General features: G+C 37.1%; 3 protein-coding genes, 6 long non-coding RNA genes, 1 other non-coding gene and 2 pseudogenes across 31 annotated transcripts in view; 4 read left to right on the top strand and 8 right to left on the bottom strand.

The window, feature by feature from the left end:
• GEMIN2 (gem nuclear organelle associated protein 2) overlaps positions 1–13975 on the bottom strand; it is a 23627-nt gene extending 9652 nt beyond the window's left edge. For 3 of the 8 annotated variants that reach the window (XR_013386058.1, XM_077909111.1, XM_077909109.1), the window contains exons 1-7: positions 13786–13974; positions 13311–13395; positions 11661–11750; positions 10560–10619; positions 7418–7531; positions 5293–5337; positions 3884–3952 (exon numbers count right to left, since the gene is read on the bottom strand). Coding sequence is in view for 7 of the 8 variants with exons in the window: in XM_077909111.1 (XP_077765237.1) it covers positions 3884–3952; positions 5293–5337; positions 7418–7531; positions 10560–10619; positions 11661–11750; positions 13311–13395; positions 13786–13922 (600 nt within the window). In the remaining variant the exon portion in view is untranslated. Of the gene's footprint in view, positions 1–3883; positions 3953–5292; positions 5338–7417; positions 7532–10559; positions 10620–11660; positions 11751–13310; positions 13396–13785 lie in introns of all 8 variants that reach the window. The other 5 variants (XM_077909110.1, XM_077909112.1, XM_077909114.1 and 2 more) reach the window with 5 other exon arrangements.
• LOC144320494 (uncharacterized) lies at positions 13825–27472 on the top strand. The gene is made up of 3 exons (XR_013386070.1): positions 13825–14169; positions 14991–15106; positions 27215–27472. It is a non-coding gene; the product is annotated as an uncharacterized LOC144320494 (long non-coding RNA).
• On the bottom strand, positions 23612–28156 carry LOC144320493 (uncharacterized). 2 transcript variants are annotated; one of them, XR_013386069.1, is made up of 3 exons: positions 28076–28156; positions 26670–26720; positions 23612–23733 (listed from the first exon to the last, which is right to left on the bottom strand). It is a non-coding gene; the product is annotated as an uncharacterized LOC144320493 (long non-coding RNA). The 2 variants fall into 2 exon arrangements; XR_013386068.1 differs by lacking the exon at positions 28076–28156 and adding an exon at positions 27279–27447.
• On the top strand, positions 27657–113407 carry SEC23A (SEC23 homolog A, COPII component). 7 transcript variants are annotated; one of them, XR_013386055.1, is made up of 22 exons: positions 27657–27858; positions 34421–34662; positions 36616–36673; positions 36874–36960; positions 37873–38109; positions 41537–41616; positions 42542–42686; positions 44881–45039; positions 46335–46450; positions 50703–50826; positions 53042–53122; positions 54415–54504; positions 55667–55773; positions 56976–57129; positions 65673–65750; positions 67996–68157; positions 70080–70166; positions 72202–72326; positions 74230–74295; positions 105947–106053; positions 106092–106128; positions 112378–112456. XR_013386055.1 is itself a non-coding variant. In XM_077909106.1 (20 exons), the coding sequence occupies exons 2-20, from the start codon at positions 34442–34444 to the stop codon at positions 112436–112438; spliced, it is 2238 nt and encodes a 745-aa protein (XP_077765232.1). In that variant the 5' UTR covers positions 27658–27858; positions 34421–34441; the 3' UTR covers positions 112439–113407. The 7 variants fall into 7 exon arrangements, 6 of the variants coding, with proteins under 6 accessions (XP_077765232.1, XP_077765228.1, XP_077765233.1 ...); XM_077909106.1 differs by lacking the exons at positions 105947–106053; positions 106092–106128 and having other exon boundaries at positions 27658–27858; positions 112378–113407; XM_077909102.1 differs by lacking the exons at positions 105947–106053; positions 106092–106128 and having other exon boundaries at positions 27658–27858; positions 72202–72357; positions 112378–113407.
• Positions 113408–135699: 22292 nt separating this feature from the next.
• LOC144321467 (small nucleolar RNA SNORA5) lies at positions 135700–135834 on the bottom strand. Its single transcript, XR_013387123.1, has one exon. It is a non-coding gene; the product is annotated as a small nucleolar RNA SNORA5 (small nucleolar RNA).
• Positions 135835–147765: 11931 nt separating this feature from the next.
• On the bottom strand, positions 147766–147937 carry LOC144321356 (ATP synthase F(0) complex subunit k, mitochondrial pseudogene; annotated as a pseudogene).
• A 3846-nt stretch (positions 147938–151783) lies between these two features.
• Positions 151784–154229, bottom strand: LOC144320496 (uncharacterized). Its single transcript, XR_013386072.1, has 2 exons — positions 152995–154229; positions 151784–152528 (listed from the first exon to the last, which is right to left on the bottom strand). It is a non-coding gene; the product is annotated as an uncharacterized LOC144320496 (long non-coding RNA).
• Positions 154188–558792, top strand: LOC144320492 (uncharacterized). Of its 6 annotated transcripts, none has more exons than XR_013386067.1 (8): positions 154188–154348; positions 164366–164519; positions 205272–205312; positions 275061–275178; positions 367177–367318; positions 427636–427715; positions 510108–510270; positions 510637–510800. It is a non-coding gene; the product is annotated as an uncharacterized LOC144320492 (long non-coding RNA). The 6 variants fall into 6 exon arrangements; XR_013386065.1 differs by lacking the exon at positions 367177–367318 and adding an exon at positions 454878–454910 and having other exon boundaries at positions 154191–154348; XR_013386064.1 differs by lacking the exons at positions 367177–367318; positions 510637–510800 and adding an exon at positions 557735–558792 and having other exon boundaries at positions 154191–154348.
• Positions 426652–441518, bottom strand: LOC144320495 (uncharacterized). The gene is made up of 3 exons (XR_013386071.1): positions 441305–441518; positions 439641–439712; positions 426652–427684 (listed from the first exon to the last, which is right to left on the bottom strand). It is a non-coding gene; the product is annotated as an uncharacterized LOC144320495 (long non-coding RNA).
• On the bottom strand, positions 445047–476211 carry LOC144320491 (uncharacterized). 3 transcript variants are annotated; one of them, XR_013386061.1, is made up of 4 exons: positions 475801–476211; positions 461322–461400; positions 460270–460444; positions 445047–445337 (listed from the first exon to the last, which is right to left on the bottom strand). It is a non-coding gene; the product is annotated as an uncharacterized LOC144320491 (long non-coding RNA). The 3 variants fall into 3 exon arrangements; XR_013386060.1 differs by lacking the exon at positions 475801–476211 and adding an exon at positions 461900–462144; XR_013386059.1 differs by lacking the exon at positions 475801–476211 and adding an exon at positions 461908–462143.
• LOC144320490 (uncharacterized) lies at positions 469968–472057 on the top strand. The gene is made up of 3 exons (XM_077909119.1): positions 469968–470134; positions 470638–470850; positions 471222–472057. The coding sequence occupies exons 2-3, from the start codon at positions 470752–470754 to the stop codon at positions 471567–471569; spliced, it is 447 nt and encodes a 148-aa protein (XP_077765245.1). The 5' UTR covers positions 469968–470134; positions 470638–470751; the 3' UTR covers positions 471570–472057.
• Positions 501285–502104, bottom strand: LOC144321291 (small ribosomal subunit protein eS6 pseudogene; annotated as a pseudogene).
• Positions 558793–576716: the final 17924 nt, after the last annotated feature.

Below are 576716 nucleotides of genomic sequence, written 5' to 3'. Positions count from 1 at the left end.
TTATTTGCTATAAACAAATTCATGTAACATTAACTGTATTATGTTTGGATCATTTAGATAGCCAGCTGATGTGTTTTCTTTTTACTACAGACACAGATCATTGGACACTTCACAATACCTTTAGTCCCAAAGAGTTCATTTCAGAGATTCTTACCATAACTGAAGTCCTAACTCATAGGTAGAAAACTACATTAGGATGTGAATAAATCCTTACAAAAATTAAGATACATTTTTTCCTTTGTCCTTTAGGCAATACACAAGTAATTTTATAATGCTATACTTTGTCCCTGTGTTTATACAAAGGAACTATACTCTAGATGAAATAATGTTCTGAGGGGCACTTGGATGGCCCAGTCAGTGGAGCATGGGACTCTTGATCTCAGGGTTGCGAGTTCAAGCCCCATGCTGGGTGGAGAGATTACGTTAAAAAAAAATCTTTAAAAAATTATGAAAACATGTTTTGATACTTCTGTAAGTACCATGGCAAACTAAATCTATCCCTATCCTCTTTTTTTTTTTTTTTTTAAGTAGGCTCCATGCACAATGTGGAGCCCAATGCAGAGCTTGAACTCACGACCCTGTCACTGCTGGTTTATTCTTTCTTTCCTGAAACTCTGTGAGAGTATAATTATAGATATACCCCCAGGACCCAGTCTAGAGTTGGAACTCAATAGGAGCTTAATTAAAATATTTGTGGAATGAATGTTCCATTTTCGATGCACCATAATTTATTTAACCAATTTCCTATTGTTGAGCACTTATGTTTAATTTATTGCTGTTATATAAAAAGTAGTATGATAAATATCCTTGAATGTAAGTTTTAGAGCATCTCTGATTTCTTGGGCTAAATTCTTAGAAATAAAATGGTGGTATCAAAAGGTATGTATGTATATGCACACATAATATTTCTGAGATATAATCAGTAAATTGTACCCCAGAAAAGTTGTATCAAATTGTATTTCCACCAGCAGTGTAGAAGACTGAGTTTATTCTGAGCAACACATCACTTTGGAGAAACCTAAAGAATATTAAAACAATGTTTACATAGCAATTCACGCAACAAACTAAATTAGCTCCTCAAGCTACCTCAAATCAGTAAGACTTTTCCTTAAAAGATTCACATCTAGGTTTCTTTTATAAATAGTAAGTGGAATTCTCTTCTACATCAAAAAAGCTATTTTACATTTAAACTTGACTCAAATTTTTGAGGCTACATTTACTATATATAGCTGGCATATAGGTATTCAAATGGTGCTTAAACCTCTACTGACTAAGATGTATTTATACTGAGAGGCTCCTTTTCTCAAAGTCAGTGAGCACAATGAGGCAATACTAACATGTAAAAAAAACTCAAAATAGCTGAAGGTATTACTTAATACCTTCACATCTGGATGAAAAATATGCTTTTATTTCTCAAAAACAAAAATTGAGTAATCCCAAGTAAAGACATTTAAAAAAAGAGATCCATTTTCCTTTTGCCAGTTTATGACAGGCAAACTTTGTGATACAGGTTTTTACTTTATACACTGATATTCTCAATAGTAGAGTTCTGGTAGTATGGTTAATTGGATAGAGGAAATGAACACTGTTGATTCAATGTTAGACTCAAAAAATTAACTAGGTTAAAATTTAGTGAATCAGTTGTCATTGGTTCAGAAACACTTCAATGGTTCCTCTGGCAAATATAGACACTTTTTGGTAATAAACTCTCTCTAATTAACAGGAAAACCCAATCATCACCGTCTTCAATGGGTAATCCTCAGATGATTAAAAAAATAAATTCAAAAAAATCTTATAACACAAAGAGCTAAAAAGATAAAGATTAAAGGAAGAGAAGTAGAACAGGTTAGGTAATATTGCTAAAAGATCATTATCAGAGAGAAAGAACGAATATAGAATTTAAAGTTCAATATCCAGATGCCAATGAATAAGTAATATGAATATGAACAAAGTTATCTATTGGAGGTATCACGAATATACCAACAGTGGGAAAAATATTCAGTTTTACTGATATTCAAGGAAATACAAAGTACGTTTACTTTGGAGTACTACTATAAAATCACTAAATCTGAAAACAAACAGAAATTATAAATGTTAGATTGAACCATATGGAAGACTGATGATCAAATGTTTTTAACCTACAAAAATGGCAAATGCACATGGTTTAACTTAAAGTGGAGTTGCAGGGAAAAGTAAAAATCCTTTGCCAATGGCATTATTAACTGGTTCATTCCTTTTGGAAAGCAATCTAGCAGAATGTAATAAAAGCTTACAAAATCTTGATCCAGTAATTCTATTCTAATAATATCCTGAGAAAATAATTAAGTAAACTATGAGACATTAAGACAATGGGAATTATGTGAATTACATTATCATATAGAAATATATATATATATATATATATATGAAATGTGAGCTAAAAAAACCCAGAATGAGTTATACTATTTAAAGACATGTTTGATCAACTGAATCAGAAACACTGACTTTATCTACCTATTTATTTATTTTTATTTATTTACTTTTTAGGTAGGCTCCACGCCCAACTTGTGAATTTAAGCCATCATTCAGAGCTTGAACTTACAACCCTGAGATCAAGACCTGAGCTGAGCTCAAAGGCTGGATGCTTAACCATGGCTTTGAAATCCAATTCACAAAAGATTATCAAATACCAGTAATAGTAAGCACTGTGTGCCAGGCATTACTCTAAGGATTTTGTATATAGTAACTCTTTGAATCCTCCAATAACCTACGAGCTGTTATTTGCATTTTACAGATAAGGAAACTGGAGCACATAAAGATTCAGTACTTGCTGAAGGGGACACATAATCCTAACTGGTGGAACTGAGATTTTCACCCCAGCAATCCAGCTATACTGCCCCTTATAGTTTTATATTCACAGCTCATTTTTCTCCTTCAACAATGGGTCAGTTTGGTGGGCATTACATAAATGAATTATCTGCTTAGTCCCCTAGTAAGAAATTTTATTATTCTTTGAAGTTAGATTTAATTTTTAGAAACATGTATTTTTTACAGTTAAGGATATTTCCAAGAGTGTACCTGATTCTCCAAAGCTCCCTGTGAAAGCCTAAGATATAATCTTTGCCCTCCAGAAACTTAGAGTCTGCTGGGAAAAATAAATACACCAACACTGCAATATAATGCACAAGTTTTTAAGCCTGCCACTCAGCCAAGAGGCTTAGAAAAGTCTCTTCATAAGTATAATGTTCATATTATCACTAAATTTTCATTTCTTGGTTTTATATTTTATTCTTTTAAATCCCTACTATATAACATATATATTTAAGTGGAAAAAATGAATGTTTAAAATCACTGTTTCTGGGGCACCTGGGTGGCTCAGTAGGTTGAGCATACAACTCTTGATTTAGCTCAGGCCTTGACTGATCTCAGGGTCAGGAGTTCAAGCCACATGTTGGGCTCCATGCTGGGCATGGAGCCTACTTAAAAAACAAACAAACACAACACACACACACACACACACACACACACACACACAGAAAATGCATTTCAAATTTCTTTAAGCCAGTACTACTCAAAATGGGATCTCCAGACCAGATATCAGTTGGTGACCTATTTGTTAGTGGACTACAATGAGATAAGTTGCATCTCCCAGAATATAAATCTTTAGTTGACTTTTTTCCAAGGAAAATCTTTCTCAATGAAGGAAGTAGTAAGTTGATATGCATTCTACTGTCAATTCTTTATTTCACTGCAAACAAGCATAGTTTGCATTGTACACATAGTTATGCATACAGATATAACAGATATAATATACATATATAATTACCTTAGAGGTATACTTCATATATAAAATAAGTACATACAATTTTGTTTACATTATGAAAATAAAAAGATGCAATACTACCAATTCTGGAGTAAAGTCTCTTTCTCCAAACCAATTACTCAAATATTCCAAGACACTAGTTACTGTTGCCTAAAGAAAAAGGGGAAAGGGAGGTGGAAGAAATGTATTAATAATAAAACAAAGACAAGTTCAACATAGGTTTCATTGTTTAGTTAGAAAGCAACTCTAATATTTAAGATGGTCCCATTCTTTAGACTTCCAGAGAAAACTGTGACTGTATTTAGTAATTTGGTTAGGTGGCTCACTCAGTGAGAAAAGGCTTTTAGGACAAATATTTTTATGTACTTTCAAGTATCAATATATTGGTTTAAATCCAAGGATTTAGTCTGTACTACTAATTTAGTTTATAAATGCCTGAAAAATTCCACATGCTCTTAAAAATGTCTTTGCATAAATACCTTTAAATTATTTTCATTGAGTCAAGGTAAAAAATCTAAAAAGCAAGTTAGCTGGAGAAAGATCCGTTTTAAAACTATATAGATAGAATTTATTAAACTGTTAAAAATATTCTCTCACTTCTTCAAGTATAGTTGGACACTTAGAAAAATCACTCACTGAATTTAGTATGCCTACTATAGTATTTTTAATGCAAATAATCAAGTAAGTGAAACTATTAGCCAATATATGATTTACAACAGAGTATGACCCTTAAAAAATTTATCTTCCAAGAGCACCCAATGCTATGTGAAGGCAAAACAATCAAATTTTTCATTTGCTCTTTAAATGGGTAACAGAAGGGCAGCCCGGGTGGCTCAGCAGTTTAGTGCTACCTTCAGCCCAGGCGTGATCCTGGAGACCCGGGATCCAGTCCCACATCAGGCTCCCTGCAAGGAGCCTGGTTCTCCCTCTGCCTGTGTCTCTGCCTCTCTCCTCTCCGTGTTTCTCATGAATAAATAAATAAAATCTTAAAAAAATTATAATAAATGGATAACACAATTCTTCATCCTAAAGGAGTAAAGAAGCTTTTGATCCAAAAAATTGTATGTATCATTCTTAATGGGATGTATGGGACATCTGGCACTAGAAATAGCAATCTAACTTTAGTTTTACTTCAAACTCCAGAATGTAAGACTTAAAACTGAAATGTATACAACTGAATAGTTTAGCAACATAATTTAGTATGAGCTCTGGAATTACATCAAATTGGGATTAAATCCCAGTGTTGCTGTTAGAACTTGCTGAAAAACCACCTGTAAGTCACTTAACCTTCAATTTTGTTTCCCAATCTATAAAAATTGGATGTTAATAATAATTCTCCATATACGGTGGTACTGGGGATTAAATAATAACTGTTAAAGAGGTTAGGACAGGGTCTTACATACTGAAGTATTCAATAAATGTATTCATAAACTCTCATGCACATTGAAAACAAAAGTATACATAGACCCTTATTATTAGATGGATTTTACCTGATTCATTCTGCTAACGATACTAAGCAAGGGAGGAAAACCAATCTGAAAGAAAAATGAGACTGAAATTTACTAAATGGTATTATAAAGGGTGCTTCATTGTTTTCAAACCGGTGAATTTCTTAACACGCCGTTATTTAAAAACAAAAAATGAATAATAGGAAATTCCTTCATTACCCATTATAATAAAAACATTCCATCAACTATTATGTTGATTATTATATCAAAAATATGTTATATCAAAAAGTATTTTGCAATTTGAATATATAAATTTAAAAATAATGACGGGGGGTGCCTGGGTGACTCAGATGGTTAAGCGTCTGCCTTCGGCTCAAGTAATGATCCCAGGGTCCTGGGATACAGCTCCACGTTGGGCTCCCTGCTCTGCAAGGAGCCTGCTTCTCCCTTTCCCTCTGCCTGCTGCTCCCCCTGCTTGTGCTCTCTGTCAAATAAATAAATAAAATCTTTAAAAAAAAGACTTTAGTAATTAAAATGTTAAAGTATGAAATTTCTTAAACTGACACTATGATACCATTGATATTATGACATTAACATGTTGTATACACTTTTTCAAAATCTTCAGCTAAAGCTAGTATTTTCAGGAATTAAGGGTACTTAACAGTGATTTTTTTTTTTTCAAACTTAATCTGATTCAATTAAAAAAGTACTTTAAAGTTCAATGCTGGGAGCACTCATTATGAAAATAGCACTGACACAGAGAAAATTAAGAGGACATGCATTAACTCTGCCTCCTTAAATTGTTCTTCCACATGATGTATTTGACATCTATATATTTTGTAATAACAAGCTAAATAAGTTTTGATTCTTTGTCAAATTAAAACACATTTTGAAATGTAACATCCGGGATCCCTGGGTGGCGCAGCGGTTTGGCGCCTGCCTTTGGCCCAGGGCGCGATCCTGGAGACCCGGGATCGAATCCCACATCGGGCTTCCGGTGCATGGAGCCTGCTTCTCCCTCTGCCTATGTCTCTGCCTCTCTCTCTCTCTCTGTGACTATCATAAATAAAAAAAAAAAAAAAAAAAAAAAAAAGAAATGTAACATCCATTAAGGGTATTACCCAAAAAAACAACAGATTTTAAAAGAAATGGGGCCAAATTAGTTCACTTATAGATCTGAATCTATTTATACCACACCACCATGTGTAAGAGCGCCTATTTTCCCAGACCTTGTTAACAAAGTGTATCAAATCTCTTTTGCCAATGTTATCTGAAATGTAACAGCTCAATGGAGTTATGACTTAACTTGGGCATCTTCTGATATAACAAGAATTCATATTTTTCTTTCTGTGAGCTATTTACATTCTTTGCCTTTTCTGTTTTAATTAGGTTCTTGGTCTTTTAGTGACTTTTGGAATCATTTTTTGTTTTTTTAAGTAGGGTCCATGCCCAATGTGTGGCTTGAACTCATGACCCTGAGATCAAGACCTGAGCCAAAAACAAGAGCTGGATGTTCAACCTACTGAGCCACCTATGTGTCCTGATTTTTAGAGCTTTTACATTTTTTGGATGAATTACTTTTAAATGAGAAAAACACACATGGTGGGGATAAAAAGCCGCTGGCCACATAATTTATGATTAGAATAAAGCCATGGGAAATTTAAATATATATCTTCAACACTCCATCCCCAGAATACGAATTCTACTAAGCATTTTTAAGCATCTAATTGTCATGTTTTCCTGACTACTCAAAAGTCATAACCCATGCTTAATCATTAAAAAAAAAAAAAAAACACAAAACAAAACCCTGAATTCTATCTAACTCAAAAAATTATCACATAATTAAAATCTAAAAGATATGAAGCCCACCTAAGAAGTCACAGTACATTGTTTCAGAAACCAGGCTGCAAATTTTTAAGTTAAAGAGCCAATTAGCTAGGTCATAGGTTGGCAAACATTTTCTGTAAAGAACCAGACAGTATTTTTGGCTCTGCAGGCCATACATTGCCTTACTCACCTAGTATTGTTTTAAAAAACACTCTTAGCTCTATACAAAAATAGGCTGCAGTCTAGATTTGGCCTAGGCTGTAGTTTGCAGAATCTTTGTATTAAATCATACACTAAAAGTAGAACCCTTTTTGTTTTGTTTATCCATATTATCACATACCTGCACATAATCGATTCCAGGACCTTCACTTGTAGCTGGTCCAACAGCCCCTTCAGCGCATAACCTTTCACCCAAACAAAATTTTTTCCAGCCTTCTTCATCTTCGGATTTTGGCTAAAAGAAAAAAAAAAAAAAGAATTTACTTCTTTCTTTTTAAAATATTTTATTTATTTATTCATGAGAGACAGAGAGAGAGAGAGTTGGAGACACAGGCAGAGGGAGAAGCAGCCACACTGGGAGCCCAATGTGAGACTTGATCCAGGGACCCCAGGATCATGCCCTGGGCCAAAGGCAGGTGCCAAACTGCTGAGCCACCCGTGCGTGTCCTTTCTTTTTTTACACTTTATTGAATCATGAAAAAGAAGTAAAGTCCTCCATATTCCCACCACTTCAACAGAAATATAGTATCTGCTATGGGCTGAATTTTGTCCCCTCAAAACTCTTATGTTAAAGTCCTAACCTCCAGTATCTTAGAATGTGACTATATTTGAATAGGGCCTTTATAATGGATGTTAAAATCAGGCTTTTAGGGTGGGCTTTCTTCCAATCTGACCGATGTCATTATGAGAAAAGGAAACTTAGGGGCACCAGGAGGGTCAGTTAAACGTCTGACTCTTTGGTTTAGGCTCCGGTGGTGGTGACTTCAGGCCCCAAGTTGGGCCTCTGCCCCTCCCCGCCCCACCCCTTGGCATGGGCACACTGTCTCTCTCTAAAATAAATATTTCTTGTTTTTTAAAGAGGAAATTTAGATATAACAAGAGGCAGTAGAGATGCTTGTGCACATAGATGAAAGACCATGTGAGGACACAGCAAGAAGATGGCTACCTGCAAGTCAAAGAGGCCTCAAGAGGAACCAAACCTACAAACCAACTAATACCTTGATCTTAGACTCCTAGCCTATAGAACTGAGAGAAAATAAATTACTCTTTGCTAAAACACCCAGTCTGTTTTGTTCTGGCAGCCCTAGCAAACTGATACAGAGCTCAAGTGTTACACATTTTGTGACACGTGTTTAGTTTGGATCACCCTTTAATGGATACTGACAAACAAGGGTTTGTTCAAGAGGGTGATAAAGATGGAAACTGGTAGGGAAAAAAATGCACTAAAAATGCTTACAAAAATGAAGGATGTTTATACCAGGGAAGGAGATGGGATTACATCCTTCACATACTTGGAAAGGCAGTCCAGTCAAAGAAAGAAAAGATTTATTCTACACTTCTAAATTCAGGACCAGTGGGGAGAAGCATTAACAAAACAATTTTTATTTGTACACAACAAATACTCGCACATTACTTTGTATAGATGTAGTTTTTCCCTCTGAGGATAAATAGCTTTCATTAGATTCTCAGGACAAACATGAGACCTCTGAAAGTGTAAAACCTATGTACTAGAGCACTGTATATGCCCTTTTCCTTTACTCTATTAATTAGGTCAGAGACTATTTCTATTTTAGGTAACACTGAATACCCTGATTATTAAATATAGCAAGTGCTTAATGATTTATTCATAATAAATTGAATAAATAAGTGTTTATATTTACATGGTTGCTTTAAATAAAATGTCAGAGTACTTTGAAAATTTTTCATTTTAGGGATGCCTGGGTGGCTCAGTGGTTGAGCGTCTGCCTTTGGCTCAGGTCGTGATCCCAGGGTCTTGGGATTGAGTCCCTCATAGGGCTCCCCACAGGGAGCCTGCTTCTCTCTGCCTATGCCTCTCTCTCTCTGTGTGTCTCTCATGAATAAATAAAAATCTTTAAAAACATTTTTTTTTCATTTTATTATTTACATAATGTTAACTTTTGCCATGATGAACATGCTATTGCTTTTAATACTCCACTATTTTGATGGATCATAATTTATTCAATCATTAGGTCATTTACATTTTTGACAAAATTATATCGTTATGTTATTGATCCAGCTTCGTTTTGAATTAGTAAGCATTTCCCCAAAAGTCCTTATACTGAACAAGAAAAAAATGTATCTACTTACCTACCCTCCTTCCCTCTGCCCCCTTTTCCCAGGAGGCCTCACAGCACAATGAAAAGCTCTACAACCAAACTTTGGTTTGAATCTTAACTATACCTTATATGAGTTAAATGATCCTGGGCAAGTGATGTTAGTTCGTTTCACACTCTCCCTAGAGCAGAGTTTTCAAATGGTATGGAGAAGCAAGTAGAGTCCATATACTGAATCTCACAGCTTTCAACTTGTAGTCTAGGGCTATGCAAGCAGCCTCCTCCATTTATCCTAATGTGTCACCATGTAAAAGATATTAGGAAGCACTACCTAGAGGAAGCTTCTAAAATCTGAAATCTATGAACTACCTGAAAGTATGAACAAAACTGTGTGCCCTGTTCCACACAATTTTTTCCTTTGAAGATAAATAGCTTTTATCTGATTTTCAGGAAGATTATGAGACTCCCCAAAAAGTTAAAAGTATTGTTCTGGAACAATGTATACATCTCCTCTCCAACTCCCTTTTTTAATTCAGTAGTCCAGATATAACATATTTCCTTAAGTTGAAAATATATTTAAGCTGATAAAGCACAGAAAATACTACTTTTAAGTATGCATGACAAACTTTACTAGGATGTCATTGGTTTTGGCACCATTACCTCACGAGGAAAACCCAATAAGCCTTTATTTGAGCTTTTTGTAAGTACTGAAAATGCATTTATTTTATAAAAAAAGCAATGTCTAGAACCCTTAAAAGTTTATAGAGATGTAACAATTACCTATCCAAAGTCTCTCAAGATGCTATGAATTAAAACTGCCATAAAAATAACTTGCAGGGCAGCCCTGGTGGCTCAGCGGTTTAGCGCCGCCTTCAGTCCAGGGTGTGATCCTGGAGACCCAGGATTGAGTCCCACGTCAGGCTCCCTGCATGGAGCCTGCTTCTCTCTCTGCCTGTGTCTCTGCTTCTCTCTCTCTCATGAATAAATAAATAAAATCTTAAAAAAAAAAACTTGCATTATTGATTCTATACTTTAAAGGTTTATATGATGGAATTGTTTTTATTAATTTAGGTCAATGAAAAAGAACAAAAATAACATAGACTAAGTGAATCTTTAAAGACTGGTAGTAAATATGGACTATTTCAAATGGGTACACTCTGTACAACTTAAACAAAGAAACTTACATACCATGGTCACGTTACTGTCTAACTGTTGTGATTTCCAGTGACTTCTATGTCTGATCACACTCTAAAGGAAGAAAAGTTAGGCAAGTGATCTTCAGAGAATGGATAACTGAAAAGAAATAAATTGTGCAATATCCTAGTAATCTTGAAACTTGGGGGGGCAGCCCGGGTGGCTCAGCGTTTTAGCGCCGCCTTCCGCCCAGGGCCTGATCCTGGAGACCAGGGATCGAGTCTCATGTCAGGCTCCCTGCATGGAGCCTGCTTCTCCCTCTGCCTGTGTCTCTGCCTCTCTCTCTGTATCTTTCATGAATAAATAAATAAAATCTTAAAAAAAAAAAAAAAACAACCTTGGAAAACATGTTTCCAACTGTATTATGTCTCATGATTATAATTTGGTTAACTGATTCATAGATATTTTAACTTTATCCTTCAGAATAAGGAATCTTAGGGAGCCTAGGTGGCTCAGTTGGTTAAGCGACTGATTTTAGGTTTTGACTCAGGTCATGATCTCCTGGGTCATGGGATGCAGCCCTGAGTCCCAAGGCGGGGCTCCTCCAGACTGCAGCTCAGCACTCAGCAGGAAATCTGCCTAAGGATTCTCTCCCTCTGTACCTCCCCCCACTCATATGCCTGCCTGCTTGCATGCACTTTCACTCTCTCAAATAAATAAATCTAAAAAAAAGTATAATGAATCTTATTTTTCCAACTACAGTCTAAGAACAGAAATAATTCTTGAGGGAGAGAGGGGTTTAATTTTTATTTAAAATTCAATTAGTCAACATATATTACATCATTAGTTTCAGATGTAGAGTTCAGTAATTCATTAGCTGCATACAATACCCAGTGCTCATCACATCATAGGCCCTGTTTAAAGCCCACCACCCTATTACCTCATTCTCCCCCTCCCCTCCAGCAACCCTCAGTTTGTTTCCTATAGTTAAGAATCTCTCATGGCTTGTTTCCCTTTCTGATTACTTCCCAATCAGTTTTCCCTCCCTTCCCCTATGATCCTCTGCACTGTTTCTTATATTCCATATGAGTAAAATTAGAACTGTCTTTCTAATGGAAGGGGTTTAATTTGATAAAATGATTAAAGTACGCTCACCTGTCGAACAGATGAAAACTGTGCCACTTGTTGTTGTTGCCACTGAAGAGTGGGAGAATATCCTTCAGGAGCAGGTTGGCATCCTGAAAGCTAGAGATCAGTTCATAAATATTAGAATCGATGTTAGTGTTATAACTAGAACGTCATTCCTCTGCAAAGTAAAAGCACAACCAAGATGAAGAGTAATAAAGTAAATGATTAAGGCTATCTAAGAAAGATACTGTACTCTCTGCAGATGCCAAAAAGTAGGCCTTTCACTTTACTATTTATGTCCAAGTTTGAACATTAGGAAAAGATCCTTGTGGGGTCACTTCAATAAGAGCAATCTGGAATGGTTCATATTTGGAGTTTCTAAACTAAGAAATCTAAATTATATGAGCCCTGAAGACATAATTTAGTCCTACCTTTCTATAAGAAGACAATTATTTGAAATGAGGAGACATAACCCACATAAAGAATTTGGTATTGGCAGAATGTACTCAAATAATCTAAGACATTTGACTTTACAAAGGCTACTTCAGCTTCCTAAGACAGCACAATAGGTCAAAATACTGCCTTGAAATACATATTGCCTTGAAATAATAGTGTGTTTTTTAAAAGCTAGGTAGATAATATATTCTCATCCATCAACTAAAAATTTCTGAAAATATGTGAAACATTATAGCATCTGAATTAAAATTTCATAAGAGGAAAAGGACCTATCACAATTTAAAAACTGCTGCTCTCCTTTGACCCTAGGTTAAATAATATGTCCTTAGAGAGACTTTCTGTGACAATTTTAATTGTCAACAGTACAATTGTAAACAAGTAACCTTGTTACTTATTGGTCATATACAGGTTAATTTTCTTCATATCAAGTCAATATAGGTGTGCCTAGGTGGCTCAGTGGTTGAGTGTCTGCCTTTCATTCAGATCTTGATCCTGGGGTCCTGGGATCGAGTCCTACATCTGGCTCCCTGTAAGGAGCCAGCTTCTCCCTCTGCCTGTGTCTCTGCCTCTCTTCTCTGTGTCTCTCATGAATAAATGAATAAAATCTCAAAAAAAAAAAAGTCATAATATATAATTACTTTGTTTGCTTGTTTACTCTGTATTCCTCAGGAGAATGTAAACTCTGCCAGGGTAGGGATTTTTGTGCCTCATTTTCTATTGTAATCCCAGGGCCTGGCACAACCTAGTCACTTCACAAAAATATTCAAGGTGTGTGTGCAAGTAACTAGAAAAATGTAAGACACCTGAGTTTCTATTCTTAAAAAAACAAAGCCCAAATTCAGAACATGCAATATTGCACTAAATAGCATTAAACACCAATCCAAGAATAATTATGAACAAGACTGGAAAAAGGTTCCTTAAAAATAAAGAATAACGTAAGTAACCTATTTAGAGTCCTTTAGAATTGGATCACAGCCCTGAAGTATGAGGAGTCTCCACGAATGCCAGGGTTACTGGAAACCGCTCTGGGGGCAGTAAATGCCAACTGTCCTTTTGAGGGTTAAAAGTCCAAGCTAATGTTCAATGTCTCAGGAAGTAGTCCAATCTTACATAAATCATAAAGATACTACAGGATACCACAGGAAGGCCACTGAGCTTTCCATTTGGTCGAGGGGAGAGGGGGAGGAAGGGGAGAATCCCCTGCTGGGTAATAAAACTCACAGAAACATTCACACTTTGCTTCCTTTTCAACTTCTTTGGGTCAATCTGAGCTACCACAACATCTGGACATTGAGCTGCTTCGATCCTACAAATAAGTAATAAATGCAAGAAATGTGATTACGGCTGTGCTTTGTTCCTGTGCAGTAAAACGAGCGATCCATTCTACAGTTCTTCACGAAATCAGAAAAAAAAAAAAAAAAGGAAGCGCAATGCACGTACTACACAAGGTTATTTCCGAAACTAACTGGAAAGCAAGGAAATCCAAAAGCACACATCTTGACACAGGTAAACAGAATTACATTCATAAAAACTCGCCCAGGTAAAGATGTCATCAAGTGATCTTGATTCGACCCTACCTCGCGTGAAAGAGGGAACGGCCACTGAGGCGGGGCTTTATCACACGTAGGTAGGGGTCGAGCTGTGCCCGGGGGCAGAGCGGACGACCAGCCCACCCGCACGGGGCCAAATCACTCACTGGACCCGCCTCAGGTATTCCTGAGGCGTCCTCGGTGGGACGGAGGGATCAAAACTCTCTGTCAAGTCGCACGGTTCCACTGGCAACAGCCTGGGCATCAACTCTTCCACTGCGGATTCTGCTGGCATCCACGCCATGGTTTTTAATCCCGCCAGTCCCCCTTTGGCGCATGCGCCAAGTGCAGGTCACGGCGCAGGCGCAGACCTTAAGTGCCGAGTCTAAGGGGGCGGAGCTTAGGCAGTGTAATTGCGCTTGAGGAAGCCGGCCGGTTGTCCCAGACTTAAGGCTCGGGTGGTGTAAGGAGACGGTGAAGTTTAGTTCCTTGCAGAAGTGGTCCTGAAGTGTTTCTGCGTGTTTCCCTCTGTTCTCTCTCCTAAGGCCAGGGTAAACACTGAGGATTATTAAGCTTTATGCATCTGCAGTAGTAAGGGATCCTTGGATATCTTTTGAATTAATGAACAGTGTTATTGTAATTACCATTTATTGAGCTCTCTCTCTATATATTTTTAATTGTCTACAAGAAATCCACTTCATTTAGTTGAGCTCTTAAACCCCTGGTAGACATATCACGTATGTTTCCTCGTTTAGTTTTTACACCAACTCTTTGAAGTAAGTGGTATTATCCTGGTTCTGTAGGGGAGCAAATCGATATAAAGAAGGGTTAAGTACTACAACTGTGACTTTCACTCCCACAGTGAGACAGAGGGTAGAAGAGCCATTTCCAACCCAGATTTATCTGATGCCAAATGAATGAAAAATTAATTTTCCAGAGAAATTTCTTGCGCTTGGCTACTTGAAAGATCCCTTTGTATTTGCTGGAAATGAATATTAGTCGTTGAGTAGACATCGCTTTCTTCTTCTTCTTCTTCTTCTTCTTCTTCTTCTTCTTCTTCCTCTTCTTCCTCCTCCTCCTCCTTTTTCTTGAGAGATCTCTTTGTTTAAATGAGTAGTGAAAGGATAAAGCTAATGCCAATACCCAAAAGTTACCATGATTAATCTTAGGGCCAATCTTGTGAGGTAGGTACTATTATCTCCATTTTACAGGTGAGGAAACATGTCAGAAATGGATTAAGTAACTTGTGCTGGGCGACATTCCAAGGAACAATGAAGGTTATATCTGATTCTTTCTAAAGAAGCTCTGAGTAAATATAATTGACTTATTTCCTAAGATTATGTTTATTTTTAAAGCTTTTTTTTTTTTAAAGCACTGCCTTTAGCTTGCAAGTAATTGATTTCAAAACCAGAATGTAACTTTCTCATTTGAAGATAAAGTGAGGACAGTTCCTGGGTTAAGACCTAAAGGAATTTGTGCTTATGAACTGTAAGTAAACAATTGGGAGATTCAGAAACACACTACTTGACTGCAGTCAAACTAGAAGGTTATTTGGTTAAAAATGTTACTGATTTAGTAATAACTTTGTATGGTGACAGAGGTGGAAACTACACTTATGGAGGTGAGCATTAAAAGTTTGTGTGTATGTGTGTGTGTGTGTGTGTGTGTGTGTGTTTAACTGATTTTGGAAGAAACAAAGTTAAAGAGAAATATGGAAACTCTTGCCCCCAAACATTTTGGTAATAATAAAGAAAAGATTAGAAAACGTAAGTGATGACTTCATTTCTGGATTTTCTTACAATTTTTGTGGAGGAGGGGAAACTAATTTGTTAGCAATTTCCACCTATTTTTTGGATAAAAGACCTAGAAGACTACCTACCAAAGGAACAATGCTTAATACTGGATTTCGTGTATAAGTAGGTGGCAGAATTACACATAGATGAAGAAAAAAAAGGAGAAGAACAGTGGGATGGAACAAAGGTTGTCCTTGGAAATAATTATTTTCCAAAAGAAGAGGAGAGTAATAAAGTACATGAATGATTTGAAATGGTTCTAAAATTTTGAATACACAGGAACAAATTCATTCAGGAAAGAGGAAAGTAAGTTAAAAATTTGCAAGGGTTGGGGCACTTAGGTGGCTCAGTGGTTGAACATTTGCCTTTGGCTCATGTTGCGATCCTGGGGTCCTGGGATTAAGTCCCGCATCGGGCTCCCTGCATAGATCCTGCTTCTCCCTCTGCCTGTGTCTCTGCCTTTCTATTCTCTCATGAATAAATAAATAAAATCCTAAATTTTTTTTTTGTTAAGGGTTGCTTTCTGCTAGTGTAGTGGAGTAAGAAAGCTTTGTACTGGGAGACAAAAAGGGAAGGCTTCAGATATGCCCTATTTGGAGGCTGTGGCATGGGAAAGCTGTAGGTTAGATATTGTAGGAGAGGCATAATTTCTCCTCCACACTCTTAGGGTCTCTGGCTAGGCCTAATAATTAAACTGACATAAGACTCCTTAATAGGAGAAAAGCATGCAAATTTTCTTTAGTCTTTCTTTCTTTTTTAAAAAAGATTTTATTTTAGGTCATATATATATACATACATACACATACATATATATGACTATATATATATATGCCATATATATATGCCATTGTCCATTTGTATATTCAATCTCAGCAGGTAGAGGAAAGAGTTTGTTCAGGGAGTTATTACTAGAAGAAATAGGTCATGCTGGAAAAATTGGAAGGAGGTCAATATGGCTGATGCATAAAAAGTATAAGGAATGAATGGTGCTGGACAGGGTTGTGAGAAATGTAGCTGTATATAGTTATGTCTAGAGAACCTTCTTACTGTGTGCTGGGGGCTGTCAATGCCCTCCAACCAAAGACTACCAGAACACTCCTAGAGTCACATGATTATTGACACTAGGGTATGTCTCAGAAGAAGGATACTATAACTTATCATAGGATTTGGGCCTTGGTGATTTGCGGATGGTGGAGCTTTACTGTCAGGAATTGGGTATAATTCTGAGTCTGACTGCTGGTTAAAAACCTATGGGTGATTTTTCATGCTTGACCATAGCAGTTAAAAAGGCTTTCCCTGGGAAGGCTTCACAGGGGGAAACTGCCCTCCTCATACAGACTTGGTGCACACCCCGTGCATTGCAGTCTCTGAAGGGAGTTGCAATTAGATTCAGTCCCTCCTGGCTGGCCATGCTCTTATGCATAGTTGCATTCCTAGCCAGATGTCTTCATTTGGAGATCTCCTTATTGGGAAATTTACCCACTCTCCCAGTACCCAATACTTTACTACTATTACCACCCTTTCCTCCCAACCCATCACAACAGCCTTAGTTCCATAAATCTGCAGAAAACACTGGTTAGGGACTTCCTCAAAAGTGAGATGATCCCCAAGTTTGCACTGATCCACCTGACCCTCAAACAGTGGGAGTGATTAGAAGCTTCACTGTTAATTCTGTTTTGGCTCATTGTTGCTTTAATTGCCTACTTTGACATTTAGCTGCTCAATTATTTCTCTAGCTCATTTGAGCATACAAATTCTGTGATTATATATCTTAATACTTCTTATATAGGAGGTAAAAGGGAAACTAATGGTATAATTGGTAAAGAAGAAGCAGTACTCAAAATAGGTCAGGAAGATATTTGGTCATTTTGTGTCTTGGACAATTTTCTTGATTTGTCTGAGTTCAGACACTAATACAGAGTTGTCTTGTTTTCATCTTGATCCTTCAGGGACACTAAGTGGCCTTGTATGATGTTGGTGTGCTGTGAAATGGTTTATATTCAATAGGAGAATGGCGGGCCTTGCTGTAAATGCCAGCCATACAGCTCCTGACAACAGCTAGGCACAGTTGATAGAGTGAGGCCCATTTCAGGCTCTTAGAATCTGCTTTTCTTTCTCAGGGCTAAACATTTTATCTAGATTATTTCATTTAATCCTTACAATGTATTGTTACCCTAAGTGGTAGGCTTACAATATCTTCACTTTCAGATGACAAAACTGTGGCTCAGAAAATGTAACGGGACATGCCTAGCTCACACAACTAGGAAGTGGATGGAGTTGAGATTCTGTCCTGGGTGGTCAGACTTAATGAGCCATTGTTGTAAATCACTGTGTCACAAGGTACAGCTCAATAAAAATAAGTAGCTAAATAGAGCCTTTAAGACCTATTGGTCACAGGGTAGAGAGAGGCAATAAAAAGATAGATACAAGGAGAATGTAGTCTTTTTTTTTAAGATTTTATTTATTTATTTAAGAAAGAGAGCACATGGGGCAGAGAGTGGTAGAGGGAGAGGGAGAAGCAGACTCCCTCTGAGCAGGGAACCCTGTGCAGGGCTTAATCCCAGGATCCTAATATTATGACATGAGCTGAAGGCAGATGCTTAACTGACTGAGCCACCCAGGTGCCCAGAGATTCTAGTCTTAGTACACACCCTGTGGGCAGGAGCAGTCTCTTTAATCTCTGTGTCTCTATGTCTCCATCTCTTTATCTGAGACTGCTTTCCTCCAACTTTGGGGTCCAGATCCACAAAGAAGACTACAAAGCTGACTTGATACCAGTAAATCAAGATGAGGGCTAGTTTAATTATAGGACACGAAACAAAACTAAAACTTTATCCCTCTTTTAAAGCAAAAACACAAATCTAGTTCCTCCTTTTGATTACTTCTTTCTTTTTTTATTTTATTTTTATTTTTTATTTTTTAATGTTTTTATACTTCTTTCCTTTTTTAAGACTTCATTTATCTATTAATGAGAGGCAGAGAGACAGAGAGAGAGAGAGAGAGAGCAGGCGTAAGAGACAGGCAGAGGGAGAAGCAGGCTCCACACAGGGAGCCCGACGTGGGACTCAATCCCGATCCCGGGTCTCCAGGATCAGGCTCCAGGCTGAAGGCAGCGCTAAACCGCTGAGCCACCCTGCTGCCTAGTTCCTTCCTTTTAAGGTAGAAGTTCCCTTCTCTCCTACATGAGTTTTAATAATTCTTATGTTCTTTACAAATCAAATGAAATATTAATTAAAAAGAAGGGGCACCTCTCTGTTTCAGTTGATAGAGCATGTGACTCTTGATCTCAGGGTTGTGAGTTCGAACTCCATGTTGAGCATGGAACCTACTTAAAAAATAAAATAAAAACCCTGTGTGTATAAAAAGGAAAAAAATCTGTCGGTAGATAACTATGATTTGTTTCTTTGGGTCACTATAAATGGTTTAAGAGTAGATCAAAATATTTCATTTGTTTAGTTTGATTAAATAAACTCTTAGCAATCATTCTGGCATTAGGCAGAGTGGCAGGAGGAAGTGATGTTGGAGAATAATACTGATGGGGTGCTCTATGGAATAGAAATGCTTGCTGTTTGAACAAGAGTTAGAAAGTTTAAAGGCAAGTCTTCTCAGCATTTAAAGGGGAAAAGACAAGCATGAAATGGAAACTCAGTGTTGTAGGTTTTAAATGGGCATCAGCGCTTTGTCCTTGGATATACTATTTAACCTCTCTTATCTTTACATTCATTGTCATGTACAAGGATTAGACCAATTATCACTAAGGTCTGTTTAAATTTGGATTCTGTAACTCTCATGTGTAATTTATAAGTTAGTCTTATTTGTTATTACTCTGTCTAATGAGATTATAGTAATTGTGTGTGCAGACTACAGCATCTGACACATAATATCCTATATAAATGGACTTGACACACTACTGATGTTGAAAATTTAAAGTTAGAACAATCTGGATTATTGCTTTTTCTAGTGAGTACTACAAAGACAGGTGGTGACATACAATGTCACCATCTGAACAAATGAAAGAGAATCCATGTTAGAAAAAAACCTACAAGCACTTTATTTATACTAGAAAATAGGTTAAACCAAAAAGAAAAAGTACTGGGGAAAGCTCCATCTGGTGGTGGCTGTATAAAATTCCAAGAAATTTACATTACTATATTTTCCTTGACTATCTTCAAAGTTCTGGAATCTTCAGTTTAGAAACATTTGTGGGTTCAGAAGCAGGCAGGAAAATATTGGTTGTTACACATTAACTAGTATTTAAGGTAATTAATGACTGGAAACAAAGTCATAGGGTATTTAGAATACTTGATCCCAGATAATCCCCGGAAAAAAGTTCCAAGGTCAAATATCTTTGGGAAATGTATTTAAATCCTGCACTTAAAGATCCACAGTGAAGATTAGCACATTAAAACCTCTGACAAGTCAAGAGACCTATTTTATACAATTTAACTGGTATTTCCAGACTTTGATTATAGAACCTTTCCTTCTCTCTTGCTGTCTCTCTTTTTAAAGATTCATTTATTTATTTTGTGGGGGTAAGGAGAGACAATGAGAGAGGGAGAGAGAATCTCAAGCAGACTCCCCACTGATTGTGGAACCGAATGCAGGACTGGATCTTATGACCCTGAGGTCAAGACCTGAGCTAAAATCAAGAGTTGAATGCTTAACCAACTGTGCCATCCAGGCACCCCACCCCATTCCCCTCTTTTTTTTAAAAGGAGATAGAAGTTTATTTAATACACTGCAAGGAGCGGTGGGTAGGACAGCAGAGAAGAGGCTGTCTGCCTGTCTCTCTATTTAATATTCTCTGGCATTTTGAGAAATGCCAATTTGAGAAAGTAATGACCTTAGAGTATTGGCTTTTTAAAAAAGAATTTTGTTTATTATAGCATTATCTGCAATAGCCAAATTGTGAAAGAAGCCCAAGTGTCCATTGATAGATGAATGGGTAAAGAAGATGACATATGTGTGTGTGTGTGTGTGTGTGTATGTATATACAATGGAATATTACATGGCCATAAAAAGGAACAAAATCTTGCCATTTGAAACAAAATGGATGGATCTAGAGAGTATAATGTTAAGTGAAATAAGTCAGAGAAAAACAAATACCATACTATTTCACTCATTTTATTCATATTTCACTCATATGATTTTACTCATATTCATATGAAATCAAGAAACAAAACAAAGAAAAAAAGAGACAAACCAAAAACTAGACTCTTAACTAAAGAAAACAAACAGGGTTATCAGAAGGGTAGTAGTTGAGGGGATGGGTAAAATGGTAAAAGGTATTAAGAGTACACTTATTCTGATGAGCACCAAGTATCGTATGGAATTGTTGAATCACTAAATTGTACACCTGAAACTAATATGATCCTGTATGTTAACTATACTTGAATTAAAAAATTTTTAAATAATTAGAATTATAAAGAATTTTGGGGGGGAACTTATGTCAGATTTTATATTTTTATAGTTAATGTCAAAACAGAAAAATGATCAAATATTTATTTATTACTTATTTAAATCAATTAGCCAACATATAGATCATTAGTTTCAAATGTAGTGTTGAAGAATTTGTCAGTTGTGTATAATACCCAGTGTTCATCACATCACGTGCCCTCCTTAATGCCCATCACCCAGTTACCCCATCTTCCCACCCACCACCCCTTCAGCAACCCTCAGTTTGTTTCCTATAATTAAGAGTCTTTCATGGTTTTTCTCCCTCTCTGATGACTTCGCATTTAGTTTCCCTCCCTTCCTCTATAATCCTTCACATGGTTTCTTATATTCCAGGCAAATAAAACTATATGATAATTGTTTTTCTCTGATTGACTTATATTGCTCCGTGTAATACCATCTATCCTTGGCAATGTAAATGGTAAGTATTTATCCTTTCTGATGGCTGAAAAATATTCCATTGTATAAATTACCACATCATCTTTATCCATTCATCTGTCAATGGACATCTCGGCTCTTTCCACAGTTTGGCTATTGTGGACATTGCTGCTGTAAACATTGGGGTGCAGGTGTGCCTTTGGATCACTATATTTGTGTCTTTGGGGGTAAATTCCTAGTAGTATAGTTGCTGGGTCCTAGAAAGCTCTATTTTTAACTTCTTTAACTTGAGGAACTGTTAAAGAAAAAACTGTTTTCTAGAGTGGCTGCGCCAGCTTGCTTTCCCACCAGCAGTGTAAGAGGGTTCCTCTTTCTCCACATTCTCGCCAACATTTGTTGTTTCCTAACTTGTTAATTTTAACCATTCTGATTGATGTAAGGTGGTATCTCATTGTGGTTTTGATTTGTATTTTCCTGACGCCAAGTGATGTGGAGCATTTTTTCATGTGTCTGTCGGCCATTTGTATGTCTTCTTTGGTGATATGTTCATGACTTCTGTCCATTTCTTGACTGGATTGTTTGTTTTTTTGGTGTTGAGTTTGAGAAGTTCTTTATAGATCTTGAATACTAGCCGTTTATCTGATATGTCATTTGCAAATATCTTCTCCAGTTCGTAGGTTGCCTTTAAGTTGTATTGACTGCTCCCTTTGCTATGCAGAAGCTTTTTATCTTGATAAAGTCCCCAAAATTCCTTTTTGCTTGTTTCCCTTTCCTTTGGGAATGTGTCTAGCAAGAAGTTGCTGTGACCAAGGTCGAAGGTCGAAGAGGTAGCTGACCATGTTTTCCTCTAAGATTTCTATGGATTCCTGTCTCACATTTAGGTCTTTTCATCCATTTTGAGTTTATCTTTGTGTATGGTATAAGAAAATGGTTCAGTTTCATTCTACATGTCGCTGTCCGATTTTCCAGCACCATTTATTGAAGGCATTGTTCCTTTTCCATTGGATATTCTTTCCTGCTTTGTTGAAGATTAGTTGACCATACAGTTGACTGTATGAGAATCCATTTCTGAGTTCTCTATTTTGTTCCTTTGATTTATGTGTCTGTTTTGTGTGATAATACCATACTGTCTGGATGATTATAGCTTTGTAATATAGTTTAAGCCTGGCATTGTGATGCCACCAGCTTTGGTTTTCTTTTTCAACATTCCTCTGGCTGTATGGGGTAATGATAATAGTTTTTTAAAAAGATTTATTTGTTTATTTGAGAATCGTGGAAGGGGCAGAAGGAGAGGGAGGAAGAGTCTCAAGCAGACTCTGCTGCTGAGTGCATAGCCCAACAATAATGTGGGGCTTGATCTCACCATCCTGAGATCATAACCTGAGCTGAAATCAAGTCAGATGCTTAACCGACTGTGCCACCCAGGTGCTCCTAATAATAATAATGATAATAATAATAATAATAATAATAATAAATGATTGTTTAGGTTTTCATGCTCATTCAAGAACATTTAAGGAACAATTATTTTATGTCAGGATCTATTCAAGGTGGAGTAATTAAAGCAAACAATTATAATCAGTTGCATGTTGGTAAATGTTTAATAAATAGCCTTAAGATTCACATACTAATATCAAATGCCTTGGGCCAAGGATGTGTATAAATTAAGTTAGAAAGCCAGAGAAGTTTGCTTTAGGAGAATCTTCCCTTTCTCCAATTCCTAGTCAAACTCTCCTTTCCCAGGCATTCAAGATGTTTTCCATTCTGTCTCTTCTCTTCCTCAAATCAAAACCTCCTAATTTCCAGTATCCCAAGAAAAATAGTCTTCACCATTTATAATTTGAGTCCAATGGTCTCTTAAATTTTTATAACTTTATATAATTTCATGAGTGATTTATACAGATTAAAGGGATATTCAATAAAGCTGTTATGAAATGAGTAAAGACATAATGGAAAACAATTTTATTAGAAATTTAAATAAGTATCTAAATATATCAAATCCCAATTTTTATTCCACATTTCCTGGTTTTGAAGACATACCCAAAATGGGTGATGTCCTCTGAATGCAACTGTGATGCATGAGTCTGGAACATACCTATCTTACGAATAATGATTGCAGATTTCAAATACATCACTACTATATCCTAGCTAATTGTTATTTCTGGTTCTTCATGCATTTGTATCATCAAAACACAGAACTTGAAGAGTTTTTTGAGAACTTTAAAGGCTCATAATTTTGTTGAAGAGAGGATAACCATCTTCTTTGCTCCCTAAATGCATAACTTTTGTATTTTTAGTTTTATAAATAAGCAAGCAACCCAAAGAATTTAAAAAAAACATTTTAAGAAATATTTTATTTATTTATTTTAGAGAGAGGGAGAGAGCATGCAAAATGGGAGGGATAGAGGGAGCGAGAGAATCCTCATGTAGATGCCCCACTGAGTGCAGATCCTGACAGGGCTTGATCCCATGACCCTGCAGTCACAACCTGAGCTGAAATAAAAAGTCACATACTCAATCGACTGAGCCACCCAGGCACCCCAACCCAAAGAATTTTTAATTTCTAGGTTATCTATATTCTTCCTATCATCTTTGTATACATGACTGCCATTATTAGAATTTGTCCACATAGGTGTCATATCAATTTATCCATATAAACATCATAAAAGATAAAAGAATACTGTTATATGTGCTCATAAGAAAATGAGATTATCCAGATTATTTTTGCAAAATATTGTGTAATCAAGTTGTTCCTTTTGAATGAATAACTGGATGACAATAACATGTTTCTTTTGTGTCCTTAGAAATAATATTAGCTTTTAAAAAAAGGAGGGATACAAACCATAAGAGACTTTTGTTTTTAAGATTTTATTTTATTTGTTCATGACAGAGACAGAGAGAGAAAGAGGCAGAGACACAGGCAGAGGGAGAAGCAGGCCCCATGCAGGGAGCCCAATGTGGGACTTGATTCCAGGTCTCCAGGGATCACAGCCTGGGCTGAAGGCGGCGCTAAACCGCTGAGCCACCAGGGCTGCCCCCATAAGAGACTTTTAACAATACAGAACAGAATGTTGACAGAGGGAGGTGGGTGGGGGTGGGCTACATGGGTGATGGGTATTAAAGAGGGCACTGTGAAAAGCACTGGGTATTGTATATAAGTGATAAATCACTGAATTTTATTCATATTTTCACATAAAATCAGTGAATTTACTGCACTCTATGTTAATTAACTAAAATTTAAATAAAAAATCTAAAAAACTATCAAAAAAGAAATAATATTAACTCATTGATACTTGAGTTTGAGAAATTCTTCTAGGACATAGTAATCTAAAGATTCACAGTTTAAGATTTCACTATCATTATCAGGGTCTAGACTGCTGTTCTCTGTATCTCTGCATTCATCTTCCAAATTCTGAATTCTTACCTATATTTATTGAAAACTAAAAACATAGTACAGAGAACTTGAAAGATGCTGTAGTATTTTGGGCATTGCAAGAAGAAAATGCAATAGTAATGACCTATTTCACTATTGAGTCCTCTTTGATAATTCTATTGTTCTTCAATTTTCTTGTTATTTTAGTTTTTTTAAAGAAGAGCTTGAGTAATTTATGAGTAAAAAATTCCATGGATGAAGAATTAGCAGAATGTTTTTTTTAAGATTTTGTTTATTTATTCATGAGAGACAGAGAGAGAGAGAGAGAGAGAGAGAGAGGCAGAGACATAGGCAGAGGGAGAGGGAGAAGCAGGCCCCCCATAGGGAGCCCCATGTAGGATTTGATCCCCCAACTAGGATCACGCCCTGAGCCAAAGGCAGATGCTCAACCACTGAGCCACCCAGGTGTCCCAGAATGTTTCAAGATAGAGAAAAATAATATTACTAAGGTCCCATCATATATTCTAAAATTACAAGAGTCCAATGGACCCATAAGGCAATTGCAAAAAAAATAAGTTTCATTCTATTTTAAAAAATGATTTCTCTATTCTTTGGAAGAACTCTAAGAAAGAATAAAAGTCATGGTCATGAAATATGGATTCTTACATATAGAACTCCAAAAAGAGAAAACTCTAGAAAACTAAAGTTGGGTCCAATAGATCTTGATGCTATATCTGAGGGTTAATCTCAAACTCGTTCATCTTAAAGTTCATAGACAGACATAAATAAATATATTGCCCATCCTAACATCTATTTCATTGTTATAGGGAAGGAAGGCTTTCTTCAGTTAGGAACAAGGGATTTAGGACTTCTTAGGCTTCATTGAGCTGCAAGGCAAAGATGCATTTCTGGGGGGACCATAAAATGAATGCAATTATCAAAGGTGCTATACTTTGGTTTATTCTTTACTGAATTCCAGGTACCGTGTGGGTCCTCTCACCTATGTCTATTGACCCTACTCATTCTTGGATCTTGCTTCTTTTTGTGAATGTCCTTATTTTACCTTTTTACCATTGCCCACAGCTGTTTACTTGCTGCGCTTTCAGTCAAGAATCCTCATTAAGGTAGCATCCTGAACTCACTTTATTTGCAGGCCTACACTGAATTTTGATGTTTGATTCCCATTTCCTCTTCAGGATTGTATTCAAATTTGACAAGCAGAAAGCATCCTCTTCTACCTTACAAACAGCCTTAGCATACATATTATAGGTAGAGAATATATATTTTGTGCACATCTTATTTCTCAACTATAATGGAGAACAAGGATTTGATCTTTTTTCCTACTCCTTAAAATGCTTATAAAGCTAAACTTGACAAGAGTTTTGGTGTTGTCATATCTGGAGTTAATTCCATGAGCAACCCCTCACTTAAGGATGGGGTGCCTGAGACCGCCAAGCTCTAATGTCTTTCCAACCTGTTTCTATTTTTTTTTTCAAATTTTTAAAAATGTTTATTTCCAGATTCCCAAAGAAATCACCATCTCTAAGGTGTCGAGTCCTTCTGAATTTTGAAATTTAAATTGCCAAATTGCTCTACTAAACATTATACAGATTCACACTCCCACCTGTAGGGATATGTACTCTCTACTACACTGTAATTAGTGCTAGATGTTATATTTAAAAAAAAACAAAACTGTTTAATTATGTAGGATTTTTCTCTCATAATTACTTTATTTGGCAATTCTGATTATTAGGCTGGGCATTAATTTCATGTTTATTAATCATGTATTATTTTTTTAAATTTATTATTGGTGTTCAATTTACTAACATACAGAATAACCCCCAGTGCCCGTCACCCATTCACTCCCACCCCCCGCCCTCCTCCCCTTCTACCACCCCTAGTTCGTTTCCCAGAGTTAGCAGTCTTTACGTTCTGTCTCCCTTTCTGATATTTCCCACACATTTCTTCCCCCTTCCCTTATATTCCCTTTCACTATTATTTATATTCCCCAAATGAATGAGAACATATAATGTTTGTCCTTCTCCGACTGACTTACTTCACTCAGCTCCAACCTGTTTCTAGTTCTCCCAGTTTGCTCAGCTGTTTTCTTTGCAAGAGAAGCAGAAAAGGCGTTAAGATTAATCAGCGAGAGGGATCCCTGGGTGGCGCAGCGGTTTGGCGCCTGCCTTTGGCCCAGGGCGCGATCCCGGATACCCGGGATCGAATCCCATGTTGGGTTCCCGGTGCATGGAGCCTGCTTCTCCCTCTGCCTGTGTCTCTGCCTCCTTTCTCTCTGTGACTATCATAAATAAAAATTTGAAAACTAAAACTTGAACCCAAAATTAAAAAAAAAAAAGATTAATCAGCGAGAGATTGTAGTGGTGAGGAGGAGGGATGGCACATGCAGTGTAGGAGAAAAGAGGTGGACTGTCTAGGAATACAAAAATCCAACGTACAGGCCAGGGATTTTGGCCGGCTTTGCCTATGTCATATCACCAGCATTGCTACTGTACCTGGCACATGGGCGTGTTCTGTAAATAGTTGTTGTACTATGTGAAAAAACGAACTTTTAACTTTTTTTTTTTTTTTTTTTTTTTTTAGGGGAGATGTGATTTTGTGGTTCTAGGAGTCAATTGGGGCCCTACAGGAGAGAACGTCCTCTTACCCGACGCGCTTCTCTCTGAGAGTTGAGTCTGAAAGGGAACAGAAGTTCCCACCCTGGCCTGCAGCCCTTAGGGATTGGGATCCGACGTGGCTCCGGGGAACGGGTTAAGGCGCTCCAATTCCCCAGGGGTCCTTTTCCCTCCGAGCGGTCCCCACCTAGGTTAGCCCCGCCCCAGCTCTGTCCCCGCCCCTTCCCCGCCCCTCCCTCCTCCTCGTCCCCTCTCCCTCGGCTCCGCCCCGCTGCCCACCCTTCCCTTTAGTCCCCTCATCCGGTAGCCCCGCCCCCAGCCCTGTCCCCGCCCCCTCCCCGCCCTCCCTCGTCCCGGGGCCCTCTCCCGGCTCCGCCCCGGCGGGTCCCGCGGGCTCTCCTTCAGTTCCCTGGCGCGGTCGCCCCGCCCCCCTTCCCCTTGACGTGGCAGAGGCGGCCCCAGCCATGTTGGCCCAGCGGAGTTCTGCGCGGCGGTCGGGGGCGGGGCGGCGCCGGCCCTGATTGCAGTAACACGGTTGCTCCAGGTCGGCAGAAAGGACCGATTTTGCAAGGCGGTGGCCGCGGCTGGCGCGGGTCTCGTCGGGGGCAGTTGGTGAGGACTGACTTCGGGCTGCCTCCCCCCAGCTCCCTGGAGGGGCCGCGGGCCTTCAGCGGAAAGCGGGGGAGGGGAAGCTGTGCGGCCGCGGGCGGGCGGGGGTGGGCCGGGGGCCCTGGGGTCGTGCCCGCTCTGCCCCCTTGGTGCTCCGGAGCAGGCGGGCGCGCCGGCGGCAGCGACCTATGAATCCTGACCCCTTCCACCTCTTACTCACCTCCGTGCTTCGTTGTTTCGGGGCCTGGGGGCCTGGGGGCCCGGGAGCCCTCGAGCCCTCGAGCCCTCCCCACGCTACCCTGGATAAGGTAGGAAAGACAGGAGTCGAGTGGAAAACGGCAGTTCAGTATCCCGCCCAGCACCCACCCTCGCCTGCGGGGCGATCCGGCTTCCTCGCCCCAGCCTCACCGCTCCTGGACACTCGGGCTTCTTGGTTCTTACCTTGCCTGATCTGAAGTGCCCTAGACTTTGAACCCAGGTGACTTCGTCACCGGTAGTTCGGCCTTGGGAGTCAAAGGGGATAAGGAGAATTAAGTGCTAGGTAAAGCTAACGCCTTAGGCCTCGATTACTAGCAGGGTGCAGTTTTCAGATGGGACCAGTCTTTTCTGTTGAGCCGTTTTCCCGTTTTGGTGGGAAAGGAAAAGCATTAGTCGATCTACGTACGTGTCATCTTTAGTGTATGTTGAATTCACGTGAATTTCCTCAACCTCCACCCCGCAAAGCCGCGTATAACTAGCCAAATTAATTTGGTTTAAAAGGTTTTAGATTTAAATATGGATTTAAATACAAATGTTAAGTCTTCTCTCTCTTTTCCAGTAGTCTAATTAACATCGTTTCGGAAGTCTTTACAACTGAAAAGTAGAGAGGCACAGTTAATTGTTAAATACATCTGATTTGGAAGAAACTCAAATTCTACTTGTAATTTAGGATATTTTTCACTTAGGATCTATAAAAGTGCTAAAATTGAAATATGGAAAACTTACAATTATTATTGATTAGGAAAAGCTTTAAAAATACTGTGGGCATGTATTTGATATGCTAGGTTAAAGAGACATAATACTTTGCTTCTTTGCTTTTAGTTCTACCATGAGAAATTATTTAAAGTAAGTCTCACTGGTTATAAACTGTGGGGAAATAAGATTTCTTTAGTATAGTCTTTTGTGTTTTGTACCACTTAAAAAATATATTACAACTAGTATTTTAAGTCTCCATCCTATAGTGTCTGAATCATATTTATTCGGTTTTAACATAAGATTAGAGGACAGACTGCTGATCAAATAATGACATTTTATAAAAAGCTATTTGTAAAAGGAATTTATTTCAGATATACCATTATTGGATATGGGGCCCTACATGGAAAGTTTCATACTAGAATTAGTAATTTTGAAATTGAGCAATTCCTACCTTGGAGAGGTGGGGGAGGTATTGTGGATGGACGTGTAATTGGACTATTTAAAATTAAATAGGTGGGACTTTTTCAAAATACTCCTGGAAAGTGAGAATATGCAAAATAAAATAGATGTGATTTAGTGAACAAATACAATCTTAGAGCAGAGAGGTTGAAAAGAAAGTGGAAAAGGATGGTAATTGTGTTCAAAATACACAGGTTATATTTAATATGTCATGATATATTTTGTGTTTTGTACTATAAAAAGTAAGGATGTTACAACCCAGCCTTGTTACTTGTAGAAACTGAAACCTGGCTATTGTGTGTAGATGTCTTTATGCTTTGTCTCATAGAGCCTTTCTTTACTAGGCTTTCTGAATTAAGACCTACTGTTCTACGACCTTGGTTCTTAGAATCCTTTTAGACTCTTAAATATTATTGAGGATCCGCTCCAAACTCCCCCTCCTCCTCCCCAAATCCCATGCCTGCCTTAATAGAAGACCGGTGGATTTTCTTTTCTTTTCTTTCTTTTCTTTTCTTTTCTTTTCTTTTCTTTTCTTTTCTTTTCTTTTCTTTTCTTTTCTTCTTTTTTTCTTTTCTTTTCTTTCTTTTCCTTTCCTTTCCTTTCTTTTCTTTTCTTTTCTTTTCTTTTCTTTTCTTTTCTTTTCTTTTCTTTTCAATATCTTATTTATTCATAAGAGACACAGAGAGAGACAGAGACTTAGGTAGAAAGAGAAGCAGGCTCCCTATGGAGAGCCTGATGTGGGACTTGATCCTAGGACCCTGGGCCACGACCTGAGCCAAAGGCAGATGCTCAAAGGACAGATGGATTTTCATATTTACTTCTGCATTCAGTGTTTTGTGATACATTATTCTGCTTGAATTGTATGAAAGAAATCTGGCCTCATATAGATATGTAGTTGGAAAAAGGAGGAATATTCTAATCGCTTTTTCAGATAATTGTGCATATTCTTCTTTCATATTACATTACAACCTGTTAGTTGATTCAGAAGCCAAGGGTTAATAGCTATGTGAAATCTGAAATCTTAGGAATGAACTTTTTGTACTCTGTTGCATTAAAATTCCCATTTTTCTGTCTTGCACTGTGAGTGGATCTTTATCCATGCATGATTTGGTAACATCATGAATTGATCATTTGGGAAACTTTGCTTCTCTGAACAAAGTATATTTTCCAAATGTTGACATGTTTCATTATACAGTAGAAAACTCACATTAATATCACCACCGATCTTACCAGAAAAATCTTTAAATATTAGCAAGGTGTGAAGCTCATAGTCGTGGATACAGGTTTTCAAAAATTTTGATATTTTCTTGGAAGCTGGGATTTTATCTTTGTTGTTAACTACTGTCAGTTATTTTCCAGGTAACAGGTTCACTTCATTGATTACAGAGGAAATGTATGCCACATACTTAAGTACTAGTTATGTACCATTTTTGAAGAATTGAGAAAAGAGTCAAAACATTTTTTGTGTTTTTGTGGTTTAGATGAAAAACCTTGATTGGTCTAATATTTTAATGCTTTTTGGTGATGCATATTTTTTAAACTTTTAATTAAAAATTTTTTTGGGGGGGCACCTGGGTGGCTCAGTGGTTGAACATCTGCCTTTGGCTCGGTCGTGATCCTGGGGTCCTGGGATTGAGTCCCACATCGAGCTCGTCGCAGGCTCGTCGCGAGGAGCCTGCTTCTCCCTCTGCCTGTGTGTCTGCCTCTGTATGTCTCATGAATAAATAAATAAAATCTTTCAAAAAAGTTTTTTTTTTGGTGATGCATTTTAGGTTATATAGGTTAGATTATACATGCAAAAATGGGAAAACTTCATTTTTTAAAAAAGATTTTATTTATTCATGAAAGACGGAGAGAGAGAGAGAGAGGCAGAGATAGAGACACAGCAGAGGGAGAAGTAGGCTCCATGCAGGGAGCCTGACCTGGGACTGGATCCAGGGTCTCTAGGATCAGGCCCTGGGCTGAAGGTGGCGCTAAACCGCTGAGCCACCCGGGCTGCCCCTGTTTTTTTGTTCTGTAGAAATAATAGGAGGGATTGCATAGTCCTGGAGTTTGTATTCACATCTGTAGCATGGAAGCTGTTGGCTAAAAACTGGATTTTTCTCCCAGAAAGGTTGTTTCTCCTTTAAAACTGAGGTTGGCATCTAACTGCCCTCTGACTATTCCAGACCTTTGTTTTATCATTATGTTTCAGCACACACTTTTTTTTTGAAAACTCGTACTATCCTTTTCAAATCTGGCTTCTATAATTTGTCTTGAAGATCATCTGTTCTTTTTTTTTTTTAAAGATTTTATTTATTTATTCATGAGAGACAGAGAGAAAGAGGCAGAGACACAGACAGGGAGAAGCAGGCTCCTTGAGGGGAGCCTGATGGCGGGACTGGATCCTGGGACCAGGATCATGCCCTGAGCCGAAGGCAGACTCTCAACCACTGAGCCACCCAGGCATCCTGAAGATCATCTTTTCTAAACAAGTTTAGTTATCTTAGAGTTCCTCTTTTTTCTCTCATCAACCTTTGAAAAATATGTGTTCGCTTTTGATTAGCATACAATTCTCTTGTTGTCTCTGAGATTCTGATAGGAAATACAGTGTTTAATTTTTCTTTTATTATTTTTAACAGATATACTTAATTTTTCTTTCTCTTTTTCTTAAAGATTTTATTTATTTATTCACGAGAGACACAAAGAGGGAGGCAGAGACATAGGAAGAAGGAGAAGCAGGTTCACCATGGGGAGTCCAATGTGGGAACTCGATCCTAACACCCCGAGATCACACTTTGAGCCCCTTGAGCCGAAGGCAGCAGCTCAACTGCTGAGCCACCCAGGCGTCCCAACATTCTTACTTCTTTTAAAGAAAAGAAAATTCTTAGCTGCTAAAGAAGAGAAATACATAGATATGTTAAGCTTCGCTTTCTGTAATTTTTATTATCAAAGTCTATTTGAAAAAAAATTTTTTTTTTTATGATAGTCAAACAGAGAGAGAGAGAGAGAGAGAGGCAGAGACACAGGCAGAGGGAGAAGCAGGCTCCATGCACCGGGAGCCCGACGTGGGACTCGATCCTGGGTCTCCAGGATCGTGCCCTGGGCCAAAGGCAGGCACTAACCGCTGCGCCACCCAGGGATCCCTTGAAAATGTTTCTAAAATTAAAATGATTATATTCAAATGCTTTTTTTTTCAAATAATACCCTTTCTTCAGTTACTTTTTTTTTTTTAAAGATTTTATTTATTTATTCATGAGAGGCACAGAGAGAGAGAGAGAGAGAGATAGGGAGAGGCAGAGACACAGGCAGAGGGAGAAGCAGGCTCCACGCAGGGAGCCCGACATGGGACTCCATCCCAGGTCTCCAGGATCACGCCCTGGGCTGAAGGTGGTGCCAAACCACTGGGCCACCGGGGCTGGCCTCTTCAGTTACATTTTAGAATCAGTTCCTCATCCTATATTGTCATTCATTCTTTTTTTTTTTTTTTAAGATTTTATTTATTTGACAGAGAGAGAGTGTGCACACAAAAGGGGGAGTGGCAGCAGAGGAGAGGGAGAGACAGGCTCCCCACTGAGCAGAGAGCCTGTAGTGGGGCTTGATCACAGGACCCTGAGATCATGACCTGAGCTGAAGGCAGTTGCACTTAACCAACTGAGGGGGGGTGCCCCTCCCCCTCTTTTAAAAGATTTTATTTATTTAATCCTATTGTCATTCTTCGTTACTTCAGGGTCTATGTTGGCTCTTTTGGCACCCTACCTTCATAATTCTTCAGTTCTTTTTTTCTTTTTTTTTTTTTTTTTTTTTTTTTAAGATTTTTATTTATTCATGAGAGACATGGAGGGTGGGGGGACAAGGACACAGGCAGAAGGAGAAGCAGGCTCAATACAGGGAGCCTGACGCGGGACTCGATCCCAGGTCTCCAGGATCAGGCCCTGGGCTGAAGGTGGCGCTAAACTGCTGAGCCACCTGGGCTGCCCTGTAATTCTTTAGTTCTTGATATCTTTTATTTCTCCTACAAATCTTTTGGCCAGCCACAAAAGTACTTCAAATTCTATCCTCTCAAAACATTAAATTTTATTTGTTTATTTGTTTTTTTTTAATTTTTATTTATTTATGATAGTCAGAGAGAGAGAGAGAGGCAGAGACACAGGCAGAGGGAGAAGCAGGCCCCATGCACCGGGAGCCCGACGTGGGATTCGATCCCGGGTCTCCAGGATCGCGCCCTGGGCCAAAGGCAGGCACCAAACCACTGCGCCACCCAGGGATCCCCTCAAAACATTAAATTTTTCAATTTCTTTTCTTCACTAATCACTGTTGTAGTTTTAGTTTGAGAATGTTGGATAGAACTGTTGCCTAGGCAGGAGAGCTGGCATTCTAGAAAGGCAGTAGGAGAGAAACAAGATGGAGATGTCTGTTGATATTGGGCCCTAACCAGAGCTGCATCCTCCTCCCCCTAATAAATTTAAATGATTATATTGAAATCATATGTTTCAAATTAGAGTTTAAAATGCTCTCCTAAGTTGGAATGATAAAAATATTCTGAATTAAGTTTCTGCAAAAGTCAAATGGCATAGGGATTACCACTTGTCAGGCATTTTATTTATGGATGCCACAAATGGTCTTATATTTGCACAATAAAAAAATTACCTGTCTAAAATAGAAGTACCTGGTTTCAGAAAAATGTTTTTGTTATGCACTATTAAGTATTCTCTTCTAGCAAGGTTAGTGGAAATTTGTCATCTTCTGGATAGAAAACCAAATGAGCTTTAGAATTTGTTTTTGGTAATCTGTTTATTAGAATAATGTAATTTACAGGGCTGGTAGGGAAAACACAGGATCTAAATTTTCCCCCATCTTTGAGTTTCTTTCCTATGCACCCTTACATAAATAGGACACTTATTTTGCCTTTTTTTTTCCTGTAGTCTTTTTTTCAAGAGTTTTTAATAAAAAAAGGATAAAATACCTCTTATAAGGCATAATGAGCACTGGGTTCAGTAGAGTCATTATTTTGTTGTAAGTCAGGTTATTGTTGCTTGCTAATTTTTTTTCTGAGATAAATACTTTTTTTTGGTTATGATTTTTCATGGATTAATATTGCTGAAAGTGGGAAAAACATGCTTAGTTTAGTTTTCCTTAAGAGGATTTTTAAACATCTTTAATTTTGTTGCAGAAATAATCATCAGACTCTACAATGACGACCTATTTGGAATTCATTCAACAAAATGAAGAACGAGATGGAGTCCGATTTAGTTGGAATGTTTGGCCATCAAGTCGACTGGAAGCTACAAGAATGGTTGTTCCAGTAGCAGCCCTATTTACACCACTGAAGGAGAGACCTGATTTACCACCTATTCAATATGAACCTGTTCTGTGTAGTAGGACCACTTGCCGTGCAGTTTTGAATCCTTTATGGTAATTAAAATACATTTAAAAAGTAACGTGGCAATATGATTTAAAAATATAGTTTCTTATTTATATAAAAATTTCTTTGTTTTTGTTATAGTTATTTTTTCAAAGTAGGATATAGTCAAATCCAAAAAGCTGTAAAATTGAAGGATATTCTATTTGTAGTGAGTTGATAAGAGACCAAAGGTAAAGTTGTCACTTTATTAACTGTTAATCCTATCACTAATATCTCTAGATACTGGTGCTGGCTGTGTGTCATTAGACCCATGTTGTGTCCTTAGAAAAGTCATAATTGAGTGGTATGGTGTTTGAGAATGTTATGATTTCTTAATGCATAAACCAGAATTTCAAGAATCCTCTTTTATTCCTCTTTCTACACTTTCTCCCCAACCAATCCACTAACAACTCTGATTCTGCCTCTAGAATGTTACTGATTCTCTTATATTTAGTCTCTTCTCTACTAGTACACTCTACTTTAAGATATACCATATTTTTTTCTGGACAATTTAATTATCCTCTTATATGGTCACCCTGTTTCCATTCTTGTCTTTCAGCAGTTTATCCAGAAGCTAGAGTGTTACAAATGGATATCAGATTATTAAAACATTTCAACAGTGTTTTATTATACTTGGAATGAAAAATCCAAACTTCTTGTCAAGACTCCTAAACCATACATCATCTAGCCTTTGTAATGTTTCTTTTTTTTTTTAATTTATTTTTTATTGGTGTTCAATTTACTAACATACAGAATAACCCCCAGTGCCCATCACCCATTGACTCCCACCCCCCGCCCTCCTCCCCTTCTACCACCCTAGTTCGTTTCCCAGAGTTAGCAGTCTTTACGTTCTGTCTCCCTTTCTGATATTTCCCACACATTTCTTCTCCCTTCCCTTATATTCCCTTTCACTATTATTTATATTCCCCAAATGAATGAGAACATATAATGTTTGTCCTTCTCCGACTGACTTACTTCACTCAGCCTTTGTAATGTTTCTGCTTTCATCTTAAATTACCCATTTTCTTTATTGTTAATAACTACATTATATCTTACCCTCTTTCTGATCCTTGAACATACCAAATTTATTCCTACATTGAAACTTGTGCAATAGCTATATATTCTGCCTGGATTACTCTGCCTGGATTGACTAGTTCCTTTTAATTTAGATCACATTTCAGTTGTTTATTTAAGAAGGCTTTCTTTTAAAGTAGCCCTCCCAAACACATTCTCACACCCTGCTTTGTTATCTTTAATCTCTTAGTATCACTATCTGAAAGTATTTTCTGTGTTTGTGCATCTACTTTCGTATTGTATGTCTTTCTGTTCTATAATATAAACTTCATAGTAACAGGGATCTTTGATTTCTTGTTTATTGCTGTATCACCAGTACCTGGAATAATGGCTTGTACATACTAAGCATTCAGTAAATATGTTTTTTGAATTAAATGTTTTCTTTTTCTTAAACGTTTTATTTATTCATTCTTGACACACACACACACACACACACACACACACACACACAGAGGCAGAGACACAGGCAGAGGGAGAAGCAGGCTCCATGCAAGAGCCTGATGTGGGACTTGATCCCAGGACTCCAGGATCATGCCCTGGGCATGAAGGCAGGCGCTCAACCGCTGAGCCACCCAGGGATCTCCAGAATTAAATGTTTTCTAGATTTGAGTGTAGAATTACTAAATCATTTGAAGAAAAAAGTAAAAAAGTATTGTCTTAATTTTATTAGTATTTACTATATATTAGAAGTCGTGTTCATTTAAGTAACTTGTTATGTTAAAAGCATGAATTAGATGTTGACAACATCTAAAGGTAATGGCTTTTAAAGGTCACTTTAAGTATTAGTTTGAATGTGTTCATATTTCATAAAGAAATTAATTTTATTGAAATTAGGATCATTGTACACTTGAACTGAAACATGAGCTCTTTTGTATCTTTTCTTAAAACAGTCAGGTGGATTATCGAGCAAAACTCTGGGCTTGCAACTTTTGTTATCAAAGGAATCAGGTAAGAAAACCCCCAATGCATATGCTAATGCTTTGATACTAGTGTAAATATATAAAAAAATGCACATTAAAATAAAGGTGAAATAATTTTTCATACAATAAATACTTTTTAGTAACTAAATGATAAAATTATTTGCAGTTTAGAATTTCATTACTCTTTCTGGAAAATAATTTGTTAAAAATTTTTTTTTTTCTCCATAGTTTCCACCTACTTATGCTGGTATATCTGAACTGAATCAACCTGCTGAACTTTTACCTCAGTTTTCTAGCATTGAATATGTAGTTCTGGTAAGAACATAAGAGTAAATCCTGAAGAAAGTTTTAACTATCCAGTAATTTACTTTATACCAAAATAATTGTTAATTTGAGATAACTTAAAGAGCATCATTCTTGATTCTCGCATTGAATTGATGGAGCATTTAAGAGGTAAGAACTGTCCTGGTCAGTTTGAACAAGGTAATTTTTCTGTTGTAGTTATTTAATGAGTGGCCAGGATATTGGGTGGTGTCTTGATTTGCCATACTAAGTAGGTCAATGAGCAGTATAGTGTCAATATTGTTGTGTAGTTGGAAGGTCAGTTCAGAAATACTTAAATCAATATGATGCTAGAACCTGATGGTATATCCCCAAGTCTAATTAATAAAGTTACTCTTGCATTAGTCCTGTTAAGAAAGTAATTTTTCTTCCCTTTTTGAATGGCTTTACATAATTGTTTACATATTTAAGTGTTAAGGTAATAATATCCTTTATGAATGTTGTAAAGAAAGCAGAATATGGTTAACTTGAGCCAGTAAGTAATATGTCCAGCCTACCTAGTTTTTAGTTCTCTTGCAGTCTGATTCAGGTTTACATAATTATTTTATAAAAATGATCTTATTTTGTTTTAAAGCGTTACAGCTACTGTTTTCTTGTTTTAAGAGAAATAAATGCTTGTTACAGGAAATGAAGCCTTATGCAGCTAAACAAAATCAAAAGCTTTTGAAACTATAAATAATGGTTTTAAATTTAATTTTTATCTTAAAATGCCTTAGATATCTCTTTCTATGCATAATATGTTTAATATTATGAAATGATTTAAGATTTCATTGTATGAATGTACTATAAATTATTTAATTAGTTCTCTACTAATTATCCTTGTATTGTGCTGAGTGTTAATACATTAACATTTTCTTATTATTCCCTCATTTTTAATTTTAAAAGCGTGGTCCTCAGATGCCTTTGATATTCCTCTATGTGGTTGATACTTGCATGGAAGATGAAGATTTACAAGCCCTGAAAGAATCTATGCAGATGTCATTAAGTCTTTTACCACCGACAGCTTTGGTTGGACTTATTACTTTTGGGAGAATGGTACAGGTTCATGAACTTGGATGTGAGGGCATTTCAAAAAGCTACGTGTTCAGAGGAACAAAAGATCTGTCTGCTAAACAACTGCAGGTAACAACAAGAGTGGTGGTTTCAATTTTATCTGCGAGCATACTCCAAAATTTATCTATAAATGCATTCTGGATATAAGTTTATAGAAAATATTTTTATGATGAATGGCTAATTATAATAAAGGCTTTAAATTTAGGGTTGATACCAATTTTTTTCATTTGCCTTAAATTGTTATTATACAGATTGAAGACTTAAAAAAAATATTTTATTTATTTATTTATTAATGAGAGACACAGAGAGAGAGAGAGAGGCAGAGATACAGGCAGAGGGAGAAGCAGGCTCCACGCAGGGAGCCCAGTGCGGGACTCGATCCCGGGTCTCTAGGATCACACCCCGGGTCAAAGGCAGCGCTAAACTGCTGGGCCACCGGGGCTGCCCAAAACCTCTCACTTTAAAAAAAAAAAAAAAAATTTATTCATGAGAGAGAGACACAGAGAGAGGCAGAATACATAGGCAGAGGGAGAAGCAGGCTTCCCTGTGGGGAGCCTGATGTGGGACTCGATCCCAAGACCTCGGGATCATGACCTGAGTCAAAGGCAGATGCTCAACCACTGAGCCACCCAGACGTCCCAAAGACCCCTCACTTTGAATGGTAAAACTGAAGGTATTTTGCTAGAGATTTGAAGAGCTTATAGAAGTCATACTGAAGACTGAGGGAAAGCAACCACAGAATAGTAGCTCTTGTTTCTTGATACCTCATTTGGATTGAAACACTTTTATTATGTTTGGCAAGGGAGGTGTTTTAAGGCTTGAGAGTTATTAATGTATGAACCACGAGAATATATTTTTTCATACATCAGGACCAAATTTTTATTTTGGGGCAAAATTGAAGCTTTATCTTCCAAGACAGGGAGTTATTTGTGGCTTATTAGGTTCATCTGGGGATATTTTTTCAATATATATATATATATATATATTTTTTTTACTTAGCGATTTCGCTAGACCATGAGAGAGTGAGTGAACATGTGCTTGTATTGGAAGGTTGTTGAGAGGGTAAGATTGTTCATGTAAGAATTGTGAAAAACTTTGTGATCTGACACGACCCCGAGCTAAGAATAGTTACCCTAGAAGAGGATAGGTAAGCCTTGTTAAAGTAGACAGACATGAAGTCAGACTTTGGAGCATCCAGGTAGCCCAAAATGAAAAAGAAAAGATTTTGAGAATGGTTTTAAATGATTCTAATTTGAGGCTGGCAGACTGAGATAGTGGTGCTACAGTTAATTGAGACAGAAAATAGTGGAGGAGTTTGCAGATTTGGGTGGGGAGGATAATGAACAATGAATAAGATCATTAGATTTGAGGAAGTGAGGAAAATTAGAGTCAGCATTCTTACAAGAGGTTTGTTGAAGGTATGGAAGGCAATAGTGTGGGAATTTGAGAGAGAGAACTGAGTTAACAGGTTTACTTTAGGAAGGACACTTGAATGTGTTTATACACAGGAAAGAGAGAGAAACTAAAGAGGGTGAATGAAATCAGGAGTGAGGTGAGGTTTCAGAAGACATGATAGGGATTCTTTCAGGGGCACAGGAAGCCAGAGTGCCTTGGAGAAGAAGAGCATCTGTTTCTATGAGACAGGAGAGAAATTAGGCACATTTTAGTCTTTCTGTGCCTTAGTTTTTTTCATTTGTAGAAGAGAAGTAATAATAATATTTACCTTACAGTGTTGTCATGAACATTAAATGGATTGTGCCTGTTAAGTGTTTGCAGTTGTTATTTTTAAACTAAAAATTTGTTTAATGTTACCTCTGATGGTAGAATACATTTTATTTATATTATGTAATAGATATGTATCACATAAAATACTTTTTTTTTTTTTTGTAGCAGGCAATAAATGGCTATGGACTAAATTTTTTTCTCCATTAAAATGTTTTTACTTTCTGTCTCTGGTCAAAAAGAACTTGATATTTGCTCCTCAAATAGTCCTGAATTATTAATTCTTAAATTCTTCCAGTTGTGCCATCTTGGGTTGATCTCTTTGCTTGTTGTCTTAGCCTCCGTAGAAAGGGATATTACCTATTTTATAAGACTATTATTAGTACTGCCTGAAATAATGTGAGAATACTCTTGGGACAGTGGAATCTCTTACAAGGCTTTGTGGCAAAACCTGGGTTAATATCTTACTTTGCCACTTACTAGTTGTATAACCTTTGGCAAGTTAACGTAGACTTTCTGAGTGTCAGTTTTCATTTATAAAGCAGGGATTAAGAAATTTATTTCATTTTGTTTTGTGAAGAAATAGCATATATGGGCAGCCCCAGTGGCTCAGCGGTTTAGCGCCACCTTCAGTCCAGGGCGTGATCCTGGAGACCTGGGATTGAGTCCCGCGTCAGGCTCCCTGTATGGAGCCTGCTTCTCCCTCTGCCTGTGTCTCTGCCTTTCTCTCTCTCCTCTCTGTGTTTCTCATGAATAAATAAATAAAATCTTAAAAAAAAATAGTATATATAAAGAGTGTAGCACAGAATCTAACATATAGTAAGTCTTAGTAAAAACTTTCTTTTCCTGCTGGGAGTATAGAAAATACTATAGGATTAGCTCGGTATTTTTTTCTTTGCAAATTTTTAGATTTTCTGATTTTCTGTTATATACTTTTAGTTGATTACTACACGACTAAGTAGAATTTCTAAATTCAAGAAAACTTTAGTAAAATAATATTTAGTAAAATAATATTTACTAAAGTAAAACTTTAGTAAAAAATTTCTAAATTCAAGAAAACTTTAGTAAATATAATATTTAGTAAAACTATTTAGTAAAATAGTGATGTGTTTAGAGAGGAATTTTTTACACATTTAAAATTCAAAACAAAACTGGTGATTTGGTTAGGTAGTAACTAAAAAATTAAGAAGTATAGGCATAAAGGTGTGTGTACATTATAACTCTTATATGATTCCATGTACCTCTCCTTTATAACATTTATTACAATTGCAATTTTATACTTTTTTAGCTAACAATTTTATTAACTGCTATTTGTTTCATCAGATTTTAATTTCATAAGGTCAAGGACTATATATATATATATATATATATATATATATATATATATATATATATATATTTACCATTAGATGCCTGACACATAGCAGGTACTTCTCAAGTGAAGTTGCTCAAAGGGATGGATGAATATAATTTAAGAAATACATTCAAGTTATGTAGTAACTTGACTATTAATTAGAAATAAAGTATTTTTGAGCTAATATTCCTCTTTGCTTCTATAGTACCTTGTATTTTGCTCTCTCATGGTGATTATTTCATTGTCTTGTTACTATTTATCTGACTGTCTCCACAACTGAACTTTTTGCTTTCTGAGAAAAAGACTTTATGCTCTTTATTTTTGGGTTCCTAATACCTAGCACAGTATCTGGCACATGGTAAGTAGTTGATACATCTTTGGAGTAATTGAACGGATATCACAGAAAAAATCTCTTTACAGGAAATGCTGGGACTCTCTAAAGTACCTGTTACTCAAGCAACACGTGGTCCTCAGGTACAGCAGCCACCTCCTTCCAATAGGTAATAATGAAATATGGCAAAGATAATTTTTACAATTTGTGAAGCTCTTTTAAGCATCCTGTACCCTTAACTTGAACATAGACATTCAGTGATACTATGTTGTTAAATATTTTTAAGAATGTGAATATATTGCATTAGTATACCTTCTAAAGATTTGAGGCAGAATCATATCACCAAAATGGTTGGTTTCTCATCATTACAATGTTGAGTTACTTTAGTTTTGATATGTTCCTGATCTATTTTTAAGTTCATAAAAACTTTTGTGGTTGAAGGCAGCCAAACAAAACTAGGTTCTGCAAAAGCTTTTCATTTTGCCTTCTTAGCCTTACAGGTAGCTTTTTCCTCCTAAACTTACTAATTAGAGGTGGTATTACTAAAATTGAGTTGATGTATCTTCTCATAATTACTTCAGTAGCCTTAAAACTTACCAGGCCGGTAAATAAAAGGCGCAGTCCTGAAGTAATACTTGGTGTGAGTGTTTTACTTATAGTTGTTGTGCTAAGACTGGTTCTGGACCAGTAGATAACATCACCTGGGAACTTGTTTGAAATGCAGTTCTTGGGCCCTACCCCAGACCTACTGAAACGAAACTCTGCAATCAGCAATCTGTTAAAATAAGTTCTTCTACTAGTTCTGATGTACACAAAAGTTAGAGAGCCATTGGTCTGCCATGTATTGAAGTTACTTTTCTCTATTTTTAATTTTTTTTTTTTAGGATTTTATTTATTAGAGTGAGTGAGCACATGAGGGAGAGGGAGGCTCAATCCCAGGACCCTGGGATCATGATGAATTTAAGGGAGATGCTTAACCTACTGAGCCACCCAAGTGTCCCATACTTTTCTTTCTTTCTAAAAAAGTGAACAGTTTGTTTCTTGAACTCTTACAAACATTTATAAATGACTTTTTATTTAACTTTGCTTTGCAGATTCTTGCAGCCAGTACAGAAAATAGACATGAATCTCACAGATCTTCTGGGAGAACTGCAGCGAGACCCTTGGCCTGTACCACAGGGGAAGAGACCTTTGCGTTCCTCTGGAGTGGCACTTTCCATAGCTGTAGGACTACTTGAGGTAGTGACGATAGCTTTGTTTTGGAAATGTAAATGTGTATGTGTGTATCAATGATATGTACAAGGTAATGTTGTTGAGTGAGAAAACCAGGTCATTAAGACAAGTATCTAATTACATTTAAAGTTTGACTTATGGTATATCCTTTTGTGTATAGAGAGGCACCTGGAAGGGTGTTCGTCCAGCTGTTAGCAGTGGTAGGATAAGGGGAATTTTGCTTTTAAGTAGAGTTTGAAAATTTTACACTACACAGATCTTAAGCTTTATAATTAGAAAAGAGAGTTTAAAAAAAATGCTTTTTAAAAATGTGAGATGCTATCAAATTTACAGAGAAGTTGTAAAGAACTTTTTTCCCTTTGAACTATTTACATTGTTGACACCTTTCCAACCCCTTGAAAACTTGAGTTGTATTTCCTATAAATCAGGATATTTTCTATAAAACCACAATACAATTATTACAATCAGAGTATTAACACTGACATGTTACTACCACCTAATTTTCAGAACTCATTCAACTTTTGCTGGTTATTTCAATTTCTTTTACTAAAAAGATTTAATTCAGAGACATGTATTTAGCAGCATGTTTTTTTTAGTTTCCTGCAGTCAGGTACAGTTCCTCAACTTCTGCTTTCATGAACCTGATGCTTGGAAGATTCAGGCCAGTTATTTTATAGGCTCTCTCAAAGTAGGTTTGTTTTGATGTATCCACACAGTTAGATTCAGGTCTTACATCATTGGTAAGAATATTGTAGAAATAATTCTGTGTTCTCATTACACCCTATCACATGGCCTGTGATTTTCATTTGCCATTCAAGATGATACAGTCACCATGATCACTTCTTTTTTTTTTTTTTTTTTAAAGATTTTATTTATTTATTCATGAGAGACAGAGAGAGGCAGAGACACAGAGGGAGGGAGAGGCAGGCTCCTGCATGGAGCCTGATGTGGGACTCGATCCCAGAACCGGGATCATGCCCTGAGCCAAAGGAAGATGCTCAACTGCTGAGCCACCCAGGCATCCCACCGTGATCACTTCTTAAGATTGTATCTGTAGATTTCTCCACTGTAAACATACTTTTATTTTCCCTCCTTTTGTAATTGAAAAGCATTAGATGGTGAGGGTCTTTGAAATCATACAAATATCCCCTTCCTCATCAAAATTTAAATTTATTTATTAATATCATTATAGAGTTTACATCTTTTCTATGTGTATAGTTACTCTACTTTGTTCCATAATTAGAAACTTTTTTTTTTTTTTAAGATTTTATTTATTTATTCATGAGAGACACAGAAAGAGAGACAGACGTAGGCAGAGGGAGAAGCAGGCTCCCTCTAGGGAGCCCGATGTGGAACTCGATCCTGGGACTCCGGAATCACACCCTGAGCCGAAGGCAGACGCTCAACCACTGAGCCACCCAGGCATCCCCATAATTAGAAAAATTTATATAATCATATTAGAAATGCTTTTTGGGGGAGTCTGCTTCTCTCTCTGCCTATGCCTCTGTTTCTCTGTGTCTTTCATGAATAAATAAATAAAATCTTTAAAAAAAAAAAGAAGAAATGCTTTTATTTGCAATTTTCTTAGTTACTGGACAAAAAACATAGCACTTTTTTTGTGTTATGTTATAGCTTCAGAAAAGAATAGATGGTATAACTTTTGGAATCCAGTGTATTTGGATTCCTCAAAATTTCTGTTCTACTTATAGCACTCTTATTTTTTATTTATTTACTTATTTATTTTCAAAATAATACCATTTTTTCTCAAGTCACTGGTACCTTAGGAGGAAGGAGAGGTAGATTGGAGCACTCAGTCTATCATCTTGAATTTGAAATATAAGCTATGCTTGTTTTAAACATAAAAAACAAAAATAAAACAACAACAAAACAGAAGATGCACTCTTTTCACTCTTTCTTTACTCCTTCCAGTCTAGGATTAGTTAAGCAGGAGAAGCATCCTTGTTTATAGGAATCAAGTTTATAGAGTATTTTAAAGTTAGGAGGGCACTATTAATAGGATTTCAAAAGAAAGGTATTTAAACAAATACCTTGTCTTTAAATTCATTTTAAACATTTGATTATTTCTTGGGAAATGTATACTTTTGTGTTTTCTGGAAAATGTATATCAAAATTCACTTCTAGAAATGTATAACTTGTATTTTCCTTTAAACTCTTTTGACAAGTTACTTTTTTCTTATAGTGTACTTTTCCCAACACTGGTGCTCGTATCATGATGTTCATTGGCGGTCCAGCAACTCAGGGACCTGGAATGGTGGTTGGAGATGAACTGAAGACGCCTATAAGATCATGGCACGACATTGAAAAAGACAACGCTAAATATGTTAAAAAGGGAACTAAGGTAATTTTGGCTTTTAAGCCTTGTTGTTTTAGTAGAAAAATTCACTTGATGACAGAGGGAATACAAGTACTTTATGGTAAGAATCTGATGTTGTAACTGCTATTCAGAATTGGAGAAATAGTCTTTTTTTTCTTGATAATTTTTCTGGTTTTAAATATTTAAAAGTATAATAGCACTAATATGTATCTCTTTAAAAGAGAATTCCTGAGAGAAACTCCGTGTGGCTTTTTAGATAATCATTTTAAAGAATGTCTTTTTTTCGGGGCACATTGGTAGCTCAGTCTGGTTAAGCATCCGTCTTTGGCTCAGGTCATGATCTCAGGGTTCTGGGATTGAGCTTCACATCTGACTCCCTGCTCCATGGAGAGCCTACTTCTCCCTCTGCTCTTCCTCTGCCCATGCTTTCTTGTTTACTCTCAAATAAGTAAAAAAGAAAAAGTATCTTTCCTGCCTCAGGAGAAATTTCTTGCATTTTCTAATTTTTCATTTCCAAGAGGCTGCCTTTAGATAGGTATATTTTTCATAGTATGAATAGCCCATCATTTTCTGGTGAGTTGTTTTCTGTTCATGTAACTTCAATTTTATTTGGGTTTGTACCAGTACATTTTCACTTTTGACTATTGACTCCCTTGAGTTGGTTTTGCTGTTATTGTCTCTCTCTCTCTCTCTCTCTTTTTTAAATATATTCTCTGGAGTTCACAATTTTAGTTTAGTTGTGTTGTTGTATTAGCTCTATTTTTTTTTTTTTTGGTAGTCATTATTTATAGTATTTTTAAAAGTGTAATTAATAACAGTTTTTGTTACTATTACTGGATGCTTTTTTTCCTGCTACCTAATTTCCCTTTTGAGCTTGGAATTTTTCTAGTTAGAGCTTCAAAAAATATTTTTTGGTTTGTTAATAGAATAGCTTTTATTACTGTCTTTTTATATTTGATATTTTTGTTACTTGGATGTGGATTTAGCTAGGAAAAACAGTTCTGTCTTATTCCTCCACTATGTTCATGTATGAAGAGCAAAACGTATGATATGCCTTTCCTCCAAGCTAGCTTAATTTAGGAGTTAATTTAGAAAGAACATCTTAAATATGTGAAAGTGTCAGGCTTATAGAAGTTATTGTATCACCTTATGAGAAATTTTTTATTATAGAAAATTAAATTAGAACATATCGCATTTAAATTATTATGCATTATTCTTTTAGTATTTTTTAGGTTATTTTGATCTCTATGGGAAAAATGATTTATAGGATGGTTAAGTTTGTGCATTAGTTTGATTTGATTTTAAAAAATCTTTTGTAGCATTTTGAAGCATTGGCTAATCGAGCTGCTACGACTGGTCATGTTATTGATATCTATGCATGTGCATTAGATCAGACAGGTCTCTTGGAGATGAAGTGCTGTCCCAACCTTACTGGGTATGTATTTATAGTTTTTGCAATTATAGACTGATAATTACAGTTTATATAAACCAATAATAATAACTTAGGAAAAATGGTCATCATCTTATCATCCAGGACAACTGTTAACAGTTTTTGATACTCCTTTCAGTAAAGTTTACTTTAAGTTTTTTTCTAAAATTGAGTTACAAAGGCACAAGTTCTGTTTGAAAAGCCTGTCTTGATATTTTGCAGTTGTTGTTTTATTATTGTAGTAGCTTTTGATATATAATTCCCACCATAAAATTTCCCTTTTAAAGCTTACCACAATTAATGGTTTGTTTTTGGTATATTCACAGGTGGAGCAACCATCACCAAATTTAGTTTTAGAACATTTACATTACCCCAGAAAGCAGTCATTCCCCTTACCTGCTTCCTTCTTCTCCCTCTCCCGCTCTTTCAGTGTAGATCACTAATCTCCTTTCTGTCTATAGATTTGCCTGTTCTTGATCTTAGGGGGAAACCATTTCATCTTTCATCATTAAGTATGATGTTAGGTATGGGTTTTTGTAGATGCCTTTATCAGGTTGAAGAATTTTCTCTCCTTAGTGAAGATTTTTTCATTAAAGGGTATTGGATTTGGTCAAATGTATTTTTTACATCTACCGAGATGATCACATGATTTTTATTCATTATTAATGTGGTGTGTTATAGTGATTTTTGTGTATTAAACCACCCTTGCATTCCTGGGATGAATATCATTTGTGAATGATCCTTTTTAGATATTGCTGGATTTGATTTGTTAATATTTTGTTGAGAATTTTTGCATCCATCGTCATAAGGGACTTTGATCTGTAGTTTTTTTTTTTTTTCTCCTTGTGATATCTTTGGAATTGATATCAGGATAATACTGGACTCAGAATGAATTGCAAAGTGTTCCTCTTTCATTGGCAGTCTAATTATTTTGGGGATAATTTAATTAGGCTTTAATAAACTCAAGTAGGTCAACTCTTTTCTCAAGTTTATTTTATTTTATTCATCTAATGGCTATTAATGAGCACCTACTGTATATCAAACTGTTCAAGGTACTGGATATAAGGCAGTGAACCAAATATAAAAATCTGCCCTCATGGGGCTTCTTTTAGTGCAGGAATGTTCAGTGTAATTTTCTATTGAAAATGTTTGGTGTTGTCCCACTGAAATATGAGTGTGACTCACATTTAAAATTTAAAATTGTAATTTTAAATTGAGTTCCATTTAAATTTAAATAGCCACATGTTGGATGCACAGTTCTAGTGAGAGATGAGACAAGTAAAGTAAATAGCATGTCAGAAGATAGTAAATGTTAGGGAGAATAATTCAGGAAATGAGGACAGGGGTTTGCAGTACTAAATAGGGCAAGAAGGGAAAGCCTCATTGAAGATGAGGTTTAACAAAGACCTAAGAAAGAGAGGGAGTGAGACATCTATATATATGAAGGAAGAGTGTTTCAAGCAGAGAGAAAAGTGACTGGAAAGTTGAGAACATACCTGGGGTGTTTGAGAAGTTGCAACAAGGCCAAAGTAGCTGGAGTGGAGGTAAGTGAGAGGAACAGATTGTGAGAGTCTTTTGACTATAGTAAGGGTTTCAGATAAGTTTACTTTGAGTGAAATGGAAAGTCATTGGAGGAGAGTTTTCAGTAAAGGAGTGATATGACCTGTTGTAATGTTTTAAAGAGACCATCTGACTTTATTGTCTACAGTAGTCTATATAAGGATACAGGAATTCCAAGTGGTGGCTGAGAAATGTTTAGATTTGGGGTATATTTACAAGGTGGAAGATTTGCTGATAGTTTGGAACTGGGGTTTGGGAAAACGAAAGGGCATCTACTGGAAGCCTGCCCTTTATTGAAATGGGTAAGACTGTGGAAAGAAGAGTATTAGTGGAGAAATTGGGAGTTCAGTTCTGAACGTTTGGTTTAAGATGCCATTTGACATTCATGAGGAGGTTTGGAGTAGGCAGTTGGGTATTACAACATAGAGCAGAGATAGGTCCGGACTGGAGATAAAAATGTGGGAGCTGAAAAAAAAAATGTGGGAGCTGAAAGAACATTGACGTTTTTTTAAATAGCAATAAAAATGGATGAGATTGTAAGATTTTGCAGTTGAACACTGCCAGGACCTTCCTGAGAGCAGTGAAAGTTGACTTAGAGTGAACTAGAAGAAGAATAGGAAGAGGGGATTGGAAACAGCTGGTAAAGATTACAACTTTTCAAACTTTCCCATATGCAGATCAGCTGGGTATCTTGTTAAAGTACAGATTCTGGATTTACTGTGCATAGGATGGGACTTGGAATTCTGTTTTTCAAACAGGATCCTTGGTGTTGCTAATGTTGCTGGACCACTGAGTAGTAAGGGTATAGACAGCTCTTTCAAAGAGGTTTGCTGTAAAAAGGGAACAGGTAATTAGGGTGGTGTAAATTGTCTTGAAGTAGGATACATTGTCAGGTTTAGTGATGACAGATCATCATGTATGACATGTTTGTAAAAGTAGAAAGTCTGAAAGATTTTATATACTACTGTCGGAATTAGTATGTTAAGTTGTCAAGACTTCTAGATCAAGGTCAGCATACAAAATTCAACTGTATTTTTGTATACTGGTGACAAACATAGAGAAAACAAAATAAAAAGAATAATAACATCCAAGATAAACTCAGGAGTTTCACAATATCAAAAATAAAATTACCATTAATTAATTATGCCATATAAATTTTATTCTTTTGCCTATTTTAATTTTTTTTAAAAGATTTATTTATTATTCATGATAGAACACAGAGAGAGAGCGAGGCAGAGACACAGGAGGAGGGAGAAGCAGGCTCCATACCAGGAGCCCGACGTGGGACTCATCCCGGGACTCCAGGATCGCGCCCTGGGCCAAAGGCAGGCGCCAAACTGCTGAGCCACCCAGGGATCCCCCCTATTTTAATTTTTTATTGTATTTTATTGTTTAGAATCTACTAAAAGTATTTTAAAAATCTGAGCAAATATATGTAAATATTTGTATGCATGTGAGTATATGGGTTATGAGCAGCAGAAAATTATACATACCTTTCTCTACTTTGCATTTTCACTCATACCCTGGAAAGTGGTCTTTAGCAGTATATTACCTCATTTTGTGTATATACCATATTTTATTCAACTAGTCTCTAACAGATGATCATCTGGATTATTTCCATTCTTTTTTATTACTAGCAGTGGTGAATACCCCTGTGCATATATTCTGCTTTTTGTTTTTGTTTTCCAGAATATTTTTGGGACAGATTCCCAATAGTGGCTTGACTAGATTAAAGAGAAAACACATGGATAATTTTGATAGATATTGTCAAATTCCTGTGCATTCAGGTTGCATCATTTTGCATTCCCATCTGAGTTTCCACAGTCTCATCAACAGAATATGTTGTCAAATTGTGATTTTTGCTGATCTATTAGAGCAAAATGGTATCTCAGAATTGTTTTTATTTGATAGTTAATTTTTTTAAAACTTAAAAAAAAATTAAAATAGGTATATGCTTACTGGAAAAAATCAAGCAGTACATAAGTGCTTAAAATGAAAATGATTCCTCAGGCTCCTCTTATTTTCATTCACTGGTTTTGATCCTGTTAAGTTTGATATGATACATAGACAGTATATGCAAATATATACATACACAAGTATGTATTTGTTTTTAAGAATGATAACATGTGCTGTAATTGTCACACATCTTCACCAGGAGAACTGGGTGGCTGGGAAGGAAGAGGCATACTTGCTATTGTGTACCACTTTGTACCTTTTGAATTTTGTATTGTGTGGATGTATTATCTATCTGTAAAAGAACTACTGATGATAAATGAAAGTTTTAGGAGAACTCAGATACCCTCAGGATTGAGATTATTTGTGGAGTGTGGAATGAAGATATTTTCATATATTTGAGTTTTTAAAAATAATGGTAATCTAGCACATTTTGGAAAGTATCTCTAAAATCTGTTGGTAGTGGGATGCCTGGGTGGCTCAGTGGTTAAGCGTCTGCCTTCGGCTCAGTGTGTGATGCTGGAGTTCTGGGATTGAGTCCCATGTTGGGCTCCCTCCATGGAGCCTGCTTCTCTCTTTGCCTTTCTCTCTCTGTGTCTCTCATGAATGAATAGATAGAATCTTTAACAAAAAAATAATAAAATAAAATCTGTTCGTAGTATTGAGAAGTAAAATACTTTTCTGGTTTTAACACATGGACCCAATACTTGTGTCACATACATTATTTTTTGTTCTTTACATGCAGAGGATACATGGTAATGGGTGACTCTTTCAACACTTCCTTATTCAAGCAGACTTTTCAAAGAGTCTTTACCAAAGATATGCATGGACAGTTTAAAATGGGCTTTGGTGGCACATTAGAAATAAAGGTAAGAGCCAAAACTTGACATGTATGGTATGTTATCAAGAGAAGTTTGTAGGCTTCACCACAATTTTAAAATATCATTAATCAAATTCAATATGTGCTTTAAAAGTTGTGGTGGTTTTATATTGAAAACCAGAATTAGAGATTTTACCAGAAAATGTATTATTGTTAAATGTACCTGAAATGTTTACTTGAGCATTTCCAAGTGATTGTTAGAGAAGAAGATACTGGATAGGTAAAATTTCATTTAACTACTTTTTTCCCTTTATATAGGGTTAAACTTTTAAAGTGTGCTTTATCTTTTTAATTTGCTTACGTTAGTACTAGATTTTTTTTTAATTGTAGGAATTAGTATCTAATTTAAGAGAAACCCGTTCTATTCCATTTGGATAATTAGTAATTGTTTAATGGTTGGTAGGTTATTGATATTACTCACTTCTGTCATTCATTTCAAATTTGGATTTAGAAAATCCAAAGGCTTGGGGCACCTTGGTGGTGCAGTCAATTGGGCATCTGACGCTTGGTTTCAGCTTAGGTCGTGGGATTGAGCCCTGTGTTGGCCTCAGTACTCAGAGGGGAGTCTACTTGAGATTTTTCTCTCCCACTGTCCCTCCCCTCTCCACACTCTCTCTCTAAAATAGATAAATAGGGGCACATGGGTGGCTCAGTGGTTGAGCATCTACCTCTGGTTCAGGTTGTGATCCTGGGGTCCTAGGCTCGAGTCTTGCATCGGGCTCACCACAGGGAGCCTGCTTCTCCCTCTGCCTGTGTCTCTGCCTCTCTCTCTGGGTCTCTCATGAATATATAAGTAAAATCTTAAAAAAAAAAAAAAAATAAATGAATCTTTAAACAAAAAAGAAAACCCAAAGGATTAGTGTTAGCTACTAGTATATTATAAACACATTGATTTTGAATTTCCATTAAATAAAATCTTGTTAATCTTTTTATTTTATTGAATGCTTGCTCTATCTCCAGCATTAACCAAGGAAATTATAGAGATCTCAAGGGATATACAAGGCACAGATTGCCTTAAAAAGAAACTTGGGGCACCACGTTGACTCAGTAGAGTGTGTGACTCTTGATCTCAGGGTCATGAATTCAAGCCCCACCTTGGGCGTGAAGCCTACTTAAACAAAAACTACTGAGCCATCCTGGTGCCCTGAAACTTAGTTTTGATAGAAAGATAAGATTAACACTTGTGATAGAGTGAAATAACAGTAGATTATAGAAGTCATAGAAAGGTTTAGGGAAGAAACCTGAATGTTTGCAGGACACAATTTATTCTTGACAATAAATGGTTTTTTAGTGTCTTACAGTGGTTTTGAAAGAGGGACGAATTTAAATTGGTTGAGGACAACACATTTTAGTTAGGATCCCATATGAGGAGAGGTAAAAAAGTGAGAACCAGCATGATATATTTGGGGAAACTTCCCAGTGAGAGTGGATGGCTTTTATTGCAATGTAAGGGAAATAGTTTTAATTGTGTGGTTGGATGTAGTTTGGCGATGCATGTCCAGGCAGAAGAAGCCATTGTAAATTAATGAACAATGTTTCGGGTAAAATTCATCTGACAATGTTAATCACTTTGTCAGGAAAAAGAATATCAGGAAAAGTGAATTAGGCTTTTAAAATCTTTTGATAGAAACAATAGCTTAAATTTTGGTGTCAGTAGAGATTGGAAAGAAACCAGTCTTGGTGACACATTTTCTAAGGGAAGAAAAATAGGGATCCCTGGGTGGCGCAGCGGTTTGGCGCCTGCCTTTGGCCCAGGGCGCGATCCTGGAGACCCGGGATCGAATCCCACGTCGGGCTCCCGGTGCATGGAGCCTGCTTCTCGCTCTGCTTCTCTCTCTGTCTCTCTCTCTCTCTCTCTCTCTGTGACTATCATGAATAAATAAATGAAATATTAAAAAAAAAAAAGAAAAATAGAAGATAATGATTTTGGGATATGATATTATTTTGAATTCAGAGTGAGGTTTCAAAATGGAGATTTCTTATGAGCAGGTAGAAATAGAGTATTAAAGTTAGGTCAGGGCTAGATTTTATATTTGGGAGTTATCAATCTAGAAGTGCCCAATGATTCATTATTTCTAAATTAGTATGTTTTCATTGACTTGAGTTTTAAATATGGAAAAATGTCTTTATTTTTATATACTTGAGTATATGTTTGAGCTTATCTTTGGGTATACTGAAGTTTTCTCTGTATTCTTACATTGCAGACCTCAAGGGAAATAAAGATTTCAGGAGCTATTGGACCGTGTGTGTCTCTCAATTCTAAAGGACCTTGTGTATCTGAAAATGTAAGAGACCTTTAGTCTAAAAAGAAAATATAGTTAATTTAAAGGGCAGGCCAACAAGAGACTTGGAGTGGCAGCCTATAGCATTTCTTTCAAAATTGTTTGTGTGGGCTAAGTTTTCAGTAGAATGTGGTTCAGTTTTCACTGGTATAATCTATTTGTGGTTTCTTTTTTTTTGCATGTCCTTTTTACCATCTACCCGCAAATTTAAACCTTTGTATTGTTACCAGTCTTCTGTATTTTTTATGCCTAAGTTATTACTTGCCCCAGTATGCCTAAAAAACCCCAACAATTGTGATTTGGAAATTTGGAGACTTCTAAAAGTGAAATCTGAATTTTTTTGTTTGTTAGGATTTCCAACAAAGTAAGCAAATGAGCCAGATTTTCATTTTAATTCCTTTCTTTTTTTGTTATCCCATCTAGTGGTCAAATAATGTACTTTAAAGTGGTAGAATTGTGTAGCTATAGAGAGGGTGATGGTAATCATCTCTAAAATTACAGTGTTTAAAAATTAATTTTAAGCAGATTGCATGGTAAAAATTAATATCTAAGAATAGTGTTTTGGGGAATCAGACTGCTTAAATTATGGAATTCTGTTCTGAGAACCTTTATCATATGTGCCCATATTATGTGTTAAATCGGTACCTCTTTACACAGGTCAAATAGTTGGATAGAAAGATAGCGTTAATTGTAATTACTTCATTAAATGGTATATACTTTTAAAATCTTTAATATTGAAGAACTTGTATCAATATTTAGCAAGAATTTGGGGGTACCTGTGTGGCTCAGTGGTTGTGCATCTGCTTTCGGCTCAGATTGTGATCCCCGGGGTCCTGGGATTGAGTCATTGGGTTCTCTGTGGGGGGCCTGTTTCTCCCTCTGCCTCTGTCTCTGCCTCTCTCTCTATGTCTCTCATGAATAAATGAATAAAATCTTAAAAAAAATACTTAGCAAGAATTTGAATTATCTTATAATTTTATTTTGTAAGAATTGCTTAATATTATTTCATGACATATTTCTATGACTTAAAAATCTTAAGCTTTTAACAGTCATTAAATTAGTTAGAAATGTGAAGCAATTTTCTTATTGCAGTTTTTTCCTTCCCTTTTTACCTTAATATATATTATAGTAATAAATTGGGGGTGTCTAACTGGCTTAATTGGTGGAGCATGCGACTGTTGATCTTGGGGTTGTGAGTTTGAGCCCCACATTGGTTGTAGAGGTTACTGAAAGTAAAATCTTTAAAAAAAATTGTATTCTCTATTTTTCAAACATACTATATTTTATTTTTACAGGAGATAGGAACGGGTGGCACATGTCAATGGAAGATATGTGGGCTCAGCCCCACTACAACTTTAGCTATATATTTTGAGGTTGTCAATCAGGTATGACTTTTATATTTGAAATACTCAATTTAGGCCATAGATATTTCATATTTTTTTCCAATAGTAATTAGACCCGAAGCTTATTATGTTTGGAATTTTTGTTTGTCATATTCTTTTTCTCAAGCTAAACTACTTGGTGAGAGGATAAACTGTAACCGAAACAGATGTTAAGGAAACCTGCAAATGCACAATATTGGGCAACCCAACTTTTATTCTCAGTTTTCCTTTTTTTCTATTTTAATATAAAATTGAAGCATAAATAAAAATTCTGTTCTAGATATGCATTTTTGTAATTAGGCATCAGGCTCCTCCTAGTTGTCACAAGGTGTATTATAATGATATATGAAACTCCTACAAGAATGTTTAATATATCAAAATTCATAGAAAAAGATTGTAAGGTAAAGATTCCTATATTTGAAAAGTTTTTTTTCTGGTATAAGAGGAAGTTATATTAAAGACGATATAATGTATAACTTACTGACTTTCATACCAATAGTTATGAGGCATAAAATGAATCACAAAGTATTGATGATCAACCTTCATAAGATAGGTACAGGAATTTTTTTGTTTAACCATCCAAATTTGTGAAAAGTAGTAGCTTTTATTGACCAAAAAAATAAGTAAATCAAGAATGCTTCTTGTCAAAGATCATAAGGAAAGTTTCTCTTATTGACCACTTGCTATTTCTGAGGATCATTATTATATGTTACTATTGGGGTCTTCTCATTAATAGTTTTCTATTGGTCATCTGTTCATCATATGATTTATCTTCCTAAAAGTTCTGTTTTCATCTCGTATACTGAAAGGTGAAGGACTTGGTTCAATTTCTCTTTATCCAGCTACTATTTTGCAAAATTGCCTTACTTATGCATTTGTGTATCTGTTAATTTCTTTATACTTCTCCCTTTATTTCGTCCTTTCACATCCTTCTGAATTATCTATTACTTGAAATTGATATTCTAGCTGGACTCACTTCTCTTATGCTTCATCATTTTTCCCCTTTCCCAGATCCATTTCTCTTTTATGTGGCAAAACACAACTCTTTGGTCTGCACTGGAAACAATCATCCTTCTATTGATTTTAGAATGAATTTCATTAAATAGGGTAACTATAAAAACACTGTAATAGATTTTGCTTATTTTTTACTTTTATTTTTACATAGCATAATGCTCCAATTCCTCAAGGAGGGCGTGGTGCAATCCAGTTTGTGACTCAGTATCAGCATTCAAGTGGGCAGAGACGCATCCGAGTGACCACCATCGCTAGGAAGTAGGTTGTATTAATTAGAGATTAAATTATCATATCAAAACTATTCTGAGTCATGTTTCCAAACTGGGTTTCTGTTTTGAGAAACATCTGTAACTAGGAAATGAACATTTATAATAATAGTATTTTATTTATTTATTTATTTTTTAAGATTTATTTATTTATTCATGAGAGACACACAGAGAGAGGCAGAGACATAGGCAGAGGGAGGAGAAGTAGGCTCCATGCAGAGAGCCCGATGTGGGACTTGATCCCGGGATTCCAGGATCACGCCCTGAGCCAAAGGCAGACGCTCAACCACTGAGCCACCCAGGTGTTCTGCATTTTATTTCTTTTTAATCCAGCTTATTGGATGTTCATTGTTAGGAAATGTATAGCCATTTAAAAAATGACTCCTAAGACACATTCTTTGAAATATTCTTTTATTTACCATATTCTTCTGAGAGGAGGAGCAAAACTAATAAACATTATCCTTTCATAGGCATTAACAATATGTACATATATATACATACATCATAATGTAGCACAATAATTAATAGCATTACTTTTCAATGAAAAAGTTCTTAGTCCTAAAACAGACTCTTAACTAAAGAGTACAAACAGGGTTACTGGAAGAGAGGTGGATGGGTAATGGGCTAAAATTGGTGATGGGCATGGAGGGAAAAAGAATATATAGAAACTTTAATTATATCATTTTATCATTAATAATTGAATTAAAGACAAAATGAGAAAACATTTTTTGATAATTTTGTTCATTTTCCAGCTTAGTAAATGAGAATTATTTAGGCTGGAGGAAAACTCTTATTTTGTTGTATTTCCATGTTTCTGCCTTTAGAAAATTGGAGCAATAAGATTGAAAAGTCTGACATAGACTTGTGTATTTCTGTGCACATGTAAACCTATACATATATGTGTGCTCTTTTTATACTTGTAAAAATCTTAATGTCTTAAGGAATGTGTTTGGAGATCTATCTTTGCAATTACTTTAGAAGACTTTATTAGGTTTGGATATATTTTTCTGAAAAATAATGCTATACTGAAACTATTAGTGATTTTAAATAATGCTGACTTTTTAGATAATGTTGGAATTTTCAAATATGAAATAATTTTCTGCATCATTTTAATTTACGTCTGTGTAGTAGCCAACTGTGGTATTGTGACTTTAATAATTCAGCAGCATCTCTCTGCTTTCTTCTTGCCTTTAGCTGGGCAGATGCCCAAACTCAAATCCAAAACATTGCTGCGTCTTTTGACCAGGAAGCAGCTGCCATTCTTATGGCCCGGCTGGCAATCTATAGAGCAGAAACAGAGGAAGGACCAGATGTACTTAGATGGCTAGACAGACAGCTCATTCGACTGGTAAGAAGTAAACAATGTACTTTTCTCAATATATATACTTTCGTTTGTCATATTTGTTGCTTATGATTTCTTTCAACATACTTAGCAGTTTAACTGAAAGACTGTATGAGGAATTTTGATTCAAGTTGCTGAGAAAGGCATAGTAATGAATGGTACATTTCTCTCTTCCAGTAAACTAAAATACCTTTTTTCCTTAAAAGAGTGACACTTAAGTAACTTTTTTTCTTTCTTTCTTGTTTTGGGGCTGTTACCACATTAGTTTCAAATTTAATCCTAAATTATTGTAAATTTTTTTATTGCTTTTTTTTTTGCATATTTTTCTTCATTGCTATTGTTTTAGTTTTCTAATTTTATTGAGAAGTTAACTGTGATTTAAAAATTATGCACGTTAACATACAAAAATATAGGTGGGCCTTGATTATCTGGATCTCTATTAGCAAAATGTGTGTTAGTAAAATTATTGATAATGCTGATTTACTTGGGTTTTTAGTATGGCAGGAACCCACTACTTAACGTTTTAACCTAGAATGCTTAATTAAGTTCTATTCTTAATGTTCCATTTTTTACTCAGCAAACTCTTGCCTATTATTTCAGTCAAATAGGCTAAAGAGAACTGTTAAGAACTCTCTGCTAATCTATCAGATTTCTGTTTGTAGCAGGAAGATTTGCATTCTTTGTTTAGATTTTCATGTAGTTTTAAAAGTATTCTTCAATGAACTAATCTTTGTTTAATAAAATTACTCATTTTTGTAGCATCATCCAGGACTTTTTTCTTTTACTTTACTTTCATGGGTGTTTTTATACTAACACCTGTCTGTGGTGAAAGGAGTGTTTTAACATCAGCATGTCTTTTTACAAGAAGAGTCATAAAACTTCTCATCAAATCAACCACTGCTTGAACACCATAAGTACAAATGCCAACCCAGTTCTTCCAAGATGAACCATTGTTTCTAGATAGGAATATAAAGTATTAAATATATTTTGACTTTGCTAGTTTAGGACTGTGGAAATATATTCTTGAATTGCACTATCATTTAGCAGTTTGACATGACATTAGTGAAATCTGTTGGCTCGTCAACCTAAATAGAGAAGCTGTTATTTTTTAGCTGATTGCATAAACTTCTTCAGCATCATATGATATGTTATCAATGCATTCATTTATTGTATTACTTTAAAATGGAACATTTTCAGTTTATCAGACTGCATCTTTTTTTTTAAGTATTTATTTTATAGAGAGTATGCCAGTACATGAGTTGGGGGAGGGGCAGAGAGAGAGAATCTTAAGCAGACTCCCCACTAAGCGTGGAGCCTGACATGGAGCTCCATCTCACAAGCCATGAGATCATGACCTGAGCCAAAACCAAGAGTCAGAAGTTTAACCAACTGAGCCACCCAGACACCCCTCAGACTGCATCTTACCTTAGCATTTTACTTACTTTAATTTTACATGTGGTATTATTAGGTTCTATTATAGTTCTGTGACTTTTTCTCTTTTTTTTTTTAAGATTTTATTTATTTTGAGAGAGCGTGTGAACGAGTTGGGAGAAGGGCAGAGGCAGAGGGAGAGGAAGAAGCTGAGCAGGGAGTCCCACATGGGGCTCCATCCTAGGACCCCAGAATCATTACCTGAGCCAAAGTTGCTGAATGAACTGAGCCACTCAGGTGCCCTGACTTTTCCTTTCAGGGTAATAAGTTAGTAATCTGACATAGTTTGCTTCCTGAGCCTTTTCAATGGATGTGACTTTGTTTTACTAAATGCCTTGTTCTTTCGAGAAGAAAGTGTTTGAAGTGATCAGCACCTTTATTTGCCAAATGACTGTGATTTGTAGTAGAGTGCTTTTGCCATTTTGTGAGAACTACTACTACATTTGTAGGTTATCTCATGTGACACAAAACAAAGTACAACTTGGGTTATCAGCTCACATAAAAACCCACTGATGGGGATCCCTGGGTGGCTCAGTGGTTAAGCGCCTGACTTTGGCCCAGGGCGTGATTCTGGAGTCCCAGGACTGAGTCCCGCGTCAGGCTCCCTGCATGGAGCCTGCTTCTCCCTTTGTCTGTGTCTCTGCCTCTCTCTCTCTCTCTCTCTCTCTCTCTCTTTGTCTCTCATGAATAAATAAATAAAATCTTAAAAAAAAAACCCCACTGATTAGTAGCTTTCATTGTAAAGATTGATCTTTTCTGTGTCCCTTGTTGCTTAAATGTGGTGAAATGACTCAGAAGATTGTAATTCTTCAGAATTCTCTGTGGGGTAATGTCTAGAATATTCTGTCTCACACTTGAACTTCAAAATTTGCCATATTGTTTGACATGCTTGTAAAACACAAACACTATTAACGTATAAAACAGAATGGCCTTGTAAAGAACTAAATGAGTTACAAAAAGTACAAAATTACAAAAACATACACTATAATTCACTTCTACACATTCTGCAATTTTGTAGTATTAAACAGCAGTGCAAGGGTTTTGCGAATAGAGAATAGAAGAGTCATAGCACGATGAAAATTTTACTATTATTTTCTGCCACACCAATATAGTTTGTCTGTTCCTATAAGTCACTTGGCAAATGTGGGTAAGAGGAAGTTGGTGGAGGTAATTTGAGGGAGGGGCTGATATCGTCAGACTATTGTTCTGCTTTCTGTGCAAAATAGTTTACACCAGTTATTGGTGGCTTCCCTTGTCATATGTCAAAAACTGAGACTGGAGTTTTCCAAATGAGCATAGTACTACTGCATACTGCCACATGGGAATGAAAAATGGCCAAAAGAAATTGCTGGGGCACATGGGTGGCTTGGTGGTTGAGGATCTTTGATCCTGGAGTCCTGGGATCCGGTCCCACATTGGGCTCCCCATAGGGAGCCTACTTCTCCCTCTGCTATGTTTCTGCCTCTCTCTGTGTGTTTCTCATGAATAAAGAAATAAAATCTTTTAAAAAATTAAAAAATAAATAAAAATAAAAGAAATTGCTAACAGGTAACTTGGAAACCATCTATCACTGTGGCTGACATCATATGGTATGCAAAGTTCAAAAAACACATTTTTATAGATTTTAAAGAACTCCTAGTGACTAAGAAACCCTCATATATAGTAAAAGTGGTGAGAATGTAATCTTTACATTTTTCTAATTGATGGAATCACATTAACATACAGTTGAAGTGAAACTCTAGGTGATGACCAATGAACCTTAGTTATAAAAGCTGTTCTAAGACTCATTTTTTGTACTGATTGTGCACTGATAAAATTTCAGCTGTAACAGTGATAACACAAATAGAGAAGGGATTAATAGTACCTTGTAGGTACTATTTATAGTTTTTTCCCAATGGAAAAAAATCTATGAAATTATACTAACAAACTTCTTTCCTCAATTTGGTATAGTGAATGTAATTATTTTCTTTTTTCTTGATGACTCAGGCTTATTTTCATTAAAAATAAACCTCTTTTTGGGGCACCTGGGTGGTGCAGTCAGTTAAGTGTCTGACCATGGTTTCAGCTCAGATCATGATTTCAGAATCATGAAAGTCCCAACGATGTGGGACTCGTTTTTTTTTTTTAATATATATATATATATTTAATGTTTTTTTATTATCAGGAATAAAGCTTGCATACACAAAAGCTCAGTCACACTTGTAGGCTGTTTTTATATTCCCATTGCATCCTCCAGCCGAAACCTAACACGGTGTTGCATGGATCACAGATCCTCAGTACAGCACCTGTGGGTCGTTTTGTTTCCTCCTAAAGGACCTTTGGGTCACCAAATGAACCATTGTTTGATTCCAGTGATCAGCAAGCCCGCATTGTGACATGTTGTGCTCTTCTGAAGATAGGCAAATAAAGGCAATGAAATATGTCTACACAAGTAATATCAAGAGCTACACTTTATTTTTTTACTTTGCAGCCAGATATGGCATTAATGGTTTTGTAGGTGTGCCTGTCATTTAAAAGCTCTGTAAAGGAGATCTTACGCACCCCAACAGTCCAGAGGGAGACCAGGGCGTCTAGAGGTTAAAAGGTTCTGTCCAAGGTCATGGTGGTAAGAAGTGAGTAGAAATCACCCTCGGAGTCACCTGCATTGGCCTCTGTGCTCAGCGTGGAGTCTACTTGAGATTCTCTCTCCCTCTTCCTCTGCCCTTCCCATTCATGCTCTGTTTCTGTCTCTCTCTAAAATAATGACATCTTTTAAAAAAAATCCAAACATCTTTTTAAAAACTCTTTTGTAGGTAATGGGCAATGTACGGCCAGATTGGTGCTGTGCCACATTTGCTTCTGACACTTTTAATGTAAGCCCTCGCTCCCCTTGGTCATAATCATTTAAGCTATTGGTTTCAACATATGCTTTGTCCCCTCATCCAGAGTCTCTTGTTTGGGTCCATCTTGTGCCCACCTTCATCTTCATGGACCTATTCCTTACCTTTTTTCATTTTTGTTCTTTACTTTTTTGACTCTTGACTTTTTCTATTGAATGACACCTTTTTCACAACTTAAACTTGATATTGGATTTTGTTTTTTCATCTTTGACCTTTGGTTTACCCACTAACCACAAATTGTGTTTTCCTTTTAGCTGTACTGCTAGCTACAGTGGATAAACAGTTTATCTGGTCCAGGAAATCTCTTTTGTTTAAAACCTTTGGAACTTTCCAGCAAATCCTACCCCAGCTAGGTTTTTCCTTATTATACCAGTGAAACCAGGCACTTAAGTTGTGCTGTTTCTTGTTTTCTGTGTTTTCTTAGAGAAAGACAGAGAGAGCGTGGGAGTAGGGGAACAGAGAGAGAATCTTAAGCTGGCTCCATGCCTAGGACAGAGCCTGATGGGGGGGCTAGATCTTACAACCCTGAGATCCTGACTGAGCCAACCAGGCTCTCCTGTTGTACTGTTTATAACGATGATCATATTTGCCATTACCATTTTCTTATAGAGATTGTGCTTTGACCTTTAGGACTCATATATGTATCTGCCTTTATGTGTATATAGTTACTGAATTAAAGACAGGACTAGATTTTTTGTGTTGATATTTTCATCAAGAAAATTGTATTATTGTTGCTTTATCTGCCCAATCTTACTCCTTCTGAATAACTCCAACCATGGATCTTTGAGACACCTCCTTTATACTTCAGACTTTTTCTTCCCATCTGTATTAGTGTTTTGGTTAGATTGTAAATAAGGACTATTTCTCAAGATTCCAGTAATCAGTGCTAGGGCACTTGATAAGTGTTCAAAATTTTTAAGTAATTCAAAGATTAGAAATATATGTATGTACATATTATGCAAATTTTGTATTGTTAACTGTGGTAAAGTTTGGCTGTATTTTCAAAAAACAAGTTATACACATTTAACTTCTGGATATAAAAGAATGTTTTATTTTTTTAATTGATTATTATTATTTTTTAGGAGGGATGGTGGGAGGTGCAGAGGGAGAGAGAAAATCTTAAGCTCCACACCCCGTGTGGAGCCTGATACAGGGCTCGATCTCACAACCCTGAGATCATGACCTGAGCTGATGCCTAACTGACTGAGCCACCCAGGCACCCCTGGATACAGAAGGATTTTTAACACGAAATAAAAAGCAGGAGCCATTAAATAAAAATATTCAACGATTTTATTATGGGGGCAGCCAGGTGGCTCAGTTAGTTAAGCATCTGACTCTTGATTTTGGCTCAGGTTATGATCTCGGGGTTGTGAAATCTAGTCACATGTTGGGTTCTGCACTTGGTGGGGAGTCTGCTTCAGATTCTTTACTTTTCCCTCTACCTCTGCTCTCTCTCTCTCTTTCTGTCTCTAAAATAAATCTTTAAAAACTTAGAAAGATTTTATTACATTAAAATGAAAAAGATCTATTTGGCAAAAGTACCATTACAAAAATTTAATGTCAACTTGTATGTATGACTTATATATGTATATTTTTATACATATAATGGAATATGGAAATTTTTATATATATGTGCTTTCACAAATGAGTAAGATTTGGGGAAAAATGAGCAAATGTCTTGAACAAGGTATTAGCCAAAGAAGGAATCCAAGAAACCAGTAAACATATGAAAAAATTAACAATCTTATTTATAATCAAAGTTAGAAAATAGAGCAAGATAATTTTTATTTATCAAATGGGTAAGAATTAGAAAAACATAATAATGCTTAAGAGTTGGTTAGTATTCAGGGAAATGGACAGCTTCATAGCTTGAAGGTTTGGAGTATGAACTGTACAAGTTCTATAAACATCTATATTACCTTATATTGAGAAGGCAGTTGATGATATATATCAGAAGCTTAAAAACTGCCTTTTACCTAGAAATTCTCTCTCTAAGAATTTAATCTAAGGTTATAACAGGATAAATGCTAATAATGAGGGATTAGATAGTGATATGAAAATAAATGTTCATTATACAAGCAAAAGTTTTGGACATAAGTTTGAATACATCTCACTCTAAAAATTATTAGCCTTTTGGACATCCCTGGTTAGCCAAGCATAAAAGTGAACAATGTTTTCATTACCCTCATTAACCATAACGTAAGATTTTCCTAATGCTTTATTTTAACAGAATTCCAGGCACAATTTAAAATGTGTATATTTAATGTTATGTGATCAATAGTTCTGAATAATGTATGACTACTGGTTTTGCTCACAGAGTCTTTTCAGTGTATTTGACATTTTAGATTTCAGGTGTATTTGCTATTCAGATCAACAATTCAGGAGAATTTTCTGCAATGATGGAAATGTTGTATAATCTGCACTGTTATGGAAGTACTTACTACTCATATATAGCTGTTGAGCACTTGAAATACGGCTAGTGCAATTGAGGAACTGGATTTCTATTTAATTTCAATTTATTTAAATTGCCACATAAAGCTAGTGGTTATATTGTCCAATGAAGATTACTCTCTTATTTTTTTTTTAAAGATTTTATTTATTTACTCATGAGAGACAGAGGGGGAGAGAGAGAGGCAGAGACACAGGCGGAGGAAGAAGCAGGCTCCATGCAGGGAGCCGGATGTGGGACCTGATCCTGGGTCTCCGGGTCACTCCCTGGACTGAAGGCGGTGCTAAACCGCGGAGCCACCCAGGCTGCCCAAGATTACTCTCTTAATCAAAGTTCATCAGTGAAGTATTATTAGAGGGCATTAAGGACAACAATACTCTTATTTCCAAATACCAAGATCTGTTTTCTGAGGATTAGCTCTACAACAATAGCTTTGCTATTCTTTGCATGACAGTGGTTCTGATACGATTTTTCTTGGAAGCCAAAAACGTGATCAAGCCAATTATGCCTTTTTATGTGCTCTATACAGCACAGATAATTACATAAATCATATAGTTAAACATTTTAGGAAGCAAATGCAACTGCACTAAGTATAGCAGTGAATCCTTTGCTATTTTTAACTTGTTTTTTGTACCCTTGACCATATGTGAGTACTAAGCTGAACATTGCCAGGATATAGACCAATTGCATAAGTACTATAAAAATTTTTTCATATTCGAGACTCTGCTCAAGAACAAGGTGAGAAAGCTAATGTTTGTTGAATGCTTACTGTTAGTCATTGTGCTAAGCACTTTCTCCTAAGTTTTATCTCAGTTATTTAGTTGCATTTTGTCACATTATTGTGGAGGGCTTATTTCTCGTTCACCAGTGTATGTGCCTCCATTTACCTTAATATCCTTCTAATTTCTGCCGTGGTGTTTATTCTTTGTTTATCAGTTTACCTGTTGGTCTCATACTTTCTTTTCCTCAGCTTTTTTTTTTTTTTTTCTTTGCATTGTTTCTGTTGTAGAGTTTTATACCATCAGCTTGCTTTTGTAACCACTATGGTAGTTTGATAGTTGCATCTTCCAGTTAGTAGGCTGTTGTCCTTTTCAGGCAGAGTCTTAAAGGGCACATGTTGAACTCTCTGGCCATTATCTAAGAACTCTGTTTGCTATCAGAGACAGTTTTAAAAAATCCAAATATTTGAAAATGAGTTATTACTGCATTGGAGCCAATGTATTGTTTGTTTCTAAATTCAAGTGTATTTTGTTGGGTGTAATTCTTCTCGATAAGTATATAAATAAATTCCAGTTTTATCCCATATCAAGTATCTACTTTCTAAAGAGTAATAACTTTTTTAAAAAATATTTTTTATTTATTTGAGATGGGCAGCCCCAGTGGCCCAGCGGTTTAGTGCCGCCTTCAGCCAAGGGCATGATCCTGGAGACCCGGGACCGAGTCCCGCGTCAGGCTCCCTGCATGGAGCCTGCTTCTCTCTCTGAGTCTCTCTGTGTGTCTCTCATTAATAAATAAATAAAATCTTAAAAAATTTTTAAAAAATTTATTTGAGAGAGAGAGAGAGAGACAGAGAGGGAGCACATGTGCATGAGTGTGAAGGGGGCAGAGGGAGAGGGAGAATCCCAGGACTCTGGGATCATGAGCAGAGCTGAAGGCAGATGCTTTAACCATCTGAGCCACCCAGGCGCCCCAAGAATAATAACTTTTAAAAAATAGAATATGTATAGGTAGGAGGGTTAGTAGTATGCCAGGGAATATATTACTAACACATTTTATTTTATTTTATTTAGTGTCAGAAATTTGGAGAGTATCACAAAGATGATCCAAGTTCCTTCAGATTTTCAGAAACTTTCTCCCTTTATCCACAGGTGAGTAGGTAAAAGGTCCATGTTCTTTTCTTAGTGTTGACAATAGTATTGAGTCTCACTTTTCCTGTTGTATAAGAATATAGGACCTGTTATATTAGGTTATTTTTTTGGTAATGTTTTAAGTTTTGGGATAGCTAAGAAATTGATACTGTGCTTGAGTAGTCATTGAAAGGTGTATAGTATTTTTATGATTGCCTTCAAAAGAATCATTTATTTCTGGTGAAAGAAATTTACATTGGAACCCTACTCTGGGGTAGAAGTAGGTGTGAGGCCGATTAGCTTTCCATTTGATATAAGGAATCTAATTACAGTAGTACTGAAAGGAAGTAACTTGACCAACCAGCTATTTTTACAGCATGGTACCATTACCTGAGAACAATTTTATGGGGATATACCAAATAAATAGAAAAGAAGCTAATTTGATTTATCTTAGAGAACTTTTGCCTCTTGGGCAGTGGAATCTACCTGTCTTATTTTGGTTGATATTTTTAAAAGCTTAGGTTATTTATGTGATGACTAACAGAACATTTATTCAGCTGAGGTCTATATGCAGGGAACTTTAAGAGAATAAAGATGACTGGCACGGATCTCATTTTCAAGGAGCTTTCAGTCTGAAGGGTGAGAACTGAAATATACCTAACAGAACAGAAGGGGAGAAATGCTGTAAAATATACACAAAATTTAAGGGAAACTTACAGGAATCCTTCCAAGTAAGTGGTGTGATACATCTTTTTAGAAGAGGGCATTTTAGCTTAGTCTGGAAGGAGGATTATATTGAGACATGGAAATTCAAATTTTTGCCCGTGAACACTTTGCTTAAGGCTTTAACTCTCTTTTCAGGACTACTATTATTTTTTTTGAAAATCTTCAGTGATCTGTATTGTAGAAACTTCATGTTTATACAGGGAGATGTCCCTAAATCTCTGGTTACAATTTTGGAGAAGTAGGAAAGAGCAAAGTCTATTTGCCTTAAGTCAAGCAAAAACGTTTCTTAGGACTCATATTAGTAGCAGAAACTTAAAGGAAAGAGATTGAGGGCATTAGCCTTAGTATTTGACTGAATGCTGAACACTTTCCTTTCTTTCTTTTCTCTTCCAACTCTATGCCTTCTTTTTAGGCTTTTAATAGTTAATAGATCTCCCAAGAGATTGGGGCTTTTCATCTTTCCCCCTCTATTGGAAATAGCAGAGGACCCACAAAAATTTTTTTTCTTTGTGGTTTCTAAACACTCTTATAAAAGGTAACATAGACTAAATTTAAGGAAGGTTTTTATTTCTAAAATATTTACCCCCAAATTTACCAATTACATATTGCTGTGAATAAACAGGAATAGCTAAAGTGGTAAGGGATGAGACAGCCTCTCCATGAATTCTGATCACAGAAGAAAGAAAAGGAATGATAATGTCATTGAGTGACATGTGCTGGGAGAGACCTGTGGCTGAGTCTCAGACAGGAGCATCATGTAAGCACTTGAGCCCTGAGTGCTGAGGGAAGTGTAGAAAAGTAACTGAAAGACAAATGAGAGTTCTTTGGAAAGCTGATTCTATTGATTGTATCTGAGACCCTTTGATTGTATCAAAGCACAATGTAGCTGTCCTTTGTTTAGGCCAAACTCTTCCCCTTTTTGATCTCTTTCATATTGAGGAGTGGATAGAAGGAAATTGAAAAGAGAAAGAAGTAATGAAACAAAGTCTAAAGAATGTTTCTTAGGAATGAGAAAGAACTTAAATATTGAGAAACAAGTGAATGTATGTAGGTGCTTTTTTTTTTCTTTTTTTTAAATCAATGCAGACCCTTCCCCATGCATTTTTTGGGAACTCTCATAAAATAGAAAATCTATTAATCTATTTTTACGTTCTTTTAGACTCTTTTGATGGTGGTAAGGAATAGTAATAAAAAAGATTCAGAGATAGTGGCCAGAGAGATGAAGAATAAAAACAAAGAATGCTGATAATGTACCATGTAGCATCAGCATCTGAATAACTTAGTTCCAAGCAAGGAGTTTTTTGTTCCTAGTCTTGTTTTCCTTTTGAGTCATCTCTTTTACTTTCATTTTTGTAATTGTTGTTGAATTATATTTTTAAGTAACTGATAAAGACCATTAATGAGATTCTTAAGAATACAATTTAGAATGTCCTTATAACTTGTTTTTATTATCTTAATAGTTCTAATCAAATGCTTTTATAATAGTAAACTTTTTTTGCAATAAAATAAGTAAAAGCTATCTCACATTTTTTTCTTGTAGTTTATGTTTCATTTAAGAAGATCTCCTTTCTTACAAGTTTTTAACAATAGTCCCGATGAGAGTTCATATTATCGTCACCATTTTATGCGTCAAGATTTGACCCAGTCCTTAATCATGATTCAGCCCATTCTGTATGCATATTCTTTTAGTGGACCCCCAGAGGTAAGAGAGACAGAAGACAACAATTTGTTTTGTTGCTGTGATGTGTGTCATTAAAAAGTGAAAACAAATTTTTCTTGGAAGATGGTTACTAAATACAAGAATTTAGTTCAAGAAGTTGTTATATATTCACTTAAAAAATTTATGAGTGCTTACTATATGCCAGGTTGCACTAGAAAATCATTTAAAAAACATAAAAAGTGAGGTGGAAGAGACTTAAGAGACTTAAGATCAAATCATCTAGTTATTTGGTTGATCAAATCCTCTAGGGCTTGTAATTATTATGTCTTTAACAGGGTCCAGATGTAATGATGAATATTGTCTGATAATTAGGACATTCTGTCTAAACAAAGCTTCTTGCTTAAATATAATCTCATTCTCTTATAACCCTTTTGAACATAGGATACAGTTGATTATAAAGATGTATAGTTAGAAAGGTTAGAAATCTAATGTCATCCATTTAGATTTCTTAGCAAACTGTCCCACTTTAACCAGTTGTCAAACAGTTTTTCTATTTTGTGCTTCAAATTGTCTGTTTGGCCACTTAAAAGTATTAGTGACTATATTTGAAAATAATATTTAAGGATGGTCAGCATAAAGAGAATATAATATCTCTTGATGAATGATCTCTCATGATGCCTTTATTTATTGTTTTGTAAAAAATAGTGTATAAAACATTTTGTTACTATAATTGTTTTTAGTAGTTTGTCATAGTGTCTGCTTTTCTAGAAAATATATATTGTTAATGTGATGATCTAGCTATGTATTTTGGTCGTATAGTTTTGGTCTTTCTTTCTTTGAATCAGGAAAGAAAGTTTTAGAGATTTTTCTGATTTCAGAGTAATACATGTAAATTGTAGGTGTCTGGAAAATGTAGATTAGTGTTTAGAAGAAGTTTGGAATCCCACAATCCCTCCTGTCTGCCTCTTTTAAATTCCAGTCTTTCCATTTCATTCATGAATCCCATTAGCTTCATTTACTTAATTTGCTTTTGGAGTCCTCTTTCCTCAATCATGACTTATTCTTCTTCTGGATCATTTTCATTAACACAGAAACCTGAGTAATATTTACATTAAAAACCAACAGACAAAACCACCCTTGACTTCACATTTTCTCTAATTAGCACCCATTTCTCTGGTCTCAGTTGTAGCTAAACTCAGAAAGTTACTTGTCTGTATGATGATCTCACCTCACATTTTCTCCTCAACCAACATTATTCAGATTCTTGTCCTTGACATTACATTGAAACAACTCTTACCAGGCCACCAATGTCCTACATCTTGCCAGAACTCTCAGTAGCATTTACCTAATGAGGATTCTCCTTGAAAACCTTTTTTTTTTTTTTTTTAATTTCTCTTACACCCGCAGTACCTACTGGTTTTCCACCTAATCACCACTTGTTCCTTTTCAGTCTCCTTTTGCTGACTTCTCCCTTTCAGATCTCCTAAGTGTTGGCAGGTTCCAGGGCTCCATCTCTGGCTTTTGCTCTGTCCTCTCTCTCTGTAGTGTAGACATATACTGTGATGCATATACCATCTTAATGTGTGTGATACCCAAATTTATGTCATTAGCTCGGGCTTCATTATATTTCCTATTAATGTATATTAGCTCATTACATTTCCTATTCAGAACTATTCCGTCTCCAAATTTGCTCTTTCCCAAGCCTTTCCACTCTCACTAAATGGAGCCATCATCAGCCTTAGGAGTTAACACTGATTTCCTCTTGGCTCTACTTTTTCCATTGTTACCTCCATTTTTTGTGATTTCTCAGAAAAAATATACTGCAAGAATTCATGATAGCAAGATGTTTTTAAGTTATAAGATATAAACTTAAAATTTTTAAAATATTCTGGAAAGATCGATTTTGTAACTTTAAGTAATTTATTTTTCCATCTTCTTCTTCTCTCTCTGTTTTCTGCTGTTAGCCGGTTCTTCTTGATAGCAGCAGCATTCTTGCAGATCGCATTCTTCTCATGGACACGTTCTTCCAGATTTTGATCTATCATGGTGAGGTAAGATTCCATAGCATTTAAAGCTATGCATATATGTGTCATAAAGTTTTTATTCATGGAAGCTTTCCCCTCCTTACTATATAGCTAGTGCTTCCTTCAGGATAAACTTTTATTTCTATTTTTATAAAATAGGTATAAAATACAATTCTTTCTACCACAGGTTTTTAGATGGCACTTGGAGTTGATCTACCTGTGATTATTTTGTCCATTTGTCCACGTACTATTGGATAAATGCATTTTACATAAAGCATAGTGTTGTGAAAGTAAGAGCATTGATGTATACATAGGTGTACCATACTTTGGGGTTTTACCTGAGATATTGAGAAGGGAAAAGCCTTTGTTAGTAGGCAGGTTCTCTCATTGTTTCATGTTAGTCATTTAAAAAGTATTCCATTTAATGTATTTAAAGTATTTAAAAAAATATTCCACATGAGCTGAAAACTTATTTAAAGCATAAGTGAGTTAAAACTTATACCTTTATTTGATTGGAATGGTACATACTTGAAAAGAGCAGAATATTTGAGTAGCTATTAAGATTTATTTATTTATTTATTTATTTACTTACTTACTTAAAGATTTTTATTTATTCATGAGAAACACGGAGACAGTGGCAGAGATATAGGCAGAGGGAGAAGCAGGCTCCTTATGGGGATCCTGATATGGGATTCGATCCCCAAACTCTGGGATCATGACCTGAGCCAAAGGCAGACGCTCAACCACTGAGCCACCCAGGTGCCCCGCCATTAAGCTTTAATCCAGGTATTTAGCAGAACTTTCTCCATTCCTGCATTTATTCATTTAGCCAATAATTAAATGCTTCCTCTGTATAAGAAAGCATTATATTCTGGATGCCTTGAGAAATACTGAGTTTCTTTTTTCACAGACCCACACTCAAATTTATATTCTAGTTAGTCTAGTAACATGCAGATTTATTTTTCAAATTGTTTTAATTGTAAATGATTTTAGATTTGCACTATAAAAAAAAAAGATTTGCACTATAATAGTAGAGGTGTTACTCAAAATATCCTTTTAAGTAACATTATCTAGGCCTTTTAAAAGATATATTGATTATTATTTTTAATTGCTACCAATACTAATGTCCTTTAATTTTTAAGAATAATGTCTATTCTATCCTAATGACAGTAAGGTAGTTTGCTGCTTTTTTTTGTAATTAAAAAAAAATAGCTTGTTAATGTACTTAACAGAGAAATTGGAAATGCACATGACTGTTTCTCTGTTAAATACAGAATATAAAGCTATATAGAGTATATATTGACTGATGCAATTAAGTTAGAAACCAAGCCAAGTTTAAATTTTTGGATGATTTAATTACATGGCTTTTGGAGCCATTTCCTTTAATAAAAGAATTGATTCAGATGCTCTTCTACACATATATTATCTTTATAATGTTACTGCTATCATTACTCAAGTTTATATGTTTATATATCTTGCCAGAATGTTACTCCATTGATAAAGATTTTATATAGTAGGCAGTTAATTTTTAAGTCTCTGGGAAATCTTCTGTTGACAAAAATCCCCCTTGTTTATCATAAACTTAAGTAGATAGCTTTCAGCTAATAATATAAACATAGTGTTTAAAATTATTTCTGGTTTATTATTTCTTTTTACTTTTAAAGGAGAAGAAATATTCTACTTTTGCATCTATGTACACAAGAATACCAAAATCAATGTCTTGATTTATTTTTATTTTTTTTTAAAGATTTTATTTATTTATTCATGAGAGACACAGAGAGAGAGGCATAGACAGGAGAAACAGGTTCCATGCAAGGAGCCCAATGTGGGCCTCATCCTGGGACTCTGGGATCATGCCCTGAGCCAAAGGCAGATCCTCAACTGCTGAGCCACCCAGGCATCCCAAATGTCTTGATTTAAAAACTGATAAATGAAATAATAATTTATAATTTTCTTATTTTCTGAGGATCAATTCTTTTGAAAAAAAAAAAAAAAACCTCTTAAAGTTTTTGGAAAGGCAAGAAATTGAAAGTAATAATTCCTTTCATTGTTTTAAAATTAGACCATCGCACAGTGGCGCAAGTCAGGATACCAGGACATGCCAGAATATGAAAATTTCCGCCATCTTCTACAAGCCCCAGTGGATGATGCACAAGAGATTCTTCATTCCAGATTTCCAATGCCAAGGTACATTGACACTGAACATGGAGGTAGCCAGGTAAGTACAGTTAATTTGTTTGTTGTTAGTCTTGTAATGAGTTGTTCTCACTTGCTTCTGACTTTAATATGAAAAGACTACTTCATAAGGCAAGTAAAAGAGAAAGGAGATAGGTAGAAAGAAAGTTTACAAGGGAAAATATGCTTGTTTTTGCCTCAGCACTGAGAGCAAAGTAGTGATTATGGGCCAGTTGCCTAAAGCTAGCAGTTTCTCCCACCTTCTGCCACCAGCCCAGATTTAGTAACAGAGCCAGAATGATGTTATGGTGCTATGTCAGCTTTAGTTGAGCAAGAAGAACAATTTGGAAAATAATTTAGTGTACCTTTTTTGGCATAATTGTTTTAAATCTGCTTATTTAATGAAAAAGTCAATGAATATGAAGTTTGTGGTAACATAATTTTTTCTGTTTTCCTCATTCTGTCAGTTCAGTTTTTAGAAAATGTCATGTATTACAAAGCATTGTATTACAAAAGGCTTTGTGGTTTTTAGAATTACAAGGATTAACTACGTTACAAATATACATGGCTCTTCAGGACCTTTCAGAAAGCTTGGTTTAAGATCCCTTAACATATACTCTTAAAATACTTCTTACTTCTCCCTTGTAATTTTGTTAGAGTTATAATAAATTAACTATAGGTTATTACAAGTTTGTTTCACTTGCTAAAGGCAGGGACCTTGCTTCATTCATTATTATATCTCTAGTGCCTAGCACAGTGTTATAAATTATGTGATAAATATCAGCAACTGTTATTCAGAAATGATAGCGGTTATTTTTCGGGTTTTATTATATTTGTAATAAGAGCTACCATGTATGGAGAATTTGTAAAGCTGATAGTACTTTACACACCTTATCTCATTTGATCCTCAAAACAGTCATATTGTTATCTCCATTTTACAGATAATAAAAGTGAAACTTAGGTTATTGTGGCCAAGGAAACACAGTAGGGGAGAAACTGAGATTCAGATCTGGGTGTTCTGACTCTAGAGCCAGTGCTCTTGTATTAAAATGCTTACTCATAGAGTAGAAAAAGATTTTGTGTGGTACTAAATTTCAAAAGATTGACTGCCTATATGACATGATAATTTATGCCTAGTTTTCTCATTGATGTGTTGTCATGTGTAGTGCTATTTTCCTTTTATTCTGGTTTTTCTGTTGATTAGATTTAGTGGATAGATGGTTAAAGTGTTGAGTAAATTGTCTTATGGAAAAACCTACAGTTTAAGAAAGTTTGAGAGTCATCGTTTATTTTTTATTTATTTATTTATTTATTTTTGAGAGTCATTGTTTATTTTTATTTTATTTTTTTAAATTTTTATTTATTTATGATAGTCACAGAGAGAGAGAGAGAGAGAGGCAGAGACATAGGCAGAGGTAGAAGCAGGCTCCATGCACCGGGAGCCCCATGTGGGATTCGATCCCGGGTCTTCAGGATCGCGCCCTGGGCCAAAGGCAGGCGCCAAATCACTGCGCCACCCAGGGATCCCTGAGAGTCATTGTTTAAAGTAAAAGAATATATAGGTCACTTTTTGGTACTTCTAATCTCTGATGTTTCAGACCAAGTGTTTAGTAAATTTCACACAACTCTTATACTTGTTGCACACATAAATTTTATATGCTGAATTTTGGATTCAGCAGTTTATTATTTGTTATGAGTGTTTAGCTTGGAGAGAAGAGGGTACATTTATTTGTAACATGCTGTGGCCCACATATTTCCAAAATTAGTTTATTTTTTAAAAGTTGCTTTTTAATAAAATTAGTTTTATTAAAACATATTAAATAAAGTTGATTTTAAGTTACATACTGTGTTTGTTCAGCTCATATTGACTAAATCTGTTTTTAATGGATAATGTTATTTCTTCTCCCCTTGTAAGGCTCGTTTCCTGCTTTCAAAAGTCAACCCTTCCCAGACTCATAACAATATGTATGCCTGGGGACAGGTAAGTGTAAATAGTGGAACTTGGAATTATTTCTTTAGTGTATTTATAGTTTGTTATTTTAGTGAGAACTACATTTTTTCCTGTGTATTTGCTAGTGATTTCTGTTGTAAAATTAATGAAAAAATGAGTAGAAAATAGAATTCGCATTTGGTGGCACCATAGAAAATAAAAAGTGATCGTATCAAATAGGTAGAATTCCTTCATATTCCAAGGTTAATACTACACCCTTGAGACAAAAAAGCAATATAGTGTATAATATAAGATAGGAAGTGATGATTTAAGCTTAATGCTAGGACATGAACTACAAAAGGCCACACATAATAAGTTGAAAGAGATCAGGGATTGTAGTTGAACAAGATAGGCAGGAGCCTGGAAATCATTGTTAATATATTTTGATTTGTAAGAAGTCCTACCTATTGGTACAACATTTATCAAGTATCCAATGTATAGGACTTTGTATTGGCACTTTAGGATACATAGTGATCATCCTTGCTTTTTTTTTTTTAATGTTTCAAGTTTTTATTTAAATTCTAGTTTGTTAACATATAGTATAATATTTTCAGGAATAGGATTTAGTGATTCATCACTTTGATCGTCCCTGCTTTTAAAGAGCTTGTAATCTAGTACTGGAGATACAATACATATCTAATTAAAATATAAGTCAGTATGAGATATGTTCTTTTAGAAAAGTATAAAATATTATAGGGGTTAGAAGAGGAAGGGGGGAAACAGCACATGATAGCAGTAGGAGACTGTGTGAATAGAAAAGAGCTCACAAAAGGGAACATTTCCTTTTAGAATGGTCACAGTTTTTAAGAAGTAGAAATTGTATGCGGAAAGGACTTCCAAGTAGAGGACAGTATGGACTAAGTAAGGTACAGAGCACACATAGGATGAATAGAACAAAAAATTGGAAGTGTATTGTGTGACTAAATTGTGGAGGATCTTAAATGCCAGGTTGAGTTCTGAGGAGCTGAGTCTTTATTTAGTAAGTAATAAAATGTTACTGAAGGTTTTTGAACAGGGTAAATTTGGGTCTTAGAAAGTAAAGTTGAATCTTAAAATTGAGAACATTCTGCAGGTTGAAACTATGTTTTGAAGTAATCCAAGTGAGGGAGAATGAAGGCAAGATGGTGAAAAGGAATAGATTTTAGTGATATTTTAAAAGTGGAACCAATGAGATTTGATTAGATGTTCCAGAAAAGTAAAAGTTATTCTAGGGCAAGACAGCTAAATGCAAAATCTGAATTCTGATTGAACTCTGGATTTTACAGAGGAAAGAAGTATAAAGAACATAATTGGGATATTTGCGAAATTTGAATATGTACTATTTATCAGCTACTAGTATAATATTACTAAATTTCTTGATGGTGATACTACTGTTGTGGTTATATAGGATATTGTCCGTGACCCTGGGAGATACGTCCTAAAGCATTTGGGGGTAAAACATCATGATATCTTCAATTTACAGAAGTGATTCACAAAAGAAAGAAAAGGAAAAAAGGAAACATAAAGAAACATAAAGCAAATGTGGCAAAATGTTAATGAATTTACGTATAGAGTATGTGGGTGTTCATTGTACTTTTTTCTCAACTTTTCTATAGGTTTGAGTTTTTAAAAAATAAATAGCTGAGGGAAAACAAGGTAAGGAGGGTTTTCAGCTAGTATAACTAGGAGAACATGTACCAGCAAGTGGGAGGCAGAGAGAAAACGTTTGATTTTAGGCACACTGAATTTGAGATAACATCTAGATGGCCAGATAACATCTAGCAGGCTTTTAGAAATTTGGGTTGATGATCAGGGCAATGATGTGAAAGTTGATCATGGACAAGTGATATTTAAAGTCATCACAGTGGATACTTGTCCAAGGAGAGAGTAGAGAAGCAAAAGAAGGATGAGATAAACTCTTGAGGAAGTACAATTGGTAGGAGTAGTTTACAAATAGAGAGGTGAGAGGAAAATGAAAAGAATATTGTACCATGTTATAATAGGTGAAGGAGGGCTTTATAGAAAGAAGGAAGGGGGTTCTGAGCATCTCAAAATATGAGATGCTGTAGACATTTGAAGGGGGGTAAAGACTACAAAAAGGTGGAATTTGAAGACTAGGAGGTAGGTCATTTGTGGCCTTGGTAAGCAGTTTTAAATATTGATTGAATACAAGATAGATTGTAAGGAGTTAGTACTAGGGTGGTAAAGAAGTGGAGATTGTTAAGTGTAAATGGTTTTTCTGCAAATTTAATCTGATTTTGAATAGTAGGATAAAAGGATGATACTTATTAGGGTAAGGGCATAGAACTTATTTGTAGATCAACTGTAAGATGCTGAAAAAAGCTTACAGATGTTTAAGATCCTCAAAAGCAGAAAGTGTGATCACAAGCACGATATGCAGCTGATGCATTGCTAAGGAGGCAGGACATTTCCCTCTGCAAAAGCAAATTGGTAGGAAGGATAATGAGAGAGAAAGATGTTGAGGACAGAACGCTCATATTGGAACGCTCATTTTATTTACTAACAATTTCTAGAGCTTGCTTCCATTATGTTTTTTAACCATGCTTTGTAGTTCAGGCATTACATCAAAGATGACAGATTTTGGGGGTGATATTAGCACTGGAAATAAGAAAGATGGACACATTAAAAGGAGTACAGTAATTTCTATGTGAGGTCCAGGCTGGGTAGAAGAAGTAGTATTAGGATTAAAGCCTCTTCTCTTTAAATTTAGAGGTACCTCAAAATTTTTCCCTGATTTCCCGGCATACACTGTTTTTTTGCATACGGGTGATTGCATACACCCATAAGGCTTCAGCTTTCATCTGAGGCTAACTGGCAAATCTCTACCTTTAGTTTGACTTCACATTGAGCTGTAGACTGGAATTTCCATAACTGCCTGTTATATATACGTCACTGGAGGAGCTTCCTGTAGACATTGCATAAGCAACATGTCCCAACTTGAAATTACCTCTTTTTTACCATCTTGTTCTGTTTGACTCTCCTATTTTTACAGAGGACCCCACCATTTTCTCAGTTCCCAAGGCTTGGAACTTTAGTCATTTGCATTTTATTTTTCCATTCTGCCCCTAATTATTCATAAATGGTTTGATCACTTTCCCCTATCCATTCCCTCCTTTCCACGTCACTAACTGAGGTCAGGCCCTTGTTACTATTCATATAGAGTGTCAGTGCTTCAGACCTTTTTCTTCCATTTTGACAGTGGCCAGAGTGGTCTCCCTGAAGCAGTTTTAAGTTAAGAGCACTGCTAGAAATCTTTAATATTTGGGGTACCTGGGGGGCTCAGTCAGTTAAGGGACTCTTGGTTTCGGCTCAGGTCATGAGATTAAGCCCTGCATTGGGCTCTGTGCAAAGTCTGCTGGAGATTTGCTCTCTTCCTCTGTCCCTCCCCTAGCCCACATGCTCTCTCTCTCAAATAAATAAGTTTTTAAAAAAATCTTTAATAATGCCCTATAGAATTATAAATAAACTCTTTATATTGCTTTTGAGGGTCCTTTATTGCATAATCCAAAGTTTTCCCACTTTCAGCTACTGTTTTTTTAGCCAACTGGATTTCTTATTCTACTTTGACTACATTAAGCATGTTACCATCTTTGTAACTTGTCCCTATTACCACTTGTACACATGAAGCCATCCCTCAAGGCTGAGTTCGAAGTTTATGGACTCCATGAAAATTTTTCTATGATTGCATGACTTGTTTAATATGTTTTTCCCCCTTCATTCCTTTTTTTCATCCATTTCTGATGGCTCTTATCTCTCGTGTTAGGTTATAAATTACTTGAGAATAATAACTATGTTATTTTAATTTTTGACTGCCCACAGTACCTTAAACATAGCATGTATTGAGTATAATAGATTTGGGCAGAAGAACAGAGATTAGAGTATGAGAGCTTTGTGGAGGTATTTAAGAGTTAGAGACTTTATGATATAGATAAATAAATTGAATCCATGGTCTAAAAGTTCTGAAAGGTAAGATTTTTTAGAGCAAGGAAAGGAGCTTACTCTTGGAAAGTGTGGAAGGGGTATATAGCACATGAAAGAAAAAAATTTATGCCTGTATAATGCATATACATATGATTATCAATATCACCCTCACCATTTCACTTGCTGTGGAACAAAAAGCTAAGTATACTACTATGACGTGGAAGTTTGGAATACAGAATGTACCATAAATCAGCCTTTCCATTATGCTTGAGTCATCTGAGTATTGGATCTAGTCTGGATCTCACAACTTCAGAGAAACTTACTTAAGAAAATTGCAAGAGGATAAGAAAGTAGTACCAATTAATAAAGTTCATGGAAATGGTGATTACTCATGGAGAAGGAGAGGTTAATGGATACCTTAAAATAGTATTTGTCAGGGGTCCCCTAGCAAATGCCCTTAGGGGCAGGTAAGTAACAAATGAATGAAGCTCTTACGAGAAAATCTGATACTCTCTGAGTGAAGGGGCAATACCTGTGGGCAAGGGGCTCTGGTGAACTAGGGTTTGTGGGAAGAATACAGAAGTCCTTTTCTAAAGAGGGTAGCTGTTCTTCCCCTCTAGCTGATTGTTGCCATTTATATAATTTATTTAACAAAATGTTGTGAGCCTACATTAATGCAGACTAAATAAAATAAATCTTCGTGGCTGAATTTCCACATTAAAAAGTATGGTTGGGGGTCCCTGGGTGGCTCAGTGGTTTAGCCCCCTGCCTTCGGCCCTGGGCATGATCCTGGAGTCCCGGGATCGAGTCCCACATCAAGTTCCCTGCATGGAGCCTGCTTCTCCCTCTGCCTATGTCTCTGCTCGTGTTCACTCTCTCTCTCTCTCTCTCTCTCTGTGTCTCATGAATAAATAAAAAACCTTAAAAAAAAAAAAGTATGGTTTAGTTCATGGAAATAATAACTTGCTTCTTGCTTTTCTGGATTTAAATTACAATATGGGGGCACCTGGTTGGCTCAGTCAGTAGAGCATGAGACTCTTGATCTCAGGGTTGTGAATTCAAGCCCCACATTGTGCGTGAAATCTACTTAAAAAAAATAATAAGTTACAACATGGAGATGTAGTTGGTAGTAGGCTTATAAAGAACGTGTTGAGCTGTTAAGCATGGAAAGGCATCATTCTGGGCTGGTAGTTGAAAACTGTGTTACTTATCTTTGACTTTGTTAACAAAGTTTAAGAATATGTACTTGATATGCACAGTAAGACTCGGTAAATATTAGTTATTCTTCCTTGTTCTCAGTGGGGAAATAATAAGTCTCGTTAATGATTTATTTATTTATTTATAAAAGATTTTATTTATTTGAGAGAGAGTGTATAAGCTGGTAGAGGGGCAGGGGGGAGAAGGAGAAACAGACTCCTCACTGAGCAGGGTGCCCACTACAGTGCTTGATCTTACGACCCTGGGATGATGACCTGAGCTGAAGGCAAATGCTTAACTGGCTGAGCTACCCAGGTTCCCCTATTTTATTTTATTTTTAAAGATTTATTTATTTATTTGAGAGAGAGAGAGAAAGAGCATGCCTGTTCCTGAGCAGGGGGAGGGGTAGAAGGAAAATGAATCTCAAGCAGACTCCCCACTGAGTGTGGAGCCTGATACAGGGCTTGATTCCATGACCACTGAGGTCACAACCTGAGCTGAAATCAAAAGTCAGATGCCTAACTGACTGAGCCACCCACGTGCCCCAAAGATACTTTAAATAGGAAAGAAAATCTGTTTTAAACTTTGAAATTTAGGGATGCCTGGGTGGCTCAGTGGTTGAGCATCTGCTTTTGACTCAGGGTGTGATCCTGGGGTCCTGAGATCGAGTCCTGCATCAGGCTTCCCAGAGGAAGCCTGCTTTTCCCTCTGCCTATGTCTCTGTCTTTGTCTTTGTGTCTCTCATGAATAAATAGATAAAATCTTATAAATAAATAAACTTTGAAGTTTATTATGACCTGGAAGTAGAGGCATAAACGAGAGCCCTAAGGTCTTTCTTGACCTGTGCTTTTTTGTAAGAAAAATTGTTAATGTTTTTATAGATAATAATCATAATAATAACTAATAAGCTGAATCTATACTGTTTTAGTTCCTGTGCTAAGCTTCTTATGCACTAATACTTAATTATTAAAACATTCTTATGAGGTACTTACTATTAACTCTATTTTGCAGAAGAGGAAATTAGGCTTAAATAGCTTAAGTAACCTATCTAAGATCACATAGCTAACTTGTGTTAGGGTCTGGATTTGACCCTGTGCTACTCTGACTGGAGAATCCAAATGTTTAATCATTAAGCTAAATCCATGATTGCAGTTTAGAGAGTTAACTTGGTAGCCAAGTACTTTACTAAAAATTATACAATCTTACAATTTAGTTTTCTTTTTGTCAGAAATCAAGTACCAGTGATAAGTTTTATCCACAGATGGCCTGAAGAGGGCACCACTGCAACACTGCTTCCCCACTGCTGTAGTTTCATATACTAAGTAATAGCTTGGATCTTTCTGCCTAATCCTGGATATATTTTAAGGAGAAAACAGGCACAGTTGAAAAATTAAGGTCAATCAGCTGCAAATTTTTGATGTTTGCATTGAGCATTAGTATTTATAATTTCAAATAAAATCTTTACATATATAAATTAGAAAATTGATGTATATTTTTGTCTTGACCGGGTGAAATACATCTGGGATTGGGTGAATTGAAGTGGAAAATGTGTAAATCAGGAATATTCACAGAAAACAAAAAAAGCAAGAGCTACCAGATTATTATTAGTCTAAGTCATAGTTTTGAGACCTTTGCTTCTCTGTTAACTGAATGTACAATAAGGAAAAATATTTTTGGTGTTATAAGAGTAGATTTTTCAAAAGAGGTAATAATAGCTCAGACATGTTGTATTCCTGCTGTGTGTGTCAGGTATTGTTCTGTTTCTTTACACAGTTGAACTCATTTAATCATAACAACCATATGAAATAGGTCCTTTTGTTACCTTTATTTTACAGATGAGGAAACTAAGACACAGAGAGGTTAAGTAATTTCTCTTCCTCAAAGTCATGCAGGCAAGTGGCTGAGGAGGAATCGAGTCCATGCTGTCTGGCTCCAGACTCCAAACTCTTATTCTCAGTGCTATTGTCTCCATTATCAAGTTTTTATGATTAATGTATGAAAACACATAGTAAAATTGATTGTCCTTTATTGAGGAGAGGTCATGGCATGTCTGTGGCTATGCCAAACTGGAATTTGCAAGAGCTAAAAATGCCCATCTCCTATTTGTTATTCACTTGCTGATCTCTGAAAATTACTTGGTTTAGATTTTTTATATTTACTTATAAATGAGAACTTGAGTATCAGGTGAAAAATGTAAAAATCAAGATATAAAATCTTTCAGGAAACCTTTTTCTTGCTACAATAGAATTTCACTGTTAGTGGTTTGGATTACCAAAGTCATTCTGTCAACACAGTTTTTATTAAAATTGAAGTTAGGGATTTTCCTTAACTCTTGATAATTACTTAGGGCCCACAGAGATCAATTAAAATGACTTGAATGAAAATGATAAGCATGGTTTATTTTAAAAATATTGTAGGGACACCTGGGTGGCTCAGTGATTGAGTGTTTGCCTTTGGCTCAGGTTGTGAACCTGGGGTCCTTGCATCCAGTCCCATATCAGGCTCTCCGTGGGGAGCCTGCTTCTCCCTCTGCCTATGTCTCTGCCTCTCTCTCTATGTTTCTCATGAATAAATAAATAAATAAAATCTTTAAAAAAATTGTAAATATACCTCCTTCCAGCTGGCATGTCTGTTAAAATATGTACAATTTCTTTCATTCTTCCCCCCCACCCCCCAGATTTTATGTGTTTATTTGAGAGAGAGGAGAGCACGAGCAGTAGGAGGTGCATTGGGGGAGAGGGGGAGAAAGAATCTCTAAAGCAGATTTCTCACTGAACACGGACCCCAACATGGGGCTTAATGCCAGGACCCCAAGACCATGACCTGAGTAGAAACCAGGAGTCAAATGCTCAATCAACTAAGCCACCCAGGTGCCCCAAAATATGTGCAATTTCAATTTTATTTAGTAGACAGGCAGCAGTAATATTACCAAGGCAGATTTATTCCTGTTAACTGAATGTACAATAGATTCAGGGCTAGATTCTTAGCCCTCCTCCACATCTATCTCTACATCTATGTGGAGATACGGAGATAAATGTAACTTCTCTCTTCATAAGTTATATATGTCTATCCATAGAGGGAGATATGGATAGGTACATATAACTTCTCTATAAGGGCTAAACTGAGAACTAAAAATAATGAGAATTCAGTTGAATATGACTAATTATTAGCAGGGTATATTAATTAGTTCTCTTGATGCTTTACTGTGATCAGTACTCTTGATGCTATCACTGTGATTGGTAGTGATAAAGCACCAATACATAAAAGACAAATGAACACTTTACTACTGTAGAGATTAGGTTGGGTATGTAGTTGCCCGGATTCTGCAGTGCAAATCTGATGCCGACCACTTGGGGGCAGTGCAGACTCGGCAAGTTAAATGACGTAGTTCACAGCAGGCCTGCCCCCAACTTCAGGTGCCAGCTGCTAGTGGGATTCCTGTACTTCCAATCTGTAGGGGTGAGAGGGTGGGGGAGTTGGTGGTGGTGGTGCTTCCCCCTCTCAGTTTGATTACTCTAGAAGAACACACACAACTCAGAAAAGCACTATATTTATGATTACAGTTTTATTATAAAGAATACAAATAAGGACCAGCGAAGAGACCCCCTCAGAGTGAGGTTTGGGAGGGTTCCAGATACAGAGCTTCTGTGCTCTTTCCCCATAGAATCAGGATGTGTTACCTCCTAGCATATTGATAAATTTTTTAGACAGGAAGCTCCACTGAGCTTTGGTATCAAGATTTGTTTCTTTACTACCAGGCCTGATTTATTGAATCTCCAGCTCCCCTTTTTCCCTCCCTTTTCCTCACTTCCCTTCCCTAGAGGTCAGGTTGTCTGAAATATCCAGCCCTCTAATCACATGTTGATCTTTCTGATGACTGGCCCCCATCCTGAGTCATCTCATCTCAGTTGAGCTCATGAATTCAGTTGTAAGTTGAGGGGCTTATGAATAACAAAGACATTACTATTAGGAAATTTCAAGGGTATAGAGTCTCCCTCTGAGGAACCTGGGACAAGGGCCAGTCAGATTCTTTATTCTACAACAGGAATATCGGTGTTATTCTGCTTACAATGATTCCTTGTCTGTTTTAAACATTTGCTTATACATTTTAAGGTATTACTCTGTTTTAATCATAGCAAACATCTTTCTTCTAGGAGTCTGGAGCACCTATTCTCACAGATGATGTTAGTTTACAAGTGTTTATGGATCACTTGAAGAAACTTGCTGTGTCAAGTGCTGCTTGAAGAGCTAAACATATTAAGGACACTTAAGAGGAAATAATATTTCAATTTCATTTTTTTCATTTTATCTGTGGAAATCAACAGAAGTATCTCTCTAGGCTTTGTATTAGTATGGTTTGAGATAACATGTCGAAAAATGTTCACATTTGTAGATTAAGCTGGAATATGAGAGCAATAAGAACAAATTTATTTTGCTTCCCACAGTATTATGACTGGTTTTAGAAACCTGAGGCCTTTATAACTTTATGTTAAAGAGTAAAAAATAGAGTTGGCCTTGTACTACAGAGATATAACTCATTTGTATATTGTAGAAAAATCTAAAGTGGCACTGAATATGTCCTTGCTGACTTTTTGAAAACTTGATTTTAGCCAGAAAGTAAACAAAATCATCAACAGTAATGATAAATGTGAACATTTTTGCCTGTTCATTAAAATATATCTGTGATTTTCAAGCACTTATGCATATACTTTTTCTGTACTTATTCTGTTAAGGAAGATTTATTTTTATGATGATTTGTTTAGGAATTAGTTGGCTTTATATAAGGTAATTTTCACAAAGATAATGGTTTTGGTCATTTGGAAAAATAGTTTAGAGATGAAAAGTTTTTGGGGTAACAGTTCCACAACTGACAAAAAAATGTGAAATTCCCATAAAGTACCCAACTTACATGATTAAACAGGATAATTTTTTTTTTAAAAGAGTGATAGAAAATAAGCCATTTTGTTATAGTGCATTTTAGGAAGTCTGCAGTAAAGTAACTGTCATCACTACTAAACCAAAATTGTTTTTTACTGCATGGTTATGTTTTTTCCCCTTATTTTTCAGAAGTAAATTTTACTTTATGTCCTTCAGTATTTTAACACTATTTTGGGAGTTTACATATTGCTTTTTATTTTTGCTTCCATTTTATGAAATGTATTAAGTTCTTATTCAAACAGTATTATATAATATTTTGTTGAATGATATCATGTGGTGATGCTCAGTTTTATTTTGATTTATTCATTAGTATCATTCACCTTTTAAAGTTTACTTGTAGCAAATGTTTACATTGCTAAAGCCAGATGTTTGACAATGAAATTTATATCGAGTACTGCAAATAAAAAGGTGGTGCTATGATAAATGCTTAGAAGGACAGTTTGATGATTGTACTTGCATGAACACAATCATATGATAAAACAAACTTAAAAAAATTGTTTATATGTTATATTCAATTAAATAAATTGCTCTGTTCCATTTTATTTGAATTGAACTGTGCTAGGCCTAAATACCAATAAAATATACTTTTTCTGTGTTTTCCTGCTTGTTTCGAAGTCTGATAAAGCCTGAGAAGCCTCATATAAAATTTGAGCAATTATAAAATCTGCTATGAGTAGATTAAAAAAGTGTTCATTTTTTTAAATGGCAGCTTTATTGGATATAATTCACATACCACACAGTTCACCCATTTAAAGTGTACAGCTCAGTGGTTTTTAGAATATTCAGAGTTGTGTAATCATCACCACAATCAATTTTAGAGCACTTACATCCTCCCCAAAGTAGTCGTTTTTGCCATAAGGAAATTGAGTTTTGGATTAACGTATTTTGAATTGAGTTAAGCCCCTGTGATGATACATATTTAATTTGCATGGGCCCTTAACTTACACTCTTTAAGAGTGCATTGTTGTTCTTGAGTGGTAAGTCAGTACTTACCCCCAACTGTCCTTTACTTTTCTAAATCAATTACAGCTGAAGGTGCTAAAGTAAGGCATACGGAGGAACAAATATATCATCATACTTTTTTAACTTACCATTTGAAAGAAAGCACCTGGGATCTGTTTGTATCTAATTTAGCTGTTACTCAATTGCTAGATATTTAAATAGATTGTTGAAGAAAGAAATGTTTAACCCTTTTAATAAAATTCAGAGCAGATAGTGTATCTGCTAAATTGTTAGCAGCATTGAGAAGCTTTGATATGTCCAGAACTATTTGAAATTTACTGTAGAATCCACTACCCCTAATGCCTTTATCTCTAAAAACAGCTTTAGACCTCATTTCTGTGCATTTTTATTTTGTTGTAAGAAGATACATTTATTCTTTTATGGGCTGATTCGAAAAGTGAGCTGACATTTTCTCCATCCAGTTCCCCACTTGATAAACTTACCTCTATATTTCCTAGCCCGTGGCCTGCATGTGATGAATGTGCTTGTTGTCCAATCCAGGCCAGAAACCAGTGAAGCAGCATTTTTTGATTCTTACTCTCCACAACATCTTTAGTAACCATTTCTACCATTTCTGCCTTTCTAATATCTCCCTAGTCTCTTTACTGTTTTCCATTTTACTGTTGTTCTGCCTTCATCATGTCTCATGTGGTTGGTGCAGCAGCCTCCTAACCTGTCTGCTTTCCCCAGTCTCCTCCATTCTTCAATTCACTGAAATACAAATCTGATTATGTCATTCTCTTTGCCCTCATAATATAATCCAAACACTTTGACCTGGTAACATTGGATATTGCACAACAATCAGATCTTAGATCTCCTTTGAAAAATAGCACAAAGAACACAGTTGGAAAGGTGTACTATTGGAGAGAGGTCCCTAGTTCTACCTAAGCATCAGTCTTAGGTGTGCTATTTGGGACTTATATAGTGACAAAGCAGATGCATTCTTCACTGGCTGTTACAAAGTAAGTGGCTTACTGCATTTGGTTTTATTTCAAATGAAAATAATCAGTTATTTTCCAAACACTACCAACAAATTAGGATTATTTGCTTTCTAATGCCTATAATTTACATTTTTTTCATTTTCCATTTTTCCAATATCCATGCATGCATACTTTTTGTGCCTTTTTTTTTTTTTTTTTTTTATTTATGATAGTCACAGAGAGAGAGAGAAGCAGAGACACAGGCAGAGGGAGAAGCAGGCTCCATGCACCGGGAGCCTGACGTGGGATTCGATCCCGGGTCTCCAGGATCGCGCCCTGGGCCAAAGGCAGGCGCCAAACCGCTGCGCCACCCAGGGATCCCCTTTTTGTGCTTTTATGTGTTTGATTTATATTCATCTTGAGCATTTTGTCAAGTATCAGATGTTTCTCTTGTTTGCTTTTTATTTTTTTATTTTATTTTTTTTCTTTTTTAATTTTTATTTATTTATGATAGACACACAGAAAGAGAGAGAGCGAGAGGCAGACTCCATGCACTGGAAGCCCGACGTGGGATTCGATCCCGGGTCTCCAGGGTCGAGCCCTGGGCCAAAGGCAGGCGCTAAACCGCTGTGCCACCCAGGGATCCCCTCTTGTTTGCTTTTTAATAGTTTACCTTATGAAATTAAAACATTTTCCTTATGTTCATTCTTCCTTTCTTTAATAGAGAAACAGGTGCCTGGGTGGCTCAGTCGGTTAAGCATCTGCCCAGGGTTCTGGGATTGAGCCCAGTGTTGGGCTCCCTGCTCAGCTGGTAGTCTGCTCCTCCCCCTCCCCGTTTGGGTGCTTTCTCCCTCTCTCTCAAATAAATAAATAAAATCTTGAAAAAAAATAGAGAAATACTGGTCTAGGTTTAGTGTATTATTATCTGGTCAATGTAATAATAATAATCTAGTATTGTATGCAATACTAGATATGGAATAATGAAGTTGCATTACTAAATAAATTCAGATTTTTTTTTCTTCCCCATCTATGGATTGTACTGACATAAAGCCCAATTATTTGGGTTGAGGATGTGATAACTGGGAAATTGGGGATTTTTCCCCCTAAAGAAACATTTAAAAAAACCCAAAACAGTAAAATGTCTAAACATTTGGCAGATAGAAATGCTAATTTTAGGGTTTGTTAAATAAACATAGACTTCGCTATGTATTTTTAAAAGTTAAGGATAACAAAGTTCAAACCAGGATATAAAAATTTCAAACCAGAATATGTAACTTCCAAACCAGTGGAGGAAAAGAAGCAATAAAAGCAATCTGATGAAAGGGAAGGCAACAAAGATGAAAAAGGCAGCAAAGGGGGAAAGTATGGTAAATAAGAGACAAAAGAAAAAATAACGATCAGTACTTTTTCATGTATTTTATGAAAATTAAAAATACTTAATGGGCTTCTGTTGTAATGAACAAAATCATATGTAGTATTTTGAACCTTCTGTAAATTTGTCTTAAGACTTCATAAAAATCTTTTCATGTATCCATGCTTTACTGAGTATAGTCAGACTCATCAATCTTTTTCATAGTTGATTGTGAAGAGACATTAATTTCAAGTGTTTTTTTTATTTGAAGCAAAAGAGACACAAATAGGAAAACTCAAAGGTAAGTTTGATAGAGATTAATAAAAAAATCCATTTTACAAATTTCATAAATTCCTAAATTCTTAAAACTGTTTCTTCAGGATTGATGCTAACGACTTTCAAAAAGCTTCTTGGTATAAAGATTTCCACTGTAATACATAAACTAGAAAATTCAAGATAAATTCCTATTACATTTGATAAAACCCTCCAAAGTTCTTTTGCAAAAATGAGCACAAATGGCTGAATGATGGTGCACACTGACATTATTTGATCCATTGGTTTCAAACAAATGTCCAGTTACAGATCAAGGTGTTTGGATATTGGTGTTTTAATTTTTTCTGGCCATGTAAGTAGAACATCTGTTACATTATGGGTGTTCTTTGAAATTTGATTCTTCAGTGTAAATTCTATTTTCTTAGATTTTGTTATTGCATATTTAATTGCCTTCTCTGCAGTTTCTGTGTGCTGATCTAAAGCTTACTGTCTTAATAATGTACATTGTTCAAGCCTGATTTAGACTACAGCTACTTTGAGTTTTGATTAACCTCATCTAAAACTTTACACCAAAAAAAACCCCTGAAATTTTGCCACTGATGTAATGATTTATTTTCTTGGCGAGTCTTTTAGTTTTAAAACAAACAGCAGTTAAAGACAAATTTTATTCATAAAGATATTCAAATTCAGTGAAAGGTTCCATTTAGGCACTAAAATGTGCACTTGGGAAAATTACACTTAAAAGTTCACACTCTGTTTTGCTGTTTTAACATTATCCACCAACAAAAACTCCCAAGTTTAGATTGAGAGAATTGTTTCTTCATCTTTGTGATTACTAGCCTAGTGTGATTTACTTGAACCTACTGTTTAAAGAGCAGGATATTTAGTACCAGGGATATTGAAGAAACAAGCTCTCCCCACTCCACCAAGGGAGCTGAAATGATTCAAAATGTGTTACTAACTTACCCTCCAAATTGAAAGGTGTCTCTGTATGTTGGGACTGGACTCTAACTGGGAGTTCTCTGAATTAAGTTCTATACAGAATGGAATGTTTATTAAAGGATAAGTAATAAAAATGTACTAAACATATTAAAACTTAGTAGCCATAGCTATTGTATAGATTATTATTTTTTTTCTTTCATGTTTTTAGGGGTTAGACCAATGAAAGTCTTGTTTTTCAGTTTGAAGTTTTTTGTCACTGACATTATTTGTAATTGCTGGCATAGAGTGATAAAACTGCTCTTTGTTACACCATTGTTTGGAAACTAAACTGTAAGCTTTGATTTACTCATGAATTAAATAAATTTCAGTGAAGATTATAAAATATTTAGTACTGAACAGAAAAAGTGCTATGTATCAAAAGTTGTGGTATGGGAAAAAGGGTTACTAGAGGGATATGTGTTATTTTAAATGCAGCCGGAGAAAAAGGATTAGAAATAAACTTTGCATTCAAGTCAAGAAAAAAAAAATCTAAAGAAAGGAAATAATAATAAAATCAGATTTTTGAAAAAAGATTTTATTTATTCATGAGAGACACACAGAGAGAGGCAGAGACACAGGCAGAGGGAGAAGCAGGCTCCATGCAGGGAGCATGTTGTGAGACATGATCCTGGGACCCTGGGACATAATCCTGGGACCCTGGGATCATGCCCTGAGCCAAAGGCAGACGCCCAACCACTGACCCACGCAGGCATCCCTAAAATCAGATTTTTAATGAGAAAACAAAATAAGAATCAATGGAGATGTTCCATAAAACAAAAAAGAACTTGAAAGTCTTAAAGCCATTTTTAAAGCTAAGAAGGAAATTGAGTATCAGCTCATCTTCTGAATAGTAAAATGGTGTTTTTTCAAATGGAAGTCTTAAATGAGTAATTTAAAATTTTTGTTCAGGTCAATTAAGAAGCATAATTGTTTAATGATCAACCATCTAAAATTTTTCCTCCAATGAATTTCAGAGAAGATTAGATGTTATACATTTACCACTGAAGAGTGTAGAAGTAGTTTCAAACTTCAGAATTTGTGTAGTTTTGAAGTTCAAAGAGTCCATTGAGGTCAAGCCCTATCTGTCCAATTCAGGAATTCCTTGTCAGTATCTCAGATGTTGGTCATCTGACTTCTGTATACAGAGCACTTTCAGTGACAAGATAACTGTAAATTACTGAATGCGACAGATGACGACACTTCTAGAGAAAAGATAGTGAATTGGGAAGGAATTACAATGCCACATACCAAAATAAGTCTTGACCAGAATTTGATGGAGAAAATTTAAATCTGTTTTACACAACACTTTCTGAGGGACGATAATCATTGCCCTACAAAGCCATCTGGCACTCGGATATTGTCATTAAAAGAGAGCAGGGCAGCCCATAATGCAGGTGTTTGCCAATTTAGAAAAACGTTTCTAAGCAGGACATCATGCACCCACTTTTCTAACAGAGCACTGTGTATTTTCCAACTGCAATAACCAGAGTATTTATGTAGAGTAAAGTGCATCGCAGAGCCAAGTGGTGTGAATCTATTTCCTATGAGAAATGTGGCTTGCTCTGCTGGAGAAAATGCTGTTTTCTGATCTGTGTCAAGATCTTGCTCAGCTGCTCTAACAGGGTGAAGCAGCCACAGAATGATCTGTAGGTATGTGTTTAACCTGTTCTGGGGACTGCACTATTTGTTTTGGCAAAGTAGGGAGATCCATAAAATCAACAATTTTTGTAGGGGTTAGAGATTTCTCTAAGAGAAACAAATCTGGAGATTACTTTAGAGTTACAGTAAGGATATCATTTTGAAGTGATAAGTATACTGATTAAAGAGCCTCCAAAACTGAAGGATCACATCTCACTTTATCTAATGTGTTAGAGCAGATAGTTCCTGTCTTCAAGGCAATTTAAAAATAACTTAATCTGCGAAGGTTTAAAAATTAATCTTCATAAAATCCTTGTGAGATGCTGATAGGTCAAATATTTTGCATGTTTGAAAACACTGGTGAAGAAGTAAAATTCAACAGAGATGAATCATAGAGCAGTACTTCTCAAACTTGAACATGCATAGGAATCACCTACAGATAATCATTAAATGCAGATGTTGAAGTAGGTCTGAAACTGAGTCTGATATTTTGCATTTCTAACAAGTTCCCCAGGTGATACCAGTGCTGCTTTCTGGACCACAATTTTAATAGCAAATTCTGCTAAAAGCAACATTTTCACTATGTGTTGGGACTTCCACACAAAGAAGTCCAACAGCCAGTTGGAAATGTACAATCTGGAATCAGGAGTCTCAGGTTTGGGAACAATAAGCCTAGAATTGATAGCTAAATCTATGAGATTAGATGAAGTTGCTTTTATTAATTATTTACTAAGTGCTAACAAGACATGTAGGAAGCACAGACGGTCTTCCTCTGTTGAGCACAGATTAGGCCATCATGTATGGTTTCTTGTGTTTAATTCTAAACTTCTATTTTTAATGAGAACGTTAAGCCAACTGATTTATCAAATATATCTTTTTCAGCAAGGAAGTATTTCTATTAAAAAGGCTATCAAGTTATTGAAATATTAATAGTAGTACAATATCATGTGACAAAAGAGAATGTTTTCATTGAATCTTGGGTTTTCATAATACTCAGAATTAGGTTTTGTATTTTAATAGGGGTTTTAAAAAAATAAGATCCTAACTAATAAACTATGAAATGGCTTAATTAACAACTGCCTTTAATTATTTTAAGAAGACATGTCCCATTTTTTTAAGACCATGAAATATGTTTCCAAGGCATGTTTTTTTTTTTAAAGATTTTATTTATTTATTCATGAGAGGAGAGAGAGAGAGAGAAAGAGAGAGAGAGAGAGGAGGCAGAGACACAAGCAGAGGGAGAAGCAGGCTCCATGCAGGGAGCCTGATGTGGGACTTGATCCCTGGTCTCCAGGATCACACTCCGGGCTGAAGGTGGCATCAAACTGCTGGCCTATCGGGGCTGCCTGCCAAGGCATGTTGTTAAATGTTCTTAATTAGGTATGTTTATTAGCTGCTTAGGTAAGCATTATGGACTGGGGTAGACATGGATCTTCCTGGGGTTAGAAAAATAAATTTGACAGTCTGAGCAGACTTTAGACCAACAGACTTCTGATTTGTGTGTGTTGTGCCTTCTCATCTGCTCATATATTTACAGTGAAACTTTTCAATTGTTTACTTATTGAGTTTCATATACACTTTTGACATGGCATGTTATAAATGACTCTAATGATTACCTTCCATTTGGAGTCTAAAGTCCAGCATGGTTTCAGGGAACTAATGTTTTATTATTGCAGATTCTCTGGCAGGAACATTCATGGCGCCCACTGTGCTTACTCAGCCTATACCGGTGACAGCTACATCTGCTTCTCCATCTGCACCTTGCAGTTTGAAGTCGCTATCATTAGCTGTCTGTAAAACTGAAGAATCTGGCTGTATCTAAGGAAGGAGGACTAACTGGGTTGAAAAAAATCTCCACCTTTCTGCAGGACCTGCCACAAAATAATAGTTCTGTGGAATGATGTGGGGATTTCTTATGATTAAGTAGATTATGAAGCTATGATTTTCCAACAGATACATTTAAACATGCCCAAAGAATACTTTTATTACGGATATAATCACAAAATATGTTTAACAATGATGTAGCTGTGATATGTGTCATATAAGGCTCTGTTTTTGTCATAGGTAAAACTCATTTATAAATAAAACCTAACATTACCACTACAGAGGAAGAAAACCAAATTCTTACCGTAGTATATGAGACCTGTCAATCATTGCACCTGCTACATTCCTCCTGCTCGCCACCCTCTGCTGAGCTAAGCAGCCAGCCCAGTCTCTTTCCTAAGCAAAGAGATTGGGGTCACATTTTCTAAAGGCACCTAATCCACAGACTGGCTGGTGAGCTACAAAATAAGTTGGCATGAAAAACTTACCCTTGTAAGGATAATGGTAACTAACAAGACCAATTATCCTCTCGTCCTTTAAAAGTTGAATAGGATAATCCAGAGAGCAGCAGCCATTCTGTAAACAGTCGAAAAATGACAGAGAAGAAACAAGAAGTGGAAGAGGCCTATTGGTGGAACATTAGGGGGAAGATTCATGAACTCTGGCAGGGAAATGGTTCCCATATTGCCTTGAATTTTGTAAAACAGCTATTTCTGGAATCCTTTCACTCTGATTCCCAAATGTGCCCTTACAACACCTCTCAAGAAGAATTAAACTTATTGGTGAAACAAAGATCACAGTGACCATGATGATTTACCTTTTGACCTGATATTGCAAAGAGTAGGGATTCAGTACTCACAAAACTAATCAGATGAAGCAAAAGCATGGCACATTGGGACCTAGTCCCAGAAGATGCAGTATTTTATCTGTCCATCTGGTTTAGGTGTCTTTCTAACAGTATCCATCAGGATTACTAACTTACAGCTTTCTGAAGACAACAAAAGTCTTAATGGCAGTTACTTATGATTCACTCCACATCTTTGTAAATCGTATATTGAATGAGTAGGATTGTGAGCCATAATTATGAAAGCTATTGTATTTTGTCTCGTCCCTTGAAACTTGTTCCATGTGTGTACTTTCCCACCCCTCAGCCACTTGATGGAGACGGTAGCAGGCTGATCATTTTTGGGTGACTCTTAACCAAATCGATTTGAAGATCACTCCAAATCACGGACATAGCCCCACTGTGCTAGGTGGGAAATATGCACCACCTCATTTATATTTCTGCCTGATGGCCTAGCTTAGAGCTCACTTTGGAACCTGCTATCTATGTTATCTTGACATCTTAGTCCAAGCCACTTGTTGCACACTTATCCATAGGAAGAGTATGAATGGTATACACACAGACAATCCCATTGTTAGTCTCCAGTTCTCTCACAGATACTTCTTAATCAGCATATCTTGGGAAAAGTGCTGTTCTTTTTCTTTGCTCAGACTTTCTCTGGGGTCCCACCCACTCAAATCCTTCTCCACAGTCTGTTTGTGATGTATAGTTCATATTGTAGGACCTTTATTCCTTGTTTACAAGATTTGCTTGTAAACTGAAGTAAACCTTAAGAACTGAATCTTCATCAATCAGTTCTAATAAAAGGCTATGCTTGCCTCTAAAACACTGGACAAGGCCATTTGTCTGTTTTTCTTATTAATGAGAATGGTGGTGACACGATGCAGCAGCTTTCTGCAGAACGTTGTGTGGTTATGTTCTTCTCTGCTGCTGGGTCAGTTCTGCTCGGTGGGCATTCTCTGTGGGCTATAGGCATGGGAAGTGTGTTTGGTGATGAGAGACCTTTCCTGCCTGGAGTCAGGGCTAAACATGGACACTCCTTTTCACAACTCGATGACACCTTGTGTAGTACCAGTAAGTGTTTCTTTGTAGTTGTAGCTAAAAAAATAGCTCAGCGATATTACTATTCAATCACTTTTATGCAATAGTATGTAGGTTACCTAAGTGTTCAGAGACTAGAGATAAAAATGATTTATAGAGCAGTGCTTTGTGCTAAAAATATCGGTTGCTGATGATTCTAGAAAGTTAGAAATAGAACTCACCTACCAGTCACATATCTGCAGGGAAGGAGGCATATTTAATCATTTATCCTATCTGAAAGATTTGCTGTGTGTTAGATGACTCACACAACTGCGTGTATTTCTCATTATTTCTGAATCTTATGATTTCACAAAATTAATAAACTTCTATTTCTATCCAATTCTTTATTATTACATTTTAGAAGGATGTGAAACAAAACTTGTGACGAGATGGACCACCTGGGTGGCTCAGTTGGTTTAGTGTCCACCTCTTGGTTTTGGCTCAGGTCATGATCTTGGGGTTCTCAGATCGAGCCCTGTGTTGGGCTCTGCCCTCAGTGGGAAGTCTACTTGTGAGAGTCTCTCTCTCCCTCTGCTCCTCCCCCTGTTTGTACTGTCTCTTTCTCCATCTCTCTCTATAATAAATAAATAAATTCTTTAAAAAAACTTGTCAAGAGACAATTATCCTATAATCTTTTTTAAAGATTTTATTTGTTTATTCATGAGCGACAGAGAGAGGCAGAGACATAGGCAGAGGGATAAGCAGGTTCCCGGTCAGAGCCTGATGTGGGACTCGATCCCAGGACCCCCTGGGATCACAACCTGAGCTGAAGGCAGATGCTCAACCACTGAGCCACCCAGGTATCCCCTCTTTTTTTTTTCTGTTGAGGAATGTGTCGTTACATTTCACTATTATTTTCACTTTCTACTTATTTATGGAATTGCTGAACTAGCTCTTGAATTGAGTGAACATTTGAATTCACTCTGAGTTTTTATGCTAAGCCTTCAGTGAACGAAGGAGAGAATCACTAAAGGAAAAAATAAATAATATAATAAAAATTGCAAGGAGAGCATTTCAGAGAAACAGATTAGAAAATGTGTAGGATAAATTTCAATCCAGGGGACTACAGCCCGAAGACCCTAACACTTTTTCACCTCAGGGGGGCAGTAGCTACTACAAAACTGGAAACTCAAATGATGTTTTAAGATCTTTCTCCTCCAATTTAAATTCTGAACTTCTCTAATTTTTTATGTGATTTTTTTCTATCAAAACTCATATTTTACTGTTTGTTTTTTGAAAACTAATCCCTATACCTATCTGAAATAATTGGACCCCAAAAGTAAAAAGTAGTTGTTGAAAGGGTACAAAATTGGAGAGTATGAGTTTAGTTCCACATCATGCATGACAAGCTTTCAAAATCTGAATTCCCAGAAGAAAATTATAAATACATGAAAATTTTTATTTGTTCTGTAAATAAATTCTTCTAAAAGCAGCAATTGTGGCACAATAAGAGAGGTGGGTTGGGATTTTGAGGTCACATATCATCCTAGCATCTCCAGATGTGACCACGTTTTTTGGAAAAGATTTATTTTAGAGAGAGAAAGCACTCAGAGGGGAGCCTGGGGAGGGGCAGAGGGAGAGGAAGAGAGAGTCTTAAGAAGACTCCATACTGAGTGCAGAGCCCAGTGCAGGACTCAGTTTCACAATCCTAAGATCATGACCTAAGCTGAAACCAAGAGTTGGGCACTTAACCAACTATGCCACCCAGGTACTCCTAGATATGACCACATTTTTGATCTATAATTTCTTGTAGAATACTTAATATTTTGTCTGTATTTCCATCTTGGTCACAACCTGAATATAGATTTAAGTATGATGATACCTTTTCTTCAGCAAAAGCACAGCAACCATAATCAGGGGAATTGGTAACAGAAAGTTAAATTTAGTAGAAGATCCTAAAAAGTTAAGAACTCTCTCACTCTTGTTCATTTCTGCACTTGAGTGAGTTATGAATTACTCATCATGTGAGTGGTGATCATCTTTCATGAGGAGAAACAGCTTTGGTAAATGTTACAAATAGTGGGTGGTTCAGCTATTTTAAAGTATCTAGGTTTGAGTATTTGCTATTATATCCAGGTGGGGTAATCCCAGAGAATTTAGATTCAGAGATTTTTTTCTTGTATTATTTTTTAGAAATAGTAGTCAAATAGATTTTCATCTAGCAAGGAGAAGAAAACAGATGTAGTTCATATCTTTTAAGGAAAAAAATCCACTGATGACATTTTTTCCCCCACTGATGTTGACTTTAAGCACAAATGTAGACAGCAAGGGTGTCAGAGTAAGGTATTTAGGGGGCACGGACACTGCATGGGTTTAAGTCCCAGTTTCGTCATTCTCTAGCTGAAACACTTTGGGCACATTGTTCAACCTCTCTGGGCCTGCTTCCTCAATTGTAAGATGGAAACAATCATAATAACCACCTCTAGGGTTATATGGGTATGAAATGATTGAGTGCTTCTAATATGCAGGGTCAGGCCTTCCATGACAAGCATGACAGCCAACACTTGCAGGACATTTAATAAGTGCCAGGCATTTTTTTTAAAGATTTTATTTATTTATTTATTTATTTATTTATTTATTTATTTATGAGAGAGAGAGAGAGAGAAAGAGAGAGAAACTGCATGTGTGATAACATGAGCCTGGGGAGGGACAAAAGCAGAGGAAGAAACAGACTTCCCACTAAGCTCAGAGCTCTGTGGGTCTCCATCCCAGGACCCTGAGATCATGACCAGACCCAAAGGAAGTCCAGCACTTAACTGACTAAGCCCCCCAGGCAGCGCTCTAAGTGCTAAGAATAACCTCTAAGAGAGGCACTATTATCATTCCCAGTTTGCCAATGAGGAAACTAAGGCACAGGGTGGTTAAACAACCTACTCAAGATCACACAGCTACTTAGTGCTAGACAAGAGATGTTAAGTCCAGGTGGTTTGCTTCCAGAATCCCTGCTTTCTTTGTGCTCCTTTCCCTGAGGGTGATTAAAATTCCTGTGGAGCTTTTAGTGGTCCAGATCAGGGAAGTGAGCTGGTGGAGGTCACTGAGAGGACGTGACCTCCAGTTGACCGGTGAGAGGGCCCCAAGCAGTTGGAGGCTCCTCACCCCTCCTTGTCTTTCTATGTAGATTTCACCCATCATTTCCTCTTGAGGACCTGTTTCTGTAACACAGTGGCAGTAGGTGCTAACTGAACCCAGTTAAGGCCGTGCAGAAACTTTTATTTTTTACATTTGTCTTAAAGTTCAATTTGCTAGCATATAGTGTAACACCCAGTGCTCATCCCATCAAGTGCCCCCCTCAGTACCCATCACCCAGTCACCCCATCCCCCTGCCCACCTCCCCTTCCGCTACCCTTTGTTTGTTTCCCAGAGTTAGGAGTCTCTCATGGTTTATTTCCTTCCCTAATTTTTCCCACTCAGTTCCCCTCCTTTCCCTTGTAATTCCTCTCATTATTTCTTATACTCCCCATATGAGTGAAACCATATGATCCTTGTCCTTCTCCAATTGACTTACTTCACTCAGCATAATACCCTCTAGTTCCATCCACTTTGAAGCAAATGGTGGGTATTCATCCTTTCTGATGGCTGAGTAATATTCCATTGTATACATAGACCACATCTTTACCCATTCATCTGTCGAAGGACATCATGGTTCCTTCCACAGTTTGGCTATTGTGGACATTGCTGCTATGAACATGGGGGTGTAGGAGTCCCGGTGTTTCACTGCATCTGTGTCTTTGGGGTAAATCCCTAGCAGTGCAATTCCTGGGTCATCAGGTAGCTCAATTAACTTCTTGAGGAACCTCCACACTGTTTTCCAGGGTGGCTGTACCAGTTCGCATTCCCACCAACAGCTTGAGAGGGTTCCCCTTTCTCCACATTTGTTTCCTGCCTTGTTAATTTTCCCCATTCTCACTGGTGTGAGGTGGTATCTCTTTGTGGTTTTGATTTGTATTTCCCTGATGGCAAGTGATGCGGAGCTTTTTCTCATGTGCTTGTTGGCCATGTGTATGTCTTCTTTGGTGAGATTTCTGTTCATGTCTTCTGCCCATTTCATGATTGGATTTTTTGTTTCTTGGGTGTTGAGTTTGATACGTACTTTATAGATCTTGGACACTAGCCCTTTGTCTAATAGGTCATTTGCAAATATCTTCTCCCACTTTTAAGATTCTGGTGAGTGGGTGCAGAGCTCTCATCCACCTGTGGCCACCCAAGACAAGCTTTGTAAGTTCCCTTGCTTATTATAATGGCCACCTCCCAATCTGGAGTGGTCTGCCTCTTCAGTCTCTCCTCACCCTCTATGTATGGGAGCCAGCTTACAATGAGGTATCACCTTACACCAGTGAGAATGGGGAAAATTAACAAGACAGGAAACAACAAATGTGGAGAAAGGGGAACCCTCTTGCACTGTTGATGGGAATGTGAACTGGTGCAGCCACTCTGGAAAACTGTGTGGAGGTTCCTCAAAGAGTTAAAAATAGAGCTACCCTATGACCCAGGAATTGCACTGCTGGGATTTCTTTCAAAGCTACAGATGCAGTGAAATGCCGGGACACCTGCACCCCAATGTTTATAGCAGCAATGTCCACAATAGCCGAACTGTGGAGGGAGCCTTGGTGTCCATCGAAAGATGAATGGATAAAGAAGATGTGGTTTATGTATACAATGGAATATTACTCAGCCATTAGAAACAACAAATACCCACCATTTGCTTCAACGTGGATGGAACTGGAGGGTATTATGCTGAGTGAAGTAAGTCAATCGGAGAAGGACAAACATTATATGGTTTCATTCATTCGGGGAATGTAAAAAATAGTGAAAAGGATTAAAGGGGAAAGGAGGAAAATGAATGGGAAATATCAGTGAGGGAGACAGAACATGAGAGACTCCTAACTCTGGGAAACGAACAAGGGGTGGTGGAAAGGGAGGTGGGTGGGGGGTTGGGGTGACTGGGTGATGGGCACTGAGGGGGGCACTGGATGGGATGAGCACCGGGTGTTATGCTATATGTTGGCAAATTGAACTCCAATAAAAAAATATACAAAAAAAATCCGCAAAGGGTCATTTGGTCATCACTGACTTCTGGCTGGAAGGCAATCCCACTTGGTCTCTCCTCACTGTGCATCGCTTCTGTAACTTCTGGGCTGTTTCTCTTGGTGATGCTCCGGGAGAGCCCAGCTATGATCCCTTGCTGATCAGGCTCCCACATGTGCTCACCCTGGTCCTCCTGACCTTCCCAAAGTCAGCTTGTCCCCACTGACCACTGGCTTTGGGCCATGGCCTCTCTAAACTGAGATGACCTCTTGCTCAGTGTGCCAATTTTCAAGTACCTTCTGCACCTTTAAGGAGTTTGAAACCTCTTGTGACTCTTTCCAGCTCCCTCCCTGTATCCAGGTACACCTGAGCTGGGGTGAGGCTCTGTTCTCTCAGGCCTTCTCCACACCACTATCTACTTTACTGTAGTCATCTGTAGAACAGAACTCCAGGCAGGAACAAAGACTCCATCAAGCCTCTTTTGTTTTTTATTTATTTTATTTTTTTGAGGGTTTAAAAAAAGTTTTTATTTGAGAGAGAGAAAGAGAATGGGTGAGGGAGACAGAGGGAGAGAGATGAGTGGATTCCCTGCTGAGTACAGAGCCAGACATGGGGCTCAATCCCAGGACCCTGAGATCATGACCTGAGCTGAGTCAGATGCTTAACTGACTGAGCCACTCAGGCGCCCCCAAACAAGCCTCTTTTGGCTGGGCATTTACACTTACTTGGATCTCTATGACTTATCCCCTCACTAAGCACTTTGATGATGCTGGGTCGAGACACAAGGCCTCACACTCATGTCCTAAATCTCCCTCTTTTACTATTACCCATCCCCTACCTTCCTCTCTTCCCAGGCTCCTGATTTTCTTATTTTTTAATGGAGATATAGTCCATTTCCCCCACTATTGTTGCCATCAGCACTGTCATGACCAATGAGAGTGTACATCACATTCCCAGGCTCTGGTACTATGTCAGACATGTGTAGCAAAGAGAACATTGGGACCTGCAAGAAACTCTTATGAGAAATTCTCTGGCAAGAGTGTAGGGGGGGGGGTCATTTCAATTGGGTAATTTCTTCTTCCAATTAATACACTGGGAAAATACAGTAGATAAAGCTAGTAAGATGGATGGGAGTCAGATTTTGAAGGGCACGGTTTGATCTGAGCAGAAAAGTCTGAAGGGTGGTAAGGCTGGATGTAATCAATGGGGAAGGATAGATGGGAAGGACTTGTGCTCATTCAGGCAAGACGACTGATGCTTGGAGGAGGGTAGTGGAAGTAGTGGGACTACCCGGAGATTGCTTGTGGGAGGGACAGGAGACAAGTGGCCTGTGCTCAGAGGTATCTTACTGTAGCTAGGAAATTCGCATTCTTTATTTTTTAAGAACTTTATTGAGTGTGTTTGATATATAAAAATTGAATGTTTTTAAGGTGTGCAACATGATGTTTTGATATCTGTATACATTGCGAAAAGATCATCACCATCTAGCTAAGTAATTTATCCACTGTCTCTAGATAGTTACCATTTTGTATCTGCGTGTGTGGTAAAAGATTTATTTTTTTTTAAAGATTAATTTATTTATTTATGATAGAGAGAGAGAGAGAGAGAGGCAGAGACACAGGCAGAGGGAGAAGCAGGCTCCATGCAGGGAGCCCGATGCGGGACTCGATCCCGGGACTCCAGGATCGCGCCCTGGGCCAAAGGCAGGTGCCAAACCACTGAGCCACCCAGGGATCCCCGTGTGGTAAAAGATTTGAATTGACATCTATCATCTTGGTGAATTTCATGTATGCAATGCAGTATTGTTGCAATTTCCTTCTTTTTTAAGGATGAATAATAGTTCAATGTTATATATATTATATGCACACACACACACAAAATGAACTATTATTCAGCCTTAAAAAACAAGGAAATCCTGCCATTTTCAACAACATAGATGAACCTAGAAGATATTTCTTTAAGTGAAATAAGCTAGAGCCAGAAAGACAGATACTGCATACTTATTCTTTTTTTAAAAAATATTTTATTTATTCATGAGAGATACAGAGAGAGAGGCAGAGACATAAACAGAGGGAGAAGCAGGCTCCCTGTAGGGAGCCCAACTTGGGACTTGATCTCAGGACTCTGGAATCACACCCTGAGCCAAAGGCAGATGCTCAACCACTGAGCCACCCGGACGCTCCTGCATACTTATACTTAAAGATACTTTCCCAGTGAAGTCTTCCCTGACTTCCCATGGCTTGTACCAGTACACCGTTGATACTATACTTTTTTTTTTTTTTTTTTACTGTATCTGTCTTTCCCACTAGAACATACTGTCCCTATTGAAAGCAGTTATTTTTGCCCAGTTTCTGTATTCCCAGAGCTTATTAGATTGCTTGGCTCAAACATGGTTATCAAATATTTGTTGAATGAATGCATGAACAAATGAATAGATTTGTCAGGGTAGTAGGTATTACATTGTAAAAGACTATGGCCTACACTTGGCACACAAATTCCCCGAAACACATAAATGAAAAACCCCTGGATCCTGCAGTGCAGACAGGGTTTGCTCTAGAGCTGGCACAACAAGAATGCCAAGGAATGGAACCTAACCATTAGGGACAGGCAACTTGGCTTCCTGAGTAGCAAAAGCTGTTTCTGGATTTTAATGTATCTGGGATATTAACAAATCAGGGAGCCTTCCATTCTATGCTTCTCTGACCTGGTAGCTAAAATTCTAGTGTGCCACCATGAGAAGCAAGGGATGTAATGTGGAGCTGCATCTAGCCACCTGTATCTTAGATAGATACCCTGTATGCTTCTGCCCTGACAGGACTAGACCAAAAGAAAAGTAACTTAAACTACCTGAAGTCTTCAGTTTTGTTTAACCTCAAAATGAAAGCAGCTGTCAGTAGTCCAGCCTGGTGCATCCACCACACATCACATGAGCAGCATTGGCTATTAGACTTTTATTTATTTATTTTTTTTAAGATTTTATTTATCCATGAGAGACACAGAGACAAAGGCAGAGACATAGGCAGAGGGAGAAGCAGGCTCCCCGCTGAGCAGAGAGCCCCCTGTGGGGTTCCATCCCAGGACCCTGAGATCATTGAGCCCAAGGCAGATGCTTAACTGACTGAGCCACCCAGGCACCTTGATTTTTATGATTTTAGCCAAACTAACTAGTATGAAACTGTGTTTTATTGTTTGATTCAGATTTTCAAAACTTTTAACCTTGTATTTTAAAGACGTTCTCGTATCTCAATTCCTGATCCTTTGTAACTACTTTCTGTCTTTGCTTGCTGATTAGAGTCAACAGAATTTTGTCCATTTTATGGACATTTATTTTTTTCATTTTATGTCCATTTCTTTTTTTCAAAGAACTGTCTTTGGGGGATACCTGGGTGGCTCAGTAGGTTAAAGGTCTGACTCTTTGTTTTGGTTCAGGTCCTGATCTCAGGGGTGTGAGATCAAGCCCTGCATAGGACTCCTTGCTCAGTGGGGAGTCTGCTCAAGACTCTCTTCCTCTGCCCTTCTCCCACTCACACCCTTTCCGTCTCAAATAAGTAAATACATCTTAAAAAAAAAAAAAAAAGAACCATCTTTGGGGTTATTTATCAATTCCATTTTCTTATTCATTACTTTCTTCTATTAATTACTTCTTTGTGTTTATCCTTGACTTGCTTTATTGCTTTCTTATAAGTGTGCAGCTCATTTATTTTAATGCTTTCTTGCTTACTATTTATTTATTTATTTTTTTATTGCTTACTATTTAAAGTGTTTATTAATATTTTCATCTGAGTGTCTCATTGGTGATATCATATCCTTTTATATGTACTGTTCTCATTTTGGTTATCTAAAAGTTGATTCTAATTATACTGCCAATTTTTTTTCTGGATTTTTAGGAGGTGGTGTTTGGTTGGTGGGATATGTAATTTGATAGACGTATCCCTTCACTTGATCTAATTATGTATTTCATGAAATATCATCCTTGTTTATTTTTTACCTACTTGATTTGTCAAGCTGGAGATTGTATCAAAGTCTCCTGCTACTATTGAGTTGCTGAAAATGTCTTCTATTTCTGAACACATTTTCTGTATGTGTTTCAATACAATCCTAGGCAGCATATAAACATTTGACTGCTATGAGGGTACTAAGGACCATATCACTTATTGATACAAAATAATCCTATTAAACCCTATGTAAGGCTTTTGGTCTTAACTTCCTCTCTTAACTTGATATTAGTATTTTCATTGCTCCTTCTTTTATACTTGCCTTTGTCTTTCATACATTTTCCTTCCCTCTAACTTTTATCCCTTTATGTCACTTTATATTAGATGGGGCTCTTAAACACAATCTGCAACCCAATTGACTATAAGACATTTGGTTTTACTTTTCATCTTGTTTCGTGTTTTATTTTCCTTTTTCCCCCCTTTATTTTCATTGTTTTGAACCATGGATCTCATTTTCTTTACTTTTATCTTCCTTTGGAGACACACACATATTTAAATTCTGCTCGTGGTACTTAGTTTTCCAAGTCTTTCAAAAGCGTTCTTTAACTTACATTTCTCTACCATAAGAGAGTAAGACCACAGCTTTGATCATGGCAGGGCAGATTCACGTACTTTCCACCTTATCATTGCTTATTGTCCCTCACCCACACAGTCTTTGTTAATGGAATCTGGGTTTTTAAATATAAATTATTGTAAACATTTTAAAAATATGTTTTTTTTTTAAAAAAGATTTTATTTGTGTATTTGACAGGGAGAGATACTGAGTGCAAGAGCACATGCAAGAGGAGTAGCAGAAGGAGAGGGAGAAGCAGACTGCCTGCTGAGCAGGGAGTCCAAAACAGGGCTTGATCCCCTCTGCAAAGCTGAAGGCAGAGGCCGACTGAGCCACTCAGGTGCCCCCAAAATATGTGTGACATTAGTTTTTTTTTTTTTTAAATCTATTTCTGCGAAGCTTAAATTTGCTTGTTTCAGTTATTTTTAGATCTCTGGAAAAAGTCTTCTGTTTTATGATTCCCTCATTTTTACCTCCTTCTAGGCCTCTTCTCTTGTCAATTGAAATTTGTCTTCAAACATATATTTTTTAAAAAGAATTATATATGAATGGGAGTATTTTCTGAAATATCTAATTTTGTCTTATTACTTTCACAAGTGTGAGAGAACCTGGTTGCATATAAAATTCTTGAGCCACCTGGGTGGCTCAGTCTGTTAAGAATGTGACTCTTGATTTTGGCTCAAGTCATGATCTCCCATCCTCAGAGGAAGCCCCATGGGCTCTGTGCTCAGCAAAGAGTCTGTTTGAGATTCTCTTCCTCTGTCCCCCCATCCCTTCCCCTACTTGTGCAAACATGCACATGCTCTCTCTTTCTTAAAAAGTAAATAAAATTCTTGGATCAAGACAAGTTTCTCCTTAAATCTTTAGAAGATTTTCTCCACAGAACTTGGGCCTTGAATGTTACTGTACATTGTGTTTTAATCCAGAGCAGGGAAAAATAAGTGGTAGCATGGTGTAATGGTTCAGAAGACTGACTAGTACCTCACAGATGGGGATTCTAGGCTTCTACATACTACTTACCTTCCTATTGCCTAACAATCATAAAATTTTGGGTAATTTAGGTCTTGGTTTTCTCACCAGAGTAAAGAAGGAAACTGATGTTGATATTTTACCTGCTAGAATTATTAAAAGGATTCAGTGGGTTAACTCATAAAGTACTTGGCCTAGTACCTGTTGTGTTACTCAGTTATCATTTATTGGATTTCCCCTTCTGTTTTATTTTGGACTTTTTTCCCTAGGGATATCAGTTGTCTAAACTTCAACCTCCCCTTTCTTTTATCTCCATGGTCATCATCTCCCCTCTCATTGCCTTCATCTTTGGTCTCTACCTCTGTATTTTATAAGTATACAAGTGTGTCTTCATTTCTTTCTTTTATCAAGCCTACCTTTTTCCTCAACTAGATTTAACTCTGCTAATATGTTTCTAATACTTGTTAAAGTTGTGGAATATGAGGCACATACAGAAAAGTGTCTAGATTCTGAATGTACAGCTTGAGAAATTATAAAAGAAAACAAACTGTGTACCAGCTCAGGTACACTGCAGCATGCCAGGGGCTCCTCACATGCCTCATTCCAAGCATGAAAGCTGTGCTCCTCTCAGAGGTCATGCATTTCTGACTTTGATGGTAAACACTGCCTTACTTCTTCATTTTCTTTTATTTTCTTTTTTTTTCATTTTTTAAAAATAGTTTGACTACCTATGTATGCATTCCTAAATATTGTAGTTTAGCTTTTGAACTTTATATGAAATCAATCAATATGAATGTTTTGTCTGACTTCTTCCACAAGGCATGATATTTGTGACATACATGTATGTTGTGAATAATTTTAGGTTACTCATTTTTATTTCTGAAGAGTATTCTATTGTTTGTGAATACTACCATGTTATCCTATCTACAGTTGGACAGTTGGGTTGTCTGGTTTTGCTACTACAAGCAATGCTGCTATAAACATTCTTTGAAAGCTTTTTAAAAATAAAGCTGTATATATTTAAGTTGTACAACATGGTGATTGGCTATACATATACGTAGTGAAACGATTACTATAGTCAAGCTAATTAACATATCTTTTTTTAAAAAAGATTTATTTACTTATTTGAAGGAGAGAGAGAGAGAATGAGTGGGAAGAGGGACCAAGGGAGGAGAAAGCAGCAGACTCCCCGCTGAGCACAGAGCCCCCATGAGCTTGATCCATGACCCCACGATCCTTTTTTTTTTTTTTTTTTTTTTTTTGACCCCACGATCCTAATCTGAGTTGGATGCCCAACTGACTGAGCCACCCAGGTACCCATAATTAATATATCTTCTTCTCACAGACTTACCATTTTTTATATATGATTATAGCAGCTAAAATCTACTCTCTTAGCAATTGTCCAGTATTCAATACAGTACTATTAACTTGAAATGTGTATCCTGGAACCTCTGTGACATTTCCCTGGGTAAATATTATATCAGTGAGATGGTTTGTTGGGTAATAGGGCATGCATATAATCAGCCTAGTAGATATTATTAAACTGTTCACCAAAACACCTCTGTGTGCTAGAGTGCTTTCTTTCAATCACCTTGAAATCATTTCACCATTTGCCATCTCATTTCAACCTGCTCCTTCCTTGTCCCACTTTTCTTTGTTAAATCCTGTGTCTTTTTATATTGTCCTTAAAAGGCTAGAGTTTGGAAATTTTCTTCTGGAGTATAAAAATGTTTATTTTCAGAGGTTAGGTCTTTTGTTCCTGGTTTCTCCCAGACTGTTCTCTTCCTTATCCTACTTTCTTCCCATAGACTCATGTTGGTTTTCCTTCTTTTCCTTGAACAAGGGGAGATGAATCCAGACTATGTATTTGTCATGAGGAAAGGTGAGGAAGCCTTTTGTTATTTCTGTCTCATGCACATGTTCCACAAAAATGTACTGATGTATTGATATGGTCCAAAGGTGTTTTGATATGGTCTCTTTTCAGAGGCGATTAATGTTTTTTATGGTCTCTTTTCAGAGAAGGGTGGGTTAATGCACTGAGCCTTCAACCTAACTTCCCATTTCTAAGTAGGCTTTTGTTTAACTGACACGCCATCTATCTCTAATGCTTGATTCTGTGATGTATGAAGCATCATAATACAAAAAACTACAGTCCCCAGCAGTCAAGGTTCTACAGCAGAAGCCACCAGCTGTCACCAGTTCCTCACTGCATCTTCTTGCAGCTCTGTACACATACTTATCACCCACCTCTTTCGGGCATTTGTAGTCTCTGCCTGGGTACAGAGCTTTGGGGGACTGGAAGGGGAGTCTTGTGTGATAATGTGTTTGGCACATAGAGAAGTTCCCAAGGGAGCATAAAGGGCAGCTGCATTTTTCTCTGGTTGTTACATTTTTTAAAAAAAGAATTAAAAAATTTTTAATACAGTTCAAATTATTGTGCCAGGTTCATTTCAGCTCCTTCACTTGGGGACAAGGACTGTTTCAGTTTCTCTGCCTTCTCCTTGTATATGATGACTATGGTATAAAGGTATCTGCTGCATTGAACTTTAAACTTCACATTATCCCTATTTTTCTTGATCTTGATGTATTCGGCATCCTTTTGCCTGGCTGTGAGCAGAGAGTCCTTGATTTCTTCAATTTTGCAAGGCGTGGCTACAGGGGTGGGGGGAGGGGAGATGGGGGGGGAGTGGAAGGATGGTGGTGGGCATAGGGAAGGAAGCAGCCGGCATTTCCAGGGGAGACACTCACAGCAAGAGCAAGAAGGGAAGATGGGAAAGTGGTTATTACATTCTTGTGGACTCTGAGTCAGTGAACTGAAGGTGGTGGGAATAGAAATATCTTTTTTGATTTTTAGGTGAAGCTCAAATGCTGGTGTTGGGGGTTTGGGGTAGTAATGGGAAAGAGCCTGAGGGACCCTTTGGGCATCCAGTAATCTGTTGATCTGGCTGCTAGTTACACAGATGAGTTTAGTTTGTGAAAATCCGATGTATCACTTATGATACATGAGATTTTTTGTATTATATTATAAGTCAATAAAAAGTCTTGTTTGTTTCAGTAAAAAATCTGTATTGTTTTTCTCCTCAAGCAGCTTCTTTCTTATGATGCAAAGAGTATGTGGCGTGATGAACAACAAATAGATTTTTCTATTTGTGCATTTTCACATGCCTTGGGCTTTGTTTGATCCCACTAAGATCCAGCCATGAGGTTATTGATCACTAAGTTATATGTGTGGTAGGTTTTGTCTTATATTTTCATGGCTATTTCAGTGCAAACATAGGAGCAGCTTTATGGGAAAATGTTAACTAGATTCCACTTTGACCTGGAAGCCATAACATTACATTTAATTAGCAAACTAGAGAAATATGAGGGCAAGATGTAAATTCTTAAACCTACTTAACTGTATCAGCTGGAAACATAGTGAGGATGCAATAATACGTGTTCAAAGAATCAAATCTAAACCTACCTTGTCATTTTATGGGGTAACAGTACCATTTTTAGGATGACTACTGAGATTATTAAAACTCACCTTTTGGGATATTAAACTGGTTTTATGCCTCAACATTAAAGAAGATAGTTGATGACATCTAGTGAATTAAAGATGTCAAGATAGACAGTCCACATAATTAAAAATGTATCATTTATCACATACTATTATATGACATGTGTCTTGAAGAGTAAAAACTACCAGTTTTTCCTGAATTAGTTATATTTTTAAATGGATCAGGACAGTGATTTTCAAATATGATTGTGTACCAAAGTTATTTGGAGAGCTTGTAAAAAATGCATGCTTATTCACTGTCACACCCAGACTTAACCGAGCCTGTGTATCCATGGGTGTGCCAGGAAATGATATACATTTTAATGCATTGAACTGGGGCATATAGTTTCTCTTCTTGTTTTTCTAAGATTTGGAGATATTGTCCTTACAGCTACATCTGGCCCAGAGAGATCATTGGGTCTGGTCTCCTGGTCCCAAGTGTGATCCAGAGTATCCTGAAGGGAAATCAGCTGTCTTTTAAGGAGTTGTTGAAACTTTGTAACGATTCTGGGAGTTGGGATGGATTTTAGGAAAGAGGAGGCAGTGTCAGTTCAGGGTATCATGCATAGGGAGCTGAAATTTGAGTGTATGGGGTCATGAAAGCAGCTCAAGATGCCGTGGAAAACTGCTGTTGAAACTGGGGCTGATGATTACACCTCCCTGGCTACCAGTGTCTAAGAGGGCAGTATGATGGAGTGGGAACAACAAGGTCATTGTCAGCACAAAGTTTAGTATTTGAATCCAAGTTTTTACACTTTATAAGTGTTTGACCAAGTTGATCTACTTGTCAAAGCTTCAGTTTTCTCATCAGTAGAAAACACAGGAAAATAATATCTACTTCATTGGTTTGTTGTTGAGAAAATGACATGTGAATGTGAAAATGCCTTGGTACAGGGCCTGGGACATAGAATGTTCTTAAGAAATGTTGTTTTTTTCTCTTTCTCCATGCATTCTTCTTTTCAATCCACTCATTATTGTTTTTAAAACTTTTTTCAGATGGACTGAATAGTATTTAAAAAAATTTTTAATTGAGGTATAATTGACATATAACATTAGTTTCAAGTGCACAACATAATGACTCAGTATTTGTACATGCTGTGAAATGATCACCACAATAATTTGTTACCATCAGTCCCCGTAAAATTTATAAAATTTAAATTTAAATGTTTTTGTTGTGATGAGAATTTCTAAGATTTACTCTCTTGGCAACTTTCAAATATGAAATACAATATTGTTAACTATAGTCACAATGGTGTACATTACATCACTGTGACTTCTTTATTTTGTAACAAATGTATGTGCCTCTTGACCTTCTTCACCCATTTTACCCTTAACCCCCCCTCCTCTCTGGCAACCACCAATCTGTTCTCTGTATCCATGATTTTTTTTTTCATTTATTTTGTTTCTTTATGAGTTTTTAATGTCACATTTGTTGCTATGGCAGCTTTTTAGCAAAAGCAATAAAAAATAATGAGTTCAATTCATTCATTCAACAAATATTTTACAAATTCCTGTGTTAGTTATCCATTATAGCATAATAAATCCCAAAACATAGTGGCTTAAAAAAATCACCTTAATTTCCTTATAGTTCTGTGTTGTGGGCTCAGCTGTAAAGTTCTGTTGATTTTGCTGATAGTCACTCCTGTGGCTCATCAACCTTTGGAGCAGCTGGGGGCTGAACTAAATTGGGACACTGGAATGACAGGGCCTTCTTCCCTTCAGCAGAGCAGCCCAACTTCTTTTTTTTTTTTTAAAGATTTTATTTATTTATTCATGATAGTCACACAGAGAGAGAGACAGAGAGGCAGAGACACAGGCAGAGGGAGAAGCAGGCTCCATGCAGGGAGCCTGATGTGGGATTCGATCCTGGGTCTTCAGGATCGCGCCCCGGGCCAAAGGCAGGCGCCAAACCGCTGCGCCACCCAGGGACCCCCAACTTCTTATACAGTAACTTAGAACTCCCACAGGTTCAAAAGCAGAAGTTTCAGATCTTGTCAAGGCTTCGACTGTGGATTGACAGTCTTCTGATTCTATGATTAAAATCAGTCACATAGTATACCCTAAGTGGGGAGGGAAGCACACAAATGTCTGAATATTGGATGTTGTGGTTCACTGTAAACCACTGATGTAATAGACTGTCACTATGACTATTGCTGTGGTAGATATTGACAAAGGGGCCAGGTTTCAAGGAAGCAAAATGATGTCAAAATGTTACATTCTAGGACACCCAGGTGGCTCACTTGGTTAAGCATCTGACTGTTGGTTTCAGCTCAGGTCATGATCTCATGGGTCATGAAATGAAGCCTGGCATAGGAGTCTGCACTCAATGGGGAGTGAGCTTGAAGACTCTCTCCCTTTATCCCTCCTTGCCTCAATAATAAATCTTAAAAAAGGTGGTTACATTCTAGTTGGAGATAGGGTTAATATACAATTACTGATAAATAACACTGAATTACAGATATTAGGTCCTTATATAATTGTTAAATCTGTGCTAAGAGAATTCTATGTGGGGATAGAGTGCTGAGGCAAAGTTATGGATGCATGGTGAATGAGGTGGATTCTTGAGAGATGGGTAAAAGTTTCCCTAGAAGCAACATGGTGGGCTGTGTGTTTCAACAGTCATTAAACTCTGTGATGGCTCATACTCCACACCTAGGATATTTGATGTCCTTTCTGAATGAGTACTTCACTTTAGAATCTTTCTAGGATACCACCATTCCTCAGATACTTTATGGTTTGTTAGGCTCAGGAGGAAAAGAAACATGGACATGTACAGCAAGAGCAAAGAGGACAAAGCTAGGCAAACAGAGCAGAGATAAGACAATGTGTTACCTTAGGACTGGTCTGCCTTTAGGGTACATGCATTTGTATCTTCTGCAGGGCTGATGCCTGCATTTCTGTTATTGGTGTTTGCCAAAGGCATAGCAACTAAGGTCATCTTCTCTTCTTAAAATCCTCACCAGATAGGATTTTCAGGTTAAAATTCTGTTCTTGCCAAGCTATCGATAGTCTCACTATTCTATAATTGTCTTCGTGTGTGTTTAAAAATGTCAGGCATATCATTAGATATCTGGTACTCTGTCTTTGAGTAAGTGTCCTGGAAAGAAAACAAGCAATTAGAGCCAAAGGATTTAGATTTAAGTTCTGATTCTTCAAACCTCTCTGTTTCCTTGTAGTGAAGTTTCCACAATAATAAAAATTTTCCTAACTAACTCACCAAGTTGGGAGAATTAAATGACCTAATGACACAAAAATGACCATTCTTAAAACAAAATAAGCATTTTAGAATATCATATAATTTTTTTAAGCTACTTTAATTCCTTTGTGGAATAAGTAAAATATTCATTGTTATTGTTATCCAAAGTTGAACATAGTAAATACTCAAACGTTGACTGAATTAATACATGATTTAGAAAAGCCCCCCTGGGTTAACTGCATATTTATCAATTTGAGGCTGAATACATGGTAATGTGACTGTTAGCTAAATTAACCATATGTTCATTAGTAACTTGACAGTATGCTTAGAGACATGGCTTTTAAATCTGTAGAAGGTTGTTTGCTGGTATGGAGCCTCCATGGCTACAATTATAGAAAGCTCCAGTAAACATCGTTAAACGGTTTTTGTAAGCCCTCAAATTGAGAGAACAGATTTTTAAAAAAAGATTTTATTTATTTATAAATAAATAAAGAAAGGGAGGGAGACAAAGAGAATGAGTGGGACACAGAGGGAGAGAGAATCTGAAGCAGACTCTGCACTGAGTGCAGAGCCCAAGGTGGGGCTTGATCCCACAACCCTGAGATCATGACCTGAGCTGACACCAAGAGTCAGATGCTTAACCCAATGAGCCACCCAGGCACCCCAGAGAGAACAGATTTGAAAGACTTTAGTACACTCAAGTACCATAACATTGTAACCTCAACTGGTTATACCTCTTAAAAAGTCAATCTTCAAGTGAAAATGTTAAAATCGCCAAATTTCCTTTTTATCTTTAAACAATTTTTTTTTTTTTTTTTTTTTTGCCAGGGAAAGAAACTGCACAGAGGGACAGCAGAGCCCAAGAGATGGAGAGATGCAGAGATCCTGATGACACTGATGGAACCTCTGGACACAGCTGGCCCTCAATTCCTTCTTTTTCCTTTTACAGGAACCAGTGCTACCCACTTATTAGATTTCTTGCCAGTGAAAGACAAGCTGATGTAGGCCAGGGTGGTGGACAGACAGTAAGATGCAGGAAGTTGGAGAACAGCAAGATTAGAGATAGTTGATGCAACTGGAAGATGTGGATGTGATGGACCTACCTGGGCTTAGGAGGATGGAGGAGGAGAGGCCCTGGCGAAGGGAGAGAAAGAAGGGCCCAGGGAAAGAGTGAGAGAAGAAAAGTCTCTTCCATTTTTGAAATGCAAACAATCAGATGTGAGCAACGGAGGCATAGATTAAAGCAATTTCAAAGTCAAGTCAAGTCTTGCAAAAGTGGAAGTTAACTAGACTTCCTCTTATCCTAGATCTTCATGTCTTCAGTTCTTTTTCTTGGTAAAGGTAGGTTCGATTTCTCTTAGAATACTCTTTGGAGAGAAAAATGAAATGCAAAGGGAGAAAGACAGCAGTTACTAATTCTTCCAAAGAGTAGTTCAGACGATAGCAAAGAGAAAACAAAAGCACTTTGCCTCCATCTGGGTTAAACAGGGCACCTCTTGTGGCTTCAGTGCAGCCCGTCTCAGACACAATAATATCAGATCTGGCCCTGAGCATTTGAAAGGGGAATTTGACCTTTAAGTTTGAAAGGAAATGAGAAACAAAGGGATTACATAATTAAAAATCTGCTTCTGTCTCTTAAAAGCAATTCAATTTAGGTCAGGAGCCAACAGTCTTCCTTTCCCTCTAATTGTTTTACCTTGGCTCCAGCGTACTCTGTTCTTGTTGCTCCTGTGAATAGCTCATTAGTGTTGGGCAGATGTTCCCCTTGGGTGCACCGTGTTAATGGGGAAATAATGGAGGCAGCATTGTCATCCAAGAGAAGTTAATATTGAATCCAAAATAAAGCGATGAATGAGAACATGTGCCTCATACATGCCTGTTAGCTTCAAACTCTCAACTGTGGTTTATTTTCTATTTGACCTTGGTAAACCTATCATTAAGGAGGATGGGGTGAAAGTATGTGAAATATATGGCTGTCTCCTTCTACCCAGGTCATTTTCCTTTTCACATTTGAAAAGAGACCAAGTAGATATGGCAAAAAAAAAAAAAAAAAAATCATGCAGATGGAGGTTTGAATAGAATTGATATTAAATCAAGACTAAGCCCTCAAACAAATCACTTAGGTATAATTCTGAGAATACACTATGAAAAAGATAAGTCACCCAAAAAAAAAAAAAGAGAAAGAAAAAGAGAACTATAAAAGACTAAAAATTTCATTTTGGACTAGGGTAATCCACTCACAGGTTTCAAACAAAAAATATGAGGAGGTTTATCTCTGTGCTCCTTCAGCTCAGTTGGATTCTTCACAGGTGACACTGTCACAGCTCTCCTATTTACCCTTCAGATAACTTGAAGGCACACATGCGCTAATCAAATGTATCTTCTTTATTTGCTGTTCTTTTGTGAACAATTGGTTGCATACTCTACATCTTCTGCCTCTTGATTTTGCTTTTTCATTTAATACATGTTGGAGATGGAAAGACTGATGACTTTAAAAGAGCACTAGATGTGGACTCTGGAGAATTGTATCTAAATCTTATTACTGTGTTTATTTATAGCATAATATTATTGCCTGCTTATATTTTTTACCTATTTATTGTTTTAAAGATTTTTAAAAAAAATTATTTGAGGGAGACACAGAGAGAGAGAGAAATAAAGAGAAAGAGAGGGAGGATGGAGCAGGGAGCTTGACTTGGGCTGGGTCCCAAGCCCCTGGGATCATGACCTGAACAGAAGGCAGATTTTTGATTGAGCCACCAAAGTGCCCCTATCACCTGCTTTTAATAAGTGATGAAGTAAAAAAAAAAAAAAAAGGTAAATGCTGGGTCACTACTTAAATGATCTTCAGCCACAGCTATTCAGTTTTATTCTTGGCAGTTCTCTATACTTTTTATCCATGTAAGTCATAGTTCTTGTAGAAACATCAGAAAATAGAAATAAGCAAAAAGAAATAAATCATCCATAATTGTTATCTCTCAAAAATATCCATTTACATCTTGGTGTTTAATCAAATCTTTCCTTTCTCCTCTTTGTCTTTTTCTCTGTGTACACATACACACATATTCAAAGATACATGCAGATACAATATTTTAAAAATGAGATCACATTATACTTCTAGTTCTGTAACCTGCTTTTCTTCTTACCTAACAAGTTTCCATGTCAGTGAAAACAGGTCTATATACCATAGGTTTAAGTCACAGCAAACTATTTCATTGTGTGGATAGTCTATAAAATATTTAACCAATCCCCTGTGGTTGAACACTTCACCAACTTCAAGTATTTGCTATCGTAAATGACTCACACTCTGTAACATTTTTCCCTGCCTCATGCCTTATTGAGAGATTTTCAGATACTTTGCTGAAGACGTTTATCATTCTTAGATTTCTTTTCTTTCATTTTCTTCCCTCCCCCACTCTGTGTCTTTCTTTCTTTTTGATGGGGGTGGTGGGAGAGGGGAAAGTTTCCATCAGTGAGGTATTTAGTTCTGTCCTGGTAAGATAATGGGCTGAAATCAGAGTGGGCAGCTGGCAAAGAGTCTAAGAGAAAGCTTTAACAGCTGGTGGAAGAGAAGAGAGGTTTCTGCCTCTGTAAACTTTCCATGAGCAATAAGGCACCATTCAGCCCTGTCAGCACATGCCTTCCATATAGTATTTTGTTTTGCTTTGTTTTGTTTTTTGTTTTTAGATTTTATTTATTTATTCATGAGAGACACACAGAGAGAGGCAGAGATACAGGCAGAGGGAGAAACAGGCTCCCTGGGGAAGCCTGATGTGGGACTCAATCCCGGGACTCCAGGATCATGTGGCTCCACCACTGAACTACCTAGGCGTCTCTCCCATATAGTATTTTTGATACAGTGTTTGATATAGTGGTTTTTCTTATATAATATTTTAATGAGAGTTCACTGGTATCAAAATGCTGCTGTGTGGACTATTTAGCCTTCCAAGGTGCTTCTTTAGAAAGACAAGACTTTATTTGGATGCAGAAGTTCTGAATGTTTGTTTAAATCCAAATGCCTTCCTATCTTATGATGATGTTAGGCATTTCAACAGGGTAGAGTCCATGGGTGACAAAAGGTAGGAGATAGAGTAGGAGGCTGAAAGCTAAACAAAAAAAGTCACATACCTGAACCTGTTGGAGAAGAAGAATACATTTGAATAGGGTGAGAGCAGCCATAATTACATTATGTCTTAATTTGCATCTCATCTTCCAGGCAGGTCATGCAGGATAGCAAAAACAATTAGCATTTCATAATGTAGTAATCCTGTATTCTAGAAAAACAACCCATATGTGAAAACCAAATTAATTCACAGAATTAAGACGCTGAACTCACAGACATCATCTTTGGTTCAGCCTTTGCATGTTTTGTATGTTCTGAAGCAGGGGAAGCAGACAAGATTTTGGCGATAAGGGCTTCCTTACTTTGAGAAAGATAGGCATGCTGTTGTAGCTTTCCTTCTGCTCTTTCACGGTGGTGTTTTATACATGTGTGAGTTGCATCGAGGCTCCAGGCTTTCTCAATTAAGTCACAGTTTCCGTGAACACAAGATCACAGAGGAATGAGACTGTCACAGACAGTGAGGTGCCAGGGCAGGTTTGGTCCGATTGTGATAACTGACTTCTTCATCTCCCAAATCACCCAGGCTTAAGGTTCAAGAATTGGGATGTTATTTCCAAGCTGCAGGTTGTTAAAGTAAAAAAAAAAAAATCTATATCTATATCTATATATCTATATCTATCTATATATCTTTCTTACCTCAAATGCAATTAGTATATGTCTTTCTTATTAAGTAGTTCAAAGTTCTCCATAAAAAAAAATGAAAGAAGTCCTAGGTTATATATGTAAGAGTCATTGATATTCAAGATCTTGTCTTTCTAGCCATTTTATTTTATTTTACTTTGTTTTTTTATTTTTAAAGATTTCATTTATTTATTCATGAGAGACACACAGAGAGAGGCAGAGACATGGGCAGAGGGAGAAGCAAGCTCCCCTTGGGGAGCCCGATGCAGTACTTGATCTCAGGACCCTGGGATCATGACCTGAGCCAAAGGCAGACGCTCAACCACTGAACCACCCAGGGATCCCCTTTCTAGCCATTTTAATATGGCATCACATTTCCTAAACTACACTTGAGCCTAAGAATTTTCTGGAGTCTGATTTTAAAGGTTTTCAGGACATTCTGGCTAGATAGTTTGTGTTTGCCTCTCTGGACCACTTTCTTTGGCTCTTCTCCATTTAGCTCCACATCCCAGGAGGGTGTCCTCTATTAACATTTTACTGGGCCCCTCTCCCTTCTGGCTTCTGGTTGGGTTCAGTCAGTAAGAGATTGGAAGGAGGGAAGTTGGGGTACTTCCTTCCTACAGGCCTCAGTGAGGGCTGGTAGGTAATGGCTGAGGCTAGTCTGGGGTATGGCACTATCCGTTGTGCTTTCCCTGCCACATCTTTGTGGAAAAAAAGTTATGGGTTGATTTGTATCTCCTCAAAGTCATTAAAAGTCCTAACCCCATAACCTGTGAATGTGTGACTTTTGGAAATTTGGAAGGTCTTTGGAAACAGGGTCTTCACAGATGATCAAGTTAGCTGAGGTTGTTAAGGGTGGGCCTTACTCCAATGTGCCTGGTGTCTTTACAGCAAAGAAAAATTTGGACCCAGAGACATACATGCAGGGAGAATGTCATGTGAAGATGAAGTTAGAAATTCGAGTGATGCATCTATAAGCCAAGGAACATCAAAGATGGCCAGCAAGCCACGAGCGGCTGGACAGAGGCATGGAACAGATCCCACAGCTCAGAAGGAATTTCCCTTCCAGCCTCCAGAACGTGAGACAATACATTTCTGTTGGTTAAGCCACCTGGTTTGTGATACTTTGTTATGGCAGCCCCAGGCAACTCATACAGTTCCTTTATTAAATTCTCCTAAAATTAGCCAATTTGTATGTACAGTCTCTTTTATGGGGGGCTCCATCTGATCCTCCTCCTATAGGTTTCTGAAATTGGGAGGTAGTCCTAGGGATCTGTACATTAACAAGCAGTCAGGTGACTCTTCAGAGCAGGTTTGGGGAGCCTACTGGACTCATTAGGAATATAGGCTTTGAGTCAAACTGATGGGGCGGGGGTGGGGGGGAGGTCAGAAACTGACTCTTTCCAGCTGGGGAAGCTTGGGTATGTTACTTAACCACTCTGAGCTTCAATTTCTTCATCTATGAAATGTTTACTATTTCAATCTAATGTTGTGCCCTGTTCCTTTTGCTTGTTCTGACCTGATCACCTGGCCACTTATCCCTGGTCCTCAAAGGTGGCAAACACTTTCCTGGTTTAGGGTGTTTGCAGATGTCATCCTCCGTCTGCAAATCTCTCTCCCCTGGTTTCCTCCAACTCATGTACCAGGCTTTAGGTCAGATGTCACTCATTTAGAAGACCTTCTTTGATTTTTATAACAGAAATTACATCTTCCACCTCATCTGACTTACTTTCTTACATAATTTATTTTCCTTCATTGCCTTCTCTTTTCTCTTCTTTGAAAAAAAAAAATACATACATTATGTATACATAGGGTAGGGAAGGGCAGAGGGAAAGGGAAAGAATCTTAAGCAGGCTCCATGCCTATTTGGAGCCTGACGTGGACTCAATTTTGCCACCCTGAGATCATGACCTGAGCTGAAATCAAAAGTTGGATGCCTAACCAGCTGAGTCACCCACATACCCCAATTCAATCTTATTTAAAACACATGGCAGATTATTTGGCAGATCCAAATAAATAAATTTTTGATTGAATATTTTCATTCACATCTTTAATATGCCAAATATTAAACTCAGCATGCTTATAACCAAACTATTCAGTTTCTTTCCAAATTTAATCCCTGATTTCTTTGAGATTCCCTAGATACACCATTATTTTTTCAGCCAAATGAGTGAGAACCTTATAGTATTCTTTGGTTCCCTCTCTTTCCTCTTATTCCTTCCTACCATTAATTATTCTGATTCCATTACCATCATACTCTTGGCTCTTATTCCTTTCCTCTTTCTTTAATCACATTCTGATATATTCCCTAAATTCTGCCTCTCTTCCCTCCCAAGTGTCCTGTAGTTTCCTAGAAGAGAAATGTGTCTGGAATTCTCTTTAATGATTTTTCATTTCTTACAGAATTCCAGCTCTCTGACCTGATTTTCCAGCCTTCCTCAGGCTGCCCCCAACCCACAATTCCAATCTCATTTCTTCTGCTTTCTTACATGTGCGTCAGATTTACCTATTCACTGTTTCATGATGCTGTGCTTCCTTTCAGTAAAAGTGGCTCACTAAATTCCTTTAATATCTTCTCTCGCCTCAAGGGCACCTGGAAGTCTCCCTTTGTAGATGGCTCTGTCCTAGACCTAATGAAGATTTACAGAATGAGGTAGACATGTTCCTTGACCTTGAGAAGCTGTTGGGAAAATGAGGAGAAATGGATAGAGTTTATCTCTTTGCTTTAGCTGTCTTCATGATCAATATCTGTTTCTACTAAGTCAATTTTATGGAGCCTGGAACTGGTGGTTAAAGACCAGATTGAAAACTGCAACCAGATTATATATGTCCATTCATATTTTCCATGTTGGCTGGGCCAAGGGCCATGCATTCTGTGTGGTACCATCACTGAGTTAAACTTACATAAAAGTCATCCTTGAAATGGATTATTATTCTTCATAAACATTTTTCCATTATAAAGTAAACACTCTGGTTTCATTACAACAGAAGAAAAAGGAATCACAAACTTATGGTCCAAAGACAGTGATCATAAGACATAGGTAAAGTTTCACTAAAATTTTGATACTGTCATTTACTTATTTTTTCATCCACTATAGCAACTAATAAAAACATTAAAGCAACAACAACAACAACAAGTCTCTGTAGTTATCTTTGGGAAATGGTGGTGAGTTGGTACTGATGTTACTAAAGTAGAGCTTCTCATTTTTCTTTTTCATGTTACTTGATTGCTTCTTCACTATTTGTAATATTGTGTTTTCTCAATTCTCCTTTTTCTCTCTCATGTAAATTTCATAAGGGCAGTGGATATATTTGCTTTTTTCCTTGCTGAATCTCCAGAGCCCACCGAAATGCCTGGCTAGGGTGGGTCTCCTAGAAGTTTCCTACTTCCCTTCTTCTTTTCAGTTGTTTTTAGAAAAGTGTAGTAGGAAGAGCTAAACTCTGCACATATTTTTGTCTCTATCTGAAATAAGGTAACATTCTTTATTTTTTCACCAGGATGCTTGTAATCTTACTTGATATCATCTTCATTTGGTTATTATATTTTTCTTTTTAATTACTCTTAAGGGAATGTGTTTGAGATAGTCTTGCACTTAATTTTTATATTTCAGCTTTAATATTAAATATTGCACTCATAATACCTTTTGTAGAATAACATAAAGACTCATTTATAGAAAGGAATAAATTAATTTACTTTGTTTAAATCATACATTATGATTTTTGCATTAATCATACATTATGTATACATGTTTGAGATTGACTCACAGAAGATTATTTCTGAAGTAAAACCCTCAGGAACATACTGTATATTAAAAATATAATTATACTGCTAAACTACAAGCAAGTGTGTTCTCTTCCAATCTAACCATGTATGGCTCTCAGCTTTTATTTTTCATTTTGTTTCAAGATGTATTTGTTTAGTAAAGAACTCAAAGAATCATGATACATAAAAAAATGTATTTTTTGGGTACCTGGGTGGCTTATTGGTTAAGCTCTTACCTCTTGATTTTGACTCAGGTCATAAACTCAGGTTTGTAAGGTTGAGCCCTATAAGCAGCACTGAGCATGGAGCCTGCCTGAGGGTCTCTCTTGCCCTCTGCCCTCCAACTCTCTCTTTCTTTTATTATTTTTTAAAGATTTTATTTATTTATTCATGAGAGACAGAGAGAGAGAGAGAGAGAGGCAGAGACACAGGCAGAGACACAGGCAGAGGGAGAGGCAGGCTCCATGCAGGGAGCCCAACGTTGGACTCAATCCGGGTCTCCAGTATCACACCCACGGCCAAAGGCAGCACTAAACCGCTGAGCCACCCGGGCTGCCCAAATGTCTCTTTCTTATTAAAAAAAAAAAAAAAAAAAAAAAGGTTTTGGTTTTGTTGCTAAAGCACCATAAGGCCAAAAATTACTTGTATCTTAGTGGTGACAGTGTATCTATTCAGGCATTTTTAGAAGCAGGGGATATTAGAATTTCTAAAAAAAAAAAAAATCCTTGAAAATTATATGAAATATAATTCATCTTAAAAACTGTATTGATACCACTAATTTCACCTGTCATTTATACTATTAACTCCACTGAGGCATGTATGCAAAAAGGCATTTTCTTTTCCTTTTTTAGCCGAGGTATAATTGACTTATTATATTACAGAAATGCATTTTCCATATGAAAATCTTGTACTACCACACTGACAACCATAATGTGGTTTTCACATTTTTTTTTTCTTGAAGATTAGCTCGATGGGTTCATTTTTAATGATTAGCAATAACCTGGGCTGAATTACAAGCTCCCACTGAAATAAGTCCTTTTACACTGGAATCTATTTTTCTTGATACGGAGTCTCTCTCTAATGCATAAGGATTAACAGAGGTAAGACCACTCAAGGCCGGATGGATCAGTATTGCTGAATGGTTAGAGGCACCTAAACAGCCAAGGATGCTCTTGGTTGGCATGAGAAAAACTATGCACAAATCTTCCTCAGCCTGGAGTACTCATCCCTTCTTTGTCTAGTTTGATCCTGCTTTTCTATGCTGCTCGACACCTGCAGGCTCCCAAATATTTGCCTATAGAATGAGTACATTCAATGATTAGTGAGAGAGCAGGTTTCTGAGTTAGCCTTTAGATAATAATAAAAAAAATTGGTAAAAATGTGTTCATTAATATTATACACCAATTATATTTAAATAAAGTTGTCTGGAGAGTAAAGGGAGCTGGCATTATTTATCTTCTCCAGGTTATTGGAGATAGACTCCTATAACTGTCAGAGCCATGGTGGGAAAAATCTAGTATAGTCAAGGAAGTGTTGTGAAAGAGTTAAAAGGATGTGTCTTTCACTTCCCCTTTCTGCTGCTGGTTGTTGGTGCTCATCACTGATACTGATAAGGGCCCTGGCATGGGCCCCTGACAGCAGTGTCTGAGGTGTTATCTCCAAGCCTAGTGGGAGCTTGTTGTAATTGATTCTGTAAATTTGCTTAATCAGATAGAATTTATTCTCTAGTATATTTACTTCGGTAGTTTTTGGGAAATAATAATTTATCTTATGTTTAAAAATGATCAAGATCTAAGGGTGTCTGGGTGGCTCAGTCAGTTAATTGTCTGACTCTTGGTTTTGGCTCACATTGTGATCTTTGGATTGTGGGAAGGAGTCCCATATGTGGCTCTGTGCTTGTGCCAGAGACTGCTTCAGACTTTCTCCCTCTCCTTCCACCTCTCCCCACTCTCATGCACTCTCTCTCTCATAAATAAAATCTTAAAAAGAATGATCAATATTTATATATGAATTCTGATTATAGATGTGAAATTTACTTGGATTTTCACTGTAACTAACAGCAGTAATCTGGGACTGGAGAAAATATTCTTAGAGAGGATTTTAATATTAAACCAGAAAAAAAAAGGTAAGTGACCCCTAGGGTATTAGAAGAGACTTGAAAGTCCCCAGTGGGTTCAGCATAACATGGTTTTTACTCTTTGACTCTACACATAGTAGTTGCTGAACAAATGGTTGCTGTTTTTGTTATTTCCAAGTGCTAAATTTTAAATTGCCTTTGGGCTATACAGTTATGGTCTCAAAAACAATATGGTAAATATTTGTACATTTTTAAAAACAATTTATTTATTTGAGAGAGAGAGAGAGAATGAGAGCATGTATAAGCAGGAGGGGCAGAGGGAGAGGGAGAGAGAATCTTAAGCAGACTCTGTGCTGAGAAAGGAGCCAGACACAGGGCTCAATCTCATGACCCCAAGATCACAACTTGAGTGGGAACCAAAAGTTGGATGCTTATGAAGTGAGCCACCCAGGCATCTCAATATTTGTATATTTTAAAAGAATATTAACATTTCTATTTTTTATTTAAGAGAAGGAACTAAAAACAAGCTCTATTACTTATGCTTATTCTCCCTCAAACCTAGAATCACACTTTGATTACACAAAATACTTTGGGATTATTTGTTAAATTATTCTTCAAGCTCTTATTCGTTGGAGGAGGGCAGAGGGATATAGTGCATCATTTTATTTTTATTTTTTATTTTTATTTTTTAAAAATTATTTATTTATTCATGAGAGACAGAGAGAGAGATAGAGAGAGGCAGAGACACAGGTAGGGGGAGAAGCAGGGTCCATGCAGGGAGCCCAACATGGGACTCGAACCCGGGTCTCCAGGATCATACCCTGGGCCGAAGGTGGCGCTAAACTGCTGAGCCACCCAGGCTACCCTAGTGCATCATTTTAAAATAAACCATAGAGTGACTTTTGATCTTGGGTTGTGAACAATGGGTTACTCTCTCTTCACTTGGCTACTGCTATCATTAGAAGCATATACTATCTTTTGAATAAAAAGACAATTATAATAATGTTGATGTATATTGATTTGCCCAGGAGATGTTAATTTTTTATAACCCAGATATTGAGAAGAGAGGATACTGTGGAAGCAGAGATAGTATTTAAAATAAAGTTTCTTAAATTCACTGATCTCAACTTGTCATTCTTATTTGAGATAATAAAAAGATACCTTAGGGAAGAATGCAGATTCTGACTAATGATTAAATCTGAAGGCAGCATGGGACAGGGGAGTTTGAAACTCATATCATTTTATTATTGTCAATAGCAGTCACACAGACTGACAAGAACACCTAATAGATACCTCCTTCAATAAACTTATGAGCTAATCTGAATTAATCTTTGTAAAATCCCATGAGCCATATATACCTGGACACTATACCAAGCAATCCATAAGGGGCCACATGGCTTTCTCATAATTAGAAAAGAGAGTTAGAGCCTAGTGTATTCTATGCAATCATAAAAAAGCCTCAATTCACTCTGCTGTGATTAAGACTCCAAGATATACAGAGAAGGAACAAAAAGCTCTATATTGGAATTCTCTAGCATGTTTAAGAATGAATTGAGTGGCTCAGACCTAAAGCCATCATACACAACATTGATTAATCAAAGCACAAATGTGAACAGGTCCCAGGCTGTTAAAAAGAAGACAGCACTGAAACTTGGCTGAGGGTACTAGGCACCTTGACTCAATTATGAACCAGGCAAAGTGTGAGACTCAGTTTCCCTGTTTCTGACATACGTTTTTTGGATTTAGATGAACTGATAAGCATCTTTTAGGCTTAAAATGTCATGAGGCCATAAATCTAAAATTTAGGGATGGTCCATTTTCTTGCCTCTATACTGTCTTTGGAGCACTTCCTTCATCTACTAGATGTCAGCCTTTTCTTCACAACTCAGACCTAACTAGAGGGCCTCATTCAGCTCTGTCTCTTAGGAGCTCTAGGTGATTTTTCCCCCTTTTGTACTCTTTTCCTGTTGCATATCCTTCTTCAAGACCTCCTAGACCAACAACCTAATTTGTGCAAATGATAATTTTAATATGTTACCTCTTCCCTGGTACATTTGCATGTATAGAGGGATATTTCAAAATATTTATCTATGTCCTTTTACCCTTCCTTATTATCTTTAGCCCTTGCAGCATTAAAATTAAACAGTGAGGTTGAATCTTACAGTCCCAGGGAAGGAAGAATAATACAAGGAAGCACAGAGAGAAGAAAATATTTCATTGAGTTTCTATCTCGACTGAATAATACCACTACTGCTAGAAGCAATAGACACAAAATGCCTGGATTTTCATAGCAAGTGCTAGTTTCTGCTTTTGGTAATTGCTTAGTAACTTTTCTCAGAATAATCCTTCCACAAATAACTGTAAACTTTGCATAAAATAAAAAACACAACCATCTGAAGGCATCAGAAAGCAAAATGAAGTGGGCACATAATGTGTGTATTTTATGTGAACATTTGGAGGAAAAGAGCAGTACTGAGTGGGCTTCCAATTACTTACAGGTTTTAGTCTGAAGGTAAGTCCCAGTTGTCACATTAGGAAACCAAAACATGGGTAGAAAACCCACAGCCTTGCTTAGTATAGAGTTTGAGGCAAGCACAAACAGTTGAAATGTAAAGGGGGAATCCTTGAAAAGAGAGAGTCACAGGGAGGGAGCCTAAATTCTTTCTTTCAGTTGCCCAAATACCTGAAAGACACATATATAGCAAGACTCCACACTTCCTGGCCAAGCCTAAAAGAACTGAACTGAGGAGATTCCTGTGTTTGAGATCAGCCTAGTTAACTTTTTGTCAAATAAACAAAAATAAAACTCTTTGGAGAAATATAGTAGAATCCATTTTTTAAATGTTGAAATTGAACAGTATATAAAAGTGCATAGAACCTCTTTGTACAGTTGAACAAATTGTCTGGGTTAAGAAATAGGACACTACTAGTAATTGAGAATCATTCAGTATGCTCATTCATGATCACAGATCCCTTCCTTCCTCCTAATGGCAGACACTCTTTTGATGATTAGTTATTGTTTCTTTTTTTTTTTTAAAAGATTCTAAAAATTCCACCTACTATAAGAGGAATCATGCCATAATTTTTCTTGTATTGGATCACAATTATAGGCACACACATTTCTGTAAGATAAATACCTAGGAATGGCATTGCTAGGTCATAGGATATGTACATCTTTGCCTTTCCTGAATGTCACATTGGTCCTACCAATTTTCATGCCCATCAGTAGTGTATGAAAATTTCTGTTGTTTAATATCCTTGATGACTCCTTTTTTTGTACCAGACTTTAATTTTTTGTCAGTAATGCTCGCACCATTTTGCAGTTCTCATTCTCAACAGGTGACTTTCCCTCCTGTTTCCCCAAGAAAATAAAACAATTGGAATGGACATTCAACAATTCCCAGTTCCCAACTTCCACTTGCCTACTTGCATCAGGGCCCCTGTGCACGCATTTTCTCCTATTATTATGGAGGAATGGTTAGCTGCAGCAATCATCCCACTTTGTGCACTAGATCTCATTCTTTATTATCTACTCAAGGTCATTGCTCTATTAATTCTGTCCTTTCTCCTGCATCATCATTTTGCCTTTCTCTAGATAGTTTCCATTAGCATACAGACATGCAACTGTTTCTCCCAACTTAAAACAAATCAACATCATGTTGGTTAATACAACAGCTGGCAACTACTCCCATTCTCTCTTAACTCATCCCATCAAGCTTTCTGCCCTATTATTTCACCAGAACTCGTCTTATTAAAGTCATGGATGATGGCTGGATTTTAACTCCAGGGGTCACAGCTCAGTCCTTACCTTACTTTATCTCTCAGCAGTACTTGATATTACTTTATTCCCCAGGGTACCTCCCAAGTTTCCTCCTACTCCCCACTGTTTGTTCTTTCTCTTCAGCCTAAGCTCTTAACATTGGATACTCTGGACTTCAGTCCTTGGCTCTCTCCTTCATTTTTTTCCCCTCTCTATTGATGAACTTATCCAGTCTCATGGTTTCCAACAGTATAATTAAATTTGCAACTCCCAAGTTATATTTCCTTTCTGGTCCTGTTCAGGGAACTCCAGATTTGTTTATTCAACTGCTTACTTGACCAATTTGCTTGGATGTCTAACAAATCCCTTAACATGCCTGAAACCAAACTTTTGATTTTTCTTAGCATTGCCATAACATCTGCTTTTTCAAATTAGAAAAAGACGTCTTTCTCTAGACAGATGCTGCCGGTGTAGGGTGTGTAGCATTGGCTTCTCTTTTTTGCAGTTTCCCTCATCTTCCTCTTCAAACTGTTCCTTCCATGAGTTTTCATTTCGAGTGATAGCAGCTCTATTCTCCCTGTTGTTTCAGTCCAATATATTGCAGTCATCCTTGACTTTCTTCTTTTTCCCAACCATATCCAATTAACCACTTAGTCCTGATGAATATATTAGATTGGTTGAGGGAGAGGATAATTCTAGCTAAAGGAATAACATGAAGATAGGGAGGTCAAAGAGCAGGTGACACATTTAAGGAGACAGTGTAGCTCTTGAGCCTTGCCAACTTTTTTCATGATATGCCTTTTGCCTGGAAAGTCCATCTTTCCACCTTTCTTTCATGGCCCAGATCATCTTCTATAGCTTAGCTCAACTAGGATTTACTGTCTTGGAATTTCTTTGACACTTTTTCTATTTATTGCTCTTTCTGTAAGTTTGGTTTTGCCTTAGTTTTCTTGTCTGCATCTGGAGATACTATGAAAACTCAGAGTTTTTATGAGGCTAAATTGAATTAATTCTTGTAAGATGCTTAGAACACTGCCTGTCACATGGGAAATACCAAAAAAGAGTTAGCTCTTATTTTTTTTAAGATTTATTTATTTATTTGAGAGAGAGAGAGACAGAGCACATGGGTGAGTAGGGGGAGGGGAAGAGGAAGAGAATCTTCAAGAAGACCCCCTGCTTATGTTAGAGCCTGATGTGTGGTTCTATCTCATGACCCATGAGATCACCACCTGAGCCGAAACTGAGTCAGATGCTTAACCAACTGAGCCACCCAGGTGCCCCTTAAAAAGTTAGTTCAGTGAGGTTATCTGACTCATCTTTGAATACCCAGGATTTAACATAGTGCTGAGCATTTAGTAGATGATCAATAAATATTTATTGAAGGGATGGATTCATACTACCAGTCATGCAGATGTTGTTGGATAGACATAGATATATGGAGGCAGCAGTGGTGCACTGGAAAAAGGGCTGGGATTAGATTTCTTGGCAAAGCCCTGGCTCAGACTTTATCAGTTGCAGGAATTTGGGTAAACCACTTGACCTTTATTGAACTTTGCTTTTTCAGCTGAAATTAGGGATAATAATATTTGAGGATAATGTTTTAAGGATCACTTGAGTCAACCTCGATGAAAGTCTATAGTTCATGTTGCTATAAGGTTGTTTTGGTATTAAGATTTGTAATTCAAGGTATACTTACTATAATTACAAAGCAGTGAGACTTAAATAAGAAAACCAAATTGTATACAAAAACCAATCCTGACATTTTATTGTATTTTTATTATTTATTTATTTATTTATTTATTTATTTATTTATTTATTTATTTTTAAGATTTTGTTTATTTATTTGAGACAGAGAAAGCAAGGGACAGAGCACAAGTAGAGGGGTTGAAGCAGAGGGAGAGGGAGAAGCAGATTCCTCTCTGAATAGGGATCCCGATGTGGGACTCGATTCCAAGACCCAGAGATCATGACCTGAGCTGAAGGCAGACACTTAATGGACTGAGCCACCCAGGCACCCCAATCTGACATTTTATATTTATCTTTGTTTTATATGCCTATGGATCTTTTTACTTTTTGCATGGGAAGGTGATGTGTGATTATCTGTGCATATACAGTGGAGGCGGTGAGAACATTTCTATTGTCTGCTCCTAGAACATCATTTTCTGGCTTGCTTCAGTCATCATAGTTGAAGTCAACAATTTTCTGCAATCAGCTTCTTAGTCTTCTGTCTCAGAAAATCAGTTTGTGAAAGATAATTTAGGTTAAGTGCAATCAAACATTATTTTGAAATTAATTTGTAGAATTAAAATAAAAAAACAATTATTAGTTGTTAATAGTTTTTTTTTTTTTTCCAAAATGAATTGCTAGGTGATTAAATCCACACTGAAACCCATGACACTTGAATAGCTTTCTCTTGGGTGCATTTTTATTGAGCAGATTGTGTGTAGTGATGAGCGTTCGGTCGGCTGGAAATTTTAAACAGAACCCCATCTCCCACATTCCTCACTACTGTGCACTCCTCTGCCCGTACTGATATTTGCAGTCTAATTCTCAGCTCTTAGGTCTATTGAAGTCCCTGAGCCAAGAGAGGCTGCTCAATCAAAATGTGTTCTTGCCTGTGAAGCTGCAGTTTGTCCCATTTATTAAGGGTTTCTTCTTCCTCTCTCTCAAAAAAGTACAGAGAAGAACTGTTTTTGTATTCTGTGGTTATCCATTTAAACCCAGCCGTGCTGAAATGTAATAGGCCTAGTTTCTATGTTGTAGTATTGATTACATTTCAGGTCCTGGATATTGGTGATCTGTCTCATCACTTAGTGTTTAGCAACATTGATGAACCTGTTCAAGGAGCCACGTGTGTCAGCAGAGGCAGCTGCGGATCTCACAATCATACTGAAACTTGTACATAATTGGTTTGGTCTGAAAGATGTGACCCAAACCTGACTACCTTGCAACTCTGTATTTTAGTGCTTTTAAACTTATTTTTAGACCATCACTATTAGCTGCAGCTAGGACAGTCTCACAAACATCTCAGTGTTGTTAGAATGACTCTCAGTTAACATACATTTATTTCTTCATTTTACCCAGAAAGAATTATATAGAAGGGTCTCTGCTCTTTTTATGTAAGAAAATTGTATTTAATATGACTAAATATGTAATTTTATTTTTAAAAAATTGAGCCTAAGTTCTCTTGTACTCTGAATAATTCAAATTTGTGATTGCAACATGATATCCAATTTCTATTCATAAAGTCAAATGACTCCTTAGTTCCTGTTGTGTGTGTGTTCTGTTTTCAATGAAGACCACTGACTTGGAGGAGGAAAGTTGAGACAGTCAGCAATGAAAACCTTTATTTTCTTTCCAAATTTTAACCCAATGCAAGTGTCATGGTAGGGGTCTGCTTACAGTGCTATTGGAGTACAAAGGTATATCTTGTAAGTCTACTTCATGAGGTGATAGCTTAACCTGATTTTTGAAGGGTGATGAGTAACTGGATGGAGAAGGTGGAAGATGACCCTGCTGGCTGAGGGAGGTGTGTATTTAAAGAAACATAGTGGGAAATATCACATAAAATTGGGGAGTTGCGTTTGGTCTGCTAGGATCAAAAAGAAAAGTAGGGGAGTAGTGGGAATGAGCCTGGACCCACAATGGTCATCGGGGATCGAATCCCACATTGGGCTTCCGGTGCATGGAGCCTGCTTCTCCCTCTGCCTGTGTCTCTGCCTCTCTCTCTCTCTCTCTCTCTCTGTGACTATCATAAATAAATAAAAATTTAAAGTGGAATCAGAGAAAATGTCAGTAGTAGAGAACATTCACTTTTTCTTATTTTTTGTGCCTACTTTGTATAGTCATGTGTTAGCTGCTGCAGATTCAGAAGGGATGGGTGGCTATAACACACAAGGCTGTACTAGGTGTTATGAGCAATATGAGATGAATTGGACAGAGTCCTTGTTTCTAAGGAACTCACAGTATATTAGCAGAGAGAGACACACAAGCAATAACAAGAAATAATACGAAGGAGAATAAAATAAGGGCTATAATGGAATAGACTACTCTTGACTGGAATTGGAGCAGGCTTCTTAGAGAGGATAACCCTTAGGTGGAATCTGAAAGCTTGAGTGGAATGTTTCTCAGTGGAAAGGGAGGAAAGAACTTTTTGGGCTGGTGATAGTGCATAAGAGTTATCAGGTGAATTGTGTCCCCCCAACCCCAAATTCATATGTTGAAGCCTTAACCACCAGTGTGACTGCACTGGGAAACAGGGCCTTTAATGAGGTAATTATAGTTGAATGAGGTCATAAAAGTGCAGCTCTAGTCCAACAGGACTGCTGTCCTTATAAGAAGAGTAACAGATACCAGAGCTCACTTTTGTTCTTTGTGCACAAAGAAAAAAGTCCTTGTAAGGACATAGTCTGACATGATGTGTTTAGACAAAGATGAATAGCTCAATGAGGCTGATGGCAAGAATATATGAAGGGTTGTGGTGGGAAGTGAAAGAGTTACATTCATTCTTTGAGTAACTAGATACCATCAAGGACCTGGCCACTTGGCTTACTACCTCTCGGGTTATAAATATTGATTATGGAGCAAAAGGAGCAGAAAGTTATGTGTGTGTGGTGCCTGCGTGGCTCAGTAAGTTGAGTGTCCTACTCTTGATTTTTGACTCAGATCATGATCTCAGGGTCATGAGATCAAGCCCCGCATGAGGCTCTGCACTCAGCATGGAGTCTACTTGAGATTCTCTATCCTTCTCCTGCTGCCCCTCCCCTGCTCACACCCTCTTTCTCAAATAAATAAATCTTAAAAAAAAAGGAGAGGTGGGAAAAAAATCTTTGGACTCCTTAAGAAGGGTCAGAGCTAATGGTCATAGACTTGTATCACAAAGGCTGTCGGGGTAGCCTCCTCATAATGAAGACCTGCAAAATTAAGACTCAGGTAAAACATGAAGCATTTCCCACAATCCCTAATATATCTGTTGCTATATAGACATTAGCTATGTTTCATTATGTGACTTTGGCTTCTTGGTTAGCAGTATTTGAAAATCAGCTTGAATGTAGTGTTGATAGCACCACCTAGATGGTTGTATTCATTAATCTTCTTGCTGTCAATGAGAAAAATGCTTACACAGGCAGCTTTGCTGACCCATTGTGAAAATGTTCCTTTTCCATCTTCTTGAAACAGCAGGCTTCAGCATTGATGTGTTGGTTGATTGATGCTAGTCCGGGCCAAGCCAAAGTCATGTACAAAGCAGCCAGCTTTTCCCTGAATAATCAACTCTCATTTAGAAGGAAATAGAAAGTTGTTTCAAATTAAACAGTAAATGGAAAGTGGTGACAGATGTTTAATTGGTTGCTTTCTTGTCCCTTCTTAATGTGTGAGAAGCCCTCATGGGAAAGGTTAGAGTAAACAGATGGAATGGCAATAGCCACTTAACTATCCTCTGCTCTCATGCTCATGATAATATTCACTCTTCACTTCTTTTCAATATATTTTATACTTCTCAAAATTTTTTTGGTATCTGATTATAAACAAGGAATTATTGCCCCCATGTATCTGTTACTGGTTGGAAAGATAGTTTTGAGTGAACTTTATACTTGTCACACAAGAAATGTGGAAAGCTGAGCTTGGCCCAGCAGTTCAAAGAACTTGTGTCTTTTACCCGAGGCTCTTTGAATACCTTGACTTGCTCATACCAAGGTCTATTACAAACACTTAGCATCTAGGCACCTTCTATAGAGCTCATATTTTGTAGTGATCATCAAGACAGTCACATGTTCTCTTCTTGTGTCTACCTTCCATTTCTAATCTACCCCCATCTCTGAAACCAACCTTTCTGGCTATGCCTTTTGGCATGATTTGGTGGTTGCCCTCTGGCTTTGTACAACAGTGCCTGCTAGTAAGGGGACATTTGGATCTTCCACCTGGCTTTGGAGTAGTGTGAACAGAGGAATGAATGTTCTAAAGGTACCTGATGAATTGGGTCACATATATTCAGTATCAGGCAGAGAATGTGGCACTCAGTCATGACATATGCTACAGTAAATGATAATTCCTTGCCACTTTTCCTTTCTTAGCATTTTCAGATATCAGAGGAAGGACATGATTATGGGGGAAGTTGAGAATTTTAGGCTATTTGCTAGATGGAATCAGAATTGAGAAGGGAGATTTTGGAGTGTAAAGAGAACATTTTTTTTCCCCTTTCCTTTGACTGTCACAAGATCTAGTATCATGCTAGTCCTTCCTCATAGGCATGGCTGCTGAGGTTGGAAAACATGGGTTCAAATCTAGACTCACTAGCTGTGTGGCCTTGGGAAGATTACTTAATACCTCTGTCCCTTATCTGTGAAATGAAGATATGTGTCATACCCAACTGAGAATTATTTTTAAAAGATTTTATTTATTTATTCATGAGAGACACACACAGAGAGAGAGAGAGAGAGAGAGAGAGAGAGAGACAGAGACAGAGACAGAGACACAGGCAGAGGGATAAACAGGCTCCATCCAGGGAGCCTGACGTGGGACTCTACTCGATCCTGGGTGTTCCAGGATCAGGCCCTGGGCTGAAGGCGGTGCTAAACTGCTAAGCCACCCAGGCTGCCCCCAACTGAGAATTATTTAGAGTAATAAAGACATCACATGTAAAGCACCTAGAAACAGGGGCTAGTGGTTAACAGCTGCTCAATCAAATTAGCAATCATTTTTGCTATGGTTATTTTGTTGTTCTCCACAAAAAAGTATCTGGCATGTAGCAATGTTTTTATTACTATCATTATTATTGTTACCCATGATAGTTATTTCCTTCAGGCATGACAGATTCAGGGTATAGTTTTGTGCATTATTAGCCTTATTTAAATGACATATACACTTATTCATATACACTTACTAGATTAATAAAAAATGCAAACTCACCTTATTTGAGATTTATTTTTGGTGTATCTTTTTCAGAACCACCAAAAGCTGTCTCCTAGACAGGTGAAGCCACTCATCTCTTTGCACCTGTGTGCTGAGACTTGGCAGCCAGTATGTAAGAGGCCCTTGGATGAGACAAATCTTGTATCAGGATCAGATTTACAACATGATATGTCTACTGATGCCATGGACTGAGTCACTTTCCTCCTCAGGCTTTGAGTTTTTTAGTTATTGGGACCTCTATTACTTGCTTCTCCCTACCTGTGGATTGTCCATGTGGATTACTGCTTTCCTGCCTCCCTCTTCCTGTGAATTGTTTGATTCCTGACTCTTGACTGATGGAATCTCATCCTCTGTTCCTGGGTTTAGGGAAATGCTTCCACTTCCCTTGCTGACATGGAAGCTGGCCTTTGCGTCCTGACCTGATTCTTCCCTGCCTTTATATTATTGATGACCTCTCAAGTCTAAAACATCTTAAACTGAGCCATCACAACCTATCATGCCCAAGCGACCAAAGCCTTTCCTGAAAAATTGCTGTGGCTGACATATATCACACCAAGGTAAGCTTCTATTTGGTAGTTTGTTCTAGAGGATTCCAAGAACATTCTATGCCTTGACTCCTATGGTTCACATGGTGAGTCAGTGAATATTGTTTAACCACAAATAAAGAGTGGATTTGAATTTCTATCCTTGAGACTGGATCCTTGCACTGTGGGGGTGGGACAAAGAACAGTTCAGAATCACCTGCCAAATCCACACACATTCTTCCTCCCAAATAGTGAGCACTTCTTATTTTGTTTTCTTCAACCACAAATCTGTATAGCCCTGCGTGATTTTCAACTTCTTGAGAAAGTTTTGTGTCACAAACTCAGAGAGTCCTTGATGACATGTTGACAGGTATTGGAAATGATGGGATTGGAGAGCTGACAGGTGACTCATGCATATGGATGTCTTCTGTGATTATACATAGCAATTTATCTGGGGTTATTTATGGTAGCATTGTCACAGCGATCAATGAGCAGTAAACAAGGCTCTCAAAGCCACGGGGAGAGTTTTTACAGCCTCTGCGACCAATTGCATCACACCCATTTTAAAAAGCAAGTTTGATGATAAGCTTATTGAACTTAAGAGTCTTAATATAATGCTTTCTCTCCCCCAAAACTTAAAAATCATGCTTAACTACAAAAAGTCTGATGAGATGCAAAAGTGCTGGTTTTGTGACTGAATAGAAGCCAGAATTTTAGGCCTCACGGACTGATTGTGGGACCTCAGACAAGTCACCCATTTTGAGTCTTAGTTTCTCCATTCTTTATGGGAGTTTAATAATATTTGTTCTAGCATAATTCACAAGGCTGTTGTAAGGAAGAAATAAAATGATGAATATGAGAGTGTAGCCCAGTGTGCCCAGGAGAAATAAGGCTGCAGACAGCATTTTGGGAGAGAGGCTGTGCATCTGGTTCTGCTCATTTTAGGTAGCAGAATCTTGACTTTATTGTTCAGGAATCCATCCATACACAATAGCACTTTGACGGGGAGGTTCTTAGTTCAGATCTTAGAAAGATGACAAAATGATTAGAGGAGAATGATCGAATCTATGCTTTCTAATGAAACTACATACACTTGACTCTATGTTAGATAAATAATGGCAAATGCAATAGTATACAGGCTACAACAGGGATCCCCTGGCAAATCTAGCTCTTTATGCTAAGCACCTGATAAGAGCAAGTCCTCAGTGTGTCGAAGATGATACTCTCAGGTCTGTTCTGGTGTGGAAGCCTCTGTTCAGCTGTCTTCTGCTGATACTTTCTGTGTTCTGGTCCTGCTGGAATTGGCTGGGATTTTGCAATTGATTATTTTTTCAGGAAAGCATTTCTAATGGCATATTTTTCAATCTCTGATGATGTGATTGATCAAAGGCCACTTTAGTCATAATTTCGTTGATATAGAGACTCTATTTCCTTCTCTGTAAAATGCTGCTTTTCCAAGCTGAAGAAACCCAAGGTTTCTGCATGTTAGCGAGTTGGTAGAATGGAGGCTTTTAAGTAGAGAGAGCAAAGGTTATCTTGGTAAAATAGATAACCTACTGTGTGCTTTCCTTAGTCCATGTGAAAGTTCACTGTGGGTCCTCTGGTTCATATGGGTTGGGGTCCTGCAAGGCAGAGGAGCTCTGACTTCCTCATGCTCATATTTGCATTGTCTTCTGTGTTAGGGTTCTCCAGGGATGCAGAACAAATAAGATCTCTCTCTCTCTCTCAATCTCTCTGTATCTCTATCTCTGTGTCAAGATATAGCTTCAGCAGAGAGAGAGAGTGAATTAGCTCTTCCTCTACCTTTTTGTTCTCTCCAGTAGATTGAATGATGCCCAATACTGGACAGGGCCATCTACTATACCCATTTGAACAATTCAAATGCTAATTTCTTCAAGAAACACCTTCACAGATGTATCCAGAAATGTTTTATCAACTATATGGCCATCCCTTAGCCCAGTCAAGTTGACAGAAAAAATTAACCCTCATATCTTTCAATTCAGGAGGCTACAACATTACACCCTAAACCCAGGCTTAAAACATTGCACTTGTCTTGTGACCACTCCAAAATTCAGGCTTAACTTCTGAGAATTAATAGTAGGGTTTCCAGTTGAGTCACAGGGCTCAGGGCTCCTCAACTTTTATTACAGAGTCTAGTTGAGGGCCCTTCGAAGCTGTAGTGCTGGCTCTGACTTTCCACTGTTGTCATGACTGGGAATGGATTTGTTGATTAATTGCATGAAAGGCTACTTAAAATGCATTAGGTAGAAAAGGATGACAAAATGTTATCAGTGATTAACTCTTGAAGACAGAATAATGGTATATTTTATTTTATTTTATTTTATTTTATTTTAATTTAATTTAATATTATTTTTGTCCTGTCTGCAGCCAAACTTTTATCCCCAGGTCCCAGGGCAGGGGATTCAGAGCCCACAAGCTGCAGGGCTTGCTGTGGCTATTTGGCCAGTTCCCACTATGATGGGAATGGGAGCTGAATTTGACTTGACTGCAGTAATGGTAATGGTATAGTTTTATTTATTTATTTTAAAAAATATTTTATTTATTTATTTCTGAGAGACACAGAGAGAAACAGAGACATAGAGGGGAAAGTAGGCTCCTCACAGGAAGCCTGATGTGGGACTCAATCTCCGGACCAGACTCATGCCCTGAGCCAAAGGCAAATGCTCAACTGATGTCCCAATAGTATTGTTTTATAGCTCTCCCATATTTTGTGATTTTTCTCTCTAATTAGAAGAAATTAAAATTGGTATAAAAAGCCTAATTTGTAAACCTACTGAATTTTAGGAAATCATGTACATTGTTGTTTTTAATGGTCAGGAAGAAAAGCAAAGAATGAAACTTGATAGTTTGCTATAATAGAAGGTCTATATTATTAACATATCAGCAGAAGATTATCAAATTAATCATAAAAATTGACAGCAAAGAAAATTGTTAAGGTCAGCTATAATCCCAGAAAAATAACTCCTGAGATGGCAGATGGCAGTGTAGTGCTTTTAAAGAAAAGTTGCTTCATAAACACTGGACAAGTACTCTATTATTATTATTTTTTTTTTTTTTAAGAGAGAGAGCGTGGAAGAGTGGACCCACACAAGCAAGCCATGCAAGGGGATGGAGGTAGGGGTGGGAGGGGCAGAGGGAGAGGGAGAGAATCTTAAGCAGTCTCCATGCCCAGCTGGGAGCCAGATGTGGAGCTCGATCCCCCCATCATGACCTGAGCTGAAATCAAGAGTTGCATGTTCAACCCATATTGCCACCCAGGTGCCCTTGGACCAGTACTCTTAAAACAAAACCACAGATAATTCAGTTAGGAAACTTCAGTTCTGATTTCCTTTATCCAAGTTGCATTTATTTTCACCTTAAAGTAAATTCAATTTTTGTTTTCTGATTTGAGAAAAATGGCTGATGTTCTTTATGAGACTAAAATTTCTGTTGTGGTGAATGAGACCAAAATTGTACATTACAGACTTTACATACACACCACAGAGTATATATGTTTGTAAGTTCTTTTTTTAAAAAAAGATTTTATTTATTGATTCATGAGAGACACAGAGATAGGCAGAGACACAGGCAGAGGGAGAAGCAGGCTCCCTGCAAGAAACTTGATGCAGGACTCGATCTTGGACCCTGGGATCATGCCCAGAGCCAAAGGCAGACACTTAACCTATGAGCCACCCTGGCATCCCTGTTTGTCAATTCTTTACCCAAAAGTGGTCTTTGCAGCTCTTTAATATTATAATTAAAAAAAAACCCCTCTCATTTGACCAAGGTTAATAACAAAATCATACTTTGTTAGACCACTAGGAATTTATAATATAGTATAAAAATGGTATAAACACAGAAAACAGGATGAGAAGTTTTTTAAATCATGCACATCTCTATGCTTAAAATGTTACCTTTTTTTAAAAGAAAAAAATCTCTGAACACATGGAGAATGGGAAAGGAAAAATAATTTACAAGAAAGAGTGCAAAACAATTTTCTTTTCATAATACATTATTACTGCATTGTATACCCTGAGGTACTAAATATGAAAGAGGCTTGATGTTACATGTTAAATCCAACAGATAATGGCATATCTCTTGATGTACTATACAAGAAGTACAATTCATTTTGATAGTGTCACTGAAGTAATATTACCTCCAGCATTAGAAACATGATGTTTCTCTGAGCATAAGCAATCGTTTTATAGGAATCAAACTACCGTATGTGGATGTTATAAGATAGTTTCTATCATGTGCCTAGAGTCGTTCTTAAGATTCAAGTAAAAAGCTTGTGAAAATGGCTGAAAACACGCATACCATTTAGCTACCATTTGGAAATACAGATCATAGGTATTAGTGATAATGCTTTGGGGCTAATTTAGGTGCAGCTATGGAATTTTTATTGGTATTTATTGTTTTTCAGAACAGCACATTTTGTCAAATATTTATAAAACAATACTAATAGGGCCAAATAGGCTTTCCTACTTTACTCCATGATATGTCATTGTGGTGTTACATACTTCCAAAGGAACTAGAAGAAATATCATTATAATGGCAAGGATAATAACATGTTCTTAAGGCAAAACTCACATAGCAGACTCGGTCTTTGCTCAATCTTTCCTTCCTCCCTCCCTCCCTTCTCTCCTTCCTTCCTTCCTCCCTTGTTTTCTTCTTTCAGTAGATATTTACGGAATGTCCACTATGTCTTAAAGGCTATATTGGCTTCTGGGAATAGAGTGGGGAATTAAACAGATATGGTCTCTGTTCTCGTGGAGCTTACAAACCAGAAGAAGAAACAATTATTCATTGATTCAACATATATTTATTGGGCAGCTAATGTACCATACACACTACAGCAGTGAAAGCTACAGACAAGGGCAATGAGGTGGAAAGCACTTGGTATGTTCCAGGAATGATAAGTAGGCTGACACAATCGATTGGATTGGGCCAAAGAGAAAACAGAAAGGAGGCCGTAGCAGGCGTACAAGGGAGAGAAGATGGTGGCTGGAATGAGGGCAGTGGTAGAGGAGATGGAGATAAGGGAAGAATTAAGTTCAGTTAGGTGGTAGAGTTGACAAGACATTCAGAGAGAACCCTCAAAATATTAAAGTGTTTAACTGTGCTGATCCTCCAAAGTCTAGTTCAAATCTGATTATCCATAAATCTATCTCTGATTATTTACAGCTAAGAAAGACCATTATTCATCAGATAATGTGATAAGCTTTATGTCCACTGTAACAAATATATACTAGATTTTGTTTTGTAACATTTTCCTTATCCATCGCCTATTTGCTTTTGAACTCTGTTGCATATATATTTATAAATTATTCTAATTATAATAAACATGTTTACTGACATGGGTCAGTAAACTCGTAAGGATTTGGTAATGATGCTGTTCTCCTCGGATTTTTTTTTTTTTTTTTAATAGGAAGTCAGTTCCACTACCTCTTGGCACCACTTTTAAATGGATCATTTGTTAGGACACAAATCGTATAAGAAATAGGACTAGGGCTTCTCAAGTAAATCATTCTATTTCCTCTACAGCTTTTATACTGTAAATCTTTTATTTGGAACTCAGATAAACCATCAGATATCCCTAATATAGTACAGAGTCCTAGCAATAAGTAGACTTAAGAAAAAGAGGCTTTCCTAACTTCATCTTGCTTTTTGCTTTGTTTGTGGACCTTTGCCATAATTCCTTTGTCCTTGAAATCTTTTTTGGATCTTATTCTATACTTTATGGAAAATAACAAAAGAATTATTCCCAAGAATTATGAGAATAATCTCATCAGCTATCAGCAAGACAGTTTGAAAGAGGGTATACTGAATTCTCTGTCTCAGCAACAACATTTTATCATCCGTTGAATCTTCATTTCTGTGATTTGCAATGGTAGTCATTAAATAATATGAAGGAAAAAGGGACATGGCTGGAGATGAGGCCAAGTAGGGATGGATCTTGACAGATTGGAACGAACTTCAAAAAGAGGAGAAAATTGATTTGGGGTTGTATCAAGTGTACTTGGAAATAGAGGGTGTACTCTTTATTATCTCATGAGTATATTAGTCTTCATATATCACTGAGTCCCCTGGGAAAAATGGCTACTACTGCAAAAGTGCTTGTCACATCAGATTTATCTAACATGCTATTTGCTACAGACTTTTATTCTTCTAGGTCAATGTGGCATATGAATCTATCTTTAGTCTGTGTGTTTTAAGGCCTTATCTCAGTTAAAAAAATCGGTATTAAGGTCACAAAGTCTGTAGAGCAAGCCTTGGAGAACAGCGTATATTGTTCCAGGTTGATCATTACTAGAAGGTAGACGTGGGACTTCCTACTGTGAGATTAATGAAAATACCACCTGCCATTGCTCACATTATTGGGCGATTTATTCTCTCCAGAAGGGATGGGAGTAAAATTCAAAGAACAGCAAAGAATGCTTAAAAGGATTCATTTTTTGGAAATGATGAAATAGTGAGATTTATAAATAGAATCATAAAGGTTACATCTGTAAGAAATCTCAGATGCCATTTAGTCCTATCTTTTCATTTTGCTGAAAATTACAAATGGGGCATAATATCCTTTTGATCAGAATCATAACCCAGAATCACCTGTCTTGGGGGTCCCACTGGTTAGCTCAGAATGGGGCTAAAATTCAGGGAGGGGCATGACTCCCTTTCTCCTGTTCTTTGGGTCCCACTGATCAATCTTGCATCGTGAGCCATTACTTATTAAAACTAACTGTAAGGTGCCTCTTTCTCTGACCTATTTCCTATCACTTCTCACTGTACCCTCTCTGCTTTCTGGTGAATCTAATCATCTCATAGAGCCACATATGTACTAGCTTATGTTGCCTCTTCCCTTTGTCATGTCATTACTCATTCCTGGAGAACCCTGTGCCCTTTCCGCGGCTGTCCATGTGTAGTCTACTATACTTGACAGTCTACGTGGCTCAGTCAAACCCCACTTTCACCAGTTTTCCCTGACTGCTCAGCCATGACAGATCTATGGTTTCTGAATTTCTTAAGTCCTTCCAGTTTATAACAGTGGTTCTCAAGTCCAGCTACTGTTCAAAGTAACTGGGTAGGTTTTTTTAAAATTAAAGATATTAAATTTTATTTTAAATTCAGACTCTTGCACCCTACTTTCAAGATTCTATTTTGAGATAGGTCTGGAGTGGAGCCCGGGAATCTATATTAATCACCTCCCTCCAACACAAAAAAACTCCCCAAATGATTTTGAGGAGCAGATAGACTTGGGAACCAATGATCTAAAATACATAAGAGTTTAAAGTTCGAACACTTTCTTTTCATGTGAGTTTGTTTTATATTCCAATGCATAATGTGACCTGTAATGTGGTTGAGGACAGCGGGAAAAGGAGGAAGGTGGTAAGACTTGCTTGCAAAAAGGAGTAGGGTTTGCTTGCAAAAGAAGCTTGGAGAAGCACATTCCTTGAAATACTAGCTATTCTGGTGAAATTTAAAATGAAGGGAGACTCCTAAAAAAGATATTTGTTCCATAGAGCTGTTAGTTCTAGAAATATCAAGAAAGAAAAAACCTGTGAAATCTAGCATAGCACATAGAGTATAAATGAGTATGTACTCAGTTTGGGTTTTAGCAAATACTTTTGGGGCCTATATCCTTTTCTTTCTTGTCATTTAACTGAAGTATAATTAACCTACAGTGTTATATTAGTTTCAGGTGTACAATATAATGATTCAATAATTCTATACATTTCTCAGTGCTCATTATAAGTGTACTTTTTTTTTAAGAAAAGATTTTATTTACTTATTTAAGAAAGAGAGAGAGAGAGAGAAAACACAAGAGGGGCATGTGAAGAGGGAGAAGCAGACTCCCCGCTTAACAGGGAGCCTGACATGGGGCTCGATCCCAGAACCCAGGGCTCAAGACCTTGAGCTGAAGGCAGACACTGAACTGACTGAGCCACCCAAGTGCCCCTCATTTATTTTTTCTTAAATTCCACATATGAAGCAAATCATATGGTTTTTGTCTTTCTCTGACTTTTTGCACTTAGCATTATACCTTCTAGGTCTATTCATGTTGTTGCAAATGATAAAAATATCATTCTTTTTTATGGCTAAGTAATATTCCATTATATCTTTATCCATTCATCTATTGATGGAGGCTAGAGCTGCTTCCATAATTTGGCTATTGTAAATAATGCTGTAATAAACACAGGAGTGCATATCTTTTTGAATTAGTGTTTTCATATTTTTTGGGTAAATACCCAATAGTGGAATTACAGATCATATGGTAATTTTTAAAATTTTTTACTTTTTTGAGGAGCCTCCATACTATTTTCCAAAGTGGCTATACCAATTTGCATTTCCACCCACTGCACAAGGATTCCTTTTTCTCCACATTCTTACCAATACTTGTTTCTTGAGTTTTTGATTTTAGCCATTCAGAAAGGTGGGATATGATATCTCATTATGGTTTTGATTTGCATTTCCCTGATGATTAGTGATATTGAGGATCTTTTCATGTGTCTGTTGGCTAGCTGTATGGTTTTCAAAAAATGTCTGTTCAGATCCTTTGCCCATTTTTAATCAATTATTATTATTTTTGATTTTGAATTATAGAAGTTCTTGATATATTTTGGATATTAACACCTTATCAGATGTATCATTTGCAGATATCTTCTCCCATTTATTAGGCTTCCTTGTCTTTTTGTTGACTTAGACTATACTAGTAAGGATGCAGGAACTATTTGCCGAATGAATACATTTGATAACACACATTTTATGAAAGTGAGACTGAATTGGAAGAAAAAGGAAGAATTGGCTTTAAAGATGAAGAACAATAAGGATTAAATTTTAGAGGGGCTCCTGGGTGGCTCAGTATGTTAAGTGCCTGACTCTTGATTTTGACTCAGGTCGAGATCTCAGAGTGGTAAGTTAGAGCCCCACACTGGGCTCTCTGCTCAGCAAGGAGTCTGCTTGAGATTCCCTCTCCCTCTCACTCTGACCCTCCTACCTCTCTCTTTCTTTCTCTTTCAGATGAAATTAAATTTGGAAATAGAGTACATTGACCATATAGATCAAAGACCTAAACTCAGACACTTTCAGTATTAGCAGAACATCTAAAAGAGTGGAGTGCAGAAAAGACTTTAGTCAGTTGCAAGGATTCTGGTGGCCTGGGAAGTATATCTTAGCCTAGAGGTATTCAAATCCATAACAAAAGAACCACAAACACGGTGCTGGCCAAAAAACCCACTTCTAAATGGAGAGCAGAATTCTGCTCCTGCTGTCAGTTTGCAAGTGCCAATACCATACAAATTCTATGGAAATGCAGTTGTAGTCCTTCTAATTACTTTTATAAACATAAAAATGTGTGGTATAAGTCACAGAAAGTGCACTGACCAAAGAAGGGGTTTGGCCTTTTGGGTTCTGGAAGATTCTCTTCAACTGAACCATCTGTGGCCTTGGACCAACTACTTAGCTGTTGTGGGCTTCAAGTCATTCACCTGTTGGTTGTAGATAAAAATTTCACTTCGTGGGGTACAGACAGATCAATGTTTTTAACTCTCTACAGAAAAGATGCCCTATGAAGTTGAAAATAACTGATATGATATTGTAGAGCATTTAGACTTCTTAGAAAAGTCTCTTTATGCATGTATTTTCACTTTCTTTTTTCTGCCTAAAGTAGACATAGCTTCAACCAAATCTCTCATTTTAATCCATGTCCTATCCATAAGAAATGCATAATGAGTGTATTGATGAATTACCATGCAAGCTGAGAAGCTACATGCTGGCTAGCTTGAGGATTCAATTAAAATTGAGCAATATTATTTTGAATAATCAAATGCTGTTTTGAATAAGTAATTCAAGTAAACAAGGCAATTAGTAAAAAGTGATGGTGATGAAGTTGAGTGGGAGCAATTCTTACATATGTATATATGAAATATAATTTATATATACATTTTAAATATAATTTCAGAATTGAAAAACATAATAGCTTGTTGGAATGGAAAAGTTTATATTGGAAATAATAATTTCCCCAAACAGCTAAGAAGTGCTTTAACAGCCATTCTATAATCCTCTTTGATAAAACAGGTTCAATAAAGTTCATAGTACTATATTTAGTACTAATGTAAAAGATGTCCCTGCCCTGTAGCCAGGTCTAGAGCTAATATGAAAGTTTGGACTGTCTCTATATAAACCACATTAAACAACTGTATGAAAAACAGTCCAAGAAAGTGTTCATGTGATAGGTAGGTAATTCAAACATCTATTCTCTTCCTGTCTGTTTCTGTCTCTCTCTTTCTTAGAATTGGCTCAGGTAATTGTGGAGGCTGGCAGGTCCAAAATCTGCAGGGTAGGCTGGCAGGCTGGAGATGCAGGCAAGAGATGATGCTGCAGTTCAAATCTGAAGGCTGTCTTTTGGCAGAATTTCCTCTCCTTTGGGGAGCTTAGTCTTTTTTATTCTATTTTGTTATTAATTTTTAAAATTTGAGTATAGCTGACATACAATGTTATATTAGTTTCAGGTGCACAACATCATCATTCATTAATTCTATATGTTATGCTAGGCTCACCACAGTATAGCTACCATCTGTCACCATACAATGGTATTATAATATCTTTGACTATATTCCCTATGCTGTACCTCTTAGTCTCATGACATATTAACTTCATAACTGAAGGCCTGTACCTCCCACTCCCCTTCACCCATTTTGCCAATCTTCCCCACCCTTACCTCTCTGGCAACTACCAGTTTGTTCTCTGTATTCATAGATCTTATTCTGCTTTCTGTTTATCCATTTGTTTTGTTTATTAGACTCCAATTATAAGTGAAATCATATGATATTTGTCTTTCTCTGTCTGACTTATTTCACTTATTTCCTAATACTTTCTAGGTCCATCCAGGTCAGTCTTTTTTATTTTTTTTATTTTTTATTAAGGCCTTCAACTGATTGGAAGAGGCCCATACACATTATGGAGGGTAATGTGCTTTACTTCTAGTCTGCTGATTTAAATATTAATTTTATTTAAAGTGCCTTTATAGAATAACTGTGTATTATGGCCCAGCCAAGTTGAAAAATTCACGATCATACTATGCCATACATTTTTGTAGCCTTCCTTCAAATCCTTGTTGAAATGAGGTAGGGTACAGTATGTACCTAAAGTTAAACATGGTTTTTCTTTTAAGTTATTTGTAAAAGCATTATCTGGCATGACTTTTCGTTTGCTTAAGCCCTACCCTGTCTTCTTTGGAATGGCTACTTTTTCATCAATCTGGCACTGAAGAGCTGTATGTAGCCAGAGCTGCAAGCCAACCATCCCTGCCATGGCAAACAGATGCTCCCATTTATGCCTTCCACTGGCTATGCCTCTAAATGGAGATTTAAAAAGCCTGAACATCAATTATGTAAGTATTAAGTAAACACTTAAACTTCAGTTTTATAGTTGTCTTACCCAAGACTTTAGTTGCAAGTATTAGGAACACATTTCTAATTCTTTAAGCAAGAAGAAAATTCATAAGAAGGATTCAAGCAAAATTAGGGTGGCTTGTGTTATTCAAACTAAAAAGAAATAAATAATAGGTAAAAAGCCTGGATGTTAACTGCATACTGTGATTATGAAGGTTCTAAGTATCTCAGAGCAACTAGATCAGGAAGTTCTTCTTTATGTACTACCTAATTTCTTGCTGCTGAAATTTTTCTGTCTAATAGTAGAAGAGAAACTTTTCATCCAAGGGTAGGAAGCATCTCTGGGTCAGGTGTTTATCACAGGGCTAAGAGGCTGTGGCCAGGACACCACATCAGTATTGATAGTAAAAGTATAGATTTTGGGAGCCGTGTGTGTGTGTGTGTGTGTGTGTGTGTGTGTGTGTAAGGGTGCATGAGGGGAAGGCAGAGGAGAAGGGAAGGGACAAAGAGACATGAAGGTGAGTATTTCTCAGTGAACAGATGCTTGGACTGGGCAGACAGGATAAACCTTGTGCATGATGGCTTTTTCTCTCATAATTGGAAGTTTTAAGCCACTTAGAATACTAATAAAGAAGAAGTCCTAATATTAGGGTGTGGATGTGTTTTTGAAAGATCTACTAGCCAATTTCCTCACCCTACTTTCCTAAGAAATGTTTTTATTAAAAATTGTACTTACTGACTATGAGAAGGAAGAGTAGCAATATATAAGGTAAAAATAAAACTTCCCCATTCCAATATCAGCCCCCACACCATCACCCCAGTACCATTCACTAGAGGTTAAACTTGCTCTATTTGGAAGGTAGCCTTCAGATATTTACTTTAAATATGTAACTATCTTTTTCTTAAAACATCTGTAACAGATACATAGTATCAATCAGGATCTTTTTAACTGTAAGTGAGGGAAAACTTAAATCAAGCTAGCTAAATCTGTGAAGATATTTATTACCTTAGTAGCAGGAAGTCTGAGGGTAGGGTGTCTCTAGGCACAGCATGATTAGGGCTCTGGGTCAGATTCGTGTGATTTTGTTGTTGTTTTGCTTCCTATATGTGTTGGCTGGTCTTTCCTCATGGTGGCTAGATGGATGTCAATAGCATCTGGGTCCCATGCCTCCTTATTCATAGCCAACCAGGAGGGAGAAAATGTACTGCAGTCATGGAATAATTTGGATCAATTTAAATCTTATGTTAGTCTCTGGGTAAGTAGCAATTGTGGCGCACTGCCACATGTGGATTGGTTTAAGGCTGGATTCCTAACCAATCACTGATGAGGGGGATTGGGTTATCATGATCAGATTAGACTAATCAGAATCCACCCCCTGGAGATAGGATCAATTTCTGCTGGGTTACATGATCTATGTGGGGGAAAACTTGAATACATGTTGAGATGGAGGCAGTAGAGGACAGCTGTCGTGTAGGCAAACAACAATGCCATTTAAATGTTTGTGAACATATGACATGTATGTTATTTTTTACCCCCACTGGAAGACCATACGGTACATCTGGTTTGCCTTTCTAAGTAGGGTATTATTCTGAAATTTTTGAGCTAAGAACTGAAGATTAGAATTTACAGATTTAAAAGGGATATAGTTGTTAGGATGTTTATGAAAAGTAGAAATAGATATTTTCATAGAGCCTAGAAACAGAGGCCAGGAAAGGATAATATTTTAGGATATTAGTAATTGATAACTACCTCAGGGCAATGAGAGCCACATAGAAAATGTTTGAAGGGAGGGAAGAATTGCTGCTATTGTGAGTGTGCCTTTGAGGTCTCCTCCTTGCCCTTACTGGGGACTGGCAACTTTCAACTGGTCATTCTTTCACAATTCCTGCTCAGCCACCTCCCCAGGTCTTGAAATGACCATTTATCAGATGGTAGATGATAGTATGAATTTAACCATGTCTTTATTTTACTGATATACTGATACTGAATACTGATAATATTCACAAAAGTCCGTCTAACTTTTCCAAATGTTGCTGGCTATTAGAAACTGGAATCTCTATGATTTATATTAGTCAAATAGAATTCATTCCAGATACTTGACTATATTGTATAGTCCAGTCATTAGCAAACTGGTACATGTACCAAAAGCTGATTGCACTCCAAGATGCAGGTGGTTCCCGGTGTATCCAAGGTGACACCCACTTTTTCTTCTGCATCATTCTTCAGCAGTTGGAGTGGAACATAGTGATCCTCACACTCACCTTTTATGGGTCTGACTTGGAGGTAGGTAGATGACAGGGTCATGGAAAGCCAGGGATAGTGTCTTAGGTGGCATGTACCTCCTAGGGGCAGTGACTTTTCTGTGAGACTGGAGGAGTGATGGTCTAGAAGAGGTGTTAGGAGCAAGGAATTTCCTGTAACATTCTCATCTCCGAGGGATATGGTACAATGCACAGCCTTTACCTGGTGAGTTGCTAGAGAAGTAGAGTCCTTGGTAGTGAGACAGGAGAAGGAGGCAGGGTTCAGAGAGGCTGTTCTTATGTGATTGATTAGAGAAAAGCAAGCCTCAGCTGGGTCTCAGCACACTGGCTGGTGAGGGTGAGGGAAGAGGTTCTCAAGGCAGTCACCAGTAGTCTGGGCTCTTACTCATACTCTCTGGGCATCAGGTAGAGGTGAAAATACCTAACTGGCAAGGCTGTTGTGAGGATCAACTACAATTGCCAACCCTGGACATACCTTTGTTTTGAAGTTGTTGTTTCCCAACCCTGCATCATAATGTAAAAGTTTATTCTCTAAGTGAAGCTGATCTCATCTATAGGAAAAAAAGATTCTTGGCTTCTACCTTTCCCCTTCTATTGCTGTTCTCTTATGATATACCTCTGCTTAAAGAAAAGGTGTCAGTGATTTGGCCACCCCATTGTCAAACTGTTGCCAACTCTTTTTTATTTCTAGGTTCATAATTCATTGTACAAATTGAGTATCACACGATGAGTTGACATTGGCTTCCCCAGGCATGGGAACTTAACAGATGAGTTACAGGTTAAAGTCCATTTATGCTGCTTTCACAGCTGGTGTTTTTTAAGACCTTAATATATAAGACCATCAAAGCAATGCCTCCGTATGTGGCCAGTACACAGTTCATTCTACCTGTGACAGTAAAAGAGTTGAAATATTTTTTGATACTAGTGAAATGGAATTGGGCATTGGTTTTTGGACCTGCCATGATTTCAATCTCGCAAAAGGCACCAATTCCACTGGTTGTCGAACTGTTGCCAACTCTTGGTATATGCAAAACACTGTGGAGAACTCCCAAGGCTCCAATTGCTTTATAAAACCTTAAAATCACTTAGTGATGCTTATCAACAACTAATATTAGTGGATAATGATGAAAACCACAGATGTTTTCCCAGAACTGACAGCATAAAATCAATTGAGACTGAGCCATCTTTTTTTGTCAGGAAATGTCATAAAATTATGAAAGTAGCGTGTTTTCAACTTTGGTCTTATGAAAAGTTTTCTATATTTTTAGTACTAAATTATCATGCCTACCTGTTTTATAGTAATAACATCTAATGCAATTGATTGAACTCTCTGAGGAAAAGAAACATATTAGAAAAGTTTCAAGAACTTTAACAAATTTATAAATTTATTTATTTTTTATTTATTTTTAAGATTTTATTTATTTATTTATTTGAGAGAGAGAGAGAGAGAGAGAGGAGAGAGAGAATAGGAGCAGGGGGAGGGGCCGAGGATGAAGCAGGCTTCCTGCCACATGGGGAGTCTGGTTCGATTGCATAGTCCTGGGGTCATGACCTGAACCAAAGGCAGACTACCCAACTGAATGAGCCACCCAGGCACCCTTTTTTATAAATGTTTTTAAAAGGTAGTCATAATATTGCTAAACAGGCTACTGCAGAGACTATGATAGAAGTTTTTCAGATTGTGTAGGCACCAACCGTTAAACCTTGAGCTTTGACTATGAAGATTAACACTACAGTGTCATCAGAGCATGCATGGTGGGCTTCAGATAACTACGTTGGAGGGGACTGAGAGAAGAAATTTGTGTTCTATGCTCACTGTGAACTTGATAAACCCTCATGGCCACTTTGGTTTTGTTTTTTAGTTGGAGGCAAGGAGATTTTGCTGAACAGCTTTTGGTTGTTTAGAATTGAACTCCATGTCTGAATATATAGCAGTTAATATTGTATTCTTAGAAGTTTTCTGTTGAGGAGAGCCTGGGTGGCATAGTCTGTTAAGTGTCCAAGTCTTGATTTCAGCTCAGGTTGTGATCTCAGGGCCATGAGACTGAGTTGTCGGGGTTGGTGCTGGGTGTGAAGCCTGCTTAAGATTCTCTCTTCTTCTTCCTCTCCCTCTATCCCTCACCCTGCGCGCTTAAAAAAAAAAAAAGTTTTCTTTTTAAATTTAACCAATATCTACTGAGCACTTATTACATGCAAAGATTGACATTATGGGCTGGAAATATGGATAGGATAGAACTCTATCCTCAAGGAGCTTAACATTTAGTGGGAGATACACATGTATTTTCAAATTTCAAACTGGATCTCAACAGCATCCTTATATATGTGTAGGTAGCCAACAACAACATACATGTACAAAATGGTAAAAATATAATCTTTTAAAATAGCTAATAGCAGACTTATATTTAAGAGGGTGATTACTGGGGCCCCTGGGTGGTTCAGTGGTTGAGCGTCTGCCTTTGGCTCAGGTTGTGATCCCGGGGTCCTGAGATTGAGTCCCACATCGGCCTCTCCTTAGGGAGCCTGCTTCTCCCACTGCCTATGTCTCTACCTCTCTCTCTGTGTCTCTCTTGAATAAATAAATAAAACCTTTAAAAAAAAGTGAGGGTGATTACTTTCCCCGAAGAGGAATTTACTGACCTTTTTCTGGAGGCATATAAGCCTGTATTCTCAGAGCTGAATGAAAGAAGCTAGAGGTCCCATTGTTTACAGTGCTGATTTCCACTTTTCCCCCCTGTTTTAGTTATATTTCAAGGTAGATTTGCCTGGAGTACAGACCTCCTCCTGTCAGCCTCTCCAGAAGTAAACCTGTCTGCTAGAAGGAGGGGACCTGGGTCTTTAACCACTCTTGATGCAGAATTTCAATAAATCCTTCTATTGTTACTCCAGGGCCATATCCCACCTATGAGGCAGACTTTGTTTCTCATTCCTGAAAATTTCTTGTCTATCTGCTTATCATCTTCCAAAATTTGTTAACCTTATTTACTGTCATTTCCTTTAGCAGGTTTCTTTAGTATTTGGGATTTATTAATGTTACTTCCTTTACTTTTATTTTTTGGGGCTTTGAAGAAGAAGCAGAGGTAATCTCTTCTGGGAAAAAATTGTGTGCAATCACCTACGTTTAGCCCTGTGGGATCTTTGAACATGGCACCAAAACCTCACACCTTTGTGGCATTGCTTCCAGACCACAGCATGTGTTGGTCAGAATGATTCTTGGCATCTCTCACTCATGCTGTATATCGACCCAGTTGGAAGTTTACAATGAAATAGCATATGCCACATTACAGGTCTAAAGGATGTTACATCACTCTCTGGGCATCTATGTGACATTATCATAATTGAACCCATGTCTGTCGGCCTGATGCACAGTAAAGTTAATCACTAAGACGTCAGGTTTGCAGCAAGGAAAGGACTTACTTGAGAGGCAGCCAAAGGAGGAGACAGGAAAGCAAGACTCAAATCTGCCTCCCTGAAGGGGAAGAGAAAAAATAGTTTATAGTCTTAGGGGTTGTGATTCCACACATATTGATGACAAGAGTGGGGAGACTTACGACTGACTATTCAAGAGGAAAGATGGAGCTTGTGCATTGAGCAAACATACATCCAGTGTTGACTTTGGGGTGGAGACTTAATATCAGAAAGGGTCAAAATTCAGCCCCTGATGTCAAGAGTATATCTTAGGACAAGAAGAAGGGGCTATGGGCATGTTCCAAGAGCTAGTATAAACTGGATGGGGTCTTGGGCACATTATCTCTGGTAAGGCGTGCAAGGCCTTGCTTGCTCATAGGCTGAAACCATATTAGTTGACTTTGAATCTAGGCTTCTGCAGAGATACCTGGTAGATTTGTTAGTGGGTCCAAAAACTGCAATAGCTGATTAAGCAGAAACAGTTCTCTGAAAAACAAGCTTTAAATTTTCTGCTAGTTTCAACCTCATTAACCCTAGGGAGCATGGTTTCAATTCCCCCTAAGATATGATCATTCTTCAATCTTGAAGGAATTAGGATGGTGCCCACTCTAGCTATTTTCCTTATCTCCTCTGGTAAGGTAGGTTTCAGGTAAAGAGCGGTTTTGCAAATCTTAGCTGTAAGCAAAATTCCTTTGATGATTAACATGCCTACATGCAGGGCTAAGTGGGGGTGTCTAATCTGTAGATCACAGAAGCAACATGGAGTCACACATGCTAAGCTTCTCCCTGTTACATTATATACCATAGGGCCTTCCTACATTTGGTAAATATTCAAATGGGCAAAGTAGTATACTAAGTGGGATGTAAGATTTGAATAAGACATGCAATTGGACCTTAAGGATTCTAGTCTCCATATACTATGCTGAGGAAGCTAAGAACACACATAAGTAACTATAATACAATAAAGGAAATGCTAAATGCTGTGGTAGGTCCTGAGAAGGCACTCGGAGAATTCAGGTGAGGAAAAAAATAATTGTGATGGAAAAGACAATGAAGACCAGAGATGGAAAAGACGTGAAGATCTGACCTGGCGCAGAAGGTTGAATAAAAAGGGCATCTCAGATAGAGGGGAAAGTATCAAAAAAGGACAGGAAGCATGAGCACTTCAGCACTGCATTTACCAAATTCCATTGATTTTAAGATGCATATATTGGAAAACACTCAACCATTTTATTTATCATAGGAAAAAAAGACTCACAATTAATCCATGATAGGATTTTTTCTTCATAATTTTAATTTTATGCTATTAAGAGAGTTCTTTTAGATTTATGTAATGTGGATTTTATCATATTTTATTCTTGTGCATTTGTAAAAAGGAAAATATAAACAAAATAATATTCCTAATAGGTTTTTAAATTTAGAATCTGACTCTTCTGAATCACTGTTCCATGTATAATTGATAATATCCTTTCTACACAGTGTTATTTATCCTTGTGTTTTTCAGTGTGCTGGTGATGCTGCAGTTCTTAACAGAGTGCTCTACTCTTGTCTTTGGGATTTTATTCCAAACTCCTGGACACCTAATCTGTACATCTTGACTTTACTGGGAGGTATCAAATAGATACCTTGATCTTACCAGAAGGTGTTCTTTTCTGAAAATGACCAGGACTCATACCTTTGTTTAAATCATCTTCATGTAATTTGTTGGCTGAAATGTCAAGGGGTTGCATGTTGTCTGGTCATAACACTAAGGATATGAACTAAGCACAAATGGATAGTGGCTTCTGTCTTGCATGTGAGGCATAACTGGCCTGGCTGGCAGTGGTTGTAAGATGCTGTTGATAGAAGGCACACATCATGATTTTAGAAATGTTAATATATGAAAAAACTAAACATCTTAGAATTGATGAGATGTAGTACTATGAATTGGCATCAAGAAATCATTTGTGTAATTGAGTACTAGCTGTGTTCCTCAACATTCATAAAGAAAGAGTTGTCTTGGGGCCCCTGGGTGGCTCAGTCAGTTGAGTGTCTGACTCTTGGTTTCAGCTCAGGTCATGATCTCAGGGTCCTGGGATGGATTCAGGCTCCTTACTCAGTGGGTAGTCTGCTTGAGGATTCTCTCCCTCTTCCTCTGCCTCTCTCTCCCTAAAATAAAATAAACAAATCTTAAAAAAAAGAGATGTCTTGTTCATCAAGGCATATGTCTGGCTCAAAGTAGATGGGCAATAAATATTTATGGAATAATGAGTAAAGGGTGGGGAAAGGACAATTAGGTTTCTTCATCTATGGTTACCTTGTCCAATTTGGTAGCCACTAGAGACATTGGTTAGTTAAATTTCAATTAATTGTAGTGAAATTAAACTCAAAATTTAGATCCTCGGTTGAACCTAGTACTTACTAGGCACAAATAGCTAGTGGCTACTATCTTGTATAGTGCAGATACAATACATTTGCTTCATCACAGAAAATTCTTTAGATAGGGTTGGTCTAGAACAAAGGGAACATGAAAGAAGGTATTGGGAAAGGAAGGAATGGGATTTTGGAGATTGGTGGTGATCTTAGGAAATTAGACAACATGATGCTCCAACAATTAGAGCATGAAAATACGTACCTGAGATGAATCCTTAAAATAGAGTGTCTTTTTAACAAAAGTGAATTTATTAGGTGCTGGACCACTGCAATTCTACATGTGTCCTCCTAGGCTTTTCTTGGATTTTTCTATCTAGCAATAAGCAAACAAACACACCACTATAACTGCTATGTTGCCATGCAGTATTATAGTTTGTGAATGGCAGTTGTTCACTTGTGCTTTCTTCTGTGATTAACTTGAAAGCTTTGAAAACTTCTTGATGCAGAGATGCATGTGTAGTAGAATATTTAGAATCTTAATGGTCAAATTAGAACAAAGAGGAATAGAGTCGAAATTAGAGGATCTGGAAAATTCAGGGAACCAAATGAGTACTTTTATTAGGAAAAACAGTCTCTCCCTCCTGAGTTAGGAAAACCCAGTGCTCCACCTCCTGTGTCTTTCCTATGTTTCTCCTTTACCCTTACACTACCTCCATACTCACAATGCTTCTATGTGTGTGTGGTTTTCCCAAACCAAGCAATTCTCTGACCACTAGCTGGTGTCCTACAGTTAAATTCAATTCTGTTGCTATCTATCTGGAGATAGCATAAGATCCCACAGGTTGAAAGTTCAGGCCCACAAGCCTGCCTCCCACTTCAGTTGCCAATCTTAAGCCCAGGTTGTCACCTGTGCTTCTGACTGATTGGCTATATCAGAGATTCCCATGATCCCTTCCTCTGGTTTAATTTGCAAGAGTGGCTCACAGAACCCAGGGAAACACTTACCTATGTTTACTAGTTTGTTGAAGAATATGATAAAGGATACAGATAAATAGCTAGATGAAGAGATACATATGGTGAGATCTGGGAGGGTCCTGAGCACAGGAGCTTCTCTCCCCATGTAGCTGGGGGTGTCACCCCTGCCAGTGTGCATGTGTTTACCAACCTGAGAACTCCTCAAAACCTGTGGTACTGGAGTTTTTATGGAGGTTTCTTCATGTAGGCCTGATAGTTATTAACTTCATTTCCAGCTCTACTCCCCTTTCTGGAGAAGTGAGGAAGGGGAAGGAGTTGACAATTCCAAGCTTCTCCAGGCTTAGTATTTTGGGTAGCCATCCAGGAGCCAGCTAGGAGCCCACCCAGAGTTGTGTCATTTGAACAAAAGATGCTCCTAGTGCTCTTATCACTTAGGAATTTAGAGTAGTCCCCTCTTATCTGTGGTTTTGCTTTCTGCGGTTTCAGTTATTCGAGGTCAGCCATGGCCCAGAAGCAGATAATCCTCCGTATGTCAGAAGGTCAGTAGTAGCATAAGGCTATGTCATAATGCCTGTGTCATTTACCCCACTTCATCTCATCACACAGGAATTTTATCACCTCGCATCATCACAAGATGAAGGGTGAGTATGGTACAATAAGATATTTAGAGAGAGAGGGAGAGACCACATTCACATAACTACTATTACAGTATACTGTTATAATTGTTCATTACTATTGTTAATATCTTACTGTGTCTAATTTATAAATTAAACTTGTAGGTATGTAGGTATAGGAAAAAACATAGTACAGATTTTCCTTGACCTATGAAGGGCTATGTCTCAATAGACTCATCTTAAGTTGAAAATATCATAACTGAAAGTGCATTTAATACCATATAACCTACAAAACATCAGAACTTAGCCTAACCTACCTTAAATGTGTTCAGAACACTCACATTTATCATACATTTGGGCAAAATCATCTGACACAAAATCTATTTTATAATAAAGTGTTGAATATCTCATGTAATATATTGAATACTGTGCTTGAAAGTGAAAAGTAGAATGGTTTTAAGTGTATCTCTCTTGGTTGTTTGCTGTCATGATTGTGTGACTGAACGGGAGCTGTAGCTGCTGCTGCCTAGTGTCATGAGAAAGTGTTGTACTGTGTATTGCTAGCCTGAGAAAGCATCAAAATTCTAAATATTTCTAAGTACATGTTCTTTTTCATTGCCTTCATGTGAACTCAGAGCTATTATGACCATGTGTTCTGTACATGGAGATAGCAACAAAGCAGAGTTTTATATTATAACCGCTATTTCCTATACCTTTTTTGGAGTATACAGCCTAGAAAGTAGTGGGTTGTATTTTGCTAGTTTTATGTAACAGAATATTATGGTTAATGATGTAGCTCACAGTTTTTTGGGGGATGGTTTGACATTTGTAGAAGTGAGGTACAGGAATATCACTTAGGAGCCCACAGAGTGTCTTTGGCAGAATCTGCCAAATAAAATTCTAGACAACTGGCATAGATACCAAAGGATAGAGAATCTTCCTGGGCAGCCTTCCCACCTTTCTTTATTTTAGCGCAAGAAGTTATTTACATCCAGAGTATATGGTGCTCTGTGTTGATTTGTGGGTAAAAATACTGAAAGGAAAAATATGGAGGCATTCCATTAGAAATGCTGAGCCTAGATTGTACCATCTCCTTGATTTTGTAAGTCTGTCCCTTATACTTAGTGATTATATAATAAAAACTTGTAAAAATATTTAAAACTTCAGGGTAAATTTATCAAAACACACATTTCATAAGTTCTTTATTGAAACAGAAAGCAGATTGGTGTTTGCCAGAGCCTGGGGGAGGCTGTTGTAGGTTGTAATGGCTGAGTGGGTGCAGGGTTTTATCCTGGGGGTGAGGAAGATGTTTTGAAACTAGATAGAGGTGGTAATTGCACACATTGTGAATGTACTGAGAATGCCACTGAATTGTTCATTATGAAATGGTTAATTTTATGATGTATGAATTGCACCTTAATAAAAAGAAAGCAAAAGAAAAGAATGAAAAGACTCAATCCAAAACAAACATACAAAAAACTTCAGGTTCCAACTTTCCCAAGCCATGGCCTCACAAAACATTAGGCCATTTGCTTAGATAACAAAACAAATTAAAACAAAAACCAGAAGGGTAACCTTGTTCTTTAACTATTAAAATTATTAGGCATCCTTATTACTTTTCAGAAGGAGCATGGTATATTGCTACCCTCTAAGACTTTATGACTACAAGTTTTTACTGACTTAAGGGAGTGTCAACAATCCTCTTCTCTCATGCTATCCATATAGTTTTCACACATCAGTATGTTGTTTGAACTTAATAAAGGATAACTTTATCTTTATGAGGACAGATTTCATTGTACTACTATGTTATCTTAAACTTGGTTTGGTACATGGGCTTTAATAACTCTCATTGTTCATATTCTTCGGTTTGCTATTGTTTCTCCCCTGTCTCATGTTTTGAGTATGTATTTGTTTAATATGAAAAATGCATCAATGGCATTTATCCTTTTGGTATGATGCTCAAACAAGGACTTTTCCTGTAGCAATAGACAATTGTGAAATGAATGTAATAGCTAAATTGATGATAGTGATTTATATTGGCTCATATTTAATTTATGGGAAGATATAATAGTTCATACAAAAGATTTTAGCAACTAAATTAAAAAAAAAATCTTGTAAAGCCCCTGGCTCAGGATCCCTGGGCTTACTAAATGGTGCTACACAGATGAATGTTTTTTTTTGCAACCCAAGGATCTCTGTTGAATTTGCAAATTCAGTTTGTTCCCACCCCCCCACCCCCTTTTTTTTCCGCAGTTCAGCTAAAAGTATGCTAAGTTTCTGGAAGAGCAACAGGTGTTTCAGTAAAGCATTTGGCCTATTGCCACAGTCCATCTGAGAAGGGGACTATGAACATTTGAGTGTCAGTCTCCTACTCGACTCATGTAATCTAGGGTTAAATTCAGCTCTGTTGCCTCCTGGCTGTGTAATTTTAGCAAGTTACTTAAGCCTAATCCTCAGGTACTACATCTTTAAAACAGTGCTACCAGAAAAGTGCCTCAGACATAGGAGTATTGCTCAAATTTCATGTAATGAAAAGTACTCTGATTTCATGCAACGAAGTACTTTACACTTATTTCTAGTATATACTTAATATATAGTGCTGTTCTATATGCTGGCAAATTGAATTTAAATAAAATATTAAAAAATAGAATATATAGCATATATTCTAAATATATACTTATTTATAAATATAAAGCACCTAATGAAGTGTCCAGTATACAGTTAGTGCTCACATTATTGTAGCTGCTATTGTTATTTCTGGTTTACCAAAAAAGTAGGCCAGGAATCCAGGCCCATCCTGTTGGCCCTTCCCTAGTTGGTAAGAGATATGGACATTTTACCCTTTGCTGTGAGACATTTGGCACTTACCTGGAGGTCTTTCCCTATTTCCAAATGGTCTTTCCATCTCGAAAGGTGAGGTGTTATAACTGATTGTTCTTTACAATGTCACTGTGAGCCAGAGATAAAATTTATTCTAAATCTGCAGGTGAAACTATTATAAGCAGCAATCACATGCATCAGAAGTTAATCTTACTCTTATCTGGGAAGAATGGAAGAGGAAGCTTTAAAACTCTGGTTTCAGAGGGAGTCAGGGCAAGATGGCAGAAGAGTAGGGGTCTTCAACTCATCTGGTCCCACAAACTTACCTACATAACTTATTTATTTATTTATTTATTTATTTATTTATATTTATTTATTTATTTATTTATTTATTTATTTATTTATTTATTTAATTTTTTTTTAAATTTATGATAGTCACAGAGAGAGAGAGAGAGAGAGGCAGAGACAGGCAGAGGGAGAAGCAGGTTCCATGCACCGGGAGCCCAACCTGGGATTTGATCCGGGGTCTCCAGGATCGCGCCCTGGGTCAAAGGCAGGCGCCAAACCGCTGCGCCAGCCAGGGATCCCCCTACATAACTTTAAAAACATCCTGAACACCTACGAATTCGACTTGAGATTTAAAGAGAGAACAGCTGGAATTTTACAGAGAGAAAAGTTTTTGCTTCTAACAAGTTTTTTCCTTTTTGACTTTCACAGTTTACATATATTTTTCACTTCTGGATTCCCTGCAATGTATTCAACTTAATTTTGGTAGATATACGAGATATGGGTATTTGTTTTCTGTTTTTTTTTTTTTTTCCTGCCTCGTTTTGTTTTACAGTGGTGGAAGTCAGTACCTTCTAACACATGACCAAAATACACCCAGAACCAAGTGGAACACCATGTTGGTTCATTCTGTGAGATTATATTATCTATTCCTTCCCATTCTGCCCCCCTTTCTTATCTTGTTTATGTTTTTGTGGTCAATGTTGTGTCTTTATATAAGTATCGCTGGTTTATATAGATTTGAGATTGATCATCTTCTAACATACAGAACAAAATACACTCAGAACCAAGAGGATCACCTTCTAGGACCCCTCAGATAAACTACATTCTTCCTCCACTACCAGTTTCTCACCACCACCATCCAGTCTTTTTTTCTCCATTTTTTAAAATTTTATTTTTTAAATTTTTTCTTCTTCTTTGTTTTTGGCTTTTTATTTTTATTACTTTGTTTTAAAATTTGTTTTCTTTTTTTTACAATTTTTTTATTGTAGTTCAATTTGCCAACATACAGCATAATATCCAGTGCTCATCCCATGAAGTGCCCCCTCAGTGCCCGTCACCCAGTCACCCCCACCCCCCACCCACCTCCCCTTCCACCACCCCTTGTTGGTTTCCCAGAGTTAGGAGTCTCTTATGTTCTGTCTCCCTTTTTGATATTTCCCACTCATTTTTTCTCCTTTCCCCTTTATTCCCTTTCACTATTTTTATATTTCCCAAATGAATTAGACCATATAATGTTTGTCCTTCTCCGATTGACTTATTTCACTCAGCGTAATATCCTCCAGTTCCATCCACATCAAAGCAAATGGTGGGTATTTGTCGTTTCTAATGGCTGAGCAATATTCCATTGTATACATAGACCACATCTTCTTTATCCATTCATCTTTTGATGGACACCGAGGCTCCTTCCATAGTTTGGCTATTGTGGACATTGCTGCTATAAACATCGGGGTGCAGATGTCCCAGCATTTCACTGCATCTGTATCTTTGGGGTAAATCCCCAGCAGTGCAATTGCTGGGTCGTAGGGCAGATCTATTTTCCCCTTTAGTGGTCCTTTTATTTTGTCTTTTCTTCCTTTTTCTGGACTCTGACCTCTTCAGAATCATCTAGGGTGTATTTCACTTTGGTTGTGGCTGATATTTTTGACTCAGCCCACTCATACAGCCACTCTGCACTGGACAAAGTGACTAGAAGGAAGAATTCACCACAAAAGAAAGAACCGGAAGCAATACTCTCTGCCACAGAGTTTGGATTTAAATATGATACCAGAAATTCAATTCAGAAGTACAATTATAAAGCTACTGGTAGCTCTGGAAAAAAGTGTAAAGGATTCTAGAGACTTCATTACTGCGGAATTGAGATCTGATCAGGCCAAAATTAAAAATAGATTAAATGAGATGCAATCCAAACTGGATGCTCTAACTGCTTGGGTTAATGAGGTGGAAAAGAGAGTGAGCAACATAGAAGACAAGTTGATGGAAAGAAAAGAGACCAAGGGAAAAAGAGAAAAACAATTAAGAGCCCACAAGGAAAGGTTAGAGAAATAAATGATATATTGAGAAGGAAGAATATACATCTAGTTGGATTCCAGAAGAGGCCGAGAGAGAGAGAGAGAGAGAGAGAGAGAGAGAGATTGAGAGAGCCACAATGTATATTTGAACAAATCATAGCTGAGAACTTCCCAAATCTGGGGAAGGAAACAGGTATTCAGATCCAAGAGATAGAGAACACCCCCCAAAAATCAATAAAAACCATTCAACACCTCGATATTTAATAGTAAAACTTGCAAATTTCAAAGATAAAGAGAAAATTCTTAAAGCAGCAAGAGACAAGAGATACCTAACCTTTATGGGGAGAAGCATTAGGATAACAGCAGGCCTCTCCACAGAGACCTGGCAGGCCAGAAAGGGCTGGCAGGATATATCCAGGGTCCTAAATGAGAAGAACATGCAGCCAAGAATACTTTATCCAGCAAGGCTCTCATTCAGAATAGAAGGAGAGATAAAGAGCTCCCGGGAGAGGCAGAAACTGAAAGAAGATGTGACCACCAAACTGGCTCTACAAGAATCATTAAGGGCGACCCTGTAAAACTAAGGGGGAGCCTAAAGAAACAATCCACAAAAATGGGGACTGAATAGGCAATACAATGACACTAAATTCGTATCTTGCAATAGTTACTCTGAATGTGAATGGGCTAAATGATCCCATCAAAAGATGCAGGGTTTCTGACTGGATAAAAAAGCAAGACCCATCTATATGCTGTCTATAAGAGAATCATTTTAGACCTAAGGACACCTCCAGCCTGAAAATAAAGGGGGTGGAGAACCATTTACCATTCAAACAGTCCTCAAAAGAAAGCTGGGGTAGCAATCCTCATATCAGATAAATTAAAGTTCATCCCATAGACTATAGTAAGAGATGAAAAGAACACTATATCCTACTTAAAGGGTCTATCCAACAAGAAGACCTAACAATAATGAATATTTATGCCCCTAATTTGGGAATCACCAAGTATATCAATCAATTAATAACCAAAGCAAAGAGATACTTAGATAATAATACACTAATAGTAGTAGATATCAACACAGCACTTTCAGCAAATGACAGATATTCTAAGCACAATATCACCAAAGAAACAAGGGCCTTAAATGATACATTTGACCAAACAGATTTCACAGATATATACAGAACTTTCCATCCGAACACAATTGAATACACATTCTTCTCAAGTGCCCTTTCTCCAGAATAGACCATATACTCAGTCACAAATCAGGTCTCAACCAATACCAAAAGATTAGGTTGTCCCCTGCATATTTTCAGACCACTTTGCTTTGAAACTAGAGTTCAATCACAAGAAGAAATTTGGAAGAAACTCAAACACATGGAGGTTAAAGAACATCCTACTATAAGATGAATGAGTCAACCAGGAAATTAGAGAAGAATTAAAAAGATTCATGGAAACTAATGAAAATGAAGATACAACTTTTCAAAATCTTTGGGATACAGCAAAAGCAGTCCTAAGAGGGAAATGCATCGCAATACAAGCCTCCTTCAGAAAACTGGAAAAAACTCAAATACACAAGTTAACCTCGCACTTAAAGAAATCTGGGAAAGAACAGCAAGTAAAGCCTACACCAAGCAGAAGAACAGAGAAAATAAAGATTTAAGCAGAACTGAATGAAACAGACTAGAAGAACTGTAGAGCAGATCAACAAAACCAGGAGCAGGTTCTTTGAAAGAATTAATAAGATAGATAAACTCCTAGCCAGCCTTATTAAAAAGAAAAAAGACTCAAATTAATAAAATCATGAATGAAAGAGGAGAGAGCACAACCAATACCAAAGAAATAAAAGCAATTTTAAAAATGTATTATGAGCAACTATATGCAAACAAATTAGGCAATCTAGAAGAAATGGATATAGTTCTGGAAAACCACAAATTACCAAAACTGGAACAGGGGGAAATAGAAAATCTGAACGGCCAATAACCAGGGAGGAAATTGAAGCAGTCATCAAAAACTTCCCAAGATGCAAAAGTCCAGGGCCAAATGGCTTCCCAGGGGAACTCTATCAAATGTTTATTTATTTATTTATTTTTCAATTTTTGAAAAAAGATTTTATTTATTTATTCGAGAGAGAGAGAGAGACAGAAAGAGAGAGAGAGAGAGAAAGACAGGCAGAGGGAGAAGCAGGCTCCATGCAGGGAGCCTGATGTGGGACTGGATCCCAGGACTCCAGGATCACGCCCTGGGCTGAAGGGAGCGCTAAACCACTGAGCCACCCAGGGATCCCTCTACCAAATGTTTAAAGAAGAAATAATACCTATTCTACTAAAGCTCTTTTGAAGCATAGAAAGGGAGGGAATACTTCCAAACTCGTTTTAGGAGGCCGGCATCACCTTAATTCCAAAACCAAAGACCCCACCAAAAAAGAGAATTGTAGACCAATATCCTTGATGAACACAGATGCAAAAATTCTCAACAAGATACTAGCCAATAGGCTCCAACAGCATATTAAGAAGATTATTCACCATGACCAAGTGGGATTTCTCCCCGATATGCAATGATGGTTCCACACTCATAAAACAATCAATGTGATAGATCATATCAACAAGAGAAAAAACAAGAACCATATGATCCTCTCAATAGATGCAGACAAAGCATTTGACAAAATATAGCATCCATTCCCAATTAAAACTCTTCAAAGTGTAGGGGTAGAGGGAACATTCCTCAATATCTTAAAAGCTATTTATGAAAAGCCCAGCAAATATTCTCAATGTGGAAAAACTGAGAGCCTTTCCTCTAAGGTCAGGAATACGACAGGGATGTCCACTCTCACCACTGCTATTCAACATAGTCCTAGAAGTCCTAGCCTCAGCAATCAGGCAACAAAAAGAAATAAAAGGCATTCAAATGGGCAAAGAAGAAGTCAAACTCTCCCTCTTCGCAGACGATATGATACTGTACATAGAAAACCCAAGAGACTCCACTCTAAGATTGCTAGAACTCATACAGCAATTGGTAATGTGGCAGGATACAAAAATCAATGCCCAGAAATCAGTTTCATTTCTATACACTAACAATGAGACTGAAGAAAAATTAAGGAATCATTCCCATTTACAATTATACCCAAAAGCATAAGATACCTAGAAATAAACCTAACCAAAGAGGTAAAGGATCTATACCCTAAAAACTACAGAGCACTTCTGAAAAAAATTGAGGAAGACCCAAAGAGATGGAAAAACATTCCATGCTCATGGATTGGAAGAATAAATGTGAAAATGTCTATGTTGCGCAGGGCAATTTACACATTCAATGCAACCCCTATCAAAATACCATGGACTTTCTTCAGAGAGTTGGAACAATAATCTTAAGATTTGTGTGGAACCAGAAAAGACCCCAAATAGCCAGGGGAATATTGAAAAAGAAAATCAGAGCTAGGGGCATCACAATGCCGGATTTCAAGTTGTACTACAAAGCTGTGATCATCAAGGCAGTGTGGTACTGGCACAAAAACAGACACATAGATCAATGGAACAGAATAGAGAACCCAGAAATGGTCCCTCAGCTCTATGGTCAACTAATATTCAACAAAATAGGAAAGACTATCCACTGGAAAAAGGACAATCTCCAATAAATGGTGCTGGGAAAATTGGACGTCCACATGCAGAAGAATTAAACTAGACCATTCTCTTGCACCATACACAAAGATAAACTCAAAGTGACTGAAAGATCTAAACTGGAGACAAGAATCCCTCAAAATCCTAGAGGAGAACCCAGGCAACACCCTTTTTGAACTTGGCCACAGTAACTTCTTGCAAGATACATCTATGAAGGCAAGGGAAACAAAAGCAAAAATGAACTATTGGGACTTCATCAAGATAAAAAGCTTCTGCACAGCAAAAGGAACAGTCAACAAGACTAAAAGACAACCTACACAATGGGAGAAGATATTTGCAAATGACATATCAGTTGAAGGGCTAGTGTCCAAGATCTATAAAGAACATATCAAACTCAACACCCAAGAAACAAGAAATCCAATCATGAAATGGGCAAAATACATGAACAGAAATTTCACCAAAGATGATATACACATGGCCAACAAGCACATGAGAAAATGCTCCGCATCACTTGCCATCAGGGAAATACAAATCAAAACCACAATGAGATACCACCTCACATCATTGAGAATGGGGAAAATTAACAAAACATTAAACAATAAATGTTGGAGAGGATGTGGAGAAAGGGGAACCCTCTTGCACTGTTGGTGGGAATGTGAACTGGTACAGCCACCCTGGAAAACAGCGTGGAGGTTCCTCAAGAAGTTAAAAATAGCGGAATTTCACTGCTGGGGATTTACCCCAAAGATACAGATGCAGTGAAACTCTGCGACACCTGCACCCAATGTTTATAGCAGCAATGTCCACAATAGCCAAACTTTGGAAGGAGCCAGGATTTCCCTCAACAGATAAATGGATAAAGGAAATGTGGTCTATATATACAATGGAATATTACTCAGCCATTAGAAAGGATGAATACCTACCATTTGCTTCGACATGGAACTGGAGGGTATTATGCTGAGTGAAGTAAGTCAGTTGGAGAAGGACAATCATCATATGGATTCACTCACTTGGGGAATATAAAAAATAGTGAAAGGGATTACAAGGGAAAGGAAAGGAATTGAGTGGGAAAAATTAGAGAGGGAGACAAACCATGAAGAGTCTCCTAACTCTGGGAAACAGTGTTGCAGAAGGGGAGATGGGTGGAGGGGGATGGGGTAACTGGGTGATGGGCACTGAGGAGGGCACTTGATGGGATGAGTACTGGGTGTTATACTATGTGTTGGCAAATTGAATTTAAATAAAAACAAATGTAAAAAAATAAGTAAAACTGGTTTCTGGAGTTCTCAGGTTATTTTTTTGTTCTTGTCATTTTTCAGCTTTTTAACAGGGGATAGAACTTGCAGAAGTCATTTTGTGACCTTGAGGAAGAAAGTCATACACCAAGAAAGGCAGAGCAAAAACTCAGAATGACTGGAGTTCTTGCTGACATACCAGCTCTGGAGAGATTTCCCCCTAGAGAAGAGGCGTGAAGTGAGTCAATGCCCCTCAGATGACTGAAGCATCTTGGAATGAATGCAGTTTTAACTAACAAATTCCTCAGGTGTCTCCTAGTTGCATTTGACAGGTGCTCGGAAGAGGGTACACTGACTTAATTCCATGAAATGACTCTAATGGTGGATATATTGCTGAGAAACTTTGTTAGGCTAGTTGTCCTTCACCCTTCATCTTGTAGCTGACTCCTGAAGGACTGAACTAACCCTCTATCTGTACAGACCCTGTGATTGCCTGTTAACAGAGCTGCATTTCTGTGCTAATCCTAGCTAATGAAACAAGAAGTCAGTTGAAAATTGTACAAAAAAGAAAACAATAGACTTTTTTCACACACACAAAATCTTCCTGTGTATTTAAGCAATGCTTTTTACTGAGATATTTAACTAAGTCTATAGAAAGTCCAGTCCTTTGCAGTTAATGACATTAAAATTAAGTGTTCCCTTTTATGACATTTATTTGATGTCAGTGGATCTGTTTCATCAGTGTTTTCTTCGCACTGCCTAGTATTAAGTCACCATTGTGTTCCACGTGACTTGTGCTCCTAGATTTGTACTGTGGCACTGTTGCTTTTTGTGGGAAATGATAGCTCTTGCCTTGAAACCACATATGACAAAGGCTTTTCTTAAAGTATTTCTCTTTTTTGCTTATAAGGCCACAAAACTGTCCAAATCTAGCCTCTGTTGGTTCCACTTATTCATTATTTTTGGGAATGATCTGTTTTCTGACAAGGATGCACATTAATCTTAGGCAAGTGAAGCTTTTAGTATCTGGGCATCTTAACTCTTTAATCATTTAATCAAATGGTTGGGAAGAATATTGATTACACCTTTTAGCCTGGAGAAAATTAGGACTCCGTCATGGTTTTGGGTGGTATTTCTCTTAGAATTGTCTTCCATGCTGCATTTTCAGTGCTTTCATTATTCACTATTCTATTTCTCATTCTTAAGGTAGACAGATTTGATATATATTTTATTAGACTAGAATGAGACTCAAGTAACTCTGAATTTCTAATTATTGTGAAATTTTTTTATTACCTCATATGATCCTTTTTTTTCTACAGAGTAATTGCCCTAAGTTGTCAAAACTATTGATTCTTTATTAGTATTCCTATTTAACCTTAAATTATGTGTATCATTTCTTGTTCTCTGACAGAAAATTATTCCCCTTGTACAAACTTTGTTCAGCTTGCATTTAACTCGCTCTCTCTCTCTCTCTCTCTTTTTTTTTTGTTCCTGCCTTCTGTACAAGTTAGTGTAGAGCTATTGGAAAGAACATAATGAGCTATACTCTGTTTCAATTAGAGATTGTTTAATGTGTTATCCGTCTCTACTTTGACAAATTTCTTGCTTGTACAACATGGAATTATTATTACACAAGTGTATAATATGTAATTTTCATATATTTGGAAACTTAATTTTAATATTATGCAGAAATCTCAAGGTAGCTCCATTTAGCATTAAGACTTTTATTGAATGAATCTCTTTTACCTAATAACAAAAGTCTAATGTTTCCTATTTGTCATTTTAAAAAAGTCTCAGAAACAAATTGATGGCTTTTTGTGTGCGTTTTGTATTAAGGACATTTCAGAACTGCTCCTGAAATCCTTATCTTTTCAAGTTTTGTTAATGCTTTAATTTTAATCTTCTTCACGGAGCATCACAGTGGACAAGTCTCTGAGCACTAAGAAAGAATTAACAATTTACATTTGTTTAACCCATTTTGAGCACTAATGCCTTTTGTGTGTGTGTGTGTGTATGTGTGCGCGCGCGCTATGGCTATGCTATTTTAAGCTCAATTTTTCATACAACTCATTAATACTTATCAATAATAGATCTTTTAAAATAACACATTTTAATTACAAATGCAGCATACAGTTAAAATGCAAACAAAATGAAGAAAAATAAAATACATCTTTAATTCTACTGCTCAGAGATAATGGTAAATTTATTGTATTTTCTTTTAATGTAATATATTAACATAAGTAATACACATATATGTTATATATATTATACATTATATATATAAAGAATACACAGATTTTCACAAAGATAAGATCATGGATTCTTCATATTTAAGCAAACGTATATATCTTTTTGACCATTCTTTTTTAAAACTATCATTAGATAGGAATTAAAACTATCATTTCTTAAACCGCTGCGCCACCCAGGGATCCCAAAACTATCATTTCTTTAATAAAAAATACATGTTTAATGTAGAGAAATGAAGAAATAATGGGAAAATATACAGAGACACATTTTGTTTTTTTTTTTCAATGAGCATATATTAGTAGAGACACATTTTGATGTCATTTTATTCTATATCTCTCTGAGCTTTTAAAAGTCAGTAGATGTATATATATATATATATATATAATGATATGTATGTTTTTATAAACAATATCATCTTTTAGATTCTGTTTTATACATGCATTTTCAGTAAGTTGTATCTACACCTTTTATGTCTTTAGAGATCTAAATCATAATTCTTGAAAATATTTAATTAATTAATTAATTTTAAAGAGAGTATATGAGCATGGGGCAGGAGCAGAAAGGGAAGAAGTGGGTGGGGAGAGAATCTCAAGCAGACTCTGCTGAATGAAGACTCTGATCTCAGGATCCTGAGATCATGACCTGAGCCAAACTGAGTCAGATGCTTAACTGACTGAGCCACCCTGAGCATACGTATTTCAACACTTATTCAATTTCTGCATGGTAAATTGTAAGGCTTTTGATGGAGAGTGTCAAATTATTCTTAGAAAGGTTATACGAGCTGAAACCTGATTGATTACACACACTCCATGTGTTTACATAACATCACTCGATTTTTTTGGGGCACAGTACCTTTGACTGGTTGCAATGGAAACCAGAAAGTGGTATGGGTTCAGTATAGCTTGGTTTCAAATCTTGATTCTGTCACTCACTAGCTGTGTAACACAAGCATGTTTTGAAGTTCTTTAGGTTTCCATTTCCTCATCTGTAAAATACAGAGAATAACAATACCCACCTCATAAGGCTATTCTGAGGATTAAATGAGATAGGTATAAATGCACTTAGAACTATCTTTGGCACATAAAAATCAGTAAACAAATACTGGCTATTTTATTACTTATATAGTTAAAATGATGTGGTGACATGTTGGTCTGATGTCATCTTGCTGGTTTGTATATTGTCCCCTTAATTTATTTATAGACCAAGATTTTTTTTTGTTTGATTCTTATCATCTTAAAAAATCATACTATATATCTATTTTGTTTTCAGATCTTGTAACAGCCCAAAACAATAAAATTCTGACTTAAGATATGAAATATAACACTGCTGTAAGGACTAATCCTGAATACCGTATAGAATGAGCTCCTGAGATTAAACATCTTCAGCAAAGCTAATTAATTTAGAGAGAGAAGAGCAGCTGGAGAGCATATCCTTTGTAAAATTTTAACAGCCATACAATGCTTTATTTGCAAAGCATAACTATGAACTCTAGGATCTAACCCCATCATTCTATTTTTTTTTTAATTTTTTTTTTAAGTTTTTATTTATTTATGATAGTCACACAGAGAGAAAGAGAGGCAGAGACACAGGCAGAGGGAGAAGCAGGCTCCATGCACCAGGAGCCCGATGTGGGATTCGATCCCGGGTCTCCAGGATCGCGCCCTGGGCCAAAGGCAGGCGCCAAACCGCTGCGCCACCCAGGGATCCCTAACCCCATCATTCTAAATATACAGCTGCACATTTTTGAATAACATGATATAGTTGAGGATTGCTGAGAAATAGTCATTGGTAGACTGAACAGGCACAGATGTTGGTGCAGGTAGGGTGACTTTTTTTTTTAAGGTTTTATTTTTTTATTCATGATAGACAGAGAGAGAGAGAGAGAGAGAGGCAGAGACATAGGCAGAGAGAGAAGCAGGCTTCCTGCAGTAAGCCCAATGTGAAACTTGATCCTAGGACCCTAAGATCATGACTTGAACCAAAGGGACACTCTCAACAATTGAGCCACCAAGGCACGACCTGGGGTGACTGTTTTTATAGCAGATGCAAAACCGAGTCTTAGTTGAAAATATCAAAAAGAAGCAAAGAATAGTCCATTCTTGGGTGCAATATTGGCAGTATAATATTTGGTTTTGCAAGTGCCAGTCCACTCTGCAAGAGTGCCCTGTTATCAGGAGTGCTGCTTTGATGTGGACGAAATGGGATACTTCAGAGAAAAGCAGTCATGAGAACTGAAGTCCTATCAGTCAAGGAAGAGTAGAAGGATCCTGGGGTGTTCAGCTTAGAGAACAGATTTATGGGAGTTACACGAACAGACTTAAAACAGTTGAGGGATGAGACTTGCCCTATTTCCTTGGATGGTAGCTAGACAAATGGACAGAGTTACAAAGAGGCAGATTCTAGTGATTCAGATTCTATTAGCACTATTTTTTTTTTAAAAAAGATTTTATTTATTATTCATGAGAGACACACAGAGAAAGGCAGAGACACAGGCAGAGGGAGAAGCAGGCTCCATGCAGGGATCCCGATGTGGGACTCGATCCCAATACTCTGGGATCTTGCCCTGAGCAGAAGGCAGAAGCTCAACTGCTGAGCCACCCGGGTGTCCCTCTGTTAGCTCTATTACTGTAAATGGCTTTAAATATTATTTGAACAGAGCCACGCAAGCTATGGTGTGTGTGTGTTTGTGCATGTATTTAAAGTTTATTCTTCTAAAGAGGTAATATATTCAAGAGTTCTGAGGTATTTGTGGGTTTGGTAAATTGGGAGCCTGTTTTTCATAATTTGTGAACTGATCAATTTTCTCATTTGAACACAATCTCTTATTTTTTGAAACACAGATATTTCCTTCCTCCTCTTTTTCTCCTTCCTTCCTCCCTTCCTTCCTTCCTTCCTCCTTCTCTCTCTCCTTCCCTCCCTCCCTCTCTTTCTTCCCTCCTTTCCTTTCCCCTTCCCTTCTTTCCTGCCCTCCTTTCTTCCAACAGCTTTAGGGGGGATTCAGAGAGCTTATAACGACACTGTGACTGCTAAAGCTAATACAAATGGTCCGATGGAACCCACCAGGTGGACCCTGGGGTGGGATGGGAGAATCTGCTGTCAATACTTCTTAAGCACACAATGCTTTTTTAAAAGACCGTTTACCAACATTACTTATTACCAGCATGTCCTAGGGAGACTAAAGAAAGAGTTCTGCCTCAGACTGCACCTATTTGCTTAGGCAAGCCCAACACCTAAGCATAATGTCTTCAGAAAGTAGACACTCAAAAATATTTAATGCTGAGAAGGATGGGGAGAAATAGAGTGGTCATAAATGCTTATTCTTTTTTTTAAAAAAAGGTTTTATTTGTTTATTCATGAGAGACACACAGAGAGAGGCAGAGATGTAGGCAGAAGGATAAGCAGGCTCCCTGTGAGGAGCCTGATGCGGGACTCGATCCCAGGACCCTGGGATCATGACCTGAGCTAGAGGCAGATGCTCAACTGCTGCGCCATCCAGGCATCCCAATACTTTAATATTCTTATCTAAAATAAGATTTTTTTTCACTTCACAATATTATTTTATCATGTAATTTTCAAAAGTGATGGAATGAAATAATGAGATTATCTATTACTATGAAAGGAGTTGGAGTATCAAAAATGTAAATGCCCAGGCTCCATTATGTTCATCACTGATCAACTGCAGGATGGAGAAAATGTGGTTTACAGTGTCTCAACTCCAAGAGAGACACTTGTATATCTCAGAGAAGAGTATACAAGGGTTGATTTGGAGCCAAGAGACACATAACTTCACAACTGGTATAATTGGAAGCCATAATTTAGAGTTTCCCAACAGACACAATTGTTCAGTTTTCTCCAATGAATGAATTTAGAAGGCAGATGGTTATATTGGTCCAGAGTTGCAAGTTTGATAGATAGGTATGATAGAAAACAGAGGGCAAGGGAGTTGAAAATTCTGGTGAGAGAGTAATTAAAATTATTCACTGGATAACATAGGTTCTAGATAGATTGAAAAAAAAAAGTAGAAAGGGGCCAGGTGGGGGATTATAGACTGAGAGAAAAACTGAAAGGATCAGAGCAGAAATACTAGGAATGAGGTATTTGTGGAGGGAAGACTTTTTGTGGTTGTGTTTGCAAAATGGAATTCTGGTTGTTAAATAGTTTTCTGAGGGTAGAGAAAGGTTGATAAGAGACCTTTCAGCAGTATCTTTAATGGACCTTAAGTGTCATACATTTAAGTAATGATTGCCAAGTATTTAAATGTATTTAGAAAGAAATATATACTATTTTGTTATATATATAACAACTATATATAAAATATATAAATATAAATATATATATATTTTAGAGAGAGACAGAGGATAGAGGGGCAGAGAGAGAGGGAGAGAGAATCTCAAGTAGGCTCCATTCTGGGCTCTTTCTCATGATCCTGAGATCATGACCTGAGTTGTAATTGAGTGGGACATTTAACTGGCTAAGCCACCCAAGATACCCCTATACTTTTACTTTAAATTGATAGTGTGGTTCAACCAATAAATTAAAAACATTACTTTGTGTTTGATTTTAGGATTAAAAAGATATTTAAATATAGATTAATTTTTAAAAGTTTGAATGAATATTAAACCTTTAGAAGAATTGTAAGAATAGAACAAATAACCTTTTCCCCCTACCATCCCAAGAGCAAGCTGCATCATGATGCCCTATAACATTGTTTAGAGGCATCTGAAATAGAAGAAAATGTGTGCATTTAAAAAAAATCTGATGTTTGGAGTTCTTGCATTTTGTGTTTTAAGTAAAAAGCAATTGCTTTATTTTGTATCTTTTTTTGTGTTTTGTTTGCATGTGATGAGATAGAAAAATTTCTGCCTGCCATTTTGTAAGCCCTTCTCTGTAATGCCTTATGAATATGGATGACCTTTTTTCCCAGTGAATTAGAAAGCCAAATTTAATGTAATTGTCACTCTATTTTATCTTCATAACTTTACTTTCACAGTATTGGAGACATCTTGAGGTCCTATATAAGAACTTTTATCAGATGAATGCAATTTAGAATTCTGAAAAAGATGACTATGAGGTGAAATTTGAGAATTATCATTACTTTTATGCTCCTATTTAAATTGAGTATTAATGCCGATGCTCCTTAGATTGCCCGAACTTATTTTTTATTTTATGTTATAGTTTAAGATTTTATTTATTCATGAGAGAAACAGAGAGAGGCAAAGACATAGGCAGAGGGAGAAGCAGGCTCCCTGCAGGGAGCCTGATGTGAGACTCGATCCCAGGACCCTGGGATTACCACCCCAGTCAAAGGCAGATGCTCAACCACTGAGCCACCCAGGTGCCCCTATTTTTAATTTTTAAAAAATATTTTGCTTATTCATTTGAAAGGGAGGGAGAGAGCACAGAGAGGAGGAGCAGAGGGAGAGGAAGAAGCAGGCTCCTCACTGAGCCCGAGTACAGGGCTCAATCCCAGGACCCTGAGATCATGACCTGAGCTGAACCCAGGTGCCGCTAAACTTCCTGAATTTAACCAATAGTCCATTATGATGTGGATCAAACAGTTGACTAATAAAAATAAAAGTCCTTTACAACTGTTTAGTGGCCATGTGCACTCTGGCAGCTGGCTGTGTTCAGCTGTGTGGGAAACTGGGTATGGTGCTCTTTGGATCTTCACTTGTACTTGAATCATACTTGGAGGTCCCTCAAAATGCTGTCTGAGAGTAGAAATGTTAATTACTCTTTATTAATTTTTTAAAAAGTCAAAATTGAAACATGCCTCTATCGCCTATAAGCCCCTGAATACCTTTTCAGAAGTATCAGGGATTCACTTTCATTTTTAGTTTTTCTTTCAGAAGGAAGTCATGGAAACTGCTTACATCTGAAAACATAGCTTAATTTTGATCACCTTCAAGATGAAAACACTTTGATTAAAATGTTTCAATAAAAACTATTTTAAAAAAGTGATTTTAAATTAGGCTTTAATTTTCCTGTTATATAGTAAGCCACATAAATCAGAAAGGGCCAATATTTTGGGCTTTAGGGACAGCCAGGTTCTGAATCTATGGGGAACATGCCTTAGTCTTGGGATTAGTTATGGTGCGCATCCTGGCTTTTAATAGTAATAGGGTGATTTGATGGTTATCCAATTTCAAATGAAAGTGACTTTTGAATTCTACCCAGTGAGCTGATCAATCTGAGAAGGGCTCAGCAATCAGGAGAAAAGGCAGATTTCATACTTTGTCCAGAGTGCCTTTTGGGCTTTGTTTTAAGAACCATGTGCAAAAACTAGTCCATTTAGTAGTGTCAGTCCAATTAGAAAACTCAGGGAAAGGCTGATCTCAGCTTAAAAATCAGCCAAGCCAATTGTTGAGTTCAAAGACAGTGAGATAAAAAAGAGCTAATTATGAAACCGAGTCTTATGGATTTAATAATTAATTATAAACAACAGAATGAACTTTAATTAAAAAGGTATAGAATTTTGCAGATCAATATTAAAAATGCAAAATTAGCCTATTTTTTAAATAATAAAAATCAACAATAGATCTATTATGTGCCAAATATTATTCTAGGTTTCTTGCATATATTATTTACTCTGAATTTTATGATAGTTTCTCAAGAAAGCATTGGCTTTACCATTTTACAGATAAAGAAACTGAGGCTAAATTCAGGCAAGATGGTGGAGGAGTAGGGTCCCCAAGTCACCTGTCCCCACCAACTTACTTAGATCACTTTCAAATCATCCTGAAAACCTATGAATTCGGCCTGGGATTTAACGAGAGAAAAGTTGGAATAGTTGGAATGCTACAGAGAGGAGATTGCACTTCTAACGAGGGAGGAAGGCGGAAAAAAATAAAAAAGAATCCAGTGCAGGAGGGGCCCCGCGAGGAGCCGGGCTAAGGCCTAGGGGTGAGAGGCTCTGGACAGGAAAGCCCAGCCTTGGAAAAGCGGGAATTTTAAAAATCTGCACTGGAGTCTTCCGGATGGAAGGGCGCTCAGCAGGGAACTCGGGCAGAACCGCAGGAGGGACAGTGAAGCCCCCAAGTTTCCTGGGTCACCAACAGAGGAGGTGCACCTGGGGGAGAGCGCGGCGCACACCGTAGGCGGATCTCGGTAACGGGCTGGAGCACGTACCTGGCGGGGCCTCGGGGAGAAGCCGCTGGGTCAGGCGGGGGCTCCGGGCGAGGGGGCTGTGCCCTGCTGCCTTCGGGAGCTGCACCCTAGGGAGCGTGATTCCAGCAGCGCAGGCCCCGGAGCCCAGGGCGCGGGGGGACACAGCCCAGGATCCTGCGCTCCCCCCCGGAACAGGTGGAGGCTAGGAGGGCACAGGACAGTGGGGACACCGAGCTGTGCAGATCAGCGCCCCCCGGCCCCCGGAGCATCCAGGCCACAGCAGACTAGGAGCTGCGGTAGTTACTGGGGGAGCTGACTCCAGGGCTGGAGAGCTGGCCACTGCCAGTGTTGTTCCTCCTGGTGTCACCCTGTGCCTGGGAGGGGCGGGGCCGCCAGGGAACAGGGGCCTCATGGGGTCAACAGCTCCCACTGAGCCTAGCACCGGGGGGGGGGGGGCGGGGCAGCTCCCCCAGGTGCACACACCTGGGAGTCAGCACAGCAGGCCCCTCCCCCAGAAGACCAGCTGGAAGGACAGGGGAAGAGCAAGTTCTTCAGCGCTGGAAAACTCCAGGGGAAGCTGAGGGATTTACAGTATCTAGAACCAGAGGGTACCCCTCCTTTTTTCTTTTTTCCTTTTTCCAGTACAACTTCTTTTTGTATCAGACTATAAATTTCCTTTTTTTTTCTCTTTTCCCACCTTAACTAAAATATTTTACTACCTCTTCATTTTTAAGTTTCTTCCTTTTTGACTTTCATATTTTTACAATTACAGGTCTTAGATATATTTTCCACTTCTAGAGTCCCTTTAACATACTCAACTTAATTTTGGGAGATATTTGATATTTTTGTTTTGTTTTGTGTTTTTTGTTTTCTCTGTCTCATTTTGTTCTACAATGGCAGAAGTTAATGCCTTCTAAAACATGACCATAATGTACCCAGAACCAGGTGGTATACTGTGCTGGTTCATTCTGTGAGATTCCTCATTCCAATTCTGCCCCCCTCTTTTATCTCATTTATGTTTTGGTGGTCAATGTTGAGGCTCTCTACAAGCATTTCTAACTTATATAAATTTGGGACTGAGCATCTTCTAACATACAGAACTTAATATACTTATAACCAAGAGGATCACCCTCTAGAACCCCTCAGGTAGACTACAATCTCCCTCCACAACAACTTCATCACCACCACTATCTTCCAGTCCCCTCCCTTTTTTTCTTCTTCTCCTTTTCTTCTTCTTTTTTCTTTTTTCCTCTCTATTTCTGCTTTTTTCTCTTCTTGGGATTCTTGGCCTTTTATTTTTACTACTTTGTTTTAAAATTTGTTTTTCACTTTAGTGGTCCTTTTGTTTTGTTTTGTTCTGATCTTTGTTTTCAATTTCTGGTCTCTGACCTCATCAGAATCATCTAGGGTGAAATTGCCTTAGGTTGTGGTTGATATTCTTGACTCAGCCCGCTCATACAGCCACTCTACACTGAGCAAAATGACTAGAAGGAAGAACTCACCACAAAAGAAAGAATCATAAGGAGTACTCTCTGTCACAGGGTTACAGAATTTGGATTACAATTTGATGTCAGAAAGCCAATTCAGAAGCACAATTATAAAGCTACTAGTAGCTTTGGAAAAAAGCATAAAGGATTCAAGAGACTTCATGCCTGCAGAATTTAAATCTAATCAGGCCCAAATTAAAAATCAATTAAATGAGTTGCAATCCAAACTGGAGGTTGTAACGATGAGGGTTAATGAGGTGGAATAAAGAGTGAGCAACATAGAAGACAAGTTGATGGCAAGGAAGGAAGCTGAGGAAAAAAGAGAAAAACCATTAAAAGACCATGAGGTAAGGTTAAGGGGAAAAAATTATAGCATCAGAAGGAAATATCTACGTATAATTGGGATTCCAGAGAAGGCCGGAGGGCCAGAGGGCCAGAAAGCATATTTGAACAAATCATAGCTGAGAACTTCTCTAATTTGGGGAAGGAAACAGGCATTCAGATTCAAGAGATAGAGAGGTTCCTCCCACCCCAGTCGATAAAAACCATGCAACACCTCGACATTTAATAGTGAAACTTGCAAATTCCAAAGATAAAGAGAAAATCCTTAAAGCAGCGAGAGACAAGAGATTCCTAACTTATATGGGGAGAAATCTTAGATTAGCAGAAGACATCTCTGCAGAGACCTGGCAGGCCAGAAAGGGCTGGCAGGATATATTCTGGGCCCTAAATGAGAAGATATGCATGAAACTAGAACTCAATCTAGTTGAGAAGAAATTTGGAAGCAACTCAAACACTTGGAAGTTAAAGAACACCCTGCTAAAAGATGAAAGGGTCAATCAGGAAATTAGAGAAGAATTAAAAAGATTCATGGAAACTAATGAAAATGAAGATACAACCATTCAAAATCTTTGGGATACAGCGAAAGCAGTCCTGAGAAGGAAATACATCCCAATATAAGCATCCCTCAAAAAAACTGGAAAAAACTCAAATACACAAGCTAACCTTGCACCAAAAGGAACTGGAGAAAGAACAGCAAATAAAGCCTACACCCAGCAGAAGAGAGATAATAGATTCAAGCAGAACTCAATGAAATAGAGACCAGAAAAACTGTAGAATGGGTTAACAAAACCAGGAACTGATTCTTCGAAAGAATTAATAAGATAGATAAACCATTAGCCAGCATTATTAAAAACAAACAGACTCTAATTAATAAAATCATGAATGAAAGAGGAGAGAGCACAACCAATACCAAGGAAATAGAAACGATTTTAAAAACGTATTATGAGCAGCTATATGCCAATATATTAAGCAATCTAGAGGAAATAGATGTATTTCTGGAAAACCACAAATTACCAAAACCTGAACAGGCCAATAACCAGGGAGGAGGTTGAAGCAGTCATCAGAAACCTCCCAAGATGCAAAAGTCCTGGGTCAAATGGCTTCCCAGGGGAATTCTATCAAATGTTTAAAGAAGAAACCATACCTATTCTACTAAAGCTCTTTTGAAGCATAGAAATGGAGGGAATACTTCCAAACTCGTTCTACGAAGCCAGCATCACCTTAATTCCAAAACCAGACAAAGACCCCACAAAAAAGGAGAATTATAGACCAATATCCTTGATGAACACAGATGCAAAAATTCTCAACAAGATACTAGCCAATAGGATCCAACAGAGCAATAAAAGGATTATTCACCATGACCAAATGGGATTTCTCCCTGATATGCAATGATGGTTTCACACTCATAAAACAATCAACGTGATAGATCATATCAACAAGAGAAAAAAAACAAGAACCATATGATCCTCTCAATAGATGCAGACAAAGCATTTGACAAAATATAGCATCCATTCCTGATTAAAACTCTTCAAAGTGTAGGGGTAGAGGGAACATTCCTCAATATTTTAAAAGCTATTTATGAAAAGCCCACAGCAAATATCATTCTCAATGTGGAAACACTGGGAGCCTTTCCTCTAAGATCAGGAACACGACAGAGATGTCCACTCTCACCACTACTATTCAACATAGTCCTAGAAGTCCTAGCCTCAGCAATCAGGCAACAAAAAGAAATAAAAGGCATTCAAATGGGCAAAGAAGAAGTCAAACTCTCCCTCTTCACAGACGATATGATACTGTACATAGAAAACCCAAGAGACTCCACCCTAAGATTGCTAGAACTCATACAGCAATTGGTAATGTGACAGGATACAAAAATCAATGCCCAGAAATCAGTTTCATTTCTATATACTAACAATGAGACCGAAGAAAGAGAAATTAAGGAGTCAATCCCATTTACAATTGTACCCAAACGCATAAGATACCTAGGAATAAACCTAACTAAAGAGATAAAGGATCTATATCCTAAAAACTACAGAACACTTCTGAAAGAAATTGAGGAAGACCCAAAGAGATGGAAAAACATTCCATGCTCATGGATTGGAAGAATAAATGTGAAAATGTCTATGTTACACAGGGCAATTTACACATTCAATGCAATCCCTATCAAAATACCATGGACTTTCTTCAGAGAGTTGGAACAATAATCTTAAGATTTGTGTGGAATCAGAAAAGACCCCAATAGACAGGGGAATTGAAAAAGAAAACCAGAGCCGTGGGCATCACAAAATGTTGGATTTCAAGTTGTACTACAAAGCTGTGATCATCAAGGCAGTGTGGTACTGGCACAAAAACAGACACATAGATCAATGGAACAGAATAGAGAACCCAGAAATGGTCCCTCAGCTCTATGGTCAACTAATATTCGACAAAGCGGGAAAGACTCTCCACTGGAAAAAGGACAGTCTCTTCAATAAATAGTGCTGGGAAAATTGGACAGCCATGTACCAAGGAATGAAACTAGACCATTCTCTTATACCACATACAAAGATAAACTCAAAATGGTTGAAAGATCTAAATTGGAGACAAGAATCCCTCAAAATCCTAGAGGAGAACACAGGCAACACCCTTTTTGAACTTGGCCACAGTAACTTCTTGCAAGATATATCTATGAAGGCAAGGGAAACAAAAACAAAAATGAACTATTGGGACTTCATCAAGATTAAAAGCTTCTGCACAGGGCAGCCTGGGTGGCTCAGCGGTTTAGCACTGCCTTCAGTCCAGGGCCTGGTCCTGGAGACCCAGGATTGAGTCCCATGTCGAGCTCCCTGCATGGAGCCTGCTTCTCCCTCTGCCTGTGTCTCTGCCTCTCTCTCTCTCTCTCTCTCTCTGTGTGTCTCTCATGAATAAATAAATAGTAAATAAAATCTTAAAAAAAAAAAAAGCTTCTGCACAGCAAAAGAAACAGTCAACAAAACTAAAAGAAAATCTACAGAACGGGAGAAGATATTTGCAAATGACCTATCAGATAAAGGCCTAGTATCCAAGATCTATAAAGAACTTATCAAATTCAACAGCAAAGAAACAAAGAATCCAATCATGAAATGGGCAAAAGACATGAACAAAAATTTCACAGAAGAAGACACAGACATGGCCAACAAGCACATGAGAAAATGCTCTGCATCCCTTGCCATCAGGAAATACAAATCAAAACCACAACGAGATACCACCTCACATCATTGAGAATGGCGAAACTTAACAAGACATTAAACAATAAATGTTGGAGAGGATGTGGAGAAAGGGGAACCCTCTTGCACTGTTGGTGACAATGTGAACTGGTACAGCCACCCTGGAAAACAGTGTGGAGGTTCCTCAAGAAGTTAAAAATAGAGGTATTCTACAACCCAGGAATTTCACTGCTGGGGATTTACCCCAAAGATACAGATGAAGTGAAACCCCAGGACACCTGCACCCCGATGTTTATAGCAGCGACGTCCACAATAGCCAAACTGTGGAAGGAGCCTTAGTGTCCATCGAAAGATGAATGGATAAAGAAGATGTGATCTATGTATACAATGGAATATTTTTCAGCCATCAGAAACAACAAATACCCACCATTTGCTTCGACGTGGATGGACCTGGAGGGTATCATGCTGAGGGAAGTAAGTCATTCGGAGAAGGATAAACATTACATGGTTTCATTCATACAGGGAATATAAAAAATAGTGAAAGGGATTATAGGGGAAAGGAGAGAAAATGAGTGGGAAATATCAGAGGTGACAGAACATGAGAGAAGCCTAACTATGGGAAATAAAGAAGGGGAAGTGAAAGGGGAGGTAGGTGGGGGTATGGGGTGACTGGTTGATGGGCACTGAGAGGGGCACTTGACGGAATGAGCACTGGGTGTTATACTATATGTTGGCAAATCGAACTTCAATAAAAAAATATACAAAAAAAAAAAAAAAGAAACTGAGGCTAACGATTAAAAACACAAAGGTAGGAGGTGTCGAAGCAGAAATTTGAACCCAGGACATGCTGGTGTGACTCCAAGCCTAGGTGATTTCCACTCTCTGAGTTACCTCTGTGTAAGGCCTGAATGGTGAATTCTTGGCACTTGTATTTGAATTAGTAATGTTAGTAAGTATTGCTTGTGTTGCATTAGTTACAAATCTTAGTGGCTTACCACAATAGTGAATATTTCCCATTCACTGAAAGCTCAAAGGAGGAGATGCTCTAGGTTGCAGTCATCAGATCCATGCTGCTGGTGGCTCTGCTCACCTTCAGCATGTGACTGCCTCTAAGGTATCTAGAGGTTGTGTTGGGGTGGTAGGTTTAGCAAACTAAAACACTTGACACTGTTGGAGGAGGTCATCTGGAGGACATGACATCTCCATGTACCATTTGTGTGTACCATTTGTAACAGTGGGAAGCTTTTTCAAGGATGCTGCCTTGAGAGACTGATGTATTAAGACTCCCTGGATGGGATATGTGACTGAACTCAGTTAAGGTCTTTATATGAACTTTTAAGGTTCTGGCCTGTTGTTTCAGAAATCTGCTTGTCTTGCAGCTGCCCAAGAGAAGCCTGCAAGACAAGTTCCCTTGCTTATTAAAGCTACCACCTACCTATCTGGAGTGTCCCTTTTTAAAAAGATTTTATTTATTTATTCATGAGAGATACAGAAAGAGAAGCAGAGACACAGGCAGAGGGAGAAGCAGGCTCCTCGCAGGGAGCCCAATGTGGGACTCGATCCCCAGACCTGGGATGATGCCCTGAGCTGAAGGTAGATGCTCAACTGCTGAGCAACCCAGGCGTCCTGACCTGGAGTGTCCTGGATCATTTTTTGGTCTCTCCTTGCCCTCTGTGTATGAGGAGCCAGTTAAATTTGAATTCCAGGTAAATGACACATAATTTCTTAGTATAAGTATATCCCGTGCAATGTTCGGGACAGTTACATTTTTGATGCATTTTATGTGCTAAATCTGGCAACCCGAATGTCAATGCCCTGATATATGTCATAGGACATGCTTACACCGACACATTTGGTGTTTTTCTGAAACACAAGATTATCTGGGTTTCCTCCATTTTATCTGACAACCCAGCTGACATCAACTGAAAGATGGGATGGTGAGTGAGCATAGAGAATCTCATCTAGGAGGTTTTTATGGGCTTGGTTCTGAAAGTGATGTACATCAGCTCTGTCCATACTCCGTTGATAAGTATTACAGCCTCACCTAGATAGAAAGGGGATTAGAAATGTAGTCCCTGAGTGGACATTTATCAGCATCAGCATTATGCATGGAAGGATGGCACAAATTATAGACCCCTAGCCATCTTAGCCTCAGCACATTGGCAGCTATTACATGCCAGTTTGCAGGGGGGCCTGGATCTGCACACAGAGGCAACATATATCATGGTAACTGAGCACTTTGGATAGATCTACACTCAAACTGTAGGCCAGTTTCTAACTAGCCATGGGGCGTGGGCAAGCTACTTTACCTCTTTGAGTTGGTTTCCTTGTTGATCAAATGGAAATAATATAGAACATCTTTAGAGAGTGTTTGAGGATTAAATCAGATAATCCATGTAAAGTACTTTGCACAGAGTCTGGGAGCACATAATAGCAGCTACTTCGTCTATGAGTCACAAAATAGAAGTACTTGTCAGTCTATTTACTTCATGTCTTTTCTGCTTCTAATGTTTTCTGATGGCTAAAGGAAAATAAGAATTGCTTTTTAAAATGACACTCTGGACTAGTAAGGCCTGGCTTCTAGGTGCTTGTTTTGTGAATTGTGGCTGAAAACTTGGAATAACTATTAAAAATATATAATAGTGGAAAAAGTTAATATATTTTGTGTTGGTAATTAGAAATTATGGAGAAACTGAATATCTGGATAGGAAAACTATTAACAATGAATGCTAAATAATGAGCATGCATTACTTATCAGATGTAAATATTTATGTAGATAGTCTATGCACACACACACAAATTATTACCCTGACTTCTCATTGCACTGCCTTCTAACTTCTGAGTACGCTCAGTTCTTAGAACTAAAATTATGTCATTCTTCAGAATGATGGGTCTTATGAAGACTTATCTGTCAAGTAGCCAGCTGTGTTATGACAGGTCATTCAGATTCTTTCTCCTCTCACTTTAATTTACTTTCTGGAGAGAGATGGCTGGCAAGGTTTAAGCAAGCATGATAAAGACTAATTAAAGAGTTGTTCCTCAAATCTCCTTGAAATTAGAGGTTGATTCACTGAAATAATTCATATTTCATAACCTGAAATAAGCAAAACTTTGAATCTTAGCAAGAAAATTGAAGAGCTATATGGATTACCCAATTCTTTGCTGTGGAATTGTGCAATTGAATTTAGAATATAATAGAATTTGTGTTTCCAATAAAACCAACTTAGAACAGCTTCACATCATGGAACTAAATTAGACCGTAACTCCCTCTAATTAGTTTGGATAGTAATGTTTTTAGTCCTTAATCACACCTTTTAGTGAAGAATTCTGAATTCCTTAGAATAAAGTCTATTGTCCTATATCCTTGGGGGTAGACCTTGAGAGGGGTTAGCTAACAGATACAATGACAAAAAAGGTGACCTAAAGAATATATATATATATTTTTTTATACTGTTGGAGAGTTATTGGAGCTACTTTATAACTGCTATGTTTAGTTTTTTGCCAGGAATTGGAGCTACCTTGTCACATTACCCCAGAGTGTGAAGACAACAGAGGGAACATTGCCCCGGGGGGCCCAAAGAGGGATGAACCAGGCAGGACTGGGTGGTGTGCCTCCAGGGATTGGCTGACTTGGATTCACTAGAGCTTCCACCTGTTGCCTAGGACAATTGTGTGATACCTTTTCTTTTCATGAAATGGGCCAGAAAAATGGATGCTTTGGTGAACCAAAAGAAGTGGATAGGTGAGCGGACTATTTAAAATTACTAGAATTGAGGCAGGTGGATTGTGCACAAATTACCCAGTTGATTGCATCAGCCATCCATTGTGTTTTCCAGAACCAGTTTGTGAGATGTTTTAAAATAGAAAACTTGGAAGTGTGGTATCCTATAAACTACTCACATCTATTCTGAAGCACCTTTAATGGTAGAACATGTGATAATGATCAAATATATAATTTTCTGGAAACTTCATGAAGGTTCTGGATATCCATTATACAGATATCCTGTGGTGGCAATAGAAGTAAATAGGGGAAAACACCCTTCTCTCAGATAATTTATTTTCTGTATCCACTCTCCCTTTCTCAAGAACCAGTCAACATTTATAAATTCTTCATTGTGTGTAAACGCTCTTATCACTTTCCTTTATTGTAGTCTTCAAATCTGCCTCCCCATGACACCTCCTGTCCCTAGATTGAGACAAGAAAGGCATTACTGGATATCATTGAGGTTTGGTTCTGGCACTTTTAAAAGCAATGAGGAGATGTGGACATGGTAAGGCGATTGGAACATCTTCAGCCAGATACTCAGATGGAATCTCCAAGATGATGATTCAAATCAAGGCAATGAAAAATGGCACAGAAATTAATTCTTTGATTTCTGTTCAGTTTAAATCTGAGGACAAGCTTATTGAAAGCAAGTTGTTTACTTTGCAGTTAAAGGCCTGAGTGGAACAATGGGACTTAAATCTCCTCAGCAGTGACATTTTCATCGATGACATTAAGAATTTATTGAAAACCTGAAGGGCACATAAAAACAAACTAGGGAAAAGGGGAAGAGAGTGCATCAATGGGATGGGGTGAGGTGGATTTTGAGGATGGGAACAGCTTGGAGACATGAGATTGGGGCTTCTTAGAAGAGTGGCAGTGATCTGTATAGACCTGTGTGGGGGAAAAAACGATTGTGAAAATTAAGCAGGTTGGCTTCTTATTTGATCTTCCAAATATATTTAAACAATAGGTAACCATGTTAAGGTGGGAGGAACCCTGGCTGATGAATGTGCTTCCTCTTTTCTATTTTGTTGTCATTGAAAAGTTGAATTAAATCACACACTCTGGGCAAACCATTTTAGTATGATTAAAAACATTCATTACATTTCCCTCCTGAAAGCAGCTTCCCTAAAGCACAGAAAAATGTTAAAAATGCATTCGCATTAAACTCTGATTCTTTTTTTAAATTGAAGAACATGAAAGCGCATTAAAATTTTTTTCTAGTGAACAGTCATTAGAGTAATAAGGAATTTGCTGGTGATGAATGTCTAGCAGGAACATGACCTACCTCATCCTTTAGTTTTCTTCTCATAAAAACAACTTTTGGTGATAACCCAATTATGGTTGCAATACAAAGTTTACAGAAAGTAAAGTCCATGGACATTGGGGTTGACTTGACCTCAAAGCAATAATTCTACAGTTCTATATTTCACGAAAACAAACAAAAAAAAACCCCTTTAAGTATATGCCTCCTTATATCTCATCCATAAGTTCTCTTGTATCTTGGTATGTCCTTGTCTCTTTTTGTACCATTTTATTTCTTGGCAGCACCTTTGCTAGAAATCATTCAGGCAAAGAAAGGTAAGATGTAAAATAGCCAATTTTCCCTGAGGTGTTAAAAGTTCTGATTAAAGTTTGAAGATGGGTAAAGTCTCAAGCTATTTGCTAAAATAAAATTTGATCTACTCCTGGTCTATGTCTAGCTATTCTTAACATGATGACCTTATCATTATTATAAACATTTTTATAGTATTATAATATGTTATTTGCAGGGCAAATTTTTAGTAACAAAATGGAGTAAGGTGTGGTTGTCATCCTAATTACAATTCTGCTAGAGAAAGACATTGACAGTTGGATTTATAAAGTAATATCAGCTAGTAAGAGATAAACCTCTGAAGTTAGTGGATCAACACAATACCTGTTTTTCTCTCACTCATGTGATGTACAAAGTACTTTCTGTTGTAAGCAGAATAATTCCACCCCTCTACCCCATAAAATGCCCATGTCATAATCCCCAGAGCCTGTGAATGTGTTACCTTATGTGGAAAAGGGATTTTGAAGATGTTATTATGTGAAAGATCTTGAAATGGGAAGATTATCCTGGATCATCTGGGAGGGCCCAATGTAATCACAGGGGTTATTAAAAGGGAAGGAGGGAAGTGTGGGTTGAGTACAGAAGCCACGTGATTACAGAAGCAGAGGAACCAGGAGAGATAACGAAATACTATGTTGCTGGTTTTTCAGATGGAGAATGGGTCTGTGAGCCATGGAGGTGGCCTCTAGAAGCCACAAAGTGTGGGAAACAGAGCCTCCAGAGGGAATGCAGCCCTGCTGAATTGTTTTAGGACTCCAGACTCCAAACATGTAGGAGGCTACATTTGTGTTGTTTTAAGCCACTAAGTTTGTGGTAATTTGTTCCAGTGGCCATGAGAAGCTGATATAGCTCCCGTGGTCAAAGAAAGGGACCCAGTTTCCTTTCTTTTTATGTCTCCACCAGATAGTGGGGCCTGGATTTTACTGCATTTAGCCCGTGGGCAGAGAAAGACAATGAATGAAGGTAGTGGGCAGTTTTTACAGACCCAGATAGAAAGTGGCAAACACAATTTTTGTTCACATTCCATTGTTCTCAGCCATGCCAGGATGTCATACTGAAATTCTCCCTTATGCCCTTATGTCACTCTAGCACTTTTCTTTTTTAAAGCTTTTATTTATTTATTCAATGAGGGACACACAGAGGGAGGCAGATACATAGGCAGAGGGAGAAGTAGGCTCTCTGCAGGGAGCCTGATGTGGGACTTCATCCCAGGATCCCGGGATCATGACCTGAGCCAAAGGCAGATGCTCCACTACTGAGCCACCCAGGCGTCCCACGCTAACACTTTTCTATATGTCCTATAGGATCTTCCTGTCCATGCAGCTTCTCATGTCAGATGCCTGACAGTCATTTTTGATGCCACCTTCTCTCCTTAACTTCCACACCCAGTCTGTGACAGTCCTAGTGATTCTCTCTAGCCTCAAATTCATCACTTTTCTCCATCTCCACTGCCATGTGGCCATGTGGCTGCACCCAGTATAGTCGTGCATCCAGGGAGAACAAAACGTGTTTGGTGAGTAGAAAGTCAGCATTTTCCGGGGATGCCAAACTGAGTAATCAGATAATGGTCATTAGCTCCTCCTCATAGCCATTATCTGCTATAAATAACATTACTTAGTTTTTCAAAGTGCTGAATGTTTTGAGGTAAGAATATGGTGTTTTCCTCATTTTTAATGAGGGAGCTAAAGGCCTGTAGTGACATGGAGCCCTTTGCGATGAAGGGAGAAAACAACGACTAATAATTAAAAAAAAAGTACAGTCATGCCTCTAATGGTAAAACAACTTGACTTCTATGAGCTAGAAAGCCTGGGGTGGAAGTGAACAAATTCAAATAATTAAGTTGATGAGAAATATGAGAATATGAGAAGTATTTTTGCCTTAATTTCTCAGCACTATTGATGAACTATGCTGGGCCCTGAACATCAGCCTGGCTTACTGCTTTCTTCAGTATGGAGGAAGTTAATACCATAGGGAACATAGGAGTAGATGTTGTGAGCCTCGAAATATTACTTTGTTACACTTCACCAGATGAATTCGATCTGAATACCAGATGGTGCTACCTCATTTGTATTTTTACAAAAGTGAAATTCTTTTATTTTTTTAAAATAAGAAATAGGGATCATATTGGTCCCAAAACAATGTAAAAATTGTTGTATTTTTGGTACAATCTCACCTCTTCCTCCTATTTTATTTAAGCCTTAATACAACATATATATATACACACACATATATTTGCACATATATGAAGATTTTTTAATAATACTTTGTTTAAAATATCCCTATATTTTTATGTCAAAAAGTAGTACGTGTTCATATCAAAATATTTAGAAAATATAGATAAGTCAAAAAGGCCACTATCCTGATTTAGGAAATGTTAACTATTTGGCGCACATTCTTCTGTAAATATATTGATTCATCCTCTCAAGAGCTCAGCTTTTAAAATGTTCTTAGCTGTACCCAAGATGCCATAATGAATAAAAGTTCTCTTTAGGTTTTATGACCTTATGAAAAGCTATTTATTTGAGAAAAAGAGCGAGAGAGAGAGAAAGAGCACATGCATACAAGCGAGCACGAGCAAGCAGGAGAGGCAGAGGCAGAGGTAGAAGGAGACAGAATCTCAAGCAGACTCCATGCTGATCACGGAGCCTGACAAGGGGCTAATTTCGTGACCTGAGCTGAAATCCAGAGTAGGACGCTTAACTCACTGAGACACCCAGGCACCCTAGACCTTATCAAACACCTTTATCCTATGGTCTAGGACTTTTCTGTGCTCATAATCCTCATGCTAGATATCTGGTAGTCATTTTGGTTTCTTCCCCTCCCTCACCTCTCACATCTTTTTTTTTTTTTTAATTATTTATTTATTTATTTATTTATGATAGTCACACAGAGAGAGAGAGAGAGAGAGGGAGGCAGAGACACAGGCAGAGGGAGAAGCAGGCTCCATGCACCGGGAGATGTGGGATTCGATCCCGGGTCTCCTCCAGGATCACGCCCTGGGCCAAAGGCAGGCGCCAAACCGCTGCGCCACCCAGGGATCCCACCTCTCACATCTAATTTGTTATCGAGTCCTATTGATTCTACCTAGCTTCATCATTTTTCTTCCTCTCCACTGCTGCCACCTGCTGATACCCTGGGCACATATTTCTTCCTCCCTGGACAACTTCTCTTTCTTCATGTTCCTACCCCTTGCTCTCCCAAGGCTACTTTCTTTTTTTCTTTTAAAAAAAGATCTATTTATTTATTTTAGAGAGACAGAGAGTGAGAGCAGGGGGAGGGGCAGAGAGAGGAAGAGGGAGAGAGAGAAGCTCCAACAGACTCTTCGCTGAGCATGGAGCCCAACTCCAGGCTTGATTCCACCACCCTAAGATCATGACCTGAGCCAAAATCAGAGTCCACGCTTAACCGACTGACCCACCCAGACACACCTCCCAAGGCTATTTTCTTGCTCATCCACACCTTCCTAATAACTTCTTGCCCTTTAGATTTCATTTTTGGGTATCATTTCTTCCAGGACACGTTTTCTGATAAACCCATCCAGACTGGATCTGATACATCTTCTGTATGCTTTCTTATCACCATGTATATCTTTCTGTTATACTGCTTATCACAATGGTCCCACATCCTGTTTACTTGTCTGTATTCCTCACTGTGTTCCTAATGCTTAGCAAATGCCTGCCCTTGCATATGATTGATAGACATTGTTGAATGGATGAATGCACATAGTAGGAAATTAGGCTAAAAGGGTAGGGTAAATGGGTTCAGTTTTGGCCTCTGAGAGCCAAATATTGATTTTTGATTTTGGAGTAAAGGAGCAATTCACATATACATGATTTTTAGTACTGGTAGTATTATGGAAGACAAATTGAAAAGAGATGAGATAAACCAAAGAGTACTGCTAGGAGATTGTTGCCTGATCTAATGAGAACATTGACTCTTGTTATTGGGATTTGAAAGGTATGACTATGAGGACCCTCACATAAATAAGCAAAGATCTGCTTCTGGTCACTCTGAGATTAGATAATACAAATACAGCTGTCGGGGGCTCACTCCAAATAGCTCAGAGGCAATTTCAGGAGAAGAGGTGTTGGGTACTGTCTGGAAAGAAAGAAAGGTAGAAGATCACTAAAGCTAGCTTTTTTCTCTCCTATCACCTGCTTTTCAGCAGTGGAGTCACTTAGTTGAACTTCTGATTTGGTTATGTGAACATTTTTTTTTTCCCACAGAAGATCTTACTGTCCCTCACTGCAGCATATCTATTCTCTCAAGAGGTGCTCTTCAATTTTCTTAGTTTGCATTTTAACATGGTGTAGTTGCAGTAGTAATATAAGGAACAGCACATAACACAATCTGTCATCTAAAAGTTGCAAAACAAAGCCAGGGGGTTAATTCTTGGTGTTTGCAAATACTCTAAAGGCAACATATGTATTTGTATGTAGGTCAAACAATGGATCATAATTATAAACAATAACATTTTTTAATATAAAAGAAAAAAGATGTTAACATAGAGCTGTAATTACTGAGCAATGCTTAAAGTGGGCTTACTGTATTGAATATATTATATATTGAACATGTGGTCTGTGCATGTAAGGAGTACAAAGAATAGTCTGCACGAATGCCATATGATTCCAGTCATAAATGGAATCCAAAAAAAAAAAAAAAAAGAAAAAGAAATAGAATCAGAACTATAAATACAGAGAACCAACTGATTGTTGATAGGGAGCTGGGGAATGAGATGGTGGGGAATTTTGGGGGTGGGGGAGGGCGAGGGTGGAGGGATAGAAGTTTGGGCAAAACAGGTGAGGGGGAAAAGGAGAGACAGGCCTCCAGTTATGGAATGAGCAAGTCATGGAAGTAAAAAAGCAGAGCATAGGGCTGCAGTGAATGATAATGTAGGAGCAGTGCTACAGGACAGATGGTGGCTGTACTGGTGGTGCGCATAGCATAATGTATAAACCTATCAAATCACTAAACTGTACATCTGAAACTAATGCAACATTGTGTGCCAACTATACTCAAGTTAAAAAAATAAAAAAATAATCTTTGCCCTCAGGAAGCTTATACTTTGGATGAGAAGATGAGCTATAGACCATGCAAGTGTAAATAAAAATACAAGAGTAACTAAGTCAATGTATGGCTATATGATTACTTAAGGCTCTGGGTTTTAGGTAACATGCCAACTTAGGGATTTAAACAACACAGAGGAAGTTATTAGAAGGAGGAGGAACGTACCACAAGAGCAGGAATGCAGCAGGGACTCTGAAAAGGAGCTGGAAGGACTAGAAAGCCACCACTTCCCTTGTCTGTTTCCCACGCCCCCAGCCAGTCCCACCACTGACTCCTTTTCTGAGGCACCCTACCGTGCTCAGGTTGGCACGTTGCTGACGGGTTACTTGGTTCCAATTCCAAATTTTCAACTGAAGAAATGTGATTATGCTAATTGGATTGAGCACCTGTCCTTAGTCTACCAACCATGATTTACACAATTGTGTAATAGAAATATTGCTGTCAGGGCTCAGAGAGGCCATTTTCAGAGAACATGCCTATGATAGTGTAAATGTATTGTTTGGGAGTATCTATCTTTATTTTACCTCCAGGAGGACGGCTGAACCATTAGGTTCTAACTGGATAACAGTCTCCAGGATTATAAAAATACTGAAGACTTGTCATAACAACCCATGATTTTCTATTTGGTGCTGTAGAGATTTTTCTATTGAAAGGATGTTTGCATGTACATTAATCACAGCTATGCCTGGTTGGAATGTCATTATGCCATCTGTCATATCAGCTAATAGTCAGACTTTCTTTCCTGTATTTCAAAGCTTCCTTTTGGCAAAAAAAAGTCTTTGTAGGATGGTGTAGGATTATATTTTTGTTAATAATAATTAATTTATTAAGTATAACAAAGACAAATCCAACAATAAAGATAGGTCTATAAATGCTCAGGAGCGCACTGAAATTATGTTACTCCTGTGTGGTTCTCTCCCCAATTTAAAAATTATTTGCATGCTCCCTTGTATTCAGCTTATTTTAATGTACTGTGCTCCATAGAAAAATATCAGGAAACAATAGTTCTTCCAAAACATCTATGTGACATGAGACAAAGTGAATACCATGACAGTACAACATGGAGGACGTGGAATGATACACTGCAGTTCAAATGGCTTGAACTGATCTCTGTGAGAAGATTTTGGATGGTTTTTGAAACCGTCCTTGACATCATTTTGATAAGGAGGTAATATGTGCAGTGAAGTGGCATTTGTTCAAATTTGCTTTTGAGAAGGATTCATTTACCGATTTTATGTTAGTTCCTTAACCCTTTTGCTCGTTTATTACTTAAATACACACAGCCAAACTTTTTATCAGAAGAGCTTGTGAGAAATACTGAATATGGCTTCATGTAGGACACATAGGCTACAGGGATTTTTTCATATTATGTTAAAAAATGGCAAGGCCTGGGACTAATGAAAATCAAAGAACTTTTTAGAAACTTCCAATAGGGAATTTAAAAATAGAGATGGCTTTTATACCAGAAATATGTCAGAAATAAAGTCAAGCTACTCTTTTTTTACCTGTAAAAGAAATTTTAAGTTATGAAAAGTTGTTAACTATAGGGTTTAAGTGTGATTGGAGAATGTAATATGAAAAACATTTTATGTTACAGAAATCCAGACATGGGGGCACCTTGGTGGCTCAGTGGTTGAGCATTTGCCTTCAGCTCAGGTTGTGATCCTGGGGTCATGGAATCTAGTCATGCATCAGGCTCTCCGCAGGGAGCCTGCTTCTCCCTTTGCTTATGGCTCTGCCTCTCTCGGTGTGTCTCTCATGACTAAATAAATAAAATCTTTTTTTTTTTTTTTTAAAAGAAGGAAGTCCAGAGATGTGTGTTGTAATACAACTTATATGTTCTTGGGTAGAACTCTTATTCATTCATTTTTGGCTTGACCTTGGAAATTCCAGATGCTTACTGATCTCATAGTGTGAAAATGAAAGAAGACTCAATGAGGTGTCTAGTGTAAGGGAGTGATTCTTCTCTGCAATGGCTGTCAGGTGAGTGAAGCTCATGGGTCCTGAGCTGGGACTTTGCTATGAAAGTAAGACCTCAATTTACTACAGCCTCAATGGCAGCAAGTCAGTTCTTTTTTGTAGGCTAATATGTATATAAGTGATTTAGCAGTATCTTGCCTGCTTTTCAGATAAGTGGGGAGACTTGAACGAGCTGGAGGAACAATTAATAATCTTAGTGTGGAAATCAATGCCTGGAGACTGAGTCACATAGCTCAGGCTCTTTCTGGTGTCACTGGACTACTTGCTCATGGCATTCTTCATTCATTCACACGATGCATTTTTATTATGACTCTAGCAGTGGCTCAATACAAATATGTCAAGTAAGCTTGGTGTGCATTGATCTAGGATTCTGTCTGTAGATTTAATCACACCAAAAGCTACCTAAAATAGAGGTAATCGGTGAACAGAAGCCTATGAAAAGGCTGCTGAATCTCAAAAACTCATTGTTATGTTGTCTAGATTTTACAGTTTAGATCTGACTCTTACACTAACTTGCCTTTTTTTTCTTATTAGAGACATAAATTTTTTTTTATTTGAAACACAAGATTTAATAGAACATCATTATTTTTCTGTTACAACAGGAGACTTTTTAACACTTTGATACTTGAAAATACTAATTTTGAAATCCATTTGCATCACTAATTTTCAGGTAAAAATTCATATATAGTAAGACATAGGTGACTAAGAATGTATACTGTATTATCCTAGCCATAAAGCATATCTTCAAGTTTGGGGTAACTTGCCTTTGGTAAATTCACAAAACGTCTTGCCTCAGTTGATTTCAATGTAAAAATGGTTAAATTTGTTTTAGTCTTAAAAGATTTGTGGTATAGTTACGCTTGAATTATAATTCATTCCCCATATTGAAAACATATGTGTAAGACATTTTATTAAAATTTTCTGAGGACAAAAATATGTTTAATATAAGGTATGGTCCTTTCTCTCAAGAAGTTTGTGGTCTAATAATGAAATTGAGATGTATATAAATATAGCAATACCTGACAGAATGTGAAAAATGTATATGTTACAAAATTAAGTTTAGTTATGTGAGTTTATAGTTTCATAATGCCATATTTTGGAATAATTTTAAATTTTTTATGATTATTTTAGATGTAGGCTATAAGGAGAGCCTGTGTGCACAGATAAACATATGTTTATACTAGTGTGCAAATGCAAGCATGTTATTATGTTGATTTGCCTTGCTACTTGCTGTGTGTAATGTAGTAGAATTCAGAAGATCTACTGCCATTCTTTCTCTTTACCTTTCTGTGTGATCTTGGGCTTAACACCAAATATCTTTGGGCACAGATACTTCTCCTGGGTAAAGCATTGTTCTTTAGTTTATATGAGTGATCAGGAAAAATATTCTGGAAATGATAAAGCCACACACTGCAACTCTAAGGAATTATTTTCCTTTGATTTAAGGTACTCTCTCTAATTCTTATGTGAGCATTTAAATATTATGAAGACTAGTTGCTTTATGATGATAAAATGTTATAGTTTGCTTTGTACAGATTAAAAAGGCATAAGTGTTTTTAATTGCACTTAATTCTCCATGGCATGTTCATTTTCATTCTTAATGGCTCCACATGGCTTAAAATTAATTTGCATCCTTACCCAATGTCATATTATGGCTCTTTGATTACTTGCAGAAATTCTTCGACAAAGCTTAAGATGCACAAAGATTTTATGTGCATATTAATAACTAATTACAAGTATGACCCAAATTTTATAATCTTTATACCCTACCTCATTCCCAAAGGATAATCATATATAGCTTTCACATAATGACTAACTACTAGATTCAGTTGAAATAAAACTAATTTTTATAAATGAAAAGATTTACAAATTCTAGTTCAAGGACAACTACTCCTTAGTAACCCCTCATTTAACGCCTGGATTTGACTTAATGCAAAGTTCTTCTGTGAAATGAAGATACATTACCTTATGCATGGCTCCCTTTGTGCTGCAATCTGACATTCCTGGCTTGCTGGGGAAGGAGCAGACGGATCTGAGTTTCAGTAGACTTCATTGTGTGGCTTTATTTTAAAATTGTTACATATGTATTATGATTTTAGACTCAGGAGTCTCAAAGACTTAGCAGAAGATTGGATTATAACATGGCAAAGTCACATGCAAATGGAAGAGGTAGTGAGCAGGTGACTTTGGAGCTGACTGGGAGAGAAAGGGGCTTCAGTTGTGAAGGAGGAGATAGAATGAGAGGGCTCAGAGTGCTACTGAGCCTGTCAAACTCTGGGATAAATTAAAAGTATCTTTTCTTCGTAGGAGTCATTAATTTCGGAAAGGAGAAATTAGATGGTACCAGTAGGATATTAAAAAAACAATTCTTGCCCTTAATCTGATAATCAAACTAGAATAGGAGAAAAGTGATATTAAACTAAGTAGCCAGGACTTGTTCAGGAGTGACTCTGCAGGGTGAAAAAAAAGATACTCACCTGCTTTTAAGAAAGAGGTTTTCAAGGTTTTTCAGCACCAAACTCCTTATTTCCAAGTGGAATCTTTCATGGTTTTCCACATTCCCTCTGAATCCTCTTCATGCATGCAACAGGTTATAGTAGAGCTGTTGCACTTTGAAGCAGGGGTGCAAGCCTAGCTTCGTCTGATTGTCATCCCCATAGTGGCCCCTCAGGGTAACTCCTGGAGCTCGAGGGTTCCACAGACCACAGTTTGAGAACCACTACTTCAGGGTTATGGAATTACTAACTGTATAGTTTTGGTCAATTCACTTAGTGTCTCTGAACCTCAGGGTTTTGTTTTTGTTTTTGTTTTTTTAAATCTGTAAACTGGGAATAGTAATATCTATTTCAAATGGTGGTCGTGAGGATTAAATTAAATGAGCTAATGGATTTAAAGTCCTTAAGATGCTTGACACATTGTGATTATTAAATAAATGCACGCATGATGCAATTCAACTTCATCTAACAAGACGTTCTTGAACCTCTTCTTTCCAACTGGAATAAGCCATTATGTGTCAGTTTTTAAGCTCTTGTCTCTCAACTCCAAACCTCTTATTCTTCTGTACCCTGTTCTGTGGTGCTGAGGCTCAGAGTCTCTAAACCACATTTCTGTTTGGTCAGCAGTCTCCATGTCATATTCCTTTTATTTCACACTAATTTTTACAACTCATTAGTCTTTTGCTTTCTCACTCAATGAAATAGGGTTATAATAATTGCCCCTATATATGTCAAAGAGATATCCAATATATACATGAATTTACACATTAGATAATACACCTGCAAGTTATTAGAATTAAAAGAAATTAGAGGGCAGCCCCGGTGGCGCAGTGGTTTAGCATCGCCTGCAGCCCAGGGCATGATCCTGGAGACCCTGGATCGAGTCCCACATCCCTGCATGGAGCCTGCTTCTCCCTCTGCCCGTGTCTCTGCCTCTTTCTCTCTGTCTCTATGAATAAATAAATAAAATCTTAAAAAAATAAAAGAAATTAGAACCAAACATTGTGCTAAGTTTAACATATTTTAAAGACCCCCCCAATCTAATTATAACATGGGTTCAAAGTACCAACTATAAAGTAAGCTTAAGCTATGTTGAAAATTTTAGAATGTTCCATTTACCATAAAAAAATCCACTGTTTCACCACGTCAATAATATTGACTAAAAGTTGAGAGATTTAGAATTACATTTATTAAATAATTATTTAACATAATCATGTTTTTTGAGAAGCTATTCCTGTTTGCACATAACTACAACTGAAAAAAGGAGTCTTTGGTGTAAAAAGAATGATGAAACCACTCAATCTCACTAGCATAGAGTTTGGGAGGGCATAAAGAGTTATTTTATTCCTAATGTTGAATGAGTGAAGGAACAGATTGGGTAATGAATTTTAAATTATTTCAGTTTTCATGCTGGATCAATGTTTGCTACCACTGAAATTTTTCTTTTTCTTTAATTTTGGTTTTGAGAAAATTAGAATTGATTTACTTGTAATGTAGAATTCAGAATGGAAACAACTAGAAGCCATGCTGAATAATAAGCTAAAATATAGATTTCTTGTTCCAATATTTAAAAGACTTCACTTTTGAAGAAAAAAAAAGTGAACTCTGGTTAACCCAATTTCTCATCTGGGTAGGTATGATTGATATATATAGTGTGGCAAGAAAAACTTGATACCTATGATGTGCCCGGACAGAGTAAAAAAAAAAAATTTGATAAAATTCCAGTGAAATCCCAGACCATTCTACCTTTTAGATAAACATAGGAATTGAAATACCATCAAAAGAACTATATTCTACATTCAGTGAACCAGTTATTCCTATTGGAGAAACAAATAACTATACAAGTATCTTCTTTGAGCAGATGGGCAGTTGAATTTTGATGATTTAAACAGCTTTTTCCTCAATTAAAACTGTTATAAAGTTTTGAGGAAACCATATAAAAATAATAAAAATACCTTTGTAGCAGACTCAATAAGTTACTTTCAGATAATGAGATACTGGTAGTTTTCTTTACTGAGGTTCTTTGATATAAGCTCCATCTGAATTGTCATACTTTGTTCTCTTGAGATTTTCTAATGTGTAAGGATTTCTAGGAATATGTATTCATCCGCTTGTAACATTTTTAGCTATAAAGAAATGCTAGTCATATAACAAACATTTATGTTATCTACAGTATTCTGGAAACTTCCTAGGTCCTAGGATGGGGTTGGGGTTAGAAGATAGGGAGGAGATACAAGATGGTGAAGGCACCCTGGTCAGATTTCAATTGCAATGAAGTGTGAGAACACTAGAATTTCATAGGTCACCATGGTTCTTAAGGGAAAAATGAAAAAATGGAGATAATTAGAGTAGGAGTTTATTATTTGCTGTGTTGATCACATTCTGACTGTAGTCCTATCGATTTTATATCAGTCCATCAGAATATGTCTGGAAGCCATAACTTAGAACACATGTATGAAATTATCTATATGTTATAATACATCAGTAGCAAAGAGAAGATTACCAAATATCTTCCTTTTAGACTAAACTTTACGGAAACAATTGATACCATTTGGGAGAACTAGAACCTAGTAGATGCTGGCAGGTCTCACCACCTGAAGCACACAGCAACCCTAAGGTCACTCCATGATAACATGGTTAGTTGGGTTAGAAATGGTTCTATCCTTACAAAAATACTAATCTGAAGGGGCACATGCACCTAGATGTTTATAGCAGCATTTTCTGATTGCCAAACTATGGAAGCAGCATAGTGTCCAATGACTGATGAATGGATAAAGAAGAGGTGGTATATATATACACCCTGGAATATTACTCAGCCATAAAAAAGAAAGGTTGAAATCTTGCCATTTGCAATGACATTGATAGCTAGAGAGTGTTATGCTAAGCAAAATAAATCAGTCAGAATTATTTATAAATCTCATATATGATTTCACTCATATATGGAATTTAAGAAACAAATAAATGAGCAAAAGGAAAAAATAAGAGAGAAAGAGAGAGACAAAGTGAAAAACAGACTCTTAATTATAGAAAACAATCTATGGTTACCAGAGGGAAGGCAGGTGGGGGGATAGGATAAATAGGTGATGAGGATTAAGGAGTACACTTGTGATAAGCACTGGGTGTTGTATGGAAGCATTGAATTACTATATTGTACATCTGAAAGTAATATTACACTGTATGTTAACTAATTGGAATTTAAGTAGAAACTTAAAAAAAAAGAGAGAAGTCGTTCTATTCTGCCCCTTTCTGCTATAAAGAGTGGGGTTGCTCTTTATTTTATTCATTTTATATACTTATGTTTAATAATAAAATACAGAAACCAGAAGCCAGTATTTGACTTTAGTATGAATCCCTCAGGGAAATTCATTTGTTCAGACATTCAACACTAGTCAAGTAGTGAAGCATCTCATGCAGGGGAAGACACACTGGTACCAAATACTGAGGACATAATGAAGAAAGACTTGGTTTTTACCCTCTGAGAATATGGATTCTAGTGAGAGGAATACATTTGCAGTATGGTAAGTGCGTATTGCAGAATGGCTTCTGGCTAAATTTTTTCTAAGAGGTATTTAACTCATTTATGTATTTTGATCAAACTGAGCAGTCTTTTTTTTTTTTTTTTTTTTAGATTTTATTTATTTATTTGAGAGATAGAGAGTGAGAGAAACAGAGCACAAGAAGGGGGAAGGTCAGAGGGAGAAGCGGACTCTCCGCTGAGGGGTGAGCCCGATGTCAGGCTCAACCCTGGGACCCCAGGATCGTGATCTGAGCCAAAGGCAGACTCTTTTTTTTTTTTTTTTTTTAAGATTTTATTTATTTATTCATAGACACAGAGAGAGAGAGAGAGAGAGAGAGAGAGAGTCAGAGACACAAGCAGAGTGAGATGTGGAGCAGGCAGGGAGCCTGATGTGGGACTCGATCCAGGGTCTCCAGGTCCATGCCCTGGACCGAAGGCGGCGCTAAACTGCTGACCCACCCGGGCTGCCCCAGGCAGACTCGTAACCAATTGAGCCACCCAGGTGCCCCCAAACTAAGCACCTTTTCCACCAGGTGCTTGACAAAGTTGCAAAACAACTAGCTGACTTGATGGTATGGAGCAATCCACCTCTTGTTTGCCCCTCCTGATCATGACCATAAACTTTAAGGGTTACCCAGTACACCCTCTTTCCCCCAAGACAAAAGTATCTGACAGAAGGCAAAGTCTGCTGAGTAATCTCTGTCTCCCCCTCCCCAGACTCCAATTTTAGGGATGTTAGAGGAAGAAGGATTAGAAATAATTTGAATGGGGAATCCCTGGGTGGCGCAGCGGTTTAGCGCCTGCCTTTGGCCCAGGGCGCGATCCTGGAGACCCGGGATCGAATCCCACGTCGGGCTCCCGGTGCATGGAGCCTGCTTCTCCCTCTGCCTGTGTCTCTGCCTCTCTCTCTCTCTCTCTCTGTGTGTGTGACTATCATAAATAATAAAAGTTTAAAAAAAAGAAATAATCTGAATGGGAGAAGTTTAAGTGATCAGGATTCAGACTTCTATATAATGCTCCTCATCTCCTTCCTCCACGTACACACTTATGCTAACTCCTGAGTGGTCCTTCTGAGCTCAAGGCCATTATACCAGAGCTCTATGATAGAATGGAGTGGGCTTGTCACCTATCCATTAATGTCTCTGTAATACACAAAAGAAGGAGGCTAATTGCTCAAGAAGATCGAGTTAGGTTAACAAAACCATTCTAATTTATGTTTTGTCAGGTCGTGTTCGTCAACTCAGTATTTTCTTATCAGATTTGTATAATGTCAATGTATCTTTCATTTCTCCTTCAACATGAGTGATATTAGTAGTATATGGTGAGAAAATGTTCGAAGTAACTGACACCTGTTTTTCTTTCCTCACTTCCAAGATGAGATCATTATCCAAGAGAGCTTTTAAGAAATGCCTATACCTTATTAAAAGAGATTGCAGCACACTTGCTATAGTCTGAATGTTTGTCCCCTCCATCCAATTCATATGCTGAAATCCTAATCTCAAAGGTGATGGTAAGTGGTGCCTTTGGAAAGTGATTTGGTTATGATGGTGGATACCTCATCAATAGGATTACTGCTCTTCATAGAAGAAACCCAGAGAACTCCCTTGACCCTTCTACCATGTGAGCATACAATTAGAAGAGGGCCCTAACCCAACCATTCTGGCTCTTTGATCTCAGACTTCCAGCCTCCAGAACTATGATAAATAAATTTCTGTTGTTTATAAGCTACCTAGCCTGTGGTATTTTGTTACAGTAGCCTCAACAGATTAAAATATCTCCATTATAACGGTAATTAGAAGCAATCTTGGAATGTATACTTTTATTAGTCTTTTTCTCTCCGTATTGCAGAATGTGTCTACTTAACTTTTTTGTCTGTAGATTCTATGCTTCATGAGGGCAGAGACTATGTCCTATTTATCTTCACAATTCCAGTGCTTGGCACAGGTCCAGCCTATGGCATGTTTCAATAATTATTTAGTGAGCCAATATTTGTAGAATGAAGGAGTGGATATTAATTTTTTTTCTAGTTATAATGGAATTCCATTGTATGATTTTTGTTTGATGCCCAATTTCAAACAAGTTGTTTTTCTTGTCTGAAAGATCTGATAATGTCATTTTTATAATCTTTTGATTAAATCAAATGTACAGCATTTCCTTTCAAATATGTCAGCTTATTATTCTATAGTTCAGTCATCTCTCTCTGGGTAATGAGGAGCTCTGAACTCTAAGGGACAAGAGCTCTACATAATTCAAATGTATTATACTTGAAGCAACGTTTCTTTTCAGGTTAAAAATTATATTGGATTTTTTTTTTAATCAAGTGAAAGTTAACACTGACATTCACAGGAGAGTTTTTGTTCCCATTACAAGTCTTTGACTTTCATTTATTTGTGACCTATTTTTTTCATAACATTAAGTAGATGATGCCCCCTTTCAATGAGTAACTGGGGAAAAAGAAGTAATGAGGCATACATGAAATGAGTTAATACAGATGGAGGAAGTGATATACTTATGACATTGATATTATCACCATGATCCTTCTAAACATAATGATTTGAGGTAATTTATTAGTATTGATGGCATTTACTCACCTACAACCTGCTAATAAACATAAGGTAGTGAGTCATCACTGCCAGTGTGTGAGCTTCCTTAGGGAATTTTATTTAAATGGCCAGTTACATTTACTATATATTGACATGGTTGCACATAAGATTTGCAAGAATTTTTTCACTGTAAAATGAAAAAGAATAAACTTTTTCCAGGTGATTGCAATGGGAAAATCAAGTTAATTGAATTACATACTTGGTATTTAATGTCAGAGATTAATTTTAATGTAAACAATTATTAGATTTATTTTTTATTATTTATTTATTTTTAAAGATTTTATTTATTTATTCATGAGAGACAGAGAGAGAGGGGCAGAGACATAGGCAGAGGGAGAAGCAGGCTCCCTGCAGGGAGCCCATCCCGGGAAGCCGGGATCATGACCTGAGCCAAAGGCAGACACTCAACCACTGAGCCACCCAGGTGCCCCCAAAATTATTAGATTTAAAAATTATTCCCCAAGTTATAAAATGATACCCATTTGGGAAATTTTCTTTGATTTACAAATATACTTTTCAGAACAGGTAATCAAAGTGTGTATTTCATATTTTCCCAAAGTGATGGGCCATTTTTTCCCTTAAGCTTCAATAGAAAAGTAGGAAATTCATAACTCACACAATGACTAAGGATGAAAACTGCCATCCATTTAAGATTTATCCTTTTGCTATTATGTTTGTGTATCTAGTCGAATGCTGGACATTCCATAAATGAGTTGCTTCTACTCTGGCTTGAAGAATTATATTTGGGTTAAGGAGAGAAGGGAGGGAATCCTTGGGTCTGTAAGTATCAAGCTAACAGGTAAAGTCTTGCTCTCTATTTCTTTTTCAGACAGTGAGAGATACTATTGGGATAAAAATAATTTCCTTGGAAAGTAAGCATTTTAATAAAAATGTAAATTATTTTAGCATTAGTATTAAACTTCAGATTAGTAAGTATGGCAGTGATTGATGAAAATGTCGAGCACTGGCAAAAGTGTTAGTAATGGAAAATTTTTTTCAACCTGTCTGCGAGACAGCAATGCATTATTACCTAAAAATCATTTCATTAAAGGTAAACATTTATTTTACTCTCAAGATTCATATTTCATGTAAAGTCAAAGTTGAAAATACGGTAATTAGTCTCGGTGGAATTTGTGTCTCTGCTCTCATAAAGGTCATCTAAATTTTCCCAGATGTTATGATTAGTTTTCATTATTGCTTTTAGCTTATCTTTCTTTTTAGTTCCTCATTTTCTTTTTTTTTTTCTTATCTTTTCCTGTTTTACCAGAACAAATTTCATTTCTCATGTAAGGACCAAGGGAAGATTAGAATTACTTATAATTGAAAAGTTTGATTTGAACCTCTTCTCTCTTTCTTTTTTTGGCCGTGTACCTCAATTTTCTGCTTGTTCAGAGCTGTGCTCGGGTTACTTTTACTATTTTCTTTCACACTGAGCTGTTTGGAAAAATGAAATCTCAGCCCCGAGTCTCTCAAATATTATTCTTGTGGCCCTCAAACTTTGAACGTTAGTCTTTGATTCTTTCATGTCCAAGCTTAATTTGTAGCTGATTCTCCCCTGTACTTTATTATGGATGTTAATGGTATTTTTGAAGTGATTTCACGTGAAATTAGGATTATGAATAGGATATTATGTTGAAAGTTTAGAGAGTACACTGACTTTCCTGATTTATGAGATCATTTAAACTGATTTCTGTAAAGCACATGCTTCACAAAACTGGTTTATTATAAGGCAAAGGACCTAGCAGAGCATACTAAGCAGCAAACCATTAGTCTCCCATGTAGTTAATCCTGTATTCTAATGGTGAAGCAAAGGAAATTTTGAGGGAGGGCAAATTAATGTTGTTTCAAAAGATTAGAGAATATATCCAAAATACCAGGAGATTTCAGAACTGAAAATTGACTAAACATAATGATCGATCCAAACCCATCTTGAGTTAATTTGTATTTTTAGGCAATGTCACTCTTGGATTATGATATTCAAGAAGGCAACTTCATGTTATTTATTAGTTTTTTTCTTTTATTTATCTCCAAACCCATTATTCCAATTATTAAGTAAGGTTCTTTTTTTCTTTTTTAAAGATTTTATTTATTTATTTGACAGAGAGAGAGAGAGAGAGAGAGAGAGAGAGAGCTAGCACAAATAGGCAGAGTGGCAGGCAGAGGGAGAAGCAGGCTCCCTTCTAAGCAGAGAGCCTGATGCGGGGCTCAATCCCAGGACCCTGGTATCACGACCTGAGCCAAAGGCAGACGCTTAATCAACTGAGCCACCAAGGCACCCCTTAAGCAAGGTTTTGTAGACAATTTTGTTAAACAAGTACATATTTATTTTACTCACATCTTGTGATCAAGCTCGGATTCTAGCCTAGTCTGTATATTTATAACATATTTAAAAATTTTCTCAGTAAGAAATACTTTAGACTTACAAACAATTTTAAGTATAGGTCAAAAATGAAATATTTGAAGAGAGCTTAATGAGGGACTGTTTACCAGGGTTTAGGGAAACCTGGATGATTATTTCAATAAGCCAGGGCTGGTAACAGTCCAGTTATTTTCTCTAGGCTTAAAGGGATGTGGTGTGGAATCTCTAAGGTGGCCCCCACTGATGCCCACCTCCCTGGAAGTGTGATGTTGATGCCCTTGTCTATTCCCTTCCTCTTTAATGTGGGCTTAACCTAGTCACTTGCTTTTGGTATGTTCTCTTCAAGAACATACTGAAAATACTGGAATGTCACTTCTAAGATTAGGTTATGAAAAGACTGAATTTTGTCTTGCTTGGTGTCTTGATCACTTGCTCTGAGGGAAGCCATCGCCATGGTTTGAACTTTCTGTGGGGAGACCCTCATGATGAGAAACTCAGAGATGCCTCAGTCCAACAACCTGTGACACCATATGAGCGAGGGAAGTAGATTCTGTCTCATTTAAGCCTTCAGGTGAAACCATAGCTTCAGATGGCACCTGGATTACAGTCTTGTGAGAGACCCTGAAGCAGAAGTTCTCAGAATCTGTGAGACAATAAGTGCTTTCTGTTTTAAGCTGTTGAGTTTTGGGGCCACTGGTTATGCAGCAATAGATAGCTAATACAAAGAGTTAGGGGACGGCACAATTACAACAGAGAAGGCTATGTGGAGCTCTCCTGTTGTGAGCTATGTCTTTCAGTCAACAGTTATGTTCAGTTTTTGAGAAGCTGGGAGAATAAATACCCTGACTCCACTTCTTGTCTCTGGGTGTTTTGGGAGCTCCTCATTTGCCACCCAGGTCAGAAGGTGGGAGGCAAAGGAGCCCTTTAATGTGGTCCATTTTAGTTAACCTCTCATGGCTTGGAGAAGTAGGGAGGAAGGGAAGGGTGTTATTTATTTATTTATTTATTTATTTGAGTATTAAGCCCTACAGGAATCTGACTTTTAATTTTTTTTTTATTTTTATTTATTTATGATAGTCACAGAGAGAGAGAGAGAGGCGCAGAGACACAGGCAGAGGGAGAAGCAGGCTCCATGCACCGGGAGCCCGACGTGGGATTCGATCCCGGGTCTCCAGGATCGCGCCCTGGGCCAAAGGCAGGCGCTAAACCGCTGCGCCACCCAGGGATCCCCGGAATCTGACTTTTAAAGGGTTTGGGTTGGGAGCAAGAGCCAGCAAAGGAGCCTTTTAAGAAATATACCTGCCCTACGACCCAGCAATTGCACTGTTGGGGATTTACCCCAAAGATACAAATGCAATGAAACGCCGGGAGACCTGCACCCTGATGTTTATAGCAGCAATGGCCACGATAGCCAAACTGTGGAAGGAGCCTCGGTGTCCAACGAAAGATGAATGGATAAAGAAGATGTGGTTTATGTATACAATGGAATATTCCTCAGCTATTAGAAATGACAAATACCCACCATTTGCTTCAACGTGGATGGAACTGGAGGGTATTATGCTGAGTGAAGTAAGTCAGTCGGAGAAGGACAAACATTATATGTTCTCATTCATTTGGGGAATATAAATAATAGTGAAAGGGAATATAAGGGAAGGGAGAAGAAATGTGTGGGAAATATCAGAAAGGGAGACAGAACGTAAAGACTGCTAACTCTGGGAAACGAACTAGGGGTGGTAGAAGGGGAGAAGGGCGGGGGGTGGGAGTGAATGGGTGACGGGCACTGGGGTTTATTCTGTATGTTAGTAAATTGAACACCAATAAAAAATAAATTAAAAAAAAAGATATCAGGAGACAAGGGAAAAAGAGAAGAGGCTGTATCAGGAAGGGAGTAGCCAGTTGGATCATGAGCTGCTGAGTGATCAAATTAAAAGGGAAGAAAGAGAAATATTATTTAACTTTGTTCTAAATGAGGCACTATGCTAAATGCTTTAATATATGTAATTTGTGTAAAATCATGGGAATAAATTGTTATTTTATAGATGAGGAGACAGAAATTATGTATCATACCTAAGGACAAATGCCCAGTTAGTGGTAGCAGTAATCCAAACCAACATCTCTACTCTCTAGACTACTGTTTCTTCAAAGATCTCCACTGCAATAGCAGTATTTGCATTCTTCTATGGTTGATCAGCAAGTTTTGATAATTTACATTGAAGAAGATTTTAATTCTTAACTCTAATATCTTAGCCTACTGCTGCTACCTTTTGACCTTGTTATTCCTTGATGGAGGGTGGGAAGAGACAAGATATTTCCCATAAAGATTTTTGAGGGAAGACTGATAAAATTATAACTTGTTAAAAGGAGGCTATAAAATTTAAATGTATGTGACTCCATCCTCTATTAACACAGAAAAATTATGGTAAATCATAGTTCATCCTGAAGTTTATTGCCACAAATATTGAATAACGCATGTTATAACATTATATTGACATCCCACTTCCACCAATAACTCAGGTACTAGGAAATTTATGCAATGCTGCCAGTCAGGCCACAATTCATGGTATAATTCTCAGTAGGTGTTGAAAAACTGATAGACTAAAGCAACATGATATCATTAAATATTTGAGCAAGGAGGAACTCTTTCATATAGTCACACTATTCTAGAAGGGATTTCCAGTTTGGTTTAAAAAATGAGTCTGGGGCACCTCCTCAGGCAGTTAAGTGTCTGATTCTGGATTTTGGATCAGGTCATGATCTGAGGGTTTTAGGATCCAGCCCTATGTCATCAGGCTTCATGCTCAGCAGGGAGTCTGCTTGAGGATTCTCTCCCTCCCTCTTGCCCTCTCCCCCTGGTTGCATACTCTCTCTCTCTCTCTCAAATAAATTAATAAATCTTAAAAAAAGAGTCTTACCTCTTTACATATTTTTCTTAGGCTATCTAAGATATTGCAATACACATAGTTTTGGGGTGGCCAGATTGACTAGTGTTGGGTATAACTTCTCAATTTTATCATAGGTAAGCTGCAAAGTAAACTATTACCAGCTGGTGATTCCTATGTGTGCATCATCATTCGATTCTACTGTAAATTATTCAATTATTTCTCAGATGGATATATTTGGCTGCTAAGCTGTGGGTTTTTATAGAATAAATTAACTTAAGATCCTACTACCCAGAAGGCTGAATACTAGGGTATCATTTTAGTTTTGTTTTTACAATAAAAACCCTTTGTTCAAATTTCAGGGCAAGAATATGGAAGAAATGAAATTTTGGCTCTACAACTGGTAAGCTGGATCAATTGTTTTAAAATAGCACAAACTGGCACATAGTGGAAGCTCAATAAACGTAGTGATTGATGCCACTGATATTAGGGAGAGCATTTAGAATTTTAGATGCTCATTCATCTTCTACTCTTCCTAAGAAAAATGTCTCCTGATTTTAGCTATGCTACTTATGGCTTCCAGATGCAACTGCTCTCATTCAAGGGGGGAGGCAATGCAGTATATAAAGTTGGGAGCAAGGATTTTGCAGCCAAACTGTCTGAGTTTGAATCTCAGCTTTTGTAGAAAAGCTGTGTGACTTGGGCAAGTTGCTTAACCTGTGTGTCAAGTTTCCTCAACTGTAAAATGAGGATGATGATAATAATAGTTCCTACCTCATAGGGTTATATGCCTGGTATATAATAAATGAAGTCTTCTGAAACTTGCAGTCAATATCCAACCTGGAGTTCCTTTATCCAATTCCATTGTCTGTACCTTCACTCTGCTTCTGAAACCCACTCTCTTGGTCTAGTCACCCCTAGGGACTCCTGTTTTTAGACCTTTTGTCTTTTTAGCTCGTTCTTTCTTTCTTTCTTTCTTTCTTTCTTTCTTTCTTTCTTTCTTTCTTTCTTTCTTTCTTCTTTCTTTCTTTCTTTCTCTTTCTTTCTTTCTTTCTTTCTTTCTTTTTTCTTTCTTTCTTTCTTTTAAGAGAGAGAGAGAATGAACAGAGAGGAGGGGCAGAGGGATGAGTAGACTCTCAACTGAGCAGGGACCGACTCTGGGCCGAATCCCAGGACTCTGGGATCATGACATGAGCCGAAGGCAGACACTTAACTGACTGAGCCGCCCAGGCACCCCATAGCGTTTCACTGTCTGTAGTTTCATCATCTGTAGTTCTTGAATTTGTGAAGACTTCCAATCCTTGACATTTTTTTTGCCTTCTCAGTAACATACCTCTGCTGGATTATTTTTTTTCCTTCCTTCATGTACATCCTTTAAAATTCTCTGACCACCCCTTCCAACTCTCTTCGTTATCCACCATGCGATGTCAAACCTTGAATCAGTTCAACAGAGTCTTCTCTGGTTTTATTCTTGGGCTGCTAAACTTCAGTTGAAACCTAGAGCATTATGGCTCGATGTCATTATAAAAAGTTTGGCTCTCCAATCCTAAGTAGACCAGAAGGCCCCAGGTGATTCTTCTAGGTTCTTGTTGTTCAGCTCCCTTTCCTACTTCCTGTATTAAGATATTACAACTTTTATGTCTTTCCTCATGCTTCCTACTCTAAACCTTTCTCCTCATTAGAGCTAGGAGAAATGAATACTCTTGACTTCTACCACTGATTTTTTAGAACAGTCCTTATCTGCACCCATATTTCTCTTCTTCCCATTCTCTTTGAGTTCAAGATTAGTTTCTCTATTAACATTGTGGATCTCTCCTGCATTTTGAACCTCTTCTTCTCCTTTAATGCAATGTTTAAGTTTATTTTAAAAAGAAAACCTCAAGACCCTCAGTTCCCTCTAGCCTTAGGTTCTGTGAAGCATGGATGGATTGTCTTTATGTCCTCATCTCCCATTTATTCCTTAGCCATCTGCAATTTGCCCCCTCTCTTATTCTACCACTAACCATTATTTCTCCCTGAATCCATTGAATTTATTCTTTTTTTTAAAAAAAGATTTATTTATTTATTTAATTTATTAAGAGAGAGAGGAGGGGGTAGTGGCAGAGGGAGAGAGAATCTCAAGCAGATTCCTCACTGAGCATGGAGCTCAACATGGAGCTTGATCTCACCACCCTGAGATCATGACCTGAACTGAAACAAGAGTCAGATGATGAACTGACTAAGCCACCCAGGCACCCCTGAATTTATTCTTTATCTTACTTCACTTCTCTGCTGCATTGTTAAGGATTTTCTTCTCAAAATCCTTCCTAGTGTGTTCTTCCTCATTACTTTCTGGCTTTCTGTGGTTTTCCTCTTACTTTCTGGCTGCTAATTAAAAAGTTCCTCTCAGACTCTTATTTCTCTTCCTGCTTCTTAAATGATGGTGCTCAAAAGGGCTTGTTTCTCTGCTTCTCTTTTAATTCATAAGCTCTATCTATATCATGTATTCTACTTTTAAATTCAATCCATAAATCAAAGACTCCCAAATTTTATACCTCTAGTTCCATTCCCAAATTGATCATGTGATTCCTCAGACTAAAACTCAAACTTATCCTTAGTAATGCATTCAGAGCTCCTTGTGGTCTGATCTCTGCTTACCTCTTTAGCTGATCTCCTGACACAATTTTATTCTAGCTACATCTAATTTTCTAAATGCAATGTGCTTTTCACTACTTTGAAAGTCCTTTTACTCTTTCTTGTTCACCTAGGCTTCCCACCTATCTGATAAGATTTGGTTCAGTTGTTACTTACTTTGTCAAACTCTGACTCATTCTCTTCTGCTTCTAGATAAATCTTGTAATGTTTCTGTTTTGCAATATCCTGTTCACATGTCTCTTATGTACCCATTCTATTGCATGGTAAGTGTTTACATGTCTTCCTGCTCTAAGAGAGCATGAGCAGCTTGAGGCAGGAATTTAGCTTGTGATTATCTTTATTTTTGTCTATCTATATAGCCCCAGTGCATAGCACAGAGCCAGATACAGAGTACGGGGATAAAAATGTTTATTGAATGAACCAATCAGTGATGCCTTTTATTATTCCAAGTATTATCACCTGCATCTTTTGCTCATCATGGCTCGCCACTACCCTTAAGAATAGTGGATTTAGCATTTCCAATGAACTATAGAGGATTTAAACACAAAGGATTTTAAAATTACCTGGATCAAGAGAATAGTTTTGTACATTTTAGGGAGCTGTGTGTATATTTGTGTAATTAGTGTAAAATATAAGACCTGATCCACACACCAAGGTCTTGAAAGACATCAAAGAATGGTTACTAGAGTGAAGGGTAAATTGCCCATCTAAAGAGAATCAGGCAGCAGGCCTAATAAATTCAGCACACCTTTAGCTTTGTCTTCTGATTCTAAATGGTTTCTGTGGGATTATTTTGGTTTGATGTTGACACATTGATAAATCTGATTTTTTTCTGCGATAGGTGGGGGTCTGAGCTTGTGCACATTGCCAACTTAATGAGGGGGTCAAGGTGCGGGCATGGGCTGGCCATACCTTTAGCATTAGGGCATTGCATAGTGCTTTACACATACTTCATGTCCAAAATGTATGTGCTGAATGAATAAATCAATGAATCAGTGAACATTTTGGTGGTACTTTTGGTAAAGAGCAAAGAGAAAAGTGTGGTGACAGGATGTGACCATGTGTCATAAAAGTTTAGTCCACGTGTGGTCTTTGGCTCACCTTGATATTTGTGAGGATTCTTCCCCATAGCACAGAGCTCTAAAGAGAGCATGACTTGTTGATGACCTTTGGGCTTGCCTTCTTTGGGGGCACAGGTTTTCTCCTGTGTACTCACGTACAGGCTCATAAAGATAATTGGCCACCTGTTGTTTTGTTATTTAGTGTTCTACAATCTAGGGACAATTCCCTTCCCTTCTCACCTTCTCCTGGCCCATTTCTTTTAGAGAACAGGAATCTCAAGTAAATTAAATGGGATATTATCTCAAACAAACATCAAATACACTGAGCAAAGCACAAAAGAAATGTATTCAGCTTCTAAGATGGTGTCATTAACAATAAAGAAAATAAGCATTTGAAGAAAATAAGCATTTGAAGTAATGCAGTTAGATGAGAGGCTTTATTTTTATTTAAATAATACATGGTTTTGTTAGATTTTAAAAAGTAATCTTTACTCCAGTATATCAGAATAACTGGGTATTAGGTCACTACAAAATTTCCCGTCCAGAAAAGCTTATAAGATTTATAAAAAAAAACAGAAATATTCAGTAATTAGATAAATTCTTGACTGTATTAAGTGACAAGCAAATTTACTAACACAGGCAATTTACATGGAAATCAGAGAAATAGTCAACCTAACATGCATCTCACTAGTTTTTTTTTTAGACAGAAATGATTAAACATGTAAATTCAAATTTAAATTATTCATAACTACAGCAGCAGCAGTATTAGCTTCAAGCATTATTAAAAGTGTTTTGCTAATTTGATAAACCATATATTAAATTTATGATAAATGAAAATGTTTCAAATCTTAATATGAGTTTTACACCCCAAATATTGCCACCTACCAAATATTGCCACCAAATATTCATTCTTACATGGTCTGTATATAAGCTTCCTGAATTTTTAATAACACAATGAACACTGGAATCTCCCCAGATAAATCTTCCTTTGTGAAGAAATTCTCTCAGAAGGAAATAAGCCCAGAAACAAAATTAATGCCATCTTGTCCATCATGCTTAATATTTTCATACATCTGTTTTTTGTTTCAAAATTTAAAGCTTAGGCTACTTTTTGTTTTATTACAACCCCAAATAGCTTCGGAAAAAATTCCAACTTTATATAATAATCTTAAATTAGAACTGAGGTGCCTAGTTGATTGGCACAGATGCACGGGAGGAGTGCATTCACCCATGTTTGCAGAGTAAAAACTAATCTGTTCAGCATTTAGCTTAGGAAATAAGACTTCGTATTCAACATTTTTTCTCTTTTTTAAAAGATTTATTTATTTGAGAGAAGGAAAGTGTGCACATGAGCACAAGTGGATGGAGGGACAGAGGGACCCCCACTGAGTGGGGAGTCCAACTTAGAGGTGGATTTCAAGATCCATGCCATCATCACCTGAGCTGAAACCAAGAGTCTGAGGCTTAATCGACTGAGCCACCCAGGCGCCCCTCAACACTTTTTTGACATCATCAGGGACTTTGTCTTGTGTCTATCATGGATAAAGTCACATATCAATTTACATTGCTTTCTAATCAGTACATTCTTTAAAAGATTGATTTTGGGTACCACTTCATTAGAAGAGCCTAGCACATCCAGAGGATATTAGTATTAACTCTTAGCATTGGGAATTATGCACAAATATAGGTGATTATTTTGCTATGTTTAACAAAACTATCGATGTACAAACTAGCTGAGGAATGAAATTAGCTATAGATTTTAGAAATGTATCAGGTAAATAAATAAACATGTAAGTTGAAAACAAAAGTGTCAATACAGGCAAAATATAGTGATTTGCCTAATAGCAATGGGTGTTTGTGTTGCAGACATTAAGCCTGACATTTCTGCTTTTACTATTCATGCTATGTTCATCTGAAACATTCAAGTAGTAGATTTTTTTAAAAACAGAATTATGAGGACAACTTTTGCTTTGTATTTCCATACAATAGATCTATTGTATGGACCTATTGTATGGCTTCACAGGTGAACAAATGAAGTGATGGGATAGTGGATAGTGACAGTTTGGACCTTTGCTGAATTATCAGCTTGGGAGCTTCCTTCGGTTTGTAGACGGTTTTCCACCAGCCTGTAGATTGCGTTTTGTGCTGCTGTGGACTTAAGAGAATGACTATCTTTCTTAACTTGCTTGTTGGCTGACAGGAAGTAGACAAAATTGAACTTAACCAACAAAGTGACTAACTTTAAAGAATTCAGAAAGAAATTTATGTGTTGAATATTTAGGAATAATAACAGGGAAGAGTTTAGGGGCAGAGTGCAGTTCATGATTATGGAAGTACAAGTTTCCTGAGGAAGAATATGATTAAAGAAAATAAAAGGCTAAGTGGGGAGCATAAAAATTTACAGGGTCTCCTAAGTGTTGAATCAAACAATGATATCTGAGATTTTATTTTCTCAGCCGCTTATGGCACACACAGCTGAAGAAAGCAATGTAGGAAAGTTCATGCCAACATAGCAGGAAAAAATCTTATTCTTTGGGGTGACAAAAGGTGACACAGTTCTTGGCTGGCTGTTTTGGGTTAGCAGAATTTTGTGAAAGGAAGTTTGAGCTGCTAGGAAATCTATTTTTTTTTTCTTGAAAAGCTGATTTTCCCCATGAAAAACCCTGAGGTGAAAATTGCTACTTTCACACTATCCTTTGCAGAAATATTAATAAATGCCATTCTGTTAAGTATTAATTAAAATAGTACTCATTCGATTCTATTTTATCCCATGTTGTAAAAAGAGTGGAAATAAAGCGCTCACCCTGTCTTTTGGATCTGTTAAATCTCTCTACTGTACATGTGAAAGTATATAGGCAAATTGGATTCTGTAGGGGTTGTTACATTCATTCATTCATTCATTCATTCAGCATTTATTTTTTGAACAGTAGGTACTGGGAATACTAAACAAAACAAAATACTAAATAAAAACTTGAAATATAATGTTAGAGCCCTGCTTGAAATATGTACCAGGCAGTTGAGAATGATTGGGAATGATTGAAACTTACATTTTTACAGGAGACTAAAGGTACTGGCAGTCAAACTAGACCTTCAAAATCAAAGGATTTTGCTGGATGAAAAAATAGGCTAAGTATTCTAGATAGCATAAAACCCTGGAAGCATGAAAAGGCTGATGGGCTGAATGCTGGGAAAGGCTCCCTTTCCTCCTTATGGGATTGCTTCCTGAAGGATACATAATTGAAGCAGAACTTAAATTCTGGCATGGGTTTGGTTAAGGAAGAGAGCAGGAAGATTTGTGTGGCTATAGGGACCCATCTGGGAGGGTAAATTTTCACTGGGGACAGCAAGCAGGCACATAAATATTTGTTGTTTTGTTGTTGTTGAATTTTATTTGTCTAAGTAGAATGGAGAAAAACAGTGCAGGATGATGTCTAGGAAGTAAGGGTGAGGCATTCAGGGAGGGTTTGGGTCCTCACTGGTTTGTGAAAGAGATTATCAGGACCACATCTCTAAAAGAGAAGCAATTCAAATGCCAAACATCATAGTGTTTACCAGCAGGAGATTTAGTTTGTACTGCAAGGGAGTGTGGACTTACCCCCAAAGCAAATATACAATTGTGTGTGTTTTACTCGGCTGAAGGCTCTTGAAATCAATTTCTAACCCATAAAATAGAAGTTTCCCAAACCAAATCCACTATAAAATTTATCTCTGTGGAAAGGCCATAGCTGTTACAGGAGGGCAGGATGGTAGATCAGAAGGCTTTTCTGTTTAAATATTTAAATAGATTTCTATTTGAACAGCTAAATGAAACCAAACTCACTTTCTTATCTCAATAATTAAAAAGAAAATTGCTGAGCTTTCTTTGCCAAGTGCTCATGCCATTTCCCCCGTCTTGAGCATTCGTTGCTTATTCAAGTGCCTGTGGTTTGGTTCCTTTTTGGAATAACTCAAGCGGTCTTTCAGCAAACCACATTTCCGGAGCAACCGTGGGTCTGACTTCATTGGCTTCTTAATGAAGAACAGACTGGCTTAATGATTAATTGCCACACAAATGGGGCTGAACCATGCCTCACCCAGCCTGTTCCTCAAGAGGACAGGCTTCTGGGGCTCAGCACACTTCCTGTAATTGACAGCCATAGATCTGTTTGTGTTAGTGATGATTGCATCAGAAGGTGCCTCTTTTACTTGTGCTAGACAGGATAGTTTTAATTTTGACTTCAGATCTTATCTGTTAATATTTCCCCTGCAACATTAGTTGAGTTTTTCGGTCTTCGTTTTCATTACCCCACTAATTCATGATCATTTCAAAAAAATTAGAAAAATACAGATAAACAGAGAAATTAAGAGCAGCTAAAATTTTTGCCATTTACTTACTGATTACAGTCATTAGCATTTTAACGTTATTCCTGATCTTTCTTCCTACAGATCTATGCATATAAAATATGTATCTATATATTTGAAACACTACAATATATGTAACCATATCTATATCAATATCTATACACATACATGTACACATGCATACACATACTGTTTTAACTTTATTATTAATATATTTCAAGTCAATAAGTATACATTTATTTTATAATTTTGTAGAATCAAAGATTGGCATCATCAGTTGCTTGAAACTCTTCACGTTTCCCTGGGATCATGATTTGGTGGTATTAATATACTACATTTCTTTGATACAGTTATGTGGTCCTAGCAAAATTGGAATTATGCCACTTAAAATAATGGGCATAATAAAAACAGTACAAATATTTAAAGCAACTCAGGACTTCTATAAACACCTATGAAGAAATTTACCAGTCTTTATTTCCTGTTTGGTATCCAGCCTATTCTTTACGACTATAAAACAAAAGCGAACATTTTGTACCACTGGCCTTCTGTAAATAGTTTATGACCATGTGGTTATCTGCTGTCTGGCGCGACAGGAGTTTAGAACCACCATTTAGAGAAAGGCCAGCCTTCCGCAGCAGGTACTACGTTTGCACTTGTTTAAACGGACACCAGCAGAGGGCAGCGCATGTCCAGGACATAACCCACTCATAGTAAAAGGCTGCTGAAGAGCCGTGGAGAGCCTTTTAATATTGCTCTAAATGCAAATGACATGCTATTTTACTGGAACATTATTAGTTACTTAGTGAAATATTTTAAGAATTCGAAGTCCTGACATTAGAAGATGGAGGTAACACAGCAAACTTGGAAGTTTTATTCATTTAATAAACTTTTATTGGTCACATACAAATGGCACACGGTAGAAATCTATACATAAGGCCAAATCTCTGCTACGGATCAGCAGGAGATGAAGATGTAAATGTATCCAAGCGCCATGACAACACTCATGCTGGATGAATTAATTCTAGAGAAACTCAGAAGAGACCCATCAGAGGAGTTATATTCGAACTGATTCTTGAAGGATGGGAATTTCCTAGATGGGTGTGGTCAGGGAGGAAGGTAATGATGTGGTTAAAATGTTGGGGTAATGGTGGGTGATTTAATTTTCTATTACCACAAAATTAAGACTGAATCTCCAGAAGAGGGTTCCAGAACATAACACAAAAAATAGTGAGGGACGCCTGGGTGGCTCAACGGTTGAGCATCTGCCTACGGCTCAGGGTGTGATCTGGGGCTTTTAGGATTGAGTGCTGTGTCAGGCTCCCCACCGGGAGCCTGCTTCAGTCTCTGTCTTTGCCTCTCTCTGTGTCTCTCATGAATAAATAAAACCTTAAAACAAAACAAAACAATAGTGAAAAAGCTGTTATTTGTTAGTAGACTTTTTGCTATTGTTTAGAGCAAGTGGCTGAAATGTAATAAACACATTCAATCCAAATGCACAGTGATATTTATCATGAGCCATCTTCAGGTAGTGACCAAATTCTATTGCTTTCTTCTGGTGGCTCAATGAGTCATACACATATACTGTGATTTCTTCTGACGTTTAGAGGAAAAGGGGTGGAAAATGTGTTTAACCTGTATCTCTTCATTGTTCTTAGAGCTGGTGGGCAATTGTCACAATTGGTGTCTTAATCAGTGGTAAATTCCTGTGACCTGCCTATTTCATGGATTGATTCACATTCCCTGAGAGCCCATGACACCTTTGGATCTGGATGGGGTCTGGTTTTCCTTTGTCTTTTCCCACAGTGTCGAGCTAACATAATATGCTTATGCAATACAGCCTTCAATGTGGACTGACATTCCCTATAAGGCCACACTCTTCTTGTCTTACACAAAAGAAAATGATGCTAGAGGAAAGGACAATGGAGAATACATAGAGAGGCTATAATTAGTGTTCCACATGACGGGACAATCTTCAGTGTAGACCTGAGTTGAAGCCCAGAGGCAGGAAGATAGTGTATAGAACTTTCCACACTTTCCACTGTGTTTCCAGCTATTCAAACCTTTTGTTTAATTAACAAATATTTGTATAGAGTGGTGAAGACAATCAACTAGAAGAATGAGTTATTATGATTATTTTATATTAAATCCCACTCTTTCTACAGCTGCTTTAAGTCTGTATTTTGGAAAGCATTCACAGAGAACAAAGAAACTAGAGTGGTTTGTGCTCATGGGTCTGTACTTATACAATATTCCTTTGTTTTTCTTTTTCTTTTTTTGCATCAGGAAGTATCTGGCAAGTAGCTATAACCAAGGTAGCAATATTCTCTTTTGACTAGTCTATTTTTTAAAAAGTATTTATTTAGTTATTTGAGAAAGAGGGAGAGAGAGAGCATTTGTGCACACCTGTGCAAGCAGGGAGGGTGCAGAGAGAGAGGGAGAGAAATCCTCAAGCAGACTCCCTGCTCAGCCTGGAACCAGCGGGCCAATCCCAGGACCCTGAGATCACGACCTGAGCTGAAAGAAGGAGTCAGCCGCTTAACTGACTGAGCCCACCAGGCGCCCTTTGACTAGTCCTCCCCTAATTGGATAGTCATCTGCTAGAGAGTTTTAAATGAAATTTAGAGAATCTTCCTAAGTGAAGCAGGAACCTCAGAAATTATAAAGGAAAGATCAACATATTTGACTCCTGATTTAGGTAGGATAAAACCAAACTGCTATTGCAAAGAATTTCCCCCTCCAAGTGACTAAAAGATACAAAAGTTTATTAACAGTTCTGAGGCAAGCATTCCAGCTGGTGGGTAGGCTGTGGGGGGGACCCTGTGGTCATTCAGGAACTTGGGTTCTTTTCTGAGTAGACAAATAGCAGTGTGTCGGTTCGGTTATCATTTTATTGCCTTTAAGCTCCACATTCACTTTCAGTGCATGCTCTCTGGTAGTGAACAAGATTCCTTTAAGCATCTTTCCTTTATAGTGTGCAAGATGTTAGGCTTTCTCAGTAGAGGGTGCTGGAGGGATGTTGCAGGGAGCAGGGGCTTTTCCTACTGTTTCTGGTGGTTGTATGGTGGGTCAGCAGTGTGGGTGTGAGGATGCCCTGTAGAGTTCTGCCCCAAGTGTGCACGCAGAATGAGAGGTTCTTTGGCTACTTTACAGCCTCAGCCAGGTCTGGTGATGATTTCCTGAGGCCTGCTAACATGAAACTTGGTGCTGAAGTCCTCCTGACTGCAGGGGTGCCATAATTTCCTATGCAGACCTGTGTTCCAGGGGCCCGCTCCTGCATGCCTATGCCTGCCTACACTCTGGAGGGCTGCTTCCTTCTTGTCTGATGGCTATGGACCAACTCTTGCTTGGGCAAACAAGCAAAAGTCTGCTATCCAGTGGGCTGAACTCATTGAGGCCTGAACCCCACCCTTAGAGGAGGAGCTCCTCCTATCACACAGCTGTTCATTTATCTGAGTTTGGTAATTCTTTATATTAAATATCCTCCTGGTTTCTATCTCCTGATTGGATCTTGACTAATACATGTGCCTCTGTCATCTCTCACAGTATTGTCCTTTCCATGCTCCAGACTGGGCTGTCATGTCCAAGTTCCACTTGGTGGAAGGAGGAAAAGAGCATGGAGGGGTCATGGCTACTTTTTAAGGCCTAAATCTGGGAAGAGGTACACACTGCTCCTGCGGACATTGCATTGGTGAAAGTTAGTCCCATGCCACACCTCACTGCAAGGGAAGTATAGTCTAGTCACGTGTTGAAGAAGAAACCAGAATGGATTTTGGTAGGCAATTGAGAGTCGCTACCACAATTATCTATTTAAAGACCTATATGGCAAAAGACATCACAAACAAAAGTAAAAACTGTGAACTGGGTTTTCTGAGAAGAAAGTTTGTACCACATGTGGAGATCTGTGAGAGAGTTTTGAGAGATATTAGCCATATGCCAGAAAAAGGGTTAATATCCCTCAAAGATCTCTTACAAATTGACTCCAAAAATAAAACTCAAATTAGGAAACTGAAAAGGCTAAACAATCAATAAAAAAACAAGTATAGGATAAATCCCACAGAGAGGATATTTACCCTCAGGAGTGGTTAGGAAAGTGCAACCAGGAGTTAGAAAGTGCAACTACTTTCCATCTATTAGATTGGCAAAATTTACGCACTAAAAATATCCAGTGAGAGAATATGCACTCATTTCTTCCTAGTAGAAATATAATTTACTATAACATTTAAGAAAAGTAGGTTATATATCTAAAAATAAATAATACAGTTACCTTTTTACTCAGGAGTCCTATTTTTGGAAATCCATTCCACTGAAATAAAAAGTCTAGTACATATGAAGTTTATGAATGTATTATTTGTGTAGGAGCAAAACTCTGAAAGTAATTTACATGGGCTTCAATAGGGGAAGATTAATTGTATTACATCCATACTACGGTATCATTCAGCAATTAGTAAGAATGAATTCATCCTATGTTTACTGATCTAGAGTTATATCCATAATATACATAAAACTAGTAAAAGTAAAATGTGTATTAAAAAGTAAAAGTAATATGTAAAAGTAAAATAATATGTATACAAAAGATTCCATTAGTGTATAAATAAATAATCAGGAAAGTCCATACATTTGTATCTGTGTTTTAACATATTTGTAGGAAAAAAGTTGTGGGAGGATGTATACAGGGCTTTCATGTGGATGGAAGGAATAGAGAGGAATTGGGAAGGATAATTAAAAAATAATTTCAAAACTATTTGTTTCACTGCCAATGTGAATCCTTTTCTCCCCCAATTACTTTTGCAAACAACAACAACAACAACAACAAAAACTTACGCATCGACAGGTGAGAATTTCCATCACTCCCCTACAAACCACCAAGGCCTAAAAAGAAAGAGCCAGTCAGTTATAAAACTACGATGTGTTTAAGGAATGGTTAGCTTCCCAGAAGTCTGATTCATTGAAACCCTCAGTCCTCAGGAAAGCAAATCAATACCTGTCTGTCTGCCTTGGTGACTGGGTTTGTTGATTGTGTTGTAGTATATTATTTTGCTGATAAGGAGAAAAAGTAAGCATTTTCGAAAAGTAGTGATGACCTAATTGCAGATCCAGGAATGAAACTCTCCATCTTCAGTCTGCTTTTTGGCCTGAGTTACTCTTGGTTTCCAAATTCTTCTCTTAAACACAATGTATGTTCTTACAGGTGAAACAGATCATCAAAGGAACCCTGAGTCATGAAAGGCACGTTTGACATTTTTTTTCTTGATATTGTGGTGATTAAAGGCTTTCCTGTTTTCTAGAATAAGAAGGGGAATTGTTTTGTCAAATGTTTGGCTATAAATTGCACACATAATCATAATGAACTTTAGGTCTTACTTGGGTATTAGTTGTGAGGTAGAGAAAACCTCTTCACCTGGGTGTCTAAGAAGGGCAGTTCCAGTTTCGCTTCTTACTTGATAAACTATTGATACATAATGACTAAAAGTAGGATAATGCTTAAGTCTAGGGGGGCTGGGAGAGGACTTTCATCAAATGGGTGTGTAGCTTCTGGGGTGATGATAATGATGTTATTTCTTGACTAGGTATTTTGTAATTTGTCAAATATACATTTATGTTTTATTCATTTTTGTATATGTGTATTACATAAAAGAAAGAGGAAGGAAGGGATGGAAGGAAGAAGGAATGACGGGGAAAAAAAGGGAATAGTTGGCTTTGACAGGCAAGTGTGACCAAAGGGAGAAGTAATGGCGTTAAAAATGTCTGAGAGACAGTGGTTATAATTATGAATATATGAGTAAGCAGTATATGGCAAAAATGAAAAAAGATATTTTTAACCTAAAATATATAGTAGTACTTGATTATCTGTCTTAGCCTGGGGTCCTTAGGAAATAGTTTGAGGCACAATCTTACATATTAATAGTTAATCGTGGAGTGCAAAGCCAGGATCAGGAGTGAGGGCAGAGAGGTAGTGGCAGGAAAGGAGCGATGGAAAATGCAATGGGGCATGTTAATGAGCTGGCCAGAGCTTTGTGATGTGTGCAGAGGATTACTTGGCTTTACGAGACATCTGCACAGAGGCTGTAGACTAACTGTGCCTCAAATTAGTCTCAGATCGGGGAGAGAAAGTGAAGAAAATATGTGCCAATTCTCACATTTCAATAGTCAAAGTTTGCTCCATAGATATTACCTACCTTACACTTCCATTTTGTGCCTCTTAGTCCCTTCAGCACTGGCTTGGGAATCTGAATTCAAGACATCAGGGGCAGCAAATTCTGTATGAACAGTAGCCCTAGGGAATGAGCAGGTGAAGCAAACCCCAGTCGGGGCATTCTGTCTGCCCAGAGTCTTCAGACTTCTGAGTCTTGACTCTGCATTTGTGTGTGTGTGTGTGTGTGTGTGTGTGTGTGTGTACTGAGAAAATCCTCCAGTGTTTGATGCTTCAGGGGCAACAGCGAATCAGATGATGGATGGCAAGAGGTAAGGTACTATCAGGGCATGTCTACAAGCAATAGGTAGGAACTGGGACAGACACTTTTGCAGCCTGGCCAGCCATGCAGGTGGAGTATCATGAGGACATGGCCCCACAGCAAATGCAGCAGTGGCCCTTCTGTTGGAGAGCACAACTTTGTATCAGTGGTTTTCAACAGTGCAAGATGATCTAATCGAGTCACTGGTAGCGTTGAGCAGAAAACCTTGACTGAGCAAATCCAGGGAGGCATAAGTGGAGTCCAGTACATTATCTGTGTTGAAAACTTAATCTTGCTTTTTTTTGGTCAGCTATTCAGTACCTTTTTTGAGTAATTTGATATATATTCTAAAAATGCAAATTTAGTAACTTAATAGTGATTTATCCCAACCCAACTCTTCCCTGAATTCCCTCCTAAAAGGAAAAAATATTTATTAAGCTTATGAAAGTTGTGTTTAATTTGTCAGTACAATTTTTTTTGTATTAGTATCAGTAAATGAGAATAAACCTGAATATTTCTATAACCATTAAAGAAACTGAATCAGTAGTTAAATACCTTCCAATTAAGAAAAGTTCAGGCCCATAAGGCTTTACCTATGATTTCTATCAAACATTTTAATCAGGAAATATTCCTATCTTAAATCAACTATTCCAGAGAATAGACAAAGAGCATTTACGTTTCAACTCATTGTGTGCAGATAGACTAACCTTGATGCCAGAAATGGGCAAACTAAACATATCATTAGGTCTGAATATTTAGGTGGTAAAATTATAAAAAAAAAAGTAAGGAAATGGTTATCCTAACAGTCAGATAATGCTTAACTCTAGGAGGGTAGGAATGGTTTTGAATCAAAAAGAGGAATATTCTGGTAAGTGTGCTGACAATGATAATGACTTTTGGCAGATTTTTCTTCATTCACCTCACTTCTGGGTATGGGAGTTTTCCTACACATTCTCTGGGTGATCTCCTCTATTTCTAAATGCATATGTCCAACCCAGATGTCCTCTCTGACTTCTAGACTCTTAAAAACCAAAATTCAATTAAGTTTTAAAAATTTTATTGACTTTGTTCAGTGATTCATGAATCAGGCAGCATTCAATCTAGTAGATTCAAAGAAGATCTGAAAAACTACATATGGCAAGAGATTTTATAGGCAGAAGGGAGCAGGAGCAAGGAAGTTGTACTAGACAAAAAAGTGGATTAGTTATCAAAAGTTTACTTTCCTTATAGGGGATGGTAGCGTTTTTCAGGCAGATGACCTAACTAATGCTTATCAGGATATTCTTGATTAACTGGATTAACTTTCCATTTCTAGGAAAGTTACAGTGAAACTGTAATTAAGATAAGTCTTGGTTCAGTGACGTGCTTAGCATAAGTGACTATTTTTGTTGTCTTTTTTTAATTTTTAACAACTCACTCTTTGAGCTCTTTAGTGACAGTTTCACAGGCATTACAAACTTGGCATGCCCTAATCCTAGCTCTTGATCCTCTTTCCCAAACCTACTCCTTCTTCTCTAAGTCAAGGATATTGTCATCTAGCCAGTTGCCAAAGTCACCACACTGGGAGTCATTTTGGGTTCCCCCCTTTTCATCGCTTCTCTATTTCAATCTGTTGTGAATTCCTCTCTGTTCTATCTCAACTACTTCCTGAATATAACCACTTCTCTCATTTCTCACCTAGATTACTCAAAGAGTCTCTTGTCTTCTGTTTTTCCCCACTTACCGAATATCTAGGGTTTGCCAAGCTCTGTGTTTGTTTATTTTAGAGACTACTTAAAATCTTAAATAATAATAATAAAAAAAGATTGTGGCTTGTCGCTTATTCAACCTTCCATCATGACTGCTTTCAGATGGTCTCAGGGAATCTATACATGTGCCCAACAGACATGTTATCAAACATGTTTTGGGTCCATTTTTCTTTTCTCATTTTTCTCCTTTGCCTTCCCTTAACCCTAACCCTTCAGTGCTATAACAGTTCAGGCTGAGATATGAACTGGCTCTGAGACTTCTCAAGCAAGAATGCAGCATCTTTGTATAGCAGGAAAGAATTTAGTTTAACTGGTTATAAACCAGCTTCTTACTCATGTTTTCCCTAAATCCACCTTTCCAACCTTTTTCTGTTAATGATATGCCTCATAGTCAACCAGGCTCAGTTATTTTTCACTTATTCTTTTTATTCCTACATGAAATTGTCTAAAACTATGAATTCTATCTCTACTATGCTTGCATTTCTGTCTCTTTTGTTCCTTTCCTATTCCCTCTATATAATTTTCTATTTTACTATTATTGTCATTTCTTGGACTACTGCAGTAATTTCCTAATTGGTATTCGCTTTTTCCCCCCCAGTTTCTCTCCTTTCCCCAAGTCACCATTCAAACACTGACAAATCAAGCCTTCTAAGCATGGATCTGATCAAATCACATTTCGCTTAAAATAGTTAATAGCTCTTTATTAGTTACAGGTTAAGTCTGAGCTCCTTAAGCTGTCTGCTCAATATGGCTATGTCATATTGTAGTCTTACCTGCTCTACTCCATACACACTTGAGGCACACTGAAATAGGATATCCTGGTGTTTCTCAAGCATGATCTGCCCTTCCCCACAGTTGTTCCTTCCTCATGCAGTCTGTTTACTGGGTTGTCCCCCCTCATCTTCCATCATCTCAACTTATTAAAACCTCATCCTGTTGTTAAGGTACAGATCAATGTTGCTTGCTTCATGCTACTTTCTCCAATTCCCTCAATGCAGCACCATCTCTGTTTCCTGTTCCCATTTCCAAAGCAGGTGTTTTAATTTCCTAGGGTTTCCATAGAAAATTATCACAAACTTGGTGGCTTAAAACAACAGAAGTTTATTGTCTTACAGTTTTGGAGGCTATAAGTCTGAAATCAGGGGGGTGCCAGGGCCATGCCCTCCCTCTCAGGTTCTAAGAGAGGATCCTGCCTTGCCACTTCCTAACTTCTGGTGGTTGCTGGCAATTTTGGTGTTCCTTGGCTTGACCTATCATCCGATCACATGCCATTTCTCTGTGTGTCTTTATATTGTCTTCCTTCTTTGCGTGTGTCTATGTCTCTTCATTTCTGTAAGGACACCAGGCATATGGGATTAGGGACCACCCTAACCCAGTATAACTTCATCTTAACTTGATTACATTTGCAAAAAACTTATATACAGGTACTAAGAATTAATACTTCCATGTATCTTTTTGGGGACACAATATAACCAACAGCTGTAGGAGTATGTTGGTTCTCATTCCTGGTTTAGTGTTGACTTTGGAGGTTCAATGAAGATGCATGCTTTAGACAGGAAATCAGAGTTAGTTAGCTCTATATAGCTCAGAGCACTTTGAGCCCAAAGTATTTTCTTTCTTTTTTTTTTGAAAAATATTTATTTATTTGAGAGAGGGAGAGAGAGAGAGAGAGAGAGAGAGAGCAGGGGGGAAGGGCAGAGGGAGAAGCAGACTCTGCTGAGCAGGGACCCTGATGCAAGGTTCGATCCCAGGGTCCTGGGATCATGACCTTAGCCGAAGGCAGACGTCTAACCAATTGAGCCACCCAGGCACCCTGAGCCCAAAGTATTTTCTAGCTCCATTTTAATGCACAAAGGCACAGAGTTTGACCCACTCCAAATCAGTGCATATCACAGCTAATTGGCACCCTGTCTTGACTCCAATAACCCTGACCCACCTTCCTCTCCAAGGAGTCTACAGGTCTAAGGGTATTTTATTAGTCTACAGGTTCTAAGGGTTATTAGAACTTGATCTCTTTTCTTTCAAGACTAAATTGCAAAAACCTCATTTTTGCCTTGTCAACCAATTTGTCTTCTTTTTCTCTTAGCAACAATATTTTTATACCAAAATATTGCATTTCTGTGTTCTGTGTTCACTTTCTGTATTGTTCCAGAAACATTTCTCTGGCCATGACAGAAGTATGCAGACCTCATGGCAGCACTAGAGGGGACCCAGGTGGGTGTGTGGCATGTCACACATGCTGTGCTTGGAGGTACAGTCCAGGAAATTGGCTCCTTCAGTAGCTTTGCTTTTGTCATGACTCAGATTAACATTTTGGAAGGAAAACAAACTAGATGCACAGTTTTAGGTGGGCCTTGGATATCAGAAAAAATTTTTTATTAGTATTCTTTGTTATCAATTTTCAAGAACTATTTGTATATCCCATCTTATGTTTGAAAACTTGATAGGATGCACTGAGTAGAATGGATATTGTTGAATAAGACACAGAGTTCCCTTCCTACTACAAAAATGTACGGTTTTATCATTACATATTCTAGAAGAGTTACACAGAAATTGGGGTATAATCATACACAAGGACACGGAAACATTCCAGTAGAAAATGAAAACGTATGCCTGATGAAAACAGCAGGAAACATGTCATTCCTTTTTAATAGAAAATTGTTTCAAAATAACTAAAAAAGGGCTTTCACAAGTGTAAACAATGTACAAGTTCTGTTAAAATCAATGGCTTGCATTTTTTGTTTTCATGTTCAGTGACAGTTTAATATCAATTTAAGTTAGCTTCCTGCCTATGACAAGAAGAGGAGTCATTTTATTCTGAACTAAGTATTTTCAGTCTCCTCTTTTTTGGTGTGAATCATTAATATTAAAGTTGCTGTTGACAAAATAAAAGCAGAAGTAGGAATGGAATACATTAAGGAAAATGCTATGTTGCACGCATGACATGGAATACTTAAATAGATGAAATAAAGCCGCTCTTTTGCAAAAAGCTATTCTTCATGAAGCTTAGTGCCAGGAAAAGATCAATGTCCTCTATTTTTAGTTCTCTCCATTTTGTTCCTCTAAGGAACAAAGATGCTACACAAGTCCTAATAAAGTGATATAGTAAACCCAATGTAGTCATTTTAGTTTTCTTTTGCACCTCTCCCGGGCAAAATGCCCAAATAAAGACGGCTGACTTTCATATGTCTGGGAGGGCAGATGACCTTTTTATATCTATCAGTTGGCTATTCAGAGTTCTAGAGACCCCAGATGTAACTAATGACCTTTATGAAGAAGGACAGGGGAAGACAATAAAGGAGGTAGTGTGGCTGTTCTACTTTTTCTCATTAGAAGAAACAGCACAACTAGGTTTTGCAGGGATAATCAAATTCATTATGAGTTCACTAGCAATTCTGTTCCTTTGGAAAAATGGATGATGATGGAGTTAGTTAGGATTAAAGGAGTTCTTTTGAATTCCTAGTTTGAATTCAGCAGCCTGGAATGCCAGCCTCAGCACTAGAATTCTATGATCAATCATCTTCAGTCGTCCTCTTTGCGGAATTAAATTTTACTCTCAGATTTAGTTAAAAGGTACCAATGTTAGTACTATCAAAGGGACTTGAAAATTACTTTGGAGTTTTGGGATCTAATTTAACAGAGAGATAATAGGATCCAAGAGTAAAATATAAGTGAAACTTAACTTTTTATGAGGCACGAGTACATTTGAAATCCTTTTGAAATCTTTTTTTTTTTAATTTATTTATATATTTGAGAGAGAGAGAGCATGAGAGAAAGATGAGCAGGGGGAGAGGAGAGGGGCAGAGGGAGAGGGAGAGGGGTAAGCAGACTCTCCGCTGAGCAGGGAGACTGATGTGGGCCTCAATCTCAGGACCCTGAGATCATGAACTGAGGTGAAGGCAGATGCTTAACCGATTGAGCCACCCAGGGGCCCTGAAGTCGTTTCCTCTTAATTTGCTGAAAAATGAGGCACCAAAATTAGAAGAGACCATAGATGATTCTCTTGACAAGTTCCTTTGATAGAAGCTTTGGATTTAAAAAATACATATATATTGTTTCCTAATACCACTGTGTAGTGGATACTGGTTATATGCAGTCTCTTCAGGACTAAAGCACTCATTTTCCCAATTGCTGGGAATGTTGGCAACTGATAATGCTCAGCTGAGTCTCTGGGACTTGCCCTTGGCTGAAGAGAGGTATACCTTGTCCAAGGTTACCCCCATCCCCAGCGGGAGGGCAGCCCACATACAAAGATTGGTCCACGTGAGAGAGAAAGGCTCTGTTTTTCCCAACAAAGGATTGTTGGGGGACAAAGGGCCATTCTAGCTCCAGAACTTCTTATGGACTTAGCTGAGGTTTTTTATTGAGATTGCTACAAAATTCATCTTCTTCCTTTGCGCAGTCCTGCTTTCTTCACTCTCCTACAGGTGTTGATCCTCAATAAACCTCGTCTCCTACCCTTTCTGTCAAATCTGTACTTCAGAGTGTTCTTCCTGGAGATGCAATTAAGTGGAATCTTCTAAGACTGAATATCTTTATGCTGCATATGGAAAGAATCAGTGTTTTCTTTACCCAGATGGGTCTGGAGTCTATGTCAGCATCAAGATCTAAAATAGTGTGAAGTTCCTACCTGGTAACTTAATACATTATAAAAAGATACTACCTCTAGAGATTATCTTCAGCAACTTGGTGCCTTAAAGTGTGACACCCTCATTACATTCATAATTTAGCATTGAAAAGAGAGAAATTATAAAAAGGCCATTAATTAAAAGAGTAAACAGAAGAGCACAGGAGAGAAAAAGAGCTCAACAGCTTGTTTTAAATATAGGAATTCACTTGGCTTTTCTACTAAAAAAGAAACATTCTAGTCTCTATTGCCTTATTTGTATAAATTTCACTGTTATAGCTTAGTGGCTAGGAACCTCAATACTTAATAAACACTGATACATTCTTTTCATCTTCACAAAATCTGAAGTCTATCCATATATATTGGGCCAAGACAGAAGTAGTCTGATGTGATCCAAACTTCCATTGCCTAGCCAACATTGTCTGGTGGGACTCATTTACTACCTCACAAACAGCTATGGTTAATTTTGATACTCAAAATAAAACATGTGGAAACAACACCAGAAAAGTGGAAAAGAGAAGTGTCAAAGACAAAGCTTCCTACTCACTTTCTTCCATGCATAATTATGCAAATAAAATGATAATCATGGACTGCCCCTTTTATTTTGACCCAGCCCACACTAGCAAAGTGCAATGAAGAATGGAGGCAATTATCTGTATGATCAAAACAACAGATTATTCTTATCTTTAAAAGACAAATTATCATGATTACTGGGATACTTGTTTCAATTATACTGATTACTCTGTTGATGGAGACCAGGTCAAAAGAATTTCTTTCTTTTATTCTGATTTTCCTACAATCAGAGAAATGGTATTTCCATGACTGTGATTCACCACAGCACAAGATCAGGTCAGGGAGAAGAAGGAACACTTGACGGGATGAGCACTGGGTGTTATTCTATATGTTGGCAAATTGAACATCAATAAAAAATAAATTTATAAGAAAAAAAAAGAAGGAACAATGGTTGGCAAAACATCTAATGTGGACATAAATTCATCTTGTTCAATTAGAAGAATTCAACAATGCACCTTTCTCTTCCAAGTACATTTAACATTTCATTTTAAAAGGGGATCTTCCTCATTGATTTATATATCAGTTCATGACTCTTCTAATTTGAAAGGAAAATGTGCCTCAAATAAACCTCCCCAAATTCTATTTCTCAGGTCACTCCTCTGTCTCTTAAAGTTAAATGAGTGTAATCTGTGGTGTTATTATTGTTATTGTCATTCCTAGGTATTTAAAACATGTATTTGTTGCTATTATCAAAGAAAACTTTCCCCTTATCAATTGTAAGCTATTTATTTCTGGTATATAGGAATACTATTAATATTTGTATGTGTATTTTTATCTGGCTATTTATTAAACCCTCCCACTAGTTTTACAAAATTCACAATTCTCTTTTTTTCCTGCCTTTTAAAGGATAATACTCATAGTTCCCCAGCAATGACATAAAGGCTTTTATGATACTGTTTCTCAAAATGTATAAGCCTATAACTCAGGATGAGCTCTTATATCACTATAAACCTCAAATTAGTAAATTAAATACATACTCCTCTTCAGAAAAACCAGTAACTTAAAATTAATGTGATTATTTTTTTTTCTGAAATTAAATTGTTGACAAAATGAACATTTTGTCATTAAGCACTGACTTCTAAGGTACAGATTTTTTTTTAAGCTTTTATTTGCTTATTTGACAGAGAAAGACCATAATTTGGGGGTGGGGTGGGGCTGGGTGGGGAGGGACAAACTCCTTGCTGAACAGGGAACATGCCGTGGGGTTGCACACAGGATCCTAAGATCATGACCTGAGCTGAAGGCAGATGCCTTTTTTTTTTTTTAAGATTTTATTTATTTATTCATGAGAGATGCAGAAAGAAGGCAGAGACATAGGCAGAGGGAGAAGCAGGCTCCCCATAGGGAGCCAGATGTGGAACTTGATCCCAAAACTTGGAGATCAAACCCTGAGCTGAAAGCAGACACTCATTGGTTGAGCCACTCAGGCATCCCTAAAGGCAGATGCTTAACCGATTGAGCCACCCAGGTGCCCCAAGATACAGATTCAAATGATATCAGTATATCTGTACTGCTATTTGCCACATGATGACAATAGACCATATTTTTAAAAAGTTTTATTATGGTAACATATTCTTGGGTATTATCTTTTACTCCCCCCCTTTTTTTACAACAAAAGGAAAAGGAAAAGGAAACAAAGGCAATAATAATATTCAGACCATAGATAGTAAATATACTTTGGTTTAAAACAATAGATCAAATAATTCAACAGGACCTGTATATACAAATAATCTGATTTATTGAATGTATCTCCTTAAGCTAGATAAAGTAGTTGAGTAGGTAGGAAATAGCAGATATTCTATCCTTTGTCTGGGTCTTAGGAGTAAATAAACCCTGAGGTAGAGGGACCTGTACGAAGCTAAGTTTGTTCTATTGGACAGGTGTGTGTGTGTGTGTGTATGTGTGTGTGTATGTTTATGTATGTGTGTGCGTGTGTCTTGTTCCCAGCAGGAGACTGCTGTTATTGGCATTATATCTATTTATTATTATGATGTTATATGTCTTGGCCTGTAATGGGAAAGATGGGGAACCAAGTAGCCAAGCCACACTCAGGAAGAGAAATATGTCTGTAGCCATTAAGGATCTCCTTTTCTGAGACCCATAGTGGAGTTTGTAGGATAGGTCAATTGGTGATAATTTCTATTTCATCCTTTTGTCTGCATACCCAAAATATGGACTACCCCACCCTCACTTTTTTAAGTACCCAATGTGAGAGTCTGTAATTAAGTTAAAGCATGTAAATAGGCTATAGATAACCAAGATATTTGCACAAATACTGGATTTAGCTATAGAAGTCATTCAGCAGCACATAGTACCAAGAGTGAAGTGGACTTTTATAGAATTGTCATAGTCTAGAGTGAAATGTCTTTAGGACTTCTCTTATTAGTGTGATTGTATTTGTAATCCAGATAATTCAAGTCCTAGTTTGAGAAACACTGGAACTGTTTCAATATGCTTTAGTACAAAGGGCATTTAGGTACATTTAGTACCTAATTTAGTACAAAGGCAGTTAGGTTTATTCTTTCAATCAATATTTATTTAGTCCCTACATTAGCTAGGCTAAATATGGCTTCCAAATGTTGGGGATATAGTAGGGAAGAAAACAAAGTGCCATACCTAGTGGACTTATAGTCTAGGCAATAAACAAGGAGACATATGTAATATAATTTCAGACAGTGGTAAGTGATACGAAGAAAATATTACAGAATGAACACCTGAAACTAATATATGTTAACCAAAGTGGAATTATATAAATTTATATATTATATAAATAATACAAGATCAGAATAGAGAATGGCAAAGATAGTAGTTGTTGTTGTTGTAGTTGTAAGGGAGGTCTTTTTGGGGGGTTGTTTTCCAGCCTTAGTTTTTGGGTAAAGCATGAAAGTTCACCTTTTTCAAGGTTTTCAGTAGTCATATAGAAAGAATTGAGGGGTATATTAAGACCTGGTAGACATTTAAGAAGGGAAATACTTGAACTCATTTTCATGAGTGACTATGTGACTCCTTAATTAATGTATGAAAAATATAAACACGGGATGACTTTATCATGTGTTGTAATAGTAGCAGAGTTAACCCTGGAACTGAGAGATTCTAAATTTCTTGTGTACTCATTTGAACCACATTTTGTCCTCTTCATTTGTCTCTTTTTCACTAAGATCTTTAAAGTAGTCAATGTCTCTTCTTCTTCTGAGTTAGATGATTTCTTCTCATATCTTCCTTGATTCTTTTCTCTGGGCCATTGCTGAGTGGATATGTGCACTGGAATTTGCTGGACCATGAGTTTACACCTTTCGGGGTGCTCTCATGAAGAGCACTTGGCCAGGAAGAAAGATTTCCGTGGGGATAAGAATAGGGCAGATGTTTTTGTCCTAAAGTTAAGATATGTTTTACTTCTACTTCTACCAAAAAGTAGATCAGAGTTATGAAGTTAGTTTCAATTTTCAAAGAAATGTCTGCCTGCAGCTCACATATTTTATGAGCTCTTTGGATATTGTCACATAAAATTGATGTTTCTACAAAATTGCATTTTATAATGGTGATATAACTTATGATATGGGATTTTTGAGATTCACAGTTTTGAATTTTTGTACTGTGTAGCATGAACACATGGATTCAAACGTAGCAGGCAGTTCTAATTCCTGCTTAAATCTTGGCAGTGTCCTTTCAATTCTAATTAGCAGACATCAATCTCTTATGCTACCTTTTAGTTTGGTCATGCCAATCTCATCTCATCATGTTCCCTCCTTAATACCCATCACCCAGTTACCCCATCCTCCCGCCCACTTCCCCTCCAGCAACCGTTAGTTTGTTTCCTGTAATTAAGAGTCTCTCATGGTTTTTCTCCCTTTCTGATGACTTCCCATTCAGTTTCCCTCCCTTCCCCTATGTTCTCTGCACTGTTTCTTATATCCCACTTAAGTGAAACTGTGTAACCGTATAACTGTCTTTCTCTGGTTGACTTATTTTGCTCAGCATAATACCCTCCAGTTCTATCCATGGCAATGTAAATGGTAAGTATTCATTCTTTCTGATGGTGAATAATATTCCATTGTATAAATTACCACATCTTCTTTTTTCATTCATCTGTTGATGGATATTTCAGCTCTTGCCACAGTTTGGCTGTTGTAGACATTGCTGCTATGAACATTGAGGTGTAGGTGCCCCTTCATATCACAACACTTGTATATTTGAGGTAAATACCTAGTAGTGCAATTGCTGGGTTATAGGGTAGCTCTATTTTTAACTTCCTGAGGAACCTCCATACTCTTTTCTAGAGTGGCTGTACCAGCTTGCATTCCTACCAAGAGTGTAAGAGTGTTCCCTTTTCTCCACATCCTCGCCAACATTTGTTGTTTCCTATCTTATTAATTTCCCACTCTGACTGGTGTGAGGTGGTATCTCATTGTGGTTTTGATTTGTATTTCGCTGATGTCGCGTGATGTGGAGCATTTTTTCATGTCTGTTGGCCATTATATATCTTCTTTTGCAAAATGTCTGTTCCTATCTTCTGCCCATTTCTTGACTGAATTCATTCATTTTTGAGTGTTGGGTTTGATAAGTTCTTTGTAGATCTTGAATACTAGCCCTTTATCTAATATGTCACTTGCAAATATCTTTTCCCATTCCATAGATTGCCTTTTAGTTTCGATTAATGTTTCCTTTGCTGTGCAGAAGCTTTTAATCTTGATGAAGTCCCAATAGTTCATTTTTGCTTTTCTTTCCCTTGCTTTTGGGGATGTGTCTAACAAGAAGTTGATGCAGCCAAGGTTGAAGAGTTTGCTGCCTATATTTTCTAGGATTTTGATGGATTCCTGTCTCACATTTAGGACTTTAATAATTTTGAGTTTATTTTTGTGTATGGTGGAAGAAAATGGTCCAGTTTCATTCTTCTATGTGTGGCTGTCCAGTTTTCTCAGCACCATTTATTGAAGATCTTGTCCTTTTTCCATTGGATATTCTTCCCTGCTTTGTTGAAGATTAGTTGACTGTAGAGTTGAGGTCCATTTCTGGGTTATCTATTCTGTTCCATTGATCGATGTGTCTGTTTTTTTTTTTTTTTTTTTTTTTTTTGTGCCAGTACCATACTATCTTGATGATTAGAGCTTTGTATTCTAGCTTGAAGTCTGGCATTGTGATGCTACTAGCTTTGGTTTTATTTTTCAACATTCCTCTGGCTAGTTGGGGTTCTTTGTGATTCCACAACATTTTAGTATTATTTATTCCACCTCTGAAAAATGGTGGTATTTTGATAGAGATTGCATTGAATGTGTAGATTGCTCTGGGTAGCATAGACATTTTAACAACACTTCTTCCCATACATGAGCATGGAACTTTGTTCTATTTTTTTGTGTTTTCCTCAATTTCTTTCATGAGTGTTCTACAGTTTTCTGTAGATCCTTTACCTTTACCTCATTGGTTAGATTTATTCCTAGGCATCTTATGGTTTTTGGTGCAATTGTGAATAGTATTGATAATGCTTATTCCTCCAATTCATGAGCATGGAATGTTTTTCCATTTCTTCATGTCTTCTCAATTCTTTTCATAAGTGTTCTGTTAGACCACAGATCCTTTTCCTCTTTGGTTAGTTAATTCCAAGGTATCTTATGGTTTTTGGTGCAATTGTAAATGGGCTCTAGTCCTTAATTTCTCTTTCTTCTGTCACATTGTTAGTGTAAAGAAATACAACTGATTTCTGTACTTGATTTTATATCTTGCCAGTTGCTGAATTCCTGTATGAGTTCTAGCAATTTTGGTGTGGAGTCTTTTGGGTTTTCCACGTAAAATATCATGTTATCTTTGAAGAGTGAGAGTTTGACTTCTTCATTGCCAGTTTGAATGCCTTTTATTTCTTCTTGTTGTCTGATTACTGAGATTTTTGATTACTGCTTCAATTTCCTTGCTGGCTATGGGTCTGCTCAGGTTTTCTATTTGTTCATGTTTCAGTTTTGGTAATTTATAAGTTTCCAGAAATGCAACCATTTATTCCAGATTGCCTAATTTGTTGGCATATAGTTGCTCATAATATGTTCTTACAATTGTTTGTATTTCCTAGGTGTTGGTCATGACCTCTACTCTTTCATTCATGATTTTATTAATTTGATTCCTTTCTCTTTTCTTTTTGTTAATTCTGGCTAGGGGTTTCTCTATCCTATTAATTCTTTCAAAGAACCAGTTTTTAGTTTCATTGATCTCTTTTAATGTTCTTTTGGTTTCTATTTCATTAATTTCTGCTCTAATCTTTATTATTTCTCTCTCCTGCTGGGCTTAGGCTTTATTTGCTCTTCTTTCTCCAGCTCCTTTAGGTGTAAGGTTAGCTTGTGTGTTTGAGACTTTTCTAATTTTTTGAGAAAGGCTTGTATTGCTATATGTACTTGCTTCCCTCTTAGGACTGCCTTTGCTATATCCCAAACATTTTGAACAGTTGTGTTTTCATTGTCATTTGTTTCCATGAACTTAAAAAAAATTCTTCTTTAATTTCCTGGTTGACCCATTCTTTAATAGGATGTTCTTTAACCTCCAAGTACTCGAGTTCCTTCCAAATTTCCTCTTGTGATTGAGTTCACATTTCAAAATATGCAGGGAATAATCCCAGTCTTTTGGGCTTGGTTGAGACCTGATTTGTGACTCAGTATGTGATCTATTCTGGGGAATATTCCATGTGCACTTGAGAAGAATGTGTATTCTGTTGCTTTAGGTTGAGATACTCTGTATATATCTGTGAAGTCCACTTGATTCAGTGCGTTATTCAAAGCCCTTGTTTCCTTGTTCATCTTCTGCTTAGATAATCTGTCCATTGCTGTGAGTGGGGTGTTGAAGTTCCCTACCACTATTGTATTATTATCGATGTGTTTCTTTAATTTTGTTAATAATTGGTTTATCTAATTGGCTCCTCCCAAGTTAGGGGCATAAATATTTATAATTGTTAGATCTTCTTGTTGGTTATGCATGATATAGTGTTACTCCTTATCCCTTACTACAGTCTTCGGTTTAAAATCTAATTTTTCTGATATGAGTATTGCTACCCCAGCTTTCTTTTGAGGTCCATTAGCATAATAAATGTTTCTCCACCCCCTCACTTTCAATCTGGTGGTGTTCTTAGATCTAAAATTAGTCTTTTGTAGATAGTATATGGATGCGTCCGTTTTTTTTTTTATTCAATCTGATATCCTGTGTCTTTTGATTAAAGCATTTAGTCCATTTACACTCAGAGTAACTATTGAAAGATATGAATTTAGTGCCATTATATTACCTGTAAAGTGTCTGCTTCTGTAGATTGTCTCTGTTTCTTTCTTGTCTATGTTACTTTGATATTTCTTCTGCACTTATAGGAGGATCCCTTTTAATATGTCTCGTAGAGCTGGTCTGTGATCACAAATTCTTTTAGTTTCTGATTGTCCTGAAACTCTTTTACTTATTTTTATTTATTTATTTATTTAATTATTTATTTTTTGTATAGTTTTTTTTAATTGGAGTTCAATTTGTCAACATACAGCATAACACCCAGTGCTCATCCCATCAAGTGCCCCCTCAGTGCCCATCACCCAGTCACCCCAACCCCCAACCCACCTCCCCTTCTACCACCCCTTGTTTGTTTCACAGAGTTGGATGTCTCTCATGTTCTGTTACCCTCACTGATATTTCCCACTCATTTCCTCTCCTTTTCCCTTTATTCCCTTTCACTATTTTTATATTCCCCAAATGAGTGAGACCATATAATGTTTATCCTTCTCTGATTGACTTCCTTCACTCAGCATAATACCCTCCAGTTCCATCCACGTTGAAGCAAATGGTGGGTATTTGTCATTTCTAATGGCTGAGTAATATTCCATTGTATATATGCACCACAGCTTCTTTATCCATTCATCTTTTGATGGACACTGAGGCTCTTTCCACAGTTTGGCTATTGTTGTCCTGAAACTCTTTATCTCTCCTTCCATTCGGAATGACAGCCTTGCTGGATTAAGTATTCTTGGCTGCATATTTTTCTCATTTAGTACCCTGAATATATCAGGCCTGCCACACATATCTGTGGACAGGTCTGCTGCCAGCCTGATGGTTCTACCCCTGTATGTTAAGAAACTCTTGTCTCAAGCTGCTTCAGAATTTTTTCTTTATTTCTGATATTTGCAAGCTTCACTATTATATGTTGGGGGCATTGATCTATTTTTATTGATTTTGAGAGGGGTCTTCTCTACCTTTTGGACTTGGATGCCTCTTTCCTTCCCCAGATTAGGGAAATTCTTAGCTATGATTTGCTCAAATATACCATTTCTCTCTCTCTCTCTCTCTGTCTCTCTCTCTCTCTCATCTTCCTCAGGGATTCCAGTAATTCTAATATTGTCTTGCTTTATGGTATTGCTGATTTCTCAAAGACTTCTTTGATTAGTTGTTTTTCAGATTCAGGGAAATTATCTTATTTTTTTGAAAGTTTTTTTTTTTCCCTGTTCTAATTGTGGATAGTTCCTGATGGCCTTCTTCCTATTGTTCATGTCTTCCTTTTCAAACTTTCTGGAAGAAATATACAAACCTCAAAACACTATCCTTCAGTTTTTTTGTTTGTTTGTTTGTTTGTTAAAACTTAAAATTTTATTTTTTAAAAAAATTTTAAGAAATGCTTTATTATTCTCTGAATTTTTATTTTTTGAAATATATATAGCCTCATGATCTTGTTTTGTGACTGTAATGTTATCTTTTATTTCTCTGAGATTATTCATTATAAATGGTTTCTTACTCTCTTTTTTATTTTTATTATTTTTATTTTTTTTTCTTACTCTCTTTGTATTGTTTCTATCTACTGAGTTTCTTTCTGAAAAAAAAAAAAAAAAAAGAAACAACCCTGTTATTTTTAGGTTTTTGTTTTTCCTATTGATGGTTTCCTCAAATGGCTAGTGATGCGTGGTTTACTGTTTGCCTCTAAGAGTGAGGCATTAAGAAGCTGATGGTGACATCAAAAAGTTGGCTAAGTTTGCTTATTGGGCAGGGACCTGGTAGTTTACTTGGGGGAAACCCTAGATCTCATAATATCAACTTTCTTGAGTTGATAAAGCTCTCCAAAAAAGAATTCTCCAATTTCGTGACTTGTAGTATTCTAGAAGTTGCTAGCAAGAGGGAAATCCTTGGTTTGATTTTTCTAGAGTTAATCTCTAATTTCCTGATGAAATAGGATGGAGACAATTGTCTGGCTGAATGGGGCAGGAGAAGGATATGGGAAAATAACTGCTCTCTCAATAGATTTTCAGCCAATACTTTTATTTTCAGTCCCACTGCTCATCTTCCACCCTCTGTACTAAGAAGTGTCTCAAGTTCCTTATACTTTCTGGGGTTCTGGAACACCAATCGGCTTATTTCGTACTGGCTTCCCAACTTCAGGCACTTAGGTTTCATTTGCTAAGTCAGTTGCCACTGATTCATCTACTTTCCATCTTCCAAAATTATAACGTCTCTTATCTGTTATTTCTTCTATTCTTTTTGTTCTTTTGTTATTTTGGTGATATCTTAGGACAGAACAGATGTAAGCATGTGTATTCAAGCCACTATGTTTGATGAGTAGCCCTACTAGTAAGTCACAAAGAAATTATTACTTAAAAAGCCTCAAGGACCCATCAGTTGTGCATGGATGACATGCAGTGTAGGAATCTTATTTCTTATTGCTCATTTCACCCTCCCTTAGGTACAGATGAGCTAATACTTCTCTCTCTTTACCAGAGGTCTAAGGTCCCACCTTCCTTTTTGATACCCTTTTGGGTACTTGTGCTATTGGGGTTTAGGGAAAACTGTCCTCACAGAGCCACATGTGGTTAAAGTGCTAGGTAGTAATGAAGTGAAACTGGCCAGATGTCAATAGGATCAGTTGGTGCCATGATTGGGCCCAGGCAACAGGACATTTTTGCTGAGAAAGGGTTGTCTGTTGTGTCTGAGCAACCCACCTCCTAGTCAGCTTCTGGGCATCATGGTCCTTTGTCAGTCCACCAGCCTAGCTCCTATGAGGCTGTGGTCCTTTATCTTTCCTGGATAGCTCCTCTGGGACTATTTCCAGACTTCTGAAGTCTTCTTCAATTTACCTGACCCTCACCCCACCTTCTTCCTTTTAATCTAGAGATATTCTTTGTTTCTCTAAAAGTACTTCCTTATTTCTACTGTCTCTTCAATTACAATTCTCTAGATTTTTAGCATTTGAACTAGTGGCCCATTAAATCTGGAACCCAAATTATTAGCTACCTTAAAACAAGCTTTCTTCCTAGGCAACTGTTCTGATCTTTAAATTCTAGGAACTGATGGATATAAGTGCATGCTATTGCCCCCACCACCACCCCCCACCCAAAAAGGGAAGGAAATCCATCAGTTAAGCTCCTATCTTGAAGTGGTCTGAGTGTATACCTGTTGCCATGGGCCTTTGATGAGTTAAAAATCATATTGGATAATATGGATACTCAAGTCATTTGGAGGTCTTGCAACACACAATTAATCTTCAAGTACTAATGTTGTGCCACACTCTGAAAATACGGAAGTGAATGGGAAATGAAGAGTCACTTTCCTAAAGGAGTTGGTGTGTTGGTGTTCTAGAGTTAAACAATGAACATCCAAACCAAAAAAGTATAGAAGAAGCATTTTGTTTATTATTTCACAATATATAAGGGTATCAAATCATCATATTGCATACCTTAAACATACACAATGTCATATGTCAGTTATATCTCAGTAAATCTGGAAAAAAAGTATATAAGCAGAGGAGTTAGGTACCCAATATGGGAGTTTTTAGAGTAGACTTACAGGCCAGAAACCCTAGAGGGGGTAGCAAAACAGCTCAAAAAGAGGAAGAATAGAAGGTAAATACAGAAGGTGAGTATTACAGCCTGAGAGATTCAGGTGAAGCCATAGATGCTGACTTTCTTTTCGATCATATCAAATAAGTTGATATATACATTTTTTTCCAAGTCATATTGCTGATATTTCTTGCTGCAAATACAAGGAAATATTGAATTTTTTCCCTATAATAAATCAATTGTTAGTAAAAAATAGAATGAAGAGCTGGAAAGTTCCTCCAGATAGCATATAAATGTCTTTGCAGGAAAGCGCCTTGCTATTAAATCAATCTACGCAGTTGGGCCAGGTAATTCTCCTTTCTAAGTTGATTTTTTGGCTGAACTTCCATTGTATCTTGAAGCTGATATGTGAGTAAAGACAAATGAAAGACAAGTTTGGATAAGGATGGCATTTGGCATTATGTTCATTTTATGCAGTTAGATTTTTTTTTCCATTTTACAGTCCTATTCTTATTTGTTCTAACATTCATTTCCTGTCTTCAGAATTTTATTAGGAAACATTCTTGTAACAGATGTTTTACCAAGCCATCTTGTCAAGGTGTTTGTGTTGTAGTGGTTTTTCTAACTGTGGTCAGGTGTGATGTTAAATAATTCTTCATATTAATAATGACATTTGGTTCTCCAGCTTATCTTTTGATATAATTATCATAGATTTGGCTCATGTTCACTTATCCCTATTTCTCTCATCCTATGCTATTTTTAGCCACTTGCTTCCCAGTGGAGCATCAAAAGAATTATCTTCTGAATCACCTGTGTGACTCAGTGAGGTCAGTTTTGATTTGGTCATCTGAGGACAGTCCATAGAGCCAACTCAATACTTTGGGCCAATAACCCCAATGTGTTCTAACAGTGACGAAGGGATTATGTCTGACTGAAGTCTGGAGGAAGACTCTGAGCCAGTGGGAATGCAGTTGCTGATAGAATGGCATGGGAACGGGCTTAATGCCTGTCCTCTGTAGAGGAGGGAAGCTTTGGAGTTGCACTCAGTTCAAACTCAGTCTTTGCGATTGGCCAGTTTTGTGACTTTGGGCCAATCTCTCTGAATGTCAATTTCCTTATCTATAAAACAGAGACCTTAACAGAGCCTCTGTACAATGCTGCTGTATTTTTTTTTTAAATATGGATGACACTAGATATATAGAATGGTATAAAGTAAGTGCTCACGAAGACAAAAATGGAAAGAGATAGATCCTGTCCTAATATTTTCTGGTTTCCACACTTTCAGTTGTTAATAATGAAAACACTTCAAGGATATTGGCTGAAGGAAACAGGGCTCAAGGCAGGTTAGGCCATATAGCCTCATCAAAGGAGATACAGGAAGACAGCGAACAGGGCTGTATCATGCAAGCAGTCAGGGAGCAACTTTTTCTTATAGTCTAAATTGGATTTACCAACCTAAATATCTGGATATTTTCAATACTTCCTTATAAATCAGGCATCGGTAACCTATTATTAGTACTTCAAAGTTGTGTCAATAAAGAAAAAATCAAAATGGAAAGTTCCAGAGGAAAAAAGTTATTCATGGGTTGACATAAAAGACATAAAATCTTATAATGCATCAGATTCAGCTGTTCCCTTTTTTTCACAAATCACTGAAAGGGCTTTTATTCTGATTTCATGGACTATTTTTCCTTTTGCTTCTCCATCTCAGGCTGTCACAACACTTTGTGGTGTTCAGTGAATATTCATGAAGACCAGTTTCTTCCCAGTGGCAGCACTACCTGTAGACAGAGAGGTTCACACAGAACACTTGTGGTCTGTAGGCCAGAACTTTAAAAAAACAGCTTGGTTAATTAACAAACTGAAGAATAATGTGTTTACACAAAACATTGTATTCATCTAGATCTACAAGTCCTTTTTTTTTCTTTCGAAAAAAGAAATATTAAAAAGGAATTTCCTGAATAATGAAAGTAGCTCACCTTTTTTCCCCTGGATATTTATTAGGATGTAGCCTTATATGCAAAAGGGCTGTGTTTATTTTTTCCCAATTTACAGGACAGGAGAATTTTTAGATAAAGTTTCTTTCAGAACTGTTCACACATTAGAATTGTACTTTATACTAAGGTTGAGTGGAAGCGCTGCTGACAGATCTGAAAAAACTGCATGATGCCAACCTGACAATTAAGAAGATAGTTAAATTAACAGCCAATTATATATTCCAACTACTTATTTGACATGGTATAGATTTTAAAATGCAGATAATAAAAGAATGTCGTAATCCAGCCATTTATACCTGCAATATGAGCTCTGCCTTGGATTCAGAAATGTTCCAAGTAAGAAGAGATGCATCTCTCTCTCGGAGCTCAGGCACACTGAATTTGAAGCAGGTAAAAAGAGGAAAAAGATTTAGAGATACAACTGGGGAGACTAAGCAAGACTGCGTAGGAAATGTGAATGCCAACAAAACCAGTGTGTTTCGTTGAGGTGAGATGTAAATGTCCAAAGAATTTTAGATTTCTTGGTGAATGGCACTATTGCAACACAAAGCTAAAAGGTGTGAAATATGTTGATATTGACATGATGAACATTTGTAGTTCTTTTTCTTTTTTTTTTTTCATTTGTAGTTCTTTTAAAAGCTTTCAAAATGTCCTACCTCCCAAGGCTTTTTAGTTTTAGTTTTATGTGTGTGTGTGTGCATGTGCATGCATGCATGTGTGCCTGTGCGGGAGTGTATGTGTGTTGGCAGGGGCCAGGAGGTTGGGGAGGCTTTGTCAATAAGTTCCCAGTTCTTTAATTGTAAACAAAACCACACCAGAGCAATATGTTTCAATTAAAAACCTGGAGCCAGAGAGGATTATCTCAGGAAAATATTTATTTTCAGCTCTGTAAGGCTCATAGATCTTACTGGAGAAAACAGGGAAAGACAGAAGAATGTAACAGAAGTATCTAATACTTCTAATACTTCATTTGGAGTAAGAAGAAAGGTTGGAGAAGGTTCTCCAAATCAAAAGTTGATTGTTGTTTGCAAAATATATCTTGAAAACAAATCTTATTAATATTGAGTTTGGAGATTTCATAGCATTTCTCAGATAATAGGCTGAAGGAAATGTATTACCAGTCTCTGATTGAAATAGTGTAGCTTGTAACTATTTTTATTTCTTACCAATAACCTGCTTTTACAAGTTACAAGGAGAAAGAGAACCCACTGATTTAAGTCTGATTTTGTAATAATAAAAATATAAAATATTATAAGCAGTATAGAGAATAACACCCATGCCTTTTTTATATAAATTTAATACATGCCTGATTTGCCTTAATTATCTTTACAGAAATCCGTACTGTTAACCCTATTTTCACCTGTATCCATTCCTTTGTCCTTTAACACAGACTAAAGTTGCTGGGTATCATTCATCCATGCTTTTACATTATCAATAAATACTATTTTTTGTCTCATATGCTTTACATCAATGCTATCATATTATGTAGATCATTCTACAGCTTGCTATTTTCACTCATTCTTATGCTTTCATTGTATATGTTAATGCACATGGCTCTAATTCATTTTATTTTTGCATAATATCCCAGTGCATGATTAAACCACAATTTGTTTGTGCATTCCCTTACTGATAGCATACATCTCTTTAGTATGCTAGAGTTCTTTAGGGTATATTCCTATAAGTGTAATTATGTCCTAGGATATAAGCATCTCCAACTTTAGTAGATACTGTCCACTGCAATTGAAAGAAATAATGCCAGCTTATACTCTCTCCAACAGTGTTGGCAAGATTGGGAGTTCCTCTTTCCCCACATCGTTGCCAACACCTGGCTGACATTTATTCTTTTAGCAACAGTTTATTGAGTAGCTTATGTGGTGATATAGCAATAAAGCAGTCCTTTCCCTCATGAAGCCTCATTCCAGTGGGAAACAGACACTATACAAACAAATATGTTTGCAGATGGTTATAAATAAGCAAAGCAAGAGATAGCAAGCCACAGGGATGACATGGGTTGGGTATGGGGAGTTTTTCTGGGTCAGGCAAACCTTCCTAGATGAAGTGACATTTAAACAGAAAATTAATTGAAATGTGGAAGAAAGTCATGTGGACTTATGGGCATAAAAGAAATGGTAAGTACAAAGGCCCTGAGGTGGGAGAATTTTTGTCTTTAAAATTTTTGTCAGCCTCATAAGGTATGAGATAGTATTCTGTTGTTTTGGTGTGTATGTCCCTTATTATGAAGTAATATTGGTCATGCAATTTCCTCTTCTGTGTATGGCCAGTTGCATTTTTCGTTTTTTTCTTATTGTGTTTTTCTTATTGTGTATGGCCAGTTGCATTTTTCGTTTTTTTCTTATTGATCAGCAGAAATTCTTTAGATATTTTGGATACTATTTATCAGTTATATAAATCTTTTAAAATATTAAAATTATTATTTCTTTGCATAGGCTCTATACTCAAAAGAGTTTCCAACAATTTACTTCTGGAAACACACAAATTCCAATAAAGCAAACTTAAATGTAGGACACAGTGTTTATGTGAAAAAATTTGAGTATAGAACAAAGGTAATCACCTAGATAATTTTTGGACAAACTAGTAATAAAAAGAATTAGTTTTTGGAAAAAATCTGAATTATTTTGAAAATTTTTGTTAATTCTCTACTTTTCAGTTTACATGTATATTCAATCTGTAGAAAGAGTTTACTTAGTCACAATTATCTAGGTCAGCACAGTCCAACAGAAATATAATGTAAACCATAAATGGAAACCACATATGTAATTAAAAATTTTTCCAAGGGCCACATTAAAAAAGGTAAAAAGAAACAGGCAAAATTAAATTTAGTTATTTATATATTTTATTGAACTCACTATATTAGAAATATAGTGAGCTCAATATTAGAAATTTTATAGATTTAAAATATTAGAAATATTAGAAATATTTGATTAGTTCAAATATTAGAAATATTTGGTTTCAACATATAATCAATTTAAAAATTGAGATATTCTATATTATTTAAAAAATACTAATTCTTTGAAATCTGATGTGAATTTATAGTTACAGCATATTTCAGTTGGCATTAACTGGATTTGAGGTGCTCAGTAGACATATGAGGTTTATGGCTGCTGTGTTGGACAGTGTTGTCCTGTATCATTTGACATGATAGAGTGCCCTCTACCCCCAGTTGTCTATGAAGTTGAATAGATCTAAAAGCCCAGAGCTTAACGGGACTCTAAAGTAGGTAGGCTGAAATTTTCTCCCTGTAAGGAGTGATATATACTGCTACTCCAAAAAAAGGATTTGAAATCTGAACTGTTTTACACTGCTAGATAAAAGTGGTTCTTGCCAAGTAAACCAAAAAAATATGGTCTTTTTTAAAAAAACATATTCCTATGATATCATTTGTAAAATTAGCAATGAATAAAGTAAAAGATTGCTTTAAGGACTAGAATGTACAGATGACCAATAAGCGCATGAATAGATGCTTAACATCACTAATCATTAGGAAAATGCAAATCAAACCACAATGAGATACCACTTCACATCCGTTAGGGTGGCTATTATCTAAAAAGTAAAGCAAAACAAAACCCAGAAAACAAGTGTTAAGAAGGATGTGGAGAAATCGGAACCCTTTGCACTGCTGTTGGGAATGTAAAATGCTGCACAGCTGCTATGGAAAACAGTCTGGCAGTTTCTCAAAAAAAAAAAAAAAAAAAAAAAAAAGAATTACTGTAAGATCTAGCAATTCTACTTCTGGGTACATACCCCTAAGAACTGAAAGCAGAGTCTCAAAGAGATATGTGTGTACCATATTCAGAGCAGCTCTATTCACAATGGCCAAAAGCTGGAAGCAGGCCAGGTGTCCATCAACAGATGAATGGATAAACAAAATAAGATATATCATATGATGGAATATTATTCAGCCTTAAAAAGGCTGGAAATTCTGACACATGCTATAACATGGATGAAGCTTAAGGACATTATGTTAAGTGAAATAAGCTAGTCATAAAGGACAAAATACTCCTTTTACTCTTGAAGTACTTAGAGTAGGTGAATTTAGAGACTGAAAGTAAAATGGTGGTGACTGAGATGGAGGGGAGGGGGAAATGGGAAGACAGTTTTGAATGGGTCCATCATTTCAGTTTTGCAAGCTGAAAAACATTCTGTGGATAAGTGGTGGAGAAGGTTACACAAGAGTATTAAAGTACTTAATGCCACTGACCTGTACAATTAAAATGGTAAATTTTATGTTGTGTATATTTTACCACAATTAAAAATAAGTAAACAGTTTTTAAAAAGTATAAGGTTACTTTGAAAACATTCTACATTATTATCTTTTGTCTCTTCTTTGTTTTCTTTTTCCCTCTGTATAAACTCATTATCCTAATTTTCTTAATCCATTGGTCAGTAAGTGATATTTCATAAGAGGAAGGGGTTACTCCTAGAAAATTCTAGGTTTCTTTCCAACAATTCATCTGATATAAAGTCTAAGTAGAAAGGCTTCTTGAAAACATGCACAGAAAGCTGTATGTTCTTTGACATCTTTACTAGAATTACTCTTTGCCTGACATTAGTAACTTATGAATTTCAAAAGAGGTAAATTACGCAGGTTCAGAAAACTTAGAAGTATCAACATGCTAATAACTGATTTTTCTTCTTTTCTCAATATTTTAGGCCATAATTTTGGTATCTTGAAATAATTATCTGAGTTTTCATAAGAAGTGTGGTTTTTTTTTTTTTTTTCTAGGTTATATGTTCTTTGGTAAGATAAATTTCACATTTTCTTTTTTAGGTCCCGAATTTCCCTGAAAATTTCCCTTATTTCATGTATACCTTGATGTCATTCTTGGGTTCTTAATCTACTTGGCTGAGTACACACTCAAGCAACATTGAGGTTTAGAGCCCTTTTATAAAACATTCTGAAAAGTCCAGATTTTTGGCGTGCAGCTCAGGGCAGTTTCACAAAGTTTAAAGCAAACATGAAAAGATTAAATGTGTAGAGGGGCTCTCAGTTTAAACAAATTTCAGTATAACTTATAACATGAGTAAGTACAAAACAAGTTAATTTGTTATCCCTCATGCTTCGTTAAAATATACAACCTGGAAGTGGATTTCTTCCCTGTGAATGAAATCTGAGCAGGCTCCAAAACTTTTCTGGTGACTTTAAGTAATAAAAAGTCCTAGAGAACATTAAGCTCCAGATAGTCTCAACTCAGCAAATAGAATGCTGATGTCCCAATAATCATCAAAACACGTAATGTGATTTAATATCAAATCTTTTCCCTTCCCCTGGAAGGACCTAAGGCAGCTGCTGAGGATAGAGGGCAGGAAGCTTTTTGCTTTCTCACATAGATCCTTTTCCATATGCTAGTTTTGGAGTGGAGAGGGAAGAGGGGGAGGAGGCAGTGGAGCAGGATGGTGTTGTGCTATGGTGTAAGAGTCTGGCAGTTAGCATTTTTGATTGTAATATAAGTACCCAACACTAAGCTTTTGGTTCCCAAGGCATCCCCTTCAAAGATATTCATCTCAAATAAACACATTACCAACTACACACCTAGATGAAGAGCCAGAATGCCTCACCCATGAAGTCCTCTTTTGGGAAAGAGCTGGTTGATTTGGATAACTGACCATTTGACTGCTTGTTTTTCCCTTTCTGCTTTTTAATTCCATTCTTATGTTTTAAATTTACCAGTGATGGGACACCTGGGTGGCTCAGTTGGTTAAGCATCTGCCTTTGGCCTGGGTCATGATGTCAGGGCCCTGGGATTGAGCCCTGCATGGGCTCCTTGTCCAGCAGGGAGCCTGCTTCTCCCTCTCCCCTGGCTTGTGCTCTCTCTCGCTCTCAAATAAATAAATCTTTAAAGAAATAAATTTACCATTTAAGAGTGAATCTGTGAAGCTCTATGTACTCCACCCTTGACCCCAGTAAAGGCAGAACTTCAGGTCTGTGCTTTCTTTCTCTATCTCCCTCTCTCTCTCTCTCACCTATGATGACCCCTTTGTGTGGCTCTGGCCATGGCATATTGTGCTCCTTCCAGGACCTGTGTATAAATAAACCTTGTTTTTTCCAAAGTTCCCTGATAGTTGTTGCTAAAGTGTGTCTTGCAGTCATAGTAAGAGTTACAGGGACTGGTCCAGTCATACATTGGCTCTGGTTAGGGATGTGTGTGTGGGCTCTCCACAAGTACTGTGGACCCAGGTGAGTGCCTCCGGCATTTTTAGCTGATAGCATCTCTATCAGTAGACTGAGACCAACCTAAAACTTGTATTCTCTGTGCCTGGCAAACATTTAAAGCTGCCTTTGTCCTGTGGACACTTTTGTGAACACTTGGAGCCTCTCTCATGGGCTCCTGTGGCTCTGGGATACTGGAAGGAACCACTCGTCCAGCCCCTAGTTCTCAGGGGCTCCCATCAACACCTCTATTGCTGGCTCATTGCCCCTCCTTTCAGGGTAGTATTTTCTTGGGTTGGACTCAAAGAATTGCAGACTATTTCATCAGAATGGTCCACATCTGGTTCATAGGAAGTGATCTCACATTCATGGACCCATTGTGGGAAGGCAGAACCATTTCTTTCTAGATTTTCCATGTTTCTAGCTATGCCAAGCAGCAGATCTTCACTTTCCAGTAACCAGTGTTGGACCAGCTTGTCATTCCTGCTCCACATATTTTCTGGCAGCAGTGCTGCTGTGTTTCCCAACAAAACAACAAAATGACAGTATTTTGTTGCAGGCAGCAAGGACTGAGGATGCCACGAATCACTCTTTGTACATAATTAATTGTTATTAACTCAATAAAGACATGGATTTAAGATTTTATGAGATTTATCTTAATTATAAATATCTAGGACTCCGCTTTTGTTTAGTATGGGTTGGTGGATACATAAATAAACTATAAAACAGATGATCTTTACAAAACTGACCATATTAAGCTGATGTCCGACTTTGGTTTTGAGTGTGCCAAGATGTTGGTCTCCTCATTCCTCAGGGTAACTAGGAAGGACCCGGTACAAACTTTATCATCTTCTGTGTGTGAAATAGAAAATGTAGGGAATCTCTCTACTATACTTCATGTTAATGAAAGAGACATTAACATGAGGGTTGAAAATAAATGTAAAAAAATTGAACTTAGTGAAATTTTATTATGGGCTTTGGATATGCAAATTTCTATTAATAATTGCTATAATAAGTGATATCTAGTGTCAACTCCATATAAATGTCAGCAATTAACAGTGCATATTATATGTTTTTGCCATTTCCAAAGCTGACTGGTCTCTACTTGTTTTGAAAATATGTCACTCTTTGAAGACTTTTCAGAAAGGACCTATAATTTGTCAGCATCAATCATTTTTAGATATGAGTACCAGGGTTTTATGTGATGAGTCTCACAGTGCTAGCCAAAGTTTAAAGTCTTTTATTTGATGCCACATAAGCCCACTCATATAGATGGCTTGTAATGATCATGTACCTTGGGTTTACAAGCCTTTGCAACCGTATTTCCTCATCTGATCATGTTTCTGTATTAAATATTGGGCTAAGTTTCAGCAACCATGTCTAGTGTCCAGTCAAAATTTATTTATATTTTATAGAAATGAAATTTGTCTTCATTTTGTTCAAGACAGTGTATGTAAAATATATTTCTTCCCTTGACATTTTATTTGTTCAAAGAGATGGAAAAGGTAGTAACTAAGTATAATCAAAGTGCTTGTGTCTTCCAGTAGATCAAGCATAGGAATAATTTTTATTTTTTAATGTACCGTTCTATTAAAAACAACTCTACATTTCTCTTACCATGGAGACCATTGAATTACCCTGCTGGAACCCAGACTTGATTCTGCCTAAAATATTTCATCAGGGCTGTGAAGTTAAAAATATTTCTTCCTACCTGATTCTTCTAAGGAGATTGAAGGAGCATCTGACAGCCTCTAAAATTTTAGAGAGGGATTAGAGCTCCAGAATCAGTGATTTCACTCTCATTAAGAATTTTTAAAAATGACAAAAGGTGGAGAATCCACTTAGCTTGGTTTGTTCATTTTCCCTTCTGATTCAGAATTACTTCCTGATGGAGACTTGGCTAAGTAGACTGACAGAAATAGCAAACCCCTGTCAGGTAGAATGCATTGAAAGTAAAAGTAAACATGATTTCGATTTTCTTTACATTCTTAAGAGTGGCATAGAGTTTTGATGCACAAATGCTAAAATGACATTTGTTGATGGAATGAACTCAATTTTGAGAATCCCAAGTATGCTGCCTTTAGATAATAGACACTTAATGAAGTACCTGGCTAGTAGTCTCATGACATCAAATATTTCCAAAGTTGTGCCATTTGACTTAAAGAAACATTTTGATGATTTTAAATGTAATTAAAGTAAAAAAAATGTAATTAAAGTAGTATAATTTGTGTTTATGCCTGTAATATAGTTTAAGATCAGTAAATAAATTACATTCAGTAAGCCCCATTACTTTATATAAATTGTTTTCCTCAGAATACAACAAAAATTACCTTCTTTCACCAATTTTAATAGTTATTTAGTGAATAAGGTGACAAAGTCCAAATAATTCAGCTTGGAATAAATAGTGGAAGTTTCACAGTTACATTCCAGTGGTCCAAAGAGATAGTGTGAAAAAGATACCAGAAACCTGTTCTTAATGATCAGCAATTGCATTTTCACACTGTCCTGATATAGAGCAGTAATAAAATTCAGAATTTGAATGACTTCTAACATGTATATATGAGTCATGATATGAAAAAATTGAAGGTTTATGAAAGCTAAGCTTTCTCAAAGAGGTGTATCAAAAGTTACTATCTTTCTCATATAGTCATTAGGTTAATGACACAGAAGGCAGGTCTGGTTTTCCAGTATGGTTTCATACTTGAGAGCACTTATCAAAATGCATGTGTCTCATTGATGTGTTAACTTTATTTATAGGAAGAGTAGGTGACACAGGTGAGTTTCGCCCAGAAACTGACCCTGAGACATTTACATGGACAAAGCTTATTAAAAAGTGATCTGGGCATCAACAGTCATGGGGTAGTGAGGAGGCAAGGTTGAGTAAAAGGAAAAGTTGAACTCCAATGTGGTTGTCTGATGATTTATTTTATGTATCAATTTGACTGGGGCAGGGGGTGCTCAGAAACTTGGCTAAACATTATTTCTGAGTGTGTCTGTGAGGGTGCTTCTGGATGAGATAGCACTTGAATTGATGGGCTCAGTAAGGCAGACTGCCATCCCCAACGTGGGGTGTATCATCCAATCCATTGGGGACATGAATAGAATAAAAGATGGAGGACGGGAGAATTCATTTCTTTTCTGCCTGTTTGAGTTGTGATACTGGACTTCTCCTGCCATCAGACTGAAATTAGCATCAGCTCCCCTGGTTCCTAGGCCTTTGGTCTGAGACTGAATTATGCCACAGTTTACCTGGGTCTCCAGCTTGCAGATGGCAGATCCAGGGACTTCTTGGCCTCTAAAATCATGTGAGCCAATTCTTCATAATATATTGCCATCTCTCTCTCTCTCTCTCTCTCTCTCTCTCTCATGCCTATTGAGTTTGTTTCTCTGCAGAATGGTTAATAATATAAGCTACAACAAGATCCTCAGTTGATCCCACAGACAGCCCTAGAGCAAGGATGGTCCTCCAGAATTGGCCCAAATCAAGACACAAAAACTAGGCCATTATGCCCCTGAGGAGTAGATATAATTTTAGGCTAGGTGGCTTTCTTTAGTGAGAGCAAGGCCAGAAAAGGGACTTCATGGTAAGTGCTTCAGTCTTGGAGTGGGGACCTGGGTGTCACACTGCATGTCCACTACTGTAGGTAGCCCTTTAGAGTCAGTAATTTACAAAACCTCAGCATATCTTCTTTGGCAATCTAGTTGGAATTTAAACTTTCATTTCTAGAGATATAGACCCTTTTCAATGGACATTCAGTTTTCTTTTGATCATTTACTCTGTTTGGCATTATGCCACATACAATAATAAATAAGACCTAAGACTTGCCCTAGGGTGTTGGCAATATTTTAGAGGAAAGTGAATCTTCAATGGTGGAATATGAGTATTTTGATAGACTAAGGGTAAGGATAGATTTATTTCCTTTATGGAAGACTTGGTTTTCAGTGCTTTCCATATCCCACTACATAGATAGTTATCCCACTCTTCCAATTCTAAAGGTTATCTCTAATGCTTTCATAGAAATCAAATATATCTCTTTTGAACCATGTGAGCTAGCAGACAGTTATAACAACTAATACTTCTCTAGCATTTTCAGTTTACAAAGTACAGCATCCCTTTGTCATTATTTAAAAATAAGAAAACAGAGGCCCAAAGAGGTTACATGGTTTGGTCAAGTTCTATCACCAGAATATGATAGAACCAGCATTCAAACACTATTTTGTTTCCCTGTATGACACTGGTTGCCTTGTGGAACTGCTAAGGAACCTAAAGAGGCCATTTATTGAACATATAACCGCCAACCAGGTAAAAGTCTTCTTTCCAAGACAGATGGGTAGTTCTCCTATGCTGTCGAAGTTTTTAGTCCCATTGTGAGAAAGATTGTTAGAAAAATTTTCTTTATTTCTTAATTCAAGTACATTTCCTTTGGATTTATTTTTTAGGTGGAGAAAATTTATTCATACCTACTCCACTCCCCCTGTTTTCTCTTATTTCTGTTTTCACAAAGTCCTATTTTCCAATCTTGTTGCTCTTACCATATCCTGTTTTTTCTCTTAAAGTGTGAAGATCAAACTGGAAGCCAGAAGGTTTATCTTTTTACTTAAAGCACACAAAAGAAAAACTATTGTTAAATATGGTTGGAAAAATTACTGTCTTAAAACCTTTTTATTTTGAGCTATTGCAGATACATATGCACTTGCAAGAAATAGTACAAAGAGGCCCTGCGTACCCTTCATCCAGTCTTCCTCAGTGGTAACATCTTGTGTACCTGAAGTCCAGTATCACAGCCAAGATCACTTTCTATAGCTTGCATATGATGTTCTTGCTAAAGAATCTCTTTATTTTGTACCTCGTGGCTAATTTATTCAGTAGTCAGAGGCAACAGGATGATTATGGACTTTGGAATCAGAAATAAGTCTGAATCTGAAATCACCATTTGCAAGTTGGAAAAGTTGGTTCACTTTAGTTTCCTGTCTTGTACAATTTGTGTCAAGGAAGGATCAAGTGAACTATTGTATGTAAAATCCCTTTGTAAATTATAAGGACCTAGGCAAATGACTCCTTTTATTGGTATATTATTGCATGCTGTGTTTAACAGGGCCACAAAGACAACAACTTCTTGCCCATTGTTTTAACAGGAAAAAATTAAATAATATTCTTTTCATGATTTCTTTCAAAGTCATGCTGGTTATTACCTATTGCCTTGTACATTTTCCATTTTATGAATCAATTATAAAAGAAATATTTCAAGGAAGTAACAAAGAATCAAAGTTAAGATCACTATTTTGCAATTTCCAGAAAAAAATCACTGTTTTTTTCTATTTTTTAAAGATGAACAAGATATTTTTCTTTTAAATAATCAGGTAAATTTTCACCTACACAAGTGATCTTAGGTGACACAGTTGGCCATTGATTTAGACATTTGTCCATAAGTAGTATCCTTTCTGTGAAGACCATGTGATAAATATCTATCATCTCCCTATTAGTTAAGTTTATGCTGTTTCTATGTTACTGGTTTGTTTTTACCAATAGGACATTGATATTGAATTTTACAATAGAACATGATCTTTCTCTTTGAATTACCTGTTATACAGGTCAGGAACAGATATGTAACTCATATTTAGAATTCTGTGAGGAAATTGAATTGCTTGGTGTTCTTTCTTTTTTTTTTCTAACCTTACCATTCATGGCACCAATTTTCTTTCCTACCCACATTTTGTTTTTATCTCCATTTCTTTCTTGCTTGCTTTATCTAGTATTTTTTTTAATTTTTTTTATTTATTTATGATAGTCACAGAGAGAGAGAGAGAGAGGCAGAGACATAGGCAGAGGGAGAAGCAGGCTCCATGCACCAGGAGCCCGACGTGGGATTCGATCCAGGATCGCGCCCTGGGCCAAAGGCAGGCGCCAAACCACTGTGCCACCCAGGGATCCCTTATCTAGTATTTTTAAAGCCTCCTTAAATCTATTATGGGACAAGTTAGGGTCTACATAAATGAATAATACTAAAGTCCTAACTTCATCCTATGAAGATGTACAGAGAACTCACTGTAACTGTGGATATGTGAGGTAGTGACTATGCATAGGAATTTAGTATTGTTCAAACTTGCTGTCCACAGAGAGTTTAAAATTCATGTGCCTGGAATTAAATTGATGCCCTAAAATTCCTCTCAAAGGAAATATATATTTTAAATAGCTATAGTTATAAATAAGGTAACTAATTGTTGATAATAATATTATGGAAAGTAAATAATTATGTTAAAGTATTATAATGCAATTTTACAATGCAAGGGGCTCAGCTCTATGGTAGCAAATATTAAAACTTAAAAGTATGAAGCAAACACTGAAAGATTTGTTGATTTTATATGTTTCAACAATCAAGTTTGCCACTCACTGTTTCCATAGCAACCAAGTTGCCTATATGAAGTAAGCAACTAAATTTCATTGCTCCTTGGTGTAAAAATAGTCACTGTTAATGGTTCTTCTCTGCGTTGGAGCACATAATAAAAAAATAAAACATACCCCCCCCCAACACACACCTTTATGTCAATCCCAAACTGAAAATGGTCAGTGAGGGTGACTAACCTTTCCAGTATTCCTGGGGCTGAAGGGTTTTCCAGCACATGGGATTTTCAAAGCTAAAACCAGGGCAGTCCGAGGCAAACTGGGATGGCTGATCATCCTACCAGCCCTCCTCAGTAGTTAGAATGACATTTTATTTTGCCCATAGATGTACTTCATTTTGTGGAATAGAGTAAGTTTTAAGTAAGAAAATAGCATGATAAAATGCTATTTGGGGTGATATCATGCTGCCTACAGGAAAGTATGGAGGCAGGAAGGCCAATTGGAAGGCTACTCCAGCCATCCAAACATGAAGTAATATTATGGAGCCTGGGTAGCTCAGTTGGTTAAGCATCCAACTCTTGATCTCAGCTCAGGTTTTGATCTCAGGGTGGTAAGTTCAAGCCCCAAATTGGGCTGCATGCTGGCCGTGGAGCCTACTTAAAAATAAATAAAAACCAAAAACCAAATATGAGGTAATATGGATCTAAAGTGGACCCTCACCTAAATAATGTGCCATGTTACACATTAGTGTCTGATTATAAAATAAAGCTGACCTTTCTTTTTTCTAACTAAAATTAGGATGGCAGAAGGCCCCATTAACTTGATTGGATGTTCCCCAAAGTTGCCTCATGTAGTAGGCCTACAAGTCCGCCTATCAGTTGCCACATGATACCTATTCACACCTCTCTGGTGCTCACTGTTCATGCCTACTACCTACCTATAAAGATATTTTGCCACTGCTAATCATGAGATGTCAGTGCCCATCCTGAGCAGTACCTTTGAGTGCTTCCAAAGCCATTGCTTCTTGGAATAGTGAGCACTGGCATTCAGAGTAGCTTCCTGTCCAACTCTCAACCGCATTTGGTCACTAACCCCAGTACAACTCTACTTGTTCCAGAGTTTCACAAAATCTCTAACCTTCTTCTTCAAAGGAGGCTCAAGGTCAGCTCAAGAGATTAGGTAAGAATGAGATGCCATTCTATCCTCTTTGAGCTCTTGTCTTTCTTCCAACCCCTCTCCACTGAAGTCTCCACTGAGACTCTTCTTTATTTATAAACCCAAAGCTCTCAAACACAGCAGTGCAGGCAAACCGCTTGGAGTGGGAGGAAGGAAAAGAGAGACATGAGGTGTTGTTCACGATTTTGGAGTGATAGCTCAGTCTGCCAGGATCGCCCTGCTTCATAGATCATGAAGGGTAGAATGGCAATGGGGCATTGGTGTGATTCAGTCAGTTGAACCTCCAACTCTTGATTTGCTCAAGATCATGATCTCAGGGTCCTGAGACTGAGCCTCGTGTGGGGCTCTGCACATCGGGTTCTGAGTCTGCTTAGCTTGGAGTCAGCTTATCCCTCTCTCTCCTCCTGCTTGTATGTGTTCTGTCTCTCAAGTAGTTAGATAGATAGATAAACAAGTAAATAAATAAAATTTTTTAAAAATACAAGAGTAGAGGGGCACAGCTCATGGCCAGCTGTGGGGTGGCCTTGGGATATATTGTTGTAGCAACTGCTTTTTAAGAAATACACACCATCCCCTAATTCACCACTACTAAATACAAGCTCTGGTGTGGGTCAAGATACCAAGGACCAAATAAAAGGTATAGCATAAGGAATATAGTCAGTGTTACTGTAATAATGTTGTATGGTGACAGATGATAGCCACACTGTGGTGAGCCTAGCATAACACCTGAAAGTAATGTAACATTGTGTGTCAACTATACTGTGATAAAAAAAAAAAAAAAAGAATCCGGGGTGCCTGGGTAGCTCAGTTGGTTAAGCATCTGACTGGATCAGGTCATGATCCTAGGGTCCTAGGATGGAGCCCTGCGACGGGATCCCCCCTCACTGGGGGGTCTGCTTCTCTCTCTCCCTCTGCCCCTCTCCCTTTCTCATGCTCTCTCTCTCTCAAATAAATAGATAAATAAATCTTTAAAAAAATCCAAGGACACTAAGAAAGTGTTGCCTTTTGTAGAAGAAGTGGAGATTAGAAGTAGTCTTGGACAGGTTTACTCTGCTTGCTTGACCCATTTTGGATCTTTGCTTTTCCTTTTGCATCATTCCTTGCTCTTGGAATTTGTCTGTCATATTGCTGGCGTATTTAATGGCTTCTTCTCCTCTCTACCAGTGCTCCTTTTTCCTCTCCAAGAAGATGCAGAGCAGGGGATGGTATGGGGCCAGCTGCTTAAGCCTTTAGGTCCCAGTCCCTAAGGAAGTGAAGAATAGTGTCTAAAACCCTGGGTGCAGACTGCCTGGTCATACACTCTGATTTCTGACTTTCAGGGCCTTGATTTCCTTCTCTTTATTTTTAATTTTTATTTATTTTTATTTTTTTAAAAATATTTTTATTTGTTCATGAGAGAGAGAGAAAGAGACAGACAGACAGAGAGAATGAGAGAGACAGAGAGACAGAGAGAGAGAGGCAGAAACACAGGCAGAAGGAGAAGCAGGCTCCATGCAGGGAGCCCGATGTGGGACTCGATCCTGGGTCTCCAGGATCAGGCCCTAGGCTGAAGGCAGTGCTAAACCGCTGAGCCACCCAGGCTGCCAGATTTTCTTCTCTTTAAAACAAGAATTAAAAATAGCAACTTCTTAATCAAGCCATAAATAAGTTATTATGCGTAGAGCAATTAGAACAGTGTCTAGACATAGTGAACACCATGTGTTTGCTGTTGCTATTGAGCTAGTGAGGAGCCATGCAGTTCACAGGCAGCGGAGACCAGTCACCAGCACAGGGCATGCCACAGATTTTGAGACAACAGAGGCTGGCAAACAAATGTCTTCTTCTGAGTGGAATCATTGGAGACTTTAACAGGAATGGCTACAGCTGATGGTATGTAGGAGTGATTCTTGTGTTAGTATTTTGTCAGCACTTTTTGATTGGAAACACAAATGAGGAACAAGTAAGAAATCCTCTCTTCGTTTAGTAGCACCATGCTCTAATACTGAATAAATTGAACAAAAATTCTCATTATACAAATCAAAGTAAAGTTTTCAGTTCTCCAACATGTAATTTAGGGTGGAACCCAATATCCCAAAGCCTTACTTATCTGCGAGTACAAAAGAAATTCACATTATGTAATATATAATTATATAATTCACAATAAAACATATTTTAAAAAAGTAAAATAAAAATGATTTAATAATAATAAAATAAAAATTCACATTGATAACTTAAGTGCTGCTGGCAGTCTAGCCCTTTCTGCACAGGATGTCTAGTTCCATGCAGTGTCTTTTCTCAAGTATTTCTAGGATTGTGCCCACAGAGTGCCTCTCCTGGATTTATGAATGCGTTTCCTCATGTTTTTTAACTTGTTAATATTTGCTAATCTAAAAGCATTTGAAACAATATTTGATCCTTTTCCTTGCCCTGCTGTCTTTCCTAAGAAAAATAACATCCATGCCAACAGTGTTGGTTTTTTTGGCATTCCCCAACCCTCAAATTCTTACAGTTGGAGAACGGCAGTAATGTCCCTTCTGCTGTCACTGGGGAGAAGTCAAAGCAGAATAGATGAGAAGTATATCTACCCACAGGGAAAAGGCTGCTATATGGGGCGGGAAGAAGTGAGACTCTGTTCACAGGAGGCTCTTCTAAGGGGAGGCAGGCCTTTAAATTGCATGCTATATTCTGCTGGTTCTATCGTCCTTTCCCCTTTTATTTCCATGCAATGTGAATATTTAGCTTACTTAAACCCAAGGTGAAAAGGAAACTCAAAATTGACCCAAGATGGCCACCTTGCCTGTTCCTGTCCTTATTCCTTATGTCTATTTTTTTTTTCCTTATGTCTATTTTTAAAACTATTGCTTATCTCCACTGTTAGAGTCATTACTAGCTCTTGAGTAAGTCCATTTAATGTCCTAATTAATCCCAGAGGAGAGATGTTCTTGATATGGAGAGAGTTTTTTCTTTTCTTGATAACCAATTTGCATTTAATTCTTCTTAATTTCTTCCATTCTTTTTATTTAAAATCGTTGTGGTGTTTACAGATCACAGAAAGAGTACTTGTTAGGCGCTCTTTCCTTAGGCAAGCCAAATGTGTTAAATGATGTTATTTTTCACACAAACATCAATTCTTTTTTCCAAATTAATTCTGATGTTCTCGTTGGAGCTTTAGGCAATCTGTGTATATTGAGGTATACCTCAATTTTACAAAATAGATGTATTGCTGAAGATTGTGTTCCAAAATTTCAAATTGAATCCTACTGTTCCATTGACTGAGTTGTAAAATTGGAATTGTGCTTCCCTGTGGGTGGAGGGAAATCCCATAATGGTCTTAATTAAAACTTTTGTTGGAAAAAAGGTGAACATCAAGGTTAGCTTCATGTTATTGTACTGCAATGTTTCCCGGGATTATTAGCCCCAATGGTGGTTTATTTTGAGGTTTCACAATAAAACTGGGATGTCTCTAAACATTCCCTATGGCTCTTTGGCATAGCAGAAAGGCTCTGGCTGCCTTTCTGAGCTATTTTTATTGCAGGGGCTGAGAAGGGGCTAGTTGTGGGCAACCTTTGGCCTCTGGCCCAGGGGAGATGGTACCAAGGACCGTGGCTTTCTTCTTCTTCTTCCTCCTCCTCCTCCTCCTCCTCCTCCTCCTCCTCCTTCTTCTTCTTCTTCTTCTTCTTCTTCTTCTTCTTCTTCTTCATTTATTTAATCATGAGAGAGAGAGAGAGAGAGAGAGAGAGAATGAGAGAGAGACAGGCAGAGGGAGAAGCAGACTCCATGCGGGGAGCCTGATGTGGGACTCGATCCCCAGGACTCCAGGATCATGCCCTGGGCCAAAGGCAGGCGCTAAACCTCTGAGCCACCCAGGAATCTTGGACCATGGCTTTCTTTACCAATCAGGCATGGCGACTACACATTCTGGAATTTTGAGGACAGTTGAATCTTAAATGTCCTGTTTCATTGCTTCCATGGGATTATTCAGGCTTTCTACTATTGCTCTGCTATTGGTTTCTAAGAGGTGTTAACAACATAAGTGGAAAAAAGACACCACTAAGTGAATAATATTTATTCATAAGTCTGGAGGATATAGATAGGATTTTTCCCTAACTTCATTAATGTAGCTTTAGTAAATTTTGTAGCTAGTTAATTGATTTTTGTTACCAAGAGACTGTTTATTTCTCTTGTGTGCATATGAAGAGAGAGGAAGTAACTACATACTCAGACATAGAGGGGAAGCAGACAGGAGCTAAACATAACAACTGATAGGAGTGAGAGGAAAACTGAATTTAGAGAACATTCTCACTGGAACTGCTTGATGGAAATAAGAAAAAAAAGTGGCTGTTACTTTTCTATAAATAACTTTCTAGTCACATTTCTCCTCCTCTAACATTTATTGTTCCCCACCCACATTATTTTCTTGTTATTCATCTTTTTTTGTTTGTTTTCAGTTTTCCTGTTCTCTGCCACATATCTAACTTCCTTGACTAATAGCCATTCTGAGGGCTTGTTTGGGTTATGTTGGGGATATTGCACCATTCTGTATTTTATGTTTTATATTTATGTAGGGTCTTAAATACATATTCCTGAGTATGGTTTGTGATGTTTCTTAGAAACCTGTTCTGGGGATAAAATAGTGTTCACAAAGGAAAATGAAAAGGAGAAAGTATGAAGGTGAAGGGATGACGTGGCTTGGAAAACAGAAACCTGATGATAAATGAAAGGGAAATAAATAAGAAATTCCAGTAGTTTGAGTTAGTCATTATGGCAGTGAGTCTGACTCTGAATGGACATAGAGCAGAGTCAGAATGATCTCCCTCACTCAACTGCCATGGGACTTGGCATTCCACCAAGATAGACTGGTCCCGTGTGTCCACTCCATGGCCACACAAATTTAAAATGCAGAGTTCTTACAAGGCTGGTCCTTACCAGGAAGGTAGCCATCATAAAACATAATTTAGCGTGAAGTGGTATGTTAGGGTTATTTTTCTTAGGTAGATAGTTAGCATCTAGGCACTGAAGGAAATGAAGGTCTGAATAAAGCAATCTCATCTAGCCCCATGACTTTAAATACCATGTGTGTGCTGATGGCTGCCATTGCATATCTCCACTCCCAGCTCTGGAGTCTTTTTTTTTAACAATAAATTTATTTTTAATTGGTGTTCAATTTGCCAACATACAGAATAACACCCAGTGCTCATCCCGTCAAGTGCCCCCCTCAGTGCCCGTCACCCATTCACCCCCACCCCTCCGCCCTCCTCCCTTTCCACCACCCCTAGTTTGTTTTCCAGAGTTAGGAGTCTTCATGTTTTGTCTCCCTTCCTGATATTTCCCACACATTTCTTCTCCCTTCCCTTATATTCCCTTTCACTATTTATATTCCCCAAATAAATGAGACCATATAATGTTTATCCTTCTCTGATTGATTTGCTTCACTCAGCATAATACCCTCCAGTTCCATCCACATTGAAGCAAATGGTGGGTATTTGTCTTTTCTAATGTCTGAGTAATATTCCATTGTATACATAAACCACATCTTCTTTATCCATTCATCTTTCAATGGACACCGAGGCTCCTTCCACAGCTTGGCTATCGTGGCCATTGCTGCTAGAAACATCGGGGTGCAGGTGTCCCGGCGTTTCATTGCATTTGTATCTTTGGGGTAAATCCCCAGCAGTGCAACTGTTGGGTCATAGGGCAGGTCTATTTTTAACTCTTTGAGGAACCTCCACACAGTTTTCCAGAGTGGCTGCACCAGTTCACATTCCCACCAACAGTGTATGAGGGTTCCCTTTTCTCCGCATCCTCTCCAACATTTGTGGTTTCCTGCCTTGTTAGTTTTCCCCATTCTCACTGGTGTGAGTATCTCATTGTGGTTTTGATTTATATTTCCCTGATGGCAAGTGATGCAGAGCATTTTCTCATGTGCGTGTTGGCCATGTCTATGTCTTCCTCTGTGAGATTTCAGTTCATGTCTTTTGCCCATTTCATGATTGGATTGTTTGTTTCTTTGGTGTTGAGTTTAATAAGTTCTTTATAGATCTTGGAAACTAGCCCTTTATCTGATACGTCATTTGCAAATATCTTCTCCCATTCTGTAGGTTGTCTTTTAGTTTTGTTGAACGTATCCTTTGCTGTGCAAAAGCTTCTTATCTTGATGAAGTCCCAATAGTTCATTTATGCTTTTGTTTCTTTTGCCTTCGTGGATGTATCTTGCAAGAAGTTACTGTGGCCGAGTTCAAAAAGGGTGTTGCCTGTGTTCTCCTCCAGGATTTTGATGGGATCTTGTCTCACATTTAGATCTTTCATCCATTTTGAGTTTATCTTTGTGTATGGTGAAAGAGAGTGGTCTAGTTTCATTCTTCTGCATGTGGATGTCCAATTTTCCCAGCACCATTTATTGAAGAGACTGTCTTTCTTCCAATGGATAGTCTTTCCTCCTGTATCGAATATTAGTTGACCATAAAGTTCAGGGTCCACTTCTGGGTTCTCTATTCTGTTCCACTGATCTATGTGTCTGTTTTTGTGCCAGTACCACACTGTCTTGATGACCACAGCTTTGTAGTACAACCTGAAATCTGGCATTGTGATGCCCCCAGATATGGTTTTCTTTTTTAAAATTCCCCTGGCTATTCGGGGTCTTTTCTGATTCCACACAAATCTTAAAATAATTTGTTCTAACTCTCTGAAGAAAGTCCATGGTATTTTGATAGGGATTGCATTAAACGTGTATATTGCCCTGGGTAACATTGACATTTTCACAATATTAATTCTGCCAATCCATGAGCATGGAATATTTTTCCATCTCTTTGTGTCTTCCTCAATTTCTTTCAGAAGTGTTCTATAGTTTTTAGGGTATAGATCCTTTACCTCTTTGGTTAGGTTTATTCCTAGGCATCTTATGCTTTTGGGTGCAATTGTAAATGGGATTGACTCCTTAATTTCTCTTTCTTTGGTCTCATTGTTAGTGTCTAGAAATGCCACTGACTTCTGGGTATTGATTTTGTATCCTGCCACGCTACCGAATTGCTGTATGAGTTCTAGCAAACTTGGGGTGGAGTCTTTTGGGTTTTCTATGTAGAGTATCATGTCATTGGCGAAGAGGGAGAGTTTGACTTCTTCTTTGCCAATTTGAATGCCTTTAATGTATTCTTGTTATCTGATTGCTGATGCTAGGACTTTTAGTACCATGTTGAATAGCAGTGGTGAGAGTGGACATCCCTGTCTTGTTCCTGATCTTAGGGGAAAGGCTCCCAGTGTTTCCCCATTGAGAATGATATTTGCTGTGGGCTTTTCATAGATGGCTTTTAAGATGTTGAGGAATTTTCCCTCTATCCCTACACTCTGAAGAGTGTTGATCAGGAATGGATGCTGTATTTTGTCAAATGCTTTCTCTGCATCCAATGAGAGGATCATATGGTTCTTGGTTTTTCTCTTGCTGATATGATGAATCACATTGATTGTTTTACGAGTGCTGAACCAGCCTTGTGTCCCGGGGATAAATCCTACTTGGTCATGGTGAATAATCTTCTTAATGTGCTGTTGGAGCCTATTGGCTAGTATCTTGTTGAGAATTTTTGCATCCATGTTCATCAGGGATATTGGTCTATAATTCTTTTTGGTGGGGTCTTTGTCTGGTTTTGGAATTAAGGTGATGCTGGCCTCATAGAACGAATTTGGAAGTACTCCATCTCTTTCTACTTCCCAAACAGCTTTAGTAGAATAGGTATGGTTTCTTCTTTAAACGTTTGATAGAATTCCCCTGGGAAGCCATCTGGCCCTGGACTTTTGTGTCTTGGGAGGTTTTTGATGACTGCTTCAATTTCCTCCCTGGTTATTGGCCTGTTCAGGTTTTCTATTTCTTCCTGTTCCAGATTTGGTAGTTTGTGGCTTTCCAGGAATGCGTCCATTTCTTCTAGATTGCCTAATTTATTGGCGTATAGTGTTCATGTTTTTAAAATCATTTGTATTTCCTTGGTGTTGGTAGTGATCTCTCCTTTCTCATTCATGGTTTTATTAATTTGAGTCTTCTCTCTCTTCTTTTTAATAAGGCTAGCTAGTGGTTTATCTATTTTATTAATTCTTTCAAAGAACCAACTCCTGGTTTTGTTGATCTGTTCCACAGTTCTTCTGGTCTCGATTTCGTTGAGTTCTGCTCGAATATTTATTAACTCTCTTCTTCTGCTGGGTGTAGGATCTATTTGCTGTTTTTTTCTCTAGCTCCTTTAGGTGTAAGGTTAGCTTTTGTATTTGAGTTCTTTCCCGTTTTTGGATGGATGCTTGTATTGCGATGTATTTCCCCCTCAGGACTGCTTTCGCTGTATCCCAAAGATTTTGAACAGTTGTATCTTCATTCTCATTAGTTTCCATGAATCTTTTTATTTTTTTTTTAATTTTTTTTTTATTTTTGATAGACATAGAGAGAGAGAGAGAGAGGCAGAGACACAGGCAGAGGGAGAAGCAGGCTCCATGCACCGGGAGCCCGACGTGGGATTCGATCCCGGGTCTCCAGGATCGCGCCCTGGGCCAAAGGCAGGCGCCAAACCGCTGCGCCACCCAGGGATCCCTCCATGAATCTTTTTAATTCTTCCTTAATTTCCTGGTTGACCCTTTCATCTTTTAGCAGGATGGTTCTTAACCTCCACGTGTTTGAAATCCTTCCAAACTTCTTCTTGTGATTTAGTTCTAATTTCAAAGCATTATGGTCTGAAAATATGCAGGGGATGATCCCAATCTTTTGGTGTCAGTTCAGACCTGATTTGTGACCCAGTATGTCGTCTATTCTGGAGAAAGTTCCATGTGCACTTGAGAAGAATGTGTATTCAGTTGAGTTTGGATGTAAAGTTCTGTAGATATCTGTGAAATCCATCTGGTCCAGTGTATCATTTAAAGCTCTCGTTTCTTTGGAGATGTTGTGCTTAGAAGACCTATTGATTGTAGAAAGCACTGGATTGAAGTCACCAAGTGTAAGTGTATTATTATCTAAGTATGTCTTAATTTTGGTTATTAATTGATTGATATATTTGGCAGCTCCCACATTCGGGGCATATATATTGAGGATTGTTAAGTCCTCTTGTTGGATAGATCCTTTAAGTATGATATGGTGTCCCTCTTCATCTCTCACTACAGTCTTCGGGATAAATTTTAGTTTATCTGATATAAGGATGGCTACCCCTGCTTTCTTTTGAGGACCATTCGAATGGTAAATGGTTCTCCAACCTTTTATTTTCAGGCTGTAGGTGTCCTTCTGTCTAAAATGAGTCTCTTGTAGACAGCAAATAGATGGGTCCTGCTTTTTTATCCAGTCTGACACCCTGTGCCTTTTGATGGGGTCATTAAGCCCATTGATGTTCAGAGTTACTATTGAAAGATATGAGTTTAGTGTCATCATGATATCTATTCAGTCCCTGTTTTTGTGGATTGTTCCATTGGACTTCTTAAAGGGGAATTTTGAGAGTCCCCCTTAAAATTTCTTGCAGAGCTGGTTTGGAGGTCACATATTATTTCAGTTCCTGTCTGTCTTGGAAGTTCTTTATCTCTCCTTCCATTTTGAATGAGAGCCTTGCTGGATAAAGTATTCTTGGTTGCATGTTCTTCTCATTTAGGGCCCTGAATATATCCTGCCAGCCCTTTCTGGCCTGCCAGGTCTCTGTGGAGAGGTCTGCTGTTACCCTAATACTTCTCCCCATAAAAGTTAGAGATTTCTTGTCTCTAGCTGCTTTAAGGATCTTCTCTTTATCTTTGGAATTTGCAAGCTTAATTATTAAATGTCAGATGTTGAACGGTTTTTATTGATTTTAGGGAGGGAATCTCTCTATTTCCTAGATCTGAATGCCTGTTTCCCTTCCCAGATTAGGAAAGTTTTCAGCTATGATTTGTTCAAATACACATTCTGGACCTCTGTCCCTTTCGGTGCCCTTTTTCTTCCTCAGGCTGTCATTCATTTCCCTTAATCTATCCTCATGGTCTTTTAATTGTTTGTCTCTTTTTTCCTCAGTTTCCCTCTTTGCCATCAACTTGTCTTCTATGTCACTCACTCATTCTTCCACCTCATTAACCGTCATTGTTAGGACTTCTAGTTTGGATTGCATCTCATTCAATTGATTTTTAATTTCTGTCTGATTAGATCTAAATTCTGCAGTCATGAAGTCTCTTGAGTCCTTTATGCTTTTTTCTAGAGCCACCAGTAGCTGTATAATAGTGCTCCTGAATTGGCTTTCTGACATTGAATTGTAATCCAGATTTTGTAAATCTGTGGTGAGAGAGGACTGTTTCTGATTCTTTCTTTTGAGGTGAGGTTTTCCTTCTAGTCATTTTGGTCAGTGCAGAGTGGCCAAAAAAGTTGTATTGGGAAAAGGAGAAAAAGAGAGAAGAGAAAGAAGGAAAGAAAAGAGAAAAAGAAAAAAGAAAAAAGGAAGAAAAAAAGAAAGAAAAAAGAGAAGAAAAAGAGAAAAAAAAAGAAAGGAAAAAAGCGGGTGGGAGAAGGAAACAGAAATCAAAAAGCAAAACAAAACAAAACAACAACAACAAAAACAAAACAAGGGGGGAGTATCCTCTGATTCTGTATACTGTAAGTCCTTTGACTTCCCCTGGAACTTTCCAGTGCTGCTTGGTCAATAATTTGTTTTTCTCCTGTCCATCTAGCTGGTCTTCTGGGGGAGGGGCCTGTTGTGCTGATTTTCAGGTGTTAGCACTTGGGGGAGCTGCTCTGTCCCTTGCCTGTTGCAGGGCTCAGTGGGGGTTGTTTACCCCGTGAGGCCCCAGGAGGAACAGCCCCAGTGGCGGGGCCAGCTCTGGAGCCCTGGAGTCAGCTCCTGCAGTAACTCTGGAGCTCTCCGTCTGCAGGGCCTGGAGGCTCCGGGGCGGGGCCGCTGATCTGCTCAGCTCGGGGCAGGAGCGTCCTCGCTGTCCTGGGCCCTCCCGGCCTCTGCCTGTCCTGGGGGGAGGCCAGATCCTGGGCTGTGTCTGGCGCCCTGTGCTCCGGGGCCTGCGCGGTTGGATTCCCGCTCCCGCCCCGCAGCCCCCTCTGCGGAGCCGCCCCGGAGCACCCCCCCCAGCTGCTCCCGCCCCGCAGCCCCCTCCGCGGAGCCTCCCCCGAGCCCCCCGAGCTGCTCCCGCCCCGCAGCCCCCTCCGCGGAGCCGCCCCCGAGCCCCCCCCGAGCTGCTCCAGCCCCGCAGCCCCCTCCGCGGAGCCCCTCCCCCCCCCCTTGAGCTGCTCCGGGTCCCGCTGTGCGCTGCAGCCCTTAGGGAGCTCGGCGCACTCTCCCGGGGCGCAGGTGTCTGTTAGTGTCCCCGGGAGCCCGAGGGCATCCCCGCCCTCCTGGGTCCTGCTCAGCTCTGGAGTCTTGATGGACTATAGGACATCTTCATTTGGGAGTTTGTTTATTAGTATCTCAAACTCAGGTCCCAAGATGGGATTAGAGGTGTGATCCCATTTCCTGGGGAAAATGCCTGTGAGAAAAAATGGATGGAGGGGAGCTGGACAAGGCTGGGGAGCTGCCAGACTATGCTGCAGGGCTGCCCCCTGTTGGGACAGAGGGAAAGAAGCAAGGGTGGTTGGGAATCTAGACCTTGGTGCAGTTCTAAGAAATTATCTGCAAACTTGATGTGGAGTCATTGAGCCAACGTTGGCATCAGAGGAGTCCTGTATTTCCCTGAATGGGCATGACTTAGTATCCCTGGTAGTTCCCCACCGGGAGCTGTCCAGAGGAAATATGACCTTGGCGTAAACTTGCTCCAGCAGCTGGGGTGTTGGTCAACACACTCCTTGCAATGGAGATCTCAGAGGCGTGTTTTAATGGCTGCCACATGTTCCTAGACAAACTTTTGATTCTTTCTCACATCTGCTACTCTAAAAGTTCTCTAGTTTTCATTTTGGTCCATGTTGGCTAAACTCTAGATCTACTCATCAGCTCCACCACCACTTACCCTATCATCTTGCTTTTGCCATCCCTAACATCTGTTCTCTACAAAGAAGCTACTGTCCCTTTAAAAATATAAATCAGCTCGTGCCACCCATCTGTTCAAAATGCTGCCATGGTTTCCCATCTCATTGAAAATTAAGTCTGAATTTTCTGGCATGACCTTCAAACTTCTACATGATCTTATTCTCCTGCTAGCTCCCTCATGGGATCATTTACCATTCTTTTGAATTAACTCTGCTCTTTCAAAAATATAAGACCATTCTTGCCTCAGGGCCTTTGCACTTTCTTTGCCCCTGCTTGGAATGCTGTTATCAAAGATATTCTTGGGGCTCACTTCTTTAGGATCTCTGCTCAACTGTTACCAGATCAGAGCTTACTTCTCTGGCTAATTTATATTACTCCATTTTCTCCATAATATTCAATACTATGTGATATATATTTATCATTTTTGTTCCTTATGTATTTCTTCTAATTGCAATGTAAGTCCTATAAGGTCAAAGCCTTTATCTGTTTTGTGTATAGCTGTTTTCTTAGGGTCTGTCATATAAGAGGTTTTCAATAAATATATGTTGAATCAACGAACAAATGCAATTTTAAAATCTGCAAAATTTGGACTGTACTGAACATGTCTTCTGTTTCATATTTTATAATCTACTTTTGCATAATGTATCATGAACGATTTCAAATACCATAAGCATTCTTCTACTGCATAGTATTTTATTTTAAAGCTGCAATATTTGATCCCTATTATCTCCAATTTTCTGGCTCTTACATGAATAATATTATAATGAGCATCATTACCCTTACACTGAATGGAGACATTGACCAAGTATATGTCGCAGACCATTCTATCCCAGGTGCCTGGCAAATACTTATTAACTAAGTGAATGTATAAATAAGTAGATAGAAAATATTTGGCTCATTTTGATTATCTCCTAAGGTAAAAACTTAGAAGTTGAATTGTTAGTTTTATATATTCATTTTGTCAGACCAATTTATATTGTAAAATGGTCCTCTCAAAAGTGGTCAGTTTGTGCTTCCACTGGCAGATATGAGAGCCTACTATTTCGTCAAAAAATGTTCAACAAGCTAAGCTTCCCAATTTGATTGATGACAAATATCTCATTTTAATTTACATTCTTTTATACTGGAGAAGTTACATTTGTATCATAGATTTATTGGCCACTGCTTCTTTAATGCTCGTGTCCCTTGATTTTCAAAAAAGGTTAAAGGTATAGTTATGAGGTCTGGTCCTGCCATTCACTGGCTGTTTTGTTTTTGTAAGTTACTTAGCTTCTCTGAACTTCTATTTCCTAACTGTGATGTGGAAAAAATAGTGATGCCTGCCTTCTTGGGACTCCACTGTACAAGTTGACAAGGAATCTGGAGTCAACCTCACGCGTATGGTACTCTCCTTACCTTTGATGTGGCCCAGGAGAGTTGAGCTGTAGGGGGGTGGAAAAAGAAAGACTTCTGGGTTGTGGTAAGGCATAAGTGAGAAAAGCCATGTAAAATGCGCAGTGCTGTATCTGGAACAGAGTAAGTGCTAATAAATGAGAACTCCAATTGCTGGTACTTTATCTCTGTGTTACACTGTGTTGTCCTGGGAGAGATAATCGTATTTCATGTATCTTTGGGATCCTGGGGTCTAAGAGAGTGCCCAGGATACCGGTATATATTAGTAGTGGCTTAGCTGCTCAATCAATGTTTGTTATAAGATGAAAGATTGTATAAACGTTTGGTAACAATGGGATTCTTGTTTTAGCTAACGTTTCCATCTCTGATTCAGCTCCCTGTTTATCTGGCCTTAGAGTATCTGCCTCCGTCTTAAAGCCTGCATGTTTTCCTCCAAACCTTGACTGTGGGTCAGCCAGGTTGTGGTATAACAGTTTCATATGCCCAGACAGAGTTTTCTGACCTGAGTTATGAGCTGCTGCTGCCAATAAGCTGTCTAAATGGGGAGACAACGGAGATGTCGTTTCATCTATTTTTTTTTCTGCCTCAAAGATATTTCATTACACGTGGTTTCTGTAAAAATATCTTTGCTATATTTTATTTAATCACTTGGGGGAACACCCAGGAGAAAACAGAATCGTATTTATCCATAAATAACCAGGAGAGGGCTTTCTTTAGAAGTCAAGTGCTCTAGAGGGACTGATAACTGATGGCATTTTCTTTGCCTCTCCAGATATCCTTTAGAGAGATGCCCTAGAGAGATATATGATAAAGTATGAATAAGATGGGTAAAAAAAAAAACCCTTAAAGACCTCAAATGTACCTTGAAAAATAAGTCAGAGAGAGGACCTAAATTCATGAAATCGAATGTTCCATCAAAACATTTTCCTCTCCCTATTGCCATTACCCATTTAATTTCACTGTGGGCTGGTCTTTTGGGGTTTCTGGAGGTCTCAGTTTAATTTGAGACTTTGCTCTGGAACCAACTAGCAGAAAAGAAAGCCCAATACAATGAATGCTCTGACTGAACTAATTATATTTATTGAGGCCGTGTTGAAATGGTGGTCAAGCTTCCTTTTGGGAAATACTTACTTGATGGGAGAGTTAACATTTATAGTTGACATTCTGGAATTAACATAACTACAGCTGAAATCATTTTTCTTTTTTATCATTCTTCGCCATGCCTTACTTAATCACTAAATGCTGTCTGCTCTGAGCAACCTTGATAGATGAGGGAACACGCTAGTAAATAACAGATATATTTGTAGTGCTTGCCAAATAAAAAAGAAATGCATCTTTGCTACTGCAATGTAACTGGAACAGATGTGTGAATATTTTAAAACATGGTTGATGTTGTAAATTAAGATTTTGGTCATTAGAATAAATTAAAATTTCTACCTAATCATTTTATGATGTTGTAAAAAAACAGTGTCTTTCACATGGTGACCCTCTTGACAAGTCACCAACCATCTGGAGAAGAAAACAAACACCCTTTTGCAATTAATTATTCAGCTCTTTTAAAAAATAGGCAATATAGAAATATTTTGTCTTCACAATGAATAATAAGTAAATTTGGTAATCAAGTGACATTTACTCTACCATAGAAAATATAAACTTATTGTACAATAGTTCACAAAATAATAGCACAAAAGTGAACCCAAGTGGTTTGTTTTTTTAATTAGCTGATTTATTTGTAATGTGTCTTTTTTTTTTTTTTTTTCAGTCTGGTTTCAAGAAAGTTTTAAGGGTATATAATGGTACATTTAAACACCAAGATCAGATAGCTTTTTAAAAGTGAAGAAATAGGGGCAAAGGGGGAAAGAGAATGGAAGTAGCACGAAACTCCTGGTAAGAGGCACATATTAAAGGTGTGCTGTGTAGTTTTTTGCCAAAGGTGGCTTACAAACTGAGCACTAAATTTCCTAGTAGCCAAAGTTGAGGGAAACATGATTAGTTGCAGGATTCACAGGGTTTATGAGATGAAAATCAAACATCTTGCCCTGGAAAAGTGTAACTATTCCTGATATTGAGCCCAGAGATAATTTTCCCCAATTGAGCCTCATGAGAGGATTATATGTAATTAGGGAACAATATTTCACTTTCAAATATATCCTTTCATTAAATACAAGGAGTCATTTCATAGAACATTTTCTTGTTACCCCTAGTATAGGCCAAAGGCATCATGCTACTGCATAGGGACCAGACTTGCACAGTGCATGTACAGTGTGGTGAGAAGATAGCAGTGGGGGCCGGGGTCCTGAGGCCACCAGACGTTGGGCTGTGTGTGTGTGTGTGTGTGTGAGAGAGAGAGAGAGAGATTCAATTCTGCTGGTGAGGTGTGATCATGCAGTGCTTCCTAAAAGACAGGCTTTCAAACGAGTACTGAAAGCAGAGTAGGAGCACCCCATGGAAACAGTCTGGCATGCTACTTTGTAATACATCTAAGTGATAAAATATTCATTTTGCTTCAGTTTTCTTTTATTATTTTAGGTAAATATTCCTTTCAAAATATTTACTCTTCTTTTTTTGAAATTAATAACAGTAACATACAGCTGTTTAAAACATTTAAAAAGATAGGAGTATAAAGTAGAAAATAAAAGTCACCCAGAAATAAACATGGCTAGTATTTTCGTATATTTTCTTCCAGGTTTTTGTTTGTATGTTATGTACGTACGTATGTGTCTTTCAAAACTGAGATCATACTGTATGCATAACTTTGCATCCTTTTAAACATAATATTATGTCTTGTCCCGGAGTAATTAACACTTTTGAAAATGTTAAATAGTTGCATATTATGTACATTTTGGTTCATTACAGTCTTTTAGGTTGTTTCTATTTTTTCCTAATTGGAAGTGTGTTTCAGTAAACATTCTAATACATACTTGTTTGGATAACTTTTGACTATTTACCGAAAAGTTTTTCTAGATGTGTAATTATTGAGTTGAAGAGTTTAAGTATTTTCCAATCATTTGATAACTAATTGAAGTTATATTGAAGTGTTTCTACTTTAGTTTACTAAAACTATGTGCTTATATATTTATGTAATTACATACTTATATTTGTATATTTGGCAGTTTATTTTATTCTTATAATAATCAAATGTATTTATTAGTGAGGCCAGATATTTTTTTGCAAACTAGAAAGCCTACACAGTAATCCCCGCTTATCCATGATGGATACATTCCAAGACCTCCAGTAGGTGCCTGAAAGTATGGATAGTACGAAACCGTATAATACACTATGATTTTTCTTATCCAGATATACCTATGATAGAATTTAATTTATAAATCAGGCATGTAAGAGATTCACAACAGTGGCTAATAACAAAATAGAACAATTATAGAACAATGTACTATAATAGAAATTATATGAATGTGGTCTCTCTCCTTCTTTCTCTCAAAATATTATACTGTAGTCACCCTTATTTTTAGGATGATGTAAGATGATCAAATGCTTAAGTGATAATATGAAGTGGGATACATGAGGCAGGCAGCGTGACATAGATCGAGACTACTCAGATTATGATGGAAAGGGGAATAGCCTGCTTCTGGAGAGTGGTTGACTGTGAGCATCTGGAACTCTGGAAAGCAGCGCTGCAGATAAGGGGAGGGGCTACATCCACAAAACAGATGATTGCCCTAAATTACGCAAATTGTGTATGTGTTTTACCTGGATTGAGTCATGCTTTATTTTTCTCCTTCATTGTGCATGAGTAGTCATTCCAATGGCATTTTAAAAATTGTTTTCTTCTTACGTGGAAATCATCAGATGGCTTGATGATTTGTTCTGGTGTTATCTTTTTATTGTTAATATCTTGTCTTCTAAGTGGTAAAGCTGTAGCTGAATTATAAAGTTCCCCTTGGGAGAATGGAATTGCATAATGGAGATAGGTGTTTATCTGCATGATACATTTTCAAGGTGAGCTAACAACAATAGGACAACAATCTCTTCCAAGACTGTCCTGAAAGGAGCTAGTATATTTTAGGCACATTTGTTGCGTGGCAGTGATGTTGGAAGCTTCATTTGGCAAGCCCAGGTGGTGATAATCCTGATAAAGAAAAATAGTGAAATAGGGCAGATGAATGATTCAGCTAAATGTACGTTTCCATTTCGAACATTGCATCATCACAGCAAAGCCTACTTAATCCCCTTGCACTAATGTATCTCATAGTTTTCCACAAATTTTATTTCAGTTTTGACATGAGGCAAATATTGAAAGAAAAATTTTGTTCCTTCGACATAATCAAAACGTATGAAATGGCAAGGTCATAAATTCTGCCTATCGTACTTTCCTTGGTTCTTCACAGGACGTCCTCCTCCTCGTTCTCCAGGACATGAATATGCTGCACCTAAGAATTTGGCTCAAGAGTCAAGAGAGATAAACAGTAAAGTTCACTTCTGCCCTGTTGATCATGAAAGGCTTTGAAAGTGGAAATATTAAATTTTTTGGGGGAAAAGTAGGGCTATGGATGAGGACTCGGATCTTATATTAAAAATTTGAATCAAAAGAGTCTTGATCCATCAGAAATTTATTGCCTTAAAGTAAAACATGTTGCAATCCACAGAATTTGGAATATAATTGCTTTCAATTTGAGAAAGTACAGTTTTTCTTTTAGTCTCCTATGCAAATTTATTCCAATCAGATAAGGGGGAGAGCCTATTTGTGCAAGTTTAATTGTAACAATACATCTTCAATAGTTTATTAACACTTAATAGAACTATCAGCATATGAGGAACTAAAAATCCATCTGGAATATCTGTTTGATCATGTATAAATGATATCAAAATACAATATTTCTCTAAATGTAAACTTGCTGGACAGCGTCCCAAGGGGAATTTACAGCCCAGTGACTTTAGTGTGTGAACTCATTAGAGCATGGCTCATTACCTACTGGGCAGTGGAAAAGCCAGCTACAAACATCCCTGTCCTGAGTCCATTATAAGCAGAGTTTTGGCTGAATTGTCTTTGTGGCAAAGGTTATTAGTGAACCTTGTGATTCCCAACTCAATGAAACTGCTAATCTGTTCCTGTCCCTCCAGGGAGCTGCGCATGAGAATTATGTGAGGTCCACCTGTTCATGTTTCAAGTCTGCTTGGCAATTAATACCAATGCATGTGAGTTAATGTTTTACCTAGTTCTTAAGAAGTATGCTTTGTCCTTCCTCAGTGAGTTCCACTTTTTCCAGTAAAGCCTAGGGTTTCACTTCTGGGCAAGTCCACACATATATTTTAATTTTGTTTGGGATGTACACTGATCCTTTCTCGTGGGAGTCAAGCCTGTGGTTTATTTGTGAGAAGAAGCTTTTGTTTGAAAAAACAAATCCTCTGTTTTATGGAGGCATGCAGAAGATCTTGTTTTTAAGTAATTTAGAATCTTTTAATGTCATTTTCCACTTTTGCTTTGATGCATCCTTGTTATTTTGCATTTATTGCTGTTGTGAAAAGTCATAACAAATTAGCACAAATTGTCTATGTATAAGGTATTCAGAGTTTGATGGGCATTGGAAGGCAGGTTGCTTCATTTCAAGAGGTGGTGATTAGTTAATGAGTGCAGAAAAGAATTTTTTTTTATTGGAGTTCAATTTGCCAACATAGAGCATAACACCCAGTGCTCATCCATCAAGTGCCCCCCTCAGTGCCTGTCACCCAGTCACCCCATCCCTCTGCCCACCTCCCTTTCCACTACCCCTTGTTCGTTTCCCAGAGTTAGGAGTCTCTCATGTTCTGTCACTCTCTCTGATATTTCCCACTCGTTTTCTCTCCTTTTCCCTATAATCCCTTTCACTATTTTTTATATTCCCCAAATGAATGAGACCATATAATGTTTGTCCTTCTCCGATTGACTTGCTTCACTCAGCATAATACCCTCCAGTTCCATCCATGTTGAAGCAAGTGGTGGGTATTTGTCATTTCTAATGGCTGAGGAATATTCCATTGTATACAGGGCAGAAAAGAAGAATGCATGTATATACACAGTACTAACTGGAAACTCATCTATAATCAAATACTGAATTATGTCCACACTAAAGTATTGTGAGACTTAAGAGACTGTCGATAGGAGGAAGAGGTTGGAAGGAACACAGTGTGTGGGGTGAAGAGACGAGGTGATCAGGTGGAATGAGAATAGCAAGGGTGCACTTTGGATGGGAAATACATGTAGAGTTGGTGAGGCCGTCAGTGCTAGGGTCAAAGACTTTGGTTTTGATTTTAAAATAGTAGGCATATATTATATTTTCTGAATTAGGGAGATGATATGGTTTTAGAAAGATTTATATGGCAGGGTTGTATAGACATAATTTATAGAGGAAGAATGTAAAGGCAGAGTGAAATTTAAAAAAATCATTATTCATCTATCTAATGGTCTTTCTAAGGTGTCCTAACTTGCCATTTGGTTTATTGTATAATGGATTTTTTAGGGTATAGATATTAATTAAACTTGGATATTTCAGAGTCTAATGACTGGACTTATTGCTTTGATTATTGCTTTAGGTGGTCTATAATAATTGCCAAAGTTGATCTATGATACTCTGTACTTATCAGCTTTACATCATATTTATGATTTTACAAGTATTCATTGTTTTAAAGAATCTTAGATGGCTTCCACTTGCTCCATGGGTGAATTTCGAGAAATTTCTGGAATTGTTAAGAAGCTGTGTAAGTCAGAATAGGCTAAGTTTGCTGAAGTAACAACTGCCAAATCTCAGTGGCTCAACATCATAAAAGTGTATTTCTGGTAAATGTTTATTTATGCTAAATGTCTATTGTGAGTCATTGCAGTGACTGCAGTCATTTGGAGCTCTTATCTCAATATGTTATCCCATACTTGCCAAGGCAGGAATAAAAGAACTTGGCAAATTATATACTGTTTCTTAAGGCTAGAGGGACACATGTAATTTTTAGTCATATTTTATTGGCCAAAGTAAATGACCTGGCTGTGCCTAACTTCAAAGTAGTTGGGAAGTGCTATGCTAACATATATTCAAAACAGGGGAAAACAGGGTATGTGTGAACATCTCTAATGACCACCACAGGGAGATAGTTCCTTTTCAAAGCACTCATGAGCATAAGTCTAGAAAGAATAATATCTTTCAAATGAAATTATTCTACTGAGAATTATTTCATCCACTGCTTAGGTCTATAGGCTCATAGGCCCAGAGCAAATTAGAATTTTAATATAAATGGACAAGGTGACCCACAACATGACTAGAATATGACTCTCTATTATGAATTGGTAAGTGTGAGGAGAGATTGTAAAAACTTCTTGTTATGGAAGTTCAGTATTAGATTCATACTTGTGTTCTGTACATTTTTAATGTGATTGGTGAAATAATTTGGAAATAATTTGTATAATATATAAATAATCATAAATATTTATTACAAAAATATATGCTATTTATGCCTATATACATAGACTCATATATTACTTAGCTGACAACTGAAGGTTGAATGGTCAATGGTGGTGGCTCATGGTGACTATGGATCTCTATACAGTTAACATATACCCTGGATGACCTCTGAGAGCACAGTATGTGGATTTTTTTTAAAGTTTTAAGTTAGAGTATTAGAGTATTAGAATAGGAACCACATTTAAATTTATTCTATAGTCTTCAGTTATGTGCAACATAAGATTTACCATTCCTATGTAATATTTAAGTTTTATCTGTTGTATCTTGAAATTTCAAATTGCGTGAAAAATAATTTTATTTGATGAAGTTAGTGTGGTCCATAAGGGCTGGCTCAGAAGACAATCCAAGTGGTAGACTATGGGCTCTGCATATTCAGCCACATTCTTCTCTGGTAATGTCAGTACCTGGATCTCCAGTGTTGGAGATCAATTCTTCAATTCTTCAATTCTCTGCATCCTTACTCCCAGGAAGCTCCTTGAACCCTTCTATGAACACATGTAGTGTATGAGATTGAGCTTCTGCTAATGGGTATGAAAAAGTATGAACTTGTGATTTTCAGCAATTATTTGCATATGCCAAGATATTGTAAAATACGTCCTATTTCTTTGATATGATTTGGGTAGCCTTAAGATGTATGCTTACATTTTAGATTCCAGAGGTTGAGGTTAAAGTTGCTAAGCACTATTGCTGCGAGTGGAAGGGATGGCCTTTCAAGATGGTGTATAGAAGTGGCACTTGTGTTGCTATTGTTCTAATGTCAGTACATTGATATTAATAGTACTAATCTCAGTATGAGTCATTCTATTTTGTTAACAATAATGAGTTGGCGATGTTTATAATAGTCATGAGTTAATAAATGTAATTGTATTGTCTATTGTATAATAATAATAACTGTTAAAAGATCATTTTATGCCAAGTTTCAGAAGGAAACTGAAATATAAAATTGTGAGTTAATAGCTATTAAGAATGTAAAATAAAGGGTGTTTGGACCGGTAATAGATCTGATTTCAGCTTCCCTACTTAACCTGACTAAAAATGATTTTCAGATACTGAGTAATCGATGGGAAGATAGTATCTTAGAGCTCTCAAAAATTGTAAAACATCAGTGGCACCAGAAAGGTGTTATGTTACTGGTAACTTTAGTGTTGTATTTGAACTGATGAACTCAGATGTCAAATATTGAAGTATGCCACTGTTACCTAGACTTTTCTGATTCTTCATAAGGAACACAGAAAAATGATATTTTTCAGAATTGTTTAATTAACTTAAAATCAGGTGTGTTCTGTATACTTTCACAAGAATTGTTAGTAATGACCATCAAATAATATATATTCCTGCATTTATAAGTGCGTGTAAGGATGAAATTTTTTCAATCAATTCATGTTAAGATACCAAAGTTGATTTTCTTGAGAGTTTATACTGTGACATATCTGAGTTTGTTTTGATAGCTTGCAGGTAGCCTTCACAGTATGGTCTTCTACCAAACCTTTTTTTCTTTTCTAGGTAACCGTCACATAAGGATTCATCTCAAGGGGTCTCCTATTGATGATCTCAGCTCTTGCTCTCCACTTATTCCCCTTTTCAGATTTCTTTCATCCTCCTATGATACACGGGTTTTCTGGTAAGTTGCTTTATTTTCATTCTCTCTCAATTCTCTGATGTTACTTAGAAGGCAATTCAGGGCAGCCTGGGTGGCACAGCGGTTTAGCGCCGCCTTCAGCCCAGGGCGTGATCCTGGAGACCCATGATGGAGTCCCACAACCGGCTCCCTGCATGAAGCCTGCTTCTCCCTCTGCCTGTGTCTCTGCCTCTCTCTCTCTCTGTCTCTCATGAATAAATAAATACAAATCTTTTTTTTTTTAATAAATACAAATCTTAAAAAAAAAAGAAGAAGGTAATTCAGCCATCTCGATGTTTTGATGAGGAAGTGGGTGGGGCACAGAATCCTAGGCATGTCTTGGTGCTCACAATAGCGTTGCTGTACTATCTATCCCCTGTCATATACATACGTAAAAATGGGATAGATAAGGAAGAGAGGTGTTAGAGTAACTAGATTAGTCCCAAGACAAAGTTGCCCATGCTAAACCCCATGCTAATAAACTAAAACATTTTGCTAAGCTCTCCCAGAAAAGGAAGGTCAATAGATCAACACTTGCCTGTTCTACAAGGCTTACTTGACCTGGGTTCAAAACTTTCCTTTACTCCATATAAAGAAAGTTACCCTGCTTTAACCAATCTGCAAATGCCAAGAATAACTTCCTTATTCCTGCTCACTTCAGTCTATAAAAATATGTTGCCCTGTACAGCTCTTAAGTGCTCCTTTCTACCTGCTAGAGTGGATGCTGCCTGATTCATGAATCATTGAATAAAAGCCTATAAAATCAGTAAATTGTGGAAAAACTTTCTTTTAACAGAAGCAAGGACTTGGAAGTGTTATAAGGGAAGTGGGGGCAGCCAAGGACTTGGATGTGAAATCAAAATGGTCCAGAATGAGGGTATACTAGGTCACACCTCTTTTCTATATATTGCCAGTTAAGGAAATGTATCATCTTACTGTCACATATATTAAGGGTGAGTCAACTTGCATTCAAGCAGAATATTGAGGCACTTATGCAAATAATTTAAAACAAAAAGAAAAAAATTCTCCCCATTTACTTGAATTTTCAAGATAGTGAAGGGAAACATGTATTTTAGGTCATGAATTATGCAGAAAATTTCTTCAATTTGTCATTATATTTTGTCTCTGAGCTTTTCACAAATACAACTTGTGAGTGAAATATAAAAGGCATAGAAATATGTGTCAGAGATTTAGATTTCTTTTAGATTTATGTCTTATTATTTGAGCTCCCACCTAAATTCCTCTGGGGTATCATGGTTTTGTATATTCCCTGCACACATAGCCATTTGTTTATTTTCTTTGGTATTGTGTCTGGTATTTGTTGTACATTTTGGGAAACCTCCTTCATACTTAAGAAGATCACTGGTCAATCTAAAAACAGATAATACTTATAATCTTTGACATTTTTCGTCTAAGCCATTTAAGCCTTTGCTTTTAGAGTAGTAGCTTGTAGTGACTGAGGTACAATGTCAAAAAATGCCTAGATCAGTCTCCATTAGCTATGGAAGTTAAGAGAGGATATTGTGGATAATATAAAGGAACCCTACTTGACCGAGTCTGCATTTTGTGTATTTGTGTTATTAATTATTTACTTATTTATTTATTTATTTATTTATTTATTCTAATTTATTTATTTATTTATTTATTTATAACTATTTATAACAATAATGTCACATTATAGAAACTCAGAAGAACATGGGAAGTTGTCTTATTTCCTAATTCCTCCCTTTGATTCTATAACTCCTCCTCTACAATGTGGAGAACGTTGGAGTTATTCTTCTTAAACCCAATTAACCTTTGCCTTGAATTCATTGATTGTTTAGTGTATGTGTAGATTGGGAAGGAGATGGGAGCTAATATTTTTATTTTTAAAGGTTTTTCATGGTGATTGGACCTGGATATGCAAAGAGAAGGCAGATTACTCAGTTTGTTTACCCTTCCAGCTTCAGATAAGCTGTACACATTCAACACATTGAGATGAAAAGCCAGGGAGTACTTCTGGTACTTCCCTGTAAGCTGTATACTCCTCTGGGGGAGCATTGAGGTTTTAGCCAATAAAGATCAAGTGATTCCCACTGAAGACTTTTAAAAAGAACTCAAGCAAGAAGTCTGGTAAACTCACACACTACTTTTTTTTTTTTTTTTTTTTTTACTAACAATTCTTCATTGTATGCTTTGTTAAAGGTACAGATGTCTCCTGATACCTAGTACCACTTTTTCTGTTCCACTTGCTGTGACAAATAAGCTGGGGAGGGGAAGGAGAGTACCAGGGCAAGACCTAATCAGAAGTATTTACATAGAAGTGAGTAGAGATGATATCACTGTAAATAATACTGTGTCCTCTGGAAGAAGTCAAGGTCACAGACAAAGACATGATTTAAATAAGAAGGAAGGAGTTAACACAAAGTAAGGTTAGGCTGGGACCCATCAATGCTCCCAGTTACCTTTGGATTATGTAGAGGCTGATTAATATCTCTTCAAAGGCCCTTCCTACATCTCTCTCTTTTTCTTCTCTGGATCCTAATTTTAACTCTTCCCCAAGCCAGTGAATTTTCTTCAATTTCCTCAGAAAGGCTTGCTCCCTCACCTCTAAGTCTTTAGCCACATGCTCTAACTGCTCTAGTTCAGGGAAGAAGCACTTTGTTTAGAGAGAGAATCAAATGCCAAGGAGAAATGTGGAAGAGGCTTTAGCACCCAACTGAGCTTTTCTGGTTGATACCATTAGGAACATTTAAAGGATATAGATAGAGAAAGAGAGAACCTTGAAGGAACACTGGGTAATTTCCTGCAGTGTTGTTATATGGAAATGAATGCTTATGATTTTTCCTACTTTTAATTGACTGCATAGTTAGTCTCCACTTAAGATTCCTGACAGAAGTGAGTTCCCTACTACTGAACTCTTCCCTAGAGCTTCTTCACTTCTTCTATTTCTCTAGATAAATATTACCCTTGGATCAAGTAATGTTATCAGAAAGCAGTGAATGGCTTTAAGTGAATTATACTTTGATGTCCTGCTCTTTATGTACTATGTGAAATTTTACCCCTTATGAAGCATTTGTATATAATCGCCATATTTACTAAGGAAATATTGTTAAATATGATCCATACTTGATGACTCAGCAATTTCACTTTTAGATGAAAGTCCTGTAGATTTTCAACAGGAGACATGAACATATTATTTATAGTACCACTGTTCACAATAGCAAAACCCACAAGATAACTCAAACACCAACGAGAGAGTAAATGAACAAATTGTGTCATATACTAGCCCGATGGAGGCTATAAAAACAAATGAATTACAGCAACATACAATAATATGGATGAATCTTTTTTTGTTTGCTCTAAAATTTTTGAAGACTTAATTTTTTTAAAGCAGTTTGATCCGTAACAGAATTGAAAGGAAGGTACTGAGATTTCCCATATGCCCTCACACTTACATAGTCTCCCTTCTTATCAGCTTCACTCCCCAGAATGGGGCATTTGTTTCCAAGGATGAACCTACATGATGCATCATGATCACCCAAAGCCCATAGTTTACTTTAGGGTTCACTCTATGTGATGTACATGTAATCACTGCCTTAAAAATTCTCTGTGCTCTAACTATTCATCCATTCCCTCCATTGCTCCTGGCAATCACTGGTCTTATTGATATCTGTGTCTTCATAGTTTTGCCTTAATATGGCTGAATCTTAGAAACATGATATTAATTGAGAAAATAAATCCTAAAAATTACATACAAAATGATACTCCTTTAAATAAAGTTGGAAACAATTAAAGTAAGAAAAAATAGAATTTTAGGAGTACATATAAATGCAATACCCTTATATAAAAAGGAACCTAAGGAATGAGGAATATGTATGTGATTCAGGATGTGATTCCTACTGTTGGTAGGAATCTGGCGGTTGGGCTATGTTGGGACTATAGAATTGGTGTAGGTTAATGTCAAGGTCCTAGCTTGGGTTATAAGTGGTAGATTCATAAACACTTATTGCATGACTAAAACTAACTAATCAACTAACTAGAAGTGGGAGGAAAAGAACAATGTCCAGCATAACTTATAGAATCTTCTTAATGGAGGATCTGTGGGAAGATTTTTTTCCCCCCAGATCGTGAAATCTGAGTTTCTCCTTAAATATTGCTGTTTTTTTGTTTTTAAATCATATTAGCTCCAAGAATTTTCTGATTGCATGTTCTTCTTTGCTTTGACTGCTAGAAAGCTCAGATTCAAATTTATAAGATACCTTTAGTAATTGTATAGGAATTTATGGTATACATTTGATGTCTAAGTTGAATCCTAGTTTCATCTTAATATTTCACCTAGTTTCTCTTAATTTATATTTTTTGTTTTTTTTAAATACTTTTTTGCTATTTTTTTATATGAGGTGCCATAAATTAGGAAGAGAATATAAATAAATGAAAATAGATTTGCCTGTTATTTTGGACAGTATCCAGCACCTATTGCTTAAGAATGAGGATGACATTTGGCAATGAGTTGGTACATTATTCCAAAGTATTGGTATTTATTGTATGTCACAGTTTGTAGGAAATGAAGTGGGCCTATTTGTGAAGATCAGTCTGGAGAAATCTACTTAAATACACATTTTATAATAATTTTAAGTAGTTCTCTGGAATATCCATCATTCTATCAAGGTCATCTCTTAGTTGCCCCTAGTTATATAGGTTTTAAGTTAAAAAGACAAATTACACTCTAATCTCAGAAAATAAAGTGAGATATTCAAGACTTTGAGAAGTAGAATTGTCTCTTTCCAGGGCAGGCATATGGTCATGGACAAAGCCAAGATCTAAGTTACAGAAATAATGTTTCCTTGAGTCTGGAGCACTGGTCCATTGAGAATAGACTTGACTATGTGAATGAGAAAGTTTTTCACACAGGGGTAACAATCTCATCAGAAAACTATATTATCTAGGGTTGCTTGTATTCATGGTTTTCCCTGTAAAAGGTGTATGTTTCCCTATCTAGACCCAACACCACTTTGTATAAAATTAAGAAAACCACCTCCCATTATACTATATTTAAAAAAAATGCTTTGGATTAAAGATGCTAGTTAGCAATATTACATTCACATTCTTTGAGAAATTTATAAGCTTTGGAAAAAATATTTGTAAAAATTTGCTGATGATCAGTTATAATCTGTCCACTGAATATGGCAACTCCAAAATCATCAGTGAATTAAATTTATCTTTGATATATCCTTATAACCTTATTTTCATTTGGAATAAAAGAATTTAGTTATTTCTTGAGTTCCTCGATTGTTTGCCATATAAACAATATTAGGTGGAACAATAATTCTCAAAACAAGTAGAAGCATAATTTTATTTTTAAATAGACCAGAGTTTCAGGAGATAATTTCCTATAAGGTGTTTATATTAAGGAGAAATTAAAAGCTTAGATGTCCATTTCTTCTTCATTAGCACAATATATCAGAAATCCAGTGCAGAAAGAAGAAAGCATTTCTCTAGATTCTAACATGTAAATTCTTGGCATTTCAAGACACAATTCATTAAGATTGGTTGAGAACATTTTGCTGATTAGACTAAAATCTATAAGTAGTATCATTTAAAGAATATTTAGTTTTGTTTCTTCACACTGCCATAAATGGTACCATGCTTATCAGCTGTTCTAGGTGAACATGTATTTTATTTTATTTTAAAATTTCATTTTTAAAAGTCTTTTTTAAAATACTTTTTATATGTGAAGAAATATGGTAGCTGTATAAATAATACAAAGATAAGTAAAATATAATTCCTGTTCTTGAAGAAAGAACATTTTAGTAATAGGGATGAAACAAATGTACATGAGTATATTGCAAGGATGCAATGGCATAAGAGAAGTATAAGGTAGAAAGGCTCATCTCCAGTTTTCCTAGTCATAAAGGCCTTCTGGATAAGATGAGCTTATGTCCTGGTTTGCCTGGGATAGTCCTAATTTCTATTTATTGTCCTGAGCAACTATATATAAGACAACCCTTCATTCTCAAAGGCATTCCAGTTTGGAAGAAAAATGATATGATCATTCTATTTATGGATAAATCTGCATTTAAGTCTGGCTTTGAAGATTGGATAGGTTTTCAACAAATGGAGCTCCATACTATTGATGAACTGATCAATTCATATCTGGAGGGGTGTAGACATCAGGGAATATGCCAAAGAAAGTGTTGCTTAGGCTGAGTGTTAAAGATGATTAGGTTTTCATTTGGGGGCAATGTGAAAGAAGCAACATCAGGAAGATATCACAGATAGGATATGCATGTCATAGCTGGAGAAGTGCTAGTAATGGATATTAATGGGTAATAGTGAGAAATGAGTCTGAGGAAGTGGTCAGAGGTCAGGCCTTGAAGGGTTTACATATATGCAGTGGAACTGGGACTTTATCTTGGAAGCAATGAGGATAGTGGTAGTGGGGTGTCATTGAAAAACTTTAGTCCAGGTGATCCCTGGGTGGCTCAGTGGTTTAGCACCTGCCTTCAGCCCAGGGCGTGATCCTGGAGTCCTGGGATCGAGTTCCACGTTCGGCTCCCTGCATGGAGTCTGCTTCTTCCTCTGCCTGTATTTCTGCCTCTCTCTCTCTGTGTCTTTCATGAATAAACAAATAAAATCTTAAAAAAAAAAAACAAACCCCAAAACTTTAGAGAGTGTCATACTGAAGTTTGCATCTGAAAAAGTGGTGAAGGCATGGAAAAGAGATTGGAAGGGTATGACCTTGGAGACATTAAGAACAATTAAAAGACCATCACAATAGTTATAATAAGAAAAAATTAAAAAAATTAAGGTGTGAACCAAGATAATGACAATAGAAATAAAGCCATACATCAAAGGGTAAAATAGAAAATGTTTTTCCAAACAAATTTCTCTTAGCTCTTGACCTACATTTACTTCTGCTTTTAAAATTTATTAAATATAAATATAAACAAACTTCAAACCTCAAAACTTTTAGAATTGTATAAACTTAGTTTGAATTCATGAATTTAGAAAAATAGAATTTTCTATTTATTGATCAGAATGGAATTCATCTTGCCATGTCAATGACTTTAAGAAACTTTATTAAACACTCATCAGAATATGTGGATCTTTGAAGAAAGGGAATCCTTTTCCTACTGACATGAATTATCTAAATGATTCTCGTTAATCTTTCATTTTTCTTGGTGTGCATAGACACACCCAAAGTGCTTACTATGGCTTACCTTGGTCTTGTTTGCAAATCTCCTTCATTGCTTTCTGACCATCTTTACTTTCTTGTGGGATACAGGTTGTTATAAGCCTTAGATGCTATGATTTTCCCCACCAATCTTAGATTCTATCTGACAATATTTATTGAATTCTTCTTAATCTAAACCTCACTTTAATCTTATTGAACGATCCCAGGGATTAATTTAATAATGCATGCACTTGCCTCATTTAAGCAATAAATAAATTGAATACAAAAAAGATTTCGCTTAAAGAGGGATAAAAATTTATACTGTTTACTGAGCATGTATTATGCACAGGGTTTTTTTACATGAGTTATCCAAAGTGATCTTTACAGGAAAATAGGTACCCCTATCACCATTTTATGTTGAGAGAGTAGAGGCTCTCATAACAGTGATTGAACTGATGACCTACTTTGTTTTTACACCCTGCAATTCCAAACACAAGGCTATACCTCAAGCAGGCTTTTGAATCTATGAAATGTGATGAAACTGGTTTAAAAGTGTAGTTTGTGGAGTTCATCTTATATAATTGTTTTCTTGAGAGGTTTCAGTTCTGTTATCATTCATTTATTTCAATATATCTTCAAAAGAGACATAATAAACCTTCAGTTCTACAGTGACTAATATGGTAGGATTGCCATTCTGATCCTTTCATATACCAAACATAGAATTTATTTCATTTTATGGGATGGCCCTTGAAGTGCTTGTCTAGCAGGCTGGCTGTGGAAAGGAACCTGGCTTTTGTTACTTCAAAGAATGAATATAAATAGGAATAACGTTAGATTTCTCTAACTATTCCTTTCTCTCTTTATAAAACAGGGTCTCTTAAGTGTTAGGTTCTTACTATGAGTCTGATACCTTACACCAAAATTGCCCTACCAATAACCAACGTTCTATAGAACTCAGAAAATTTACAAAATCAAATCCAGTCAAAAACCCACTATATAATAACATTTTTTTGTCTTGTGTCTCCAGAATAGATTAATTATCAATTCAGCACTGAAAAAGATATCAGAAACTTGCCTTAATTAACATTCTGGTCCTGTTTACTTGACAGTAGACACATGAGCATTTTGGAAAAGGCTTAACTGATGCACGGGACTGTGAAGTATTAGTTTTTAAATGGGAGAGTTAGTACCAATTCTGAAAAACATGACCAGAATCTTGGTTTTAAAAAATATTGATTTTGGTCAGATTGGACAGAATTGATTAGACCATGACTAGTTGTCAGTCTCATAAATCAGGTTTGTGATAACCCTTTGTTTTAAACCCTTGCTGAGTGGATTAACATTACAAAAGAGGAAGAAAGGAGGTGCAAATAACACAGTGGAGTTTGGAAGGTGCTTGTCTTGGTACATACAAATATGTGGACTTAATATTTATTTCTTTTTCCTGAGCCTACAGATACTTCCCATATTCATTTCAAATATTAGTTATTTTGGCCTGGGAGTCTGCCCTACAAAATGATAAATGTGAATCAAATCAACTCATTCTTGCTTGCAGTCTCTCCAGACAGAGCAGCTCTTGACTTTTTACGGTTTTGAAAGTTAAATATAATTTTTATATCCCACAGCAAAACCTACTCATTTTTTAGCATGATCCTACAAGATAGTCTTTATATAATTGAAAAATTTTAGACTTGGAAGTTTTTGTAACTTATATAAACTTATAACTTGTATAACTTAGAAGTCTTTGTAACTTGTGTGAGAATAAAGGGGCCAAAGAGCTGAAGATATCTGAAGATGGTCATAGAAGGTGAAGAGACCAAAATTAGTGTTATTGAAGAGGAAACTGTCATTACTGTGGCCAGGAGCACAGGCTTACCAAAGGAGAGACAGGAGAGTCACTTACAATCTCTATCCCATATGTTTTATGCTGACATGCTTCTTAGTTTAAGAGGAGACATCAAATAATAATAATGATAATAATAATAATAATAATGATATTATTATTAATAGAGCACCCTGCTTTATTATTAGTATTATTAAATATTCGCTATGTGCTCTGTGCCAGACATCAAAGAATGAAGATGATGATGATGATGATGATGATGATGATGATAGTAAAAACTATGTGTAGTAAATACTATGTGTTCTTTGCCAGGCATATTTCTTTTTTTCCATTAAAATTTTTAAATTCTAATACATTTAATGTATAGTGTTATATCAGGTATGCAATATAGTGATTCAACAGTTCCATATGTACTCATTGCTCATCATGGTAGGTATACTTTTGATCCTTTTTGTCTATTTCACCCATCCCCCACTCAATTCCCTTCTGGTAACCACCAGTTTGTTCTCTATATATAGTTAGGAGTGTGTTTTCTTGGTTTACTTCTCTTTTTCTCTTTTTTTTTTCCTTTCTCATCTATTTTGTTTCTTAAATTCCACATATGACTGAAATAATATAGTATTTGTCTTTCTCTGAGTGATTTATTTCACTTAGCATTATACTTCCTAGATCCATACATGTTTTTGCAAGTGGCAAGATTTCATTCTTTTTTATGGCTGAATAACATTCCATTCATATATATATATATATGTATATGTATATATACATTCCATTTTATATATATATAAAACACCTCTTTATCCATTCCTCAATAAACATAGGGATTAAAACAATTAGTGAATCATAGGGTAGTTCTATTTTTAATTTTTTGAGGAACCTTCATACTGTCTTCTGCATTGGCTGCACCCAGTTTGTATTCCCACAAACAGTGCACAAGGATTCTTTTTTCTCCAATCTTTGCCAACACTTGCTTCTTGAATTTTTTATTTTAGCCATTCTCAAAGATGTGAGGTGATATCTCATTGTGGTTTTGATTTGCATTGTCCTGATGATGAGTAATATTGAGCATCTTTTCATGCATTTGTTCGCTATCTGTATGTCTTCTTTCGAGAAATGTCTGTTCATGTCTTCTGCCCATTTTAAATTGGATTGGTTTTTTGTTGTTGAGATGTATAAATTATCTTGTATACTAACCCTTTATCAGATAAATCATTTGTGAATATCTTTTCCCATTCAGCAGGTTGTCTTTTAGCTTTATTGGTTGTTTCCTTTGCTGTGCAGAAGTTTTTTATGTTATTATAGTCCCAATAGTTTATCTTTGCTTTTGTTTCTCTTACCTCAGGAGACATATCTAGAAAGATGTTACTGCAGCCAATGTCAGAGAAATTATTGTCTGCTCTCTTCTAAGATTTTTATGATTTCAGGTCTTAATATTTGATCCTTAATCCATTTTGAATTTCCTTTTGTGTATGGTGTAAGAAAGTGGTCCAGTTTCATTCTTTTGCATGTGGCTGTCCAGTTTTCCCAACACCATTTGTTGAAGAGACTGTCTTTTTGCCTTTAGATATTCTTTCCTACTTTGTCAAAGATTAATTGATCATATAATTGTGGGTTTATTTATGGGCTTTCTATTCGGTTCTATTGATCTCTGTCTAATTTTGTGTCAGTACCATACTATTTTGATTACTACAGCTCCTGTAGAGCAGGTTTGGTGGTCTTGAACTCCCTTAACTCTTGTCTGGGAAACTATCTCTCCTTCTATTCTGAATGATAGCTTCATTGGATAGAGCTTTCTTGGCAGATTTTTTCCTTTCAGCATTTTGACTATATCATGCCCCTCTCTTCTTCCCTGCAAAGTTTTTTGCTGAAAAGTCCCCAGATAGCGATATGGGGTTTCCCTTGTACATGATTGTCTATTTTTCTCTTGTTGCTTTTAAAATTCTCTTATCAAAACTTTTTGCCATTACTATGTGTCTCGATATGGACCTATGTGTCTCAGTATGGACCTTCTTAGCTTCATCTTGTTGAGTGTTCTCTATACCTCATGAATCTATATATCTGTTTCTTCCATTAGGTTAGGGAAGTGTTCAGCTATTATTTCTTCAAATAAATTTTCTGCCCCTTTTTCTCTTTCTTCTCCTTCTGAGATTTCTATAATGTGAATGCTATTAAGTTGGTTGGAGTTGCTGAATTCCCTAAGTCTATTTTCATTTGGCATATTATTTTTTTTCTCTCATCTGTTCATCTTGATTACTTTTCATACTCTGTCCTCCAGGTAATTAATTTATTCCTTTGCTTCCTCTAGCCTGCTATTTATTCCATCTAGTGTGTTTTTAATTTCATTTATTCATTTATTATGTTCATTTATCATGTTCTTCATCTCTGATTGGTTCTTTTTTATGTTTTCTATCTCTAGTATAAGAGTCTTGCTGATGTCTTTCACTCTTTTTTCAAGTTTAGTGAGTATCTTTTTGATCATTACTTTAAATTCTCTATCAGATATATACTTATCTCCACTTTGCTTAGGTCTCTTGCCGTGGTTTTGTCCTGCTCTTTCATCTGGGACATATTCTTCTGTCTCCTCATATTGTCTAACTCTCTGTGTCTGTCTTTGTGTGTTAGGAAAGCTTGCTATGTCTTCTATTCTTGAAAGTAATGGCCGTAAGAAGGAGATGTCCTATTGTGCTATGCAATGTAATGTCAGCTGTTCATCAGAACTTGGCACTTCAGGAATGTCTTCTATGCGTGTTGCATGCACCCTGCTCTAGCCTCTTGACCACTTTTTCCTTTAGTCCAGTCATCTGCAGGGGCTCTTTTTCTGTTGTGGGCAGTAGAGTGTTTTGTCCATGTGGTGTTAGCAGACCAGTCTGGGGTTGCCTTGGTCTTGAGTTGAGTCAGACCAAGTGTTTGCCAGAGATGCAGTAGTACCAAGCTGCAGGGCACTTACCCTGTGTTGTCTCCTGAGAAGTTTTCATTGATAGGGTGAAGTCTGTATTCAGACCAATATCTGTTCCCAGTTCACTGCTAGAGCTGCCATTTGATTGGTGTGTATGGTTATCTTCCCCTCACCCCAGGATAGGGATCATTTGGAGTGGTGTTGGTCCCTTTTGGAGCTGCTCGCACACTGCCAGGCTTGTGGCACTGCTTTGGATGGAGTCTGGCCAAAGGCATATTGGAGGGAACATGGTGCTACTGTTGGGACCAGCAGGCATGGGGCATGCGGTTTTAGCTCAGTGCATGCCATGGCACTGGGGTCAGCCTGGGCAGGTCTGCAAAGGGTGGAGCGCACAATTTTAACGAAGTATATGTGGGTCTTCTGAGGGGCAAAGTGCATGGGTGGGGTAACATGCTGTTGGCAAGGTTTATTCTGGTTTTGTGATGGAGGGGACCCATGGTACCCCAGTACTGAGGCAAGCATGGCTGGGAAGGGAAGATCTGTTGAAGTATGATGGGTAGGGGTGTTAGCAAGTTAAGTAGTGAGTGCTGGCATTGAGTTGGTTCCCATAAGATGATCAAATGTTTGTGCTAGGGGGTTGGGGAGGGAGATGGCACCTGCCAAATCCTTTGTTCCTAGATGGGTCTTTCTGTGATTCTTGCCCCTCCAGGACAGTAAATTGAGTGGACTACTCTTGCTCCTATGTGTTTCCCAAACTGCTGCTTCTACACTAAATCTCCATGGACTGTTTTTTGTGCTGTCTCTTTAAGTGTGGGGACCCAGCTTCCTCTTACCCTCCAGGATCTCCCAGAGAGGAACCCATTGATTTTTAAAGTCCCAAGTTTTAAGTACTACTGGTTATAAGAACTCATGAAATACAGCTCCTTTTGCCTTCAAAGCCAAATATTATGGGCATTCATGTTCCTTGTGTGGGATGCCCAGTGTGATAGTCTGTTTCTTCCCTTTCTCTGTGCCTGTGTCTTCCTCCCACACTGCCCTTCCTCCCACCCCCCACGTCCTTGGTCTGTTTAGCTTCTCCCCATGTCTCAGCCCTTCTTACCCTCTTCAATGTGATCTCTTCTCTACATTCAATAGTGGAGGAGTTTGTTCTGCCAGGCTTCAGGTCATTTTCTGGGTTATTTATGCTGCTGTGAGTATTATCTAGTTATATCCATGGGACATGGTGAGCTAAGGGTCCTCTGACTCCACCATCTTCCCAGCCTCCTACCAGGCATATTTCTAAGCCCTTTACCAGTATTATCTATTACAAATAAGAACCATTATCATCCCACCTTCATAGATGAATATATAAAGCACAGAAAAGTTAATTACCGAACATCACAAAAATTAGTGGAATCACCATTAAAATCCAGGCTTTTGAGTCTACAATTTATATTTGGAACCTGTAAATGTTAACTGTGAAGAACAGTTTTCATATGAGCATCTCTTTTCAGGGTGCTTTATGTGGAGGTGATCCTGTTAACAGCTTCCTATAGTTTCTGTTTCAAGTCTTGACTTTTATTTTTACTCCCATGTCCTTTTCTGCTTACTTACTGGATTGCCTCCTTTTTCCTATTTGACAAGCATCAGGGAGAATGTGTGGGTGTTTCTGGTCCCAGGAGGGAGTGTGATCTGACACCAGCAGAACTTCATAGTACACTGCAGCATACTAGCATTGTTGCTGGCAGGTTCATGGGCTCCTCCCTTCATGATAGTAATGTGACCTTCTTATCTGAATCAAGGATGTGCATATGATTCTAGATAATCCTGTTTCTTTATTTTTTAATTGAAGTATAATTAATGTATGACATTATATTAGTTTCAGTGTACAACAGAATGATTTGATATTTACATACATCATGAAATGATCACCATAAGAAGTTTAGTTATCACTACAAAGTTACAATTCTTTCCCTTGTGATAAGAACCTTTAATATTACTCTCTTGACAACTTTCAAGTATGCACTACAGTATTATTGATTATAGTTACTGTGCTGTATAGTACATACCTATGGCTTCTTAATTTTATAACTGGAAGTTTGTACTTCTTGACTCCTTTTGCCTGTTTTGCTCACCTCCTCTAACCCTGCTCATGTCTAGTAACCACCATTCTGTTTTCTGTATCTATGAGTTGGGCTTGTTTTGCTTTGTTTGTTCATTTGTTGTTGTTTTTTTAATTCCACATATAAGTGAAATGGTATGAAATTGTCTTTCTCTAACTTGTTTCACTTAGCACTCAAGGGCTGAAGTTTCATCCATGTTGTAGCGAATGACAGGATTTCCTTCTTTTTTATAGGTTAGTAATGCTCCAGTGTATATATACACCACATTTTCTTTATCCATTCATCCATTGATGGATACTTAGTTTTCATATCTCAGCAATTATGCTGCAATAAATATAGCAGTGTACGTGTCATTTTAAATTAGTATTTTCATTTTCTTTGGAAAAATACTTAGTGGAGAAATTGTTTGTATCACATAGTAGTTCCATTTTTAAATTTTTGAGGAAACTCCATGTTCTTTTCCATGTTCTTTTCTGCACCAATTTACACTCCCACCAATATTTCTCAAGAGTCTTCGTTTCTCCACATCTTTGCCAACACTTGTTATTTCTTGTCTTTTCGGTAATAAGCTTTCTAATAGGTGGGAGGTAGTACCCCATTGTGGTTTTGATTTGCATATCTCTGACATTTAGTGTTTTTGAGCATCTCCTCTTGTACGTTGTGGTCATCTTTATGTGTTCTTTGGAAAAATGTCTATTCAGATCATTTGTCTAATTTTTAAAAAATATTTTATTTATTTGAGAGGGAGAGACATAGTGACCAAGATAGCACAAGCAGGGAGGAGAGGGATAAGTAGGCTCCTCACTGAGCAGGGATCCCAACGTGGGGCTCCATCCCAGGATGCTGAGATCATGACTTGAACTGAAGGCAAACACTTAACAGACTGAGCCACCCAGGTGCCCCCTTTATCTACTTTTTAATTGAATTGTTTTTTAAAAATTTTTTGCTATTGAATAACAACAGTTCTTTATGTATTTTGAATATTAACCCCTTATTGGATATATGAGCTATAAATATTTCTCCCATTCAATAGATTGTCATTTAATTTTGTTGATGGTTTCCTTTGCTATGAAGAAACTTTTTAGTTTGATATAGTCCTATTTGTTTATTTTTGCATTTGCTGTCTTTGCTTATTAGAGTCAGATCCAAAAAATCATTGCCAAGACTGATGTCAAGGAGCTTATTGTATTGTCGATTTATGCAAGGAGTTTTATGGTTTCAGTCTTATGTTCAAGTCTTTAGTCCATTTTGAGTTACTTTTTTGCATGGTGTAAAATAGTAGTCTAGTTCTCCCTCCCTCCCTTCCTCCCTCCCTCCCTCCCTCCCTTCCTCTTTCTTTCTTTCTTTCTTTCTTTCTTTCTTTCTTTCTTTCTTTCTTTTCTTCTTTCCTTTTCTTTTCTTTTCTTTTCTTCTTTTTTTCTTTTCTTTTCTTCTTTTTTCTTTTTTTCCCATGTAGCTGTCTAGTTTTTCTAGCACCAGTTATTGAAGAGTTTCTTCTTTCCCCAGTGTGTATGCTTGCCTCTTTTATTGTAAATTAATTAAGCATATATAAATGGGCTTATTTTGGGGTGCTCTATTTTTTATTGATCTATGTGTCTATGTTTATGCCAATACCAAACCATTTTAATTACTATAGGTTTTTAATATAGTTTGACATCAGGGAGCATAATGTCTTCAGGCTTATTTTTCTCAAAATTGCTTTTCCTTTTGGAGTCTTTGTGATTCCATATGGATTTTAGGATTGTTTGTTTTAGTTCTATGAAAACTATCATTGGAGTTTTGATGGGGATTGTATTAATCTGTAGATTGCTTTGGGTAGTATGAACATTTTAACAATATTAATACTTTCAATCTATGAGCATGGAGTATCTTTTCATTTATTTTGCCTTCAATTTTTTTGATTAGTATCTTATAGTTTTCAATGTACAGGTCTTTCATCTCCTTGGTTAAATTTATTCCTATGTATTTTATTCTTTTTGACACATTTATAATGGGGTCAGTTTTTAAACTTTTCTTTCTGATAGTTTGTAGTTAGTGCATAGAAACTTGACAGATTTCTGTATATTGATTTTATACCTAATTTTTACTGAATTTGATTATGAGTTCTAACTGCTTTTTGGTGGAGTCTGTATGGTTTTCTTTTATTTATAAATCATATTTAATGCTTGAAATAAAAATTATAACATCATTTGATATTCAAGACAATGACATATACATATCTTTTAATTTAAAATTTAGGTAGTTAACATACAGTACAATATTGGTTTCTGGAGTAGAATTCAAAGATTTATTACTTACATAGAACATTCAGTGCTCTTCAGGACCAGTAACCTCCTTAATACACATCTAGCCAACCCCCCCCCCCCCACCACCCACCTCTCTCCATAAACTCTTCAGTTTGTTCTCTAAGAGTCTCCATGGCTTATTTCTTTCTTTTTTGTTTTCCCCCTTCCCATATGTTCATCTGTTTTGTTTCTTAAATTCCACATCTAAGTGAGAGCATATTGTATTTATCTTTTTCTGACTGACATATTTCACTTACCATAATACACTCTAGCTCCATCCATGTCATTGCAAATAGCAAGATTTCATTTTTTTGATGCCTGAGTAGTATTCCATTGCATATATGTCACCTCTTTTTGATCCATTCCTCAGTTGATGGACAATTGGGCACTCTCCATAGTTTAACTATTGTTGATAATGCTGCTATAAACATTGGGGTGTATGTATCCCTTTGAATCTGTATTTTTGTATCCTTTGGATTAATACCTAGTAGAAGTCTACAAACAGTGACATTTTTTACTTTTTTCCTGTCCAATTTGTATGTCTTTATTTCTTTTTCTTTACTAATTTCTTTGGCTAGGACTTAACAATACTATATTGAATTTCTCTGGTATGATTTCCAATACTGTATTGTGTACTATGGGAGAATGGGCAACCTTGTTTTGTTCCTGTTCTCAGATAGAAAGTATGATGGAAGCTGTGGACTTGTCATATTCAGCCTTCATTATATTGAGGTACAATCCCTTTTTATTTACTTTGTTAAGAGTTGTTAATCATAAATGGGTGTCGAATTCTGTCAAATGCTTTTTCTGTTTATCGATGTAATTATATGATTTTTAGCTTTTATCTTGTTAATGTGGTATATCATATTGATTGATTTACGGGTGTTGACCCATTCTTGCATCTGTGGAATAAATCTCACTGGATTGTGGTATATAATCCTTTCAATGTAGCATTGAATGCAGTTTGCAAAAATTTTATTGAGTTTTTGCATATATGTTCATCAGAGTTATTGCTATAATCTTCTTCCTCCTTCTCTACCTCTTTTTGTTCATCTTTTCTCTCTTTTTTCTTTCCATAGTGTTTTTGGTTTTGGTGTCAGGGTAATGCTTCATTTGTAAGTTTGGAAGCACTCCATTGCATTCCATTTTTTGAAAGAGTTTGAGAAGAATGGGTATTAAATCTCTGAATCCTTGGTAAAATTTGCCAGTGAAGCCATCTAGTCCTGAACTTTTATTCTATGAGAGGTTTTTGAATACTGATTCCATCTCCTTAGTAGTAATCCATCTATTCAGATTTTTAATTATTTCCTGATTTAGTCTTAAGAGCATATGTTTCTAGGAATTTATCCATGTCTTCTAGGTTATCCAATTTGCTGGTATATCATTGTTCATAGTAATCTCCTATAATCCTTTGTATTTCTTTAGTATCAATTGTAACTTCTCCTTCTTTTTAAAAACTTTATTTATTTAATTTATTTATTTTAGAGGGAGAGAGAGCACATGTTGGGGGGGCAGAGGGAGAGGGAGAATCTCAAGCAGACTTTGCTGAGCACAGAGCCCGACACAGGATTCAATCTCCTGACCCTGAGATCAAGTCCTGAGGGAAAACTGAGTGAGACACATAACCCACTGCACTATCCAGGCACCCCTGTTGTAACTTCTCTTTTAATTCTGATTTTATTTATTAGAGCCTTCCCTTTTTTTTTTCTTGGTTAATTTTATCTTTTTGAAGAATCAGCTTTTAGTTTCATTGAACTTCTCTATTGTTTTCTTGTCTCTATTTCATTTCTTTCTACTCTGATCTTTATTATTTCTTTTCTTCTACTAACTTTGGGGCTTTGTTCTTTTTCTGTTTTTAGTTTGGGGGGTAAAGTTAAATTGTTTATTTGAGTTTTTCTTTTTGCTTGAAGTAGGTCTCTATTGCTTTAAATTTCTTTCTTAGAACCAATTTTGCTATATTTCATAGATTTTGGTATATTTCTGTTTTCTTTTTTTAAAATTTTTATTTATTTATGATAGTCACACACACAGAGAGAGAGAGAGAGAGAGAGAGGCAGACACAGGCAGAGGGAGAAGCAGGCTCCATGCACCGAGAGCCCGACGTGGGATTCAATCCCGGGTCTCCAGGATCCCGCCCTGGGCCAAAGGCAGGCACCAAACCGCTGCACCACCCAGGGAATCCCTATATTTCTGTTTTCATTTGTCTCCAGGTATTTTTTAAATTTTCCTTTGATTTTTTTTTTGATGACCCATTGATTGTTCAGGAGCATATATTTTTTAATATTTTATTTATTTATTCATAAGAGACAGAGAGAGAGAGAGAGGCAGAGACTTTGCCAGAGGGAGAAGCAGGCTCCCTGCAGGGAGCCCAATGTGGGACTTGATTCCTGACCCCAGGATCACACCTTGAACAGAAGGCAGATGCTCAACTGCTGAACCACCAGGTATCCCTGTTCAGTAGCATATTGTTTAATCTACACGTTTTTGTTTTATCCCCATTTTTCTTATAATTGAGTTCTAGTCTCATACCACTATAGTCAGAAAAGATGACTGATATGATTTCAATCTTTAATTTATTGAGACATGTTCCATGGAATCTGGATGTGTCTATTTTAAGTTGATAATAATTTAACTTAATTTTTTAAAGATTTATTTATTTATTTGAGAGAGAGGAACAGAGAGAGCATGCAAGCAGGGGGAGGAGCAGAGGGGAAAGAGAGGGACAAGAAAGTCAATGCTGAGCTTGGAACCTGATGTGGGGCTCAATTCCGGGACTCCAAGATCATGACCTGAGCTGAAACCAAGAGTTGGATACTCAACTGACTGAGCCACCCAGGCACCCTGATAATATTTTAACTTTATACTCATTGCCAAATTCTACTTTTTTTTACTTCCCTCCCCCTTATGTTTTTGATGTCACATTTCACAACTTTTTATTTTGTTCCCCTTAATGAATTATTGTAGCTTTGGTTAATTTTACTATTTTTGTCTTTTCACCTTCATAGTAGCTTTGTAAGTGATTAATCCACTACCTTTACTATGTATTTACTTATGCCAGTGATATTTTTACTTTTGTATCTTTTCTTGTTATTAATTAGTGCCATTTCTTTTCAGCTCAGAGAAGTTTAACTTTTCCTATAAGGCTGATTTAATTGTGATAAATTTCTTTAGCTTTTACTTGTCTGGGAAAATCTTTAGCTCCTCTTCAATTTTGAATTATAACCTTACAGAGTAGAATATTCTTGTTTGAAATATTTTTCCTTTTGGTATTTTGAATATATTATGTTACACCATTCTTGCAAAATACTGTTGAAAAATCAGCTGCTAGTTTTATGGTGTTTTCCTTAAAGCCTTAAAGACAAGTTGTTTTTCACTTTCTGCTTTCAAGGTTCTCTTTTTATCTCTTTATCTTTAATTTTGAATATTTTAATTGTAATGTGTCTTGGTGTGGATTTCTTTGAGCTCATCCTATTTGGAATTCTGTGGGTTTCTTGGGTCTGGATGTCTGTTTTGTTTTCTAGATTAGGTATGTTTTTGGCCATTATTTCTTCAAATAAGTTTTTGGCCCCTTTTTTTCTCCCTTCTCCATCTGTGAGCCCTACAGTGTAAATGTTAGTATGCTAGATGTTGATCCATTGCTCCCTTAGGCCACCTTCACTTTTTAAAATTCTTTTTTCTTTCTTTTGCTCTTTTTGAGTGAGTTCCATGGCCCTGTCTTCCAGATCACCAATCTGTTCTGTTTCATCTAATCTGCTCCTGAACCCCTCTCATGTATCTTTTAGTTCAGTTACTATGTTCTTCAGTTTTGTGACTTCTGTTTGGTTCTTTCTTATATATTCCATCTCTTTGTTGACATTTTTAATGTGTTCATTTATTCTTTTTCCAAATTCAGTGAGCATCTCCATAACCATTACTTTGAACTCTGTAGATACTTCTCTTTTTCATTAAGGTTTTTTCCTGAGATTTTATCTTGCTCATTTATTTGAAACATATCCTCTGTTTCCTTACAATGCTTAATTTTTGTGTTTGTTTATATATACTGGGTGAAAGAGAGATCTCTTCCAGCCTTGAAGGAGTGGCCTTGCCTAGGAAATGAAACTTTTGTTCATCCTTATTCTAGCTTTTGGTTGGCTCTTTAAACTTTATGTTTGTAAATCAGCAGCCTGATTTATTCTTGATAGGTCTCAGTTGAGGCTGTGCTAAGACCTGTCAGTGCTCCAAAGGGAGGAATCTCAGTCAGCACTTAATTTCAGACTTAATGGAAGCCAGACTCTCAGGTGACAGCTTTTAAAGTACACAAATATGGACAGTCCTTTGGGATCACAATTGTAAACCCTGCTGGCCAGCAGACAGGGCAGTCTGGAGGTGTCTCCTGGGTAATAGTTGAAAAAATCAGGGTCTCAGATGACTATAAACTCCTTCCTGGGAAGTCTCATTGAGCTGTAGCAAGGCCTATAGAGAGCACACAGAATATCCTTTGGCCTACTTCCCTGAGAGCATCTATGCCTCCTCTAGGTATTTGGCAATCCAGAATCCTATCCTTCAGACTACAGTTATGGTACAAGAAAGTAGGCCTTTTTCAAAGGAAGATTGGAGCTTTGCTTTAGTCTGCAGTTTGTTTAGGCCTAAAGGGTGGTAGCCAGCCAAGAACATTCTTTCTGACTGTTACAGTCCTGTAGGACTCAGGAATACAATGACTCTGGGCCAACAGATCCAGGCAATCAGGGATGTCCTCTCTGTGGTCTTCATATACCTGGCAGCTTTAGTGAGGAAGCTGGATGGTACAGGGGTAGGACATGCCTACCAGCTTTAGCAGAGAAGCAGAAGCACGCAGAAACTGCGCATGTCTACCAGCTTTAGCAGGTCAGTGGGAGATGCATGGGCTGTATGGGCCTGCCAGTGCCAGCATGGTAGAGGGAGAGTAAAAAATTGGCACACATCAGTACCTACATCCTAGAAAGTCCCAAAAGATCCCTGCCCATTTGGCAGGCTCTTTAAGATTAGCAAATGGATATTCTTCACAAATAATCTAGGCACTCCTCACTTTTTAAAAATATTTTATTGATTCATTTGAGATAGATACAGAGAGAGAGAGTGAGAGCATGAGCTGGGGGGAGAGGCAGAGGGAGAGGGAGAAGCAGACTCCCTGCTGAGCTGGGAGCCTGATGTGGGACTCTATCCCAGGACTGAGGTATCATGAACTGAGCTGAAGGCAGACACTTAACCATCTGAGCCCCTAGGCACCCCAGTCTAGGTACTTTTCAAACTGCTGCTTTTGTGCTGAACACTGGGCTAAACATATCTGTGTGCCAGTCCTTTAAAAGTGATACCTCAGGGGTGCCTGGATGGCATGGTCGTTTAAGCATCCAACTCTTGGTTTCCACTCAGGTCATGATTTTGCGGTCATGAGATCGAGCCTTACTTCAGATTTCACATTCAGCACAGAGTCTGCTTAAGTTTCTCTTCTTCTCCTCTGCTCCCCCCCTTCAAATAAATACATCTTAAAAAAAAAAAAAAAGAGTGACATCTCAGATACTTACAGCCCCTTGGGTATCCTGAACATAAGCCCCATTGTTTTTCTTGGACATTAGCCTAGATACCTTGGGGGCTTTTCCCTACAGTGCAGGTCTCAAGGGCTCAGAGTCCTTGCTGTGGGGCATGAAACCCTTGCTCCTCAGAGAGAAGCTCCTGCTTTGTGAGATCCCTCTTTGTGGGTTACTGCACTGAGGTGGGGTTTTGGCAAGACTGTGACTGTGCCTCTCTTACCTGTCTTGATGTGGCCCTTTTATCTTTTGTTGTAGAGGAGTTGTTCACCTAATTTATAGGTATTTTTTCAGAGGGAATTTTTTCATAGGTAACCATAGATTTTTATGTCTGTAGGAAGAAGTGAGTTTAGGATCTTCATATGCTGCCATTTGGACCATGCCTTTCTTTATCTTTATCCCCTATTGAGATTGCTAAAGTTTAATTTTATTATAAGACTGCAGTAAATAAAATTTACAAAGTCTTTGGGGTTGTACAGCTTATGGCAGTGAAAGTAAAATATGCCTTAAGAGTGACTTCCTTGGCAAACTGATAATCAAGACAGATGCTGATTCTTTCCAAGGGCAGAGGCTGAACCCTGAATATAGTCATCATCAAAACCTAAAACATTTCACATAGCTTGCACATGTTCTGAAGAATGTAGACCATCTATTCAACATATATATGACAGGAAAAGAGAAATAACATTCGGAAGCCTCTAATGAGGGTGTGTATGGTGATCCATCTGTAAATATGGCTTGTGTACAGTATAATCGCTTGGATTTGGAAGGAAAAGAAGGATTATTTACAGGCCTTTTTTTGCAGATGGTGCCTGGCTGGCATATGGATGTATTTGCATGCTATTCAGGCTATGACTTCATTAGGTTCATGTTTTCATGACAATAGGTTTTGAGCCATCTAAAGGCTATGACTAAAACAATAGTGAATTCATTTAGAAAAAATACGTCTTGTCACATCCACCTGCTGATTCCTTAATTTTGAGAATTATCTCTGGTAAAGATCAATAACATATAAGAGACATGCTCATTTTATTGAATACTTCCCCCCTTTCAGAAGTGCTTTAGTGAAGATTATGTTCTGTAGCCCAGCATTTCAGTATCTTGAAAACAATGATTCCTCATGTCACTGCAGGATGGAGAATTGTAACTCTCCAAAGGACTGTAAGGAAGTTCAGTAAGAACTCTGAAGCCAAAGGATGCCTTTTGAGAGGCATAAATTCTGGCCCAGAAGTGTTAGTGGGGAGATCAGATAAAGGGGGTCTTTTAAATAAAAGTGGGAAGACTATAGAAAACTGCATTCCAGGTGGAAGTTAGAGGGAAGGAGAAACAGTGATGGAAAAATCTCTGGGTTGGTGGTTTAGGTTTTGCTCTAATTAGTGGTGAGAGAATAGGTCAGTTATCCTCTGTGAGCTCTATTAAAAAATGATAATAATCTGCCTATTTCAGAGGTTTGTGATGAGGACTAAATGGGTTGATATTTATGAATGGGGTATTGAAATACATTCTCATTAGATTCCGTGTGCATGACACTGTGCTAAGCACTTCAGGGGATGAAATATGAATAAAATGTGGACCCTCACTTCAAACTAATCAGATAGATAAAATAAGCACCTAAATAAACTCATAGATTTGCAAAACCAGCAAATTATTTTATATAAGTTAAAGAGTGATTTTCACCATTTAAGACTGGATGCCTCCAGAGCAGTGACTCTTAAATCTGGCTGTGCATTAGAATTACCTGGGAGCTTTTAAAACATAGGAATGCCCAGGACCCAGTCCCAGAGATTTTGATTTAATTAGTTTGGTATGCCCTGCCTCCCTCCCTTGCACATTCTCATTAAAAAAAAAAAAAAAAAAAAAAAAAGTGCCCCAGGTGTTTTTTAATATTCAGTGCTTCTCAAACTAACTTCATCAGAATCTCCTGGAGAGCTTGTTCAGTCTCAGCTTGCTGAGCCCCTCCCCCAGGTATTCTGATGCACTAGATCTGGGGACTGAGTGAGAATTAAGTTTCTACAAGCTGTCAGATGCTACTGATTGTCTGCAGATCCTATTTCAGAGCCAGTACGTACATTTGATTTTACTACTAACGTTGTGTATGCAGTCTATACATTTATTTCTTCAGGCTGAAGAAAGCATGTTGACACAAAAGTCTATCTTTTGGTCAAGCAGTAAGACCAGTGGCATAGTTGGAGAAATTAACACTGTGTGGCTAAATGAATGCAATATTACTTGATCAGAGAAATAAACTCTTTGACAAAAAGAAGTCTTCATACAAAGGATGCTTGCTTCTAAATGTGCCAGTTTGAAATTTCCTCTGTGAAAAGAAGGCATTATTTAGTGGACACCTGGTAAGCAGTGGCATGTTCAACAAAACAGATTTTGAAAGAAAGTAGATTGGGAAAGCAACTCAGATTTCTTTTCTCTGGAAATATCTTCCAAATCAACAGAATGAATGTTTTACCTTTCCAAATCCTTGGGTATTAGAATAGCTAAAGCAACATAGCATAGTTTTCAGAAATAGAACCCTATTAAACTTTCACAGCCCATGTAAGATGCCAGTGAGAAAATGTGCAAAATTGATCATCATGTCTTTATTACTTGAAGAAGGATAGAAGGGCACTCAAGGTTGATTTGAGTGTTAAAATGTATGAATTGTCTATTTCCCAAAGAGTGTAAATCCTAAATGCCCATGAACAGCAGTTATAGGGGACTCTGGGGCTTCAGTCACCTTGAAATTAGGAAAATGAGAAATCTGCCTTGCCGAATTCTTCCTGAGGGTGGATAGTTGAGAGCTGAGGCTTTGCAGATGTGTGAATAGAATGACATCAGTGACTGGGATGAGCTCATACTGTCCTATTTTATCACTTTTTTCCATCATAAATATGTTTTATGAGTAAAAGACATGAGGCTTTCTGCCAGGACATCCTTTTTGCTTGTCATGCTTCACCAATCACAGACTGGGGGGGGGGTGCTTTTTAAAAATACCTATTAAAGTCAAAGTAAAGGGAAATTTCGGAAGAAAAATTTATATCTGGTTAACTTAGTTTTATAATGAAAAATAAAAGCAACAATGTATGAAGTTGCCCTATGGGATAGATAAAATTTAAGTAAGATTTTACAAACTTTGGTTTCTCCATTTGGTGCTGGACAGATGGAACAACTCTAGTCTCTCCAGATCTGCATCATATTAGTGCAAGATGACATTGTTTAAGACAAGAATATTATTAAGGAAGACTGGAGATAGCTTAATAAGATATAAATGGGGATTGTATTATATTATAAGGCAGGCATGGTAATATAGTTATATAGTCTATAATGTTCAAAAAGCCTTTAAAAATACATTTAAGACAAAAAGAGGACTATATAAATTATAAAGCAAACATTAAGTCGACATCACAGATAACAGTCATATTTTATCTCTGTAGCAAGTTTACAATGAAAACTTGCAGCAGCAACGTTCTATTTTTAAATAGGGACTTTAAAAATACTTTTGAATCTCTTTCTCTGGGTTGGATGGATACTGAATCAGACAAGTTGACATGTGAAGTTTGGTAGTCCCTAGCAGGTCTCTATTCCTCAGATCTGGATTGCTGTCTTAAACTTATATGTATGACTGTTGCTTGGTTAGTGTCTGGTTAAGTCTCTTCTGTGGGTAATTGAATTAAATGCTCTAACAATGAAAGTTTATTACAATTTCTGCTTTTCCTGTTTTGATTAATGGTGGATGATTCTTGCTGCTTAAGCCCAAAACTTGATAATCTTTTAAAGGACTGACCCTCCTTTACTTCCTTCAAATGGCCATTAGCTTCTGTTAGATTCTACTCAAACGTCTCTCAAAGCTGTTACCATTATTCTTTCTTTTAAAATGTTAATTTTGTTAAATTTAAAAATACAAGAAAATAGAAGGAAGACTTAATGATAATAATTCATCCTATTTTGTTCTCATTCACCTCCACTACTTCACCCTGGTTCCTTTATCCTTCATATGGATTATTCCAATAGTCTCCCATTCTTCCATTTTTACCCTTGCTTCCTGTGGTCTAGTTTTTACACAGGAGCCAGATTATTTTAAAATATGTCACTTCAAATAATTTCTTCCTTAAAATCCTCTCAACTTCTTTTTTTTTTTTTTATTTTTTTTTTATTTTTTTTTCCTCTCAACTTCTTATCTCACTCAGGGTAAAAGCCAACGAGCTTATTTTATTTTAATTTTTTTTAAAGATTTTATTTATTCATGAGAAACACACACACACACACACACACACACACACACACAGATAGAGAGGCAGAGACACAGGCAGAGGGAGCAGCAGGCTCCATGCAGGGAGCCCGACGTGGGACTTAATCCCCAGTCTCCAGGATCACACCCTGGGCTGCAGGAGGCACTAAACCGCTGGGCCACCAGGGCTGCCCCATTATTTTAATTTTTTTAAAATGACTATCTCACTCTCCCTTCCTTCCATTTTCAACCCCTCTGAACTCACCTTCTACTCCATCCCCCTGGGATTTCTTTGTGGTCTTGGAAGATGCCAGTCATGTTCTGCCTAAATGTCTTCGTTCTTGTTGCTCTCTTTATCTGAAGTACATCTTCCTTTAGATATATCCATGGCTTGCTCCCTCCCTTTGTTATCATGAGGACTGCTCTGGCCATCCTCTCGGACTCCCATGCTAGAGCATTTCATATCATCCTTGCTAGGGGTGAACATATATCATCCATAATAGGAACTTTTGAGTTAAAAGGAGCTCCAATTAGATAGGAAGTTGAAACAAGAGTCATAAATTGGGACCGGCTCTGGCACCCTGGAACATATGGTCATCTTGCTCTTATACAGATTATAAGAGCAAGCTTATCTTACAGCTTATTTTATAGCTCTCTGATATAGTATATGCTCACTTTCTTGGTGTTTCTGTTCTCCTCTTCTTGCAAACTCCTTGAAGAAGGGGATTTTGTTTCTTTGCTGTTGTATATTCAGCACCTTAGATAGTCTCACTACATATGGAGTACCCAGTAAAATTATTTCTTTTACTTAAAATCCAGTTAACATACAGTGAAATACTAGTTTCAGATGTATAGTAGATTCAACACTTCCATACAACACCCAGCGCTCATCATGAGAAGTGCTCTCCTTAACCCTATCACCTATTTGTTCCATTGCCCCCACCTACCTCCCTTCTGGTAACTATCAGTTTGTTCACTATAGTTAAGAGTCTGTTTCTTGTTTCACCTTTCTCTCTTTTTTTTCCCTTTGCTCATTTGTTTTGTTTCTTAAATTCCACATATGAGTGAGGTCATGTGGTGTTTATCTTTCTCTGACTTATTTTGCTTAGCATAATACTCTCTAGTTCCATCCATATCACTGCAAATGGCAAGATTTCATTCTTTTTTATGGCTAAGTAATATTTCATATCTTCTTTATCAGTCATTGGACACTTGGGCTATTTCCATAATTTGGCTGCTATATAGATAAAGTTGCTATAAACATAGGAGTGCTGTATCCCTTTGAATTAGTACTTTCGTTTTCTTTGGGTAAATATGCAGTAGTACAATTGCTGGATTGTAGGGTAGTTCTTTTTTTAACTTTCTGGGAAACCTCTATACACTTTTCTAGGGTGGCTGCACCAGTTTACATTCCCACGACCAACAAGAAATTTCTCCTTTCTCTATATCTTCACCAACACCTGTTGTTTTCTTGTTGATTTTAGCCATTCTGACAGGCATGAGGTTATGTATTTCATTGTGATATCTCATTTTGATTTGCAATATTTATCTCATTTTGATTTGCATTTTCCTGATATCATTGATATTGAGCCATGTGTCTCTTGGTCATCTGTATGTCTTTGGAAAAATGTCTATTTATGTCTTGCCATTTTTAAATTGGATTATTTATTTTTGAGTGTTGAATTTTATAAGTTTATTTAAAGTTTATAAATTTTGGATATTAATCTTTTATCAGATATGTCATTTGCAAATATCTTCTTTCACTCCATAGATTGCCTTTTAGTTTTGTTGATAATTTTCTTTGCTGTGCAGCAGCTTTTTGAGTAAGTCCCAATAGTTTATTTTTGCTTTTGTTTCCCTTGCCTTAGGAGACATATCTAGAAAAATATTGCTGTGGCTGATGTCAGAGACGTTTCTGCCTGTATTCTCCTCTAGGTATTTGATGGTTTCATGTTTCTCATTTACATCTTTCATCCGTTTTGAATATATTTTTGTGTATAGTGTATGAAAGTGATCTAGTTTCATTCTTTTGCATATAGCTATCCAGTTTTCCCAACACCATTTGTTGAACAGACTGTCTTTCCCATTGCATATTCTTTCCTGTTTTGTTGATGAAAAATTGACCATATAGTTGAGTTCATTTCTGGATTTTCTATTATGTTCCATTGATCTATGTGTCTGTTTTTGTGCCAATACCATCCGGTCCTGATGATTACAGCTTTGTAATAATGACTTGAAGTCTGAAATTGTGATGCCTCCAACTTTGGTTTTCTTTTTCAACATTACTTGGTTATTCAGAATCTTCTCTGATTTCATACAAATTTTAGGATTGTTTGTTCTAGCTCTGTGAAAAATATTGGTAGTATTTTGATAAGGATTATATTGCATGGGAAGATTGCTTTGAGTAGCATAGACATTTTAACAATATTTGTTCTTTCAATCCATGATCATAAAATGTTTTTCCATTTCTTTGTGTTCTCTTTAATTTCTTTCATAAGTGTTCTATTATTTTCAGAGTACAGATCCTTTACCTCATTAGTTAGGTTTATTCCTAGGTATCTTATGGTTTTGGTGTAATTGTAAATGGGATTGATTCCTTGATTCCTTTTTCTTTTGTCACATTGTCAGTGATAGAAATGCAACTGACTTCTGTGCATTAATTTTATATCCTGCCATGTTGCCAAATTCCTATATGAGTTTTAGCCATTTTTGGATGGAGTCTTTTGGGTTTTCCATATAAAGTACCATGAAAATTTGACAGCTTGTTGATTTGGATGCCTTTTATTTCTTTTTGTTGTATGATTACTGAGGCTAGGACTTCCAGTACTAATTTTAACAATAGGGTTGAGAGCTGATATCCCTGTCGTGTTCATAACCTTATGGGATAAGTTCTTAGTTTTTTTCCCTGTTGAGGATGATATTAGCTGTGGGTTTTTTGTATGTGGTATTAAGGTATGTTTCCTTACACTGTAGAGAGTTTTAATCAAGAAAGGATGCTCTATTTTGTTAAATGTGTTTTCTGCATCTATTGAGAGGATCATATGATTCTTGTTCTTTCTTTTATTAATGTGGTATATTCTGGATGTTGAACCACCTTGCAGCCCAGGAATAAATCCTACTTGGTCATGGTGAATAATCCTTTTAATATACTGTTGGATCCTATTAGCTAGTATCTTGGTGGGAATTTTGACATCTATGTTCATCAGGGATATTGGTCTGTAATTCTCCTTTTTGGTGGGGTCTTTGTCTAGTTTTGGGTCAAGGTAATACTGGCCTCATAGAGAGAGTTTGGAAGTTTTCCTTCCATTTCTGTTTTTTGAGACAGCTTCAGAAGAATAGGTATTAATTCTTTAAAAGTTTGGTAGACTTCTGCTGGCCATAAGGTCCTAGACTTGTTTGCTGGGAGATTTTTGAATACTGCTTCAATTTCTTTGCTGGTTATGGGTCTGTTTAAGTTTTCTATTTCTTCCTGTTTCAGTTTTGGTAGTTTGTATGTTTCTAGGAATGCATTCATTTCTTCCAGTTTGCCTAATTTGTTGGTATAGTTGCTCATAATATGCTCTTATAATGTTTGTATTTCTTCAATGTTGGTTTTGATCTCTCCTCTTTCATCCATAATTTCATTTATTTGGGTCCTTTCTCTTTTCTTTTTGATAAGTCTGACCAGGAGTTTATTGATCTTTTATATTCTTTCAAAGAAAAACAGCTTCTAGTTTCATTGATCTGTTCTACTGTTCTTTTGATTTCTTTTTAGTTGATTTGTGCTCTAATCCTTATTATTTCTCTGCTCATGCTGTATTTAGGCTTTATTAACTCATCTTTCTCCAGCTCCTTTAGGTGTAAAGTTAGCATGTGTATTTGAGGCTTATTCCTTGAGAAAGAGCTGTATTGCTATATACTTTTGTCTTAAGACAGCCTTTGCTGCATCCCAAAGGGTCTGAACTGTTGTGTTTTCATTTTCATTTGTTTCCATAAATTTTTAAAATTCTTTAATTTCCTGGTTGACCCATTCATTCTTTATTAGGATGCTCTTTAACCTCTCTCTGTGTTTCTTCCAAATTTTCTTTTGAGATTGAATTCAAGTTTTAAAGCATTGTGGTCAGAAAATATACAGGGAATAATCTCAGTCTTTTGGTATCAATTGAGACCTGATTTGTGACCTGGTGTGTGATCTATTCTGGAGATTGTTCTATGTGCACTCGAGAAGAATGTGTATTCTGTTGCTTTAGGATGAGATGCTCTGAATATATCTGTGAAGTCCATCTGGTCCAGTGTGTCATTCAAAGCCCTTGTTTCCTTGTTGATCTTCTGCTTAGATGATCTGTCCATTGCTGTGAGTGAGGAGTTAAAGCCCTCTACTATTATTGTATTATTATCAATGTGTTTTTAAAATTTTGTTAATAATTGGTTTATATAATTGGCTCATCCCAAGTTAGGAGCATAAATATTTACAATTGCTAGATATCCTTGTTGGATGGACCTTTTATTATGATGTAGTGTCCTTCTTCATCTCTTATTATATATAGTCTTTGGTTTAAAATTTAATTTGTCTGATATAAGAATTGCTACTCCAGCTTTTTTGGATTATCTATTAGCATGATAAATGTTTCTTCACCCCCTCACTTTCAATCTGGAGGTGTCTTTGGGTCTAAAATGAAACTCTTGTTGACAGCATATCAATGGTTATTATTTTTTTTAAGATTTAAAATTTTTTTTTCATGAGAGACACACAGAGAGAGAGGCAAAGACATTGGCAGAGGGAGAGGCAGGCTCCTTGCAGAGAGCCCAATGTGGAACTCGATCCCAGGACCCTAGGATCACACCCTGAGCTGAAGGCAGATGCTCAAACCACTGAGCCAACTGGGCATCCTGGGTCTTGTTTATTTTTAATCCAATCTGATACTCTGTGTCTTTTGATTGGAACATTTTGCCCATTTACATTCAGGGTAATTATTGAAAGATATGAGTTTAGTGCCATCGTATTACCTGTCAAGTCACTGTTTCTGTAGATTATCTGTGTTCCTTTCTAGTCTTTGTTACCTCTGGGCCCTCTTTGCTCAAAGAATCCTCATGAATATTTCTTGCAGGGCTGGTTTGGTGATCACAAATTCTTTTAGTTTCTATATGTCTTGGAAACTCTATCTCTCCATTTATTCTGAGTGATAGTCTTGCCAGATAAAGTATTCTTGGATGCATATTTTTTCTCATTTAACACCCTGAATATATCATGCCAGTCCTTTCCGGCCTGTCAGATCTCTGTGGACAAGTCTGCTGCCAGCCTTATGTCTCAACCTTTGGAGGTTATAGACCTCTTGTCCTGAACTGCTTTCAGGATTTTCGCTTTATCTATCTCTGAAATTTGCAAGCTTCACTATTATATGTCAAGATGTTGACCTATTTTTATTGATTTTGAAGGGTTCTCTATGTCTCCTCGACTTGAATGCCTCCTGCTTCCTTCCCCTGCTTAGAGAAGTTCTCAGCTATAATGTGTTCAAATAAACCTTCTGCCACCCTTTTTCTTCTGAGACCCCTATTATTCTAATATTATTTTGCTTTATGGTATTACTGGTCTCTTAAATCCTCCTTTCATGTTCCAGTAGTTGTTTTTCTCTTTTTCTCAGCTTCCTTATTCTCCGTTATTTTGTCTTCTATATCATTGATTCTCTCTTCTGCCTCACTTATCCTAGTAGTTAGAGCCTCCATTTTTTCCCATCAGTAATATTGTTTTTGATTTCACCCTGATTAGATTTTAGTTCTTTTATTTCTCTAGAAAGGGATTCTCTAGTGTCTTCTATGTTTTTTTTTCAAGCCCAGCTAGTATCTTTATAATTGTTGATTTGAATTCTAGTTCTGACATCTTACTTATATTCATATTGAGTAAATCTCTGGCAGTGAATATTGGCTCCTGTTCTTTCTTTTGGGGTGAGTTTTTCCATATCATCACTGTATCCAGAAAAGAATAGATGAAACAGAGAGAAAATACACACATAGCAACTATACCGGAAAAATACAAACAAAACAAATCAGAAGAACCGCCCCTCAAAAAAAGAGCAAAAAATCAAACACGAAGTAAAACAATAAGCTAGATCCTGTGTGTAATTTGGTCTGTTAAAAGAAAATGGATCCCAAAATGGGAAAGAAAAAAAAGAGATATATTTATACAAAAATAAAATTGAATACAATGAAAGGAAACCAAAAATGAAATATATATATAATGTTAATATAAAAATAATAATTAAAAAGGACTGAAAAATTGATAAAATAAGAAAATAACTGAAAAGAAAAAAATAAAACTGAAAAATTAAAAACTGATTTTAAAAAACCCACTAGGGCAGCCCAGGTGGCACAGCGGTTTAGCGTCGCCTTCAGCCCAGGGCCTGATCCTGGAGAGTGGGATCAAGTCCTACGTCGGGCTCCCTGCATGGAGCCTGCTTCTCCCTCTGCCTGTGTCTGTGTCTCTGCCTCTCTCTCTCTCTGTGTCTCTCATGAATAAATAAAATCTTAAAAAAAAAAACCCACTAATGCTATGTACTAAAAACTAAATATTTGCGGACAGCCGCAAATATTGTGGGTGGCTCAGCGGTTTAGCGCTGCCTTCAGCGGGGGGGGGGGGGGGGGGGGGGGGGGGGCGTGATCGTGGAGTCCCGGGATCAGGTCTACATCAGGCTTCCTGCATGGAGCCTGCTTCTCCCTCTGTCCCTGCCGCCCCCCCCCCTCCGTTTGTGTGTCTCTCATGAATAAATAAATGAAATTAAAAAAAAAAAGATTTGCAGTTCTGTATGATTGGTAAACTTGGTGTTAGCTGGAAGTTCCTACTGGTTCTCTTGGGGAGGAGGTGCTGATTCTGAAATTGCTTTGCCCTGGTGGAATTGTGCCCCCTTTGCTTAGGGGCCGGGTTCCTTGTCAGCAGCTCTGGATTGCACTATGTGGTGCTGTTTTGCTTTCTGAAGGCTTTTGGCACTGTTGGGGGGTGGGGGTGGGGGATGAAAATGGGGATGCCCCAGTCGCTAGCCCTGGTGCTGAAAGTTCAGGCCCCTTCCTATTTAGTGATCCCTTATGGAAAAACAGTGAAACATTCCTGTCTCTCTGGTTTATTTCAGAACTCTGTGTTCACCCAGTCTGTTACTGAGCATTTTTATCTCAGGCACGACCGTTTAGAGTCTCCAAACTTTATGGACTCTTGTAGTGCAGACCCGAGCCATTTTGGGGGGGAGGGGTCTTGCCCTTGTTCTGCCACTTACTGGGCCCCTGCTCAGAGAGTGGTTGCCCAACCGTCCAGTGGTTTTTGGCTTATGGTAACACCAAGCAGAAAGCGAGTGCCTGGACTCACTGTTGGCAGCTGGCTTCCCTGATCTGGTGCTTGGGAACTCTGCTGCACTCAAGGACCTCCATTCTTTTGTGACCCTGGGGATCCTGAAACCATATTGTCCCACCTGGGATTCCACCCCACTTTGCCACCTGAGCACCTTTCAAGCAGGGATGTCCCTCATCAGAGCAGACTTCTGAAAGTTCCAATTTTGTGCTCCACTGCTTATAGCACTTTCCAGTAGCCAGTTTAAGGAAGTTCCTTCCCTGCTGTGGTTTATCTTCTGATATATCTCCTCGGACTCACATCTCCACACTTCCTACCTTGCAAAAAGTGGTCACTTTTCTCTTTGTGGGATCAACGATTCTTTTCTCAGATCTCCAGTTGAATTCACAGGTGTTCAGAATGATTTGGTAACTATCTAGCTAAATTCAGGGATCAGATGAAGTTAGGGTCCCTTACTCCTCCAACATATTAAGTACTCCAGTTTGCTAGTATTTTATCGAGAACTTTTGCATCCATCTTCAGCATGGATATTAGCCTGTAATCTCTTTCTCTCTTCTGTGGAGTTTTTATCTAGTTTGGTATCAGGGTAATACTGGCTTCATAGGATGAGTTTGGAAGTTTTCCTTCCTTTTCTATTTTTGGAATAGTTTAAGAAGAATAGGTATTAACTCCTCTTTAAATGTTAGGTAGAAATCCCCTGGGAGGCCATCTGGCCCTGGACTTTTATTTGTTCAAAGTTTTTGATTACTGATTCAGTTTCTTTGCTGGTTATCAGTCTGTTCAAGTTTTCTATTTCTTCCTGTTTGAATCTTGGTAGTTTATATGTTTCTAGGAATTTATCCATTTCTTCCAGGTTGTAAATTTGTTGGCATATAGTTTTTCACAATATTCTTTTATAATTGTTTGTATGTCTGTAGGGTTGATTATTTCTCCCCTCTCATTTGCGATCTTATTTGTGTTCTCTCTCTCTCTCTCTCTTTGATAAATCTGGCTAGAGGTTTATCAGGTTTTTTTTTTTAAGATTTTTAAAATTTCTTTAGCATGAACAGGGGGAGGGGCAAGGGTGAAGGAGGGAGAAACCCAAGCAGCCTCTGCACTGAGCCCAGAGCCTAAAGTGGGGCTCGATCTCATGTCCCTGAGATCATGACCCAAGCCAAAATCAAGAGTTGGGTGCTTAACCAACTGAGCCACCCAAGCATCCTCAGATTTGTCAGTTTTTAAACATGTTTTCAAAGAACCAGCTCCTGGTCTCATTGATCTGTTCTGTTTTGTAAATATTATTTATTTATGCTATAATCTTTATTATTTCCTTTCTTCTGTTGGCTTTAAGTTTTGTTTGTTGTTATTTTTCTAGCTCCTTTAGGTATAAGATTAGATTATTTATCTGAGATTTTTCTTGTTTCTTGAGGTAAGTCTGTATTGCTATATATTTCCTCCTAAGATTACTTTTGCAGCATCCCAAAGATTTTGGATAACTGTGTTTACATTTTCATTTGTTTCATTTGTTTTCTTCTTTGATTTTTTGGTTGAACAATTCATTGTTTAGGAGCATGTTGTTTAAGCTCCATGTATTTGTGGTCTTTCCAGATTTTTCTTGTGGTTGGCTTATAGTTTCAATAGAATTGGGCTATTTGTATTTTTTTATTTTTGTATTTATTGAGGCCTGTTTTGTGAGTTAATATGTAATCTATTCTGGAGGATGTTCCACGTGCACTTAAAAAGAATGTGTATTCTGCTTTCTGTTTTAGGATGGAATATTCGGAATATTCTGAATATATCTGTTAAGTCCATCTATTCCAGTATGCCATTCAAAACCATTGTTTCCATATTGATTTTCTGTTTAGATGACCTATCCATTTATTTAAGTGTGATGTTAAAGTTTCCCACTGTTATTGTGTTATCATCAACTACTTCCTTTATGTTTGCTATTAAGTGCTTTACGTATTTGGATACTCCCATGTTGGGTGCATAAATATATGCAATGGTTATATTATCTTTCTGGATAGTCTTTTTTATGATTATATAATGCCCTTCTTTGTCTCTTTCTACAGCCTTTGTTTTAAAGTCTTGTTGTCTGACATAAGTAGTGCTATTCCAGCTTTCTTTTGACATCCATTTGCATGCTAAATATTTCTCCACACCCTTACCTCCAATCTGTAGGTGCTGGTAGGTATAAAATGAGTCTCTTGTAGGCAGCATATAGATTGGTCTCATATTTTGATCCATTCTGCTGGAATGGATGTCTTTGTCTTTTGATTGGAGCATTTAATCCATTTACATTCAAAGTAATTATTGATAAATACATATTTATTGCCATTTTATTACTTGTTTAATCATTATTTCTGGAGGTTTTCTCTGGTCCTTTCTTGTCTTTGTCACTTTTGATCTCTTCTTTGCGCTCAAAGAGTTCTCTTTAATATATCTTGAAGGGCTGATTTAGTGGTCACAAATTCCTTTAGCTTTTTTTGTCTGGGAAACTCTTTATCTCTCCAATTCTGAATGACAGCCTTGATGGTTGAGTATTCTTGGCTGCAGAGTTTTCTTCTTCAGCACTTTGAATATATCATGCTACGCCCTTCTGACTTTCCAAGTGTCCATTGAGAAATCTCAGCTAGTCTTGTCGGTTTTCCCTTGTAAATTAAGACTTGTTTTGTCTTGCTCCTTTTAAGATTTTTTCTTTATCACTATATTTTGTAAGTTTCATTACAACTTGGCCTACTTTTGTTGATTTTGTTGGGAGTGCTCTCTGCCTCCTGAGTCTGGATGTCTGTTTCCTTCCTCAGATTAGTGAAGTTTTCTGCTATTATTTCTTGAAATATTTTCTGATCTCTTTTTTCTCTCTTCTTCTTCTGGGGACTCCTATTATACAAATGTTACTATGTTTGATGGCATCACTGAATTCCCTGTCTATTCTTGTATTGCTGAATTCTTCTTTCTCTCTTTTGTTCAACTTTATTGGTTTCCACTATATTGTCTTTGGGGTCACTAATTCATTTCTCTACTTCTTCCAGCCTATAGTTCATTTAAAAAGCCCGTTTCCAATGTTGTTTATTGCATCATTCATCTCTGATTCTTTTTAATCTCCTTTTAAAGAAAGATTTTATTTATTAAAGAGAGAGAGAGAGCACGAAAATGGGGGTAGGGTAGAGGGAAAGGAGAGGCAGAATCCCTGCTGAGCAGAGAGCCCGATGCAGAGCTTAATCCCAGGACCCTGAGATCATGACCTAAGCTGATGTTGGATGCTTAATTGACTGAGCCACCCAGGCACCCCTTTTATCTCTGTGGTAAAGGTCTCACTTATATTTTCTTCTTTTCTCAAGCCCAGTGAATGTCCTTATGATTATTGCCTTAAATTCTCCATCAGGTATGTAACTTATATCTGTTTTGCTTAGATCTCTGGCCATGGCCTTATCTTGTTTTTTCATTTGGGGTAAATTCCTTCATTTTGGTATTTTGTCTAAGTCTCTGCCTTCTTCTTTGTGTTGAAGAAGCTAGTTATGTCTCCTGCTCCTGAGTGTGCTGCTCTTATGAAGAAGAGATGATGTAGTGACCAGGCCTGGCACTTAAGGGAGTGTATCTGGCGTGTGCTGTAGGTGCTCTGCTATTGTGTTCTAGCTGCTCTATTCTAAGGCCAGTCCTCTGCAGAGGTCTTCCTTGCCTGCTTTGGGCAGTATTTGGTCCCTCACCTGAATGTGGTGAGTTTTAACCAAGTGTGTTCTGGTCTGCTTGTGAAATGAGACCTGATGCCAACTCCACCAGAACTGAGGCCCTGCAGAACTCTCTGATTGGAAGACATGATGTAGGCAGGGGTTTGATGTGATCATCTGGCAGAGAGGCCTGCCACACCGGGGCTAAGGCAGGCTTAACTGAGAAGGGTAATACCATAAAGCACCAGTAGGGCTTGCTGTAAGCAAGTTAGGCAGCCAGTGTCTGTGCTGTGCTGTTTCCTGCAAGTGGCTCTGTGTTTACGCTGAGGAGTTAGGGAGGGAAATGGCACCAGTCAGCTCCTTTGTTCCTGGAGAGGCTTCTCTGTAAACACTGCCTCTCAGGGATACACTCTGAGAAGAATGAATAATCTCCATTCTGTGTGTCCCAGACATTCTTTATTGCTGTTGCCACACTGTCTGCCCCATGAGTTGTTTGCCTATCTTCTCTCCAGGAGTAGCACAGTGTCCTTTGGGCTCTATCTCAGAATGTTGGCTGACCTTTAAAAAAACTCCAGGCTTTAAGCCCTGCTTGTTGTAAGAACTCACAAAATTCAGCCCCTCTCAAGTTCCAAGCCAATAACTTTGGGGAAATATTCTCCTTGTGTGTTTTCCTGTGTGCTCTTCTCTTACCCTTGGATCATTTTTCTATTCCATTTCTTTTAGATTTTGCCTAGTAGCTTTATCTTTTTTCCTCTAAGAAGTCGCTGTGATGGGCCACATGGGTGGCTCAGTCAGTTAAGCATCCAACTCTTGATTTTGGCTCAGGTCATGATCTCAGGGTTGTAAAATTGAGCCCTGCATTAGGATCATGCACTGGGAATGGAATCTGCTTAAGATTCTCTCTCCTGCTCTCCCTCTGCCCCTGCCCCATCCTCTCTCTCTCCCTCTCTCTGTGTCTCTCTCCAAAAACAAAAAGTCACTGTGATTATCTTATGTCTTTTCCTATGTTAACGAATATGATTTTCAGCAGTGTCTATCCTGTTCCTTGTTTCATACTTAATTATATATTTTCATTCTGTTTTAACAACTAGTCTTTGGGTTCTCTCTTTTTTTTTTAGTTGATATTTTTGTTTTATGGTGTGAAACAATTAATTGTACTATTTTTCTTTTATTCTTTGAATTATGATTTTCTTATATCTTGGTTTCTTTCTTTGGCTTTTGCATGCATGTCACTTGTCTGTAGCAAGTTTACATAGTATCCACACCATTTTTTTTTTAACCATTGTCAAGCTTGGTGCTCTGACTAGATGGTCTATTTCTTTTGATAAGGTATGAGCAACTTGATCTTCTTCCCAGAATATCTTTTTTAAAAAAGATTTTATTTATTAATGAGAGACAGAGGGAGAAGCAGGCTCCCTTTTGGGGTCCTCAGGACCCCAGGATCATGCCGAGTCAAGGCAGATGGTCAACTGCTGAGCCACCCAGGTAGCCCTCTTCCCAGAATATCTTGAAAGCAATTATTTCTTTTTTTCTCTCCAAGTATAGTGAAAAGGATGAAATTTCATCCTCTCCACTTCCCTGTCATCTGAGGGAATGACAAGGAAGGGAGGGAACTCAGCATTCTTAGAATACTCAGGCTTTGCTCTTTCCCCTAAAAGAGTGTTAAAGGCCATGAAACAGTTCATCTTTTTTTTCTGGCAGGGGGTGTCTCATACTAGAGGTTTGGGGTCACTTTTACATTTAGTGAATTGCTCTGGAGCGTTCACTTCCAAGAGGACATTAGCACCATTCCTAACTTTTCTAGTTTCACTGGTTTTCACTATTCTCAGGAATAGTTTCCATAACATCTCAGAAAAAGAAAGTAGATAAGTATATCCATTCTGCTTTTTTGTTTCTAAATTTGTGAGTATAGTGGAGACTTTCTCCAGTCAGCAACAGACTTCTTGCAGGAAGATGCTATTGAATTTTCTTCTTACCTATACTCTTCCACAAGTTATTTCTTTCTCTCAGTCTTCTTCTCGTTCCCTCCTTTTCCATTCCCTTTTGTGTCCAGGGACTTTTATGTTGTTTTAAAGAGAGAGCTCAAATGCAAATATTTTTCTGGGATCTAAATATTTCTTTTTCTTTTTCTACATTCCTATAGAGCTGATATATGGATTTTATCACATTGTGATGGTAGTTTATATGCATATTCTTTTCCATATTGAATTCTGATTTTCCCCTCGCTACTGAAAATGTACTTAAAAACTGCTTGTGAAGTAAATAGACAAATATCTAGCAGAACATCTAGCAGAGGGCAGCCCGGGTGGCTCAGCGGTTTAGCACTGCCTTCAGCCCAGGTGTGATCCTGGAGACTCAGGATCGAATCCCATATCAGGCTCCCTTCATGGAGCTTGCTTCTCCCTCTGCCTGTGGCTCTGCCTCTCTTTCTCTGTGTGTCTCTCATGAATAAATAAATAAAAAATCTTAAAAAAAAAGAACTTCTAGCAGAATGGAATATTTTCTAAAGTCTTAAGTGTTGAAATACATATTTTAAAAATCAACTGAAATAGCAAAGTACCTTAGTTTATTGGTCATGATTCTCAGCCTCCATCTTCATGTCACAACCACCTTGAATAAGTATTTATTGTATACATCTAGGTGTGGTAGATCAAAATCTAAAAATAAAGAGGTTCATAGATGGAGAACATATTTTCCATTATCATTGCCTTGTCTTTTAGGACAATTATTACTTTCCAAAGAGGCATTTACAGGGCATCTGAAATAATTCCACCTTGTACCAGGATCTTCATGGAAAATATCTATGATTTACTTGGTTTAGCCATAGTGCTTGCTCACTAATGACTCTGAGAAAACACATCTAGAGAATGGAGAAGCTCTGTGTCTCCTTTAAACAAAATACCATATAATGTGTGAAAATTTATACTTTTATCTCTTCTCCTACGAACAACATAACTAAATATTTATTTCCATTTAAAAAATTCCAGTGTAATTACTTTTTTAAGATTTTATTTATTTATTCATGAGAGACATAGAAAGAGAGGCAGAGACACAGGCAGAGGGAGAAGCAGGCTCCATGCATGGAGCCCGACATGGGACTCGATCCCAGGACTCTAGGATCACGTCCTGGGTCAAAGGCAGGTGTTAAACCACTGAGCCACCCAAGGATCCCCATTCCAGTGTAATTAACATAGTTTTATATTAGTTTCAGGTGTACATTATACTGAGTCAACAACTCTGTACATTACTCAGTACTCATTACAGTAGGTGTACCTTAATCCCCTTCACGTCATTCATCCATATCTCCATTCACCTCCCCTCTGGTAACCTGTACTTTGTTCTCTATAGTTAAGAGTCTATTTTTCTGCTTGTCTCTATTTTTCTTTTTTCGTTTGTTTTGTTTCTAAAATTCCACAAATAAGTGAAATCATATGGTGCTTTTCTTTCTCTGATTGATTTATTTCACTTAGCATTATAACCTCTAGCTCTACCCATGTCATTGCAAATGGCAAGATTTCATTCTTCAGTCATATTCCATTGTATGTATATCAAATTTTCTTTATCCATTTATCTATTGATGTACACTTGTACTGCTTCCACAATTTGACAATTGTAATGAATACTCCAATAAACATAGGGGTGCATATCCTTTTGAATTAGTGTTTCATATTCTTTGGGTAAATACCTAATAATGGAATTATTGGATCATATGATAATTCTATTTTTAATTTTTTGAGAAACTTCCATAGTATTTTCTACACTGGCTGCATCGGCTTGCATTCTTACCAAGAGTGAAAGAATGTTCCTTTTCCCCTCACATCCTTACCAACACTTGTTGTTTCTTGAGTTTAGCCATTCTGACAGGTATGGGATAATATCTCACTGTGGTTTTGATTTGCATTTCCCTGATGATGAGTGATGAGCATCTTTCCATGTGTTTTTTGGCCATCTGTATCACTTCTTTGGAGAAATGTTTGTTCATGCCTTTTGCTTATGTTTTAATTGGATTATTTGGGGCTTTTTTGTGTTGAGTTGTATAAGTTCTTTATATATTTTGGATATTAACTGTTTATGGGGTATGCCAATTGCAAATATCCTCTCCCATTGAGTAGATTGTCCTTTAGTGTGCTAAAAGCTCTACAGAAGTTTTTATTTTTATGAAGTCCCAATAATTTATTTTTGCTTTTATTTCCCTTTCTTCAGGAGACATATCTAGAAAAATGTTGCTATGGCTGATGATAGAGACATTTCTGCCTGTGTTCTCCTCTTATTTGGGTCTTTAATCCATTTTGAGTTTACTTTTGTATGTGATATAAGAAAGTGATCCAGTTTCATTGTTTTGCATGTAACTGTCTAGTTTTCCCAGCACGATTTGTTGAAGAAATTACCTTTTTCACATTAGATATTCTTGCCAACTTTGTCATACACTAATTGGTCATGTCATTGTGGGTTTATTTCTGGGCTTTCTGTTCTGTTCTATTGATTTATGTATCTGTTTTTGTGCCAGTATCATACTGTTTGATTACTACAGCTTTGTATTATATTTTATGTCTGGGATTGATACTTCTGTTTTGTTCTCCTTTTTGAGATTGCTTTGGCTATTTGGGGACTCTGGTGGCACCATACAACTTTTGGGATTATTAGTTCTAATTTTGTGAAATTGTTGTTGGTATCTTAAAAGAGGTTGCATTAAATCTGTAGATTGTTTTGGGTGTTTGGACATTTTAACAGTATTTGTTCTTCCAGTCCGTGTGCAATGAATGTCTTTCCATTTGTGTTGTCTTTAATTTGTTTTATCAATATTTTATAGTTTTCAGAGTATAGGTCTTGCACCTCCTTAGTTATCTTCCCTTTTTTTAAATGAAATTATTCATTGAGTTCTTTCTGAAACAACTATAACAAAAAAAGATGATATAAGAAACAATGACTGAAATTATCCCTACAGGGGCCCCTGGGTGTCTCAGTAGTTGAATGGCTGCCTTCAGCTCAGGGTGCAATCCTGGGGTCCTGGGATCAATTCCTGCATCGGGCTTCCCACAGGGAAACTGCTTCTCCCTCTGCCTATGTCTCTTCTTCTCTCTCTGTGTCTCTCATGAATAAATAAAGTCTTTAAAAAAAGGAAAAGCTTTAAAAAATTATTCCTGCAGTGCCTTTTGACTACCAAAGAAGAATGTAAGTTAAAAAAATATGTGGTTAAATAGAGATCTTCCATACATGGAATGAAGTGATGCTCAACTTATAATAAAAGATATTTTAAAAACAAAACAGCCATTTCCATCATCCTGCAGTGTGCAAGACCACAATGTTAGACCACAAAAGACACTGTCTACTTTAATCATAAATGGGAAATTAGTATAAAATTTCTTTCAATTGGAAAGTTCTTGTACTCCAATGACATTATTTAATGTTGTCTATAAAATGGTAAAAGTGAGGTTTGCTTAAAACATCTGACCTAAAAAGAAAAAACAACAACAACAAAAATCTGACTTAGGTCAACCAGTAGACACTACTGTGACATATAATTAGATACAAACTAAATTTTTTCTAGGAGGTGTTCAGAATACATCAATAAAAGTCTGATTTGAATTAATTACATAAAAATACTAGATAAAGAACATACAGAATAAAATTGAGTTTCCAATAATAAAATGAATCAGAACTGCATTTGTTATCTTTATATGATTAATGTAGTAAAAATTAGTTAAGGGTTTGAGTTATAAATTTTGATTACAGTGTAGGTTAGACTAGTAATTACCAAACTTGATACCAAACTTTTATCTTTTGTCCTATGGAGATAGCCTAAGATCAAAGTGCATAAATATTTTGATTAACCCAGTTTTCCTAATGATATCTGGAGCATTTTTCTCCCTCAATAGTATAAAAAACAGTTAAAACTCTTCTTTTCTGATATTGTAATATATCTTACATGATCCAACATTATTATTTTTAAGCATCATTTTGGGCTATCTTTAGGATAAAAGGAAGCAAGACTGATACATAAGTTTACTTCTTTGTTGTAATTTGGTTGTCATAAATATGCTGCTTGATATTCAACCTACTATTTACAGTTCAATCTTTAGGAGACAATAAGATTCATCAATAGCTCTCATTTCTTTGGAATGTCCTCACACTTATGCTAGAATGCTATTTGCAGTGGTAGTTTCTGCTGACTAATAACTTTGCTGTCAGTAACAGATGTCATAAAAATAAACTTACAAATCTTTAAGCAGCCTACATTGGTTGTGTAGTAAAACATCATTTGGTGTAATAATGCAAGTGAATTTCCATTTGGAGATCTGATTTCTAAACCTTTTATTAATTCACCTTCTTAAGAAGACTTTTTGTCTTTTATTAAAGGAGTTCTATGCTTTTTAATGTTGTGTTTAATGTACTAATAGTTTTTGGCTTGTGGTTTAACCATCTTTGGAATTGAAAAGAAGAATAATATCTTGCCATAAAAATAATATGGAACTAAAGAATCTGCTAGGCCTTAAAAACACATAGTTTTTTCAATCTCTGACACTGTGCTTCCATATGGACATCGTATTACTCACCCTGAATGCTGCTCAAATCTGATTTATATATCTATGGAAGTTGGGCATGTTCCCATTGCAGCCATGAATAATGAACATTGTGAAAATTTAGCCAATGGCATCAAGCTGTTTGGTTATACAAGCAAGGGTAAAAGAGACTTTGAAACAAATAAGCTTTTTTATTATCACATTATATATGTATGTTGTAACATAAAATATCTCAAGGTTTTACAATGTACATACACAAGGCCCTGAAGATGTCTCTTTATATAGTACAAAACCTCATAAACTGTTCATCTGACCAAGGAATATCCATCTTCCCTTTGCCATCCAGGGCGAGAACTGAGTGTGGTCGTGTATAATGCAAATGGTTCTTTCCTCAAGGCATTGTTCTCTGAAATAGTTCACCTTAATGCCTGCCTTCATTGATGTACTCACTGTATTTTCTGTGATGGATCATGATGACACTGAGCTGCTCTGGGAAGGATGAGGATATTGTGGCAGAGCAGTTTAACAAATGAGAAACTTCTCCATCACAGAATTGGTGCTGGATTCAGGCTGTGTCTACATGCTCAGGTCAATCTGTAAATTTTGATTAACTTGTTCAGTGAAATTGGAAATTCACCCTCATCCCAACACATTAAGACAAAACAGGCTTCTTTTGAGAAAATCTAGAAAGAATGCTTTCTTTGTGTGTTTAGACAGAGCCTTGGGCTACCAAGGATACCAAACACTTTTCTTATTTCTTTATAGAAATCTATGAAAGAGTGTTTTATAGGTATTTTATTTTAAAGATCAGGTGAAATTTGATTTAACAACTTTCTAATACTACTCTTAATTAGGTTTAAATTAGAATTTTAGTAATAGATAGTAGTGGAAAAGGGTCAAAATTAATTTATGTCAAAATGTTAGCTGCCACTACTCACTGCAGAATTAAAATTACCTGAAATAAGACAATGTCCATTTGTCTGATTTAGCTAAACTGTAAGAAGAGGGTTAAAAAAAAATAAAGGCCATAATTTCTTCCTGAAACCTGGGCTGATTTTTCCCTAATCCTGTGATAAGTATAATTCTATGATTATTCATAGATAGGGGTAAAGCAAGCTGATAAAGCTAGAAAAAAGAATAAGAATAATAATAGAGTGTATCTGTAAGAAAACATACAAAGTGCTTATTGTTTCTTTTTCTAAATAATGTCAAATGACCAACTTGACTGATTAATTACCTCTTTCCCTGGCCTCAGTCCCAGCAACTTAGTTTGATAAATTTGAATAATTGTTTTGTTACACAAACATTGTCTATAAGAAAGTTAATGCTGGGGAAGCAAGATGTAATGCCAGTGTATTTTAATATTTTTATATACACATATGTGCTTTTATAAACAGCATATAGAATTGTTTTGCCTGTGTTTTGAATGTTCAAAAAGGTCTACATACTTACTTTTTCCATCAATACTGTTTTTAAAAATGATTTACTTATTTATTTTGGAGAGAAATGGAGTGTGCATATGAGTCGGGAGACAGAGGAAGAGAATCTCAGGTAGACTCCCCGCTGAGCATGGAGCCTGACACGTGGATTCTATGTCATGACCCTGAGATCATGACCTGAGCCAAAATCAAGAATCCTATGCTTAACCAACTGAGCCACTCAGGCACCCCTCAATATTAGGTTTTTAAGATCTATCCTTGATACATGTTACTTTTACTCTTTCTTAAAGAAAGGGTTAAGAAAAAAAAGAAGAATCAGTGCTTCCTTTCTGGAAACTGACGTGCCAAAGTTCCTATCTCATTCTAACAGTTACTTTCTCATCCCCCATGTAATGAAACAGATGCTAAGGTCAGTTAATTCTTTAGGGTAAACAGTCAAATTGTTTGCAACAACCAGATAAAAAGCTGTGGCAGGCCTTGAATTGTGTATTCAGGGCAAGTTTGAGCACTCCTGCCTGTTCCCACTTCTACACATCTTGAGTTTGCTTGTTCTTCTAACCTCCTATTTGGGCTCATAATTCACTGCCTGTTACTGATGGGCAGTTTGTTTTAGACTAGCTTTAGTTTCATCGGCATGGCAAGAGCTGTTCTCTTCATTCCGTGCCCTACTTTGGGACTCGGCAGACTCAGGGACTCCTGGGCATCCTCAGACCTTGTTGATACCCTCTTTTCTGCTTAAGAGTTCCTACCCCAATATAAAAGTACCAATCACTTACAGTCATACAGTAATTGCTGGCAAAGTAGTTTGGATACTGGTAAGCCAGTATTTCTGAATTCTTATCAATTCCTCAATGTAAACCAACTTTAAGTGAACAGTTTTGCATGTAAAAATGAAATCTAGAGAAGGAAAGAAGCAGATGACCCAAATGATATGTGTGTAAAGCACCTAAAAGTGCATGGCACATAGAAAACTTAAAAAATGACAGTTATTATGAAGATCTAAGTGAAGCTAAATGGTAAAGTTTATTTTCAAGTTTTTAAAAAAAATATATTTCCAGCTTGGACTCAGGCTAAGAAAGACTAAGACATTTAATTTTTGTTAGGCTAATAAAGAATAGGGCACTGTTTTCCGACTCACTGCTCTCTCTTCCCTTTTTATTGGAGGCAAACAGGAGATAGGAGAGCACAGTGCCATTAAGTCCAAGAGGACAGAGTGGATAAGAGTCAAAAGAGGGGAAGGAAACTGACTTCCTTTCTACAAAAACATAGTGGGTCCCATGACAAAGAGAGTGGGTCCCATGACAAATAGCAACTGCTGTTTTGAGAATAAGAAAGGCTGCTGGGAAAAAATGATGTAAGGAAAATTTGTTCTTGATTTTTCCTTTAAAAAATGTGTGAGACATAGAGAAACACACAGTAAATACAATAAGTTTAACTCATATTCTATGATTATTCTTTAAAGAATAAATATTAAAAAAAGAATAAATATCACCTGGGACCAGGTATAAAAAATGAATTAATTTTCATAACTATCAAAAAATTTTGTTATAATTGCATACTTTCCAACTGACCTTTAAGTTACGATAATGTTTGAAGTTGGCTTTCCCAATGGATGAGTTGCAATTATAAGGCGATAGTTTTAATAGCTCAAGTCACAGGTGGAATAATTGAATATCATTAACAATGACATTTGATTATGTTTCTTCATTTTTTTCCAATGATGTGTCAGGTTCCTCGTGAAATCAGAGACCATAGGGATTCATTATAGCCAGGGTTGATGGTACTGCAATTTTATAACTATCTAATAAATTAGCATTTAATACTGAGAGATTTCGTCATGAACTCGGAAGGTTGCTTTTGTCTTAAAGAAGACTTTTGCAAGGAGAGGAAAAAAAAAACGATGACAACAACAACAACAAAAACCCCATTTAGAATATCCAGGAGATGAAGATGCTATCCAAGCAAATGAATCTTGGATCTTTGCAATCATTTGGTTTATCAGAATATCATTCTGTGGCCAAAGAAGGAGTAGGGAGGGAGAGATTATGTGTTGAAAATTACTGAGTCAAAATTCTTATGATCTTGCCAGTTTGGTAGTTCTTTTTCCAGTTTTTTCAAATATTGCTCTCTCTATTGTGGTTATCCTTGTTCTTTTCTAGCTCATTTCCTACACTAAAAGAAGTCATACACATGAAGTTCTATATAGAGTCAGAATTCTCTCAGAAATGCAGATCTGCATAAGCATCAAAGAAAAAATACATCTATCACATCTTTCTTATTAACTCAATGATTATTTTATTAGATCAGGCATGGTTTGGGTAAAGACCTTCTGTTTTTTTTTAAAAAAAATATTTACTAAGTTAATATGTTGACATAATCTTGTCAGAATTCCAGATTTTGGCTTGCCTATAAACCAGTCTTTATTAGGTGTGGGGGGAGTGTATTTTAGGGTGTTGTTTCTATTTCAAATGAAAGGAACATGTGAATCAGGTTCAAACTGCAAGTGTTTATATGTATGTGTGTGTATACAGACCTACCTCAGAGATAGTGTGGATTCACTTCTAGACCACTGCAACAAAGTGAATATTGCAATAGACTGAATCAAACAAATTTTTTAGTTTCCTAGTGCATTTAAAGTTATATTTACACTATACTGTAGTCTATTAAATGTAAAAGGGGAAAGATTTATACGATCTGAAGAGAAACCAGAGTATCTATTAAATGTATAATAGCAGTACATAAAAATGTACATGTCTTAATTAAGAAATACTTAATTGATAAAAAATGCTAAAACTCATCTGAGATATCAGTTACTGGTAATCTTTTTGCTGGTGAAGGATGTTGCATCAGTGTTAATGGCCATTGACTGATCAAGGTGGTTATTGCTGAAGATTGAGATAGCTGTGGCAATTCCTTAAAATAGGGCAACAATGATGTTTGCTGCATTTCTTTACTCTTACTTTCACAACCAATTTCTCCATAGCATGTGATGCTCTTAGATAGCATTTTACTCACAGTAAAACATCTTTCAAAACTGGGGTTGGGGCATCTGGGTAGCTCATTTGTTTAAGTGGCCAAGTCTTGATTTCGGCTCTGGTCATGGTCTCGGATGGTGAGATTGAGCCCCTTATCAGGCTCTGTGCTCAATGGGGAGTTAGAGCCTGCTTGAGTTTCTCTCCCTCTCTTTCTGCCCTTCCCCCTGCTTGTGTGCATGCACTCTCTCTCTAAAATAAATAGGTAAACCTCTTTTGTGTTTGAAAAAGAAAAAAACTAGAGCCAGTCCTCTCAAATTGTCATTGCTTTGTAAACTACATTTATGACATATTCTAAATCTTTGTTGTCATTTCCACAGTTGTCATCTTCACCAGGAATAGATTACATCTCAAGAAATTTAGTGGCTATGTAGGGTTATTAATTGGCCTAATTTCAATATTGTTGTGTCTCAGGGGATAGGAAGGCCTGGGGAGAGGGAGAGAGATGGGGAAATGGCTGGTTGGTGGAGCAGTTAGAACACATACAACATTTATCCATTGAGTTAGCCATATTATAAGGACACAGTTCATGGTGCTTCAAAACAATTAGAATTTGTTTTTAGTGATCGAAGTGATCAAAGGGTTGATGGTACTGCAATTACCATCGAAGATCACTAATTGCAGATAATCATAATAAACATAATAATGAAAAAAATTGAAATATTGTGAGAATTATCAAAACATGACATAGAGACATGAAATATGCAAATCCTATTGGAAAAATGGCACCAATAGATTTGCTCCACACATGGTTGTTACAAACCAGTTTGTAAAAAAGCTCACAATAAAGAGTAGTGCAATAAAACAAGGGTATGCCTGTATTACTATTTTCAGCATTACATGAACCAACATCTTGCTGTCATGAAGGTTTTGGAGTTTATCCTTGATGAAACATGAAATTCCTGACTTTATGGAAGCAATTACAGAATGCTTTGCATTATTGTTGAATCTAATACTTTAATCTAATGCTTTGCATTATTGTTGAATCTAATACTTTAATATAGAACAATGTATTTCTCGATCTTTTAATACATACTTGTAATTCATTTTCCTTCACAAAAAAGGGAAAAAAGTCAGTGTCATCAAATATGTGAATGAATATATAATGTGACATTTACATTTTATTTATTGGCATTTAGTACTCTGAAAAGCCTGCTTAATTTGCTATTAAATGAAAATGGGCTGTTTCCAGAACAGCTACAACATTGTATTGCACTGATATAGCTTCATACTTGTCTTATCAACAGCAAGTTATTAGGGGGATTTATACACATATGGAAATGTCAACTATGGTGTTCTGATGTTTTAATGAATGTTTATTACTCTAATCATTATTCAATGGTTGCTTTTGGTTTAGGATTAGATCTTTAATATTACCAAGAAAATTTAGACAAAATCTTGACAAATTTGACAGCAATTCCTTATGGCTCTTTTGGAATTCTAAGTTCTGATTTATTTGCATACCTGTCTAATGGTCCACATTAAAAAATTGTTTTTGATTTTTTAAAAGATTTATTTATTTATTTGAGAATGTGTGTGTGCATGCACATGGACACATGCATGCATGAGGAAGGGGGAAGGGTAGAAGGTGGGGAGGAGTAGACTCCCCCTGAGCAGGGAGCCTGATGTAGGGCTCCATCCCAGGACCCCAGGGTCATGACCTGGGCTGAAGAGAGACACTTAACCGACTGAACCACTCAGTTGCCTTAAATTTTTAGGCATTCCCTGAATTTTTATAGATTCACTGCTGCTATTAGTGTGATCACCATATTCAAACCAGTCAATTAGGTTGATTTTAAAATGAATTTTATCAGATTATGATCTCAGGGTACTGGAATTGAGTTCCGCATCATGGTCCTTGTTCAGGAGGAATCTGCTTCTCCTTCTGTCCCCTGCCCATCCTCCCACCCCCCCTCCCCTGCTTGCGTGTGTGCACACTCTGTCTCTGTCTCAAGTAAATAAATAAAATCTTAAAAAATAAAATGATTTTTAAAAGAGAGTATAAAGTTAACTATGTTTTTTTCTATATGAAGCCACATTTTTAAAGCATGTTCTTGTTTGATCTTGAGTAACACCACATAAAGGTGAAGGTGATTCTGAAGTAAAATTGTAAGAGGTAATATAAGTGGCAATGTTGGGCTACTTGTAAATGGCTCAAAAGCATTCCTATCTATACCAGTAGGCATTTTTAAGGCAGCTGAAGCCTGGAACTGCATTTCCAGAATGTGTGCACCTTCATTGTGGGAACACTGCTCTCATTGTAACTTTATTTTACTTTATTTTTTTCAATGTAACTTTAAATATCTCTATTGTCCATCAGACAGTTGTACCAAGATAGAGAAGGCATTAAAATATTTTCACAATATTTGTTAACTTATGCATTTGTTAACTCTTAACAATTTAGGGAGAAAAAGAAAAAGGCAGATGAATAATAGTGACACAATTCAAATACTAGTTATTAATATGGTGTTTTAAGCATATAGTTTTCTGGAAATAAACATTTGTGGTACAAATCTCCTCTCATGATGGTATGGTAATAGACCTATTTGAAACAATTTTTAAAACATTTTGCCAAAATTGCTGTTATCTATCTATCATCTATCTATCTGTTGCTGAACTGTTTGGATACAAGTTGCAGACATCATGACACTTCACCACTAAATACTTCAGCATCCTTCTTAGGTACCATAATGACATTTTCACACCTAAGATGATCAGAAGTAATTCAGTAATATCATTAATATACATTTTTATTCAAATTTTTGCAATTGTGGGATGCCTGGATGGCTCAGCGGTTGAGCGTCTGCCTTCGGCTCAGGTTCTGATTCTGGGATCCGGGATCGAGTCCCGCACTGGGCTCCTTGTGGGGAGCCTGCTCCTCCCTCTGCCTATGTCTCTACCTCTCTCTCTCTTTTTCTCTCATGAATAAATAAACAAATAAAATCTTTAAAAAAAATTTCTGCAATTGTTTCCATAATGTCTTTTAGAACAGAAACAAATATTTTGATATAACATTTTGTCCAGTGAATTAATTTCTCATATCCATATGTCGTAATTATATTTTCTCAGCATAGTCATTGGCCATTGAATAGGCTTGGGTTTCCATGGCCTCAAGCCACCAACTGAACCCACTAGAGTAATTTGCTGGAATGAGAAATGTTAACTGCCAAGACGAAAAATGTTAATCAGCAACCAGCCTGACTATGATTTCCAAGGTACTAATCATTTGGAAAAGTTGCCTCTCATTGGCTCACTTTATAGATAATCACTAATTGAAAAGCAGCTAGAATAGTAAGAAGGTGTATTAGCATGTTAATAGGTCTTTGTGCCCAAAGGCTTTGGATTATAAATTATAAAGACTACATTAGCCAGATGGACAGGATTGATTAGCATGCTGGTATCACCTTGGCATCCTGTGGTGGTTGAGGGTAAACAAAGTGACCATAACCATTTTGGCATAGTTTATTTGTTATTAAGTTTCTTGCTCTCAGTAGTTAGGAATAGAGTTTTATTTTGTAGTTAGTGCAGTAAATGAATCAGTAATTCTGTATGTTAATAACTAGAAAAGCATTTTGTTCTTTTGTACCTTGGCTAAAATCAATCTTCTTGTGCTCCAATTTACTCCATTTCTAATAAGTGTAATGGGCAACCATTAATTTAATGGTTTAGCCATTAACTTAACCATTTAATCTCTTCATGCATTAGTTTCATCATCTGTAATATAAACAGGCCAAACCAGAAATTCTCTAGGATTCTTTCCAAATTTGAGTTTTATGGGACTGTGTAGATTCATGACCAGTAACAGATCTGGAATGGAGGGAAAGTATGCCAAAAGCAAATGTGTTTCACTAAGGCAACTGAAACCAGTATTTCCAAATGGAATCAACCTATACACAAATATACTAGAGATGACTTTATATTTCCCACATCATGCATCTGGCTTATTGATTGGCCTCCTATGTGGATATTCTTCCCAGGTAAGTAGATGATTATTTTGTGTTTTTCTTCCCTAGAACTGTCATTTCTATACTGATCTGGGAATCCAGGGAGGGAGAGAGGGAGAGATTCCATCTCAGCTCCTCTTGGAGTGGGAACACTCATGAACTCAATAGGAGGAAGTGATATTACTTTCAGATTTCTTTATGTCAATAGTTTCAGTTGTAATAAAGTAAAACTATTTGACAGTAAAATTTTTCTGCTATTGTGATACAGAGTCCAGTTTGTGTTATAAGAATCCTTTCCTCAACATACATGTGGTTTTGATCAGAGTTATTTCTACTACTGAACACAATTACAATAGCATTTAATGAATGCTATTTGGTGGGCATAGGACTAAGTGCCTTATAAGGAGTATTAGTATAATTAATCCTCACAAAAACATGATGTCACACTCTGAATAGCCTTGCGTAAGGGTGAAGAAACAAGAATGTAGAGAGTTTAGGCCACCCTAGCTAAGTTAAGGGGCAGAGCTGGAGTTTTTTTTTTTTTTTTTTTAAGATTATATTAATTCTTGGGAGATACAGAGAGAGAGAAGCAGAGACATAGGCAGAGGGAGATGCGAGACTCGATTCCAGGACACTGGGATCATGACCTGAGCCAAAGGCAGACACTCAGCCACTGAGCTACTCAGGCATCCCAGCAGAGCTGGAATTTAAATCTAGGGCATGCTCACAAAAGTGCTCACCGCTGTTCTGATTCTGTGTCTCAGATTACAGAAGGTTTGAAGTCTGCTCAGAAGCACCTAGAGCTCCATGTCTCCTAGAAGTGACTGAAAAGTATCAGGAAATCCTGACAGTTTTCTTTTGTCATCCTTGCTTTTTATTATTCCTCTTGCTTGCAGCATATGCCTCAGCAGCTTCTTTAACTTCCCAGGCAGGATACTTGGCAGTTTTGTTGTAGAAGGGACTTAATTAAGAACTGGGGAGCTGGCTGCCAAGGTCGATCTTATTTTTACTTTATTTATTATTTTTTTTACACAGAGAGATAGTGAGTGTGAGAGCAGGTCGGGGAGGGGCAGAGGGAGAGAAAGAATCTTAAGCAGGCTCCATGCCGAGCATGGAGCCTGACTCAGGGCTTGATCTCATGAGTTTGAGATCATGATCTGAGCCAAAATCAAGAGTCAGATGTTTCACTAACTGAGTCACCCAGGTGCTCCACTAAGGTCCATTTTAGTTCTGAATGTCTTTAACTCATCTGGTCTCTACAGCATACATTTGGATTGTGATTAGTATCTTAGTGCTAGCATTTAGCCTCATCTCAGTGTGATACTCCTCACTAGTCACTTTGATATTCAACAGTTAATAGGTGGCATTGATAAAATATTTAAAAATCAAGGGTATTGATGTGTTAACTTCTGTGGAAGGTCCGTGTTTCTCTTTTACAGTGGGATAAGACACCCTACTGCTTATGACTTTGGTTTGGTCAGTAGCTCAATATTATATTCCTGCCATGTTTTGTTGGTTCTCCAAAATACCTTTTTCTCCACTTTGTCTAACAATAACTCAATAGATAGCAATACACAAATAGCAGAATTCAGTTACAGCTTTTGATTTTATTTAAAATGCTTTTTTTCTTCTCAATCAAAATTTGTTCAATCAGCCAAAAAATGGAGAGAATTTGGGAGTTGCATTTAATTATTTTGATATTATACTAATGGTGTATATATAAAGTACATGGGACTTCACTGTTTATCTCAATCAAAGTACTCTAGGATCTGCCCCCAACATATCTCTGATTCCATTGCCATATAACACTGATAACCTAATGTATTACTTGGTTCTGGCTACAGTAACAGAAGACTGGGTGGCTAAAAGAACAGAAATTTATTTCTCACAGTTCTAGATTCTGGGAAGTTCAAAACTAAAGTGCTGGCAGGTCCCATCTCTGGTGAGGTTCTGCTTTGTGGTTTGCAGATGGCCATCTTCTTCTTCTACCTTTGAGTGGTAGAGAACAGAGAGGGAGTAAACTCTCTCATGTTTCTTCTTATAAGGGTACTAATCCCATCACAAAAATTCTGTCCTCATGAATTAATAACTTCTCAAAGGCCCCAACTCCTAATACTTTCTCACGAGGGGTTAGGATTTAAAAATATGGATTTGGAGGGGACATAAACATACAACCCTGGTTAATACATCTGGTTACTAATTATTAGTAATAATAATGGTACCTTGCATGTATCAAATACACATGGCCTGTGTCCCAGGCCACGCACCAAATGTTTCACAAATATTATCTCACTTAATCTTCAAATAATCTGATGAGATAAACACTAAATTTTAAAAATTCTTTGTTAGAAGGAAAAATTATCAGTGATCAAATTATCAATTAATTAAATTTAATTAAAATGATTGATTAATACATGTGTTGACCGTTAAAGAACTCAAAGCAAAAAGCAGCTTTGTGTACTATCTCTCTACTCCACATTTCACTCTGTCTCCCCAGGGATGATCTCTTTTCATTGTTTCTGATTCTTTGGTTAGTTATCTTCAAAACTTTAGATATATGCTAACTATTCTGCTTAACAAATTTTGTGAGCTCTCTATTGTAGGACAGAATGTGGATTAATGGTTGCCAGGGATGGGAGTGGGGAAGATTGGAGAGTCACTGCCTGACTTCTTATGGGGTTTCTCTTTGGGGTGATGAAAATTAGGTAGGGTGATGGGTGCTCAACATCATGAATATACTAAAAGCTATGAATTGTACAACTAAAATCGTTAAAATTGTGAATTTTGCCTCAAAATATTAAATGGCTCTCTGGTTAGAAAGTTACTTACCTTTAAATTTTCAATGTTTCAGTATTTATGTTATTATTTTTGATTTTTAGCATCTTCTTTGTAGAATTGAAAAATGGAGGCAAAAGAGGTTAACTTTCCCAACATGATACAAACAGTAAACCCAGGGTTTGACCCCAAGTGGTATACCTGCAATGGACTATACATGCAACCACTATTCAATACTTCCTTCCAAAATGGCAGTTTGGGTGGCTGAAACTCTATGAGTGGAAAGGAAATCAGACTGAGATTAACTGTTGTTTCATCTTGCAGTTGTGTAGAGACAGAAACGTTTTCTCATACGTGAGAAATTTTACCTGAAAAAATGCTTTTATATCTACCAGCATGATCACCCAAATTATCATTAGACTGATAAACTTTACTGCACATGAAAACAGGAGCCCCACCTGTAGATTGAAGAAATGATATGAAATTGAGTTAGGGATTTGTTAAAATAGAACCAATCCAGTTTGGTGCATGAAGGGTTGCAGTAGCTTCTTTCTAATATCTGTTTAAAGAAGTGATTTGGAAACTAAGCAGTTACAGTTACATTTATACATGATCCTTAACTGCTATAGTATGGGTTAACTGAATTTCATTAGTGATCTTAGCAGCAAAACAAAGATGTACAATTGATTGTTGGTGTTGATTGAATATGTCTAATAAGCAGCTGGAAGTAAAGTGTTTCTGTTCTGTTTTCAAATGTGATAGAAATAGCCTCCTTTTATCATTGCCAAGGAAGGATGTGGGAGTGGTGAACCACCCTTTCCTTCCAAGGCCAGGGAAACAGTACTAGGAAATGGTATCCAATATCACCAAAGTGCCAGATATTTAAGCAAGGAGTGGAAATAGTGTCTCAGAAAGGACTATGTTTTTTCAAAGTCTCTGTACTTTAGCCCTGGCTTTTTCTCTGTTTCAACATTTTATTTAACATTCAGTAATTTAACAAGCAAATATTTATTAAGCATTAGTGAGACTCTTGCAGTGAAACCACTGAGCTGAATTTTGTGGGGACAACACAGGGGTAGAATACATATCTCTACCCTTGAGAAGTTTATAGTCAATCATATTGGCAGGCAAGATATACATACAACATGAAACTCCTAGAGTCCTTAACTCAATATAGAATTTAACTGAGATCTGTACTCTGTAATGCTGCTGATAAATGTTAAGAGAGTCTAGAAACACTTTCTTCTTTTGCTATTAGCAGAGAATATAGTCTCTTTCTTGTTTTTTCCCCAAGTTGAACAAAATAACTCCCCTTACTACATCCCTTCTCATATATTAATATAGTTTGAAAAGAGATTGTGGCAAACACCCCAAAACCAAATAATCCAGTTAAGAAATGGGAAGAAGACGTGAATAGATATTTTTTCAAAGAAGATATCTAGATGGCTAGTAGACTCATGAAAAGATGTTCAATATCACTCATCATCAGGGAAATACAAATCAAAACCATTATGAAATACCATCTCACACCTGTCTGAATGGCTAAAATTAACAACACAGGAAACAGCAGATTTTGGCAAGGATGGAGAAAGGGAACCTGCTTACACAGTTGGTGGGAATGCAAACCAGCGCAGCCACTCTGGAAAATGGTATTAATGTTCCTCAAAAAAGTAAATAATAGGACTACCCTAAGATACAGCAATTGTGCTAGCAGGTATTTATCCAAAGGATACAAAAATACAGATTTGAAGGGGTACATGCATCCCAATGTTTATAGCAGCATTACCAACAATAGCTAAATTGTGGAAAGAGCCCAAAGGTCCATCGATGGATGAATAAAGAAGTAATATTCCATAATGTGGAATATTACTCAGCTATTAATACAATGAAATCTTGCCATTTACAATGATGTGGATGAAGCTATTAAGTGTATTAAGTCAGTCAGAGAAAGAGAAATGCCATATGATTTCACTCTTAAGTGGAATTCAAGAAACAAAAGAGATGAACCTGTGTGCAGGGGAAAAAAAAAAAAAAAAGGGAAGCAAACCATAGAGACTCTTAATGATAGAGAACAAACAGGGTTGATGGATTACTCCTAAATCTAACTCCCAAACTTAGCAATTGTTACCATTTTGGTGTATTCCCATTTCTGACTATATGTATATAAATCCTTTCTTTTTCTTTTTTTTTTTTTTTAAGATTTTTTTATTTATCTATTTGACTGAGGGAGAGCACAAGCAGGGGGAGGAGCAGAGGGATAAGCTGACCCCCCACATATCAGGGAGCCCAAAGTGAGGCTGGATCCCAGGACTCCGGGATCATGAGCTAAAGGCAGCTGTTCAACTGAGCAGGCCATCCAGGTGCCCCTAGAAATTATTTCTTAAAAAACATAATTGTAATTTCTCTATTAGGTCAAAATATTGGTCTTGCCAATGGCAATATTTCATCTAATGTACTTCCTCAGCCCTTTGTGCACACAAGGAATTAAATAATTGTTGACAAAATGAGTCCTCTCTTGACTCTGTCATCTGTTAGCTCTCTTCTGCCTTCACAGCTAAACTTCCATAGGGGTTACTTGCACCTGTGATTGATCTTTGGTCTTACCAAGGTCTTCATGACTTCCCTGCCCCTAAGTCTGAAGGACACTTTCAGTTCATACCTTATTTTTGCCTTGGAGGAGGAACTTGGGTGCTGTTAACTCCTCCCTCCTTCTGGAAATACATACTCTGGGTTTTACTGTCACCTCTCCTTCCTTCAATTCTATCCTTTCCAGGGCCTTCTCTACTTTAACAGTCAAGTGGCAGTTATGGGGTAAATTGTGTGCCCCTCCAAATTTTTGTGTTGAAATCCTAACCCATAGTACCTTAGAATATGACTGTATTCGGAGACAGTCTTTAAAGAGGTCATTAGGTTAAAATGAGGTCATTAAGGTGGGCCCTAATCCAACTTGATCGACATCCTTATAAGAAGAACAGATTAGGACACAGACAAGCACAGAGGGAAGTCCACATGAAGACACGTGGCAGCCATCTGTAAGTCAAGCAGAGAGGCCTCGGAAGGAGTTAACCCTGCTGCTACCTTGTTCTTGGACTTCTAACTTCTAGAACTGTCAGAGAATATATTTCTGTTATGTAAGTCACCTAGTCTGTTGTACTTTGTTATGGCAGCTTTAGCTGACTAATGCAGAGACTTCCAGAAAGTGAATTGGATTGTGTAACTCTCCAGCTTAAAACTCTAACCATTCTTTATTAAACTATATTATAGATCAGTACCAGTGTTCTTTCAATGACTTACCTGGCATTGCTGACCTGGGCCCTGGTTTCCCAGTCTCACCACACATATGCATCTTAGTGCTCCAACCATCCTGTAGTGTTGCCGTCAGTACGCAAGGCTCCTTCTGTCTGACACACCCCTGCTCTCCCTCCTCCCCTTCCCTCACACCTTTGCTTGGCTTCTTCAGGTCCTAGCTTGGAGAAGGCTTCCTCCCAAGTGCCACTGGGTTCTCCCAGCCTTGGCATTTACTCCCATCCAACACTTATTGTATTGCTATAGTTGCCTGGCTACTTGTTTATATTACCTCCAGGCTTTAAGCTTCATGAAAGCAGGGAAAACATGCCTTTTATTGTATCTCCAGAGACTGTCTGAGTACCTGGCATACAGTAGGGTCTCAAGATTTGTTGAATGAATGGATGGGAGTATATTGTTTAGCAGAAGAGAAAATTATTTTTTTAATTCTGATGGTTTGTTTAATAACATTGGGTGTGGATACAAATATTAAGGATACCTTAATTCTTTAGATATGTCTGATTTTGAAAATTGTCTATTACAGAAGATATTTATTCTCAAAGTACAAATTTACCACTTTGCCTACTTCTGTTGGTAAATTTGTCAGGCTCAGGCCTCTTTGTTCTATGAGGTATCTGTAGCTGCATGAAAAATAAAAAAATAGATACCATATATATGTAAAAGACTATTTTATTATATTTCCTCTGTCACCCTCTCCCCTCCCTCCATCTTTTCTTTTTCTTTCTTTCTTTCTTCTTTTTCTTTCTTCTTTCTCTTTCTTTCATGTTTGGTTTTCATAGGGTAAATATAACTGGTATTTTGAGCACTTGAGGAATCAACAACTCGTGTTTTTTACTGGTGAAAGAGAGTGGGTTACTTTGTGCTTAAGAAAACCCTGGAAGAGTGCTTGTGTGAATGCCAATTCTGCAAAATTCTTTGGAGCCCAGGAAATGGGACTGTCAGCTCCTTGGCATTAGAAGTTTGGCACTGTATGCCCTTCAGAGGTCAAGAGAGCTCTGCATTAGGAATAGCTGCCTGGCTTTAAAGAAATAGTTTTGGTTCTGGCAGTAGGCCAGAATGGGAAATAATTTCATCCACTATTGATTAACATGTTTAGAGTTAAAGCTGATTTTCTGTAAAATACAGCAGAAATGCAGCTCAGGGTTTCTGGTTCAGGTTTAAATATATATATAAACCTCCAGGCACAGTCAAAATTTAAATTTTTTAAGCATCCCACACATTGAGGCTATTCATAAGCATCTAACTAAAGAGAATCAAAATTAGAATTTAGCAAAAATATGCAGACCACTGGCATATTTTATATTTTAAATAAAAAAATGGAGACCCCAAGTAAACTCCATGGTATCACAGGTTACTTTACATTTTTTTGAAATAACAATAAAAAGGGGGAAGGAAAATAAACAGTATCAGGAAAAATCAATTGGTTCTCCAGTTTGAAATTAAATCAGAACCTCTAAAAGCTCTTTAAAAATATACTTCTCTTTATTAAAAATATCTGCCTAGCTGAATTTTCTTTGATTTATTTTGTTGACCATGCTTGACTTATGATACCTATAAAACCTGACACGTGCTTTGGTGTTGGTGTGTTCCCAGAGCAGAATTATATCAGGGCCTGATGGTAAAGCACTCTGTAGTTACTATTATCAAATGCTGAATCTCATTTTAGCTATGATAAAAGGCCCCTAGTATTAAAACACTGGGTTTATAGATGATAGATGAAAAATGTATTTTTCAAACCATGGCCTTTGTCGTGGAACATGACTTGCTTACTATGGAAATATCTCCAGCTGCCTAGAAACGTTGCCTAGCAACCCCTGGAAACACAGAAAATCTAATATCATCCCTGAGTTGCTTGTGGGTAAAGGGATTATTAAAAATATCAGTTAGTAAAAACGGACTACCAAGTTTGTTCTTGGGCACCACCACAACTAATACTTTCTGGTCTGATAGGGCCTCTGCACCCCTCTCCCAGGAATGCTCTAGTTTTTAAGCCCCAACACTGCAGAAAGGAGGGTCATTTGAAAAGATCACACCCTTGCCATTAGAGGATTCAGCTCTACTTCCCCTAGTCCACTGACTCCCTGCTGCTTTCTGCTTTGGAGAACAGCAGTGAGCCAGCAGTGGCAGCCAGCTTTAGATGCTGCGGATAGCCACGGCTGCCAGCTTCCTTCAGCCCCAACAATTTCTGGGTTGACCACAGTGATTTGTAGTTGGCTGCTGCCTTGACTCTGCTCTGCTGGTCAGCCAGGGCTGTGGGCAGCTTGCTCCTGGAAGAGCACCCCACACTCCAGCCCCCCGGTCCACTGCCCTCGCTTCTGCCCACACGTTCCACTCAAGTGATGGCACACAACTTGGGAAAGCTCTTGTCTTTACAGCAGGGAGTTATGTGTTCTGTGCTGTAAGCAGAGTAAAATGCCTCACTGAGCTCTGACTTCACTCAAAGTCCTTTTGTTGTCCGTAGGATTTGAAAATTGTTTAGTTGGATAAATGTGTTGATGCATTTTTTGGTGTGACAGGAATGGATCTTCGGAAATTCATTTGAACAAATGAGTTGTATATAAACTGCCACTGAGTATAGCTTTGAGTGTCAACTCAAAGTATAGCTTTCTCCTGGTCAACTTCTAAAAGCCTATCTCCATGAGAATTTGAGCTACTTTTAATAATTATGATGGCAATAGCAATGATAAAGCCAGTGCTTTAAACTTATGTAGAGTTGTAATCTATAGAAGACTCGGACATCTGTACTGTCACTTGATTTGTCTGTCTCTGAGAGAGGTAGTGTTATCTCCATTTCATATCCATAGAAACTGACGCTTAGGAGGTAAAATGGCTTGTTCAAAGTAGCAAGGGGAAGGAGTGTTCTGACTTCCAGTTCACTGTGATTGCTAATAGGCATTAGGTTGAGGCTTGTCTATAGGGGAAAGTGCATAAGTGAACAGTGTGAAGGTCCCTGCATTGAGAGGGCTGTACTGAAATTACTGGTTGATTTTGGTGAAATCATAAGCTCTATGGACATTAATTTCTTTATTTATTGTGTTAAGAATTAAGCCAAATCCTGTTTACATTTTAAAATTCTTTTTTAAAAAATATTTATTTATTTATTTGAGAAAGAAAGTGCAGGCATGCTCAGGCAAGAGTGGAGGGAGGGGTGGGGGAGGGAGAGGGAGGAGGAAAGAATCTCAAGCACATTCTGTGCTGAGAGTGGATACTAACTTGGGGCTCTATCTTAGGACCCTGGATGCTTAACTGACTGAGTCAGTTAAGTAGCCACCCCTACATTTAAAAATTCTTAATAAAGAATGAAAATGGAATGCATAAAGCCACAAACTAGTCTCCATTGCTGTGAAAAACTTCAAAAGAAGTAGTCATGGTACATCGATGTTTCATTAAGGAGGCAATTCCTGGTTTCAGAATTAGTCTTCATTTAATTTCTTTTCTCCTGGAGAACTAATTTTGCTTTTTTGGCAAAAGCCTGAAAGAGTGAGAATATTAGTCCCAACTTTCTGTTCTTTCATGTTAATTGAGTGTTTACAGTTTTCCTACCCTGTACTAAGTACCTCACAGGTGTTACAGAGTTAATAATTTCAACAACCCTGGCTTCATTTCATAGAAGGCATTGTTGTTTGGATTTGCCCAGAGTTACACAGAAGAAAGCTTCAGAACCAAGCTGAAGCCAGGCTGACCTTCTGCCATGTAGGGCTTTAAATCACAGTACTTCACTGTCTCTAGTGCATGGCTATGAGAGGGACACTGGAACTGACCCATTATACAAAGATGCCTTCTTTTAAGAGTTCATTTGGGCTCAATTTCTTTACAGTTAGGGTGAATTTCGAATGTATTTACATGGATTTGACTGTACATCATTAAGACCTGAACCACATTATATCTCTTCCTTTTTGTTCCCAAACTTCCCCTAATTAAAGCAGGCCTTCTCCTTGTTACAAATACACCCGTACATTTATGCCGTTGATAAGCAAGACTGTGACATGGACCCCTACATAGGTGACACGATTATGTTTTATTCCTTGACTGGACCCCTCAACTAGGAGTCTGCTCATCTGTTTTGGCTCACTCAAAGATGACTCATTTTAGTTTCATGAAGTCCTCAAGCCAAGTGACTTTTACTAGATCACCAGTATCTAACTATGTGATTTATGGACATCTGCATCATAGTCACTTGAAAATCTTTTTTTCAGTTAGATTTCTGAGTACTACACTTAAACCTAATGAGTCATAAGGTAGACCACTGGAAAATGGATTCTTTTTGTTAAAATTTTTATTTATTTATTTAATAAGCTTTTACTTTAATTCCAGTTAATTCCAGTGTTATATTAGTTTCAGGCAAACAATATAGTGATTCAACATTTCTATATATCATCTGGTGCTCATCACAAATGCTTCCTTAATCCCCCTCACCTATTTAACCCATCCCCCCAACTACCTCCCCTCTCGTAACCATCAGTTCTCCACAGTTAAGAGTCTGTTTCTTGGTCTCTCTCTCTCTCTCTCCCCCCTGTGTGCTATTGGTTTCTTAAAATCCACATATGAGTGAGATCATACGACATTTGTCTTTATCTGACTAATTTTGCTTAGCATTATATTCTCTAGCTCCATCCGTGTTATTGCTAATGGAAAGATTTCATTTCTTTTTTAAGATGTTAAAAATTTATTCATGAGAGCACAGAGAGAGGCAGAGACATAGGCAGAGGGAGAAGCAGGCTCCCTGCAGGGAGCCTGATGTGGGACTCAATCCCAGGACCCCAGGATCATGATCTGAGCTGAAGGCAAATCTCAACCACTGTGACACCCAGTTGCCCCAAGATTTCACTCTTTTTACAGCTGAATAATATTCCACCGTGTGTGTGTATATAAGCTCTTCTTTATTCATTTATCAATAGACACATAGGTTACTTCCATAATTTGGTTATTGTAAATAATACTGCAATAGGGGTGCATGAATCCCTTTGAATTAGTGTTTTTGTATTTGGGTAAATACTCCAAGTGCAATTGCTGGGTCATAGGGTAGTTCTATTTTTAACTTTTTGCAGAACCTCCACACTGTTTTCCAGAGTGGCTGTACCAGTTTGCATTCTTACCAACAAGAGGGTTCCCTTTTCTCTGCATCCTCGCCAACACCTGTTGTTTCTTGTGTTGCTGATTTCAGTCATTCTGACAGTTGATATCTCACAGTAGTTTTGATTTGTATGGAAAATGCATTCTAGCAAACTGCTGCTCAGGGAATTCCTGAGCACCCTGAGGCTGGAGAATCCTTGAGGGGCATTTTAGGCTTTTACAAAAAGATTTATTGCATGCATATCACCTGCTCCCTCCCTCCTTCTCCGTTTCACATCTTCCCATCTTTTCTACCTGGAGAGGAAATCTGAAGGGCCTCCCAACTCTTTTTCTTCATTTATCTATTGCTTTTTGCTACTCCCACCCCTTGCAGCCTCCTTTCTTCCTCTCATATTAGGAAGAACCACAGCTATGCAGAAAAGAGCTATTTGTTCCTTGAATATTTGCAAAGTTTACACAGTACTTCTGTATTTTTCAACTTGGTAATTGTCCAATGCAGACATTGAAGAGGTGCTGTGCATACTTCACACGCCACTGAATTTCAATTCCATGGAAATCATCAGTCATTCTCCCTTCTGGGCTGGATGTTTGCATCTCTGTCAGTGAGAGTCACCAGACCTTGAAAGTGAACACTCAAGGAAGAAGGTGTTCCTATCAATGTTGCTACATGGAGTACAGGTTTGCAGAACTTTGAGCCTCTGTCAAACCCGTCCTTGATTTTTCTCTACTCATTTCATTCCCCCCCATCCTTTATTCCCCAACTCCTATAGGCACTACCCTTACTCATCCATGAGTAATTCCTTTCTTGCATTCTTTCTCTAACTCTTCTGATATCCATGGTAACTCGGCCAGAGCTAGAACAAGCACCACAAAGAGGTCTGCTCATGAAAGCCCTTGAAAGGAGGTAATCTTTTTTTTTTTTTTCTCTGTGTGTGGCTGTTTGCATAAGAAAGAGAGATATAGGCAAGGTGCTATGTACAGGCTCTACTCTTCTGCCATCATTTTGGTTCAATCACTTCATCTCTGGTTTCACTCAAAATCCTCATGCCTTGTAGGGATGAACTGCATATTCAGAAACACTGGGGCATTACCCTCTTTCTATCTACTCAACAATGTAAACAGCGTATCCTAGAGTGTGTTCTTAAAGTTCCTTTAGACTCTTCTGATAGATGAGGGTGATATAGGGAAGGGTACTGAGGACAACTCCGACACATTGCATATTCTCTTCCTTTGGAGCATCCCAGTGAGGAGTCGTTGAAGGGAGAAATATGATGAATTTAACTTAATCTTATAGTTATTCCATCATGAAACACTTATTAACATAGGGTTCTGGAACAAAATCCTTTAGAATTCTCTGGGTAATGTAGCTGAAGAATCAAGGGATTTTGTTATTAAACTGGTAGATTAACCATACTTGTTGCTTCTTTGGATCTACTACTGGGCATTTGCATGTCTATTAGAGGAAGGATAGAAGAAGAAAGGTTAAATTAACTTGGCTTAGAAAGGTCTAACAAGCTTTTAAAGTTCCCTCCTAAATACAGGATTTATTTTTTTTACCTCACCCGGACATTGTAGGTCCTCTATCATGTTATACTACCTTTCCAACCATTGCCTCTCCTGTGTTTCTGAACATTCTTTCTGCTCCAGCCACTTGCTGCTTTTTGCTTTCTTACCTTTGTGACCTTATTTATGCTGTTCCCATGCTTAGAATGTCACCTGCTTTCATCTCTCTTTTATAAAACTTTTCCTGACTGAACCTCCTCTTTTCTTGCTGCTTGATTAACCAATGAATTTATTGAATGTATGCCAATTGAATTGTATGTGAAAGACTAAGTTATGGTGGGAAAGACTTATTGTGTGAAGGACTAGGTTGGGCTCTCATGATACAGTAATAATGAAGACAGACCTGGTCTCTATTACCACAGAGATGTGGTACACAGAGAGTGATTCTCTATCTTTTGAATCCCACCTTACTTTGTTTATACTGCCCTTATAGCAAGTGATTTTACTCATTGCTTCTTCTCATAATTTTTATTTTGAAACAATTTCAAATTTGTAGAAAAGTTAAATAGTATAAATGGCTCATGTATATCCTTCACCCAGAGACTCCATTTTAATTTCCCTCATAGCAATGGAATACAATCAAGGACTATACACTTGTCATGTTGCTCAAATCTTCAACCCAGAACAGTTCTATCTTTGACTTTCCATGACCTTGAAGAATTTAGAAGATTATAAAGCTTGGGTTTATTTGATGTTTCCTCATGATAATACCCAGAATTCTGAGCCAGAATTTCACAGAATTGATACTTTGTTCTCATTTTATCTTATCTGGTAGCAGTTGCTTGTCTACTTGTCTTATTGCTGGTGATGTTCTTTTGATCCTTTAGTAAAGATGATGCCTTCCAGGCTTCTTCACTGTAAAATTATCTTTCTTTCTTTTTTGTGATAATAGATATTTTGTAGAGAGACACTCATCCCACATTTATTTATTTATTTATTTATTTATTTATTTATTTTTTTAAAGATTTTATTTATTTATTCATGAGAGACACAGAGAGAGAGAGAGAGAGAGAGAGAGAGAGAGAGAGAGAGAGAGGCAGAGACATAGGCAGAGGGAGAAGCAGGCTCCATGCACCGGGAGCCCGACGTGGGATTCGATCCCGGGTCTCCAGGATCGTGCCCTGGGCCAAAGGCAGGCGCTAAACCGCTGCGCCACCCAGGGATCCCTCATCCCACATTTAAATATCTGCCAGTTTTAGCATCCATTGATATTTTTTCCAGAAATAATTATTACTTTAATGATGGCCAAAAAGCAATTTTCTAATTCTACTGTTTACTAGTTGGCATTCTATAGTATTTAAGTGTGTCTATGTATATGTATGTATTTATATCAGTATGTACTCAGAGACTTAATTTTATTCAGTAAGTTATAACTCATTATAATCATTATATATTTTAGATCTCAAATTGTTCCAGATTTAGCTAGCAGCAGCTTCCCACTGCTGGAACTACAGGAACACCTTCTTTCCTTGTCTCAGCCTGGAATTAGCCATTTGTCTAAGTCCTGTTTGTTATTTGTTTTAATGGAGGAGTGGCATTTAAAAGTCAAATCTATACTTGGTGCCCTTTATTGTGGCTAAAATGTTATTGATCCTAGGGCCTCTTAGTGGACAGAGCAAGGAAATCTATACAAGTATATATATATATACACACATAATACATGTATATCTGCATACATATATGTATCATACCTATGTATATATACACACATTTACATCTCTCTATATCTTTCTAGATATACATTAAGAACTGTGAGTACCCCATACTTTCAATTCCAATCTAATATTGTTGGGTTCATTCCTACTTCTTCCTTTTCATATCTGTACCTTCTTTCTCTGACAGTGAAAAGCCAGGCTTCCATTATCTTCCATATACATACTTACTTACTAAATTTCCCGATCTCTTGATCTTAGTGGACCGCCACCCTGCTCTGCCTCCTTTTATATACCTTGGCTGTCACTGGACTGCCTCCCAGACTTCCTGCCAGGCTTATTACCTTGTGCTGTGGGACAGGGAGAGAGGGAAAAAAAAAAGTGCTTTTTAAAAGAATAATATCTTGGCAAATTGTAAAATGAATCCCTCCCCTATCTCTTTTACATAGCTAGATAGAGATACGTGTATACTTGTGGCTTCCTTTAAAATCAGCCAACAAAAGTGATGACCTTGAGTAAATGTGCTTTATAGGCTTTTTGACAAAAAAGGGTTAGTTTACCTTCTTGGCTTAACACCACAGAGCACCACTTAGAGTCATTTATGTACATGTTTTTTTCCTACCCCAGGACTCTAAGCTCCTTGAGGTCAGAGGCTGACTTTTGTTGGTTCTTGAGTCAGTGGGACACCTTACACAGTGTCTGGAGTGGAATATGTGTTCAATTTGTTAAATTAATTATTTTCCTTCTCTCAGAACTGACCAGCTTACTTTGCAGAATTGATTGACCTTATCATTCCAACACTGCATACAGGTAGCTTCAGTCTACACAAATATCTCCCCTGCAATGTCTTAAGAAGCTTGTGGGAAATGTACAGGTCAGAAGTTTATGCACTAGAAAATCTTTTATAAGCTGAATAATGTTATAATTAGGAAAACAAGAAAAAATTGTGTGAATGAAAAAAGGAGGCATTATAAAGATGCTCAGTTACATAAAATTGTTGGGGATATTTACTTTTTCTGGCACATGAAACTCTATGCAGTGAATAGATTCTGTTTAAAATAGAAATAATCAATGAAGGGAGATATGTGTAAAATTTTTATGTTGGAAATTATAAAATGGAATAATAGTGCATTGTAAAAAGTAAGTTTGAAGCTTAACAGTGGATTTGTTTTAGGTATAATTTCACACTGTTGGCATCACGCCTGGTGTGTGGTGGTCTTACCAGACTTTGAGTGCCTGCTTACACTATGTTCAAGTTACAACAACTTTAAGCTCTGACTTGATTGCAGAACTATGTCTGCAAATCAAGTGTCAAACCTATTGCCACTGCCATTTTAGGATGACTTCAGGAAGGGTCTGTTTTCACCCTTCTGCTGGCCTAATAAGTTAGGTTTGGAGTCAACTTAATTTATAGTCTAGTTGGGATAGATTAAAGAAATGATGATGACACATCAGCCAAGGTTAAAAATGCAATTTTCAGTTCATTAAAGCCCAGAAAAAAGGTCAACCTTTAATAATTGTATAATCTACTAAGCTAAGTTCTCAAGAGGCTTCTGGTAGACTAGCTTGTGACAGAGATGTACACATTTGAGAAAAGACTTCATTATGCATAAAATGCATTTACATGTAAATGTATTTACAAGTAAATACATATAACTATATATATATATATGTCAACTTGAGATTTCCTGGAAGAGACTCACCTAGAAACAAGTTTAGCCTAACAAAATATGAATTAATTTTCTTATTTTCACTGTCATTAATGGGACTCTCTGAAATTGAAGATGGAGGCCAATCTGGTCTGTAGGATTATAAAAGATGATTTATTTCATGGTGTTCATGATATTATGGGAGTAGGCAACACATTTTTAGTCCTGCTTACAGGAATAAGCTTTCTCAGAAGTTATATAGATGAAATGTCTCTCTAATATAATAGCACTTGCCACTCTCTCCCAATTCAGCCTTTTCTGATTACCATGGCAACTCACATCTTACAATATACAGTTGTGGTCACTATCTGCTACAGTGGAGAAGTAAGCTGTAGGTTTTTCCTCAGTTGTCTTTTGTAATGGTCCTAGTTTCTTCTTTGTTCTTAACATGCTGGGATACACAGCCTGGACTGTTGAGCATTTAAAATTCCCTATCTGGATTAGTGACCAAGAACAAGTATTCACCTCAAAGTCTAGCATTCATACATTAAAGAATATGATTGAAAACTGGATTAATTTAGTTGTGAAAAGAATGTTCTTTTAGTATGAAAAGGATGCAGATTGGAATCTTGGCTCTGTTACTTTCTAGGCAAGTTTCTTTACCTGTCCAAATCTTAAGTCAATCAATTGAGGCTAATAATACCACAGAAAGTGGATGTAAAGATTACATGAGATCATCTCTACAAAATATTTATAGCATAAGCATTTAGAAGTGATAGCAATTATTAAAATTACATAACATGTTTGTGGAAGAGGAAGAATTTCAATTATTATTTTCTGCTTATACCCCATTCTCCAAAAGACACTGTAAAAGTCTAACTCAAAGGATAATACAGGTTATTTATAGGGCAAATAATAAAGTGATATGCAAAAATATGGGAAGTTAGTGGTATCAACTAATCATCTTTAAAAGGGTCAGGAGAGGAGAGGGATGCAGGGAGATAGTGAAGTGCGTTTAGAATATGAACTGCTTTCCTTTTTCCTCTATTTTAGATGGCCAGCAGAGATTTTCCCTTTTAATTGAGGTATGACTTCTTCTGGTCCTCCTCTGAATCTTTTATGGGGGATTCCTTAGGATAGTGATTTTAAGGCCTAATCAGCCCTCATTACTAAAAAACTGAGCAGAAGTCTTCAGTGTACTATGCAGAATGTCATATTTTCATAATCGGATCACTCATTTAAAGTTCCTCTGAGTTTGAGTTCTGGGATATTTGGGTAACAGGATCAAGCAAATCAAACTGATGGCTTCAAAATGCTTCCCTTTTTTTTTTTTTTAAAGAAACTTTCTCTGGTTACTTGGAAATCTAAATAGAAGACGATAATTTATAATTGTAATAATATTAAGAACACACTTGGCTGGAATATGCAATTTTGGTCAAACTGATGCCTGATAATTTAAAAAACTAGCATATCATTCCTTTGTGGTGCTACAATTTAAACACTAAAAGCCTATTGAATAGAAATCTTAGACACAGTAGATGATAAAGTTAAAAACAAATAATTTAAGTTATTGAAAGAAGTTATGAATCAATGTACTCTAACCAAGGCCATACTTGTTAGTAGGTCTGCTGAGAGCTCAAGAGGGGTATAGAATATACCTTTATATTTCCAGATGGCCAGACATTTCCTAGATCCTCCACATCTCCCTGTTTCCATTTAAATCACACATCCAGCTCCTCAGAGTGGGTTGTGCCCTACAGAGATTACACAAAGAAAGATGTAATTTGCCAAAAGTGTATTGTCTCTTTCCCTTGGCATCCCATAGCTCTTGTAACACCTCATTTCCTTTTATTAAAGAAAGAAATATTTCACTGTGGTCAATACTAGTAAAACTCATTCATATAAAAGAAGTAGATGGTATTCAGATATACAAATGCATATCTCAGGAATTGTAAAGAGAGAAGTCAGAGAAATGCAGTGTCCTGGAGTCCAAGAGAAGAAAATATTTTGAGAAGGAGGTGGTAATCACTGATGTTGAACAGAGCAGTCAGGCCCTGGAAAGTAAGGGTTAAGAAAAAGCTACTGGATTTGGTGAGGTCATTGGTGACGCTGAGGGATTTCAAAGGAAAGGTGGTTTGGAAAGTTTGATTTTTAAACAATGAATATGGGGTGGTGGTGGCTGGTTATGATGGGAATTTTAAGGTGTGTGAGTCAGCACTGTAAGGATATTCTTTAAAAAACTTTGTGAAAGAAAGGCTACATTGAGGATATTGCTAGAAAGATCAGTTGTAGCATCAAGGAAACAGCCTTTAAGTCAGTTACACCTGTGTATCTTTGAAGATATGGAGCTCAAACCTGGGAGAAGAGGTTGCAGATTTTGAGAAGGGAATGGATAGATAGAAGAACTAGATCCCCTAAAAGTAAGGAATGAATCTTATTTTATACTTTCATTTCCTAAACATTGAAAATAGTATCAGCATTTATTATAATAGTGATATAGACTTTGTAAAATGATATCATGCATGCAGAGGACTTTTTTCCCCAAAATTTATGACTAGAAATTAATGCTGACAGTCATGCATATGACTTGTTCTACAACGCTTTCTGGCCAGAAACACTTTTTAGCAGACTATAGGTCAATAGAAAGAATGTGTCAAATGTTTAGGTTATATTAGTTCACTGAGGTTGGGGGTGGTTATGGATAGTTTACACCGACTTGTCACACTCTGTTGCCCAAATATAGTAAACACTCTCATCAGAATGCAGAACTTAAAAATGGTGCCATAAATGACTATTCTAGCCAGTCAGTAAAGAGTGATTGCTGCTCCCAACACCCCAGTTCTACTCTTTCATTCTAAAGGGCAAATGAGTTCTGAGAGTATTTATGTTCTGTTCAGATTAACTAATTGAGATTTTGGCCTTTTTCTCTAGTTGCCTATTCCTTTACTTAAAATTAATTTGTTACAAGGCACAGCGAGTTAATTAGTATGATTAGCTCCCTCATCTCCATGCTTGCATTTTTAAGAACCTGAAAGTCAAGGTACTGCTTACACAGACGATTATTTGCAGACAGTTAATTCTTGAGTTATTGTCTTGGGATGGGCATTATCATATTATTAGCATGTCTTTTACATTTCCTGATTCTTTAGGAAGAAGCATCTCACTTTTACATCTCACTTTAGAACTTTTATTGTCAGTAAATATTAACCATAAGCTTCTGTTCTGTCAATAACGTTGTTGTGAAACCCTGCAGAGAAGATGGTGGCATAGGAAGATCCTCAAGTCACCTCTTCCCATAGCCACAATAGATTTACATCTATATATGGAGTAATTTCCTCTGAAAAATCTTAAAAAACAGATGAAAAACACATCCCCAGCAAATGATAAAAGGGCTGCATTAACATGAGTAGAAGTCCACTGTCACATGCAGAAAATCCCATGCCCCACGTGGTGACAACCACAATGGGGAGGTATCTTAAAAATATGGATTTTTCCCCAAGGAGCAAAGGATTTCTGCAACACATCAGGCACTCCAACCCTTGGGCCTTACACTGAGAGGGCAAGCCACAAAAATGTAAAACCAATGGAAATTATGTCCAGGAGATCATAGAACTGCAGGGAATGGAGAACTTGTTCTTAATGTGCTCACATGAAGACTGTCACCCTGGACCTAGTGCAAAGCAGCAGTTTAAAAATGCTATACCATACATGAAGGTGAGCCAGTTATTACTAATCTTAAAGCAAGCACTGAAGAGAGGTAGAAACCTGTTGGGACTCTCTCCAGGGATGTGGCATTTTTTCCGTCTCATGCTACCTTGCAAATGCCAATGCTGGCAGGTGCCATTTGGTGATCTCCCTTTAACCTGCTAGCACAGGTGGGCACTCTCGATCCCTGTCTATGTCACGGGTGGTGAGGCACCCTTCCCCTGCCAAGGTGCAACTGTGGCACCCCCAAAAGCTGGCAGACACATACAACCCACACAGGGATATCCCTGGAGCAGTTGGTTCCAGTGGGCAGGGAAGATTGCACTTCTTAGCATCAAGAGTCATCTCCTACATAAGGACACTTTTTCAAGACTAGGAGAACATAGTGCTTTGCCTAATACACGAAAACAGAGAATCAGGCAAAATGAAGGGACAGAGGAATATGTTCCAAATAAAGAACAAAATAAAACCTCAGAGAAAGACCTTATGAACAGAGATGAGTGGTCTACATGATAAAGAGTTCAAAGTAATGATCATAAAAATGCTTTCCAAACTAGGGCAAAGAATGGTTGTATACTGTGAGAACTTCAACAAAGAAATGGGAAATATAAGAAAGTACCAAACAGAAGTCACAGAGCTGAAGAATATAATAACTAAACTGAAAAATATGCTAGAGAAATTCAATAGAAGACTAGATGTAGATGAAGTAGAAGAATGAATCATCAAGCCGGGAAACAAAACAATAGAACTTACCAGACGGAGCAGCAAAAAGAAAAAAGAATTTTAAAAAATGGAGTACCTAAACAACATCAAACAGAATAATACATGCATTATAGGGATTCTGGAAGGAGAATAGAAAAACAAAGGGCAGGAAATGTATTTGAAGAAATAATGGTTGAAAAATTCCCTACTCTGGGGAAGAAAACAAACATCCAGGTCCAGAAAGCCCAGGATTCCAAATAACATGAACCCAAAGAAATACAAAGACACATTATAAATAAAATGTCAAAAGTTAAAGATAGAGAATCTTAAAAACTACAAGAAAAAACTCCCACAACTTGTTACATACAAAGGAAACCCCATAGGGCTAGTTTATTTATTCACTATTGAGAGAGAGAGAGAGAGAGAGAGAGAACAGGAGCAGAGGCAGAGGGAAAGGGAGAAGCAGACTCCCCACTGAGCAGGGAGCCTGAGCCTGATGCAGGGCTTGATCTCAGGACCCTGGGATCGTGACCTGAGCCAAAGGCAGACACTTAACCAACTGAGGCATCCAGGTGCCCAAAAAATAGACTTTAAAACAAAGACTGTAATAAAAAACAAAGAGGGACAGTCTCTTCAGTAAACAGTGTTGGGAAAACTGCATAGCTACAAGCAAGAGAATGGAGTTGGGTCACTACCTTACACCATGTAAAAAATTAACTCAAAATGGATTAAAATCATGAATGTAAGATCCAGAACAGTAAAACTCATAAAAGAAAACATAGGTGGTGAACTCTTTGACATCCCTTTTAGTTATGTTTTTTGGGATCTGATTCCAAAAGCAAGAGCAACAGAAGCAAAAACAAGCAAACAGGACTACATTGAACTCAAAAACTTCTGCACAGTGAAGGAAACCATCAATAAAATGAAAAGGAAACCCACTGAATGGGAGATATTGTTTGCAAATGATATATCTGATAAGGGGTTAATATTTAGCATATGTAAAGAATTCATATAACTCAATAACAAGAAAAACCAAACAGTGATTAAAAAAATAGGTGGGTGATCTGCATAGATTTTTTTTCCAAAGAAGACATACAGATGACCAATAGGCACATGAAGAGATCCTTAACATCGCTAATTATCAGGAAAATGGATATCAAAACCATAATGAGTCACCACCTCACAACTGTTAGAATGGCTATTATCAAAAAGACAAGTATTGGAGAGGATGTGGAGAAAAGGGAACCTGTTAGCATTGTTAAATGAATGTAAATTTGTACAACCACAATGGAAAACAGTACAGAGCTTCTTCAAAAAATTAAAAATAGAGCTACCATATGATTCAGCAATTCGATTTTTGGGAATCTATCTGAAGAAAATAAAAACACTAATTCAAAAAGATATACACATTCATATTTATTGTAGCATTATTTATAGTAACCAAAATATGAAAATAACCCATGTATCCATTAATATGTGAATCGATAAAGATGTTACACACACACGCACAAACACACACACACACACACAATGGGATAGCACTCAGCCATAAAAAAATAATGAAATCTTGCCATTTGCAACAACATGGATTGACTTTGAGGATATTATGCTAAGTGAAATAAGACAGAGAGAGACAAATACTGCATGATTTCACTTGTAAGTGGGATCTAGAAAACGAAGCAAGCAACCAAACCAAACCAAAACCAAACTTATAGATACAGAGAATAGAGTGATGGTTGCCAGATGGGAGGAGGTTGGGGGGGGGGGCAAAATTGCTGAAGGGGATCAAGCGGTACAAATTTCTAGCTTTAAAACAAATAAGCCATGGAAATGTACTTTATACCATAGAGAATACAGTGAATAATATTGTGTTAACTTTGTATGGTGACAAGTGGTGACTAGACTCATGTGGTGATCATTTCCCAATGTATACAGATGTGGAATCACTATGTCACTATGTTGCACGCATGAAACCAATATACTATTATATGTAAATTACACTTCAATAAAAATAAAGAAAATAAAAAACCCCCAATATTTTTGTGTTATACATTTTGAAAATATGAGTTTGTAACTCTAAAAGAATTGATTTCCTGTACGTATAGGTTTAGGGAGGTGGCTGTAGTCAGTTTTCTCATTCATTGTCATCATAATGAATAATCAATGAGTTTTCAACTATTCCTGTTGAAAATTTGAAGCCAAGCAGAAAGTGTACCACTAGGTGACACTCTGATCTTAAAACATAAACCAAATAATGACAATTACAAAAATGACAATAAAAGTGAAATCAATAGACTATTTATGGTACCATGGAGATAGTGTGAATTTAATATTGTAAATTTGGGACATCAATTTTTAGCTCAATGAAGATTATTTTGTTACAAATAATTTTTTTAAAAAATGTTATGCTATGCAAATGCTTTGTATTAATTTATAGTACTAAATCATTCTCCATATCAGCAAATTTGGAAATACTGCTAACTTTCATGAAGGAGAAAGATATAGTTTGATGATTCTAGGATAGGGAATCGTCAGTTTAGCACTGATACCAACTTTTACTACCACACAGGGAAAGGTATTTAACTGTTCTTTTCTAGCTTGATTACCCATAAAGAGGTAATAAGCTTATCTGCCTCTCAGGAATGTTGTAAAGGAGAATTGGTTAAAATGTGCAGTGTCTTGATCACTGCAACTATTAAATATTATGTAAAGCAATGTAAGGATAGTAAAATCAATAAAATGCTTGAATGGAGTTGTTTGGTGATCAAATCTACAAATTAAAACTTCAGTAATGTGTGGTACATAAAATTTGTCTCTGTTTAGTGTTTCCATGAAAAGAAGGTGAAGAAAATTTCTAAAACAAAAAAAAAAAAAAAAAAAAAGGAAAGAAAATTTCCCTGAATTGTTGATTATTTGGCTTTAAATATAGTCACTGTTTCACAAAAAGCCACTTGATGATCAGACTAATCCAACTGACCTTGGGTTTGTGGTGGGAGAACTGTGAGGGGCTCTTTTCACCTAGAAGAATTTGCTGGGGGAAATCCTTGAAATTAATCATCAATGAAACGTAAGGGTATATATACATATGTGCAAGCTAACTTAATATATGTGCTTAGAAGTCCATGGCTTTCATAAACATCTTGGGGAAACCCATGACCCAAAGAAAGGTTATACCTACCGTTTATGGTTGATAGTGGCAATAGCTAGCATCTTATCAAAGCATCTAGTTTCAGGCAAAATGCAGTGAAAATGAACATCAAAAGCACTGTAAAATGTGGAAAAGTGACAAAAGTTCTGCCTGGGGTCTGAGTAGGAATTTTGGTCATCATATGCGTTACATACATGGTTTTACATATATGAAGGGGCTCAGGATTCTTGCTTTAAAAAAAAACAATTTTTAGAATCATATCTTCCTCTAAGTGCTGTTTTTTTTTCTTAATTTCTGCCCAATCACTCTCAGAATTGTGGTTCATTTTCCTCTAGCTTTTCAGAAAGCAAGAACCTATGATCTTTGACCCAAGTTACCCTGCCTATCATAGTTATAATGTATTGTTCTGTGATGTCTGAGCCAGTGGGAGGACTGTAGGTATAGAATAATTTTTCTTGGCCTAGAAATGTTTCAGGGAGAATGAATGGAGAGACGAGATATGAATATAGAGGAATAGGAAGAACTTGTGAACTCGATTAAAATGAAGAGGCATTGTCTCCTCGAGGCCCATGTTGGGATGGCCACAGTGCAGTGTGGGTAAATGAATTGGCTACATTCCCAGTCTAAAGGCAATCTGAGCTTTCTCCATTTCTGGCTGGAGCATGTATTGAGACACACCTATGAGAAAATTTATACTTTCTACTTGACTGACATTGAAAAAATGAATGCTTCTATGCTATTGTAACTAAGAAATTTTGAGCAGTCATCTCTATTCACATTTGAGTAAGATACTGTTCTATGACTGGCTTCAAGGTCATTCAGCCAGTCAGTTTTGGGGCCCAAACTGATGCTTCTGGCTCTCTCCCACTCAGGTGGAGCAACTTTCCTGTGCTTGTTTGTTTGTTTTTTAAAGATTTCATTTATTTATTTGAAGGAAGCAAAGAGTGAGCAATAGAGCACAAGCAGGGGGAATGGCAGAAGCAGAGGGAGAAGCAGACTCTGCTGAGCAGGGAGCCTGATATGGGGCTCAATCCAAAGATCTGGGATTATGACCTGAGCAGAAGGCAGATGCTTAACCCACTGAGCCACTGGGTACCCCCTTGTGCCTGTTCTTGTTAGGTGACTCAGCTTTACTTCTCCTGGGCTTTTCTTCTGTTATGAGCTCCAACACAGAAGAGAATTACAGGATCTGTGGTCCTTGGCACCTAATTATTTTCCTGTCTCTCATGGTACATTGATATATCCAGGTTTCCTAACATGTTCAATCACAGTTTCACTATGAATTTAATTTATTTAAATCTTATTGTTTTTTTAATAAACCAAAGATTTAAAATGTTGATAATAATAGCACGTAAGTACTGTACTTCAGATTATATTTTGAGAGAGGATATCTATGTAGATGATGAAATTGTCATTAATCCTAAAGAAAATTACAATAACAAGAACACATACTTAACTTGAATTGACTACATGCTATGTACTATTCTAAGCATGTTACATATATTTACTGATGTGACCACCACAACAATAATTTGATGAAGATATTGTAAAGGATAGAATTTAGATATAATCCAGTCTTATTTAAAACAAGAGAGGCAAATATGTAGATATATATTTAGGAATAGCACCTTTAGTGTGAGCTGTTGAATTTCTTTAGAGTCTCAAGTTAAGGTCCTCTGGGCTTGTAACTGTCACTTTATAGCTGACAATGATCACACCTGGTATATTAGGCAGATCCAGAAAATAACATAAATTGCGAACAATTTATTTAAAAAAATCAGGCTTTAGGAAGTGAACTTCCATACTGGGAATAGCATTTGTTTAATGAGTAAGGAAAAGAGGATTTGAGAGTCTTGATGAGGAAAAAAAAAGGAATTAAGTGAAAAAGTGAATACAATTAATTCTGAAATAGGAAGTATCTACATTATAGTAAGTAGCCTTAGGCATGCCTAATAAGGATCAAATGATAACCTGTGAAAGAAGTGTGACATATTCTATGACTCCCTAAAAGATTTGTGTGTGGATATAGATATATAGATATAGATATAGATGATATAGATATAGATATAGATAGATATAGGTAGATAGATAGATAGATAGATAGATAGATAGATACAGACATAGATGTAGATAGAAATATAATGGGTGCAGAGAATGAAGAAAGAGAGGATACAGGTAGTGAAGGCCTAAACTCAGTTTTGAAGCTATCAGATGCCACAGAACTTCTAGTATAGCATTTGTCCATCATGTAAATGAATTGTAGAGGGGAGGAACTCAACACAATATTTGAATATAGTAACTGGTTCTGGGTATTCAAGAGCTACAGTAAAGTTCAAGAACCACGGAATTCAATTAGAATACTTTTTGAGTGAGATTTTTACTTTATTTCACCACTTTTAAAAGAATGTAAAGAAATAGGAATGAGCCAAGACAAAACCCACAAGATTTATTCGTTAATTTATTTGTTCAACCTACTTTTTGCCACACATTGTTTTTGGTATTGGCGATACAGCAATAAACTCCTACAGAACTTACATAGTATATGGAGTTCATGGAGTTGCCATGAACCGAAATGGAAAAACTATGAGAGAAGAATGTTTGATTTGGAATGGGGAGAAGATCAGGAGCTCAGTTTGGAGGATGCCATTTGAAGTTTCAATTAGATGTCTAAATAGAGATGTTGAGTAGAAAGTTGGATATTTGAATCTAGAGCTTAGGGGAAAGCTAGGCACAAGATACAAACTTAGGAGCTTTGGTAATCAGTGCTATTTACCAAATATTTCCATATCACCTTCTAATATGGTTTCATGTTAGACTAGCGCTTTTCTGCTCATGGTGATCATATGACTTGCTCTGTCCAATTGAAATAGAGTGGAAATAATATGTGTTACTTCTGGATGGAAACTCTAGCAATTGATGCACAATTTGTCACAGCAACTGGCAATGCTCCAGTGGTAACTGCTTTATCAATTAGTGTTCCAGAGAGAGGACAATGTAGAGCAGACTCCCAGGAAACCCACAATAAATGAGTAATATGAATAAGAAATATTTATTAAGCTGCTGACATTTGGGGGAAAGATCATTGGAGAGCTTGGCAAGAGTTCTGATGGAGCAATCTGGCAGAAACATAATCTGGGTTTAAGTGTAAACAGGAAGAGAGAAATTAGATAGAGTAGGTTCTGTTTCAAGGTTTTGAGTGGGACCATAGTTGGAGAGGGAGAGTGGGATCATTGATGCTATTTTAAAAAGATGGTAAAAATGCTGCATGACAAGTACAGATGTGAAAATGAATGGTTTTGGAGGGAAGAAAGATTGTGGGAATGCTATCCTTTTTTTTTTTTTTGAGATTTTTTTTTTAAATTTTTATTTATTTATGATAGTCACAGAGAGAGAGAGAGAGAGAGGCAGAGGGAGAAGCAGGTTCCATGCACTGGGAGCCCGACGTGGGATTCGATCCCTAGTCTCCAGGATCATGCCCTGGGCCAAAGGCAGGCGCTAAACCGCTGTGCCACCCAGGGATCCCCCTTTTTTTTTTTTGAGATTTTTATTTATTTATCTACTTGACAGAGGGAGCACAAGCTGGAGAAGAAGCAGGGTCCCAGCCAAGCAGAGGGCTGTACAGAGAACACAATGTAGGGCTCGATCCCAGGCCCTGGGATCATGACCTGAGCCAAAGGTGGATGCTCAACCTACTGAGCCACCCAGGCACCCCAGGAAGAGCTGTCCTTGAACAGGAGAGATGGCCTTAGATCTAGTGCTCAAACGGAAGGGTTAACTTTGTTGTGAAATTGGTGGCCATGAATTTAAAGTGAGATCAGTGTTTTTCTCCAGACACATTCAGTTGTGTGGGTGTAGGTATAGAATAGAATTGAATTCAACCAGGCTTGGAAATGTTTGACTTGATCACAATTTTTTTTTTATTTAAATTCAATTAGCCAACCTATAGTACATACTTAGTTTCAGATATAATGTTCAATACTTTATCAGTTGCGTATAACACCCAATGCTCATCACATCACAATTTTAAAGTATTTTAGTTCTCAGTGTTTGTGGGAAATCAAATAAGAGGAGTGGGTTTTAATAAAAGCAAACCAACCAACTTACCAAAGGCTGTTCCTTGCATCCCCAACCTGAGATATTTGAAAGAAGACATTCATGGCCGTTTTAGAACCAAAGAAACAATAGCAGCCATGAAAATTTATTCCTGAAGAAGGTTGGGTGCTTTCCGTTTCTACTGATCTTCAATAAGAGAGCAAATATTCACTGCTCAGAAAGGGTTATAGATCCTTAAGAAAAGTATGAAATTAGATTTGACAATCCAAATACCAGCTGATGCCAGTTGTTTTACAATAACTAATAGGTCTTTGTGTCCTAGTTCCTTTTATTCCTATAGCTCCCAGCATATTTAATCACTTTTTATCAGTAGCCTTCTAAGAGGACATTAAGTAATGAGATAGCAATACAAGCAAGGGGATTTTGAGCCCAACTCCAGCTAGTCATTGGTATGTTTTATATGGCATCTGTATGGGAAATCCATAATGAGTGAGATTAAGGCAATGAAGTGAGAAAATGAAAAATTTATCCAGGAAGTAAATGTCCATGGCCAAATTACCAGTGTTTATATACATATATAACAACTGAGCATCAATGAGTTGGTTGCAGTAGTTATAACAAGCCTTTGCAAGGAGTTTTAGGTTAGAAGAGGATTTGAGTTTATTATAAAATGGAGTGTTGTGATGTTTTCTTCAATTTGTTGGGGTTTCATCTGGAACCCTGAGCCATCCCCTCTGATGAGAAGAAGAGATATGACTGAAATTAGGAAATCCGGGTCTAGTTGGCTGTACCAGCATAGAGGCCAGCTGTGCCACACTTGTTCAGAGCAGTGGACTGTTGATATGAGACAATAACAGGCAGAGAACGCTGAAAGAACATTTTTGAAACCTTGCAAAGCCAAGTGTTTGAAATGTGTCTTTGAAAATGGCTCATTTGGTAATGACAATAAAACGTGCTTACAAAAGGATGTTAAGTGAAATAATCCAGGTAGCAATTTTATTATAATATGCTCTCAACTATTTTTGAAAAGACATAAAAAGAAAAAAGGCTAGAAGGAAAAGTATGTTAACAGTGTTTATGTGATCGGAGTCTGGAGCATTAAAAATATTGGGTCAAATCTTGGTCAGACATTTAGGGGTATTGAAAGTAAAAAATATTTCTGGGTTTATTTCCTTTTTGATTGCATGTTTTGTTTGTGTTATAATCTGTACATATGCAGTTTGCTAATAGAGATTTAATATATGGCTATTGCCTCCAGTACTATATTAGTGATGGCAGGATATACTTTTAGATATAAATACTATGAATTCTGTTCAGAAATCCAAAGATATGTGTTTATATAACATATGACTTATTATTTGAACAACTGTTACGTGTCACATAGTCAACTAGGTTTTGGATATATCAGATATAGTTCCTCACCTCATGAGGCTTGCAGGGTATTGGAGGGTATATCAGTTTTCTATGACTCCATAAGAAATTACAATACATTTAGGGACTTAAAACAGTTTATTATTTAACAGTCTAACAGTTTCTGTGGTGAGGACAGTGACATAGATTGGCTGGGTCCTCTGATCAGGGTCTCACGTGGCTATAATAAAGCTGTCGGCCAGGCTGTGTGCTCATGTAGAGGCTCACCTGGGAAAGAATTTTCTTTCAAGTTCACTTGATTTGAATCCATTTCCTTGTAGCTGCATGATTAGAATCCATTTCCTTGTAGCTGCATGATTAAGGGCACTGGCATCTAGCTGGCTGTTGGCTTGAGGCCAGCTCAATTCTTAGAAGCTGCCCTCAGCTCTTTGCCATGAGAGCCTCCCAACATGGCCACTCTTCTTCAGAGCCAGCTAAGGAGAGAGACTCTCTAGAGTGAGTCTGCTGGCAAGCCGGCGTTGTATATAATGTGATGTAATCACATGAATGTCATGTCATCATCTTTGTGTATTCTGTTGGTTAGAAGAAAGCCACAGATCCTATAAACAGCTAGCCACTGCTGTTGGCTACTGGGACTTATTCTGCCAGGAGTGCTCTATAGAATCCACCTCAGAATTGACTGCAGCTGCTATTCAGGGTCAGTCAAGGTTAGCCTTATGGGGGGAGAATTCTCAAATTAAAGGCTCTTGATAGTTCAGAATGACCAATTAGGTTCCTGAAGGTATGTCTCCTGGAAGCAGCAGAGAAACCCAGGGTGGAAAGACACAGCTACTTGAAACAGCTGAAGTCAGGTGTTGTCAGGTTACAGATGTGCAATGCTGGTTCCCACCGCAATGGCAATGGCTGGAGTTAAAAAGGTGGGTCCAGAGGATGCGAGTTCGGGAGAGGTATTTAATGCACATGGCCAGTGAGAGGCAGAGCTGGTGGTTAAGTTTTTCAGACTCCCTGGCCCCAGCTGCCATATCACATTTTCCTACACTTTAACAAATACATCTCTGTGGGGGCATGTGGGTGGCTCAGTCAGTTAAATGTCTGCCTCCAGCTCAGGCTGTGATGCTGGGATCCTGGAATCGAGCCTTGCCACAGGTTCCCTGCTCAGTGGAAAGCCTACTTCTCTCTCTCCCTCTCCCTCTCCCTCTGCCCCTTACCCCTTTTCCCTTCCTCGAGCTCTTGTTCTTTCTCTTGTTCTCAAATAAATAAATAAATAAATAAATAAAATCTTTTAACCATCCCCCACACACCTTTTTCATAAGCATTGTATTTCTTTTTGGCACTGAAATTCTCCATTTAATTTTCACTGCTTTTAGTAAAACTACAGCACTGCTTCTCAGAATTTAATGTGCATACAAATCACCTGGGGAATCTTGTTAAATGCAGATTTTGATTCAGAACACTGAGATGTGGACTTCTAGTCTGCATTTCTAACAAGCTCTCAGGTGATGCTGCTGCTGCTGGTCTGCACACCACAATTTGAGTAGCAAGGTCATAAAGGCATAACTAGGTTGTATATTTGAATGAATTGAATAAAAGACAGGTGTTGTGATGCTTTAACGTCAAACAGAGCCTTTGTCAAACTTATTTCCCTTCTTTGTGGCCTTAAGTTTTATCAGACCCTCTAAGTATATTTTGAATGATGGCTTGAATAATATTGTTAGAGAAAACCTTCTCCCAGAGCAGTTCAAAGTGCTTTTTATAATGTTAGCCATCTGGTCCTCTCTATCCGAGGGTGCTAATTTCCTTATGGAAAAATACTAATAATATGCTAATAATGGGAAAAATCAAATACATACTCCCCACTGAACAGTATTTCCTTGTTCTGCAAGTGCCTCCTCATTGCAAACTGCATTCCCTAAATCAAAATAACAATATCTTTAGGGTGCCCAGGGTCTAGAGCAGTTTTGTCTTGCCTTCCTAAAGGGACAAATGTGGAATTTCAAACTCTTGCACCTGCTAGGAAGTTTTGTTCTGGGAACACTGTATTTACTACTGACTGATTTAATTTGATTAGATTTTCATGCATAGTATCCAAAATTTCAAAGAAGAAATAAATGAAGTAAACGCTGAGATCCTATCACACATTTATGAAGTTCTCTAAAAGATGTGATTAACTTCTGCAATATGGTTTCTGAAGAAGCACTTTGAAAGGAAATATGTAAAAGAAAACCTCTAAGATTTTAAGCTAAACTGAGATTTGATGTTGTAATAGGATAGAGCAGATAAGGAATGGACTTGAAACGGAGCCTTGACAAACCCAAGTCCCTACGATGGTTTTTAAAATTACTTAGATTCTTTTTCTTCTCTTGGATTTATTATTTATTCACTTAGCATTTAACACACATCTATTAAGCATCTACGGTGAGTACTGACCTATATCTAGGTGTGCAGTGGGAGATAGAACAGTTCCTGACCTCACAAGGGGGAAGGCAGACATAAAACAGATAATCACACAAATGCATATATGATTACTTACTGGGGTAAGTACGATGAAGGAGAGTCCCTGTGTAGAGTCCTAAGGTCAAGAGAGGGTTCATCACATTTGAGGAATTAAAAAAGTCAAGTGCTGCTGGAGCACAGAATGAATGGAAAAAATCAGTAAATGCTTACAATAATGTATGCAAGGTACCAGGCAGGGTGCTGAGAGCCCAACAGGCCTTAATGCATTAAGTCCTTACTACAACCTTGTAAGTCAGTGCCACTATTTTCATTTCATTGGTCAGAGGCACAGAGAGGGTAAGCAAGTTGCCCAGTGTTTCATGGGTAGAGTATTTGAACCCAGGAGGTCTTCATCACTGACCGGTATTGCCTCTGAGGAGAGGAAAGGGCACAGGGATCATACAGCTTGAGAGCTTGATGTTCCCCTCTCTTCATATAACATGCAGCTTCAGAGTTTTAATCACCATGAAAGAATAGGAGGTTAGCTGACTTAATCATGTAACAATAACAGGGAAATAAAATAATAATGCTTCACTATAAGACAACTTATAGCCCTGGTAAGTAAACCCTCAAAATGCATAGCCATGTTGTCATTTCCAAAAATTTCTCCATGAGAGGCTACCTGGAAAAGAAAATAGCCATAAACTGTATCCACATCTCAGCATGGATGATTCAGGTCCTCATTTATGCCCTTTCTATAATTATATTATTATGCCCTTTCTATAATTCATGGAGGATGTGTAACTAATAACTCAATGAGCAGGCCTATATCTCCTTTGTATTTTCTATGGCAGGATGACTATGCAGCAAGAGTTTAGATGTCATGGCAGGATGTGAAAAAAATGGAAACTTACATGATTTTTTTTTGTCATTCAGGGTAGATTACTTTGCTATGGATTTATTTTGAGCTTTAAATAATCAATGACAATAAACTTAAAATACTTATTAAAATTTTCATTAACTTATTTATTTGATACACATTTCCCAATGTAGGAACCAAGCCCTGGGATATGTTATTGCTGTCATGGTCATTATTGTCATGTCATGTCAAGTAACAATGCAGTGGAAGAGAACACAGCAGGTGCAGGGCCATGTCTTTATCACATGAAGTAGTCCAGAAGCCTCCAAGCAGAGGGTCAGATGAGAAACTCAGAAAAGAATAGTTAAGGTCTTCTTAAATTCTATGGTTTATGCTTTTCAGGGCTTTACTTTTTGTGGCTGGGTTTTAACAATGTCATGGTTCATAGTGGCAGAAAGAGAAGAAAAAAACATGAGAAAACCACAAGCTGGGTAAAAGTCTGTGAGAAGCTAAAAGTTGCTCATTTGGAGTTTTGATTATCATAAAGTGATGGGAGTCTTAGAGTAATATCACTTGAATTTTTCCCTTTAAGAATGGAAAACAAGGCTGAGACATCAAGTGAATTTCCCAAGATCATCTATCAAACTGGTAGTAGCAGAGAGAGAGCTAGAGCCCAGCATTCCCAACTCAGGCAGTGCAGTGGGGGTGAGGCATGTGTGTGGGACATTGTGTTAGGGTTTCCTCAGACAGGGGCATGAAATTGGAAAAATTTCACAATGTGAAATTTTTAAGGACTATGCACACCCAGAGAACACAGAAAATCCAAAACTTGTGTATGTGGCTTACAAAGCAAAGATAAGCCACTAAAGATATGCTATTGAGATAATATGTGAATATTATCCTAAAATTGGTTTTAAAAATAATAAAACATCTTAACCTTGAGAAGATGACACCTATGGTCCTTTTTTTTTTTTTTTTTTTTTTTTTTTTTACTTAACCAGTCTTTTTAAAGATGAAAACACCTTACAAATAGATTTGGAAAATATTAGGGTCATTTCATGAATTCATGCCCCTATCTACTCTTGGCCATTTTGATCTCCCCTCTTTCCTATGAGAATACAGAATGATCTTCTACTGGTGTTCTATGTGAAGCCTATTCAGGCCCTTACTAGAGCTATGACCACCAAGTAGCAGAGGTTTGTGTAGGGTGCAGGGACTAGGTGTATCTGCTTTTTACTACTGCTTTGATTCTGAAATTATAAACAGTGTTGGTGGTAAAATACTTTTCCCTGATGAGGCTGATTGCACTGCCTCCTATGTATCTGGGAAACTGTGAACAAACCCAAGAGCAGGCAAGAGGAGAAGGGGTAGGAATTTTCACCTGGATAATTACATTTGCTTCTCTACTAATCTTCAGATTGGCATATAGAATATCCACAAAAATCAACTAAACAGTGAATAGTACTGATATGAGAAATAATTATAATTTTCTGCTACAAGTTAAATATTAATGAAAATAAATCATAACTAAAAAGCTTTTTTTATATAATAGAAAATTAGATATAAAACATTATGGAGAGGCATCTGTGTGGCTTAATCAGTTAAACATGTAACTTCAGCTCAGGTCTTGATCTCAGGGTCCTGGGATCAAGCCCTATATTGGGTTCCATGCTCAGTGGAGCCTGCTTGACCCTCTCCTTCTGCCTCTCTCCCTGCTCATGTTCTCTCTCTCTCTCTCTCGAATAAGTAAATAAAATCATTTAAAAAGTATAATGGAAGAAGTCACTTATATAGTAATAACAAAAATATAAAATATCTAGAAATAAATTTTATCCCCAGTGCATAAGATCTATATGAAGAAAAACTATAAAAATATTGAATTATAGAGAAAGACAAATAAATAATGGGACATGCCATATACATTTTTGTGGGGAGGGCATACCATATTCTTGGTTGAAAGATTGTTTTCCTTTAAACAAGTCTATCCGTATAATGTAATTCCAATAAGAGTCCAATACAATTTAAAATAGTTCTTTTTAATTTGACCTTGGACATGATGGTAACCTCTTTGGACTTTACTGCAAGATTAAAGTGATCAATGTTTCTTGAAAACATTTTGGAAATATGAATAATGGCCTTAAAATGGTCATGTATCTTAACCCAGTAATTTCACTTGGAAGATTTTGTACTAGATAAGTAATTGGGAGAGGACTATAAATCTCTATGTTTAAGAATGTGAAAGTTTTACAAAAAAACAAAATTGGCAAAAAAACAATGCTTAAGTACATTATGACGTAAACATAAAGTGAAATATTATGTAGTTATTAGTATTTAAAATACTAATTACTGAAATTAATGGGAACAAATAAATGTAAGATTACGGAAAGTATTTCCATTAAAATATACACATATACAAATATGCAAAGAACATATGAAGGTGAAGAAATTATATGGAAATGTTTCTAGTAGCTATCTCAGAGTGGTGACATTGTAAAATGTGGGTTTGAATTTCACTTGCCAGCTGTGAGATCCTGAGTTAAGTGGTGCTCTTACTTCAAGCTTAATTTCCTCATGTGCAAAATGAAGAAAATAGCAATAACGTTTCTGTGAAGGTTAAAATATTTAATATATGCAAAGCATTTAGCTTAGCATTTACCAAGTGTTCAATAAATGGTGTATATTATCAATAATATTATAGATTTCTCTCTCTCTCTCTATATATATATATATATTTAAATATTTAATTTATTTGAGAGAGAAAGAGAGAGAATGAGTGGGGGAAGGGGCAAAGGGAGCGGGACAAGCAGTCTCTGTGCCCCTCCCCACACTCTGTGCTGATGGGGAGCCAGACTCAGGGCTTAACTTCAGGATTCTGAGATCACAATCTGAGTGAAACCAAGAGTAGGCACTTAACTGAGCCACCCAGATGCCCCTATAGATCTCTCTCTCTCTCTCTTTTTTTTTAAGATTTTATTTATTCATTCATGACAGAGAAAGAGAGAAAGAGAGAGGCAGAGACACAGGCAGAGGGAGAAGAAGCTCCATGCAGGGAGCCCAACGTGGGACTCGATCCGGGGTCTCCAGAATCATGCCCTGGGCTGAAGACAGGCGCCAAACCACTGAGCCACCCAGGGATCCCCTCTATAATTTAAAAATCTATTTTTATTATTTAAAAAATTGAGTCATATTTGACATACAGCACTGTGTGAGTTTAAGGTGCACAATGTATTCATTTGATGCATTTATATATACAATAAGATTAATAGTGTAGCATCTGTGGACACTTCTATCACCTCAATTATTTGATTTTGTGGCAAGAACATTTAAGATCTAGTCTCTTAGAAACTTTGAAGTATATAATGCAGTAATTGTTGATCATAATCACAATACTGTGTATTAAATCTTCAGAAATTACTCATTTTCTTTTTCTTTTCTTTATTTTTAAAGATTTTATTTATTTATTCATGAGAGACAGAGAGAGAGAGAGAGAGAGAGAGAGAGGCAGAGACACAGGCAGAGAGAGAAGCAGGCTCCATGCAGGGAGCCCGATGTGGGACTCGATTCTGGGTCTCCAGGATCAGGCCCCGGGCTGAAGGTGATGCTAAACTGCTGGGTCTCTGGGGCTATCCCCGGCTGCCTTTTTTTTTTTTTTTTTTTTTAGATGTATTTCTTCTCTTAGAGAGAAGAATGGGGCAGAGGGAGAGGGAGAGAGTCATAAGCAGCTTCTAAGCTGCATACTGCCTTCAGCATCTGTCTATGTCACATTTAGACATTGAAAATTTATTAATTTCATGATCAGCAACAGATGATGAATATTACACATTTTAAAAAGAGGACATTAAGAAAGTTGAGGCAAAATAAACACCAATTGCAAGACTTGGGAAATGAGCAGAAAACACAAAATATATACCCCATGAAGTAGTAGCCTTAGGTAGACCAATTTAAAAAAGAAATAATATCATTGAGTTTTTTTTTTCTGTGCTATGGGTATTATGTATGTATAATTCATTTATTTCTTGATATCAATCTGTGAGGAAGTTTCTGTCCTTAATATCATTTTACAGAGGAGGAAACTAAGGTACAGAGAGTTTAATGCATCTAAGGATATAGAGCTAGTCAGCAGCAGAACTGGGCTAGGAAGCAGTTTATATCAGTCTAGCCACTATGCAGACTACTTTCTCAAGGATGAACTCTGCATGATTCATGTAAGATAAAAAGCAGATGAATTGCTGAGGATAAACACAATTCTTAATGTTGAGAGAAGAAATACATTTCTCCTGAACGGTCTCATGAAGATGACACTGCTCAATTTCATGATGAACATCCTCAAAGCCATCTTTACAGCAGATATACTGACAAGTTTCATAGGACCATGTATTATAGTGTCCCTCAATGTGAGCCTGTGGCCTTGCATTATAGCACAATTCACTAAAACCCTTTTTGTCTTACAAGAGCTCATAAGTGGAGAGTGGACTAGACTGATGGATAGACAGGCACTGACACACTGAAAAATCACTGAAATAATTCTCTTTTGTACTGAAAATTTTCAAAATAGTTTAGAAAAATCAAAGATTGGAGGCTTTTCCATAAACTTGAAAATCAAACAGGACTTTTAAGGGATAAGATATCTCATAAGACACAGGAATAAGATCACAATTAGTGTCTACTATTCTGCCACAAATTCTGAAAAAGATTCAAAATGAAAGATGTTGACTGAAATAACTTATAAGAAATTGCATGTATTTGTGAAATTAGAAATGGCCTTGTTGGTTTGTAGTTGTAAAAAGGATAGTCATTAATTTGGGGGTAGCATATTGAATAATTGAATAGTAAATTGTCATACATAGAGATTAGGTCTTTGTCACATGTCACTCTCTAGAAGCAGACTTTGAGATGGAATTTGGGTGCAAGATGTGAAAGGAATGGGGATGTAGAAGTAAGTCCATATTGGGACAAAATGGCCTGAAATTTGTATACACACCTTGCTCATCTTCTGGGTGCAAACTGCCCTGGGAAGGATATGATCTGGGAAGAAGCCTCTCTCCTCAGCTCAGGCTGATTCTGAGGGAGCTGGCACTTGGTGCTGTCCACTGTCTGCATTTCCCATAACTGGGCATCAAGTTTTCCCTTTAAGGAGGATCTGAATAATACGTTTCCATTCACATACACATATGATAAAGATGCCTCTTGAATATTTAAACAGATAATGGAGCATTAGATTTTTGCACAAGTTTTGAATCTGAGGTAGGAGGTGACCTTGAGAAATTTGGGCCTTTATTATTCCTGCTTTATAATTATAGCTAATAATCTATTTCTTTAATCTCTTAACATGTATTCAAACTGAATGAAGAATCCTGCTTATTGTAGCTACCTAGAATTATGTGTATGATTTCTAGTGTGATTAGCAGATGTCTCAGTCTGCTTGGGCTGCCATAACAAAATGCCATAGATTGAGTGGCTTAAACCATGTAAACTTATTTCTTACATTTCTGAAGGGTACGAAGTCCAAGATCAAGGTTTTGGTGAGGTAGTCTCCATTCTGAGACTTCTCTTGTCTTGCATGTAGCCACCTTATCTGACTGTGTGCTTACATTGCCTTTCTCAAAGTGTATGCATGAGAGATAGGGTGAACGAGCAAGCTCCCTTCCTCTTTTATAAGGCTACTAGTCCTATTGAATTAGGACTCTACTCGTATGACCTCATTTAATCTTAATCACCTCCTAAAGATCCTATATCCAAATACACTCACAGTGGAAGTTAGGGTTCCAAAATATGAATGTAGGAGAGACACAATTCAGTCCATAACAGTTGGTAGGCATTGGAAGAACAATGGTAGAACAATGATAAGCAAACTTCTAAAGGATTATAAAAAAACCCCCAAAGAATAGTATGTGACAGGCATTGTATATAGCTCACATAGCCTAAAATATTTACTGTCCGATTCTTTACAGAAAGTTTGCCAATCCCTTGCCTAGGATCATGACCAGACTAACTTTTAGAAAAATTTTCTGGACCCAGTTTCTGCAGCTTAAAAAAATGAGAACTAGATTATTTTTATTGCATTCCTTAGAAGGAAGGGATTAGTCTGTATATCAGTTGAACAGGAAATATTTCCTAATTGGACAATCAAATTGAGAGTTCTACCCAGGTGAGGCCTTTTGAATTGGTTTTATGGTCACCTTTTGTTCTCTCTGCCCTGGAAAATGATGCCACATACACTCAATCAACAGCGTGATGGAGATAACTTGAAAGGGCTGGTTAGGGTGAGTACCCAAACCAAGTTAGATTCCTAGGATATTGGTAATAATGAGTAACAGGAATGCCAATGAATGATGGAAGTTTAGATGATATTAGAATAGAGAGACTAGATGGTGTCTAGTTAGGTGACCACAAGAAAAGAAGGAGGCCATGTGATGAGAAAAGTTTGATTGTGCTGTAGCTGACAACTATAGAAACCCAGATATTTCTTAGTGCTTTGGGATGAACTGTGTTGGTGAAATTTTACTTTGTTCCTGCGAGTCAGTCAAAGATTACTGGAAGATTATATGTCACTCACATTCAAAAGGCTTTACTCTGTGGCCTCAAATGGTCAGTGCTATGCCAGACTTTAGGATGTCCAGTCTCTAACATCTTGCTATCCTAGAAGTAATGAGTAAATATATGAGATAATTGGGACTCTCTAATAAAGAAAAAGAGTCCCAATCCAAATGATAGGATAAGATAATTTATGAATGGTGGTATAATTGTAGGCTGGGCCATGAAATCAAGAATAAAGGGTGCCTGGGTGGCTCAATTGGTTAAGCGTCCGCCTTTGGCTCAGGTCATGTCCCAGGGTCCTGGGACTGAGTCCTGCATCAGGCTCCCTGCTTGGCAGGGAGTCTCTTCTCCCTCTACCCTTCCCCCTGTTCATGTTCTCTCTCTCTCTCTCAAATCAATCAATCAATCAATCTTTAAAAAAAAGAAATCAAGATGAGTTCATCTATAAATTTAAAGCATACTCAACAAAGGCATAATTTCAGATCTTGTTTGTTTAAAATACATCTCTTTAAAAAATTTCAATTATAATTCCTAGTTCTCTTTAGGCTATTAAAGGAACCAGGAATTTGAGACCATGACTACAACTTAGCTGAACAAAAACTTCAATCCTGTAAAAATATAATTTTCTTCATGGTAGAATGGCAGGGTTACAGCTCTGAGTTTCATACCAGTTTCACTGAACTTCAACTTATATAAGCAGAAAGAATCCTGCTGAAATCCCTGTTGCCTGACAACCCCATAAGTACATGCTGAGTGTTGACTGTTACTTTAGAGAGAACTCCTTGCTTGATCATTTGGTTCAGTGACCTGTGTTATAATTTTTTCTCTTCTCATGCCTTATTACCCATTTAAAATACTTTCATTAGAACAGAGAACTGTGTACATTTTGTTCTTGGGTTTTTACTCAGCAAGACTCACTATTTTCTCCTAGAGAAAATTTCACATAAAGGAAAATGAAAACAAGCACGATAAGTTTTATTTATAAACTGGTATTTTTTACCAATTGAATTGCAAGGGCATTCACACAAAACTTACACATTTACACATTAGCTACGTGAAAGTTAAGGGGCCAGAAAAGAAGCTAGCATGAACTATCAACGTAGGGGGAAATGTACTGAATATTAAAGGTCATCCGGCTGCCTGAAGAGTTGTATAGAAAAGGTCAGCTCCTCTAAGAAGCAGAATATAGAGGGTACTTCCAGTTGTCTAGATGTTTCACCTTTATATCCTTTACAGGATGGCAGACAGTAGACAAGATTAAAGTAAAAGACAAAATATATCTTGAGTATTTTGTCAGAAGAACAGACTTATCCCTGCTTGTTAAACATAATAGGACTGGAAAGAGCTTTTATAACTGGGCTCTGGTCAACCATGGCAGGTAAGAAAGATTTGGTGCTCGTGGTTGATGCTGAATCATGCATCATCAGTTGTTTTCTTACAATGAAAGGAAATGGCAGTTTATGAATTCTAAAACAAAATCACAGGGGATTAAGGAAGAAATGTCTGGCCAGGGGCTTTGGTTCTTAAAAAATTAAAATGTAATTTAAAAATATTGTATCTTGTGTTGGCTCAGATAATTTTTAAAAATTTTTTCCTCTTTTTATATAAGCAATTCTCGATTGTCCATGATATTGGGGTCAAGGAAAACTTGGGAAACAAATCCAAAGATGGGAGTGTTTCAGTCCTTAATAGGCCTCATTAATCCTGCTTGTCTAGCATTAGCCTCTGAACCTCACCTGGTAACAGTTGTGTTTCATTTCTTTTTTACTTCTTTGTTCATTTCCTGTTAAAGATTATGGTGGATAATAAAATAGCCAGAAGAATAGGGACAGAGGGCCTGTATGATTATCAACTAAATGGGTAAATAGCCCTTGCCATTGAGAATTTACTATGCTTTTTAAATACTGACTATTCATTTTTTAAGTCACAATCCAGTTTTAGAAACTAACTCAATCTTTATTTTCTCTAGCAAGTTTGTACTTGAACAATGTAAACTCTTATCCAAGGAGAGGCTATATTTTTAAATCACACAATACATTTCATGAAAGTACAGATTAACTTTAACTTTAGAAAAGGGAAAAAACTAGTGCCATTTCCACCTTCTTTCAGTGGGGAAATATTTATTGAGGTGTCTTCTAAAAGAGTAAATGATGTTTCAATGTCTATCAACATGCAGAAGAGAATTTGCCATACCCTGCATGGATGTTGTATGTGTTTTTATGCATTTAACAATAAAAAAGGGAAAGACTCTCCCACCCTCACTCTGAAAAATTGCAGAACTGATGTACAAATTCAATAAAGTTGCAGGATGCAAAATCAATGTATGGAGATCTGTTGCATTTGTAATATAACTTGAAGTCTAGAATAAGATATCTAGGAATAAACCTAACCAAAGAGGTAAAAGCTCTATACTCTGAAAACTATAAAACACTGATGAAAGAAATTGAAGATGACATAAACAAATGGAAAAACGTTCCATGCTCATGGATTGGGAGAACAAATATTGTTTTTGTTTTTCTTTTTAATTTAAATTCAAGTTAGTTAATGTATAGCATATTACTGGTATCAGGAGTAGAATGTAGTGGTTCCTCACTTACCTTTAACACCCAGTGCTTATCCCACCAAGTGCCCTCCTTAATGCCCATCACCCATTAAGCCCATCCCCCTACCCACCTCCCCTCCAGCAACCTTCAGTTTGTTCTCTACTGTTAAGAGTCTGTTATGATTTACTTCCTTCTCTGTTTTCATTTTTCCTTCCCTACCCCTATGTTCATTTGTTTTGTTTCTGAAATTCCACATATAAGTGAAATCACATGGTATTTGTGTTTCTCTGACTGACTTATTGCGCTTGGCATAATACTTTCTAGCTCCATCCACATGGCAAAGGGCAAGAACTCATCCTATTTTATGGCTGCATAATATTCCACTGTGTGTAAATATATATTTAAATATATATAATATATTAATATTGAAATAAATTATATATATTATAAATATATAATATATATATTTAATGACCTCTTCTTTATCCATTCATCATCCATTGGTGGACATTTGGGCTCTTATTGCTGTTGGTATTCTGATAGGGATTGCTTTAAATGTATAGATTTATTTAGGTAGAATAGACACTTTGTTCTTCCCATGAAAAGACACTTTTCCAAAGAAGACATACAGATGGCTAACAGACACTTGGAAAGATGCTCAGCATCATTGATAATTAGGGAAATGCAAATCACAACCACAAGGAATCAATCTCATTTACAACTGCATCAAAAACAATAATAATACCAAAAGCATTTTTCACAGAGTTAGAGCAAACAATCCTAAAATTTGTATGGAACCACAAAAGACCCTGTATAGCCTTAATAACCCTGAAAAGCAATTTTGAAAGGAAAGCAAAGCTGGAGGCACCACAATTCTAGACTTCAAGTTATATTACAAAGCTGTAGTGATCAAGACAGTATGGTACTGGCACAAACACAGACACTTAGATCAATGGGATAGAATAGAAAACCCAGAAGTGGACCTACAACTATATGGGCAACCAATTTTCCACAAAGCAGGAAAAAATATTCAATGGAAGAAAGACAATCTCTTCAACAAATGGTGTTGGGAAAACTGGACCACTTTCTTATACTATACACAAAAATAAATTCAAAATGGATGAAATACCTAAATGTGAGACAGGAAACATAAAAATCGTAGAGAAGAACACAGACAGTAACCTTTTTGACATTGGTTGTAGCAACTTCTTCCTAGATACACTTCCTGAGGCAAGGGAAACAAGAGTAAAAATAAACTATTGGGACTTTGTCAAGATAAAAAGCTTCTGCACAGTGAAAGAAATAATCAACAAAATTGAAGGGCAACCTATGGAATGAGAGAAGATATTTGCAAGTGACAGATCTGATAAAGGATCAGTATCCAAATAGTTGTCAAACTCAACAACCAAAAAGCAATCCAGTTAAAAAATGAGCAAAAGACAGGAATAGATATTTTTCCAAAGAAGATATACAGATGGCTAATAGACATGTGAAAATGCTCATTATCACTCATCATCAGGGAAATATGAATATAAACTACAATGAGATATCAGGTCTCACCTGTCAGAATGGCTAAAATTAACCACACAGGAAACAAAAGATGTCAACAAGGATGTAGAGAAGGGAGAACCCTCTTATACTGTTGGTGGTAATGCAAACTGGTGCAGCCACTCTGGACCGCAGTATGGGGGTTCCTCAGAAAGTTAAAAGTAGAAAATACCCTTAGATCCAGCAATTTGTACTATTAGGTATTCACCCAAAGAATGCAAAAATACCAATTCAAAGGGATACATGCACCCTGATGTTTATAACAGTGTTATCAACAATAGCCAAATTATGGAAAGGGCCCAAATGTCCATCAACAGATGAATATATAATGAAAATATAATATATATATAATATATAAATGTTACTCAGCCATCAAAAAGAATGAAATCTTGCCATTTTCAATTATGTGGATGGAGCTAGAGAGTATTATGCTAAGATAAATAAGTTGGTTAGAGAAAAACAATACCATGTGATTTCACTTATATGTGGAATTTAAGAAACAAGTGTGCAAAGGTAAAAGAAAAGAGAGAGGCAAACCAAGAGACAGTCTCTTAACTATAGAGAACAATCTGATGATTACCAGAGGGCAGGGATGAATGAGGGGATGGGTTAAATAGGTAATGGGGATTAAAGAGTCCACTCATTGTGATGAGCACTAGGTGTTGTATGGAAGTATTGTATCACTACTTTGTATACCTGAAATGAATATTGAACTATATGTTAACTAACTTGAATTTTTAAAAAATACTTAATTTATTCATGAGAGACACAGAGAGAGGCAGAGACATAGGCAGAGAGAGAAGCTGGCTCTTCACAGGGAGCCTGATGTGGGACTCAATCCCAAGATCCTGGGATCACAACCTGAGCCAAAGGCAAATGTTCAACCACTGAGAGACCCAGGTGCCCAACTAACTTGAATTTAAACAAAAATTAAAAAAATAAAGGGAAATTAGCACAGTAAAAAGAAAAATTTGCTGCTATGGTTGAAGGAAATACTAAAAAAGGAAACTGATTATTATGTCTAAATCTCTGTGGAATTTAAACAGATAGCTGAACTATAAAATGATTAAAATGAAGTATTCTGGGAGCACTGGTTAAGAAATATTAATTGTTAATAAGGATTAGTATTTATTATTAGTATTATATTTAGACTAGTTAGTTCTAGAGTCTTCAGCATGACATTTAAAGTCCTACAATATATCAGACTCATCTTTCAGACCATGTGCAAATGTCTGCTGCTACCTCCATATGAGTTTTGTTAACTTCAGTTGAAATTCTGCTGGATATGACTTCTAGGATTCCTGGTATGTAATATACAGAATAGGGCACCAATGGAATGATTTTGTCTTCTTGATCAAGCTGATTTGAAACTTTGTTGGATGAAAAGTTGCTCTGGATGAACTCCTATGTTTGTAGCTGTTTCTACCTTTTTTGGTAAAATTGTAATCATGAGTTCTGGGTCATTTTGAGCTGATGTCTCTAAGATTTGGGTGTACTAAACTAGACTTAAGTGTACTAAACTGGACTTCTACTTTCTGATGAAATAGTTAATGCCAACTAGTCTGTTTACATTAGACAGTCCATAAAGAATGTGTTGTTATCCTACAAAAGATATACTTGCCCTAACATCAAAAATATTTTCTCCCCTAACTGTGGCTATCAAAATTTTGTAATAAAGATAAAAAGTAGAGGTGAATAAATATAGCTTCTCAGATCTTTAAGCCTGAGTGATATCTACTGAGCCTACTCCTCCATTTCAAGAAGTTGAGGAGGGAAATTCAATTGCAACAAACTGATAGCAATACTCCCTCAACAATTATAATCCTTGGCACTTGCTACTCAAAGATCAAGGACATTTCAATTGGCATCATTGTAGTTTGTAAATTAAAGAGGAAGTAATTCAGGAATTTCTCCCCTGGATTTTTATTTTTCTTTTAAAAACCACATACATGGGCAGCCCGGGTGGCTTGGCGGTTTAGGGCAGCCTTCAGTCCAGGGTGTGATCCTGGAGACCGGGGATCGAGTCCCATGTCAGGCTCCCTGCATGGAGCCTGCTTCTCCCTCTGCCCATGTCTCTGCCTCTCTCTCATGAATAAATAAATAAAATCTTAAAAAAAACCCAAAAACCACATACAAAATAGAAAGACTAGTATAATGAACTTCCAGGTACATCTCATCCAATTAAAACAATATTAAACCCATGGGTGAGTTTCTTTCACCCATTCTGGGTTATTTTAAAACAAATTTCAGACAAATTAATTTCATTTTTTAAGTATTGCAGTATGTATATCTAAAAACCCATTCCTATTTTATATTAAAGGGTTATTACTTATTACAGGTTATTAGTTCTTTAAAAAAAATCCAAGAAAGTGTTTAACATTAGCATGTTTTTATTTCTCTTGGGTAAATACACATTAGTGGGATTCCTGAGTTTTATGGTTAATGTGTATGTGTAACTAAGAACCTGCCAAATCTTTTCCAAGTGGAAGTACCATTTTGCATCTTTATCAGCAATGAAGAGTTCTGTTTTCTTCATATCTAGGTCAATTTGTTATTAGTGTACAGAAATGCAACATATTTTTATATATTGATTTCATACCCTAAAAATTTACTAAATTTATTAGTTCCAACACTTTCTTGATGGTGGTTAGGGTTTTCTATATATAACATCATGTCATCTTCAAATAGTGACAATTTTACTTCTTCCTTTTCAATTTGGATGCCTTTTCTTTTTCTTGTTTAATTACTCTGGCTAGGGCTTCCAATATTATGTTAAATAGAAGTGGGGAGAGTGGGCACTCCTGTCTTATCTTTTCTCTTGTTCCTGATCTTAGAGGAAAAGATTTCACCTTTTACCATTAAGATGTTAGCTGTAGGCTTGTCATATATAGCCTTTGTTGTGTTGTGGTATAGTCCCTTTGTACTCACTTTATTGAGAGTTTTTTTTTTTATTATAAGTGAATGTTGAATTTTGTCACATGCTTTCCCTACATCTATTGAGATACTCATATGATTTTTATCCTTCATTTTGTTAATGTAGTGTATCATATTGATTGATTTTCAGATGTTGAACTGTTCTTGCATCCTTGGAATAAATCTCTCTTGATCATGGTGTATGATTCTTTTAATGTATTATTAAATTGAGTTTGTTATTATTTTGTTAAAGATTTTTGCTTATGTTTATTAGGGATATTGACCTGAAAATTTCTTTTCTTGTCCGGTTTTGGTATCAGGGTTATGCTGGCCTCATAAAATGAGTTTAGAAGTATTCCCTCCGCTGCTGTTTCTTCTTCTTCTTCTTCTTCTTCTTCTTCTTCTTCTTCTTCTTCTTCTTCTTCTTCTTCTTCTTCTTCTTCTTCTTCTTCTTCAAGAGTTTGAGGATTATTGTTATTTTTTCTTTGACCATTTGATAGAACTCATCAGTGAATCTATATTGTCCTGGACTTTTGTTTGTTGGGAGTTTTTTTAAATTATGGATTTAATCTTCTTACTAGTATTCACTCTGCTCAGATGTTCTATTTCTTCATGTTATACTCCTGGTGGGTTGTATGTTTCTAGGAATTTATCCATTTCTTCTAGGTTGTCAATTTTGTTGGCATATAATTGTTTTAGGAATATTTCTTGTGCTGAAATATACTTTTTCTGATATGATATAACAGTGTCAATGTTTTCCTGATATACCTTTTTCATACTTTTGCCTTAAATTTTCCATGTTTAACTTCTCTATATTTAAAGTACATTTCTTGTAACCAACCTACAGTGGGCTTCTTCTATTTTAATTTAACCCAGGAATCTTTACATTTTGATTAGAGCATTTAGATCATTTAAAATTAATGTAATTATTAATATAATGGGTATATATCTACCAATTTGTGATTTTTTTTTATTTGTCCCATCTGGTTTTTGTTAATTTCCCCCTTTTATAGCCTAATTTGCCCTGAATGTTTTAAATTATTCTATTTTCCTCTACCATCATCTTATAGTTATGCCTCTTTATTTTTCTTGTAGGAGTTGATCTAGGGTATATAATGTATATCTTTAACTTAGCACCATCAACCTTCAAATGTTATTCCCCTAATATAAAGAGCCTCATAGAGGAATATTTCCATTTACTGCCTGCTATTGTTGTCTTTTAAGGTGACTAAAAATGAGAAATATGAAGAAGTTGCCCATATACTAACCATTTTAGATTCTTTTTATTTCTTTTTGTAGGTTAAATTTTCTAAATAGCATTCTTCTCCTTTAACCTCAGGAATTTTGTTGACATTACTTGAAGTGCCATGTCTGCTGGCAATAAAGCCCATCAACTTTGCTTGTTGGAAGTGTTTATTTTGCCTTTATTTTTAAAAGATATTTTTCCTATTTTTTCTTTCAGCACTTTAAAAATATTACTTTATTATTTTCTAGCTTGTAGAGCTTTTTTTAAAGATTTATTTATTGGGATCCCTGGGTGGCACAGCGGTTTAGCGCCTGCCTTTGGCCCAGGGCACGATCCTGGAGACCCTGGATCGAATCCCACGTCGGGCTCCCGGTGCATGGAGCCTGCTTCTCCCTCTGCCTATGTCTCTGCCCACCTCTCTCTCTGTGTGTGTGACTATCATAAAAAAAAAAAAGAAGATTTATTTATTTTAGAGAGAGAGAGAGTGAGTGGGGGTAGGGGCAGAGGGATTTAATCAAAGTTATTTTTGATAAAAGGAGAGAGATAATCTCAAGCAGACTCCACACTGAGTGTGGAGCTGATGTGGGACTCCATCCTACAACCCTAAAATCAAGAGTTGGATGTTCAACGAAGTGAGCCACCCAGGTGCCCCTGGCTTGTAGAGTTTCTTATGGGACATATTCAGTCAATCTTAACTATATTCTGCTGGATATAATGTGCCTTTTTATATTACTGCATTTAATATTCTCCCTTCATTACTAATTTTCATCAATTTGAGTATGATCTTCCATGGTGTGGTTTTATTTTTGATTCTTTTTTTTTTTTTAGGATATGTTGAACTGCTTGGATCTGTGTGTATATGTCAAAAACTGTGAATGGTCTGAGATTTTACTCAACTTGCAAACTAATAAGTATTAAAGAGTACTTTATTATTTACAGTACAGGTAGCTAGAGTATGAGTACATTTTCCTCAGTTCCAGTTCTCACAAAATTATTTGAAGAAGTCCAGATCATGTCTGAATATTCAAGGGAGCAGTGTTATAGACAAGGATCCCAAGCTTAGGGAATCCGATCTTTTTATCATGGACAGCAAGCATACCTTTCCTTTGTTCTAGAGAGTGATGCTATGTCTGTCTTCCAAGACAGTAAACAAAGCTACCCTTTTTTCTGGAGGGAGATACTATATCTTCTAAGGTTGTTTGCTATACAAATATGTTTCAAAATATAGTTCAGAACAAAGATAATGCCTCTGAATGTAAGGTGTGCAGGAATGTGACAGACCCATTGACGATCATTTCCCTATGATATATAGTTTTAGTTAATTTTAGAATTTTCCACCCATTGTTTTTTAAAATATTTTTTCTGACTCCCTATTCTTTTTAGAATTCCAATTAAATATATTTTAGAATGCCTGATATTTCTCTGCAGGTCATTTTGGCTGTGTTAATTTATTTTCAGTCTATTTTTACTCTCTGATTTATTTTGGGTAATTCCTATTTCTATATTTTCAAGTTTACTAGTCTTTTCTTCTGTAAGATCTATTCATTATCAATCCCTTCTAGTGTAGTTTTTATTATAGAGAGTTTTTTAATCTCTAAAAGTTCACTTTTGCTGTATTTTATATTTTACATTTATCTCTTCATAATATGTATGTTTCCCTCTACCTTCTTGAACATTTAGAATATATATATATATATATGTAAGTATATATGTAGAATATATATATATATATATATATATATATATATATATATATTAAGAGTTTTGAGACCTTTATGAGTTAATCCCATCATTTCTGTCATTTATGACTATTTCAATTCATTGATACTTTTTTTCTGGTTATTGCTCATATTTTTCTCCTTCTTTGCTTGCCTCATAATTTTTGGTTGAATGCTAAACATTGTGAATTTTACATTTTGGAGTGCTAAATATTATTTTATCCCTTTAGGTAGTGGATTCTTTTTCCCCTAACATACAGTTATTTGGAATCAGTTCGTCCCTTTTGTGGCTTTAGTTTGTTAGAATGTGTCCAGAACAGCCTATCGTCTAAGGTAATTTTAGCCTCATTCCTAAAGTGATACCCTCCAGAAAATCTTATCTGATGCCAGTGTCTTGTGAGGTCTTTCCACTGTGACTGGTGGGGACATAAACAATTCCTAATCCTGGTGAATTGAAGCTTATGACTTTCCATTGGTTCTTTTACTTCTCTCATCTTCTCTTAGTCATATGTGTGTGTATGCCAGTATTTGTCTAAAGATTCAAGGGGATGGACTCACTGCAGATTTCTAAAGTTTCTCTCTGTCTGCAGCTTCCTCCTCCCTGACTGTGCCTCACAAACTCTGGCTGCCTTGGCCTTCCTGGACTCTGATTCCTGTCTCCTCAACTCATACAGGCTTCAGGGCTTTATCTGAGTTCTCCCTCCCTGCAAGGCATGGAAATCAGGCAGTCAACTGTGGGCAATGCTATAGCTAACCTCATTAATTTCTTTACTTTTAGAGATAACTGCTCTTTACTGTCTATAGTCTAATATCAGAGAAAATCAAATCCTTATTACTTTATCATGTTTGGAAACAAAAGTTTGCCATACCTTCTTAATTTATTAGCTTGAATAATTCTAAAAGAGTAACTTCTTTTCATCAACTTGGTTATCCTGAGTACAGTTTATATAGAAAAGTTTAGATTCTTTACTAGTTTATGAAATGACAGATTTCTTAGCACATTCCAAAGGGCAAGAGTGGGTTTTAAAGTATTATGTATTCATAATTATAGTTCTGGTGTATTTTAATATTGCAGTCATTATTGTGGATGCTCATATTACCTCCTTTTTCACCAATGGTAGGCTTTTCAATTTGACTCTTATATCCTTTTGACACAACTTTAGTAGTCTTTGAATACTACCTGCTTTTCTGTTATGACAAGATGCTAAGAGACTCCTCGATTTCTGAAATCATACTTCCATGAATTTTATTCAATCGAGAACTGCTTGTATAAGAACAATTTGGAGATAGACAAAACTACCATCATTGTAGATAATTATTCCATGTGTTCAGAAAGTAGCAGTACATTGCTATTTACCAAGTTCTTAAAAATGACTGGGATATTACACAAACCAGAGGGCATCATTGGTAATGAAATTATACAAGTTTGACTGGATAATTCAGATATGAATTATTTTTTTTTTAGATAAAACAAAGAAAAAAGATGAAGTTCAGGGTACAATTGAAATGGAGAGATACTTAGAGCAATGATATGGAGCATCTGAGAAAAGTGGCAGAAGCCTAGTTTGAAGTAATAAAATTAAAAGCAGAGACATCTAGGGATGCCTGGGTGACTTAGTGGTTGAGCGTCTGCCTTCCGCTCAGGGCATGAGCTCGGGTTTCTGAGATCGAGTCCCTCATTGCACTCCTCAGAGAGACTGCTTCTCCCTCTGCCTATGTCTCTGCCTCTCTCTGAGTCTCTCATGAATAAATAAATCTTAATAAAAAATAGAGACATTTTATGCAAAGGATATGTTTAAAGTGGTGGATACAGGGTGGTTTAGTGGGTTAAGTGTCTGCCTTTGGCTTAGGTCATGATCCCAGGGTCCCAGGATAGAGCCCCACATTGGGCTCCCTACTTAGTAGAGAGCCTGCTTCTCCCTTTTTCCTCTGCTCGTACTCTCTCTTGCTATCTCTCTCTCTTTCAAATGAATATGTTAAATCTTAAAAAAATAAAATGGTGGGGAGAAGGCAGAGCCTGAAGGTCCCCAAGGCCCTGGAACTCTTAGAAGGAGGGAGCCATAACTGTACTTGGGAAACCTCATTATATTTATAATGGCACCATAATAAATGGATTTGAGTAAATGAGGCTGATGATGAGTGATATGAAGCTATATTAATCTGACCCATGTTTCTTTATTATATATCTATAGCTACAAGAGAGAGAATATTCTTCTTTGGTAATCAAGATGTTCTCTGAATGGTGCTGGAATTTCATTGCTCTAATTTCTCCTTTTATACTATGCAGTACTTTTATGATAGTGCACTCTTCAGACAGGGTACCACATAATTGTTAAGGTTAAATGGCTAGAATCACCATTCGGTCATATTTCCCTGAATTTAAACCTACATAATTAGGCTTTTGGATGCACTCGAAACTCTTAATCTGAGATTGAGAGTCTCTTGGATGGTATCATTGGTATACATAGCATCTTATGATTCCAGTATGATTCTTTTAATTTTTTCAATTGAAGTATAATTGACATCACATTATTTCAGTTTAGGTGTACAACATAATGACTCAACATTTGTTTATATATCCAAAATGATCACCACAATAAGTCCAATTAACATCATCATCATACATAATTTAAATTTTTTTCTTGTGATGTGAACATTCAAGATCTAGTTTCCTAGCTACTTTCAAATATGCAATACAGTATTGTTAACTATAGTCACCATGCTTTACTTATATCCCCATGATTTATTCATTTTATTGAATGAACATTTTTAACTTTTGACCCCTTTCACCTATTTTGCCCTCTCTCCATCCCCACCACCGATCTGTGCTCTATATCTATGAGCTCATTTTTTGTTTCACTTTGTTTTGTTTCTTTGGGTTCCACATATAAGCAAGATTGCATGGTATTTATCTTTTCCTGTCTGACTTATTTTACTCAGCTAAGGCCCTCAAAGACCATCCATGTTGTCACAAAGGACCAGATTTTTCTTAATGGCTGACTGATATTCCTTTGTGTGTGTATGTGTGTATACATATATATGTATACATATATATACATATGTATATGTATATATATGTATACATATATAACCATCATTTTTTTATTCATTCATCAATGGACTTAGGTTGCTTCCATATTTCGGCTATTGTAAATAATGCTATAGTGAGCATGGAGGTGCATATATCTTTTCAAATTAGTGCTTTTACTTTCTTCAAATAATACCCAAATGTGGAATTTCTGAATCATATGATAATTTTATTTTTAATCTTTTGAAGAACTTCCATAATGTTTCAGTTTGATTTTTTCTAATTGCACTCTACAATGGTAACTTAAAGGACAGATGGAGGAGTTAAGGTTTTTTGTTCTATATACTTCCATTATAGATATTTTAGAGTCAAATAAATAAATATTTGTAAGGTGTATGTTGTTTTCAATGCATTTAATTCTGATATATGCCTAAATGGGATCCATGCTGTAAACATCAAATAAGTTCCATTGGTTTTATTTGATTATAACACTTAGCTTTGTCTATAAGGTCTTGATTATGTTCTGATGTTTATGTATTACCTTTGCCACATAGATATACTATATGGCATAATTTCATTCTCTGTACTTAGTTTTTTCTCAGTATTGGAAAAATCAGTTGAAAAAAGAAAGCTAAAATAGCTAAGGCATTTTTTGTAGTTATTTTGTATTAATTTTCTTTCTGCCTGTTGTATTGCTTAGTATTTAAAGGGTTCTTCCATAAATAGAGGATGTTTATGAAGTGAACCCATTTAATAACATAAATTTCAAAATCTGAGCCCAAAGTCTGACTACACTCATTTTTAGCTACATTTTCAAAAATCATTTTACATTACTACATTTGCATTATTTGAATACATGGCTTTTCCTCCTATTTATACTTTCCTTTGAGGATAGAGCACTTATTTTAATTATAACAATTTAGGTGCATTGAATGCTTACTCCTACCACACATTATGGTAAGCATTTAAAAATTATTTAATTCTTGCATCAAGAATATCTTTATCTCATAAAGATAAATATTTTTATGACGTTTGCTTAACAGATGTGAACACTTAGAAATATGCACTAATGTAACTTTCCCAAAAACACACATATGCTGTCCAAACCTGAGCTTTCTGATCTCAAAGTCCATAATGTTCTTCACTATGCCAAAGTGATAGGCATATTAGTGTGAATAATAACACTTGTATTTAACGACTTATGGGTTAAGTGTATTGATAAATTAATGGATAGATAGAGGAGCTGATAGTTATAAGGAGTGAAAGAGAAAGATTATCATTATGCTTTTAAATGAATCTTAGAAATTGCTTTGTTTGTAACATTTATATGGGGAACTACATCAATCTCTGATTTATGAATTTGAATACCTAAACTTATTGGCATTTTATTCTACTTTCCTTTTAGGATAGGGGTTCTATTTTAATTATAGCAATTTAGGTGCACACTCCTTCTTACTTTTAAAAGTTACATTGAAACCTGCTTGTAATGCTTAGGAAAGCCTGATGTATGTAGATACTGAAATCCTCTACATTTACAGAGAGACTGATTTAAAAAAAAGAAATATGCCAGTGAATTTGTAAAAAATGAAATGATGTCATTTCTTTTAAGTCACGGTTAATCTGGAAAATTGCTATATAACCATACTTTTTAGATATTTAATTTTTATATATTATCTATCATATTAACATAAACATAGAAAACAGTCTAGAAAGATATACAGCAAGTTATTAACAGTGGTTATTGCTAAGTGGTGGGATTAAGAATGTTTTAATTTTTTCTTTTTTTTCCTGAGTAAATACAATATATATTGGTATGGTTGTAGGAAGAAAAAACAAAATAAGTTATTTTTTTTATTTTAAAGAGCCATCACATTAAACATGATCCTTCCCTCTGGCAGAGAAATTTAGGATAAGCCCTGTAGAGGTCATGGTTAGGGCTGGGACCATTTGGTGAGTATGGTATTTGCCTAGGTGAAAGACTTAAGGGCAAGCCAAAAACTCAGTAATAAATGTAATAATAGTAATAATAACTTAATAATAATATATATATCTCATTATTATATATATATATTACTGAAGTATAGTTGACACACAATATTACATTATTTCAGGTATACAACATAGTGATTTGACAAGTCTATACATTATGCTATGCTCACCACAAGCATAGCTGCCAAGATGATAATATTTTTAAAAAATCAAAATTAATACAGAAAACTACAATGAGCAAAATATCAACATTTTAAATAAAGACAGGCTCAGACAGAGTTGGCATCAGGGTGAGGTGAGTGAGTTGAATTGTGCAACTGTGTGGTATTAGACCCTGTGTTTAGGACGCCTGTTTATTGCAGAGCTTTCTGTAAATTCGGTTTCTACAGGGCAAGAAAATGATATAATTAATCCTCCAGGAATATTTCTTGGGCTGTACATGGCTCTACAATGTTTACTAATGTACCAAAAGTAATATTCACTGATTTTCCTGTACTTCTTCAGTTAAATGCTTGGAGGTGTTGTAGAAACTAACTGTGGAGGAACAGACTTGGCTGGTTATTTCTTAGCATATATAAAGTACTATTCCTCAGGCATGTTTTTCAATGAGCAACTTACTTTATAATAGCTTTGTACAAAATAATTTCTTGTAAAGGAAAGAACAGAAGGCATTAAAAAGTTTAAAAAAGCATTTGGAAAAGGATACATGTGGCTGAACAGTACATGTTTGAAGCGGTCTTTGGGGAGTTTATGTTCTGTCTGTCTCTTTAGTGCTTTTAAATGGAGATGACAAAATAGATGATATTTCCCATGTTTCTGAGGTAAACATATTTAGTAATTTTGAGTAGCAGAGGATTATAATCTTTAAGAATAATTCAATATAGTGCTCCTATAAAATCTTCTTTACGATGCAAAGAAAAGAATCTTAAATGGCCAGTGTTTTCATTTGGAAGGAAAATAGGTGGAGGGAAAAAAAGTCATGACAGAAGGTGAGAATTCACATTTCAAGGATAGTCTTTAGATTCATTTTTTAAAAAAATCAGAACTGTATGAAAATTTCTGCAGTCACCTCAGCATGGAGGTGTCTATATTCTTGAACAAGTATAGGCTATTTAGAGGTAGTTATTTTTACTTCCTTCTTACTCAGGGTTTATTCTTTTCTGGACAGAACTCCAAAAATGACATCTTTTCTCAGCCATGTTTACATGACATAAAATGACTAAAACATGAAAAATATTTCAGCTGCCCTTATGGCAAATAACAACAAAGAATTCTTGGTTAAGGTAGGGAAACAAGCCAAGTGTCCAATCGGTGGATGAATGGATAAAGGAGAAGTGGGATATATCCATACAATGGGATACTACTCAGCCACAAAAAAGACAAAAATCTCGCCATTTGTGACAACATGTATAGACCTTGAGAGTACTATAGTAAGTGAAAAAGCCAGACAAATACTGTACAATTTCATTTGTATGTGAAATCTAAAAAATAAAACAAATGGTCAAGCAAAGCAAAATAAAATCCATAGATACAGAGAACAGATTGGTGGTTATCAGAGGGGAAGGAAGTTGAGGGGTATGTGCAAAGGGTGAAGGAGGTCAATGGTATGGTGATGAGTGGTTACTAGACTTATTATGGTGATCACTTTGTAGTGCATGCCAATATCAAATTACTATGTTGTACACCTGAAACTAATAAAGTGTTATATACCAGTTTTACCTGAATTTAAAAAAGAATTTTTGGTTAGAAATCCCTTTCCTGTAATAAAATGAAAATCTGGATTTATTTTAATAATCTTTTTTACAACTCACTATTCCTGTGGTGATCTAATCAGCAATGCAGACTACCAGTTTAGTAATTCAAAGGTTGTTTCTATTAATTAGTTTTACAACTGGATGGCTTGACTCTCTTGCTGCCGTATGAAAACTAGCAGAGATGAATATGTTGTGCTTAGCAAAATAAATAACTCTGCTGAATTTGAAAAATGGACTCAATTTGTCTTCTCTGTTTTCAGTGGCAGATGCGAGATGACAGCTAAATGAGTGATCAGTCCATTTAAGAAGAAAATGTATATCAATATTGCCAACCACTGCCATCGAACACATACATAATTTGATAGGCTGGCATACTCTGTAGGCAAGTGATATAAATGCCACTAAAATTATGGCAATCTTGATCTATGGTGAGGAACTCTGAGCCCTTGATCATTCATTTATAGAAGTATTGGGGGAGATTTACACATAACTTCTGGGGAGAGTTTGGGCCTTTGAGCACTTTCTTACCCACTGTCTATTCAGAATCTCTTTGGTAAGATCTTCAACTGTCCTCAGGCCAGGTGGTTGTTAAAGCCACAGAGAAGGTATCACTTCCAGGTCTTTCAGCCATTGTGGACACTCTCTCCTATTCAACTTTTATTTACCTCAAACAGATTTATTGAAAGCCTATGTCACACCAGGATCCATGCTGGGGATGCAAGCCATGTGAGTCAACAAAAACTATCAAATCTCATTTAAGAGAAAGTAAATTTATAGGAAAACATACAGACTGTATATTCTTTGATAACAGTGATTCCAAGCCTTTTCTTGAGTTGCAAACCTGAGAATCCGGTAGATCTACATAGGCATTGTTCCCTGAAAATTTCAGATATGCACAAACAACTGAATTTTGCATTCACTTTTTTGTACATAATTTTTCTGTGAGGGTTGCAGTGGGAGGATGCAGACTCCAGGTCCAGGTTGTGGACTATGCTCTACCCATTCTCCTATCCATCCATTCAGCAGCAGACAACTTGGCCCTTAGGCTACTTTTTTTTCTTTGTCTTGTGAATTCTTCCTTTATTTAATGTTATTTTAAAAATATTTTTTTCCAGTTATATTGAGATATAACTGATATACATCACTATATAAGTTTAAGGTATACAGCGTAATGGTTTGACTTACATATTTTTTTGACTTACATATTTTTTGAAATGATTGACACAGTTGGTTTTGTTAGCACCCATCATCTCATATAGATAGAATAAAAAGAAAAAGTGAAAAACGGAAAGCTTTTTCTTTGTGATGAGAATCCTTAGGATTTACTCTCTTAACAACTTTCCTTTATATCCTATAGCAATGTTAGTTACAGTCATGATGTTGTACATTACATTCCTAGTACTTATTTATCCTATAACTAGAAGTTTATAGACTTTGACCAGCTTCCTTCAACTAATTCCCTTCCCCCTAACTCCCACTTCCAGTAACCACAAATCTAATCTTTTTTTCTATGAGTTTGTTTTTTTAAGTTCCACATATAAGTGAGATCATATGATATTTATTTTTCTCTGTCTAATTTCACTTAGCATAATGCCCTCAAAGTCCATCCATATTGTCACAAATGGTAGGATTTTCTTTTTTTTTTATGACTGAACAATATGTGGGATTCTTTATAACTGAGCTGCTCTATAATGTTTTGCTACCATAACTTTGATGGACACTGACAATCCACCCTGTGAAACTATGTCTATTGTTTGGATGTCTTTGCTTTGCTTCCTGTAGTTGAACTGTTTTGTCAGGAACACAGGATAAATGTTTCCTTAAAACTAGTACTACAAAAATCTGCTTTTTTGGCCAACTGGATTGATTTTATTTGTAATTACAGACATGGTGAATAAAAGCCCTTAGGCTTATAGAAACTAGTAAAATAACCCACGGACAGAAATGATAATAGTTAGGATCAGGGATGAAAACATCTGTCTGTATTTTCCCTAGTAGAGAGCTAGATATTTCCATCACAAAACTGACCCTAAAGCCTAGACATTGTATAGAAAATGTCCTGAGGGGTGTCCAGGGCTCCTGCTGACAAGCAGTAGATCCAACATTCAGCATTGATTTAGTGTCCCTATTGTCATGATAGTTTAGTTAAAAATATTATCTTCTTATATGAGATGTGGTTGAGATTGTTACTTTTGCTTTTAGAAAACCATAACAATAAAAAGTCGTGTGTGTGTGTGTGTGTGTGTGTGTGTAATATATCAAAGAGTAAATTAAGGTGCAAAAATCCCATAACCAATCAACTCTGGCTGCATCTGGGTGGGATTCTGGGTAATTTGTTAAACATATGTAGGCCTTGGCTCCACATCCAAGAGATTCTGGTGTGCAGCTAGGATTGAGAACCACTGTCTGGGTTAGGTGAGAATTTGTCCAAAAGCCACTTCAAGAATATATTGATTAAAAAAATATATATATATGAAGATCCTTGATATTCCATACATCTATAATTAGTGGTAATTCCCTTACAATGGGAAAATGCTTTGAAAATATTTTAACTTGTGTGTATGTAAGACAGAAGGTAGGGATAGCTTGATATGATGGGAATATTATAGATTTGAACTTAGAAGAACTTGAGTTTGATTAAATCTCTGATGTCCTTCTCCCTAGCTAAGTAATTTTAGGGTCCTCCTGAATGCAGTTATTTCTTCTGCAAAATGAAAATATTAGCACCTCGGGATCCCTGGGTGGCGCAGCGGTTTGGCGCCTGCCTTTGGCCCAGGGCGCGATCCTGGAGACCCGGGATCGAATCCCACATCGGGCTCCCGGTGCATGGAGCCTGCTTCTCCCTCTGCCTGTGTCTCTGCCTCTCTCTCTCTGTGACTATCATGAATGAATAAATAAAATCTTTAAAAAAAAAAAAAAGAAAAAAAAAAGAAAATATTAGCACCTCAATGACAGAGTATGACTATCAAATGGGAAGATGATGATCATATGTGGAACTGCTTTGTTAGCTAAAAAGCAATCTGCTAATGCATGGAGAAGAAGTCTGTGTGAAGACCAAGACAGAAGCTAGAGTGATGCTGTCACAAGCCAGAGAAGAGTAGGAGCTACAAACTGCTGCAAAAGGCAAGGGAAGAGCTTTCTCCTTTAGAGTATGGCCCTGAAATCCTTGATTTGGGGCTTCTGTCACCAGAACTGTGAAAAAATAAGTTTCTGTTGTTTAAAGACACCTGGTTTGTGGTAATTTGTTATGGCAGTACTAAGAAATGAACACAGAACTCAGGAAGAGAGATTTTGGGAGGGGTAGCAGTCAGTGTAGGCTGGCCATTCCTTTTTCTTTTCTTTTTTTGAAATAAACATCAAAGTTTATGCAAGTAAATTGAATCTTTGGACAATCCAGATATGTTCAATATTTGTTGTTATTGTTCTTATCAAAATTCAATAAATTAATGTCTATAGTCCTTTGAAATGACTTAATCAGTGTGGGAATTAAAAGCATACATTTCATTTTAAAAATAATATTTAGTTAGTTTTCTCATAAAACCATTAGTTACATTAAACTTTCAAAATTCTAATACTGATTTATGAATTAGATAAACTGCCATTACTAATAAATGCTAAGATTATAAAATTGAAAAACTATATTGAACACAAAAGAATTATGACAAAATGTGTGATATCAGTCAGTACTAATTAGGTCTTATAGTGGGTCAGATAAAACATAATTTTCAAGATATTTAGTGAAGTTTAAACCTTTGAATAATATATTCAGCTCAATAATTCTTGGATATTTGCCTGATTTCTCTCTTTTTATTTTTATTTTTTTTTAATTTTTTAAAGATTTATTTATTAATTCATTCAGAGCGAGAGAGAGAGAGGCAGAGACACAGGCAGAGGGAGAAGCAGGCTCCACACAGGGAGCCCGATGTGGGACTCCATCCGGGGTCTCCAGGATCACGCCCTGGGCCGCAGGCGGCGCTAAACCGCTGCACCACCGGGGCTGCCCGTGATTTCTCTCTTTTTTTAATACAGGTTTTTTTGCTTCTGACTTTAACATGTTCCAAAGTACCTATTATCTTTTAGTTCTGTTAAGGATTGTATCCATTTTGCTATCTTATTTAGTTTTTTTTTTTAACAAAAATCACAAGTGTAATTTTATTTTATTTTTCCCCCACCCCACTCCTCTAGCAACTCTCAGTTTGTTTCCTATGATTGAGAGTCTTTTATGGTTTGTCTCCCTCTCTGATTTGTTTTATTTTTCTTTCCCTTGCCCCATGATCCTATTTTGTTTCTTAAATTCCACATATGAATGAAATCATATGATAATTGTCTTTCTCAGATTTATTTTGCTTGGCATAATACCTTTTGGTTCCATCTATGTCATTGCAAATGGCAAGATTTCATTTTTTGATGGCTCAATAGTATTCCATATATACCACATCTTCTTTATTCATTCATCTGTTGATAGACATTAGGGCTCTTTCCATAGCTTGGCTATTGTGGACATTGCTGCTATATACGTTGGGGTGCCTGTGTCCCTTTGGGTCACTACATTTGTATCTTTGGGGTAAATGCCTAGTAGTGCAATTGCTGGGTCGTAGGGTAGCTCTATTTTCAACTTTTTGAGGAACCTCCATACTATTTTCCAGAGTGATTGCACCAGCTTGCATTCCCACCAATAGTGTAAGAGGGTTCCCCTTTCTCTGCATCCTTGCCAACATCTGTAATTTCCTGATTTGTTAACTTTAGCCATTCTAACTGGTGTGAGGTGGTATCCATCATGGTTTTGATTTGTATTTCCCTGATACCAAGTGATGTGGAGCATTTTTCATGTGTCTGTTGTAGGCTGGCCATTCCTCAAGGGCAGGCTGCTCTGGGGTCTGACTCTTTACTTCTCCCAGTTTCTTCTTTTCCTGTAGTTTTGGATTCAGAGTTTTCTACCTGATTCCCATGGGAGCAGGAGCTGGAGCTCTTATGTTGCTGTTGTGGTTGGGGGCAAATATATGATGAGGGAAGGAGTCATAGGCATAGTGTGTAGGGTTCAACATGGAGGGATTTAAAAGTGCACAGGCATGAGAACTAACAAGTTGTGGTGAAAGTTGTTCAGTGCCTAATTATAAAAATAAATAAGGCCCATTTGCTATTGGGAGTATCATTGGCACACAAAGAATTAATATAATAATGTGCTTAAAAAGTGTCTTATAATTGTGTTTGCACTATTGATTTGCTTAGTAAATTATTTTGTAGAGATGCTACAAACTTCAGTCCCAACCTGGCTAATTTATGGGAATCTAATTTAGTTGAGTCTAAATTGTTGACATTTTATTGTAAACAAATGCAAATCATATATTTGCTTATCTGCTTGCACTCAACTTTATTGTAGGTCACATAAATAGAATAAATTAAGAGAAAATACCTTGGGACAAATAATTATGTGCTTACATATACTGATATGTAGCTAACTTGAAGAATCACTTTTGATAATCTGAAATTTTTAAATCTTTTTCTGTCTTTAGGGGAAATATATACCCCTCATTACTAATTGGAATGCTTCTTCTTGTTTTTTTAATGTCGAATTAGTTTATTTTAGATGTGTTCTATATTATATGTCATTATATCCTTTTAAGAAGCAGACCCAACTCTAAATGAATAAAAGTAATCAGAACATCCATGAAAGACGTCAATGTTCCTTTTGTTTCACCGTGGCATTCTGTGAACAGCTCTACACATTTAGGGGCTATCTCTAAAATGCATAGTCCCTTGGGCAGTAAATCCTTTCATCTGTAGGAAAAGGGACTTCTGAAGCTCTTTTCCACATATTTACAGAACTGTTAATGTCCCTCTGTAAGAGGAAAAGTCTATATGAGTTTTTAATGGCTTTATTATTGTTGTTGTTACCTTTAAATATGTTTTTCTTTGTTCTCTGTAGTAAGGTCATTTTTGTCATCTACCTTCTTATTTTTATTCTTCTTTTTTGTCCTTGGTATTCCACTTTCTTTTTTGACACATGACAATTATTTTTTAGTTTGGTCTTACCAATACCATTGCTGAATTTAAAACCAAGCTCAATGAATTAAGATCATTGTTCATAGAGTGGGTAAAGGGTAGATGGTAGATAGATAGAAAAAGATGCATAGGGATAGAGTCTTTTTGATGATGGAAGGTCTTTTAGTTTTGTTTTGTTTTGTTTTTGGTCTTTTCTCCCCACCAAATCAGATGATATAGTCTCTATTGTGAGGGTTTCCCATTAGCTGCCCTGTTCACTTTTATTGATTCAGTTTGATAAGACAAAAAAGATAACATGTAGTACTTTATGCTTTATGAAACATGAGCCCAGCTAAAGTTTAGCTGAGCTGTAACATGTGTGTCAAGGTCAATTAATCAATATGGGAAATATTGATTAAGCTTCAAATTTCTCTTTTTGTTTAAATCAACAATACAAGATGAGGCTTAGATATACAGAGACCTGTTATTAGTGAGAGACTGTGAGAAAAATGTCTTGTATCGTTTGAAGTTAAGATCATCAGAGAACCAGGAAATGATAGAGTAAAGATTGGCATTAGCAGGGGGACAATTAGAAAATTTGATTTCTACAAATTTTTGGAAACAATATTGTAAATAGTTGTGAAAGTGATAGCTTTCTTTTAGCTTTATATAGCTTCATTACAATGTAAGAGTTCTTAAAAAGTCTTATAAAGCACCAAGACACTTGAGCACCTTTTTTTTTTCAGTGAGGCCTAAAGACTTAATAGGCCTTAATAAACAATTCAAAAAAGATCAACTATAATAATATTGGAGGTAAGGGAGTGACTCCTGTCGGATACTTGCCTAAGGCTTTAACTTGGATGGATAATGGTTGGCAGCTGCCAGATGCCACAGTTGTGCTTGATGGCAGGTGGATCTGATCTAGGAGAATTCCCCCAGGTTGCAGTGAGGTATATTGTCTTGGGAGGGGACAACTCAGAGTAGCTTAATAGCTATATTTATATTCCAGACAGGCCAGACTCCTTATGTTAACTCCATCATCTATGGTATTGCTTATTCTACTTCCTTAATCTTCAATGGTCCATACAAGTGGTTCTCAAAGAATGGTTGCTAGATCAACAGCATAGGCATAATTTGGGAATTTGTTTAAAATGCAAATTCTTGGGCCTCACCTCATATCCACTGAATCTGAAACTCTGGGGTGGACCCAGTAATCTATGTGTTGATAGCCTTCCCAGTTATTTTGATCCATGCTAGTTTGAGACCATGGATCTTTATTATTCTCTCTGCCTAAGTTACTTTCAAGACTTAATCAGATTTTTCCCTTTTCTTAGTAGCCTCCCACATATATTATATAGCATCTAACAAAATACCTAATGCATAAGAAGTACTTGATAAATAGTTGTTCTATGAATGCTCAATACTCCTACAGTTTTGGAAAGAAAGAAGAATGTCAGTCCTGCTCTTTAGCATGCTCCCAGCCACTGTACTTCTGATTGCCTCTGCCAACCTACCACTAGAAGTGCTCTGGTGTTTTTCTGTGCAAAGTTACAGATGTTCCACAAACAGCAGTAAAATAAAATCTGCCCTAAGGGAAGCACAAGTAGAATGTGCCAGTCACCTAAAAAACAATTATACTACAGTGTGCAGGCGATGTTTATACTGAACTTTCTTCCAGAATTTCTTATAATAGTATCAATCATCATTATTTTATATCCTCTTCCTCATAAATACCTGTGTTTTTCTCTGATCACATGTCCCAAATTTGGGTTCAGAAAATACAATGACTATAGTCATAATGAAGCTAAAGAAAGAACAGCAATAGATTTATAGAGAAAGAAGGTAATAGAATCGATTGTAATAGAATCGAATCTGTAAATTGAAGACAAGACATAAACCATTCAGTTGTTTTGGCTTGAGTAGGGGTGGGACAATTGATTTATAGTTTGGAGGGTTGTGGGATCCTTTGAATTAAATAACAATTATTTAAGATAAACTCAGGTGTGGTGGGGTGTTAAGAGTCTGGGTTGAAGTCCCAATACCTCTATGTATTTGCTATATAAAATTCAACTTATTTATTTTCTCTGAGCCACCTATAAAATAAAAATATTAACATTCAGGTCAGACTCTAAGAATTTTCCAACATTCGACCTTTATGACCCATAAAAATGGAAATTTCAATGACTCAAACCAATATTTGCCTCAAAGAATTGTCATGAGGATTTAGTGAAGTCAATATGTAGAGTGCCTGTTACATAGTGGGTGCTCAATAAATATTAGATCTAGTCTCATATGAAAATGATTGGCACACAGAGTTCAATAGATATTTTTGAATAAAATAATCACAAGAGGTAATTATCTTCACTATCAAAATATAAAGCCAGTCTTTGATATTCTCACTTCAATAGCCACTTCCATGCCAAGTAACTGTTTCCATTCTGATTACTAAATTATTTTCTAGAATATTCATAGTTTGGAAGGAGTCTATTTTTTACCCAATATTTACTACTTTTGTGGGCATGAAAGTAATATTTTTATGCATGTTTTCATTATTTAAAGTATTCATAATTTAGTGTTGGTATGTCTTGAAATGGATTTTGAATTGCATAAAATACTTACCCCTACTGTGATTTGGTTTGAACACGGAGAAAAACAACTTAAGGCAGTCAGCCTTTGGTATATTAAAAAACATTATTCATGTTTTCATTTAGGCTCTCCTGTATATCACAAAGCCTGAGAAATGACTCGAGACTGGTTTTAACCCCTCACTAACATGTTGTTTCCACTATGGGGCATCTCTGATAGGTAGGGGATTGTCAAATGTACGTCAGTGGGATATATTCCACATTGAAGCTTGGTCTCCAAATATCAGCTAATAATGAATAGCCAGTTTCAAGGAGAAGGCAAGAAGCAATGATAATGTTATAGAGAAAACAATGTCAAAATGTAGGACTAGCTGCATGTTTAGAAAGGAAAGTACAAAAAAGATTGTACCTGTTGCAGGTTTTTGTTCTCTAAAAAAATACTCATTGTAGCATAGTTATTATTGGGTGTCAACATTGACCAGGGGCACTGGAAAGCCTTTCCATCGTTAATCTTGATCTTGGAGTCAGGGTTCTGTTAGATTTTCCACAGTTCAGAAACAACAACCAGTTGGGTTGGGTCAAAGATCCTATAACTTCTTACAGTTGGCAGCAGAAACCAATCAGATTGTATCATGCCTGCCATTTGCTCAGGCAGTGGTTCTTTAATCCTGTCTTTTCATTTCTTTCCTTTCTCAGCCAACATAAAAAAACCTTTGTTGTCAGAAGAAGACATGTAGTGTCCTCATGCTTCTTTCTCTTCTGATTCATCCTTCTTCCCCAGATGAAACTTGCAAAAAAGTCTCTGTGATTGGGAAGCATGGCATCTTAGAATCTTATACTTTTTCTTTATTTTGAAAAATTTGTTTTGCTTCCAATCGGAAGAAGGCAGAATGCACAGATGTTGCGGAAAGAACGTGAAACCAGGTAGCCTCACTGATTCCTGTTGATTTCACTGGTAATATAAAAGGGTTTGAACTATCTTATGAATATATGAATAAATATTTCATGAAGGCCTTGTCTGCTCCAAAAGTTCATATTCACATCTAACTCTATTGTAAAAGAAAGAGAAACGTTGCTCTTCTCAAAGAACTTTCTTGGTGTGACTCTGAAGACATCACTTTTTTTTTTTTTAGCAGCTGAGGATGTTCTCATCATAAAAAATGTTTATAATCTGACTCTGACCAAGAAACAGAGTAGAAAGCGCACTAGATTTTATGTTCTGTTTGTACCCTCAGTCCCTAATATATGAAAAAGCACCTGTTAAATTTTTGCTGAATAAATCAGATAGGAAGTCAGAAAATCTGTGCCTTATTGCTGGAACAAACTGTGAAACTGTAGGCAGGTCACTAGAGCTCCCTGGACTCTATGGTGAGGAGGAAATACCAGGTGACCACTAAGATCTTTCCTACCTTCAAAATTCTGTGAACCTGGATTCCAAAACAAATTGCTCTCTAAAAGCACTATTTATACTTTTCAGAGACTCTCACATTGTGAACATTGGTGAAATGGAAAATGGTTATGGTTTAGTATGAAAGTTTAAAGTGGTTGTAGTAAGAACACCAATAAGGATTAATTAGAGTAACTAACTTTCACCTGGAATCTCCCAGGACAGAAACACTACCTTACTTTGTTTCCTTTTTGAGGGGCAGATCTGGTGCAGGGGAAGGAGAAAGAAAGGTTGGAAGAAGGAGTATGATGTAGTGGTGATGAGCATTGAGCAGCTGGATAAACTGTGAAGGCAGACCCTGGCCCAGGGAGGGAGAAGAGGGTCAGAGAAAAGAGCAGGATATTTCTGATGGCTTTAGCCAAAGGCAAAGGCCTAGAACCATGCTTCACAGGTACCTATGGGCTGCGTAATTTTTCCTGTGGGTCTGTGGCCAGCAATTCTTAGCAGTCATGTTCTATTTAACACTTTCTCATTTTGAGTCCCAGTTCTTTGGAAGCATTTTTCATTTCTTTGTGTTTTCACTATCTTCATCTTTAAATGGGGAATAACAATGGGGATTACATGACAATGCATGCAAAATGTTTAGATCAATGTGCAATGCATGTTAGTCTATTAACATTAATAAACATCAATATGTTAGGTATTATTATTTTTATTCCTACTACCTCTACCCATTCATTAGAAAAGATGGACAAAGCTAACTGCTAAAAGAGGAAATAGTGGGATATTGAAAAGATAGTTTCTACTATGAACACTGAAAACTCCTCAAACAACTCTCTCCCTAAACAAACAAGCAAGCAAGCAAGCAAACAAACCTTTCCTCTCATTTGATTTTAACTCCATTTATAGTAACCCGCTCTCAGCAAAGCATTGCCCTCTTGCTATTGTCCTCTCTTAAAATGGAAATATTCACCAGGGACAGCATACTAGGTCCCCAAAATCTTATTATGGAATAATATCTAGAATTTCTTTTCTTTATGACAAGAGAGGTGGGGGAATGGGTGAGATTCATAGAGGGCAAAGGGAAAGTGGAGATGGATAGGAAGACTAAGAGGGTAACAGGAATGAAGAAGGATGGGTACCCCCCTTTTCAGGATTCTGGCCAGCAAGGAGTGTGCTATACTCACCAGTTGTGAGAATTTAGATACAGGATCATTTCTGGTTCCCATGGTAATATCTTGGGGGCTTAGAATTTTGCAGTTAAAGGAAGAAATGGTAAGAGAGATGGGGATGGGGAGAGTGTCTATTTTAGATAATGAAATAATGATGTTTGTCTACAAATAGAAATGAAATAGTGGTGAGAAAAGACTTGGTAAGTGCAGGGGTGGGAGTTTATTGAGTATATGAGTGAAATATTGGCTTTGATCTAAGTAGACACAGTCCATTTATAAAGGTACCACAAGGAAAGGTAGGGCTAGAAGCAGTAGTTGGTTGAATATATTAGAATTTTGTAGAAATTCTCTTCTGATTGCTTTTATTTTCTAGGTAGGAGCCAAGGTTATCTAATCCTATTTGATGGGAGTGAAGAAGGGAGAGGAGGTGTTAGAGGTTTGAGAAGTGGTGGTGAGTGGGAGGTATATAATCATCCAGAAGGGCTGGGGAGTGACAATTCTGAGGAAATGCACTAGGGTTCCCGGGTTAAACTAGGAACTTAATTGAGGTTATTGATTATAAGCTTAAAAAGAGACCAGTCATCATTTGAAATATTTAATGTGGTTTATGTTCATACATATTTAGTTACTTAGGTGCAGGTGAGTAGTAGGTGGAAAGTTAGATCTAATAAGCAGGGTTGGGGTTTTCCAAACAGGTACAACAAAAGGACAGAAGACCAGGAGAGCTGAGAGTATATATACCAGGGTGAAGGTACACATCATCATATATAATGTTGGAAAATAAGTTGGATATAATGGGAAGTGAGGATAGGAAAGGAGTGAAGGACAGAGAAGTGTGGAAGACAAATGAATGGATTCTAGGTCCTGGTGGTGTTGTCTTCAAAAACTGCTATTGAATGACTACTCTGGCTAGCGAGCCTCTCTGATAGTACTGGCACAAAAATAAACACCAGGGCTTCATAGAACTGTAAGGTGGCCTGATCAGTGAGATGATACAAAGGTGAAATGGTAGTATAGGGAAAAGAATAACCAAAGTCAGGCTCTGAGGGCAATGCTGCAAAATATAAGACTGTTGATCTCAACAAGAACACCAGGATTCTGCCTGCAGAAACAGTAATCAGGATAAAAAAAAAGGTCCTTCATCTAAACAGAACTAATCTGTGGGAGAGCTAAATCCACAAATGCCTACCCAGTGTTACTGAACACAAGGCATTGCATTAAGCTCTGTGGCAAATATGAAACTATAAGGAATTCCATGTCCCAGGGGTGCCTGGCTGGCTCAGTTGGTTGAGTAACCCACTGTTGTTTTCAGTTCAGGTTACGATCTCAGTGTGGTGGGATGGAGCCTCACATTAGGCTCTGTGCCTAGCGAGAAGTCTGCCTGTTATTCTTTTTCTCCTCTCTCTCCCTCCCCCTGTGCTCATCCCCCTGCTCTCTCTCTCTCTCTCTCTCTCAAATAAATAAATACATATATACATACATACATAAAGTATTTTTTAAAATAAAAGGACATACCAGCAATTTTGCCAGGCTTTTATATCCAGAGAGAGGACATATCTGCAAAGCTGATGTTAGTAAATGAGATGGTTAAGAGAAGAGTAGATGAATCTGATTGGGAAAATCAGGGAAGGTCTCGAGTGGAGGTGCCTTGAATCATGAATCATGGTAGCTCACTAAATGTGCTGTGCATAAATGAGAGAGCTGATCCATTCTGCTGTTTTCTTTGTTTTGACTGAGGAAACATGTCTCCTTTCTTTGCTCTGTCCTTCCTTCCTGTCATCTTCCTAAGGACCTATTCATGACTTAAGTCCTTCCAAATGCGAGTTTCCACCTCTAAAAAGATCGTAATTTTGAATAACATTTATTTAAATGCTATTAAAGTAATATTATTTATCTGGCTTATCTTAGCTGTCATTCTGTTATTATTTTTCATTAGCAGCATGGGAACTTCATACCTGTCCATTACATGTTTGTTGTTGGTGGTGTTTGGTGTTATCCCATGTGAGAAAAACTACTTTAGCAAAATAGTATCCTAAAGCTGTTACAGCTCTTGGACACTGTTTTATATATGAAGAAATAGTTTGGGAAGAGTGAAGTCATTTATAACTTTACTTCCTGACTTTTACAGGTAAATAATAGTTTGTCACACACTCTAGTTTTCAATTGTCCTAAAATAAGTCACTATCTGAACAGACTTTATTTTTTGCTTGTTTTGTTTTGTTTTGTTTTTCTTGAGGTAAGATTCCCTGTATATTTTTAGGGCATGAAAGATATCTCACAGTGGGAGGTTAGCTATGACAATATCATGTCTCCAAAATTCACTTTTGATTCCATAGACACTAGTTCACTCCTTTCCTGGTGGAGGAGGCATTTCTTTATATCCCAACCCATTTTGCTGCTGTTACTGCACTTTTATTTTATTTTCCTGTAGGCACAGGTGGAGATGATGCTGAAGTTTACCTCTTTTTTTTTTTAAACAGTTGTGAAATAGGTATGAATAAGCTCATAAACTCAAATACTCTATGAAGGGGAAAATATATTTTCCTTGCCAGAAGATGTTATTAAGGGATTGAATATATCCAAAAAGCATATTTCTTTTAATAAAAAAATTGTATTTAGTTCCTAAAAGAAATGTATGAATTTGTACCATGCACTACAGAAAAATAGATGGCACAACTAGCTCTGAAGGGATATTTGATCATTCTTCTGCTACATAAAACTCTGTAAATGAGTGACAAGCAGCTGGTGTCTCATTATCTCCAACAGAGTCTTGAATGCAGTTTGCAAGCCTTTGAATAGTCTGTTTTTGTATCTAAGTGAAAAACTTTTGAGCTCAGCCTTTTTTCCCCTTTTTTTGCACAGACATGTTACTAGTATTAACTCTGAAAATCAAATTGATTCCTATTTCTATACTTGGAAAAATTCTCGCTTTTGGAATAAGGACATATATTTTACATTGTGGATTTAAAGTCGTAATAAATGAGTAAGAATTTGAAAAATGGAGTCAATAATGAATACGTCTATAATAGATGTAGGCAAATTAATTATTGCAGAGGCTTATTCAGACGCATATTTTATGGGTTTTTGGATGTAAGGGATTAGATCCATTAGTGGTGGAGTCCATGCCTTACTTATCACACTGATTTCTTATTCTCATTGCATACATGCATTTAAATAGACAGCATCTAGTACCACACCTAGATAGAAGGAATTTCATTAAATTTGTTGAATGATTGAAAATAATTGTATTAATTAAATTAATATTACATTTGAACTTCTTTGCATTGGGTTCTTATGGTTAATCTCCTAATGCATCATGAAACTGGCTCATACTTCAGTTTATGATGACTACAGCTTAAAATTTCTAAGACAATTCTGTTTTTGATGTAATAAGAGTGTCAATTATAGGCATTTCCGAGCATAGCATAGCTTCCATAATTCTGTAAGATTTTACATATAAATGAGCAAATAATTCCGGACATCCTCCAGTGCTAATGGAGGACCTAGAATATTAATGATTTACAATGATATTCAGATAAATAGCATCAGTTCTATTCCATGCTGTATTAGTCATGCTGCCATAATAAGATACTATAGACTGGGTGGTTTAAACAACAGAAATTTATTTCTCAAGGTTCTGAGGCTGAGAAGTCTAAGATCAGGGTGCCGGACAATTCACTTTTTCCTGGTGAGGACTCTCCCTGGCTTTTAGATGACTGCCTCCTCTTCATGTCTTCCCATGGCCTTTTCTTGATGTACACACACACACACACACACACACACACAATATGTGAGCTCTTTTGTGTCTCTTATAAGAGTACTAATTGCATCATAAGGTCCCATCCTTATAGTCTCTTTCAATCCAAATTATCTTCCTAAGGTCTCATCTCCAAATAGTACCACACTGGGGACTGGGGCTTCAACAGAGGAACTTGGAAGGGGAACACAAACATTCAATCCATAAAACATACAGAACTCATTTCTTACTCATCACTGCTTATCTGTAGCCATTATCCCCACTCCTTCAAATCAGCCTCTTTTTTGATGTTTATCATTTTAGAATTTTAATTCCAGTATAGTTAGAATACAGTTTAGTTAGTTTAGCTAACATTTAGTTAGCATAGTTTATAATATAGTCATCCAACAATTCCATAGGTCACCTAGTTCTCATCACAAGTGCACTCCTTAATCCCCATCACCTATTTCACCATCCCCCACTGCCCCTCCCTCTGGTAACCATCAGTTTATTATCTACAGTTAAGAGTCTGCTTGGTTTCTCTTTTTCCTTTGCTCATTTGTTTCTTAAATTCCACATGAGTGAAATCATATGGTATTTGTCTTTCTCTGACAGACTTATTTTGCTTAGTTCCATTTCTCTAGCATCTTCTATGTTATTGCAAATGGAAAGATTTCATTTTTTTAAAAATTTTTATTTATTTATGATAGGCACACAGTGAGAGAGAGAGAGGCAGAGACACAGCAGAGGGAGAGCAGGCTCCATGCACCCGGAGCCCAACGTGGGATTTGATCCCAGGTCTCCAGGATCGCGCCCTGGGCCAACGGCAGGCGCCAAATCGCTGCGCCACCCAGGGATCCCAAGATTTCATTCTTTTTTTATGGATGAATAATATTCATATATATACATATATATGAATATATGGATATACATATATATATGTATATCCTTATATACCACCATATATACCATACATATATATGAATATATGTATTCATATCAAACATATATACATGCAGTATATGTATATGTATATCCATATATACCACCTCTTCTTTATCCATTCATCAATGGACACTTGAACTTCTTCTATAATATGGCTATTGTAAATAATGCTTTTATATACATAGGGTACATATATGAATTGGTGTATTTGTATTCTTTGGGTAACTATCTAGTAGTGTGATTACTGTAATGTAGGGTAGTTCAATTTTTAACTTTTTGAGGAACCTCCATAATATTCCACAGTGGCTGCACTGGTTTGCATTGCCACCAATAGCACACAAGGGCTCCTTTTTTCCCCATGACCTTGCCAGCACTTTTTCCTTGTGCTTTTGATTTTAGCCATTCTGACAAGTGTTAGGTAATATCTTATTGTGGTTTTTATTCTCATTTCCCAATTATAAGTGGTGTTGAGCATCTTTTCATGTGTCTGTTGACAATCTGGATGCCTTTTTTTTTTGAGAAATGTCTCTTGACCAGTTTTTTTTAAAAGATTTTATTTATTTATTCATGAGAGAGAGAGAGAGAGAGAGAGGCAGAGACGCAGGCAGAGGGAGAAGCAGGCTCCATGCAGGGAGCCCGATGTGAGACTTGATCCCAGGACTCCAGGATCACGCCCTGGGCCAAAGGCAGGTGCTAAACCGCTGAGCCACCCAGGGATCCCTCTTGCCCAGTTTTTAATTGGATTATTTGTGATTTTGTGTGTGTGTGTGTGTGTGTGTGTTGAGTTGTGAAAGTTCTTTATTTATTTTGGATATGAATCCTTTTTTGGATAAGTTATTTGCACATATCTCTCCCAGTCCATAGGTTGCCTTTTAGTTTTATTGATTGCTTCCTTTGCTGTTCAGAAGCTTTTTATTTTGATGTAGTCCTAATAGTTTATTTTTGCTTTTATTACCCTTGCCTTAGGAGACATACCTAGAAAACTGTTGGTACAGTCAATGTGCAAGACATTTCTGCCTATGTTCTCCTCTAAGATTTCAATGGTTTCAGGTTATTTATTTATTTATTTATTTATTTATTTATTCAGAAAAGATTTTATTTATTTATTTCAGAAAAGATTTTATTTATTTATTCATGAGAGACACACAGAGAGAGGCAGAGACACAGGCAGAGAGAGAAGCAGGTCCATGTAGGGAGCCCATGTGGGACTCAATCCCGGGACCGTGGGGATCATGCCCTGAGCCAAAGGCAGACACTCAACTGCTGAGCTACCCAGGCATCCCTCAGGTCTCATATTTAGGTATTTGATCCATTTTGAGTTTATTTTTGTGTATGGTGTAAGAAAGTGGTCCACAGTTTCATTGTTTTGCATTTAGCTATCTAGTTTTCCCAAAATCATTTGTTGAAGAGACTTTTTCCTATTGGATATTCTTTCTTGTTTTGCTGAAGATTAATTGACCCTATAATTATGGGCTTATTTCTGGATTTTTTATTCTATTCTACTCATTGATCTGTGTATTTTTGTGCCAGTACCATGCTGTCTTGATGACTACAACTTTGTAATATAGCTTGAAGTCTGGAATTGTGATGCCTCCAGCTTTGCTTTTCTTTTTCAAGGTTGCCATGGCTACTTGGGGTCTTTCGATTCCTTGTAAATTTTAGAATTTTTTACTCTAGTTCTGTGAAAAATGCTGTTGGTATTTTGATGGGATAGCTGTAAATGTGTAGATTCCTTTGGGTATTATTGACATTTGAATAAAGTTTGTTCTTCCAATCCATGAGCATGGAATGTTTTTCCATTTCTTTGTGCCATCTTCAATTTTGAGTCAGCCTTTTTTGACTGAAATTTCTACTAATCCAAAAGATGAGCTAAGAGAAACAAAGTAAAATAGGGGGAATGGAGTCAGACCACTGTTGGGAGGAGAACCATCAAAGCAGTTAGAATGTTATTTTCACCACTGAAAACAAATTTAAAGTAAAATTCAAAAGCATATAAGGCTTAGTCAGATAAAATATGACAATCGGTTTACTGAAGTGATAGTGAGATGCCTGCTGAGGGACTTCTGGAGCAGCCTGTCTACCTGTCTCCTGAGGTAGATGCCAGCCCTGGAGTTGATGGTCATAGCTACCCATGGCACTTCTCTGGGAATATATCAGAAATATGTGGGGTCTGGGTGCTAGGAAGTGTCTGCCCCTAAAGGATCCCAAGTCTGTCTCTGTGGTTATTCACTATTATGATAGCCATGATACTCAGTAGCTGCTTTGTTTAAATAATCCAAGCAAATAAAACCTAGGAAGCTTCTTAAAGCCCTCAAGTCACTCTATCTGGAATGTGAAAACAGCTCATTAGCTAAGATATTATACCCTAACTCTGAAGTGATGACTTGGATACTGAAATCCTAAAGTGTGGCTGCAAGGATGTACCTCATCATTCAATGGGGGAAATAGTAATATGATAATAGAGTTAGTGCAACAATGTTTCCACTAGATCAAACCTCGTTGTCACTCCTAATAGACCCTCCAGCTGTCATAGGACACTAGAATACCATTTCTAGGATAATTTGCCAATCAAGATTTTTCTTTTCTAAAAATATTTGTCCAAGTTACGGTACCAGAGAAGTCCAGCCATAGGACAAACATCAAAGAATAAGTTAGTGAGTCCTACCCTTGAGGATCTTCCTGGAGCCAGTCTTTTTCTATCTGATTACTCTGTTTCTGGAATTTAAAGCCTTCAGTAGTGAAAAGGCTACTGATTATTTAGCTACTGTGCTATTATCCACATTAATAATTACCTCTGTTAATGGGTGATTCTTTAGATCAGGAATCATGTTTTATTCACCAGTGTAGCTTGAGCATTTAGCATTTTAATGAATGGAATAATTATGAGTGAACTAGATTTTTCTGAAAGCAGAGGCAAGATGAGTATTAAGAAGAAAAGTTACAGTATTCTTAATGTATTCCCAACTTTTGAGATGAATGAAAAAAACCTTATCCTTTCAAAATTGTGATCAGTGACATGCTATGTTCACATCAAAGTTTCAACAAGAGGGTTGCTTTCCCCCATCTCATTTCCCTGAAATTTCCTGGGATACGATGATTATGATAAAAGTAACAGATATCATCGTTGCATGCTCATTAGAGTTTAAGAATTGCAATATGCACTTTATTTTATTTATTTTTAGATTTTTAAAATTTATTTACTCATGAGAAAGAGAGAGGGGCAGAGATATAGGCAGAGGGAGAAGCAGACTCCCTGTGGGGAGCCCAATACAGGACTCAATCCCAGGACCTCGGGATCATGCCCTGAGCCAAAGGCAGACGCTCAACCACCGAGCTACCCAGGCATCCCTGCAATGTGCACTTTAAATTACAATAAAGATAATAATAAGAGCAACAGCTAATATTCATTAATTGTTATGCACCAGGTATTAAGTGCTTTATATATTAACATCTAATAATTATTTAAACGATGTCAGTCCCACATTGCCAATGAAGAAACTAAGACAGAAGGGAGGGCATGGACCTATCAGCTAATAGGTATGAAGCTGGCAACTAAATTTAGGCCTCAGGGCTGGCTCTTAATTCTTTTGCAGTGCTGTCTCCTGTGTACTATGCTACCTCCAAGGTTCTTTTCCTGCTTTTGTGCAAATTAGAAAACAATTGCATCTTCCTCAATAATAAGAAATATTACAAACATAAAACCATTCCTTAGGACTTAATGCAAATTGAATTTTAAACATAAAATAATAGATGTTTTTAATTTTAAAATTAATTTTATTTTTAATTTTTTATTTAAAAATTTTTTTTAATAATAAATTTATTTTTTATTGGTGTTCAATTTGCTAACATACAGAATAACACCCAGTGCTCATCCTGTCAAGTGCTTATTTAAAAAAAGTTTAAAGATTTATTTATTAATTTATCTGTATTTTTGTTGGGGGGTGGGGCAGAAGGAGAGGGAGAGAACAAGAATCTCAAGCAGATTCCCCTCTGAGTGCAGATCCCAACATGGGCACCTATCTCATGATCCACGGAATCATGACCTGAGCTGAAATCATGAGCCTGATGCCTAATTGACTTAGCAACCCAGATGCCCCAGTGTTTTGAATTTTTAATCAGACTTGGGAAGAATATAAAATTACTTCAAAAACATCTTGCTTCCATTGAAATTAAATTATGATAGATGGGATGCTTATTTTCACCAATATCTCCTTTTCTACTTTTTTGTTTGTACTTTTTGGTTTTGGTTTTTCCTTTATCAAATTATTATTTAAATTCTAGTTAGTTAACATATAGTGAAATATTGGTTTCAGGAGTAGAATTTAATGATTCATCACCTACATATAACACCCAGTGCTCATCATAACAAGTGCCCTCTGTAATACTCATCACTCACTTAACCCATCCTTAACCCACCTCCCTCCATCAACCCTCAGTTCTCTATCCTTAAGAGTCTCTTATGATTTGCTTCCCATTCTCTTTTTTCCCCTTCCCATATATTCATCTGTTTTGTATCTTAAATTCTACATATGAGTGAAATCATGCGATATTTATCTTTCTCTGACTTCTTTCACTTAGCATAATACACTCTAGCTTCATCCAAATTATTGCAAATGGCAAGATTACATTTTTTTGATGGCTGAGTAATATTCCAATTCATACACACACACACACACACACACTCACACGAATATATACCACATCTGTATCCATTCATCAGTTGATGGACATTTGGGTTCTTTCCATAGTTTGGCTATTGCTGATAATGCTGCTATAAACATAAGGGTGTATGTAACCTTTTGAATCTGTATTTTTGTATCATTTGGGTAAATACCTAGTCATGTAATTGCTGGATCATAGGGTAGTTCTATTTTAACTTTTTGAGGAAACTTCATACTGTTTTACAGAGTGGCTACACCAGTTTGCATTCCCACCAATAGTGTAAAAGGGTTCCCATTTCTCCACATCCTTGTCAATGTCTGCTCTTTCCTGTGTTGTTGATTTTAGCCATTCTGACTGGTGTGAGGTGGTATCTCATGTTTTTGATTTGTAGTTCTCTGATGATGAGTGATGTTGAGCATCTTTTCATGTGTCTGTTGGCCATCTGTATGTTTTCTTTGGAAAAATGTCTGTGTCTTCTGCCCATTTTCTTAAATGGATTATTTGTTTTTTTGGGTGTTGAGTTTGATAAGTTTTCTATAGATTTTGGATACTAACCCTGTATTAAATATGCCATTTGCTAATATCTTCTTCCATTCTATAGGCTGCCTTTGAGTTTTGTTGATTGTTTCCTTTGCTGTGCAGAACATTTTTACCTTGATGAAGTTCCAGCGGTTCATTTTGCTTTTGTTTCCCTTGCCTCTGACAGCATGCCTAGTAAGAAATTGCTATGGCTGAGGTCAAACAGGTCGCTGCCTGGGTTTTCTTCTGGAATTTTTTTTTCTTCTAGGATTTTGATGGTTTCCTGTCTCACATATGGGTTTTTCATCCATTTTTAATTTATTTTTTTTTATATGTTATAAGAAAGTGCTCCAGTTTTCCCACACCATTTGTTGAAGAGATGGTCTTTTTTTCATTGGATATTCTTTCCTGCTTTGTTGAAGATTAGTTGACCATATAGTTGTGGGTCCATTTCTGGATTTTCTATTCTGAAAATAGAAATTGGATAGGAAGAATTGGATCAATAGACACATTGATCTTGTGTCTGTTTTTGTGCCAGTACCATACTGTCCTGATGACTACAACTTTGTAGTGTAGTTTGAAGTCTGGAATCATGATGCCTCTAGCTTTGCTTTCCATTTTCAAGGTTGTTTTGGCTATTCAGATCTTTTGTGATTCCAAACAAATTTTATGATTTTTTTTTTGAAGCTCTGTGAAAAATGCTGTTGGTATTTTGATAGGGATTGCATGAAATGTGTAGATTACTTTGGGTAATATAGACCATTTAAATGTTTGTTATTCCAATCAATGAGCATGGAATGTTTTTCCATTTCTTTGTATCCTCTTCAATTTCTTTCATAAGTGTATTATAGTTTTCAGAGTACAGATCTTCTACTTCTTTGGTTAGGTTTATTCCTAGGTATCTTACTGTGTTTTTTAAAGAATTTATTTATTCATGAGAGATACAGAGAGAGAGTTGGAGACCTAGGGAAGGGAGAAGCAGGCTCCCCATGGGAAGCCTGATGCGGGTCCTGGGATCATGACCTAAGCTGAAGGCAGACACTCAACCACTGAGCCACCCAGGCATCCCTATCTTCTTGTTTTTGATGCAGTTGCAAACGGGACAGATTCCTTGATTTATTTTTCTGCTGCTTCATTATTGGAGTATAGAAATGCAACACATTTTTGTATAGGGATTTTACATCCTGTGACTTTGCTGAATTCATGTATTATATCTAGCAATTTTTTGGTGGAGTCTTTTGGGTTTTCTACATAGAGTATCATTTCATCTGCAAATAGTGAAAATTTGACTTCTTCCTATCCAATTTGGTTTCTTTCTTTCTTTCTTTCTTTCTTTCTTTCTTTCTTTCTTTCTTTCTTTCTTTTTTTCTTTCTTTCTTCTCTCTCTCTCTCTTCTTCCTTCCTTCCTCCCTCCCTCCCTCCCTCCCTCCTTCCTTCCTTCCTGATTGCTGGGGCTAAGACTCCAGTACTATGTTAAATAGTAATGGTAAGAATGGTCATTCCTATCTTGTTTCTGACTATAGAGGAAAAGCTCTCAGTTTTTCACCATTGAGGATGATATTAGCTGTGGATTTTCATATATGGCTTTTATGATGTTGAAGTGCATTCCCTCTATCCCTACTTTGTTGTAGGGTTTTTTTTTTTAAAGATTTTTTAATTTATTTATTCAGAGAGAGAGAGAGAGAGAGAGGCAGAGACACAAGCAGAGGGAGAAGCAGGCTCCATGCAGGAAGCCCGATGCGGGACTCGATCCTTGGTCCCCAGGATCACACCCCGGGCTGCAGGTGGCCCTAAACTGCTGCACTACCGGGGCTGCCCTGTTGTGGGGTTTTTAATCAAGAAAGGATGCTGTATTTTGTCAAATGCTTTTTTCTGCATCTATTGAGAGGATCATTTCTTTCATTGAGTAGTATACCATGGTGATTGATTTGCAAATATTGAACCACCCCTACAGCCCAGGAATAAATTCCACTTGATCATGGTGAATAATTGTTTTAATATACTGTTGGATTCGATTTGCTAGTATCTCTTAGAATTTTTGCATCCATGTCCATCAGGGATATTGATCTGTCCTTTTTAGTGGAGGTCTTTGTCTGGTTTTGAAATCAAGGTAATGCTGGCCACATAAAATGAGTTTGGAAGTTTTCCTTCCATTTCTATTATTATTTTTTTTTTTGGAGCAATTTGAGAAGAATAGATATTAACTCTTCTTCAACTGTATGATAGAATTCCCCTGGGGGGATGCCTGGGTGGCTCAGCATCTGCCTTTGGCTCAGGGCGTGATCCCAGAGTGCTGGGACCAAGTCCCACATCGGGCTTCCTGCATAGAGCCTGCTTCTCCCTCTGCCTGTGTCTCTGCCTCTCTCTCTCTCTGTGTCTCTCATGAATAAATAAATAAAATCTTTTAAAAAATTTAAAAGAATTCCCCTGGGAAGTCGTCTAGTCCTGGAGATCCATTGGGAGATTTTTGATTTAAATTCTTTGCTGCTTATGGGTCTGTTTAGGTTTTCTATTTCTTCCTGTTACAATTTTGGTAGTTTGTATGTTTCTAGGAATTTGTCCATTTCTTTCAGGTTGTTAGATTTGCTGGCATATAAATTTTCATAATATTCTCTCATAATTGTATTTCTGTGGTGTTGGTTGTGGTCTCTCCCCTTTCATTCATAATTTTATTTATTTAGGTGCTTTCTCTTTTGTTTTTGATAAGTCTGGCTAGAGGTTTACCAATTTTTTAAATTCTTTCAAGGAACCAGCTCTTAATTTTATTGATCTTAATTTTATTGATCTGTTCTATTTTTTTGTTTGTTTCTTTTTATTGATCTCTTCTATTTTTTGCTTGTTTCTCTATTGTTTATTTCTTCTCTAATAGTTATTCTTCTTTTTGTGGCTTTAGGCTTCATTTGCTGTTCCTTTTCTAGCTCCTTTAGGTGTAAAGTTACGTTGCATATTTAGGGCTTTTCTTGCTTCTTGAAGTAGGCCTGTATCACTGTATACTTTCCTCTTAGGATGGCCTTTGCTGCATCTCAAAGGTTTTGGACCATTGTGTTTTCATTTTCATTTGCTGCCATGTTTTTAAAAATTTCTTATTTAATTTCTTGGTTGACCCATTCATTCTTAAATGGGATGTTTTTAGCCTCTATGTATTTGTAGTTTTTCCAATTTTTCTTGTGGTTAACTACAGTTTCATAGTGGTGTGGTCTGAAAATATGCATGGCATGATCTCATGTTTTTTGTACTTCTTGAGAGATGATTTCTGACCCAGTATGTAATCTACTCTGGAGAATGTTCCACGTGCTTTCAAAAAGAATGGGTATCCTGAGGCTTTAGGATGAAATATTCCGTATATATTTGTGTCCATCTGGCACAGTGTGCCATTCATAACCATTGTTTCCTTGTTGGTTTTCTGCTTAGATGATCTGTATATCACTGTGAGGTGTTAAAGTCCTCTATTATTATTGAATTGTTATAAATGAGTTTCTTTATATTTGTTATTAATTGATTTATATGTTTTGGTGCTCCCAAGGTGGGGGTGTAAGTATTTACAATTGTTAGATCTTTTTGACATAATTAAGGGGTTTTGGCATAATTAAGGGGTCTTACTGTAAAGACCCCTTAATTATGTCATAGTGCCCTCTTCATCTCTTGCTACAGTCTTTGGTTTAAAATCTATTTGGCCTAATATAAGTATGGGTACTCCAGCTTTCTTTTGACATCCATTAGCATGATAGATGGTTCTGCATCTCCTCATTTTGAATCTGCAGGTATCCTTAGGTCTAAAATGAGTCTCTTATAGGCAGCATATACATGGGTATATTTTTTAAAGATTTGTTTATTTATTTTAGATTGAGGGGAGGGGAGAGGGAATGGGAGAGAGAGTCTCAAGCCGACTTCATGCTGAACCCATTGTTGGGCTCCATCTCATGACCCTGTGATTACCACCTGAGCTAAAACCAACCAAACACTTAATACACTGCACCACCCAGGTGCCCCTGGATCTTTTTGTTTGTTTGTTTAATATGTTCTGACACCCTATGTCTTCTGATTGGTTTAGTCTGATTATATTCAGAGTGCTTACTGAAAGATATGAGTTTAGTACTGTTGTGTTACTTGTGAAATTGGTGTTTCTGGTGATGTTCTCTGTTTCTTCCTACTCTTTGTTGCTTTTGATCTTTTTCTCCCCACTCAAAGAGTCTCCTTTAATATTACTTGCAGGCCTGGTTTAGTGGTCACAAACTAGTTTTTCTTTGCCTGGGAAACTCTTTCTCCCCTTCAATTCTGAATGACAGCCTTACTGGAAAAGTTATTTTTTTGACCTCATATTTTTCCCATTCACCACATTGAATATATCACGCCACTCTCTTCTGCCTTGCCAAATCTCTGTGGACAGATCTGCTGCAAATATGACCTGTCTTCCATGGTAGGCTAAGGATTTTTTTTCACTTGCTGCTTTCAGGATTCTTTCTTTGTCTGTATATTTTGGGAATTTGACTATGAAATGTCTTGGTGATGACTGGGTTTTATTGAACTTAATGGGAGTTTTCTGTGCTTTTGTGGATTTTGAAGTCTGTTTTCTTCCCCTGATTAAGGAAGTTTTCAGCTATAATTTGCTCAAATAAACCTTTTGCCCCATTTTCTCTCTCTTCTTCTTCTCAGATTTCTATGATATGAATGTTATTATTTAAGGAGCTGCTGAGGCTGAGTTCCTTAAGTCTACATCTGTGATCCAATACCCTTTTTTCCCTCTTCTTTTCAACTTCATTATTTTCCACAATTTTTATCTTCTATATCATTGGATTGTTCCTCTGCTTTGTCCATCTTCATTGTCTTTGCATCCATTCAGTTTTGTATCTCTTTTATAGTATTTTTTATTTTGGCCTGACTAATTTTTAGTTCTTTTATCTCTGCAGCAAAGGATTTTCTAGGGTCTTCTCTGCTTTTCTCAAGCCCAGCTGGTATCTGTATGATTATCGTTTTAAATTCTGGTTCAGACATCTTACTTGCATCTGTATTGATTAAATCCCTGGCTGTGACTTCTTCTTATTCTTTCTTTTAGGGTGAATTCCTCCACCTTGTCATTTTGCCTGGGTCACTGTTTTTTTGTGTGATTGTTAAGAAAGCGTGTTATATTCTTGCTCCTGAGAGTAATGGCTATGTTAAGAAAAGGTCCTATGCTTCCTTGGGGCTGGTGCTTCAGGAGGTGTTTCAGAGTGTGCACTCTGCTGTTGTGTTTTGGCTGCTCCTTAAGTCAGTTCTCTATAGACTTTCTCCTTGCCTGTAGTGGTGGGTGTTTGGACCTTGTCCATTGTGTGGCAAGAATTAACTAGGCATTTTTTGGTCTGCTTGTTAAAAGAAGTAGATAAAAAAGATAGGAAATCAGACCCTATTTCCCCTAGAGCTGAAGCTTTGCAGCACTCTATAATCAATAGGTTTGGTGTGTGCAAGGGGTTTGTGCTGGTCTTCTGGGGGAGGGACCTGCTGCACTGATTCTCAAGTAGACTTACCCTAGTGGAGATGCACCTAGTGGGGGGCAGAAGGGGTGTCAGTTGGTATAAGCACCTCAGGCTTCCTCTGGGTGGTGCCATGTTGCTCACTGAAGTTGGTCAGTGCCAATGGGTTGGGAGGAAAATGGCATCTCCCCACCCTCTCGTCCCAGAGCAGGGAGTTCACATCTGCTACTCTTTAGGAAGCCCTCACATAAGAGCAAACAATCACCCCACTTGTGTACCCTACTTTCATCAGATCCCTGCCTTCACCCTGTCTGTGTCTGAGCTGTCTCCCTGCCAGGTAGCACAGTACTCCCATGTTTTATCTAAGGTGCATGGCTTAGTTTCAAAATATGAAATTTTAGGGACCTGCTCAGCACAGAACTGCACTGATCCTCTGGAAGAGGGTCTTACTGCGCTGTGGCCAGAGCCAGTTTGTCCCCCCAAATGGTAGCATGACTGTGCAGTGGTTCGGAGTTTATGGTAAAGCACAGCAAAATGCTGGCACCAAGACCAAGATTTGCTGCCTCAGCCAATATTATTTTTTCCTTTTTTTTTTTTTTGTTTAAAGATTATTTATTTGAGAGAGAGAGAGAGCACAAGGAGAGGGGCAGAGGGAGAGGGAAAGAGAATCTTAAGTAGATTCTGCACTGAGCCTGGAGCCAGACCAGGGGTTAATCTCATGACCCCAAGATCAGACCCGAGCCCAAACCAAGAGTAAGATGCCTAACTGTGCACCTAGGCACCTCATCCCATCTGGTGTCTTTGTTCCTATGCTAGTGAACAAGTCAGCACACTGGCACCACTGGTTCTTTTATCACCAGAAAAGCCATGCCATCACTTCCAAATGCGCTCCAAGAAGGAAAATAGTTTCTCCTCGTGTGATCCAGGGGATCCTTAGAACATGCTGCCTGCTCCTAGGTCTCTGTCCTCCCTCCTCATCTGAGCACTTCTAAGCCTGCTGAGCATGACCCTGGCAATGGCATGGACTTTTACACTTTTAAACTTTGAATTCTGCTGCCTATAAAAACTTGCAGTAGTCTGCCTCTCTTATTTTCCCAGTCAGTGGTTTGGGGGAAGAATTTTTCTTGTGTAATCCCCTATGTGTACTTTCATTCTCATTCATTCTCATTCTCTCTCTGTCTCTCCTCTTTCCACAATCAAGGCTCCCCTCCACTGTACCTGCAGCTCTTTTCTCCCCACAAATCAACTCTCTGCAGCTTTTACCTTTCATGGTGTGGCTATTATTCTACCTTTATATGTGTAATTTGTTCTCTTAGTCCTCAAAACAATTTCTTGTGTGTTCATAATTATTTGATATTTATTTAGCTGTGTTCAGGGGACAAGCCAAGTGTAGGGTCCCCCTACTCCTTTGTCATTCACTATCCCAATATCTCCTTTTCTATAGAAAGGGTTCCTAGACTTGTGTGGCATCCTTTTTGTGACATTTAAGGCCTTACATAATTTATACATTTTAATTATAAGAAGATATTTTCTCTACTGCTGACTAATATTGGAAAGGTTAGATATGTCCCAAAGTATTTGGATATATATCTTGCTGAAAGTATAGTGTTCTATACACACATTTGATTTTTGAGATTTCACTCTTCTGCACATAATAGCTTTTAATGAATAGTGTAACCATGCTGTTGTAAAACTTTAAAAAATTGTGGTAAGAACATTTAACATGGGATCTACCTTCTTAACAAAGTTTTAAGTGTACAATAGAGTATTGTTAATTATAGTCACTAAGGTTGTACAGCAGATCTCTAGAACCTAATCATTTTGTATAACTGAAGCTTTATACCTGTTGAATAACAACTCCCTACTTTTCCCTCCCCCTAGTCCTTGGCAACCACCATTCTATTTTATGTTTTTATGTGTCTTACTATTTTATATTACTTATATAAGTGGAATCATGCCATATTTGTTCTTCTATGACTGGCTTATATCACTTAGTATAATGTTCTCCAGGTTCATCCATACTGTTGCAAATAACAATGATTTCCCTTTTTAAAGCTGTTTAATATTCCACTGTGTGCATTTACCATGTTTTCCTTATATATTCATCCATCAATGGACATTTAGGTTGTTTCCTCATTTTGGTTGCTTTTGAATAATGCTGTCTTGCAGTGAGCATGGAAGTGCAAATGTTTCTTCTAAATCCTAATTTCATTTTTTTAAATAAAAACTTAGAAGTAGAATTGCTGGATCATATGGTAGTTCTATTTTTAATTTTTTGAGAAATCTCTATACTGTTTTTTATAGTGGCTGCACCATTTTTCTTTACCACCAACAGTATAGGAGTGTTCCAATTTCTCCACATTCTCACCAACACTTATGATCTTTTGTTTTTTTTGTAATGGCCATCCTGACAAGTGTGTGGTAATAATTCATTGTGGTTTTGCTTTGCATTTCACTGATGATCAGGGAAATGTAATACTTTAATGAGAGATATAACTGATTTTTCAAAAGCAACCTAAAGTTATTGATATCACAACAATATCTTATTCTTTACTATAGTCATCAGTCAATATTAATTATAAATTTTTACAAAAGTGTAGTAATTCATATTCATAATAATTTTCAAATTATATGTTATCTGGAACAGTACTTCTCAAACTCTAGTGTGTGTTCCAAATATCTGGAGATCATGTTAAAATGCAGATTGTAATTCAGTAGGTCTGATGAGGCCCTAGGGTTTACAATTCAGCCATCTCCCAGGTAATAGTGATATTGCTAGTCTAGGAACTATATACTTAGAGTAGCAAATATCTAGAACAATGAAAAGGCAATGATATTCTTATCGTAAGTTTTTCTTTCAAAGGCAATATTATTATATTCTGTACAGGAAAAATTGATTGTGAAATTTAGTTTTAGATCATAGACAGACCGGGAGTGAGACTTACAGGTGGATGGAATCTTCTTCCTCTTTCTGGTAATTCAGCATTGGAAAAGTTGGTATCAGAGTCAAGAAACTGCAATTGTTTTAACATTGATGATACAATTTTAGTAAACAACATTATTTCATGTTTCTTCACAGAATTTGTTACTGCCTTTGATTTTTTCAAGGACACTATTGATTGAATTTTGGTTCCTGTACATTTGGCATATAGCATTAAATGATATCTATGTATCAGGAGGTTGCAATGTTTTAACAGTAGTTAATTTTTGTAATGCCAGAACTTCCATAACAAAAAATAATCAATTGCCATATTAAGTGGATCACATGTAATCTCTAATTTATGTCTAAGTAATACTGACTTTGTATATTTTTAATGGAAAATGAATATTTGCTGTTACACAGTGATTTATATTGTGAATGTATTTGTACACTTCAGTTTGGAATTCAGAAATATTAGCAAACAAATAACAGATGATATGAACTGTGCTATACAACTTTACATTTAATCTGAGCACTATTATCAATAGAGGACTTTTTGCTTACATTTTCAGATGTTTATCTGTCAGTACACTAGACAGAAATGTAATTATTTGTGTAAAAGCTCAAGTTCTTTAGATATTTGACCAACAAGGCTTTTTGATTATCAGACTTGTTTGTCCTTTGTTAGAAAATGGTGGAAATATTCTGATTTTTTAAGAACAAGCTATAGAGCTGCTCTATGCCAGAAAACTGTCATAATAAATAGACAAATAGCCCATTTTTTGAGTCAAGAAAGTTATAATCAAAATTTGACAATAGTTCAAAATGGTAAAGCTGTCTATGAAGTGAATGTTGCCTGTTGGATATGGAGCCCCTGTGTAAGTCCATATATGAACAACTCTCTGAGTTATCCCTGGCTGCTCCCCTCAGCATGTTTTACCCTTCATGTTGTCCTGTATTGAGACTGCAGTTGTACTGGTTTCATCTCTCCTGCCATCTCCACTTTCCAAAATAACCCAAGAAGTAAGTTGTAAACAATTAGGTAGGATACTTGATGTATAATATAGTTACCACAAACAATAATGATAAGATCCATTTGGGTTTCTATATGGAGGTCTCTTGGAGAGGGAGCTGATGTTTGTAGGTTCTCCATCCACAGAGTTTGTAGGTCAGCTCTTGAGCAAAAAGAAACTGTTGAGCAGGTCTTTACACAGTGATCATTGCATTTAACAGTCTGTTTGTTGGTAGCAGAAACAGGTATGTGTCTTGGACTCCATAAGATTCATCCCATCACAGGATCACCCAATACTCTACACAAAGGAAGTCAGACAGAGTTCTTCTTTGCCTTGGTCACATCCCCCCAACATTTGGGCCACATTCCAACTTAATTTCCATGTTGCTTGACTAGAAATACAAGTGCATGATAAAAATGGTGTATTTGGAAGGGACCTGTGAAGCCCAAACTCCTCTCCAGTGCAAGAATCCTCTTACTAGCTTCATTGATCACTTACCTTCTATCTCAGAGTTTCTAGTAGCCCATTTCATTTCAGCCCATTTCAGGAGCCCAGGTCTAATTACTGATTCTCCATATTTTAGGTTCTCTTAATTAAGAGTTAATTAATGGTTTCTTTATAACTTCATTTATTCAAATTATTTTTTCGGGAACAGCACAGACTTTGATTTTCTTCAAATATATTTTCAAAATTGATATTTAAAGCCCAGATACAAGTATAAAGAAATGTATAGGGATCCCTGGGTGGTGCAGCGGTTTGGCGCCTGCCTTTGGCCCAGGGCGCGATCCTGGAGACCCGGGATTGAATCCCACGTCGGGCTCCCAGTGCATGGAGCCTGCTTCTCCCTCTGCCTATGTCTCTGCCTCTCTCTCTCTCTCTCTCTGTGACTATCATAAATAAATAAAAATTGAAAAAAAAAGAAATAAGAAATGTATAGGGGTAGATTATAGGATTACAGAATTTTATAACCGGAGGAAATTATATAATAATTTATATTTTATTTTCTTCATTTATCCCTTTTCCACAGATGTCTAAGTATACTTAAATCCCTTGCATACTTTAAATATCAAAAAAAAATCTCTTTCTAGCATGTAAGATAAGAGTTGAATTGCTCTCAGATACCACTGAAAATAAATGCTCTGTAGAATGTAGAATGATTGTATAGAAATACTCAAGGTCATTTAGTCTAATTAACAGTAAAGTCAATCAATACATACTAAATGCAGTGGATGCCCATGGAAATAATTAAGCTAATTGTCTTTGGGAAATCCATGTTGCAGATTTCTTTTCCAATTTGCCATGCTCTGTCCAAGGCTATCTTTCCCCCTCCTCCTTATAGTTCTTTTCACCTGAGATCTATAAAGATCCAGTCAGAATTTAAATTGGAATGATTCTTGTGGGAAATTTCCTTCTTCCCTTTAGCCAGGCCCATTTTTTTTTTCTTCATAAATGAGTTGGCCTTAACTTGAGTAAATCATGATCTCTATGATCTTCCAGCATACAAACAAGAGCAAACTGAGAGTTTGTGCTGGTTGGACAGTTTTGATGGCAAGTTGCATGTGGGTGGGCCATGCTGCAGAGGACTGCTGTATGCTGGACATCCGTCTGATAAATTTGGGCCCACCCTGCCCCTCAATTATTTTTAGTGGGGAGGATTATTGGCAGAGTATAAAAGGACAATCTCAACATGGCTACATAGGGCCCATGGATGTTCTCAGAGCATTCTTTCCAGAGGACACACAGAGATACCAAGGCCTGGGATATTACTCACAGATTTCTCAAAGAGTTTTATCTACCTTTCAAATGCATAATCCAGAATAATTCTCATGAGACATTTAGTAGTAAAGCTGGAATCATAGTGAAAAGAAATACTCATGGTTCTACAATTTCTGTAATATTCCTTTCAGCTATCTGTGCCTGTATACAGAAGCAAAAGGAACAAATACAAATACAAATAAGTGAATATCTCTGGGTGATTCTTTCAGGGAAATGACCAAGTGAAGAGAAAATCTGTACTTTCTAGTAATTTATAATTTTAAGAGGAAATGTGAGAGAATCATGTGCAAAAAAATTATTCTGGTTCAAGTTTTTTGAAAAGGCAAAAAAAATGAGGGTAGTTATGTCAGGTTTTATGTGCATTATGATAATATATTTTGAATAGTCCCAGCTGTAAATATTTTATCCTTATTAACTTATTAACTCTATCAATCATCTAAAGGTTCTGATGATACCATTTTTTGAAACCTCTAAATGATTTTTAAATGGTCCCCTTCTCCTGAAATGATACCTTAAGTCAAATCATATGTTCTGTTTATGGTTTAGAGATTTTGGTCACTACTAACTTAGAGATCAGGATGCTTTTCATTTTAAATTAGAAAATGAGGGCAGCTCTAGTGGCTCAGTGGTTGAGGGTGTGATCCTGGAGACCCGGGATCGAGTCCCATGTCGGGGTCCCTGCATGGAGCGTGCTTCTCCCTCTGCCTGTGTCTCTGCCTGTCTCTCTCTCTCTCTCTCTCTCTCTCTCTCTCTCTCTCACTCTCTGTGTGTCTCTCATGAGTAAATAACTAAAATCTTTAAAAAAAAATTAGAAAATGAGTTATATTAGAAATGCAACATAGAAAAATAAGAAAATCCAATGGAATGCAAAAGGCCCAACTGCCAGGACAACTGAAGATTCATATATGCTTCCCTTTCCACCTGTGCCCCATCCCAATTTAGTCCAGGAAAAAGTCCTGGTCCTAGATATGGACAGCACATCTGAGGGGATATTACCATATACTTCTAATCTTAAGAACATTTAGGGTTTAATTTGTTCTTCTTTTTATAGTTTATTAACATGAAATCTTATATCATGGATTTCAGATCTTTCTTTTCTAGAAGCACGTATTTTCTCCCTCTAAACAATTCATTAGATGTATCCCACAAATTTTGATATGTTTGTACTTTTAAAATTTTCATTCACTTTAAAATATATTCTACTTTTTTTGGTGTAGTTTCCTCTTTGACACATGGCTTATCTTTAAGTATATTGTTTAATATCTAAATACTTGGAGATTTCCAGAAATCATGTTATTAAAATTTCTAGTTTAATTCTATGATGGTCAGAAAAATACTTTGTATGGTTTCAGTCTTCTAATATTTTCAAGATGTTATGGTAAATAATACTGTTTTTTATTTATTGTTAAAGAATACACACTTAAACAGAATGTTAATTTGTTATTTTGGTATAATTTTCTATGAATAGTAATTAGGTCAAGTTGTTTATAGTAGCATCAAATCTTCCACATCTCTACTCATTTGCTATTTATTCTACTATAATTCAAAGATGAGTACTGAAATTTCCAGTTTTTTGTTTTTTGTTTTTTTTTTTTTTGAAATTTCCAGTTTTAATTTGGATTTATCTCTTTCTTCTAGAAGTTCTATCGAGTTTTGCTTCATACATTTTGAAGCTCTGTTATTAGATGCATAAGCATTTAGGACGATTGTATCCTCTTTTTTTTTTTTTTTTTTTTTTTTTTTTATCGTATCCTCTTAATGTTATTGTATGACAGATATCTCTTTATCCCTGGTAATATTTTCTTTTCTCAAGTCTACTTTTCTGATGTTAGTATAGCCATATTACTTTTGTTGTGATTAATTTTTGCATGCTAAATCTTTTTCCATCCTTGTAATTTTAATCTATTAGCATTTTTATATTTAAATTGGGTTTCTTATAGATTTATAGTTGGGACTTCATTTTCTAGCCAATTTCACAATTTTGCCTTTCAAGCAGTATTTAGACTATATACATTTAATATAATTAGTTATAGGGCTGATTTTAAAACAACCTTGCTGTTTGTTTCCTATTTGTCTTTTCTGCTCTTTGTTCACTTTTTCTTGTTTTTATGTTTTCCTTTGGATTAATTGAATTTTCAAAAAAACTATACATACCAGTCTCTTAGATAAATCACTATTTTATTTTTATATTTTAGTGCTTACTCCAGGGATTATGATTTATCACAGTTACTTTCATTTATCACAGTTTACTTTCAAATACTGTTACAGCATGTCTTTTCTACTATAACACCCTTACAAAAATGTACTTCTATTTATTCTCTTCTATTTGTTGTACTGTTCAGTCTCTTCTATAGTTATACATTTTAATTTTACATTGGCTATAAACCACACAATCCAGTGTTATCTTTGTCTTACAGTGTCAATGACCTTTTAAAGAGATTTAAAAATGAGATAAAATATATTTTGGTTTACACATATGTTTATCATCTGATATCCTTATACCTTTGTGTAGAGTTAAATTTTCCTCATTTGTCTTCCACTTAGAGAACGTTCTTTCACATTCCTTTTTTAAAAAAAAAAAAAGATTTTGTTTATTCATTTCACAGAGAGAGAAAGAGCACAAGCAGAGGAAGAGGAAGAAGCAGGCTCCCCACTGAGCAGGGAGCCCTACATGGGGCTTTATCCCATGCCCCTGGGATTATGACCTGAGCCAAAGGCAGATGCTTAACCAACTGAGCCACCCAGGTGCCCCAAACCTCAGCTTTTAATATGGTATTACAGCAAAAATAGAATATGAAAAAAATAAAAGTTTTCAAAATGCACAAAGTTTTATCAATTACTTTTAAAAACAAAAAAGCTGCAATTCCTCAGATTCTTCTTATTCAATGCTAGAACTTAAAAGGATTTTTAACACCCTCAAGAGTAAAAAAATAAACACTTAATTTTCTTTTAATGTTAAAATTACAAAGAACTTTCTTTTTTTTTTAATTTATAGAAATTTACATTTGAGAGCTTCTAGAGAAGAATCTCTAATATTAATATTTTTTTCATTGAAATGTAAATAATTATATCTGGGGATCACTATTAACTGTTAAAAGAAAGTTAACAATCTCTGGCAAATTCCCAAAAGAGCTCAGGCTTTAGTTTTTACAAATAAGCTCTCAAAATCATTGTTCTGAAGAAAAACTTACACTGCCAGCCTACTGTACTCACATTACTCATTCATTTATTTATTATTTGTTTTTTTATTTTTTAAGAGAAGTAAGCCCTTATTTCCTTGTTTCACAAAAACTCATTCATTTAAAGTGAGATTTTGTAGTCAGTGATGAACCATTTTTATTGGATTACATTTTCTAAACATAGAAAGATGCTAGGCAGAGATGTAAATGCCTGTTTATATCTAAATAGTTTCAAACTAGTGAACTGGGGTTTTATTTATTTAACTTGTCAAAGTAACTGTAGGCAATGTATACATTGTTTTTCTAAAATTGTGTGCAAATTTCACACATTAATTAGGTTATAAAAAGAACTTCAATATGATTAATATGCACTAAAAGCTATAGTCAAACCCAAAACATCACTTTGACGAATAATCATCCTATTTAAAAAGTGACTCACAAATATGCTATTTTTCTCCATTTCTGGTAAAAAAAAATTAGAAAGCATAAAAAGTATAAAATGCATAGAATGACTCTCAAAAAATTACTCTTAGAAGTGCACAATGAGAATGTTGTGTTAGAAAGATTTCTTCTAAGAAACTAGCTACAAAACATAATTGTGTGTGTGTTTTTTATACCGTTTCTTGTCAAAGACTTTCCTTTGCAATTCCTCTACTACAATTTCAAATTCTAATTCTAATAATCTGGAAGATGGAAAGGATAAGTATTTTATCATTATTCAGTCACTCTCAGGCAGGGAAATTTTAAGGTGCACCTCATATATAGTGGAAACGAAACTGAAATTGCAGAGTATCAACACACACACCGAACAGACACAACAAAGTTTAAGGAGATTTTGATGATACAAGCAAGTAGTCATGTAATCAACATAAATTGGTGGTAATAGATTAAGATCTTTTATCATGATCTCAAAGAGAAACTCAGGATAAATACTGCAGAATCGAAAGCATCTGAGGCACCTCTGTGATGTGACAAGCCTGTTGTTAGATTTACAAATCGGAGCCTGAATTCTTAATTCCAGTTGCTCATTATCTTTAACTTTCTTGATTCTTCTATGAATGTAACAAAGCACTTTGGTGAAAAATCCTACCACCTACCATACTTGCTGTATGTTGCTTCTTAATGTAACTTTGTCATTAAATCTTTCATTTCTTATGGAATGAACTAATCTGCTGCTACTACCAGCTCATATTTTCCATCTTTACTTTCTGAGGAATTACAATCAGGAGAATCATTGCCAGGGTCTTCTAAGAAGTCCCTATCTGTGCTGTTCTTTTCCAGGATATAAGAAGTACTAGCTTGAATGTGATGTGCTTTTCATAATGAATTCTTTGAAATGGTTCATGAGTGAACTGGGACATTCCACATATCATCATAGCACCTGTGTATTTAAAAAAGTAAATATATTCTTTGAATGCTTACTTTCCCCCAACAAATTGGTTTATATCAACTCTAATAGCTGGAGACCATGATCCTTAGCAGAGAAACTTTAGCCCCAGATCCTTAGCAGAGAAACTTTAGCCCCAGATCCTTAGCAGAGAAACTTTAGCCAGGCAAGTAACCTTCTTTCCTGTGAACTCACAACTTTTGGACTTTTTGACTTTTTTGTTTTGTTTTGTTTTGTTTTGTTTGGACTTCTTGACTTCTTGAATAGATTTTCTTAATCACTGCTTTTTTTCTCCCTTTTAGTTGGAAGTGTTATGCTCTTTATCTTTTAGCATTCATCTTAGGAATTAAAGATGTATCATTGACTGATAAATATCTAATATTAATCAATAATTTTACTCTTCTCCTGGTTAATACAACAAGCTTAAAACACTTGCCTATATTTCCATCATTCCCAAGCTACATCTATATTTTTTATGAGTCAATGTGTATTGAGATTTACTCACATGTTTGCAACTTTCTTCATTCTTTAGTCTTTGGTATTTTTTTGCCCCCTTGATCTTCTCCAGTGATTATTTTTCTTTTTCCTAGAACACATCCTTTGCAAATTCCTGTGGGTACAGGTCTCCCAGTGGTAAATTCTTTTACTTTTTTATTCATCTGAAATGTCTTGGTTATTACTATTATTTTGGCTACAAATTCTGGGTTAGCAGTTTCTTTCTGACTTCTGCTGATGCTGTGGAGAAGTCTCCTGTCAGTCTCTGACTCTCTTTAAGGCAAGTTGCTCTAGTTGCATTAAATATTTCTGTGATTTTATCCAGTTTCACTATGATGTGTTTAGATACAGATTTCCTTTTATTTAGTCTTCTTGGTGTTTATTGGGATTCCTGAATCTGAAGATCTGAACATTGGCATTTCTCATCAGTTTTGGGGAATTCTAAGCCCAAATCTCTGCAAAAATTGCCAGTGTCTACTCTGTTTTCTTCTTCTAGATGCCAGAACTTATCTCTTGTCTTTTACAGTCTCCTACATGTTTTCCACCTTTTGCTGCTTGCATGCTACATTCTGGAGAGTGTCTTCTGCTGTTTTCAGCTCACGGTCTCTTCAACTGTCCAATGTGTTGTTTAGTTCCCAGTAAATTCTTAATTTTGTTTGCGAAATTTTCAGCTCTAGAATTTCAATGTATTTCTTTTTCAAACCTGCTAAGTCACTTCTTATAGTTGGCAGTTTCCTGCTGAAATTTCTGGAGCTTACTTTTCCTCAAAAATGGTAAGCATAGTCACACTGTGTCTGATAATACCTATTGCTATTTTGATGATTTCTATCACTGCTGGTTCTTGTTCATGATATTTTTTTTCTTTATGCTTCAGTGAGTGCTGGGCATTGTGTTTGAAAAAGAAGTGCTTGTTGGAGCAATATGAGGCTTAGGTTGACATTCTCTTCCTCTACAGCGGGATACTAACAATCTAGGGTGTACTCGCAAACTCAAAATCTGAGATTTCATGGGCTATTGAGATACAAAAAAGAAGTGTGTCGACTATTCTTGACAAAGCTTGGTTTATTTTTGTTTTACTACTATTTTCAGAGTATAGCCATTTGGGGTCCCAAGTCTCTGTGTTGGGTGGGCCCTGAACTCTTGAGTTCCCCCTTTCTCTAAGAAGCTTTGAAAGCACGTATCAGCTACTTCTTCCAGATCAGCAACTGCTCAGAAGACAAACCTTTGATCAAGTCTTGGATTTTTGTTCTGTAATTCCTCATTATCTTGATATATCTTTGATACTTTTAAGACAAAAATTTAATAAATTTAACCAAGATTTTATCTATATCTATATCTAATCTATATCATCTATATATCTATATCTATATCTATCTATATCTGAATGTGGTTGGCTTTGGTTAAATAGTCTTTCATTATCCAAGACAAAAATTTCAAGCACCCATTCCATTTTCTTGCTATCCATTTCTTTCCCTCTTTCTTTCCTTCTCTTTTAAAGTATTTATGTACTTTTTTCAGAAGAGTATATGAAAGATAAACCTTCAGAGTTCTTGAATGCCATTCTTTTGCTTCATATTTGATTAGTTTGATTATTTATAGAATTGCTATAAAGTCATTTTATATTGGAATTTTGAAGGCATGATTTCATTATTTTCAGCATTTATTGTTACTGATGAGAAAACTAACACTATTCTGTTTTTGTTTGTATATATATATGTAAAAGAAGTCTGTTTTCTAGGAAAATGGGCACCAGAAAACCTAGTTATATTTTACTTTCTAGTACAATCATAAAGATAGTAATTTCTACAAAAATATTGTAAGACTTCCCTCCAGGAGCCTATCTTGGATTCTTTAATTTTTAAATGATTCTTCTTTGAAAATCCTTTCATGTTATTTTCCTGGCTATTTTTCTCTTCATCCATCATTAACTGATCTTATTCTGCTAATCCTCATTTAGCAATGGCTTTGTTGGTGATTCAAGAAGTAACCAGCACCTTCATCAACTCTATGAAATCTAACATATTTTCAAGATTTGCAATTTTATTTTAAAACCAACTTATGCTATATATGTATTATACATTTATTAAGATATTTATTTTATCATATATTTATTAAAATTTCAGTGGAAGATTGATCAAAATAGACTGATGTGATTGATGAGAACAGATGTCAAAGTGACAGGGGAATGGGTATTTTAAATAGGACTAATCTTATAAGTGGCCAGTCCATTAGTGATATTTTTGAGGCATAACTGTGTTTCCCTATGCAATCTCATGACTATAAGAAAGCAGTAGTGAATCTATCAGACCTCAAGGATCTTATATAATTTGATTCTATAGCCTTTTCCTGGAAGCTTCTAGGATATTCTCTTTATATTTAGTCTGTTACAAAATATCATGTGAATATTTTTAGGCACTGGTCCTTTTCATTCACTGTGCTCAGCATCTACATCTTTCAGTTTGAAACCAGGTGTTTTCAATGCTGGGACATTTGCCTCTTTGCTTTTATTTTATCTCACAATGTTATCCATCTACTTGCCATCTTCTAGAGATTTTAATAAATCTTTGTTCTACTGATGGCTCTCTCCCTTCCCTTTTTGGTGCTATTATGAGCTTACTATCTTCTGTATTTCTTTATTGTAATTTTTACAGGGATTTTGGAGGAAGGAAGTTAAACATCTATGTTAATAGTCTGCCAAGTAGAACCAGAAGATTCAGTATCATTTATATTAGATGCAGAGGACTTTATTGAATGGAAATAGCTACATCAATCTATTTTCATCTATCCATCTAGACCAACTCCCTATTACTGGATATTCAGGTTGTTTAAGATTTTTTCAAATGTCCATAATTTTTGGTGTTTCTGACTTTAAAAATCTCATTTTTCTCTGGATGGACATAGAAATTACCGCAAGCAAAATACTGTTTTAACTTGAATAAATTTATGTTCTGTATCAGTTAAATCTTCCATTCTTTTTGAATGTGACAACCATTTGAGGACAAATTAGGAGAGAATGGCTCTTTTGAGGGCCACATAATGAGAAGATTCAGTGTAAAAGGCTTTTGACAGCCAGTCTAGAGAGATATGAATACTCAGAGATAAAGGCCTCAATTTTCCAGCACAATGCAAACTAGACCCAGGGGAGAGAATATGGCAACTGCTGATATTGAGAGGCCCATATGCTAAAAACAACCAAATTTTCCCCAGCACTAGGATTAGGCAGCCATTCTCAAGAATAGTTGGAACAGGAGCAAAGGGAGGCATTTCTGTTAGGGATAGATGAAATTCAAAGTCAGTAAAAGAGGTTTTTGGCTGCCTATTAGGAAAAAGATACATTTTAGGACATGGGTAGATGAAATATTTTGAATATGAGCCCTAAATCAATTATGCTAAACAATCTAAAATTCATTCATTTTTTCAAGTTTTTTTTTTTTTTTTATCATTGATTTACATAGCAGAAAGATGAACCTGTGAGTATATGTCATTTTCATGGTAAAGTCATATTGGTGCTAATTACTAATCTAATGAAATCCTTATTAGTGAAGTAACATTCAGAACTCAAAGATTTAAAAAATAAAACCAGGGCCTAAAGAAGGGCTTCTCAATGAGATGTGGGACATTAATCCTCCAAATAGCACCTGTTTTTTAAAGTGCTCCACTATTCCAAATTAATCAGAAGGGTGGATGTAGTGAACTTCAAGTTGTGGCTGAGCTCTTTCTCCCAGGAGGAGATCTTGATGTGTATCCCAGAGCAAGAAGTGGCCAAGATCCCTGTGTGCCATATATGTTTACAGTTCAAATGAGCTATGTAGAGAAACTCTTATTAGAAGGTAAAAATTATCATCACTCTAAATTAATCATTAAAATTATTAAAATTGGGCACCAGGGTGGCTCATTCAGTTAAGCATCTGCCTTTGGCTCAAGTCATGATCCCAGGGTCCTGGGATTGAGTCTCACATCAGGATCCCTGCTCAACAGGGAGTCTGCTTCTCCCTCTACCCTTCCCCTCTGCTCATGATCTCTCTCTCACTCTCTCAAATAAATAAATAACATCTTTAAAATGATTAAAATTAGCACAACTCCATCTTTAATTTTTTCTTCAACTTTGTGGATTTAATGCTTCTCTTGAACAATAACAGGTAATTTTACTTATCTCTTAAGAAGTAAGAGATACTTTTTGAGTCTTGCTTCTTTTCCTTGGACCAGTGTTAGGCTTCCTGGAGATCTTCTGAGCTGACTCAGGAATTGGAAGATCTCTAAAGCTACTCTAAGTCAGATAAGGTGGAGTAAAAGAATTTTGGGCTAGGAGTCAGAAGCTCTAGGTCTAATTTTGGCTTAGCTGCATTCCACCTCATCTGTAAAAGGGGATTAATAGTGCTAGCTCTTCCTACCTATAAGATTGTGAAGAATTAATAGGACTACAGTGAGTGAAGGCAAGATATTAACATTTTTATATATACTTGGTATTCAGATGAGGAAAATCTATCCACTGATAGATTCTTGGGTATATGTTGACTCAGATTGTCATAACAAAATACCACAGACAGAGTGGCTTGAACAGCAGAAATTTACTTCCTCACAGTTTTGGATGCTAAGAGTCTAAGATCAAGATTTCAGTCAATTCAGTTTCTGGTGAGAGTCCTTTTTCTAGCTTGTAAATGGCAGCCTTTTCATGTCTTTATAGGCCTTTCATTTTCTATAGTTTTCTTTTGAGGACACGAATTCCATCAGATTAGGGCCTCATCTTGTGACCTCATTTAACCGTAATTACTTCCTTACTCCAAATACAGTCCCATTGGGGGTTAGGGCTTCAACATATGAATTTTGGGTGTGGGGTTGGGGGACATGGACATTCAGTCCACAACATTAGGAAAGATTACATTGATCCTGAACCTATGGAGTCCTCAGTTGTGGACTCACATATACCAGTGCCTCAGATGAGGCATTAACAGAGAAAAAAGGACCTCATGTTAAAGATATGCTTTCCAGAACCATTCAATTAGATCTTTTATGGAGACTGTTCTGCTCTCAGATGGAGATGTCCTGCCAAATATTTCATGCAACTTTGGATATCATCAAGATGTTTTGAGAAATACTGGATTCAGGACATCTGCACCAGAGTCTTAGCACTTCATTGTTTTTATTGATTATTCCACTGCAAATTTCTTAAAATAACATCCATATCTAATGTATTTGTGGAATCTAAGCTATAAAGATAGGAAAATAATGCATTTTTAAAATTTAAATCAGAATAAGGCAACCCTATAAAGCACTAGAGAAAAATGTATACTACTTGGAGGTAGTATCACTTACTGCTTAAGGGTTTAGGTTCTGGATTCAGAGAACCCCGGGTTCAAATCATAGCTCTTCCATTATTTATCTCTGTCATTTCAGACAATTTTGAAGTTTTTCTGTACTTCAGATTCTTATGTTTAATATAGATATAATAGTTCTACCTCACTAGTTTTTTCAGAATTATATAAAATAATATAATAGGAGATAAGCACATGGTCTGACCCATTAAGTGCTTAATATATAATAGATACAGCTTATTATATTTTGTAAAATGTCATTGCATAGATTTTTATTACTCTCTCATAAAGAGCTTATACTCTGACACGTTACTGATTTAATTTGAATTTTAGCAAAAAGAAACATGCTTTTAAGAGCCAATTAAAATAATTTCCTTGTCCCTTGTTTCTTCTTTTTTCTCTTCCCTTCCCTCCCCTCCCCTCCCCCTTCCCTGCCCTCCCCTCCCTTCTCCTCCCCTCTCCTCTCCTCCCTTCCTCTCTCCTTCCCTCCCCTTTCTTTCCCTTCCATTTTAACAATATTACCTGGGGTGAGATATGGGGAAACCAGAACACATCAAGAGAGAGAAATCAGGAAGAGTGTCATAGTTTGTTGTACTCACAGTTCTCTGGGGGAGAACAGAGCACACAGCACAAAGCCACTCAGGGGAAGCACCAGATCAGTCAGGAGGCAGGAGGGGAGAGAAGAACTATGGATAAGTGCCTTTATCCTTGGTTCTGGGGAAGGAAAAGGCAAGGCAGGGCAAGCAGGTTTAAGATTGGCTAATTTGAATGATTTCAGTGGGCTCTGGAACTTAGGGGCTGGCCTTGTTATCGATGCGTGGCCCTTGGCCAATCAGAGCAGGTGTATAATGGCCCGGGGTGTGTGTGAGCTGACGTGGGAGGTTGTTGGGGGGTGTGGACTTAAGTAGCTGTTTGAGAAGGGGAAATGACCAGCCTCTCATCAGGGCCTCAAAACTAGGTCAAGACATGTTTGAGGGCAGCCTAGGTGGCTCAGTGGTTTAGCGCCGCCTTCAGCCCAGGGCCTGATCCTAGAGACCCGGGATCGAGTCCCCCGTCAGGCTCCCTGCATGGAGCCTGCTTCTCCCTCTGCCTGTGTCTCTGCCTCTCTCTCTCTCTCTCTCTTTCTCGTGAATAAATAAATAAAAAAATCTAAAAAAAAAAAAAAGATATGTTTGAAGGCCTATTATTTCACTACTTAGAGTCAAATGTTAGCAGGAACTGAGGCTGAGGTTTTTACAAGGTAGAAGAATCTGTCATGTGCACACTGTAAATACTAAGTGCCACAAATGCATCTGGTAGGCCAAGGCGTGAGCAGCCTAATGCCATTATCCCCAATTCTTTTAATATGTGAAAATTTCTGCCTAAAGGGAAAGCAAAAGGATTATTGCTACTTAATATTTGTTTAACATAGCATATTTGGGGAATGTTTCAGAATGTCTTATGAATGAACCTCGAAGTACCTGAAAGTTGTAACTATGCCCATTGTTAACCATTATTGAACATTTTTATTCTCTTTAAACCATTGAATTTGGGTAAACCATAGATTGGCCCATAAATATTGAGTCTCTTAGTTTTTCAAGTCAGAGTCTCTTTACTGACCTGCTAGAATGTATGTCACTGAGTAAAGAGGGCATTGAGGAAATATGGAGAGACTATTATATGCTGTTTTTCTTTTGTTTCTTTGTTTTGTTTTTTGGGAAGAAAGGAGAACAAAAGGAGACAGATGTGGGGAGTGAAAAGTTTAATATAGTGTATAGATTTGTATTATTTACTGATTACAGCAGAAAACATAAGTTTTCTGGCCTATTATTTAAAAATAGATCTCTGAATGTGTCTCACACATTGCTGTAATGAATAACAACCACATTAGTATTCTAAAGAAAATCCTGGTTATTAGATTTCTGTAGTAAAGAATTGTTTCAAAAGATCTTACTTTACATTTTAAGACTATTTGCAATCTTGACACATTTTTATGTTACTGGCATCAAATTATTTTTAGTTCAACTGGCCACAGTTGGGAATAAACCTAGATTCTATGTTGAATATTTATACTACATCTGATAAAGTAGCCAATGTAAAGATATGGTCTATGGTTTTTACACACACTGTGGTAAGAAGGAAATTCAAATATTATAAGACCTATCTTACAAGCTTCCTGGTATCAGACAGATATGTCAAGGCTCATTCATATAAAAAATGTATTTATTAAGGTCACTAAGTAAATACTGTTTCAGTAAGTGAGCAATTTAGATAAAAATGTATACATTTAAAATATACTTACCTACCAAATTAAAACATAGAATGAGCTGCAGGAGTAGTTGTAATAGTATATATGGTTTGTGTATTCATAGAGAACATTTTATTCATAAGGTATGAAACACTGAAAGGATCATGGAATACAAAATCATACTAACCAAAGTCCTTCCCTGGCTGTTACAGATCATGGTACCCTGGGAAGATCAGCCTCACTGGGATTCAAGTTCCTCAGCTGAAAAAGAGGGGGAGACATTAAATAATCTGTAAGGTTTCTTCTATTACAAATTGCCATGATTTCTTCTTTACAACTTATTTCTCATTTAGGAAGAAAATGGGTAAAACGCAAGGTATAAAATATGAATTGCATCGTATAGTAGGAAATCATGAACTTTGTCTTGGCATGTTTTTTTCTTTTCAGCTAACATTGTTGAAATTCAGTTAATATTCAATAAACTGTACATATTTAAAGTGTACAAATGGAAAAGTTTTGACAATTGGATCCATCTGGGAAGGCATCACCCCAGGTGTTCTTAGGGATTTGGTATAACCCCTCCCTTTTCCCCCTCCTTGTCCTTTTCTTGCCCTGTGTCCAGGCAACCATTGATCTACTTTGTATTCTTAGAGTTTAGTTAGCATTTTATAGAATTTTATATAAATGGGATCATATCATATGTGTTCTTTTTATTTTTGGTCTGGCTTCTGGTACTTAGCATAATTATTTGAGAATCATTTGTTTTCTTGCATGTATCAATAGTGTGACCCTTTATATTGTTGAATACCATTCCATTGTAAGAATGTCACAGTTCATCTATTCGCTGGTTGGTTCACATTTGCATTGTTTCCAGTTTGTATCTATAACAAATAGAGCTTCTCTGAAGATTCCTGTATGTCCCTGTATGGTCATATGCTTTCTTTTGGGTAAATATCTAGAAGGGAATGGCTAGATCTTATGGCAGATGTCTAATTTTTAAGAAACCACAAAAGTATTTCCTGAAGTGATTGTACCATTTTCTATTCCCGGCAGTGGTATATGAGAGTTCCAGTTGTTCTACACCATCACCAGCCTGCTGTGGTCATTTAACTACATTTTAGCCACCCTAGTGGGTGAAAGTATTTAGAATACTAATATTGTGTTTATTTTTCTTTTTTAAGATTTTATTTATTTTAGAGAGTGAGAGAGGGCACAAGTGAGAGTAGGGAGGAGGAGAAGGAGATGGAAAGAGAGAAAGAATCTGAAGCAGACTCCACACTGAGTGCAGAGAGAGCCCCATGTGGGGCTTGATCTCACCAACATGAGATCACAACTTGAGCAGAAACCAAGAGTCCTATGCTTAACCAGCAGAGCCACCCAGGCACCCCTCCCCCTGTGGTTTAGTTTGCATTTTCCTAATGACTAGTGATACTGAGCATTTTTTCATATGCTTATTTGGCCTCTGTAGGCCTCTGTAGGGTCCAGATTTTTTTCCTTCCATTTTTAAGAGGATTGTTTGTTTTCTCACTATTAAGTTTTGAGAATCTATAATTCTTTATATATTGTAGCTATTCTTACTTTTAAGGCTTATTAGATGAGACCAGAGCAATGCTCAGTCTCGGGCTAATTATCCTCCAATATTGAGGTAAGACTCTTCTGTATTCTCTACCCAGGGCCCTGTGAATCATGACAATTTCCTCTGGTTTGTGGGAACAGGGCTATTCTTGTACCCATGTAAAACCCAGGGACTATTACCTGTAATTCTTTTGAATAGTTCTTTGTTTGTCCTTGGGTAATTTCCATAAGAACACATGCTGATCAACAATCAGTTGAAAACTTGAGACTCTCTGGAGCCCCTGGAGTCCTCTCTTATGCAGTTTTCTCCTTTCTGAAACTCTGTCTGGAGAATTCTAGCTGCTTTGATCTCAAATCAGGGAATGTGTTGAGCACTTCTTGGTTTCTCCCAACTGAAAGTGTGGTTGGAAACTCAATACAATAAACTGGGGCAATTTTTGAGCTTGTCTTGTTTGCTTCTGTAGAGATCACTGTCATTTGTTATTTGATATCTAGTGTCTTGAAAATGGCTTTTACATGTTTATTTCCTCTATCCTTTTTTGTTGCTTCAGGTGAAAGGTAAATTTGGTCCCTTTTACTCCATTTTGGCCATAACTGGAATGGTTTTGAATTTTTTTCTTTAGGGTTTGGATAAAGTCCTAATGAGAGCCACTGGCCATTTGGGCATTGTATCTGCTTGCTCATAATCTCACTGTTATTAACATTTTGGTTTATATTTGTCTAGTTCTCTTTTGCTCTTTTTCTTAAACAGCTTTATTGAAATATAATACGTACATCACAATTTATTCATTTAAATTATACGAGTCAGTGTTTTTTATATAATCATAGATATGTGCAACAATCACCACAGTCAATTTTAGAATATTTTTAACACTGTAATAAGAGCTTCAGATCCTTTATCAATCACTCCCATCATTCCCCTCCCTCCCGTACCCCAGTTCTAAGCAACCACTAATCCACTTTCTCTCTTTCTGTAGATTTGTCTATTCTATACACTTTATATAAATGGAATCATATACTATTTGGTCTTTTGTGGTTGACTTCTTTCACTTAGCATAATTCTTTTAAGCTTCATCTATGCTGTAGCATATATCAGTACTTCATTCTTTTTTATGGCCAAGTAATATTCCATTGTATGGATATATCAAAATTTTTTATTCTAGTCATCTGTTGTTGATAACTGGGGTTTTGTTACTACCTTTTGACTATTGTGAGCACAGCTGCTGTAAACATTACACACTTGTATTTGAGTACCTACTTTTAATTATTTGTATATTTCTAAGACTGAAATTGCTGTGCTGTATGGTAATTCTATGTTTAACTTTTTGAGGAACTGTCAAATTGATTTCCACAGTGGCTGAATTACTTTATATCACCAGCAGTGTACAAGTATTCTAATTTCTTCACATTCTTGTAAGCACTTTGTTATTTTTCATGTTTAAAAAATATATAGCCATCCAGGGTACCTGGTTGGCTCAGTCAGTTGATCATCCAACTCTTGGTTTTGGCCCATGTCATGATCTCAGGGTTGTGGGGTCCAGACCTACATTGGGCTCCATGATCAGTGTGGAGTCTGATGGCAATTCTCTCCCTCCCTCCCTCCCTCCCTCCCTCCCTCCCTCCCTCCCTCCACCCCTCTCTCTCTCAAATGAATAAGTAAATATACAAATAAAATCTTTAAAAAATGTATATAGCCATCCTACTAGGTATGAAGTGGTATCTCATTGTGGTTTTGATTAGCTTTTCCCTATACTAATGATGTTAAACATCTTTTCATGTAATTGGTGGTTATTTGTATGTCTTCTTTGAAAAAATGTCTATTCAAGTGCTTTGCCCATTTTAACATCAGGCTGTTTGTTGTTGAGTTTTAAGAGTTCTTTATATATTCTGGATACTAAATTTTTGTCAGATATATGACTAACAAAATTTTTCTCCCTTTCTGCAGATTGTCTTTTTACTTTTGTTAACAGTATCCTTTGATGTACAAAAGGTTTTAAAATTTGATGAAATTCAACTTGTCTTTTTTTACTTGTGCTTTTGGTGTCATATCTAAGAAAATGCTGCCAAATTTAAGGCCATAAGGATTCACCCTATGTTTTCTTCTTATAATTTTATAGCTTGAGCTCTTTCACTTAGATGTTTGATCTATCTTGATTCAATATTTGAAACTGCTGTGAGGAAAGGTCCAACTTTATTCTTTTGCATCCAGTTGTTCTCAGCAATTCTTTGAAAATTCCACTCTCACCATTGAATAATCTTGGTACCCTTGTTGAAAATTAGTTGACCATAGACATATGGATTTATTTTTGGACTCTAAATTCCATTTCACTTGTCTATATTTTTATCTGTATGCTAGTACCATACCATACTAAGTTTTGAAATTAAGAAGTGTGAGTTCTCTTACTTTGTTTTTCTTTCTCAAGATTGTTTTGGCTATTCTGAATTCCTTAAAATCCCATTTAATATTGGAATCAAATTGTCAATTTCTACAAAGCAGTCAGCTGAAACTTTATGGGGCACTGCTTTAAATCCGTAGGTCAATTTGAGGAATATTGCCATCTTAAAATATTAAGTCTTTTAATTCATGAGCATGGGGATGATTTTGTATTCATTTAAATTTTCTTTGATTTCTTTCAATAATATTTTATAGTTTTTAGCATATAAGTTTTATATTTTTACTAAATTCATTCCTAAGTATTTTATTCTTTTTTGGTGTTGTTATAAATAGAGATTTAAAAATTAATTTTCAGATTGCTCATTACAAATGTGTAGAAATAGAAATAGTATTTGTTTATGTATTTTATATCTTTCAAACTTGTGGAATTTCTGGTGAATTCCTTTTGTAAAAAATGTTTTATTTATTTATTAATGAGAGACACAGAGAGAGGTAGAGACATAGGCAGAGGGAGAAGCAGACTCCCTGCGGTGAGCCCGATGTGGGACTGAATCCCAGGACCCCGGGATCATGACTTGAGCCCAAGGCAGACTCTCAATAGCTGAACCACCCAGGCGCCCCTCTTCTGGTGAATTCCTTAGGATTTTCTATATACAAGTCCATGTTACTTGTGATAGAGATAGTTTTACTTCTTTTTCAATTTGAGTATTTGTTTGTTTATTTATTTATACCTAATTGCCCTATCTAGATATTGAATAGAAGTGGTGATAGCAGACATTCTTATTCCTTTTTTTTTTAAGATTTCATTTTTAAGTAATTTTTATACCCAGCGTGGGACTTGAACTTACAACCCTAAAATCAAGAGTTGTGCATACTCTATTGACTGACCAGCCAGGTGCCTCTCTTATCTTGTTATTTTATTTTATTATTTTATTTTATTTTATTTTATTTTATTTTATTTTATTTTTTTATTCATTCATGAGAGAGAGAGAGAGAGAGAGAGAGAGAGAGAGAGGCAGAGACACAGGCAGAGGGATAAGCAGGCTCCATGCAGGGAGCCCTACCTGGAACTCAATCGGAGGTCCCTAGGATCGGGCTCTGGGCTGAAGGTGGCGCTAAACCGCTGAGCCACCCGGGCTACCTCTTATCTTGTTCTTGATCTTAGAAGGAAAGCGTCCAATTTCTCACCATTAATAATTAATTATGTAGCTGTAGTTTGTTTGTTTGTTTGTTTTTTGTAGATGCCCTTTATCAGGTTGTGGAAGTTCTCTTCTATTCTTAGTTTGTTGAATGTTTCTATTATGAAATGGTGTTGAATTTAATCAAATTCTTTCTACTTTTATTCAGATGAAGTGTTTTTTGTTTTATATTATATTGATAGAATGTGTCACATTAATTGATTTTCAGATGATGTATTTGTCTGGTTTTGATACCAGGATAATACTGGTCTTATAAAATGAGTTGAATATTGGTCACTCTTAAATTTTGGGAGAATTTGTGAAGAATTAGTATGCATGCTTCTTTAAATGTTTAATAGAATTCCACAGCCATCTACACCTGGCTTTTATTTGTAGGTAACTTTTTAATTACTCATCAATCTCTTTATTTGTTATAGGTTTATTTGTATCTATTTTTCTTGAATCAGTTTCAACTGTTTGTATCTTTCTAGGAATTTGTCAATTTTATCCACGTTAACTAATTTGTTGGCATACAACTGTCCATGGTATTCCTTTATACTCCTTTTCATTTCTTTAAAGTTGATAGTAATGTCTACTTTCATTTCTAATAATTTGAGTCTTTTCTATTTTGGGCAGTTTAGCTAACATTTTCTAAAATTTGTTACCTCTCTTTTTCAAATAAAAATAATTTAACCTGTATTTCCTTGTGTTCCTGTGTGTGCGTGTGTGTGTGTGTGTGTGTGTGTGTTAACATTAAACTTTTTAATCCAACTGGAATTCATTTCACTATATAAGGGATCTTACTTTTAATTTTAAAATAATTAACCAATCATTCCAGTACCACTTGCTGAATAATTTATCTATCTCCAAAGATTTGAAATGTTCTTTAATTATACACTGTATTTTTACATATACTATGGATTATTTCTAGGCTTTCTCTTCTTTTGTGTAATCATATCTACCAATTCTTATGATGGATATCATACTGCTTTTATTTCTTACTATTTTATCATTTATAAAATAATAAGAAAAAAACTTATTATTAACTAGAAAAAAAACTACCCTCTCACTATTTCTTAAATTTTAGCTATTTCTATCAACTTATATTCCAGCTGATCATTAGAACAACTTTATCACATCACCTCTGTTCCCTTTGTACCGCCTTCCCCAAGGAATGTTTGAGTTTTTTCAAATGCTGGGAGTTTATTTGATCTGAAATCAATTCATATAATATTCTGAGAAAGATAGACATTATAAAATATTGAATGTACACATCATAGGTGCTCTCCTACTCTTTGACCTATTTTTAGTGTTGCTGACCACTAGACTCCTGAGCTTCTTCAAATGTAACTATGCAATTATTCTTGACTCTTTCCTTATGGTAGTATATCTCAGGTCTTCTTTTTCTTCGCCCTTTCTTTTTCCACTAGGACTTTCTTAACAATCCTTTATCAATCTTTCTCCTTCTCCATACTGCTTCATAGTTAGAAAAATTATCTTTGTCTATTTTTTTCTTAGAAGTCACGGGGACTACCAATTGCTTAATTCAATCAAATAGGCCTTTACTCTGAATTTAAAAATGTCTAATTGTCATCTAGAATCTCACTCCCACCCTAAAGCCCACATTCTGTTCTCAGACCCTCAACTCAAAATTTGTATTCCTCTCCTACTACTTCTTGTTTTGTAATTTCTACTTTAGCAAAACAAAGCTATTCATATTTCTTTACTTTGGCAAAGTAAAATTCATTGCCATATATAATTCACCAACATTTACCTACAGACGATCGTATAGATACACTGTTTTATGGTATTTATTCCTTACCATCTTCCATAAAAATGTATATCCTCTCCTCCTTTCAGCCCCTGCTCAATACAAACTTGAGACAAGAAGTGTGTCTATTTTAATGCTACTCCAGTCATTCCAGCAGCTTTTCTTGATGGTATTATTTAGTTATAATTGATTATACAGAGATGCCTTATTCAAGAAAGTACAGTGTACAAGCATGTATAATATATATGATTATGATTAGTTTTATAAATTTGATTCACCATTGATTCATTTAAATGTTAGATTATATTTTTTGGAAGCTATAAAAATTTAAACTGGGAGTTATTGTTTCCAGCAGTGTGAAAGCTCTATGAACTTATAAATCAATAATTACAAATAAATAAAATGAATTGCTTCAAACACATGAAAGAATATAAAGCTTAGTATAACTTAAAACATATAAAATTTATTATCTAATGCTTCTTTGTAAAGCTATTCCTGGGTATTCATATTTGTTAAATACCTACTGTGGACATAGTTTTTAAAAATCTCTCTGTAAGTTCAGTCCATGAGGGATAATGAATTCAAACCATTGTGCAATTAGAGGATTTCCTGACCTAAACTCACCCACCTTGGGCATTAACATAATGAATGCAGAGGACAAATATGAAGAGAGAGACCTTTTTCATCTTTTGGAAACTGGAGACTTCTAGTAGAGGACGGTTATATTGAGTCTTGCAGGAGAAATAGAAGTTAGCTAGATAGTGGGGTGGGAGGGGTGATCATTCCAAAAATAGCAATGGATGTATGTGCAGAGACCTGCAAGACTGTGACAAATATGAGAAATTGCTAATATTCCATACTAATGGAACAAAGGATGAATATGTGATCATGGGGAGATAAGACCAGAAAGCTAAACTGAGGCCAAGTCATGAAGAGCTTTGTAAATTATACCAAAGAGTTTGGCCTTTCTTCTACAGGCAATGGGAACTTGCTTACAGAAAGAAATACTTCTATCAGTATATTATGAAGTTCCTGTTAATGTATTATGAAGTTCTTATCAATATATTATGAAGGAAAAAAAAACCCTCAAATACTTCTTATCTAATGTGCAAGGCAACCTTAAAAAAAAACAACAAAAGAAGAAGAATAAAAAGAAGGAGCCCTGGCCTCCTCTTACAAAAAGAGTATCAGCAAATCAGGTTCACAACTAACTTCAGATTTCTGTTTCTTAGATTTTGTTTGTTGTAAAGTGCTTTTATCTTGTTTTCAAAGATCCAAAGTATAGAATTGTTTACTTATTTCTAGCAGCTATATTTTTCCCTTCACAGATTGTCCCTGTCTTTGAATGTGCCTTTTGAAATGGTATTTTCCAATTTGATTTTCAGGAGTAAGGCCTCGAGCATGAAAAACATGAATTTTTTTTCTTAGAAGCAAGTGAGCTTTCCTTCTTTCCTGATGTACACAGATGGTTTCAGGATGTATCAATGCTGAGAGCCATTTACAGTCAAAAGATTTTTTGATCTTTGGCAAGCCCTAGAGGGAAGAGGAGATTAATGTTACATGTCCTTCCCAACATCAGACTGGAGGAAAGGTTGGTAACTGCGATGAATGTTTTAGTCTTAAGAGAAACTTGCACCTTTGGCAATATCTGCGCAGGTGGCAGTGATGCCTGAGAAAGCATGTGGGGCTTCTAGGAGGGGCTGGGAGGAGGCACACTGCTTGCACTGTGATGTAGTGGGAAAGGAAGGTTAAGTGGTCTCCAATTTTTAAAATCTATGTAATTTTTAAAAGTCACTTTTATATAATTGTGGAGTTATTTCCTGAGGGATTTTTGTTGTTGGTGGTAGTGGTTTGTTTTGGGTACAAAGTCAAGAAGACCAAAATGATGAAGTTATGAGGAAGTGGCTCCAACCACTGGGGAATGAGGGATAGAGAATTCAGCTCCCAGAGTTCACTGCTGAGCTCTTAATCAGAATATGAAAGTTGCACTTCACATCAAACCACTGGATGGTCATTTCCTCAGAAGGTCTGGATGGTTTTCACTCTGACACCACATTGTGACTTGGGAAGAAAGGTGACAAAGAAGGGAATAGAAGGAAGTGAACCTAATGTTCAAAGGGTGATTTTGTGTTTCCAACAGGTGTAGATTGGAATAGGCATAGGTGATGAATAAATGAATGAGTTAGCTAGTTCAGAAGAAGAAATGTACACTTTGAAAAGTGGGCTATGCCTTTTGATTTTTTCCCTTTTGATTGTTTTCTTTCAATTTTTTACACAAAGCCCTTTTCAAAACAGCAGTTTAATATGTCCCAAAGAAGATAAGGGAAAGAGATTTTGTTTGGATTGAAATCTGGGATAGAATTTAAAAAGGGGAATGGTGTATTCTTGGGATTCTGGCAAGGTGAAGGTTATGGCAGTGAGAAATATCTCAGGACGTAGTGAAGTTTCACAAGTGAGTAAGGGTCATTTGTACGGTCATGGTTCCCAAACAGAGATTCTCCTGAGAGCTCTTCTCTGCTCAAAATTGGAAGGAATTTGCATTACGATGAGAGGCTATTTTCTTGGAAAAGCCTCTTAGACCTTAAGTAGCTTGCAAGAGACTGTTTTGACAAGGTTCATGAAAATGGTGTCAGGAAAAGGAAATTACTTGCTTTAATAACTCTGACATTATTGGTGTTAAGTGTTTTGCATTCTGTTTGGTGATTTGCATACAGATGGGGCTATGTGGACTCAGAACGGTGTTCCTTTGTGTTTCTTCCCATTTCTAGCACTATAAAAAAATGAGTCAGAGATGCACATCAAGTTGTCCTAAAAGAGCCAGTGATTTTAATTAGTTTTGAGAGAGAAGTTAACCTAAATACAGCATTGGGATTAGAATTGGAAGAATTTTCTACTTAACTGTTTTTATTTTGGCTTATCACCTACAAAACTATCACACTGCCATGGGATTTTAAAGCTGATGGGGCTTAGAAATCATATAGACCAGTGGGGTCAGTACTTCTGGTCTCCTGGCTTCAGGTCAGCTTTTTCCAGCATATTGTGCTTACTCTCTTTGCAAACTGTAAAATACAATGTTGTCAGTTAAGTTTAGGGAATTTAATGACGAAAGAGACACATCCTTGCCAATTTAGATTTTGTTTTTACTACAGATGTGGTAGTCAATTTATGTATTGTTACCCGAATGTAGAAGTTGCACTGGGCATCTCTGAACCTCCCCTCCTAGACTTGAGAATCCTTCAATCTTTGAAGCCTTTTAGGAACATCTCTTGATATTTCAAAGATACAGATACAGAATCATACCACTGTTAATGTTTTTGGCCTCAAATTCCTATCTTTAAAATGGAGTATTAAAATTGTTCTTTTGTCTTATAAGAGTCCAAGCTTTTTGTTCATCATTCCACCTGTCTAGAATATTCTGCTTCTTTTTTTTTTCACCTTTCTTCCCTTGAAAAACTCAGTTCAAATTCTCATTCCTTTAGGTTTAATGATCTCTTCAGCTTCCTTCATATTACTATTCAATTGTTTTGGTAAGTAGTGTCACTATATGGGATTTTTTTTTTTTACACTGTGGTTATTTATTGTTATGTACTTATATATTTTGACAGCTTATATAAACTCCAGATTGCTTTTAGAGAGTGAAAACCATGACCTTTCCAAATTTACATTCAGCAGAATGCATCTCAGAGTGTTTACTATATATTATATATTTAGCAAATAATTGTAATTTTGATTTTACATTATTTGTAGTTTTCTGTTTTTAACAAAACCATTTTTTACAAAAGCTTAGCAAATGGAGGTGTACCTGAAAACATTTATTTTTAAAGTGCAGCATATTAGTTATTTTCTTAACTTTTATTTCTTAGTGTGAAAAAAATGCAGTGTCCCAGCCCAGCATCACAAAAGAAAAGTATAGAAGAGAGAGTTTGAAACAGAGAGATGGGGACACCTGGGTGGCTCAGTGGTTGAGCATCTGCATTTGGCTCAGGGCATGATCCTGGAGTCCTGGGATTGAGTCCCACATTGGGCTCCCTGCATGGAGCCTGCTCCTCCCTTGGCCTGTCTCTGCCTCTCTCTGTGTCTCTCATGAATAAATAAATAAATAAAATCTTTTTAAAAATTAAAAAAAAAAAGAAACCGAGACAAAAAATAGTAAGTGATACAGTTAATTGTTGGAGCTTCTAATTTCTTTTTAAGAAGAAAAATAAGATTAATAGAAAATATATTTTGAAAACATAATTTCCCAATAATATTTTTTCAGCCAATGGATTAATTTGATAAATAAGTGATTATTCTTTTAAAGATTTATGTGTTAGGCCCTATGCTGTGGATTCAGTACCCTATAAGACAGAAAGGGCCCCTGTTCTCAAAAGAATACATTTTACTAGGAAGGCATTTTAGCTAATGTGTATCATGATATGCAACTGAAACTCTTATCACCTATACTATTCATATGTGTGCATTGTGATTAAAAAAATATTATAAAGTTAAATGCAAAATAACTTGGAAACAAAAGCTGATAAAATACTGTAACTACTGTCTTGATTTCAACTGTGTGATGATCAGTGAGGTTTCATTGTTTTTACTGATTTTAATAAGTGGCATAAATGTATACACATGTATAACTTAATAGTAAAATATTAACAGTACAGCAGATGGATGCTCTGTAGGGCACACCTAGTTATGTGACCTTTCTGGTAATTGTCTGGTCCACATACCACTTAAGTTCTTGTACAGATTCTTTAGTGAAGAACCAAAAACAGACTTGGAAATAAGGTGCTCACATTTCACAGTCCCTTCATAAAGAAGCTGGAGACTTAACACAACAGTGTTATTCCTGTGGCCAATTCCTTAGTGAGGAAGATTAGTTTGACTGAGGAATTTGTGGGTGCAGAAGGTTTTTAGACTTTGTTTATAAATAAGTGGCTTCCTAGGATTTGGCTTGAATTTACAGTGTATGTTTATCTGAAGCCCCCGAAGACAGATGTATATGAACACTTATCTATCATCTTGTAATCAAGGGGGAAATGAGCTACAGATTTCCTGATTTCTTTGCCAGAGGCAACGACTTTTCTCCAGTAACATAAACACAGATGCAGGGAAGTGTTCCATTTAAACCTCTTCCAAAGTTCATGGGTATTTTCCCTTGGTATGACTAGTTCTGGTGCTCAGTTTAGGTTTAAAATAAGTTATTTTTCAAATACCTATTTTGATACAGTGGACTTGTTTAAGAGTAAAGTCATCATGGGTAATAAACAATGGACTTGAACCTCCACCTACAATAAACTATAATATTATTACCTTAAAATGATAAGGCACTGTGATATTCAAAGCACCTTTTCATGCAATGTCTTTCTTGTAACTCAGATAATCCTATAAGATAGAAAGGGCAGCCATTATCACCATCACTTTACAGATGAAAAAACTGAGTCCTCTACAGTTTAAGTGATTGCCTAAGGACATAAACTGATAAATGGTGGATTTAAAACTAGGGCACTGAGATAACTCTTAAATACAAGTTAGGATTTTGCATTTCAGCATTTTGCAATGGTATTCTAATAAAAAAATATAAGAAAAACTGAACACGTTCTTGCTTCAAGATAGGATGGAATCAAAGAAAGAACAATGAACCAGAGACCTGGATCCAGTTCCAGTTTTGCCAACTGACTCAGTGATTATGGACAACCTGCTATTCTTTCAGGGTCTGATTTTATCACCTATACAAAGAAAGCATTGAATTAAATTATCTGTAGTGTCTCTTTCAGACCTAACATTGTATGAAATAGTTGGTGTTCAACTATCTAAGTTCTAGATTTTTCTAAGCTATTTATTCCCTTTTACCTTCCCATATCTGTGCATTCCTCCTGCCCCCATCCACATCTGACTAACTGAGGAGATAATCTCAGACATGTAAACTGTGCAGACCTCAAAATCCCAACTGCCAAAATATCTCCATGAGCTTGCCCCCGTGCTCTTGCCTTATCACTTTATCTAATGTTGCCTGAAATTCCCAGAATAGAGCCTCTTTTTGAGGGACCATGAGAAAGTTTGCAGATTTGCTAGGGCTGCAATAACAAAATATCACAGACTAGATAGCTTAAATATCAGAAATTTGCTTCTTCACAGTTCTAGAGGCTAGGAGTCAAGATCAAGGTGTTAGTAGGTTTAGTTCCTTTTAAAGCCACTCTCCTAGCTTTGCAGATGGCTTTCTTACTGTGTCCTCATATGTTCACCCCTGGGTGTGTGTGTCTCCTGTTTTTTAATTTCTTTTTCTAAAGACATTAGTCATATTTGGATTATGTCTCACCCTAAATTGCTTCACTTAAACTTAATTACCTCTTCAAAGACACTGTGTCCAAGTGCAGTCACACTCTGAGGTACCAGGGGTAAGTTCTTTAACATATGAATTTGGAGGGAGACATAATTCAGCCTAAAACATACTTGCCCTAGAAAGATTTCTTTAAAACATTCTCTAGGAGTTAGGGAATAAAGCCATAACATAGATCACTAAAGTGGAGATGGATGCAGCTGGAGGAAAGGGTATAAAATCTGGAAGGGATAATTGCTGATGAAGTGGATTGATTGGGGCACCCAGAAGACATTCTTTGCTGAAAGTAGGCTGTACTCACTGCTGTCTTTATAGAAGTGTGGAGGCTGAGAAAATTAAGGCCATTCCACTTTAAGTTCAGCTTTATCACAAGTACAGCCATTCCAGGCCCCTGTGAATAAGAGCTGAACTTTACCTTACTTCAGTTACAGGAAGAAAACAGTTTACAGCTTAACGTCCTAGAAAGCCCCATATTAGAATAAAAACAGAGCCCAAGGGCAGGAAGCACCTATTAGAATGAGAACAGAGCTCAATGCCCTTGAAGGCCCCATATCAAAATGTAAACAGAACTTGAGGAATTCCTCCACCCCTTCTGGAGGTCCCCTAGACTAGTCCTTAAAACTAAGCTGAAACCCACCTTGGGGTCCAAGTCCCTGCTCCGCATTGTCGGGTACACTTGGACCCAAGCTCGAGCTTGTAAATAAACCCTCGTGTGTTTGCATCGGTGTCGGCTCCTTGGCGGTTTCTCAGATTCGCAATCTTGGGCACAACAGAAGTAATGACTTGGATGAAAGGAAATGAATTTAACTTATAATGTCTCTTACAATAATTACTCTTCTGTGTCAATGCTTTGGAGAGGCCCTATCAGAAAAAAAAAACCCAAACAATATTCTGTGTTTTCAGCCTCAGAATTTGCTGTTTTCTCATATCCAAAAGACACATGCTATAACCATGCTTTAGTTCAAGACTACAAGCAACTTTTCAGCTAAAGATTTCTCTCTGGTAATAGAGACAGTCTACTAAACACTACTAAAACACTTGGCTACTTTTTATAATTATTGAATTATTGCTGTATATTTTTCCATGTTCAGGCTGAATAACAGATAATTCATTTGCCTCAAGTAGGTTTCCGCAAATTTTCAGTTTTTTATCCCAAACACAGACATGACACATGTCAAGACTCACAAAATGTCTAGATGGCAGTGTCCAATATGTTAGCCAGTAGCCATTTAAATTTAAAGTTGAATTGATTAAAGTTAAATACTATATAAATTTAGTTCCTCAGTTGCACTGGCCATATTTCAAGTGCTCAATGAGCATGTATGGCTACCATATTCAACAGTGCAGATATAGAACATTTCCATTATCACAGAAAGCCTATTGGATAACACTGATGTAGATTATTTTTCACATTGATACCTACTGATAAAATACATTCTCATTTAATAGAACCAAACTTATGCTGTAAAATATTTTGTTCCTTATCAGTTAGAATGCATTTAGCTATAAATAACAAAAACTCAACTTATAGAGGCTTGAACAAAAAGGGATTTATTATTCCTATTGTAGATTCAGCTGTTCACCACTGTCAGGGCTCATATCACCATGATTTTCTTAGTCTTTCCTTCATGGTTGAAAGGTGCCTACTCTGGTTCCAATCATCTCATCCACATTTAAGATAAGAAGAAGGTGAGGAGCCTCTGGGTGCCTCAGTTGGTTAAGTGTCGCACTCTTGATTTTGGCTCAGGCCATGCTCTCAGGGTCATGATCTCAGGTCGTGAGATTGACCCTTGTGTTGGGCTGTGCACTGGGTGTGGGCCTAAGATTAAGATTCTCTCCCTTTTCCTTTCCCTACTGGCTGTCTCTCTAAAGATTGAAAGAAAGAAAGAAAAAAAGGAAGAAAGAAGAAGGAAGGAAGGAAGGAAGGAAGGAAGGAAGGAAGGAAGGAAGGAAAGAAAGAAAGAAAGAAAGAAAGAAAGAAAGAAGGAAGGAAGGAAGGAAGGAAGGAAGGAAGGAAGGAAGGAAGAAAGAAAGAAAGAAAGAAAGAAAGAAAGAAAGAAAGAAAGAAGAAAGAAATTAAAAGGAAGTATGTGGCATCCATATCAAAAAAGAAAAGGCTTTCCCAGAAATCCCTTAGCTGACTTTGGCATGTATGTAAACCACAGGATTTTCTATGCCCACTCATGGAATATGGTTAGGAATCATGGATTAGGAGTCGTGGTTAGGACAGCCAAGCAACAAGCAGTGTCTTCTATAGCTTTCTAATAGGATTTGTGAAAAATAGTTCCTGATATCACAGGGACGTTAGCAAGAAGCAAGAGATTATATCCCATCATTCCTCTAAAAGAACAAATATTGAAGATCTGGGTTTTCTTTCTATTCAACAACCCATATTTCCAACGTTTACAAAATAGGAAGGAGTGGCAACCTCTATCTGAATTATATCTATACTGATTGTGATAACGATTGTGAGCACATAGAACAACTGAGAAAGTATGTCTGTTACTTGAAAGCCGTGTGATGAAGTGGAAAGAAGATAGATTTTCTTTCACCTGTCCATGTAATTACTAAATTGAGCAGGTCACCTATCCTAAGTTTGATTATCTGTAGGATGGAGATTATTGTGAAATCAAATGAGCCAACATGTGCTAAATGTGTCTGGTGTGGAATAGCCACCTCACAAACATTACTTCTGTATCCTACTTCTTTTCCTATGTTGTGCAGAGTAGTCTCAAACTGAGCTTTCAGAAATGATCACATAAAGTGTTATAAAATTTCCAAATACAGATTGAAGTATTAACATGAAGTAATAACTTGATCATATGTACTCAGAAAAAGTATCTTAAGGGACGTCTGGGTAGCTCAGTGGGTGAGTATCTGCCTTTGGCTTAGGGTATGATCCCGGTCCTGGGATCGAGTCCTATGTCAGGCTCCCGGTGAGGAGACTGCTTCCCCCTCTGTCTAGGTCTCTGCCTCTGTGTCTCTCATGAATAAATATATAAAATCTTAAAAAAAAGGAAAAAGTATCTTAAGTCCTTTGTTTAAATCTGGTGATGTCACACTCACCACAATGTGTTCTTTAATTTCCCTGAAGTTAAAAGTTACTAAGAAGAACGAAAGATTTTTTTTCCCTTAAATTTCTTTTACTTAGTTAACTTGCAGATCTGGACATAATTTGCAATAAAATTGACCTTTGCTTTAGTGAGCTTCAGAACTTAATTGTCTCAGAGAGGAAACACACATGGAAGGGGTAGTGATCAGGGAGCAAATGTGGGGAATGATGACAGGCAGGTTTTCTGTATCCTGAGAAACTTCTAGGGTGAAAGATGGTTGTCACAAGAAACCAGCTGGGCCCCAGAAGAAGCCATTTTGGAGAAAGATGAAGAGGCTTACAAAGACTTAACAAAAGAGTAAAATCTTATCTAGTATTAACAACGAGAGCCTTGGAGCCATATAAGCACTCTCTGGGTGAGCAAGGCGGAGAGAAAAGCACAGTTAAAGCAATCATTTTGAATTGCTACTGGGTTTTTTCCTTGGATATAGTGGCCATCGAGGCCTGCAATCAGCTTAATTATACCTACAACAAAAGGAGTAGCACAAGGGAACAGGTATAGCTGAGGAAAAGCTACTGTAGATACTTGCCCTGATGGAGAGGAATCTGAGAATCCTAGATTTCCTTTGTGAAATTAAGTGGGTCACAAATTCTACTGGCTCTTGCAACATAGGGAGGATTTAGAAGGTGGACAGAGGAACTTTCTCCTTTGTTGCTGTTATTCAAATTGAAGTCTTCCCAAAGCCTGTCTCAGGCACCCCACTTCTGTGATGAAACTCTTTACTTGGAACGCATGGCACATGTAAACAGCAAAAAAGAATTTGCATGACTGAACAAAATGAGATGAAGAGGCTTGAAAAGTAAGTTTGGCTAGACAGCGAGGAAGAGGATGGCAAGCATTTTGTTCCATATTTGGAAAGCAGCAAACAGTGAGGGCCAAAGGGAATTATTTGCTGTGTTACTTGGGGGGGCGGGGGGCATAATGAAGCATCACAAGGTAAAATGAAAGTAAGGAGAATTTAGTGAGCATTTGAAATGCCTCCCTCCAGGAGCTACTACAGGTTAGCATTCTCAGAACAGGCCTAATTTAGCACAACAGGCCTTCTCTGGGATTGAATGCGATCCATTTCATTGTAGAATCCTTTCTTGCAGAGAGGCACTGTGAACACCCATGATTTAAGACTATTTTAGGCTGTAGGTAGAAATAATGTTGTAAGAAGCAATTCTCTATTGTTTTGCATATTTGACCATTGAAAACTGCTTGCTTTTCCCCCTTCTTTAACAAATACTGTCTTGGTTTGGGAACCCACAAAATTGGAGCTTGAAATAAGGATTTAGTGCACACAATTTATTTGGGAAGTGATTTCAGGAAGTAGGAAGAAAAGAGGAAGGAATGAAATGGAAGTAAGAAAAGCCAATAAAGGCTGCATTCTAAATTCTCTACTGTGATAGGCAGTGAGAGTTCAAATCACAGAATGCTTTCCAAAATTCTCTTTGGCCTGGGAAATGGCAGCATTTGTCCATTGGCTTCCATTGTCGTTGGTTGAGGGTAACTCTCAGAGATGTTAGCTTCCCAGCACTTCCAGGTACTGGGTTCCCACAGATTTGGCAAAAGTTCCTAAACAGAAAAGCACAGGTTTCATGAAGTGGGAAGCTATAAGTGTCCACTACAGATGTGGCTAAAATCAGAAGTAGGCTGAGCAGATAGATCCAAGGCTCTAGGAACATCTGCTACAAACCCAATTTACCTCCCTAAACACCTAACTCATCAGATTCAGATTTGTTAGATGAAGGACAGCATTTTACATGGTAACATTGACTCTGCAATGTTAGAGATGGTGCCCTTCCTTTGAAGCCTACCTTTTTCCATACTCACAACATTTGCGTACTCTTTCTTATTATGCCCTCTTGGGACTTCATTAACTACTGACCATTTTTCCAGTTTTACACAAATTATAATTCTCTGTGTTGCCATCAGCATTTTCAAACTTGTCTCATTTTTTGCATTGCCAAACAAGCAGCTACTCCATGAACTTTTGTGCAACTCCGTACCTAGGAAAGTGGTTTGCTTTCAGTATATATTCAGTAAATGTAGGTTGATTAGTTTGTTTTTCATTTATATTCATTTTTCAAAAACTGGAAGTACAATATGTGCACATGATAAAAATTCAAGCAGTGCACAAGCATTTGTACAATAAAAAGTCATTCTTCTTTTTACTGTGGACTTCCAATATGCCCCTTTCTCTGATATAGTCATTGTTAATAATTCCTTATTTATTATTCCAGAAAGTGTCTGTGGATATACAATTTTTATATATCCATTAAAATGCAAATGAGATCATGTTGTATACATGATCTGTACTTTAATACAACTAAGGTTTCACTGGACAAATATGTCAAATATTATTTGATAACAGCACATACAGACCTACATCATTCAATTTAATGGCTGTCTGGAATTCCACCATACAGATGTGTTATTCATCAATATGATTTTTCTGATTTCCTAAATATTTCTAGCACGATAATAATCATAACATGGCAGTTAATTTCTCCCACTTATCAGCTGTGATAGACTCAGATATGCTGTGGCAACAAATTAACACAAGTTTAGCAGCATAAAACAACACAAATATATTATCTCTCAGTTTCTGTGGGTCAGAATTCCGGATATGTGTTTGTTTGGTCCTGTCTTCAGACTGACCAACCTGAAAATCAAGATGCCAGCTGGGACTATAACCTCATCTGTGGCCTAAGGTTCTCTTCCAAGCTTACTGGTTGTTATCAGAGATCATTTCCTTGTGGCTGCATGACTGCAAGTCATTTTCTTGCTAGTCTTCAGTTGAGGACTGCTCCCAATTCCTAGAAACTGCCTTTGTCCAAAGACAATTAATAATTTGGCTGTTTGCTTCTTTCAAGCCAGTTGGAATACCTGATTCTGCTTTTTGTCTATTTTAAGGGCTCACCTGATTAGGTCAAGCTCACCTACGATAATCTCCTTTTGATTAAATCAACTAATTAAAGTCAACTAATTGAAGCTCATAATCATATCCCCAAACTTCCTTTTGTCCATATCATGAGAGTGATTATTTCACATATTCACAAGTTTTGCCCACATTCAAGGGGAGGGGACCAGGGGGCCATTTTAATAGTTTACTTACCATCTGTAGTAACAAGCACCTCCAAAATATCAGTGGTTTACAACAATGAAGGCTTATTTTGCACTCAAGCTACATGTCCATCCTGAGATATCAAAGGGGCTTTGCTCATAGTTGTCATGCAGGGACCTATACAGATGGAAGACTTGCTTTTTGAACATTGCTGATGGCCATGCCAGTGGGAAATGAGAGATCTAGAGGGTCTTACATTGACAATGCTTTACTCACAATTTTCTGGCACAATTTACTCACAGAAATACATGAGGTTATATCTAACCACATGAGGACCAGCAAGTGCAATACTACCAAATGCCTAAGAAACTGAAATAGCTGGCCAACCACTTTCAACTATTTAAAATAGATCCGGGTTGTCACAGGTAAGCTAATGTGGTGCTCAACTATCTTCCTCAGAAGATCCTCTGAAATATCCTTTCAAATGTAATTAAGTTTGGATCAAGGGTGATCCTCTCAAATTCACATTTGATTGCACTGGGGCTCTGTTTTGAGACCTAGCATGATTATCTAGTGGTAGATTTCTTTTTCTTTTTCTTTTTTTTAAGATGTTATTTATTTATTCATGAGAGACACACAGAGAGAGAGAGGCAGAGACATAAGCAGAGGGAGAAGCAGACTCCTCGCAGGAACCTGATGAGAGAGTGAATCCCAGGACCCCAGGATCATGACCTGAGTCAAAGGCAGACACTCAACAGCTGAGCCACGCAGGCATCCCTAGTGATAGATTTCAAAGGGTAGTTATAAGGGAGGTGAAATATTTTGATTCTCTATTCAAATGACAAGCTATTTTAATGTGTGAAAGTTTCATGTTTGAGAAAGTTGTCAGTTGAAGGCTGTTTGACAGCTTTGTACCTTTTAGCTACAGGATTTACTATGAGAGTTTCTGTTGTGTAGGAATCGACCTTGACAGCATCCAAACCACCAGGGAGTGGAATAGGTAATCCAGAGAACCAAACAAGATAGCATGTAAGAGACATGATGAACAGGCAGCAAAAATCTGTCAATAATAAAAGATGCTGGTTAGGGGTTATCTTCCTCTCCAAATTACTTCCCTTTTGAGTTACCTCTGTGAATTGCTAGTTTCCTTTTCAGGATCAGAATCTTAGAAAGACCCTTAAAGTCCAACATTTTGTGCACTCTGCACATCCTATTCAAGTGGACATCCAGTTTTTGTGTGACCATATCCAAAAATGGGAACTCACTATCCACTGAGGCAATGTATTCATTTTGTGTAAGTAAAAATTTCAGTTACCTATAGTGTAGAAAGAATTATATAAGTAAGCTCCGAGTGTTCTATTGTGATGAATAAGCAATAATAAATATTTTTTTATTCTTGTTTCAGCTATCTTCCATCCACATTTTCTTTGCTGTACCATTTTAAAGTAAATACTATTCATCAGCTTTTTAAGTTCTAGCGAGTGTATCTGATGCATATATATTCTAGCAAGTGTATCCATTATATAAAGATTACTTGTATCCATTACTTATCAACCATTTAATTTTTAGATGACTCCACTTATGAGAAACTTCTTCCTTGAATGTTGTCCTGAAAGTTGGCGTCCTATAAATTTGGTTCTTTGACTCTGGTTTGTCTTTTTGGAACAATGCAGAATAACTTCTCTATCTTTCATAAGACCATCTTGCAATCAGCAAATATTTAAATTCTGTTTGTGTAGATTCTTATATCTATCTTTCCACTCTGTCCATCTCCAAATTTTTTGTCATCAAACATAATATATTTAATTTAGTCATCAGGCCTATGATGAGATTTCATACTATCTTAGTCATGCTTCTCTGAACACATTCCAAATGGCCAAGTATCTTTCTTAAAATGAGGTATCAGAATATAACTCAATCTTCTAGAGATGCTCTGACCACTGAAATGTACAATACTATTTCCCTTGGTCTGGAAACATATGTAGCATAAATTTCTTAATAGGAAAACTGTTGATTTATATTGAGCTTTTAGTCACCTGAGACAACTCAGTATTTATTTTTTTTACATAAATTGTTACAAAATGACTTATTTTTATATGCATTGTATTGATTTTGCTGAATTGAAATGCAGGCTTAACATTTTTATTGTTTGAATGTTATCTTATTACTTTTTACTTGTCTCAATCCTGTCATTCAAGAAATTAGCCAGTTCTCTTGGTTTTATGCCATATACAGGTTTAATAAGACTGACTTCTGGATCTATGCATAGTTGGTAGAGAGTCAGGAAAGCTGAGTGGAAATAATTCTGGGCTCTGAAGTCAGTCTAGGAAAAATCCTGGTTCTACACACGAGCTATATTATCATGAATGGGTGCCCTTACCTTTTTCACCCTTAATTCCTCATCTTTACAATGAAGGATATAATAGTACCTACTTCATAGGGTTTTTGTAAGGAATAAATCAATTAATATCAAAATTCCTACCCCTAGCCCAGAGTAAAGATTCGATATATATTACCTATTATTGTTAATTAAATATGTTAATAGAGCTGGATCAATGTCAGATATTAGAGATCATGGATCAACAACACTATTTGGGAAGAGTCATTCCACCAGCCAAGAATCTACCTAAATGTTTTATTATCCAAATGTTCCTGTCTTTTTTTTTAAGGCTACCATATAAAACTTAAAATATGCCTTGTTTATATCAAGATACACTATTTTCCTGTCTTTTGATTAATTTTCACATTAGTGAGTTAATTGTTGCTTAATGAGTATAATAGCTATAACAAAAAAAATCAGAAGTCAGTTTGTTCCTTTTCTTTTAAAAATCAGATTGTAATCACAATTTTGGGCCAGAAATTAACACTACTCTAGGCCTCAGCAGCAGCAAAATGAGGTGTAGGGTTGGGAAGAGGATGATTGCTTTGGTAGTTTATGTAGGAATGACCTGAAATAAGTTGATAGAAATTAGTTGGTAAAATAGTAGTTTATAGGAATTCATAAGCCAAAGTTGGTGGGTTTTCCTGAAAAACAGTGATCACCTTAAACTAAGAAAGTAATATCCTATGGCAGATGGCTTGAAAAGAGCAGCATAAGACATGTGGAAGAAAATCTGTAAAACATGTTCAATAAAAAGAAGAATATAAATTAAACCAGATAAAAGTCAGACTGCTAAAGGTTATCAGCACTTCCTTTGGGAGTGACAGGGCTCAGAAGAAGTATCCCAAGAATGTGCCAATTTGGCATGCTTGCTATTTTGAGCTGAAGGCAATCAAAGCCCAGAAGGCTCAGACAAGGCTTTTACTTTCTGTTTAACTGCCTAAAGGAATTTTGGTAGATGGCATGGTCCAGGAAGACAGCTATTATTAAAGATAACTACAAAGAATATGGGCTAGTAGTAAACTGGGGGGAAGGGAGGGGTTGGTAAGCAGGGTCTGTTGTTCAAAGTCCTCTCCATGTCCTATCATCTCGGCAGGTTACCACATTTATTTACCAAACATTTGCTCTTCCCATCTTCCTGTAGACTGAAGTCCCCTACTTTGAAGTCCCAGACCCGTACCCCCTCCTTCTTAACTCTTAATAATGGCATATTAGCCTCAATTGTCGGACTACCTGTGGGTCTCATATTCTTATGGGACCCTGTACATGCAGAATTAAATTTGTTTTTCTTCTGTTAATCTGTCTCATGTCAACCTAATTATTAGATCAGCCAGAAAGTCTAGAAGGGTAGAGGAAAGTTTTTCCTCCCCTACAGCTGGCATAGTCGGCAGGATCAGCCGTACTGGTTGGATATTGCTTGCTCTGAGGTTGCTGTAGCTGAGAGATCCTGGCACCTCTGACAAAAAGCTGGCAGAAGGTAAGAATTCTTACTCTGTATCCTGGGTCTCTGCCTGCCAGCATGAGTGATGAGAGTCACTTTTTTTCTTTTCTAGATTTAGGTTAGTATGAGAAAATATTTGTGGAACTAGTTCCTTCGGTATAGTAATTCCGGTAAAGATTTGTTATGAGTACTCTTGATCTCTTTTTATTGATCATTTTCTCCCTAGAGATGGTCACGGTTTGTCTTTGTCTGTTGTGCTGTTTGTCTTAGGGAGGAAAATCATAGGCAAAACTCAGACATAAGCCCTATAAGCTTGCTATTTGAGCTGGCTTGCAGGTTGGTGAGTTCACAGTTCTCATCAGACCAGTGTCTGTTTCAACAAATTTTGCTGTAGGTTAATGTGTACATGAGGTGACGGCTGTTGCTAAGGGACGTCTTGGAAGCCAAAGTGGCAAAATTGGTGAGCATAGATCAAGCACTTAAGAGCTAGTAGAGTGCTTGTCCCCCAACCCAAAGACTTCTGCATTAGAATAAGTTGGCCAGAGAATGAATTAGTCTGACACTAGGTCATCTGCCAAACTTAAGAACATTTCTGTGCAATGAGATACACTAAAATACCACACAATTCCCAGTACAGCCACACATTCTTCTTAGGTATTAGTTTGGCTCTGAGAGACCCAAGGCTTAGATAAAGTTGTTAATGTGCATATAAGAAAAACTAGAGGAGGTTTTCCTGTCATCTTGGTTTATGTCCTGAGAACTTGGTTTTGTGACCAGTGAGAACATTCTTTTTTGGTCTTCACCAGCCAGGAGGTGCACATATCAGTGTATATCCTCGTGGACAGTTAGAGAGACATGAAATCACAAGCTGTACTCTCTTTGTCCCACTGTGCCAGCAGTCAGGGGAATTTGTTACAAGAGGTCCCAGTCCATAAGGGGCTTTGTCATCTCAACTTTCATTGTTTTGTTAGTGCTGGAAAAAATCCCATTCCAATAGCACCTGCCTGGTGTCACAGAATAGAAAGCCTGTAACTGGAGGTGTTTCACTTTCTTATTGCAAATCAGAGATACTGTTTTCATTATACCATACTTACCACCTGTAGCAATGAAGGACTTTTACTTTCTTAGACTATCTTTGGGAGTGAACTTTCTGGATCATGGGAGCTGCAGCCTTTGCATCCACTGCAGGGATGTCTTTTGTATCCATAGTAAAGATTTATTCTAAGCCTGGGAAGTTACCCCTGGGTCTTTCCATGAAATAGTTTATTTTTTAAATTTTTTAAAAGATTTATTTATTTATTCATGAGAGACACAGAGTGAGGCAGAGACATAGGCAGAGGCAGAAGCAGGCTCCCCATGGGAAGCCTGATGTGGGACTTGATCCCAGGACTCATGCCCTGAAACAAAGGTAGACGCTCAACCACTGAGCCATGCAGGTGTCCCATCAATGAAATAGTTTATTTATTTATTTATTTTAATTTTTATTTATTTATGATAGTTACAGAGAGAGAGAGAGGCAGAGACACAGGCAGAAGGAGAAGCAGGCTCCATGCACCGGGAGCCTGATGTGGGATTCGATCCCGGGTCTCCAGAATCACACCCTGGGCCAAAGGCAGGTGCCAAACCGCTGCGCCACCCAAGGATCCTGAAATAGTTTATTAAATTGAGTTGCTATTGGAATAAATATACCATCAAAGATTTTACCTGTCAATAGTCAAACAATTGAGCTTTTGAATTGGAAAACCTTCTTTATTTGAAACAATTTTTAGAGTTTTCATCCTAAATACCTATCCCATTAGTATCTGTGGGAAGATCAGATGGAAAAAAGATACAAAGAAGCATAATGGCTAGCCTTAGCCCTATTCCCTCAATAGAGTGAAAGAACAGAAGAAATTAGACTTAGAACAAAAATTTAAAGTCACATCTAACATAACTCCTGTTTCCTTCCTCCTATATGTCCTTTACTCCCAACTCTCTGCCCCTGTCCTTGCAGAAGATCTTTTGGATCTCTAGATTGCCAGCTAAAACCAGCCTCTCAAAACCCAGCTCCATCTTCTCAGCCAGTTCTCTTAGATTCTAGAACTCTTCCAACTTTCCTGAGAAATCCCTTAAACACCCAACTGCATGTTTTGACTTCCCTTTTAAAATAAGATTTACTGAGAGCACTCAGACTGATCTCCAGGTTTGGGATATACAGGTTACTCTTATACATACTACAAGCCAGGAAGTGAATTTAGCAGAAGTACCTATGGCAGGCAAATAGGGTTTGCTTTGTGGTCGCTTACAATTTCTTTTACCTTCCAGGGCTCTGCAGTCAGGCTCTACTAGCTTCAGGCATCCCTACACAATGTCCTTGGTGGGTGGATCCTGGGCCTCCCCCTTGGAGAATCCATGTCCCCTGGACAGCGGCAGATTTTTAAAATTCTAAAGCCCTTTATCTCTACATTTAGAAGATCCTTCCAAATTTGGAGAAGAGTTAGAAAGGTTAATGGCCATTCGCAATTCCACTCACAGGCACCTAGACTGGTTGCTAAGAGCTGTTCTTCCTGTCCAGGGTGGTGCCGTGGTTATCAGACAAGTCAGACGGCCCCCTGGGGGAAAATCCCCTTCACAGAAAAAACAGGTGGCTGGAATTTCTCCCAGGTCTTCTTACAAATGTCCAGGAAGTAGCTCAGTTGGAGGCTGATATTCAAGGTTTGGTAAGAGCAATAGTAGAAGCTTTCCTCCCTAAAGTAAACTGGTCTAATGTTGAATTTCATGCTCAGAAAGAAGGATAGCATCTGAAGGTCTTTGTGTTGAGAATTTTATACAGACTTCTTAAAGGTACACTGCATTGAACCTGGAAGCTCTAGAACATAAAAATCTTTTAATTTCTCTTCTAGTGGGAAATTTTCTTCTTGGGGGATATATATATATATTCTATATATATATATATAGGATATAGGATATATATATAGGATATAGATCCTTCAATATCTATATATCTATGTCTATATCTATATACCTCAATTCAAAATAGAATGGGCTATCCAGCCAACCTCTCAGTGTCATAATAGAGGCAGCCACTCATTTTTTTTGGAAATTACAAGAAAGCAGGAAAAAAAAAGTTAACTGCAAGAATTCTTGCTTTGCAGCTTGAATCTTTAGAAAGGCAAATAAGCTTAACTCTGAGAGTAACTTAAGGCCCACTTGGACCCCTCCCTATTTGTCTCCAGACAATTGCAGATATCACAAAAAATCAGGACACTGGAAGAAAAATTGTTCTACACTTAGGAGAAAGGAAAGTTAAAGGAACAATCTCCTTAGATCCCATCACTCCCAGAAGGTTTGTTATTTTCCCCCTGTGGGACAGTTCCCTTTGAAATGACATGGTTAGCTGATCCTCAGGAGCACCCTGGAGCTCACCATTAACTTAACATGGAAGATTGGAAACTAGATGTCTTAACTGACACTGGTGCAACTTTCTCTATTATCTGCTCAGATTTATGGTTACTTGTCACCTCTGATTCTATTCAAACTATTGGAGTCTCTGGGCAACTCATTTCATTGGCCATATCTCAGCCAACTCCAATATCCTTAGACCCTCTTTAACACTCATCATGGCTTTCTAGTGTCCCAACTCCTTTTGGTAGAGATTTTTTTAATGTAAATTTAATGCCACTATAAACTTCAATGAGTAAGGCATTTTTGTTTTCCTACCCTCAGATTAAACTTCAAATTTCTACTTTCCTTATTGGAAACTCATCTTGATTTAAATTCCTCTGAAGAGGATGAGTCTTTAAAAGATTTCACAATTAGTCTCTGGGATACACATGCAAATAAAATTGGATTGTCACTGAGTGCAGAGTCTGTGTGCCTAGTGCAGAAAAAGAATAAACTGTTTCTATCAGTGGTCCTATATTCTCTCTCCAGAGATGCAGAAGGAGGAATTGAACCTCTTTTGCAGCAGGGTGTACTTGTCTTTTCTTCCTTACCCTCTAGTTCTCCAATATTGTCAATAAGAAAGAAGATAAATTTGATTCAGATGGGAACCAAATCTATTGATCTACATAAAACTAAGAGCCATAAACTCTTGTGATTCCTTGCCATCCCATGGTCCCTAATCCAGCTACTATTCTTGCCTCAATTCCTGATGCTTCAGTTGGTTTATAGTGATTGATCTCTGCTCACCTTTCTTTTTTATCCCATTGCATCTGACTCTCACTTTCTTTTTTCATTTACATTTAGGAGATGGTGACCATGGACTTGCATACTTCAGAGGTATAGTGAGTCTTCCTCAATCTTTTTCCAAGTCTTTAAGCTGATTCGAATTCTCTAGCCTTTACCAAGGCTCCACTGTTGTTCAGTTTGTACGCAAACTAAGCAGAGAGCTCTTATAGACACTCTCATTCTCCTAAAGCCACTAGCTGAACAAGGCCATTAAATCTTCCAGATCTAAATTTCAATGGGTGCCAACACCTGGTACATTCTTATCTCAGGGCACTCAAAAGCTCACCCCAAAATTTCTTGAGTCAACTTTGTCAGCCCCTATTCCCCAAATGAGAAAACAGTTATGTAAATTTCTAGGGACAGCTGGCTACTGCCACCAGTGGATTCCTAATGTTGCTGTCCTTGCTAGACCTCTGTATACTCTCTTCTCAGATAACATCCAGGGCCATTACTTGGCTTTCAGAGGCATTAGTCTCTTAGAAGCATCAAAATTAACATTGTCAACACCTCCAATTCTTGGTTTACCTAATTTTGACAAACCTTTTCTATACTGCCATTAAAATAACAGGATTGCTACAGGTGTTCTAGGACAGATTTTTGTCTTTTAGATACATTGTATAGCATATTTCTCATGCCAGTTTAACCCTGTGGTATCAAATATGCCCTCATGCTGTGTGTGGTGGTAGCCACAGCTGCCACCTTGATTGACAAAGCTGTGCTCTTACATTAGGTTCCCACATTCACTTCGGTGTTCCCCAAGCTGTTTGCTTTCTTACAAGTTCATAAGCTAGCACCTCTATGTAACTGTACGAATAGGCTCTCTTGACTAACCCTTCCATCATTTCACATCGTTGTTAACACTTTAAATCCAACTACTTTATTATCCCTTCCTGATAGTGGAGAGTCCCATTCCATTCCACATGATTGCCTGGCAATTATAGAAATGGTTTCAAAGCCACAGGAGAATCTCTTAGACACCCCTTTGGCCAACCCAGATTTACGTCTATTTTGCCATAGCTCCTATAAGAGAAATTTCTAGGGAAACATAATAACTGGTTATGACATAGTTTCTCCACTTGAAACACTTAAAACATATTCTTTGCTCACTGTAAAATCAGCCCTAGCTTCTGAAAAATAGTTCTTACTAGAGCTTGCACATTGGCAAAAAGGAAAACTGCCACTATTTATGAGACTCCAGGCATGCTTTTGGAATCTGCCATGCTTTGGGCACAATTAGGAAATCCTATGAACCCTTAACTTCTATGGGAATTCCTATTACCAATAGACATATAATTACTGCCCCACTGCAAGCTATTAACTTCCTTTCTAAAATTGCTATTCTTCACTGTTCATCCAATGCTAAGGCTGATAGCATAGGAAAGATAGGGCTGGCAAGGCTGCTAAATATGCAGCCCCAAATAGACCACCCAGTCTTTTCTCTATCCAATTTTTAAACCTGCCTTTATCCTTGACTGACATTATTAATTCTCAGGCAAATGCCTCACAATCTGAAAAAGACAAATGGATACAAAAGGGTGCCAAACAATTATCAGATGGATTATACAGTGGGCCAGATGGACTTTCCATAGCCTCTTCTTTTGACCTATTGTCTTGCACTTATCTCCCATCAAATGAGACATAGGTGCAGGTGGGGGATAGTTAAGGAACTAAAAGACAGTTGGTTTTGTCCTGACATCCATGGAATTTCTAATCAAATTATTTCCCAGTGCACTACTTGTAAGTCTCACCAACTTTTTGGAGGAAATATGTATACATCAGGAAGTTCTCCTAGGCCTACACTGTCCTTGGCAGTACTCCAAATAGATTTTATAGATTTGCCCTGAGCCTTAGGCTATTCTCACTGTTTGGTTATTGTCTGTATGCTTAGTGAATGAACCAGATAGTCTCTGACTAGACAGACCAATGTTACAATAGTGGCAAGGAAATTAGTAACGAAGAATATTCCTCATTTTGGTGTTCTTTTATGGATTGAATAAGACGAAGGAACTCATTTAATAGCAGAGATAAACTACTTGCTTGGAAAACTTGCTTGGAAAACTCTGGGGTACTCATTAAAATTTCATACCCCATATCATCTTCGATCATTAGGGCAAGTGGAATATAAAAATTTTTGATGTAAAAAGAACTATTAAAAAGATCTGTTAAGAAACTGTACTTAAAGCCAGAAGCATTACCTCTGGAAGCTCTGGAATACTCCAAAACCTTCTATTTGTGGAGTAAGTGAGCACTATGAGAACTTAAGTGAATAGTTTGATGCTATGACTGACTATATACAAGAATTAACTATCATACTTGAAGCATATCACCAACAGATGAAAGAGTCATGGCCTCCACTGACTGACAAGTCTTGCCACATCTTTCAACCACAAGACTGGGTGTACTTCAAGATCTTTATAAGAAAGCACTCACTGTCACCTCAATGGGAAGTATTGTATGAAGTACTGCTAACCACATATACTTCCATCAAAATAAAAGAAAAAGCTTCCTGGAGGGGCACCTGGGTGGCTCAGTTGGTTAATCATTGGACTCTTGGTTTCAGATCAGGTTGTGATCTTATGGGTCATGGGATGGAGCCCCACATCAGGCTCCATGCTCAGTGAGGAGTTTACTTGAAGATTCTCTCCCTCTGTCCCTCCCCCTACTCACATGCTTGTTGTAAACACACATGCATACACATTCTTTCCCTCTTTCAAACAAATAAATAATTCTTTAACAAAAATGAAAGAAAGAAAAACCTTCCTGGATTTACACATTCCATGTCAAAATAGACCCAGGAAGATTGCTCTCAAAACAATTGGAGACAGTCCTTATAGGTGACCTTAAATTAAGGATTTCTAGGGCCAATTCCCAGAACCCATAGGCAGTCCACATCTAAAAGTGAACAGCTTTTTCCAAGATCATGGATCAAGATGATCCTTTACTTTCACCTGTTTCCCATCTTTTAAAAGACTTTGTATATGCATACACTAAAAAAATAAATAAAACAAAAGAGCAAACAAAAAACAATCAAATAAACAAAAATCCAAAACCAGAAACCAAAAAGCAAATATCTGCCTTCTCTTATTAATGAATCTTTTTCCTGCATTTATTAGTCTTTTATTAGAATACTCACTGGAGAGGGCTTGTCTCCTCTCTTACCTACTTCTCTCTAGGTTTCCCCTATTGGCTCTTTTTCAACTGTGTCTTGTTCTTGTTAACCATTACCTTTTCAACAAATGAAGCAGAGACCAAATACCTCCCTTATGCTAGTTTACCAGATTCTGGCCACACCAACTGATCAATCTGATTGTTGGCTATGTCAATAACTAGATAGTATGAAAGAACCTGAACTAGTCTTTGTTCTTGCTGATGTGAACACCTGATGAACTAAACATGGAAGATGGATGAGCAACAAGATATGGTACCCATGAGTAGAAAAAGGTCACTCTACCTCTTCTTCTACTGAGTTATGTAGGCCCAAGAAAATCTTTATAGAAACCCAAGGACTGTCTCTTGACCAGGTAAAGATAATAGATGGAAATTTTCCTCTTTGTATTGAAAGCAGAGATGCCACTGGACTTTTCCTGGGCCATATACCAGACAATATTGCAATCAAATCCTGTGGTTTGATTCTATAAACGGCATCTTTATACCTGTCAAAGAGATTAAGTGACTCTAGCACTACCTTCCATAGCACAGATGTTTGCCAAATCACCATATGTCTTGGATGGCTCACAGGCCATCACTGAATGACTTGGGGTATCTCAGCTGCTTCCCTGATTAGACTGCCCAGTACCCCAAACTACCTATGGGTTGACATAAAATCTGGACTAAGTTGGCCAGATGACAAAACTGACCCTTATAGCTGCCAAAGCCAGATTGCAGACCTCCTATATCAGATATTTTGCAAGCTGTTTTTCCTCTTTCAAACTGACAGGACTAAATGAAAAATGGAGGTGTATGGATGCTAACAGTAATAGTAGCAAAGGTCATAGAATGCCCAAGATCTGGGCATTCTTTGAATCACACTGGACTTCTTGTCTTATGTGGTGACAAGGTATATAAAGGGTGCCCACGTAAATGGTCAGGGATGATATTTTCTTGAATGCCTGCTCCTTTCACAAGACACTTCACCTTAAATGCTAGCCAAATTACAAACTTGAGCTCCTTTGTTTAAAGACTTGGGCTATATAAACATGTTGGATGAGAGGTCATAGAAAATCTACTTGTGTGTCATCACTCCAAGTCCCTTCAGCATTGAGGACCTGATTTTCAACCTTTGGAAATGATGAATTAGAAAAAGCAATTTTTTTTTCTATGGTTATAAAACAAGAGCTCAACAACACTATGCAAGCTTTGGAACTACTCCAGTCAAAAGTTAACAGTTTAGCCTCTGTGTACTCCAAAATTGTCATGCTCTAGAAACCCTGACTGCCCAGCAAGGAGGAGCTTGTACAGTTGTCAGTGAAAAATGCTGCTTCCGTGGAAATCATACAGGACAAATAGTGTCTAACTTACATCTATTAAGAGAGAAGATTAATACTTTCCATAGATAAATGAAGCACAGCCATTGTTTTGGACTGATTTTTTCCTAGGATTAGGAAGCTGATTTAATAGGGTGTGGAAAATGTGCTTCAATTTGCTCTTTTCTGTTTGTTCACCCTCATTCTAATCTATGTTCTCTTCTCTCTGCAAATCTATTGCCAGTTGGCTACTAACCCAATTCTTCTTCCACAGCAACCAGTACAGCTTATAAAATATGTGAAACTTCCAGGGAAGTTTCAGAAGAAGGACCTAAAAGGATTTAGAATGAGTGTCCTCAGAATATAGCACTTTGGCATACAGAATATTTTAAGCTGAAAACAATCAAAGCCCCAAAAACATCGGAAGAGCTTTTACTTTTTCCCCTTAACTGCCTACAAGAATTTAGATAGATGGCTAGGTCCAGGAAGAGAGCTATCACCAGAGATAACTATAAAGAATATGGCTAGGAGGGATCCCTGGGTGGCGCAGCGGTTTAGCGCCTGCCTTTGGCCCAGGGCGCGATCCTGGAGACCCGGGATCGAATCCCACGTCGGGCTCCCGGTGCATGGGGCCTGCTTCTCCCTCTGCCTATGTCTCTGCCTCTCTCTTTCTCACTGTGTGCCTATCATAAATAAAATAAAAAATAAAATAAAAAATAAAAAAAAATTAAAAAAAAAAAAAAAAAAAAAAAAAAAAAAAGAATATGGCTAGGAGTATTAGGGTCAGGGGAACTAAGCAAGGCCTATTTGTTCAAAGTCCTGTTTGTGTCCTATCATCTCTGCATGGCATCACAAACATTTGTTTCCCACACATTTGCTCTTCTCATCTTTCCATAAATTATCTTTCTCTCTTTTGAAGTCCCAATTACCTATTCCTTTTTTCTTACCTCAGAATGGCATATTAGGGGTGCTTAGATGGCTCAGTCAGTTAAATGTCTCCTTTTGACTCAAGTCATGATCCTGGGGTCTTGGGATTGAGTCCCACATCAGGCTCCCTGCTGAGTGGGGAGCCTGCTTCTCCCTCTTCTTCTGCTGCCCACTGCTTGTGTCCTCTTGTTCTCTCTGACAAATAAATTAATAAATAAATAAGTAAATAAATAAATAAATAATAGTTTTTCTCCTGTTAATTGCTCTCGTGTCGATTTAATTTTTAGACTAGCCAGAAGAACCTAGAAGGGTAGAGAAAATTTTTTCTCCCTTCAGGAGGAAGAATTGTACATTTATAGTAGAATTCTCATCATATGCTTTGCAATGTGAAACAAAATTAAGCATCTGTTGTGTTTCCACAGAATACCAAAAGAGTTGAACGTTTTTTTGCCAAATATGAAGGATAACCATAAAATAATCATTGTAAATTTTGCAAAGGCTTGACTTAAAAGGGGCCAAACAGCATACCAAAATTCACTTTTGGGAGAAGCTGGGTATTAAGAAAGGACTGCAACTCAAAATACTGAAAATTAAGAGAGGCAGGATTTTTCTTTTCCACAAGCAGGTATAATAAAGTCCAGCTACAGTAATGTTTGGCCATCAGTTGATAAAGACACATAGTATCTATTAAATAAAGCGTTGACAAAACAAATGTTGAACCCTACATCAATTATGTTATTCTATTTCTGGGCTTTTGCCCCTACTGATGAATTTTGAAATGTAAAACTGGACCTAAATGGACATACTGTTTTACTCTAAAATCACATTGGAATGCAATACATTGGAGATGACAACAGATTAAAGAAATCATTATTAAGAGTGTAACATTTAGTATGCAGACAACTAAGAAGCCAACAGTGGTATAGCCCTCTGCATTTCAATGAGTTTTGGTGATAGCCTGGCTTTGAAGAACATCAATTCTGTTGAATGTCTTTTCTTGCAAATATCTGCAAATCCTAGAGAGAATCTGTTTTATTATGACTATCAGGAAGTAAAAAAGGCAGATACTTACACCAAGTGACTTCTTACTGGGGCAGCTGTCTGTAATGTTTCCAGGATGAAGTAGTAACATGGTTTTACTCATTTGTGTCCTGGATATCATAAAATGTGGTGGAACAAATAATTTATTACAAAATTAAAAATTATTTCAACCATATAGTAACTATTACAATTATAAGAAATTACTGAAATATCAACATTAATTTTTAATTATTTTTACTAAACTCTATTTAAAAGTGGTTGATGATTCTTTTAATTATGGCAGGTACTATAGCTAATATAGTATGGCAGGTACTATAGCAAATATATGTATAATAGGATGCCTACGATTCTTAATTTTTAGTGAAGGAGTGTCCGTTTTCAATGAACTTTTATAGCATTTTAAATTTAAGGAACTCTTTAGGTATTGATATTTAGATAAATGAATTGTGAACTCTCCTTACTGCTTAAGACAACTTTCTGGTGCAGAGTGACCAAACCAGGTAAGCAGTACCTTTTATTGAATTAACAGTGCATATTCTAGTTGCTATGAGATTGAAGGACAACTCTATCCTCTAATACATTTCTCTATCCAATGATTTCAAAAATTACCATCAGACCTTCTGTAATTCTGTTTTTCAGTACTCTGTGTGATTTCATTCATTAGAATCCAGGGACTTGAACTTCATTATTATCTCTCAGATGCAATAGGTAGAGAGAGCATTAAAACAGGAGCCAGGAAGACAGTTCTATCCAAACATTGCCATAGACTTATTTATGACTTTGGGCAAGGCTTTTTTTTTTATCTGTAAACAAAAAACATTGTTTATATGTTTTGGTATTTATTTATTTATTTATTTATTTATTTATTTATTTATTTATTATTTATGGCTCCTTCAAGTATCAATTCTATTTTAATTTTTGGTTTTCTCTTAATAGTACTTATTCTACTCTTTCCAGTTTGACAATTATTCTTGTTGATGGCATATAAAATAGTTGACTATTTCTATCCTTTTTCTGTCCTTAGTTAATGTTATACCATCTGCTTTAAGATTTAAGCCAAGTTCTGCTTATTTTTTCTCTTTGCCCTAAGCCTAGTTTTGTTTTGTTTTTTAAGGTCTTGTGGGTGGCTTTGGAATTTTTTGCTAAGCCTCACCCATAGGGTTTATGAATCAGACAGAACCAGAGCTTGAATCTCAGCTCTATTTTATGTTAGTTGTGGGAAGTTCACAAGGCTATCTTAATTCTCTAGAATTTAGTTTCCTCATTTAATAAATTGGGATAACATCAGTATTTATCTCATGTGATTGTTGTGGGAATTACGTGAAAAAAAAAAACAAAACAAAACATGAAAAGTGCTTAGTATAATACCTGGCACAAAAAGCCCTAGAGAAATATTTTTATTCTCTTGATGTTATTTTTTGTTGCCATCATCAACTTTATCATCGTCACTAGGAGGTTATTTTTGAAATACTATTACTGGTTTGTCATTGCTTCTTTCTATTAAAAAAACAACATCAATAATACCTCATATGAGTAGGTAATTTTACAGCTTATGATACTTTTACATGTCTTATCTAGTCTTTACAATAACACTCTGAGTTGAGGATTAGAATTTCTACATTCCAGATCAGAAAGTCTCTAAGACGTTTAGTAACTCCTCCAAAGGCTGAACATACGGTGCTTGTGATGTTCACTTCCTAACCCCTGTCATCCAAGAAGAAGAGGTTGTAGAGCAACCAAAAGCATTTATTTGGTGTTTCAGGGATTACAATTTCAGAAACACAGATTGGACAGAAATTGAAAGTGTGCAGGTGAAAACTACACAGTTACGTAACTTATTGTGAAAGAATTGTGATTGGTACTGACAGAATTAAATTATCTAACACTATTGGCTATCTAGGTAATGGATGTTACATTATCTCTATTTCAGTCCATAGTAGAAGAATGTGTCCCAGAGGATGATTCAGGTGCAATTAACTGACAAGTTGCAATTGACAAAAATCAAAAGTACATAGTGTTCCAAATGAAACAGGAGACTTGCATAGGCCTTGCTTCCTCAATATCCCCCCAATCCTATTTTGAATGATTCTCTTAGCAAGGCTTACCTCACTTGGGAATCTTCTTTCTCACTCTATAGTCCCTAACATGAGAAATGATTGAGGCAACTTGTGTGATGGTAGCATGACATGGTGATAAACAATATCAGGTGACTTTGTGACAGAGTTGTCTGTGATGAGTATCAGCAACGGAGAGGTCAAATCTTCTTTATTTCATTTTACTGTTTTTACTTTTTATTATTTTATTTTGCTGTTTAAAATTTTTTATTCCAGTATAATTAACATACAGCATAATATTAATTTCAGGTGTACAATACAGTAATTCAACAATTCTATACATTACTTAGTGCACACCACAATAAATGTACTCTAATCCCTATCACCAGTTTCACTCTTCTCCCACACACAACCCCTCTGGTAAACATCAATTTGTTCTCTATACTTAAGAGTCCTTTTTGTTTGTCTCTTTTTCCATTATTTATTTGTTTTGTTTCTTAAATTCCACATATGAGTGCAATCATATGGCATTTGTCATTCTCTGACTTATTTCTCTTAAAATTATATCCTCTAGATACATCCATGTTGTTGCAAATGGCAAGATTTCATTATTTTCTATGGCTTAGTATATACTATATATATATGCCATATATATATAGACAGATAGATATGGAATAGATATGGAATAGATATTCCATATCTATCTATCTATCTATCTATCTATCTATCTATCTATCTATCTATCATCTATCCTCACCTCTTCTTTATCCATTTGTCTATCAACAGACACATGGGTTCTTCTATAATTTGGCTATTGTAAATAATTCTACAGTAAACCTGAGTGCATATATATATCTTTTTGAATTGGTGTTTTCATATTCTTTCAAAAAAGATTTTATTTATATATTTAAGAGCAAGAGAAGGAGAGAGAGAGCTGGAGCGGATAGGGGGAGAAGGACAAACAGACTCCTGGGTGAGTGTGGAGCCCAATGCAGGGCCCAATCTCAGGACTCTGATATCATGATTTGAGCCAAAATCAGATGTATAACTGACTGAGCCACCCAGAAATCCCAGAAATTTATTTGGGTAAATACCTGGTAGTGGAATTATTGGATCATATGGTAACTTTATTTTTAATTTTTTGAGGCCATTCCATACTGTTTTTCATAGTGAATGCTCCAGTTTGCATTCCCACCAATAGTGCACAAAGTTTCTTTTTTTTCTACATCCTCACCAACATCTGTTGTTTCTTGTACTTTTCATTTTAGCTGTTCTGATAGGAGTGAGGTGATAATCTCATTGTGGTTTTGATTTGCATTTCCCTTGATAATTAGAGATATTGAGCATTTTTTTAAAAATTTTTATTTATGATAGTCACACAGAGAGAGAGAGAGAGAGGCAGAGACACAGGCAGAGGGAGAAGCAGGCTCCATGCACCGGGAGCCCGACGTGGGATTCGATCCCGGGTCTCCAGGATTGCGCCCTGGGCCAAAGGCAGGCGCCAAACCGCTGCGCCACCCAGGGATCCCTTGAGCATGTTTTCATGTGTCTATTGGCCATTTGTATGTCTTCTTTGGAGAAATGTCTGTTCCTGTTTTCTGCCCATTTTTAATTGGATTATTTGTTTTTTGTTGTTGTTGGGTTATATAAGTTCATTATATATTTTGGATACTAATCCTTTATCAGAGATGTTATTTGCAAGTATCTTCTTGAGTTCAATAGGTTGTCTTTCAGTTTTGTCAATTGCTTCATTGTGCAAAAGCCTTTTATTTTGATATAGTCCCAATAGTTTATTTTTGCTTTTGTTTTCCTTGCCTCAGAAGACATATCTAGAAAAATATGGCTATGGCTGATGTCAGAGGAACTACTACCTATGCCCTCTTTGAGGTTTTTTTTTTGACTTCAGGTCTCACATTTAGGTCTTAAATCTACTTTGAGTTTATTTTTGTGTGTAGTATAATAAAGTGGTCTAATTTCATTTTTTTGCATGTTGCTGTCCTGTTTTCCCAACACTATTTGTTGAAGAGACTTTTTCCAGTGGGAAAAAGACGGTCCTGCTTTGTCAAAGATTAATTGATCATATAATTGTGGATTTATTTCTGTTTTTTTTTTTTATTCTATTCTATTGATCTATGTGTCTATTTTTCTGCTAGTACCACACTGTTTTTATTACCACAGCTTTGTAGTATCTCTTGAAATCTGGGATTCTGAGACCTCCAGTTTTGTTCTTCTTTTTCAAGATTGCTTTGGCAATTTGGGCTGTTCCATAGTTCCACACAAATTCTAGGATGTTTTGTTCTGGTTCTTAGAAAAATGCTGTTAATATTTTGATAGAGATTGCTCCTCAGAGATTTGATAGAGATTTCATTGATTTGCACATTGCTTTTTTTTGTTTGTTTCTATATCATCTATTTCTACTCCAATCTATATTATTTCCTCCCTTCTACTGGTTTGGGGTTTTGTCTGTTCTTCTTTTAGCTATTTTATTTTATTTTATTTTATTTTATTTTATTTTATTTTTTTAAAGACTTTATTTATTCATGACAGAGAGAGAGAGAGAGAGAGAGAGAGAGGCAGAGACACAGGCAGAAGGAAAAGCAGGCTACATGCGGAGACCCCGATGTGGGACTCGATCCCGGGGCTCCAGGATCATGCCCTGGGCTGAAGGCGGCGTTAAACTGCTGCGCCCGTGGGGCTGCCCTTCTAGCTCCTTTAAATGTAAAGTTAGGCTGCTTAATTGAGATTTTTGAGTTAAGCCTGTATTGCTATACCTTTCTCTCAGAACAGGTTTTGCTGGATCCGAGATTTTGGAGTGTTATGGTCTCCTTTTCATTTATTTCCATGCTACTTTTTATTTCCTCTTTCATTTATTTTTTTTATATATAAATTTATTTTTTATTGGTGTTCAATTTGCCAATATATAGAATAACACCCAGTGCTCATCCCATCAAGTGCTCCCCTCAGTGCCCGTCACCCCCACCCCCCGCCCACCTCCCCTTCCACCACCCCTAGTTCGTTTCCCAGAGTTAGGAGTCTCTCATGTTCTGTCTCCCTTTCTGATATTTCCCACTCATTTTTTCTCCTTTCCCTTTAATTCCCTTTCACTATTTTTTATATTCCCCAAACGAATGAGACCATATAATGTTTGTCTTTCTCCGATTGACTTATTTCACTCAGCATAATACCCTTCAGTTCCACCCACTTCGAAGCAAATGGTGGGTATTTGTCGTTTCTAATAGCTGAGTAATATTCCATTGTATACATAGACCACATCTTCTTTATCCATTCATCTTTCGATGGACGCCGAGGCTCCTTCCACAGTTTGGCTATTATGGATATTGCTGCTATAAACATCGGGGTGCAGGTGTCCTGGCGTTTCAGTCTCTGTATCTTTGGGGTAAATCCCCAGCAGTGCAATTGCTGGGTCATAGAGCAGATCTATTTTTAACTCTTTGAGGAACCTCCACACAGTTTTCCAGAGTGGCTGCACCAGTTCACATTCCCACCAACAGTGCAGGAGGGTTCCCCTTTCTCCAAATGCTCTCCAACATTTGTGGTTTCCTGCCTTGTTAGTTTTCCCCATTCTCACTGGTGTGAGGTGGCATCTCATTGTGGTTTTGATTTGTATTTCCCTGATGACCAGTGATGCCGGAGCATTTTCTCACGTGCTTGTTGGCCATGTCTATGTCTTCCTCTGTGAGATTTCTGTTCATGTCTTTTGCCCATTTCATGATTGGATTGTTTGTTTCTTTGGTGTTGAGTTTAATAAGTTCTTTATAGATCTTGGATACTAGGCCTTTATCTGTTATGTCATTTGCAAATATCTTCTCCCATTCTGTAGGTTGTCTTTTAGTTTTGTTGACTGTATCCTTTGCTGTGCAAAAGCTTCTTATCTTGATTAAGTCCCAATAGTTCATTTTTGCTTTTGTTTCTTTTGCCTTCGTGGATGTATCTTGCAAGAAGTTACTGTGGCTGAGCTCAAAAAGGGTGTTGCCTGTGTTCTTCTCTAGGATTTTGATGGAATCTTATCTCACATTTAGATCTTTCATCCATTTTGAGTTTATCTTTGTGTATGGTGCAAGAGAGTGGTTGATTTCTTGATTGACCCATTCATTTTTTAGTAGCATATTATTTAACCTCCATGTATTTGTGGTCTTTTCAGACTTTTTCTTGTGGCTGACATCTAGTTTCATAGCATTGTGTTTGGGCAAAGAGGTATGGTATGACTTCAATCTTTTTGAATTTGTTGAGACTTGTTTTGTGGCCTAATATGTTATCTATTTTGGAGAATGTTCCATGTACTTTTGTTTTTGTTGTTGTTGTTTTTTGTTTTTCCATGTACATTTGAAAAGAATGTATATTCTGCTGTTTTAGGATGGAGTATTCTGAATATATTTGTTAGATCCACAATATCCAATGTGTTATTCAAGCCCACTGTTTCCTTGCTGATTTTATGTTTGGATAGTCTATCCATTGATGTAAGTGAAGTCTTAAAGTCTCCAACTATTATATTATTACTATTGATTACTTCTTTATGTTTATTATTGGCTGCTTTATGCATTTGGGTGCTCCCATGTTGAGTGCATAAATATTTACAATTGTTATATCCTCTTGTTGGATTGTCCCTTTTATTATTATGTAGTGTCCTTCTTTGCCTTTTCAGTCTCTGTTTAAAACTCAATTTTGTCTGATATAAGTCTAACTATACTGGCTTTCTTTTCACTTCCTTTTGCATGCTAAATGCTTTTCCATCCTTTCACTTTCAATCTGTGTGTGTCTTTAGATCTGAAATTAGTCTTTTGTAGGCAGCTTATAGATGGGTCTTGCTTTTTTATTCATTCTGTCACCCTATGTCTTTTTATTGGAGCATTTAGTCCATTTATATTCAAAAAAGTTATTGATAGTTATTGATTGGAGCATTTAGTCCATTTATATTCAAAAGTTACGTACTTCTTGCTATTTTATTTCTTGTTTTGTGGTTGCTTTTGTAGCTCTTCTCTCTTCCTTTATTTTCTTATTTTCTTCTCTTTGTGTTTGCTGACTTTGTTTAGTGATGTGCTTGGATTTCTTTTTCTTTATTTTTGCATATCTGTTACTGGTTTTTGATTTGCAGTTACCATTAGTTTGTATATAACTTCATATTCATGCAGCAGTCTATATTAAGTTGATGGTCACTTAAATTTGAAACCATTCTTTACCCCTCTCAACCCACATTTTATACATATGGTGTCATACTTTATATCCTTTTGTTTTATAAATACCTTGATTTTATAGATATACTTTTTACTGCTTTTGTGCCTACTTTTCTTACTTCTGCTTATAGTTTTTCCTTTCCACTCAGAGTGCCCTTTAACATTTATTGTAGGACTGATTTAATGGTCATGAATTCCTTTAACTTTTGTTTGTCTGGAAAACTCCTTATCTCTCCTTATATTCTGAATGATAGTCTTGTTGGATAGAAAGTTCTTGGTGCAGATTTTTCCCCTTTCAGCACTTTGAATATATCATGCTACTCTCTTCTAGCCTACAAAGTTATTGGAAACTCCCTATGGAGTTTTCCCTTGTATGCGACTGCTTTCTTTTCTCTTGCTGCTTTTAAAATTCTCTTTTTATGACTACCTTTTTGCCATTTAAATTACGATGTGTCTTGGTGTGGACCTCCTTAGGTTGATTTTGTTGGTGGCTTCCTGTACCTCCTGGATCTGGATTTCTGTTTCCTTCTGAAGATTCAGGAAGTTTTTAGTTGTTATTTCTTTTTTTCTTTTTTCTTTTCTTTCTTTTTTTTTTTTTTTTTTTAGTTATTTCTTCAAATAAATTTTCTGTCTTCTCCTTCTCCCTTTCCCCCTCCCCCTCCCCCTTCTTCTTTGATGGCCCGGCTGGGAAACCGGGGCTCCAAAATGGCGGATCACCCCGCCAACCCTCTCCAAGATGGCGGACTTTCCCCGCCACCTTCCCTGCGGCCTCCAGGTCACCATCAGGAAACTGAAACTTTCCACCCAGGAACTTCCCAATTGGGAACTGTCCATCACAGGCTTCTCCCACCCATGCCCTCCAGACCTTACCTTATGTAGACACAAGCCTATGCCCTGCTTCAACCCGATAAAAGGACCCTGCCAACTCCCTCCCAGCGGTTACTTCCCCGACTCTCCCCCCCCCCCCCCCCCCCCCCCCCCCCCCCGTGAGTTGTGGAACCTCGCCCGAGGGTGCTTGCAATAAAGTTCATCTCTCGGATCCACTTGCCTCTTTTCTTACCACCGTCAGCGGGAGCAACTTTACATTTGGTGCCGAAACCTGGGAGGTAGGTCGAGCCCTCGCCAGGTACAGAGGCTCCCTCCTCCTCACCGGCAGACTGCAATCTCCCGCTGCCCACCTCGGGAAGGCTTACTTCAGAACCGCGTGTGGGGAGTGCTCCCTGGCCCCTGATCCACTTCCGGGTTGCCCTGTCCTAGCCTGGGCAAACCCCCAGCCACCTGGTAGCCCCATCAGTCCCAAGGAATCAGGAGACGTCCTCATTCCGCGGGAACTACTGTCCCTCCGGTGACCCAGTGCACGCCGAGGGAATGCTCTCCTCTGTAATCTGAATCGGTTGGTAAAGGGGACCATGGGAGCCTCCCAATCCAAATTCGACTCCAGAACGCCCTTGGGCTGCCTTCTGGCCAACCTCCGTACATTAGAGTTGTACCAGGACTTACGTAGCAGATGCCTTATACATTATTGTACTGTTGCCTGGCCTCAATACAAATTAGACAACCAATCGCAATGGCCTCCCGAGGACACATTTGACTATCAGGTGCTCACAGATCTCGACAATCTATGCAGGCGTCAGGGCAAGTGGTCCGAAATTCCCCATGTCCAAGCTTTCTGGACCCTACGGTCTCGGCAGTCCTTGTGCTCCCAGTGTTCAACCTCTCAAGTCCTCCTTGCTCGGGCTCCTGCCTCCACTCCGCGCTCTTCCTCTACCGCACCTGAAGAACCAGACTCTCCTCTTTAGTCCTCTCTTTCTGAACCGCTGGAAAACCTTTCTGTACCCCCTTCTCGAGCTCCCACCTTACCCCCTCCTCCTCCTTATCAGCTCCCTCCTCAACCCACTGCGACCCCAGCACCGTTGCAGACCCCAAGAGCCGTTTCCGAGGTCGAGCCTCCACCCCTGACAGGGGCCGAGTCTCTGTCGGACTTCCCATCTTCCCCTCCCATTTCGGCCCAGACGGGTTCCCAAAACCCTCGGTCCAGCTTAGTCTGCCCCTTAAGGGAGCCGAAGGGGTTGTTCGAGTGCACGCGCCCTTCTCCCTACAGGACCTCTCCCAAATTGAGAAATGCCTGGGTTCCTTCTCCGCCAGCCCAGACAATTTCATAAAAGAGTTCCATTATCTGGCCCAAGCCTATGATCTTACCTGGCATGACTTACACATGGTTCAGACCACTACCCTCACCGAGGAGAGGGAACGCATCCAGGCCGCCACCCGAGAACGTGCCGAGCAAGTCCATCTCACCAACGCCCCCTTGCGGGTAGGTGCTCAGGCGGTCCCGGCTGCAGAGCCCGGATGGGACTATCAGAATGGCCAAGATGGCCGCCGCCGGAGAGCCCGCGTGGTTCAATGCCTTATCGCCAGCATGGGGGCAGCTTCCAATAAAGCAGTTAACTATGGTAAGATCAGGGAGGTTATCCAAGCCCCAGATGAAAACCCTGCCCTGTTCCTAAACCGGTTGACCGAGGCTCTAGCACAGTATACTAGATTAGACCCGGCCTCCCCGGCGGGAGCCACAGTCCTGGCGACCCACTTCACTTCCCAATCGGCGCCGGACATCAGAAAAACCTAAAAAAGGCAGAGGAGGGCCCTCAGACCCCCATCTCTGACCTGGTGAAAATGGCCTTTAAGGTTTTCAACTCCCGAGAGGAGGCAGCCGAACTCAAACGGCCAGCCAGGCTCCAGCAGAAGGTCCAACTACAAACCCAGGCCCTGGGGGCGGCCCTGCGGGCGGCAGTTTCCGGAAACAGCAACAAGGGGCAACAGTACGTACCCCTCTTTAAGGGCGGTGCTGAAGGGCACTGGGCCCCTCAGTGTCCTAACCCGAAGGCACCCACAAAGCCGTGCCCTCAGTGTCACCTGATGGGACACTGGAAGTCGGACTGTCCTAGCCTCGGGGGATCCTCGGCGCCTCTACGCGGGGGAAACCCTGAACCGGCAAGTCCTGTTCTTCAGCTACTCGGGCTGGAGGACGACTGACGGAGCCCGGACCCGGACACCCCCTCACCCAAGCCGAGCCCAGGGTAACGCTCCAGGTAGCAGGTAAGTCCATCTCCTTTCTGCTGGACACGGGGGCTACCTACTCAGTCCTGCCATCCTACTCGGGACCCACATATGCCTCACTGGTCGCGGCGATGGATATCCACGGTACCTCCTCTTCCCCAAGAATAACCCGACCTCTTACTTGCAGCCTGGATGGTTTCCCTTTCTCTCATTCATTCCTCATAATCCCCACCTGCCCAGTGCCTCTCTTGGGAAGAGATATCTTCCAAAAACTGCGGGCCACCGTCCATCTCTCTCCTTCTCCTTCAGCCTCAGAGTGTCTTCTACTGCCACTCCTCCCTTCTCCTCCAACTCCCATCCCTACAAATCTGCCCACCGTTAATCCCCAAGTTTGGGACACATCCAAAACCACCGTCGCCTCCCACCACAGTCCTGTTCATATCTGGTTAAAGAATAACTCCACATACCCTTCTAGGGCTCAGTTCCCCATCTCCGTTACCCATCGTAGGGGTCTCAAACCTATAATAGACCGCCTAAAGCAGCAGGGCCTTCTCATTCCTATCAACTCCCCCTGCAATACCCCCATCCTGCCTGTACGAAAGCCATCAGGGGCATATCAGCTGGTACAGGACCTACGGCTCATTAATGAAGCTGTTGTCCTACTCCACCTGGTCGTCCCCAACCCCTATACCCTACTGTCTCACATCCCTCCCGGCACGTCTCATTTCTTGTTCTCGACCTAGAGGAAGCATTCTTTACTATTCCTCTGCATCCTGACTCCTATTTTCTGTTTGCTTTTACCTGGAAAGACCCAGACACCCATGTTTCTGGACAACTTACCTGGACAGTCTTACCACAAGGGTTTCGTGACAGCCCCCACATTTTCGGCCAGGCCCTGGCGGCTGACCTCCAGGAATGCATCCTGGAGGCCAGTACCCTGCTGCAGTATGTAGATGACCTGCTTCTCTGTAGCCCTTCCCGCCTGACCTCCCAGGAAGATACCTCTACCCTACTAAACTTCCTGGGAGCTAGAGGGTATAGAGTCAACCCATCTAAGGCCCAGCTTCGTACCCCATCGGTCATGTATCTAGGGATCACTCTGACCCCTACCTCTAAATCCCTTACTGGGGACCGTATTCGCCTCCTCCAAGAACTGCAACCCCCTCAGAGTGCAGATGAGATACTTTCCTTCCTAGGACTCGTGGGGTTTTTTAGACACTGGATTCCAAACTTTTCTATCCTGGCCCGGCCTTTATATCAAGCAGCCAAGGAAGCCCCTCAGGGTCCCTTAAGTGATCTTGCCTCAATCCAGCATGGATTTTCAAGGCTCCGAGACTGCCTCATTAAGGAACCAGTTCTGGCCCTCCCGGACCATACTAAACCGTTCCATCTCTTCACTGATGAACGATCTGGGTCGGCCACCGGCCTTCTAGCCCAGCCCACCAGGCCTACATATAGGGCAGTAGCCTACCTGTCCAAACAGTTAGACCCCACCACCCGGGGTTGGCAACCCTGTCTCAGGGCCCTGGCTGCTGTGGCCTCCCTCACTAAGGAGGCCCTAAAACTGTCCTTAGGACAGCCTCTTACAATCTACTCCCCCCACCGACTCACGGACCTCCTTGGCCATCAGTCTCTGGCCCAGCTGACTCCCTCCCGGGTGCAGTTAATCCATTTGTTATTCGTCGAAAACCCTCAGATATCTCTGTCTTCCCCAGCTTAAACCTTGCGACTTTACTGCCTGCACCCTCGCCTACCCCTGACACTTCTCACTCTTGCCCTCAACTTCTGGAGGACTTTACCCCCTCTTACCCTGGACTCTCTGATCAACCTCGGGCTAACCCTAATCGCATCCTGTTTGTAGATGGCAGCTCCTTTCTGACCTCAGATGGCCTGCACCATGCTGCCTACACCGTAGTTACCTCTGAGGTGGTTGTTGAAGCAGCCCCCCTTCCTCTTGGGACTACTTCCCATAAGGCGGAGCTGATAGCTCTAACCTGGGCGCTCCACCTGTCCAAGGGACAACGAGTCACCATTTACACTGACTCCAAATATGCTTACCTCATATCCCAAACTCATTCGGTTATTTGGCAAGAAAGGGGATTCCTGACTACCAAAGGTACCCCTATCGTAAATAGGCCGCTCATTGCCAGGCTCCTCGAGGCCCTATGCCTACCCACCGAGGTCACCATCGTCCACTGCCGGGGACACCAAACTACCCCTGACCCGGTCTCCCTAGGCAACAATAAAGCTGATACGGTGGCCAGGCAGACGGCCCTTAGCGCCACTCCTGCCCCTGTACTCTTCCTCAACACTGCACATCAACCTTGTTACACCGAGGAAGAGACACTAGCACTCCAAAAGTTGGGGGGCAAACTAGGGAACAAAGGGTGGATCCACATGCAGAACCACATTGCCATACCTGAAAACCTGGCTCACACCCTGGTCACAGAAATTCACCAGTTGCTCCATATTGGCCCCAAGGCGTTGTTTCAATTTTTACAACCTCTCTTCTACCACCCTTCTCTGTCCAAGGTCATTGAAACCGTTCACAGGGCATGCACTGTCTGTTCAGCTGTCAATGCACAAGGTGGGATTCGCAGGCCAGGACCTAACCACCAATTGCGAGGCCACCAGCCAGGAGAAGACTGGCAGCTGGACTTCACCCACATGCCCCATCATAAAAGCCTCCGCTACCTACTAACCCTGGTGACACGTTCACAGGTTGGATAGAGGCCTATCCCACGGCCCATGAGACGGCGGACGTCTTCGCTGCAATCCTTACTGAACACATCATTCCCCGTTTCGGAATGCCCCAAACCCTCCAGTCAGATAACGGACCTGCCTTCATCATCTCTTCATCATCTCAACATCTCCTGGAGATTGCACATCCCTTACCATCCTCAGTCCTCGGGTAAAGTAGAAAAGGCCAACGGCCTACTTAAAGCCCAACTCACCAAACTTACCTTGGAAACCCATCTTTCTTGGCCTACCCTCTTGCCTCTAGCCCTCACTAGGCTGAGAGTGGCCCCCCGTGGACCCTTGGGACTAAGCCCGTTCCAACTCCTCTAGGGTCGTCCCTTCCTCATAGATCACAATCTCCCTGCTGTTCCTCCACCCCTTCTCTCATATCTGCCTTACCTCACTCTGCTCCGGGCCCTCCTGAGAGCTCATGCTGACTCAGTCACCCCAGCCCCGAACAACCCCGAAGATGATGAGACTCCTCCCCAGAAACTGCTCCCGGGGGACCAGGTTCTCCTCAGGAGTCGCAACCCCGGTCCCTTACAGACGCGGTGGACTGGGCCCCATACTGTCATCCTCAGCACCCCAACTGCAGCAAAGCTATTGGGCCACCAGCCGTGGGTGCACATCAACAACCTTAAACGGGCCCCTCTGACAGTAAGTGGGCCTCCCAGATGGTGGGCCCCACCGAACTCTGCTTGGTTAGGGCTCCTTCTCGTACTCCTCCTGAGTCCCCAGATCCAGGTGGAGTCTGTGACTGCATGAGGGGCTCAGCTACCTCACGCTATTTCTCGGCCTATACTTCTATGCACAGGTCCTGCTATCAGGGAAAAACACCTCCACTCTCCGCTACTGCACCTCCTTGGGAATCTTCCTCTCCTGCCCAAAAGGGATCTATTGCTGCCTAACCGCCAATGATTCCTTGGATTGTATTCTCATCCTTCTGTCTCCTACCACCAGCATCTACTCATCTGAACAACTCTTATCTGAACTGTCCCCTACCTCTCGGAGAAAGAGGGCTGCCTTCCTCCTCTTTTTTATAGAGGCAGCACTAACTGTCGGTGTGGCAACTGGGGCGGCAGGGCTGGGAACCTCCATTAACTTCTATTATAAGCTCTCCCAGGCACTCAGTGAGGACATGGAACGAATAGCAGACTCACTCACCGCCCTACAGACTCAGATCACCGCTTAGCCGCCGTCACCCTACAAAACCGACGCGCCTTAGATCTCCTCACCGCCGAAAAAGGGGGAACATGCCTTTACTTAAACGAAGAGTGCTGCTACTTCGTCAACCAGTAGGGCATAGTCAGCTCCAAGGTCAAAGACGGGATCCGAGCGAGACGCCAAGATGACTCCATTTGGGGCTTAAGTCCCCAAGCCTGGGTAACTCGGCTCCTCCCCCTCGCAGGGCCCCTCTGTATACTCCTCCTGTTCATCTCAATCGCTCCCTGCCTTATACGTTGCTTACAGGAGCGCCTGCAGGAAATAACCAGGGTATCAGTCAACCAGCTCCTCCTGCAGCCCTATTCACGCCTGCCCACATCCGATGGCCTCTACGATGACGTCCTACTGCCCGCAGGAAGTAGCCGGAATAGAGTCCACGCCCCCTGACACCAATATGAATATAAAGAGGTCGGAATGATGGGCGGGCTGGGAAACCGGGGCTCCAAAATGGCGGATCACCCCGCCAACCCTCTCCAAGATGGCGGACTTTCCCCGCCACCTTCCCTGCGGCCTCCAGGTCACCATCAGGAAACTGAAACTTTCCACCCAGGAACTTCCCAATTGGGAACTGTCCATCACGGGCTTCTCCCACCCATGCCCTCCAGACCTTACCTTATGTAGACACAAGCCTATGCCCTGCTTCAACCCGATAAAAAGGACCCTGCCAACTCTCTCCCAGCGCGACTTCCCCGACTCACCCCCCCTCCCCCAATCGTGGAACCTTGCCCGAGGGTGTTTGCAATAAAGTTCATCTCTGGGATCCACTTGCCTCGTAGCCTCTTTTCTTACCACCGTAAGCAGGAGCAACTTTACATTCTTCTTCTTCTTTTCTTCTGGGATCTCTACAATGTGAATGTTATTATGCTTGGGGGTGTTGTTAGGTTCCCTGTCTATTTTCATTTTGTCTTAATCTTTTATTTTTTCCTGTTCAGCTTGATTGTTTTCCATTACTCTGTCCTCCAGATCACTAATTCATAATTCCAATTCCTCTAAGCTATTACTCATTCTCTCTAGTGTATTTTTAATTTCAGTTATTGAGTGCTTCATCTATGTTTGGTTCTTTTTTATGTTTTCAATCTCTAAGGTCTCCCTTCTCTTCTTAAGGCCAGCGAGTAACTTTATGACTATTGCTTTAAATTCTCTATCATGCATTATCACTTACCTCTGTTTCATCTAGCTCTCTTGCTGTGATTCTATCTTCTACTTTCATTTGGGACGTATTCCTCTGTCTCCTCATTTTGTCTAATTCTGTCTTTTCTTATGTGTTAGGAAAGTCAGCTATGTCTCCAACTCTTGAAAGTAGTGGCCTTGGGGCACCTGAGTGTCTCAGTGGTTGAGCGTCTGCCTTTGGCTCAGGTCATGATCCCGGGGTCCTTAGATTGAGTCCTGCATCCGACTCCCTGCAGGGAGCCTGCTTCTGCCTCTGCTTGTGTCTCTGCCTCTCAATGTGTGTCTCTGTTGAATAAATAAATAAATAATCTTTAAAGAAGAAAAAAGAAAGTAGTGGTCATACGAAGAAGAGGTCCTATAGTGCCCTGCGGTACAATGTCCTTTGTTTATCAGAAATTGGCACTTCACAGTATCTCCTTTGTATGTTGTGTGTGCCCTATTGTGGCTGAGCCATGTTTGCTTTCAGTACTGTCATGTGCAATGGCTGTCTTTTCCTGTGTGGGCCTTGTGTTTGGTCCTTGTGTTATTAGTGGGCCAGTATGAGGCCTCCTTGGCCTTGATTTGAGTCAGATCAGGTGTTTTCCAGAGCTACAGTAACACTGAATTGCAAGGTACATTCCCCATGTTGTCCCCTGATAGCTTTCATTGGTGCATGGGGCCTGCAGTTAGACCAGATGTCTGCCCTCAGCCCACTAGTGGGGCCGTGGTCAGACTGGTGTGTGTGGTTATCTTCTTCTGTCCCCAAGAGTCACTTTGGAATGGCACTAGCCTCTGTCAGTGCTGCTTGTATACTGCCAGGCTGTAGCATAGCTTTGGATGGACTCCTGTTGAGGGCAGGTCTGCAGGAGAAGGTGGGGGGCAGGGTAGCTAGTGCCAGCAAGGTCTGCTGTGGTCTGCTGTGGGAAAGGACCTGCAGTTGCTGTAGAAAAATCCTGCCTTAGCCCTGGCTGGAGGGGGCGGTTTTCAGAAGAGCACAGGGGCAAGATACATGGTGTTAGCAAGGTTTGCATGGGTCGGCTGTGGGAGGAGACCTGGACTGGAGGCCTGGCTAGAGGGCACCAGTCAGTGGAAGTGCACAGGGGTGGGTGGGCTGTTAGCAAGCTAAACCAAGGGTATTCCTGCTACCCTGATTGCTGTAGGCCTCTGTGTATCTAGTCTGGGGGGCAAAGGAGGGAAATGATGCCCATCAGATCTTTTGTTGTTGGAGAAATCTCTCAAAGATCCCTGCCCCTCCAGCATTACTCATAGGTTAGTAAATAAATCTCCTTCCCACATACCCCAGGCGTTTTTCAAACTGCTGATTCTATGCTGTATCTCCATGGTGCTGTTTGTTGTGGATAGTCCTCTGGGTCAGTTTTACTCTTCAGTGAGTCTCTGCCCTTCCTTCCCACTTCAGTGTGGCCTCTTCTCTAGCTTTGGAGAGTCTGTTCTGTCAGTCTTTGGGTCATTTTCTGGGTTATTTACACTGACCTGGGTGTTACTTACTTGTATCTGTAGGATGAAGTAAGTTTAGGATACTCCTACTTTGCCATCTTCCTCAGAAGTGCTTAAAACAACAACTACTACTACTACTACTTCTTCTTTTCTTCTTCTTCTTCTTCTTCTTCTTCTTCTTCTTCTTCTTCTTCTTCTTCTTCTTCAGATTTCTTTATTTTGAGAGAGAGAAAGAGAGAGAGAGAACAAGCAAGAGAGAGCAAAGGGTAAAGGGAGAGGTAGAGAAAAAAATCCAAGTAGACTCTGCACTGAGTGGGGAGCCCAATGCAGGGCTCAATCTCACGACCCTAAGATCACGACCTGAGCTGAAACCAAGAGTCAGACACTCCACAAAGCTTCTTTAAAGAAAACTTTACATTAATTTTGAGAGAACACAGGTATTTTATTATATGGTATAAATTTCTTGAAATAGAAACAGTATAGGATTTCTTATTGTGTCTTATATACATTGTTTTTTTTTTAAATAAAGATTTTATTTATTTGAGAGAGAGAGAGCATGCATGAGTTGGCAGGGGCAGTGGGCAGAGGGAGGAAGAGAAACAGAATTCCTCACTGAGCAGGAACCCCAGAATAAGGTCTCAGTCCCAGGACTCTGAAATCATGAACAGACCTGAAGGCAAACATTTAACCAACTGAGCCACCCAGGTGCTTCTACATTGGTTTGTAAATAGAGTTTTCCTCTCAAAATTCATTTTCTATTTTGAATATCATAAATGGTACTTATTAAAAAGACTGTGTGGAGTGTGGGGTTTTAGGGACATTCAGAAGGGGTCCTGAGGTGGAGATTAGGAAATAAAGCATGGTATAGGACATAGAAAAGTTCTCTAGTTATGCCTGGGTGCATTTCCTGGAGAAGGACACAGACATTTATTGCATTTCTCTCATTTGTCTTCCTTGAATCAGGAGGAAAACAGTTGCTCTTGTCCTCTAGGGCACTTTCATGTGAGAAATTTTCCAGCAATTTGAAGAAAAATGGAAAAAAAATAAAGACAACATAATGAGTTTTTCATAATGCTAAGTTTCTGCTTCAATTTAAACAAATTCTTTAGTTGAGAACTTCTTGTTTTGTTGTTTAAAAAATGTCCCTTTCTGAAATGACAGAAAGAGTAGATGGCAGCTGATTTTCTTTAATCTGCTGACAAGGGAAACAAAAAAAAAATGGCAAATATACATTGGCATTTAATTTTTATTTGTTCATGGAATCCAAAGCCCGAGGTCACAGACACCCATGGCAGAGATGCATCTAAAGCAAGGTTTATCCTGCAGTGTGGGAAGCCCTTGGGCTTGTGCTTGGCCAGCCTCTCTTCACTAACCCAGGTTCCCTGATGGCTGCACTTCTGAATTAAATATCCATCCCAATGAATGGAATGAGATTTAGTTAAATTCCTCCTGATAAGCTGTCTGAGGGCCTGTGAAATGTGACTGCTTTGACTGACGCTCCCATTTTCTCTTCCTCAAAATAAGTCAGATTGACAGGATTCAAAGGGGACATGAAATTAGTTCTTATTGCCTGATTCAGCAATAAAACCAGGAAGCAGAATCTGCTAAATGAAAAATATTCTAAGACTAGAAATGAGAGATTGTAAGGCAAGCCTCAACTAGCTGAGGAAGTTTTTCTGTGCCTGCAGCTGATAAACTGCTTTTGTAACTAGATCAAATGTTGGTCCTGGTCAGGACTCCAGTGCTGCAGATACTTTCAGCCTGACTGCCATGTGGGTGAGCAGATAGCATTCAGCCAGGAGGACTTAGGAAAACATCCTTATTAAAAGAATTTTCCAAATAGCTACTGAAGCATCAGCCGTGAGAGTAATCTGATGATAATTTACAGTTTATAACACAATGAACACTCCCATACTTTCTTTCTTTTTTTTTTTTTTTAATATATCGCAGATTAAAAAAAAAACAAATATCAAGTGAGCTAGAATTTTCGGAAAGGTATGGTCCAGGTTCTTCTATTCCTTTTCCTTATGGGACTGCTGCTGTGCCAGCCAAGTCTCTAATAATGCCAGTTTCACTCCAAGGATCTACAGAGTGAGGAACTGGATGTTTTATTTGTATTAATACTTAGATTATCAAGTCACTTTTACATCCAGGAACTGATTTGGGGTGGGCAGGATGGGGGGGCCAAGAATCTGTCCTTATCTTTCCTGATGCAATTGAGCCCTTGTTCATTAGTACATTTAGATAACTTAGATCTGCTTACCCTGGTGGTAACTGGATGCTGATGGATAAAATGGAAGGAAGCTTTCAGGTATTCCCAAAAGGAAGTTACCTGGCATCTAGTCTGTCTTATTCCATTCCTGATTATAAACGTCTGCCCTCCTACCCCATCACCTAATGATAAAGCCAAGCAGTACATCAAAGCCTCAGACAAAAGGTCTATTAGGTATGCCTATGATTAAGGTTGATTAGCTAGAAGTCACTGGGAATTTTAGTCCAAGATCAGTGGTGAATCACATCCAATTTGCATAAACTACGAGGTACTTCATTAAGGCTAATCATTTTCCTCTGTCTTTCAGTAATAAATCATCCTTCTATGGGGTTCATTTAGATTGAGCTTGAAGATTTTGCCTTCAGAATTCTTCAACACTATTAAGATCACTTTAGCTATGCTCTTTGGCCTCATTTGCTGGGATGGTACCTTTTTGGATCCCCATCTCAGAGCTACATCCTTGAAAAAGCTTCTTAGAAATGTAAGCAGTGATTCATTAGAGTCCCTGTGCCAGCAGCCAAGACCCATACAATAATGAATTGTGTATCTTTTAAAACATTGGTAGAACAAATCATACTTGTTTCAACTGATAAAGTGCTCAGGCCACATAGTGCACTGTGTTGAGCCAACTGATGATTAAATAATTTTACATACTCTTCTTGAAATGAGTCTATTTAAATCCAGGAAAATTGACCAGGTTTAACATTCCAGAGCTCTTGTGTGGATGATTCTTTCTTTGCGATTACTTGTGAGAGTGATGAGATGCTGCTTGTGCTACCCCAAGGATTATTCCTTTCTATTGCTTGTAATTTGTACATTTGCCCCATGTGCCTTGCACCTTCCCATCCCCTTCACAGTCCTCTTTGCTTGTGCCTATTGAATATCCTTTTATAAAAAAAATTTGGGGGGCCACCTTGGTAGCTCAATGGTTGATTTGGCTCAGGTCATGATTCTGGGGTCCTGGGATTGAGTACCACATCAGGCTTCCCACAGGGAGGCTACTTCTTCTCTGCCTATCTCTGCCTCTTTCTCTGTGTCTCTCATGAATAAATAAATAAAAATCGAATAACTAAATAAGTAAATTTTTAATTTAAATTCAATTAATTAGCATATAATGTATTATTGGTTTCAGAGGTAGAGGTCAGTGATTCAAACTTTTTACTTATTTATCTCTCATGCTCCTTGAAAACAGGGATTCCATGCCCAGCTCATAGCTTACAGTAAATATGTATTGATAAATTGTTGTGAATTATGAGATAATGGCTTTAATGGAATATTATAGAGCCCATGGAAAGAATGATATTAATCACTATACATAGACATATAAAGATTCCCATCTATTTCATAATATAGTTACTAGAAGAAAGCAAGCTGAAAATCATAATGCATAGGATGATCCCATTTTTTTTTGAATAAAATAATGCTTATGTGTATATTCATAGAAAAGGTAAAAAGTGTAAGTACACAGGGGCTGGATATAGGGTAAAAAGGTAGGGCTTTTGCTTTTAACTTAATAAATTTCTATGTTTTAATCTGTTAGATTGAATCTGTATTACTATTATAAATTAAAAACCCAGTAAAGAGTTTTAAAAACCATAAAATTATAGATTCTGGTTGCTAAATACTATTATTTAAAAAAAAAAAAAACACTCCATTCATTTTGTAGGGCTACTATAACAAATTACCCCAAACTGAGTGGTTTAATAAAAGAAAAATGTATTCTTTCATAGTTCTGGAGGTTAGAAGTCTGAAATGAAGGTAGAGCCATGTTCCCTCCAAAGGCTCTAGGAAAGAATACTTACCTCTCTAGCAGTAATTAGTAATTTTGGCATTCCTTGGCTTGCGGACACATCATTGTAATCTCTGCCTCCATTTTCACTCGGGCTTTTCTTCTGTGCTTCTCTAGACCTTTACATATCCTTCTTATGAAGACACCAGTCATTGCATTTAGGGTCCACCCCAACCCCGTATGACCTTAACAGAACTAATTATGTCTGCAAAAACCATATTTTCAAATAAGGTCATATTCTGAGGTTCTGGATGGAGTTGAATTCTGGGGGGACACAATTCACCCCAGTACAAATATTAACAAGGGCCAAAACCAATAAGTTCTATGTGTCAAGACTTCTTTTCTGAAGACTGTTGTCTGGGCAGGTAGGTTATCAGTACAGTTTGCTATCTCTCATTGAACAGGTGCAGGAGTGCAGGATGGAAGTTCCGTGTGATAGTGCAGTTGCTGCAGGTTTGGAGAACCTAACAAGCCTTCAGTTTATCTCTCCTCCAGTCTTAGACCTGAATCCACTTGACCCTATCACTCCAGTTCTGGGATGAAACAGCTTTTAGTTCCCTTTTTAATCTCTACTTTTACTTTTGATGTGAGGTTTTGCTTAATTTACAAATTTAGTTTCTTTCCTTCCTTTTCTTTCTTTCTTCCTTTTCTTTCTTTCTTTCTTTCTTTCTTTCTTTCTTTCTTTCTTTCTTTCTTTCTCTTTCTTTCTTTCTTTCTTTCTTTCTTTCTTCCTTCCTTCCTTCCTTCCTTCCTTCCTTCCTTCCTTCCTTCCTTTCTTTCTTTCTTTCTTTCTTTCTTCTTTCTTTCTTCTCTTTCTTTCTTTTGTCTTACTATAGACGAGGCTCTGCAAGGTACACAAAATGAATTTCCTTAATTTTGAGGATCTTGTAGTTTGGATTATGAATGTGAGTACTGTACTTACTGATTTAAAGAGACACATTTTAACATTCCTAAAACTGGGACTTTTCTATTGTTGATGGTGTGACATAGTTTGACAGCATTAAAAATTTCCTAATGGTAAAAAAAATTACATGCCCTATAGTTAATATCTTCAGATTCAATGAGATATGGTAGCATGAGAAATTGGGCAAGTTACCTGCCATTGATAAGCATATACTGTGAGGGATTGTGTGTTAGGAACAGGAATCTATAGTTTATTTCTTTAAATAGTTTTTAAAAATAAAAATATGTTTATAGGTTTATTATGGCTATTACTTTTTTTAAAATAAATTTATTTTTTATTGATGTTCAATTTGCCAACATACAGAATAACACCCAGTGCTCATCCCGTCAAGTGCCCCCCTCAGTGCCCTCCTCCCCTTCCACCACCCCTAGTTTGTTTCCCAGAGTTAGGAGTCTTTATGTTCTGTCTCCCTTTCTGATATTTCCCACACATTTCTTCTCCCTTCCCTTATATTCCCTTTCACAAGTATTTATATTCCCCAAATGAATGAGAACATACACTGTTTGTTCTTCTCTGATTGACTTACTTCACTCAGCATAATACCCTCCAGTTCCATCCACGTTGAAGCAAATGGTGGGTATTTGTCGTTTCTAATGGCTGAGTAATATTCCATTGTATACATAAACCACAGCTTCTTTATCCATTCATCTTTCGATGGACACCGAGGCTCCTTCCACAGTGTGGCTATTGTGGACATTGCTGCTAGAAACATCGGGGTGCAGGTGTCCCGGCGTTTCATTGCATCTGTATCTTTGCTCCCGACAGTGCAATTGCTGGGTCGTAGGGCAGGTCTATTTTTAACTCTTTGAGGAACCTCCACACAGTTTTCCAGAGTGGCTGCACCAGTTCACATTCCCACCAACAGTGCAAGAGGGTTCCCCTTTCTCCACATCCTCTCCAACATTTGTGGTTTCCTGCCTTGTTAATGTTCCCCATTCTCACTGGTGTGAGGTGGTATCTCATTGTGGTTTTGATTTGTATTTCCCTGATGGCAAGTGATGCAGAGCATTTTCTCATGTACGTGTCGGCCATGTCTATGTCTTCCTCTGTGAGATTTCTGTTCATGTCTTTTGCCCATTTCATGATTGGATTGTTTGTTTCTTTGGTGTTGAGTTTAATAAGTTCTTTATAGATCTTGGATATTAGCCCTTTATCTGATACATCATTTGCAAATATCTTCTCCCATTCTGTAGGTTGTCTTTTAGTTTTGTTGACTGTATCCTTTGCTGTGCAAAAGCTTCTTATCTTGATGAAGGCCCAATAGCTCATTTTTGCTTTTGTTTCTTTTGCCTTCGTGGATGTATCTTGCAAGAAGTTACTATGGCCGAGTTCAAAAAGGGTGTTGCCTGTGTTCTCCTCTAGGATTTTGATGGAATCTTGTCTCACATTTAGATCTTTCATCCATTTTGAGTTTATCTTTGTGTATGGTGAAAGAGAGTGGTCTAGTTTCATTCTTCTGCATGTGGATGTCCAATTTTCCCAGCACCATTTGTTGAAGAGACTGTCTTTCTTCCAATGGATAGTCTTTCCTCCTATATCGAATATTAGTTGCCCATAAAGTTGAGGGTCCACTTCTGGGTTCTCTATTCTGTTCCATTAATCTATGTGTCTGTTTTTGTGCCATACCACACTGTCTTGATGACCACAGCTTTGTAGTACAACCTGAAATCTGGCATTGTGATGCTCCCAGATATGGTTTTCGTTTTAAAACTTCCTCTGGCTATTCGGGGTCTTTTCTGATTCCACACAAATCTTAAAATAATTTGTTCTAATTCTCTGAAGAAAGTCCATGGTATTTTGATAGGGATTGCATTAAACGTGTAAATTGCCGTGGGTAACATTGATATTTTCACAATATTAATTCTGCCAATCCATGAGCCTGGAATATTTTTCCATCTCTTTGTGTCTTCCTCAATTTCTTTCAGAAGTGTTCTATAGTTTTTAGGGTATAGATCCTTTACCTCTTTGTTTAGGTTTTTTCCTAGGTATCTTATGCTTTTGGGTGCAATTATAAATGGGATTGACTCCTTAATTTCTCTTTCTTCAGTCTCATTGTTAGTGTATAGAAATGCCATTGATTTCTGGGCATTGATTTTGTATCCTGCCATGCTACCAAATTGCTGTATGAGTTCTAGCAATCTTGGGGTGGAGGCTTTTGGGTTTTCTATGTAGAGTATCATGTCATCGGCGAAGAGGGAGAGTTTGACTTCTTCTTTGCCAATTTGAATGCCTTTAATGTCTTTTTGTTGTCTGATTGCTGAGGCTAGGACTTCCAGTACCATGTTGAATAGCAGTGGTGAGAGTGGACATCTCTGTCTTGTTCCTGATCTTAGGGGAAAGGCTCCCAGTGCTTCCCCATTGAGAATGATATTTGCTGTGGGCTTTTTGTAGATGGCTTTTAAGATGTCGAGGAATGTTCCCTCTATCCCTACGCTCTGAAGAGTTTTGATCAGGAATGGATGCTGTATTTTGTCAAATGCTTTCTCTGCATCTATTGAGAGGATCATATGGTTCTTGGTTTTTCTCTTGCTGATATGATGAATCACCTTGATTGTTTTACGGGTGTTGAACCAGCCTTGTGTCCCAGGGATAAATCCTACTTGGTCATGGTGAATAATTTTCTTAATGTACTGTTGGATCCTATTGGCCAGTATCTTGTTGAGAATTTTTGCATCCATGTTCATCAGGGATATTGGTCTGTAATTCTCCTTTTTGGTGGGGTCTTTGTCTGGTTTTGGAATTAAGGTGATGCTGGCCTCATAGAACGAATTTGGAAGTACTCCATCTCTTTCTATCTTTCCAAACAGCTTTAGGAGAATAGGTATGGTTTCTTCTTTTAATGTTTGATAGAATTCCCCTGGGAAGCCATCTGGCCCTGGACTCTTGTGTCTTGGGAGGTTTTTGATGACTGCTTCAATTTCCTCCCTGGTTATTGGCCTGTTCAGGTTTTCTATTTCTTCCTGTTCCAGTTTTGGTAGTTTGTGGTTTTCCAGGAATGCATCCATTTCTTCTAGATTGCCTATTTTATTGGCGTATAGCTGTTCATAATATGTTTTTAAAATCATTTGTATTTCCTTGGTGTTGGTAGTGATCTCTCCTTTCTCATTCATGATTTTATTAATTTGAGTCTTCTCTCTCTTCTTTTTAATAAGTCTGGCTAATGGTTTATCTATCTTATTAATTCTTTCAAAGAACCAACTCCTGGTTCTGTTGATCTGTTCCACAGTTCTTCTGGTCTCGATTTCGTTGAGTTCTGCTCGAATCTTAATTAACTCTCTTCTTCTGCTGGGTGTAGGATCTATCTGCTGTTTTTTCTCTAGCTTTAGGTGTAAGGTTAGCTTTTGTATTTGAGTTCTTTCCAGTTTTTTTTTTTTAATTTTTTTTTTAATTTTTATTTATTTGTGATAGTCACAGAGAGAGAGAGAGAGAATGAGGCAGAGACACAGGCAGAGGGAGAAGCAGGCTCCATGCACCGGGAGCCCGACGTGGGACTGGATCCCGGGTCTCCAGGATCGCGCCCTGGGCCAAAGGAAGGCGCCAAACCGCTGCGCCACCCAGGGATCCCCTCTTTCCAGTTTTTGAATGGATGCTTGTATTGCGATGTATTTCCCCCTTACGACTGCTTTTGCTGCATCCCAAAGATTTTGAACGGTTGTATCTTCATTCTCATTAGTTTCCATGAATCTTTTTAATTCTTCCTTAATTTCCTGGTTGACCCTTTCATCTTTTAGCAGGATGGTCCTTAACCTCCACGTGTTTGAGGTCCTTCCAAACTTCTTGTTGTGATTTAGTTCTAATTTCAAGGCATTATGGTCTGAGAAAATGCAGGGGACGATCCCAATCTTTTGGTATCAGTTCAGACCTGATTTGTGACCCAGTATGTGGTATATTCTGGAGAAAGTTCCATGTACACTTGAGAAGAATGTGTATTCAGTTGAGTTTGGATGTAAAGTTCTGTAGATATCTGTGAAATCCATCTGGTCCAGTGTATCATTTAAAGCTCTCGTTTCTTTGGAGATGTTGTGCTTAGAAGACCTATCGAGTATAGAAAGAGCTAGATTGAAGTCACCAAGTATAAGTGTATTATTATCTAAGTATTTCTTCACTTTGTTATTAATTGATTTAAATATTTGGCAGCTCCCACATTCGGGGCATATATATTGAGGATTGTTAAGTCCTCTTTTTGGATAGATCCTTTAAGTATGATATAGTGTCCCTCTTCATCTCTCACTACAGTCTTCGGGGTAAATTTTATTTTATCTGATATGAGGATGGCTTCCCCTGCTTTCTTTTGAGGACCATTTGAATGGTAAATGGTTCTCCAACCTTTTATTTTCAGGCTGTAGGTGTCCTTCTGTCTGAAATGAGTCTCTTGTAGACAGCAAATAGATGGGTCCTGCTTTTTTATCCAGTGTGAAACCCTGCGCCTTTTGATGGGGTCATTAAGCCCGGTCACATTCTGAGTTACTATTGAGAGATATGAGTTTAGTGTCATCATGATATCTATTCAGTCCTTGTTTTTGTGGATTGTTCCCTGAACTTCTTCTTAAAGGGGAATTTTAAGAGTCCCCCTTAAAATTTCTTGCAGAGCTGGTTTGGAGGTCACATATTCTTTCAGTTCCTGCCTGTCTTGGAAGCTCTTTATCTCTCCTTCCATTTTGAATGAGAGCCTTGCTGGATAAAGTATTCTTGGTTGCATGTTCTTCTCATTTAGGAGCCTGAATATATCCTGCCACCCTTTCTGGCCTGCCAGGTCTCTGTGGAGACATCTGCTGCTACCCTAATACTCCTCCCCATAAAGGTCAGGGATTTCTTGTCTTTTGCTGCTTTAAGGATCTTCTCTTTATCTTTGGAATTTGCAAGCTTAACTATTAGATGTCGAGGTGTTGAACGGTTTTTATTGATTTTACGGGGGGATCTCTCTATTTCCTGGATCTGAATGCCTGTTTCCCTTCCCAGATGAGGAAAGTTTTCAGCTATGATTTGTTCAAATACATATTCTGGCCCTCTGTCCCTTTTGGCACCCTCGGGAACACCAATTAAATGTAGGTTTTTCTTCCTCAGGCTGTCGTTTATTTCCCTTATTCTATCCTCATGGTCTTTTGTTTGTCTCTTTTTTCCTCAGTTTCCCTCTTTGCCATCAACTTGTCTTCTATGTCACTCACTCGTTCTTCCACTTCGTTAACCCTCGTAGTTAGGACTTCTAGTTTGGATTGCATCTCATTCAATTGATTTTTAATTTCTGCCTGATTGGGTCTAAATTCTGCAGTCATGAAGTCTCTTGAGTCCTTTATGCTTTTTTCTAGAGCAACCAGTAGCTGTATAATAGTGCTTCTGTATTGTCTTTTTGACATTGAATTGTAATCCAGATTTTGTAACTCTGTGGGAGAGAGGACTGTTTCTTTCTTTTGAGGTGAGGTTTTCCTTCTAGTCATTTTTCTCAGTGCAAAGTGACCAAAAACAAGTTGTATTGGGAAAAGGAGAAAAAGAGAGAGAAAGAAGGAAAGAAAAGAGAAAAAGAAAAAAGGAAGAAAAAAAGAAAAAAGAGAAGAAAAAGAGAAAGAAAAAGAAAGAAAGGAAAAAAAGGGTGGGGGAAGCAAACAGAAATCAAAAAGAAAAAAAAAAAAGAAAAGAAAAAAAACACGGGGAGTATCTTCTGATTCTGTATACTTTAATTCCCTTGACTTCCCCTGGAACTTGTCCGTCTAGCTGGTCTTCTGGGGGAGGGGCCTGTTGTGCTTATTCTCAGGTGTTAGCACTTGGGGGAGCTGCTCTGCCCCTGCCTGTTGCAGGGCTCAGTGGGGGTTGTTTACCCCGTGAGGCCCCAGGAGGAACAGCCCCAGTGGCAGGGCCAGCTCTGCATCCCTGGAGTCAGCTCCCGCAGTAGCCCCGGAGCTCTCCGTCTGCAGGGCCTGGAGGCTCCGGGGCGGGGCCGCTGATCTGCTCAGCTGGGCCAGGAGCGTCCTTGCTGTCCTGGGCCCTCCCGGCCTCTGCCTGTCCCGGGGGGAAGCTGGATCCTGGGCTGTGTCCCGGCGCCCTGCGCTCCCGGGACCTGTGCTGTTGGATTCGCGCTCCCGCCCCGCAGCTCCCTCCGCGGAGCCGCCCCCGAGCCCCCCGAGCTGCTCCCGCCCCGCAGCCCCCTCCGCGGAGCCGCCCCCGAGCCCCCCGAGCTGCTCCGGGTCCCACCGTGCGCGCTGCAGCCCTTAGGGAGCTCGGCGCACTCTCCCGGGGCGCAGGTGTCTGTTACTGTCCCCGGGAGCCCGAGGGCATCCCCTCCCTCCTGGGTCCTGCTCCAACTCCCCGCGAGCCCCTTTCCCCCGGGAAGGTCGGTGCAGCTCCTGCGTCTCCGGGACGGGGCTCTCCTGTCCTGGGGACACTCGCCCCGGCCTCAGCCCGGCTCCTCGCGGGGCCCCTCCCCCTTGGAGGCCTTTGTTTCTTTATTTCTTTTTCCCCATCTTCACGCGAACTCTTCTCACTGTAGCATTCCAGCTGGTCTCTCTTTAAATCTCAGGCCGAATTCGTAGATTTTCGGCATGATTTGAAGGTTATCCAGGTAATTTGGTGGGGACAGGTGACTTGGGGACCCTACTCTTCCGCCATCTTGCCCCTCCCTCCACCTATTACTTTTTAATTTGAGGTACAAATTGACCTATAGCATTACATTAGTTTCAAGTATATAATATAGTGACTCAATCTTTGTATATATTGCAAAATAATCATAAGTCTAGTTCACATTTATTAGCATACATAGTTACAAAAGATACTTTCTTGTAAAGAGAACTTTTAAAATCTATTGTTAGCAATTTGCAAATATGCAATATGATATTATTAACTATAGTCATCCATGCTGTACATTACATCCTTGGGACTTATTTTATAACTGGAATTTTGTATTTTTTTTACTCCATTCTCTCATTTCACTCCACCACACTTTCTGCCTCTGGCAAACACCAATATGTTCCCTGTATCTATGAACTTAAAGATTTTTTTTAATTCCCTGTATAAATGAGATCATTGTCTTTGTCTGACTTATTTCACTTAGCACAATGACCTTAAGGTCCCTCCATGTTGCAAAGGGCAAGATTGCATTCTTTTTTATGCCTGAGTAATATTCTATCTATCTATCTATCTATCTATCTATCTATCTATCTATCTATCACATTTTCTTTATTATTTCATCCATTGGTTATTTAAGTTATTTCTGTATCTTGACTATTGTGCTATGAATGAAAATGGGGATTTAGTTTTTTTTCTTAATGTTTTCATTTTCTTTAGATAAATACCCAGAAGTAGAATTGCTAGATCATATGGTAATTCTATTTTTACTTTTTTGAGGAACCTCCACACTATTTGCTTTAGTGGCTTCTCCAATTTACATTCCCGAGAACAGTACATATGGGTTTCCTTTTGTCCATATCCTTGCTAACACTTGCTATTTCTAATTACCTTATTGCTTAAATTTATTCTGTAAATATGATCCTGCACTGCTATTTGCAAGGGATAGAGAATATCCAAATGCTCATTTAAAAAAATATTAGAACTTAAATTTACTAAGCAAGATATCTGGATAGCATTAAAAATCTTACAAGGCAAAAACATTTGTGAACTAGGGCAGAAGGCAAATCCATGGTCAGTAATGTCCAAAATTATGAACATTTTACCTTTCTTATTAGTAAGTTTCTTCTAAGAAACTGGGTTTTTGAATTTATATCAATTAAACCAAGTCTTTAAGGTGGAAAATTCATTGGTATCAACTGAACTGTTTTGCTTTTTGCTAAACCTCCATTCAGTTATCAATACTGAATTCTGTTTGCACAAAGTATCTTTTGTGTAATGCAAATTTCTGTCACTATTCCCTAGGGGATAAAATATCACATGGAAAAAGGAAGAAAATGAAAGATGAATTATGAATCTAATTCATGAGTTTTTTTTTCTTTTACATAGTATTTGTGTCAGAGTCAGAAATAAAATCTAATTGAGAATATTCACCAACTAAAAGAAAACAGTTTTATGTGGCAAACCTACTGCCCCAGAAAACAAGTAATTAAAGAACCTCTTAAAATAGCAGCCATAAAATTGACATTCTGTGGGAGACCATGTGTTCATTACTGTTCTTTTTATTGAGGATCCTCCCTGGGCACTGTTCTGAGAATTGAAATCTGCTGGCAGAATGGGAACTTTAGCCAAGGACTTTGCATCCTCTTTGAGGGAAAAAGGTTAGTGCGTTTCTGGTGTACACAGGATAGTTGTATCATGTCAGGTGGAAATATGATCTTATCTTTCTTTGGAGCTTGGTTATGACTTAAGGAGATCTGTATGGGTGCCAAATTGACAAGCCGTGGACTTGTGGTAATTAATTGTGAGTGTCACCTTTGTTAGGTCGTGGTTACTAAATAGCCGAACATTATTCTCCATGTTTCAATGTAAGTATTTAAATTTTGTTTCTATTTGAGTATAGCTGGCACAATGTTCATTAGTTTCAGGTATAAATGAAAATATTTTTTTGGTTGAGATTAATATTGAAATCTCTAGGTTTTGAGTAATATGAGTGAATTATCTAATCAATTGAAGGTCTTAATAGAAATAGAACTGACCTCTCTGAAAAAAGAGAGATTTCTACCCAGCAGACCACCTTTGGACTTGAAGTGCAAAATCAACTCTTCTCTGGGTCTCTAGCCTGCTAGCCCAACCTGCAGATTTTGGACTTGTCAGCCTCCACAATCATGTAACCCAGTTCCTTAAAATAAATCCTTATCTTATCCATTATCTATCTATCCATCATCTATCCATTTATACATATATACATCTTATTGGTTTTTTTTCCTTTGGTGAACCTTGATGTATACAGATTGTATGAGAGACAAAGCTTGGATAAGCAGAAGAGACTTTTTCCTGAGTTTAAGAACTCCAGGCATGGCAGACACTATTCCCTTACTACCTACTATTTTTCTATTTAGGCAAGGAATTATATGGAGAGTCTGTGATATTTCTTTGGCTGAAAGAAGTTGGAGGAAGTTTCTACAGAAAGGCAAAAGGGTCTTCCTTTATATTTTTACTCTATTGCTGATGGAATCTCATATTTCCCCCAATTTCCCCAAATGGGAATTGGAGCTAGATGTTGGAATCATTTATTGGAGCCAGTAACGAAACTTTGGTTGTTACTACAAATTTTACATTACATTTGCTTAGATCTCCTAGGGTTTGAGAGGGAATGTGCCCTCTCCACCATGTAAATAAAGAAACAAATATGATGGCCCACATCTTCCCTTAAAGACAGGACACTACCACTTCAAGGAAGGAAGCTCCAGCTCAAGCCTGCTGGGAGAGGGAGACTGGCTATATTCAAGTAGGTCATCTGTTTTCTCTCACAGAGTCCTCCTGTGGTCTGGCTCAAGCATTGCCTCCTTCATGAGCCTTTCTAAACTTTAATAGATTTCTTCCTACTCCAGAGTGTCCATCTCTATTCTCCTTCACAGCAAAACTTCTTGAGTCACCCTCTCTGCAGCCTCACTTCACTTTCTTCCATACCTGACTCTATGCAGGCATTAGTCCTCATTATGCTACAAAGACCACCCCAGTCAAGGTCCCCCTTGACCATCATGTTGCCACATTCAAAAGTCACCTCTAGGTTCTCATCTTCTTTCACACCTCAGTGGCACTGATGATTCAGTTCTCCTTGAAACATGTTTTCTTTAGGTTTCTGTTGAGTAGAATTAAAATGAGATTTCCTCCTAGCTCGTTTCCTAATCCTTCTCAAATATCTTTGCAGATATCTCTGCTGCTTAAACTTGAAAACCTAGAGTATCCAAGGGCTCGGTCCTGTACTCTATCTGCATAACCAAGCCTATGGCTTAAAATGCCATCCATATGCCTCATAAATCTACATTTCCATTTGTGGCCTTTGCCCTGAAATCCAGGCTTGTATATTCCAATTTCCTACTCCAATTTCCTACTTCACATCTCTGCTAACTATTCCCTATATTTGTAATCCTTAATCTATTCACAGATAGTTCCTTCTTATTATTTAAATTTCAATTTATACAGTACCTGTATAAACATTATCAGCTATATATCTGTCTATTTCTCATCTATCTACTGTTTATCATCACTCACTTACTTTTAATTTTATGCATAACTTGTGCCAGTGTGTATCCTTCTTTCCTTTTAAAAAAAAATCCTAGTTAACATACGGTGTAATATTAGTTTCAGGTGTACAATATAATGATTCAAAATCTCCATACAACACCTGGTGCTCATCACAAGTGTACTCCCTAATCTCCATCACCTATTTTGACCATTTCTGGCCCCCTCCCCTCTGATAACCATAAATATTTTCATTATAGTTAGGAGTCTATTTCTTGGTTTCTCTCTCTCTCTCTCTCTCTCTCTTTTCCGCTTTGCTCATTTGTTCTGTTTCTTAAATTCCACACAGGAGTGAAATCCTATGATATTTGTCTTTCTCTGACTGACTTATTTCACTTAGCATTATACTCTCTAGTTCCATCCATGTCATTTTAAATGGCAAAATTTTATTCTTTTTTAAAAGATTTTATTTATTTATTCTTGAGACACAGAGAAAGACAGAGTCACAGGCAGAGGGAGAAGCAGGCTCCCTGAAGCGAGCCGGAAGCAGGACTCAATCCCAGGATCCCATGATCATGACCTGAGCTGAAGGCAGATGCTCAACCACTGAGCTACCCAGGTGTCTCAAGATTTTATTCTTTCTGATGGCTGAATAATATTCTATTGTATATGTATATCACCTCTTCTTTATAGATTCATCAATCAAAGAACACTTGAGCTATTGTAGGTAATGCTGCTATAAACATCGGGGTGCATGTATCCCTTTGAATTTGTGTTTTTGTATTTTTGGGGTAAATACCCTGAGTGCAGTTGCTGGGTCATAAAGTACTTCTATTTTTAACTTTTTGAAGAACCTCCATACTGTTTTCTATGGCTGTACTAGTTTGCATTCCCACTAGCAGTGCATGAGGATTCCTTTTGCTCCACATTCTCAATAATACCTGTTGTTTTCGTGTTGTTGATTTTAGCCATTCTGACGGGTATGAGGTGATATCTCGTTGTAGTTTTGATCTGCATTTCCCTGATGGTAAGTGATGATGAACATCTTTTTATGTGTCTATTGGTCCTCCGTATGTCTTCTTTGGAGAAATACTCTTGTCTTCTGCCCATTTTTGATTGGATTATTTGCTTTTGTGTATTGAGTTGTGTAGGTTCTTTATATAATTTGGATAATACCCTTTTATTGGATGTACCATTTGCAAATATCTTCCCCCATTCTGTAGGTTGCCTTTCAGTTTTGTTGATTGTTTCCTTCACTGTGCAGAAGCTTTTTATTTTTATATAAACCCAATATTTTATTTTTGCTTTTGTTTCCCTTGCCTCAGGAAACACATCTAGAAAATGTTACTTTGGCCAATGTCAAAGACATTACTGCCTGTGCTCTCTTCTAGGACTTTTATGGTATCAAGTCTCACATTTAGGTCTTTAATCTATTTTGAACTTATTTTTGTGTATGGTATAAGTAAGTGGTCCAGTTTTATTCTTTTGTATATTGCTGTCCAGTTTTCCCAGCACCATTTGTTGAAGAGACTGTCATTTTCCCATTGCATATTCTTTCCTGATTTGTCAAAGATTATTTGATTATATAATTGTGGGTTTATTTCTGGGTTGTCTGTTCTGTTCTATTGATCTTTTTTTGTGCTAGTACCACACTGTTTTGATCACTACAGCTTTGCAGTATAACTTGAAGTTTGGAATTGTGATGCCTCCAGCTTTGCTTTTCTTTTTCAAGATTGCTTTGGCTATTCAGGTTTTTTTGTGGTTCTATACATATTTTAGAATTGTTTTTTCAAGTTCTGTGAAAAAATGATATTTTGATAGGGATTGCATTAAATGTGTAGATTGCTTTGTATAGTATGGACTTTTTTTAAAAGATTTTATTTATTCATGAGAAACACAGAGAGAGAGGCAGAGACACAGGCAGAGGGAGAAGCAGGTCCCTGCAGTGAACATGATGCGGGACTCGATCCTCAGACCCCAGGATCATGACATGAGCCAAGGGAGACACTCAACCACTGAGCCACCCAGGCATCCCTACTATGGACACTTTAACAATATTTGTTCTTCTAATCCATGAGCTTGAAAAGTCTTTCCATTTTATTTTATTGTCTCAAGTTCTTTCATTGGTGTTTCATAGTTTTCAGAGTAGAGGTCTTACACCTCTTTGGTTAAATTTATTCCTAGGTATCTTATTATTTTTGGTGTAATTATAAATGGGTTTTATTAATTTCTGTTTCTGCAGCCTCATAATTGGTATATAGAAATGCAACAAATTTCTGTACATTGATTTTGTATCCTGCAACTCTACTGAATTTGTATTTCAGTTCTAGCAAAGACTGGTGGAGTCTTTCAGGGTTTTGTTATATAGTATAATGCCATCTGCAAATAGCAAAAGTTTTACTTCTTTTGTACTGATTTGGGTGCCTTTTATTTCTTTTTGTTGTCTAATTGCTGTGATTAGGACTTCCGGCATATGCTGAATAAAAATAATGAGAGTGGACATCCATGTTTTGTTCTTGACTTTAGTGGGAAAGCTTTCAATTTTTCACTATTAAGGATGATTCAGCTGTAGGAATTTCATATATGGCCTTTATTATGTGGCACTATGTTTTAAATCATGAATGGATATTGTACTTGTCAAATACCTGTTCTTTGTCTCTTGAAATGATCATATGGTTCCTATCTTTTCTTTTATTGATATGATGTATTTCATTGATTGATCTATCAACATTTAACCCTCTTACAACCGAGGAATAAATCCCACCTGATCATGATAAATGATTTTTTAAATGTATTGTTGATCCTCTTTGCTAGTATTATGTTGAGGAACTTTGAATCTGAGATATTGCCCATAGTTCTCCTTTTTAGTGATGTCTTTATCTGGTTTTGGTACGAGGTAATGCTGGCCTCCTAGAATGAATTTGAAAGCTTTCCGTCTTCTTCTATTTTTTTGGGGTGATTTGAGAAGAATAGTTATTAACTTTTCTTTAAAAGTTTGATAGAATTCTGTGAAGTCCTCTGGTCCTGAACTTTTATTTATTGGGAGTTTTTAAATTAGTGATTCAGTTTATTTGCTGGTTATTGGTCTGCTCAAATTTCCTATTTCTTCCTATTTCAGTTTTTTTTAGTTTATGTTTCTAGGAATTCATCCATTTCTTCTAGGTTGTCCAATTAGTTGGCACATAGTTTTTCATAACATTCTCTTACAATATTTGTATTTTTGTGGTGTTGGTTGTTATTTCTCCTCTCTCATTTGTGATTTTATTTATTTTAGCTTTTTCTCTTTTTTCTTGATAAGTCTGGTTAGAGGATTATCAATTTTTAAAATTTTTTTTCAAAGAACCATCTCCTGGTTTCATTGATCTGTTATATTGGTTTTTGTTTTCATTTCTATATCATTTATTTCTGTTTTCATCTTATTATTTCCTTCCTTCTGCTGGTTTTAGGTTTTGTTTGTTGTTTATATCTTTCTTGTTTATTTACTTTTTTAGTGTATTTTAGTTTCTACTACTTAAATGAAAATTCTGAGATTATTAGATTACCTGACAGAATAGAAGCCTAATAAATATTTTTCAAATTACTTGATTGAGAAATTATCATTTATAGCTCACCATTTAGCATTTAAGTTTCTACTACCATAATATTTTGCTGTTTTCATGTATTTGTCTGGATAGCTATAGATTTAATATTCTATAAAGAGTGAGGTTAAGTCCAAATGGTGTTTGAAAAGTGTTCCCATTTTTAGGCAGAAACATGAGGTTTAGCAATAGAAGGTACCGGTTGCAAGTTGTATACTTAGTCTAGCATACTTGGTTTGTGCATTAACTCTCCACCCCCATGAATAATTCTCTTATTTTGATGTTCCTGTCTTAGGGACTCTTTCCTAATGTAGTCCTGATCTCTGTCACTTCCTCCTCCTGATGTTTCCAGTAAGGATGACCAGCCTCCAGGCACTTGGTTACTCCCCTTTGAGGGTAAATAGAGCTAAAAGCAACTGTGAGAGCAGGTATCTATCTTCATTTCTCCTTTACTTTTGAAGGATAGTTTCACTAGATATAAAATTCTAGTTTGATGGTTCCCTTCTTTTAACATGCCTTGCCTGCATAGTATCCAACAAGAAGTCCTCTGTAATTCTTATCCTTGTTTTTCTGTGGGTGATGTTGTTTTGTTGTGATGGTGGTTGTTGTTTGTCCCCTCACCTCAGCTTGCTTCAATAATTTTTTCTGTGTCTTTGATTTTCTGTAGTTGGATACGGAATGTAATATACATAATATGTGGTTATATATGGTTAATAATATATATATAACCCAGCTCTTCTAACTTTTTTTTTTCTTCTTCTGACATTTCAACTATTCATATGTTTTACCTTTTGAAAGTATCCTACAGCCCTTGGATGTTGCATTCTATCCCCTTTTCCTTCTTTCATTCTATTTTCTCTTTATAACTCAGTTTTGAAAGTTTCTATTAACCTATCTTTAAGTTCACAGATTCTTTCCTCAGATACATTCAGTTTACTAATGCACCTGCCAAAGGCATTGTTCATTTCTGTTAGAGTGGTTTTGATTTCTAGCATTTCCTTTTGATTCTTTACTAGAATTTCTATCTCTCTGCTCATATTACCCACTTGTTCTTGTCTACCTTTCCCATTAGAGCCCTTAACATATTAATTATAGTCATTTGAAATTCGGGATCAGGCCTGATAAAACCAACACCTGTGTCATACCAGAGTATGATTCTGACACTTACTTTGTCTCTTCAGACTGTATTTTTTCTCACCTTTTAGTATACCTTGTAATTTATTTTTGTTATTGAAAGGTGGACATGATATATTGAACTGAGGTAAATAGGCCTCTAGTGTGATGTTTATGTTAATTTGGCCAGTGCTTGGACCATGCTTAATGTTTGCTATAGCTGTAAGTAGCAGAGACTTCGATTCCTCTAGCTATTTGTTGTTGTTGTTAGGTGCCCTGTTATCTTTGGGTTTCCCTAAGAATTCCTTCTTAAATAGAGTCTCAGTCTTGCAGCTTTTTTAGCTGAATCTACTGGTACTACAGTGTTGGTGTGGTGGTAAGGTATGGAAGAGGGGAAGCATCCTATAATCTTATGATTAAATCTCAGTCCTTTAGTGGCCCTGTGTCTCAAGGCTGTGACCTTTACTCATGTTTCTTAGCTTTCCTCCCCTTTCCTTTGTATGAAATCAAGGCTAGAAGGGACGGTAGTGGAAAAATGCCCCATCACTATCTGTGATAAGGCTCTAGTGAGTAGGCCTTGGTTATGAACACTCTGGGAATATTTTACAATGGTTACACTTGCCTTCCCCTCACAGTAGCCACAAGGTGATCATTCTTGGCTCTTAACCATTAAAACCCTCATGTTCCTGGAGGTGAAATCCATGAAGGTGTGAAGGTCCTGTAACATTTGCAAGCCTCAGGATCTCTCACTGTCAAGCTAGTTCATACACAAGCTCCAGCAATTTGTCAAAATTTCCGTTTAAATGTTTCTACCAAATTATGGCCCTGGTGGCTTCTGCCACAGAGAAGCAGATCTTAGCTCTAGCTCTGCAGGATTTGATTGGTGGTATGCCTTGCAATCTTAATTCTTTGATGTTTCCGGAAAAATCACCGATTTTCAGTCTGGTAAACATTTGCTTTTCCTAAGAATGAAAGTGATGATTTCCAAGCTTTTAACACATTGGACTCTGAACTGGAAGTCTAAATATCCTTTATAGGATCTAGTGCTGCATTAAACAGGCATCAGCACAGCATGTCTTGGCTTGTGTTTCCAGTAGTTCTACTTGGCCCATTTCCCCACCACTTCCCACAGCTGCATGGGACATTCTTCTTGATGAAAGAAAAGAGTTGGAGCTTTGGCAAGTTGTATTTTAATGACTGCCAATCTCTGAAATATAGTCACTAACTTAGTACTTAAAGTGAGTCATGGATGACAGCCAAGATGAAGTCGGGATTATCTTAGCTTCTTGTTTTCATGTTCCAGACATGTATACTTGCATAGTGTCCAAAAACCCTTCTCTGTTGGGCTGGAGCCTTAGCTTCCTCAGGAAAGTCCATTTTTATAGCAGCAATGTCCACAATAGCCAAACTGTGGAAGGAGCCTCAGTGTCCATCGAAAGATGAATGGATAAAGAAGATGTGGTTTATGTATACAATGGAATATTACTCAGCCATTAGAAATGACAAATACCCACCATTTGCTTCAACGTGGATGGAACTGGAGGGTATTATGCTGAGTGAAATAAGTCAATCGGAGAAGGACAAACATTATATGTTCTCATTCATTTGGGGAATATAAATAATAGTGAAAGGGAATAAAAGGGAAGGGAGAAGAAATGTGTGGGAAATATCAGAAAGGGAGACAGAACATAAAGACTCCTAACTCTGGGAAACGAACTAGGGGTGGTGGAAGGAGAGGAGGGCGGGGGGTGGGGGTGAATGGGTGACGGGCACTGAGGGGGGCACTTGACGGGATGAGCACTGGGTGTTATTCTGTATGTTGGCAAATTGAACATCAATAAAAAATACAATTATTATTTTAAAAAAAAAGGAAAGTCCATTTCTGATGTTTCAGATATATAAGACCTTCCCTGAGGTCTTGGTTTCTGGAAGCTAGAGAGCCTTTAGTTTTGTTATTTGTGGTTTTGTTTTTACTCAATGGCAACATGTTTCCTCTCCTTTCTATCCTTCCATCATTCATTCATTCCTTTCATCTACTCTTCCTTCCTTTCTTCCTTTTCTTTTTAATATTAGTATTTAGCATGTTTGTGTGAGGCTAAACATTTTACTCCTTAATGATAGCTTTTATCAGAATAAGATAGTTTAGCTGAAGATGGCTGCCTGGTGAAACTTTTTGATACTGATTTGAAATGCAAATTAATATAAGCAATTACCAGATACTATACATGGTCTTAAAATGGAAGACTTTAAATGACATTTCCCTGGCACTCTGTGTGAATCTCAAAGATTAGGCATTCTTTTATTCAATAAATTAAATATGCACCCAAAACCCAGTTTGAAGTTACCATCATATAGTCATTATTATTGTAGCCAGTTCTAAAATAAAGATGATTTTACCAAATAACAGTTACCTAAAGAATCACTTCCCACTTGGGAATATATGTTTAGAAAGTGAGATATTTTGTGTGGGTGGGTTCTGATGGCTTCAGAGTATGAAGACCAATGTGACATTTTTAGGGAGATGGATTTTTTTCTCCTCATTATGAAATTAGGAAACTAACATTTATTGAGTCTTTTTTGTATCAAATTATTTCTATTCATTCAGTATTCAATGAATATTTATTGAGTGCTACCATGTTTTGGCCATATATTTTAATTGCTTTGGGTACAGTGGGATGGGACACTCAGTTCCCTCTCTCATGAATCTCATATTTTGGTTGGGAGCATAAAATGAATACAGAGAATAATATGTACCCTGATTGAGAGAGATAATGGCTGGGTGAGTGGTAAGAAGAGGGTGTACATTAGATAGGGTAGGGAATCAGGCCTTCTGGAAAGGTGACATTCTCATTGAACTATTAGAGAGTCAGCCAACCACTCATTTTCTAATTTTTACAACAATGGGAGACGAAGGTAACATTTGCTCAGGTGGTACAGGCAAAGAAATAAATTACTTAACTAGATTAAGTAATTTCTTTAAAGTTACACAGACTTCCAATCTTAATCCATTTGCCTCCAAAGCTGTTCACTGTCACATCCTGCAGGTGCTTGTTTTCCAACTGCCTCAGGGATGGGCAGACACAAGCTCTTTGTTGACTCGATCTTGGACATTAGACATGGAACAGAGAATTTCTTAAGAAAACTAATGTGGAGTTCCCTAATTGTTTTGGTAAAAACCTAAAAAAGAAAAGACAGCCACTTAATTTTAGATACTTTTCATAAAAAGGGATTTTTAATATCAAAAGAGTTGAAGGGGTATTTTCTGAGATTAAAGGACATGAATCCAAATTAAATGAAATTAGCTTTATGAAATATCGTCTTTATTTTACTTATTTCTTTTTTTTCTGATCTTATTTATTTTATTTGTCACTCTTAGAAAATCTAATTTTTGACTGGACTCAGACTTAGAAGTAGAAGCTCTCAGAGAGGACAGCTTCCATCTCTTGGCAATCTGTTCCTGCCATTTTTCTTTGGCCTCCTTCATTCTCTTGGCCACAAGTTTAACATATTCTGCAGCCTCTTCCTTCTTTTTCTTAGTATGCTGTTTCTTCAAAGCAATACGCTGATGTTTGTATTGGAGGACATGTGGAGGACACATGGAGTAACAAGATGCTGAATCTTAGGCCCCTTGGTTCTAGGTTTCTTACCTTTTTTTGTTTAGGGGCTTTCTAACAACATACTGGCGGACATTGTCTTCTTTTGACAGATTAAAAAGTTTGCAGATTCTGCTGGCCCTTTTGGGCCCCCGGCGATGAGGCACAGAAATATCAGTGAGTCCAAGAATGTCCTTCTCCCCTTTTTTCACAATAACCAAATTGAGAACACTGAGATTGGCATCCACCATGCAACCCCAGGTAGATTTGTGTTTCCTCTTTCCAGTCCTCCTGGGTCGGTAGCAGGAATGCCCCTTACTCAGCAGCAGGCGGACACAGCCATGGGTCAAGACACCCTGCTTCATGGGGAAGCCTTGCTTGTCATTGCCACCACTGATTTGTACTATGTAACCCTTCCATTCCTTGCCCAGAGCATCAGCAGCAATGTCTGTGGTCATATCCTTCTCATAAAAGGTACACAGTTTTTCACTGATCATCCACTTCAATGAGTTTCTGGCAGCCTGTGGCTGGGAAAGAGATGTTCAGCTTCATCCTGAAGGAGCCAACTGCCTTGGAGGTGCGATGAAAAAGAGCCATTTTACTTATTTCACAGAGAATCACTAGAACCACAACATAAGTGGATCTGTTTGAGAACTGATGGACTCAATGACCTTGGAGGTTATCTCCAACCTTGAGAATCTTAGGTTGATATAAACCTCCTAAGCTTGATGTGTGGAGGGGCAACATAGGGAAATGGTCTTCTGTGAGGACATAAATTTTCTGTTAATTGAATCAATCCAGGAAAGTGTAGGTCATCATGACCTAAATATTTTTGGTTTGAGTCTTTTCATTTGAAATGTTTATCTATTTAAGGAAGAGGAGATGATGCATTCTCTATTCACTAAAAAGTTCAAACACAACTTAAAGCTAATTACAAAATAATTTACAAATTGTTTTTCTATAGGCAGTTGCTCATATTGCCTTGAATAATTTAAGAGATTAGATTCATTATTTTTCCTATTAATTAAATAGAGTGTTAGAAATGACCATTTGGACTTCTTTTTTTCTTAAGACACTTATTCAGCATCATGATCAGACTATTACATTTAGCGATTAATAGCATGCATGCATGCAAACAAGAAATCTACTTTAAAACCCTTTGTTGGAATGCTTTACACTTTCCACAGAGCAGAAGCTAAAATAACCCATTATACAATTAGTCACAAATATAGTCCTTGAGTTTTCTGCCCATACACATGAGTATTGTCTAAAACATGTCTTCTTTGTAGCAGCTAGGCTCTGCTATCACTGTGCTTGGCTGAGTTTGCAAATCTTTGCAGTGTATAGCTTCCCTGTTACTTCTCTGGCTCTCTTCTCCTGTTAAGGCTTTTTTTCTGGCAGTAATTAAAACTTTCTGCCATTACCATAGCTCTCGATGCTGCTAGAACTGCCAGAGCCACCTTGGTTTTGTGGTTTGGCAGAGTACTGGCTTCACCATCACAGGGGCCAGAGTTTCTGCCTCTAAAATTTTCTCCTTTCATGGGTCCAAAATTTGAAGATTGCTGTAGTTGCCAAAATAGTTATAGCTTCCGCCACTTCCAAAGTTGCTTCTGTCATTACCAAATCAGTTATAGCCATCCCCACTGCTACCGCATCCACCACCATCTGGTCTGCCACCAAAGCCACCTCACCCACTGAAGTTTCCTCTATGACCAAAGTTGTAATTCCTACCAAAACCACCTCCACAACCACCAGCAAAATTTCCAGAACCACTTCAATGTCTTTGGCTGGATGAAGCAGTAGCCATCTCTTGCTTAGATTGGGCTTTCACAGTTGTGGCCATTCACAGTATGGGATTTTTAAAGGACAATCTTCTCTGTAGAGTCATGGTCATCACATGTTATAAAAGCAAAGTCTCTCTTCTTGCCAACTGCCTTGGTCAGTCATGATTTTAATCACATCAATTTTCCGACACTATTCAAAATAATCTTAGATGATGTTAGATGATGTTCTTCAGTTTCTTCTTTAATGCCACCAAATAAATCTTGTTCACAGTTAAGTGGGTACCAGGTCTTTGCAAATCTTCTCTTAAGACAGCTCTCTTTGGTTCCACAACTCTTCCATCCACCTTGTGTGACCTTGCATTCATGGCTGCATCTATCTCCACCACAGTGGCACACGTCAAACCCCAAGCCTCTGGAGCACTTGGTGTTTGGAGCTTTCATTACCACGCAGTCTATAAGTGTTCCATTGCTCAGAATGGCTCCTCAGACTCTCATCAGTTGTTTCAAAGCTCAAACCTCTGATAAAGAGCTTCTGCAGCTGTTCAGGCTCTTTGGGAGACTCTGGCTTCAACATAATGGCAGTGGGAGGGGAGATTTTAACGATGCCTATTCAGTGGCATCCACAGGCAGAAAGCAACCAGTTGGACTTCTATGAATAGGAATGTATGTGTGTGCATCTTTGTCATGAATATTCAAGTATTGATCAATTTATGATACTGATATAATGTATCTTTTGCCTAACCATGAAACATAAACAGAACTAGAAAATGTAAAAGAATAAATCCTATTTAAAATTCTGTGAAAACATAATAAAAATTACAGAAGAAATAATTACGTGCAACAGCAGCAATAGCATCCTTGAAACCATTTCTATAGTGTTTCAAGTATCTGAATGTGTCAGTTATGCCAGAGTTCATCTCCTAGAGAGGCAGGATAAGAAGTGTTGGGCTAAAGCCTCAAGGATCAATTGAAATTTCAGTTCTGTACATAATAAAAATAGCAAAGGTACAGGCTGTTTGAGTGTCTGGCTCTTTTTTTTTTTTTTGGTCAATATAACCATTATTACCTTCACACTATTTTATCTCCTTCTTTTAGGCTTGATAGCATGAGCTAAGAGCAATTGATTTCACAAAGCAATTGAAAGGATAAAGAGAAACACAAATTATGGAAAATGTACCAGGCACAGGTGAATAAATACTACAATATTAATAAAGCTCTAAAATGCTTAGAATTAGTTTGAAGCTTTCTCTCTGATTAATGTTTAACGTGTGTGTCTGTGTGTTTTTTTTTTTTAATTTCCAAAGAAGTTAAGGATAGTATAAGGAAGAAGTGGGAAACATATAAAGAAGCTAAATCAGGGATGCCTGGGTGGCTCAGCAGTTGAGCATCTGCCTTCAGCTCAGGGAGTGATCACAGGGTCCCGGGATCCAATCCCGCACCAGGCTCCCTGCATGGAGCCTGCTTCTCCCTCTGCCTCTCTCTGTGTGTCTCACATGAATAAATAAATAAAATATTTTTAAAAAAAGAAGCTAAATCACTTGTAACCCCACTACTAGGGTCAGCACCATATTAATGTTCCCCCCAATTCCTTCTAGTCTTTAAAACATATATGTAATATATATTATGTGCATAATATATAATTCTATTTTAATTAATAAATGTATAGTCATACTATAATAAATAGTATACTATATTTATTGTATGTAATATATTTATATATTTACTTTTTATATATTTATTACAACATAATTATAATTTTCTATCCTTTCATTAAATATTATGAGGTATTATACAAACCAAGTAATTTTTTTACAAGAAATATTTTTCATACAGATGCTTTGTATGATGACCTAATATTTTTCATATAAAAATATTAAACTTTTCATAATTAGTCCCCCACTCTTAGATATTAAGGTTGTTTCCAATTTTCACTTCTTCAAAGTAATGCTACAATGAACATGATCAAACATCATCTGTTTGAAATTTTGAAATATTTCCTTAGGTTAGATTTCCATAAGTAGAATTGCTATGTTAAAGAATGTGAAGTCTACTAAGAATCTTTACAGCAGAAAAGTACAAACAGTCCATCAGTGTAGCCTAATAATTCCCACATTAGCTGTACCTTCACCCCTACAGGTGTTATCATTGAAAAAAATGTGCTTGATAACTTGATAGATGAAAAAAATCTCATCATTCTATCAATCTGAATTTCTTTCCTTTTTTTTCTTTCTTAGTGAGATTCATCCATGCCTTCATTCATTAAAATATCCACAAAACATTGTTTCGGCAGCGCTGGTTTCACTGGAATGTGACCCAGGCAGTTGCATGAGACTCCAATGCTCAGAAGAGTCTTACGCTTGTTTCAATGCTCTGCTGTTGCCATCTTTGAATACTTAAAATTTTTATCTTTGTATATATGTTTTGTAAGTGAAGTCTGATGGGACAATGGAATATGTGTGTGAGCAGAGGAAATAAATGCAGTATGCATGATACATCAACAGTTGGATAAGTAGGGGAGGTGCTGACAGCTCTTAGTGTCCATGCTTACTTCCAATGCAGAAAGAAGGTAATGGTTTTTTAGGAAACATGAACAACCAAGGAATCCTATTATATCCTTTCTGTCATGTTACTTTCTTGTGTTAGCCAGCCACTATAATCATAATATAATGACATAGAAGGAAAGAAAAAGATAAGACAACCCATAGTTCCTTTTTTTTTTTCTTTTTCTTTCTTTTTAAAAAAGATTTATTTACTGAAGAGAGAGAGAAAGCACATAAACAGGGGAGGGGCAGAGAGAGAGGGAAAATCTCTGCTGAACATGGAGCTGGACAGGAGGCCAGATCTCACAACACATGAGATCATGACTTGAGCTGAAATCACCAGTCCAATGCCCAACTGACTGAGCCACTCAGGTGCCCCATTTCCTTATTTTTTTTCTTTTTTTCTCTTTAGTCTTTTCTTGCTCATGATATTGTTAATGAAATCTTACCATTGCAACAACATGGATGGAACTAGAGTGTATTATGCTAAGCAAAATAAGTCAATCAGAGAAAGACAATTGTTATATGATTTCACTCATATGTGGAATTTAAGAAACAAAGCAGAGGATTGTAAAGGAAGAGAAGGAAAACAAAATAAGATGAAATCATAGAGGGAGACAAATCATAAGAAACTCAACTAAAAGAAACAAACTGAGGGTTGCTTGAGGGGAGGTTCGTGGGAGGATGGTGTAACTGGGCTATGGGCATTAAGGAGAGCATATGATGTAATGAGCACTGAGTGTTATTTACAATTGATTAATCACTGAACTCTACCTCTGAAACTAATATTACACTATATGTTAATTTAATTTAAATAAAATAAAAAATATTTAAAAATTTACTTTCTTCAATTCATATGGGGTTATTCAAATAATATGAAAAAACTGGATGGCTCTTTGATGGAAAGTCTGGGAAAATTACTACTTTGTGTCTTGGCTACAGTATTGCGGGGCCTTCCTCAAAGGGAACAGGCTCTTTTTTCTATAGGAGAGTTCATGGCCAGAGAGCTGGTTTAGGTCTGGAGATGGGACAAGGGATTTTGACTTTTCATGGATGCCAGATCTCATCCCTTGGCTCATCCTTTCTTGATTTTTTTTTTTTTTTTGATTATGTATGCAATACTTTTGTTGTACTATGTTGGCTATCCAACATCTTGCCTTTAGAAATATGTAAGAAGGGTGTGTGAATCATGTATAAATCATTTTGAGTCAGGATCTCCTGGCTGCCATTCCGATTTGTTCTTCATTTTAAATAATTATGTCCACCTCATCTATGAGGGTTAAGTACTACCTTTTGGCTTTTCCTAGTTTGGATTCCTATTATCCCTATTGCTATTGAGGAGCCCTATTGCTATTAAGTGTCTTTGACTCTCAGTACTGGTGGGCAGAGAACCACCACACTTGAGCTTTTTGAACTTTTCACTGAGCATTCCTTATTGCCTTGGCAAGGGAGTGTTTTCTGGCTGTCTCTAGGAACATAGTCAGCTGGTGGGTTTTTTGATTATATGATAGTTCTGTTCGAGCATGCCTACTTCTCTGAGCCTGTTGATTTCTTCCTCCATAGCTTGTCACAGCAATTCTGGCATACCATATGTGTAATGTGGGTTTATAAGTTTCACTTTCTTCAATCTTTTAAGAACCATCCCATCAGCATATTTAAACCAACTTGAGAATCTCTTTCATATTATTAAATTGAGAAACATGGAAAGGGTCCATTATTAAAAATTTCTCCCTCATGCAACTTTACATTCTTTATCCCCATTAGGTCTACTTCTAGTACCAACTGTCTTAGGTTAAGTTTCTAGAAGCATAAGATTCTTGTGCAAATGCAACGAAATGCCGGGACACCTGCACCCCGATGTTTATAGCAGCAATGGCCACGATAGCCAAGCTGTGGAAGGAGCCTCGGTGTCCAACGAAAGATGAATGGATAAAGATGTGGTTTATGTATACAATGGAATATTACTCAGCTATTAGAAATGACAAATACCCACCATTTGCTTCAACGTGGATGGAACTGGAGGGTATTATGCTGAGTGAAGTAAGTCAGTCGGAGAAGGACAAACATTATATGTTCTCATTCATTTGGGGAATATAAATAATAGTGAAAGGGAATATAAGGGAAGAGAGAAGAAATGTGTGGGAAATATCAGAAAGGGAGACAGAACGTAAAGACTGCTAACTCTGGGAAACGAACTAGGGGTGGTAGAAGGGGAGGAGGGCGGGGGGTGGGAGTGAATGGGTGACGGGTACTGGGGGTTATTCTTTATGTTAGTAAATTGAACACCAATAAAAAATAAATTAAAAAAAATAAAAATGATCAAGATAGTAAAAAAAAAAAAAAGATTCTTGTGCAAATTATTTACAGAGGGAGTATTCTCGAGAGAAATTTGTAAGGGAGTAAGGGAAGCATAATAGAGCAGAGGAAGCCAAGCAAAGGTGTGTTTCAGGAGAAGTATAATGGCTTAATCCCACAGGAGCTCTGGAGTGTGAATATATAGAAATTGTCCTTCCCAAAGACAAAGGGCCTGTTACATCCTTATATCAGCCACCCATCCTGACCCTAAGGGGGGCAGGTAACGTCCCAATCATCTTAAGGCAAAGTGAGTCTCATCAGGTGAGGACAACTCTGCTGAGGAGGGTGCCAACAGAGGGGGAATGGGTACACTGACCCAGTAAAGTGCCTCCAGCTGGCACATCAAATATAGAGTCAGTTCTTATGAATATTCTCTGTATGCCTGGAGAGAACCTCTATACTCTGTTTCAGTACTACCTACAATACATCCATTTGTGATTTAAGAATAGGCATTTAAGAGGAATTTCTTTTAATATTTTCCACTTTAGTTTATAAGGCATTTCATTGGATGTATAAGGACCAAAATGAATTTGGCCTGCTTTGTAAATAGCTGAGCCACATGAGAGGAGACCCATTATGCAGATTTGTGAGGCTAGTGAGAATTTTGTGCATCATAAAAATGCATTGATTCAAAGATGTCTCTTGTCCTAGATTTTTAAAATAAGATGTTGAATTGCACAAACATTAAGTATTATATGTATTTTATTACTGCACAGTTTGAGGGTAAAACATCTAAGCTCTAAAAAAGCCCAAGGATTATTTTATTATCATGCTTATAGATTAATCCATGCTTTTTGTATATAACTCTAATCCATTCATTTTCCTTGCTGTTCAGTATTCTATTGTATGGGGATGTCAGTTTATTTATTCTTTCATAAGTGAACATTTGAGTCATTTCCAATTTTAGGTTAATATAAATAATACTGCTGTGAATATACATATATATACATACATACATATATATATGTGTGTGTGTGTGTGTATACACACATACCTTGGTGCTTTTATCTTTATCTAAGGTATATTATATGTATGAGAGGGATTGTTGAGACATGGGAGAAAGTATTTTTGGTTTTGCCAGATAATACCAAATTGTTTTACAAAGTAGTGCCTATTCCTCAACAACACTTAGTTTTGTCATAATTTTTAATTTCTACTTTTGGTACATAGAGACATCAGATTTTTAAAATTCGTTGATATAAAATATGTTTATTAGCCATTTGGATTTTTTCTTTCATGAAGTGTCTGTTTAAATGAATCTACTTTATTAGCCAAGTAGATTCAAATAAGAATAGGGGAGGATAAATTTTCCCTTCTTTCTTTCTTTCTAGGTTCTTTGGCTGGTCTATTAATTAAATTGAAATAAGACAAATTAACAGGAGAAAAACAAATTTAATTTTGTATTTATGGGAGCTTCACATAGCTATGAGAGGGTCAAAGACAGACATTTGAGACTTATAAACTGTGAGGAGCTAAGGAGGAAGGGTAGGGGTCTGGGTTTTCAAATGGAAGGAATACAATTCACAGGAAGATGGGAAGAACAAATGTTTCATAGACAAATATTTGCCATGCCATATGGAAAGTCTTTCTTGTGTAAAAAAAAAGTTATATTTAATAATAGCTCTCTTTCAGGTAGAGTCTCCCTATCTAAATTCTTTCAGGTAATTAAGGGGGAGCTAAAAAGGTCTTCTTGAGCCTGTCAGGACTTGATTGCCTTTAACTCAAATAATCCACATGTCAAAATAGCACATTCTGGAACAGCCCACCCCAATCCCCATCACAAACCATGTCTCAGTTTCCTCATCTAAGAATGGGGTAATAACATCTGATATCTTAACAAAATAGTACCCACTGAGCATCTCTTCCTCTGTTCAAGGTGTAGGACTACATCTGCCTGAATCACGTCTCCTGCATGGTTCCAAGTTACTGGGAATCAAAAGAGAAACTCACATGGAATTTGAAAGGCAGAAGTGAAGTAGAGATATTTTGGAAGATTGAGAGAGACAAAGACAGTGATGGACAGACCACAAAGGTGTTTGGTGAGTATCAGGGTGTTGTTCTCCTCCTGTTTTACATTCAGCTCATTTTCCTGGCTACTGGCCCAGCTGATCAGCAACGGTCCCAAGCCTCCTACAAGGCACTAGGTTCCAGGCCCACAAGTATGATTTCCACAGAGGCAGAAACTTCCCTAAAATGGACATTTCCACAGAAGAGGTAGATAGTAAAATCTGTATAATTGTTGAATTTCCCAAAAGTTCCTTCCTGTCTACATGAGCTGGCACTTCTGGCTGACATGATTAGTGATTATTCTACTCAATCCTCTTATTTCCTACTTCCAGACCTTCATTTGCTAGCTCCTATCACTTCTGTGTAGACTTTCATTTCTATATAAAATTTATTTCTAGGGATCCCTGGGTGGCGCAGTGGTTTAGCGCCTGCCTTTGGCCCAGGGCGCGATCCTGGAGACCCGGGATCGAATCCCACATCGAATCCCACATCGGGCTCCTCATGCATGGAGCCTGCTTCTCCCTCTGCCTGTGTCTCTGCCTCTCTCTCTCTCACTGTGTGCCTATCATAAATAAATAAAAAATTAAAAAAAAAACTTATTTCTGTATAACTTGTAGCTCTCATATCCTGATTTAACTCTGCTAGGATAGTTTTGACAGTGAAATAAAATAAATATGCAAAAGTTCTTTCAAAGGTCTAAATTGCTATTTGAATATAATTATTGGGTTGAGCTAAATAATGCATTGCTGAACTTCTTACATAGAAAAACAGATTAGGTGACATTCAAAATGGGAAGGAAAGCAAGCCAGCATAGACCGTTACGGGCAGCATGGCTCATGAAAATATTTTATTCTGTCATTTGTGTGATGATTGTATTTGTTTTTATCACATTGATGACAAAATATTCCATCTAGCCTTCCTTTCCAGCTAGATTGCTTGATAAGAAAGAGGTTGCAAAATAGACCTTAGAGACTTACAGAAGCTCTGAAACACATCAGGTATCCACAATTAATAAAGTGTAGAATATAGTCAAATATCCAGAGACACATATCAAGAACACCCAAAAAGATAAAAGTATAAAGTAAAAGTGAATTTTAAAAATATGTAAAAGTATTCTATTGCAAATTGCCCATTTTTGGCTGCTTGTGTCACATATTAAGATTGATCTTGCAATGAGTCATTTTCAAAGTTTGTCAAAGACTCAGACATTTTGGTTATTTGTGATGGTTTTCTTGAACTTACAGCTTTATGAAGATAGTAGTTTTCTGGTTATTAGATCAATAATTGATTAGCCAAATAGTGGATTTCAGCATTTGTTTTCATTACTTAATGGCCAGCATAACAGTAACAGGGCTATTCAACCACTCAAGATTTCAAAATTGACACTTCTATGATCATGATGTATCTTAGGGACATATAGAGAAGATTGTGAGCAGAATTATTACTTTCAAAACATAACCCCACTCTTCCTTTTTTAAGATTTATTTATTTGAGAGAGAGAGAGAGAGCGCGCACATACAAGCAGGAGGGGGAGAGAGAATCTCAAGCAGACTCCATGCTGAGCCTGGAGCCCAACATGAGGCTCAATCTCATCACCCTGAGATCACAGCCTGAGACCAAACCAAGACTTACACCCAGGTGCCCCATAACATCACTCTTCTAAATAGACTCTGTTAATAAAAATCTTTCAGGATAACTTACATCTGCTTGTATCTTCAGTTTCTTTTTCCCCCTAATTATGTACATCTCAGTTAATTTAATATTCTATGTGCATGACCCTGATCTTTTCCCTATGGGTGATTCCAGAATGATTTCTATCACTAAAAAGCTTATGGCAGTATAGGAGAATAAAGATCTACATGATTGTAAGAACTTATAAAAGGAAACACCGGTGATAAGAATGCAGATGAACAAAGCAGGAAAAAGATTTAGATAGAATGACATGATTTGGACACAAATTGAATGTTGAGGACAAAGGAGTCCAAAGTGGCTTTGAACTTTCTCATTTGCTTTATTTAGAAGAAAATATTTGCCACCAATGGAGTTATATTACTCAGGAATTGAGAAATGAGTTTTGAAGTACAGATGGCAAGTCTGACTTTGGGCATGCTAAAATTTTAATTAATATTTGCTCAAGGAGTAATTTTGGAATGTCTAAGGAGTTGCAAAAGTATGCACCAAATTCAGGAGAAAGGACAAGGTCTTAAAGGATAACTACCCAGGTGATTGGTTTTTATATAGAATTTGTACTTATCATTAGTACCGGGACTGGTATTAACAGAAAATATTTCATGATGGATCAGATAATAACTTTAATGTATGCAAAAATACAGGTGTGAGCCTTCATTTTGTACCTCAATAATTTGATACCCCTTTGATATGAAGAACAAAAAAATAAGTACTGTCTTATGGATGGTGAGAAGATCTAGAATGCAAATAGGTGGAAACTAATTACCATTGATTGTAGTGATTAGAAAACATTTCCAAGAGCAGGTGGAAAAAAATTACCTGAGGAGTGGAAGGTCAAGAGAGAAAGACAACAGAGGAAATACTTAAGTGACTCAACCTAAAGACATTGGTTTAGAAAGTATTCCTGTAGTTAATGCATCAGTTTTCAGAATTATTTTCAGAAGTATTCTAAGCAATACTGTTACCCTATGCTCATTTTCTCTACGCTTGTGTTATGGGTAGGGAACTGTGTCCCCTAGAAGGTATATTAAAGTCCTAACTCCTGCTGCTTGTGAATGTGACCTTGGAATTAGGGTCTGTGTAGAAATAATTGAATGAGGTGATCAAGATGGGCCCTGATCCAGTGTAACTGGCATCCTTAGAAGAAGAAGAAAATGCCATGTGAAAACAGAGACATACAAGAAATAAGACTATATGACGTTGGAGGTAGAGACTAGAGGGAGGTAGCTGCAAGCCTAGGGACATCAAGGTTTGATGAGCACCAGCAGAATCTATAAAGGGGCTACCTAGGGTCTCAGAGAAAACATGGCTCTGCTGACACTATTATTTTGAACTTCCAGTCCTGAAGTTCAGTTAGGACTGAAAAAAAAAAAAAAAAAAAAGGTTAGAATATTGGAAAATACTATGTTGAAGTTATTTCCCCTAAAATCCAAAAGTGACAGGAACTGGGAGAGAATAAATTTCTGTTGTTTGAAGCTACCCAATTTGTGATTCTTTGTTAGGGTAGCATTAGGAAATTAATACCTCTCTTATAGCATCTCTTTACTTAATCAGCAAATACTCATTGAACATCTATTCTACTCAGGTCATTCTGTTCCTCCGTACCTCAGCTTTCTCAATAGCCCTCTTAAGACAACATTTGGCATTTGGAAGATGAATAATTAAGAAGGCACAGCATAGTGCAGGCTACTTTGCTTGATCTTTTTTCCTCAGTTCTATCGAAGATGTTCCCACTGGTGTCATCTTTGACAAAGAATAATACATATAGATGAATATTTTCCAGCATTTATGGGTTCTTGGCTCCAAAGGTGTGCTAAAAGTGTCAGGTTGCTACAAAACCCTTAGATAAATGATATGCCTGGTACTAAGCCCGGAAGGCTTGTTTCTACAGAAAGTGGTAAGTCCAACACTGGAAGTTATCAGTAACTTGAGATTAGAGTTGGATGGCATAAAAGACTTCTCAGAGGAATGATAAAATCTGAGAAGACCTCAAATCCTATTTTTTGTTTTGTTTTTAATTCTTTTTTTAAAAAAGATTTTATTTATTTATTCATGAGAGACACAGACAGAGAGGCAGAGAGACAGGCAGAGGGAGAAGCAGGCTCCATGCAGGGAGCCTGATGTGGGACTTGATCCTGGGACTCCAGGATCACGCCCTGGGCCGAAGGTGGCACTAAACCGCTGAGCCACCCAGGGATCCCCTTGTTTTTAATTCTTATAGGTGCATTATACCTGTGATAGAATGAGTAATGTACCACTGCTAGACAATGAATATGCCAGCTGGATGAATAACAAAGGCTGTGCAGTTGGTGAATAAGTAGTAAAGATATACTCCACTTAGTGTTTGTTAGTTTTTTTTTTTGCATTAGCGTGTCAAAAGTTCTAGCTACAAATTTCTCTGGTAACTTAATTCTTATCCTGAATTTGTTGTCCATGAGCATGCCCTATCTTAGGACTGAAAAAAAAAAAAAAAAAAAAGGTTAGAATATTGGAAAATACTATGTTGAAGTTATTTCCCCTAAAATCCAAAAGTGACAGGAATCAGTCTCCATAAGTGACTTCATACAGAATCAATCAGGAAATTTAGGAATGAATTAAATGTGTGTTTTGGTTAGGCTTTCTGTGTCACATAGTACTCTTATTTTTTTTTTTTAATTTATAACAACAATAGATCAATGATTTTGGCATTAGAAGGATTGAGAGCCAAGGGAACACAGATATCATTTCCCAGGCATCAGCACACCAAATGATATAAGACTTGTGTTTGTAAATTACTTTGTTGAAAGCCTCCTTGTTATCTACTCAACTCTTCCTGTAGTTGGACAGTTCAATAATATGCTAGGTCCATTTCCTCTGACAGCGTTTTGATGAGTCCAGTCTACCCAGCACAATTTATTTAGACACGTGTCTTCTCAGACTGAAAATTACAAAGATATGCACCAGGACTTCATTACATGGAAGGAAACAGGTACTGGAATGTGGAAGCATTTTTCACATTTCTGATTTCTAAGTCTATTGTATTTCCTTGGAGTCAAATGCTGCTGCAGTATTTTGGCAAAACAAACCAGATGGCACTAAGTGTATCTTTTAAGAGAAGGTAGAATATGTCAGACTTGAATGTGAATGAAAAATTCTGAGTTCTTTTTCAAAAAAAGTCAAGCCATGATCAATTTAATCTACTTAAAACAACTAATTTAATTTCTGAACAGAAACCCTTAAAAATAGTTCTAGTTAGAACATAGTGAAATCTAAAATCTAGAAATGACAAATTATAAATCACAGCAAATGAATCAGATCTGTTTTGTGTTAGGTACTGACAGATAAATATGTTCCAAAGATTTGTCTGGACTATCTTCTCAGTGGTGACCCTAAGTCAGCCCAGCTAATATAACATTAGGGCATGGCCATTGGCCAGAATGGTGTAGTAAAGGGACAACTAGTACAAAGTTTTTTTTTTTTTTTTTTAATATATAGAAAGTAAAATATTAAGTAATAGACACATGAGGGACACTTTAGGATTTCTAAAACCAGTGTTGGCTATTTAGGCAATCCTTTCTCTGGTATATCTTGATCCTGGTATTGACCACAACCTTGGAGGGAAGCATCTGATTTAAGAGATGAGGTAGAAAAGCCCTAATGAGGGAGGAGGCTAGCCTTTTGAACATATTGGGGGTGGGGAGTAGGTGTAAGCCAAGGTCATGTGCCTGCAAAAATCAGCAATAAAATCTCCAGGGTCAGTAGTTTCAAGTGATCCAAAAGTCCTGGCTAACTAGCTAGTCTCCAGTGTGCTAAGGATCACCAGAAGTCTAACATAACTGGATTTGAAATGACATATCTAGTACCTAGATTGGAGATTTGACTGTTGAAAGGACAGTCAATGGACATTTGGTAGAATGAGGCAATACAGATAAGCATAATGGAGGCATTGTATCCAAGGCAGATGTCATTTATCAGTCTTGAAAATCTTTCTTAGTGAACCTGGCATGCCTTCATACACTTATGCTACCAACCTACTAGAGTTGGCACATATGATGAACTGATTTTATATCCTGTCTTAAGTTGTTCATAGGCTGTACATGCATGGGGGAAGGCATGAAGAACTTCACAGAGGAGATCATACTTTGGTGCAGGACAATTCTATTCTTAATGAACCAAACTGGAGTGAGACTGACATCATTTCTGGTTGATGTTTCTTTACCACTGAGCTGAGCTTTGTTATTAGTCAGAATCCTGTCAAGAAAGAGATGCTGTGTTCGAAGTGTTGATTGAAGAAAGAGTATAGGGACAAAAATGTGGCTAGATGAAAACAACAACAACAACAACAACAACAACTAAGTAATAAAGAATGGTAACATATCTAGCAACTAGCAACAGGATTCCATCTTGAGGCCTAATGGGGCCTAAAGAGGAGGAATGGCTACTGGACTGTGGAAAGAGCCATAGTCCTGGGAAAGGGACCACCTGAAATATGCGATAAGCAAAGGAACCAAGCCACTACTAAAATCATAGCTGGGCAATGAGGGTGTGAAGGATATAAATACCTATGTTTTCTTTACCCCTGCTTTCTCATCTTCTGGTGTCTTGGCTGGAGCCATCCAGAAGTCAGAAGGCAAGAAAGTCTAGGAATATACTCCATAGAATTAGCATCCTGGGGCAGAAGTCACAGTAAGGATGGACAGAAATTGGAGCTGGATGGGACAAATAGAGAGCAAGTAGCACAGACTCCATTTTAGGTGTCTCAGACTACCAAGCTACTCATAGCTACCACTGGACTTTAGCATGTTCAAATTAGGATTGAATGAGAAGTAGATTAAAGCTCAGCACTCGGGATCCCTGGGTGGCGCAGCAGTTTGGCGCCTGCCTCTGGCCCAGGGCGCGATCCTGGAGACTCGGGATCGAATCCCACATCGGGCTCCCGGTGCATGGAGCCTGCTTCTCCCTCTGCCTGTGTCTCTGCCTCTCTCTCTCTCTCTGTGACTATCATAAGTAAATAAATAAAAATTAAAAAAATAAAATAAAAAAAAATAAAGCTCAGCACTCAAGTGAAGCATTTGAGGTTCTTTGCAATTGACTCTCTATATTTCTTTCTAATTCTATTTGCTACTATAGAATTATAGTAAGAGTAAGATATAAATCTTACTCTGATCAGGTAAGTCCACCCCCAACCATCCTCAGGGCCTGTTCTATACATTCCTGCCTCCATGTCTTTGTTGCCATTCTTACTACCTGAAACATTCTCTCTCACTCTCTCTAGCTAAATTCAAGTTATTTTTTGAGGCCACTTAGTTGAGGTTTTAAATCCTTCAGAAAGATTTCTTTTTCCATTCACAATGGTCTCTTCTTCCTTTGAAATTTTATGGCATTTAATGTCTGTATCATTCATTTAGAGTACATCTCATACTGTCTCTTGGTTGTTCTCTTTAATATCTATTCATTTCCCCATTTGGATTATCACTGGCAAATAAGTTTCATTTTTCATACTAGTTTCAGTCACTGAGAAGGATTCTGAGGTCAACTTGGAGATCAGAAAGTTTTGTATTCAAATTGACTAGAGATGTGAAGACTGGCCCAAGAGAAAAGAATAATGGCTTGTGTGCCACAAATTTGACATTCTTGAGTTGGGATATAAGAAATTAGAGGGGTGAGAAAGTGCTTTATTTATTCATCTTTGTGCCTTCTGTAGTTAGCACAGTGCCCAGAATAAAGCTGATTCTTAATAAATGTGTGTTGATTGGATTTTTTTGGGGGGAAGTATCTAACAACTTATGCAAACGAAGGGACTAGTGTCAGTGAAAAATGTTGACCACTTAAAAGAATTTTTATTCCTTTGGCTTTCTTCTTTGAGAACATTCTTTGACATTATAGGGCAAAATCAGAGTTGGAGAATGTGCAGCTAAAGGTTGAATCTGCTTTCAAAATATCATCTTTGTAGTAGTAAAATAGAGCATTGATACTGAGGTCAGAAGAGCAAAGTAAAATAAAATGATGGCTGAGAAGTACTAAGGGAGATGGCTGTGAGTGGCTCATTATCATAGGCTGCTTCTAAAAGCTGGCTCATTGATTTAATGATCATGCCATATACTGAGCTGCTGAATGTTCACTGCAGTTAAAAAGAGATTTGTCCTCATCAAAGAAATGGGGAAATGCAATTCCAGCATACAGTTTGTAAGCCAAATTTTAAGTTGTAAAATTCAAAGTGATTTATTATTTATGTCCTCATGCTTTTGTCCTACTCTTTCCTTAAAATGTAAGCCCCATGTATTCTTTTTAGAACTCTCTTTTTTTTTCTGTATTCAATCTTATCTCCCTTTTGCACGAATTACTCAGTAGAATTTAGCTTCTTCCAGAACCCTGCTAAGACTTTTTGGTTCCTGGAATGTTACTAAGAGTGATATTTTGTGGTCAACAATAATTACTATCTGTGAGTATTTTATTAAGAGGTCCTGCCTAAAGCAGGGGATTTTATTGTTTTTGTTTTTGTTTGTTGTTGTTATTGCTGTTGGTGTTGGAGTGGGAGGTGAGTACCTAAGGGATTTGCATATTTAGTTCTTGACCAGGGAAATGACATAAAATTGTTTCCCTGGATTCAAAGGAGAATGTAATCTCACTCTATTTCGTGGAGAGCAGGCGTCCAGGGCCAAAGCACATTGCTAAAGGATTAAGAATGTTGTTTATGTTACACTGACATTTGCTGTGTTTTTAATGCTTTCCCCAAATGATTTCTTCTTAAGTAAAAAATGCCGAGAAAAATTCAGAAGGTTTGAATATCAAAGTGCCTGAGGGAAAGTTCAAAACACCACCACAGTCTCCCCTGTGTGTGTGTGTGTGTGTACATGTACATGTGCATTCTAGGTTAGCTTTTGCTATTAATGACTAACATGGGGCTGGGCTATTTGCCACAATCAAAATTGAAAACTTAGAACTCTTGACATTTCTCATCAATTTGATCTTTCCAATTTCCTTAAGCTAATGAGGGTGGTGGTTTTATTCGACACTAAAATATTTAGGAAATGTCTTTATCTAACAATGTGACAAGATAAATTGAGTTTAAGATAGGAAATGAATGTGGTCCTTTAATGGAAGCAAATGTATTTCTCAGATGACCAAACACAGTCCATCTCGTTCCCCTATGTATTTATGTATGGATGCCCTGTAATAATTAATATTTAAGAGCATAAAGGTCAGAAAAATTGAACTCTTAACCCTTGAGGAATTTTGTTTCTGTGAAATATTTTCTTATGCTACTCATCTCTTGATTTGAATGTGAAATTGAGTGAGGAATTTCAATTCTCTAAACCAAGGTGCTTGCTAGCCTCACTAGGGTGAACTAAACATAAAAACCATAAGCTATGCAATTTGCAACTTTGTGAATATCTGTGCAATGCATCTATAACATTCCCATATGTTACTATCATCTAATTATCATTTGGTGGGCAAGACCCAATTTTTGTCCTTAGGAATGAACTTGTAGTATAAACTTGGCTAGGTTTGTAGACCCAGATCTTGAGTATTCATACTTAGCTGAGACAACAATTCAAGATATTTTCTTTTGGGAGATAAGAATGTATGTTTCTTTGGCAGGTTTGAGGCAAGAACATCTTCTCAAGAGTGAACTATTAATCTTAAATAATGATTCCTAGACTATTCCTGACTTTGGTCAGAAATCTAATACTCTAAATAACAGTTAGCCTTTTGAACATGTACAGTTAAAATGTTGCTTGATAGCTGTTGAATGACTTTGAAAATAAAATAAATTGCTTGTAGCAGCTTTTTTAGTCTTTTTTTTTCAACATGGAGAGTACTTTACATTTAAAATTTTAAATAGTGTTTTATAAACTATTCATTCATTTATTTATTTTTCAAATATTTATTCAGGGCCTACCTCACACAAGTTATTATGAGCCATTATAGAAAAATAAGTTATATTACTTCCTTTATAAATCTTATTTTTAACTGATAGAGAAATAAAGATACACATGTATTCATACATGAGGGCAAAAGTAATGAGACAATATACTATAGTTATAAAAGAAGAGTTAATCATGGATAGCTTTGACAGATATTTATTAAAATATGACCATATGTTGCTATTTGTCCTTTAGCTCCCTGAGATAACCAGATCTTTTAATGATTCTTTACCTTGGTGAACTCCTAGTATAGGGCTGGCTATTGGGTACTTGCCTACTGGCTTTCTTTGTGCTAAAGCATGAGCTCATTTAAGAGATAAGTGTGTGTCAATGAGAAAAGAATGAGTAACTTCTTTGTAATAAAAATAAGCAGTTGGATGTTGGAGTAGGAGAGAGTCTGGGAAGCTGGGCCACATGTGATATGAATCCCTCCAGGGAATGGTAGGCTCTTAGAAGGGGTATCTGTGTATGTGATTTACTTGAGAAGACAGGAGCCCAAGTACTGAGCTTCTGACTCTGGTAAAGATTACTAGATTCTATACAGGCACAGAGACAGAACCATCTGATCCATGGGAACTGTATGGAGCCTGTGTGAACCAATGACATCAATGGAGGAGTTTCCCTGGCCCCATATCCTTGAAACAACCAAGGCTGGGGAGTTCCAGCAATATTTGAGAGAAATGGGGTCTGGATTGAATTTAAAGGAAATGAAATGATAGAATTGATTGGATTTAAAGGAAAGAAAATGAAATGTTATTTCTTGTTCATGTGAGTTTGTGAACTAAATTTTATATCTGCTACATAGAGATTTACTAGGCTTAACTATCAATCCCTGCACAGCGCATATCTGCTCCATGGACTGATTGTAGTTTGTCACAATAGTACCAACCTATTTTCATACAATTGCTGAAAACTTGATTGTTATTCAGGGAAGATTGTGGGCTCTCAGAAGTTACTGATATGGGGTAAACCACTCTATTGCAATGGAAATGACTTTGCAAACTTTTGGCAAGTTATAAACTCTTGACAAGGAGAAGGAAAAGAGGGAAAATACAATTTCTAATGCCATGTTGATAGGATTTGTATCTCTTTTATTCACAAAATAATAATTTGAACAGGAGGATCACAAAAGATGGACTTTAAATTCCTTATGTTGATTTTGATTTTCTAAGGAAGGAAATGGTACCTGGCAACCACAGTTGCTGAACCCCATAGTAGAAAAACACTTACACAGAACACCTACACATGGCACCTGAGCCACAGACTAATGCAATGGGACAGATGGTAGGGAAGGCTATTTTATTGAAGAAGGCAATTACAAAATTTCAGAGGTAGAATTTCTGGGCGTGAAAATGACACTTAGAAGAAACCTTTGAATTCTGGATCATACCTGGGAGGTACTGCAGCAATGACAGGTGGGATTCAGGTCTGAATCCTAGTAATTGTCTTCAGAAAGCCAGATGGATAGGAGAAAGGATCAGGGAATATTACCAAAATTGCATGCTTTCTAATCAGCTACCTAATATGGTACCCCAAGACTGAGAGAATGGGACTTGAAATTGGACATAAGACTCCAAAAGGAAACTTAGAATTTGGTTCCTTAGTCTTAAAAGGTGAATATTTCCAAGATAGTTAGCTTCCAAAAGTTTAGGAAAGCCCAACAAACCCCTCTTTTTGTTTTGCTTGTAGGGAAGATGGATATTTCATGGTAGACCATGACTGAGGAGTTATTTCTAATAGCATGGGAGTTAAGGTATTCTCAGAGTGTCTTGGGAGACCAAAGAAGTACCAAGACTGGAGCCAAACACCAAAACTAGAAGAGTAAAGAGAGAGAAAAAAGAGAATGAAGCACTCACCAGTCTGCCCATGGAACCCCAGGTGGGGAAAGCCTGGGTGCTTACATAGCAGAAACCCTCCTACTTTATCTTCTAAAATAGATGTCTAAAAATTGAAGCCAAGAGCTTGGGGAATGACTCATATGGTGACCTAAGTCCTAGCTTTCTCAGGGCATTCTCAGTTTATGCCTATTGCCCAGCATAATTATTTATAGCCTTAACTTTCATTCTTCCAAGTATCTGAATTTGAATAAGTTAATATGGGCATTCTACCAAGTGATGACCCAGAGAAAGTCAAAGCTATGGCTGGGGCCTGAATAGAAGGACCATCCTCATAATTTTCCAGAATTGGGTTGCCATACAGTTGCTCTTGGCTAATCACATAGTAATATAAGACCCATAGGTTAACAGCCTTTTCTAGGCTTGGGGTATATTCTGTGGTCAAAATTGGGAAAGCAGGAGACTCTTCAAGGAGGGTCAAGAAAATTGTCCATTTCACAGACTCACCAACTTATCCCCTGGAGAAACTGGGATACCATCCACACAGTTATTATTCTGTGTGTTAGAACAATGAATGTGAAAATCCTACTCACAACATAGAGCCCCATCCAACTGGTGAATGAAAATACTGCAGGGTAACTATACTTTCATTTTTCTTATTCTTCAGACCTTTCAGTGTCTAAGTTAGGGGGCCCAGAGCAGAGGTGATTATGAAATGTGTGTCTTTCCAGCTTTGCTTTCTTAAAGCCTGGATTTATTGAGATCATGCCAAGGACTTTTGAGGACAATGCAAACAGGGGTGAGGGATGGTAGGGGTGACTTAATTAAGACCAATAAAAATTTGGGGGAAAAAGAGGGTTCAGAAAGAAAGGATACCCCAGATCAGCTGATAAAAATACCCTAAGGAAACTGATGAACCTTAGAGAAAATGTCTGAATGGTATGCATAGGAGGTCTGGACTTCCATGAGTTTCTAGATTTCTGAGGTGCAGGAGCTGAACTGCTCTGAGGAACAATGTGGTCAAGGTAATAATCAGAAGCCACTGGGGACTGAGGACCAGAGAAGCCCCTTCCTACCTTGATGTGCCCAGTTTTAAGGAAAATGGATTGGTTAGATGGAGAACATAGCACATGAAGTTGACTTCTCAGGATAAATCATATTTAGAAATACAGAGAGAGAGGAGAGAAAAGGGTGTGCAAAAGTCCAAAGCAGGAAATTTCATTGATATAAAAATAAAACGGTCCGGGCAGCCCCAGTGGCACAGCGGTTTAGTGCCACCTGCAGCCCGGGGCGTAATCCTGGAGACCCTGGATTGAGTCCCATGTCGGGCTCTCTGCACAGAGCCTACTTCTCCCTCTGCCTATGTCTCTGCCTCTCATTCTCTCTCTGTGTCTCTATGAATAAATAAACAAAATCTTAAAAAAAATAAAATGGTCAAATACTTAAATTATTTCACAAATCCTACATGATTTGGCCCTTGACTAATTCTTCAGACTTAATTGCTGATACTGCAAAACTATATACCAATCTACCACATTTCTTTTTCCCATTTTACTTTCACCTAACTAAACCCTCTGAACCTTATAGTCAGGATTATATGTAATTTTCATAAAGTTTCATGTCTAGAGACTTTGGAAGATGCTCTGTTGTTATACACTGTCATTGCATACTTTATATTTGTGTTGTGCTTATCACAACTGTATTTAAAATTTCAAGTAACTTATTTTCTTAATATCTGACTCTTTTGCTAGATTCTAAGTCCCACCAGCTCAGGTACTGTGCCTGGTCATCACTGGGTCCTTAGTACCTAGTATAGGGCCTGGCTCAGAGTAGGTATAACTGGATCTTAGAGGAATGAATGAATAAATTAATGAATGAGGCTGAAACATGAAGTATGCCATAGGAAGTTCTGGAGATAAGATTCAAAAGAGCCTGAAATAAAATTTTTGTGTTCTGAATAGAAGCAAGGGGGAGTTTGGCCTTCTAGGTTCTGAGGGACTTTTGAAAATATTCAGAGCACAAGGTATCCTATTCAATTCAAACAGTTGGTAGGAGAGTTGCTTTTGGTAAACAATTTCAAATTGTGCATAAAATATGCAAGGGATATTGGTAAACATATGTTTATAAGAAGGAAGACATTGACTTTTATAGAGTCACATTTCTTTACCTCAAGCAACACATAAAGAAAAAAAAAGGAAAGAAAAAAATGTCTATGGAGAGTTTCTGTGAAAGAGCTATTATGTCTGAAGTTAGCTCAATCTAAAACTGACAAATTTCAGCAAAATAGAAAAAATTTAGCAGATAATTTCCTGTAGCAATGGCTCGGCTTTTAGTACAGCATATGGAATAGAAGGTTACTCTGGTCTTTTTGAGCAGGTAGTGATTCTGTGTCCTCAATGCCTGCACAGTCTAGTTTCAGTTCTTTTGACCTTATCTGCTGGTGGCTTTCAGTATGCTAATATCTCATTAACAAGATCCTGACAGTGCTCACCACGCATGAATTACTATGACCTAATTATTGCAAGTACCTCATCCAGTGACTTTTGTGGTAGTACTTACGTGGTTCTATAGCCCCAGATTAAAGCACGGAAAAGCTCTGCTTTTTCTTTTTGTGACTGAAGTCTAACCCTGAGTGTCATATCTTTTCAATCCTATTGGTATGAACGGCCTCAAAGAAATTGATAGAGAAATGTGGAGAGCAAGGAAAAGTGAGTTATGGCCATTGTCCCACAGCCAAGTATGCCTTGGTCTCACTCATATCTTTTGGAAACTGTCTCCAGACCTTTCAAAGTTGGACAGAATAAAAAAAAGAAGAAGTGGTGGTAATAAAAATAAGACAAATAATAATACTAGCTGTTACTGAGTGCTTATTGTGCAGTGACTGATACTTCAAATATCTTTTATAGATTTTCCATTGATCCTCAATAATTATATGAGTTGGGTGCTGTTATTAGCATATAATTACCTGAGGTGGGCACAAGTTCCATTTCACATATGATGAAGCTATAGTTCAGAGAAGTTATTACGCCTTGCTTACAGCAGACCTAGGCCTCTTTAGCTCATAACTTTGTGAATGGGAGAGGGAGAAGAAAGGGTGGAGCGTATGGCCCTTGAACACTGGTCATCTTTAAGGAAGATCAGTGATATGATTAAGAGAACAACTTTTGAGATCCCCAAATACAACTTAAACTCTGAAAAACTTTGCCAGAGTTCAAATCTAATGTCCAGTATTATTGAGCCTGAGACATTATGTGTGTCCAAGTGGGTGGAAAAGAGGAAACACAGAATCTGCTTTCCACAGGGGTTGGGATCAGAGACAAGAAGAGAACTACAGGACAAAATAAATATGTCTGGCCGGGGTGGAAGGGACAGGCACTGAGGTGGCAAAGTTACTAAGTAGAAGAGTTGGGTTTTCAATGTGAGGCTAAAGAATTTGGCATATATACAGGAAATTACCTGAGTGGCTAAGATAATTTAAGCAAGGAAGTAAGTGATGAAGGAAATGTGCTTGGAAGAATAATTGGCAGTGCAGCTTGAAATGGGCTGTGGGACTTAGGGAAACAAAGGAGCTAGCTCTTGTAGCCATCCAGGAGCCAAGAGGAGAAAGAATGGAATAAGATGCTGACAGAGGAAATGAAAAGGAAGGGAGGAGTGGAAGAGATGTTATGAATCATTTCTTTAGCTTGAGAATTCTGCAAATATTATATAATTACCACCTTAAATTAATGCTAGGGAACTAGGTAACTTATGGATAGAAATAACACCTTTGATTTGCCAAGTAAATTTTTCAAATTGTTACTTTCTTTAACAAAAATCAGTATTTAATTTTTATAAGCTGCAGTGTGCTAAAAAGTTTCTAGGCACTCCACAAATCATACAATTCAACATGATTGCTACTTGCATGGATTGCAAATGAGCCAAGCTTTTTGTTCTGTATTTTGTATTCTTTACTCTCAATCAATAAACCTTTGAGAGAGATAAATTTATCTGGAGGACTCATGTCTTCCATTACTTAGAGACTTATGATGATGAAAAAAAAGAATCAAGGTCTAAATGATCATTTAAAAATAAAATTGCATTCTCTGGTTAAAAGATTTATTGAGAAGTATGCTGGTATTACTTGAAGCTGGTACAAGTAGCTGTATCACCACTTGCATCGTTTCTTGTGCAAAAAGCTATGGTTCAAATTCTGGTTTAAATAGCAGCCTAGAGAAACATGTTTAATTTATTAAATGTAAACAAAGGCCAAATTATAGGGAAGCTTAAAGGAAAATAATAAGCTCAACTAGAACACATGTAGACCCTAGAGAGGATGAAACTGTCTGTTTCAGCAAATCTGGTCAGGGATATCTTAGGAAGGGGCAGTGGCTGAATCACCTCAGAATTAGTTTTTTCTGCTTATTCTTTAAGCAGTGTGAGCACCCCTTTCCATTGCACACATTGACCTGAAGTCCCTCTGAATTTTCACAAACCCTACTTTTTTTTTAACTAAGTGTTCATTTATTCAATAGAAATTTTTGAGGCCTCTGCCATTTGTAGAGCTCTATTATGTATAGGCAATGGATGGATATATGAGGAGTAGGAGAAACCATTCCCATGTATAGAAAACTCCAAGAAAGCAGATATTAAAAAAAAAAAAAAAAGCCTTAAAAGAGTAAAATGAAAATAGCATGGACCATGAGACAATAATAAGTAAGGACACAAGGAACCAAAGGGATACAGAGTGCTTGATGAGGAGCTGGGAATCCATATCCTCCCTAGTCTGGGTTGTGACTTGAGATAAGATGCTTATACTAGCTGGGCCTTAAAAATATCATCTAAAATACTACATAATCTTGAACCTCCTATCTAACCCTATGTTTTGTAAAATTATCAATTTGGGTTAATATTCAACATAGACATTTTTAATTAACATAATTACTTTCTGAAGATGGTGAAAATTCATGAGTTAGCATTATTTAAAGAACCCTCAAAGATTTTGCATTGTTCATCCAAACAACAAAGTTTAGTATTGTTTTTTTCACTTTCTCCTATTGCAGCAGAGGCTGGAAATGAATATGTATTATCTATATACATTATAAACCCCGTAATGCAATATTATAATTTTGTTTTAAATAGTCATGTATAATTTAAATAAATTAAAACAAAAATACTCTATTATATTTACCCATCTATTTATAATTTACAAAATTCTTCATTCATTTTTAGAGATTCGAGCTTCCTTTTATATCATTTGTCTTCAGCTTGATGAATTTCCATTAGTATTTTCTGTAGTGTATTTCTGGTGGCAATGAATTCCTGTTTTCATTCACTTAAAATGTATTTATTTTGCCTTCATTTCTACATATTTTTGTTGGATATGGAATTTTAGGGTGACCATTCTTTGTCTTCTATCAGTCATCTTGAAAAATTGATATTTATAGAACTCTAAATGAAACCAACAACTGCAGAACTCACATTATTTTCAAGCTCATATGGTAACAGTCATCAAAATAAACTAAATGCTGGTGTGTAAAATAAATCTAAATATATTTTAGATGATAAAACTAATGCATATTATGTTTTCAGATGATAAAAAATAAAAACAATAAGCTATCCACGAAATCATGAATGTATTTGAAAATTGAACAACACAAATCTAAATTCATCTATCAGAGAAGGAAACAAAGAAAATTAGAAAACATTTTAAATTAAATGATAATAAAAATATAACCCACAAAATTTGAGGAATGATGAAAAAATAGTGGTTAGAGGGAAATTTAATTTATTTTCAATGCCTAAATTAGAAAAGACTAGAATTCTAAAATTAGTGAGCTAATGTTTCATCTGAAAACATCGGAAATAGGAAGCTCAAAATAAACAAAAGTAGGGAAATAATAAAAGTAAGAACAAAAATCGTTAAAGTAGACAACAAACAGTAGAGAAAATCGACAATGCCAAGAGATAGTTCTCTTAGATCCATCAGAGAATCGAGATTGTAGAGCAAACCCATGTCCCTCAATTTGGAGAGACAGGTTGAGAGATACAGAAATCCTCAGCTTACCAGAGCAGAAGCCCAACAATGAACAATTGGAATTTTAAATTAAAAGCACAAGAGAATAAGTACAAAGTCTATATGAAGAAAACTACAAAACTCTGATGGAAAAAAGTCAAAGAAAATCTAAATATATGGAGAGATATTCTATATGAAGATGGATAAAAGGACTATTATCTGGATGTCAGTTCTTTTCAAATTGCTCTATTGATTCTCTGTAATGCTAATAAAACATCCAAGAAGTCCTTTTGTGGATGTCAACATGATTCTGAAGTTTATATGGAAAAGTAAAGGAATAAAAATATTCAACACATATTGAAGGGGAAGAACAAAGTCATAGTACTGACAATCCCCAGCTTTGAGACATAATTTAAACCTATGATAATCAAGACAGGGTTGTATTGGTAAAAGAATGGACAACTATATCAATGGAACAGAACAGAGAGCACTGATGAATACAGTTAATTGTTCTCTAACAGGAGCAAAGGCAATTCAATGGAGAAAGGATAATAATTTCAATAAATGGTGCTAGAATAACTGGACATCCATGTGCCAAAAAATGAATCTAGACCAGACCTTATACCCTTCACAAAAACTAACTCAAAATGTAAAATGTAGAACTATAAAACTCCTAAAAGATACTATAGGAAAAAATCTAGGTGTCCTTGGGTCTGACAGTGACTTTAGATACAATACCAAAAGTATAATCCATGAAAGGAAGATGTGATAAACTGAGCTTCACTAAAATTTAAAAAAAAAAAAATTTCCTCTGCAAAAGACACTGTTAAGAGAATGAAAAGACAAGCCACAGACTGGAAGAAAACACCAAACACATATTTGATAAAGGACTGGTATCCAAAATATAAAAACAGCTCTTAAAGCTCAGCAAGAAGAAAACGAACAACTCAATTTAAAATGAGCAAAATAAAAAAAAAATAAAAAAAATAAAATGAGCAAAATATCTTAACAGATATGTCACAAAAGAAGATATACATACATATGACAGATAAGCATATGAAAAGATGCTCAATATTATATGTCATAAAGGAATTACAAATTAAAACAACAGTGGGATACCACCTCACACCCATTAAAAATGACTAAAATTCAAAACATTGACAATATTAAATGCTGGTGAGGATGTGGAACTATATGAACTCACTCATTGCTGGTAGAAATGCAAATGGTATAGTCACTTTAGAAGACTATAGTAAGTTTAGAAGTTTAGTAGTTAATTACAATACTAAACATACTATTAAAGATGATGCAGCAGTTATGTTACTTGGTATTTATCTAAGTGAGATGGAAACTTAAGTCCACACAAAAACCTGCACTTGGATGTTTATAGCAAGTTTATTCACAATTACCCAAATTGGAAGCAACCAAGATATTCTTCAATGGGTAAGTAAACCATGGTTACATCAATACGATGGGGTATTAGTGAGCAATAAAAAAGGAGCTATTAAGCCATGAAAAGATGTGAAGGAAGCTTAAATGCATAGTGCCAAGTAAAAGAAACCAAGTTTAAAAGGTTACATACTGTATGATATTCTGGAAAAAGCAAAAACTATAGAGATAGTAAAAAGATCAGTGGTTGCTAGCAATTTGGGGAGTTGGAAGGGGGAATGAATAGGTGGGGCACAGGAGAATTCTAGGGCTTTGGAACTATTCTGTATGATACAGTAATGTTGGATATATGTTACTATACATTTATCAAAACCCATAGACTATACAACAGATAATGAACCCAAATATAAGCTATACAATTCAGTCAATAATAATGTATTTATATTGGCTCATCAGCTGTAGCAAATATACAACACTAATGTGAGATGTTATAATAGAGGAAACTAAGGATGGGAGTCTAGGGAATTCTGTGCTTTCTGCTCACTTTTCTGTAAGCCTAAAACTGCTCTATAAAAATCCTAAAACTGCTTTAAAAAACTAAGTCTATTAATAAAATAGAAATGGAAATATCCCTAACAAACATTATTGAGACAAAGGAGAAAGAATATAAATCAAAGTATCAGTAATAAAAGATGGGTGATCGATACAGATTCTAAATATATTAAAAGGATAATGAAAGTATTATGAATAGCATTATGCTAACAGATTTAACAACCATGATGAAATGGAAAAATCCCTCAAACAACACAAACTAGCAAAGCTCACTCACGAAGAAACAGATATCCAGAAAGGACCAATATCTAACAAGGAAATTAAATTTTTATTATAAACTTTTCCAGGAAGAGAATTCCAGGCCAAATGCCTTCCTTGTTAAATTCAAAATTCTATTAAACACTTAAAGAAGAAATAATATCATGAAATATTTCTCAAAAAATCTTTCAAAAGCAACCAAGATATTCTTCAATGGGTAAATAAACCATGGTTACATCAAAAAATCTTTCAAAAAGTGACAGAGGAGGGAATATTTATCAAATAATCTTATGAGGTTAGAGTCACTATAATACTCAAAATAGACATTGGTATTAAAGGAAAAACTAACTCTTATGAACTTATACACAGAGATTCCTAATACTTAAAGATTGAACCCAGCTGTATATAAAAAGGATAATACATCATGACCAAATGGTGTTTATTCAAAGAATGCAAAGTTGGTTTAGCATTCAAAAATAAGTAAGAATACAAAAATGGGGAAATTCATATGATTATGTCAATAGATGAAGAACAAACACTATACAAAATTCAACCTCTATTCATGATTTTAAAATGAGATAACTAAACAAAAGTGGAACACCAGGAAACTACTTAAATCTTCAAAACGGCATCTATGGAAAAATCTGCAGCTAGTATTATACTAAGTTAAGTATTAAGTGCTTTCCCCTTAAATTCAATGGGTAGGTCTTGCTACTTATTTCAAAATTGCATTTGAGGTTGTAGCTATTGCAATAAGGAATTTTTTTAAAAAGGCATGGACAGGAATAGAAGAAGTAAAACTGTTTCTATTGGCAGATGACAACACCCTTATGTAAAAAATCCTCAGAAATCCATAAAACAATTATTAAAACTAATGAATGAAGTTATCAGGTTTGTAAGATTAAAGGTTAGTAAAAGAAATTCAATTGCATTTTATCATGTGATAGCAAACAATTGGAAAGTGAGATTTTTGAAAATAAAAGTGATTAATTTATAGTAATACCAATAGATAAATTGAACTAAATCCGTCTATGACTTTTACATCAAACCCCAAAAAATATTGCATAGAGATATTATAGAACCTCTAACTAAATAGAGCAATATACTATGCTTTTGTACTGAAAAACTCCATAATGTTGATATCCATCTCCCCAAATTGATCTATCAGTTCTATGAAATTCTAATAAAGTATAGAAAGATTTTTAGAAATTGGTAACTTATCAATTCTCAACTTATGAAAATTCAAATGACCGAGAATAGTCACAATAATTTTTTAAAGGGCAAATTTGGAGGTCTTATATTTCCTGATCTAAAGACCTATGGTAAACTATGGCAATTAGAACATTGGGGTAATGTCAAAAGGATAGATACATGCATCAAATAACAGAATAGAGAGTATAGAAATAGTGTACACATGTACGGTCAATTGATTATCTTTTTTTGAAACTAAGTTTTTTTTTTTTTAATTCCAGCATAGTTAACACAGTATTATATTAGTTTCAGGTGTACAATATAATGATTCAACAATTCTATGCATTACTCAGGGCTAATCGCTAAGTGTATTTTTTATTTTTTATTTTATTTTATTTTATTTTATTTTATTTTATTTTATTTTATTTTATTTTATTTATTTTATTTTTTTAGTGTAATTTTTTAAAAAGATTTTATGTACTTATTCATGAGAGACAGAGAGAGATAGGCAGAGACACAGGCAGAGGGAGAAGCAGGCTCCATGCAGGGAGCCGGATCTGGGACTGGATCCCGGGTCTCCAGGATCAGGCCCTGGGCTGAAGGTGGCGCTAAACCGCTGAGCCACCCAGGCTGCCCTCATAAGTGTATTCTTAACCACTTTCACTTATTTCACCCATCCCCTCCACCCACCTCACCTCTGGTAACCATCAGTTTGTTCTTTCTTTCTTTCCTTTTTTTTTGTATACATTTTTTCTGGAGTTCGATTTGTCAACGTATAGTATAACACCCAGTGCTCGACCCGTCAAGGGCCCTTTTCAGTACCCGTCATCCAGTCACCCCATCCTCCTGCCCACCTCCCCTCCACTACCCCTTGTTCGTTTCCCAGAGTTAGGAGTCTCTCATGTTCTGTCCCCCTCTGTGATTTTCCCCACTCATTTTCTCTCCTTTGCCCTATGATCCCTTTTGCTATTTTTTATATTCCCCATGTGAGTAGAACCATATGATGATTGTCCTTTTCCATTTGACTTACTTCACTCAGCATAATACCCTCCAGTTCCAACCACATTGAAGCAAATGGTGGGTATTCATCATTTCTAATGGCTAATATTACATTGTATATATAGACCACATCATCTTCTTTCCATTCATTTTTTGATGGACATTGAGGCTCCTTCCACAGTTTGGCTATTGTGGACATTGCTGCTATAAACATTGGGGTGCAGGTGTCCTGCCATTCCACTACATCTGTATATTTGGGGTAAATCCCCAGTAGTGCAATTGCAGGGTTGTAGGGTAGTTCTGTTTTTAACACTTTGAGGAACCTCCACATAGTTTCCCAGAGTGGCTGCACCAGTTCACATTCCCACCAACAGTGCAAGAGGGTTCCCCTTTATCCACATCCTCTCCAACATTTGTTGTTTCCTGTCTTGTTAATTTTCCCCATTCTCACTGGTGTGATGTGGGATCTCATTGTGGTTTTGATTTGTATTTCCCTGACGGTAAGTGATGTGGAGCATTCTCTCACGTGCTTGTTGGCCATGTCTATGTCTTCCTCTGTAAGATTTCTGTTCATGTCTCTTGCCCATTTCATGATTGGATTGTTTGTTTCATTGGTGTTCAGTTTAATAAGCTCTTCATATATCTTGGATTCCAGCCCTTTATCTGATATGTCATTTGCAAATAATTTCTCCCATCGTGTAGGTTGTCTTTTAGTTTTGTTGACTTTTTTTTTTTGCTGTGCAGAAACTTCTTATCTTGATGAAGTCCCAAAGATTCATTTGTGCTTTTGTTTCCCTTGCCTTCATAGATGTATCTTGCAAGAAGTTGCTGTGGCCAAATTCAACAAGGGTGTTGCCTGTGTTCTCCTCTAGGATTTTGATGGATTCTTGTCTCACATTTAGATCTTTCATCCATTTTGAGTTTATCTTTGTGTATGGTGTAAGAGAATGGTCCAGTTTCATTCTTCTGCATGTGGATGTCCAATTTTCCCAGCACCATTTATTGAAGAGACTGTCCTTTTTCCAGTGGATACACTTTCCTGCTTTGTCAAATATTAGTTGACCAGAGAGTTGAGAGCCCATTTCAGCGTTCTCTATTCTGCTCCATTGATCTATGTATCTGTTTTTGTGCCAGTACCACACTGTCTTGATGATCACAGCTTTGCAGTACAACCTGAAATCCGGCATTGTGATGCCCCCAGCTCTGATTTTCTTTTTCAATATTCCCCTAGCTATTCAGGGTCTTTTCTGATTCCACACAAATCTTAAGATGATTTGTTCCAACTCTCTGAAGAAAGTCCATGGTATTTTGATAGGAATTGCATTGAACGTGTAAATTGCCGTGGGTAACATTGACATTTTCACAATGTTAGTTCTTCCAATCCATGAGCATGGAATATTTTTCTATCTCTTTGTGTCTTCCTCAATTTCTTTCAGAAGTGTTCTGTAGCTTTTAGGGTACAGATCCTTTATCTCTTTGGTTAGGTTTTTTCCTAGGTATCTTATGCTTTTGGGTACAATTGTAAATGGGATTGGCTCCTTAATTTCTCTTTCTTCAGTCTCATTGTTAGTGTATAGAAATGCCACTGATTTCTGGGCATTGATTTTGTATCCTGCCACTTTGCCGAATTGCTGTATGAGTTCTAGCAATTGGTGGAGTCTTTTGGGTTTTCTAAGTACAGTATCATGTCATCTGAGAAGAGGGAGAGTTTTACTTCTTTGCCTATTTGAACGCCTTTTATTTCTTTTTGTTGTCTGATTGCTGAGGCTAGGACTTTTAGTATTATGTTGAATAGCAGTGGTGAGAGTGGACATCCCTGTCATGTTCTTGATCTTAGGGGAAAGGCTCCCAGTGTTTCCCCATTGAGAATGATATTTGCTGTGGGCTTTCATAGATGGCTTTCAAGATGCTGAGGAATGTTCCCTCTATCCCTACACTCTGAAGAGTTTTGATCAGGAATGGATGCTGTATTTTGTCAAATGCTTTCACTGTATCTATTGAGAAGATCCTATGGTTCTTGTTTTCTCTCTTGTTGATAGGATCTATCATGTTGATTGCTTTACAAGTGTTGAACCAGCCTTGCATACTGGGGACAAATCCCACTTGGTCATGGTGAATAATCTTCTTAATGTATCGTTGGAGCCTATTGGCTAGAAGAATTTTTGCGTCCGTGTTTATCAGGGATATTTGTCTATAATTCTCCTTTTTGGTGGAGTCATTGTCTGATTTTGGAATTAAGGTGATGCTGGCCTCATAGAACGAGTTTGGAAGTATTCTGTTCTTTTCTATCCTTTGGAACAGCTTTAGTGGAATAGGTATTATTTCTTCTTTCAACGTTTGATGGAATTCCCCTGGGAAGCCATCTTGCCCTGGACTTTTGTGTCTTAGAAGGTTTTTTTTTTAAGATTTTTTTAAAAAATTATTTATTAATGAAAGATACAGAGAGAGGGAGACAGAGACACAGGCAGAGGGAGAAGCAGGCTCCATGCAGAGAGCCCAATGTGGGACTTGATCCGAGGTCTCCAGAAACAGGCCCTGGGCTGAAGGCCGCGCTAAACCGCTGAGCCACTGGGGCTGCCCATCTTGGGAGCTTTTTGATAACTGCTTCAATTTCCTCCCTGGGTATTGGCCTGCTCAGGTTTTCTGTTTCTTCCTGTTCCAGTTTTGGTAATTTGTGGTTTTCCAGAAATGTGTCCATTTCCTCTAGATTGCCTAATTTATTGGCGTATAGCTGCTCACAATATGTTTTTAAAATCATTTGTAGGGCAGCCCCGGTGGCTCAGTGGTTTAGCGCTGCCTTCAGCCTGGGGCATAATCGTGGAGACCGGGGATCGGCCCCACATCGGGTTTCCTGCATGGAGCCTGTTTCTCCCTCTGCCTGTGTCTGTGCCTCTCTCTCTCTCTGTGTGTCTCTTGTGAATAAATAAATAAAAATCTTTAAAAAAATAAAATAAAATCATTTGTATTTCCTTGGTATTGGTTGTGATCTCTTCTTTTTCATTCATGATTTTATTAACTAGAGTCTTTTCTCTTTTGTTTCTAATAAGGATGGCTAATAATTTATCTATCTTATTAATTCTTTCAAAGAACCAGCTCCTGGTTTTGTTGATCTGTTCTACATTTCTTCTGGTCTGTTTCATTGAGTTCTACTCCAATCTTTACTATATCTCTTCTTCTGCTTGGTGTAGGTTTTATTTACTGTTCTTTCTCCAGTTCCTTTAGGTGCAAGGTTAGCTTGTGTATTTGAGTTTTTTCCAGTTTTTTGAGGGATGCTTGTATTGCAATATATTTCCCTCTCAGGACTGCTTTTGCTGTATCCCAAAGATTTTAAACGGTTGTATCTTCATTCTCATTAGTTTCCATGAATCTTTTTAATTCTTCTCTAATTTCCTGGTTGACCCTTTCATCTTTTAGTAGGATGTTCTTTAACCTCCACGTGTTTGAATTTCTTCCAAATTTTTTCTTGTGATTGAGTTCTAGTTTCAAAGCACTGTGGTCTGAAAATATGCAGGGGACAATCCCAATCTTTTGTTATCAGTTGAGACCTGATTTGTGACCCAGTATGTGGTCTATTCTGGAGAAAGTTTTATATGCACTTGAGAAGAATGTGTTCAGCTGCATTCGGATTGGAAGTTCTATATATATCTGTGAAATCCATCTGGTCCAGTGTATCATTTAAAGCTCTGTTTCTTTGGTGATGTGCTTAGAAGATCTGTCATTTGCAGAAAGTACTGTGATGAAGTCTCCTACTATTAGTGTATTATCTAAGTATCTTTACTTCAGTTATTAATTAATTGATATACTTGGCAGCTCCCACATTAGGGGCATAAATATTCATGATTGTTAGGTCTTGTTGGATAGACCCTTTAAGTATGATATAGTGCCCTCTTCATCTCCTACTACAGTCTTTGGGATAAACTTTAATTTGTCTGAAATGAGGATTGCTACCCCAGCTTTCTTTTGAGGACCATTTGAATGGTAAATGGTTCTCCAACCTTTGATTTTCAGGCTGGAGGTGTCCTTAGGTGTAAAATGAGTCTCTTATAGACAGCAAATAGATGGGTCTTGCTTTTTTTATCCAGTCTGAAACCCTGCACCTTTTGATGGGGTCATTAAGCCCATTCATGTTCAGAGTTATTATTGAAATATATGAATTTGTGTCATCATAATACCTATTCAGCCCCTATTTTGTGGATTATTTCTTTGGGCTTCCTCTTTCTTTTCCAGGGTCCCCCTTAATATTTCTTGCAGAGCTGGTTTGGTGGTCACATATTCTTTCAGTTTCTTCCTATCTTGGAAGCTCTTTGTCTCTCTTTCTATTCTGAATGAGACCCTTGCTGGATAAAGTATTCTTGGATCATGTTCTTCTCATTTAGAACCCTGAATATTTCCTGCCAGCCCTTCTGGCCTGCCAGGTTTCTGGAGAGGTTTTCTTTTAATCCAATAATTCTCCCCATGTAAGTTAAGAATCTCTTGTCTCTCACTGCTTTAAGGATTTTCTCTTTATTTTGGAATTTACTAGTTTCACTATTAAATGTTGAGGTGTTGAACAGTTTTTGATTTTGGGGGGGGGGCTCTCTTTATCTCCTGGATCTCAATGCCTGTTTCCCTCCCCACATTAGGGAAGTTCTCAGCTATAATTTGTTCAAATATGCTTTCTGGCCCTCTGTCCCCTTCGGCACTTTCTGGAACCCCAATTATATGTAGATTTTTCCTTCTGAGGCTATCATTTATTTACCTTAACCTTTCCTCATGGTTTTTAATTGTTTTTCTCTTTTTTCCTCAGCTTCCTTCCTTGCCATCAACTTGTGTTCTATGTTGCTCACTCTTTCTTCCATTCATTAACCCTCATTGTTAGGACCTCCAGTTTGGATTGTATCTCATTTAATTAATTTTTAATTTCAGCCTGATTAGATCTAAATTCTGCAGTCATGAAGTCTCTTGAATCCTTTATTCCAGAGCTACCAGTAGGTTTATAATTGTGCTTCGCAATTGGGTTTCTGACATCAAATTGTAATCCAAATTCTGTAACTCTGTGGCAGAGAGTACTGTTTCTGATTCTTTCTTTTGTGGTGAGTTCTTCTTTCTAGTCATTTTGCTCAGTGCAGAGTGGCTGTATGAGCTAGCTGAGTCAAGAATATCAACCATGACCTAAGAGAATTTCACCCTAGATGATTCTGATGAAGTCAGAGACCAGAAATTGAAAACAAAGATCAGAACGAAATAAAACAAAAGGACCACTAAGTGAAAAACAATTTTTAAAACAAAGTAGTAAAAAATAAAAGGCCAAGAATTCCAAAGAAGAAGAAAAAAAGAAAAGAGAAAAAAAAGAAGAGAAAAAAGCAAAAGTGAAGAGGAAAAAAAAGAAAAAGAAAAAAAAAGGGGGGGGTACTGGGAGATGGTGGTGGTGAAGAATTTGTAGTGGATGGAGAATGTAGTCTACCTGAGGGGTCCTAGAGGGTGATCCTTTTGGTTCTGAGTGTATTAAGTTCTGTATGTTAGAATATGCTTAGTCCCAAATTTATATAAACCAGCAATACTTGTAGAGACCCCCAACACTGACCATCAAAACATAAACGAGATAAAAGAGTGGGGCATAATGGGAATGAAGAGAGCATATAATCACACAGAATGAACCAGCACGGTATATCACTTGGTTCTGGGTACATGCTGGTCATGTTTTAGAAGGTATTAACTGTCGCCATTGTAGAACAAAATGAGGCAGAGAAAACAAAAAAACATATCTCATATATCTCTCAAAATTAAATTGAGTATGTGAAGGGAATCTAGAAGTGGAAAATATATCTAAGGCCTGTAATTGTAGAAATATGAAAGTCAAAAAGGAAGAAACTTAAAAATGAAGAGGTGCTAAAATATTGTCATTAAAGTGGGAAAAGAGAAAAAATATTGGAAATTTTTAGTCTATAAAAATGAGTTGTACTGGTAAAAGGGCAATAATAAGGAGGGGTAGGTACCCTCTATTCTATATACTGTAAATCCCTCGACTTCCTCTGTAGCTTTCCAGAGCTGCTGGGTTAGGACTTGCTCTTCCCTTGTCCTTCCAGCTGGTCTTCTGGGGGAGGAGCCTGCTGTGCTGACTCTCAGGTGTGTGCACCTGGGGGAGCTGCCCCTCCACCTGCCAGGTGCACGGCTCAGTGGAAGCTTTTTATCCTGTGAGGCCCCTCTTTCCTGGCGGCTCTGCCCCTCCCGGGGACAGGGTAACACCGGGAGGAACACCACCACTGGCAGTGGCCAGCTCCCCAGCCCTGGAGTCGGCTCCTGCAGTAACTACTGCAGCTCCCAGTCCGCAGGGGCCTGGATGCTCCCGGGGCGGGGGTCCTGATCTGCACAGCTCGGGGTGCCCAGGGCAGGAGTGTCCTGCTGTCCCGTGCCCTCCCCACCTCCGCCTGTCCCGGGGGGAGCCCAGGATCCTGGGCTGTGTCCCCCGGTGCCCTGGGATCCGGGGCCTGTGCCGCTGGAATTGCGCTCTGCGGGGTGCGGCTCCCAAAGGCAACAGGGCACAGCCCCCTCGCCTGGAGCCCCTGCCTGACCCACCGGCTTCTCCTCGAGGCCCCGCCAGGTACGTGCTCCAGCCCTTTACCGAGATCCGCCTGCAGTGTGCGGTGCGCTCTCCCCCAGGTGCACCTCCTCTGTTAGTGACCCGGGTAACTTGAGGGCTACACTGTCCCTCCTGCTGTTCTGCCGGAGTTCCCTGCTGAGCGCCTTTCCCTCCGGGAAGAATCCGGTGCAGATTTTTAAAGTTCCCACTTCTCCGGAGCTGGGCTTTCCTGTCTGGACGCTCTCACTGCTGGGCCTTAGCCCGGCTCCTCGTGGGGCCCCTCCCTCACTGGATTCTTTTTTATTTTTTCCGCCTTCCTCCCTTGTTAGAAGTGCAAACTCCTCTCTGAAGCGTTCCAACTGTCCCAATTCATAGGTTTTCAGGATGATTTGAAAGTTTTCTAGGTAAGTGGGTGGGGACAGGTGAGGTGAGGACCCTACTCCTCCACCGTCTTGCCCCAATCCAGTTAGTTCTCTATAGTGAAGAGTCTATTTCTTGGTTTCTCTCTTTCTTTGTCTCTTACTCATTTATTTTGTTTCTTAAATTCCACATATGAGTGAAATCATATGATATTTGCCTTTTCTGAGTGGCTTATTTTGCTTAGCATTGTAATCTAGAGAACTCCATCCATGTTGTTGCAAATGGCAAGATTTCATTCTTTTTAGAGCTGAATAATATTCCAATGTATATGTATACCACCTCTTCTTTATCCATTCATCAGAAAGCACTTGCCTGCTTCCATAATCTGGCCATTGTAAATAATACCACAATAAACATTGGGGTGCATGTAGCCCTTTGATTTTTTTTTTTTTTTTTTTTTTTGTATTCTTTAGATAAATACCCTGTAGTTCAATTGCTGGATCATAAGGTACTTTTTTTTTTTTTTAACTTTTTGAGGAACTTCCATGTGTTTTCCACAGTGGCTGCATCAGTTTTCATTCCTACCAACATTGCATGAGAGTTCCTTTTTCTCCATATCCTCTCCAACACTTCTTGTTTTGTTGATTTTAGCCATTTTGACAGATGTGAGGTGATCTTTCATTGGAGCTTTGATTTGCATTTTCCTGATGAGTGATGTTGAGCATCTTTTCATGTGTCTGTTAGCTATCTATATATCTTCTTTGGAGAAATGTCTGTTCATGTCTTCTGACCATTTTTAATTGGATTATTTGTTTTTTCAGTGTTACTTGTAAAAGTTCTTTATATATTTTGGATACTAATCCTTTATTAGAGGTATCATTTGCAATATCTCCCCCCATTCTATAGGTTGCCTTTAAGTTTTGCTGATTGTTTCCTCCATTGTGCTGAAACTTTTTGTTTTGATGTAGTCCCAATAGTTTATTTGCTTTTGTTTCCCTTGTCTCAGAAGAGATATATCTAGAAAAAAGTTACTATGGCTGATGTCAGAAAGATTACTGCCTGTGCACTCTTCAATGATGCTTATGTTTTTAAGGCCTCATATATAGGTCTTTAATCCATTTTTATTTTATTTTTGTGTATGTTATGAGAAAGTGATCTAGTTCCATTCCTTTGCAAGTAGCTGTCCAGCTTTCCCAATACCATTTGTTGAAGAGGCTTTTTCCCATTGTATATTCTTCCCTCTTTTGTCAAAGATTAATTGACTGTATACACGTGAGATCATTTATGAGCTTTCTATTCTATTCTATTGATCTATGTGTTTATTTTTGTGCCAGTACCATAACTGTTTTGATTACTATAGCTTGTAGTATAACTTGAAATCTGGAATTCTGATACCTCTGGCTTCGTTTTTATTTTTCAAGATTGTCTTTGCTTTTGAGGTGTCTTTTGTGGTTCCATACGAATGTTATGATTGTTTGTTCTAGTTCTGTGAAAAATACTGTTGGAATTGCATTAAATATGTAGATTGCTTTGGGTAGTATAGACATTTTAACAGTATTTGCTCTTCCAACCCATGGGTATGAAATACCTTTCTAGTTGTTTGTGTCATCTTCAATAACTTCCATCAATGTTTTATAGTTTTCAAAATACAGATCTTTCACCTCCTTTGTTAAGTTTATTCCTAGGTATTTTATTATCTTTGGTACAATTGTAGGTGGGATTGCTTTCTTAATTTCCTTTTTTTTTTCTTCATTATTAGTATATAAAAATGTCACAGATTTTGGTACATTGATCTTGTATCTAGCAACCATACTAAATTCATTGATGAGTTCTTGTATTTTTTTGTGGTGCAGTCTTGAAGTATTTTTTATATATAGTAGCATGTCATCTGCTAATAGTGAAAGTTTTACTTCTTTCTTACCAATTTGGATGACTTTTATTTCTTCCTCTTGTCTGATTTCTGTGGTGAGGCCTTCTAGTACTGTTAAGTAATAGCAGTGAGAGTGGATATCCCTGTCTTTTTTTCTGACCTTAGAGGAAACAGTTTTTCACCATTGAGTATGATGTTAGCTGTGAGTTTTTCATATATGGTCTTTATTATGTTGAGATATGTTTCCTCTAATTCTACTTTGTTGACAGTTTTTATTATAGATGGTCAATTGATTTTCAACAAAAATGTCAAGACAATTCAATGGGGAAAGAAAGTCTTTAACCAAATGGTGTTGGAAAAATTAGAGACATACTTTTTAGAAAAGGAGCATTTGCTCTTACTTCACACCATACATAATAATTAATTCTAACAGAGTAATAAGTCTAAATATAAACCTAGTAGTATAAAACTTTTTAAAAAGTAGGAAAAATCTTTATAAAAATGAAAAAAAATTGATAAATTTGACTTTATAAAGATTTAAAACTTTTGCTCCTTAAAAGATATACTTAAGAAAATTAAAAGGCAAGACTTGGAATGGAAAAAATGTTCCAATATATATATTTGACAAAGGACTTGTATCCAGAAAAAAGAACAATTATAGCTCAATTACAAGAAGAAAAGCAACCCAGTAGAAAATTTGACAAAACTACTTGCATTTTGATTTCAAATTAAGATAAACAAATTGTCAATTTATGTATTTTTTATATCCTGTTGATGGAAATTTAAAATTGCAAATTACTTTGGAAAAATTATAGGTGTCTTGAAAAGTTAAATATACACAGACTATTTGACCCAACAAGTTTGATTTTATGTATTTATATCAATGAGAAATGAAAATATATGTCCATTCAAAGACAGCTGCTAGATTGCCAATAGTCCCAAATTGCCAATAGTTAGACCAAAATGTCTAACAAATGATAAATGATAAAATGTGGTGTTTCCATACATTAGAACACTACTTAGCAATAAAAAGAACTGCTCATGTACATAGCAATACTAATGAATCTCAAAAATGTTATGCCAAGTGAAAGAAGACAGACACAAAAGAGTACATACTATATGGGTTGTTAATGTAAAATGCAAATTTATCTAAGTGAAAAAAACGCAGATTAATGGTCGACTCAGGGGGAAGGTAGAGAGGGAGAGGTGAATTACAAAAGAGCATGAGGAATCTTCTGGGGATGTTGGAAACATTTTTGTATCTTGAGTGTGGCCTTGGTTTTACATGTGTATACAGCTATCAAAACTCATGGATTTATGTTCTCTGATTTAGTTTATTGTAAGTAAATTATTTTTTGAAAAATAAGTTGATAAGAAAAGAAAGGACATAAACAATTCATTAATAGATCACTTCTTAAATAGAAATGGGAAAGTAGGGGGCTAGAGGAACATGAGTGAGTTTTTGAAGAAATCATTTGGAGGTAGACACTAGTGATTATTAATGTCAGGTTTATTCAGACCTTTCAGATCTAAAATGCCATCTTGAACACTGTATAAATCCATAATCCCTTAGCCACAAATTACAAAATCTCCAAATCAATAGAACCAAGAGATTTTTGTTAAGTTGGGTGTAAACTCATTTGGCAGCAAATCCTGACCTGAAATGATTTGAAGCTATTACAGTCTTTATTTCTCCCACTTAATATATGTTTTACAGTAGACATATTAATGTACTTGTTTACAGGATACTCCTCTTGGCACTGCTGCAATATATCACCTAAAATATATGCACTGGATTCTTTCTTAAATCTAAAATACATCTAATCCTATGGATGTCAGACAAAGGATGTGGAATTCTAATAATTGGTCAAGAGTTTTCTCCTGCTGTGCTATGAATTCAGTTGAGAATTCAGCTTTCTGTTTCTTATAGATGGATGATATGCAAATCTATAGACTTTTTAGGTAAACCTAAGCAACAGTAACTAGTAAAATAAATGTATTATAAAGGATTAATTAGTAATTAATATTTAAATGAATGTTGTCATATTATTAAAGACATTAATTAAAGTACTCCATTAATGCATGTTACTGTTTGGCAAGTTCCATCATACAAGCATACAAACAGATAGATGTAGTTTCTGAAATTTTAGGAAAGAATGCTTTGTGCAGCAGTAAATCATCAGTGTTACCTTGACTTGTTTAATTTTTGATTGTGCTCCTCTTTCTAACAAATTACTATTGTTTTGTCTTCATTATTATCAACACATTTCACAATAGATTATTTGGTTAGCCCTATGGTGAATAATGAAGCACATTTTAGGGCTATAATCTCTTAGTATTTGACTTTTAAAAAAATATTTTATTTATTTATTCATGAGAGACACACACAGAGAGAGAGAGAGAGAGAGAGAGAGAGAGGCAGAGACATAGGCAGAGGGAGAAGCAGGCTCCATGCAGGGAGCCTGATGTGGGACTTGATCCCAGGATTCAGGATAACTCCCTGGGCCAGAGGCAGGCATCAAACTGCTGAGCCACCCAGGGATTCCAGTATTTGACTTTAAAATATGTATACATGACAATTCAAGCATGAATTACCCATATTCCTCTACTAAAGCCGATATGTGAATATAAACCTTAAAAAATCTTACACTTCATTGATCTTTCATTGTGTTTTTTTTCCTGCCAGAAAGTGGGGACCAATAGAGGAAGTAGGTCATGGTATCTTCCCTACCCACAAAATCTTCGTGGTAAAGCAAAATAAATAAATTTTAAGAACATTGCTTTGGAGATGTCAAATGCTAACATTAGGTTAGAACTTAGAATTAAGTTTCACCCAAAAGGCAGAACCAGCCTTAGCAACTTGGTAAGAGCTATGGGGCACCAATCTGAATAGGACTGAGGGGTTTCTAGGGTTCCAAGTTATGGAAGTTCCTCAGAGCACTGGTGAAAGAGATGGTGATGTGCCAGTGCAGAAAGGTCTGACACAGCGAAAGATCTCTGGAGGAGAGAGTGGGAAAGGTCTGGAAAAGGTCTATCTTGGGAAAGGCAAGAATGAAGGATTGAGGTATGGTGGGAGATGAGGTGTGGGTGGGCATTAAGGCTAGTAATAAATTATATGAAACTCAGATGAGTATATTCAGAAAAATTCCTATATGTATGTAGGAAAAAACAAACAAACCAAAGACTAACCCTACAGGTTTACATTAGGGGACTGTTAGGGGATAAATTGGGAAGCAGGTGAAGGTAAGGCCAAGATTTCCTTCATTTCAAATCTAGTTTCAGTGCCAGTGTGAGCAGCTTAAACTGATATTAAGAACCATTAAAAAGACTTCAAGAATTATGTAGTAGAGATTTCAGGTACTATTTTCAGAAAGGAGTCAGGAACTTGAGCCCAGGAATAATGGCTAAGAGAACAATAAACACATCTTTATACCCTGTGAGAGAATGGCAGTTATGACTTGAAGATGAAGAGACAACAGGGATGTGAGACACAGGTGGGAGAGAGTGCTGGGGGTGGTGGTGCAGAAGGCAGTCTCTGCCATGGCCCTTAGTGATCTTGCTTCCAGGTATTCACACCTATATGTACTCCCCTTTGCTGGATTTGTGACTTGGTTCTAGGAAAGGGAATACAATAGAAGTAATGAGATGTCACTTCCAAGATTATAACAAAGCTGTGGCTTCTGACGTGGGGCCTCTCTCTCAGATCCCCCTTCTGGAAGAAGCGAGCTGTCCTATCATCAGAAGGTCCTGTGCAGAGGTCTTTGTGGCAGGGGACCTAGACTTGCCAACAAATGTGAATGAACTTGGTAGCAGAATCTCCCACTTCCTCTACCCCTGGTCAAGCCTCCACATAGAACTGTAGGCCTGGCTGACAGCCTGACTACAATCTCATGAGAGACTTTGAGCCAGGGGCACCCAAGTAAACCATGCCTAGATTCATGACCTCCAGAGACTCTGAGATAATGTTTGTTTTAAAATGCTAAGATTCAGAGTAATTTGTTGTGCAGAAATTAATAATACAGCCAACTTTAGGGTTTTTTTTTAAAGCTTTATGATAAATATGAGTGCAGGACTTTATGACCTTGGTGTGGAGATCATGGACAGGGTAGTTTAGTTAGGAATGGGGACTGAGTTTAGGTATCGATATATTCAGTATAGAAACTAGATAATAGTGGACTACAGTGTTAATGTACTGGAGTCAGATCAAAATTTGAATATTCCTCAATGTTTTTATCTGTCAGATGGGCCTGTGTTTAAATTAAATGCAATTAAAAGTATTTTCATAATGCCTGGCTTCCAAGTACTCAAGAAATCATGACTCTTATTATAATGGCACAGTAAACCAAACCTGCTTATTTCTGGTTCTAAATTTAAATTTTTAGTGTCCAGCTAAAGGTGAACTGAGACAGAAATCCTCTAGAACCCTGATTATTAAAGTTAGGTATAAGTTGTCACAAATTGACCATAATGGTATCTGGAGAGGTGCTGGAGGATGTCATTGAGAGGACATGACCACCTGCTGATCTTCAAGCTTGATCATGGCAAGCAGACCTTCACTCCCTTCCCTGTTCTTGGAATGTGTACTCTGCTTACCTTTCCCATGTTAGCAGCTGTCCCAAGAACACAGCTTTGAGATACTGATGTCTTATTAAGATCATCTGAATAGTATATGTGTTTGAACACTGTAAGGCCTCTATATAAATTTTAGGCTTTTGGCAGGTAGGTACAGAGATCTAATCTTCTGCAACATGCAAGACAATCCTAGTAAGTAAGTTCCCTTGCTTTTTAAACCTGTCACCTACCAGTATGGAGTAGGCTTATCTCCCTACAGTCTCTTCTTGCTGTACACCATTCGTGTACAGGGACAGTTTGCTAATCAACAACAGAAAGATGAATGAAGCTAAGAGAAACATTAAAGACCAAGAGAGGAGGTCTCTGTCAAGAGAGGAGGTGCTATAACAAAGAGATGGTTCTATGTATATTGGACTGGGATTGCCATTTTGAGATGTATCAGAAATTTAGGTAGTATGGTAGAAGGAGAATGTGGTGCTGTGGGATTTAAAATTTATGATTTAATTTTAATTTTGGTATGCAGAAATCCCTCTGTGGGGCTAAGCTAGTAAAAAAGTCAAACTCACCCACTTCTGCATTGTGACCTTCAATTTTAAGAACTCTGGGAAAGATGAGTTTTCCTTAGTCTGATAGCCAATGAAACATTTTTATGTAAGTGTGTTGTTGACATTCTCCAGTTGCCCTTTTACTTTCCTTTCTAGTTATAGAATCAAAATAAAGTCAACATATACATGTTTCCAATGATACTGATGTTTTTTAAGCTGAATGCACTTGAAATTCTTGGTGGACATGTGTGTGTGTGCTTGTTTTCTATTGATAATGTCATGAAAGATTGCAAAGGAACCATGCCCTGTGCATAATTAATAGCATGATGTTCAGAACACAATTTGAATAATAAAAATATTTGCTCTTACCTGAAGGAAACTGAGTGAAATTCATCAGCTGATAGCACTTGCTGGCTAGGAAGAAATGGGGGAATCAGATGAATCTTAAGCATAGGATGCTTTAATAGGGGGATTTATGTTCCACAATTAGGTGCTTAAGACATGAAAGGCGATTGATATTATGACCTTCTACAATTTGTTTGGAAACAACATCCGTGAATATCTGTTAATGATGGAAATGGTCACAGCTAAATATGAAGACATTAAGTTTATTCTTTTTACTTGAGAGCATTATTACCAAATTGAAGAAGATATTAAAATAAGCCACTTCTAATCCCTTTATGCAAACACAGCTTTTCATCATTGGCACATTGCTTTCTGAGCCTTGTCTTTAATCATTTTATTTATAGTTGTGATACACATGCTTTCTCATTCAGCCTTTTTATACATAACATTATAAAAACATTTTTGTTATTTCTACGTAGCATTTTAAATGTCATTTTAAATGGTTACATAATATACTATTTGGGTGTTTGCTCTAATTTACTAAAGCAATCCTGCTTTATAGAAAGTGTGTTACTTTCAAATTATATGTCATCTTAAATGAAGTATTTGAACTGTACATGAACTATAGAAATGCAGCAGTCCTAGGTTTTCACAATAGTATCATTATTTCAGTGAGACAGAATGGAGTGACTCCTATAGTTTTAATCAAAATTTAACACTCTTCAGTTGCAGATATAGATAGATAAGAAGGAACATTGGACAAATGGCTAGATAGAATCTCTATATGATAGGTCCCATTTACTAACACTTCTGTGTTCCATGGAAAGTTTTTTAGTGTTAAAAAGAGAAATGAGGAATCCCTGGGTGGCGCAGCGGTTTGGCGCCCACCTTTGGCCCAGGGCGCGATCCTGGAGACCCGGGATCGAATCCCACGTCGGGCTCCCGGTGCATGGAGCCTGCTTCTCCCTCTGCCTGTGTCTCTGCCTCTCTCTCTCTCTCTCTGTGTGACTATCATAAATAAATAAAAATTAAAAAATAAATAAAAAATAAAAATAAAAAGAGAAATGATACTAGAAGTGAGTTATAATGTTCCATTTTGAATTTTTGGCTGTCTGTGAAACATAAAACCTCTATATTTCAAATTAATTTATTCCCTTGATTCAATTTTTATTGTTCTCCTCTAGTATATATATATATATATATATATATATATATATATATATAGCAACAATATATATAGTAAAATATTGTAAAAATATATATTTGTGCAGATATTTGAGTCGAATTTGCACAGAGGAAGTAGTTTTTAATAATGTGTATATGTGAGGGCACCTGGGTGGCTCACTTGGTTAAACTTCTGACTTGATTTCAGCTCAGGTCCTGATCTCAGGGTAGTGAGATTGAACTCCCTGTAGGGCTCTACACTCAGCACAGAGTCTGCTTGAGATTCTCTCTCTCTCTCTCTGCTCCTCCCGTACTTGCGCTCATGTGCTCCCCCCCCAAACTCTCTCTCTCTCTCTAAATTAAAATAAATCATTAGGGATGCGTGGGTGGCTCAGTGGTTGAACATCTGCCTTCAGCTCAGGTCGTGATCCTGGGGTGCTGACATCTTGTCCCACATCGGGCTCCCTGCAAGGAGCCTGTTTCTCCCTCTGCCTATGTCTCTGCTTCTCTCTCTGCGTCTCTCATGCATAAATAAATAAAATATTTTTAAAAAGTAAAAAAATTAACTAATTGAAATTCAATTTAAAAAATAAAAAATAAAACAAACCTTTAATATATATATGTCTTAAGCTATTGTTTGTATATTTAATTTGAACATCCTAAAATCCAAGTTTTATAAAAATATGTAAAATATATACATATTACACACATGCGTGTGTGTTTACGTGTGTGTGTATATGTGTACAATTTTGCTTAGCTAGCCTGCTAAGGTGACAAAAGTTTTACCCATTTCTTTTGGTTAGGTTGCTGACTTAGAGAAATAAAAACATTTTCTTCCTCAGAAGAAAAAAAAGTAATATTTGAACATTTTTTAATTTTTAATTTTAACCTAACATAATTTATTTGATCTTTCAGGAGCAGGATCTGAAGAAATTGAACTGGGGCTGAAAGCAGAGTAGCATGGGGCTCAGGGTTTAGGTTAGAATTTGGCCAAAAGAAAGCAGGCAAGGAAGAGATATTCTAGTCATCCAGGATAAGCAGGATGGAAATCTGCTTATTTAGTGCATTGTGGACTAAAAATAAATGTAATTTACATTGTTAATTATACTATGCCAAATCTATTGCCCATTAACTGGAGTCTTAGTCCATGGTTCTTATATAGTGAAAGATCTTCTTAAGAATTCCTTTTAAGAACTGAACAATGCTCTTTCAATCTTGAAAGGAATCTCATACAGTACATGGCATTGATAAACAATACTTAGTCAAAATTAGTACTGTTAAGGTTACTCATTAAGCCATAGATTTGCTTTGGGCACACAAGATTTTTCCTGAATTTATAATTAACTTTATCCTTTTGTTTGTCTCAAAGTTTATGTGGAAGGTCTATACTTAGAAGCATCTTTTAATCCTGCAAATAATAGCTGCATGTAAAACAGAAAAAATAAGGGAGTCTTCTCTGCAGAACAAAGAAGTATACCACTATGTCCAGGATCTTTTGTTACCACAACAAGCATATTTTAAAGCAAGTTGTCTCATGCCTGCCTGTCTAGTGGCTTTCATGCAAAAATTATTTTTAGCAGAATTAAAAATGGCCTGGATCAAAAGAAGTCTTTTGATTTGTAGCATAATGTGTGAAAAATTGAGTAGATCGAAGATCTATTTCTCTAGAACTGAGTGAAATACGTTCAAAGATAGTAACATCATATATCATCCAAAAGTGAAGTGAATCAGACCTTTTGCTTCTCCTTTTTTCTTCTCTTTTTATAAATAATGTCTTCATTTTTCTTTTTTAAAATTATTTTTATAAATATTTTTATTTATTTGAGAGAGAGAGCACGAACAAGGGAGAGGGGCAGAGGGGGAGGGAGAAGCAGGATCCCCGCTGAGCAGGGAGCCCCATGCAGGGCTAGATCCATGAACCCTGAGACCATGACCTGAGCTGAAGGCAGCCACTTAACTGGCTGAGCCACTGAGGTACCCTGTCTTCATTATTTTTTAATAAAAAAAATATCACATATTATTGTAGAAAATTCAGAATATATAGGAAAAATATAGAAAATAAAATAAAAATTAACTACAATCCCCAAGGAAGCACACTATTTCTTGACATGATTAAAGCAATAGAACATTTTCCCTAGAATTACTGGTTGGTTCAGGAGTAACTATATGACTTAAGAAGGGTGAATTAAATAGTGAGACACTATCCTTTTTTTTTTTTTTTTTTTCCCTGAAACTGTTAAGGGAGCCTAGAACTTCCAGGGTTACTATGTAGAATCCCCTGTAGTACTACTACTACATTCTACTATGTAGAATCCCATTCCCCATGAAGAATGGGAAGCTGAGTTGGGAATAATTCATTCATGTAAGTCAGTAATTTTTACCTCTTTTTTCCCTCCCTAAGTTAGTTTGAGGTTTTTGTCAACTGCTCCAAAAGGCTTCTGGTTGATAAGCCCATTGACTGAACCCCTGTGCTATGGAGCTACCACAAGTAAAAAACTATCACAGTTCTTTATTAAACTATTCTGTGTACCTAACACTTTGGCAAGAAACTTGGGGGAAAACCAAAGAAAATAGATAATTCTCATCCAAGATTGTAGTTAGAACTCATTTCTATTGTTCCTGTCAATTTTTTGACTTCTCTGGTTATGGGGTGTGTCAAATATAAAAAGAACATTAGAGATCCTCTAATCCGGAGATGTCAAATATGTGGGCTCTGGTGCTACTAAACCTTCCTCCCCTGACCAAGGAAGACACTTCTAATTGATCGTGACACTCAGTTGACTGAGCCTAAATTTGGCCTTAGGATCAATGCATTCCAGAAAGTCACAACAATCAATTGGAGTCAGTTCTCAAGATAAACCTATTTATTACTCCTGCTTTGTCCATTCCCCTCAATTAAAGATAGGAAAATATAGTACCTGTGGAGTTAAGTAACTTGTTCATGATCAGGTAGTTAGTGACAGTGACCTGTTTTTCTGGTTATCACTAACTTCTCCCAGGTAGTTAAAATCATCATCTGTAAAAATCACTCAGTGGTTACCTGTACAATTCATTGTACTTTATTGGCTTAGACAAATAGGGTGACATATCTTATATTTCCCATTTTAAAACAGTTCATTCCTGTTACAAGTTACATCAGTTACTTCTGTGTAACAGATAATTACAAAAATCTCTGACATATTCACGATGAAAACTACTTTGGTATGGTTGCATGGCTCTGCTCATCTCTGCTGGGCTTAGTGGAAGCACCTTAAGGTTGGATCTGCTCTACATGTTTCATTCTTCTCAGACCAGTGGGCTAACCAGAATGTGTTCTTTCTATAGTGGGGGCCATCTAACTACAAAAGAAGTTTCCAAGACCCAGCTTACTTGATGTCTATTAATACCTCCTTGGCCAAAGCAAGTTACATCACTAAGTCCAAAGGCAAGGAGTAGAGAACCACACACAACTTCTGTAGCAGGAGCTAAAGTGCTGCATGGCAAAAAGTTTGGACATAAGGAAGAATGAAAAATTGGGGCCAATAATAAAATCTACCATATAAATAAAAAAGGAAAAGTACAGGATGCCATTAAAATATATAAATGGAGAAAGACCCAATCTAATTGGGGGTGCTTTTTTCTTCACCAAGTTTCTCTTTATGGAAACCATATATGGTTACCAGCTGAGGTTATAAGAAACTTCCCTGCAGGGATAACAGCTTGTATAAATGTTCTCTGGAGGAACAAAAAGGCCAGAGTATCAAGAAGCATTGAAGACACCCGGGAGAGTAGTGGGAGATGAGATTAGAGAAGTGAGTAGGGCCTGAGATTAGAAGTGAGTAGAGAAGTGACATAAATGTAATTTGTGAGATTAGAAGTGAGTAGAGAAGTGACATAAATGTAATTTGTATTTGGAAAAGATCACTGGCTAGAACACAGAGAATTAATTTTAGTGGGCAACAGTGAAATACTAAGAGCAAATAACAGATCCTACTTTCAGGTAGGGCGGTAGGAGTGAGGACAGAGAGAAATGATCACAATTAGAAATAGCTTGAGGGCAGAACTGATAGATAGAAATTAACTTCAAACATATCAATTTCTATCATTTTCTTTTTTTATAAAGATTTTATTTATTCATGAGAGACAGAGAAAGAGAGATTTTTTACAGAGAGAGAGAGAGAGAGAGAGGCAGAGACACAGGCAGAGGGAGAAGCAGGCTCTATGCAGGGAGCCTGACATGGGACTCGATCCAGGGTCTCCAGGATCAGGCCCAGGGCTGAAGGTGGCACTAAATCACTGAGCCACCCGGGCTGCCCAATCTATCATTTTCTTATACCAAAATCTCTCTTGTTCTCTCTGTGTCAATTACATGTACTTTCTTTCAATTCCTGTGCTTACAAGGTACCTTCTACTAGAGAGTCTTCATTACCCCCCCGTTTGTTACACCTAGTACACTCCCCTACTCTTTGCCTACTTTAACTCTTAATCATCCTTCAGGTCTAAGTTTCAACATTACTTCCTTAGGGAAGAATGATCTGATCTTTAAAAAAATATTATTTTGGACCCTCATAGCATGAAATGACTCTTTTGCATAACACTTGATGTAATTGAAATTTCACATTTGTTTTATGTTTATTTGCTTAGTGCCTAAATCTACCCACTAAGCCTTGAACTCTATAAAGACAAATACTATATTTGGTTTTATTTATCTTGATGTTCCCAGTTCTGAGCTCAGTGCCTATGTTTGCAGTAGTTACTTAATGTGTGTGATTTGAATGAAAGCTTCTGAATAGAACATATTGGATACATAAATATTTAAGTTGGTCAGTTGTAATAGGTGTTAATATTTTTTGAAGTTAATTTCTATCTAGGAAAATCAAGATGAAACCAAAAAAAAAGCTGAAAATGAAAATCAGGAATATTTTTCAGAGAGAAGTATGAAATAACTAAGAATTGAAACAGAAACTAAATATGCTTCTCTAAAAAGCTTCAATGCCTAGATCAAGGGCACCTCTATGACCTGATGAATATGATCAATACATTCCAAAGATTGAAGATTAAAAGTAAGCCAGAGTTGCAATAAGAACCATATTAAAATTCATAGTGCCGTTAAGTGACAAGAAGTCTGTCGGAGCAGAACCCAGGTAAAATTTGCATTTGCTCTGGGGCATCACCTTTGTGTCATGTTTCCTCCCTGCAGTCAGTGAACAGAGGCCCCAAAAGCCCTTGAAAAAGGGTCACTTTTGAGTCTTGAGAGTATAAGAAAGAGATTAAGCAGAGCATCCTGAAGTAATCATGGAGCAAAAAATAAATTGCAGACTTTGCCATCAACAACAACAAAAAAAAATCACAGCAAACTGGGCCTTCCCAGAGGCCATTTAAATCTCCATAAACTTTTGCTTCATTCTAATCACTATACCCTAAAGATTTGTGAGTTTGTTCTTTATGGTTTATAGTTTTCTATTCCAGAAAACTCCAAAAGAAAACATGAGATGGCAGGAAAGAAGAAAAGAGACTGGAAAATAAATTTTATTTATAATTTAGGATTTCTTAAGGGCATTTTTTTTGTATGTGTGTGTTACCATCATGGCAAGAAGTATAGACTATATAGGCTTGTCGAGTAGATGCTGGGTGTTCTGTGCCTACTATCTTAGATCTTTAGTTACTGCCACTGCTGCTGCTGCTACTACTACTACTACTTCTTGCACTTATAGTTAGAATGTTATACTGGAACTACAGCCAATATCTTTAGGTTACAATGAACCTTTCAGAATATTTTCTTGGGTAGTACAGTTGTAGGCAAATAACACAGTCTGATGAATCCTGTGGTCTGCTATTCTTTCTGCCTTGACTTGGCTTATTCTTAGGTTGGCATAGGGGATTTGCTTTCTCTCTAGGTAACCATGCAATTCAGAGTTCTGAGAACTTCAAACTACGCATTTGGACTCATTGCAAGTGAGATTTTTTTTTCTTGCATTCAAGATGAAGACACTTGTAAAGTTGTTCACAGTGGCCTTTTCATGGAAGACAGTGCATATGGCAGTTTTCATCCTTGAGTATTTTTAGCAGTTTCAGGCTCTCCACTCTTACCTGTTTTTTTTTTTTTTTTTGATAAATATTTCCAGGCGTGTAATACTTTGAGATTTAAAAAAAAATATTTATTTATTTGAGAGAGAGAAAGTGGGAAAGAGAGTGAGCAAGATGGAAGGGCAAAGGGATAAGCAGAGAGCCCAACAAGGGGTTCAGATCCCAGGATCCTGGGATTTTATATTCCATTTGAATTCATGTTCTTCTAATTTGAAATGCATGTTGTTTGCAATAAAGTATATTTTTTAGATTTGAAAACCAGAAAAAATGTGATGAAAAAACTCTGGATGTAATTTTTGAGACAAATTGAGTAAGTATCAAGAAAATGAACATTCTACCAATGATGAAAACTTACTGAATGTGAAATATGCCATTTCTAAGTTACTGTACCTAGAATGACAAATTGTAGGTGATTTGAGGTGTGAAAGTGAAGGCTTTTAGAGCTGCAACTTTCTGTAGAATATTTTTCTTCTCAAGTTGTGCTCAGTCACCCAAATTTCTAGATTCTATTCCAAGCAAAGGCTTTAATAAAAAATGTAGTTTCCTGAGTCTGCCCTGGTAACTGAGACTATAGCATCATTTTCTGAACAAGAATTCTGATTGCTGATAATTTCCTCATGAAGCCTAGAAATCAAAAACACCAGTATTTATTAAGTTTTAAATATATGCCTAGTGGATTCTAGAAAGCAGAAGTAATGTCAGCTGCTTTTGGGGAGCTTCAAGTCAATGAGAAAATAATATAAGAAAATAGATAATCAAGAGGTAGGTCCATTTATAATCTATAAGTGTTATGAGATGCTAGTGATGGGGAAGATGACAGTCTTTGGAGTTGCCTGAGGGGGAGGTAGAACTTGAGGCAACTGTGAATAATGTGTCAGCTTTGAAGACATGGGTATATGAAAGGGAGGGGGGATGCTCATAGGGAATGAAGAGAGGAACATCTGGTTACAGAAAGATATAGCAGTGAGTGAAACATGTGTGAAGGGGGTTAAGGCATAGGAAAAAGGAAGAAGTAACGGCATCAAGGAAGAAGGTAGTAAAATATGGCTTGTGAACTGTACACCACTGCATCCTTCTTTAAAGCCTATACTTCTTACTTTTTGTTTTAATAGAGAGTTTGGTCACCAGAGAAAGGAGTTTGATCCTATCTCGAGCAAGGAAATTCATGATGAAATGAAGTATGTTTCAGTAGGCTTAACAAGGCAGTTATCCAAAGGTGGCAGGAGACAAGAACTAGAATTAATAAGGCCAGGTAGGAAGTTGCTGCAGCCATTTAGTGTTAAATTGTGAAGACATAGATCAGGGATTGGTAAACTTTTTCTGTAAAGAGTATGGCAGTAAATATTTTAGACTTTTGAGACCATGATTTCTGTGGCAACTACTGGGCACAGTATGTAAACTAATAAGCATGGCTGTGTTCCAATTAAACTTGATTTACAAGGCAAAGGACTGTATTTGGCTTGTAGGCTATAGTTTATTGACTTCTGGTCTAAACCACAATGGTGACATGGAAATAAAAGAAGGAAACAATTTGAGATGTTGGAAAAAATTATTATATTCTAATATCTGCTTGAATAAAAGGGGTCAGGAGAGGAAGGAACCAAAGATTTCAAACAGTGCATCAGTCCTTGAAATAACAATATGAGATTCATCAATACAGAGGTCATAAATTAATTCACAAAAGTTACTTGTTGAAGGAGAAGAATAAAGTTAAGGACTATTAGGATCGCTTGGGATAGAGTAGTGATTGGCCTCTGGGGTGGTGTAGATATTCTGTTTTTTGACTTGGATGCTAGTTATATTGGAGTGTATACTTTGTAAAAATTTTTTATAAAGATGTACAATTGTACTTTTTGTCTTCTGTTTATACTGTACTTCAATAAATCATTAAGGAGGTTGAAAAAGGGAGTAAAAGCAGTGAAAGGACAAAGAAATCATGATCATAAATGTAGGAGAAGAACCAGAAGAATGAAATATCACAGAAACCAAGAGAGGGTAGAAGGGGAGCAACTGGTCAGTAGGACCAAAGAAGGGAGCAAGGTTAAAATGAGGGTAAAAAATGGGCTTAAGTTGAAATAGGAGGTAAGAGATTGTCTCCAAATGGTAACTTCAGTGGAGGGTACGGTCAAAAATTAGACTCCAGATTTTAAACAGAAAGGAAGGGATAAGGAAATGCAATAATTTATTAAAGCACTCAAGGACAATGACCATAAAGGAAAAGAAAAAAGTAACATGTATTGAAAGAGATAATAGAACAGAGTGCAGGTTTTATTTCTTGTTGTTTTTAATGAGAAATATTGTATAAATTTGAGAAAAAGGGGAAATCAACCAGTGTAAGAGATTAAGGATGTTAATAAGAGATGGAAAACATATGGGACAAAAATATAGTGGATAAGAAGTATGTTTACCTCTAAAAAACAAATGGCATAATTATGAAGAAAAACAAGATAAATTCAAATCAGGATTTACTCAGGAGAAGATCAGATCTATCCATGGGAGGGGGCAAGAAACCATCTGCCCAGTTTTGTTTGCATAAGTATGAAGGAGTTAATTTGGGGGTCAAAGGAAGGAGGAAAATCACTTTAATTTTAGGAATAAGTTAGTAAAAATTGATTGGAGATGATTGTTAAAGAATAAGGTGCAACTTCAGGATATTCCCAAAAGAATTTTACTGAATAATCACCTTATGTCCATGCAACTATGACTATGAATGTGGTTAATCAGCGCATCATGTTACAAATTCCTATAAGCAGTATCATTATTGTATTATTGTGTTACAAGAGAAATCTCACTTCTTTGAAGATCCATCTTGATATTGCAATTTTTCCTTTTAGTACACTCTACTTTGTGGAATTGGTATAATCAAGTTGAAAAAGGAATCTGGCATAACTAATTTATGAAACAAACTTCCTAATATTAAGATCAAAGCTCTAAGTGGTTTAAATTTACAAAGTATTTAACCAAATGAACATATATAGTATACACACATAAACTTAAAAGCTCAGTGGTATTCCTTTATGTAATCTTGAAGAGGGTTATGTTACACATATATATAAAATTAAAATCAGACTTCTAATTTTAAGGACTCTGGATATTTATTTAAATGTTTTCATCACTTGTAATTCACTTTGAAAATATGCCAAACTCCATCAAATCCACTAAAATTAAGACCATGAAGTAATAAATAAAAATCAAATCACTTTGTGAAATCGTATTATATGGGTATAATTGGATACACCTAGCTGCCTCATCCTGATACTTAATAAACATTTTTTCACATTGCAATATAATTATCAGTCCTCACTGAACTATGTATGCAAAATTGATGAAACAGTTGAGCCTTAATGAACAGAGATATTTGCATTTCATTACTAGGTTGTATAATTCTGCTCATAAACTTTATGAAATATTTTTAATGTTCAATTTATTTTAGATGAGAGTGAAAAAATTTTTAAATATCTATCCTGAGGTCTTTTATTCCTCAGTAATGTCCTTTTACTAATATTCTTTCATTTCAATAAAGTGGATTGAACCAGGCTGAGATTACAAATGTCAAGTTCCGTAACTTTATGAATTATTCTGTAAGGTCCACAAAATATTTATCAGTCATTTGAATCAAGGCAACATTTTACAACACATGCTTAAGTAGCTTTATGGATAGTGGACCTTAACTATTTTGATTGGTATTAACTATTCTAATAAAGACCAATGTTATTTCAACTCTGGAACTTATAGTTCATGACAGTATTGCTGAATATTAAAATATTAACAATGACTACTATTATTATAATTTTAATATTTGTAGTTGGTGGTTGAATTTTTTTCAATTGTCATTTTGTTTTTTTACTTTAGGGAGACTGAGGTCCCTCAGTCCCCCTCCCTTTAGGGAGACCTCTTCTTTGTTCTCATTATGCTCTCTGAGGAAGAGAAGTATAATGAGATACTCTCATTAGATCTTATTTCCTGAGAATGGAATTCCTTTTCCGGTTTAAAGGTCAGCACATTGATGATTAAATCTCTTTTCTTTCCCTACTCCCAAAGAGACGTGGGTAATCCCTATTTTTGGGTAATCCTTACTCCAAAATAGATTTGGGAGGTCAGCGTAGTCAAGCAGAATTTAGAAACTAGGGCAAGTTTTATCTCTCAGTCCTTTGTTTTTGGAGTAGAAGGCATGCTTTCAATGAGTCTTTTCTTGTTTTGCAGCAAGAAGCTACTACCAACTAGAGGTAGTACTGAAAGGAACAGCATACAACTTCTTCATGCTTTAGATTGAAAAAAGTGAGTCTTCTCCTAGGTCTGAACTTAGTCAGAATGCCTTTAATTGGAATCTGAGGCCCAACTTTCAAATGGTCATCTAACGTTTGTCTATTTGCCTTGCTCTGTTGGATTATGTCTTGTGCATATATCCCCTCAGGAAACTGATGGAGTTTTGTCTTACTATCTGACTTAAAATAGCCAACCTCTCTTTCTCTATATATCCTTGTCTTACTATGCTTCCTTCATAACACTTATTACACCGAGAAATTATATATGTGTATTTATATATCTGTATATTCTTTTATCTGTCTTCCACAATTAAACACATGCTATGTGAGATCAAACTTTGTTCTGTCTTGATCACCTGGAACAGAATGGACACTCAAGAAGTACTCATTGAACAAGGGTATATACCCTACAAAGACTCCCAGTGAGTCATAACTTTGTGTAATTCCCTCTTCTTGAATATAGACAGACCTGGTGATTTGCTTCTAGCCAACAGAATATGGTAAACATGAAAGGATTTTTTTAGATTTAGTTAAGATCCCAAATCAGTTGACTTTGAATTAATTAAAAGGAAGATTATCCTTGGATCTGACTTAATGAGGTGAAATTCTTAAAAAAAAATCTCTATGTCTTATTAATGTCACTACTTAATAGCATCCTGTTCCATTACTCCACATCAGATATTTATGAATGTAAAACAAGGAATTAAGGTTAATGGGGTTTCTTTATACACACATTTACACTCTTAATTTTTAATATTTAACTGATGGTTACTGTAAACTTCTTCAAGGAGTACCCATCTAATTAGTATAGTAAAACGTTTGAATGAGATTGAAAGATGCTTTCAAAGTTACATGCAAGAGTCGACAGCAAATTGAATTGATGATAAGTGATTGGACAGACTTAAGGTAGAAGTAAAAGTTAATTAAAAGATGGCAATTTTATCTTTTTTTCCTGAGTCTTCTTGCAGAGTTATTCCTACTATATTTTATCTTCTGTATGTACCATTTATAATTTGCTTTCATGTTATATAACATACAATTTCATTCAAACCCTTGACTATAAATGCTATATACAAAGATGATTCCAAAATCGTTGTCTGATTGGCAAATTGAACACCAATAAAAAATAAATTTATTATTAAAAAAAAATTGTTGTCTATCCCAGCTCTCCTTCCTGAGTTCTAGTCTTATAGTTATTTGCAGGAGTCGTATCCTTGGGAATCTTAATCTGTACTTCTGGGTGATCTCAGAAAAACCTTTCTATAGCATAAATCTGCTCATGCTCAAATTCTTTAGTCCTGCAAGCCTATCTGTAAGCTCAGCACATACCACCATATACATAATAAATTCTCATTAAATATATGATAAATTAAGGATTGAATAAGGGTGGTATGCCCTCTTTTTTGAAGGAGTTTGAAAAAGTTATCTATGTCAAAAAGATTTTTTTTTACTAAAAGATATTTTCATTCTTTAATAGACTATCTCAGTCATTCTAGAAAACATCTGCCACAGTCAAATGAGTAGATATGTACTTTGGACCCATGCAGCCTCTTTCCTGGTTACGTTATCATGGAGACATTTACCCATAGGCCCATGAGGGGACATGTAGAATCTTCATTAGTCTTATTTGTAGTAACCAGGAGTTGAGAGGCCACGTGGCTGTCCATTGCTAGGGGAATGGATAAGGAGCATAATGTCAAAGCTCGTTATGGACTATTATTCAGAATTCAGAAACGATGGATATATGTCCAGAAATATGGTTGTATCTTTTAAAAATATATAGTTCTGAGTTAAAAAGTAGTACTCAGAATGGTATCTACAAATTGATACTATTTATTTAAATTAAAATGCACACACAAAACAAGACAAAACTTACAGTAGTTCATACATATAAACAATATACAACAAACAGTATTTTCTTGTGAGAGGAAGAGAAATGGTAAGGAGAGTGAATGCAATGGATTAAATGAATCAATATCAAATTAGAGAAACAAACCATTAATTGTAATACATCATGAAATGAGGATTGTGATTAACTCAATATTCTGAACCACAAACATAAAAAAATAGGAAAGTAGTATAAAGGAAAATTTATCCTGTTATTTAAAAATACAAATGACCTCAATAGAATAATCAAGAATATATAACATTATAAAAATTGACCTAAGTGGAAATGGAAGTCAAGTATATCAATGTTAGAAAAAATTAAATTGTCAGAGAATTAGTTCTGAAAACGACCCATAGGTTTTTTGTGTAAGTTCTAGCAAAGCTTTAGGGAATAGATAATTCACATACTCATTAAAATATGACACAGAATAGAAAAATGTAGGAAGCTTCCAAAATCCAAAATCATCTCTCCTTTTTTTATACAACACTGATCTAAAACTCTAACAATAATGGGACAAAAAGGAAAATAAATGCTATGATGAAGACTCTGACTCCGTTTTTGATGTTTTTAACAGATGACAGGGACGTCTGGGTAGTTCAGCAGTTATGCATCTGCCTTAGGCTGGGGAAGTGATCCTGGAGTCCTGGGATCCAGTACCTCAGTGGGCTCCCTGCATGGAGCCTGCTTCTACCTCTGCCTGTGTCTTTGCCTCTCTCACTGTGTGTCTCTCATGAATAAATAAATAAAATCTTAAAAAAAAAACAACAACAGATGACAACTTTCTGCTCTTGCCTCATATCTAGGCAAGGTGATAAGAAACTCTGAGCTCTATCTCCTCTGACACTGAAGAAGTTCAAGCCGCAGGAACCCGGAACCAGACCCCACCCCCTAATCACAATAAAAACCTGTGTCTTCCTTCACTCAAGCCATTTTGCACCTGCTTTGGTACCTGCCTTGCTCTCCCCAAAAGTCCCCCTATATGAGCAATAAATCTGTTCATGCCCTCTTATTGCACTGGTCTGTCAATATCTGAACCAATATTAGGTTGAGGGTTGAGCCCACCCTTTGCAGGGCAACTACAAAACAGTTGGCATTGTGAGGTCTCTCTTCTCTTGTTTTTTGCCTGCTGGTGAGCATGCAGATTGAGCTGCTGCCTGCTGGCTAGCATATGTTGTGAGTTGTATTACTGTGTGCTGGTAAGCTTGTATTTTGTGGTATTTTGATTGTGCTGTGCTGTGATGCATTCTCTGAGTCCTACCAAACATCTGTTATAAATGTACCATAAAGTTGGAAGTTTGGATAAGCATTTAGGGACAGGAGTTTGGGATTTGAGGTCCTCTTGAAAGTGGCCCTGGGTTATGGGTTTTGACCTGGACCTATTTATGTGTCTCATTTCCAGCAGAAACTGTGGCTGATTCTAGATTCAAGGGAGTAACTCTTACCCTGTGACCATTGGTTGTGTGTCTCAACCAGGCATTGACCCCTGTGCAACATATGGGTCCATTAGTTGATTGCTTGTGTGAGGAAGAGTAGTCACTATATTGGATATGCAGGTCCACATTCCTAAATTCAGAGGGATCACTGGAACTCTTAAATGCCTTTGCTGCTGCTACTGCCCATGCCTCTGTTATCAACAAAGATTTTGATCATCAAGCTTGTAGGGAGAGAATTCTCCCAAGGCATGGACAAGTAACACCATCATTTCATTGGATAGCTATAAAATAAACTGATAAACACTAGACAATACCAGACCTTATCAACATATCAAGTGGTTAATTCAAAGTCAACTTAATTTCAAGGTCTCTCAACCCAAACAAATAACTTTCACTTTGGGAAAGGCCTGTAAGCTCAATATTACTGATTTGAAATACTTTGGATAGGAGACATAATAAATACTATCAGGATAGAGAAGACTCCTCTCTCCCTCAGTATATCCAGCAATTAAAACCTAAAACAAAACAAAACAAAAAAACCAAAATGATCTCTTTATGCAGTGGAAAGGAACAGGAACTGTAGCAGGAGTTTGTGATTTGACCTAATTGGAAATTCAAAATTCACTAAAAGAATTTATGCAAAAGAAAGATAAAAGGATTACTCACTGGCTTTATAGATAGTAGAGGTTCTAAATTAACTTTACCATCTGCTGCGATACACTAATTAATGAACCTTTGTGGCCTAAATTGATATTGGGGTTCAAATTGTAATTATGCCTTGAGGATCCTATTAAATTTATTTATTTTTATTTTTATTTTTTTTTAATTTTTATTTATTTATGATAGTCACACAGAGAGAGAGGCAGAGACATAGGCAGAGGGAGAAGCAGGCTCCGTGCACCGGGAGCCTGACGTGGGATTCGATCCTGGGTCTCCAGGATCACGCCCTGGGCCAAAGGCAGGCACCAAACCGCTGCGCCACCCAGGGATCCCTGGATCCTATTAAATTTAAACAAGGCATCCCCTATACTTTTAGGGAAATTACTGAACATAAAATGGAGGACAAACTGATATGCCTCACCTTAACCACCAGAAATATTGCCTTACCTAAATTTCTTATGGTCTCAGAGTTCAGTGCCTTAAAATATTCCATACTTAACATGTATGTTCTGGCCCCAAAAGTCATAAAATAAAATAGAACTCCTCGGTCCATTCCTTCTTCTACTCCCAGGCTAAATAGTTAATATAGTCCAATATAGACTCAAGCAAAACCTATAGAAATTAAGACCCACCATTCAGGACCTACTGAAGGAAAGAGTCATAGTTTCTATTGCTGATTTTGCTAATGCTAATTCTGATAAAAATGAATAGCACCAAACAGTGGATCACCTCAAGCAGTTCATTTTAGTGTAATGAGAACAGATTATATAGTAGGAAAAGAGTTATATCTCTATCTCACATTCTATACCAAAATAAATCTCAATGACTTTATTACGAAAATGAAATAATAAAAGTTCTAGAAGGTCATATATTGCTTTGAGGAAAGATTTTCTTAGGATGACACTAAACCAGAAACCATAAAGGAGAGAAATATTGGATTTGCATACCTAATAAATAATAAAATATAAACCAAATTATCTTTTTTCATTCTTTTTTTAATTTAAATTCCATTTACCAACATATAATGTAACACCCAGTGCTCATCCCATCAAGTCCCCTCCTTTGTGCCCATCATATAAGCCAAATTAAAAGAAAAATAAAGCAAAACAAAAAATCCCTGAGAACATTTGTGGTATATATAGTGTATATGACAAAAAGTTAGATCTGTGACTTATAAAGCTTCTTTACAAATATTTATATATAAATAGAAAAATAAAGAAATGAGAACATATTGAAGAAAAAAATGGAAATGTTAGGAATACGACAATATTTTTAATTAATAAAGATACAAACTAAATTTACAATGTAATAGTATTTTTATAATGGCAAATTGGTAAGTACAGAGAATTAGGAACATATAGCATTGGCCTTGTGCTGGCTGATGGGAACTTTGATATGGGTTGGTGGCAGGACAAATTTATATGCACTTCTTAAAACCTATCTATTAGTGTGAGTGTTTCTCCAGAGAAACAGAATTAATAAGATGAATATCTATCTATATATGGGAAGAGATTTGTTATAAAAAATTGGCTCACAAGATTATAGAGGCTGATAAGTCTTAAGATCTGTAGCTGGCAAGCTGAGACCTGGGAGAACTGATGATATAGTTCCACTCTGAAGGCTGGCAGGCTTGAGATCCAGGGAGAGCTGTTCCAGTTCAAGTCTGAAGGCAAGAAAAAGCCAGTTTTAGCTTGATGTTTTAGTTCCAGTCTGAAGGCAATCAGCCGTGAGGAGTCTTATTCAGGCCAGGGTCAACATTTTTGTCATGTTCAGGCCCTCAACTGATCAGATGAAGCCCACCCACATTAGGGAGAGCAATCTATTTTACCAAGTCTATCAGTTTAAGTTAAGCTCATCTAAAAGCACTCACAGAAAAGACCCAGAATTATGTTTGAATATCTGAGAACCCTGTGCCCAATAAAGTTGACACATAAAGTTAAGTGCGTGTTTGTGTATTTATATATGTAACTATATTTAAATGTGTGCACAGTGTGAACCACAAAACCTACTTGTAAGAATTTATTCTAAGGAGGGGCCCCTGGGTGGCTCAGTGGTAGAGCGTCTGCCTTTGGCTCCCCTATGGGGAGCCTGCTTCTCCCTCTGACTATGTCTCTGTCTCTCTTTCTCTATCATGAATGAATAAATAAAATCTTTTTTAAAAAATGATTTATTCTAAGAAAATTATTAACAATAAATGCAAAGATTTAGTTCAATACATTACTATTGTTTACAATAAAAATTGGAAATTATAAAAATAATGTTAGAAAAGTATATGAAACATGATAAACTTTTATGAAAAAAATACATACATATATATGTAGGAATAAAATCAGATGTAGGTATGCATCATCTGTTAACATTGTTCTCTCTTTGATAGACTCATAGGTGGCTTTCTCTGTCTCCCTCTCTTTTTTTTGCTTATCTCTGTTTTCTGGTTATTATTACACAATATGAACTAGATGTATAATAAAACATTAAAAAAATAAACTGTCATCTTTTGATGCATTACTATACTCTATGTCTATTCAACAAATTGGCTGAATACTGTGTTTATATACTACTTTGTTCCTCTTAATATTTTAATTATATATTACATTTTGCCATGCTATTTAAACCATTTGAAAGCATAATTTTAAATGTCTGCATGAAGCTTCATTATTTGTATGACCATACTTCATTTAATCATATTCTATTGTTAAACAATGGAAGTATTTATAATAGTGAAAAATTGGAAACATGTTGTGTATGTATTTTGATCCATAGTTCTGAATATCTGCTTAGCACAGATCTCTAAAAGTGGAATTAATCAATTTATTTTTTTATTATCTTTTTTTGTAATTAATCAATTTAAATTGTTGAGGTTTTAGCAAGTGTTTTATTTTTTTATTTTTATTTTTTAAAGATTTTATTTATTTTTTCATGAAAGACACAGACAGACAGAGAGGCACAGACACAGGCAGAGGGAGAAGCCAGCCCCCTGCAGGGAGCCCAATGCAGGACTCAATCCCAGGCCCCCAGGGATCATGACTCAATCCCAGGCCCGCCGCAGATCATGACCTGAGCTGAAGGCAGATGCTCCAAGCAGGTAGCCCAACGCGGGACTCATCCTGGGTCTCCAGGATCAGGCCCTGGGCCAAAGGCGGCACTAAACCGCTGAGCCACTGGGGTTGCCCTTGGCAAGTGTTTTAAAATGTCTCTTAACCCAGCTGAATGAACTTTTTTCCCCGCCTTCTGCCAAAAATCCTAGGTTCATCACATCTGAGGTAAATATGACTTAAACAAATAAACACAAAACTTTTGTCAATTTGAGTGCCTAAATATGGTATTACATTCAGTTTTCATAATTTTCACACCTTAGTTCTAAGTATTTAGTATGTAAGGTTGAATATTTTTCACACTTATATTCGCCATGCATATATCCCATTTTTTTCATTTTTTAGTTTTAATTTAAATTCCACTTAACATACAGTGTAATATCCTATTTATTCCCTTGATTTTTCTGTATGTATAAGTCAGGAGAGGGGAATCTCATTCAGTATAAATCTTTACATTGTAAAAAATTAATCCTTCACATATTTATAGCTAATGCTTATTCCCAATTTGTGGTTTGTGAGTATTCTTTCAATAATAACTATATTTATTTAGAATGCACTATGTGCCAAGCATCATTAGGGGCTTTAAATATACGATTTAATTAGGTTTCATAATAACTTTAGGCTTATATATTATTACCCCCATTTTATAGATAAGGAAAATGAGGGATAGAGAGTAAGTGTTTTGTCTGGTGCCACACCCTGGCATTATATTGCCTAGATAGAATTCTGGCCCTGCACATTGAGAAGATGATGGGTTGCCATTGTCCCAGGATCTGTCCCAGGTGGACAATAGGAAAAAGCCACATATGGGAGTATCTGGGCACACAATAATAATAATGGCATTTTCCTCCATAGAGTGAAGTTCATCACCATGTTGAGAATTTAATGTGCTTCAAAGATTTGCATCTCCATCAAGTTTGATGTCGTCCTGTGCTAAAACAAATATAGGTTGCTATCATTTGTGCTTATTTTCTTAGGTTTTTACTCATTACACACTTGAAAAAAAGCTGTGAATATTTACACACCTCAGAGTTAGTCCTATACCAAATGAATCCTCAGGCCCTTCTTGCTTTCACTTGTTCAAGTTTTGAAATTTTAAAATGGTATTTGTGGCTCATTTTATGACTTTAATGCATAATTTGCATTGATTTATCTCCATCAGAGAAGGAGATAAATTTGTCTATGCACTCACGACACAGAATTAGCAATTAAAAAATGTTAACGTTTGATCACATTTACCACATGTACACAGGATTTTCAGTAAGGAGTTGAAATCCATTTTATTCTTGCTTTCTGGGGTTATTCTCCTGTCTTTACAAGCAGCCAATTATTAAGAATTTTGTGTGCTCTTTCTGGTTCACTTTTCATTTTCTATTTTGAAAATATATATTTTAAACATATGCATATATACAGACATATACATATCTGAGACATATACCATTTCATGTTTTTAAAACTAAATCAATGCCAAAGCAACTGCAATGTTTTATTAAATGCAAGGTAAGTATTGAATGTACCTGTATTTCTCATATGTCTTATTTTTTTTAAGATTTTAAAATTTATTTATTCACGAGAGACACAGAGAGGTAGAGAAGCAGATACATAGGCAGAGGGAGAAGCAGGCTCCATGTGGGGAGCCCCATATGGGACTCCATCTCAGGACTCCAGGATCACACCCTGAGCTGAAGGCAGACACTCAACCACTGAGCCACCCAGGCATCTCCTCATATGTCTTACTGATTCATTTCAGAAATCGGCTATTATTTATTAAATGTATTTACCCTAATTTAATTATTACCATAATGAACATTAGGGTTTTTTTCATTTTTTTCCTTTATTACAAAAAGACTGGATATGTAGCAGTTTTCCAACTTACATAACCTATATCAGTACTTCATTCCTTTTTATTGCAAATAATATTCCATCGTGTGGATATACCACATTTGTTTATCCATTCCGCAGTTGATGAACTGGGTTATTGGCACTTTTTGGGTATCCTGAACAATGCTGCTATGGACATCACTGTACAAGTTTTTGTGTGGATATATATTTTCATTTCTAAGTACATACCAAGGCGTGAAATTGGTTGATTATTGGTAAACTTATGCTCAATATTTTGAGGAATTGCCAAACTGTTTTCCATAGGGCTGCATTATTTTAAATTCATATCAGTAATGACTGAGGTTTCTAATTTCTCAATATTCAGTACTTATTGGTGTCTTTTTGCTTATAACCTTCTTATTGTGTATGTGAAGTGGTATCTCATTGTGGTTTTGATTTGCATTCCCCCAGTGATGAAAGATACTGAGCATCATTTCATGTGCTAATTGCCCATCTTTATATGTTCCTTGGAGCTATGCCTAAACAAATCATTTGCCCATTTTTAATTGTATAATTTATTTTTCTATTGTTGAACTGGGAATTCTTTATATATTATTGATAAAAAATCTTTATCAGATATATGATTTGAAAATATTTTTCCAATTGTGTGAGTTATCTTTTCACTTCCTTGATGCTATTCTTTAGAGCATGGAAATTTTTAATACTCATGAAGTCCAATTTATCTTTTCATTTGTCACTTGTGCTTTTGGTGTCATATCTAAGACATCATTGCCTAATCCAAAGTTATAAAGACCTTACTCCTGGTGATTTTTCTAATATTTTAATAGTGTAGCTCTTATATTTAGGAATATGATGTAGTTTTAATGAATTTTTATATATGATATGAGGTAGGCGTCCAAGTTCTTTCTTTTGTATGTTTATTTATTAGTTTATTAGTTTACATCTTGTTTAAATATATACAAATAGGGGCCATGATTACATTGAATAGTATTTATATGTATTTGAGATGGGAAAGGTAGTTTTCCATGTTATCCCAACTGCTACAGTGACTCAAAGAAAATTCTAAAAACATTGTCTAATATCAAGAGAGGCTATACAAAAATCAGAGACCAGAGCCATATGCTAGCATTTGATGTAGTAGTCTCAATGATCACAAACCCATTCACTGGAATGTTTATTAAATGAATGAATGGTTTTATGTTTAAAATAAATAGGGGGGATCCCTGGGTGGCGCAGCGGTTTGGCGCCTGCCTTTGGCCCAGGGCGCGATCCCGGAGACCCGGGATCGAATCCCACATCGGGCTCCCGGTGCATGGAGCCTGCTTCTCCCTCTGCCTGTGTCTCTGCCTCTCTCTCTCTCACTGTGTGCCTATCATAAATAAATTAAAAAAAATAAAATAAAATAAAATAAATAGGGGCCCCTGAATGGCTTAGTTAGTTAAGCATCTACATTTGGCTCTAGTCATGATCCCAGAACCCAACATAGGGCTCCCTGCTCCATGGGGAGCCTGATTCTCCTTCTCCCTGCTGCTCCCCCTGCCAGTGTTTGCTCTCTCTGTCAAATAAATAAAATCTTTAAAAAATAAATAAATAATAAAATAAATAATAAAAAAGACTACAATATCAATGTCCTTCACTGTTTTATAACTTTAAAATTTGAATCTAATTAAACAGAACTTTCTTTTAAATCAATTCCTTGACTGTGCAGAATGAGAACTGATATTCATAAAGATAATCCCCTTGTTGTACATGTACTTATTATTTTCTGAATCTTTTCCCTCCTTTCTATTGAGTTATAATCAACATAAAGCACTGTATAAGTTTAAGGTGTACAGTATAATGATTTGACTTACATGTGTTGTGAAATGATTGCCATAATAGTTTTGGTTAACAGCTACCATCTTCTATAGACATAAATACTTTCCTAACCTTAAAGATAAACTTTTTTTCTGAAACTTAGATTGAGATCTACATTGAAAACCAGATCTTAAAACTTGTCAGCCCTGATCCCATTATTTCACAGATCAGAAAGCCGAGGTCAAGAGTGCTTGAGTGACTTGTTCAAAGGCATCGAACTAGGTAATGAGACCACAGAGTTGAACCCAAAGGTGCTGACTTTTTTAAAAGATCAGTGCTTTCTCCATTCACATCATGTTGTCCTTCAGACAATGAGAATAATATAAGCTTGGAGAATACCTGTTGGGTTTATGATTGACCTAGGGCATGCTCACATAGCTATACTAGAAAGAGATTATGAAGAGGCACAAAGACTATCATAAAAATGATCAATATTTATTCCATAAGTGATGTAATCATAAATGAGTACCTAAGAAATTTTATTTTATGTTTGTTTTGTTTTGTTTTATTTTTTAATTTGTGAGAGACAGAGAGAGAGAGAGAGGCAAAGACATAGGCAGAGGGAGAAGCAGACTCCTGAAAGGAGCCCGATGCGGGACTCAATTCCAGGACCCTGGGATCATGACTGAGTCAAAGACAGATGCTCAACCACCCAGGTGTCCCAAGAAATTTGATTTTAATTAAATATTCTTCCCTTATTATTTATGCTTGGGTTTGTTTTTTAAAATTTCCTTTCATAGACCTATAAATAAAAAACTGTGTAGGTAGATGTTGGAATCCATGTATCTTAATGTCCCCACATTCCTGAGGGCCAACATGTGAAAAGTGTAGGTTGAATATTTGCCTTTCTTTCAGCTAAATAGCATATTTTTAGGACAAAATTTAGAATGAAAGGGGTCACTTTCTATTGAGTATTTGTTTATATTGCAGTTAAAATCTAAAAGAAGCCATTAGTAAAAATTTTTAGGTGGGAGATAGTGTAAATGAGAAGAGTCTAGAAAACTAGCTGTCTAAAATAGAAATGTATTTTTATAATTTGATTGTTCAAAGTGGTTTTTTTTTGGTGAGTTTTAAAAGTTTTACTTGCACATATAATGAGGAGCTAATTAGTAATATATTGGCAAAAAGTTTCAGTTTTGTTCAGAAATGAATAGAAGGAATATCTCCTTATATTACTAAAAACACTTTTTTTCTGCTTAATTGCATTACATAGTGATGGTTTGAAATTGTGAGAAAGTGTTTATGTTATCCTGAGAATATTTTAGTTATTGTTGCTTTTTTTAAAATCTCAAGTAATGAACCATCGATATTTTTAAGTAAAAACTTAAGAAATATAACCTATACTTTTTTGCATAAAATAAAAACCATAGGGATCCCTGGGTGGCGCAGCGGTTTGGCGCCTGCCTTTGGCCCAGGGTGCGATCCTGGAGACCCGGGATCAAATCCCACGTCGGGCTCCCGGTGCATGGAGCCTGCTTCTCCCTCTGTCTGTGTCTCTGCCTCTCTCTCTCTCTCTGTGTGACTATCATAAAATAAATAAATAAATAAATAAATAAATAAATAAATAATAAATAAATAAATAAATAATAAAAACCATAAAAAGGTTACCTTTGTTTTACAGATTTTTTTCCCAAGAAACTTTTTGTACTAATCTTCATGAAATCCTCAGGCAAAGGGAATTGGTCATCCCCAGTGAGGAGGTAGAAATAGCAGGAAAAAATTGGTGTCTTTTTAAATACTAAACTGTAAGTGAAGTAGGTTTTCTGCATTTTATTTATTTAGGTAAGGACTGGCTTAGAATTAAGGTAATGCTTAATGTCTTTTTCTTTATTCATTTCAGTTATTAAGCACCAATCAGGTATTGCACCGTATGTTGACAGGCATTGGGCAAAGAATCAGTGATATCAAGATAAAAGACAAAACATTTCTTCCCTCAAATTATTCACAAAAATGGAGAACAAAGAAAAGAAGGTGTATGACTCTAGTTTAATATAAGTTAAATTCAGGGAATTTGAAAAACAAATAGAGGGCATGATGTCCTGACAAGAGGATTAAGGAACACAGAAGACCTTGCTGTAAAGTCTAACTTACTGCAGTGCCTACCAGTCCCAAGTTATTTTTCAAGACCCTCCAGAGGAGACATTACCTAGAAAGCATCATAAGGTCCAAGATCACAATGTTCTCATTCCATGATCTGTTCTTATATTAGTATTTCACTCATGGGTAAGATGCGAAGTATAAGGGAAAGAACATGGACCTTGGAGTGATCACTCCAGGGTGCAATCATAGCTTACCCATTCAATTGGAATTATGACTTTATTTTAAAAAAAAATTTTTTTTAAAGATTTTACTTATTTACTCATGAGAGACACAGAGAAAGAGAGAGGGGCGGAGACACAGGCAGAGGGAGAAGCAGGCTCCATTCAGGGAGCCCAACATGGGACTCGATCCCGAGATTCCAGGATTATGCTCTGGGCCAAAGGCAGGCACTAAACTGCTGAGCCACCCAGAGATCCCCTGGAATTAGGACTTTAAAAAAATGACTGCATTTCCTTGGAACTCTGTTGCCTAATTTTTAAAATGTCAATAATAATGAGGTAATTTGTATGTTTAAATGAGGCAACATTTAATATGTTGATACAATTCCTGGCACCTAACAAATATTTTAAATCCTTGAATGTTCATTATCATCCATTACTTTTTAAAATCATTCCATAACCAAAATTATTAATGGTAAAATTTAAAAACTTGAAATTTTAAATAATGTTCTGTTGAGCATTGTTTTAAAGTAGATAAAACACTCAGGATAGTAAGGGAATTTCTCAAGCAACGAATAGGCTTTATTTTAAAAATTAATGTGTAAATCCATTATTTGTATCTCATGATCACATTTTCATATATATGTTATTCATCAATAGAACCATAATCAAGCATATATTCAATACATATTTTTATGTTGGTGTTTCAGGATAGAGCACGAAATCCTATTTAACCCACAATATAAGTTAAAGGCAGAGTATTCACACATTGCAACTGAAATCACTTGATGCATAGGAGTTGATGGCCATTTTTACCACTTGCATCCACTCTTGCAAGAGCATTAACGTGTGGTTTTTGCACAGTGTAACGCAGACAACAAAATGTACACAAGTATGTCTACACTGTGTAGTTTCACTATACATAATAAATATTTTACTAGCCTTCACATTGGTCGTTTATATTGACTTGGTAATTGGTATAGTGAATTATCAATAATTCAAGAAATGGTCTGAGAGCTTTCACCAAAGTCTTAAGTAATTTTATTCATTTCATTCAACAAACATGCCCATTATGATTTAGTTCTATGCTAGGTATAACTAACAAAAGCATTTTTCATTTCTGCATTCCTCTAAAATTACAGAAGAAAATACACTGCCACAGCATGCATGTGCTACTTAGTGGTTAACAAACACCAGCCTCTGCTTGGCTGATGTTCACAGTGTGCAAGCTCGCAAGTGATGTAGTAAAAATACTTTATACAGGTTATGTGTGTATAGTATTATGCACAATGTGTAGATTAATATAGTATATATTGTTATTATAGCTTAAGTTTGATTCATTTTCTTTTTTTAGCAAAAGGAGTCTAACTAGTTTTCCCTCAAGTTTTTGAATAAGTTCAATTTTTAAAATCCTGATATTATAATCTATTACTTTAACTATTGGTATTTGCATCCAATTTTTTTTAAAAAAATATTTTATTTATTTATTTATTCATGAGAGACACAGAGAGAAAGAGAGGCAGAGACACAGGCAGAGGGAGAAGCAGGCTCCATGTAGGAACCCGACCCGGGACTCGATTCCGGGACCCCAGGACCATGCCCCAGGCGGAAGGCAGGCACCAAACTGCTGAGCCATCCAGGGATCCCAAGCATCCAATTTTATTAGTATTTTCCAAATATTGCATCTCCAGAAAAATATCACAGAAATTAGTTAGATGCTAAAGTTGTTAGAGAAGTACAACTATTATTAACTGCTTTTGTTTCCACATTGTTGTGTTCAACTGAATATACCTAGAAATATCAGTGATTGAATCTCTGATGAGTAAAAATACATTTCTATCTATAAAGTAGCCAGTTATTTTACCAGCAAAATGGTCTACCAAAAACTATTAAAGATTGCAATTCAGGACATGCAAGCTAGGGCAAAACCATAGGCAAGTCCAAACAACAGAGAAGGAGAAGGAGGAAGCTAGAAGGGGGTGTTTTGAGTGAAAGTCCCTTGGAGAAGAGCAAGAGTTCTGGGTGATGACAGTTTCTCAATGGCTGAGTTGCAGGGATGGTTAATTTCCTGGAGATGCAACATACATCTTTTCCAATTTGGCCCTGTAATTGATTCTTTCCCTGTTGAACATTCTTCTGTTGGGGTCTGTAATTCACAATTCTTCCTGTAATTGGCATAGAGTAGTATGCTCCCCTTGTGGCATCACAATTCCATTTTAGTGAGGTTTCCCTTTATTGATTTTCACATTACTAATTAATTTTTGCATGTATTTTTAAATGTTGGGATTACCTGTAGGTTTTAAAAGATCTTTTGAGGGAAGTCTTCTGAAAATCCAAATCAAGAAGATAGGCCCAAAACAGGCTTTTTTCATCAAAATACAGCAAAAAGAAAAATATATAGGAATTGGACACCTATGTAGTCTTTGGGAAAGTGATGAGGTCAAAAGGAATAGAGAATGTTTTTGCTTACTAAATGGAAAATCTTCAAAAGGAAGCGTTGTATTGATTCAAACCTTTGTGAGATATTACTTGAGAATTTGTGTCATCCAAATTATAGCTCCCTTAAATCTGTTCTTCTTTTTTTAAATTATTTTATTTATTTATTCATGAGAAACACACACACACATAGAGGCAGAGACACACAGGCAGAGGGAGAAGCAGGATCCATGCAGGGAGCCTGATGTGGGACTTGATCCCAGGACTCCAGGATCACGCCCTGAGCCAATGTCAGGCACTAAACCACTGAGCCACCCAGGGATCCCCTCAAATCTGTTCTAAATGCTAAGTCAAACAAAATTACTAAAATTTAATGTAATCATTACATTAATTTTGGGTCAGTTTTATGATATGTTTTGTTTAGTTACATATACCTGAGGGGGATGTAGATACAGATGTATTGAGGTCCTTTGTATAGTTGTCATATATATAGATATAATTATTGTATCTTATCTTTATGCCTATTTTATATGACTGGAAGTACAATTTTACCATGAAAGCAGGCATAAAGTTGTATTTTTTATTTTTGTCACTCTAAATTTTTCATTATTACTATGATTTATTAGGTGATATATTCTTCTCCCCATTATGACATTATTCTTATGGAAACATATGATCCCCTTGAGGGCAACCTGCCTTATGTTGTGATTTCCAGGCATACACCATATTGAAAGTATTTGTAATGAAAATGGGAAATGATTTTTTTGAAATATTAGTAATTAAAAAAAGGATTAAAATGAAATAATAGTTTTTGAAAACATAGGATGCTGACACTTTAGACAAAATAACTATCTAACCTGTTCCATGGGAGTCATTGTTAAAAATAATGAAGAACAGTTACACCAAACAGACGATTTTGTGTGAAAGTCCTCCCTATATCTATTCCTATTTCTTTCCAATGCACTGAATATCAGATGGTTAGAAATGATAAAAATTTCTCATCAGAAAAACCTGTTACAGGTATTCTAAACTACAGCTGAGCTCACAGTCCTGCCTAGGAATGGGAGGCTACAGCTGACTGGTACTGTGTGTTTGAACAGGGCTTGAGGTCACATGCCTCAGATTCTGCTACCCACAGGGTATTTGTTGAGGAACAGACTTCTGGCCTTGCCCACTTTCCCATGTTTCCTGTGGCATTGTATTTGTCACTGCTGTGAGTGATGCATGGAGGCATGTATTGCTCCTAGATTTGCTATATAGTAAGGCTACCACTAAGGGCAGGGGATGACCCCAAAGATAGTGTTCTGAAATCTTGAGGCAAGTCTCAGAAATTTCTCCTCAGAGAAGTTTCATGTTTAACCTCTACAGAAGCAATAATAAATTTTGCCTTCTCCCATTGAGTTGCCATATATGTATGTGTGTGTGTGTGTGTGTGTGTGTGTGTGTGTATAGTGACTTACCATATTTACCCTTCCAATCATATAAATGTCATTGATGGCTCAGTACATTTTTCTGGAAAGACATTTCCTTTCTACCATTTTTTGTAGCTGTTGGAAATCCCCCAGGGAAAAGCTATAATACATGAGTCATGCGTATGCATTCAGCATTGGAACATGCATTGCATTTTAACGGAGTATGCATTGCACTTACTTAGTTAGGAAACTTGAACTCCAAACTCCAAACATGGCACTGAGAAAAGCTTTGCTAGGTTACATCCAAAGAGATGAGTCTAGATCAGTTAGATAAATTTCTATGGAGGATAAATGGATATATGAAAGGCTTAAATCTTTTTCCTGACAGACTACAAAAGCTACCAGGCTAAGCAAAACACCTGACAAATGTTAGTTGGAACCACCTCATTTTTCCTCAGCAGCTCTGTGGAAAGCTAGTGGATAGGGAGGAGAGGAAGAGAAGAGATGTAGTATCACAAAGGGGTTGTGAAGTAATGTCAGAGCCATAATTCTAGGATTTTTATTGACTGTATTTTTCCAAAATTAAGGACAACTCTTATGCAAAATTGAAAAAAAAATTAAAAGGAACAACCCAGCAGGATACTTGTCTTAAATACAATTCAGCTACTAAGAGTTTTTCACAGATGTTTGCAGGGTCCAGACATAATATAAATGCATGAAGCTCAACAAGTGGGGACTGTGGTGAAATGAAGTACAGAGCACAGGTTCCATCTAAAAGTGGCAGCCACTACACAGTTCCAGGTGACTGCTGACAGGTAGACCCATGGGCCATGTTGCCAGGTTTGCTGGTTTTTCAAAGGAACTGAGACACCTTTTTCCCCCATGAAATCAACTAATTTTAAAGAGAGAGTAACTACATTTTTAACAGCATGTAGACAAAACAGAACATGTCTATGGGTCACCAACTTATGCCCTTTGAGTTGTCATAAGAAATGTCAAATATTGCCACATGTATGAGTAGGGATACTTTAAGCTGCAAACTGATGAACAGCAGGAATACCAACAGTTCCCTTAGCAGACCCAGGGTTGAGTCAGGGGCTCAGTGATGTCTTCTAGAAGTCAAGCTGTGTCTATCTCCTGTTCTTCCATTCTCAGCATTTGGCTTTTTATCTCTGGACTTGTTACCTCATGGCTGAAACATGGCTGAAAGCATCTCATCTTCACACATCCATGTCTGAAGAGGTGAGGAAAGAGCTTTCCTGCCATGCCTCCTTTCCTTTATCAAGGAAGAAATTTTTTTTTTCTCAGAACACCCCAAAGGCCTAGCTCTCATCTCTAGGCAAGTCCTAGATCACCTGAAGAGAAGCTGGGAAAGTGAGTAGCTGGCCTTTTTGACTCCAAAGTAGGAGGTGGGCAAGATGAAAGAAGGCTAAGAATGGATGCTGGGTGGCCAGTCTGACTGGTATCTGTTGTATCATCCAGTCATTATAATTTGTAATTCTTGCAGTTATACTTCTGTAGCCATTAGGACTCATACACTGGATGGTATCAATAAATTTCTCTTTAGAAAGAGAGAGATAATGTCACTGCTGAGGAAAAGTCACAACTGCAAGATTCTAAGTTCTTGATGGAAAAGGTCATGGCAGCCTTGCTGACATCATTTTATTATGATACACTGAATTAATTAGGAGGTGGGGTCACAGGAAAAATGTTTCAAAAGCCTTGAGGGCAATCTATTAATTTTGTCTTTAAGAAAATAAAGTGGGTGTTCTGAAAATGGCACTTTACCTCTATGGGTTTTGTTGACAAAAACTCTGACACTGGCCTAAGCATTAGAAAAACATCAGACAAAATAAAATTAGGGACATTCAGAAAAAACAAAAAATGAAAATAAGTAAAAAAGCACCTCAAAACTGTGAAAGTCAGCAAGAACAAGGAAATTCTGAGAAACCCTGACAGCCAAGAGGATGGAGATATGATGACTAAATGCAATGTGGTATTCTGGATGGAATCCTGGAAAATAAAAAGGATAGTAGGAA

The sequence above is a fragment of the Canis aureus genome, chromosome 9, assembly GCF_053574225.1.
Source record: "Canis aureus isolate CA01 chromosome 9, VMU_Caureus_v.1.0, whole genome shotgun sequence".
Lineage (NCBI taxonomy): Eukaryota > Metazoa > Chordata > Mammalia > Carnivora > Canidae > Canis > Canis aureus.
Note: the sequence above shows the minus strand (reverse complement) of the source record. Positions and strands in the feature narration are given on the sequence as shown.

Coding starts and splice junctions, on each gene's coding strand:
- SEC23A (XM_077909102.1), top strand. CDS start 34,442: ATGACGACCTATTTGGAATTCATTCAACAAAATGAAGAACGAGATGGA. Junction 68,158..70,079: donor CTTTTAGTGGACCCCCAGAG/GTAAGAGAGACA, acceptor TTCTGCTGTTAG/CCGGTTCTTCTTGATAGCAG. Junction 74,296..112,377: donor ATATGTATGCCTGGGGACAG/GTAAGTGTAAAT, acceptor TTTTTTTGCCAG/GGAAAGAAACTGCACAGAGG.
- LOC144320490 (XM_077909119.1), top strand. CDS start 470,752: ATGGTTCAGACCACTACCCTCACCGAGGAGAGGGAACGCATCCAGGCC. Junction 470,851..471,221: donor TCACCAACGCCCCCTTGCGG/GTAGGTGCTCAG, acceptor ATGGCCTTTAAG/GTTTTCAACTCCCGAGAGGA.